The sequence below is a fragment of the Globicephala melas genome, chromosome 7, assembly GCF_963455315.2.
Source record: "Globicephala melas chromosome 7, mGloMel1.2, whole genome shotgun sequence".
Taxonomy (NCBI): Eukaryota; Metazoa; Chordata; class Mammalia; order Artiodactyla; family Delphinidae; genus Globicephala; species Globicephala melas.
The window spans coordinates 32638387-33213539 of record NC_083320.1 but is presented as its reverse complement, the minus strand read 5'-3'; the positions used below and the strand labels follow the sequence as shown (position 1 = coordinate 33213539).

At 37.7% G+C, this 575153-nt stretch overlaps 6 protein-coding genes across 22 annotated transcripts; 3 read left to right on the top strand and 3 right to left on the bottom strand.

The window, feature by feature from the left end:
* The first annotated feature begins 47548 nt into the window (after nucleotides 1–47548).
* Nucleotides 47549–248853, top strand: BMPR2 (bone morphogenetic protein receptor type 2). Of its 2 annotated transcripts, XM_030854423.2 has the most exons (13): nucleotides 47549–48885; nucleotides 145811–145981; nucleotides 147028–147198; nucleotides 203641–203751; nucleotides 204517–204608; nucleotides 207110–207340; nucleotides 208132–208246; nucleotides 213323–213483; nucleotides 214493–214640; nucleotides 219003–219139; nucleotides 235152–235324; nucleotides 238767–240046; nucleotides 241348–248853. In XM_030854423.2, exons 1-13 carry the CDS (start codon nucleotides 48810–48812, stop codon nucleotides 241596–241598), a joined length of 3117 nt encoding a protein of 1038 aa, XP_030710283.1. In that variant the 5' UTR covers nucleotides 47549–48809; the 3' UTR covers nucleotides 241599–248853. The 2 variants fall into 2 exon arrangements, with proteins under 2 accessions (XP_030710283.1, XP_060158024.1); XM_060302041.1 differs by lacking the exons at nucleotides 47549–48885; nucleotides 203641–203751; nucleotides 204517–204608 and having other exon boundaries at nucleotides 145847–145981.
* LOC132597625 (dipeptidase 2-like) lies at nucleotides 171966–183867 on the bottom strand. Its single transcript, XM_070046031.1, has 4 exons — nucleotides 183828–183867; nucleotides 172664–172805; nucleotides 172293–172362; nucleotides 171966–172172 (listed from the first exon to the last, which is right to left on the bottom strand). Exons 1-4 carry the CDS (start codon nucleotides 183865–183867, stop codon nucleotides 171966–171968), a joined length of 459 nt encoding a protein of 152 aa, XP_069902132.1.
* A 43461-nt stretch (nucleotides 248854–292314) lies between the features above and the next one.
* On the top strand, nucleotides 292315–382133 carry FAM117B (family with sequence similarity 117 member B). Its single transcript, XM_030854396.2, has 8 exons — nucleotides 292315–293104; nucleotides 342455–342606; nucleotides 351694–351786; nucleotides 352910–353023; nucleotides 367319–367462; nucleotides 369092–369317; nucleotides 371892–372012; nucleotides 378167–382133. Exons 1-8 carry the CDS (start codon nucleotides 292504–292506, stop codon nucleotides 378483–378485), a joined length of 1770 nt encoding a protein of 589 aa, XP_030710256.1. The 5' UTR covers nucleotides 292315–292503; the 3' UTR covers nucleotides 378486–382133.
* Nucleotides 382134–385823: 3690 nt separating this feature from the next.
* On the bottom strand, nucleotides 385824–455237 carry ICA1L (islet cell autoantigen 1 like). 2 transcript variants are annotated; one of them, XM_030854414.2, is made up of 13 exons: nucleotides 455100–455237; nucleotides 427689–427857; nucleotides 425238–425310; nucleotides 420588–420711; nucleotides 419227–419425; nucleotides 417339–417464; nucleotides 415763–415861; nucleotides 414416–414501; nucleotides 411723–411766; nucleotides 400137–400211; nucleotides 396968–397222; nucleotides 393706–393795; nucleotides 385824–389034 (listed from the first exon to the last, which is right to left on the bottom strand). In XM_030854414.2, the coding sequence occupies exons 2-13, from the start codon at nucleotides 427848–427850 to the stop codon at nucleotides 388919–388921; spliced, it is 1449 nt and encodes a 482-aa protein (XP_030710274.1). In that variant the 5' UTR covers nucleotides 427851–427857; nucleotides 455100–455237; the 3' UTR covers nucleotides 385824–388918. The 2 variants fall into 2 exon arrangements, with proteins under 2 accessions (XP_030710274.1, XP_060158023.1); XM_060302040.1 differs by lacking the exon at nucleotides 455100–455237 and adding an exon at nucleotides 434860–434910.
* An 8062-nt stretch (nucleotides 455238–463299) lies between these two features.
* On the bottom strand, nucleotides 463300–489742 carry WDR12 (WD repeat domain 12). 5 transcript variants are annotated; one of them, XM_060302037.2, is made up of 14 exons: nucleotides 489327–489742; nucleotides 488677–488773; nucleotides 485027–485121; nucleotides 481915–482009; nucleotides 480332–480438; nucleotides 479326–479441; nucleotides 478617–478771; nucleotides 477233–477278; nucleotides 475478–475563; nucleotides 465836–465976; nucleotides 465613–465718; nucleotides 465320–465452; nucleotides 464494–464566; nucleotides 463300–463636 (listed from the first exon to the last, which is right to left on the bottom strand). In XM_060302037.2, exons 2-14 carry the CDS (start codon nucleotides 488715–488717, stop codon nucleotides 463559–463561), a joined length of 1272 nt encoding a protein of 423 aa, XP_060158020.1. In that variant the 5' UTR covers nucleotides 488718–488773; nucleotides 489327–489742; the 3' UTR covers nucleotides 463300–463558. The 5 variants fall into 5 exon arrangements, with proteins under 5 accessions (XP_060158020.1, XP_030710224.1, XP_060158021.1 ...); XM_030854364.3 differs by having other exon boundaries at nucleotides 489364–489742; XM_060302038.1 differs by having other exon boundaries at nucleotides 489341–489359.
* CARF (calcium responsive transcription factor) lies at nucleotides 489511–572642 on the top strand. Of its 11 annotated transcripts, XM_060302033.2 has the most exons (20): nucleotides 491098–491129; nucleotides 491631–491689; nucleotides 493404–493569; nucleotides 505683–505794; nucleotides 506259–506483; nucleotides 512016–512136; nucleotides 513824–513953; nucleotides 514880–514964; nucleotides 517925–518114; nucleotides 522642–522762; nucleotides 525181–525324; nucleotides 526989–527222; nucleotides 528888–529050; nucleotides 530038–530101; nucleotides 535451–535581; nucleotides 535969–536338; nucleotides 541084–541112; nucleotides 556878–556983; nucleotides 558094–558233; nucleotides 568410–572642. In XM_060302033.2, exons 4-18 carry the CDS (start codon nucleotides 505726–505728, stop codon nucleotides 556893–556895), a joined length of 2094 nt encoding a protein of 697 aa, XP_060158016.1. In that variant the 5' UTR covers nucleotides 491098–491129; nucleotides 491631–491689; nucleotides 493404–493569; nucleotides 505683–505725; the 3' UTR covers nucleotides 556896–556983; nucleotides 558094–558233; nucleotides 568410–572642. The 11 variants fall into 11 exon arrangements, with proteins under 11 accessions (XP_060158011.1, XP_060158010.1, XP_060158008.1 ...); XM_060302031.2 differs by lacking the exons at nucleotides 556878–556983; nucleotides 558094–558233; nucleotides 568410–572642 and adding exons at nucleotides 538375–538552; nucleotides 542370–542458 and having other exon boundaries at nucleotides 491101–491129; XM_060302032.2 differs by lacking the exons at nucleotides 556878–556983; nucleotides 558094–558233; nucleotides 568410–572642 and adding an exon at nucleotides 542370–543560 and having other exon boundaries at nucleotides 491097–491129.
* Nucleotides 572643–575153: the final 2511 nt, after the last annotated feature.

The following is a 575153-nucleotide window of genomic DNA, read 5'->3' as shown; positions in this document are numbered from 1 at the left end:
AGCGGCTAGGCCCGTGAGCCAAGGCCGCTGAGCCTGCACGTCTGGAGCCTATGCTCCGCAATGGGAGAGGCCACAACAGTGAGGCCCGCGTACCGGAAAAAAAAAAAAAAAATACAAGATTATTTATAGTAAAGAATGGAGGGATTATAGAGGGAAAACAAGATGAGCAAAAATAAAATGTCAGTAGGAGTGAGGTGTAAACCAGGACATAGAACACTGAAGAGAAATCTTTGTTTCTAAAAGATGGTGTATAATAAATGAATGGCAGCCATATAGTCATGACAGCTACAAGTTTCATGGACTTTTATGTCTTGCATCTTTGGGTATGCCACAGGCATGGTGCGAAAAAACCCAATTTAATAAAAGCATTCAGCAGTGGAGGAGCTATAATGACTAAGCTTTTGAGTTCCACCTCTGCTTTTCGTGTAACCTTGGGCAAGTCAAGTCAACAGCTCGTGACATTAATCCCTCATTTGCAAATCAGAGACAATGGTCAACTTTCCTCCTAACAATCGTTTGTAGAAAATGAAATAGTACAAATTTTCAGAGATGGAAATACGTTTCTGATGTAGATGTTTTGATTGAAGTAAATGCTACATGAAGTACATGTAGCCATCTCTAGAAAATTTTATATAATAAAACTGGGTTTTTTGCCTCCAGGAGAATATTATCATTTTGGACCACCTACTCCAGACACATCCTTGATTTGGGACATAACAGACTTTTTTTTTTTTTTTTTTGGCCGTACGTGGGCCTCTCACTGCTGTGGCCTCTCCCGTTGCAGAGCACAGGCTCTGGACGCGCGGGCTCAGCGGCCATGGCTCACGGGCCTAGCCGCTCCGTGGCATGTGGGATCTTCCTGGACCAGGGCACGAACCCGTGTCCCCTGCATCGGCAGGAGGACTCTCAACCAATGCGCCACCAGGGAAGCCCCAGACTTATTTTTAACAAATTTTGATGAAAGGAGGCTGTTGATGTGTTAGGGGCTGTATAGTCCAGAAGCTTTATATCTGAAAAAAGATAGACCTTGAGAATACTAATTAACAAGCTTCTACTCGTTGAGTGGTCTCCTGTAGGCCTGGAGGAAACCTAGATGAATCACAGACCTATCCACTTTCTTAAGTGCTAAAGTCCTAACTATTTAAAACACTAACCAAGGGAATTCCCTGGCAGTCCAGTGGTTGGGACTCAGCGCTTTCACTGCCCAGGCTGCGTTCAGTCCCTGGTCGGGGAATGAAGATCCTGCAAGCCTCTCCGTGCGTCCAAAAGAAAAAGAAAAAAACACTAAGCGAAAGGTAGGTTGTGGTTCTTTGTGCTAAAACAAAACACTTGTCCTATTGAAAAGCCTTGGGAACTTAGGCTGAAATGGGAAGCTCAAGTGAATTGTATGTGGCTAATTTTGATTAGCAAATTTGAAGAATTTCTGTGACAAGGCCACATAAAATAATCCGTGCTTAAAAAGTTACTGATTGTCCTCCATCCCCTTCCCTTCAGAAATGCAAATTTATATTTTCTGGTTTAAACTACTGTATCTCTCCAGGGTCTGCTGGGTCCTCAGTATGCTTACTTATCAAGACCTTGGCTGAGCTCTGTCCTCTCTCCAGAACTCCAGCCTCAGAACACTTTCTCCAGTTCTCTGTCCTTGAATTCTCTTCAACCCATTTGTTGCCTTTCTAAGGCAACAAATTAAAACTTGGCTCTGGGGACTTCCCCGGTGGTCCAGTGGTTAAGAATCCACCTTCCAATGCTAGGGGACTTGGGTTCGATCCCTGGTTGGGTAACTAAGCTCCCACATGCCATGAGGCAACTAAGCCTGCATACCACAACTAGAGAGAAGCCCGTGCACTGCAACGAAGACCCAGTGCAGCCAAATGGCTGCATATTTCTCAGTCTTAGCTTTGGTTGACTATCAATTTAACATGCTAAATCAGTGTTCATACCAGCCTCACCATTTTTTCATATCAAAGTGTTTACTATTTAGTACTTTTCTTTCGAGTATTAGGAGTTTTTGTTTTTGCTGGTTTCTTTTGCTGTTTTGCTGCAAAGCTGCAGTGAATGTTTTTGTACATTTATCTTCATGTACTTGTGTTCCTGTAGGATAAATTTCTATATGTAAAATTTCTGCATCAAAGGGATCAAGTGTAAAATAGTGTCAGTTTGCCTCCAAAATATTGTAATTTATATGCCAACTAATAGTAGTAAGAGAAAGCTCCTGTTTCAGGAACTGTCATACTTGTCTTTTTATTAGCATCTACCCCAGCCTCTTACTTGTTAACACAGTTTTGCACATGGTAGTTAAGTTTTTTAAAATACTAACTTGAATTAATTGGTTTTAAATTCGATAATTTTCCCTTTCTATTTTTTAAAATTCTGTAGTCAAGATGTACAAGAGGATTCCAGTTTATCAGTACAGAACTGAATCATATTCAAGATTATACACTCCCACCCAACCCTGTGCTACTTCTCCAAAGAGGGAATTTGAGTAGAAAAAGATAACTTTTCTTCAACACACTATACCACTAGGTGCCGGAAAATACAGATCAATGACTCCTACCCCAGGTTTGTGCACAGAACAACTTGCACGGTTGTAAGCATGGTGCTGCACCTCTGTGTTTCTTAATTATGGTCTACTATCATTTATTGGAAAATATGAAGTAGTAAGCCTAAAATGATAATTAACATTTATTGAGCACTTATTATGTGTCAGGTGCTGTTAACTTTTAGTCAAACAGCCCTTTCTAACAAATACTATTATGCCCACTTTATATGTGAAATGCACGGAGAGGTTAAAGAACTTAGTGCCATTCCAATCATTAGGAATGCCTCTAATGCTAATGCTCTATGATTCTGAAAAGTGCAAGCTACTCTATGTTGAAACATTTTCTTAATAGCGAAACATTTTCTTAATAGCCTGAAGATAATTCAAATCTTATTGAAATATGTGGTGGTGGATATATGGATGTTCATTGTATTTTTTTCTGTATGCTTGAAAATAATCGTAATTAAAAGGTTTATTTTTTTTAAAGCAATAGCATGTATTTATTTTGCTTTAATTCTGTGTTCTTTATCTCTGAAAACTTCTAAGATCGTTACAACATTGTTGATCAACAAGTATTTGGGGAAACCCACTATGGGCACTTGTTAGATGACCAGGAGAACTCAAGGGAACAGAAGATTCAGCAGCAGCTGCCCTCAGAAAGGTTACAAAGTGAACTTCAAACCTCACACCCTCCTGGGATGAAGGTCTTTTTTAAATCTGTTTTGAGGAAGGGGAAATTCAGGGAAGCGCTAGTAGAGATCCAATAGAAGATGAGAATATGGAAATGATGAAGACAAAAGCTGCAAAGTGGAATTTGAATTATGGAAGAGAAATCATCCCCCTCCCTTCTTCTGAAGGAAGCAGAGAACAGCAGAAATAACAGCAGCAGAGACCTACCCTTGGCAGGTAATAGAGTTGTTAGTACATCTGCATCCCGTTGTACCCTGTATCCTCATCCTAAAACTGCTCTCCAACAGCTTTTGAAGCTTGGCAATTTTTTTTTCTTTTTAATAGCAGTTATTACCATCTGTTGATCACAGCAGCATTTAGATTTTTTGTTTGTTTTTGTTTTGGCTGCGTTAGGTCTTTGTTGCTGCGCATGGGCTTTCTCTAGTTGTGGCGATCGGGGGCTACTCTTCATTGCAGTTCGCGGGCTTCTCATTGCAGTGGCTTCTCTTGTTGCGGAGCACGGGCTCTAGGCGCACAGGCTTCAGTAGTTGTGGCTCACGGGCTCTAGAGCACAGGCTCAGTAGTTGTGGCACATGGGCTTAGTTGCTCCACAGCATGTGGGATCTTCCTGGACCAGGGATTGAACCCATGTCCCCTGCATTGGCAGCCGGATTCTCGGCCACTGGGGAAGCCCTGAGCCTTGGCAATTTGATACTCACTTGGAGCCATGCTGTGTCATAGAAGTGTGGGGAAGCCATCTTGTGAGTTCTTGGGGCCTCAAAACTCCTGCCTTCTTAACCTGAGCCGAGAAGCAGAGAAGGCCTTGGTTTCATAGCAAGAGTGAATGTTAAATGTGCCCGACTCCAGGGAAAAAAAAAATTGGTCAGACAACAAATGCATCTATTTATATCCTATAATCTGCTGGGCCAGCAACATGCTAATAACCAGCTGGGCATGACGGAGAGGCCACAAGCCGACTGTCAGAATGGGAAGATCCCTACACTAGTGGTCAATGAAAATAATCCACATGAAAGTGCTGCATAAGCCAAAACTGTATAAAGTATCCTTCCTGTTAGTATGAGCTGGTTTCACCACTTACTAGTTCATGTCCCTGGAGAAGTAAACCTGTGCCCTCTTAGAGCCTCAGTTTCTGCATCTATAAAATGGAAATAATAGTTCTCTGTTTATCTTAGGGCTCTTGGAAACTTAGGTGAGATCATTTATGCAAAAATTCCTTGTAAACTGGACAAATCTAAGGTATTATTACTCAAGATCTGTTCTAGTTAAAAACAGTAAGACTCGAGAATTATGTATGCCAGGGGAGAAGTCAGTGGGAGGGATTGGGGAACCTTGTGTGGCAGCCGCTAGCAAGCCATTTACCATCTATCCCTTTCTGGGCACACGGCTTGACCATATTCCTCAGCTTTGCTTGCAGTTAGATGTGACCATGTAACTGAGTTCTAGCCAATGGAATGGTAGTGATATACACCACTTGGAGGCCTGGTCCATAAAATCCCCCACTGCACTCCTCAGTGCCCCATCACCCTGCTGTTGGCTTGATGCAGACAAACACAGTAACCTTAGAAGCCAGTGTTAAGATAGAAAAGCTACAAGGTAAAAGACACCTGGGGCTCTGAATCACCACCAGTGGCTTGGAGAAGAGCTACCCACTGATCTAGAACTTCCATTTTGGATTTTATAGAGGAAGAAATAAACTTTTGCTACACTTGGGCCATTATATTAGCTTGAACCATATGAAACTGCCAATATTTGACTTTTCTACCTATATAAATGATCATTTCATATGATTCAACCTATTAGATATTCTTGTTTGTTTCAGCAACTAGTGCACCCTTAATAACACCATCTTAGATAAGGTCAGTCTTTTTATTTTATTTTAAGTAATTATTATTTTAAAAAATATTTATTTATTTGGCTGCACCAGGTCTTAGTTGCGGCATGCGGGATCTTTGTTGTGGAGTGTGGGATCTTCGTTGCAGCATTCGAACTCTTAGTTGTGGCACGTGGGATCTAGTTCCCTGACCAGGGATCGGACCTGGGCCCTCTGCATTGGGAGCACGGATTTTTAGCCACTGGACCACCAGAGAATCCTTTAACCTTTTTTAAAAATTGAACTATAGTCAATTACAATGTTGTGTTAGTTTCAGGTGTACAGTAAAGTGATACATTTATATATGTATTCTTTATGTTCTTTTTCAGGTTCTTTTCCTTTTTTTTTTTTTTTTTTTTTGCGGTACGCGGGCCTCTCACTGCTGTGGCCTCTCCCGTTGCGGAGCACAGGCTCAGCGGCCATGGCTCACGGCCCCAGCCGCTCCGCGGCACGTGGGATCTTCCCGGAACAGGGCACAAACCTGTGTCCCCTGCATCAGCAGGCGGACTCTCAACCACTGCGCCACCAGGGAAGCCCTCTTTTCCATTTTAAGTTATTACAAGAGACTGAATGTAGTTTCCTGTGCTCTAAAGTTGGTCCTTTTGTTTGAGGGTCTTTTAAAAACCATGTTCTCAGAGGTGGGACGGAAATTGGGATTGTTGAGCCCGTGGATAGTAAACTGCCTGCTTTTGGTTCAGATTCTGATGTAAAGATATTTGATTTGCTCCACAGAATGCTGGCCCACATAGTTTTAATTCACTGTCAAATCGAAAAAGTTGAATTCATTGCCGAATCAAAAATAACTGATTGTCATGCAGTCAAAATATTTTTTTTCATTTGTTTTTTTACCTTTTAAGAATCAACATAGCAAAGAAAAAACCCTAAAACCAAACTAAACAAGGCCAAAAGAACAGAACCTCTTTAATAGATAAATAATTAAGCTGTTTAGGTCTTAAAAGAGACAGAGAAATTTATAATTATGCAGGGAGGAGTTCTTTCTAAAATATAGGAAATTCAGAAAATGGGAAAAGGTTGATAAAATTGACCACATAAAAACTTGTATGGCAAAAATAGTGTAAAATAGTCAAAATATGACAAGGAAATGGTTTAATATGTAAAGAGGTTAAATTAATAATAAAAAGATAAATACAAATAACAGGTAATCCTAGAAAGAGTATACAAATGATCGATAAACGTAAAAGGAGTTATACCCTATCAAATTACCCTTATATAATAATAATACCCAGTGTTGACCAGATTGTCGGAAAACAGACATACATTATAGGTAAGAGTATAAACTGGTAGAAGCTTTTTGGAGGGCATTTGCTAACATCTATTAAAAGGGCTAATCAAGCAATGATATTGCTAGTTTAATGTACAAATATAGTCATAAACATCACTAAGATGTAGGTACTAGGATATATATTATAGCATTGTTCATATAGTAAAACAAACCAGAAACAACCCCAATAACCTATAAATAAGGGCCAGTAAATAATCATATGTCCAAAAACTGCAACCATTAAAATGCAGAAAAATCTCCAGGTACCTATTTAGTGGAAAAAGCAAAGTGCAGAACAGTGTGAAACCATTTGTGTAAAATCTTTGAAAGGATATATATGTAACTCTTTTCTTTTTTTCCACTGGACCCATCTACAAGAAAACTATTAACAGTTGCCACCTTTGGAGAGAGCAGTTGGAGATTTGGGGATCAGAGAATAGGGAGACAGATTTTTGCTTTCCATTCCTTTCTGTATCATTTCATTTTATGAAAACCATGTGCTTATGTTATTTTTCACATGTATTATTTTTATTTTTTTAATATAAAATAAACAAAGCCATAGTCCAAAGCTACCACAATGTACGTTTTATCTAAAGCTATGATACCGGCTATTTGTTTTGTTGTTTATTGGTTTAATTTTTTCCTGCAGAGGGCAGGAGGGCTATATATTTTCTGTTAGCTTTGTGATCTCACCAGTGTAATCACCAAGGCTTTGCAAATAAAGAACAAAGTGGGGAGTGTAAAGTAGGAATGAACAAATTATTTGAGATTCATCAGTTCTCCACATATTCCCTCCCTTAGTCCCCAGTTACTAGTCTTTATACTTTAGGCTGAGAAATCGCCCTATGGTTTTTAAGGTATTAAGGTCTCATCCCCATTTTATTATTGTTATTTTTTATTTACTTATATTTTGGCCACACTGTGGGGCACGCGAGGGATTGAACCCACACCCCCTGCAATGGAAGCAGAGCCTTCATCACTGGACTGCCAGGGAAGTCCCTCACCCCCATTTTATAGCAGAAGAACTAGAATCACAGAACAGAAGAGTTATGGTCACAGAATTATAACTCCAGCTTCCACCTGTTTAATATAATGGGAGAAACCTAATGTTTATGAAATGCTAGACTGGGGACCTAAGGGTTGTAGTTAAGTGTAAATTAAGGAAGATGATCTGATTTGATCTTAAATGATCTGTAATAATTTGAAAGAAAGCATAAATAGATATTAAGATTTTGTTATTCATTCTTGTTCTAGATGTGCTTTTCTTTCTCATGGTCTTACTTAGAGCTTTCCTCCATCTCTCGTCAATTCTTAGAATTGGGTTTTCGGGCTTCCCTGGTGGGGCAGTGGTTGAGAGTCCACCTGCCGATGCAGGGGACACGGGTTCGTGCCCCGGTCCGGGAAGATCCCACATGCCACGGAGTGGCTGGGCCCGTGAGCCATGGCCGCTGGAACCTGTGCTCCGCAACGGGAGAGGCCACAACAGTGAGAGCCCCGCGTACAGAACAAAAAAAAATAAAAAAAAAGAATTGGGTTTTCTTTCCTCTTCCCAAATCACAGATGTTTTCCCACCCTGTGAAATGTAGTGACTAGCTGGCCAGAGCTTACCATAATTGTGTTCTTCTGAAGGAAACCCTTTTTTTAACTGCCGGGAATTTCAGGCTCCAAACTGGGAGGTGAAAGGAGCATGCGGGGTCGGGGGGGGGGGGGGGGGGAGGGGGGAGGGGTGGATTTTTGGCATACTGCCAGGTAATTGCCTTCTTTTCCCTTCAGCCATCTGGAGGTGTCTGGCTGGAGGCCAAGGATAAAACCACAGCCTCCCAGGGCTGGAAGGGACAGACTCAGGAATCCTGGGAGGTTGAGACCAGTCATTTCCCTCCCTACAGACAGGACCTCTTTAAACCACAGCCTAGCCTAACTTTAATGCTTTCCAAAAGGAGAAATCATATAAACTCCATTGATCACATATCCCAGTGTTAAAAGCAGTATCATAAAACCTTTTCTTTCGTCTAAACCAGAGTTTGGCAAACTTTTTCTGCAAAGGATCAGTAAATATTTTAGGCTTCACAGACCATGTGATCTCTTGCAACCATTTAACTCTGCCCGTATTATGCAAAACCAGCTATAGATAATATCTAAACAAATGAGCTTGGCTGTGTTCTAATAAAACTTTATGGACATTGAAATTTGAATTTCATCTAATTTTACACGGCACATAAAATAATCCGTTTTTTCCCCAGCCATTTAAGACTGGAAAAACTATTCCTAGCTCATGGTCCATTCAAAAACAGGCAGCCGGGTAAAGTTTGTTGACTCCTGACCTAAACCACTGGTTTTCAGACTGCTTTGGCAAGTCCTCTGAGGGGTGAAAGAGCTGTTTGTACTAAGCTGTCCCCACTCAGGCTTCCATTATCCATTCCCCTTTTCTCTGTTTTATATATTGAACTCCCAGGTTCCGTTTTATTTAAAGAAGGTGTTCCATTGCCAAAAGTTTAAAAGTTACTGATCTAACCGGCATCTCCCTTTTGCAACTTAAGCATATTTTCTTTTGCTCTTCCTCAGTGGAGATGAATAGTTTGTTATGTAACTCATTTTAAGGGCCTCTCAAGAAATAATTAACCATTCAATCTTAAATAAGCCTTGTCTTTTCATCTACTTCATAGGTATGTCATATTTTGCCAATCCTTTATTTTGCATTTTTGATCTTTCTCCCCAAGTTCTCAAAGTCCTACAGAATTCTACAAAGTGAAATAATACTTCACAAGGAAGAGTACCTTGCTGCATATTCCAGCATCTTTTCTCTATTATTCAGGATGGCCAGCAGCACCATGGCCTGAGGGAGAGTCCAAATTGTGCTAGAAGAAAGAAACAAGTGGCAAGGCCAAGGAGACAGTGCTTGGAGTCCAGTCTGAGGACAGAGAGAGTCCCTACATGGGGAAAAAAGAAGTCCTGAAGGTCAGAATCTAGGAAAATCTTGAATGGACAAGAAACAAAGTGGTAAGTAGGTAGGAGAAAGCAATTCAGGATAGGTGCAACGGGGAACAAGGGATGCCTCAAGATCATCTCCTACGCCTCCCTGATACACAAATAATACATCATACATAATACATCATAGCATGTATATACTAAAAAGAATTAAAATCACCCATAATCCTACCACTCAGAAATAATAACTTAAAACTTTGGTGTGTGTCCTTCCAGAACTTTTTCTATGAACATGCATATGTATACATTTTATACATTCAGTACTGCTACTTAGATGTCTCATGGGCAACTCAGATTCACCATGTGCCAAAAAAAATTTCTTCATCTCCTCTAAACCTGCTTTACTCCTATCCACTGCCCATTTCAAAACCTAGGAAGGAGTTCCTGACCTTGCATCTCCCTCACCACCATACCATGTCTCACCAACTCTCCTTGTTAGCTTTTCTCTTCCAGAAGTCAGAATAGTCACACTCTGACCCATTCTTCCTAAAACCTACATCTGATTCTTAAGCAAATATAAAACACATTTATTTCAAAGAGAGTTATTTACATTTGAATAACTAAAAACCAGGCTTCCCAGTGTAGATTGGGCAGTGTCACTGCCAGGTAATATTCTGCTACCTGCTGGACATCTGAAAGTTGTCCTTATCAGGGAAACAGATAAAGGCTGGTGCAAAGCCTTTTTCGAACTAAGACCTCAAACAGACAGACATCCACAATAGAATGAGCCAGTCTGGGCTGTTAAAGAGACTCTGGGTGGGGAGTTAGCTGCCCTGGACGTTAAGGCCAGAAATCTGCCAGGTATCCAATTTCCTGTGTCCACTGCTGTGCAAATTCATCACGTGCTGCTCATCTCCTAATTTAACAACCCATATGCAGAGTTACCAGAAACCTTTGGGATTCCAAAAACACTGTCCTCCCATATAGCACTCACTTCAATAATACATAGCCCTTGCAAGCCACCAAAATGCCTGAAGATCAGTTACGCATTCATTCAGCAACTATGTACCGAGTACTGTGCTTCAGGCACTGTGTCAGATGCTGAGTACATAGTGAACAGGAAAACTAAAGTCTCTGTTTTCTTGGAGCATAGGAGAGAAAACAGTTGATAAGGGGTAAATTACAACAAGGTGTGAGGAATGATGTGATGGGAAAGTACACGACTCTAGGAAAACACAGAAAAGAGACTTTCCAACTTGGAGGTCAGTGGAAGTCTCCTTGAGGAAGTAACTTTTAAGTTGAGCTCTGAAGAAATAGACCTTAGCCACATGGAAGAGGAGGTAATAGGGGTCTTCCCTGGTGGTCCAGCGGTTAAGACTCCACGCTTCCAATGCAGGGGATGTGGGTTTGATCCCTGGTCAGGGAACTAAGATCCCACATGCCATACGGTGTGGCCAAATAATAATAATAAAGAAGAAAGAGGAGGTAATAGAAGGCGAGCGATCTAGGTGGAGGAAGGGTAGCCTGGTGGCAAGGATGTGGAGAAGTTGCCAGAGGAGAAAGAGAGTGAGGTCAGCAGTTGGAAGGGAAAGGGAGGTCCAGGGAAAGGTTTTTGTTTTTATTTTTAATTTTATTTATTTATTTTTTGGATGCATTACGTCTTTGTTGCTGTGCACGGGCTTTCTCTAGTTGCGGCGAGCAGGGGCTACTCTTCGTTGCGGTGCACAGGCTTCTCATTGCGGTGGCTTCTCGTTGCAGAGCACGGGCTCTAGGCGCGCGGGCTTCAGTAGTTGCAGTGTGCCGGCTCAGTAGTTGTGGCTCGCGGGCTCTAGAGCGCAGGCTCAGTAGTTGTGGTGCACAGGCTTAGTTGCTCCATGGCATGTGGGATCTTCCCAGACCAGGGCTCAAACACGTGTCCCCTGCCCTGGCAGGTGGATTCTTAACCACTGCGCCACCAGGGAAGCCCTGTAAGAATTTTTTAAATAAAAGTTTTAATTTGGGAATCATTTTAGATTTACAGAAAAGTTGCAACAATAATAACAGTGCCCATAGACCCCTTATCCAGTTTCTCCTGTTGTTAACATATGTTACTATAGGATGTTTGTCACAACTAAGGAACCAACGTTGGTCCACTACTATTAAGTAAACTCCACACTTTATTTAGATTTCACTGGTTTTTCCCTAATGTCCTTTTTCTATTCCAGATTTCATCCAGGGCACCACACTACATTTAATCATCTTGTCTCTTTAGGCTCCCCTGGGCTGTGACAGTTTCTCAGATATTCCTTGTTTTTTGATGACCTCGACAGTTTTGAGGAGTATATTTTGTAGAATGTCTCTCAAGGTAGGATTTTTTTTTTTAAATCACAAATATGGGAGTTATGGGTTTTTGAAAAAAACACCTCAGAGTTGAGGTGCCCTTCTTATTATCGGGGTAGATGACATTACATGACATCACTGGTGAAGTTAGCCTTCATCACTAGGTTAAGGCAGAATTTGCCAGGTTTCTCCATTATAAAGATATTTTGGGGAACTACCCTGAAGGTTCAGTGGTTAAGACTCCACGCTTCCACTGCAGAGGGCGTGCGTTCGGTCCCTGGTTAGGGAACTAAGATCCCCCATGCCACGCGGTGCAGCCAAAAAAAAAACAACAGTTACTTTTTTCTCCCTTTCTGTAATCTATTCTTTGGAAGCAAATCACTAAATCTAGCCTACTCTCATGAAGGTGGAAGCGGAATGGAATGGGGGAGGGTAGAGATTAAGTTAAGGGCCAATCTACATATATTAAATGGAATTCTGTCAGTAAGATTTGTTTCTTCTCCATTTATTTGTTTATTCATTAATTCATTCATATCTGTGTGGACTCATATATGCCAAATTTTACTCTGAGTTATAATCCAACACTATGTTATTAATTTTGTTACTAAAATTGTTCCAGCTTTGCCTATCTGGAGTTCTTTCAGTTGGTCCCTTGTGTCCCTTTGACATGCTCCATTTCTGGGTGTTGCAGAGCTGGTGCTGGCCCACTAGTGAGTGGGGCTAGATCCCGGGTCTCTGGCTGCAGGGCCCTGTGGGTCCTGGAGCTAGTGCTGGTGTACTGGTGTGGGGGGCAGGGTTCTAGGCCATCTGGTAGACAGGGTCGTGCCCCATGGTGGGGTGTGGGCCTAGAGGGACTTAAGGCCTACTGGTGGGTGGGGCTGTGTCTCCATCAGACTAGTAGCTTGGTCGAAGGTCCTGGTACAGGTGCAGCAAGGCTGGTGAGCAGGGCCAGGTCTTGGTGCTAATAAGCTAGAGGGAGGAGTCCAAAATGGAACTTGCCATCACCAGCTTCCACGTGGTAGAACGAGCTCCCAGAAATGACTGCCACCAGTGTCATGTCCCCAGGGTGAGCTCCAGTTGCCTCCCGCCTCTCCGAGAGGCTCTCCAAGATCAGCAGGTGGGTCTGATCCAGGCTTCTTTCAAATTACTGCTTCTGCCCTGGGCTCTGGAGCCTGTGAGATTTTGTGAGCTCCCTTTAAGAGTGGAGTCTCCATTTCCCACAGCCCTCTGGCTCTCCCGAAAGTAAGTCTTGCTGGCCTTCAAAGCCAAACATTCTGGGGGTTTATCTTCCTGGTGTGGAATCTTAAAAAAAACAGAACAAATGAACAAACATAACAAAACAGAAACAGAGTTATAGATACAGAGAACAAACAGGTGGTTGTCAGAGGGGGGAGGTTTGTGGGGAGGAAAGAAATAGGTGAGTGAGGGAGATGAAGAGGTACAAACTTCCAGTTGCAAAATAAATGAGTCACAGGTAAAAAATATACAGTGTAGGGAATATAGTCAATAACTATGTAATATCTTTACAAGGTGACATATCATAACTAAACTGATCATGGTGATCATTTTGAAATGTGCATAAACACCAAATGACTACGTTGTATAACAGGAACTAATATAGTGTTGTAAGTCAATTATACTTCAAAAAGAAACAAACTCATAGAAACAGAGATCAGATTTTTGGTTATCAGAGGTGGGGGAAAGGGGAGGGGGAATTGAATGAAGGCAGTCAAAAGGTACAAACTTCTAGTTATAAATAAGTACTAGGGATGTGATGTACAACATGATAAATATAATTAACACTGCTGTGTGTTATCTATGAAAGAGATGAAGAGATGTCGAGAGTAAATTCTGAGCTGTTGTCACATGAAAAAAATTTTCTCTATTTCTTTAATTTTGTATCTGTATGAGATGATGGGTGTTCACTAAATTTATTCTGATAATTGCATAATGTATGTAAGTCAAATCATTGTGCTGTACACCTTCAACTAATGTAGTGCTGTATCTCAATTTTTTTAAAAAATTTGTTTTTGGCTGCATTGGGTCTTTGTTGCTGTGCACGGGCTTTCTCTAGTTGCAGCGAGCAGGGGCTACTCTTCATTGCGGTGTGCAGGCTTCTTGTTGTGGTGGCTTCTATTGTTGCTGAGCATGGGCTCTAGGCACGTGGCTTCAGTAGTTGTGGCGTGCAGGCTCAGTAGTTGTGGCTCATGGGCTCTAGAGCACAGGCTCAGTAGTTGTAATGCATGGGTTTAGTTGCTCCGCGGTATATGGGATCTTCCCGGACCAGGGCTTGAACCCGTATCCCCTGTATGTTGATTATATCTCAATAAAACCGGAAGAAAAAATGTATATATTATATATAGTTTAATCATTAATTTGTACCGTAGCAACTAAACCAGTTATTTTTGATTTGCAAATTCTAGCTTCTTAGATCTTTACTGAAATCATTCAGCATGAGTTTTAAATTTATTTATGCTGTCTGTTGTATGGCTTGCAGTATAAATATCAAAGCGCTTGAAGCAGGACCCCTGCTTATGATATAAAAATGGAGGCAGGAGACATAAATCTAAGGAAATATATAATTAAATGTTACAACAAAACATGATATAGTGGATATATAAATGCTGAAGGAATTCCAAAGAAAGAAAAATAATTTCTGACTTAGCTAATGTTGGTGTCACATGGTTGCTTACATGTGGCAGAGGCTTGGTGCTCACCCATAATTGTGTTCTTTTCTTCCTGGCCCACAGCTAGAATCCATTCCGGCTTGCACTACACTTAGGTGTGGCCATGTGACTGTGTTCTGGCCAATGGAACGTGAGCAGACATGGCAGAAACCACTTCTGGGTCCATAAAAACCTCCCAAGCACAATCCTCACTCTTTCACCACCCATTCTCTTGCTGAATGGAGACGACTTTAAGGACAAAGAAATAGGTGGAGCCATAAGATGGAAAAAACCCTGTCCAAAATGTGGAAGTGCCAGAGATAACTCTGCTTTCCTCCAACAAGATCTGGCTTAAAGCTCAGAAAATGTCTGGTACTTGATCATGTACTTGGTACATGACAAGATGTTGATACTAATCTGAAGAGCAAATAAAGGGTGCTAAGTAATCAAGACTGGTTTAACAACCGTGATTTCAAATCAAAAGAATAACAATAGTATTTTACCTTTACAAGAGTATCTGAGAATGTTCAAAGCATCTGTGCGTCCATTAATTTATTCAAACCTGACTGAGGTAGTGAGGAATAAGGACACTGAGCTTCAGAAAGAGTGTTTCTGTCACTAGCTCAAGGACCACTCTCCTAACTGGCAGAGCTGGAGTAGACTCCAGGCATCTTTACTAGGGCTAGTGTTTTTTCATTTCACTTCTGGAACAAATCTGATCCTCAGAGTGACATGATGAGAGACTTTCAAAAGAATCCACAGGAAGAAAGTTATAACAGAATAACTGAAACAGAAAGTTCTGTTATTCCAATAACAGAAAGTTCAGAAAGTTCAAAACAGAAAGTTCAAAGCAAAGATTGTGAAAAATTATAGTGTTCTGAAAAACAGAGCCCCAAACCATGTAATGTTGGATGATTGTTTTTGAATTCCCTTGATTCCCCATCAAGTTAGGTCCTGCATAGACATTCAGGTTCACTCTTTGTTTATTACTTGGCTTGAGTCACTAAAGTCAGTTGATCACACAGTTACAGTGTGCAACCCAAACACATGAGGGCTGATTTCTTCCCTCCTCTAATTCGTGATGAAAATTTCTCAAGTGAGTAGGTGTTATTTGCCAAGAGGAAACTTCACTGAAAAATGCTTAACAGGGGCTTCCCTGGTGGCGCAGTGGTTGAGAGTCCGCCTGCCGATGCAGGGGACACGGGTTCGTGCCCCGGTCCGGGAAGATCCCACATGCCGCGGAGCGGCTAGGCCCGTGAGCCATGGCCGCTGAGCCTGCGCATCCGGAGCCTATGCTCCGCAACAGGAGAGGCCACAACAGTGAGGGGCCCGCGTACCGCAAAAAAAAAAAAAAAATGCTTAACAGAAGTGATGAGTCCTAGTTTCTTTTTCTCAGGAAACTTTTGAATAAATAAGTAGGGCAATTTAGTTGAGATTTTTAAAAATTACAACTCATGGGGGTTAAACTCTATTATTTGATAAGCTTACTTCCTTTTATAATGGCTTTTCTTATTCAGGAGAGTTCTTTAAGTTAAATCATTTGGAGGTCACTTAGAGTAGTACTTCTCTGAGTAATATCGTTCTACAAAATGTACATGGATGGTGTATTTTCTGGGTCCTTGAAAGAATGAAGAATGTGTGAGAATGCTTTCTGTTGTACAGCATATGAAGAACAACTTAGCTGGATATAGGAGTGTTGGATCACAATCATTTTCCCTCAGATTTTGTGGGTATTACTTCACTGTATTCTGCTACTTGGTGTTAAAGAGGAGGAACGTGATTATATTTGATTCATTTTCTTTGAGGTAGCTTTTTTTAATTAATTAATTTATTTTTGGCTGTGTTGGGTCTTCATTGCTGCACGTGGGCTTTCTCTAGTTGCGGCGAGTGGGGACTACTCTTCATTGTGGTGCGCGGGCTTCTCATTGCAGTGGCTTCTCTTCTTGTGGAGCACGGGTTCTAGGCGTGTGGGCTTCAGTAGTTGTGGCACGGGCTCAATAGTTATGGCTCGGGGGATCTAGAGCACAGGCTCAGTAGTTGCGGCGCATGGGCTTAGTTGCTCCCCGGCATGTGGGATCTTCCTGGACCAGGGCTCAAACCTGTGTCCCCTGCATTGGCAGGCGGATTCTTAACCACTGCGCCACCAGGGAAGTCCCGAGGTAGCTTTTTAAATAAAATATCTCAATATTTGTCAGATTTCTTTTTTCTATTCTTAAATTTAAAAAAAATTCTTATTATGAAAGTGACATTGGAGATTACAGAAAATTTGGAAAGTACAGAAAATTTAAAGAAGAAAATTAAAAATAACCAATGAACCTAGTACCTCAAGATAACTATTGTTAATATTTTTGTGTGTGTTCCCTTCTAGTCTTTATTTTTAGTGTATTTTTTGTCTTTTTTTTTTTTTTCGGTACGCGGGCCTCTCACTGTTGTGGCCTCTCCCATCGCAGAGCACAGGCTCCAGACGCGCAGGCTCAGCAGCCATGGCTCACGGGCCCAGCCGCTCTGCGGCATGTGGGATCTTCCCGGACTGGGGCACGAACCCATGTCCCCTGCATCGGCAGGCGGACTCTCAACCACTGCACCACCAGGGAAGCCCTAATATGGTTCCCGGACTCGGGCACGAACCCGTGTCGCCTGCATTGGCAGGCGGACTCTCAACTACTGCGCCACCAGGGAAGCCCTAATGTGGTTAACTCTTGAACACAGGTTTGAACTGATGGGTCCACTTATATGCAAATTTTTTTCAATAAATATATTGGAAAAATTTTTGGAGATTTGCGACAATTTGAAAAAACACAGAAAAACTGCACACTCCAGAAAAAATTAGAAAAAGTTAGCTAAGTCATGAATGCATAAAATATATGCAGATACTGGTATATCCTTACATATGCATAAGGTGAGAAACATTTAATATAAAATTAGTAATGTGTTAGCTTTCTTACTGTTTTATAATTTTGCTTTCCAAGAATTTCATTACCATACAGTATGCCTCTCTCTCTCTCTCTCTCTCTCTCTCTCTCTCTCTTTCTCTTTCTCTCCAGTAATTGGGGAACTGTGTATTGGCCTATCATCACAGGTAAGTGTTTTTTTAAAAAAGTAATAATGGGGCTTCCCTGGTGGCACAGTGGTTGAGAGTCCGCCTGCTGATGCAGGGGATACGGGTTTGTGCCCCGGTCTGGGAAGATCCCACATGCCGCGGAGTGGCTGAGCCCGTGAGCCATGGCCGCTGAGCCTGCGCGTCCAGAGCCTGTGCTCTGCAACGGGAGAGGCCACAACAGTGAGAGGCCCGCGTACGGCAAAAAAATAAAATAAAAAAGTAATGTTTACAGTACTGTATTATGAATATGACTGTAATACTGTATGCCATAAAAATTTTATAACAACTCATTCATTATTGTATAGGCTGGCTACCATGAAGCAATTGTATTGATTACACTAGGCTACCATAAAGCAATCATATTGCTACTTCTTCATTATCGATGTATGAATTGTTATACCTATATATAAATATGAATTTATTTTTCACATTATATTTTCATTTTTGATGCTTAGTGTTAGTAATTTGTATAACATCCACAATGTTTTGTATCATATAAGGCAATATTGATGTAGGTACTGACGATTCATCTTATAAATAGACAACATAAATTTACAGTACTGATAAACACAATACAGCACTGTAAGTGTATTTTCTCTTCCTTCTGATTTTCTTATTTGTTGTTGTTGTCAGCTTTTGTTTTTTTTTTTAATTTAACTTTTTTTGGCCACACCACACAGCATGTGGGATCTTAGTTGCCCAATCAGGGATGGAACCTGTGCTCCCTGCAGTGGAAGTGCAGAATCCTAACCACTGCACCACCAGGGAAATCCCTAGAGCCTACAGTCTTAATCTTTAATCTATGTTGCCTCAACTGAGTTTTTGTGAAGGTGCAGTTGAAACAACTTTTAACCTCAGTTGAGAAAGTTCCACATCATGTTGCTACATGTAGGCTGACCAAGAAACCAGCTATAATAGTGACCACCACAGTTCGGAGATCATTCTTCTGAACTGTACCATTAATAGAGGGGTAAAAAAAATAGCTTCAAGTCTGCTGGGTACATAGAGAAACCAAATGTTGGTGATTATAAAACAGCACCCAACTTTTTGGAAACTCCTCCCATTCATTGGTGAAGTCTGTGTCTTTCTCGCCTTGAAACTGGAGCAATGGACTTAAAGGACAGAACATGAGAATGGAAGGCAATTAACTTTAAGCACTGGATCATTGTACTGCTTGGTTGGTAAGTCTCTGTCTTATTCATTCACTCTCATTACAGCCTTATGCCCAATTCTGTCAAGTTACTGTTAGATCTATTTCTAAATTTGTTTGTTTTTTTTTTTTTTTTGCGGTATGCAGGCCTCTCACTGCTGTGGCCTCTCCCGCTGCGGAGCACAGGCTCTGGATGCGCAGGCTGAGTGGCCATGGCTCACGGGCCCAGCCGCTCTGCGGCATGTGAGATCTTCCCAGACCGGGGCATGAACCCGTGTCCCCTGCATCGGCAGGCAGACTCTCAACCACTGTGCCACCAGGGAAGCTCTGTTTCTAAAGTTTGGAAATGTTCATTCATGTTGATTTTCTGGCTGGTGAAAAGGTTTTTGACTTGGAAGACAAAGTCCAATGAAAAACTTTTTTTTTGTTTGTTTTGTTTTGTTTTGTTGTTTTGTGACGGTGTCACACAGCTTGTGGGATCCTAGTTCTCCGACCAGGGATTGAACCCAGGCCTTCGGCAGTGAAATCACTGGACCGTCAGGGAATTCCCGATTGACTTCTATTTTTAACTTACTGGTTAGAAAGATACATCACTAATGGTAACTGGGAAGACTTGTACTAATGAAGCCAATAAATATACACAGTAGAGCAGTTTGCAAAGAAAGAAAAATGCTTGCCACAAGAAGGTGCTGTCAGCTAACCCCATCAAAGGAGAATCCAAATGTTAATTTTGACTAGGACCCAAAGGTAATACTTATATAACATGTCACATGGTGTTTAACCCAAGTATCCTAAAATGAATGCTACATGCATGATCTGCATTTGGAATTAGATGATATAATAGGGAGTAACTCTCAGAATTAAAATTTTGGCCAGGGCAGTTAAAGTCAAATCAATCATAAATTCATTTTTATATTACATTAAGAACTGTTTTATAAAATAAGATATAGAATTTTCTTATTAACTAAAATGTCTTGCTTTGTGACTTTACCATACTACCAGGCATAAATGAGCAGGAATGAGCAGGGTACTGATAGACATGAATTAAGGTCTCAGTCATTTGGCACATGGACATAAAATGGGAGGAAACTTTTCAAGGTAGCAATAGAAAACCAAGTAGTGCAATATATGATTCATAATCTTGTTTCTGGATATGGACACAGCACTAAGATACATTTATATTTGAAATTAATGTTATTCTATAGATAGTAATCAAATATTATGGTGTTTGGGGTCTCTTATGCCTAATTGGACGGAGAAGGCAAGTATTCAGAGAGCCTGAAAATTCTGTATGTTTTCACAGCCTGCTTCTAGATTGCAAGACTGAAGTCAGTAAAGTGGATTTGAGAGGGATTTGTTGATAATATTGGCATAGAAAAAGTCCTAAAAGAAATCGTGAGTAAATATATTAATAAAATTTGAATGAGAGCAATTCAAGCTGCTTCGTTTATGCAGAAATTGACAAGCTGATTCTAAATTTCATATGGAAATGGAAGGGGCCCAGTAAAGCCAAAACAATCCTGAAGAAGAACAAAGTGGTAAGATTCACACTTCTTGATCTCAAAACTTACTACAAAGTGACAGTGAATCAAGACTGTGTGGTACTGACATAAGCAGAAACATTAACATTAATGGAATAAAATTGAGAATTCAGAAATAAACCCATACATGTAGGATCAATTAATTTTTTAAGAATTATTTATTTGGCTGCTCCGCTTGTGGGATCTCAGTTCCCCACCCAGGGATGAACCCGCATCCCCTACAGTGGAAGTGAGGAGTCTTTTGTTTTTGGAATTTTTCTTGCTTTTATTGGTTTTTTTAAATATCTTTATTGGAGTATAATTGCTTTACAATGTTGTGTTAGTTTCTGTTGTACAACAAAGTGAATCAGCTATATGTAAACATAGATCCCCATGTCCCCTCCCTCTTGAGCCTGCCTCCCACCCTCCCTATCCCACCCCTTTAGGTGGTCACAGAGCATCGAGCTGATCTCCCTGTGCTATGCGGCTGCTTCCCATGAGCTATCTGTTTTACATTTGGTAGTGTATATATGTCAATGCTACTCTCTCACTTCGTCCCAGCTTCCCCATCCCCCTCTCCGTGTCCTCAAGTCCGTTCTCTACATCTGCGTCTTTATTCCTGCCCTGCCGCTAGGTTCATCAGTACTGTTTTTTTACATTCCATATATGTGCATTAGCATACAGTATTTGCTTTACTCTTTCTGACTTACTTCACTGTGTATGACAGACTCTAGGTCCATCCACCTCATTAAAAATAACTCAACTGGGACTTCCCTGGTGGTGCAGTGGTTAAGAATCCACCTGCCAATGCAAGGGACACAGTTTCAAACCCTAGTCCGGGAAGATTCCCACATGCCACAGAGCAACTAAGCCTGTGTGCCACAGTTAGAGAGCCTGCACTCTAGAACCCACAAGCCACAACTACTGAGCCTGCATGCCACAGCTACTGAAGCCCACACACCTAGAGCCTGTGCTCCGCAACAAGAGAAGCCATGCAATGAGAAGCCCACACACCACAGCAAAGAGTAGCCCCCCACTCACTGCAAGTGGAGAAAGCATTGGTGTGGCAGCAAAGACCCAACACAGTCATAAATAAATAAATAAATAAATTTATAAAATAAAGAAAACTTAATTTTGTTCCTTTTTATGGCTGAGTAATATTCCATTGTATATATGTGCCACGTCTTCTTTATCCATTCATCTGTTGATGGACCTTTAAGTTGGGAAGTGAGGAGTCTTAACCACTGGACTGCCAGGGACTTTCTAGGATCAACTAATTTTTTTATAATGATGCCAAAACAGCTCAAAGGGAAAAGAATTGTCTTTTCTGGGGACTTCCCTGGCGGTCCAGTGGTTAAGACTCCGTACTTCCACTGCAGAGGGCATGGGTTCCATCCCCGGTCGGGGAACTAAGATCCTGCATGCTTCGTGGTCAAAAAATTTTAAAAAAGAATCATCTTTTCAACCAGTGGTGCTGGGACCAATGGGTACTCACATGCAAAAGAATGTGAAGTTGGACCTCTACCTCACACAATACACAAAAATTAACGCAAAACGGGCCAAAGACTTAAAACTAAGAGCTAAAACTGTACAACTCGTAGGAGAAAACATAGGAATAAATATTTATGATCTTGGATGAGATAATAGTTTCATAGATATGACACCAAAAGCACAAGCAAAAAAAAAACATAGATAAATTGGATTTTATCAAAATTCAAAAACATTATACTTCAAACAACACTACCAAGAAAGAGAAAGACAGCCCACATAATGGGAAAAAAAAACTTGCAAAATTATGTATCTAATTAGGCTCTGGTATCCAGGATATATAAAGAACGCAATCCAGCAACAACTCCAATTAACAAATGAACAAAGGATCTCACTAGACATTTCTCCAAAGAAACTAAACAAATGAGCACATGAAAAGATACTCAACATTATTATCCTTGCGGAAATGTAAATCATAACCATAATGAGAGACGACTTCACACCTACTAGAATGACTAAAATACAAATAGCAGATAATAACAAGTATTGACGGGAGTTCCCTGGCAGTCCAGTGGTTAGGACTCAGTGCTCTCACTGCTGTGGCCCAGGTTCACTCTCTGGTCGGGGAACTAAGATTCCCCAAGCCGCGCAACCAAAAAAGGAAAAAAAAAGTATTGACAAGAGTGTAGAGAAATTGGAAACATTACTGGTGGGATCGTTAAATGCTACAGTTGCTTAGGAAGACTGAAAGTTCCTCAAAACCTCAAACATAGAGTTACCAGATAACCCAGCAATTCTACTTCCAGGTATCTACTCAAAATCACTGAAAACAGGTGTTCAAACAAAAAATGTGTACACTAATGTTTGGGGGTTTTTTTGGCTGCTTTGGGTCTTCGTTGCTGCGCATGGGCTTTTTCTAGTTGCAGCGAGCTGGGGCTACTCTTTCTTGCAGTGCGTGGGCTTCTCACTGCGGTGGCTTCTCTTGTTGCGGAGCACGGGCTCTAGGCACGCAGACTTCAGTAGATGTGGCGCGCGGACTCAGTAGTTGTGGCTCTGGGGCTCTAGAGTGCAGGCTCAGTAGTTCTGGCCCATACGGGCTTAGGTGCTCCGTGGCATGTGGGATCTTCCCTGACCAGGGATTGAACCCGTGTCCCCTGCATTGGCAGGCAGATTCTTAACCACTGCACCACCAGGTAAGTCCCTACACTAATGTTTATAGCAGATTTTTGGTTTTAGCCATGGAGCTTATGGGATCTCAGTTCCCTGACCAGAGATCAAACCTGGGCCCTCCTTAGGGGACTTCACTGTTGATGCAGTGGTTAAGAATCAGCCTGCTAATGCAGGGAACATGGGTTCAAGCCCTGGTTTGGGAAGATCCTACATGCCACGGAACAACTAAGCCTGTGCACCACAACTACTGATCTGGAGTGCTGCAACTACTGAAGCTTGTGTGCCTAGAGCCTGTGCTCTGCAATAAGAGAAGCCACTGCAATAAGCCCAGCGCACCGCAATAGAGTAGCCCCCACTCACTGCAACTAGAGAAAGCCCTCGTAGAGCAACAAAGACCCAATGCAGCCAAAAATAAATAAAAAACCAAAACAAACCTGGGCCCTCCGCAGTGAGAGTGTGGAGTCCTAACCACTGGACTGCCAGGGAATTCTCACAGCATTATTCATAATAGCCAAAAAGTGGAAACAACTCAAATGTTCATCAATTGTATATCTGTAAACAATATTATTCAGCCACGTAAAGGAATTAAAAACAGATACATGCCACAATGTGAATGAAACTTGAAAACGTTATGCTAAGTGAAGTAAGCCAAGCACAGAAGGCCACATATTGTATGATTCCGTTTATTTGAAATGTCCAGAAAAGGGCAAACTATAGAAGCAGAACTAGGTTAGTCATTGTTAGAGAATGGAAGGAGTGGGCAATGGAGAGTGATTGCTAAGGGGTATGGGTTTCTTTTTGCAGTAATGAAATGTTCTAAATTAGATAGTGGGAATGGTTGCACAACTCAGGATTATACTAAAAACCACTGAACTGTGTACTTTAACAGCATGAATTTTATGGTATATGAATTATATCTCAAGCTGTTACAAAAATTGTTTTGAATGAGAAAGGGCTCTCTGAACATGTAATGCAACCCAGAAGCCATAAAAGAAAAGACTAATGTGTGGACTCCATAAAAATAATAGAACTCCAAAAAAATAAGACAAAACAAACCAAAACAAAAAATGAAATAAAAAAAATAAAGACAATGATTGAGGGCTTCCCTGGTGGCACAGTGGTTAAGAATCCACCTGCCAATGCAGGGGACATGTGTTCAAGCCCTGGTCCGGGAAGATCCCACGTGCCGCAGAGCAACTAAGCCTGTGCGCCACAACTACTGAAGCCTGCATGCCTAGAGGGTGCTCTGCGACAAGAGAAGCCACCGCAATGAGAAGCCCGCGCACCGCAACTAGAGAAAGCCTGCACTCAGCAACAAAGACCAAACACAGCCAAAAATAAATAAAATAAGAAAAAAATAAAAATAATGAACAACATCAAAAGACAAAAATGACACAAGACAATCTGTGGAAAAGTATTTTCAAAATATATTTAGAAAAAAGCCTAAGATCCCTAATATACAAAGATGTCATAAAATTTCGGGAAAAAACAATTTGGGAAAATGCCAAAGAGCAAGAAGAGGCAATTCTCCAAAGAAGTCATACAGAGGGGTGGGATAGGGAGGATGGGAGGGAGACGCAAGAGGGAGGAGATATGGGGATATATGTATATGTATAGCTGATTCACTTTGTTATAAGCAGAAACTAACACACCATTGTAACGCAATTATACTCCAATAAAGATATTAAATAATAATAATAATAAAATAAAATAAAACCAAAAAAAGAAGAAATCATACAAATGGTTAATAAAGAGGAAGAAATGCCCAACATCATTTAAAGAAATACAAGCTGAAATCAAAACAAAGTATTACTTTTATCTATCCAACAGCCAAAGCTTTAAAAAATTCATAGTGTCCAGTGTTAGTTAGGGAACAGGCATATTTGATAAGAGTGTAAATTAGAAACAAATGTCCTTCAAAATGTGATTGGATAAATGAGTTACAATCTATTTATAAACGTAAGATTATTCAACCACTGAAAGGACTTTTTTTTTTTAGTATTTATTTATTTGGTTGCACCAGGTCTTACTTGCAGCTCGCCAGCTCCTTAGTTGTGGCTCACCAGCTCCTTAGTTGTGGCATGAGAACTCTTAGTTGTGGCATGCAGGCTCTAGTTCCCTGACCGAGTCCCTGAAAGGAGTTCTAAGAAAGAAAGATATTCAAGATAACATAAGAAAGGAGTTCTACGAAAGAAAGATATTCAAGATACCATAAGCGTGAAAAATAAAAAGCAAGATGGAGGAGGGACTGCGACTAGTTGAGGCAAGACCTAGGCCTGGGCACAATACCTAAGGAGGCACTCACTGTTAGCACAACAGGAGTGCAGGGTTGGTCCCTGAGTCATGCCTCCTTGAATTCTACATTTAAGTCTCTCTCGCTTGCGCTCTCTCTCTCTCTCTCTCTCTCTCTCTCTCTCTCTCTCGCCTCATTTCAGCCTCAGCCCTGCAGTATAGTACACATAATATAATCCTGTATCGTTAAATAATAATGATATATACATATGTATATGTCTGTGTAAATTGGTACAAGCTTTTCCTAGGATATACATACACACACACACACACACACACACACACACGCACACAGTTGACTATCGAACAACTGGGAAGGGGTGGTTAGTGGCGCCAACTCCCTGTGCAGTTGAAAAATCCAAGTACTGTTATCTTGCCTCAAAAACAAAGGAATTGGTAAATGACTCACTCAAGGGCAGGAAGTTGAAACAGTTTGGATAGAATCAGGACTCAAACCCTAGTTGTTTTCATTCCACGTATTGTGATCTCTAATCAAACACAGACTTTTCCCCCACACTTAGTTAATTTAAAGATCTGTAAAACGAAAACACAGGTACCATATTTATTGAAAAAAAAATCCACATGTAAGTGGACTTGTGCAGTTCAAACCCGTGTTGTTCAAGGGTTAACTGTATATGCAATATATACACATATACCCATTAGTTATATAATGTATATTAGTTATTATGTTTGTGGTTTGTGTGTGTGTGTTAGTTAAAGGAAAAAAAAAAGGAGGAATATATACCAAACTACTAGCAGTGGTTTTCTGGGGCATGGGATTATGAGGGATTTTATCAGTCATATACTTCTTTTTTTTATTAATTTATTTATTTTATTGAAGTATAGTCGATTTACAAAGTTGTGTTAATTTCTACTGTACAGCAAAGTGATTCAGTTATACATATATATACATGTTCTTTTTTCATATTCTTTTCCACTGTGGTTTATCACAGGATATTGAATATAATTCCCTGTGCTATACAGTAGGACCTCTTGTTTATCCATTATATATACGTAATAGCTTGCATCTACCAATCCCAAACTCCCAATCCATCCCTCCCCTCCCCTCCCCTAGGCAACCACAAGTTTGTTCTCTCTCTCTCTCCTTTTTTTTTTGGACGTGCTGTGTGGCATGCAGGATCTTAGTTCCCAGACCAGGGATCGAACCCGTGTCCCCTGCAATGGAAGCGCAGTGTCTTAACCACTGGACTGCCAGGAAAGTCCCCAGAGGTCTGTTTCTGTGTCTGTCGGTCTGCTTCTTTTTTGTAGATAGGTTCATTTGTGGCATACTTTAGATTCCACATATAAGTGATATCATATGGTATTTGTCTTTCTCTTTCTGACTTACTTCACTTAGTATGATAATCTCTAGGTCCATCCATGTTGCTGCAAATGACATTATTTCATTCTTTTTATGGTTGAGTAGTATTCCATTGTGTATATGTACCACACCTTCTTTATCCATTCATCTGTCGATGGATATGTAGATTGTTTTCATGTCTTGGCTATTGTAAATAGTGCTGCAATGGACATTGGGGTGCATGTATCTTTTCAAATTATAGTTTTCTCTGGATATATGCCCAAGAGTGGGATTGCTGGATCACATGGCAACTCTATTTTTAGTTTTTTGAGGAACCTCCAAACTGTTTTCCATAGTGGCTGCACCAATTTTCATTCCCACCAACCGTGTAGGTGGGTTCCCTTTTCTCCACACCCTCTCCAGCATTTGTTGTTTGTAGAGTTTTTAATGATGGCCATTCTGACTAGTATGAGGTGATACCTTATTGTAGTTTTGATTTGCATTTCTCTAATAATTAGTGATGTTGAGCATCTTTTCATGTGCCTGTTGGCCATCTGCATGTCTTCTTTGGAGAAATGTCTGTTTAGTTCTTCTGCCCATTTTTTGATTGGGTTGTTTGTTTTTTAGATATTGAGTTGTATGAGCTATCTGTATTGAATATATTTTGGAAAGTAAGCCCTTGTCTCACTTGCTTAGTCATATGTTTCTGAAATCTGTGTTAGAAAACAACAGTTGCATATTTTTGGTTATAGAAAAGGCAAGAAAGATTTTTAAAAATAATAGTATAACCACACAAAAGAGTTCTATGTGCTATATATGTCTGAATTGTGAATTGAGCATTTTGTGTATCTGTGGTTGATTATCATATAGCTACTATGTGAATAATGAAAAAATGAATGAGTATTATATACTTTTGAGACAGGCATTAAAAAAGTTATATGACAGGGCTTCCCTGGTGTCGCAGTGGTTGAGAGTCCGCCTGCCGATGCAGGGGACACGGGTTCGTGCCCCGGTCCAGGAAGATCCCACATGCCGCGGAGCGGCTAGGCCCGTGAGCCATGGCCGCTGAGCCTGCGCGTCCGGAGTCTGTGCTCCGCAACGGGAGAGGCCACAACAGTGAGAGGCCCGCGTACCAGAGAAAAAAATATATATATATGACAGCATCCCTCTGCTAAACTACATTATTTTTTTTTAATTTATTAATTAATTTATTTATTTTTGGCTGCGTTGGATCTTCATTGCTGCGCGCGGGCTTTCTTTAATTGTGGTGAGTGGGGACTACTCTTTGTTGTGGTGCACAGGCTTCTCATTGTGGTGGCTTCTCTTGTTGCAGAGCATGGGCTCTAGGCGCACAGGCTTCAGTAATTGTGGCTCGTGGGCTCTAGAGTGCAGGCTCAGTAGTTGTGGCACACAGGCTTAGTCACTCCGTGGCATGTGGGATATTCCTGGACCAGGGCTTGAACCTGTGTCCCCTGCATTGGGATTCTTAACCACTGTGCCACCAGGGAAGCCCTAAATTACATTCTTGCCAAGTAGAAATTCAAGTTATACAAGTAAGAGCCAATTTTATCTTCTACATGAATAGTGTCTTCCCATATAGGTCTTTCACATCTCTCTTAGATAAAGATCAGATTAGATGTGTTTCATATGGAAATTTCAAAGCAGTTTAAAGACATTAATTAGTTCTCACGACAACTCTGAAGTGGGTGTATTTTATCCTGTCTATTTTCCATATGAGAAGACTGACAGGCTGAATGATTTCCTAGTATTCCATACCTCACTACTGTTAGTGAAAATAAGAATGCCATTACTTCATTGGCCAATTATTTTTTCTTGAAAAGAGACAAAGCAATTTGGGGTGGATAAGGCAAACTAAAATAAATATTTATGCATCATTTTTTAAAAAACACAGGTATTTTTATTATTTTGTACTTTCCTAACAATCTGGAGTGTTGGTGTAGTTTACTCTACACCCCAGTGGTTGGTTGGGAAAGTGTTTTCAAAATTAAAATTTCTGTTTTAAGATCTATATAGATAGATAGAGGTAAAGCTCTGTCGTAGCTTCATCAGAGATCTGCTTTGGGTATTTTGTCAAGTACAAGAAATGTACTTACAGATGAAGTAATGTAGTTTAGTAACAAGGAGTCCTATTTTTACAGATCCTGGCCTGGCACACTGAAAGGATACAATAAATTCTTAGAAAAGGCAGGGTTAAAATACCCTTTCTTGTGCCACTACTATACTAACCATTTTATATGCATTATTTCATTTAATCCATAACATGATGAGGTAGTTCCTATCATTGTGCTTCATATTTTACAGATAAAGCGATAGTGAGACTTATTTAACATTGCATAGTCATGTTACAGAAGGTAAGAAGGCAAGGCAGTGTTCTAAAAATCAAGCCAATAATGCCGAATTTGATCTTGCCACTTTCTCCTCCTTGTTTTTTTTATCCCTGCCACTTGAATCAGGTGCATGATTTTAATCCGCCATTTTGAACCCTGTTTTTAAGAATATATCCATTTAAACTATAATTATAACCAATTTAATTCTTGATCAGATTCCTGTGCAGTAACAGTGAAACTATTTCCAACTTCTTTCTATTCTCATTTTTATTATACCGAAATGATTATGCTCAGGATCAACTTCTTCCATGTATATTTTACAGTGAGATTTGTTTCCGTCATCTGGTTTTTATCCTTGTCAAACTCTGTTAATTTTAACTACTTCAATGGTAAACTTTCTTTTGTAGCTATTATTCTATTACTTCCTTGAAATTTTATTTTTCCCTATGACCCAGTCAAAACATTCATTGGGTTAACGTGGTGGGGTCAAAATATCCCATTTGCCCATGTTAGAAGAACTCAATATAGGTCATTTCTTACGCTAGTGGATGATGAGACAAGTAATACCTGCTCTAGCTACCTCTCCGGAGAGAGGCTCAAATGCAGAAATAGATGTGAAAGTGCTTTGTAATCTGTAAAAGTTAAGTAAATGTCACTTTACTAATCATTAAAACAAATCATATAAATCCATCCTCCTGGAACCATTCTAGAAGGCAAGCACCTTCCTCCTCCTGTTGTGATGTTATTTGCAAAAATGATTACAGACTTCATCTGATTCTAAGTATTTCTTAGAGAGCTAGTGACTTCACTCGCTGTTCTCTTGTCATTTGTTTTCCATTCTGACCTCACTAATTTTTTTTTCCTCTGGTGCTAGTAGTGAAATCCTCTGTGATGTAGGGACCAGCATTGGCACTATAATGGATTCATACTATTGGTTATCAGTTTCATCATCTTGGTTGCTGTAATTGTTGCATGGGATTGAATGAGAGTATTACTGGTTGGCTGTTCTTTGAGAAAACTTAAAACAAATCTCACCAAATAGATAATATCTCATCAGGGGTGCAGGTGCACTGTTATTATAAGAAATTCTCCTCTTATCACAGCTCTGTTTCTTAATATAACATTTACTTATATAAGAGTTTTGAAGGAAGTAGAAAGGCCACTAGTAACTTAAACAAAGCTTACAAATTCTGATGTTCACTCTAAGGACTAAAGTTTACAGGTTAAGGATTTCTCTCCCCTTTGTATATCCAAAAACAGCTTTAAGATTTCAGGTATTGTTTTCAACAAATCAAATTGTTTATAAATATGCTGATAATATCAGGTAAAGGCCCATGGGGAAGAAGTGATCCAATTTCGTCACCCTGATTTTATCCTGCTCCTAAGGTTTTTATAAAGAATAAGAGATTTTTCCTTTAAGAATCTGCTGCATTTCTCAAGTATCTTTGTGTTATTTAAAAATACCCTGCAAAAGAAATGAAAGTTTGAGGATTAGCAATGTAATTGTTACTGGCAAAATGCCTTTCAGTTCCCTTTTTCTTTTAAACAGCTTTATTGAGATACAATTCACATAGAATACAATCACCCATTTAAAGTGGACAATTCAATAGTTTTTATTGTATTCATAAAGCTGTGCAACCGTCACCGCAATCAATTTTAGAACATTTCATCATCCTAAAAAGAAACTCCTTACCCAGTACCAGTCACTCCCCATTTATTCCCAACTCCCCTCTCCTTCTAACCCTGGGCAAGCATTAATCTACTTTCTGTTTCTAGATTTGCCTATTCTGGACATTTCATATAATTGGAATCATATACTTTGTGGTCATTTGTGACTGGCTTCTTCAACATATTGTTGAAGAATGTATCTGTACTTCATTCCTTTTTATAGTTAAATAGCATTCCATTGAATGAATATAACACATGGACATTTGAGTTATTATATTTCTTCTTTATGGTTACTATGAATAGTGCTGCTATGAACATTTGTGTAGACATGTTCTCATTGAGTATATACCTAGGAATGAAATTGCTGTGTTATATGGTATCTCTGCTTAATTTTTGAAGAATTGTCAAACTGCTTTCCAAAGCAGCTATACCATTTTACATTCCCACCCATAATGTGTCAGGATACCATTTTCTCCACATCCTTGCTAACACTTTTATCTGTCTTTTTAATTTTAGCCACCTTAGTGAGTGTGAAGTGGTGTCTCTGGTGTTGATTTGCATTTCCCTAATGCTAATGATGTTGACATCTTTTCATGGTTTTTTTTTTTTTTTTTTTTTTTTGGCGTGGAATCTTAGTTCCTGGACCAGGGATCAAACCCAGGCCCCCAGCAGTGGGAGTGTGGAGTCCTAACCACTGGACTGCCAGGGAATTCCTGATCTTTTCATGTTTTTAATGGTCATTTGTATATCTTCTTTGGAGAAATGTCTATATAGATCCTTTGCCCATTTTAAAATTGGCTCACTTTTAGTTCAGGAAATTCATTTTATATCTTAAACTAATTTGAAAATTTCTCCTGATGCTTCTCTGCTTCTTAAAATGTATGCTTTATGTTTGTTCATTTATTTATTCAAAATAAGTGTTGCATTTTTGAGGACCTAATAGTGTCAGATTTATGCTAAATCCTGAGGCTAAAATCCCATTCCTTAAGGAATTCATAACTCCTGGCTTCCTAAGGAGATAATTTGCAATACAATACTGTAGATGCTATTGTGGACCTCACGGTGGGAAATTAAAATGGCTCTACAGTAAAATCCTTGCAGGGGTGTCGACATGGATGTTTGAAATAATGTTACAAAAAAATATAATGGAGCCAACATTTTTGCTCAAGGTGGAAAAAGTCAAAATATACAAATCATACCTCTCCTCAGTCAATACAGTTACAGAAAACACTGGTCACATCAAGCATGGAAACAGCTGAGTGAGACCCTGGCATAAAGCAGAGTTTTCTGGGCAGAGCACTGGCCTAGCCTCCTGGCCAATACAATTCATAGAGTCCCTATGGTCGGGGAACTAAGATCCTGCATGCCGCATAGCATGGCCAAAAAAAAGAGAGTCTGGAGAGAGTCTCTGAAGTGATCATTCAGCAATTACAGGTTAATTGCAAATAATAAAGTCATTATCTCAGAAGCCATCTTGCATCCCAGCCAGACCTGCATGGTGCAAAAACAGAACGCATAGAAGAAAATCAGCATTGGACTACACAAGAAAACAAATTCAAACAGAAAACACGACTCAGCCATTTACAATGAAGGGTTTTTACCGGTTCTATAATGAAGAGGAGATGGAAATAACCATCAGAATCATCTACATATCATTTATGGCTTGTTGCATATAGACATGCTTATGTTGACTGTGTACGGGAGCACTTTTTTTAAAAAATAAATTTATTTATTTTTATTTATTTATTTTTGGCTGTGTTGGGTCTTCGTTCCTGCGTGCGGGCTTTCTCTAGTTGTGGAGAGTGGAGGCTACTCTTCGCTGCGGTGTGCAGGCTTCTCATCGTGGTGGCTCCTCTTGTTGGGGAGCACGGGCTCTAGGCACTTGGGCTTCAGCAGTTGTGGCATTCGGGCTCCATATTTGTGGCTCGTGGGCTCTAGAGCTCAGCCTCTGTAGTTGTGGCGCTCAGGCTTAGTTGCTCCGTGGCATGTGGGATCTTCCCAGACCAGGGATTGAACCCATGTCCCCTGCTTTGGCAGGCAGATTCCCAACCACTGCACCACCAGGGAAGCCTGGGAGCCCTTTTAAACTATGGATTTTAGCCACGTGTTTAGCTGTTTTGCTGTCTTCATGATGCCTTGTTCTGCAGAAGCATTCCCATTCCACCTAAATATGTGGATCTGGTGGAACCTGCCAGCAACAGTTAAAATTCTAGGTCCCGAATGACTTATTCACCCTTTCTATTCCACCACGGACTTGAGGAATGACACAATATAATACATGAACGGTATAATACAATAAAATAGAAAAAATTTAAAAAGTCACACCTGTAACAGGTAATAAACCAGAGTACTAAACAGAATGTTAACATATCCAGAAGATTTAAATATATATTAGGACATGGTACCGAAGATAAAAGTGTCATCTGTGAGGTAATTTGTTTTTTGATAAAATGCAGAGAGTTTGCTTAACTTTTTTGCATTTCCTTACCTTGAGTATAATTTTTGTTCTGGATACCAAAAGTTACTTGCTTTTTATTTTCTTTGTCCTGAACTACTATTTTGAGATAATATTTATATTTTTCTAATTAAAAAATATAATATATTGTAGGAAGTCAAAAAAGTATAGAAAAGTATAAAGAAGAAAATAAAATTACCCATAGTCCCCTCCCTTCCCAAATCAAAATCAGGAGCAATAAAAATAGAATAGGAATGTTACACTGCTCCAGAGGGTGGACAAAGCTTTTTGGGAACACAGAAGACAAGGCAGGTAATGCTGACCTGGGAGGTAACAATTAGGGCTGGGTTTTAAAAGAGAATAGAAGATTGCCTGGAGAAGGGGCAGCAAACAGCTTTGCAGGTGAAAGAAATAATCTTTAGAAAATTATAGAACTCCCCCGGCCTTTTTAAATTAAAAAAAATTTTTTTGTAAGTTATAAAGAAAGTAAAATTTGGGAAAGGGCCTGGATTGTTTAGCAAACTGTAAGAGGTTCTATGTGTCTAGACTTCTGGACTCTAGGGGATAAAAAAGGGGGATAAAAGTGGAAATATTGTGAGGACCTTTGTTCATAAAGCTACAGAATTGTCCTTAGTTATACTGAGATAAGTGTGGTAATGGACACCCGGAAATGTGATGTTCATCATTAGTCTTTTAACTAGAAAATTGTTACTTAGCTTAATCACCCCATCAGATTTCCCCCTCCTTTCCCATTTTTCTATTACTGAAGCTTTGTGACCAAGAGAAAAAAAAGTCCTTATAGGGAGATGTAGGAAGGCAAGACAATGGCAAATAAGATTTCTTACAGATGTTCTACATAAAAACTTGGCAAACAGAATGCATATGAGTAATCCTTAGCTTTGAAACCATTCTAGTAATAGTTTGTGTTTAGTGAATTTTCCTAAAGTCGTTTATTTTTGGTATATGGGAAGACAATTCTGTAATATTTAGAAGAGAAAAATAATCCCCAAGTCTGGTGGTTCCATTTTTTAATTCTGTGCTTTAAGAAGAATAAACGTATAGAGCCCATTTCTGTATGGTAGCAGATATATTCTGAAAAAATTGATTAATTTGAGAACTATACATGGGCAAACAATCACCCCAAGAGCAGAGTTAGCCAGTAGAAGGCAATGATGGTTTTGAAGCAAAAGTATATTAAAGATGCCAGAGATACTGTAAGCCTCATGCTGAGTGAAATGGGGTTGTGCCTTGAGAGCAGCCCATGATCAGCCTGCTTTTAAATTGCTATTTTTATAACTGAAAATTGGATTTCTCTCCATAAAAAAGAGTAGGTAGTCACCTTGCTTTTTGAACATTTTTGAGACCAAATTTAAACAAAGATTTTATCCTAAATTTGTTGTAGGACTTGATTTCCTACTGCAAAGGAGGTTTTAAAAATGGTCTTTTACATATCTGTAACATATAATGTAGTACATCAGCTATACATTAATAAAATAATAAACTCCACTGAATTGTACAGTTAAAAAAAATAGTCTTTTAGTTGAAGGGAAAAGGAACACATTCAAGTGGAAGAGGTTCAAATTTTAAAGTGTGATTTGTTTTATGTTTGGAAAATAAAAACATCACATTTTAGCTCTAAATATCTAATCAATTTTAACTAGGGAAATTCAAGATTAAGAAAGGAAAAAGTAAGTTTTGATGTAGATATTTCTGTGTTTCTAAAAAGGATGAATATGTACTTGTTTGGCACAGGGTGAAGGTCGTGAAGATGAGTATTACAGTAGCTTCAGCTGCTCTTGAAATTATTTGCGTAATTTCTGCAAGCAGATAATCCAGTGCAGTTTTTTGGAGGTCATTATGAAAGGCCAGATAAATATTTATCAAAAGCCAGAAAAACTAGAGTGTAAGGCCATAAAACAGTCTTGTTTTCTAACTTCAGTGCATTTCAAAAGCTTATGCAACAGCCTCAGCATCTAAGTGAGAAACTGTTGACATGCTTACTAACTGGAAAAAGTATAGAAAAAGTATTAAACATTGGAAAATGTGCATTAAGAAATAAATGTTAATTATGATTTTTTTCTAATCCTCAAGATACAAATAAGCCTATTCAGGATCAAATATTTTTGCCTTGTTTTGTGTCCTCAATTGGCTTTTCACTTCAGTTACTATTTATTGAACATTTTCTGGGTATGTAGTGGCATATGATTTAGCCACTACTCTCCAATATTATGTCTTTCTGGGGAAATAAGATTTTCACACATCAAATAATTGTACATGAAATAATTAGAAATATGCTTTTAATGCTTCTTTGACAACATTAACTGTGTTATGCTCATCATACTGAAATAGAGAGCTTTTAAAATTTAGTTGTACTAAAAATAAATAAATAAATAAATAAAATAAAATAAAATTTAGTTATAGCATTTGTGTAAAGTTATACACCCAAAAGGGATTCAACAAATGCTTACTGATAAATTTATTTATTTATTTATTTTGGCCATGCCGTTTGCGGGGTCTTAGTTCCCCGACCAGGGATTGAACCTGTGCCCACTGCAATGGTAGTGCAGAGCCCTAACCATTGGACTGCCAGGGAATTCCCTAGTCATAGTATTTCTGAATAAGTTGTAAGGTATGATTCAGACCTTTCTGGGCATCATGAAGGGCAAATTATATACTCTGATCACATATTAGTATGTAAGTGGGCAAATCTCTTGCTTCTAAATTTTGGCTATGAACAGCAGGAATCACGATTTCTTAAGAAGAAAAATGTGAAAACAATGATTTCTTTTCTGTAAAATCATATAACTCAGGACTCAACATTATACAAATAGGTCTAACTAGTTCATGAAATAATTTTTAAAAAAGAATCACTACATTTTTCACTAATATAAAGTAATTACTGTAGAAAAGCTTTTGCTCAAATATTTCTGTTTTCAGCTTAGGGTAAAAATGTAACCTGTCATGTATAATTTTTTTAATATAGGAAAGTCAGTGATGTAAATAAATAATAAGTTTAAAGTTGAAGGGAAACAGGGATAGATACTCCAAACTTACTTTACAGCTGAGGAATTGAAGCCTAGAGAAGTGAAATGATTTGCTCAAGGTCACAGAATCAATAGAGCTGTTCCTAAAGCTTTGGTTTAATGTTTTTTCCCCACTACATCTAATTGTTTCCTTTAATTACAAATGGGAGAGATTTAGATAGTTTCCTGACGTAAGGAGGTACTCTATGGATGCTGAATTTTGCCATTCTGCTTGGTAAAAAAAAAAAAAAAAAAGGTACTGCTTGAATTGATCCAGTAACTTGATAACTTGATATGGTTCTTTTTTTTTTTTTTTTTTTTTTTTTGCGTTACGCGGGCCTCTCGCTGTTGTGTCCTCTCCCGTTGCGGAGCACAGGCCCCGGACGCGCAGGCTCAGCGGCCATGGCTCACGGGCCTAGCCGCTCCGCGGCATGTGGGATCTTCCCGGACCGGGGCACGAACCCGCATCCCCTGCATCGGCAGGCGGACTCTCAACCACTGCGCCACCAGGGAAGCCCTATTATTTTTTTTTTAATCTTTGTATTTTTTAATGAGATATCCAGTAGTTTGTTTCAGTAATTTTAAAAGATATTAGCTATTCTCCTTCATAATTCTCATTTGTGAATCACAGCCCAGTTTTGTAAAAATGTGCTGACTTAATAATAGTCTTACACTGATGTTACCTCTCATTTGGTTACTTTATCTGTCGAAGGTAACACATGTTATACTAGAATATGCTCAATAACTATTCTGTAATCTCTGTACCTTAATATAAAAGTATATTTTTCACTCAAGGTAAGTGTCCAGTGTAGGTTAATGTGGGGTTCCACTCAGTTATCAGGGACCCAAGCTAATGGAGTCTGCACCATCTTGTAGTTGTACTAGCTGGAGTACTTGGCCTTCTTGACTGTTGTGAGAAGGAAATAGCTGGAGTGTAACACCAGCTCTTCTGTGCTTTGGTCAGAAATGACACACATTACTTCTACTACAGCTTCATGAAGGAGCTGGAAAAATTTGGGAGCAGATGATATGTTTATGGAGCACCAGTGTCTCTGCCACTCATGCCAAAGTAGCCACACTTCCTGTAGGACAGCTGCCTGTTGCCCAGACTCTGCATCGTTCTCCCCACAGTTTACCTGAATTCCAGCTACAAGCCTCATCTCACTTTTTCCCGTGATCACAGACGGGAAGAGATACTGCAATGATAGTTCTGGGGCTTAGGATTTTAAACTTTGGGTTAAAACTCACCCCGGTTTTAAGTTTCTGTCTCTTTCTGAAAGTATAGCAGCCCACCTTGTGCCCTGTTTCATCCCTATTTTATTCCTTGTACCTGAGTTCCTATTTTTTTTTTAAAGGAAGTAATTTTTTTTAATTGAAGTATAGATGATTTACAATGTTGTGTTAGCTTCTGTTGTACAGCAAAGTGATTCAGTTATACATATATATATATTCCTGGGGCTTCCCTGGTGGCGCAGTGGTTGAGAGTCCGCCTGCCAATGCAGGGGATGCGGGTTCGTGCCCCGGTCTGGGAAGATCCCACATGCCGCGGAGCGGCTGGGCCCGTGAGCCATGGCCGCTGAGCCTGCGCGTCCAGAGCCTGTGCTCCGCAACAGGAGAGGCCACAACGGTGAGAGGCCCGCGTACTGCAAAAAAATTAAAAAAAAAACAAGAAAACACATATATATATTCCTTTTCATATTCTTTTTCATTATATGTTATTACAAGATATTGAATATAGTTCCCTGTGCTATACAGTAGTACTTTGTCATTTATTTATTTTATTTTATTATTTATTTATTTATTCAGTTATTTTGGCTGTGCCGGGTCTTAGTTGCGGCACATGGGATCTTTAGTTGCAGCATGCATGTGGGGTCTAGTTCCCTGACCAGGGATTGAACCTAGGTCCCCTGCATTGGGAGCGTGGAGTCTTACCCACTGGACCACCAGGGAATTCCCCTGAGTTCCTATTTTAACTGGTAATTTTGAGATTTGGTAACTTTGAGATTGAACTAGTCTAAAGTAGAGTTGAAGTATCTCTGAAAATGTGGCTGGTTTTTAATAATTAGCTACAACAATGAACTATTAGTTCTATTATTAACTTCGGGTTACATAGCCCTTTTGGTATAAAGGATTCTTAACATAAAGGTCTTCTCTCCTGCTGAGCTAGGTAGCCTTCTAAATGAACTCTTGATTCGCTCATTCTAAACCAGTCTCCATCTACCAGTCTGAATGATTTGTGCAAGATGCATATTTGATCATGCCACTCCTCTGTTTAACACTTCAATGGTTGCCCAGCACTGGTAGGATAAAGACCAAATGCTTAACACAGTCCATCACCTATCTCTTTTGCCAGTGTCCTCTAAGCTTTCAAGAACTGGTCACACAGGTTGTTTAGATCTTCCAAAAAAGCCAGTGTCTTCCCATCTTTGCTCAAATTTTACTTTCTCAACAAATCTTACCCTATCATATTTTATACTATTACCTGATTGACCTCCCTACTCCAAATTCAATCACTCTTAACTTGTCTTCATTTTCTTTTTCCACAGTACTTGGCACCTTCTACATACTAGATACTTTACTTATTTTTCATGTCTTTTATTTACTGCCTGCCTCCCTCTGCTAGAATGAAGTGTCAAGAAGACAGAGATCTTTGTGTTTTATTCACTGATGGGCACATAATAGGTGCTTAATACAGATTAGTTGAATGAATGAGTAGATAACACTTTTAGTACAGATTTGCAAGTAACAGACCTGTAATTTTGACAATCAGGAGTTGATTAATATGGGACTTCCCTGGTGGTCCAGTGGTTAAGACTCTGTGCTTCCAATGCAGGGGGCCTGGGTTAGATCCCTGGTCCGGGAACAAAGATCCCACATGCCTCGCACTGCAGCCAAAAAAAAAAAAAAAAAAGTTGATTAATAATAAAGTTGAGTAAAAGGAGATAACAAGATTGAGGGTATGGGGACTTCCATGGTGGTCCTGTGGTTGGGACTCCTCGCTCCCAAGGCAGGGCACCCGGGGTCCATCCCTGGTCAGGGAACTGGATCCTGCATGCCTGCTGCAACTAAAGATCCCTCATACCGCAACAAAGATCCCACGTGCCACCACTAAGACACAGCTCAGCCAAATAAATAAATAATTTTTTAAAACTAAAGAAAAAAAAACAAGATTAAGGGTATGAACCCTGGACTGAGTTGGGAGATATGAGTTCAGTGTTTGCTCCTCTTTTGTATATACATTTGAGTAATTGCTTTTTTGGAAGTGTGTGTGAAAATAAAATAAGGATCATGTATAATACCTTCCATAGACATGGCCAACCCAGACAAATTTACGTAGTAATCGTGTCTCTAAGCTTCCTTCCTCTTTCTTTTCAATATCTGGTTTCCTTTTGGACAACTCGCAAACCCAAACGATCAATATCCTCATATTCTTTTTCCTCCGAAAGATGTTTTCTAGATTAACTGTTAGAAGGAAATTGTTATCAACTAACTCATACCAAAGGTATACATGATTATGAGATTAATATGGGGTAGGTGGAGGTACCTAAAATTTAATAAAGGAAAATGCCTCTATTGAAAAAACAAAAATTTTGGAATTCAGGCACCGTATAGACATCGTTCATAACTGTATTTTTTAATTTTTATTTATTTATTTGGCTGCACCAGGTCTTAGTTTCTTAGTTTCTGCACGTGGGTCTTCATTGCAGAGTGCAGGATCTTCACTGTGGTATGTGGACTCTTAGTGCAGCATGCATGTGGAATCTAGTTCCCTGACCAGGGATTGAACTTGGGCCTGCTGCATTGGGAGCGTGGAGTCTTAACCACTGGACCACCAGCAAAGTCCCCAAAACAGTTGTTTTAAATATAGCAAACCATTTTTCTGATTTTAAAGGCCTTGCATGTTTATTATTTTTTAATATTTATTTTTATTTATTTATTTGGCTGTGCCCGGTCTTAGTTGCAGCACTCGGGATATTTGTTGTGGCATGCATGTGGGATCTAGTTCCCTGACCAGGGATCAAACCTGGGACCCCTGCATTGGGAGCGCAGAGTCTTAACCACTGGACCACAAGGGAAGTCCCTTGCATGTTTATTATTGAAAATATTTAAAGGTATAAAAAAGGAAAAAAATTATTCATACAGAGACAAAAATTTTGTTTTGATGTCTATTCTTCAATAGATAATATGTATTTTTTTAAATAGCTCTTCTGTGTGTGTGTATTATTTTTTAAATTAATTAAGTTTTGGCTGTGCTGGGTCTTCGTTGCTGCGCGCGGGGCTTTCTCTAGTTGCGGGGAACAGGGGCTACTCTTCCTTGCGGTGTGCGGGCTTCTCATTGCAGTGGCTTCTCTTACTGCGGAGCACGGGCTCTAGGAGCGCGGGCTTCAGTAGTTGTGGCACGCAGGCTCAGTAGTTGTGGCTCGTGGGCTTTAGAGCACAGGCTCAGTAGTTGTGGTACATGGGCTTAGTTGCTCTGTGGCATGTGGGATCTTCCCGGACCAGGGCTCGAACCCGTGTCCCCTGAATTGACAGGCAGATTCTTAACCACTGCGCCACCAGGGAAGTCCCAATAGTATGTATTTATACAGAGAATTATACAGAGAATCTTATATACATACAGTTGAGATAATATATTATTTACATTTAACATTCTGATTTCCCAATTTAACACTGTATCATGGTCATGTCCTCATGCCATTAATTATTTTTTGTAAGTACCATTTTAATAGCTCTATAGTATTCCATTCTTTTTATGTCATAATTTACCCAACTGTTCCTTTATTGTTGGATATTTGAATTATTTTCAACTTGTTACTACTATAAATAACATGACAGGGAGTTCCCTGGCCGTCCAGTGGTTAGGACTCCGTGCTCACACTGCCGAGGACCAGTGTTCCATCCCTGGTCAGGGAACTAAAATCCCACAAGCCATGCAGTATAGCCAAAAAAAAAAAAAAAAATGTGATAGATGTCTTTGTTTGCCTTTCTGACTATATCCTTAGGGAAGAGTCCTAGAATTTCATAGCTGTTCTTTTTTTTCCAACGATCTTCTTTTTTCTTTTTGTTTGTTTTTTTCAACAATCTTTATTGAGAACCTATTCTGTGCTAGTTACTGTACTTGTTGCTGGGGATAGAGTGATAAATAAGAGATCATCCCTCTTTTTATGCTGCTTACAATCTAGTAGGGGAGAAAATGAAAGCAAGTAATCAGAACGCAGCCTGACAAGTGCAACATTAGAAGCTTATAAAAGATATAGAGGTAACACAAAGAGGGAATAATTATTTCTGTTTGGGATTTGGGGTCAGGGGAATCCTCTTAGAGGTAGTACTGTCTGACCTGGATGTTGTATGGTGGGCAAAAATTAATTAGACAATCGGGGGGAAAGGGCATTCTTGGCAGATATAAGTTCAAGTGTAAAGGCATAAAGGTGTGTTTGAGGAACTGTAAATTCTTTGGTAGCATAGAGCTCCTGAGAGCAGAGGCTTTGACCGCTTTGCTTAATGTATCCAAAGTAGCACAGTACAGAGCCTGGAGCACAGTAGACAATAAATACTTGCTGAACAAAGGAATGAATGAGAGGAGCTTGGACTTAGTTTTGTACTTCCCATTGGCTGAACCTAACTGGAAGCCAGTAGGCAAGGGAGTCTTGGAAATTTCGTTTGTAGGAGTCAGTCTCTGAACAAAGAAGAGAAGGGAAGGGAGTGGAACTGAGAACAAATAGGCAAATTATCTACACCTTTACTATGGCCTATTAACCTTGTATGATGTGGGGCATGCCTACCTCTCTAACTATGTCTCCTATGCTCCAATAAACAGTCCCCCTTTTCATTCATCAGACATACCAAGATTGTCTTAACTAGTTCAGGGCTTTTGCTTGTTTCCTAAGCCAAAAAGGCTCTTCTACCAGATCTCTGCCTAGCAGAGATCATTCTGATAGAATCCTTTTCATCATTCAAATCCCAGGTCAAGTGATACTTCCTCAAACAAGCCTTCCCTGGTAAGTTCTTTTAAGGTAGAATAGCTCTCCCTCTCATATTGTCTCTCCTTGCTAAAAGGTAATGTGGTAAACGTAATCTAAGGTGACCCCCCAATCATTCACATCCTTGTAAAATCCCTTCCCTTGGAGAATGATGGAAACTATGACTTGCTTCTAATCAAGAGAATAAGGCAAAGGTGATGGGATGCCACCCCCCATGATTATGTTATGTTATATACAACTCAGTCTTAGCCGATTGGAGCAAGAAAGACTCTCCCTGTTGGCTCAAATGAATACGCCACTATGTTGTGAGAACAGTTATGGAGAAGGCCACATGGCGAGAAACTGTAGAGGCCTCTAGGAGCTGAGAGCAACCCTTGGCAGACAGTCAACATCTGAATGAGCCTAAAAGGAGATTCTTCCCCAGAGAAGCCTTTGGATGAGAACACAGCTTGGCTGACACCTTGATTGCAACCTCGAGAGATTCTGAGCAGAGGACCCAGCTAAGTCGTGCCTGGACTCTTGATCCATGGAAACTGTGAGATAACAAATATGTGTGATTTTGAATTGCTAGGTTTGTGTTAACTTTTTAAACAGCAATAGAAAACAAACACAGGTAAGTGCCATGAGAGCATGAGAGGAAGGAACTTGGCTCCCTTGTTCCTTTCTATATCATTATATCTAGACTAGTGAATGGCACATAGTTCAATAAACAATAAACATTTATTGATTATATAAATGAAAGAATGAAAGGATGGATGGGGGAATGAGTGGATGAACTTCAGCTGGATGCAGGGAGAGGACAGGACTGGATCCTAGAAACATGGCTAGTGGCTATAGGCTAAGGAATACTCCTTTCAAAGGGAGAAGTGAATCCACTGGGCAGGTATTGATGTGGTTCAAGGACTACAGGGAGCCAGGAGATCTGATATCCTGTTTTAAGATTTCTTTTATTATGTGAAACTTATTTTTTAAAGAAATTCTAAGCCTTAGCAAAAATTTTAACCATATTTTAGTGTAGCTTAGAGAATAAAGGAGGGGTCCTGTTGCTACTCTTTGGAGGAAAGCAGAGCTCAGCGTCTTGCATTTGCAAGGAAAAGCTCTTACAAGGTGTCAGTAGAGAAGTCCAGACCAAATCAGGTAAATCTGTGGAAAATGTAAGTCCTCCTCCTCTAGGATTGGGATCTTTCACATGCTTAGGGAAAGGCTGTGTTCTCCTGCTGTGAGTCATTCAAGATGGGAGGTTCAGATGATTCTATTTTGTTCTTAAAGGGAAGGGTTACCCCAGAAGCTAGGCTAACTAAAATTTCAAAAGTTATATAAAAAGAGAAGGAAGGAGATGGGACAAAGATCTAGGTTCCAAAAGCAAAGGTTTTTGTTTGTTTATTTTGTTTTGTTTTAGAAACTTTGCTTATTTCAGAAAGAGAGAGACTTAAGTTTGCTTTTAGGTCCAGAGGATGAGGGGGGTGGTGTCAGTCTCCAATTTAACTTTCCTTATACTTCACATCAGGGTTTTCCCCTCTCCCTACAACTACAACTTAATCTTACAAAAGGAGGTAATGCCATGTCCCATAACTCAGTTAAATCCTAAAGGTTAAATCCTAAAGTTTCTAAGCAGATTTTTTTTTTTTTTTTTTTTTTTGCGGTACGCGGGCCTCTCACTGTTGTGGCCTCTCCCGTTGCAGAGCACAGGCTCCAGACGCGCAGGCTCAGCGGCCATGGCTCACGGGCCCAGCCGCTCCGCGGCATGTGAGATCTTCCTGGACCGGGGCACGAACCTGTGTCCCCTGCATCGGCAGGCGGACTCTCAACCACGGTGCCACCAGGGAAGCCCCTAAGCAGCTTTAAGTTGCCTTCTGTTACTGGACCCTGAAGGGTGTTCCAGTGCTAACTTCTGGGCATCTGTATTGTTTTTATTCTAGAGTTAAGAATTTTTCTTCGACACCACCGCTTTATGATGATAGGCTTTGTTCTTAAATGTATTCATTATCTCTGAGCCCAGGCAACTCCTATTAGTCCTCAGAGGACATAATAGGGTTTTTGACTTGGTCCTTATTCCAATCCTCGTTCTAATAATCTACTGCCAGTTCCCTCCTAAAATCAGGGCCTTACTTTGCTTTTGCAAGTCTTCCACCTCAGAGGAAAGATATAATCCATGAGGAGCCATACCACCTAGTGAAGATCCATCAGTCTTCGAGATGCTCTTGGTCTGTTCACCTGGATTTCTGTGTTGCTCCCCCCATTTCCCAGTTTCTTACACCAAAGTTTTTCTCGTATGTTAGAAAACCCTCCTATACTACTTGTTGGGCTTTTGGTGATTAGAGTACTGGGGATTGACTTTCCTTTGGGCACCATGTAGTTATTAAAGTTGTTCACAAATTTTCAAGTCCTCCTACTTCTAGTCACGTGGGATAGAATTACATTTCCCTTTTCTCTTGAGGTCAGGTTTAGCCATGTCACTTCTTTGGCCAATAAAGTGTGGGTGGAAGCATTTTAATGGCTAGAGCAAGACACTGTAGACTAGCAATTAAAATTTATGATCCCTATTGTGGCAATCTTGAAAGCATGTATCTCAGTGAAGCCTCCAACAGTCTGGGGACTTCAGTGACTACAATGAGCAGAGTCCATGTAGTGGATGTTGTACTGAGTTCCAAGATCCACTCTTTAGGACTGAAACACCACGTCTCCCAACTGCTGGAAATATTGGTGGCTGACAGCTCTCAACTGGGTCCCTTTCTGGAGGGGTTGCTCTTGGCTAAAGAGAGCCCTCTCACCCAAGGAGCACCTCCCTTCCCTGGATGCAGCCCTCGTCCAATGATGGGTTGACGTAAGGGTATAAAGACCTAGCCCCTGACTCAATTTAAGACAATGTTGAATGGCCATCCTAATGCCAGAGCTCCCTGCAGAACTGGCTGAAGCCTCAATTTTGTAACTGTGCTGCAGTTCAACTTCTCCCTCTGCTCAATCTTGTGACCCACAGTCTCCAGAGATTGTTCTTGAGAACACTACCCCAAAACCTCCTAGATGCAAATCTGTTTCAGGGTCTGTTTTCCAGTGAACCCCATTTGTGATGGGCTCCCTAATGACTTGTATCAAACATACAACGTGAGAACTAAACCTTTGTTGCAATAAGCTGCTGAGAAGTTTGTTACAACCCAGTTTATCCTAACTAGTACAGATAACAAACTTGCCTGCCCTGCCAATCCTTTGTTCTCACCAGAGTTTGACTTTTATTGTCTGTCTTGTCTTATTGGACAGATTGATTGCCAAGTTCTAGTTTTTCTCTGATGTTCTTTCTCATAGTGAGTGAACAGCCATGTCCCAGATGAGCTATTACAAGTGTCAGCTACAAACTGGCACTCGCCATTGGCACTTGCCATCTACCGCTACAAGGATTAAATCAGGTGCTTCTGCAGCTGCTGATTTTCAACACCCCCTGAAAGGAGTTCAGGGTGGAGAGCAGAAATGAGGTTCTCTGTGCTCTGGGAAAAACTGGCAGAATGGGTCTTCAGATTGTTATTTTCAGGAGACGATTTTATGAGCCCAATTCTTATATCTAGTCATATCTAGAAAAACACTAAAATCCTTCATGGTGACGACTGCTCCTTGTGAATAGCAGAAACCTTCTGTAAAAAAAATATGGGCTTAAAAAAAAAAATTATGGGCTTGATTACATGTATGCCCCCTTCACCAAAATCACATATATACTGACCTTTCTCCCTGCCTCTTTGGGGCAGTTTCTCAGAGCTATCTGGGATGCTATCTCCCGGGCTGCAGTTCTCATTTTGCCCCAAATAAAACTTAACTGGCAACTCTCACGTTGTGCAATTTTTTAAGTTGACACGAGGAACAACAGAAGAGGGAAGAGGGTTGTATATCTAGTTGTCTACTAATTATTCATACTAAGTTGGTGGCATAATTTTTTTCATATGAATTTCCTAGGACCCTTTCTTCTTTTCTATATAACTTATACATTTATATGTATAAGGGTACTTCTTAGGAAAATTTTTATGCAAATAAAAAATGAGTAATCAAGTACTTAATCCCAATTTGAGAAAGAAAAACAGTATACTACCAATTAATAAACTTTCTACACCTCTAACATACTTAAATCCTATTGCTCTGAGTGCTAGCTCTTATTTCTTGAAAGTCAAATGGTAAAACAATACCAGTTCCTTATTTTGGGCCTTTTGGGCAAAAAAATAAAAATAAAATAAAATTTAAAAATATATATACATATAGTAATAAAGCTAGTGAATCAAAGTATATGCTTTTTTTTTTTTTCTTTTTAAGGGATTTTACTACAAAGAAAAACTTCTCTCTGCCTGAAGGGTAAACACTATAAAAATATTTCCACTAAAAAGAGTCTGAGAATTCTGAGCTGGTATTACCACAACCCCTATAAGATATTTAGTATGATAACAGCAACTAGTGTAAGGAATGTGAAGATTTATTTACATCAAGTTCAGATAAAGAGATAAAAGGGGACTTGAATAAGCAAGCAAAGAGTATGACTTCAGGACTGTATATTTGAAGGTATCTTTGAACTGCCCTTAGCCACAATGAAAGACCAGCGAAACCAGTCTTCAGAATAACCCTTCTGCTTAGAAGGAGAAGGGAAGGCTAGACTTCACCTCTAAGATCGCCCTCCCACGCAGATTTTCCACCTCGCAGCTAAGAATTAAACCCAGACTTCCGATGATCATGGCGCCAAGCACGTCACCTTCTCCCTCTTCCCCCAGCAAAATCCCACCCAAGTCGACCAGATCCCTCAGGAGTGTGTAAGAGCTTCAGGGCGGGGGTGGGGGAGGTGGGAAGGATTCCCTTCCCCAATCGTGGTTGCTTGGGGTTTTGCAATTCAGAAAAACCCCTACTAAACAGATCCTCTCCAGATTCAAAGGAAGCTTCTGTACCAGCAAGACCTGCTCTTTTCCTCGGATGCGTAGACCCAACCCCACTCTTTACCTTGACGCGGCGACTCCTCACCGCAAATTTCCTTTCAAATGCCCTAAAAAGCCCCTAAGGCCCCCAGCCTTTGTGAATAAAGGCCCACCCTCGAAGTGGAAACAGCGCTGCTTAGACAGATATGCACAGACAGCGGGACAGCGAATACAATTGTAAAAGAATGAGTTCTTTCTGGCTTTGCATCCTTTCAAATGTTCAGTACTCCTTTAGCTAAGGAGGGTTACGGTAATGGGTGCTTGAGGGAAGCAGGACACCGATTAGAGCAAAAATATCAATATAGGGGGGTGGTCTTTCCAAATTCCGGCTTTTGTTTGAGTCAGTGAGGGTAGCCCAAGGAGGCCAAGGTCTCCGGTTCTGCGAAAGGTGGGTCCTTCCCAATTCTTTGGGCTACGGACAGGCAGGCGCGGGCCCCAAGAAACAAAGGGGGTTGTTCTGTCCTTCGAGGCTTTACTCGAGTCCCAGAGGAGTCAGAGGCTAAATCACCGAGCTCGGAAGAGTTTGCCAAAGGCTGGACAATACATGCGGCCGCCCTCTCTCAAGCACGCAAATCCCAAGCGTGGACGTCTGGTAGGTGTGTGTGAGTGTGAAGAAGAAAGGCCAGTGCTGTCCATTGCGGGCTGCCGGCCCCGCCGTGCTCTGCCCTCAGCGGCTGCGCTAGGGCCGCGGAGTCCGCCTCAGTTAGCCCTGGAGTGAGGGGCGGGGCCGGGCGGGGCCGCGAGCGCGCAGGCGCAGTGCGGCTTCGTCGCGCCGCTGCAGCCCCCGCCGCCGCCGCCGCCGCCGCCGCCGCTGCGGCCGACGCCCGCGCTGCACCACGGGCCCGAGACAGACTGGGCCGGGAAGAGCCGGAGACTGAGGAGGAGGCGGGGGCGGCGGCGGAGGCGGGGCGACTCCGGTGACCGGGAGCGCCGCAGACTGGCAGCTGCGGCGACTCCCCCCTTTGTGTCTGGTCTGCCCGGAGCCGCTGGAAGTGCTTCCCGGAGGGGCGCGGGGTGTCTGCCGCCTTGCTGCCCACCCCCTCCCCAGCCACCTACATCCGCCCTCCCGCCGCCCCCCACCCTCGGCCCGCGACGTCCGAGCTCCGCCCGGAGCCTAGAGCTGCGGGAAAGCTAGGAGGCGGCGGCGGCGGCGGCGGCGGCTTCCTCGGGAGGGGGGGGTTGTGATTCGCTCAGAGGAGCCTTTGACGGGAGAAGACAAGGCTTTCACAGTGGAATTTACCTCAGGCAAGATGGAGCGGCAGCAATAAAAAAGAGAGAGAGGAGCGCACCCGGGAGGGCTAGAAAGGGCAGCCTCCCGGCACCTCCCCTCCGCCCGCTGTCTCGGGGAGCTCGGGGCCCAGCCTGAGGACCCCTCCCCTCCCCCGCTTCCCACCGCCCCTCAGCCCTCCCGCCGGGACCTGCCGGACCCTCGTAGGATTGTTCCGCGAAGGCGTGAAGGCCGTGGGTTTGTCCATGGAGGCCAGCACCTTTTTCGATCCAGTTGAGGAAGAGGATTTGCTTTGCTCGAAATCGGAGTAAGGGAAGCACCGAAGCGAAACTTAAAAGGAATCTTGCCCTGCCGGAGCACAGGCGATGCGCCTCGGGCCGCCGGGCGCCGCCGCCCCCCGCCCGGTTTCGCCCTTCCCGGCAGTCGGGAACTTGTGCTGATCCTCGGCGCCCCTCGAATCCCCGCTCCCCACCCCTCGGCACCCTGGATATGTTTTCTCCCAGACCTGGATATTTTTTTGATATCGTGAAACTACGAGGGAAATAACTGCGGGGCTTTCTTCTTGTCTCCCTGCTTCTCCCCACAGACATGCCTTCACTTTGGGGGGCCGAGGCACCCTGTCCTGGGCGAATGAACACCCGCAGCCGCAAGGGAGAGAAATGAAGGAAATTTCGGCAGCGGAATGAAAGCTCTGCAGCTCGGTCCTCTCATCTGCCATTTGTCCTTTCAAACTGCATTGTAATAGGGGCCGGATAAGACCGACGAGAGCGAGGACTAGCCTCCCGGCCGCGTTTCTCCGCCCTCGTTCACTTTCCGTATTTCTTTTCTCTGCTCTCCTGCTTCTTGGCTGGCCCAGGGATGACTTCGTCGCTGCGGCGGCCCCGGCGGGTGCCCTCGCTGCTGTGGACCGTCCTGCTGGTCAGCGCTGCGGCCGGTGAGTAGCCCCGGGTGGCGCGTCCGGGCCACTTCTCCTGTGGTTGGCGGGGGAGGGAGCCTGCAGAGGCCGAGGCCTGCGCTCGCCTGTCGCAACGCGGCCGCCGATCGCCCGGTACCTGCGCGCCTTTCCCAGTCCTTCCAGGGAACTAACCTTTCACGTTGACGTGTAGTTTCGAATCCCCGCACCTCGTATTCCCCACCACTTCATCCCACCGGCGCCGGGGGGGGGGGGAAGACACATTGGGTGTGGTATCTTAACATTTTTAGCTGTGAGGTAATGCAAGGATTAAAAATAACATTTTAATCACCAGTGAACACTGTCTATTATGAGATCTTTGGAAACAGACCTGTAGATTTTTTTTCTAATATAAAGAAGCGGATTTGGCTTACAGTAAAAAGAACATCAACTGTAGAACGTATACTTGAACCTTATTTTTAGATGTAGATCACTCTTTGAGAATCCATATTACTTTCATTATTCCAAAATGTTCCCGAATGAATTGAATAAATAAATGTTGAGGAAGGCAGAACTGTGAGATGCTTAGTATGCTGTACAATATTGTTAATTGTTATTATCGTTAGTATTATTTTGTTCCGAAGTATGTTAGTAATAATATTTTCATCTTTTCAATCTGGACAGTCGTATTTTATATGCTTTTGGAATTACTGCTGGGCTTAGAAGTATTTTTGGTAGCTTTTCACTTAGTCATCTGGCATCTATTGACTTTCCTGTCATTGAGACAACTTTGACCTCACATCAGACTTCTAGGAGATTTGAGTCCTGAAAGTTCTTTTGACATTTTACTGAAGCTTAAAGGGAAATGGTAGTCATCCTTTGCTTAGAATATTTTGATTTTAGTTCTCAGACACCTTAGGAAAAACCTCGTTTCATTTGCAGTTGCTTTTCAAGCAGTCTTTTGGTGATTTGCTTTTAGAAATTTTGGGGAGTGAATCATACATATAATTCTTAAATTTGGTTTAGGATGGCCAAATAGATTATACATCGAAAAATGAATAAAGGGCAACATAACACCTTTCCAGTTATTTTTTCTTCATAAGTGTAATATTCACTTTCAGTAAATTTTTCATTGCAATGTTAGACACGGACAGTGTTTATTTCCATTTAAAAAGTCTGCATTGGGAAGATACTGAAACAGTTTTTGAACTTTCTTTTGTGCTTTAGATATTGTTGATTAATGTCTATTATGTTTGTGATAGTTGTGTTAACATAATTTGAACTTCTGAATTGAATGTATTTTGACACTTATATTTTAATATTCTTAATCATCACAATTCATTTTGGGGTAAAAGTGAATGATTTTTCTCTGGAGTTCTTTATATTCTGTTAGCTATCTAAGTTCTCTAGTAGTAAGCCATGTGGTCCCTGTAAAATATGAAGAGAGTAAAAGGCGTTAAGTTCAAGCAGTCATTCTAAGAGGAGAAATCTCAGAGTTAGACTTGTTAGTGTTCTTTGTTATTCTTGACCTTTTTAGAACATAGATTCTCATTTATTGTTGACAGGCTTATCATTTTGTGATCAGAACTGATAAAATAAGAGAAAGAACAATTGACTTAAAAATAAACTTGATATCTATTTGGTAAATAAAATATTAGAATAATGGCCCTTAAAAGGGATGGATTAAAGTAATCACTGTTTAAAAGTGATTTTAGCCATCTTTTTCTTTACTGTTACATAGCACCAGATGCCAAAATTTGTGAAATTGGATTTCAGAGCTGTAACAATAATAATAATAGTATTTATTGAGTATTTGCTCTGCGCCAGCAACTGTCCTAATAGCTTTACATGTATTTTCTCATTTGATTCTCATGACAGTTCTTTACTCCAGGTTCAGTTATGCTCCTTTTATAGAGTGAGTGAAGTATAGAGAGTTTAGATAACTCACCACACAGTCAGTAAATTGTGGAGCTAGAATTACAGTCTGTTCCCTTACCTATCACATTAATGATGACAGCAACTTCTCACTCTAATTGGGAACATGAGAGAGTTAGTGTCTTCACCAGATTAGCCTTCGAAAAGAAACAAGGACCCTTGACAGGATCTTGGTACAGCACTGGTCGCGCAAATGTCATGGTTCTAAATGTGTAAGACTTTGCCTAATATTGGAGTGGCTAGAGCAGTTTCATTAAGTGCAAGGTGGCTAGAGAGGGCTTGTGTGAATTTGGGTTATATAGATGCAGTGATATAACTAGACATGTGCAAATGGTACAGCTGAACGGGAAAATAATACTGGAAGACTGATATCACATCTCTCTATGGGGTCGTGGATAATCCTCTATATCTTTTGAGTCCCTCTTTCCCACTTACTCTATTTAGTTCTTGGATTCCTTAATTCTAAGAACAGTTAGTATGCAAAAATTAGAATTTATAAAAATGTGCTTGTTTGGTTTATAAATGATTTCTTTTTTTTTTTTTTATGGTCTGGAACAGGGGCATGAAGCTGAACTTGTTCTTTTTTTTTTTTTAAATATTTATTTATTTATTTAGGCTGCGCTGGGTCTTAGTTGCAGCACGTGAGATCTTCATTGTGGCATGCGGGATCTAGTTCCCAGACCAGGCATCGAACCTGGGCCCCCTGCATTGGGAGCAGGGAGTCTTACCCACTGGACCACCAGGGAAGTCCTATGAATTCTTAATTTTAATAAAAGGATACAATATAATGTAATACTTAATTTAAAGGTCAGCTTCTGTTTAAAAAAATTTTTTTTTGAAAAAAAAAGGTTGCCAAGCTTTTTATTTAGGTTGTAGTGGTTACAGATAACATATCTAATCCTATATCCTGCCCCACCATGTGCTGCCCAATGAGCAGACTTAGCTACTCTTTTCCCTCCAGTCTTAGTTCTTGTGTTCATCCTTCTTGTCCTTCTTGGCATCCTTCTTGGCCTGGGAGGCCAGGGAGCCCATGGTATTTCGAATGGTCTCATTGGGATCCCTACCTGGAAGCTTCTCCAGGACACTGAAGGAATTCAGCGTCCTGCATCATGTCATAAACGTTTTTCTCCTTGGCTGGCTCACATGTGTCCATGGCTCAGTTGTCACCCATGTCAGCTGATTCTACCTAGTCAATGTCAGTTGATTCTTCCTGCATTTGAAATAATTCACTTGACTGGATTTCAGTTTTACATACATCTCTTCAGGAACACACACATTGTCTACAAAAGCTATCGTGACATGTGGGTTGCTGTAGTGGTGGTATTGGTATTAGTGTGTGTGTGAAATGTGGGGAGAGATGTTTATTCTAGCTTTCCTTCATTAAAGGCCAACTTTCTTTAACAGTGAAGGAGAAGAAGTTGAATATTGGTCTCTGGTGGGTAAATTCTAACTATGAAAGGTACAGAGTGAAGTCAGTATAAATCAGTTAATTTTATAACTGGCCATATCACTTTTTTTTTAACTGAAGTATAGTTAATTTACAATGTTGTGTTAGTTTTTGTTGTACAGCGAAGTGATTCAGTTATACATATATGCATTCTTTTTCATATTCTTTTCCATTATGGTTTATTACAGAATATTGAATATAGTTCCTGTGCTATACAGTAGGACCTTGTTGTTTATCTATTTTATATATAGTAATTTGTGTCTGCTAATCCCAAACTCCTAATTTATCCCTCCCCCACTGCCTTTCCTCTTGGTAACCATAAGTTTTCTATGAGTCTGTTTCTGTTTTGTAACAAAGTTCATTTGCATCCTATTTCATATTCCACGTGTAAGTGTTATCATATATTTGTCTTTCTCTTTCTGACTTACTTCAGTTAGTATGATAACCTCTAGGTCTATCCAAGTTGCTACAAGTGGTGTTATTTCATTCTTTTTTTAAAAAATAAATTTATTTATTTATTTTTGGCTGCGTTGGGTCTTTGTTGCTGCGTGTGGGTTTTCTCTCTAGCTGCGGCGAGCGGGGGGGGGGGCTACTCTTCGTTGCAGTGTGCGGGCTTCTCATTGCGGTGGCTTTTCTTTGTTGCGGAGCACAGGCTCTAGATGCATGGGCTTCAGTAGTTGTGGCACGTGGGCTCAGTAGTTGTGGCTCGCAGGTTCTAGAGCACAGGCTCAGTAGTTGTGGTGCACGGGCTTAGTTGCTCCACGGCATGTGGGATCTTCCTGGACCAGGGTTCAAACCCATGTCCTCTGCATTGGCAGGCGGATCTTAACCACTGCGCCACCAGGGAAGTCCCCTCAAATAGATTCTCTTTAAAGAAATTCTTTGTAAGGAACTGGTAGATGTAAGGTACAAGTTTTCTACTATGGCGTGCCTTTAAGAGTCTGTATGATATGTCAAGTTACATAGCAATAAGATGTTAGGGGAATTATTACCAGAAGAGCTAATATAAAAGTTTACATACATACCTAGAGTCCCAGTGTCCAACACTGTCCATCAACCTTGCCTTGAGCATATTAAGTAACACTTAAACTTCATTACACATATTATCAAGCTATAATACAAAATTTGTGTAATCATTCTCACCTTAAAAGTGTTGACTGTGAAAAAAAAAAGTGTTGACTGTGGACTTGATGGAAGAATTATGGAACATGATAAAGTATTGTGCCAGAGGTATTGGCCATAATAGTTTTAGATGGAGCTGGATGTTTGGGGGAATAGAAGGATCGTATGCACACATATCTCTTTCTGGCAATTCCTCATCTGTATCTGGAAGGCTAGATGCAGATGGCAATGAGAAATTTCAATTTGTTAACGCCAGAAGGTCTTCTCGTTTATCTTTCAAGACAGTTTTCCCTTTAAAATTTCAGTGTCAAAAATATACTTAATAATATACTTTCATTCTGTCCCAGCAATTTAAGTGCAAAATAGCGTGATTTAGAGCAAAACATGACTGAACAAAGGACACAGTGTGTCATTTGCATATATGTATATATGTGTATGTATCCAATAATCCAAACCCCTAGTTCTTTCATTTAAATGAGGAAATAGTTGACTTTTCCCAACATTATTGATCTTTCTTCAGTCTTTGCCTTTGTAGACAAGAACAGTCTATGAATCAAGCTATATAATTGTAATAGACACTCTAGGCCAACCTTTTAGGGAAAGCTTTGTTTTTGTATTTTTGTTTTTCTTTGAAAAGTAAAGAGAAAATACTGTTAATCCCATAACTCCAACACTGTATTTTATTTTGGTGTATTTACTTTTAACTTTTAAATAAAGTTGTGTATATTTTTGTGTTGGTGTGATTGTATAATTTATTAATTATATTTCAGACTGTTTTTTGGACCATGCCATGTGGCATGTGGGGTCTTAGTTCCCCAACCAGGGATCGAATCCGTGCCCCCTGCATTGGGAGTATGGAGTCTTAACCATTGGACCACCAGGGAAGTCTCTACATTTCAAACTTTTAAACATGGAATAATATGTCACAAACAGTAACTGTGTAATATTCCATTGAGTGTATTTGTTAGTATTTACTTGATTCCTGTTAGGAGATGTTTAGCTTGTCTTGGTTTTCTTCTCTTGATAAAGAGTACCATATTGAATATTTTGTGCATATGTCCTTCTTGTGTTTTGGTTTATTTCTGTATTCTCATCTTGATCTATCAGCAGCATGACTCAGTTTGATCATTTTTTTTTCCTCCTTGAAACACTTGCTTCATTTGTGTTCTAAGATACCACACTCTTGGTTTTCCTTCTGCCTCTCTATCTCCTTTGATAGTTCTTCCTTATGTCCCTCACCTCTAAATGGTTTGTTGTGCCAGGACTCAGTCCTTGGTCCTTTTCTCTGTCTACACTTACTCCTTTGGTGATCTCATCCAGTTTCATGGCTTTAAAAATAACATCTAGAGGCTGAAAAGTTTCAAATTTATTTCCATCCTAAACTTCTTTCCTTGAAATAAAGTTGCGTGTAGCCAGCTGAGTGAGTATTCTGCATCTCTACTTAGATGTCTGATAGTCATCTCAAACTTAGCGTATCCAAAACTGAACTCCTGAGCTTCTTCTGTAGGCCTGTTCCTCCTGTAGTCTTACCCAACTCAGCAAATGGCAGTTCTGTCATTCTAGTTGTTGAGGCCCAAAATTGAATATATCCTGTCTCTTCATTTTTTTTTTTACACACTCACATCCAGTCTGATAGAAAAAATTCTTGACTCTACCTTCAAAATATATCTAGTCTGACTACTTACCACCTCCACTGCTACCATGTTAATCTAAAAGCCATCTTCTCTCACTTGTAGCTTTTCAGTAACTTTTGTTTTCTCTAACACTTTTGCTTTATTACATTAACTTTTCAGTATAGTATCCTTAGTAACCCTTCTCAGACTTAAGTCAGATCATCACTTTTTTCTGTTTAAAACTCTCTGATGCCTCTCCATGTCACTCAGAATCACAATCAGAATCTCAGAAACTCACTCAGTCACAAATCATTTAAAATATCCTACACAATCTGGCCCCTACTACTTATGGCTGTATCTGCTGACCTCTGTCTTGTTCAACTTATATTTGCTTTTAACTTTACAAAGAAGTAAAAATTCAGAAAATCAAATATTTTAAAAGAGGTTAGATTTAAGATACTTTATATAATTTGATAGTGGCTACAGTTAGTGAGTAAATCTGTATTGGGGGAGTAAGGGAGGAGACATGAATATTTCTTAAGCCTTTACTATATCCACTAAATGCCTTACGTATTTACTGTGTTATCTCATTATCCTCTAAATAGACTGATCACTACTATTATTTTTTCCTTATTTTACAGATGAGTAAATGAAGTCTATTATACCTTCAAAGCAAAGCATTAATGTAATATATATAGTGTTAGCCTGCACGTATAAAATACTTGGAATACTTCAAGCATCTGAAAATCTGGCATTTTAATCATTCAGGAATAATTGCCTAGACTGAACTACTTCTTAGTTATGATTTCTTATTTTGCTATAAATGACAGCAGATTATTTTCAGTTTTGGTTTGGAGTATAGCATTCAAATGTTGGTGGATAGTAAAAATTTTCATAGAAGATTCAAAGCTTAAGTTTTGGAAAGGAACACCAGTTAGATCAGAAGAGAGATGATGACATACTTAGTGGAGGATAAATTTTGTGTTTCCATCTGTTGTTAGTGATTAGAACCCCTAGGGGCCAGTCTAGTGTGAAGAGTAACTTTTTATATTTAGTTACTACCCAAAGGGCCATATCATGGTGACAAGAAAGGCAAGATTAAGAACAGTCAAATAATGTCAGAAAATGAATTTATTCATGTTACTTATGGAAACAGAGTTTTTTTTGTGGGAGATAACTTTTCTGGGATATTTAATTATTTTTTCCTTTTGCTAAACCAGTGTGTTAGCTTGATGAAATGTTATCAAGAATGTTAAACTAAATTCACTTTAGCCTTTATCACCAACTTTTTCCATTTATCCAGCACTTCTCTAGGAATCATTATTTTGTCCATTTACTTAGGTTTATGAGAAATTGTTTTGTTTTGTTTTGTTTTGCTTTTGCGGTTCACAGGACTCTCACTGCTGTGTGTGGCCTCTCCCGTTGTGGAGCACAGGCTCCAGACCCGCAGGCTCAGCGGCCATGGCTCACGGGCCTAGCCGCTCCACGGCATGTGGGATCTTCCCGGACTGGGGCACGAACCCATGTCCCCTGCATCGGCAGGCAGACTCTCAACCACTGCGCCACCAGGGAAGCCCGAGAAATTCAGTTTTACTGATTCTTGCTAAGTCCTTTTAAGAGCAAGACAGTACTCTTGGATTTGTACTAAGTCAGATTTGTACACTAAGCGGCTAATAGGCTGCTTCTACTTCTACTTATACTACTAATAAGTAGTATAAGTAGAAGACTCACTATTTAGTCTCATGGTCTCTCCCAACCTCTAGGAAATGTGATCTTTCCAAGTATCTGCAAAAGGAATTTGGGAAACAGCACCAATAGTGACTGTAGGAAGTAGTAAGATAAACTTGTATTGACTTTGCTTTGTATTTTAAGACTTGTTTTTGCTTCTAGACTTTATTTCTTTACAAGAATCTTTGTTTTTTAGAATCCTAAAGTTGTAACACAGAATCATTAAAAAAAATTTTAGGTGATAATGAAGTATAGAAAATAAAAAGACCCATTCCCTCTTTACTTTTTCTATAATCCCATTCCCTAGATGTAACCATTGTTAGTAGTTTGGTGTTTAATCTTTCATACTTTCTTTTTGTATGTACGATAAATAAACATCTGGGTATAACTAGAGTTTGTTTTTTTAGACAAGGTAGAATCATTACGTACTATGTAATACACAGATTTTTGTGATTATTCATGCAGGATAGTTCTGGAAGTAAAATCATTTGTTGAAAGTTTGCACATTTTAAAATTTTGATATGAATTTTCAAATTTCCCCACAAAAGATGGTACTAGTTTTCATTTCCACCAGTAGTATATCAGAATTTCCATTTTCTTATACCTTTTCCAAATATTGTATAATATCAATGTTTTCAATTTTTGCCAAAGCAAAAGCATTGTATTTTGTTTCAGTTTGCAGTGCTTTAATTATTAGTGAAGCCAAGCTTCTTTTTGTATGCTTACTGGCCACTTGCATTTCTCTCAATTACCTGTTCAGGTATCAGATTAATTTTCCTAATGATTTGTTTCTTCTTTTTTTTTTTTTTTGCGGTACGCGGGCCTCTCACTGTTGTGGTCTCTCCCGTTGCGGAGCACAGGCTCCGGACGCGCAGGCTCAGTGGCCATGGCTCACGGGCCTAGCCGCTCCGCGGTATGTGGGATCTTCCCGGACCGGGGCACGAACCTGTGTCCCCTGCATCGGCACGCGGACTCTCAACCACTGAACCACCAGGGAAGCCCTGTGATTTGTTTCTTTTTCTTATTGGTTTGAAGGTGATATTAATATAAAAAAATGATTTTATGCAATTAGAATTGTTTATCTTTTCCTTTTTGACGTCTGGGTTTTGTGTTACCTTAGAAAAGCCTTTATTCTGTCTTACAGTAGATGAGTCTATAGGTTTTTTTTTTTTTAACGTATGGATAATTTAAACCACCTGGAACTATTCTTTGTGTTGTACATATATTAACTCAATAATAATAAGAAGGTAGATTCTCTTATGTATTATCCCCATTTACAGATGAGGAGTTTTAGGCACAGAAAAATTAAGAAACTTGCCCATGGCAACATAGCTAATAAGTGATAGAGGGGGAATATAGACACAGGCAGCTCATGCTCTAAACTGCTGCACTCTACTGCTTCTTATATAGGCAAATTGTCTTTTAATCACTAAATTCCAAGTAGAGAAAGTGTCCTGTTTGGGTAGTGAAAAGCATCATTTAGGGGCAGTTAATTTGGAATATATAAAATGTACTTCTGCTAACTTGTCATAATAGATTTTTTGCTTGTTATGGTAAACAGGTGACTAATATCAATTGCTTAAAATGCCTGAGCATTGGGACCCAGACATTTTAGCTCTCATTTAGAGTCTTACCTATTATTTTAATTTAAAAGTTTCTAAGAACCCTGGTTGTTTGGGTTTCTAACTTATAAAAGTTGAGGGAGCATCAAATAAGTAAATAATATGACTAATATCAATGGCTTAAAATGCCTGAGCATTTATATTCATTTAATGTATTCAGAACAAGTTTGAGTTAGAACCTGTTCTTTTCTTTGCAGCTGGTGTGTGGAAATACATAGCACTAAGTGAAATACTTTTGTCATCCTAGTTTTCCATTCTAGTGGTCATATTTCATAGGAGTAGTACAGATGTAGGAAAGAATAGTGGTAGCAAAAGGTAAAGGGACAGAGTTGGGGGTAGTCTGAGGGAGAAGGGAGAAAAAGTAATTTACTTAATTTCCTCTTTTATTGTCTGTGTTCTCCACCCAAACCGCTGCAGCTTGGTCTGGCCTTATTGCCCTTGCCTTTTATCTCTGTATTGGTGTATGCTAGAAAGCAGCATACTATTCTTTGTGTAAGCTCTTCTAGGTTTGTGAATTCAGACATTTTTAAACAGTAGCTTTGATACTGGAAAGTTTGGGAGCTATTACTTAAAGCAAAGAATTATATGTGAAAAGAAAACTCTGAACAATTAAATGACAATATCAGAAGGAAGTTAATACAGTCAGAAGTACTAAAATTACTGTGGGTTGCATTTATCATCCTGTCACTTAAGTGAACTGAGTCCTGAAATCTTTTCAGCCCATTTTACTTATTTAGGTCACTTATTATAGAATTTGTTGTTTAAAAGATAACATCTAGTTAAGGTGTTTGGAGAGAGATTCCTGTGAGATTCAACTGAGTCACGTCCTCAGTAATTATCTTGAGAATTGTGTTGGAGAAGAAGTGAACTTCTGTAGCTAATGAATATTTCATTATTGTTTAAAAGAACCTGTTGTATAAAAGATTTACCAAAAAAAATGTGACATTAATAAAGTAATACTTGGGACCTCCCTGGTGGTCCAGTGGTTGGGACTCTGTGCTCCCACTGCAGGGGGCGCTGGTTCAAACCCTGTTTGGGGAACTAACATGCCACGAGGCACGGCCAAAAAGGAAAAAAAAAGTAATACTTAGATACAAAGAATTATAGTAGATGCTACCGAGAGTAACAACGTAAAATAGCTATTGTTTAATAACCATATTGTCCCTCTTTATGAGTGCCAATTGTGTGTCAAGTACAATGCAGAGTGTTTTTAACATGTTTTTCTCTATCAAAATAGGTAGATATTTTTCCTACTTTAGGATTAAGGAAGCAGATAAACAGAGATTAAGTGCTTTGTTTGATGGTATATACTCCTAATAATAACTTATTACTTTTTTAAAAATAAATTTATTTATTTATTTATTTATGGCTGTGTTGGGTCTTTGTTGCTGTGTGCGGTCTTTCTCTAGTTGTGGCGAGCGGGGGCTACTCTTCATTGCGGTGCACGAGCTTCTCATTGCGGTGGCTTCTCCCGTTGCAGAGCACGGGCTCTAGGTGCGCAGGCTTCAGTAGTTGTGGCTCGCGGGGTCTAGAGCAAAGTCTCAGTAGTTGCTCCGCGGCATATGGGATCTTCCTGGACCAGAGCCCGAACCCGTGTCCCCTGCATTGGCAGGCGGATTCCCAACTGCTGCGCCACCAGGGAAGCCCACTTATTACTTATTGAGTTATTTACTGAATACCTCTATATGACAGGCATGCTAAGTTTTTAACTTTATTTCACAGAATCCTTATCCTTTATTTCATAGAATCCTTGTATCAGCTTTGCTGAAATAGATATTTTTTTCATAGATAAGGAAACAGTTGCACAGAGGTTAAATATATCACACAAAGCCTTCCACTTAGAAAATGGCAGAACTGGAATTCAAGCCAAGGTTTTCATGATTTCTGAAAGTCTCTGCTCTTAACCATATTTCCTCTCAAGACTTTTTCATTTTTAAGAGAGAATTGATCACACTGAGCTGCCTTTCAACTTTGAAATTCTGTGGATTGTTCTCCGTAAAATAATAAAATTAGGATAGATTATCTTCACACTAGTTGTGTAATAAAAGGTATTCATTGAATATGAATACGCCAACTGTGTTAGGGTATGGAAGAAGTATGGATCACTGTCCCAGTATTGACAGACTTACCCTATTATAGGAGAAGAGCATAAATACAATGGTGTATGCTCAACTACTGGCTGGGTTAAAAAAATCCATATTTGAAGTAAGGTATACAGAATGCATGTAGGCAGTAACAAGAAGGATAGTAATAATTTGGGCAGTGGATAAGTCATTGTGGCTGGAAAGGCATGGCATAGAGCTCACAGTTCCTTTGTGGTTGGGCTAAGGGAATTCGTCTTATAATGGTGGTACTCTTTAGAAGAGCAGCCAGGTGGCCAAGGCACAGTGACCAAATGTGTGGTAAACATAGGTGTGAGCCAACTGTAAGGAGCAGGGACAGAGGCTGAGAGGCCCAGTCAAGTGGGCTACACTGTACAAAAAAGAGGAGGGGAAGATTCAGCAGCCTGAGTAGTCCTCTCTCATTCCTGTGGCCACTGAATTTTATATTTGGTTGACGGTCATCCTACTGAGCCCATGGTGGTGGGGTGGAGATGAAGGCTGAGGTTATTTGGGGCATATATATTCTGTCTTATTTAAGATTGGCTTAAGTGCTGTACTGAGCTCTGAAGACTTGAGATCTGGCTAATAATGGTTTATAATCCTTTGTGGGGAAAGTGTTGTGAGGGGAGTATAGATGATTAAGGAGGTAGCGATCAAAGTAGCAATCCAGAAGAGAGAGACACATGTAAGAGCTCACTGATACTGTTTAGGGTTGCATTTCCCAGCCACATTACTCCTACTACTTTCATTCTTTTAAAAAATTAATTAATTAATTAATTTTTGGCTGTGTTGGGTCTTTGTTGCTGCATGCGGGCTTCCTCTAGTTGCGGCGAGTGGGGGCTACCCTTCATTGTGGTGCGTGGGCTTCTCATTGCAGTGGCTCCTCTTGTTGCGGAGCACAGGCTCTAGGTGTGCGGGCTTCAGTAGTTGCAGCGCACAGGCTTAGTTGCTCCGTGGCATGTGGGATCTTCCCGGGCCAGGGCTCGAACCCATGTCCCCTGCATTGGCAGGCAGATTCTTAACCGCTGTGTCACCAGGGAAGCCCTACTTTCATTCTTGACAGTTGGAGTTTTTGGGGTGTCTAGCTACGTTTGCTTTGTTTGACGACGAAATTTAAATCAGGTAAGAGGAAACATTTAAAATGAAAAGCAAGTAGTAAAAGAAAGCAGAGGCTGTCATAAAGAGATATAGGGGGCTTCCCTGGTGGCACAGTGCTTGAGGGTCCACCTCCCAGTGCAGGGGACACGGGTTTGAGCCCTGGTCTGGGAAGATCCCACATGCCACGGAGTAACTAAACTCGTGTGCCACAATTACTGAGCCTGCGCTCTAGAGCCCACGAGCCAGAACTACTGAAGCCCGTGCGCCTAGAGCCTGTGCTCCGCAACAAGAGAAGCCACCGCAATGAGAAGCCCGCGCACTGCAACGAAGAGTAGCCTACGCTCACTGCAACTAGAGAAAGCCCGTGCGCAGCAACTAAGACCCAGTGCAGCCAAAAATAAATAAAATAAATAAATTTATTAAAAAAAAAAGAGATATAGGAAAAGAAGCCCCATTTTAACCCTTAGGTAATGTATTATATGATATATATTCAATGATTCATCAGAGGTATTGTATGCTTGATTTTGTTTTGCTTTTTAATAGATTCAATATATTTCCTTGATAGGAGTGCCTTATAGTTTTCTTGAGCAAGAAAGTTTTATTGATACTTTAAATCTTTAGTATACTAAGGGTGGGAGTGTTAATGAGTAACATGTCCCCTAAAAAATACCATGTTTCACTAAACCTAAGAACATTTGATCTATAATTTTGTTTAAGCAGATTACAGTAGTAAAGAGAAAATGATTCTCTGGTTTTAATGTTTTATGATGACATTTCTAGAGAGAAAAGTATCGATAATTTAAATTCAAAATTCATATTGCATCTTTAGAGATTTTCTTTACATTGTTTTTGGGGAAATGATTCATTCAGCTCTTTTCTAATTACGTGTGAAAAAAACCTGGCTACTAAAATAAAAGGGCTATATGTGAAGCAAATTATATGCTGTAATGCCTCTTATGTTGCCAAGTACACTTAATGAATGAGGCAGGGAGGCCATTTAGCCATCCAGGGAGGCAACCCAGCCTAGTGCTTTTCTATAGGGCAACTGTTAAAATAAGTTTAAAGACATCATAAGTTTAAGGAGAAGGCACGTTTGTAACACTCCTGAAATGAGCCAAGATAAAATATTCACCTGCTGATTTTTGAATATTCTTATGGTTTTCTCATGTCTTCTGGCATTTGAACACTGTTTAGTAGTGTTGAAAGGAGATGTTGAGCAAAATATGCAGGAGACCTTGCATTCTGTAATCTAGCTTATACATGTTGTATTTATGAAGATTAGGTTAGGTTAAGAGAATATAGTATCTTGTAACCATGAACAAGGCATCTGGATTTCTGCCTCTAATGGCACTTACTTGTTGAGAAGACAGATCATAAATAAGAAGTAAATACATAAATGCACAAGATAGAGATTATGATAAATGTCACGGGGTTAAGGTGTTAGAGGGTTAAGGTGGTCAGTGGAGCCTTCCTTACAAGGTGACATCTGAAGAATTAAAATGAGGCAGATTTGTGAATAATTGCAGGAAGAGGAACAGAAAGCACAAAGGCTGGAAGGTGGGAAAGAGCTTGGTATTTTACAGGATCAAAAAGGAGACTGGTGTGGCCTATAGTAACTTAGGGAGAGACATGCATGACGGGGTTAGATAGGCAAGCAGGAGCCAAATCTTGTGGGGCCTTTTAGGCCATGGTAGAAAGATGAAGAGTTTAAATTTTAGTTTAGGAAAATGGGGAATGCTGTTGAAAGATTTTAAACAGAGTAAATTCATTATCTAATTTTCATTTTTCAGTGGTGACTTTGGCTTGTATGTGGAGAAGGATTAGAGAGGAGCCAAGGAGAAATAGGAAGCCTGGTTAGGCAGCTGTGGTAGTCAAGATGGACAAGGGAGGTGGCAGGTTGGATTTTTCTCCCTGGTAATGTCAAATAACATTTTGGTATCATTACACACCTCCTTCTGTGATATACTGTTTTTTAAATAGCAAGGACTATTTCTTGGGTTTAGAATGTACAGTTGAATTAGTTTTAAAAATCTGTTTCCTTCAAATGTTTATTTTAGAGATCTGTTACTTAATATTTTCAGTAAGCGCTACAAATATGTATTAGTATTATCTGTATTTTTCATTTATTGGAAAAAAATGTAAACATGGGTAGTATTTTGCCTCAAAATAATTCAAAGAATAGGGCTAGAGTCCATCTCCCTGGACTCCCTTCATGATGCAGAGAATACAGACTATAAGAATAATTCCTGGTCATACGGCCCTTGTAGATCAGGACTTTCCTGTTTGTCCTGTTCTTAAAAAGATTATTGCAATGTTTGAAGACTTGGGTCATATCTCATTTGTATTCTCATTTAAAGTACATGTAATCTTTCTTTTCCCACATAGGCACATATTCAGTATTTCACTTTGAGATTTTTGTTGTTTTTTGTTGATATTCTTCTTTCCCCCCCATTATCACAAGGAAGTGCTTATTCATATATCCCGAATAGTTTTTGGCCAGGGTAACTGTTTTTCATTCTTGGTTACTTTCAAATAATATTAGAGGCTGCTAGTTTTCATACTTGGACTCCAGAATAAAGTTGGCATGACTGCAGTCTCTAATGTCTCATCAGTTTTTTCCTAAACTGACCTTAAATTATGAGCAATAACAGAGTTTGACCAATGATTTTTTTTTTTTTTTGTAGTAGAGTGAAAACTCCATAAGGCAACATAATAATGGGGGGCAGAATTAGGGTAGAATTTAAATGGGGTAAAGATTTTACAGCTAACTGCCAGAAGACCTGATATAACTGGCAGAGTCTATTTTCCTAATCTGATACTTCAGCAGCAGAAGTTTTACAGTTAACTATTTTAATTTGTAGATATTAAAATACAATATCTGGGAAGTATTTCATTGTATATATGTACTATATCTTCTTTATCCATTTATCTGTTGATGGACACTTAGGTTGCTTCTGTGTCTTGGCAATTGTAAATAATGCTATGATATTGGGGTTCATGTGTCTTTTTGAATTAGTGTTTTTGTTTTTTTCAGATATATACTGAGGAATGGAATTGCTGGATCATGTGACAGTTCTATTTTTAGTGTTTTGAGAAACCTCCATACTGTTTTCCACAGCGGCTGTACCAATTTACATTCCCAACAGCAGTGTACGAGGGTTCCCTTTTCTCCACATCCTCCCTAACATTTGTTGTTTGTGTTCATTCTGACAGGTGTGAGGTGATACCTCATTGTAGTCTTGATTTGCATTTCCCCGATGATTAGCGATTTTGAGCATCTTTTCATGTACCTTTTGGCCATCTCTATTTCCTTCTGGGAAACATGTCTGTTCACATTTTCTGCCCTTTTTCTTTTTCTTTTTTGGCTGTGTTGGGTCTTTGTTGTTGTGCGTGGGCTTTCTCTAGTTGCGGCGAGCGGGGGCTACTCTTTGTTGCGGTGCGTGGGCTTTTCATTGTGGTGGCTTCTCTTGTTGTGGAGCACGGGCTCTAGGCATGCGGGCTTCAGTAGTTGTTGCTTGCGGTCTCTAGAGCACAAGCTCAGTAGTTGTGGCGCACGGGCTTAGTTGCTCCGCGGCATGTGGGATCTTCCTGGGCCAGGGCTCGAACCCGTGTCCCCTGCATTGGCAGGAGGATTCTCAACCACTGCACCACCAGGGAAGCCCTCTGCCCATTTTTTAATGACAGAGGGTCTTTTTTTTTTTTTGGTACTGAGTTGTATGAGCTGTTTATATATTTTGGATATTAACCTCATATTGGTCATATTATTTGCAAATATTTTCTCCCATTCAGTAGGTTCTTTTTGTTTTGTCAGTGGTTTCCTTTGCTGTGAAAAAGCTTTTAAGTTTAATTAGGTACGATTTGTTGAATTTTGCTTTTATTTTCTTTGCTTTAGGAGACAGATCTAAAACAGTATTGTTATGATTTACATCAAACAGTGTTTTGCCAATTTTTTTCCTCAGAGTTTTATGGTTTCCTGTCTTACATTTAGGTCTTTAATCCATTTTGAGTTTATTTTTGTAAATGGTGTTAAAGACTGTTCTAATTTCATTCTTTTACATGTAGATGTCCATTTTTCCCAGCACCATTTATTGAAGAGACTGTCTTTTTCCCATTGTGTATATATATATATATATATATATATTTTTTTTTTAGCGGTACACGGGCCTCTCACCGTTGTGGCCTCTCCCGTTGTGGAGCACATGCTCCGGACGTGCAGGCTTAGCGGCCATGGCTCACAGGCCCAGCTGCTTCGCGGCATGTGGGATCTTCCCGGACCGGGGCACGAACCTGTGTGCCCTGCATCGGCAGGCGGACTCTCAACCACTGCGCCACCAGGGAAGCCCCCCATTGTACATTTTTACCTCCTTTGTTGTAGATTAATTGGCCATAAGTGCATGGGTTTATTTCTGGACTCTCTATCCTGTTCCATTGATCTCTGTGTCTGTTTGTGTCAGTATCATACTGTTTTGATTATTGTAGCTTTGTAGTATAGTCTGAAATCAGGGATCATGATTCCCTCAGCTCTGTTCTTCTTTCTCAAGATTGTTTTGGCTTGTCCAGTCTCTATGAACTTTTCTCTTTTGAACCTATTTGTATTACAATAATAGTATTTATGTTAAAGATGGGATTTTTATTTTTTATTTATTTTTTTGGCTGTGTTGTGTCTTTGTTGCTGCATGTGGGCTTTCTCTAGTTGCGTTGAGTGGGGGCTACTCTTCGTTGCAGTGTGCGGGTTTCTCACTGTGGTGGCTTCTCTTGTTGAGGAACACAGGCTCTAGGCACGCAGGCTTCAGTAGTTGTGGCGTGCAGGCTCAGTACTTGTGGCTTGCTGGCTCTAGAGTGCAGGCTCAGTAGTTGTGGTGCGCAGGCTCAGTAGTTGTGATGCACAGGCTCAGTTGCTCCACGGCAGTTTTTTTTTTTTTGGCTGTGTTAGATCTTTATTGGTGTGTGCGGGATTTCTCTAGTTGTGATGAGTAGGGGCTACTCTTCGTTGTGATGTGCAGGCGTCTCATTGCGGTGGCTTCTCTTATTGTGGAGCAGAGGCTCTAGGCGCACAGGCTTCAGTAGTTGTGGCGTGCGGGCTCAGTAGTTGTGGCTCACGGGCTCTGGAGCGCAGGCTCAGTAGTTGTGGTGCACGGGCTTAGCTGCTCTGTGTCATGTGGGATTTTCCCAGACTGGGGATCGAACCCATGTCCCCTGCATTGGCAGGTGGATTCTTAACCACTGCGCCACTGGGGAAGCCCTGGGCAGGCAGATTCTTAACCATTGAGCCACCAGGGAAGTCCTAAAAGATAGGATTTAATTTCAGTTATCTGCAAAAGTATATTCTTATACATAACCTTAATATATAATATTTACAACTAAGATGGGGAAGACAGTTAAAGTGATATAAAGTTAATCTTTATCAGGGTTGATCTTGAATATTTAAAATTTATTTTCACCAGAGTAATATTAGAGGAAATAGCCATCACTTAAAACACTTAAAATTAAAAGAAGATTTTTGATGAGTAGTAGGTGTGTATCATTTAAAATAACACGAACCTACGTATTTTGGAATTTTTTTTTTTTTTTTTTGGCTCCACCATGCGGCATGTGGGATCTTAGTTCCCTGACCAGGGATCGAACCTGCACCCCCTGCTTTGGAAGCACGGAGTCTTAACCACTGGACCACTAGGGAAGTCCTATGTATCTTTGAATTTTAAGTTATTTATTTATTTATTTTTAACATCTTTATTGGGGTATAATTGCTTTACAATGGTATGTTAGTTTCTGCTTTATAACAAGTGAATCAGTTATACATATACATATGTTCCCATATCTCTTCCCTCTTGCGTCTCCCTCCCTCCCACCTTCCCTATCCCACCCCTCCAGGCAGTCACAAAGCACCGAGCTGATCTCCCTGTGCTATGCGGCTGCTTCTCACTAGCTATCTACCTTACGTTTGGTAGTGTATATATGTCCATGCCTCTCTCTCGTTTTGTCACAGCTCACCCTTCCCCCTCCCCATATCCGCAAGTCCGTTCTCTAGTAGGCCTGTGTCTTTATTCCTGTCTTACCCCTAGGTTCTTCATGACATTTTTTTTCCCTGAAATTCCATATATATGTGTTAGCATACGGTATTTGTCTTTCTCTTTCTGACTTACTTCACTCTGTATGACAGACTCTAGGTCTATCCATCTCATTACAAATAGCTCAATTTTGTTTCTTTTTATGGCTGAGTAATATTCCATTGTATATATGTGCCACATCTTCTTTATCCATTCATCCGATGATGGGCACTTAGGTTGTTTCCATCTCCAGGCTATTGTAAATAGAGCTGCAATGAACATTTTGGTACATGACTCTTTGAATTATGGTTTTCTCAGGGTATATGCCCAGTAGTGGGATTGCTGGGTCATATGGTAGTTCTATTAGTAGTTTTTTAAGGAACTTCCATACTGTTCTCCATAGTGGCTGTACCAGTTCACATTCCCACCAGCAGTGAAGTTATTTTTGTAATAGATGTGGATTTTAAATTCAGTAACCAACTGAATTTGATAAACCATCTTTGCCGGATTAGTGTAAGAAGTTTGCAGTATTGTGCCATGCCATCAGTTTTCACTTTCTCCTTTTCTTCTCTAGATTTTTCTACTCGCTTTAATTAAAATTAACCATCCAAAAGGGAAAAAGCTTTTTTCTGCTACATATGTTATAAATTAGAATTAAATATTAGATTCTAGAAAATAACATATTAGCTATCATTTTTTGAGTACTTAATGTGTGTGAGGCATTGTGCCAATTTTATGTTTTTAAATCTTTTCAACCCCTATGAAGTACAGAGTTTGTTGACCCTGTTTGTTTGTTTATTTATTTATACATACATACATACATACCACAGGCTTAGAAAAGTTAAGTAAATCTCCATGGTAATTTAGCTAGTGGTAGTACTGGGATTTGAATTCAGGTAGTCTGTAATTCCTGAGCTCATCCTGTCATTGACAGCATGTAACTCTTCTTGTTTCTTTGGTTGCTCTTATCAAAGGTCTAAGAATCTTAAGTTGAAGGAACCAGTACTTGGTTCTGATGGCTCAATAGTACTGTCTTATGCTCAAGACCTGGCAATAATAATTTTGCCTTTCTTGCAGGAAAATACCTGTCAAAGAAAGGAAATAAATGAATTGGGTCTGTTTTCTGGAGAATAGCAGGGTCACATACAGATTTTTTTAAAAATGCATTTATAATGCCCAGGATAATTTAAAAATGAAAAGTTGGTATCCAAACTGCCAAGAATTAATAAAGTATATGAAATAACTCAGAGAAACACATCCTTGCTTCTTTGAAAGGAAATGTAACTAATTTTTTTTTTTAATTTATTTTATTTTTGGCTGCATTGGGTCTTCATTGCTGCGGGCGGGCTTTCTCTAGTTGTTGCGGTGTGCAGGCTTCTCACTGTGATGGCTTCTCTTGTTGTGGAGCACAGGCTCTAGGTGTGTGGGCTGCAGTAGTTGTGGCTCGCAGGCTCTAGAGCACAGGCTCAGTAGTTGTGGCACACAGGCTTAGTTGCTCCGTGGCATGTGGGATCTTCCCGGACCAGGGTTCAAACCCTGGTCCGCTGCATTTGCAGGCGGATTCTTAACCACTGTGCCACCAGGGAAGCCTGTAACTAATTTTTTTACTGAAACATTCACTTCATAAATGAGACTCAGGCTTGGATTGTAGTGGTTTTAATTTTTAAAGTTTCTTTTTTGAAAAGGGTGTAAAGATTGTTTCATTTTCAGATATTAAAATTGCCTAAATATGGACTTATAAGAAATACTTCAAGGTGCTTTCTCTAAAGTGACTCTACTTCTGTATGTTTTCAAAATTATATAGTTAAAAATTTAGGGGGCTTCCCTGGTGGCGCAGTGGTTGAGAGTCCGCCTGCTGATGCAGGGGACACGGGTTCATGTCCCGGTCCGGGAATATCCCACATGCCGCGGAGCAGCTGGGCCCGTGAGCCATGGCCGCTGAGCCTGTGCGTCCGGAACCTGTGCTCTGCAGCGGGAGAGGCCACAACAGTGAGAGGCCCGTGTACTGCAAAAAAAAAAAAAAAAAAAATTCAGCAATTTAAAAATTACTGAGGATGATTTATGGGATATGCTTAATTTACATATTTTTTTCTCATAGTGTTTTTCTCTCTGTTGGTTGATTGTTCCAGTTCTTTGGTTAAAAAGGAAATAAGTGATTTAGAATGCCTAGGTTTTCCTACAATATCTTTGAAAGTCTATAATGATATTGCTTATCATAGAAAAAATGGAATAGTTGAGTAAAAAACATTTATCCCAGCTTGTAAAATTTTTAGATTTTCTAGGCCACAGGCCATATTTTTGTTAGTACACAATATTTTAGCTGCTGAATATGTAGTAAGACTCAGATTTGAGGAGTTTATCTTAATTATTGTCTTCTATAATAGCAAAAACTGAAAGTCATTACTAGATTTGATATACTCATTTTTAGGATTAGTTGATATTAATCATTGATATATTAAGAAAGATTGATATTTGAAGGAAAATTACACACACAATGATAATACAAAAGATGTGTTTCGCAGATTTCATGATTTTCTTTGGCATGTCAGATAAATTGGGTATCTAATTTGTTTGCTTCCGCAGTAGTGCATCTGAAACTTAAAAGATATTTTAGTTCAAGTATTATTTTATTTGTTTGATACAAAGTGAGTCTTATGTAAGAGTTAGTTAACTGTTTCAGAGATAATAAATAGAAAGAATGATTTGTTTATTCTCTTTAGTTTTTATGTTAATTTCCTACAAAATTAGTACTATGTCAGATCTTTTTCTTTTTAAAATTATTATTAATTTATTTATTTATGGCTGCATTGGTTCTTCGTTGCTGTGCGTGGGCTTTCTCTAGTTGCGGCGAGCGGGGGCTCCTCTTCCCTGCGGTGCGTGGGCTTCTCACTGCAATGGCTTCTCTTGTTGTGGAGCACGGGCTCTAGGCACGCAGGCTCAGTAGTTGTGGCTCACAGGCTCTAGAGCACAGGCTCAGTAGTTGTGGCGCATGGGCTTAGCTGCTCCGCGGCATGTGGGATCTTCCCAGACCAGGGCTCGAACCTGTGTCCCCTGCATTGGCAGGCGGATTCTTAACCAGTGCACCACCAGGGAAGTCCCTATGTCAGATCTTTAGTAAGCATTAACTTTCTTCTTTTCTTTTGATACTTTCTAAATGAAACAGTAATCTTTCCTGGAGTTAGGCTATTAGCATTACAGTATTTAAAAAGAAAATATTCAGAAAAAAGTACTTTGAAAAAGAAAAATCTCTTTCTTAGTTTATTTCTGACAGGTATGGATACCCGAATAGACAGCTTCTACAATTAACATGAGGTATTGTTAGGACAGTTTGATTAGACATAAGCTAATTGGTCTCTGAGATAATTTCTTTTTTTTAAATATTGTTTTGCATATTTAAAAAATATTTATTTATTTGGCTGTGTCGGGTCTTTGTTGCGGCATGTGGGCTTTTCGTTGTGGCACGCGGGCTTCTCTGTAGTTGTGGTGTGCCGGTTTTCTCTTCTGTAGTTGTGGCGCGGGTTCCAGAGCGCGTAGGCTCTGTAGTTTGCACGTGCAGGCTCTCTAGTTGAGGCGCCCGAGGTCAGTAGTTGGGGTGCGACGGCTTAGTTGCCCCACGACATGTGGGATCTTAGTTCCCCGACCAGGTATCAGACTCGCGTCTCCTGCATTGGAAGATGGATTCTTTATCGCTGGATCACCAGAGAAGTCCCTCTGAGATAATTTCTATCCTTTAGATTTGAAATGGTCTCTCAAAAAAAAAAAAAAAAAGCCACACAAACACACACATTTTATTATTATTATTTTAAACACACATTTTAAAGTCAAAATCAAATTTAAGGGGACCAAAATGAATTGTTTATTTATTTATATTTTTGGCCATGCTGCGCAGCTTGTGGGAATCCCAATTCCCCAATCAGGGATCGAACCCATGTTCCTTGCATTGGCAGGCGGATTCTTAACCACTGCATCACCAGGGAAGCCCACCAATTCTTTTTATTGTGGTAAAATACACATAACATAAAATTTACCATCTTAACCATTTTAAAGTGTACAGTTCAGGTGTATTAAATATATTCAGAATGTTGTGCAGCTATCACCACCATTCATCTCCATAACTCCTTTCATCCAGTAAAACTGAAACCAGCTGTACTCTATGCCCATTAAACAGTAACTCCCCTCTCCCTAGTCTCTGGCAACCACCATTTCACTCTCTCTCTATGATTTTGACTACTCTAAGTCCCGTATACAAGTGGAATCATACAGTATGTATCTTTTTGTGACTGGTTTATTTCATTTAGCCTAATATTCTCAAGGATCATCCATGTTGTAGCATATATTAGAATTTTATTCCTTTTTAAGGTGTTTAGTAATTTTTTTGATACTGAAAGTAATATATAAACCTCAGAATTCTTAGTCTTATTTGCCATCTGCCTTCCACATATTCCAGAAGAGTAGTAGATTATTTGTGTCTTCCTTCAGTGGGGCACAGACGCTCCATTTAGGGACTTGGCCTGATGCCTATTTGGTTCAGTAATTACTAGTGGTGAGATGTTCCCACGGTTTGATAAGTTTGACTTTTTTTTTTGTGGTACGCGGGCCTCTCACTGTTGTGGCCTCTCCCGTTAAGGAGCACAGGCTGCTGCACAGGCTCAGTGGCCATGGCTCACGGGCCCAGCCGCTCCGCGGCATGTGGGATCTTCCTGGAACGGGGCACGAACCCGTGTCCCCTGCATCGGCAGGCGGACTCTCAACCACTGCGCCGTCAGGGAAGCCTGATAAGTTTGACTTTTGACTTGACTTCAAGTTTGAAGACAATATCATACACCATGCTCACTGTATGCTCAGTACCTAGATGAAGAGAGCTGCAGAGTTCAATAGAAGATAGCAGACTCCTTCGAAGTTCTAAACAAAAAGGATTTCAGCTATAATCATTTGCCATATCATTGCTATTTTGAACTGTCTTTTGCAACTTGCTGTTTGTCCAGCTAAACTTCTGTGTTCAGTGAAAGCTATTGCATTTTCAGTTGCCATCAAGCCAGTCCTTTTTATTTTGCTCATAGTTCCCAGAATCAGTTAACTACTGCAGTTTGAAGTGTTGCTTGAAAGTATCCATAGGTATCCTGGTCTCGTAATAGTAATACTCTCTGATATGCATTTTTTCTTTACCCTACCGTGCACTGATTCCTTGGATATTCTGCTGACATGAAGCGTTTCGGGACTAATGAGCCTCACTGCACTAGTGGAGGGGACTGCTCTTTTAGGTCTAGCTATTAGTGACGTTGGCAATAACTTTTTTTTTTTTGCGGTACGCGAGCCTCTCACTGCTGTGGCCTCTCCCGCCGTGGAGCACAGGCTCCGGACGCACAGGCCCAGTGGCCACGGCTCATGGGCCCAGCCGCTCCGCGGCACGCGGGATCCTCCCAGACCGGGGTACGAACCCGTGCCCCCTGCATTGACAGGCGAACTCCCAACCACTGCGCCACCAGGGAAGCCCAATAACAATTTTTTTAAGCTTTTTATTTTGAAATTATTTAAGACTTATAAAAAGTTGTAGGAATGATACAAAGAATTCCTGTATGTATGGGGAAGAATTCCTAGCTTCCCCAAATGTTAATATTTTACTACATTTGCTTTATTGTTTTCTCTATATGTTCGTATTGTCTTGTTCTGAAACACTTGAGAGTAAATTGTAGACATGATGATCATTTACCCCAAAATATGTCAGTGTATTTCCTAAAAAATGAAGATATTTTCTTGTATAACCACAACACAGTTATCAAAATCCGGAAATTAACATTGGTACAATACCTCTTCCTAATCCAGAGGCCTTAAAATATCATTAATTGTTTTAATAATGTCCATTATTGCCAAAGAGAAAATTTTTCTGGTCCAGGAGACAAATCCAGGATCATGCATTACATTTAGTTGTTTTGTGTATTTTATACTCCTTTAATCTCTGACAGTTCCTCAGTCTTTGTCTTTTATGACCTTGAGATTTTTGAAGAGTACAGGTCAGTTATTTTGTAGAATATCCCTCATTTTGAATTTATCTGGTGTTTTCTTCATGACTAGAGTTGGGTAATCATTTTTTAGCAGAAATGCTACAGAAGTAATTTGGGTTGTGCTATCCTAGCCCATCCTATTGGGGACACATGATGTCAATTTGCCTCATTACTGTTTTTTTTCCTTTTTAAATAAATTTTATTTATTTATTTATTTATGGCTGCATTGGGTCTTAGTTGCTGGGCGCGGGCTTTCTCTAGTTGCAACGAGCGGGGGCTACTCTTTCTTGTGGTGCGTGGGCTTCTCATTGCAGTGGCTTCTTTTGTGGAGCACGGGCTCTAGGCGCACAGCTTAGTTGCTCTGCGGCATGTGGGATCTTCCCAGACCAGAGCTCGAACCCGTGTTCCCTGCATTGTCAGGCGAATTCTTAACCACTTCGCCACCAGGGAAGTCCCTGCCTCATTACTGTTATGTTAAATTTTATCACTTGGTTAAGGTGATATCTGCCAGAGAAAGTTACTATTTTCCCTTTCGTAATCCCCTTCGTAATTAAAAAGCAACTTGTGAAGAGACATTTGAGACTATGTGAATAGCCTTTTTCCTCAACAGACTAGTTTCAGCATTTATTGATGATTCTTGAGAAAGTGATTTTTTTCTAAACCTAGTATTTCTTCTACATTTATTGTCATTCTACCATAAGGAAGAACTTTCCTTTCTCCTTATTTATTTTATTCATTTGTTTATGTCAATGTGGACTGGTGGGTTTTCATTTTAGTCAGTGGATTTAGTTATGCATTTCTGGAGTGATGAAGGAGACCTGCTTTTTAGGTTCTTATTAAATGTGTGTGATGTTCTCTTAACTGTGTTAAGCCTCAGTTCCTAAGGTGTTATAATTTAATTCAGTTAAAGATGTGAAAATGCTAGTTGAATGTTAGTTATCATAGGTTTACAATCTTGTATGAAATTTTGAAAATAAAAACTGAGTATCAAAACTTTCGTTAGCTTGCAGCATACTCATTTGGTGGCAAAACAAATTTGACTAGCTATAAAAATATTTACAATTTTATCTAAGTGTAAATTTTCATACTTTTTGCTGAAGAAATACTGATAGATTTAATTACTGGGAGCTTCCACAGACTCTGCAGGGAATGTTGTGTAAAACATGGCATAGGGCTTCCCTGGTGGTGCAGTGGTTGAGAATCCGCCTGCCAGTGCAGGGGACATGGGTTCGAACCCTGGTCTGGGAAGAGCCCACATTCCGTGGAGCAACTAAGCCTGTGCGCCACAGCTACGCAGCCTGCACTCTAGAGCCTGCGAGTCACAACTACTGAGCCTGCACTCTAGAGCCCGCGAGCCACAACTACTGAAGCCCGCGCACCTAGAGCCCATGCTTAACAAGAAGAGAAGCCACCGCAATGAGAAGCCCGCACACCAAAACAAAGAGTAGCTCGCGCTCGCCGCAACTAGAGAGAGCCCAGGCGCAGCAACGAAGACCCAACGCAGGCAAAATTAAATAAACATATTTATTTAAAAAAACCCCAGGGCTTCCCTGGTGGCGCAGTGGTTGAGAGTCCGCCTGCTGATGCAGGGGACACGGGTTCGTGCCCCAGTCTGGGAAGATCCCACGTGCCGCGGAGCGGCTAGGCCTGTGAGCCATGGCCGTTGGACCTGCGCGTCCAGAGCCTGTGCTCCGCAATGGGAGAGGCTCCAACAGTGAGAGGCCCTCATACCGCAAAAAAACCCCCAACAACCCCCCCCCCCAAAAAACATGGCATATGCACATGGTACTTTGTAAAACCTGGAAAAATTCAGAATTTAAAGCACATTTGGCTTTAAATATTTCATACAAAGGCTTGAGGACCTATATATAATACTATAGAGGTTCTATTTATTTGTGAGTATACTTTGAAATTACCAACTAATTTAGTTGGAAAAATTGATGCTGATAGTTACAATAGTGTTTAGTAACCATGACTATCACACAGTTAGAATAGTCCTATCAGCATTTGCATAAAGAGCAAAGAATAAGGAGAAAACCCAGCACTTTCTTTGCTATCAGGTATTTTCTCGTGCTATTTTATATACAGTTAGGGAGATCAGATTCCCTTGTGAGTTTTTTTCATTCTTAACTGCTGAGCTGGCTGCTTTTCCTAAGGTATTCCTAATGTTCTTTCTACTCTCTCCCTACCTGGGCAGGTTGAAACGATACTTCATGCAGCTATAGAATATAGAATATCCTGCCATTCCTCAACTGCCCAGTGACTTTAGCTAATGTTTAATGTAGTGTTCTATGACTGCAGAATTAGATTCCTATTAAATGATATACTGTTCCTTGACTGAAAAGTGAGTTCTTTTTAGAGTACTAACAGGAAGTGGTCTTACATTTTAGTAGAATATAATAATAATAACATACTTTGCTGTCTTTCCATGGTTTATGAACATAATGGTTATACTGTATGTAACGAGAATTTTAAAGTTTGTTTTTATAACAAACGGTGCTTATGTTCAGGTCTCAAATTAGCTGAATAGTGCATAGTTTTAAAAGTCTTTAGCTTTATCACTAGAAATTCTCTTAATTATTAATTTAGCTACTATTCGTGAAACTTATTTTTGATTAGTTTTTTGTGTTCTATTATTCATGTAAATCAATTCAAACTTTTTAATTTAAATTAATTCGACTTCTATAATCTCTAATTCTAATACTGAATTTTCAACTCTCCTAAATTATGCTTGATTTAGATAAAATAGTTTTTTTTTTTTGATAAAATAGTTTTAAACTAGTAACTTAAAAAAGTAAAACTAGTTCAAAATAATACATGCCATAACCAAAAAATTGGAAGTTATATGAAAGGGCATACAATGAAATGAACATTTTATAACATTCTTATTATCTAAGCCAGGCAAAGGTTAGTAGCTTTCTTTCAGTTACATGTCACTCAGCCTGTCGAGTATGCAGATGTCTTTTGTTCGCTTGCCACCCACTCGAAGTAGTGAGTGAAGGGGAACTAGTGAAGACTGCCAACAGTACCTCACATCTCATCTCCCCCGTTAGGTAATCATAAAGTTGGATGGCATGTGGTGGCATTCAACTTTATGATTGGAACATGGTTCTAAAAGTCAATTAGAGAGTTTTGTTTTTATCAGTTGTAGATGTTTTTTTTTACTATAGTGGGTACAAATTTTCCTGGTAGCTGATTCAGTTACAGTGTACTAAGAATTTTGTAGAAGCATTTCAAGGGAAAGTTATTCTGAAATGAGAGTAGATAGAAGTGATTTTGTTTTGTTAATGAATTTTAGAGATATCTTTCAGTAAGACCACTTCAAGTTTTTACTTCAAGTGTTGCATGCCAGCGAAAATGGCTTCATTTTCTATATAGGTTGCTAATCCTTAAAATATATATGTATTTAGTCAGTGTTTTCATTGGTGTAAGTCAATAAGATGATAAATCTTCATTATGTAACATTTTAAGTTGATGAGCAGTATTTTAAGAGTTTTATTTTTAAAGCAAAAAGGTAAGCCAAATGTTAATCTTTAACACATATAGTGGTACAAAAATTTGTTGAAGTGCCAGATTAAGGAATCATGTAGCAGCAACCAGCGAGTCTCAACATATTAATTAACCCAGCTTCTTAACGAATAAATATAATTTAGTTTTTGTTGCTGAATAATTTCAAGAGTACATTTTTCTTTTAGGATTGTTAGTAATTACGATGCAGTAAAATGTTAGAAATTAGAGTGGTTGCTTAAAATGAACATACAGCAGAAAGGATTCAACAGTGCTTTTTTATAAAGAGCTCTGTTGTTAGCACAATTTTGCCTGTGGTTCCTCTCTTTTAGGGCAAGTCTGTAATGCCTAAAAGTTGCCAGGACTTCATTAAGCTAGTGTTGGATTACAGCCAGACATTTAGTTGGTTGAGACCCCAGCCTTCTCTGAGACTCAAGAGGAGCGAGTGGGAAAGGGAATGAGGTGGGAATGGGAGGTAGAAGAGACTTTTACACAGTAATTTATGTATTTATTGTGTCAGATGGGTTTAGCAGACTTTTAGAATTAATTTAAGTCTTTAAAACCTCAAATAAGGACCCCTGGAGAGTTCTTAAGACCCTTTCAGAGGATCTGCAAGGTCAAACATATTTTCTTCGTAATTCTAGGATGTTATTTGCTTTTTTCACTATGTTGATATTTGCACTGATTGTGTAAAAGCAATTCTGGGTAAAAGTGCTGGCTCCTTAGCACAACTCAAGGTGGTGGCACCAAACCGTACTAGTTATCATTGTAATCTTCACTGAGAACTTGCAGTTAAAAAATCCCAAAACAAACAAAAAAACCTACTCAGTTTCACGTAATATCTCTTAGTTGAAGCAATAAAAATTAATTTTATTAAATCTAGTCCTTTGAATAAAGGAATTTTAAATTGTTTTTCTAATTGTCTTTTTAATATTTTGTGTGGCAAAATGGGAAGCACAAGTATTTCTGCTGCTTACCAAAGTGTGATGATATGTACTTGGATCCAGTTCTTCTAAAAGGTAATGAATGCTCTTATCTCACCAGTTAAAGATGATGGGAGTCCTAGAACATTATAAACCCTCAATCCAATGATCTTTCGCTTAGGCCAATGATTCTTTCCTTTGCATTGAAAGTCATGTATTCCTGTAAGAATCTGATGAAATCTGTGTACTCTGTCTGAACACACCATGACCCACACATATGTACTCACACACTCACAGGGTCACATAAGCACACGCTCACTCAAAGTTGTAAACAATTTAAGAGTTCTTGATTGGTCTCCTGGAGCATATTCATGGATTTCTAGTTAAAACTCTGTTATGGGTTAAATTTTGTCCCACACAAATTTATACGTTGAAGTCCTAACCCCCTTTATCTAAGAATGTGACCTTTTTTGGAAATACGGTTAATGCAGGTGTAATTAGTTAAGATGAGGTCATATTAGGGTAAGGCCAAGCTGTAATCCGATATCACTACTGTCCTTATAAAAAGGGGAAATTTGGACACAGACATGCACATGGGGGAGCACCATGTGAAGATGAAGGTAGAGATCTGTAAGTCAAGGAATACTAAAGATTGCCAGGAAATTACCAGAAGCTAAGAGAGGTGTGGAGCAGATTTTCCCAAATAGTCCTCAGAAGGAACCAACTCTGCTGACATCTTGATTTCAGAATTCTAACTTCCAGAACTGAGAGATAATACATTTCTGTTGTTTAAGCCACCCAGTTTGTGGTACTTTTGTTTCAGTAGCCCTAGCAAATTAATACAGACTTCCTGGCCTGGGTTGTAGTTTCATAGCACCTTTTGAATACTGGCCAGAGTAGTTTCCATAGGGAACCATGCTCTAGCTTTAGGATATCTTATATTGTACTTTATCGATACATTTTCAATATCAGAAAATTTAAAACTTCTTTCTGCTTATGGAAAATTAAAGGTGGAATATAAAATAGTGATTCAGTTTAGTTTAGCAAACTGTTTTCAGTTAATTCACTATGGTGTATTGGGCAGAGAAGGACACTGGAGCCAAAAGGTCTAGATTTGAATTCTTACTATATGAACTTTGTAAGTCATTTAACTTTTCTAGACCTCAATTTTATTCTTTTAAAAAGAGAAGTTGAACTTGAACTTGAGCCCTTTCTAACTCTAAACGATACTGACTCCTATCTGACTTGATGAATTTGGATAGTATTTTTGTTTTTAATAAATTTATTATTATTTTTTTGGCTGCGTTGGGTCTTTGTTGCTGTGCGTAGGCTTTCTCTAGTTGCGGTGAGCGGCGGCTACTCTTCAGTGTGGTGCGTGGGCTTCTCATTGTGGTGGCTTCTTGTTTCAGAGCAAGGGCTCTAGGCGCATGGGCTTCAGTAGTTGTGGCACATGGGCTCAGTAGTTGTGGCTTGCGGGCTCTAGAGTGCAGGCTCAGTAGTTGTGGTGCACGGGCTTAGTTGCTCTGCAACATGTGGGATCTTCTCGGACAAGGCTTCAACCCATGTCCCCTGCGTTGGCAAGCGGATTCTTAACCACTGCGCCACCAGGGAAGTCCTGGATAGTATTTTAACTTTAAATTGACCTGATGTGTTTTAGTGTTTCTGTTATTGTATAGTTAGGCATATATTTCATAGAGTTGCTTGTAGGAATATATTTTGTAGAACTTGACTTCTGGTTAAAATTTTTACTTTAAATAGTACTAATAGAATAGAAGGAGACTATTATGATTCAAGGGCTGTTACCTGCCCTCCCTCTCTACCTTTTATCATGTCAGACTATATCTATCCATTTAGAGCATTGGTTCCCAGCTTTTTCTTGTTGTACCATAAATTGGACATTACTGAAGTCTTGTGTTCCTGAAGCCTGAAGAGAAAATCAGATAGAGTAGTTAGTACTGTTTAACTGTTCTGTCGTTTCCTCTGCTATCACGTTTTTATTCATTCATTAGAAGTCCAGACATGGAAAGGTTGAGTGTTTGCAGGGTACTACACAATTTGTGGGACCTAGGGCAAAATGAAAATGTGGACCCCTTTGTTCAAAAAGCATGAAAAGATAGTAAAATATATACCTTTTTCTTTTCTTCCATGTCTCACTGACTTACAGGGTTTTAAAATTTGTCATTTAATGTCATTTTAAGTAAATAAGAATTAAAAACTTAAATCATTATCATGTATTTTAGCATTCATTTTTATATTGTGATGCTCATTTAAAATGCAAATATAAGAATATTTAACTGATTTGTGGGATCACTGAAATTAAAGTTATATTTTATAACTTGTACTTGCGTGTGTAGTTTTTATCAGAACAGTAGAAACACTTACGAAACTAACTCAGCTGTTTTTATTTTACTTCTCAATACATGAGTATTCTACCAACATTGTACGTTTGGCTTACTGATGAATAAGGAAGGCCTGAGAAAAAAGGAATTATGGCTTGCCCTGTCTTTACCTTTCCTTCTATGTCATCATATGCTGCATAAGTGGTTGCCTAAAACTGGCAAGTAATAGGAGTAAGAAAGGATATGATAGGGTTCCTTGGTTGTTCATGTTTCATAGAACACCATTGCCTTTTGTGTTCTAAGCAAATTGTGGCCTCTCGGAGCTGTGAGCACTCTCTTCTCCAGATTAGAGTTGATATAATATTATTTGTACTCTGTGGCTGCGGAAGAAACTGTTATTTTTCTGAGGATCCTTGCTAGTCCTTTTGCAGATCATCGTCAGAAGGACCCTAGGATGTAACCAATGAGATAAGGAAATTGATATTAACCATTTGCATAGAATTAAATTGTTTAATAGGAATCCAAGAACCACAACAGGAGTCTTACTGTTCTGTTTTCTGGGACATGAACATAGTTTCATGAATGAGGAATATTTTTAGCAAATTAAAATTGCTCTCTAAGGTACAGTTAATTGCTCTCTAAGGTACATTATGGTTTGACCCCGGTTTTCGGTTTTTGGGGTTTTTTTTTAATGATTTTTTTAAAAAATAAATTCATTCATTTATTTATTTTTGGCTGTGTTGGGTCTTCGTTTCTGTGCAAGGGCTTTCTCTAGTTGTGGCAAGCGGGGGCCACTCTTCATCGCGGTGCGCGGGCCTCTCACTGTCACGGCCTCTCTTGCTGCGGAGCACAGGCTCCAGACGCACAGGCTCAGTAGTTGTGGCGCACGGGCCCAGTTGCTCCGCGGCATGTGGGATCTTCCCGGACCAGGGCTCGAACCAGTGTCCGCTGCATTGGCAGGCAGACTCTCAACTGCTGCGCCACCAGGGAAGCCCTGACCCCGGTTTTAAGGGAAACCATACGAAGTTGAGCATTAATGAGTAAATAAATCTCTGAGCCAGAGATTGGGAGACATTTTGGGTCATGGTGTCATATAAGCTTGGAGTTAGGCACATGTTAGAGGTTGTGACTTGGTAATTCAACTGTTTTACTTTATCACCAGTGTACCCTGACTGCTACGCAGGGACAGCAAGAATGTTCTAATAAACTTAAAGCTGTGGTGATGCTGTAACTGATATTAGTAGTGGCTTAGGTCTGGGGTAGTATAGCTGAGCAGTCCTGTTCAGGCATCATTCTCCATGCTTATATGTGTTCTGTCCATCTGTGGCACCTTGTTATTGTAAATATTGGTGTGATCCATCTAGTTCAGGTACTTCTTGATAATACTGTATTCACATTATATTCTGCATAAATATTATACCCGGGAGTTATACCACTAATGGTTTTTTTTTTTTGGAGAGTTTGTTTTTGTTTTTGTTTTTGGACACGCTGCACGGCGTGTGGGATCTTACCCTGGCCCCCTGCATTGGGAGCGTGGAGTCTTAACCACTGGACCACCAGGTAAATCCAAGAGTTATACATTATTTTTATAAAATAGATTTAGTTTTTCTCAGTGAATCCTCTGTTTTCTTTACGAAATACCATGTTTAAAAAATCTCTTCAAGGGAGTTCCCTGGTGGCCTACTGGTTAGGATTCAGGCTTTCACTGCCATGCCCCGGGTTCAGTCCCTGGTAAGGGAACTGAGATCCTGCAAGCTGTGCTGTGTGGCCAAAAAAAAAAAAGTGTTAACTCTTGACTATAATTTTCTGGAATGATGAGTAAAGTGCTAAAAGATGTAATGGCCAGGTCTTGGTATCCAAAAGTTTGTGTATTGTCTTATATAAAATACTTTCTATAAAGTGTTTTTGTTTTCGTTTTTGTTTTTTTGTGGTATGCGGTCCTCTCACTGTTGTGGCCTCTCCCATTGCGGAGCACAGGTTCTGGACGTGCAGGCTCAGCGGCCATGGCTCACGGGCCCAGCCACTCCGCGGCATGTGGGATCCTCCCAGACCGGGACACAAACCCGTGTCCCCTGCCTCGGCAGGCGGACTCTCAACCGCTGTGCCACCAGGGAAGCCCTATAAAGTGTTTTTTAAAAGCTTTGTAAAATTAGGTGGCAAAATAATTCCATATGTTCATTTTCTCATAGAAACCATATATATCTGTGGTTGCTTCTTAGGTCTAAATATCAATATCCACCCATCTGCACTGGTAGGTTAAATTGCTTCTCATAAAAGATTGGTCTTAACAAATTTTTGTTGTTAGCTATTTTTTTTTTTTTTTTAAGAAGATGTTGGGGGTAGGAGTTTATTAATTTATTTATTTTTGCTGTGTTGCATCTTCGTTTCTGTGCGAGGGCTTTCTCTAGTTGTGGCGAGCAGGGGCTACTCTTCATCACGGTGCGCGGGCCTCTCACTATCGCGGCCTCTCTTGTTGTGGAGCACAGGCTCCAGACACGCAGGCTCAGTAGTTGTGGCGCACGGGCTTAGTCGCTCCGCGACATGTGGGATTCTCCCAGACCAGGGCTCGAACCCGTGTCCCCTGCATTAGCAGGCAGATTCTCAACCACTGTGCCACCAGGGAAGCCTTGTTGTTAGCTTTTCATTAGCACTAGATGTTAATTGTACTGGCACAATAGTATATGAAATCTAGGGAAGAAACTAATCTGTGTGAATCATAGGAGAGTTAATGGGTCTTCCCCAGAGCTCTCATTTAGTTAGATAAATGTATGTAAAGCACTTAGCACTGTGCCTGGCACAGAGGATGTGAGCAACAAGTGTTTTTAAAATAAATAAAAATTTAGGTTCTTGTAAGCATTAGTGTTAATTATATTAGGAACTCTAATCAGTCTTCTATCTTTGAGATTTGAATGAAGCAGGAAATAGGGCGTAGGACCTACAAGGAAACAGGAAGTCTACCCATGTTTTTATTTCACATTCCACTTGAACTATCTTGGAAACACAGGGTAAAGCATCAAACAATGGTTATATATGGGTTTTTGTTTTTTCTTTTTAACTATCTCTTTATCTACTTTGTATTATATTTTTATTTTAGGATACTAGGGATGGAGTGTCCTGTGTCTGGACATGCCTGGAATGTCTTTAATTGATTCATTAATATCAGGAACATTGTGTTTCTTTGTCAAGGAGATAAGTTTTCTTTCATTTCCCATTAGTCAAAGAAACAAAGTATTCTTCTTATATGTTCATTAAAACTGGTATGTGACTCAAAAACCAAATTATTCAGATCAAACAGGATGTGGAAGGAACTCAAAAAGATATGTAAATAATAACCTAATTGTATTATAAATGAGTAATATATAATCACACTGAGGGAGGTGAAGAGGAAAAGAACTAGCCTAAGTTACTTTGAAAAATGATAAAGCTAAAGACAAAAAAAAATGTTATACCCAAATATTATACTCTAGATGTTTTTCTCATAGAGGTATGGATTAGCATTTCTAAATTGCTATTAGCAATTCTACTTTAAATGTATACTTGTATTGAACAAATAAGTAAAAATATTATGGATATTGAGAGTTAGGTTCTTAACTGTCTCCACTGAGAAGACCTAGAAGTTATGACACCACTGTAGCAGTGAAATACACTGCTGTCCAGATCTTGGTTTCTAAATAACATTCTCCAGTAAAAGGAACCCTGGAGAAAAATGATTGATTCCAGGGCTGGAACAGGGAAATCAAGATGAACTGGAACATTTAATGGTACCAGAAAGTAAGGAAATGCTCAAAAAATGATGAGGGTATGTTGGAAGGATACAGCTAGTTTGAAGGTACTTCCACTGGCCAAACCTGGGACGAAATAAGCAATGATAGTATTGGATCACAATCCCTAGAGTAAAATAAATATCTGTGAGTCTATACTAACATTAACAAAGGGGAAGGGACAGCTCTTTTTTATATTTTATTTTTTTAATTAATGAACTTTATATTTTAGAGAAGTTTTAGTTCACAGCAACATTGAGGGACAGCTCTTTTTTACAGAATTCCAGTTGATAAATGGAGAATGAACAATGGAAATAAAAAAATCATCATTAGGCAGATACTGCATAGGTTCTTGTTTCAGGCAAGAATCAGTCAGTGGATACTAACATTAATGAGTGAAAGCATAGTGAGAAACAGGATGTTTGTATAGTCTCAAAGTATCTTTCCAACAAGATATTTTTTAATTACAAAGGGAACCTTATTTACAGTGGAAGAATCCTGGAGACACCACCTAACCAAGTGACACATTAACATTTCAGGCTTCCTTGATAAGATGCACTGAGGACACAGCATCACCTCTGTGGTATTCTTGCCAGAGAAGCTTAATCTCAATGTAATCATGAGAAAACAACAAACCCAAATTGAGGAACATTCTATAAAATGACTTATCATTTCTTAAAAAAAGTCTCAGGGTCATGATAAACAAAAAACTGAGGAACTATCACATATTAGAGGAGACTAAGGAAACATGACAGTTTGTGGGATTCTGGATAAATCCTGGACCAGAAAAAGAATATTAGTGGGAAAATTGATGAAACCTGAAAAAGGTCAGTAGCTTAGTTAATTGTGTTTTATCAGTGTTAATATCCTGGTTTCCATAATTGTACTGTGGTTGTGTAAGATGGTAATATTAAGGAAAGCTAGGGTAAGGTTATATAAAGACTGTACTATTTTTTGCAGATTTTCTGTAAATTTAAAATATTTTCTAACTGTTGAAAAGGTAGGTGTGTGTCTTATAATTCTAAAAATATTTAAGGTGATAAAAGGAGTTCTTGAGGTAATAAAATGATGAAGTCACCAAAACTTGTGACTAAATTTCAGTTAATTCTTTAGGCAGATTCATTCATCCTTGACGATTTTTACTTTAAAATTATCATGAAGGACTTCCCTGGTGGTCCAGTGGCTAAGACTCTGCACTCCCAATGCAGGGGGCCCGGGTTCAATATCTGGTCAGGGAACTAGATCCCACATGCTGCAACTAAGAGTTCGCATGCTGCAGCTAAAGACCCCACATGCTGCAGCAAAGATCCTGTGTGCCAGAACTAAGACCCGACCCAGCCAAATAACTAACTAACTAACTAAATAAATAGTTTTAAAAAGTCACAAAAGGTGTCCTTTCCTCTGCCTAAGTATTTTGTTCATATAATCATGATCTTAAAAATGTCTGCCCCATAAGAATTAGGAAATAAAATCTTTGAATGTAAAACAAGAAACTCCCTGACCTGAGAAAAGTCTCAGACATAAGAAAACAAAGCTAAATCCAGCGTTAGATTGAGCACTTACACGAGTCAAAAACCAAAACCAAAGCCTCTGTCCAAAATCATTGAGGATGAGGGTATTTTCAAGTTGGAGAGGAGTGGTGCTGTATTTGAGTACAGATCACAAATGGTTGAGAAGAATGTCTGGATGTTTGAGCCCTGTAAGCGAAAGGGATGAGATTACTGAGCGGGCTCTATAGGTATTGGGTTGGCCAAAAAGTTTGTTCGGGTTTTCCGTAACATTGTGCAGAAAAACCCAAATGAACTTTTTGGCTAATCCTATAGAATGACTTTGTGGGGAAAAATTGGGAGTCTAACTTATTGGTGTAGATTGCAAGATGGTTAGACAGTCAGTTTAAGCTGTTAGGAAAGTTTTAAAATAAGAGAAAGAGGAGAGAGCAAGTTAGAGGGAACTTCTGGGGGATGTGTTGATCAAGATAGAAAGGTTCAGCTTAGAGAAGCTGAATATACATTTCTGTATTTTCTGAATATCACAGAGGTTAGTCAAGAAATTTCTAGGGGAATTGTTGGTGTCAGAGTTTTGAAATGGAAGTTTTGACTTTTAAGCTTGAATAGACTCTGTTCTAGTGAATCCTGAAATCCTTTTTCAGCCCTCAAGTTTAATCGGAAAACATAAAAAGAATTAAATCAGTAAATTAGACATAATAAAACTCTACCTGGGTGAACATGTCATACTTTATAGATGGCTTCTGTTGTATCTGTACTTGAAGACGATTATAGGTGTTTTTCTTTTTAAAATTTTATTTATTTATTTTTGGCTGCGTCGGGTCTTCGTGCAAGGGCTTTCTCTGCTTGTGGCGCGCGGGGGCTACTCTTCGTTGCAATGTGCAGGCTTCTCATTGTGGTGGCTTCTCTTGTTGTGGAGCACAGGTTCTAGGCATGCAGGCTTCAGCAGTTGTGGCACGTGAGCTCAGTTGTTGTGGCTCGCAAGCTCTAGAGCGCAGGCTCAGTAGTTGTGGCGCACAGGCTTAGTTGTTCCGTGGCATGTGGGATCATCCTGGATCAGGGCTCAAACCCTTGTCCCCTGCATTCGCAGGAGGATTCTTAACCACTGTACCACCAAGAAATCCTGATTATAGGTGGTTCTGTGCTACTTCTGTATCATTTTAGGATAGCTAAAATTAAAGCTTTAGAAAAACTTTGTGCTTTGGTATGGTATCTGCACAGCAGGAGAGTAATCTTCTCAATATAAAGTCAGAAAGAAAAAGACAAATACTGTATGCTAACACATATATATGGAATTTAAGAAAAAAGAAATGTCATGAAGAACCTAGGGGTAAGACAGGAATAAAGACACAGACCTACTGGAGAACGGACTTGAGGATATGGGAAGGGGGAAGGGTGAGCTGTGACAGGGCGAGAGAGAGTCATGGACATATACACACTAACAAACATAAGGTAGATAGCTAGTGAGAAGCAGCCGCATGGCACAGGGATATCGGCTTGGTGCTTTGTGACCACCTGGAGGGGTGGGATAGGGAGGGTGGGAGGGAGGGAGATGCAAGAGGGAAGAGATATGGGAACATATGTATATGTATAACTGATTCACTTTGTTATAAAGCAGAAACTAACACACCATTGTAAAGCAATTATACCCCAATAAAGATGTTAAAAAAAAAGATATTAAAAGATGCCTTTTGGTGCTGATTGTCATAAATCTTGGTGTCCCTCCAATATGTTATTGATTTAACAGTTTCTAACACTGTTTGGTGTAAGAATCGTTATAGATATTGAATTCTCAGTTTACTTCATTTTCCATTTTTATCCTTGTTTACATAGGCTTGTTTTCAGTTTGACTTGAAGTCTTAGATTGAGGCTCAGACTGTCACATGTTGCAAACAGAATAATATTGTAGGGAAGAAAAAGTCTTTTCCTCTACCCTTCTGTGTTCTCGACGGGCTCTGTAACAAAAAAACAGATTACAAACAAAAGCATACAAATTTATTTGATATAAGTTTTAAATGATATAGGAACCTTCATAAGGAAATGAAGACCCAAAGAAGCAGATAAGCCTGAACATTTTTATACTAGGTTTGATGAAGAGTGGAAAATTGTGAGAAAATGTGATAGAACAAAAGTATATGAGCTAAAGGTAGTAAACTGGGGGAAACATAGCAAGACCTGTTCCTTTGGATTCCTCTTGATGTCCCTCTGTCTTTGAAGATAAGGATGCTTTTTTTCTCCAGGTATAGGGATGGCATCTCTCACATAGAGGTTTTATGATCTGCTTCATGGGTGATGGAGGAGGTCAGAAAGTCCTTCCTGCACCTGCTGTGTCTCAGATTCCTTCAGCTTAATATAGTCAATATGCAAAGGTGCTATATTTTAGAATGGGGTTTTTTTTTGTAATTCTTTTTTTTAAGAGTGGTGTGTTTTGAACCCCACCAATATTACAAATACTATTTATGGTCAAGAACTTAGAACTCTACTCTTCACATTAGAGTACATGTCCAAAGATAGGTCATTAGAGTATAGCTATTATTCTGTAATTTATGTATTACTAATTTAATGTTATATGTACTGAAATTGTCCTATGTTGGTACCTTTCTGTCTAATATCTTTGGCTTCAGCTTTAAAGAGATGAATTTTGTTGGAGCCTGCCCAGATATACAAGTGATAGTTTTCTGAATATTCTCCATAGTGGGCCAACATATTTTACTTGCTAAAATGTTATTTAAGTGTCTGTGGAAATGAACTACAGCATACTTCAGGCTCACCTATTACTTACTAACCTCATTTTGAAATGGCTAATTTGTAACAGTGCTACTATCCTATTGGCTTTGTGACAGATGGAATGAGTTTTCTGCCCTTTAGCCTGGAAAGTATGTCTTGAGTTTTTACTATTTTATTTGAAGTCATATAAAGAAAATATCCACTACGTCCTGGGGAACTTTGCTAAGATCAAAGATTATCACTTTGAATTTTAGTAGTAGTTTATAGTATTCAAAGTGTTCTCATGTATATTTCCTCATTTGCTAGAGGTAATATCAGTACTTTTTCTATGGTGGGAATAGTAGTCCAATCTGTCATCACTTATTAAGGTATGTTTTGTCATAATTTTAAGATATAACTTATATTTGGCATCAATAATTCTCAATAAAAAATACAGGCAAGAAGTGTTAGTTTTGTAAATTTTATAATCAGGAGATAATAAATCTTGTAGGAAAACTAGAGTTTATATAATCACTAACCACACTATTTAAAAAAAAATTTTTTTCCTCAAACTTATTTTTCTATGTTTATACCTGTGCTGGGTCCAGTGTCTTCAGTAATTACTATTTCATTGGTGGTTCTAAGATTATGTAATTGAAGCAGGAAGAGGAAAACTATTTTTTTTTCAGTTTCATTTTATTATTTTTATTTTAAATTATTTATTTATTTTTGGCTGCGTTGGGTCTTTGTTGCTGTGTGTGGGCTTTCTCTAGTTGCTGTGAGCAGGGGCTACTCTTCGTTGCATGGGCTTCTCATTGCAGTGGCTTCTCTTGTTGCGGAATATGGGCTCTAGGCATGCGGGCTTTAGTAATTGTGGCTCGTGGGCTCAGTAGTTGTGGCACGTAGGCTGTAGAGTGCAGGCTCAGTAGTTGTGGCACATGGGTGTGGTTGCTCTGTGGCATGTGGGATCTTCCCAGACCAAGGCTTGAACCCATGTCCCCTGCATTGGCAGGTGGGTTCTTAACCACTGGGCCACCACAGAAGCTGGGAAAACTATTTTTTACATGTGTATTGTATACCATTTGCCTACACGTGTAAGTATACATACAGTTGATCCTCATTATTTGTAGATGCTTTATTTGCAAATTCACCTACTCACTAAAATTTGTAACCCCAAAATCAATACTTGTGGCACTTTTGTGATCACTTGTGGACATATGCAGAGCTGTGAAAAATTTGAGTCATCTGATATGAATGTTCCCAGTGAGGTCAAACAACGCAGTGCACTGCCTTCCTGTTTCAGTTCTTATACTATAAACAAGTGTCCTTTCCATGGTCTATTTAGTGCCGCATTTTCTCTTTTTTTTTTTTTTGCGGTACGTGGGCCTCTCACTGTTGTGGCCTCACCCATTGCAGAGCACAGGTTCTGGACACGCAGGCTCAGCGGCCATGGCTCACGGGCCCAGCCGCTCTGCAGCATGTGGGATCTTCCCGGACCAGGGCACGAACCCGTGTTCCCTGCATCAGCAGGCGAACTCCCAACCACTGTGCCACCAGAGAAACCCACATTTTTTATGCTTTTCTTGGTGATTTCACTGCTTAAAATAGCCCACAAATGTAGAACTGAGGTGTTGACTTGACTGGTGTTCCTGAATACAAGAAGGCTTTTGTGGAGAAAATACTTATATTAGATAAGCTTCATTCAGGCATCAGTTGTAGTGCTGTTGGCCATGAGTTCAGTGTTAACGTATCAACAATATATATTAAATTAGGTTTCTTTAAGCAGAGACACACACATAAAACAATGTTATATATTGTTTGGTTGATGAAAATGTTGTGACCAGAGGCTGTAGGAATCTAACCCTGTACTTCTCCTAGATGTTCATTATTTGTTAATTCAGTGTTTGCAGCAACTTTATAGAACATACAAGAATCAGCTGTGTGTGTATGTATGTATGTAAATATGTATATGATACCTATCTATGTTCCGTATTATATATTAAACATATTATTAATGATACTACATATATTGTATATTATTAATTATGTATGTGCTATATATATCCCATTCTCATCTAATCCTACAAAAGCATCCATACTCTTATGAATGACGAAAATAAGGTAGACACAATTAATATAGTAGCCAAAATTCATGGTCAGGCTCCAAAGTCTATTCTTTTTAGATTACACTATCTGCTTTGCCTAAGAAATATCATATAAAACATGTAAGTATATCTTGGCATTCAGTTAGATTGCAGGAATAGTAAGTTTTCCCCTCACATCCATCTTTCTATTTGAAAATTCAATTGCCTTGATTTTAGGGTAAAATTCGGCATCATGTACTTTTTTGCTTTAAAAATTTAAATACCTTTTTCTTCAGTGACTGGTTTATTTAAAATGACATGTGCTAAGTAGGATAACTTTTTCTAGTTAGTTTTTATTGATTTTTTTGTGTGTGTTTTATGTTTAAAGTACAGCCGTGACTGGGAAATGTGAAACTGCAGAGTTTCAGTTTCCCTAAGTAAGGTCTCATATGTTTAGTATATCTAATGTCTCCAGAAGAAGACAGTATCTTGTTGATTCTTAAGCTTTTCACTACTATTTGTCTTCCAAAAAGCACAGTGAGAAATTAGAAAAAAAATTTACTATATAAATAAAAGAAGGGAATGATGCACATTTCCTCCAAAAGGAATCAGAAGATTTCTATTAACAGTGCTTACTTATCCCTTCCGTTTTTCTCCTAGAGGTAGAATTGGTTAATTAATTGCCTACTGCTGCTTATTGCTTACCATAAACAGAGGAATTAGAATGTATGTAACAAAAAATAAAAATAAGACACTAAGAAAAAATAAAAGACTAACCCTTGACAATAATTGAAAGGTCTAACATCCATTTAAAATACACATATCCAGGGCTTCCCTGGTGGCGTGGTGGTTGAGAGTCCGCCTGCCGATGCAGGGGACACGGGTTTGTGACCTGGCCCGGGAAGATCCCACATGCTGCGGAGCTTCTGGGCCCGTGAGCCATGGCCGCTGAGCCTGCGCGTCCGGAGCCTATGCTCCACAACGGGAGAGGCCACAACAGTGAGAGGCCCGCGTACCGCAAAAAAAAAATAAAATAAAATAAAGTACACATATCCAAAGAAATATTGAGCAATTGCAAAATTAAGCTTACAGGGTTTGTTTTTACTAAATAGTATAGCACAATTAATGAAATTAATTTATACACAGAAACTTAGTGAATTTTATTGATTAGGCTTACATATCCAGGCTCCTTTCAAATACTGCTTCCAATTAAGTCTTCTGGGTTTAAGTTGGAGGATGGGGCCTGCTGGCATTACTGAATATGCATTTGTAACCGTACATCCTGCCTGGAATATGAAAACATTTGTAGAAGGGTGAAGAGTTTTAAAGGCAATGTTTAGCAATTGTCTTTTTGTATGTGAGATCCAGTTTAGAAGAAAAAAAATATTACCAAGTTTCATTTAAAAAAAAAAAAAAGAAAGAAAGAAAAGCTGTGTTTTTCTTTTAAAACCAGGCAGTGATATATTTGCAGGTGTAGTTACCTATCACTGAAGGATTTTTCTCCCAGAATCTTAAGTCTGTATAATTATTACTCTTAGCGCTTTCGATCGTATTTGGTAGTAAAGCTATCCCCTTTAAACAAGTTTTTAAATGTTTTTAATACTGAGAGTTGCTTAGAGGAGGGGAATTTTAGAAATTTAGAGGCAAGGAGGTGAGTAGTACTAGAGTTCAGCCACAGATAAGAAACTTCCCCTTTTTGCCACTCTCCCCAAGAAAAAAGACGATTCCACTAAGATTCATAGATGTTGGGAAAGCAGCAATGGGAGAAACTGTTGATTTTTTGCATGTGGAGTGGGATGAGGAAGGGAACTCAAGAATTGAAAAGTGAGTGTACAGTAAATAACATGTACTGTCATTTTAAAGTTCATTAAATGTTTCTTTTAAGCTCACTTAAAAAAGCAGAAAATGCTTTCAAAGAAACTTGTGAATGACAGCTGCTTTTTATCTTATCCTGTAGCTAATTTGAAGTATCCTATACAGAGTTCTTCAAGTTGCCATTTCTAGTATCTGATCATCAATGAAGTTTATATATTGTTATAAAGTAATAAATATAAGGAGCTAGATATTAGCAGGAAAGTAGCAACAAAGATATGAAGACCAGATGACGACTCAAGGACTTTTAGTGAAAATGTATCTAACTTCATGGTTTGACACGTGACTTCTATTCCAATAACAGCATTGAGAGGTATAATATTAAATAAGCTCAAAAACAATTTTAACATCTCCTTGGAGTAGAAGAGCAAAGTCTTGTGCCTAGCCAAGTTCTGGGACTGGAAGTTGGCAATGATGAGTACGATCTAGGTTCCTATAGGGTCCAAAAGTGACCATGTGACAAGATCGGAACCAGGCTTCCTGCCTTGAACCCAGGTGTTCTTTCTCCTTGAAACGAGGCCAAAAATCCCCCCAAAACACAACAACAACAGCTTCTTCCTTCTTGGTGGTAAAAAAATTAAAAAATTAAAAATTTGTTCATTAACTATGGACCTAATGAGTATGAGAATGAAGACGCTTACCCTTATGACCAGAACTTAGCCAAGGTCCCTCCGATCTGTGATGGCATCTGCAGCATCCCCAGTATCTTTGCAGGGTTGGAGTTTCAAGATGATATTATAGGAACCAAGTTTTGGACTACAAGCAGGAGAGATATCCGGGCAAAATACCTGAAAGTATCCTGGGGAGGAAATGGTGAGTGGGAGTTGGGAGAGAGAGAGAGACAGAGAACAAACAAAAAGTCTGAGACTGCAAACTCAAGTTTCAAAACATATGCAGAAAAAAATCTAATACTGAGGAAGGTCATTAGAAATGATCCAAAGGTGACACTTAATATGTGGGAAAAAAATCTATATGTGAAAAACTTGAAGAAAATATATATCTTTTTGACCTTGGTCTAGAAAAGGGTTTCTTTAAAAAGGTACAAAAAACAAGTAATAAAAGGAAATTAATAAATGTAATTACATTAAATTTAAAAATTCTGTACAACAGGAGATATCACAAAGTGAAAAAAGTAGCTCCAGGTTGAGAAAGATATTTGTAACATATGTAATCAAATAAGGATTATTATCTTAAATAGGAAAAACACCTTAAACAAACAATTCAAAGGGAAAATGAGAAAGGATTTGAATTCACAGAATAGGGAACCTGGATGGTTAATAAGCTTCTGAAAAGATGCATGATTAATCAAGGAAGTGCCAGAAAGAAGATAAAAAAAATTCTGGAGAGCCTGACATTAGCAATTCAGTGCTGTGGTTGGAAGTAATATATCACTTAGGCCCTGAGTTAGGACATGGAGCAAGACCAAGAAATGAACCTTTGTTGTTTAAGGCAACGGAGATTTTGGGATTATTACTGCACATAATCTAGTTTATTTTGACTGATAAAAGAGGAAGTAAATGGCTTCAGGACTAAGATAAAGGGGAGACTTTTAAGTATATGTCCTGGTATACCTTTAAATTACTATGTGCAGGTATTATATTAAAAAGTAAAATTACTTTGGTTACCACATAGAGACCAGATTATGAGAGGATGTGGAGGAACCAGTAAGGAGGCTATCAAAGTTGGTTAGGCAAGAGATGATGACAGTCAAAACTAGAATGGTGCATTGGATACAGATTAATACAGATAGAAGGAGTCTAGAGATATTTTGAGGTACAGTTCATTGCACTTTGTGATTAATTGGATGTTATATATTTCTGCAGTGGAAATTTTTATAGTGAGGATTAATACATTTGTGGGTCTAAAATAAAGTGATTAAATAAAAAATAAAGAAGTAGGCCTTTAACAAGGTTTCATTATCAAAATAAAGTTATGTTGACTGAAATAAAAACACACAACATGAGAGCTGAGAGTTTCAGTTTTATTTGGGGACTTACTGAGGGCTATAGCCTGGAAGACGGCCTCTCAGATAGCTCTGAGGGACTGTTCCAAAGAGGAAGGGGGGAGGTCAGCATATATGTGATTTTGGAGAAAAGGATACATGCAGTCAGGCATACATCTTGGTAGAAGGTTGCTACTAGTCACGAGGAACACATATCTCAGTTAATGATTTTAGTGCTTTTCTAAGTATGGGAAGATGCAACAACTGGGTTCATAAAATTTTCTCCTGAAAATAATCTGGAGGCCTGTTCTGCTAGTTTTCCCAGAGCACAGAGTGCCTCATTCCTGATCTCCTTCATAGCTCCTTTTAGGGTGTGTTCACTGAAGGTCAGTGACTGCAGTGGCTAGTGACTTAATTCCTGTAGAACCAGACGACAAGTGACATTCTTTAGTTGGCAGTTGTTATGTAAAAAAGAAGTAGGCCTATAAAAAGATTTCATTATCTTCTGAGCCTTAAAACTTTTTCATTTCTATATTATCATTTCTCTGAGGTAGTTTGATTTCTTCACTAACAGCCACCCACCTCCCTCCCTCTCCCTCTCTCTCCCCTTTCTCTTTCTTGCATACACTCACTCTCTGTAGTTCACAGTTCATCAGAACTTAACGATTTATAGTTCCTGTTTCTTTGGTTCTGTTCATATTGTTCTTTTATTTATTTATTTATGGTTGTGTTGGGTCTTCGTTGCTGTGCGTGGGCTTTTCTCTAGTTGTGGTGAGTGGGGGCTACTCTTCGTTGCAGTGCACGGGCTTCTCATTATGGTGGCTTCTCTTGTTGCAGAGCATGGGCTCTAGGCACACAGGCTCAGTAGTTGTGGCACGCAGGCTCAGTAGTTGCGGCTCATGGGCTCTAGAGTGCAGACTCAGTAGTTGTGGCTCACGGACGGTCTTAGTTGCTCTGTGGTATGTGGGATCTTCCCGGACCAGGGTTTGAACCTGTGTCTCCTGCATTGGCATGCAGATTCTTAACTACTGTGCCACCAGGGAAACCCCTCATATTGTTCTTGAATGTCATTGTACCTCTTGATATCTTACTTGACTTTTTTTGGGTCCATCAGGAATCCTTCATCTTTCCTCATGCCTCTAGCTAGAAGTTTTCACATGTGCCCATAGCTTTCTGTTTACTTCTGTCACAACATTTTTCCTTCCAAAACTGTTCTTCCTTTATTTCCTGGCTAAGTTATTGACACCACTATTTACCCTATTGCCTAGGCCACAAATACAGGTTTTATCTTTGGTTCTTGATTATTCTCTCAATTTCCATGCCTATTTCCACCAGAGCATCCTACTAGACACCAAAGTAATCCTGTCATTTCTAAGGAAATTAACTAAAATCATCTAGAAATGGCTATAGCATATACAGCATACAGAAATTATTTTCTTACCTCTTAATATAACCCTTGAGGGATTTTTTCTTATTTCCACTATACAGGTGAGAGAAGTAGGTTCAAAGAGGCTAGGATTAAATGTTAACATTTTTATGTGATTTCAAGGCCTATGCTAGGTTTGTTTGGTCCTACAAATATTTCTATAATCCATTCTCTTTATTTCTCTCAGTTCCTGCCTTTATCATGTTTCTCTCTGGATTATTGCAATAGCTTTTTTTTAATATTCTTTTCCATTATGGTTTATTATAGGATATTGAATATATGCAATAGCTTTCTAACTGGTACAATGCCTCTCTGCTCTCCCTCCCCCAATCTCTTTTTCATACTCTGCCAGAGTGCTTCTTTAAAATACAAATCTGTTCATTTTATTCCCCTGCTTAAAATTCTTCAGTTGTTCCCTGTGGCCCACAGAATGAAGTTCAAACTCCTTATCATGGCACATCCATCATCTGGTTCCTGCTTACATTTTCAGCATCATTTCCTACTACTCTCCCTTCCCCAGTCTGCATTCCAGCAACACTGAACTGTTTATGGTTACTGGAACTTAACATGTTCTCTTCAAGATTTTGCTTTTGGAATTTTCCCCTTGCATGGAATTTCCTTCTTTCCTGGTCTGCCTTGTGAATCCTTACTTTTCTATCACAGTTCAGTTCAAGCTATAGTTCTGTGATGTGGACATTTAAAAATATTCCTTGACTTTCCCCAGAGGGATGAGGCAGTGTTTGGATTGTCTGCATCCTCTTTTTTTGCTTCCAGTAGAGCATTTTACCTCATCGTACTCTGCTTCTCTCACCTATTAGACAGTGGCATCCTTGAGGATAGAATTGTTTTCTTGAATTTGAGATTATCTTTTTAACTCTAGTCCCTAGTATATATGAGTCTGGCACAGTAGATATTTGTATTAATCTGCTTGGGCTGCCATAACAAAATACCATAGACTGGGTGGCTTAAACAACAGAAATTTATTTCCTTGCAGTTATGGAGGATATAAGTCCAAGAGAGTGTGCTGGCATGGCTGGATTCTGGTGAGGGCTCTCTCTCTGACTTACAGACAGCCACCTTCTTGCTCTGTGCCCCCATGGCCTTTCCTTGTATGTGTATGTTGGGGGAGAGAGAGAAATCTCTTTTTCTTCCTCTTCTTATAAGGCCACCAAGGCTATTGGATTAGGACCCCACGCTTATGACCTGATTTAACATTTTTTTTTTGTGGCTGTGTTTGGTCTTTGTTGCTGTGTGGGCTTTCTCTAGTTGTGGCAAGCGGGAGCTATTCTCCGTTGCGGTGCGCGGGCTTCTCATTGTGATAGCTTCTCTTGTTGAGGAGCACGGGCTCTAGGCACATGGACTTCAGTAACTGTGGCACGTGGGCTCAGTAGCTGTGGCTTATGGGCTTAGTTGCTCCTCGGCATGTGGGATCTTCCTGGACCAGGGCTTGAACCTGTGTCCCCTGCATTGGCAGGTGGATTCTTAACCACGGCGCCACCAGGGAAGCCCAACCTCATTTAACATTAATTACCGCCTAAAAGCCCTATCTCCAAATATAGTCACATTGGGGGTTACACTGAATTTGGAGGATACAATGAATTTTGTGGGGGATACACTTAAGTCTATAGCAGGATTCAGTATTTGTTGAAAGAATTATTTTTATTTTATGATTCACTGTTTACATGATTGTCTTTGCTATTAGATTATACATTTCTTGAGACTTGGGGTGGTTTCCTATTTTTTGTATTTCTTGGACTGTGAATATATGGATTTTCAAGAGTTGTTGAATGAACTAATTTAATTGCATTATAGAATGAGATTGATGTGTTATTTAAGTCAGATAGATGCCTAAGTAGGGCTTCTGAACTACTAATTTTGACTTTCTTCTAGATCTCTTATTCTTTGTCATCATATTTCAAGGCAACCATTGTTACTAGTTTCAGAAGTATTTATATATAAGTATTATATATATTTATCACTGCAGGGTTTTTGTCATTAGAGATAATAAATTATATGAAATAACGAGTATGATGTAATAAATCTAGTAGATTTATTACTGCTCATGCAGTCAGAAAATTCCTTTAGGATTTGTTTTCATTTTATAGTTTAAAATACTCTTTGTTAATTATCAGATCACGAAGGTTCCCCATATTCATGTGTAAGTAGAAAGTAGAAAAGTGATATCTAATATCAGATAATGAATTATATCTTACCAGTTATTTGAGGTTATTCAATATCATGATGTTTCATTCCATTAGCACAGTGGTACTAAACCAGAGGTGATTTTGCATCTGGGATATTTGGCAATGTCTGGAGACATTTTGGGTTGTAAAAACTAGGGAATGCTACTAGCATTTACTAGATAGAAGCCAGGGATGCTGCCAAACAGTCTAAAGTGTAAAGGACATCCCACATAACAAAGAATCATCTGGCCCAAAATGCTAGTAGTTCTGAAATTTAAAAACCTTGTATTAGCATAAAACATAATGAATTGAGTATAAGCCATGGCCTCTCGTTCTTTCTATAATTATAGTCTATGTTGTCTCTTCATTTCATGGTTTTATAATTTTAAATCTAAAGCGATCCTAGATTAGGTGTTATCTGATCTGCAGCAGATGTGTACATCTGTCCTATTTCTCAGATTCTGATCTTAAAGTCATTTTATCATATGGTGTTGACATTTGTTTTTGAAAGTTTTCACCTTAATTAAAAACGTACCAAAGGCAGCAGAAGATACGTGTTTCTTAAACTAAAATGATAAAGTGATTCTTTTTTTTTTTTTAAGATAAAGTGATTCTTAACTGTTCAGTACTTTGCTGCTTTTGAGTTTGATCTGACCCTACTTCATAACCCACTGAGGCTAAAATTATATAGCCATCTGCCAGCTGGTAAAATAGTAGCAGTCTAGGATGTTCAAGAGTGTTGGTTTGCCTTATTGGAGGCAGGTAAGGCCTACATCTAAATTTTATCTTCATGGGACCTCCAAGGTATTTAGGGCTATTAATAATGTAATTTTTCTCTGGAATTTGGCAGTTAGATGGTGAAGGTGATTCCTGGTGGATGTGAAGTTATGAGAAGTAGGTAATGTGAACCGATGTAATAACTGGTGTCCTTTTAAGAAGAGGTGAAGGCAGAGGCACTCGGAGGAATGCAGTGTGATGATGGAGACAGTGATTAGAGTAATGCCATCTAAAAGCCAAGGAACACCCAAAGATTGCTGGTTAGAAGTTATAAGAGCCAAGGCAGGCTCCTCCCATACAGGTTTCAGAAGGAGCACAGTCCTGCTGACTTCTAGCCTCCAGAACTGTGAGACAATAAATATTTGTTGTTTTATGTCACTCAGTTTGTAGTACTTTGTTACACTAGCCCTAGAAAACTAATAAATAGAGTATCCACATTATTATCTTTAATGATGTTGAAGAAATTCAGTAGGATTGAAGGTAACTCTGAATTATTCAAATATTTAGTCTTTTAAATAGAGTTGCCTGAAGGTCTTGCTGAAATACAGTAGTGTCTCTTGGCTGTCCTGAATTCCCAACAAGGGAGAATCCGGTCTCTTCATAACTGTGGCATCATAAGTCACAAATTGACAAATTGCCTGTCAGCTGATATATCAAGTAGTGGTTTGGATCATAAACAATATTTTCATATTTAGATTAACTTTCTGTAGCCTGAATTGATGCTGTTTTCTTTGTTTCGTAGTGAATTTTGTTGGTATTATATGCGCTACCTAATAAATATTCTTTGGGGAAGTTGCAGTGGTTTTAACTGGATTAAAGCCCTAGTTCTTTTCCTTGAAGAAATGATGTAGTTGCTGGACAGTAGACAGCTCTGCTAGATGATCAAGAGATATTCAGGTTTCTTTGTTTATAGTGACTGCCATCCCTCCAGATTTTCTCCTTTAAGATGAAAGCTATGGGCATTTCCCATTAAAAACATGGGAAATTCTTTCACCTCTACAAAATTCCCAAGCCTTTAGATTTAGGACCCCTGGAACAGAGGTTGAGACTAAAGCTCAGTTCATAAGAGGCAGTGTCTAATTATAGTGGCTGTGGTAGAGCAGAGGATGGTAAGCAACTCCTGAAGGGAAGAACAGAGATGCTCTTTGTGATAACATTCTCCTGATTGGGACCATGGCTTAGGTCATAAGGTTTTCTATTCTAGGGCCCGGGCCTACCTTAAATTAATGTCTTGACATTTTCAGTTGTTGATGTTTAATTAATATATATATTTTTTCCTGTTAGAACTGCATATTGAATTTTTAACAAAGGCTGAAATTTGTTAGTTTCTGAGGAGGAGTAGCATGTTACTAGAGATAACATGTTACGAATAGAGAGAAAAAAATATAACTTAAGGGAAATTATTTACAAGTGAACTTATGTTTCCCAAATTGATAACTGGTTTCATTTTTCTCAGGAACATTTGTAAATGTGGTTACAGAGAGTTTATAACTATGATCATATACAGCAGATACATACAAATTAATTGAAAGAAGTATCAATTCTAGGAAAAATCCATTCATCTATCCTCTATGAATGGGCATATGTGTCATTATTGTATGTGTATAGGGAATGGAAGATCACTCACCACACCCTCACCTGCCCTACCAAGTTCTTTAATTTAAAAATGAGCATAGAGATGGAAGTCAACTTTAATTTGATAAAAAATAACAGCCACCTGGCAAAAGAGGATAAGTGCAAAATCAGTTGCACTTAACTCAGCCAGTGGGTTGGTAGCAATAAGAATCCATGTTTTATTAACATGTTTTCATTCAAAAGGATATAGTTTATTCTGAGCTGTACCTCTATTGTGGTTTGGAGAGTTTTGTCTTCTGAGCTTTTGAGTTGATCTGTGGGCTGTGACTAGCATTAAAAGATATTAATATATTGCCCATAGTAAGAAAAGTATTGTTTCATGAATTTTTTGTTTAACTTATATGTGTATGTATGTGTGTACTAGGTCATATGACTCAAAAAAAAACATTGCTTACACTTTTGTAAATTAACTATAAAATGGCACATCATTTTTAATAGTGTTAATAAATTGGCCATTTTCATGAAAACTTTATCTTGATATAGAAATTTCATTTGGTTCTTGGCTTTGTAATTTGCAACAGTGCATGGCCTATCTTTTGAATTAGCAAACTCTGAAAACATGCAAGTAGATCATCTATCAGAGATCTTACATATAGGATGAAATTCTGCCTTTTTATGGAAAATTTGACTTCTTTGATTCTTTCCAAGTAATGTTTTGTGATTCTAACTTATTTATGGTCCTACTCCTAGAAAATGATATATTCTTTTTGTGCAGTTTTTCCAGTTGTACTGAAAATAACCTCAGCCCAAATTGGTTTTGCCAAATTTGGCAGTTTTGCAAGAAACATGACTACACAGTTCTTTACTAAGTCTTTGCAAAATATTTTGTCGTGCTGTAGGAATTGTGCTTTACTCAGCTTGCTTTTTCTTATTTTCATGCCTTCCCATATTACCCAAATGGAAAATTATTCTTTTTAGTAAATTAACATCTCTCTGGGGGCTTCCCTCAAAATACTTAAATTTACCTCTCTCAGAAATTTCAACTGATTGTTTATATCTTTGCTTCTTCTGTTTTCAGTTGTTACAAATAAATTTTCACTTGTTGTATAATGTTTTACAGATGTGGTTTTTATTCACATGTAATATTTTCTATAACAGCTTTATGATAAGTAATTTACATATCTATAATTCACTCATTTAAAGGACAAAATTCAGTGATTTTTAGCATATTCACAGTTGTTCAACTGTCATCTTAATCAATTTTAGAGCATTTTTACCACCCCCCCCCAAAAAAAAGTCCTGTACCCGTTAACAGTAATTCTTCATTCACTCCTTCCCCCAGCCCTTGGCAACCTCTAATCTATTTTCTGTCTCTTAAGAATTTGCCTATTCTGGACATTTCATATAAATGGTATGATAAAATATGTGACCTTTTCTGTCTGGTTTCTTTCAGTTAGCATTCTGTTTGCAAGGTACATCCATGTTGTAGCATGTATTAGTAATTCATTTGTTTTTGTTGCCTAACATTCTATTATGGATATACCATATTTTGTTTATCCATTTATCAATTGACACTTAGGGTGTTTACATTTTTTGACTATTGTGAATAATGTGGTTATGAATATTTTTGTACAAGTCTGTGTGAACATGTTTTTATATCTTTTGGGTATATGGTTAGGAGTGGAATTGCTGGGTCATATTGGTTGAGTTGTAAGCATTTCTTTTATGTTCTGGATACCAGACTTTTATGAAATACATAATTTGCAATTTTTTTTCTCATTCTGTAATTGTTTTTCCACTTTCTGCATGATGTACTTTGAAGCATTAAGGGTTTAAATTTTGATGTTCAAATTACCTGTTTTTCCTTTTGCTAGTGTGCTTTTTTGGTGTCATAGCTAAGAAACTATTGCTTAATCCAAGGTCACAAAGAAATATGCTTATGTTTTCTTCCGAGAGTTTTATAGTTTCAGCTTTTACATTTGGAGTCCGTGGTTTGAGTTAATTTTTGTATATGGTGTGTGGGGGGATCCCACTTCATTGTTTTGAATGTAGATATGCAGTTGTGCATGGACATACGGTTCATTGTTGGAAAAGCTAACTTTACCCCCACTGAGTTGTCTTGGCACCCCTGTTAAAAATCAATTGACAATACACGTAAGGATTTATTTCTGAACTCTCAATTCTATTTCCTCGATATATATGTCTCTCTTTATGCCAGTAACACACTGTCTTGATTAATGTCACTTTGGTAGTGAGTTTTGAAACCAGGAAATGTGAGTCCTCCAACTTTGCTCTTTTTCAAGATTGTTTTTGCTATTCTGAGTCCTTTGCATTTCCGTATGAATTTTAGAAGCAGCTTGTCAATTCTGCAGAAAGGAAACTGTTATTTGATAGGGATTACATTGAATATGTAGATCAATTTGGGGAGTATTGACATTTTAACAGTATTAAGCCTTACAGTCCATGCGTGGGCTATCAGTGACTTTCGATGACTTTTTGTAATAGTTTTCAGTGTACAGATCATGTATTCTTTTGTTAAATTTATTCTTAATATTTTAATTGACTTTGATGCTATCATAAATGGAATCGTATTCTTAATTTCACTTTTGGATTGTTCACTGCTAGTATATAGAAATACAATTGCTTTTTGTATATTGGTCTTGTGTTCTGCAACCTTGCTGCACTTATTTATTAGTTCTAATAGTATTTTGTGATCACTTAGGATTTTCCATATATATGACTGTGGCATCTGCAAATAGAGATAGCTTTACTTTTTCCTTTCTAATCTGAATGCCTTTTATTATTTTTTTATTTGTCTTTTTTGCCTAGAATCTCCCGTACAGTGTTGAAGTTGGGGAGCCAACTTCTTTGTCTTATTCCTGATCTTAGAGGAAAACTTAATTTTCAGTTTTTCACCATGAAGTATGACATTAGCTGTGGGTTTTTCATAGATGCCCTTTATCAGGTTAAGAAAGTTCCCCTCTATTTCTGGTTTGTTGAGTGTTTTAATCATGAAAGGGTGTCGTATATTTCTTAGGATGCTAAATAAGCATTGGGTAATATTTATGTATTTTTCCACATGATAAAATAATCATAATACTAGTCTTTCAGAACTTTTCTCTCTTCATTTTTTCTGTTTTGTGTTGAAGGGAAAGCAGAGATGACAGCAGGAGAGTTATTTACAATAAGTATCTTTTTGAATTTAAAAACGCTATTTGATGATTATAGAATAGTCATTAATTTAGTTCATTTAAAAATAACAAAATATATTGAAAGTAGGATAATGGAAATGTTTTCTTGAGGAAGTCAAATAATTTATCTGGGTTAACTTCTCATAAATAAAGGGAATTACCCTAAGTGAACCTTAACATTATTATCCTCTTCAAATTTCAATGATTCTGGGACTTCCTTGGTGGCTCAGTGGTTAAGAATCCACCTGCCAATTCAGGGGACACGGGTTCGAGCCCTGGTCCGGGAAGATCCCACATGCTGTGGAGCAGCTAAGCACATGTGCCACAACTACAGAGCCTGCGCCATAAAGCCCGTGAGCCACAACTACTTAGCCTGCATGCCTAAAGCCCGTGCTCCGCAACAAGAGAAGCCACTGCAGTGAGAAGCCCGTGCACCACAACAAAGAGTAGCCCCTGCTCGCCGCAACTAGAGAAAGCCTGCGCTGGGCAACGAAGACCCAGTGCAGCCATAAATAAATAAAAATTTTTAAAAAATTCAACGATTCATGGTTTTACAGCTCAAATGTATTATAGGTTCCCCTCAACCTGAAACCCTGTACCTGTTAGCAGTTGAATCTCTTTTTACCTTCTACACACACCTCCCTATCCCAGCTGTAGGCAACTACCAATTTATTTTCTGTGTCTGTCTTCACCTGTTCTGGACATTTTATATAAATGGAACTATATAATTTGTGTTTTTTTGTGGCTGACCTCATGGTTCATTCATTTTATAGCATGTATCAATACTTCTTTCTTCCTTTCCTTTCCCTTTCTTTCTTCCTTTTCTTTCTCCCTCCCTCCTTCCTTTCCCCTCCTTCCTTCCTTTCCTTTTTATTGTGGCAAAAATCATAACATAAAAGTCACCCTCACACCAGTTTTGCAAGTGTGCAACCAAATGCACATTGTTTTGCAACAGGTCTCCAGAACCGCTCTATCCTGCATAACTGAAACTCTAAACCCACAGTACACCTCCCCTTCTCTCCTCCTAACCCCTGACAACCACTATTCTACTTTCCATTTCTGTGAGTTTGACTGCTTTAGATAACTCATTTGAGTGTAATTATACATTTGTCTTTTTGTGTCTGCTCTATTCCTCTTAGCATAATGTCCTCAAGGCTCATCCATGTGATAGTATATGACAGTATTTCCTTCTTTTTTTTAAGGATGAATAATATTCCATTGTATGTATATACCACATTTTCTTTATCCATTCATCTATCAATTAACATTTAGGTTGCTTCTACCTCTTGACAATTATGAATTAGGCTGTTATGAACATGCGTGGTATAGGCTGAATTGTCCGTCTCCCCCCTCCCCCCATTCATATGTTGAAGCCCTAACTCCCAGTATGACTGTATTTGGAGATAGGGCTGGTGAGGAGGTGATAAAAGTTAGGTCCTAATCTTATAGTCCAACAGGGTGGTGCCCTTATATGAAGAGGAGGAGACACCAGAGCTTGCCCTCCCTATCACTGCCCCCGCCCCCACTCCTCCTCCTTCTTATACCCACCCCACTCTCTCTGCCATGTGCAGACATAGTACTGAGAAGATTGCTGTCTCAAGCCAGGAAGAGACACTTCACTAGAGAACCAAATCACCTGGCACTTTCAGCTTGTACTTCCAGCCTTCAAAACTATGAGAAAGAGGTTTCTGTTGTTTAAGCTACCCAGTCTGTAATATTTTGTTACTGCAGCTGTAGCTGATTAATATAATTGGTGTGCAGCTATCTCTGAGATTCTGTTTTCAATTCTTTTGGATATATATCCAGATGTGGGGTTGGTGGATCATATGTGGTAGTTCTATTTTTAATTTGTTGAGGAATCTCCATACCGTTTTCCATAGTGGCTGCACCATTTTACATTACCATTAACCGTACCCAAGAGTTCCAATTTCTCCAAATACTTGGTAACACTTGTTATTTTCTTTGCTTTTAAAAAATATTTATTTATTTGGCTGTGCTGGGTCCTAGCTACGGCATGCGGGACCTTCATTGCCGGTGTGGGATCTTCGTTGCGGCATGTGGGACATTTGGTTGCAGCACTTGGGACCTTTAGTTGTGGCATGCAAACTCTTAGTTGAGGCCTGTGGGATCTAGTTCCCTGACCAGGGGTGGAACCTGGGCCCCCTGCATTGGGAGTGCAGAGTCTTAGCCTCTGGACCACCGGGGAAATACCAACACTTATTATTTTCTTTCTTTTTTCTTAAGTGGGCATTCTAATGGGTATGAGGTGATATCTTGTTGGTTTAATTTGCATTTCTCTGATGATTAGTGATGTTGAGCATCTTTTAAAGTTCTTCTTAGCCATTTATATATCTTCTTTGGAGAAATTTCTATTCAGATTTTTCCCATTTTTAAATTGGGTTATTTGACTTGTTATTGAGTTGTTGGAGTTCTTCACATATTCTGGATAATAATCCCTTATCAGATATATGATTTGCAAATATTTTCTCCCATTCCATAGGTTGCCTTTTCACTCTTCATGGTTTCCTTTACTGGGCAGAAGTTTTAAAGTTTGACAGAATCCCATTTGTCTATATTTGCTTTTGTTGCCTATTCTTTTTGTGTCATATCCATAAAATCACTGACAAATTAAATGTCATGGAGTTTTTCCTCCTATGTTTTCTTCTAGGACTTGGATAGTTTCAGGTTTTAGGATTAGGTCTTTAATCCATTTTGAGTTACTTTTTGTACGTGATGTAAGATAAGGAAGGGTCCAACTTCTTTCTTTTGCATTTGGCAATTCAGTTTTCCCAGCACCATTTGTTAAAGAGGCTGTTCTTCTCCCCTTTGTGTAGTCTTGGAAGGGTTTATTTCTGGGTGCCGTCTTCTGTACTATTGGTCTATATGTCTGTCTTTATGCCGGTATCCTACTGTTTTGATTACTGTAGCTTTGTAGTTTTTTGTAATCAGGAGGCATTAGGCTTCCAAGCGTTGTTTTTCTTTCTCAGGATTGTTTTGGGTATTCAGGATACTTTGAGATTGCATATGATTGCTTCATTTTTTAAAAAGTATCCAAAACTCCATTGTATGGCTATATCACATTTTATTTATCCATTCATCAATTGATAAAGATATGGGTTGTTTCCAAGTTTTCTTCCTATGGCTAATGCTGCTATGAATATTTGTGTACAAGTTTTTTTTTTTTTTGCGGTACACGGGCCTCTCACTGTTGTGGCCTCTCCCATTGCGGAGCACAGGCTCCGGACGCGCAGGCCCAGCGGCCATGGCTCACGGGCCCAGCCGCTCCACGGCATGTGGGATCCTCCCAGACCGGGGCACGAACCCGCGTCCCCAGCATCGGCAGGCGGACTCCCAACCACTGCGCCACCAGGGAAGCCCTGTGTACAAGTTTTTATGTGGATATATGTTTTCTTTTTAAAAATATCTTTTGAAAATTAATTTATTTTATGTTTTTTTTGGGGGGGCTGTGTTGGGTCTTCGTTGCTGCGCACAGGCTTTCTCTAGTTGAGGTGAGCGGGGGCTACTCTGCATTGCGGTGTGCGGGCTTCTCACTGCACTGGCTTCTCTTGTTGCAGAGCACAGGCTCTAGGCGCACGGACTTCAGTAGTTGTGGCATGCGGGCTCAGTAATTGTGGCTCGCAGGCTCAGTAGTTGTGGCACACGAGCTTAGTTGCTCCGCAGCATGTGCGATCTTCTTGGACCAGGGCTCGAACCTGTGTCCCCTGCATTGGCAGGTGGATTCTTAACTGCTGTGCCACCAGGGAAGCCCCTGGATATATATTTTCAGTTCTCTTGGGTACATATCTAGGAGAGTAATTCCTTGGTCATACGGCAACTCTATGATTAACCTTTTGAGGCTCTGCCAGATTGTTTCTCAAAGCAGCTGCAGCATTTTATAGTCCCATCAGCAATATATGAGGGTTCCAATTTATATGCATCCTTGCCAACACTTCTTATTGTTTGTTGTTTTCATTATAGCCATCCTAGTGGATGCTATTGTAATTCCCTGAATGTGTCACATAAAAAGATTTTTTAAGATTGGTGCAAGAAAGAATATGCCTTTGTGTTTACTTGTATTTCCAAATAGGGGATAATTCTATTACTGATATATCTCTGCCCACTATCTCAGAAGATATATTGCATTGTAATATCCTTAGAGCAGGGCTTTTCTGCCTTGGCACTATTGACATCTTGTGCTGGATGATTTCTTTTGCGTGGGGAAGTACATGTGCATTGTAAAATTTTTAGCAGGACCCCTGTCCTCTACTGCAGATGTCAGTGGCACCATCACCTGCAGTTGTGACAACTAAAATTGCCTCCCAACATTGCCAAAAGTCCCCTGGGGAGTAAAATTGCCCTTGATTGAGAACTGTACTGCCTTAAAAAAGAAATAAAATATTCTTCTTTGTTCATATCCTTTGTCAATCTAGATTTTGCTGTTTTTGTCATTCAGAATATTTAACTTTGCTCAGCAAAATTTTAATCTTTCAAATAAGAAAAATGGATTATTGCCTAAAATCTTGCTAATTAATTCTCAGGGGAGTTTTTCCTCAGTGAATTTGAATTTGAAGGATAGGGATAAAGTGTCGTCTTTTTTTTTTCTTAGAAAGTTTATTTATTTATTTATTTATTTATTTGCAGTATGTGGGCCTCTCACTGTTGTGGTCTCTTCCGTTGCGGAGCACAGGCTCTGGACACGCAGGCTCAGTGGCCATGGCTCACGGGCCCAGGCGCTCCGCGGCATGTGGGATCTTCCCGGACCGGGGCACGAACCTGTGTCCCCTGCATCGGCAGGTGGACTGCCAACCACTGCGTCACCAGGGAAGCCCGGAAAGTTTATTTTTGAAATAAAGATTTTAGGCACATAGGCTTGTGAAGAAATTTTTAGAATTATATAAGCCTAGATGTTGACTTAGATGGGACCTTAAGAAAGGCTTAATTTAACATATTTTTTGATTTTTAGAATGCAGCCTAGAGAAATTATGTAATTTGTTTCAAGTAACATTGTAACCTGACTGGTGACAGAAATAAGATAGAAAGACCTGCGATGTTGCTTTGGGGTTAGAGGGTGAAGGTTTGCCTGTTTGCGTTTTGTTTTGTTTTTTATTGGTGAAGATAAATGTATTTAATATATGGGGTTGGAAGGATTAGTTTGCCTTTGGGTAAAAGTTAATTCATAGTCTTACTTCATATCATACGTACAAATAAATGACAGATGGATTGTAGTGATAAACAGTACAAAAATAATTTTGTAAGAAAAGTGAGGCAATGAGAAAATAGAATAAAATAGAAGTCAACATTTTAGGGCAGTAGAAACACTCTATATGATACTATAATGATGGATTCATGTCATTATGCATCTGTCCAAACTCATAGAATATATAGCACCAAGAGTGAACCTTAAGGTAACGGGTGATTATGATGTGTCATTGTAGGTTCATCAGTTGTGACAAATGCACCAGTCTGCTTGAGGATGTTGATAATCGGGGGGCTATGCATGTGTGGGGGCAGAGGACATATGGGAAATCTCTATATCTTCCTCTCAAATTTGCTGTCAACCTCTAAAGCTGCCCTAAAAATAAAGTCTTTAAAAGAAAAAAAAAACGAACTTAAGCAAATTAAAAAAAAAAGAAGTTGAACACTTATCTCTGGAAGGAAAAGGCATTTTCTGTATTTAGTTGATGGAAAATTAAAGTGAAAAGAAAATCTTGATAGATTGACAATGTAAAAGTTGTGCCTCTTTGCCTTTTATTTATTTATTTTTTTTTGCGGTATGTGGGGCTCTCACTGCTGTGGCCTCTCCCGCTGCGGAGCACAGGCTCCGAATGTGCAGGCCCAGCAGCCATGGCTCAGGGGCCCAGCCGCTCCGCGGCATGTGGGATCCTCCCAGACCGGGGCACGAACCCGCGTCCCCTGCATCGACAGGCGGACTCTCAACCACCGTGCCACGAGGGAAGCCCTCTTTGCCTTTTTAAAAAAATATTTATTTATTTGTTTGTTTAGTTATTTATTTAGTTAGTTGTACCAGGTCTTAGTTGCAGCAGGTGGGCTCGTTAGTTGTGGCATGCATGTGGGATCTAGTTCCCTGATCAGGGATCGAACCCGTGCCCCCTGCATTGGGAGCGCAGAGTCTTGTCCACTGCGCCACCAGGGAAGTCCCTCTCTTTGCCTTTTTGACAAAATAAAACTTCTGTGTTCCATTATATCATTAGGAAAACCTGTTCTTTTGGTTCCCAGTTCAGTGCTTTCTTCATAACACCATGTTTTATAGAACTAATAAACTCTCTCTGCCCTATTTAGTTTGTTCTATTCTTTCTGGAATAGATCATATTATGAAAAATATATTGAATATATTTCATATTTATTGAATATATATGAACGAAGAGCTGGTTACAGTAAAAGCTTAGGGCTTGCTTTTAAGAATTTATATCCTTAGATACCTGGGAGCATGGATATACGTATACTTACATATCCATGTGGCTATTGTAGATATACTTATTATAATGACATTTGACCCCAGTAGCATGTATATTTTACTTAAGACTTTGGAGATGTTTTTAGTGGGGTTTGTTTTGGCAAGTAGTGGATAATAAGTTATGTCTGAGTTGTCAGTTTGTGTGTGTGTGTGTGTAGTATTGTTGAAGTTTAATTTACATAAAATAAAATTCCCTCTTTTAAGTACCCAGCTTGATAAGTTTTGGAAAGTGAATATGGTTGTGTGACCATCACCACAATCAGTAACATGTCAACATCCTCAAAATTTTCCCTCTTAACTGTTTACCATTGCTTCCTGCTCTCAGCTCTTGCTACAGGTTACTGTTGATGTGTTTTCTGTCTCTTTGATTTTATCTTTAGTATTTAATATATGTGAAATGAATTTATTAATTAGTGTACTAAATTAATGTAGAATTAACTGTTCATTTAGAAGTATGTCTTACGCTTTTTCATCTTTAAAAATGAATGACTTTAATAGTGATTAGACATTTTTGTATTTGTCTGTAGTATTTCATATATATATGTTTTTTATATTTACTGATGTTGTTACATGTGTATGTAGTTCATTCCTTTTTATTGTTGAGTAGTATTCTTTAAGCTGTTGTGAATAATGCTGATATGAATGAACATCTTGAATACTGGTACGTTTTCTTTTCATGGAGTACCTAGGAGGGAAATTGCTGTGTAGCACTGTAAACTGCTCAACTTTTCCAAAGTGGCTGTACTGTTTTGCATTTCACCAGTAATGTATTAGAGTTCCACTTGCTCTGCATTCTTTCCTATGTTATTTTTTTGTGTGTTTATGTTTATATATGTCATGATTTTGAAGACCTTGGTTTGTTCATATGTGAAACTCTTTTGCGTAGAAATGGTTTTATGGAGGTTGCCAGTGTTTTGTTTTGTGTGTGTGTGTGTGTGTGTGTGTGTGTGTGTTTTAAAGAGCAGTAGAAATTTGATCAATATAACTTTGGAACAAACAGTTCTCTTTTATTTACCCATATTTACCCCTATAATTAACTCTCCATTTAGAAGTATATCTTAGGCTTTTTAATTTTTAAAAACCAAAAATAAATAACGTTTTTAGTGAATTAGACATTTTTAAAAGAGTAGTAGATAAGTGATATCCTTGGTGCATTCCATCACCATATACTTTAAGGTACTATCTCTGTTTTTTTTTTTTCCTTTAATTTATTTTTTGACTGCATTGGGTCCTCTTTGCTGCGCAAGGTCTTTCTCTACTTGTGGCGAGTGGGGCTACTCTTCATTGCGGTGTGTGGGCTTCTCATTGCAGTGGCTTCTCTTGTTGCGGAGCACAGTTTCTAGGTGCGCGGGCTTCAGCAGTTATGGCATGTGGGCTCAGTAGTTGTGGCTCACGGGCTCTAAACTGCAGGCTCAGTAGTTGTGGCGCACAGGCTTAATTGCTCCATGGCATGTGGGATCTTCCCGGACCAGGGATGGAAACCATGTCCCCTGTGTTGGCAGGCAGATTCGTAACCACTGAGCCACCAGGGAAGCCCCTCTCTGTCCTTTTTTTATAGGTATTCTTTAAAATATACAAACATAATTTTTATAAAGAATTTTAAATTTGAAAATTAATATACTGGTGAGAAAATTCATAATTAAATATGCACAATAATTTTTACATTAAAATTTTTTTTAAACTTTTACATTTGTTTCTATTTTAGCTAATTGATAGTCTCCCTATAAACCGTAATAATGGGCCTTTTAGGTCTTCAGTTTTGATATCCTGTTAGTTTAATGTAATAAAGAGTATGTTACCAATACTAAGTCATAATCCCACCATATTTTGGAATATATCCTTCCAGAAGTTTTTTACATACATGCACACGTACACGTGCACGCACACACACACACACACACACACAGAGTCTCTCTCTCTTCCTCTCACACACACACAAATTTACAAAAATGGAATTATGTTTACTGTTTTTTTGTTTTTTTTGTTTTTTTTTGCGGTACGCGGGCCTCTCACTGTTGTGGCCTCTCCCGTTGCGGAGCACAGGCTCTGTAAGCGCAGGCTCAGCGGCCATGGTTCAGGGGCCCAGCTGCTCCGCGGCATGTGGGATCTTCCCGGGCCGGGGCACGAACCCGTGTCCCCTGCATCGCAAGACGGACTCTCAACCACTGCACCACCAGGGAAGCCCGCTGTTTTTTTTTAAAGGACACAGTTTATTGGTAAAATCATAATCCTTGTTTATTTATTTATTTATTTATTTATTTATTTATTTATTTATTTTTTGTGGTACGCGGGCCTCTCACTGTTGTGGCCTCTCCCATTGCGGAGCACAGGCTCCGGACGCGCAGGCTCGGCGGCCATGGCTCACGGGCTCAGCTGCTCCGCGGCATGTGGGATCCTCCCGGACCGGGGCACGAACCCGTGTCCCCTGCATCGGCAGGCGGACTCTCAACCACTGCGCCACCAGGGAAGCCCCCTTGTTTATTTATTTTGAATTTTTATTTTATTTTTTATAGTCACCATGTTTAATATAGTCTTTTCCATTAAAAAATATATTATCATCCCCCACCACGTAAGCAGATGAAGTCTAAACGATTTTTTATGGCTGCGTAGTATTTTATCATTTATTTATTTATTTTTTAATTTATTTTGTTATTTTTGTATATACTCTGATTTTGATAACCTAAATGTTTATCAGTAGAGAACTGATTGTTTCCAATTTTTACTATTATAAACAATGCTCCAGGAAGTTCACTTATACATATTTACATATTGGTTCTTTATTTCCTTAGCATAAAAATTGAAAGGGATTTTGGGGGCTTAAGAGCATCCACATTAAAAATATTTATGTAAAACATCAAGCTGCTCTTGTGGAAAGCTGTGGCAAAGTATGTAGTTGAAGAATATTTTTAGGATACTCTAAAATTTACTCTTAAAAGAGTAGCTACTGAGAATGACCACTATATGCACCATAGGAGGAAAAACTGAGTGATTCAAAGCCATCCTATAAAATTCTTATATATTTATTTGTTTTGCAGTTTTATGACTTTTATATTTCCATCAGTAGAATATACACACCTTGAGGGTAAAGTCACTGTCTATTCCTTTTGTAGTATACTGTATCTTATTCCTACCATATCTCCAGTGCCTGGCATATAACAGGTGGTTAATAAATATTTGACTGACTCTTTAATGACTGATTGCTAGTCAGTCAGTGGTTTACTGTTGCTGTGAATTCGGGGAGAACAATGTATCTCACTGCTGTTTGGGAGAACTTGGACTACCTGAGACATTTTGTTCAGCCCACAGTTGTTGTTGTTGAGTATGTGTGTATTTGTATGTGGTGGTTTTTGGGGTTTTTTTTCTTCCCCTCAGTCAATTGGACACCCTTTGTGGATGGAGAAACTTTACTTGGGTGTTTTTTTTTTTCCTTTGGCCACCACCACTGCTACAACATTGAAACATTAATAAATGATGCTAATTAAAGTGGTAATAATTGCAATAATGATAAAGCTATTATTTCTTGCATGTTTTTTGATTGGCAGAGAGAGAGAGAGAATCTGAGATAGTCTATGATTTACCTTTAAAGTTATATAATAGTTCACCTCAGCCATGTTTAAGCAAGACATCATTTGAGCTAGTGACCTGGCAACCCAGGCCCAAGTCCAGTCGGACAGCTGGTCGATCTGGCAACACGGTGTCCAAGGCCCTGGTCTGTTCAGACAGCTGGTCAGCCTTGCAACCCAGTGCTCAAAGTGTTTGTGTGTATTTTAATCAGCCTTTGGTTGTCATTCTCCTTTGGCATCTATGCAGAAAAGGAGTTAACAAAACAATGTTGCTATCCTTAGAAAAATCTGCTTATAAGATTGGCCTTTGGCTGGCATCTGAGAAAAATTGGATTCTGGGAGTGTTCCCACGATTTCATAACTGATAAGAGTGGTTTACTATGCTTAAACCATACAAACAATTTGGTTTATGTCGACCACCTCCTTTTCTTCTAGGAGTCTGGAATTTTTGTGTGTGCTAGAAAGAGGCTGCCTACGTGACCCCAACAAAAACTTTGGATACTGAATCTCTAACAAGCTTCCTTGGTTAGGCATTTCACACGTGTTCTCACAATTCAGTGCTGGAGGAATTAAGAGCATCCTCTGACATGGGGAGAAAACCCTTGGAAGCTTGTACCTGGTTTCCTCTGGACATCACCTCATATCGCTTTTCCCTTTGCTGATTTTGGTTCTGTACTATTTTGCTGTAGTAAATTATAGCCATGAGTACGATGATGTGCTGACTCCTGTGAGTCCTAGGGTATTTACAGGGACTCCCAACATAGCATCAAATTCAGGAACATCCTAAAGAGGCACTTTATGAAGACTGTAATCTTCTTCCCACTTTGCTCTCTCTTTGACATATGGGAATGCTCCCCAGAATGACAGTTTAATCTGTTGTAATCTGGATAAAGAAATATATAAATTAAGAGATAATTATTTAATTTTTGAAAGAATTGGAAAAATAAGAAACTTTCTTACTTGATTTTTTATAATTGAATTTAGAAATCTGAGTTTACACCAAATTTTTTAGGGACATTTCTGTTAGGTTAAGACATCCTCTCTTTGTAGCGATACTCTGAAATCCCAGTTATGTTTGTCCCGAGAAATTTGTGTTCTAAGAACAGGATACTGTTGTTGCAGTTATTCAGTTATTTGCCCCATTACTGCAAGGTTCCTGTGTTGTTTATTTTAGATAGTTCATTTTGACACTTAGATAAACAGAAGCCAAACACACAAGCATACCCAGAACTAGTCCCTGAACTTTGTTCCAGGGTAAAGATAAGGCATTTAGACTTTTCCAGTACAGATAAATATATTACAGCTACTGAAAAATGGATGTTATGTGACTCTTGGATTGTTTAGATATAGGCAGTGAAGGTCTTAAAAAAATTCTTGCCAACAAAACTAAGGGCAAATTTATATTCATTCATAGAACCAGCTTTTAAGAGCTTCTGTGGTGCAAGCTTTTTTTTTTTTTTTTTTTTTTTTGTGGTACGCGGGTCTCTCACTGTTGTGGCCTCTTCCATAGCGGCGCACAGGCTCCGGACGCGCAGGCTCAGCGGCCATGGCTCACGGGCCCAGCCGCTCCGCGGCATGTGGGATCCTCCCGGACCGGGGCACGAAGCCGTGTCCCCTGCATCGGCAGGCAGACTCTCAACCACTGCGCCACCAGGGAAGCTCGGTGCAAGCTTTTTTGTAGGGTCATATTTCTTCAGAGCCAAACCCTGGGATCCACGTGTTCCACTGGCGTTCTAGATGCAGCTGGACATCTTTCACCTCCACGGTGCTGGACTTGCGATGCCGAGATTAGGCATAAGATCCTGTGACTCAGGAAATCATTTGTATATACCATTTCACAACATGCATAAAAAATTGTTCTGAACTATGTTGTCCTGTTCCTGCTCAGTTTTATACTATGTACCTGTCTTTTTGAAAATGGACCTAGTTGAGGTATAAACTGTATGTGTTTAAACTGTATAATTTGATGAATTTTTATAATTGTATATATTTATGAAAGCCCTCCACCACAATCAGCAGCACACAGAACATTTTCATCTCCCAGAGATTCCTTGTTCTCTTTTGTAGTCTTTTTTTTTTCTTCTGCCCCTAGCACCAGGCAACCACTAATCTACTTTAGATTTCTTTTATTTTCTAGGATTTCATATAACTGGAATCATATGGTATGTTCTCATGTGTAGTGTCTATCACTCAACACAAGATATTGAGATTTATCCACATTATTGCATGTGTCAGTAGCTTATTCCTTTTACTGCTCATTAATATTTATGTGGACATACTACATTTTGTTGACCCATCCACCAATTTATGGACACTTGGATAGTTTCCATTTGGGGGCTATTATAAATAAAGCTGTTATTATACTTGCTTTTGCATGGACATAGGGTTTCATTTTGCTGGTGTGCCCTACTTTTATTCAGTTTTTTTTTTTTTTTGCGGTACGCGGGCCTCTCACCGCTGTGGCCTCTCCCGTCGCGGAGCACAGGCTCCGGACGCGCAGGCTCAGCGGCCATGGCTCACAGGCGCAGCCGCTCCGCGGCATGTGGGATCTTCCCGGACCAGGGCACGAACCCGCGTCCCCCGCACTGGCAGGCAGACTCTCAACCACTGCGCCACCAGGGAAGCCCCTTTTATTCAGTTTTTAAAAATTTGTTGTAGTAATACTTCTTGTCCTTGGCAAAAAATAGGGGAAGGAAACACATTAATCATTCACATATTCAATAAACATATATATCGAATGCTCGATATAATGCCATGTGCTGAAGACACAGTGGTGAACAAGAACTCAGCCCCTGCTCTTATTTAGAGCTTCTAATTTGATGAGTAAGTCGGGTACATACAAGTAATAGGAAGTTGTGGAGATTGTGTAAAGTATAGCATGCTGTGGAGCATATGATAGGAGTTCCCTGCCTTACCAGTCTGGGGTGAATAGGGAGAGATTCTTTGAAGAAGAAATGTTAAGATGAATAGAGGTTGAGTAAATGCGGGATTCTGTCTAGGTAAAGGGAATAGAATGCATGAATATTCTAAGGTGAGAAGGAGAATGGTACTCTATGGTTGCTGTCTGGATGAAGCTGGAAAGATTTGCAATTAGTAGATCATACGGGTCCTTATACATCATCTTAAGGATTTTGGAAATGAAAATCAAACAAGGAAGTGATAAGGTCAAATTTTGTGTATCAGCTCAGTATATACTATGGTCAAGTTTTTTGAGTTAAGTACTTTATGATCTCCTTATTTCCAGAAATTCTGCCTGCCATCTTTCATTCTGTTGATTCCTTTTTTTCTTATTTATTTATTTATTATTATTTTTTAAATTACTTTTTAAAAAAATTTATTTATTTTTGGCTGCAGTGGGTCTTCGTTGCTGCGCACAGGCTTTCTCTAGTTGCGGTCAGCGGGGGCTACTCTGTTGCGGTGCGCAGGCTTCTTATTGCAGTGGCTTCTCTTGTTGTGGAGCACGGGCTCTAGGTGCACGGGCTTCAGTAGTTGCAGCATGCAGGCTCATTAGTTGTGGCTCCCAGGCTCTAGAGCGCAGGCTCAGTAGTTGTGGCACACAGGCTTAGTTGCTCCAGCACATGTGGGATCTTCCTGGACCAGGGCTCAAACCCGTGTCCCCTGCATTGGCAGGCTGATTTTTAACCACTGCACCACCAGGGAATCCCTGTTGATTACTTTTTTTTTTTTTTTTTTTTTTGCGGTACGTGGGCCTCTCACTGTTGTGGCCTCTCCCATTGTGGAGCACAGGCTCCGGACGTGCAGGCTCAGCGACCGTGGCTCATGGACCTAGCTGCTCTGCGGCATGTGGGATCTTCCCGGACCGGGGCACAAACCCGTGTCCCCTGCATCAGCAGGTGGACTCTCAACCACTGGGCCCCCAGGGAAGCCCCTCTGTTGATTACTTTTAACCATAAGTTTTAGTAAGGAATAATGTTAATCAAATGTTTTGGTAAGGAATGCTATTAGGAAATTGTGCAGAATATTGGAGTAAGATTGAGACGACTACTCATTTAATTTTCTTATTTATTTCTGATTAAGTAGAATTTATCAAGAGATGACTGGAATACTAATGTTGAAAACTTTCATATATATATATAAGAAAAGTTTATTTGCAGGAAAACAGTTTGGCAAGAGTCCTGATATATAATGCTTGGCGACAGTCTGATGACCTTTTGTAACCTAGTACCTTGTTAAGATACTGAACACTCTTTTATAGTACTTGCTCTGAGGCTAGGAAGAGGAAGTCTTATTTTGGAGGAGCAGGGTTGTCATAACAGTTTACAATTGTGCTTTAAAGAATAAAAGCAAAAAGTGAGCATAATCTCAAACTAGTTTTGTTTATATCGTGCCTGGTATATTTATATAAACTACTAGAGCTGCACTATCTAATTATGTCACTATCCACATAGTTAGCTTTATTAGTCAACTCGAACTGCCATATAAAATACCATAGATTGAGTGACTTAAATCAAAAGAATTTATTTCTCAGAATTCTGGAGGCTAGGAAGTCCAAATTCAAGGTGCTGTTTGGTTTGCACACAGCCACCTTCCTCACATGGCAGGGGTGAGTGGCAGAGAGAGGAAGTAGGCTGTCTGGTTTCTCTTCTTAATAAAGGCACTAATCCCACCATGACGGTTCCTCCCTCATGACCTCAACCAAACCTAATTACTTCTCAAAGGCCCCCTCTCTAAATACAACTACTTTGGAGGTTAGGGCTTTAACATATGAATTTTGAGGGGACACAATTCAGTCCATAGCAGTGGCTATTTAAATTTACGTTTAATTAAAGTTAAAATAAAAATCAGTTCATTTTTTTGTCACATTAGCCATATTTCAGGTGCTTAATAGTGGCTACCGTATTGGACAGTATAGATTATAGAATATTTCCATCATTGCGGAAAATTATATTGGATAGTACAGATACAGGCAGCATTTGGAAGCCTTTCAATAGCCTATGTATCATATAAACGAGGTTAGTCCTATTTTGAGTAAGAGGCAAGGCTGTGATTGCTTCCAATTTGGTTTGCTTTCTTCAATAAATATCCATTATAATGAACCCTTTTAAAAAGTAGAGAGTTTTGTTTGGAAGCAATGGTTAGTTTCATTTTAAAGTTGATTTTTTTAAGCTGCTATTTGCTATATTATTATCATGGTGTGTTATTTTGTATAATTTTTACTTTAAAGTAGTATTGCTAATTACTTGTTTCAGATCTCATCAGAAAGGTCATTTCTATATGTATAATACTTTTCAAAGCCCTTTCATATATCTCTGCAAACCATGGTGAACCTCAGTTTGGAGATTGCATGAACTATACAATATACATAGTTTCACATGTGGGTATCTCTTAAAAGGCTCAGAGTAGTGTAAATGCTCCTTTCTAATAACAATAAATATATAAATTGACCTATATTCTTCTGTCCCTCCCTCACTTCCTTCCTTTTTTTAAAGTGTCAAATATCAATTTTAATTTTTAGAGGGAGAATATACCTTTCCAGTACACCGTACTGTGTGTCTGTACTGTAGTGTCTGCCAAATTGCTCCTATTATCAAAACAGATTTATCATCTGTCTATCTATCTATGGACACTAGTATTATTAGCATCTGATCCAAAATAATGAATGAGATTAAGCTTCATGTTGTGAGATTCTGAGCTAGAATAATAGCCTTAATACGTTTGGGTTTTGTATATCATGATGGGCACATCCTGTTTCAGTTATTTATTGCTTCAGATGATGGTTTTTTTTTTTCATTGTTTCATCCCCAGTATCTGACACAATTTTTGTTCACAATGAAGGTGCTCTATAATTATTTGTTGAACAAACTTTCAGACCATGACAATTGTCTTATAAATACTTTAAAATCTCATATGACATCTAGCCTACTGTGTATTAATACATATTGCCTCCAAATCAGTACTTGTTTATTAATGTGTATTCCCTATATGTACAATACTGAGACATGCACTTCAATATATATCATAAGTGGAGATCTGACTTTATAGTAACAGATAATATGTGAAAATTTTTAACCATTTCTTATATAAAACCATCAACATAATAAAATTTTATAATAAAGTCCCTCTTAATAGAACTTGATCTTAGCTCTATTATAGTGAATTTCTATTAGTATAACTCATTTACATGCCTATGAGATAACTGTTTCTCATGACAATCATGTTTTTGGTGATTTCTTCAGCAATGTATATCTTTTTTTTTTAACAGCAATGTATATCTTTAATAATTGTTTTAGAAGACAAGAAAATAATACAAATAAAAAGATACATCATTTTATTTTTAGCAAGCTTTGGTTTTATATATTTTTTAAGTTTAGGTAAGCCATTGAGGTATTTGGAAGCATATGCTCATTCTTCTTTGTCAAAGTTTCTTTTTTTATCTTTTTCTTTCTAGTGTCAAACAATAAAATGGGAACATTTCTACTCCAAGGACAAAACATAGGTTACAAAATTTCACTTTTTTAAAGTAAATAATTGGACACCTTCTACTTAAATGGTATGATAACACATGGCCAATTCTGTGTAATGATACTTTCTGCTGAAAGCGTTAATTTGCCACATCTATAAAATTGATTTTTAAAAAAATCTGAATGCTTAATACTCTTGTTTTCTGTCTTTGTTAATACCCTTTGTTAGAATTTGGCCTCTGCTCTGTTCTTTCAAACTCTTCTTTTTATTCTTTCTGTATCTCTGAGTTTAACAGATATTCAAAGTAGATGCCAACCAAATGGTAAAGATTTCTTTCATGTCACATTTTCCTTCATTTTATTTTTAAAAGTTGCCTTCCTTTTGATTTGAGATGTGAATTTTTTACATTCTTTAAACTAATTTTCTTATTTATTTTGTTCTCCAGTATATATCTACCTGTATGTAAGCTATTATAACTATTAATTTTCATGTCTGTCAAATCTCCTCAGGGTATAAATTGGTTATCAGTAGGTTCAAAAACGCTATTGTGGAGTTAATTTGAAAAAAACTGTTCTCTATATTGGTGTACAATTTCTAGAGTTTTACATTTATAGACCTAGCTTGCATGCTGTATCGTAAAGATAGAAAAAGTGTAGGCTGTTCTCAAAATGTTGGACTGAGAAAGTAAGATGTCCTGCTGCCAAATATACTGTTGTTTTCATGTCTCTGCTAGAATTCTTTTTTTCTTTAAGCCTTCCCCTTTAAGCGATCTCTTTTCCTTTGCTTTCCTAAAGGTCTGGTTTTTTTGATACTTGTTTATGAAACTTTTGTTGGCTACCACCTGGCTACTCACTTCAGAATCCTCATACTCCTTCTTTTACCCACTTTTAGTTATTTGGTAAACATGATTTATCAGTAGAGCTCTACTCAGTTTTGTTGAATAAAATGAAAAAAACTCGTACTATGAAAAATAGAAGATTATTTAGAATTCTTAGAGGTTGATTCTACTTCTGAAAATTAGATGGAATTAAAACCCCCAAATGTTTAAATTGTTTGGCATTTGGCATTAGAGTAACTGTTATTAAGAAAAAGAAAATCATAAGAATATTTGAAAGTAGGGAGGAAGAACATCCTTGTACTTATATTTTAAGGGATGTAACTAAAAATTCAGTAAATTTTGATGAATCTCAAAAGCATAATGTTTTAAATTAAAAAAAGCAAGTTTCATGATCCTAGGCACTACCTTTTATGCAAATTTATAAACACCCTCAAAGATTGCCAAACATTGTGGATCCGTTGTGGATCCATATATTCATATATATGTAGTAAAAATATAAAAAGATACATTTAAGGGTTAAACACAAATTTCATGAATGTTGTTACTCCTCAGGAACTAGGATCAGGGAAGAGTCAAATAAGTTTCCAAGAGTATATATATCATTTAAAATAGATCAAAGCTAATATGGGAAAGTATTAACATTTGTTAAATCTGGATGGTGAGTACTATGGTTTATGTTATACTTTTCTGTGATTTGAAATTTTTATAATAAAACAATTTAATAGGAAAAATTAAATCAGTATTAAAGGAAGTAAAGAATAGATGTGGTACCACAAAACTGAGTAAGAGGCCTGGAAGGATACCATGAGAAGCTCTCATAGAAGCAGAGCAAAAGATGGAAATGCTGAAATAGAATGTACTGATTTTGGACACCATGGATTCATAATATAGCTGTCATTTTCAAAACAAGGAAAAGAAATTAAAACAATTATCAAAACATAATTAGTATTATTTTTCTGACCTGAAAAAAGACAATTTTTTTTTTTTTTTTTTGTGGTACGCAGGCCTCTCACTGTTGTGGCCTCTCCCGTTGCGGAGCACAGGCTTCGGAAGTGCAGGCTCAGCGGCCATGGCTCACGGGCCCAGCCGCTTCGCGGCATGTGGGATTTTCCCGGACCGGGCCACGAAACCGTGTCCCCTGCATCGGCAGGCGAACCCCCAACCACTGCGCCACCAGGGAAGCCCCAAAAAGACAATTTTTTATATTGAAAGGCTTATCTGAGTATCAATAAATGTATAATTAAAAAGAGAACAATACTTTGAATTAAAAAGAAAGAAGAAGCATTTATAATTAGTCCACCAACTTCCTAGTGTGGTGAAAAGGAACTAAAATCAAGCTTCACCTCTGAAAATCTAATGTTCACTATGAGCTGTGTTACAGTTTTGACATAAAAATGATGATTCCAGGATTCAGGGGAAGCAAGAAAATATGAGAGTTTTAAATCAGAAGCAACCATTCATTTGACGGAGAATAAGAATTGACTGCAGTTGACTACTTAATGGTAAAGAAAAGAAGAAGTCAGATTCCTTTTACATACTCTCTGTTATTTGGCAAACATATTCACATAATTTGGATTAATTATGTGTATTATATTTTCTTATCTTCCTAAATGTCAGGAATCATACCATAAATTTCCTTTGAACCTCCCTATTATGACGGTGGGGTTGCATTTTGGAAGGGATGACTTTTTTACCTGCGGAGCTGCTTTGCATATTGCAGAATATTTAGTACCCCTGGCCACTGGCATTAAAGCCAGTGAAAACCCCTCAGCCATTTTGACACCCGAAACAAAACAAACAAAAAAATACCTCTTTCACACGTCTCCAAGTCACTACCCTCCCACCACAGGCCATCCTGCCCAATTTAGGAACTGCTGTTCATGTATTGATTTGTACTCGGAGTGTTAACCAACACCTACCAATCAAAATGCATTTAGTGGCTATCTAAATCTTTTAAAAAATGTAGCTATTACAGTAATTCTATCTTTTACCCAATTTTTCATCATGCCTCTCCATTCCCCCGTCCCATACTTTTTAAAAATTAATTAATTAATTAATATTTATTTATTTGGCTGCGTTGGGTCTTCGTTGCTGCACGCAGACTTACTCTAGTTTTGGTGAGTGGGGGCTACTCTTCGTTGCGGTGCACGGGCTTCTCATTGCGGTGGCTTCTCTTGTTGCTGCGCACAGGCTCTAGGCACGCAAGCTTCAGTAGTTGCAGCATGCGGGCTCAGTAGTTGCGTCACACAGGCTCTAGAGCGCAGGTTCAGTAGTTGTGGCGCACTGGCTTCGTTGCTCCACAGCATGTGGGATCTTCCCAGACCAGGGAAGAGACTTTCTTATTTTATTTTATTTATTTTTAACATCTTTATTGGAGTATAATTGCTTGACCATTTTCTGCTTTATAACAAAGTGAATCAGTTATACATATACATATGTTCCCCTATCTCTTCCCTCTTGCATCTCCCTCCCTCCCATCCTCCTTATCCCACCCCTCTAGGTGGTCACAAAGCACCGAGCTGATCTCCCTGTGCTATGAGGCTGCTTCTCACTAGCTATCTATTTTATGTTTGGTAGTGTATATATGTCCATGCCACTCTCTCACTTTGTCACAGCTTACCCTTCCCCTCCCCATATCCTCAAGTCCATTCTCTAGTAGGTCTGTGTCTTTATTCCCATCTTAACCCCTAGGTTCTTCATGACCTTTTTATTTTTTCTTTCCTTTTCTTAGATTCCATATATATGTGTTAGCATACGGTATTTGTTTTTCTCTTTCTGACTTACTTCACTCTGTATGACAGACTCTAGGTCCATCCACCTCACTACAAATAACTCAATTTCGTTTCTTTTTATGGCTGAGTAATATTCCATTGTATATATGTGCCACATCTTCTTTATCCATTTATCTGCTGAAGAACACTTAGGTTGCTTCCATGTTCTGGCTTATTGTAAATAGAGCTGCAATAAACATATTGGTACATGACTCTTTTTGAATTATGGTTTGCTCAGGGTATATGCCCAGTAGTGGAATTGCTGGGTGGTATGGTAGTTATATTTGTAGTTTTTTAAGGAACCTCCATACTGTTCTCCATAGTGGCCACATCAATTTACATTCACACCAACAGTGCAAGAGGGTTCCCTTTTCTCCACACCCTCTCCAGCATTTATTGTTTCTAGATTTTTTGATGATGGCCATTCTGACTGGTGTGAAATGATATCTCATTGTAGTTTTGATTTGCATTTCTCTAATGATTAATGATGTTGAGCATTCTTTCATGTGTTTCTTGGCAGTCTGTATATCTTCTTTGGAGAAGTGTCTATTTAGATCTTCTGCCCATTTTTGGATTGGGTTGTTTGTTTTTCTGTTATTGAGCTGAATGAGCTGCTTGTAAATTTTGGAGATTAATCCTTTGTCAGTTGCTTCATTTGCAAATATTTTTTCCCATTCTAAGGGTTGTCTTTTTGTCTTGTTTATGGTTTCCTTTGTTGTGCAAAAGCTTTGAAGTTTCATTAGGTCCCATTTGTTTATTTTTGATTTTATTTCCACTTCTCTAGGAGATGGGTCAAAAAGGATCTTGCTGTGATTTATGTCATAGAGTGTTCTGCCTATGTTTTCCTCTAAGAGTTTGATAGTTTCTGGGCTTACATTTAGGTCTTTAATCCAGTTTGGGCTTATTTTTGTGTATGGTGTTACGGAGTGATCTAATCTCATACTTTAACATGTACCTGTCCAGTTTTCCCAGCACCACTTATTGAAGAGGCTATCTTTTCTCCACTGTATATTCTTGCCTCCTTTATCAAAGATAAGGTGACCATATGTGCATGGGTTTATCTCTGGGCTTTCTATCCTGTTCCATTGATCTATCTTTCTGTTTTTGTGCCAGTACCATACTGTCTTGTCCTCCAGCTCCATTTTTCTTTCTCAAGATTGCTTTGGTTATTCGGGGTCTTTTGTGTTTCCATACAAATTGTGAAATTTTTTGTTCTAGTTCTGTGAAAAATGCCAGTGGTAGTTTGATAGGGATTGCATTGAATCTGTAGATTGCTTTGGGTAGTAGAGTCATTTTCACAATGTTGTTTCTTGCAATCCAAGAACATGGTATATCTCTCCATCTATTTGTATCATCTTTAATTTCTTTCATCAGTGTCTTATAATTTTCTGCATGCAGGTCTTTTGTCTCCTTAGGTAGGTTTATTCCTAGATATTGTATTCTTTTTGTTGCAGTGGTAAATGGGAGTGTTTTCTTGTTTTCACTTTCAGATTTTTCATCATTAGTATGTAGGAATGCCAGAGATTTCTATGCATTAATTTTGCATCCTGCTACTTTACCAAATTCATTGATTAGCTCTAGTAGTTTTCTGGTAGCATCTTTAGGATTCTCTATGTATAGTATCATGTCATCTGCAAACAGTGACAGCTTTACTTCTTCTTTTCCAATTTGGATTCCTTTTATTTCCTTTTCTTCTCTGATTACTGTGGCTAAAACTTCCAAAACTATGTTGAATAAGAGTGGTATGAGTGGGCAACCTTGTCTTCTTCCTGATCTTAGTGGGAATGTTTTCAGTTTTTCACCATTGAGGACGATGTTGGCTGTGGGTTTGTCATACATGGCCTTAATTATGTTGAGGAAAGTTCCCTGTATGCCTACTTTCTGCAGGGTTTTTATTATAAATGGGTGTTGAATTTTGTCGAAAGCTTTCTCTGCATCTATTGAGATGATCATATGGTTTTTCTCCTTCAGTTTGTTAATATGGTGTATCACGTTGATTGATTTGCATATATTGAAGCCTTGCATTCCTGGAATAAACCCCACTTGATCATGGTGTATGATCCTTTTAATGTGCTGTTGGATTCTGTTTGCTAGTATTTTGTTGAGGATTTTTGCATCTATGTTTACCAGTCGTATTGGCCTGTAGTTTTCTTTCTTTGTAACATCTTTGTCTGGTTTTGGTATCAGGGTGATGGTGGCTTCATCGAATGAGTTTGGGAGTGTTCCTCCCTCTGCTATATTTTGGAAGAGGTTGAGAAGGATAGGTGTTAGCTCTTCTCTAAATGTTTGATAGAATTCGCCTGTGAAGCCATCTGGTCCTGGGCTTTTGTTTGTTGGAAGATTTTTAATGACAGTTTCAATTTCAGTGCGTGTGATTGGTCTGGTCATATTTTTTTTCCTCCTGGTTCAGCTCGGCACATTGTGCGTTTCTAAGAATTTGTCCGTTTCTTCCAGGTTGTCCATTTTATTGGCATATAGTTGCTTGTAGTAATCTCTCATGATTCTTTGTATTTCTGCAGTGTCAGTTGTTACTTCTCCTTTTTCATTTCTAATTCTATCGATTTGAGTCTTCTCCCTTTTTTTCTTTATGAGTCTGGCTTATGGTTTATCAATTTTATTTGTCTTCTCAAAGAACCAGCTTTTAGTTTTATTGATCTTTGCTGTTGACTTAATGGATATTTATAGGACATTCCATCCAAAAACAACAGAATACACATTTTTCTCAAGTGCTTATGGAACATTCTCCAGGATAGATCATATTTTGGGTTACAAATGAAGCCTTGGTAAAATTGAAATCGTATCAAGTATCTTTTCCAGCCACAACGCTATGAGACTAGATATTAAGTACAGGAAAAGATCTGTAAAAAATACAAACACATGGAGGCTAAACAATACACTACTTAATAACGAAGTGATCACTGAAGAAATCAAAGAGGAAATCAAAAAATACCTAGAAACAAATGACAATGGAGACACGACGACCCAAAAGCTGTGGGATGCAGCAAAAGCAGTTCTAAGAGGGAAGTTTATAGCAATACAGTCTTACCTTAAGAAAAGGAAACGTCTCAAATAAACAACCTAATCTTGCACCTAAAGCAATTAGAGAAGGAAGAACAAAACAAATCCCAAGTTAGCAGAAGGAAAGAAATCATAAAGATCAGATCAGGAATAAATGAAAAAGAAATGAGACTAGTTTTTAGAGTGCTTTCAGGTTTGCAGCAAAATTGCCTGGTAAGTATAGAGTTCCCATATACCCACCTACTCAGACTCCTCCACTGTCAAAATCAAGATGAAGAAGTTCCCCTGTATTTTTATTATGAATGGGTGTTGATTTTTTTTTTAATTTATTTATTTTTGGCTGTGTTGGGTCTTCATTGCTGTGCACAGGCTTCGTTGTTGTGGTGCACAGGTTTAGTTGCTCTGCGGCATGTGGGATCTTCCCGGACCAGGGCTTAAACTCGTGTCCCCTGAATTAGTAGGTGGATCCTTAACCACTGTGCCACCAGGGAAGCCCCTGGGTGTTGATTTTGTTAAACACTTTTCCTTCATCTGTTGATATGGTCATGTGAGTTTTCGTCTTTCGTCTGTTGATGTGATAGAGTATACCAGTCAGTTTTTGAATTTTAAACCAGCCTTGCATACCTGGGATATATCCCCCCAATAAAAATTTTTTCCCCAGATGTTCAACTATAGATAGGCCTTGTGATTTTTTAGTCTTAGCCATTCTATGTTCAAAACTCTGTCAAGGTGTTCTATTTTTTTTTTTTTTTTTTTTTGCCGTACGCGGGCCTCTCACTGCTGTGGCCTCTCCCGTTGAGGAGCACAGGCTCCGGACGCGCAGGTTCAGCGGCCATGGCTCACGGGCCCATTCGCTCCGTGGCATGTGGGATCCTCCCAGACCAGGGCACGAACCCATGTCCCCTGCATTGGCAGGCGGACCCTCAACCACTGTGCCACGAGGGAAGCCCAGGGTATTCTATTTTTATGCATTGTTGTAGCTTACCACAGTTTCTTCATTTATAAAATGAAGAGATTGAACTATTAACAGTGAAGTTCTTCTTAGTGCTCTAGTTCTGTGAATCATGTCTAGAGTGTTTAAGCTGTCATTGCCCAAAAGCCCAGCATTTAAAATTAAAAACTAAATTTTGTTGTGAAATATTTCAAACACACTAACACTCAGAGACAAATACCAAAGACCAAGATTTAATAAGTGTTACATTTTGTCATTATTCCACTATATTTGTTTTAAAAATGTATGTGTGCATGGATCCGATTAGTTGAAACTCCACTCTCTAATTTCATTCCCTTTCCAACTTTCCAAAACTAATGCTTTCCTGGGTTGCAATGAATCCATGTACCTATAGTTTTTATACGTAATGTATGCATCCATAAACAACCAAGAGTATTACCTTCGGTTATTTAACGTTATATACAGGCGAACTTTGGAGACATTGTGAGTTTGGTTCTAGACCACCACAATAAAGCAAATACCACCAAAAAAGTGACTTATGTGAATTTTTTGGTTTCCCAGTGCATATAAAAGTTATGTCTAAAAAAACAATGTACATACCTTAATTTAAAAATACCTTATTGCACAAAATGGTACCCATCATCTGAGCTTCTAGCGAGTCAGTCTTTTTGCTGTTGTAGGGTCTTTCCTCCCTGTTGGTGACTGCTGACTGATCAGGGTAGTGATTACTGAAGTAGGTGGCTGGGGTAATTTTTAAAGAAAGACAGTAATGGGGATTTCCCTGGTGGCTCAGTGGTTAAGAATTCGCCTGCCAATGCAGGGGACAGGGTTTCGAGCCCTGGTCCGGGAAGATCCCACATGCCACGGAACAACTAAGCCCACGCGCCACAACTACTGAGCCTGTGCTCCAGAGCCTGTGAGCCACAACTACTGAAGCCCACGCGCCTAGAGCTCGTGCTCCGCAACAAGAGAAGCCACCACAACGAGAAGCCTGCGCACCATAATGAAGAATAGGCCCTGCTTGCCGCAACTAGAGAAAGCCCGCGCGCAGCAAAAAGGCCTGCCAGTGCAGCCAAAAATAAATTAAAAAAGAAAAAAATGCAGTAATGAAGTTTGCTGCATCAAGTGACTCTTCCTTTCATAAATAACTTCCCAGGTGCATGTTGTGCTCTTTGTTTTTTTGTGTTTTTTTTTTGCGGTACGTGGGCCTCTCACTGCGGCGGCTTCTCCTGCCGCGGAGCAGAGGCTCCGGACGCTTAGGCCCAGCGGCCATGCCTCACGGACCCAGCCGCTCCGCGGCACGCGGGATCCTCCCAGACCGGGGTACGAACCCGCGTCCCCTGCATCGGCAGGCGGACCCTCAACCACTGCGCCACCAGGGAAGCGTTTTACCCACAATAGAACTTCTTTCAAAAGTGGAGCCAATCCCTTGAAACCCTGCTGCTGGTTTATCCACTAAGTTTATGTAATATTCTGAACCCTTTTTTCCAAACTCCTGTTAAGGTTGACATTTTGACCTCTTTCCGTGAATCACAAATGTTCTTAATGGCATCCAGAATGGTTTCCAGAAGGTTTTCAACTGACTTTGCCCATATCCATCAGAGGAATCACTGTCTATGCCAGCTATAGCATTACAAACTGTATTTCTTAAATAAGACTTGAAAGTCGAAATGACGCTTTGATCTTTGGGCTGCAGAATGGCAGGCATGAAAACAGCATTAATCTTTTTGTACATCCCCATAAGAGCTCTTGGGTGACCAGGTGCACTGTCATTGAATAGTAATATTTTGAAAGGAATCTTTTTTCTGAGCAGTAGGTCCAAACAGTGGGCTTAAGATATTCAGTAAGCCATGCTGTAAACAGATGTACTGTCATTCAGGCTTTGTTGTTCCATTTATAGAGCACAGGCAGAGTAGATTTGGCATAATTCTTAAGAGCCCCAGGATTTTTGGAATGGTAAGTGAGCATCAGCCGCAAGTTCAAGTCACCAGCTGCATTAGCCCCTAACAAGAGAGTCAGCCTGTCCTTCGAAGCTTTGAAGCCAGGCATTGACTTCTCTCTAGCCCTGAAAGTTCTAGATGGCATCTTCCTTCAACAGAAGGCTGTTTCTTCTACACTGAAACTATCTGTTATTTAGTGTAGTCACCTTCGTCATTTATCTTAGCTAGATCTCCTGGATAACTTGCTGCAGCTCCTACATCAGTACTTGTGGCTTCACTTTGCACTTCTGTGTTATGACAATGGTTTCTTTCCTTAAATCTCAGTGAACCAACTTCTGCTCACTTCAGACTCTTCTTCTGCAGGTTCCTCACCTCTCTTGGCCTTCATAGAATTGAAAAGAGTTTGGGTTTAATTTACCTTTCTTTTTGTAGTTTCCTAAGGTGGTGATGTCCCTTTTTAAAATTCAAATACATATAGAGGGAATTGTTATACTAATCTACTAATACATATTCGAAAATTATCTCTACCAAATTATTTTTAAGGTTAGTTTTAAATTTACACAAGTGAAATTTTCTCTTTTTGGTATACAGTTCTTTGAGTTTTGAGAAATACATAGTCATGTAACTGCCATCCCAATTAAGGTACAGAACATTTCTACCCCTCAGAAATTCTCTTTTGGTACCACTTTATAATCAACTACTCCATCCTACCACACCCCCCGCCCCCACCCCCGCTGCCCCAAATCAGGTCTCTGGCAACCAGTGATCTATTCTCCATTCCTGTAGTTTTACCTTTTAGAATGTCATATAATGAATCATATAGTATATAGCTTTTTGAGTCTGGGTTCTTTCATTTGGCATAATATATTTGAAATTCATTCATGTTTCTTATGTCAATAGTCCTTTTCTTTTAAAAAAATTTATTTATTTATGGCTGCATTAGGTCTTCGTTGCTACACGTGGGTTTTCTCTTGGTGTGTCAAGCGGGGGCTACTCTTCGTTGCAGTGTGCAGGCTTCTCTTGTTGTGGAGCACTGGCTCTAGGCATGCGGGCTTCAGTAGTTGCAGCACATGGGCTCAGTTGTTGTGGCTCACGGGCTCTAGAGCACAGGCTCAGTGGTTGTGGCGCACAGGCTTAGTTGCTCCGCAGCATGTGGGATCTTCCCAGACCAGGGCTCGAACCCGTGTCCCCTGCATTGGCAGCACATTCTTACCCACTGTGCAGCCAGGGAAGTCCAGTCCATTCCTTTTTATTGCTGAGTAATACGTGTTTATCCATTGTTCAGTTGAGGGACATTTGGGTTATAAACAGTTTTGTGCGACTGTAAATAAAGCCACTATAAGCATATAGTGACTGTAAGGTTTTTTTGTGAACATAAATTTTCATTACATTTAGGTCAATACCCGTAAGTATTAGGGAATGGGATTACTAAGTTAAATGGTGTGTATATATTTAACTTATAAGAGACTACCAAACTATTTCTCACAGTAGTTGTACCAGTTTGCATTTTCATCAGCAGTTATATTCCCCTGTGTCAGCATCCTGATCAGTACTTGATGTTGTCAAGAATTTTTTGTTTTGTTTTTAAATTGTAATCATTCTAATAGGTGTGTAGTAATATCTCATTGTAGTTAAAAATTTTTTTCATTCATTTCATTTTTTAAAAAATATTGAATTATAATTGACATACAATATAATATTAGTTTCAGGTGTACAACATAGTGATTCAAGTATTTTTATACATTGTAAAATGATCACCATGATAAATCTAGTTACCATCTGTCACCATACAAAGTTATTACAATATTATTAGGTATAATCCCTATACTGTATGTTACAGCTCCATGACTTATTTATTTTAAAACTGGAAGTTTGCACCTCTTAATCTCCTTTACCTATTTTTCCCATCCCCTCACCCTCCTTCTTTCTGGAAACCACCAGTTTGTTCTCTTTATCCATGAGTCCGTTTCTGCTTTGTTCTGTTTGTTCATCTCTTTTGCTTTTTAGATTCCACATGTGAAAAGTGGAGTCACATGGTATTTGTCTTTCTCTGTCTGACTTACTCCACTTAGTGTGATACCCTCTAAATCCATGCATGTTATAGCAAATGGCAAAATTTCATTCTTTTTTATGTCTGAGTAATATTCCATTGTGTGTGTGTGCGTGTGTGTATGTACATACACACACACACACCACATCTTATTTATCCGTTCATCTAGTGATGGGTACTTAGATTGCTTCCATATATTAGCTATTGTAAATAATGCCACAATGAACATAAAGGTACATATATGTTTTCAAATTAGTGTTTTCATTTTCTTCAGGTAAATAGAAATGGAAATGGAATTGCTGGGTTGTATGGTAGTTCTGTTTTTAATTTTGAGAAACCTCCATACTGTTTTCTGTAATGGCTGCACGAATTTACATTCCCACCATCAGTATACAAGGGTTCCCTCCCTTTTCTCCACATCTTCGCCAACACTTGTTATTTGTTGCTTTTTTGAGGATAGCCATTCTGACAGGTATGAGGTGGTATCTCATTGTGGTTTTGATTTGCATTTTTCTGATGATTACTGATGTTGAGCATCTTTTCATGTGCCTGTTTGCCATCTGTATGTCTTTGAAAAAATATCTATTCAGGTCTAATGCCCATTTTTTATTTGGGTTGTTTGGGTTTATTTTTTGATATTGAGTTGTATGAGTTCATTATATATTTTGAACATCAACTCCTTATAGGGATTGCAAATATCTTGTCCCGTTAAGTAGGTTGACTTTTTATTTTGTTGATGGTTTCCTTCACTATGCAAAAACTTTTTAGTTTGATATCACCTCATTTGATTATTTCTGCTTTTGTTTCCCTTGCCTGCGGAGACATAGCCAAAAAATATTGTTAAGATTGATGTCAAAGAGGTTATTACCTACGATTTCTTCTGTAAGTTTTATAGTTTTAGTCTTATATTTAAGTCTATAATCCATTTTGAGTTTATTTTTGTATATGATGTAAGAAGGTGGTCCAGTTTCATTCTTTTGCATCTAATTGTCCAGTTTTCCCAGCACCATTTATTGAAGTGACTCTTTTCATCCATTGAATATTCTTGCCTCCTATGTTGTAGATTAATTGATCATATAAGCGTAGGTTTATTTCTGGGCTCACAGAATATTCTGTTCCATTGATCAGTGTGTCTGTTTTTGTGCCAGTATCATACTGTTTAGATTATTATAGCTTTGTAGTATCGTGTGAAATCAGGGCATGTGTCACCTCCAGCTTTGTTCTTTCTCAAGATTGCTTTGGCTATTGGGGCATTTTGTGTTTTTATAGAGATTTTAGAATTATTTGTTCTAGTTCTGTGAAAAATGCCATTGGTGTTTTGATAGGAATTGCATTGAATCTGTAGGTTGCTTGGTAGTACAGTCATTTTGATAATATTAATTCTTCTAATCCATGAGCACTGATAAATGGATATTTTTCCATTTATTTGCATCATCTTCAATTTCTTTCTTCAGTGTCCTACAGTTTTCTGAGTACAAGTCTTTCACTTCCTTGGTTAAATTTATTCCTAGGTATTTTATTCTTTTTGATGCAATTGTAAATGGGATTGTTTTCTTCATTTTTCTTTTTGATTGTTTGTTCTCAGTGTATAAAAGTGCTGCAGATGTCTACATATTAATTTCATATTCTGCAACTTTACTGAATTCATTTATTATAATAGTTTTTTTTGGAGGGGGTAGAATCTTTAGGGATTTCTATATATAATATGTCATCCTCAAATAGTGACAATTTTACTTCTTTCTTTACATTTTCGATACCTTCTATTTCATTTTCTTGCCTAATTGGTGTGATTAGGACTGTGAATACTGTGTTGAATAAAAGTGTCAAGTAGGCATCCTTGTCTTAGTTCCTGATCTTAGAGGAAAAGTTTTCAGCTTTTCACCAGTGAGTATGATGTTAGATGTGGTTTGTCATACATGGACTTTATTATGTTGAGGTATGTTCCCTCTATATCAACTTTGTTGAGAATTTGTATCATAAATGGATGTTGAATTTTGTCACATTCATTGTATTTTTAATTTGTATTTTCATGTGAAATTCACATTTTAAAAATTATTTATTTTTGTCTGTGTTGGGTCTTCGTTGCTGCACATGGGCCTTCTCTAGTTGTGGCTTGTGGGCTCTAGAGTGCAGGCTCAGCAGCTGTGGCACACGGGCCTACTTGCTCCGCGGCATGTGGGATCCTCCCAGACCATGGCTCGAACCCGTGTCCCCTGCATTGGCAGGCGGACTCCCAACCACTGCACCATCAGGGAAGTCCCTGAAATTCACATTTATAATGTGAAATTTTATTTGCCATGTGTCTATTTTCAATGTAGGGAAAAGAAAGATGGATGGATCAATCTTGTTCTTGTTATGCTTCTAGGAAAAGCCAGCCAGCAGAGGTTTCCACGGTAAAGTGCTCTGGGTATCCAGGCATCAGAAGGGAAAGAGTGCCGCTTTGCCTGTTGGACCTTGTTACAAAGGACTAGTCTTTGTTTAAACAACAGACATCCCCAAACTGGAATCTCTTATCTCAGATATTTAGTGCCATAATTAGCTTGTATTTTGTAACATTTTACTTTTTTTATATGTAAAGGATACTACATGAATGGTTCTTTAAACCATGATCCCATAGCACAATCCAGTTTCTCCCCATACTAGAACTACTTGGTTAGAGGAATTAAGAGAGTTCAAATACTTTTCAATAAACTTTTTTTTTTTTTTTTTTTTTTTTTGCGGTACGCGGGCCTCTCACCGTTGTGGCCTCTCCCGTTGCGGAGCACAGGCTCCGGACGCACAGGCTCAGCGGCCAAGGCTCACGTGCCCAGACGCTCCGCGGCATGTGGGATCTTCCCGGACCAGGGCACGAACCCGTGTCCCCTGCATTGGCAGGCGGACTCTCAACCACTGTGCCACCAGGGAAGCCCTCAATAAACTTTTAATGGACAGATGTATATGATGCGGCACAATGTATTTTGTTGGTAGAGCACATGGTCTTAGTGTCAGGTTTCTTTTTACTGACATCGTACTTTATTTTTCTAGGATATTATTCTTATTTTACTTTAAATAAATAAAATTCCTAATAAAATTGAACATATACACAAATGTTCATAGCAGTTTTATTTCTAACACCCAAAAACTGAAAACTACCCCAATGAGCTTCAAAAGGTGAAAAGTTAAACAGATTGTGTATTTCATCCATACCATGGAATACTACTCCATAAAAAGTAATGAACTGTTGATACATGCAACAAATTGGGTGAACCTCAAGGAATTTTTGCTAAGTGAAAAAAGTCAATCTCTAAAGGATATGTACTACATGATTCCATTTATATAGTAATTGTGAAATATAATCATTGAGTTGGAGAACAGATTACTGGTAGCTGTTGGTTAGGAATGGGGACAAAGGGATCGTAATTATAAAGGGTTAACATGAGGGTATCTTGTGATAGTACAGTTAAATATTTTGATTGTGATGGTATGTGACTGAATTGCATAAATTCGTACTCACACAGTTGAGTGCATGTATAACTGGTAATATCTGATTAAGCTCTATGGATTGTGCTAATGTAGATTTCTTGTCTTTGATACTGCACAGTGATTGTCTGGGATGTTTGCATTGGAGAGAGAGTTACTGCACTTGTCCCTATATCCCTTCCTTCCTTCCTCCCTCCCTCCCTCCCTCCCTCTTTGAGACTGGGACAGCACAAGCTTTATTCAGTGGCCAAAGAATGGAGAAGCAGGAACCTAGTTCACAAATCACCTTCTCCTTATATTTCTTTCCAGCTACCTGTGAATATATAATCATTACAAAATTAAAAAAAAAATGTAAAAATAATTCAAGTACAAAAACCTTTTATTTTTGAAATATGTAATACGTGAATATATTTTCATGAAAATTCAAATAGTATAAAAGTATTTGGTAAAAAAGGGAAAAGGGCAAATAGTTAATACTTTTAGTATAGCCATTTTTTCCTTTCTTTCCTCCCCCATAAAAACAAATAGATAGTATTTTTCAGTGTATGCATAATGATGCTGATTTATGTCTGTAATGACAGTTAACTGATGCAGACATGATAAAACTATGCCATACCTTTATACTCTACATTCTTGATAGTGTTATATTGCAGAGTCGGAAATGTAAGACAGCTGAGTATTCCAGACATGCCACATATGTTCCTGGGAATTAAATGCTGCACATGATTAGCAAATGCTGATCCAGAAAGCATATGTAAACAGAAAATGATTAGTTTATTCTCAGTAACTTGGAGATATGTATGTGTGTGTGTGTGTGTATATATATATATATGAAAATAATATAATATTGCATGTATACGGATACTATTTTCACAGCTTCGTGTATAGTAGAGTGGTCAAAGGACTAGATGATTATTGCCTAGATTTTATAACCTTTGAATGGGAATATGATATTGAGTACAATATATGTAGATATGAAAGCTGTCTGCCTGTAACACTGTTGGGTATTCGTGGTATACAAAATGAGTTATATACACCTAGTTTTCCTCTAGGAACAAGTGAAGTCAGCCTCCTACTTGGTGCCGGAGATATGCATGTAAACAGATAAAATATAACGCCATGCAATGCTAAAACAGAGTTAAGAGATTTGAGAGCGTAGAACATATCATTTAACTGCAGAGCAAACTGAAGAGCACGAAAAATGGCATTCTAGATACTGGGTACATTATGTATAAAGGTCAGGAAAGATCTTGGCATATTAGTGTGGTGGAAACTGAGGAATGGAGGAGTGGGGTGAATGGCAAGAGGTAACTTGAGTCCTGGGGCTGACTTACCCATTAGGTACAGGGCCCACAGTATTTCTGGAGGTCCAAGAAAATGTTTTAATTTGTTTTAAAAGCAGAAGGAAAAAAGGAACTTTTCATGTTGAAGAAAATGTTCTAATACCTAGGGTTAACATATTGTTTTTATCCCAATGCAATAGTAAAGTATAATTTTTTAAAAAAATAAATTTCTTTATTTATTTTATTTTTGGCCATGTTGGGTCTTTGTTGCTGCACCTGGGCTTTCTCTAGTTGTGGTGAGTGGGGACTACTCTTTGTTGCAGTGCATGGACTTCTCACTGCAGTGGCTTCTCTTGTTATGGAGCACGGGCTCTAGGCGCACGGGCTTCAGTAGTTGTGGCACGCAGGCTCTAGAGCGCAGGCTCAGTAGTTGTGGAACATGGGCTGAGTTGCTCCATGGCATGTGGGATCTTCCCGGACCAGGGCTGGAACCCATGTCCCCTGCATTGGTAGGTGGATTCTTAACCACTGCGCCACCAGGGAATTCCAAAGTATAATTTTTAATATTTTTTATTGGAGGAAAGGGCCCATGAAATCAAAAGTTCCTAGGGCCCACCAAAGTGATCATGGTTCTTTTGGGTCGGCTTATGAAGGACATTAAATGCCAACTGAAGAGCTTGAATTTAATTCTAGGAACTTCAGGGAGCTAACAGATTTTAAGCATGATCAACTCTTTTATGAAGGTACCTCTGTCAGCAGTTTGGATGAGACTATTTGCAGTTTAATGTAGTTATGTTAATCAAAATTGCTTTAGTGCTTATTACAACCAAATATCACCTGTTTAAAAAGAGGAGAGAGAGGACACACAGCAGAAGCAAGGAGAACTACAATCCTGCAGCCAGTGGAACAAAAACCACATTCACAGAAAGATAGACAAGATGAAAAGGCAGAGGGCTATGTACCACATGAAGGAACAAGATAAAACCCCAGAAAAACAACTAAATGAAGTGGAGATAGGCAACCTTCCAGAAAAAGAATTCAGAATAATAATAGTGAAGATGATCCAGGACCTCAGAAAAACAATGGAGGCAAAGATTGAGAAGATGCAAGAAATGTTTAACGAACACCTAGAAGAATTAAGAACAAACAGAGTTGAACAACACAATAACTGAAATGAAAACTACACTAGAAAGAATCAATAGCAGAATAATGGAGGCAGAAGAACGGATAAGTGACCTGGAAGACAGAATGGTGGAATTTATTGCTGCAGAAAAGGATAAAGAAAAAAGAATGAAAAGAAAGGAAGACAGCCTAAGAGACCTCTGGGACAACATTAACCGCAACAACATTCACATCATAGGGGCCCCAGAAGGAGAAGAGAGAGAGAAAGGACCCAAGAAAATATTTGAAGAGATTATAGTCAAAAACTTCCCTAACATGGGAGAGGAAATAGCCACCCAAGTCCAGGAAGCACAGCAAGTCCCATACAGGATAAACCCAAGGAGAAACATGCCAAGACACATAGTAATCAAATTGGCAAAAATTAAAGGCAAAGAAAAATTATTGAAAGCAGCAAGGGGAAAATGACAAATAACATACAAGGCAACTCCCATAAGGTTAGCAGCTGATTTCTCAGCAGAAACTCTACAGGCCAGAAGGGAGTGGCATGATATGCTTACAGTGTTGAAAGGGAAGAACCTACAACCAAGATTACTCTACACGGCAAGGATCTCATTCAGATTTGATGGAGAAATCAAAAGCTTTACAGACAAGCAAAAGCTAAGAGAATTCAGCACCACCAAAGCAGCTCTACAACAAATGCTAAAGGAACTTCTCTAAGTGGGAAACACAAGAGAAGAAAAGGACCTACATAAACAAACGCAAAGCAATTAAGAAAATGGTCATAGGAATGTACCTATGGATAATTGCCTTAAACATGAATGGATTAAATGCTCCAACCAAAAGACACAGGGTTGCTGAATGGATACAAAAACAAGACCCATACATATGCTGTCTCCAAGAGACCCACCTCAGACCTAGGGACATATTCAGACTGAAAGTGAGGGGATGAAAAAAGATATTCCGTGCAAATGGAAATCAAAAGAAAGCTGGAGTAGCAATACTCATATCAGATAAAATAGACTTTAAAGTAAAGAATGTTACAAGAGACAAGGAAGGACACTACATAATAATTAAGGGATTAATCCAAGAAGAAGATATAACGATTATAAATGTATATGCACCCAGCATAGGAGCACCTCAATGCATAAGGCAAATGCTAACAGCTATAAAAGAGGAAATCGACAGTAACACAATAATAGTGGGGGACTTTAACACCTCACTTACACCAATGGACAGATCATCTAAAATGAAAATAAATAAGGAAACAGAAGCTTTAAATAACACAAGAGACCAGATCGATTTAATTGATAATTATAGGACATTCCATCCAAAAACAGCAGATTACACTTTCTTCTCAAGTGCACACAGAACGTTCTCCAGGATAGATCACATCTTGGGTCACAAATCAAGCCTCAGTAAATTTAAGAAAACTGAAATCATATGAAGCATCTTTTCTGACCACAACGCTATGAGATCAAAACTGAATTACAGGGAAAAAAACATAAAAAACACAAACACATGGAGGCTAAACAATATGATACTAAATAACCAGGAGATCACTGAAGAAATCACAGAGGAAATCAAAAAATACCTAGAGACAAATGACAATGAAAACACGACCATCCAAAACCTATGGGATGCAGCGAAAGCAGTTCTAAGAGGGAAGGTTATAGCTATACAAGCCTACCTCAAGAAATAAGAAAAATCTCAAATAAACAATCTAACCTTACACCTAAAGGAACTAGAGAAAGAAGAACAACAAAACCCAAAGTTAGCAGAAGGAAAGAAATCATAAAGATCAGAGCAGAAATAAATGAAATAGAAACAAAGAAAACAGTAGCAAAGATCAATAAAACTAAAAGCTGGTTCTTTGAGAAGAAAAACAAAATTTGTATATAATTAGCCAGACTCATCAAGAAAAAGAGTTAGAGGACTCAAATCAATAAAATTAGAAATGAAAAAGGAGAAGTTACAACAGACACCGCAAAAATACAAAGCATCCTAAGAGACTACTACAAACAACTCTATGCCAATAAAATGGAAACCTGGAAGAAATGGACAAATTTTTAGAAAGGTATAACCTTCCAAGACTGAACCTGGAAGAAATAGAAAATATGAACAGACCAATCACAATCACTGAAATTGAAACTGTCATTAAAAATCTTCCAACAAACAAAGGTCCAGGACCAGATGGCTTCACAGGTGAATTCTATCAAACATTTAGAGAAGAGCTAACACCTGTGGTTCTCAAACTCTTCCAAAAAATTGCAGAGGAAAGAACACTCCCAAACTCATTCTATGAGGCCACCATCACCCTGATACCAAAACCAGACAAAGCTACTACAAAAAAAGAAAACTACAAACCAATATCACTGATGATATAGATGCAAAAGTCCTCAACAAAATACTAGCAAACAAAATCCAACAGCACATTAAAAGTATCATACACCATGATCAAGTGGGGTTTATTCCAGAAATGCAAGGATGCTTCAGTGTACCCAAATCAATCAATGTGACACACCATATTAACAAATAGAAGGAGAAAAACCATATGATCATCTCAACAGATGCAGAGAAAGCTTTCAACAAAATTCAACACCCATTTATGATAAAACCTCTCCAGAAAGTGGGCATAGAGTGAACCTACCTCAACATAATAAAGGCCATATAGGACAAACCCACAGCAAACATCATACTCAATGGTGAAAAACTGAAAGCATTTCCTCTAAGATCAGGAACAAGACAAGAATGTACACTCTCACTGCTATTATTCAACACAGTTTTGGAAATCCTAGCCACGGCAATCAGAGAAGAAAAAGAAATAAAAGGAATCCAAATTGGAAATGAAGAATTAAAACTCACTGTTTGCAGATGACATGATACTATACATAGAGAATCCTAAAGATGCCACCAGAAAACTACTAGAGCTAATCAATGAATTTGATAAAGTTGCAGGATACAAAATTAATGCACAGAAATCTCTTGCATTCCTATACACTAACGATGAAATATCTGAAAGAGAAATTAAGGCAGCACTCCCATTTACCATTGTAACAAAAGAATAAAATACCTAGAAATAAACCTACCTAAGGAGACAAAAGACCTATATGCAGAAAACTATAAGACACTGATGAAAGAAATTAAAGATGATATCAACAGATGGAGGGATATACCATGTTCTTGGATTGGAAGAATCAATATTGTGCAAATGACTACTACCCAAAGCAATCTACAGATTCAGTGCAATCCCCATCAAATTACCAATGGCATTTTTTACAGAACTAGAACAAAAAATCTTAAAATTTGTATGGAGACACAAAAGACCCTGAATAGCCAAAGCCGTCTTGAGGGAAAAAAATGGAGCTGGAGGAATCAGACTCCCTGACTTCAGACTATACTACAAAGCTACAGTAATCAAGACAATATGGTACTGGCACAAAAACAGAAACAGAGATCAGTGGAACAAGGTACAAAGCCCAGAGGTAAACCCACGCACCTATGGTCAACTAATCTATGACAAAGGAGACAAGGATATACAATGGAAAAAAGGCAGTCTCTTCAATAAGTGGTGCTGGGAAAACTGAACAGCTACATGTGAACGAATGAAATTAGAACACTCCCTAACACCATACCCAAAAACAAACTCAAAATGGATTGGAGACCTAAATGTAAGACTGAACAGTATAAAACTCTTAGAGGAAAACAAAGGAAGAACACTCTTTGACGTAAATCACAGCAAGATCTTTTTTGATCCACCTCCTAGAGTAATGGAAATAAAAACAAAGAGAAACAAATGGGACCTAATGAAACTTAAAAGCTTTTGCACAGCAAAGGAAACCATAAAGAAGACGAAAAGACAACTCCCAGAATGGGAGAAAATATTTGCAAATGAATCAGCGGACAAAGGATTAATCTCCAAAATATATAAACAGCTCATGCAGCTCGATATTAAAAAAACAAACAACCCAATCCAAACATGGGCAGAAGACCTAAATAGACATTTCTCTAACGAAGGCATACAGATGGCCATGAAGCACATGAAAAGCTGCTCAACAGCACTAATTATTAGAGAAATGCAAATCAAAAGTACAATGAGGTATCACCTTACACCAGTTAGAATGGGCTTCATCAGAAAATCTACAAACAACAAATGCTGGAGGGGGTGTGGAGTAAAGGGAACCCTCTTGCACTGTTTGTGGGAATGTAAACTGATACAGGCACTATGGGGAACAGTATGGAGGTTCCTTAAAAAACTAAAAATAGAATTACCATATGATCCAGCAATCCCACTACTGGGTGTATACCCAGAGAAAACCACAATTCAAAAAGACACATGCACCCCAATGTTCATTGCAGCGCTATTTACGATAGCCAGGTTGTGGAAGCAACCTAAATGCCCAACGACAGACGAATGGATAAAGAAGATGTGGTACATATATACAATGGAATGTTACTCTGCCATAAAATGGAACAGAATTGGGTCATTGGTAGAGACGTGGCTGGATCTAAAAACTGTGATACAGAGTGAAGTCAGAAAGAGAAAAACAAATATTTTATATTAACGCATATATGTCGAACCTAGAAAAATGGTACAGATGAACTGGTTTTCAGGGCAGAAATTGAGACAACAGATGTAGAGAACAAACGTATGGATACGAAGGGGGGAATCCGCGAGGGGTGGTGGTGGTGGTGTGATGAATTGGGAGATTGGGATTGACATGTGTACACTGATGTGTATAAAATTGATGACTAATAAGAACCTGCTGTATAAAAAAAATGTGGGGCTTCCCTGGTGGCGTAGTGGTTGAGAGTCAGCCTGCCGATGCAGGGGACACGGGTTCGTGCCCTGGTCTGGGAATATCCCACGTGCTGCAGAGTGGCTGGGCGCGTGAGCCATGGCCTGTGCGTGAGTCCAGAGCCTGTGCTCCGCAACGGGAGAGGCCACAACAGTGAGAGGCCCGCGTACCGCAAAAAAAATAAAAAATAAAAAAAATTGTGTTCTGTTAGAAAGAGGCAAGAAAAAACAAATACTGCATTATATGTTTGAAAGTCCCTAAGAGAATAGATTTAAATAGTTTCACCATACACATACATACACAAAATGGTAATTATGTGAGGTGCTGGAGCTGTTAACTAACCCTATTGTGGTAATCAGTTTGCAATATATATATATCAAATCATGTTGTACATCTTAAACTTACACAGTAATATATGCCAATTATATCCCAATAAATCTGGAAAAAAATTTTTTAAAAATAAATAAAATGAGGAGAGCAGTTTTTGAAAGACTCCTATCTAATCACTGTATTTGATTATGGATGTCCCTTGAAAGAACTAATTGACCATACTTGATTGATCAAGATTTGTTTATTAGCTGTTGACAAATTCAGAAAACCACATGTAAATGATCAGGTCTCTTTTTGTGAGAATATAATACTAGGCTATACTGTTTCTCATAGTAGTCTTTATTTCATGCCTACTTTTCCTGCATTATTTGTGAAGAATCCAAAACTTTATACAGAGATATTGCTGAGACATTATAACAAATAGCATTTAAAAACATGCAAGCACTGTTTTACGAAATGGAGTTTTTCTTTCTTTTGACCAAAGGACGGTTTAGTTAGAATTCTTGCTTAAACACCTTTATTTTATATAGAAATTTGCTGAATCATAATTTGAAAGAGTTACTCTCAAAATAGCCAAGTATAATTTTCCTATACTAATGACACTGTCATAAAATAATTCCTATGAAGTAGGCTGAAGTAATTTTAAGAAAAAGTTATTTAGTGAAAACTGAGGGATATTAAAGGTATGATTCAGTGTCCTACAGTTGTACCTTTATTGCCTTGATCTTGGGATGAAGCAACAGGGAGACATAGAGGAGATTGGATTTGTTTGTTTGTTGTCTTTTTATATAAGGAGAATTTTAGGTTTCAGTCAGCAAATTATTTAATAATGGAACTAAAAATTTTATGCATGTTCATTCCTTTAGCTACTTTTTTTTTTTTTTTTCCCGGTACGCGGTCCTCTGTTTGCGGCCTCTCCCGTTGCGGAGCATAGGCTTCGGACGCGCAGGCTTAGCAGCCATGGCTCACGGGCTCAGCTGCTCCGCGGCATGTGGGATCTTCCCAGACCGGGGCACGAACCCGTGTCCCCTGCATCAGCAGGCAGACTCTCAACCACTGCGCCACCAAGATAGCCCCCTTTAGCTACTTTTCAGTTGTAAAAGAAATCCAGGCAGAGGAAAAATTTTCACTTTGTATTTATTCTTTCACAAGGATATATTTTTATTTTTAAATTAAATGAGGCACTTATTTATTTATGATCCATCTACCTCCAGGTACGGTTAGATCCCTATTCATTAACTCAGTACGCAATACAAAATTCTAGTCAAAATGGATAACAACAGAAGAGGAGGGGAAAAAATAGAATATCTTGGTTGTGGAAAAGTAGAGATAATGAGTTCATAAATTCATTCTGATCTTTCTAACGATCAAAACAAAAAGGGAAACAGAGTGGGTTACATAATTTCAGCAAGTGGTAGTAGCACTTAACCTGAGTCAAGAAATGGGGATAAGGAATTATGTCTCATAAATAGGCATGCTTTTTTAGATCTACATTACAGAGTTTTGTTTTTAGTTTGAGTCTTTTAAGTATCAATCTTTGTGCTGTGTGTACTTTATATGTAGAGATATATTTGATTTTAATCTTTATAATAATTTTGTAAAGTTTGCAAATTAGGGTATATCTAAGGAAATACTGTTAAATGTGCAAGATAATATAAATATTTGTCATTAAAGGATTTTGAATATGTGACTACATGTGGTAAAAATGTGATATACTTATAATCTGGCTAATGCCCTGGAAGTAGTTTTTATAAAAAGCTAGGGACTTCCCTGGTGGTCCAGTGGTTAAGAATCTGCCTTTCAATGCAGAGGACTTGGGTTTGATCCCTGGTCAGGGAACTAAGATCCCACATGCTGGGGGGCTACTAAGCCTGCAGGCTGCAACTACGGAGCCTGTATGCTCTGGATCCCGTGCACTGCAACTAGAGAGAAGCCTGCACACCGCAATGAAAGATCTTGCGTGCCACAACTAAGACCTGACGCAGCCAAAATAAATAAGTAAATAAAAAATCTTTTTTTTAAAAAAGGCTATACTACATTTTCTGGCCATTTATATGATATTAGTAAATACCTTCTAGAAGACTGCCTGAAATTCTAAATTGTGGAAATGTGGAAGTCACGTTTATTTTTTTGAGTAATTACTGTCTCTCTCCAAGCAGACTATAAGATGCTTGACGGGTAGAACTCTATATTATCTGTTTGTGAATCCCCTATTTATTTAGCTCAGTACTTTGAAGGTGCTTTCTGTTGTAATAAATATGGCAGGTCTGTGTTTCTAAATAGACTTGGGCACGCAGTTGTTGGTGCTTTCATTTCTTCTCCAGGGTTTTGTCCTTAGTTTTGTAGTTTCAGAAACATTATTTTAATAAATCATTTCCAGTGCTAAGGTGCTAATGAATTAAGCCATACTAAATAAGATACACAGCAAAATCAAGAAATAAATCAGAAGCCCATGAGGAATATAGTGGCAAAGTGTGTTAGATTGTTATTCTGGCAAGTCAAACACAGTAGGAAAGTCTGCTTTAAGAAACCAAAGATCAGCTGTTGCTTTTGATAACCATTTACTTCTTTGGTATTCTCAGCAGTGTTGGTAAATGTTTGTTAGCTGATAAATTATGTGGCAAATGTTCTACTGAGATTAGTTAAATCAGATTATGTACATGGAGAAAGACTGACTGGCATTGAAAATACATTGGGTTGACCTTCGGTATGAGGGATTGTTGAGCATTTCTTCTATTATATTGATATTTTTAATGATGGAAAATCATTTTCTTTTTGAGCACTAATAGCCTTAATTTTTAAAAACAGGTTTATTAAGGTATAATTTACATAGCATGAAATTCACGCATTTTTAGTGAACAATTATTTTTTTGTACATTTACAAAGCTGTGCAAACATTGCCACAATCTAATTTTGGAACATTTCTATCTCGCCAGATAGAAACCATGTACTATCCACTTGTAGTCTCTCCTCATCCTTAGTTTAACATGCCTAATGTTATGTTTAACATTTTACAACTGAGTATAAAATATGGTAGAAGTGAGTACTGTAGAATTTCCAAAAATTATTCAGCCCTCTAGGTTTGTTAATTTGTTTTGAATTTTTAATAATTTAGAGCATGGACATTTTTGTGATGATATTTCTTTATTCAGACACCAATATTATTTAATAGGAGAAAGAGTGGTGAGAATAATTTATGTAAGAGGGTATTCCTTTTGGGAAATGAGTTTTTAAGTTTGCTTCTTGTTTGGAAGTTACAAATTAATTAATGAAAAGAAAGAAGTTATTGAATAAATACAAAATTGCACATTTATTCAAGCCTTGTTAGGGATTTAGTAGGGAAATTTACAGTGCCTTTCAAAAAGGCTCTAAGATTTTATATAATAATGTTTTGCAAAGATTATCATAAAGTGAATTTGTCTTTTTTTCCTTTATTTTAGCTTCTCAGAATCAAGAACGTCTTTGTGCATTTAAAGATCCATATCAACAAGACCTTGGGATAGGTGAGAGTCGAATCTCTCATGAAAACGGAACAATATTATGCTCAAAAGGTAGCACCTGCTACGGCCTTTGGGAGAAATCAAAAGGGGACATAAATCTGGTAAAACAAGGCAAGTAATACTTTTTTTACCTGAAATAACTCTTTCATACAATTGAAGTTTATCTAAGAAGGGCATGGAAGTAGATTGTAAAACCCTCTGCAGGAGAACAGTAAGTTTAAAAGTGTGTATTCATGTCTGTATTCACACACAAGCTCCACATTTGCAAAGGGTAATTGTTTTTAGCTTATTTTAATAATATCTTATTACAATTTTAATAATATAATGCCATTTTATGAAGTTTAGAAAATAAAGAAAACTATAAGAGAAACAAATGTCTACAATTCCATACTTTAAAAAGTTTTTTTTAAAAACTGTATTGGTTTATTCCCTTCAGGCGTGTTTTCTTTGTACTTCTATGTTTATATGTGTGTGTACTATTTTTTCAAAATTATGGTAATACTATATAAATAATTTCATATACAGTTTTTCCCATTTAAATTATATCATGAATATTTTCCTATGTCTTTAAATATACTTTGAAAACACTTTCAAAATCTATACAATTTTTCATTGTATACATGTATCTCAGTTTACTTACACATTACTCTGCTGTTGGACATTATATTGTTTTCTGGTTTTCATTGTAATACCTAATGCTTCAGTGAACATCTTTGAACATAATTCTTTGATTGTATCTCATAATTTTCCTGGAATAGACTTCTGGAAGTAAAATTTTTAGATTATAAAACATGAAAAGGCTCTTCATAAAAATTGCCATGTGACTTTCTAGAAATGTTATATACATTTACATTTCCTCCAGCACTGTGTGTTACTAAATCCTTGTTATTGTTATATATAATTATTTTAAAACCCAGAAGAATTCAATAGATATAGACAAAAATGTAATCTTATTGATGTTTTAATAATAATTCATAGATTAACTGTGAAGTCAAACATTTTATTAGTGGCTTTTTCCTTCTATGAAATGCTTGTTTATACTTTGCCATTATCTGTTATTAAAAAGATGTGGTTTCCTATTGGTTTGCAAGAGTTATAACTTATTTACATTATGACATATGTAAACCTAACTTGTTTACATTAACATCAATTTGTAGGATGTTGGTCTCACATTGGAGATCCCCAGGAGTGTCACTACGAAGAATGTGTAGTAACTACCACTCCACCCTCAATTCAGAATGGAACATACCGTTTCTGCTGTTGTAGCACAGACTTGTGTAATGTCAACTTTACTGAGAATTTTCCACTTCCAGACACAACACCACTCAGTAAGTAGTTAAAGTAACGTACGTTTCCTTGTAATTCCTTTCTCCAAAGATTTTCAGAATTTAAAAATATATGAAAATATTCAGGTTGGGCCAGAGTGAGAGGGAGAGTTCCAGCATCATGAGACTACATCTAGCTAACACCTAAAATCGAGAAGAAATACACCAGGATTTCCAAGGTATTGGTATATTATCAAATAAGTTTGAATCAAAATATAGTACTTTCCAACTCACATGAAGAGGAGTTTGGTAATATTAAGAACACAACATATGTCCTTACTCTTTCACCCAGCACTCCCATTTGTAGGAGTTTATCTTTGAAGACATACCTCCGAAAGTATGAAAATACATATGCATAAAGTTACCTATTGTAGTATTGTCTGTAACTGTATAGTATTGGAAACTACCTAAATGCCTAAGAATAGGAGATTGATTCAAATCCACTATGGTACATACATGTGTAATGGAGTACCAAATATACAGCTATAAGAAAAAAATGGGTTAGATCTCTGTGAACTGATATGGAGTGATTTCTAGAGGTAACATTAGGTGAATAAAAAGCTTATATAGTATGCTGTCTTTTGTGTAAAATAGAAAGCTTATCTTTACAAAAAGAAGCAAAGAAAGGATAAACCAGAAAATAATGAAGTTGGTTACTTACAAGGGTTGGAGGGAATGGAACAGAAAGGATACAAGAAGGAGGAAAAGTCCTCTGAATATAGCTTTATGCATGTAGTTTTGACTTTTGGAATTATGTTACTAATCTGTGTGTGCAAAAAGTATAATTAAATCATTAAGGACGGGAAGGGGGCAAAATCCCAAACTGAAAGCAAATGAGCCTAGTTGTATTTTACATAAACATCATAATCACACTTAAGGGAAAAAGAAAGAACTAATCTAAGCATTTTACAAAAACAGTATTTGACTGTATATACTCTTTTAGGCAATATATAAGAGATTGGGGGGAGAATTGCAAACAAATAACTGAACTCTTTTTAGAAGGTTTCATTTTTAGTAGTGTGTACAAAGCAATTCTGAAACAATTGTAGATATATTTGTATTATAGGATTAAGAAAATGAGTATTAGTGTTGATATTCTTGGGAACCAGTGTTCTCACTGAAGGAATAAGGAAACAGTTATAGATGGGGGAAGAAAAGAGAATCCTATGTGAATAGATTGTAGTTCAAGGTATTATTATGGACTTATGACTTAAAAAATATCCATATGTATGTGTTACATGCATGTATATGCAGCCATGTATATATGTATTTGTATGAGTATGTATTTATATGTGTGTGTGTATACATACATGCCTACATATATTTCTTATCTCTGTTGAAAAAAATAAGAAGCAAAAGCACCCCTATAGCTATGAGTGTACATAATGCCCAGGTTTAGTTTCTACTACGACTCCACAGTCAGTGGAACTTGGGGTCCTTGGAAAAATGACTTATTCTAGAACTGGAGCAGGATAGGTGCAAGATAAACGTGCAACATCTTATAACACTAGAAGATAAGGAAAGAAGTACCCCCCAAAAGGATGGAGACTTGTCACAGTAGCCAGTTTGAAGGAACCTCCCACGAGCTACATTTAAGATCATTTTAGTGATCTTAAGATCATTTAAGATCATTTAGTAATAAGTTATAAATCATTGGAGGGAAAATGAATTGAGTCTATGCTGATAGCAGAGAAGGGAGAAGAGAGGGCACTTGTGTATAGTAGAATGCCAAGTGCCAAGTTGTAACTGTAGGTGTTGGAAAATTATCATTATGCAGCCATCATGGCAAGGATTGGATCAGGCAAGAATCATCCTAAGATCCTAAATCTAGGGGGCAGGTTCAATAAGGACTGAGGATATTTGCATTCTTTTAGAGTTTGTCCAACATATTGCGAGGGAAAAATTAGTAATTATAAAGTGAGGAAATCAGACAATAGCTTAACCAGGTAATATCATTAATGAAGGGCAGATGGACGTCCGTGATACTCTGAGGACACAGTGTAACTAATTTAGTACTGTATTTCAATCAAGAATGAATCTAATCACAAAGGAACATCAGGCAAATCATAAATTAAGAATGTTCTGTTACAAAAAGGGAGTTTGTTTTCCTCAAAAATGTCAATATCATATAAGAAAAAGAGACTGTGAGAAAGATTCTATATTAAAGGAGGCTAAGAAAGTTGACAACTAAGCGATACCTAACTCTCCTATACTGGATGTGCAAAATGTGATAAAGGATGTTGTTAATCCAATTGACAAAATAGATAATTAAAGATTTTTTTCAATGTTAAATTTACTGAAGCTGATAAGAATGTGGTTATATAAGAGAATATCCATATTCTTAGGAAATACTGAGAAGTGTTTAGAAGTAAAGGGCCATGATGCGTGTATCTAACCTTCCTTGAATGATGAAGCAAATGGGGTATAATGGTAAGAAAAGTGAATTTGGATAAAGGCATATGGGTATTCTTTGTACTATTGTTATTCTTGCAACTGTTATAATTATTTCCAAATAAAAAGTTTTAATTTTTTTAAATAATTTTTAAAAATTGAAATGTAGCACTTTTCAAGAATTCTTTTCTCTGTCAAGAAATTTTATCAGCCCATACTCTAAGATCTTCAGTTTTGGATTATTTCCTTTGATTATTTATTTATTTATTTATTTATTTTATTTTTTAAAGTGTTTTTAAAATTTATTATTTTATTTTATTTTAATTAATTTATTTGCCTGTATCAGGTCTTAGTTGTGGCCCACGGAATCTTTGTTGCAGCATGTGGGATCTTTCGCTGTGGCGTGCAGGCTTCTCTAGTTGCAGCACGTGGGCTTCTCTCTAGTTGTGGTGCATAGGCTCCAGAGTATGCGGGCGCAGTAGTTGGGGTGTGCGGGCTTAGTTGTCCTGCGGCATGTGGGATCATAGTTCCCCAACCAGAGATGGAACCCACGTCCCCTGCATTGGAAGGTGGATTCTTAACCACTGAACCACAAGGGAGGTCCCTATTTCCTTTGATTTATTGATGAAACACTAAACTGAAAGCAATAAGGAGTTTTTTCATGTAGTTTCTATCTACTCAAGGCAATTAGCTTTTATTGTGAAATTATACTGAATTGGCTATATTTATTTTCCACAAAAAAACAAACAAAGCAAGGTCTCTAATTTTCACATCTAGCTAGATGAAAGAAAAGTGAATTTGTCCATAAATTCACCTCAAAGATCTTTACAACTACATTTCAGATTGTTACTTAGAACTTGGTCTACTGTAATCTCTTGAATCAAAAGCAGAGAATGATTGCCACTATAAATCAGTAATGTTATCCTGATAAAAAGGGAAAGTGTTTTAAGTGTTCTAATTTGAGAGTGTTAACCCAATTAATGTATTTTGTTCTTCAAACAAAACAATCAAGTAAATTCATTGTTAGTAAACAAAATGAATATTTACTTTTATATTAATTTCAAGAAAACTAGTGCTTCCCTGGTGGCGCAGTGGTAGAGAGTCCTACTGCCGATGCAGGGGACACGGGTTCGTGCCCCGGTCCGGGAAGATCCCACATGCCGCGGAGCGGCTGGGCCCGTGAGCCACGGCTGCTGAGCCTGCGTGTCCGGAGCCTGTGCTCCACAACGGGAGAGGCCACAGCAGTGAGAGGCCCGCGTACCAAAAAAAAAAAAAAAGAAAGAAAAATAACCACTACTATATAGAATGTCAGACATTTAGTCTGTAAATGCTTAGGTGCTTGACCAAAATAAAAATAGTTTTAAGTGTTGAAGTTTAAAGGAATTAATTAAAATATAAAATTAAGAAGCAGAACTTTTTGTTCCTTGACGTATATTGAATATTACATCAGTAGAAAGTTTGGTGGTAGTGATTTTTTTTCTGTAATTTTTCATTATAAAAATGCCATTTATTGACTATTTAACATAGACATTGGCCAAATAAAGACATGTATTTAAAAATTACTAGAAATATGGTGCAAACTCATCAAAGGTAGAGAAGGAGGGATAGTTCAGGGTGACTCTTTACGGGAGGTTGCCTATTATTATACTTATGTATTGTTTGAATCTTTAACATAAGAATATATTTGTATATTACTTATTTAAGGAAGTATTAAAGGAATACATGCCTATTTATTCAGAAAAATAGAAAAATGAGATAAATGGAGAGGAGAATAATAATCTTTAAAAATCCCTACACCTATATACAACCATTGTTAATATTTTGAATATTTCTTTCTAGTCTTTTCTCTTTAATTTTTGTATAGTTGTATTAGTGATATAAATTTTAGATCCTGCTTTTTAAACATAATATAATATTTTCCAGGTATTACATGTTTCATAATCATCAGTTTTAATGGTTGTATAATATTTTACCAACTAGATATTTTTCTTATCCATTCCTCTGGTTTTGGACATTTAGGCTGTTTCTAGTTTTTTGCTACAATGCACATGTTTGTATATATACCATTATATTAAATTATAATTCCCAGAATTGTAATTCCTGTATCCACTAGTAACAGTATTAAAGTTCCTCATACATTGTCAAATTGCTTTTCCAATGGTTGAAACAGTTCACATTCCCATCAGTGATATACTAAAGTGCATATCTCATCATATGTTAATGAGCACTAGTATTAAAATAAAACTTTAATGAGGTCATTTTGAAAATGGATTTACATTGTTTTTACTAATGAGGTTCACTTGTTTTTTGTTTTTTGAATATTTTTATATTCATTGTCCATTTTTAATATTATTTCTCAATAATGAAGCTGACTAGTTTTGAGAAAAATTATTGTTAAAAATCTTTGAACCTTGGCTCTTCCTAAGGAAATACCCTTAATATCTTTCAATAAAAGTTCAGTGCTCATTTTATAGTGTGTAAATTAGACCTTAATAAAGGTATTAAAATGCTTATTACTCATTCTTCTGAGAACAGTGTTCACAGAAACAGTATCTCCATCCCTCACATGATGTTTTCGTGATGGCATTAAAGCCTTCTATTTGCATAGTATTTTATACTTTCGAAGTGCTCTCACATCTATAAACTCCTTAAAGATGTCTCCTTAATGTGTAGGTAGTTCAGTCAAAAATAAACCCTGTATTTTAATGAGTAACCATGCTACTCAGGAGGAGTGGATTGAAGTGGTAGTCTTTCTCTAGCAGATTTGACTTATAGCTTATCTTCCTTTAACTTTTTGTCTATTGTATTGGTACACAATAAAAGTCAATGTTAATATTTTGGACCCCCAACCAAAAAAATTCTTTTCAACTTTTGAAATTATTTCAAACTTACAAGAACTGCCATGTACCCTTACTCAGATTCACTAATTGTCAACATTTTGCTGTATTTGCCTTATCATTCTCCCTCTCTCTATATATGTAGATCACTATTTTTTTTAACCTTTTGCAAATAAGTTGCAGGCATCATACCTAAATTTTTATGTATTTTGCAGTTGTCGCTCTGTCTCTTCTAGATTCTAAAGTCTTTGGTGATAGGGACTTTGTTTTAATGCCCCTTTGTCTCCACAGTGACTGGTGCAGTATCAGGTACATAGTGGGAGTACAGTAAATGTTTGTTGAATGAATAATTTAATAAACGAATATGTGCTAATGTGTAAATTTTGAAATATTGTTAAATCCTTGGAAGGAATAGGATTTGCCTTTTTTTAATCTGGCAAAAAAATGAATTTAATGGATTCACTAACTAATGGACAGGTGTTTATTTTTAAAATTTATTTTTAAATGTATTTATTTATGGCTGCATTAGGTCTTTGTTGCTGCGCGCGGGCCTTCTTTCTCTAGCTGCAGTGAGCAGGGGCTGCTCTTCGTTACAGTGAGTGGGCTTCTCATTGCAGTGGCTTCTCTTGTTGCCGGAGCATGGGCTCTAGGTGCACGCGGGCTTCAGTCATTGTGGCATGTGGGCTCAGTTGTTGTGGCTCACGGGCTCTAGAGCGCAGGCTTAGTAGATGTGGCACATGGGCTTAGTTGCTCTGCGGCATGTGGGATCTTTCTGGACCAGGACTCGAACCCATGTCCCCTGCATTGGCAGGCAGATTCTTAACCACTGCGCCACCAGGGAAGTCCCTGGACTGGTGTTTATTGAAAGCTGGTTGCTACTTTCAGTTAAAAGGACAAATGTAGTGAAATAGTTAAGTGGGATAGCAAACGCAGACAAAACAAATTAACTCTCCTGTTTGAGATTCACCATGGTATAAGTACAGAAAAGCCACGATCATTCCCCTCTCCTTTCCCTTTCCAAAAAGTGAAACATCAGCCTTTAATTTTTAAGGTAATAGAAGAATATAAAAAACTTTTCCTAAGATTCTGTTATACGATCTCATTTTCAGAGATTACTCTCAAAGTACAATTGTAGTGTATTTTAATACTGGGAAAGAAAACAATGCACAAGTATCAATAGATTATGGCTGTTTAAAAGACCACATGGTGAGGTTAAGCTCCAGGGAACAACAGAGGGTACTTAATGTTCTCTGAATCCTACTCATTTCTTTCTAGATTGTTTTCAACTGAACAGTTTGCTTCTTGACATCAAACCATTCATTGCTGTTACTGTAATTATATCTTTCTCATCAAGTATGCTTCTGTACAACATCCACAACCACATTTACTTGCCTTCTTACTTGCTATCCCTTGTACATTGAGTAGGGTTAGATCCAGCAGCAGTAAAGGAATGTACGGATGATTGAGAATAACAAGGTGTAGCTCTCTTTCAAAAGAAGCTTGGTTTTTTTCCCCAATCTTCGTTGAAGCTCAAGACAATCAGGTACTGAGTGATAGAAGCTAAAGCATATGATAGTAGTGGATCTTTAAGAATAATGTGGGGGGAGTTGTTAGGGGAAAAGGTGATGGACTAACCACAGGACCATAAGCAACTATCTGTAATTCTGCCGAGCCACAGAGTGTCACATTATAATAATTCAAGGATTACTTTGATAGTTATAGGATTGGAGGAAGGTATTCTACTTACCTGTAGTTCTTAAATTTGTTTTAATTACAGATTTTGTGTAGTCTTATAAAACTGCCCTACATAGTTTTTTAGAGGCAACAAGATAGGGCACAAATAAATGAAACCTCTGCAACCTGTTCACTCAGGTGAATCTGGGTAACATACATATGGGAGTTTTTATAAGTTTGAAATAATCTCAAATTTAAAAGTTAAAAAATTTTTTGTTGGGGGCCCAAAATATTAACATAAGGCATTTATTGTCTACCAGTATAATTATAGGCAAAAAGTTAAAGGAAGATAAGCTATAATTCAAGTGTGACTGGTTCCTGAAAATTGTAGCAGAATGGGAAGTCCACTGATGCTTTTATTGAGACATAAGTGAAATGTCTGCTTTAAAATAATTAAACACCAGCAGTTAATTATTAATGTTGGAAAAAGTTATGTGAACATTGTTATGTGCCATAAAAATTAGGTTCTATTTGGACTGTAGATCACCAATGATTTCTGGCTAGTTAGGACACTAACTCTCTGTTCTCAAAACCTTTTTCCTCCAGTCATAGCATCTGAAGTATAGTTTACATGTTGTGTTTCTCCATTAAGAAGAATTATTACCATTAAAAAAGAAAGAAAAAGAAAGGAAAAAGAGGTTCTGATATTTAGAAATGTGTGTCAATTATTTTGCTGTAATCCCTGATCTGAGGTTGCTGGCAACAGAGGCTTATAGCATGTGTTCAAACAGAAACACATTGTGAGATAATTCTCCAAAACAAAACTGGCTAGTGGTGAGGAGATTTATGGATTAATAACTCATATTCTAGGTCTTTGTACTACAATCATTACTTTTTCAAAGATTTTTCTGTTCTACTAGTGAGTCTGTTTCAGTTGTTTATCTCTTTTTAAGGGGATAGGTACCATATTTGACTGTTTGAACTTTAAAAATGAGAAAATATGAGAACCTTAATAACTACTAGCCAGTAGTTCTGTACCTGTTTAGTACTTAATTATACGTAGACCTGGCTCTAGGCACAGTTATGGAATTAAGGAAGATTAGATACTTTTCTTCCCTTGAGATCTTATTTTCTGAGGCCCTTTCCTTTCTGTTACGAAACCCTCCCTCTGTTGTGCTCAGTATGATATGTTAACATTTTTAGGCACTTTCCTTCCATCCCCCTTCAGCATATGCTGTTCTTAATCTTGTTTTCCTCTGGCCTTAAGACATTAGTGTTAGATATTTATTTAATGAGTGTTGCTTCTTAAAATACTTGGCAGTAAACTTAAGATTCTTAGAGAATGTTTTTCCAGATGGGATAAATCTTGTAGAGAAATTTCAATTCACTTTATCAGGATTATAGAGTTGTTAGAGAAGTCTCTTTTCAGTAAACATATAAAGGGCATTCAGGCATTTAGTATATAGAGAAATTGAAACTAGCTAAATAACATTTTTGAGTACTCACTAAGGCCTCTATACGCACTAAACCTTTACATTTAACCCTTACAGAAACATATGAAATGGTTACTGTTATATTCTTATTTTCCATGGAGAACACTGAGACACAGATATGCAGTGTACCAGGTCACACAACCAATGAATGGTAGAGCCACAATTCAAACCTAGGTGTTTTGGCTCCAGAGTATGTGTTACCAAACATTACTTTCTATTAGTTTTAACCGTTACTCTATATATTCAATTGTCATTAACCATTACTCTACACTCAAACAGGGGACCTGTTAATATTTGTTTGTTCATTCATTTGGGAGAGAGATTGAAAAGATTTTTTTGAAAATGTTTATCACATTTCCTAAAATTCAAGGACCACTTCTATTTTTCTTCATATAACCTCATTTAAAAAAAACACAACTTATATGTATTTTAAAGGGAAATTTCCCATCACTATTATAAATGGAAAGCCAGTATTGTAAGTAGAAGGTAACTTTAAAAATTATTTATTTAATTGTAAATAAGGTGAAAGTAAAATCATATTATTAATTAGCTAGATATTGTTGCTTATCAAATCGTCTGAAACTTGAAGCTTGCTTTCTCTGTGTTAAAAGAGGAGACTAGCAAATGTTTGTTAGGAAATAGAATTACATTGTCACCAAGTTGAGATTTTCTTCTTTAGTAATTAGACAAAAGAAAGAAAACTAACTTTCAGTAATAACATGTCAATGTACTCCTAAAACCAGAAGTCTGACACTTTAGGAAAGTGAACTATATTATTCTGAGTCTCTTCCAACCATGAGAGACTTTGTGGCACTTAATCTGTTTAAAAAGAAAGCCATTCTTGGGACTTCCCTGGGGGGTCCAGTGGTTAAGAATCCACCTTCCAATGCAGGGCATGCGGGTTTGATCCCTGGTCAGGGAACTAAGATCCCATGTGCTGCAGGGCAACTAAGCCTTCGCTCTCTGGAGCCTGTGCACCACAACTAGAGAGAAGCCCGCACACCGCAATTAGAGAAGCCCGCGCACCGCAACGAAGAGCCCGTGCACTGCAAGGAAAGATCCCACATGCCTCAATGAAGATCCCACATGCCACAACTAAGACTCAACGCAGCCAAATAATAAAAAAATTAAATTAAAAAAATAAAAGAAAGCCATTCTTTAAATAAGTGAATTTATACCTACAGTATATTCTTTTACTTTCTTATACCCTTAATTCATCCTTAATGTGCTTGTAAATTCCAAGAGTTTGAAAGAAGTATATAATTATTGCAAGGTTCACAGTTATTTTAGAAAATTTTCTTGATAAGACTTCTGGAATTGGTATAATTAACCTCCCTAACTATAAACAAGATAATCAAGTTGGTAGAAAAGCCAGCAAAAATTTGTCATTTAAAAAAAATTAAATAAACCTAACTCATTTAGTGGGAAGTTCTTAGATGAAAGTCAGTATAAAAATGTAGAATCCTTTTCTTTTCTTTTATGTACATTATTCATTAAGTTGATGGTTGGATCGAGTTGATGAGAAATAAAGATCAAACTGCATCTAAAGCTAGGTATAAGAAATTCTAATTTATGCTGTGCTGTTAAGATTAGAAATTCTAATTTCAGAGTCTGGCAGCAAATGTCTTTATCTCACACTAAGCTAGAAAAGAAAGCCTACATTCAGAGAAGCTGACATTGGCATAGGGCCACAGGTAGGTTTTTAGCTATTGTGAATTTATACTAATTTTTTTCAGTTTTTACTGCTTCTGTGACAGCATTAAAGTGATTGAGTAGACAGAAAATGGGAAATAAGAATGTTTTAAAAGTCTTTGCTTAATACTTCATGAAGCATTTTAGCAAGAAGCAAAACAAAATATGTCATTCCTTTTTATACTTATTAAAAATATTAGTGGAGAAAGAGTGGCACAAGAGAAATAGAGGAGTGTATCCTTTAGAAAATATTAATTCTTTAATGTGGTAGTAATAAGATTCTATTTACACATGTTATGTGTTGTTGATCAGACAGTTTTCATTCTGAAGTTTTGTTAGCTCTGTCCTATTGAAAGTCTATCCCATTCCATACCTACCTACTTTGCTCCTATTCTCTCAAAAAAAAATCACTCTTCCTTTTGGTGTTTTTAAACTTTGTATTACTTGATTGTCTTGAAGAACAAAGCAAAACCTGTTGGATAATCTGGCTTTACTGATAAACTCAGTGGAAGTTTTGGGTCTGTAAAATGCAAGTCCCAAGTGTATATGGTAGAATTGACTGGCATTTAAAAATAAATGTCTCCTGAGATACAAATGTGTATATTGATCAAGAAATAATTTCCATGTCTTTATTTCAGTATATATAATTTTTCTTGTCTTTTATGATTTCCGGTTCCATTTGTGTTCCTCTCTGTCTGTCTGCCTGCCTTAACTGTGCTTCATTTCCATGTAGTATCTCTCTGATTACTGAGAATTTTCTGCATCTTTTCATATGGAAAAACTGGTTATTCTTAAATCCATAAATATTTAGTGGTTTCAGATGCCAACATATGATAAGAAGTAAAGTCATAGATACATGAAAACACTTCAAATACATTCAAAACCAAGATGAAACTGTTACTAACCAGGGTTCTTGGACTCCTTAATCAATAGAAATTGATAAGAGACCAGGCAAGAAATTCAGGCAAGGCTTTGTTGGGACTCCTGCTGCAGCAGAAGGGAGTGAAAACAAGTAACAGATTCCCTTGCCTGCTCCCTGGGGTTGGGGGTGGTGAGAGCTGGTCCCTTATATGGGGTAGGGTAGGGGCCGGTCCTGGCTTTGAGCCAGAGGGGTGACTTGGGTGGTTTGCCCACCCCCTTGGTGGAGCTATGTGCAGGGGGCATGTGTAGTACCCTGCTTTCCCTCCTGACTCCTCGAGAAGTGGCAGTTGGGTTTTTGTCTTTTTGTGTCTTGTTCATAATTTGCCCCAACTGTGAATGCACGCAGTTATTTTTAGTCCCTTATCATTTCTTTGTATTTTGTTGCTCCAGGTCCAGGTGCAAGCATTGCAGTAAAAGGTCCCAGGTCCCAGGTTCTAGCCTGTCTCAAAACTAGCTGTGGTTTGAATAGCAGCTGTCTTTAAAATAATATGTTGGTTTTTTAAATTGAGGTGTAATTGACATATGAATATATTTAGTTTCAGATGTTCAACATAATCTGTATAATAATCTCCTCATACTCTGTATCTATAACCTAAGTTTTTTTTTTAATATTCCACATGAAAGTATTTGTATAAATATTCCACATATGGTATTTGTCTTTCTCTGTCTGATTTATTTTACTTAGCACAGTTCCTTCAGGGTTCATCCATGTTGTTGCAAATAGAAAGATTTCCTTCCTTTTATGGCTGAATGATATTCCATTGTGTGAATGCATGTGTATATGTATATATATGTACTTATATACATATACCATATTTTCTTTATCCATTCATTTATCAATAGACACTTAGGTTGTTTCCATATCATGGCTATTATAAATAATGCTGCAGTTAACATGGGGTGAATATACCTTTTTGAGTTGGTGTTTTCATTTTCTTCAGATAAGTACCCAGAAGTGGAATTGTTGTATCATATGTTAGTTCTATTTTAATTTTTTGAGGAAACTCCATACTGTTTTCCGCAGTGGCTGCACCAATTTTCATTCCCACAAACAGTGTGCAAGGGGTTTCTTTTCTCCACACTTCACCAGCACTTGTTATTTCTTGTCTTTTTGATAAATAATGTTTAATAGTAGGTGAACAGACACATCGTTGGCTGGGAATGCACTGATGGCTTCAAAACACTGTTTTAAGTACTTCTCAAAGTGTCTCTTTAAAAAAGTACATTTTATTCTAGCCAAATATGAAGTTAGCCTAATCATCTGCTAAAAAAATAAAAAGGATCATCTGAGGGAAGGAAAATACTAGATTTCCAAAATAATCACTTGATTCTTTGGGTGGTTGTATAGCATAATGATGAAGAGCATTGGCTCTCAATCTCAGTGCCTGGGTTAAACCTTGCTGTTTTACTTGCTAAACATAACCTTGAGCAGGTTACTTAGCCTCTCTATGTATCAGTTATCTCATATGCAAAATAATAGTATCTAATTTATATGGTTGTTGTATAGATTAAACAAGATAATGCATGTAAAGTGCCTAGCATGTAGTAAGCATTCAATAAATAATGGCTATGATTAGGAGGGAACTGTCTAAGCCACCTATTACAAACATCCTCCCTTATTTAATTCTTTCTTTTTTTTTTTTTTTACTATGAAGGATACTTTTCTGCTAGTTTTACTTTATTATATGAGGCCTATATTCTGTGATCTCTTTTAAAATTAATTTTTATTGGTGTATAGTTGGTTTTCTGTGATCTTTTTTTATTTGCAGGAAAGATTGTTACTGGGTTTCTCATTAAATGTATTCAGGTTCCTATGTCCTTCTAGGTGAGAAATAGAAGATAGTATTTCCTGCATCTTTCATCCCCCCACAACAAAAACTATAAGAAGTTATTCCTGTGCGAGTTTGGGATTAGCAGAGGCAAACTGTCATATACAGGATGGATAAACAACAGGGTCCTACTATATAGCATAGGGAACTATATTCAGTATTCTGTGACAAATCATAATGGAAAAGAATATGAAAAAGAATATATATATATAACTGAGTCACTTTACTGTACAGAAGACATTAACACAACATTGTAAATCAACTATACTTCAATAAAATTTAAAAAATTATTTTTGAAAAAATGGATATTCTGCTTAATTTTTCCCAAGTGTAAACTTCTCAAGGTTTTGAAAAATGAATAAAACACAGTTGATCTTCAAGATTCCATATTTGTGACTCCTTACTTGCTAAAATGTATTTTTAACCCCAGAATCAATACTCACAGTGCTTTCTCAGTCATTCACAGACATGAGCAGAATAATAAAAAATTTGAGTCATCTAATGTGCGTGTTAGCAGCTAAGGTCAATCAAGGCAATGCGCTGCCTTCTTCCTTGAGCTCTCATACTGTAAACAGGTGTCCTCTTCGTAGTCTATTTTGTGCCATGCGTTTTGCATTTTTGTTGGTGATTGTTTTGGTTTAAAATGACCCTCAGTTGTAGTGCTGAAGTGCTGTTTAGTGTTCCTAAGTGCAAGAAGTCTTGATGTGCCTTACAGAGAAAATACATGTGTTAGGTAAACTTCTTTCAGGCATGTTATAGTTCTGTTGGTCATGAGTTCAATTCTAATGACACAATAATATACAGTATATTAAATGACTTTTTTCTTTTTTAAAATTAATTTTTATTTGAGTATATTTTACAGTGTTGCATTAAAGTTTCTGCTGTACAGCAAAGCGAATCAGCTATGCATATACATATATCCCCTCTTTTTTGTATTTCCTTCCCATTTATTTAGGTCACCACAGAGCATTGAGTAGAGTTCCCTGTGCTATACAGTAAATGACTTTGAACAGAAACACATACAAAAGAAGGTTATATATTGGTGGATTGACAAAAATGTTTTGACTAGAGGCTCACCTGACCCTGTATTTCCCATAGGAACAATGATTCAGTATTTGCTAATAAAGTGTTTGCAATAATTTTATAGAACATGACTACCAGAGTTAACGAGAATCAAATGTACAGATGCTCCTCAACTTACGATGGGGTTACAGCCTGATAAATCCATCGTAATATTGTAAGCAGAAAATTCATTTAATACTCCCAATCTAACAAACATCATAATTTAGCCTAATCTACTTACACATTCTCAAAACACTTAGCCTATAGTTGGGCAGAATCATCTAACACAAAGCCTACTTTATAATAAAATGTTGACTAGCTCAGATAATCTGTCTAATACTGAAAGTTAAACACAACTGGTGTGGGTACAGAATGGTTATAAGTGTATTGGTTGTTTACTCTCGTTTTCTTGTGGCTTACTGGGAGCTGGAGCTCACTGCTGCTGCCCAGCATCACAAGAGAGTATGGTACCTCATGGCTAGCCCAGGAAAAGCTCAAAACTCAAAATTTGAAATACGGTTTCTACAGAACACATATCATTTTCATACTATCATAAATTTTAAAAATCCTAAATCAAATCATCATAAAGCGGGGGCCATCTGTATATATACTGTGGTAGGCAACCTCTGACATGGCTCTCAGTGATCCCTGTCTCCTGGTATTCTCACCTCTGGGTAATCCTGGCTCTCTGAATGTGGGTGGGACCTGGTGACTTGATTCTAACAAATAGAATATGGCAAAAGTGATAGGATATGACTTTTGTAGTTAGGTTTTGCAAAGACTGTGACTTCTGTCTTGCTGGTATACTCTCTCTGGCTCTTCTTCTGTGCCAGTTCTGATGAAGAGGGCTGCCTGGCAAAGAACTGAGGTTAGCCTCCTGCCAACAGCCAGCAAGGAACTGCCAACAGCCCATAAGGAACTGAATCCTACCAACAACCACTTAGTAAGTTCAGAAGCAGTTACTTCACCACTTAAACCTTGAGATAACTATGGCAGTGCCCTAAACCTTAATTGCAGCCTTGTGAAAGGTCCTGAAGCAGAGCACTCAGTTAAGCAGTACCTGGATTCTGACAAACAGAAAATGAAAAAATAAAGGTGTATTGTTTTAAGTCATTAAATTTTAGGGTAATTTGTTATGCAACAATAAGTAATCAATGTGTGTATAGTTAAATCCATATAGTTACATATTAAGACCTCTAAACACAATAGTTGAGATGGAGCAGGCAATAAAAAGCTGTGCTGTGTTTTGACTTTCGGTGGCTTTTATTCTTTCTACCCAATGTTCAATTATTATTTTCAGTTCTAATTTTTTGGTAATAGTGACCATGATTCCTTCTTTTTTATTCCTTTTTCATATGAAGATTGCTTTATATAGAGGAAAAAGTTTGAGTATTACAATTAATATCCTATATTTCTGTGTAGATTCAGTAATTATTAACATATTCAAAATTTGCTTTCTTGCCCACCTCCTTTCTTTATAGATGGATGGACAGATAGATACCTGTTTTCTTATTGTTGCTGTTGTTGAACTATTTGAAAGTAAGCTACAAATATCACATACATCTCTTAGAAATACAAGACATCATTCTCAAATCCAAGAAAATTAATAATAAATTCCATAATATCATGCAGTATCTTAGTCCAACCACAGACTTCCCCATAATGACTTTTATAACTTTTTCTCAAAACAGAATCCAGTTAAGGTTGATGATACATTGCATTTGATTGTTTTGTCTCTTTAGTTTCTGTTAATCTAATACAGTCTTCCCCTACCCCTATAGTTTTACTATACATGAAATAGACTTCTAGAGAGTTTAGGCTAGTTGTCCCTACATTCTGGGTTTGTTAAATTGTTATTGTATTTTTAATCCCTTGAAATTTCTAAATTGGAAGTTAAGTCTAGAAGGTTGATTTCATTGGAGTTAAACATTTTGGCAAGAATACTTCATGGGTGATATTGTATACTTCTTATTGTATCATATCAAGCACAGTATCATTTAAAATGATGACTCTCCATTGGAAACATACATTTTTTCCTTTGCAGTTAGTAAGTAATCTGCAGGTAGTTACTGTGGCACCGTGCAAACAATTTTGTTATTCAACAACCTTTTCACTTCATGCATTGGTAATCCTTTCCCAAACTTGTTATTATTTTAGGGTTATAAAATGGTGATTTTCTTATTATATTATTTATTCTATTAATAATAGCTGGCATTCTTGTGTTAAAAAAAGAAAAAAAAAGAAATGAACAAAAAGTTCGTTTTTGTTTTTGAGTATTACTATGAACTTGTGGGGTTTTTTTTTAATGCTAAAATAACCATGAATTTGGCTAGAAGAGTGCTTTTAAGCTGGTTCTCTGTCCTTTTTAAAAAAGTAACACCTTTATTGAGATACAGTTAACATCATAATATTCACCCCTTTTTTTTTTTGGCGGTACGCGGGCCTCTCACTGTTGTGGCTTCTCCCGTTGTGGAGCACAGGCTCCGGATGCGCAGGCTCAGCGGCCATGGCTCTCGGGCCGAGCCGCTCTGCGGCATGTGGGATCTTCCCGGACCAGGGCACGAACCTGTGTCCCCTGCATCGGCAGGCGCACTCTCAACCACTGCTGCCAGGGAAGCCCCACATTCATCCTTTTAATGTATATATTTAATGTGTAAAAGTTGGTGTTTTTTAGTATATTCACAGTACTGTACAACCCACCACTAATTGCAGATCATTTTCATTACCTCAACATAGAAACCCTAAACCCATTAGCAGTCACTCTCCATTACCCCTCTCCCTCCAGGTCTTGGCAACCCTAATCTACTTACTGTCTCAGTGGATTTGCCTATTTTGGACATTTCATATAAATGGAATCATAGAATATGTGGTCTTTTGTGTCTGACTTTTTTCACTTAGGATAATATTTTCAAGATTCATCCATGTTGTAGCATGTATCAGTAATTCATTCCTTTTTAGCAATAAATAACATAGTTGGTCCCCCATTCCATGGATATGGAGGGCCAACTGTACTCTGCCATTTTTATAATTGTCTTAAGCATCTGTGGACTTGGTTATCCATGGGGTTCCTGGAACCGATTCCCCTCAGATACCGAGGGACGACTATATTCCACTGTATGAATATATCGCATTTTGTTTATTCATTCATCAGTTGATGGACAGTTGGGTTGTTTCCAGTGTTGGCTATCAGTAATACTGCTATGAACATTAATGTACAAGTTTTTTTGTGGACGTATGTTTTCAGTTCTGTGTATACCTAAGAGTGGAATTATTGGGTTTTATCGGTAAATCTATATACTTAACTTTTGATGAACTGCCAAACTGTTCTCCAAAGTGGATGAACCATTTTACATCACCAACAACAATGTTGTCCATGTCTACAGAAAAAGGCAACAGGGATTTTGATAGGTACTGTATTGAATCTGTAGGTAAATTTGAGGAATATTACCATCTTAATAATATTAAGTTCTTTAACCCATAAGCATGAGATGTCTTTCCGTTCATGTAGGACTTTTTTGTTTTGGCCACACCACGTGGCTTGCAGGATCTCAGTTCCCCGACCAGGGATTGAACCCAGGCCATGGCAGTGAAAGCACTGAATCCTAACCACTAGACCACAAGGGAACTCCTCCCATTTAGGACTTCTTTAATTTCTTTCAACGATGTTTTGTAGTTTTAGTGTACAAGTCTTAACACTTCCTTTTGCTAAATTTGTTCCTAATTATTTTTGTCTTTACTGTAGCTTATTGTCTTTAACCAAGATAGCTACACATTGAGTATATACCATTTATAAGAAATACATTTTTAAAAATTTAGTTTTGGTAAAATACATATAACAGAATTTGCCATCTTAACTGTTTATAAGTGTACAGTTCAGTAGTGTTAAATGTTGGTGGAAGGAGAAAATCGGAGACTTTGGTGTTAATAGATGAATGTAGGAAGTGGGGGCAAAAGGGGGAGGAGAGAACTATTTTCCAGATATTCTTGTTAGCTTTACAGTTCTACTCCCAATTCATTTCCCTATCCTCAAGTCTACTATGGCATTTATTAAAGTAGCAGGGAGATGTAGCCACCCTAGTATGTCTGTCATTGGACCATTTTTTGGCTGTCGATTTCACTTTCCCTTTATTCCCGCAATCATTTACTAAGTACTATAATGTCTTAAGTACTTTTTTAAAACTAAAAATTTTTTTTCATAGTCTTGCCAGTTACTTTGATTACCTTTCAATCCTAGGATACATCCACAAGACCTCAGCCTATTCCATTACATATCCCTATATTTTCTACTCATTTCCTCTGCATTTCCAAGATGTTCAGTAATTTGTTAAATTAATTAAAGATTAATTGATAGAATGACTGACATAGCTTCGTGAAAATGGCTTACCCAACAAGATCTATTGGTTTAATGTTATGAGAAAGCAATGTTTGAAGGGTTATGTATTAAGAAGAGAAACTCCTATTGACTTCAATTCTGTTTTAAAATGAAAAAAAGAAATGGCATTCTTTTTTTTCTTTTAATTGAACTAGAGTTGATTTACAATTCTGTGTTAGTTTCAGGTGTATAGCCAAGTTATTCAATTATATATTTATATTCGGTCATATTTATATACTCTATCAGATTCTTTTCCATTATAGGTTATTACAAGATATTGAATATAGTTCCCTGTGCCGTACAGTAAATCCTTGTTGTTTATCTGTTTTATATATAGCAGTGTGTATCTGTTAATCACATACTCCTAATTTATTACCCCCCTTTCCCTTTGGTAACCATAAATTTGTTTTCTACGTCTGAGTCTGTTTCTGTTTTGTAAATAAGTTCATTTGTATTATTTTTTAGATTCCACATATAAGTGATATAATATTTGTCTTTGTGACTTAGTTCACTTAGTATGATCATCGCTAGCTCCTTCCATGTTGCTGCAAATGGCATTCTTTTTTTTTTTTTTTAGAAATGGCATTCTTTAATTTCAGTTTCTATTAATATTGGCACAGAGATTAAAAGCCTGATGTTTAATTCAGGCTTTCTATTTTAGAATTTATGGAGTATGTTTTTCTGCCTTTGTTTTTTTGTTATTGTTTTTTGGGGTTTTTTTGTTGTTGCCATGAAATAGAATTTTCCCTACTGATTTTTATATGCGATTTTATTTTTATATTTTATAAATTTTTTTATTTTACTTTTGGCTGCGTTGGGTCTTCATTGCTGCGCATGGGCTTTCTCTAGTGGCGGCAAGCGGGGGCTACTCTTCGTTGCGATACACGGGCTTCTCATTGCAGCGGCTTCTCTTGTTGCGGAGCACGGGCTCTAGTTGCATGGGCTTCCGTAGTTGTGGCCCGCGAGCTCAGTAGTTGTGACTCGCAGGCTCTAGAGCACAGGCTCAGTAGTTGTGGCGCACGGGCTTATTTGCTCCATGGCATGTGGGATCTTCCCGGACCAGGGCTCGAACCCATGTCCCCTGCATTGGCAGGCAGATTCTTAACTACTGTGCCACCAGGGAAGTCCCTTATATGCGATTTTAAAAGAGGTTTTTACAGAATTCTTTTCCCAATAGAAATTTATGCTTATATTTAAAACAGTAGTTTACAATTATTTCACTACAGAGACTGCTTTTTTTCTACCTGTCCTGAGTCTCTCCGTGCCATTTTGGGGATGATTTTGTCTACCACAGTGTATTTTATTTAGTAAAAGATCACTTCTTTTCCCTTTAAAAAATTCAGTCAGACACATCTCAGTGCCAAGCCACCTAGCAAGTCAACATGGTATTTCTAGTTGCCAAAGCTGCTGACCAGAGGTCGGTGTTTCGAAGTGAAGGAAAAGGTTATTTCCTTTATCAAAGACTAAAAATACACTGAAATAAGTGCTAATAGTATCTGTAAATCATTTTATAAATACTGGAAATTGTTACTGAGTTCTGGTCTTTATGTGTATGTATATATCCTTGATATCTTAAAAATAAAAAGTTATCTTTGAAAAAGGTGAGAACCATTCTTAGAGTTTTTTTAATTGTGGTAAAATACGCATAACATAAAATTTACCATCTTAACCATTTTTAAGTGTACAGTTCAGTAGTGTTAAGTACATTCACATTGTTATGCAACAAGTCTCTAGTCTCCAGTCTCATCTTGCAAATCTGAAGCTCACAAAAGTTAAATATAATGTTCATCTTTGGGGAGTATTACATTTCTTACCCCACAATACAACCAAAGCGCTTTGTTTTAAATAAACAAATATCATTTATTTTTCCAATGTTAAAAGTTCATTCTGTAGTTAGTAGCGGGGTTATAGGCATTTCTTATATAGACTTTTTTGTTTGGACGTTAATATGTCTATAATTGTGAGAAAAACATGGGTAAAACTAGAAAAAGTTTTTATTCTAAACTATTCCTAAATGTCTGATTTTTAGATAATTTGAAAGTTGTATATATTTGCACACATCTCTGTAAGATGTTACGTGAGCAGTAGGAGGTATACTCATTTATTTGTTACCTATTGCCAATAATACTCATCAGTAAGCCACCTCTAAGTTCAGTGGCTTTAACAACAACCATTTATTCTCATAATCAGTGGTCTTGCAGATCTGCTGGAGTTTTCCTGATACAGGCTGGACTGAGCTCCAGGCTGCAGGGTCATTTCAGGTCTTCTCTGGGGCTCAGGATAAAGGGGCAGCATTCTACTCAGAATAGTTCTTCTCATAGTGGATTAGTTGATCACAGAGAGTTCGAACAAAACCACCCAAGCATATTTTAGATCTCTGTTAGTTTTATATTTGCCAACTTCCTGTTGGCTGAGTAAGTCACATGGCTAAATTTATTGGCAAGGGGTGGGGAGCTACAGTCCATCTACCTCCATAGGAGGCCATAGCAAGAATGTGGATCTATTTCTGTTACAGAAAAGTGAGAATTTTAGGAAGTAAACAGAATTGATTTCTAAACTTAAAAGGCAGATTTCTTTTAGCACCTATATATTTAGTACCAACTCTTTTCTGTATGTTATAAATTCCTCACTCCGTTTAAAATAAAATTTGTTGTATATAAGATTGGACATCTAAAATGTACACACAAATGGTATAAATCAAAATTATTTTTACTCTGCTAGCTTTTAATACAGATGTTTTAGTTAGGTAATTTTCTCCGTTCTTTTAAATAGCCTGTCAGTTACTGTAAAGATCAATACTTTTTCTTTTTTATTAGGTTGGTATTTTTTTATATGGTAGATATTAATCCAGCTATATCAATAATCACTTTAAACATCGATGTCTTATTTTTAGTTTTATTTAATTTATTTATTTATTTATTTTTGTGATATGCGGGTCTCTCACTGCCGCGGCCTCCCCCGTTGCAGAGCACAGGCTCCGGATGTGCAGGCTCAGCGACCATGGGTCACGGGCCCAGCCCCTCCGCGGCATGTGGGATCCTCCCAGACCGGGGTACGAACCCGTGTCCCCTGCATCGGCAGGCGGACTCTCAGCCACTGCGCCACCAGGGAAGCCCTTAATTTTTAATTTTTAAAATAAATTTACTTATTTATTTTTGGCTGCATTGGGTCTTCATTGCTGCGCGTGGGCTTTCTCTAGTTGCGGCAAGTGGGGCCACTCTTCGTTATGGTGTGTGGGCTTCTCATTGCAGTGGCTTCTCATTGCAGAACACAGGCTCTAGACGTGCGGGCTTCAGTAGTTGTGGCACACAGGCTCAGTAGTTGTGGCTCGTGGGCTCTAGAGTGCAGGTTCAGTAGTTGTGGTACATGGGCTTAGTTGCTCTGCGGCATGTGGGATCTTTCCAGACCAGAGCTTGAACCTGTGTCCCTTGCATTGGCAGGCAGATTCTTAACGACTGTGCCACCAGGGAAGTCCAGTTGGTATTTTTAGTTGATGATTTTTGAAGTGTTGGATCCATCAAATCATTGGAGCTACTGAACAATCACTCAATTAGAAAGATTAATGTGTTTTGTTTTGCAATTTGATGTAATACTATGCTATTTTTTAAAAACATAAATTGCTTTTATCTCATAGATCATATGATAACTATTTGTTTGTTTGTTTGTTTTTGTTTGAAAACCAAGATGGAGTTGTACTAAAACTGTAACTTCTTACACTGCCTAGCATTTCACTAGTGCTTCTAAGCAGGACATGTAGGTGCCTCTAAGACAAGTTTGTAGACAAAAATATGTACAAGGAGGGGCTTCCCTGGTGCCGCAGTGGTTGAGAGTCCGCCTGCCGATGCAGGGGACGTGGGTTCGTGCCCCAGTCCAGGAAGATCCCACATGCCGTGGAGCGGCTGGGCCCGTGAGCCATGGCCACTGAGCCTGCGTGTCCGGAGCCCGTTCGCCGCAACGGGAGAGGCCACAACAGTGAGAGGCCCGCGTACCGCAAAAAAAAAAAAAAAATGTACAAGGAGAAAGAAAGGAACATAAAAGAGAAGGAAAGGTAAAAAGAAGAATTGGAAAAAAGAAGAGGTGAGGAGGTGAGAAAGAGAAGTGTCTGTGTTGGAGAATGATTCAGTAGCAGCAACAGTTATTCTAAACTCCCCTTGGCTTCATCAATGCCCTAGATATTGTGTCACTTTACCACCGTTCTCTCACTGTCTGAGGAGTGGGGTTTGTAGGAACTGAGGAAATATTTATGAACAGTTTTGAGTGAGAATAATCAATGATGGATGATCTGATGATCTTTTCATGGAAGACCAGATGTGCATGTTTGAAGGTCTGTTTTAAAGAATTGTCAAGGCAATTGGCAAACTGTGTGGAAGGAGTGGGATCTGTGGAGCTCAGCAGCGGCGAGGTACAAAACAAAGAACCGCTTTGCACAAAGCCAGAAGGGATACACTGAAAGAATGATCAGAAAAGAATAATACATAGGAAATGTTTGTGCTCGTGTGCAAGGAAACTTTGTGGGGTATCTGTGGCTGCCAAAGTGACATCTGGCAGGATTAACTGGATCACCAGACCCAACAATGAGGACTGGGAAGGCAGCAATAACTGTGAGGCCTGGGCCCATGTGGGGGCAAGATTTTGAGAATGAGCACTTAGGTGACAAAATGGGATTCCCATGAACCGCAGCTCTGGTTAGTTTCTGGTCTGGAGCCAGATCCTCTCTCTGATGCAGACGTGGGAGGACGGAGCGGCAAGAACTGCCCAGCTGCTCATCTGGGAACTCATCCTCCAAGGGACTTTGTCCCTCGTTCTCCTCCCGTACCTGGAGGCGGCAGTCAGCGGGCAGCACCTCTCACAGCACCCCTGCGTACACCTGCTCAGACCACCTGCTCAGAGCTACTTTTCTGCCCCGCCCAGCATACCTGTTCCACCTGTCTGAAGACCCGCCGCACGTTTCCTCAAAGCACACCCCAGTGCTCTTCCTCACTCCAGCCACGCCCCAGCAACTCCTCTGTCAGTACCAGGTGTATGGACACGTCCTCCAGCCCCTGTAGGAACCTGTGTGGCCACCAGCCAGCCAGCTATTGGGCCTCAGATCTGTTCCCTGGTCCTGAGTCAGAACCAAAGCCCTATGTATCCAGCGTCCACTGAACCGCAGCCCTGGTCAGATATGGAAAATGGAGATTTGGAGAGAGTGAATGATTCACTCCTGCTCTTCATCCTTCAGAGGAAGTCCCCAAAAGTGCCCCGACTATTCATCAAAAGTCATTGAATTCTATTGTTAAGATCTATGCCTTTCACTGAATGCAATTTTTGCCTGCATTTATAAAGAGAAGAAAAGCTTTTTAAGAACTGGGTTGACCCCCCTGCATGCACAGACCCAACTACAGGCAGAGAAGATGGTCAACCCAGCGCAGACCTTGCTAAGAGTCTGCTCAGAGGCCCTGGGTCTGCTGGCACTGGATGGGCACAGATGCTGGGCAGATGAGCTCTGTGTGGTGTTTTAGACAAATATGATGACCTAGAGTAGGGCCAAACAGACAGGAGACCCCAGGAAGCAGACCCTGGGAGAGGGGAGATACCATTTGGGCCAGCACACCTGAGGCTGTGGTCAAGGCCATGAGGACCACAGTGTGGTGGGCACGGTGGCTCTGAAAGCCCCACTGCTGCCCAGCCAGCCCGAGACAAGCCACGGGGAAGCACCCACGGGCCAGCCCCGTCATCATCTCTGCCAATCCCGATGAACTTGCATCCAATGACTGCCCTGATGTGGTCGAAGTGATCTGAAGGATGGAAAGTCAGCAGTGTGGGGCTTCCAGGGTAGGGGTGGGGGTGATGACTGGCCTCTGTTGATTCCCCTTTTTGCAACCTGTAGGCCAAACAGGCCAGTTCCTTCATGGCCTGGCACCGAGAGTACCAACTAGAGAGCCCTGAGGTTGATCTGAAGTGATCCCAGCTGGCTCTAGACTGGACTTCAGATTTGGAGTGGACCCCAGAGCACCCCGTTTGGGTCATTTCCCACCCAAGATTCACCCTGCCTCCCAGTCTCCTTGAGAACCTGTGGGGGCTCCTTTCCCCGGGTGTGGAGGATGAGAGAGGAACAAGAGTACAACTGATGAAGACCCCAGAGACCTAAGGAGCTGTCCATTCCCTTGGCCAGAGGGATGGACCGGTGGACAGTCAGCTTGGCCCCCAGCACAGCCACCTGCCTGTTCACTCTCTTGGCCCCTGTGAGGAAGGTGTTCAGCCCTGGCTTTGAGGTCAGAGTCGTCTCCTCTCTGGGTTTGTGTGAATGGAGGAGCCGCAGCCCTGATCTGGGTGGTGTTTTGGCCCTGGGTTTCCAGGTTTGGAGGAGTATCTTACCACCTAGACCCCCACCTAGGGCTCAAGAGTTCAGGGGCTGTGGACTGTGGGTTTTGGAGGCAGAAGATATTTAACCTGGGGTTTGAGGAAATTGAGGGAGAAGAGGCTCAGGTTCAAGGGTTCCTGGTTTTAACCTTTTGCTTTAGGTATGAGGGCCAGGGCAGTCTCTCACCAGAAGCTGCAGGATATCATCAGGAACATTTCGAGTGTTCTTGCACACCCCCCTGGCAGCTGAGTGGGAGAAGATGGCAGGTGCCTGTGACACTTCTAGGGCTCGCCGTGCCACAGCATCCGAGACATGGGACAAGTCCACCATCATGCCCAGGCAGTTCATTTCTGCCACCACCTTCTGCAGGGACAGGATGGGGAGAGGGCATCAGGGCTGCATTTATCTTGTGTGCATTTATCTGTAGGGAACAGGCGGGGCTGTACATTTATGTGGGGCAGGGTATGGAACCTGGGTGCTTACCTCGCCAAAGCCGGTCAGCCGACTGACATTGCTGTAGAATGGGTGGATACCCTTTGCTGAGCTCTGTGCCCTGCAGGATGGCCAGGAGGCAGTCTGACTGGTGGCCATGGCTTGGCTACAAGAGCCTAGAAAGAGGTTCTGTCGAACCGTCTACACCTGCAACTCCCCGGTGCAAGAGGAGGGACCCAAACTGGGCTGTGCCTGGCAGTAGAAGGGCCCTTCTGGGGATTCAGTCTTGTTCTGCAAACCTCCATTCCCCTCCCCACCCCAGGTTCAGGGTCGGATCACAGGGGTAAACTTGCTTTGGGCCCCAGCGTGATCTTGGGCAGATCCCTGCCTCACTGGGTCCTTACCATCTGCACTGTGCTAACCAGGGCGTGTTGCAGGTGTGGGTGAGTGTCACGTAGCGCACACCCAGCGCATAGAAGGTATGCAAGATGGAGAGGCTACTCTCCAGTGAGTGGCCGCCCTCCACACCAGTGAGGCTAGCCAACTTCCGGGTATTGTTGAGAGCTGGGGGCAGGTAGGTCAGATGATCATTTTCAGAGGCAGGGGTAGCTTACTGAAGTCCCTAACACCTACCAAAAAAAAAAAGAATTGTCAAGTACGATAAGGTAGGTGCTTTGAGGGTAGGGGATGAGGAAATAGTCTGAGAACTATGGAATAGGTAAGTTAAGGATTTCAATGGTTTATTAAGGATGGTTTTCTGAATGGTGCTAATTATATAAAGCCCTGTCCAGTAAGACATGTTTTCCTCTATCCTATCTCTTAATCTCCAAGCTTTTTTTTCTGCTCTGTTCTTCCCTAGTGTATCTTTTATTAATTCTGGCCTTTGTGGTTGCTACTACTGCCTCTGCTGCCAAAACATTAGAAACGGTGAGAGAATATGCAGCCCTTTCATTTGTCTGCTTTGTTTAATATTTTTCTCTTGCCAACAAAATTGGATACTTTAAAAGTACTAGGGCTTCCCTGGTGGCGCAGTGGTTGAGTCCACCTGCCAATGCAGGGGACATGGGTTCGAGCCCTGGCCCAGGAGGATCCCACATGCTGCGGAGCAACTAAGCCCGTGCACCACAACTACTGAACCCACGTGCCACAACTACTGAAGCCCACGTGCCTAGAGCCTGTGCTCTGCAACAAGAGAAGCCACCACAATGAGAAGCCTGCACACCTCAACAAAGAGTAGCCCCTGCTCGTTGCAACTAGAGAAAGCCTGCGCGCAGCAACGAAGACCCAACGCAGCCAAAAATAAGTAAATGAAATAAATAAATAAATGAAATTCCAAAAAACAGCCCAGCTCTTTAAAAAAAAAGTACTAAATAAAACTGGAAGACTAAATGTATATAGATGTGAAATGTTTCTTTTCTTTGTTTTTCTTCTTTGTTTTTTGGGCTGCATCGGATCTTCATTGCGGTGCATGGGCTCTGTAGTTGTGGCATGCGGGCTCCAGAGAGTGTGTGTGCTCAGTAGTTGTGGCACACAGCCTTAGTTTTCCCTCAGCATGTGAGATCTTAGTTCCCCAACAAGGGGTCGAACCCAGCCACCCTGCATTGGGAGGCAGATTCTTAACCGCTGGACCACCAGGGAAGTCCCAGGATGTGTAATGTTTCTATGATGCTTAATAGGGATTACCTACAGTGGTCTTTTAATTATTATTATAATAAGTTCCACACTCATTACAAAGAAAAATAACTTGTTATATAGAACAGCAGCCCTGAATGAATTTTATCTGCTCATAATGGCACGGTTAAATCTTGAAAACATTATTGAATAACAGATCCAAGGCACAAAAATTCTATTTATATAAAATTCAGAAATGGGCAAAACCAATCAGGTAGAGAATGTAATACTATTAAGAAAAACAAGGAAATGATTACCACAAAAGTTAGGATACTGTCTTTTTTTGATGAAAAGAAAGGCGGTTATTACCCAGAAGGAGCAGGTAGGGGTTTGGGGAACCTAGATGTTCTGTTTCTTGGCCTAGGTGGTAGCTACATGAGTGTTTACTTCATAATAATTTACGGAACACTGCATTTGTATTATAAACACTTTTGTGTATTGGGTTATGTTTTGTAAAAAAAAGTGGTTTAAAATAAGACAATTATGGGAAAAACTAGAAAACAGGCAAACAAATTTAATAGAAAAAAGATAATTTTTCTCTACCTGTTTATCTTGCTTTCCTAATTCGAGTGGGCACAAGTTACTATCATAATGAAGAGAACATCAGAGGGGGCGGGATTTATCCGTACAATGCAATTTATATTTTGCTGTCTAGTCGGCAAAGACTGGAAGATGTAACTTCCACTTTTATAGTTAAATTATTTCACGGTCATTTTCTGAGGGGTCTTTAGTATGAATTCTGGATTTAGAAGTATCATTTATATACCAGTTAGAAGAATTGACTAAGTATATTTTAGTCAATCTGACTCTTTTGTATGATTCTGTATTGTGAGAGTTTTAATTTGTTTTGTTTTACGTAATGAATATTGCAGTGATTAGATTTCTGTTTTCCTAATGTTAACTTAGGCTCAAATTGACTTTTCTTAGTTAGGTTATTGTTGATTTGTAAGGAGTATGAAATAATTATTTTCAAAAGCTGTTGCATGCAGTAACAACACTTTTGTTTTATCATATCTATATATAAAGGTAAAAAATAAAATCTCAGCAAAATAGCGACAATTAAGGCCTGGTAGAATTATACCAAAAATATTTTGAGAACATATCTAATGATGTTTTCTTTATACTTTTATGTTATTTTTTAAAGGTAGCATAGTCTGCAGATTAATCTTTATCTTGTATTTTTTTCTATTTACTAAAAATTCTTAACCTATTTACTTACATTCTATTTTTAAGCTTCTTATTTAATGACTTTATTCCAGTGAAATATAACTATTTTTAATTCATTCTTTGATAAGAGAAACAAAATGCTGAACTTCAGTCTTCTTAATCACAAAGCAGCTGTTTTAAAGACATTAAAATTTTAAATACATAGAAGTTAAGATTGATAGGCACTGATTATCTTTCCTGTGTTTTCTTCTCAAACTTATTTTGGGGAAGGGAGTTTAACGCAGTTTGTTTCTCTTTCTCTCTTTCTTTCCCTTTAGTTTTCTGCTATTCCTTTTATAATTCAGTCATAAAAGGGCTGGACTCAGCAGAATATGAAATATTTTTGTTTATTGTTGTTATTTGTTGTGTTTGTTTCTTACAGGCTAGGTCTGTTTACAGTGATTAACAAGGAAAGTTAAATTTAAAATAGTCTTAAATGTTCAGTATTAAATACCATCTTGGAGGAAAAAAAACAAACTGCCTCCTACTGCCTCCTCTCAATTTGTTTTTGGGACATTAAACATAAACATTAATCTGATTATGATTACTGTATAGTTACCATTCCAAACATAATAATTAAAATAAGTCAACATTGTTTACTCTTTGTAAAAATATTTGTTCAAAACACTATGCTGCATAATATATCATCATTACTGAAATCGTATTTAGCAATCTGAATTATTTTGCTATGGAATTCATTTAACTCCGACTACATTAATTGTTTGATTTAAGTGTTTTTCTCTGCTTTTATGAAAAGCAAACTCTTAAAAAATTTTTTTTAACTTAATCCCTAATTTGCCTTTTCACACAGAGTTTTAAAAGATTAAGGAGCCAATATAACCAGTGTGTGTTATGTTTAAGATTTCCTTTGTTGTTTGCAGCACATGCAACAATGTTGTTCTTTCTCTGACACAGACCCAGACAAAGGCCGAGTGTAGCAAGGAAGCAGACAGCTCGCCTCCAGTAGTGGCCCCTGCCTGGCTCCAGGATTTGTAAACAGAAACATCCCAGGCTCCAATGAGGCAGACAGCGCTTCCCTGTCAGTTCTGCATTCAGGAAGTGCTTGCTTGTACAAGCCCAGACATTGCACACAGGCATACATAGCAGTGTTTACATTTGGCTGAGTATTTAACTGAGAAAGCTGATAGGGAGGAAGAGGAGGGTTTATTAGAACTAGCAGAATACAACAATTTCAGGGATAGCCTATATATAGCATATATGTTTTTTAAAAAAAGATACAAAAAACAAAAGTTTGGAGTTTTTTGGTTAAAGGCCTCTTTTATTGCACACATATGTGAATATACATACTGAAATATTTTTCTTGGCAGTTTTTCAGAGATTTCATATTTTTAGACCATGTGACATATACTGAAAACTTTTTCACTTAAAATATTTAACCATTAGCATGATTTTTAATGATTAAAAATATTTTAACACTTTTTTTCTTCCCTATTATATGAATTAATAATTTCTATTTCAGATTTTGGGTTAATGTATACTTTTATGTAAACTTTATGTTGAATTTTCTTTTGTGAATTTGAGAATAAAAGTAAAGAGAATGCTGAGCCTTCAGGAAACACTAGAAGAGTTCAATAGAATTTTGGAATTAGAAGGACTTTAGAAGTTACCTAGTATAACCACTTTTTTTCTAATAGTTTAATTTTAATAGCAAACATATAGGAACAGCACAGCAGACAGACAACATTAAAAACATGTTACTGTATGTGTGACAACTCGGAAAAGTATAGTGAATGGGTGGAATCTACTGTATAATAAAAATGTTACAAACACCATTTAGTTGCTGTCAGTAAGAAATTTACTTGTTTTTGAAAAAGTCCAAATGCTGGCATTGTTCAGAAACATTTAACAGGTTTATTTATATTTGTTATGAAGTTGAACTGCTGAAACTTGTTCACTGAAACACTTAGACTTGCATTTATACTTTCTGTGTCCTTGTTTATATTAAAAATTGACATACAAATGAAAATAGAAAAATTGCCAATACCTAATTTCTGTCCCTATTTTTCCACTCCAAATCATACCTTTTGACCCCGTGGTGGGTTGGGGGGAGGAGGTCTAACATTCAGAACTATTAACAGGAAGGAAAGAAAAAAATTATTTTTTGAGAATGAAATGTTTCCTGTCATACTGGATTCTTAAGTACATTCTCCACACATGTAGCATGCTAGTTGACTGTCTCTTGGCATAACAGTTACACATTTGGCATGGATAGCACACAGGTTGCTGTCTTCAATAAAGGCCAACCAGGACTCCCCTGGTGGCACAGTGGTTAATAACCCACCAGTCATTACAGGGGACGCGGGTTCGATCCCGGGTCTGGGAAGAACCCATATGCCGTGGAGCAGCTAAGCCCGTGTGCCACAACTACTGAGCCTGCGCTCTAGAGCCCACGAGCCACAACCACTGAAGCCCGTGTGCCTAGAGTCCGTGCTCTGCAACAAGAGAAGCCACTGCAATGAGAAGCCTGTGCACCACAATGAAGAGAAGCCCCCGCTCACTGCAACTAGAGAAAGCCCGTGTGCAGAAACGAAGACGGAACTCAGCCAAAAATAAATAAACAAAAAATTAAAATTAAAAGAAAAAGGCCAGCCAGACAGGATTCATTCCCCTCCTGCACTATGGAAGTGCAGATTTGTTTTGACTTCCTGAGCAATTTCTCACACCAAATACTGACAGGGAAGTTTGGGAATTAGAATTTTAGTCAACTCGTAATAACGTCTAATTTTATGGACTGCTGCAGTACCGGCTCTGTAATGATGAAGTGTCTTCACTATAAGCAGCTGAGATAGATGCTACAAAATTTTCCTATTAAAATTTTTCTATTTTTATAGAAGTCCCTTAGTCTTCTTTTAAAAGTTTGTTTTCTTAAAATTTACATTGATTTATAACAAGTTAGGCTGTCTGTTTTTAAAACCCAAACTAGATTATAAAAACGTTAAGGCAAGCACATTGAAAACATAAAGAAGAGATTGCAAAGGATGAGATGGAAAGATTGGAAATCAGTTGCAATAATGTAGAAAAACTCAATGGTCTGAGAAACCTTAATAGCCCCGGAGAATATCACCATAGGCTAATTGATATCCAAAATTATGACCCCAGTCATGTAGATACTTGCTCCAGTATATTTAGGTTAAGAAGGCAGAAAAAATACACATTGTATAGCATTTTATATAAAATGCTTTAAGTTAAAAAAGTATTTAATTGTGATACTCATTAGCTTTTATCCAGCATCTTTTGCTCTTCTTTACTATCATTTCTCAGTTGCACTAATAGGCAAGGGAAATAGCCCCTTTTTTGCAATAGGTGGTAATAAGGAGCTTAGTTTTGAATATGTTGTTTAGATATCTCTAAAATATTCAATTAGGAATATAAAGTATATTTAAGAAACTATAGGTACATAAATGTTTTTGCAATGATATTTATTTTAAATACCTTTGTTGGACTATAATTGCTTTACAATGGTGTGTTAGTTTCTGCTGTATAACAAAGTGAATCAGCTATACATATACATGCATCCCCATATCTCCTCCCTCTTGTGTCTCCCTCCCACCCTCCCTATCCCACCCCTCTAGGTGGACACAAAGCACCAAGCTGATCTCCCTGTGCCATGCAGCTGCTTCCCACTAGCTATCTATTTTACATTTGGTAGTGTGTATATGTCCATGCCATTCTCTCACTTTGTCCCAGCTTACCCTTCCCCCTCCCCGTGTCCTCAAGTCCATTCTCTATGTGTACGTCTTTATTCCTGTCCTGCCCCTAGGTTCTTCAGAACCTTTTTTTTTCTTTTTCACATTCCATATATGTGTGTTAGCATACGGTATTGGTTTTTCTCTTTCTGACTTACTTCACTCGGTATGACAGACTCTAGGTCCATCCACCTCACTACAAATAACTGAATTTCGTTTCTTTTTATGGCTGAGTAATATTCCATTGTATATATGTGCCACATTTCTTTATCCATTCATCTGTCGATGGACACTTAGGTTGCCTCCATGTCCTGGCTATTGTAAATAGAGCTGCAGTGAACATATTGGTACATGACTCTTTTTGAATTCTGGTTTTCTCAGAGTATATGCCCAGTAGTGGAATTGCTGGGTCGTATGATAGTCATATTTTTAGTTTCTTGAGGAACCTCCATATTGTTCTCACCAACAGTGCAAGAGGGTTCCCTTCTCTTCACACCCTCTCCAACAGTTATTGTTTGTAGATTTTTTGATGTTGGCCATTATGACCAGTGTGAGGTGCTACCTTGTTGTAGTTTTGATTTGCATTTCTCTAATGATTACTGATGTTGAGCATCCTTTCATGTGTTTCTTGGCAGTCTGTATGTCTTCTTTGGAGAAATGTCTGTTTAGGTCTTCTGCCCATTTTTGGATTGGGTTGCTTGTTTTTCTGATATTGAGCTGCATGAGCTGCTTGTATATTTTGCAGATTAATCCTTTGTTAGTTGCTCCATTTGCAAATATTTTCTCCCCTTCTGAGGGTTGTCTTTTTTTTTTTGCGGTATACGGGCCTCTCACTGTTGTGGCCTCTCCCGTTACGGAGCACAGGCTCCAGACGCGCAGGCTCAGTGGCCATGGCTCACAGGCCCAGCCGCTCTGCGGCATGTGGGATCTTCCCGGACCGGGGCACGAACCCATGTCCCCTGCATCGGCAGGTGGACTCTCAACCACTGCGCCATCAGGGAAGCCCCTGAGGGTTATCTTTTCGTCTTGGTTTTATGTTTCCCTTTGCTGTGCAAAAGCTTTTAAGTTTCATTAGGTCCCATTTGTTTATTTTTGTTTTTATTTCCATTTCTCTAGGAGGTGGGTCAAAAAGGATCTTGCTGTGATTTATGTCATGGAGTGTTCTGCCTATGTTTTCCTCTAAGAGTTTTATAGTATCTCCCCTTACATTTAGGTCCTTAATCCATTTTGAGTTTATTTTTGTGTATGGTGTTAGGGATTGTTCTAATTTCATTCTTATACATGTAGCTGTCCAGTTTTCCCAGCACCACTTATTGAAGAGGCTGTCTTTTCTCCATTGTGTATTCTTGCCTGCTTATCAAACATAAGGTGACCATATGTGCATGGGTTTATCTCTGAGCTTTCTGTCCTGTTCCATTGATCTATATTTCTGTTTTTGTGCCAGTACCATGCTGTCTTGATTACTGTAGCTTTGTAATATAGTCTGAAGTCAGGAAGCCTGATTCCTTCAGCTCCATTTTTCTTTCTCAAGGTTGCTTTGGCTATTCACGGTCTTTTGTGCTTCCATACAAATTGTGAAATTTTTTGTTCTAGTTCTGTGAAAAATGCCAGTGGTAGTTTGATAGGGATTGCACTGAATTTGTAGATTGCTTTGGGTAGTATAGTCATTTTCACAATGTTGATTCTTCCAATCCAAGAACATGGTATATCTCTCCATCTGTTTGTATCATCTTTAAATTTCTCTCCTCAGTGTCTTATAGTTGTCTGCATACAGGTCTTTTGTCCCCTTAGGTTGGTTTATTCCTAGGTGTTTTTTTGTTGTTATTGCAGTGGTATATGGGAGTGTTTCCTTAATTTGTCTTTCAGATTTTTCAGCATTAGTGTATAGGAATGCAAGAGATTTCTTTGCATTAATTTTGTATCCTGCTACTCTATCAAATTCAGTGATTAGCTCTAGTAGTTTTCTGGTAGCATCTTTAGGATTCTCTATGTATAGTATCATGTCATCTGCAAACAGTGACAGTTTTACTTTTTCTTCTCTGTTTTGGATTCCTTTTATTTCTTTTTCCTCTCTGATTGCTGTGGCTGAAACTTCCAAAACTTTGTTGAATAATAGTAGTGAGAGTGGACAACCTTGTCTTGTTCCTGATCTTAGAGAAAATGGTCTCAGTTTTTCGCCATTGAGAGCGATATTGGCTGTGGGTTTGTCATATATGCCCTTTATTATGTTGAGGTAAGTTCCCCCTATGCCTACTTTCTGGAGGGTTTTTACCAAAAATGGTTGTTGAATTTTGTCGAAAGCTTTTTCTGCATCTATTGAAATGATCATATGGTTTTTCTCCTTCAATTTGTTAATATGGTTTATCACATTGATTGATTTGTGTGTCTTGAAGAATCCTTGCATTACTTGGATAAACCCAACTTTATCATGGGGTATGATCCTTTTAGTGTGCTTTTGGATTCTACTTGCTAGTATTTTGTTGAGGATTTTTGCATCTATGTTCATCAGTGATATTGGCCTGTAGTTTTCTTTTTTTGTGACATTTTTGTCTGGTTTTGGTGTCAGCATGATGGTGTACTCATAGAATGAGTTGGGGAGTATTCCTCCCTCTGCTATATTTTGGAAGAGTTTGAGAAGGATAGGTGTTAGCTCTTCTCTAAATGTTTGATAGAATTCGCCTATGAAGCTATCTGGTCCTGGGCTTTTGTTTGTTGTAAGATTTTTAATCACAGTCTCAATTTCAGTGCTTGTGCTTGGTCTGCTTATATTTTCTATTTCTTCCTGGTTCACTCTCAGAAGGTTGTGCTTTTCTAAGAGTTTGTCCATTTCTTCCAGGTTGTCCATTTTATTGGCATATAGTTGTTTGTAGTAATCTCTCATGATCCTTTGTATTTCTGCAGTGTCAGTTGTTACTTCTCCTTTTTCATTTCTAATTCTATTGATTTGAGTCTTTTCTTTTTTTTCTTGATGCGTCTGGCTAATGGTTTATCAGTTTTGTTTATCTTCTCAAAGATCCAGCTTTTAGTTTTATTTATTTTTGCTGTCATTTCCTTCATTTATTTTTCATTTATTTCTGATCTGGTCTTTATGATTTCTTTCCTTCTGCTTCCTTTGGGGGATTTTTTGTTCTTCTTTCTCTAATTGCTATAGGTGTGATGTTAGGTTCTTTATTTGAGATATTTCTTGTTTTTTGAGGTAGTGTTGTATTACTATAAACTTCCCTCTTAGAACTGCTTTTGCTGCATCCCATAGGTTTTGGGTCATCATGTTTCATTGTCATTTGTTTCTAGATATTTTTTGATTTCCTCTTTGATTTCTTCAGTGATCTCTTGGTTATTGAGTAGTGTATTGTTTAGCCTCCATGTGTTGTAGTTTTTACAGATATTTTCCCGTAATTGATATCTAGTAATAGCGTTGTGGTCGGAAAAGATACTTGATACGATCTCAATTTTCTTAAATTTACCAAGGCTTAATTTGTGACCCAAGATATGATCGATCCTGGAGAATGTTTCATGAGCACTTCAGAAGAAAGTGTAATCTGCTGTTCTTGTATGGAATGTCCTATAAAAATCAATTAAGTCCATGTTGTTCAATGCATCATTTACAGCTTCTGTTTCCTTATTTATTTTCCTTTTGGATGATCTGTCCATTGGTAAAAGTGAGGTGTTAAAGTCCCCTACTATGATTGTCAATTTCTCTTTTTATAGCTGTTAGCATTCACGTTATGTATTGAGCTGCTCCTGTGTTGTGTGCATAAATATTTTCAATTGTTATATCTTCTTCCTGGATTGATCCCTTGATCATTATGTAGTGTCCTTCTTTGTCTCTTGCAGTAGTCTTTATTTAACGTCTGTTTGTTTGATATGAGAATTGCTACTCCAGCTTTATTTTGATTTCCATTTGCATGGAATAACTTTTTCCATCCCCTCACTTTCAGTCTGTGTGTGTCCGTAGGTCTGAAGTTGGTCTCTTGTAGACAGCATATATATGGGTCTTGTTTTTGTGTCCATTCAGCCAGTCTGTGTCTTTTGTTTGGAGCATTTAATCCATTTACATTTAAGACAGTTATCGATATGTATGTTCCTATTACCATTTTCTTACTTGTTTTGGGTTTGTTACTGTAGGTCTTTTCCTTCTCCTGTGTTTTCTGCCTAGAAAAGTTCCTTTAGCATTTGTTGTAGAGGTGGATTGGTGGTGCTGAATTCTGTTAGGTTTTGCTTGTCTGTAAAGGTTTTAATTTCTCTGTCAAATTGGAATGAGATCCTTCCTGGTGTAGTAATCTTGGTTTTATGTTTTTCCCTTTCATCACTTTAAATATGTCCTGCCACTCCCTTTTGGCTTGCAGAGTTTCTGCTGAAACATCAGCTGTTAACCTTATGGGGATTCCCTTCTATGTTGTTTGTTGTTTTTCCCTTGCTGCTTTTGATATTTTTTCCTTGTATTTAATTTTTGACAGTTTGATTAATATGAGTCTTGGCTTGTTTCTCCTTAGGTTTATCCTACCTGGGACTTTGTGCTTCCTGGACTTGATTGACTATTTCTTTATACATATTAGGGAAGTTTTCAACTGTAATCTCGTCAAATATTTTCTCTCGCCGTTTCTTTTCCTCTTCTTCTTCTGGGACCCCTATAATTTGAATGTTGGTGTGTTTAATGTTGTCCCAGAAGTCTCTGAGATTGTACTCAATTCTTTTCATTCTTTTTTCTTTATTCTGCTCTGCGGTAGTTATTTCCACTATTCTATCTTCCAGGTCACTTATCCGTTCTTCTGCCTCAGTTATTCTGCTATTGATTCCTTCTAGAGAATTTTTAATTTCATTTATTGTGTTGTTCATCATTGTTTGTTTGCTCTTTAGTCTTCTGTGTCCTTGTTAAACATTTCTTGTATTTTGTCCATTTTAGTTCCAAGATTTTGGATCATCTTTACTATCATTACTCTGAATTCTCTTTCAGGTAGACTGCCTATTTCCTCTTCATTTGTTTGGTCTGGTGGGTTTTTACCTTCCTCCTTCATCTGCTGTGTATTTCTCTGTTTTCTCATTTTGCTTAAGTTACTGTGTTTCAGGTCTCCATTTCGCAGGCTGCACGTTCGTAGTTCCTGTTGCTTTTGGTGTCTGCTTCCAGTGGGTAAGGTTGTTTCAGTGGGTTGTGTTATGCTTCCTGGTAGAGAGGACTGGTGCCTGTGTTTTGGTGGATCAGGCTGGATCTTGTCTTTCTTGTGGGCAGGACCTCGTCCGTTGGTGTGTTTTGGGGTGTCTGTGGACTTATTATGATTTTAGGCAGCCTCTCTGCTAATGGTGGGGTTTCTGTTCCTGTCTTGTTAGTTGTTTGGCATAGGGTGTCCAGCACTGTAGCTTGCTGGTCGTTGAGTGGAGCTGGGTTTTAGTGTTGAGATGGAGATCTCTGGAAGAGGTTTTGCCATTTGATATAATGTGGGCCCGGGAGGTCTCTGGTGGACCAACGTCCTGAACTTGGCTCACCCACCTCAGAGGCTCAGGCCTGACACCCGGATAGAGCACCAAGACCCTGTCAGCCACACAGCTCAGAAGAAAAGGCAGAAAAAGGAGGAAGGAAAGAAAGAAAAATAAATAAATAAAATAAAGTTGTTGAAATAGAAAACAATTGTTAAGAATAAAAAATGTGGGCTTCCCTGGTGGCTCAGTGGTTGAGAGTCTGCCTGCCGATGCAGGGGACACGGGTTCGTGCCCCGGTCTGGGAAGAGCCCACATGCCACAGAGCGGCTGCTGGGCCCGTGAGCCATGGCCGCTGAGCCTGTGCTTCCGGAGCCTGTGCTCTGCAACGGGAGAGGCTGCAACAGTGAGAGGCCCATGTACCGCAAAAAAAAAAAAAAAAAAAAAAAGAATGAAAAACTTAAAAAGTATTAAGGGCTTCCCTGGTCGCACAGTGGTTGAGGGTTCCACCTGCCGATGCAGGGGACACGGGTTCGTACCCCTGTCTGGGAAGATCCCACGTGCCACAGAGCGGCTGGGCCTGTGAGCCATGGCCGCTGAGCCAGCACGTCCGGACCCTCTACTCTGCAGCGGGAGGGACCACAACAGTGAGAGGCCCGTGTACTGAAAAGAAAAAAAAAAAAGTAATAAAAAAAAATGAGAAAGAAAGAAGGGAGCAACCAAACCAAAAACTAAATCCACCAATGATAACAAGTGCTAAAAACTATACTAAAAAAAAAAAAGGACAGTCAGAACCCTAGGAGAAATGGCAAAAGCAAAGCTATACAGGCAAAATCACACAAAGCAGCATACACTTACACACTCACAAAATGAGAAAAAGGAAAATAATATATACAACTATAATTTAAAACAAAAGGAAGAGAGAAACCAAATCAATAAACAAATCTACCAATGATAATAATCTCTGAACACTAAACTAAGTTAAACATAAAACCAGAAACAAATTAGATGCAGAAAGCAAACCCCAAGTCTACAGTTGCTCCCAAAGTCCACCTCCTCAATTTTGGGATGATTCATTGTCTATTCAGGTATTCCGAAGATGCATTCTACATCAAGTTGATTGTTGAGATTTAATCCACTGCTCCTGAGGCTCTGGGAGAGATTTTCCTTTCTTTTCCTTGTTCACACAGCTCCTGGGTTTCAGCTTTGGGTTTGGCCTCGCCTCTGCGTGTAGGTTGCCTGTGGGCATCTCTTCTTCACTCAGACAAGACAGGCTTAAAGTAGCAGCTGATTAGGGGGCTCTGGCTCACTCAGGTCCAGGGTGGGGAGGGAGGGAGGGGTACGGAATGTGAGGCGAGCCTGCGGTGGCAGAGACCAACATGACATTGCAACAGCCTGAGGCGCGCCATGTGTTCTCCCAGGGGAGTTGTCCCTGGATCACGGCACTCTGGCAGTGGTTGGCTGCACAGACTCCCGGGAGGGGAGGTATGGATAGTGACCTGTGCTTGCATACAGGCTTCTTGGTGGCTGCAGTAGCAGCCTTAGCGTTTCATGCCCGTCTCTGGGGTCCGTGCTGATAGCCGTGCCTCATGCCCATCTCTGGAGTTCGTTTAGGCAGTGCTCTGAATCCCCTCTCCTCGCGCACCCGGAAACAATGGTCTCTTGCCTCTTAGGCAGTTCCAGAGTTTTTCCCAGACTCCCTCCCGGCTAGCTGTGCCGCACTAGCCCCCTTCAAGCAGTGTTCACGCGGCCAACCCCAGTCCTCTCCCTGGGATCCGACCTCCGAAGCCCAAGCCTCAGCTCCCAGCTCCCATCCGCCCCGGCAGGTGATTGGCAGCGTTTCTCTGTGCGGAAATCTCCCCGCTTTGCCCTCTGCACCCCTGTCGTTGGGCGCTCCTCTGTGGTCCTGAAGCTTCCCACCACCAACCCCCACACAGCCCCTGGCTCAACCAGTGAAGGAGCTTCCTAGTGTGTGGAAACCTTTCCTCCTTCACGCCTCCCTCCCGAGGTGGAGGTCCTCTCCCTATTCTTTTGTGTCTGTTTTTCGTTTTTTCTTTTGCCCTACCCAGGTACGTGGGGAGTTTCTTGCCTCTCAGGAAGTCTGAGATCTTCTGCCAGCATTTAGTAGGTGTTCTGTAGTTGTTGTTCCACATGTAGATATAGTTTTGATGTATTTGTTGGGAGGAAGGTGATCTCCACGTCTTACTCCTCTGCCATCTTGAAGGCCCCCCCACATTAGTTGATTGATGCAGTTATTCCACATATTCCAGAAACCAGCTGCTGTATTTCCTAATCAAGGAGATTTTCCTGGCACATACACATGATTATTCCTACACAGCTAAATAGTTGCGACAGGTCAAGGGCAGAGACCTCTTTCCTTATGTTACATCTTAAAGATTATTCAAAGCTTGTAAGTTCTAGCTCCTCAACATACGTTTAGAGAATCCAAATTTGACCCTGCCTGGCACGAGTTTCCTATTTAAGAATGTCTTCATTTAGGCCAAATATGAAATGTAGTACCTCATATTACTATCCTTGTAGTTTTTCTCATGGTATTTCTATGTCTGGCATGCACAGAAGATATCAGTTGCCCTTTATTACAGGTAAAACCAGCACTTATGTTCTTTTGAAGCATGTTTAAATTACACCCCCTACAACTTCTGTCAATGGCTCAACTACCTTTTTTTTGTTTTTTTTTTTTTAATTTATTTTTGGTTGTGTTGGGTCTTCATTGCTGCCTGCAGGCTTTCTCTAGTTGCGGGGAGCAGGGACTACTCTTCATTGCGGTACGTGGGCTTTTCATTGCAGTGGCTTCTCTTGTTGCAGAGCACAGTCTCTAGGTGCGCGGGATTCAGCAGTTGCGGCATGTAGGCTCAGTAGTTTTGGCCTATGGGCTGTAGAGCGTAGGCTCAGTAGTGTGGCACACGGGCTTAGTTGCTCCACGGCATGTGGGATCCTCCCAGTCCAGGGCTCGAACTTGTGTCCCCTGCATGGCAGGCAGATACTTAACTAGTGCGCTGCCAGGAAGCCCATCAACTACCATTTTTAAGACTGGGTATAGCTCTTCTCATCTTCTCAGCTATTTCAGGTTTTCTTTTGGTAGTAAAAGAACATATAATGACTACAAAATCTGTTGAATTCCACTGCAGAATAAGATGGCTTTTTATTTAGCTTGTTGGTTCCTCTGTTTTTATCAGTGCCATCCATAAAGCATTTGATTCCATTATTTATTATAAAGATACTGCCATGTTTATTAATTTTGCTAAATAAAATGTGGATCTTTTGCAGAAGAAAACCTACCTGATTGTATGTTTTTGATGCTAGCTATTGCTTTGTAATCTGGAAATGTCATTTACTTATAGATAATGCTGCACAGGGTGCTGTTTGAACAGACATACAGTTGTGAGGAACATTCTTTGATTTACAACTGCATTTATTCCTTATCGAATCTGTTTTTTGCAGTATTCTTGGCTTCATAATGAATGCCAAGCTTCTCCTCGTGAACATCATCCCAGAACTTTTGGTTTCATATCAGGCTGATCTGTCTGCCTCAATGATTCTTCAACACCTCACAGTTACGCAGAACAGTTTAACTGTACTTAAGAACATCTTTTAAATGGTTTTGTTCCCCTCCCTTTATTCTATAGTTCATTGTAAAGACATCCTTTGACTATCCTATGTTGATGATTCTTCTAAGATGTAGATAGCCCCGTGTACTTGATTTATTATGTGCCTATTTTATTAATCTTATCTTTTAATATTTGGGAATAAGGAGAGCAGAGGATAATAGCTGTTTTTGGTTTTTTTTTGGTAAACCTACTGGCCATTTCATATAAAGTAGGATTTAACGGTGACAGTGTGAAATTGGTAAGATGCCTGTGGTATGTTTATATTTTGTAGACAAAGGAAAATAAGTTGAAAACTATCATTTTATTATATAGTTTGGCACTATACAATCGTGGCAGTTAATAATGGTGGTTAATAGTAGGGGTTAAGGAGAATTTTTGTTTGTGCAGTAAATCTTAAGTATCAGATACTAGCATTTCTAAACTCAGACATTCAGAGAAACTGGGATACCAAAAGTCAGATGTTAGAGGATAATTCCTTATGATAGTAAAGCAGGAACATTTTGTACACAGCCAATAAATAGGGAAGCTCATACATGAAAACTGGTACTACATTGTGAACTCCTAGAGAACAAGCAGTGAGTTCTTTTAAAATGATGGTTGTTGGGTTTTCTGCTGCTTAAAATAGAAAATAATCCATATTTATTGTAGAATATTTAGAAAATACATATATAAAAATTGCTCAAAATTTTTGCTAACATTTCAGTGCATTTCCTTCTAGTCTTCTTTTCTGGGCTTAAGTATTTTATAGTAGAACATATGATATAAAATATATACAGTTCAACATAAAGCATCATCAAACCCAAATCCAGAAAAACATCCCAGATGACCCCTGTGTTTTGTCTCTTCCTAATCACAACTCATTTTTCCCCCTTTTCAGGATAGCTGTTATTATGACTCTTATGATAATCATTTCCTTGATTTCCATAATTTTTTCTGTAATCTTTCTTTAGTTTGTCTATCTTTTGATATATGCCCAAGAGTTTAATATAGTTAAATTTTTCCAGTTTTTAAACTTTATATTAATTAACTCAGAGCCTTTTCTTTTGTGTCTTGCTTCCTTCACCCAACAAGATGTTTTCAGATTTGTTTGTGTTACTGACAAAGCTGTAATTCTTCTGGCATATTTGTTCGTTTGTTTTTAATATAATGAATGCAAGTCATTTCCACACTGCTGCATAGTATTCCATTGTATAGATATACAACAATTACTTGTCCATTCTCTTGATGATAGACATTTGGGTTGTTTCTAATTTTTGTATATTGAGAATAATTCAACTGTGAACATTCATGAATGTATGTCCTGGTACACATGTGCATGTGTTTCTCCAAAGTCTATACCTAAGAGTAGAATTGCTTAATCATAGGAGATAGAGCTAAACTGTTGCCAAAGAAGTTGTACCAGAGGGCAGACAGCAAAAGCAAGAAGAACTACAATCCTGCACCCTGTGGGGGAAAAAAAAAATTCACAGAAAGATAGACAAGATGAAAAGGCAGAGGGCTATGTGCCAGATGAAGGAACAAGATAAAACCCCAGAAAAACAACTAAATGAAGTGGAGATAGGCAACCTTCCAGAAAAAGAATTCAGAATAATGACAGTGAAGATGATCCAGGACCTCGGAAAAAGAATGGAGGCAAAGAACGAAAAGATGCAAGAAATGTATAAAAAACACCTAGACGAATTAAAGAACAAACAAACAGAGATGAACAATACAATAACTGAAATGAAAACTACACTAGAAGGAATCAACAGCAGAAAAACTGAGGCAGAAGAACGGATAAGGGACCTGGAAGACAGAATGGTGGAATTCACTGCTGTGGAACAGAATGAAGAAAAAACAATGAAAAGAAATGAAGACAGCCTAAGAAACCTCTGGGACAACATTAAACACAGGAACATTTGCATTATAGGGGTGCCAGAAGGAGAAAAGAGAGAGAAAGGACCAGAGAAAATATCTGAAGAGATTATAGTCAAAAACTTCCCTAACATGGGAAAGGAAATAACCACCCAAGTCCAGGAAGTGCACAGAGTCCCATACAGGATAAACCCAAGGAGAAACACGCCAAGAAACATAGTAATCAAATTGGGAAAAATTAAAGACAAAGAAAAATCATTGAAAGCAGAAAGGGAAAAAGGACAAATAACATACAGGGGAACTCCCATAAGGTTAACAGCTGATTTCTCAGCAGAAACTCTACAAGCCAGAAGGGAGTGGCATGATATTCTTAAAGTGATGAAAGGGAAGACCCTACAACCAAGATTACTCTACACGGCAAGGATCTCATTCAGATTCGATGGAGAAATCAAAAGCATTACAGACAAGCAGAAGCTAAGAGAATTCAGCACCACCAAACCAGCTCTACAACAAATGCTAAAGGAATTTCTCTAAGTGGGAAACACAAGAGAAGAAAAGGACCTACTAAAACAAACCCAAAACAATCAAGAAAATGGTCATAGGAACATACATATCGATAATTACCTTAAACGTGAATGCATTAAATGCTCCATCCAAAAGACACAGCCTTGCTGAATGGATACAAAAACAAGACCCATCTATATATGCTGTCTCCAGGAGACCAACTTCAGACCTAGGGACGCATTCAGACTGAAAGTGAGGGGATCAAAAAAGATATTCCATGCAAATGGAAATCAAAAGAAAGCTGGAGTAGCAATACTCATATCAGATAAAATAGACGTTAAAGAACGTTACAAGAGACAAGGAAGGACACTATATAATGATCACGGGATCAATCCAAGAAGAAGATATAAAAATTATAAATATATATGCACCCAACATAGAGCACCTCAATACATAAGGGAACTGCTAACAGCTATAAAAGAGGAAAATGACAGTAACACAATAATAGTGGAGGACTTGAACACCTCACTTACACCAATGGACAGATCATCCAAAATGAAAATAAGTAAGGGAACAGAAGCTTTAAATGACACAATATACCAGATAGATTTATTGATGTTTATAGGACATCCATCCAAAAACAGCAGATTACACTTTCTTCTCAAGTGCGCTCGGAACATTCTCCTGGATAGATCACATCTTGGGTCACAAATCAAGCCTCAGTAAATTTAAGAAAATTGAAATCATATCAAGCATCTTCTGACCATAACGCTATGAGGTTAGAAATGAATTACAGGGGAAAAAACATAAAAAACACTAACACACGGAGGCTAAACAATACGTTACTAAATAACCACGAGATCACTGAAGAAATCAAAGAGGAAATCCAACAATACCTGGAGAGAAATGACAATGAAAACATGACGATCCAAAACCTATGGGATGCAGCAAAAGCACTTCTAAGAGGGAAGTTTATAGCTATACAAGCCTACCTCAAGAAACAAGAAAAATCTCAAATAAACAATGTAACGTTACACCTAAAGGAACTAGAGAAAGAAGAACAAACAAAACCCAAAGTTAGCAGAAGGAAAGAAATCATAAAAATCAGAGCAGAAATAAATGAAATAGAAATAAAGAAAACAACAGGAAAGATCAATAAAACTAAAAGCTGGTTCTTTGATAAGATAAACAAAATTGATAAGTCATTAGCCAGACTCCTCAAGAAAAAGAGGGAGAGGACTCAAATCAATAAAATTAGAAATGAAAACAGAGAAGTTACAACAGATACCGCAGAAATACAAAGCATCCCAAGAGACTACTACAAGCAACTCTATGCCAATAAAATGGACAACCTGGAAGAATTGGACAAATTCTTAGAAAGGTATAACCTTCCAAGACTGAACCTGGAAGAAATAGAAAATATGAACAGACCAGTCACAAGCACTGAAATTGAAACTGTCATTAAAAATCTTCCAAAAACAAAAGTCCAGGACCAGATGGCTTCACAGGTGAATTCTATCAAACATTTAGAGAAGAACTAACACCCATCCTTCTCAAACTCTTTCAAAAAATTACAAGGAAGGAACACTCCCATCTCATTCTATGAGGCCACCATCACCCCGATACCAAAACCAGACAAAGATACTACAGAAAAAGAAAATTACACACCAGTGTCATTGATTAATATAAATGCAGAAATCCTCAACAAAATACTAGCAAACAGAATCCAACAGTACATTAAAAGGATCATACACCATGATCAAGTGGGATTTATCCAAGGGATACAAGGATTCTTCAATATATGCAAGTCAGTCAATGTGATACACCATATTAACAAATTGAAGAATAAAAAGCATATGATCATCTCAATAGATGCAGAAAAAGCTTTTGACAAAATTCAACACCAATTTATGATAAAAACTCTCCAGAAAGTGGGCATAGAGGGAACCTACCTCAACATAATAAAGGCCATGTACGACAAACCCACAGCAAACATCATTCTCAATGGTGAAAAACTGAAAGCATTTCCTCTAAGATCAGGAAGAAGACAAGGATGTGCGCTCTCACCACTGTTATTCAACACAGTTTTGGAAGTCCTAGCCATGGCAATCAGAGAAGAAAAAGAAATAAAAGGAATCCAAATTGGAAAAGAAGAAGTAAAACTGTCACTGTTTGCAGATGACATGATACTATACATAGAGAATCCTAAGAATGCCACCAGAGAACTACTAGAGCTAATCAATGAATTTGGTAACATTCCAGGATACAAAATTAATGCACAGAAATCTCTTGCATTCCTATCCACTAATGATGAAAAATCTGAAAGAGAAATTAAGGAAATACTCCCATTTCAATTTTAACAAAAAGAATAAAATACCTAGGACTAAACTTACCTAGAGAGACAAAAGACCTGTATGCAGAAAAATACAAGACACTGATGAAAGAAATTAAAGATGATACCAATAGATGGAGAGATATACCATGTTCTTGGACTGGAAGAATCAATATTATGCAAATGACTATACTACCTAAAGCAATGTACAGATGCAATGTACTCCCTATCAAATTACCAATGGCATTTTTTACGGAACTAGAACAAAAAAATCTTAAAATTTGTATGGATACACAAAAGACCCCGAATAGCCAAAGGAGTCTTGAGGGAAAAAAACAGAGCTGGAGGAATCAGGCTCCCTGACTTCAGACTATAATAGAAAGCTACAGTAATCAAGACAATATGGTACTGGCACAAAAACAGAAACATAGACCATGGAACAAGATAGAAAGCCCAGAGAAAAACCCATGCACCTATGGCCAACTAATCTATGACAAAGGAGGTAAGGATATACAATGGAGAAAAGACAGTCTGTTCAATAAGTGGTGGTGGGTAAACTGTACAGCTACTTGTAAAAAGAATGAAATTAGAACACTCCCTAACACCATACACAAAAATAAACTCAAAACGGATTCAAGATCTAAATGTAAGACTGGACACTATAAAACTCTTAGAGGAAAACATAGGAAGAACACTCTTTGACATAAATCACAGCAAGATCTTTTTTGATCCACCTCCTAGAGTAATGGAAATAAAAACAAAAATAAACAAATGGGACCTAATGAAACTTAAAAGCTTTTTCACAGCAAAGGAAACCATAACCAAAACCAAAAGGCAACCCTCAGAAGGGGAGAAAATATTTGCAAACAAATCAGCGGACAAAGGATTAATCTCCAAAATATATAAATAGCTCATGCATCTCAATATTCAAAAAACCAACAACCAAATCCAAAAATGGGCAAAAGACCTAAATAGACATATCTCCAAAGAATACATACAGATGGCCAAGAAGCACATGAAAAGCTGCTCAACATCGCTAATTATTAGAGAAATGCAAATGGAAACTACGAGGTATCACCTCACACCGGTTAGAATGGGCATCATGAGAAAATCTACAAACAACAAATATCGGAGAGGGTGTGGAGAAAAGGGAACCCTCTTGCACTGTTGGTGGGATTGTAAACTGATACAGCCACTATGGAGAACAGTATGGAGGTTCCTTTAAAAATTAAAAATAGAATTACCATATGATCCAGCAATCCCACTACTGGGTATATACCCACAGAAAACCATAATTCAAAAAGACACATGCACCCCAATGTTCATTGCAGCACTATTTACAATAGCCACGTCATGGAAGCAACCTAAATGCCCATCGACAGGTGAATGGGTAAAGAAGATGTGGTACATATATAAAATGGAATATTACTCAGCCATAAAAATGAACTAAATTGAGTCATTTGTTGAGACGTGGCTGGATCTAGAGACTGTCATACAGAGTTAAGGAAGTCGGAAAGAGAAAAACAAATATCGTATATTAACACATGTAAGTGGAACCTAGAAAAATGGTACAGATGAACCGGTTTGCAGGGCAGAAACTGAGACACAGATGTAGAGAACAAAAGTATGGACACCAAGGGGGGAAAACCGTGGTGGGGTGGGGATGGTCGTGTGCTGAATTGGGTGAATGGGATTGACATGTATACACTGATATGTATAAAATTGATGACTAATAAGAACCTGCTGTATAAAAAAATAAATAAAACTCAAAAATTAAAAAAGCTGTACCTATTTGCACTACAAGCAAGAAGCATATGAAAGTTCTCATTGTAGCACTTTTGCTCATAATAATTGTTCATGGAGTTTTAAAAAAGGGACGAAAATATGACATCAGTAATTAATCATGGAGAGTGTAATAACTGTTACCATATTCTAAGGTCTTTCTACTGCCTGGAAAACTAGTTGGCATGGTCCAATAGTCTAAAATAAAATAGTAGATATAAACACAAATGTGTCACTAAGTATCTTAAATGTAAATAGATTAAATATTCCAGTTAAGAGACAAAGATTGTTTGGATTGAGTTAAAAACACTCTAGCATCCATATGCAAAAGAATGAAGTTGACCCCCTACTTCACACCATATACAAAAATTAACTCAAAATGGTTCAACAACCTCAATATAAAAGCTAAAACCATAGAACTTTTAGAGGAAAATATAGGAGTACATCTTCATGACCTAGGCTTTAGCAGTGAATTCTTACATATGACACCAAACCATAGGCAACAAAGGAAAAAGTAGATAAATTAGACTTCATCAAAATTTAAAATTTTTGTACTTCAGTGGACATATTAAGAAGGGGAAAAGATAACCTATCTACTGCAACATGGAGGAACCTTGAAAACATTATGCTAAGTGAAATAAGCCAGACAGAAAAGAGCAAATATTGTATGATTCCATTTACATGAAATATCAATCGTAGGCATATTCATAGAGAAAGAAAGTAGACTGGAGTTTACCAGATTGTTGGAGAAGGGGAGAATAAGGAGTTAATGGTTAATGGTTACAGAGTTTATCTTCGGGGTGATAAAGTTGCTTTTTTGTTTTTTGTTTAAATTGAAGTATAGTTGATTTACAGTGTTTTAGGTGTATAGCAAAATATATATGTATATGTGTGGGTGTGTGTGTGTATATATATTGTTTTTCAGATTCTTTTTCATTATAGGTCATTACAAGATATGGAATATAGTTACAGTGTCCTGTGCTATACAGTAGGTCCTTGTTGTTTATTTTTTTATGGTAGTTTGTACCTGTTAATCCCAAATTCCTAATTTATTTCTCCTGCTCCTCCTTTCCTCTTTGGTAACCGTAAGTTTGTTTTCTATGTTTGTGAGTCGGTTTCTCTTCGGTAAATAAGTTCATTTGTACCAATTTTTTCTTTAGATTCCACATATAAGTGATATATTTGTCTTTGTCTGTCTGACTTACTTTATTTAGTATGATAATCTCTAGGTCCATCCATGTTTCTTCAAATGACATTATTTCATTCTTTTTTTTTTATGGCTGAGTAATATCATATTTTATCTATATATCTATATCTGTATACCACATCTGCCTTATCCATTCATCTGTCACTGGGCATTTAGGTTTCTTCCATGTCTTGTTGTTTTAACATAGTGCTGCTATGAATATAGGGGAGCATGTATCTTTTTAAATTAGAGTTTTTGTTTTTTCCGTATATATGGCCTGGAATGGAATTGCTGGATCATATGGTAACTATATTTTGAAGTTTTTAAGGAATCTCCGTACTGTTTTCATAATGGCTGTACCAGTTTACTTTCCTACCAACAGTGTATGAGGGTTCCCTTTTCAAGATGATAGTGAATAGCACTCTTTTAAGAAATGCTATGTTACTTTCTCAATGATGATATAATGGCACATAGGAGAGAAATGTATGTTGAATCATTATGTTTTACACCTGAAAATAATATTGTTGTACATCAGTTATATCTAGATTTTTTTAAAAAGAGATGTATGAAAAAACAGAACATAGATGTCCAATTCAAAAAATAAAAATCTAGGTGACAAGTCATAGCTTGAGTTATGCTTTAAGCAGTGTAATTTTTATCTCATTTTTTCCTCTGAAATAAAAAAAAATGTAAGTACCATATAGTTGGCATTTGTAATGTTTTCAAGACATTACTTTATTAATTCATATGTGTTTGAATTACATAAGGAAATAAATATCCATTTAAATATTTAGCCTTTCTAATTTGGAAATAGCAAACCTTTGTTTCACACTAGATTTGTGAATTTGTATTAATGCAGTTAAAGAACAACTTCATTCTATGAAAAATAAATTTTGTCTGTCACATTTGATACTGAAAATCAGCCTCTGTACACCAGCCCCAGTTTGAATTTCAGAGAAAGAGTTTGGATGAAGTAGAAAAGAATAGCTTTATTGCTTTGCCAGGCAAAGGGGGCCAGAGCAGGCTAATGCCCTCAAAACTGTGTCCCAGGGACTTCCCTAGTGGCGCAGTGGTTAAGAATCTGCCTGCCAATGCAGGGGACAAGGGTTCAAACCCTGGTCCGGTAAGATCCCACATGCCATGGAGCAACTAAGCCCGTGCGCCACAACTACTGAGCCTGCGCTCTAGAGCCCACAAGCCACAACAACTGAGCCTGCGTGCTGCAGCTACTGAAGCCCGGGTGCCTGGATCCTGTGCTCTGCAACAAGAGAAGCCACCACAGCAAGAAGCCTGCACACCACAACGAAGAGTAGCCCCTGCTCGCCGCAACTAGAGAAAAGCCCGCACACAGCAACGAAGACCCAAAGCACCCATAAATAAATAAATAAATACATACATACATACAGACATACAGACACACAGACATACATACATACAGTAAACTATTAAAAAAAAAAAAAAAACTGTGTCTCAGTGTGGGGGGGGCGGTTTGTGAGGAGTCTTATACTCAAGGGGAGGGGTTGCTTATAAGGATCTGGGTGCCTGCAGGACCTGCATTCCTTCAGTCTAGAGATCATCTGGTGTCAGGTGGTCTCATGATAGGATTCTGTGGTTCTCGAGGTTATCGAACTGTGACCTCTCTGGAATGAAGAATGCTTCATCAAGCAGTTAACATCTTCCATTTGGTGGTGGTTTTCGTACTTCAGAGGAGCTCAAAAATACTGATATGTATATCCCTTGAGGAGGAACCAGTACCCTGCTCCAAAGCTGCACTGTTGTTTTTGTACTACTCCTCCCTGTCTCTGCATCCCCTCCCTTCCTCGATTAGGAACTGTTTGAACCTGCCCTTTGGAACTCAGGGAAGGTCATGGAGGCTGAATGAAGCTTATTTCCTACAAACAAGAAACGAGGGACACAGAAAGGGTTTTGTGCCCAGGAGTCCCACAGGGCCTGTTTGGTTTCACATGGGTGCTAAAATTGGGGCGGATATTTTATTTTAATGTTAACTAGATGAATTGGATTTAATTTTGTATGCCCTTTTTTTTTCCTTCAATAATAAATTCTAGTGATTTCCTAAGTTTTTACCTTAGGAAACTAGAAAAAGAGGAGCAAATTAAATCCAAAATAAGCAGAAAGAAAGAAGGAGTAAAAGTTAGATCAGAGATCAGTTGAATTGAAAACAGGAAATTAATAGAGAAAAGGCAACAAAACCAAAAGCTGGTTCTTTAAAAAGATCAATAAAATTGATACACCTCTAGCCAGGCTTCCAAGAACAAAATGAAAAAAGAAATAAATTTCTAATAATCATAAATGAAAGAAATGTCATGACTACAGATCCCATGGATAGTAAAGGAATATTATGAACAACTCTATGTTAACAGATTTGATAACTTAGATGTATTGGACCAATTCCTTGAAAGACACAATCTACCAAAACTCACACAGGGAGAAATATATAATCTGAACAGGTGTTTATCTATTAAAGAAATTGAATCAATAATTAATACTTTCTAATACCAAAAGCATCAAGCTGAGATGGTTTTATTGTTGAATTCTAGAGAACATTTAAAGAAGAAAGGATACAAGTTCTCTATAATTTCTTCCAGAAAATAGGAGCTTAGAGAACACTTCCTATTTCATTCTGTGAGGCCAGCATTACCGTGATACCTTGACAGTGAAAAGACAATCCACACTAAGATAAAATATTTGCAAAACACATATCTGATAGAGGATTTGTATCTGAAATATGCAAAGAACTGTTAAAACCTAACAATAAGAAAACAAACAGCCCAATTAAAAAGTAGAGAGAAGATCTAAATGGACAGCTCACCATAGAAGATAGACAGATGGCAAATAAGCATATGCTCAACATCCTATGTCATGAGGGAATTGCAAGTCAAGACAACAATGAGATACCAGTTTGAAAAAATCTATTAGAATGGCTAAAATCCAAAACACTGACTACACCTAATGCTGACAAGGATGTAGAACAACAGGAACTATTCATTGCTGGTAGGAATGCAAAAGAGGACAGCCACTTTGAAGAGAGTTTGACAGTTTTTTTACAAAGCTAAACAAAGGCTTACCATACCATGTAACAGTCATGCTACTCAATATCCAGGTGAGCTGAAAGCTTCTGTCCACACAGAAACCTGTACATAAATGTTTATAGCAACTTTATTCAAAGCTGTCAAAAACCAGAAGGATCCAAGATGTCTTTCAATAGGTGAATGGATAAACTGGGGTACCATGGAATATTATTCACTGTTAAAAATAAACTGTGTAGCCACAAAAAGACATGGAGGAATCTTGTATGCATATTGCTAAGTGAAAGAAGCCAGTCTGAAAAGGCTACATACTGTATTCCAACTATATGACATTATGGAAAAGGTAAAAATCAATGAGTGCCAGAGTGGGAGTTGGAGTGAAATATGAGTAGGTGGAGCACAGGGAACTTTTAGGATAGCAAAGCTATTCTGTATGATACTGTCATGATGGATACATGACATTATGTATCTGTTAAAACCTGTAGAACTATACAACACAAATCTTGAAACTTAATGAAACTATGGCCTTTAATAATAATGTATCAATATTGGTTCATAATTTGTAATAAATGTTTCCATACTGTCTTCGTCTGCTCCAGCAGCTGTAGGGGAGAAAAAATCATTTTCCCTCCACCCTTCTAGGTTCTTGGCTGAGACCAAGACAGAATGACAGGAGAAAAACAAACATGTATATACCTCCTACATACATGGGAGATACCCAGGAGAAAAATGAGTGACTCTCCAAAATTGCCCAAGCTATCATCTTTTATATGCCATCCCCAGCTAAAGAGCAAAGAAGATTGGGGTAGAGGTGAGATGGAGACCACTTATGGGAATTTACGAGGCAAAGCAAAATAAACAAGGGTATAGTTGTTATGCAGATTTAAGTATAAGCTTTCTATAGTAAGTTTTATTCTTCCTCTTCCTGGTACAGAGAGAGAGAGATACCTTTACAAATGGATATTTCCCTTAGAAATGTAAATATCCCTTATAAAAGGATAACTTCTATTAGGTTTTCAGAGCTTCTCCAGTGTCTGCTGTTTCTTAAAAATAACCAGCTCAAGAAAATCTTTATGCCAAAGGGGCATATTTTGGGGTGCCATATTCTGTTCCCCTTCCCAGCCATAATAAAATAACATAACAAGTGGCTTGAACAACACAAATTTATTTTCTTACCGTCCTGAAGGCTAGAAGTTGGAGATTAGGGTTCCAGCGTGATTGGGTTCTACTGAGGACTCTTCTGGGATTGCAGATGGCCTTCTTCTCACTGGTTCTTCACAGGGCAGAGAAAGAGAAAGCAAACACTCTCTTGTTTCTTCTTATAAGCACACTAATCCCACCCACTGTGAGCCCATTCTCATGGCCTCATCTAAACCTGTCTTCAAAAGAACCCATGTCCAAAAGTCATCACATTGGTAGTTAATGCTTCATCATATGACTTTTAAGGGAACACAGTTCAGTGCATAGCATACACTAATGGAAGCTATTAATAAGAGAAATCGTGTGTTGGGGGGTGGTATATGAGAAGTGTCAGAACTTTCTGCATAGTTTTTCTGTAAACCTAAACATCTCTAAATAATAAAGTCTATTAAAAATAATAACAAGGCTAAAGATTATGAATTTCAATTTCAGAGAGATTTAAAAATAGATGACATTTCCTTTGATATTCACTGCCCAATAGAATGCTAAATATGACAAGAACAAGCCATGTCAAGTCAGCATTCACCATGTTCCACCTTTTGGTCTTTCTTTTCCTTTTTCTGCCTTCCTTGAAACTCTCTACCTTACTTTAAATGTCACTATTTTCCACCATATCCTTGTTTCTTGTTTGGTCCTCCACTTTTCACCTCCTACCTTTTCTCTCTCTTTGACTTCAGTGGACCATAAAAATAAAATGTGAGCTTCCATAATAATGAATCTGTAATCTGATTGTCTTATACTATAATTTAAATCTTCAGTTACCTTAAAAAAATACAAAGTATCTGAAAGTCAGTAATGATCTGACAGTCAATAAAGGGAAGATCAATAAGCACATAAAATAATTTGTGTATATCTTATTGTAAAAAATCTATAGATTATTAGTTTGTGTGTGCCTGTATCTGTTTTTTGTGTGTTGAAAATAGTATTTCTTTTGGGTTGGGCATATTCTAAAGTCAGGTTTTTTTAAAAGGTAAAATTCATATAATGTAGAAATAACCATGTTAAAGTGTGCCATTTAGTGTATTTACAGTGTTGTGCAACCTCTATCTAGTTCCAAAACATTTTCATCAATCCAAAACGGAATTCTGTACCTGATGAGTCACTGCAGATTTCCCCCTCACCTGAGTCACTGGAAACTACTAATCTGCTTTCTGTTTCTGTGGATTTGTCTATTCTGGGTATTTCATTTAAATGGAATCTTAGGGCTTCCCTGGTGGCGCAGTGGTTGAGAGTCCGCCTGCCGATGCAGGGGATACGGGTTCGTGCCCCGGTCCGGGAAGATCCCACATACCGCGGAGCAGCTGGACCCGTGAGCCATGGCCGCTGAGCCTGCGCGTCCGGAGCCTGTGCTCCGCAACGGGAGAGGCGACAACAGTGAGAGGCCCGTGTACCGCAAAATAAATAAATAATAAATAAATGGAATCATAGAATATGTGACCTTTTGTATGTATCCATTATATGGATAGACCACATTTTGTTTATTCAATCATTAGTTTATGAACATTTGTGTTGTTTCTACTTTTGGCTATTGTGATTAGTGATGCCATGAACATTTCTGTAGAAGTTTTTGAACAGTTAATTTTTTTTTTTTTTTTTGCGGTACGCGGGCCTCTCACTGTTGTGGCCTCTCCCGCTGCGGAGCACAGGCTCCGGACGCGCAGGCTCAGCGGCCATGGCTCACGGGCCCAGCCGCTCCGCGGCACGTGGGATCCCCCCGGACCGGGGCACGAACCCGTGTCCCCTGAATCGGCAGGCAGACTCTCAACCACTGCGCCACCAGGGAAGCCCTGAACAGTTAATTTTAATTCTTTTTGGTATATGACTAGGAGTCGGATTGCTGGATTTTATGGTAATGCTAGGTTTAACTTTTTGAGGGACTTCCAAAATATTTTCTACTGTAGCTGCACCATTTACATTCCAACAATAATGTACAAGAGTTCTAATTTCTCTCCCCATTCTTGCCAACACTTTTGTCTTTTTTTAAATTATAGCCATCCTAGTGTATGTATGAAGTGATGTCTCACGGTAAAATGAGGTTTCCTCCTATAACTTACTCTATATGTTAAATTTATGTGCAATTATTAATATGTTAGTCTATTAAAATACAATAAATGTCCTGCAGATTAAGAGAGTACTATAGTGCTTCAACAGATCCTTCTATAGAAATATTGTTTTGACATTTTAATATTTAATTGTGCTTAATTTGAGACAGATACATTCATTTAGAACAGGAATGCCCATCAGAGGAACTCTTTGCCATGCTGGCTTTTGAGTTTGCCATAGAGCCTTCTAGTTTGATAGAATACATAATGTCCAAAGTGAAAAAGATTTAAAACACAATATGCTTGATTTTGACAGAGTGCAAAGAATGATTAAATAAAGATATTAGCAGTCGTTAAGCCGAGTATCTGGTCATTATTATCAAATACTGCGTGAATACCTCCAGTTAAATGAATATGAACAGCTATCTCATAAGATAATTCATTCCTTTCTTTTTGTTTTTTAATTTTATTTTTGGCTGCGTTGGGTCTTCGTTACTGCGCAGGCTTTCTTTGGTTGCGGATATGGGGGCTACTCTTTGTTTTGGTCCGCGGGCTTCTCGTGACAGTGGTTTCTGTTTGTTGTGGAGCACGGGCTGTAGGCGTGCCAGCTTCAGTAGTTGTGGTACGCGGGCTCAGTAGTTGTGGCTTGCGGGCTGTATAGCGCAGGCTCAGTAGTTGTGGCGCACGGGCTTAGTTGCTCCGTGGCATGTGGGATCTTCCTGGACCAGGGTTCGAACCTGTGTCCCCTGCATTGGCAGATGGATTCTTAACCACTGCGCCACCAGGGAAGTCCCATTCATTCCATTTTAGACAGCTCTGTTTATAAACTTAAGTTCTTCTGTATGCTAGGTTAATAACTGCTGTCCTTGAACAGATACTAATTGGATCTTGTTATTCTCTCTAGCTACAGGTCCATTTTTTCACATGAAGACAGCTACCATATCCCCTCAAGTTTTCTCCTTTTCTATATCTGACACTTCTAATTCTTTCTACCCATCACATTTCACAGTTCTTATACCTTCACTGTTCTACTTGCTCTCTTCTGGATGTGCTCTAGTTTGTAGTCATCCATTCTAAAGGGTATTTCTCTAGATATTATCTGATCCAAAGAATGGAACTAACACATAAGATGGTTTGCATGCTCATGATAGGCCTGTGATTTAGATATGTGTGTTCCCTTTCTGCAAGTGAATAAGCTTAGGCGCAGACAGGTAAAGATATATTCCCAAGGTCATAGAATATGTGGAAGAAGTCCAGTTCAGGTTTAACTGTCTGCAAAGCTATACTCTTTTCCTTAATAATCATAATACCAATATTGATAAACATAATAACATTTATTGCACAGGTAGAATATACTCAACACTGTACTAAGTACTTAGACTCCCACTTAAGCCTCACAGAAGACTTGTGAGGTAGAGATTACTATTTTTACAAATGAGAGAATTGAAGATCAGAAAATTCTAATAATTTTCTAAAGGCCACTGAGAGACTAGTGTAGTCAAGATTGAAAACCAAATGTGATTCCAAAGATTGTTCTTTTAAATATTATACTGTTCTGTCTATGCTGTTCCATGATATAGTTGATAATTCAGTAATTAAGAGCACAACTACCAGGTGTTTCAGTGTTCTAGGTCTATATAAAATAATACATATGATTAAAAATATACAATTTACAGTTATTACAAATTTATTATTAATTTTTCTTTCATTTCATTTGATGCAAAAACACTGCTGATTTGACTATATATTGATGTAGCCTTTCTGTCAGTATTTAGCAAAATACCAAAAAGAAAGGGTGACTATATTTAAAACTTTGTTTTCTTTTAGGTCCACCTCACTCATTTAACCGAGATGAGACAATAATCATTGCTTTGGCATCAGTCTCTGTATTAGCTGTTTTGATAGTTGCCTTATGCTTTGGATACAGGATGCTGACAGGTAAAAATATAATTTTTTGTTTTGTTATTTATTAAACATGTCATTTAATCAGAATTGATTTTATTTTATAAAAATTCATCATGGTAAAAAACATCTCTGTGCTGTGGTAACCCCAGAGTCATCCTTCTCTCTTAAACTTTTTGTCCTAGTTTTTATGAAAGGTTTCAAACATATACAAAATACCTATTACCCAGCTTCAATGAGTATCACATCTGTATATCATCTATAGCCCCACTCACCACATGCTTCCATTCCACTGGATTATTTTGAAATAAATTGAAGGTATAACTTATCTGTAAATATTTTAGTATTATCTCTGAAATATAAAGACTTAAAATATATATAACCACAATACCATTTTTATATCTAAAAATAACAGTAATTCCTAAATATCATCAACTGTCTAGTTGGTTCTCATAAACTTTAGATTTGACAAGCTTTTTAGGAAATCAGCACCCATTCATTCATTCAAATAACTTTAATAAAACCTTCTTTAATGTTTCTGCATATTTCTTAGGGTTTTATACTGGGTGTGTTACTAGAACAATCTCCCAGAATTCAGCTTTTGTGTTATTCATTTTTCATCTTCATTTATGGATGATTCCTAGTTTAGTAAATAGTTTTATTCCCATTGACGTTAGGCATAAGTCTTGCTGTCTGTCCTTCTGTAGGTCTTTTTTTAACTGTCATATATTAAAAAGTGTAATAAAGATTTTCTTTTTAAGAGAACCACACATTAGCAGGTTCTTTTTCCTATTCCTCTAGGAGACCGTAAACAAGGTCTTCACAGTATGAACATGATGGAGGCAGCAGCATCAGAGCCCTCTCTTGACCTAGATAATCTGAAACTGTTGGAGGTAAGATTGCTTTCAGATTACGGACTGTTTTTTCTGCTCTCATAGTATATCTGAGACGGGGCTTCCCTGGTGGCGCAGTGGTTGAGAGTCCACCTGCTGTTGCAGGGGACACAGGCTCGTGCCCCGGTCCGGGAAGATCCCACATGCCGCAGAGCGGCTGGGCCCGTGAGCCATGGCCGCTGAGCCTGTGCATCCAGAGCCTGTGCTCCACAACGGGAGAGGCCACAACAGTGAGAGGCCCGCATACTGCAAAAAAAATTAAAAATAAAAAATAATAGTATATCTGAGACAGTGATTTCATTAACTCATTCATTTATTCAACAAGCATTATCAATTTTGTGCCAAGGCCTTTTCTAGGCACTGAGAATGTTGGTGAACAATACAGATACATGAGGCTTATATTCTAGTGAGAGAGAGGCTACAAGAGGTTAAATAAATGAAAGTACAGTTGACCCTTGAACAACATGGTTTTGAACCGAATGGGTCCACTCATACACAGATTTTTTTCAATAGTAGATACTATAGTACTACACCATCCACAGTTGGTTGAATCTATGGATGTAGAACCATGGACACAGGAACCATGTATATATGAAGGGTCAACTATAAGCTATATGTGGATTTTGGACTATGTGGAGGGGTTGGTGTCCCTAACCCTCACATTGTTCAGAGGTCAACTGTATATTTCAAGTAGTAGTAAGTGTTATGGAGAAAAAAAAAGCAAATGAGATAAGAAAGTTATGGAAAAGGAATTATTAAAGAAAATATATTTAGAAAGGAGATGATCATTGAATACAGACTTGAACAAGAGTATGGGAATAAAGACATCAGATTCTGAGAAAAATGTGCTAGACAAGCAATTCACAGTAGATGATGAATAAATATTCCTTGTCTGTGTATATATTGTATATTGTATAGGTATATATGAATATTATGTTTTGTATAGAATTAAATTTTCATTTGGTAATATCTCAGAACCTGTGTTAAAAGTCTTACCATGATGAATGTTTTTATGATCTTTATTAGGATAAATTAACTAAACCAGAGACTGCTAAATAATAGATCTGATAGATTTGGTTATATAAAACATTTTAAGAACCTTCCATTTGGGAGAAAAATATAATAAAAGTTAAAAGCAAAATTTGAAAAAGGTATTTCAACACATAAACAATTGATAAAGAGATGGTAGAAATCAACATTAAATAAACAGTCCATCAAAAATAGACAAAAGAGATGAATTATCAATTCACAGGAGAAGTAAGTATGCCTAGTAAATGTATAATAAGATGTCCAATTTACTAAACTGGAAAAAATACTAATTAAAACCATTAGGATTTTATCCTGGACTGAGTAAAAGAAACACTCCCAAACATTGCTGATTTAACTTTATATTGATACAGCCTTTCTAAAGGGCAGTCTGTTTGTTAAAATTTTAAATTAGAAATAGTGAATGAAATATAACAAATATCCTTAAATGGTAAATCCCTAACCTTTTTTTCAGTAAAAAGTCAGAGAAATCCCAGAAGCCAAAAATGAGGAGAACAGTTGCATCTTGCTGGGGGGTTTTTGAGTTATTTTTTATTGTACTGTATTGTACTAGATATTGTGAATGTCATATTGTGGAGACCCTGTATTCTGTTAGGTTCTTCTAAAGTGTGTTCATTTCGTTGTTTATTTTAGTAGGTGATTAACTTGGTTGGACATATTGCAAACTCATCTCCTGAGCTGAAGTTTAGTTACTTTTTATCTTTAGCTGGAGTCTGTCCCATGCATTAATTGGGTTTCCAACTCTCTGACTCTCCTTTTTGGGATTCTCCCTTAATTTTCCATGCTGTGGTTGCCCCAAATTCTGTCCCCTGCTTCCTGAGGCCAGAAAGATTTTCTATCACAGTTTCTGCTCCACTATGCAGTGCAGATTTCAGCCTGCTCACAGGCTTAAAGCTATAAAAATAAGTAGCTCACCCTATGCCATTCCTTTCTTCCAAGTGTTGACTCCCCTCAGAACCTATCTACTTTTGTTCATTCTCCAGCATTTTTAGATTTCTTTTTAAAAATATTGTTCAGGGGCTTCCCTGGTGGCGCAGTGGTTGAGAGTCCGCCTGCCGATGCAGGGGACACGGGATCGTGCCCGGGTCTGGGAATATCCCACATGCCACGGAGCGGCTGGGCCCGTGAGCCATGGCCGCTGAGCCTGCGCGTCCGGAGCCTGTGCTCCGCAACGGGAGGGGCCACAGCAGTGAGAGGCCCGCGTACCGCAAAAAAAAAAAAAAAAAAAAATATTGTTCAGAGTTTATAGTTGTCATCTGAGGGAGGGCTGGGTCTGGTAGGAGTTTCTGAGCCATATAAGATGCCAAATTTATTATTTTCTTGACAATGGAGTTACTCAAACTAAGCAATAGAGATCTGGTTGCATAATATGGATTTATACTTTATTATTTAGTAAATTTGATTGTTAAGTTGTGATGAAATAATATCTTGCTTTCTTCAAAACAAATTTACAGCTGATTGGCCGGGGTCGATATGGAGCCGTATATAAAGGTTCCTTAGATGAACGTCCAGTTGCTGTAAAAGTGTTTTCCTTTGCAAACCGTCAGAATTTTATCAATGAGAAGAACATTTACAGAGTGCCTTTGATGGAACATGACAACATTGCTCGCTTTATAGTTGGAGATGAGAGAGTCACTGCAGATGGACGCATGGAGTATTTGCTTGTGATGGAGTATTATCCCAATGTAAGTTCTTCATAAAAAATATACTGACATTTATGTCAGTCAGATTTGTAGGAGGACCCCTGTTATGTAGAGTGTTGCTGGTTTGCCAACTGGTTATTAATGGTCTACAATGACATAACAATTTTACTCCAGAATGTGAATGAAACTGTTTAGTCCCTACGCACTTACATCACACTGTCTCTGTCTCTGTCTGTCTCTCTCTCTCTCAGCAAGACTTTCTTGATGAAGGAAGCAGTGAAAGAGTTGAAAATACTTTTTTTTCTGCCTTAAGTTGATAAATAAAAGATGCATTTGGGGCTTCCCTGATGGCGCAGTGGTTGAGAGTCCGCCTGCTGATGCAGGGGACATGGGTTCGTGCCCCGGTCCAGGAAGATCCCACATGCCGCGGAGCAGCTGGGCCCATAAGCCATGGCAGCTGGGCCCATAAGCCATGGCCGCTGAGCCTGTGCGTCCGGAGCCTGTGCTCTGCAACGGGAGAGGCCACAACAGTGAGAGGCCCACGTACCACAAAAAAAAAAAAAAAAAGCATTTAAAATGAAATAACCATTCATAATGTTTAATATTTGAGAAATAAAAATTGATAATGTCTAAATTCTCTTTTCCATCCTCTCCTCCTCTCTCTACCTATAGAAATGTCTTTTCTTACTTCGAGATTCTGAAGTGTTATAATTCATTAGATCTCCTTTGAATCCTAACATGCAAATCCTTTTTACAGCTGCTAACTTAACCTCCTCATGTTCAAGTAAAGTAATTCTACTTTTTTCCCCTTTTTACTTTTCCCCTCCATACAGGGATCTCTATGCAAGTATTTAAGTCTCCATACAAGTGACTGGGTAAGCTCTTGCCGTCTGGCTCATTCTGTGACTAGAGGACTGGCTTATCTTCATACAGAATTACCACGAGGAGGTAAGACAATGAATAGAAGATGCATCACAACCATGTGGGGCCAGAATTCACAAAGGGAAATTTTATTCATATCTTTAAAGTAAAAGTATATTTTATATTATAGCAGATGTATTATGAGCCAGCTGTTTACAAGATCTAACGTGAGGAAATATATTTGAAATTTAACAAGAAGAATAAGAAAAAGAATTTCAATTCTCTAGAGGGGTCATGGATTCCATTGCGATTTTGATTAAAGCTCTGAACACTCCCCCTGTAAGGATAGACGTATAGGCATACTTTAAAAAGTACTGTTTTGATTGTAGGGGTTCTCAGATCCTTTGAAGTTCATCTATGGACCTAGGTTAAGAACCTCTTAGCTAGACGGTGTTGTATTTTCCTTGTATTTATTTTGCTTATTTAAATGAACTACAAATGCGTTATCACTTCTTTACACATGAATTCCATAGGTTGGTTGGTCTTTAGTGTAAAACCCAAATGTATCTTTTGATAAATCAGTGCTTCTCTTAGCTAGAATTAGGCTTGTTCACATTTATCAGGGAGAAAAAAGTAACAGGTTTCAATGAAGATGACATTTTTTTTTCTTTCTCATGTAAGAATCTGAAGAGAGACAGTCTAAAGTTTTTTGGCAGCACCGTAATATTATCAGGGCCCCAGGCTCCTCTATTTCTTCTCCATTAGTCTTTATATGTGGCTTGTTTTCAAGGTCACCTCATTGTCCATCATGCTATATGCTAATCAGCAGAGAAAAGGAAAGTAGAAGGAATTGCCTCCTTTTGCCTCGAGAAGTCCCACTCTTGTGCTTATGTTTTGTTTCCCAGAACTTAGTCCATGCTTTCCTACCACACTTAGCTGCAAGGGATGCTTTTGAATATAGCTTGTTTTTGTTTTTGTTTAGCTGGGTGCATTGCTGCCTCAAATAACACTCGGTTCTGTTCCTAAATAGGAAGAGGAGAACTCATGGTGAGGAGTAAGGCTTCACCAGTGTGTCAGTACCGTGTGGTTATGTTCCTTGCCATAACTACAGTTTATATTCAGCCTTTATGTACATTTTTGCTAGTTTTTCAAAGCATCTTTTTAATATATTTGCTTCTTCACTTTGTTTCAATATACATCTCACATCACAGGCACCTCTAAATTAGCTTTGCTGTGAAAATCCGTCTTTGCATTTTCATTCTTTACAGCAATTTTCTTGTCATGCATTGTTTTTTCAGTTTCTCTGACTGCTATAATGAAGAGAATATTTAATGTAACAATTTCTTAGATCTTTGTTCCATTGTATGATAGCATGGATCATCTTTTCTATCTGCTGCTTCATATATAAATAATTTCTCCTGAATAATTTATCAGTTCATTTATCTTGACATCTTGCTTTTCCTGAATACAGAATTGACCAATGTTATTGCCTGTGTCAGCAACTTGATGCACTTACTTTAGTGCTTTAGCTCATTAACCATTTGTACTGTGTTTCCTTATTCTTAAATATCATAACTCCTTTAAAGAGCTGACTTAGCACAGAACTTAAAATACCATCCTAATCCCCATTTTCAAGGCTTGCATGATTCAATAAGGTTTCTCGTCAAACATTGGCTGAAAAGAGTGATTGCCATCAAATATGAGTTTTATTTAAACACAGATTTTATTCTAAAACATTACCTAATATTATCACTAAATAGTTACCATTTTTAAAAATGTGTATCTATTTGTGAAAAAACATAAGTATAATAGCTATTTGAATTTTTGGTTTTACCTAATTATTTAAAAAATATTCCATACCTCACAGCAGTCAGAATGGCCCTCATCAAAAAGTCTGCAAGTAATAAATGCTGGAGAGGGTGTGAAGAAAAAGGAACCCTCCTACACTCCTGGTAGGAATGTAAATTGGTATAGCCAGTATGGAGAACAGTATGTAGGTTCCTTAAAAGACTAAAAATAGAGGTACCATATGATCCAGCAATCTCACTCCTGGGCACATACCCGGAGAAAATATAATTTGAAAAGATACATGCATGCCAATGTTCATTGCAGCACTGTTTACAATAGCCAAGCAACATATGTCCATTGACAGATCAATGGATAAAGATGTGGTATATATATATATATATAAAGGGAATATTACTCAACCATAATATAATGCCATTTACAGCAACATGGATGGAGTTAGAGATTATCATACTAAGTGAAGTAAGCCAGAGAAAGACAAATATCATATATCACTTATATATAGAATTTGCAAAAAAAAAAAAAAGATACAAATGAACTTATTTACAAAACAGAAATAGACCCACAGACATAGAAAACAAACATATAGTTACCAAAGGGGAAGGGGGAGAGGGATAAATCTGGAGGATGGAATTAACATATACACACTACTATATGTAAAATAGATAACCAACAAGGACGTACTGTATAGCACAGGGAGCTATACTCAATATTTCATAATAACCTATAAGGGAAAATTATCTGAAAAAGAATATGTGTGTGTGTGTGTGTGTGTGTATGTATGTGTGTGTGTATGCATGTATATGTATAACTAAATCACTGCTGTACACGTGAAACTAACATGACATTGTAAATGACTATATTTCAATAATAAATAAATATTCCAACTATACTGTACTATTTCAAAACATTTAAAGTGACATTTCACTTTTTTTCAGAGAACTTTATTCTTCCCGGTATCTTCAGATATAACTTTGCTATTTGGCGTACAATTTTATAGTAAGGAATAATACTATTATTATTTATTCAGCTATTTTTTGCTTCAGGAGAAGTAGTAGTTGAACCTGTTTATTTGTAATTGGTTCTCCCTATGAATTTTTTTCCTAATGGTAATGTCAGTGTAACATTATCATGGAAAAAAGTCTAGCAAAGAAGGAACATATATAGATCACTTAAATCTATAACCAGAAAATTACCATTAACTAGTTTATGTACATCTTTCCAGATCCTTTGCTCTGTGTGTGTGTGTGTGTTTATGTTTATGTAAATATCCACAGAGAGACTATTTTGTGTTCAGGTTTTATTTTTTAACATAATTAAAATAATATTGTGTCCCACTTTGCTTTAAGAAATTTGCCAAGTGTGCTACTGCCCAGGGCAAAACCATTACATGCTCGGCTCCCCCTTTCTACAAACCACAGCCCCTTCCCCAATAAAAAAAGGTTAAAATGAATATTGAGGGGAACTTTAAGGGGAAAAGAAGTCTCAAAAAGGTGGTCTATAGTTCCACCCTCAGCATTGGTCATGAATCCTCTCTTGTTTCTTCCTTTTTCTTTTTTTCTTTTTCCTTATTTCCTCCCTCACTTCCTTCCTCCTTTGCTTCCTCCCTCTCCTCTTTTCTTTTCATTTCTTTTGTTTCCTTTTTTAATAGTAGCAGAAAGTATTACCTTGTTTTCCCCTCTGGCTGGCTGACTGACTGACTCATTGCACATTCACATTATTAACCTGGTTTCCCTTATGTGTGAGATATTTTAGTTTAAGTATTGCTTTGGTGTTAGTGTACAAACATTTTCCAGTGTCTCTATAAATTTTATTATATAAATATCAGCTCGAGATTATACCACATATACTTATGTTGTGGTTTTATCCAGAGTAAGAAATGTAGCTCTGTTAGGGGTTGAATGAGCCATGTTAGTACATACTTTGGAAGGCTGGACTGGGAAGAGGAGCAAATGAGAAAGAAGTCAATTTTTAGAATAAGAAACCTGGTAACTGCTATTTTTCTTCTAGTTGTGCTATTGCCTCCCCCCACCCCCTTCCCCCAATATCAAAGGAATCATTATCTTCTGTCTTTAGTTTCATTTTTGGTGAAATTGAAGTCTAATACATGTTAATGAGAGTAATAAATGTAAATACTGAGTCTTTTTGTGCCTAAATATAACACTGGTTGACTTTGTTCTGATTGCTGTATTTCTTTCTATACCTGAGGAGTTATTTTAAATTTTGGGAATGGTACTTTAGAATTTTTTTCTTTTCAAGAGCTACGGTTTTATTTCAATATAAGATTTGTATAAGGTTTTCTTTTTCAAAAATTTTATTGGAGTATAGTTGATTTACAATGTTGTGTTAACTTTTCCTGTACAACAAAGTGACTCAGCTATACATATATATATTCTTTTTCATATTCTTTTCCATTATGGTTTATCACAGATATTGAATATAGTTCCTTGTGCTGTACAGTAGGACTGTGTTGTTTTTCCATCCTATATATAATAGTTTACATCTGCTAATCCCAAACTCTCAATCCGTTCCTCCCCCTCCCCCCCTTCCCCCAAGGTTTTCTTATAAAGAGGAAAATAATTATGATTTTACTTAGGGACTTAGGTTGGATATATTCTTTCACTCAGCAAGCATTTACTATGTGCCATGCCTTTTGAATTCAGGCAAAACATGTTCTCTCTCTGCCTACATGGAATATATAGTCTTCTGATTAACAAGTAATAGAATGAGTATAATAGTGTTTTGTTTCTTTGTAAAATCAGAAAACAGCTACCAGTCCATTGCAAAACTGTTTCTAGTTTAATTTGAAGAACTGTGGTGGGCTTAGATACATGGCTAAGCCTCAGGACAAAACTGGAATTTTCTGTCATAGGTTTGATTTGTTAATCTGTAAGATAATACTATAAAATACACATACCAATTTTGGAGCCATGTCAGTTTTTCAGTGATAATTGTTTTAGATCAGTTGACTTTTTATCGTTTTTTATGCAAGATATTCCTTTCTCTTTTGCCTCCTTTTGCTACTCTAGAAATGAAAAGGAAAGAAAAAGGTACATGTTAAAATTAGAAGCAACAGCCTCTTGGCTATTAATTGCAGCTGAATGTTTATGCAGCTGAATGTTCAGAGATTAATTACTCATAGTTCCAACAGGAGTTATCTTGTGAAATATATCGAAAATGGTGGGAATTGTGAGTTGAAATTTTGATTTCTTATGTCCTTTTTTGCTATTGGAAAATTAATGGGCAGAAAAATAACACTATCTTCTATACTTATATAGCCCCTATTACCTTCATGCTCATTTCATGTCCAGTAGTGCTATTTAAGCATTAATAAATGTTTGAAAATTATTCAAACAGATCACTATAAACCTGCAATTTCCCATCGAGATTTAAATAGCAGAAATGTTCTGGTGAAAAATGATGGAACCTGTGTTATTAGTGACTTTGGGTTGTCCATGAAGCTGACTGGAAATAGACTGGTGCGCCCAGGGGAGGAAGATAATGCAGCCATAAGTGAGGTGAGTGTATACAAAAGGTATCACACTGACATATTTTCAAAACATAATAAATTGCATTTAAAAATCCACTAACTACTCAGGACAGTTATCCTTATCCAAGTGTAGCATATTAGGAATTACAAAATTAAGATATACAGAAGACATTGCATGAAGTTCATCAATTCATTGTGGAAATCACTGCCATTCCAACTCATTTTTGTCAATATTAGTAGGAATGCTATTGAATAGGATGAATATATCACAGTTTAATTATTTAAAAAGGTTATTTTTTTTTGAAAGAAAAAATTGCTAAGTTGAATTTTATTAAAATTAAAAACTTCTGCTCTGCAAAAGACAGTGTTAAGAGAATGAAAAAAACAAGCCATAGACTGGGAGAAAATATTTGAAAAACACATATCTGACAAAGGACTTGTATCCAGAATATGAAAGATCTCTTAAAACTTAACAGTAAAGAAGACAAACAAGCCAATTAAAAAATAGAAGATCTGAACAGACACCTTACTGGAGAAGATATACAGATGGCAAATAAGCATATAAAAGTTACTCAACATCATTCCTCATTAGAGAACTGCAAATCCAAACAAGATTCCATTACATTCAAATGGTTAAAAAAAAAACAAAACAATAATATCAAATGCTGGTGAAGATGTGGAGCAACAGCAACTCATTCATTGTTGGTGGGAATGCAAAAGGGTATAGCCACTTTGGAAGACATAGTCTTCCAGCAATTTACCCAATTGAGCTGACAACTTATAGTCACACAGAAACCTGTACGTAAACATTTTAGCAGCTTTATCCATAATAGCCAAAAACTGAGAGCAACCAAGATGTCCTAAAATGGGTATTTTATTTATTAAAAATTTGGTATAGAAAGGCTCAGTGACATGCTTAGGTTCAAATAACATTGACATATTATTGACCTGAAATTTATGTATTACTTCTGGTCTAATGTATGCCCTTCAGAATATGCTACATTCTTTTTCTGAAATACATCACTCTAATTTATCAGGTTGGCACAATCAGATATATGGCACCAGAAGTTCTAGAAGGAGCCGTGAACCTGAGGGACTGTGAATCAGCTTTGAAACAAGTAGATATGTATGCACTTGGACTAATTTATTGGGAGATATTTATGAGATGTACAGACCTCTTCCCAGGTAAGAGAAATGCTGTCAAAAATTGGTGTATGTTTTGAAGTGAAGCAGTTATATTTTTTTCTACCTATATTAAATAAGTCAACTTTGATGTGTTTGTACTTTCATTTAAACCTTTAGCTCATTGCCATCTAGTGTTCAGAAACATTACTAGCAGAAGGATGTGAATCAGGGAAAACTTTTTAGAAAGGACTCCAGGTTTGCATCTGAGTATAATTTAATTAATTGCTCATAATAGCTTATCTGTGTTCAGGTTGGTTTCTCATTACTTTAGCAGTCATTGTTTTCCTTACACAACCTCTGAGCATTTGAGAATCTGCACTTAACAATGTTTCCTGAATTGACCCAGTAAGGAATTAGAAGTAATGAATTATCCATTGGAACACTTTTTTCTTCCTGTCTTTTTTTCATTCTCCTTTTCTTTCTTTTCGTTTTTTTTTCTTTTTTTTTTTTTTTTTCAGTACATGGGCCTCTCACTGTTGTGGCCTCTCCCGATGTGGAGCGCAGGCTCAGCGGCCATGGCTCACAGGCCCAGCCGCTCCGTGGCACGTGGGATCTTCCCAGACAGGGGTACAAACCCCTGTCCCCTGCATCCGCAGGCGGACTCTCAACCACTGCGCCACCAGGGAAGCCCCTCCTTTTCTTCCTTTTTAAAAAACTTCTCCCTTGTCATCATTCCTTCCTGCCTACCTTCCTTCCTTTCATGAAAGAACACTCATTTAATGTGAATGCTTATTTGAGGCTTACTTGAAATAGCCAAATAATTGTATATTTTTTCTCCTTTTGTTAAGATTACATCACTGTCATTGTGATATAAAAATTTAAAGTAATTACCAATATGGGCACTGCAAAATCATTTGACATAAATGGTCTTTATCTTATAGGAATAACCACATTAAAAGCATAAGAAAAGGATATAAAGTCAGTTAAACCAGCATTGGACAAATTTATGAAATGGAACTATTTAATAAAAACAGATTAGTAGTGGGGTTGAATTTTTTTGCTTTAAAAACAGTAAGCATTTAAAAATAGTTTAATTTTAAAATATAATGAAATAAATTAATAATTATTTAGATTACCTACACATCAATTAGTTATTACTTAGAAGTATATTTTCCAGTTAATTGGAAGTACGGAGTACTCAAAGTGTTTTTCTGGAAATAGCAGTGATTGCAGTAGTATCACATATTATTGGAACCATGGAACTTTTAATTTCTATTATTGGAACTTTGGCCACATTTTAAAAAAATCCTAATCCAGAATTTCTGGGTTTTCGAAGCATGTCTGACTAAAATGATTTTTGTATCAGCTTTAGTTAGTACGTTGCTATCAGCAACATTTTTTGAACAGTTACTGATTCAAAGAATATCTGTTGCTTTTGGACTGATAAATAATAAAATGCAGTATCAGATGTTTGAAAAATAAGACAATTAAATCTTGTTTGAAGAATATTATTATAATAGAAATATAGGATGAATTGAAATAGTACTAGAAAGAATTTAAAAAGGAAAAAGAAATTGGGGGTTACTTTTAAATGTATACAGAATTTCAGTTTAGGAAGATGGAAAAAGTTCTGGAGATGGATGCACAACATTGTGAATGCACCTAGTGCCACAGAACTGTACACTCAGAAATGGTTAAAATGGTAAATTTTATGTTATGTACATTTAACCAAAATTTAAAATAAAAATAAAGGAAAAAGAAGAGAGTTGCAATAAGATACCCTGTAATCTTCGGTATGGAAATGGGGAGGAAGAGGCATGTGTGAGAGAAAATGTAGAAAAGGAAGCTGTGGTTCTGGTTAGCCATTGGAAGACAGTCTAGGGAGTTGAGAAATACTGAGAGGTCTGAGAAATAGGGTGGCAGCCAGGAGCTTAGGAAAGAGTACTGGTTTACATTGGAAAGATGAGTTAATTGTGGGGACTTTTGGTTGGGGTATTGATAGACAACTAAAAAAAATTTAATTGAAGAGCTTAAAAGAATGAAGAATTTAAGATTAAAATGATATTTGGGAATTAGCTACATAGAGATGGTAATTGAGAATTTATAAGTGGATGCAGTCCCCTAAAAGAATAAATGAAGAGAGAGAAACATTGGTGAGTAAATACTGAATATTAGGTGACCTCCCCCTCTCCCATCATAGGAAAACAAATGGACATAGAAGACAAATGGACAGAAAAATAGTGAGGAAACTGAGAAATCTTACTATCTTGGGAGTCAGTGTTAGAAAGTATTAAGAACCAATATTAGTAGAAACATGGAATTGAAAGGTCAAAAGGAAGTGGAACTGAGGAATGATCTTGGAATTTGAATAGGAGGAGGTCATTGGTATTCTTAGAGGAGTTTCTGTGGAATAGGGAAGACAGAAATATTACAGGGTGTAGGAGGAAAAGAGTGCTAAAAAAGCACAGGCAGAGGATACAGGGTACTTCTAAAATTTTTAACAGTGAAATGGGGTGTAAGTTGAAAAAAAGTTTTCCACAAACATAAGAATAAGCCTAAAGAATAGCATATATTAGTGGAAAAATTCTTATAAAATATTTTTTAAACTTCTATGATAGAACTCCAAATGCAAGACATGCTTTTATTATTATTACATTTTATTGAATGGAAGCAGTTTGTTATAAAGGCTGCCTCTCTCTGTAAAATATTAACAATATAAATGAATTAGGATCTATATTACAAAGGAAGAGCAGGAAAGAAGGAAGAAAAACAGAAGGCAAGAGAAAGAAAAAGGAGGAAGAGAACAAGCATAATTTAAGAAGGGGATTAAAATGTTCCTAACTGCTTAGAGACATAATTAACAAGAAACAGATGAGAACCATGAAGATTTAGTAGAAATTTATAATTCTTAATGTCATTCCATTTCCAAAACAAGATTGTGCATCAGTTTTATTTAGCAAGTTTTCTAATTATAATTTACACCCGATTAAAACAGATAAGTAAAATTGTATTAAATATTTATTTATTCTATTGAAGAGCATTTGAGGAAAAAATAACACTTGGAAGGTATGTATGTGTGTTGTGTATATGTCTCAGAAAGACAAAAGAGATATATTAGTAAGTATCTTACAGTTCACAGATGGTATGGGTTGAGGGTTTATCATATGAGATTTCATGAAAGAAAGTGATACACTAACTGGCAGGATGAAATACTTTAGTTTTGTCTTTCAAGTTCAGTGTTGATAGTTATTGATCAGAAATAAGTATCTGCTTAAATCTTTGTAGAATATGTGAAAATACCATTTGTATTTATAGATAGTTCAATATTCCAAAAACTTTGGGCTATGCTACATAAATTATAGAATTACTCTTTGTAAATCTTTTTTAATATTGGTGGAGGGCAAGTGTATAGATTTTTTTTTAAATATTCAAATTGAAGCATAAAACTTCAATTACATGCTTTGTAATGTACTTTCTATCTGGGTCGTTACAAATTTTGTATTGTCTCCACGTGAGTGAGATAAGGAAGGCAGACATTTCCATTTTGCTGACAGGAAAACTGAAACACAGAATAGATAAACGGCTTTTCCTAGGTAGAGATGAAGCCAAGATTAGAACCTAAATGCCTTACCTCCTTCCTGGTATTCTTTCTTCTAATTTATCTTGTCATTTTAATGGTATTGGGGGAGGGACAAGGAGACAGGAAGAGTCTATTTCTCTTGTGTTCTTTGCCAAGATTTTGACTAAACGATTGGTTTTCTAAATGTTGGTCCCAGAGGTCTTCTTTGTGGCTCAATATGTTAATTAAGTTTAATTTGACAACATTTTGTAAAAATCATGTCTTTTATCACAAGCTGCTGATTGTGCATATTGGTGATGAATAGGGTTATTAAACAGTGGTAGAATAGTTAATGATATTTTAAAATCCTTGATCTAGGTACTACTTATTAAGGGGAAAAATCAGTTTATTGACTTTTTGTCAAATGGTCATTATCATAAAAATTTTTTTGACATATGAAAAATCTGGCTAGACTATAATAGAGTCAATGATGTAATGAGACATGACTGTACCACCCACTCATTTATATTTAGTTCTGCAGACATGTTTGTTGTACTAGATCTTGGACTTTCTCCTCATATTCACCACCCTCAATCCCAGTATGGGATAAGAATTCAGTTTTAAGTGTTAAACCTCATGTATATAATAATGTCTACCCCCACCCCTAAATTCACTAATACTAGAAACCATTTAAAAATAGCTGCCCATTATTGTAACTACCATCTAATTTATAACAAACATTTAATTTATCAAACAAAGACTATTCTAAATAGAGCTTTTACTAATAGTGCATAAAACCCACAACAGGGTCTCTTTATAATTATAAATTTTACTCTTATCTTTTTTTTAAAAAAAATACACAGGTGAATCTGTACCAGAATACCAGATGGCTTTTCAGACAGAGGTTGGAAACCATCCCACTTTTGAAGATATGCAGGTTCTGGTGTCTAGGGAAAAACAGAGACCCAAGTTCCCAGAAGCTTGGAAAGAAAATAGCCTGGTAAGGAAAAACTAAATTATTGAAAAAGAGGACTTACGATGAAGATGTTCAAATGTTGCTTGAAGAAAAAATAGATTGCTAATAATGGTAATGGTTTTTAGAGTTGTCTACTGCCAGAAATACAACTTACTTGATTTGTATGCTATTATATATTTTCAAAGAGGCACTAACTGTTGTGTCTGAAGTTTGCTACATTGGGTAACAGCTAGAATAATTAACATGATAATATTTTAAATATTATTGAAATTCCATTCCATTTATCCTCTTGATAGTGGTACCAAAAATGTTAATTAGTGCAGACTTACATATTCAAGGACTAATAGAAATTTAAACTGCACCAAAAAGAAAGCAAGGTACCACATATAAATTCTGCTTATTAAAAATGCAGTTCACAACGCTGAAATATTTTCAGAGGCTCCTGCCATTTCAGTAAATTGTTGCTACAACACTAAAAACATCTTACAGACATTTGCATACAAGACATACATCCACACACTCTCACACTTTCTCATTTTTTTTAACATGAGTAGGATCATCCACTATCATTTCTGAAGCTTATTTTTTCACTTAGTTTTTCATGCCAGTACATATATAGATGTATCGCTTTCTGTCCATTTGATCAGCATTCCATTATATGTCATAATTATTGAATTGCCCTCTTATTAATGACAGTACCCTGTATTTCTTATTTTAAACAACTATTTTTTTAATTTAATTTTATTTATTTTTGTATACAACAGGTTCTTATTAGTTATCCATTTTATACATATTAGTGTATACATGTCAATCCCAATCTCCCAATTCATCACACCACCCCACTACCACCACCACCACCACTTTCCCCCCTTGATGTCCATACGTTTGTTCTCTACATCCGTCACTCAATTTCTGCCCTGCAAACCGGTTCATCCGTACCATTTTTCTAGTTTCCATATACATGCGTTAATATATGATATTTGTTTTTCTCTTTCTGACTTACTTCACTCTGTATGACAGTGTCTAGATCTATCCATGTCTCTACAAATGACCCAGTTGCGTTCCTATTTATGGCTAAGTAATATTTCATTGTATATATGTACCACATCTTCTTTATCCATTCATCTGTCAATGGGCATTTAGGTTGCTTCCACGACCTGGCTATTGTAAATAGTGCAGCAATAAACATTGGGGTGCATGCGTCTTTTTTAATTATGGTTTTCTCTAGGTATATGCCCAGTAGTGGGATTGCTGGGTCATTTGGTAATTCTATTTTTAGTTTTTTAAGGAACCTCCATACTGTTCTCCATATTGGCTGTTATCAATTTACATTCCCACCAACAGTGCAAGAGGGTTCCCTTTTCTCCACACCCTCTCCAACATTTGTTTGTAGATTTTCTGATGATGCCCATTCTAACTGGTATGAGGTGATACATCACTGTAGTTTTGATTTGCACTTCTCTAATAATTAGTGATGTTTAGCAGCTTTTCATGTGCTTCTTGGCCATCTGTATGTCTTCTTTGGAGAAATGTCTATATAGGTCTTCTGCCCATTTTTGGATTGGGTTGTTTGTTGTTTTAATATTGAGCTGCATGAGCTGTTTATATATTTGGGAGATTAATCCTTTGTTGATTCGTTTGCAAATATTTTCTCCCATTCTAAGGGTTGCCTTTTTGTCTTGTTTATGGTTTCCCTTGCTGTGCAAAAGCTTTTAAGTTTCATCAGGTCCCATTTGTTTAGTTTTGTTTTTATTTCCATTATTCTAGGAGGTGGATCAAAAAAGATCTTCCTGTGATTTATGTCAAAGAGTGTTCTTCCTATGTTTTCCTCTAAGAGTTTTATAGTGTCCAGTCTTACTTTTAGGTCTCTAATCCATTTTGAGGTTTTTTTTGTGTATGGTGTTAGGGAGTGTTCTAATTTCATTCTTTTACACGTGGCTGTCCAGTTTTTCCAGCACCACTTAATGAAGAGACTGTCCTTTCTCCATTGTATATCCTTGCCTCCTTTGTCATAGATTAATTGACCATAGGTGCGTGGGTTTATCTCTGGGCTTTCTATCCTGTTTCATTGCTCTGTATTTCTGTTTTTCTGCCAGTACCATATTGTCTTGATTACTGTAGCTTTGTAGTATATTCTGAAGTTAGGGAGTCTAATTCCTCCAGCTCCATTTTTTTCTCCTCAAGACTGTTTTGGCTGTTTGGGGTCTTTTGTGTCTCCATGCAAATTTTAAGATTTTTTGTTCTAGTTCTGTTAAAAATGCCATTGGTAATTTGATGGCTTTTTCATTGAATCTGTAGATTCCTTTGGGTAGTATAGTCATTTTCACAATAGAGATTCTTCCAATCCAAGAGGATGGTATATCTCGCCATTTGTTGTTATCATCTTTAATTTCTTTCAACAGTGTCTTTTTTTTTTTTTTTTTTTTTTTTTTTTTTGCTGTACGTGGGCCTCTCACTGTTGTGGCCTCTCCTGTTGTGGAGCACAGGCTCCGGACTCGCAGCCTCAGCGGCCATGGCTCACGGGCCCAGCCGCTCCGCAGCATGTGGGATCATCCCAGACCAGGGCACGAACCCGTGTCCCCTGCATCGGCAGGCAGACTCTCAACCACTGCGCCACCAGGGAAGCCCTCAACAATGTCTTATAGTTTTCTGCATACAGGTCTTTTGTCTCCCTGGGTAGGTTTTTTCCTAGGTATTTTATTCTTTTTGTTGCCGTGGTAAATGGGAGTGTTTCCTTAATTTCTCTTTCACATTTTTCATCATTAGTGTATAACAATGCAAGAGATTTCTGTTCATTAATTTTGTATCCTACAACTTTACCAAATTCATTGATTAGCTCTAGTAGTTTTCTGGTGGCATCTTTAGGATTCTCTATGTACAGTATCATGTCATCTGCAAACAGTGACAGTTTTACTTCTTCTTTTCCAATTTGTTTTCCTTTCATTTCTTTTTCTTCTCTGATTCCCGTGGCTAGGACTTCCATAACTATGTTGAATAATAGTGGTGAGAGGGGACATCCTTGTCTTCTTCCTGATGTCAGAGGAAATACTTTCAGTTTTTCACCATTGAGAATGATGTTTGCTGTGGGTTTGTCATATATGGCTTTTATTATGTTGAGGTAGGTTCCCTCTATGCCCACTTTCTGGAGAGTTTTTATCATAAATGATGTTGAATTTTGTCAAAAGATTTTTCTACATCTATTGAGATGATTATACGGTTTTTATTCTTCAATTTGTTAATATGGTGTATCACATCGACTGATGTATCAATTTGTTAATATGGTGTATCACAGTGTATCACATTGACTGATTTGCATATATTGAACAATCCTCGCATCCCTGGGATAAATCCCACTTGATCATGGTGTATGATCCTTTTAATGTGGTGTTGGATTCTGTTTGCTAGTATTTTGTTGAGGATTTTTGCATTTATATTCATCAGTGATATTGCTCTATAATTTTCTTTTTTGTAGTATTTTGTCTGGTTTTGGTATCAGGGTGATGGTGGCCTCATAGATTGAGTTTGGGAGTGTTCCTTCCTGTGCAGTTTTTTGGAAGAGTTTATGAAGGATGGGTGTTAGCTCGTCTCTAAATGTTTGATAGAATTCACCTGTGAAGCCATCTTGTCCTGGGCTTTTGTTTGTTGGAAGATTTTAAATCACAGTTTCAATTTCATTACTTGTGATTGGTCTGTTTATATTTTCTATTTCTTCCTCATCCAGTGTTGGAAGGTTATACCTTTCTAAGGATTTGTCCATTTCTTCCAGGTTGTCCATTTTATTGGCATAGAGTTGCTTATAGTAGTCTCCTCGGATGCTTTGTATTTCTGCGGTGTCTGTTGTAACTTTTCCTTTTTCATTTCTAGTTTTAAGTCCTCTCCCTCTTTTTCTTGCTGAGTCTGGCTAATGGTTTATCAATTTTGTTTATCTTCTCAAAGAACTAGCCTTTAGTTTTATTGATCTTTGCTATTGTTTTGTTTGTTTCTATTTCATTTATTTCTGCTCAGATCGTTATGATTTCTTTCCTTCTGCTAACTTTGGGTTTTGTTTGTTCTTTCTCTAGTTCCTTTAGATGTAAGGTTAGATTGTTTATTTGAGATTTTTCTTGTTTCTTGAGGTAGGCTTGTATAGCTATAAACTTCCCTCTTAGAAGTGCTTTTGCTGCATCCCATAGGTTTTGGATCATCATGTTTTCATTGTCATTTGTCCCCAGGTATTTTTTAATTCCTCTTTGATTTCTTCAGTGATCTCGTGGTTATTTAGTATCATATTGTTTAGCCTCCATGTGTTTGTGTTTTTACGTTTTTTTTTCAGTTGAATTCATTTCTAATCTCATAGCATTGTGGTCAGAAAAGATGCTTGATATGATTTCAATTTTCTTAAACTTACTGAGGCTTGATTTGTGACCCAAGATGTGATCTATCCTGGAGAATGTTCCATGCGCACTTGAGAAGAGAGTGTAATCTACTGTTTTTGGATGGAATGTCCTATAATTATCAATTAAATCGACCTGGTCTATTGTGTCATTTAAAGCTTCTGTTCCCTTATTTATTTTCGTTTTGGATGATCTGTCCATTGGTATAAGTGAGGTATTAAAGTCCCCCACTATTATTGTGTTACCGTCGATTTCCTCTTTTATAGCTGTTGACATTTGCCTTATGTGTTAAGGTGCTCATATGTTGGGTGCATATATATTTATATTTGTTATATCTTCTTCCTGGATTGATCCCTTGATCATTATGTAGTGTCTTTCCTTGTCTCTTGTAACATTCTTTATTCTAAAGTCTATTTTATCTGATATTAGTATTGCTACTCCAGCTTTCTTTTGATTTCCATTTGCATGGATTATCTTTTTTGATCCCCTCACTTTCAGTCTGAATGTGTCCCTAAGTGTGAAGTGGGTCTCTTGTAGACAGCATATATATGGGTCTTGTTTTTGTATCCATTCAGCAAGCCTGTGTCTTTTGGTTGGAGCATTTAATCCATTCACGTTTAAGGTAATTATCGATATGTATGTTCCTATTACCATTTTCTTAATTGTTTTGGGTTTGTTTTTGGAGGTCCTTTTCTTCTCTTGTGCGTCCCACTTAGAGAAGGTCTTTTAGCATTTGTTGTAGAGCTGGTTTGGTGGTGCTGCTTTCTCTTAGCTTTTGCTTGTGTGTAAAGCTTTTGATTTCTCCATCGTATCTGAATGAGATCCTTGCCGGGTAGAGTAATCTTGTTTGTAGGGTCTTCCCTTTCATCACTTTAAGTATATCATGCCACTCCTTTCTGGCTTGTAGAGTTTCTGCTGAGAAATTAGCTGTTAACCTTATGGGAGCTAGCTCCCTTGTATATTATTTGTCATTTTTCCCTTGCTGCTTTCAATAATTTTTCTTTGTATTTAATTTTTGCCAATTTTATTACTATGTGTCTCAGCATGTTTTTCCTTGGGTTTATCCTGTATGGCACTCTCCTGGACTTGGGTGGCTATTTCCTTTCCCATGTTGGGGAAGTTTTCAACTCTAATCTCTTCAGATACTCTCTCGGGTGCTTTCTCTCTCTCTTCTCCTTCTGGGACCCATATAATGCGAATGTTGGTGCATTTAATGTTGTCCCAGAGGTCTCTTAGGCTGTCTTCATTTCTTTTCATTCTTTTTCTTTATTCTGTTCCGCAGCAGTTTATTCCACCATTCTGTCTTTCAGGTCACTTATCCGTTCTTCTGCCTCAGTTATTCTGCTCTTGATTCCTTCTAGTGTATTTTTCATTTTAGTTATTGTATTGTTCATCTCTGTTTGTTTGTTCTTTAATTTTTCTATGGCTTTATTAAACCTTTCTTGCATCTTCTCTGTTTTTGCCTCCATTGTTTTTCCGAGGTCCTGGATCAACTTTACTATCATTATTCTGAATTCTTTTTCTGGAACGTTGCCTATCTGCACTTCATTTAGGTTTTTTTCTGGGGTTTTATGTTGTTCCTTCATCTGGTACATAGCCCTCTGCCTTTTCATCTTGTCTGTCTTTCTGTGAATGTGGTTTTTGTTCCACTGGCTGCAGGATTGTAGTTCTTCTGGCTTGTGCTGTCTGCCCTCTGGTGGATGAGGCTACTTAAGAGGCTTATGCAAGTTTCCTGATGGGAGGGACTGGTGGTGGGTAGAGATGGCTGTTGCTCTGGTGGGCAGAGCTCAGTATAACTTTAATCTGCTTGACTGCTGATGGGTGGGGCTGGGTTCCCTCTCTGTTGGTTGTTTGGCCTGAGGCAACGCAACACTGGAGCCTACCCGGGCTCTTTGGTGGGGCTAATGGCGGACTTGGGAGGGCTTACACCAAGCAGTACTTCACACAACTTCTGCTGCCAGTTTCCTTGTCTGCACAGTGAACCACAGCCACCCCCCACCTCTGCAGGAGACCCTCCAACACTAGCAGGTAGGTGTGGTTCAGTCTCCCCTGGGGTCACTGCTCCTTCCCCTGAGTCCCGATGCGCACACTACTTTGTGTGTGCCCTCCAAGAGTGGAGTCTCTGTTTCCTGCAGTTCTGTCGAAGTCCTGCAATCAAATCCCTGTAGCCTTCAAAGTCTGATTCTCTAGGAATTCCTCCTTCTGTTGCCGGAACCCCAGGTTGGAAAGCCTGACAGGGGGCTCAGGACTTTCACTCCAGTGGGTGGACTTCTGTGGTATAAGTGTTCTCCCGTCTGTGAGTCAGCCACCCATCAGCTATGGGATTTGATTTTACTGTGATTGCACCCCTCATACTGTCTCATTGTGGCTTCTCCTTTGTCTTTGGCTGTGGGGTATCTTTTGTGGTGAGTTCCAGTGTCTTCCTGTCAATGATTGTCCAGCAGCTAGTTGTGATTCTGGTGTTCTCGCAAGAGGGAGTGAGAGCACGTCCTTCTACTCCACCATCTTGGTTCCAATCTCTACAAGTAATTTCTTGATTATAGTTAAAGAACAAAAATGAGAAAGTTTTCATTAAGCAATATACATCATTTTACTACATATTTTCACATTTTAATTGTAGGTTGTCTTGATAGGATTAGTATATTTTCATTCTGGATCCAGGGGTCGTGGCATGTTGGACAAAAGCTAGAGAGATTTTATATGTTTCCAGGTAGATTTAGATTGAGTATTTTTTCCATTGGTCATCTTTGTTAGTAGATTACCTACAAGGTGGGCTTCTGCTTCAAATGAGATTGAAATCTTCAGGTATGAGACAGTTGAAGACCTATTCCCAAGCTCATATGCTCAAGATTGCCACCAATCTGTAGTCCCTGCTGTGGGAACTGGGACAGATTTTTAAGAGGTCCCTGACGTTAGGTGAGAGGCTGAATCCTTTATCAGGATTCATTAGATGTGCCAGCCTCATAGTACAGTACACTTCAAAGAAAAGTCTCATTGTGAAATTTTATCTAGTAAAATACAACTTCATCTGCCTTAAATTGTTTTATTTCATCAGTGAAATTGGACTCCTTTTTCTGAAGTATCTCTTAGCAATCCTACCGTTGCAGGATATGCATATTTTTCTGAAAACTTTTTACTTTCAATTTAGATGAGGTTGCTGAGTAAGAAATAAGTAGTATTTGGTTCACTTCCAATTAATCCATTTAAAATCTAATGTGCTACAGTCAATAGAACTGTTGCTTCTATGCAATGAGAATCCAGTACTAGAGTTAGATAGCAAATACATAGTTTTATAAAATGAGAAATACACCCCCCCCCTTTTTTTTTTTTTTTGCGGTACACGGGCCTCTCACTGTTGTGGCCTCTCCCGTTGCGGAGCACAGGCTCCGGTCGTGCAGGCTCAGCGGCCTTGGCTCACAGGCCTAGCCACTGTGCGGTATGTGGGATCTTCACAGGCCGGGGCACAAACCTGTGTCCCCTGCATCAGCAGGCAAACTCTCAACCACTGCGCCACCAGGGAAGCCCTGTAGTTACTTAAAAAAAATTTTTTTTTATTAATTGATTTGTTTTATTTATTTATTTATTTTGGCTGCGCTGCGTCTTCATTGCTGTGCATGGGCTTTTCTCTAGTTGCGGCGAGCAGGGGCTACTCTTCATTGTGGTGCTCGTGCTTCTCATTGTGGTGACTTCTCTTGTTGTTGAGTGTGGGCTCTAGATGCGTGGGCTTCAGTAGTTCTGGCACGTGGGCTTAAGTAGTTTTGGCTCATGGGCTCTAGAGCGCAGGCTCAGTAGTTGTGGTGCCTGGACTTCGTTGCTACATGGCATGTGGGATCTTCCCTGACCAGGGATTGAGCCCGTGTCCCCTCCATTGGCAGGTGGATTCTTAACCACTGCGCCACCAGGGAAGTCCCCTATATAGTTACTTTACCAGTGTTCTTTAGTTCTTTATATGGCTTCAAGTTATTGTCTAGTGTCCTTTCACTTGAGCCTGAATGACTCCCTTTAGCATTTCTTTCTTTCTTTTTTTAAAAATTTTTTTATTTTTGGCTGCATTGTGTGTTCATTGCTGTGTGCAGGCTTTCTCTAGTTTCAGCGAGCAGGGGCTACTCTTCCTTGCACAGGCTTCTCATCACAGTGGCTTCTCTTGTTGCGGAGCACAGGCTGTAGGTGAGTTGGCTTCAGTAGTTGTAGCATGCAGGCTCAGTAGTTGTGGCACCCGGGCTTAGTTGCTACATGGCATGTGGGATCTTCCCAGACCAGGGCTCAAACCCTTGTCCCCTGCATTGGCAGGCGGATTCTAATTTCTCTTTCACTATTGAAGGATAGTTTTCCCTGATATAGAATTCTTGGGAATTCTACAGAAAACACTTGTTTTCTTTCAGCACTTTAAACAATGTCATACCATTGCCTTCTGACTTCCATGGTTTCTAATGAGAGATTAACTGTTACCTTTTTTGAGGATCCCTTATACATTTCAAGTTGCTTCTCTTGCTGCTTCATGAGTCTCTCTTTATTTTTGGCTTTTTATAATTTGATTATAATGTGTCTCAGTATGGAACTCCGCTTTGAGTTCCTTGAGTTTCTTGGATGTGTAGACTCATTTCTTTTATTAAATTTGGGAAGTTATTGACGATTATTTCTTCAAATATTCTTTCTCCAATTTCTCTTCTTCTGGGGCTCTCATAATGTGTATTTTGGTGCGATTAACGGTGCCTCACAAGTTTTATAGGCTGTGTTCATTTTCTTCATTCTTTTTCTGTTTCTGCTTCTCAGATTGCATAATTTTTGTATCCTATCTTGAAGTTTAGTAATTCTTTTTTCTCTCTGCTCAGATCTGCTGTAAACCACTCTGGTGAATTTTGCATTTCCGTTTTTGTACTTTTGAGCTCACAAGTGTCTTTTTAATTCCTTTTTATAATTTCTATCTCTTTATTGCTCTTCTCCATTTGTTGAGACATTGTTTTCCTGGTTTCCTATAATTCTTTGTCCACGGTTTCCTTAGTTCTTTGAGCATATTTAAAGTCTTTGCTAGTAACTCCAATGTCTGTATTTCCTGAGGACAGTTTCTGTTCATTTCTTCTGTCCTGTGAATGGGGCATACTTTCTTGTTTCTTCCCATGCTTTGTAATTTTTTGTTTAAAATTGTATGTTTTGGATATCATTATGGTCAAAAAGGAAACAAAAGAAAAATATTCTCCAAGTCTTTGGAGATTAGCTTTGTGTTAGGGCCCTCTGTTAACACTTATCCAGGCCTTTTACAATTCTGCCTTAGCCTTCACTTCCTGCTAGTGCTGAGCTTAAATACTTCCTACTGGCTGAGCCAGCCAGTTATGAAACCTTATAGTCTTCTCTGAGCATGCATCCTGCCCTGGACCTGTGTGTGGTTTTCTAGATTCCCCAGTATATTTGGAAGCTTTTCAATGCCCTTATTCCCCAAAGTTTCTCCACCCAGCTTTTACTCCCTGACTTTCAGCATTTTTGTTGTGTGCCTCAACTATTATATTTTGCCCCAGGCTATAGTACTTGTTCATTTGGCTTTCAGTGTTTTCAGGGAATGTTCTCCACTTAGTCATAGCTACTTCCCTGTCCTGAGAGAATTCTGAGTTAGGCAGAACAAAGATAGACCTCTTGAATCAGTCCTTCAGGGAACTCATAGACATGTCAAAACAGCATAATTCCTTTGAAACAAGATCACTCTTCTCCCTCTGGGACCAGGTACCCACCTTGGGAACATGCACAGCCGTGTTCATATCTGCCAGCACTCCACGGCAGGGGAGAGTTCTCCTCACCACAGAGTTCTCCTACCGTTTCAGTGGCCTTTCTTTTTCCAGTTATATTTTTAGTTGGTTGCTGTAATATTTGACTAACTTCCAGAGTTTCAGTAAAGTTGAGTTTGATAATATTTGCCAAGTTATTGGTGCTTCTTGGGAGGAAAGCCCCCCAAAGTTCCTTCGTCTGCCATTTTGACTGAGGTCCTCATAGAATGAACTAGGTAATATCCTCCCCTATTTGATTTTCTGGAAGACTTGTGTAGACTTGGCATTAATTTTTTCTTACATGTTTAGTAGAATTCATTCAGAAAGCCATCCAGGCCTGGTGTTTCTTGGTAGGAAAGTTTTAAAATACAAATTTACCTTCCTTAATAGATATAGGAAATATTCAGGTAATCTATCCCTTCTTGAGTAAGCTTTGGCAGTCTTATTTTTTCTTCTTTTAATTTTTTATTGGAGTATAGTTGATGGCAGTTTGTGTCTTGGAAGGAATTTCTGTTTCATCTAAATTTCATCTAAATTGTCAAGTCTGTTCTCAGTATTTGTTTGAAGACCTAACTTCCCATTGGTGACTTAATACTGTTTATTTCATTAGTCTTCTCTCAATGACTTTTCCCCTTATTCTGGCATATTCAATATTGCTTTACTCTATTTCTGGAAGTTTTATCCAACCAAATTATTGTTTTTTAGACCCTCAAAGTCCTCCTTATAGTCACCCTCTTTGAATTCTCAGTTATTTTTCTAATTTTTCCTTTTCCCAATTTCTTATTAGTAACTTCTAAGTCTTTACTTGTGTTAATGACTTACCAACTATGATTTTAACGTTGTTTGGAACTTGTAATAGATTTTCTTCAAAAAAATCAACTTGCAAATTTTGTAGCCGAACCCATTTATCCACTGGGAACTTTCCTGTACCAGCATAGGTTAGAGTCAGTCAGCATAGGATAATGTATAAATTGTGGAGCTATGCTGCCTGGCCTTTGATCTTAACTTTGCCATGTGTCCTAATTTCTCCTCTGGGCCTCTTTTCTTGCACCTGAAAAATGGAGGTGATAATAGTATTTACTTCATATAAAAATTATATGAGTTAAAACAATCTAGTACAAAGTTAGAACTCATCAATTATTTACTACTATTATTTATCAACAATGACTCTGTGTTAAAAATGGAAACTTCTGGGCTTCCTGGTGGCGCAGTGGTTGAGAGTCCACCTGCTGATGCAGGGGACACGGGTTCGTGCCCCGGTCTGGGAGGATCCCACATGCCGCGGAGCGGCTGGGCCCGTGAGCCACGGCCACTGAGCCTGCGCGTCCGGAGCCTGTGCTCCGCAACAGGAGAGGCCACAACAGTGAGAGGCCCGCGTACCACAAAAAAAAAAGGAAACTTCTTAGAGGTAGGGAGCAGTGCTTCTGTTTACCTGATCTTATTCATCATCCAACACAATGCCTTGATGACTGTCCTTTTTTGGTCTCATTTTTTTAAAAAGAATTTTATCAAATTATTTCCCAACTGTATAATGAAAAATAACAAATTTTATCCATCTTCAATGTCTCTGTTTCCTCAAGGTATAGAAAACTCAGTGTATAATTTCTAACTACTTGGATATCGGTGTTTCTGAGCTTTTCTGGGCCAGCAAGCAGTTGGTGAATGGGGCTCTGTGAAATAGATAGTGCTTTATTTTTGAAAAGGAAAGGGTCACTTTTAGTTTTGTGTGTAAAGGTGTCCAGATCTTTGCTTTAGAAAGATTTCATTGTGTATGCTTCAGTGTTGCACTTTATGTTTAGTAATTAAGAACATGGATGAAGCTGTAAATTTGTATGTGTGGGTGTGTGGTGTATATGTGCTTGAAAAAAAACAAGAGTTTCTCTGGAAGAATACTCAAGAAATGGGTGATATTTGTTGCCTGTAAAGAGGGAAAATGTGTGGTTGGTGGATAGGGATGGGAGGGAGATTGTATTCCCTTTTTGACCTTTCGAATTTAGTGACATATTATCAATACATACATTACCCATTTAAAAAAAGTCATTTAGGGGCTTCCCTGGTGGCGCAGTGGTTGAGAGTCTGCCTTCCGATGCAGGGGACACGGGTTCGTGCCCCGGCCTGGGAAGATCCCACATGCCACGGAGCGGCTAGGCCCGTGAGCCATGACCACTGGGCCTGCACATCCGGAGGCTGTGCTCCGCAACAGGAGAGGCCACAACAGTGAGAGGCCCACGTAGGGACTTCCCTTGTGGCCTAGCAGTTAAGACTCCACGCTCCCAGTGCAGGGGGCCCAGGTTCAATCCCTGGTCAGGAAACTAGATCCCACATGCTGCAACTAAGAGCCCACATGCCAGAACTAAAGATGCCTCATGCCACAACTGAAAAAGATCCCACATGCTGCAACTAAAGATCCCGCATGCCACAACGAAGATCCCGAACGAGGCAACAAAGATGCCATCCCGTGTGCTGCAACTAAGACCAGCCACGGTCAAATAAATAAATATATATTTTTTAAAAAGTTATTTTTAGCAATACAAAAAATATGCAGTGAAAACTCTTACACTCACCTCAGACATCCAAAAACCCCTCCGGAGAAGCAACCACTGTTAAATTCCTTCTGTAGACTTCCAGAAATGTCTGTTTATTACAAGACTATATGTTTTTATATCCTTTTCTAACATACTAATGGGAATTACTATACCCACTTAACCTATTTTCCTTAGCAATTGGGAACATATACATCTTCCTAATTCTTTTAATGCTGCATAGTATCCATTATACCATAAATTTTTAGCAGATTGCTGTTAGAGGACATGTAGGTAGTTTCCAGCTTTTGCAGTTATAAATGACAACTGCAGTGAACATCTTATACATGGATTTTTCTGCAAATGTAAAAGTGTAGTTGAGGAATAAATTCCTGGAAGTAGTATTGCTGGATCAAAGGATAAATACATTTGAAGTTTGTTATTGCCAGATTACCCTCCAAACTGATGGCACTCCCAATAATAATATATATTGGGAGCCTGTTTTCCCATCACTAACACTTTGTGTTACAAAATTTTATTTATCGTTGTTAATGTGGTAGGTAAAAATGGATCTTGTTTTGATTTGTAACTAGTAAATAGTAGAGCCACAATTTGAAGCCAGCATCTTAATTGAGCTGGTACTGATACTACAAAGCTGGAACTAATATTCTTAACCACTACATTGTATGTACTACCTCAACGTGGTGAATAATTGAGCATGTTGAGCATTTTAGTATATATATATATATATATTTTTTTTTTTTTTTGAGGTACGTGGGCCTCTCACTGTTGTGGCCTCTCCTGTTGCGGAGCACAGGCTCCGGACGCGCAGGCTCAGCGGCCATGGCTCACGGGCCCAGCCGCTCCGTGACCTGTGGGATCTTCCCGGACCGGGGCGCGAACCCGTGTCCCCTGCATCGGCAGGCAGACTCTCAACCACTGCGCCACCAGGGAAGCCCTAGCGTATATATTTTTTTAATTAATTAATTAATTTTATTTTTGACCATGTTGGGTCTTCGCTGCTGCACGCGGGCCCCCTTTAGTTGCGGCGAGCGGGGGCCACTCTTCGTTGCGGTGTGCGGGCCCCCCACTGCGGCGGCCTCTCCCACCGTAGAGCACGGGCTCCAGGTACGAGGGCTTCAGGAGTTGTGGCTCCCGGGCTCCAGAGTGCAGGCCCAGTAGCTGCGGCGCACGGGCCCAGCTGCTCCGCGGCACGCAGGATCCTCTCGGACCAGGGCTCGAACCTGCGTCCCCTGCATTGGCAGGTGGACTCCCAACCACTGCACCACCAGGGAAGCCCTAGCATATTTTTAAGGTATTTGCACTTCTTGTTTATGTGCACTTTGTCTATATTCCTATTATGGATTTACTATCATTTTTTTAAGTGTCTTCTTACTGGCAAGCATCATAGAAATAATTGATTCAGCCAGGAAACATCAAAAGATGATAAAACTAGTGGGTGAAAAGTTTAATGCAGGGCAGGATATTTACAGGGCTTTGAGTACTTCCCCCCCAAACGGTGATTGATTATTAAAGGGAAAATGGAACTTTACAGTGAAGAAACCTGGCAGACACCAACTCAGTCATGTGATCAAGCTTAACTTCTCTAGTAATGGGACAAATCAAAAATGTGTACCACGTGATAGAATTCAATGAGAAGAACACAGCATCTCTTCTGTGATTTTCTGCCAAAGATGCAAACTTTGATCATGAGGAAACATCAGATAAGTTGAGGAACATTTTAAAAAGTAACTGGCCTATAATCTTCAAAAATGCCAAGATCATGAAGGACAAGAAAAGTAAGTTTGAAATTATTTCAAAATAAAAAGAAAAATTCCTCTTTTCATAACTTGGGACCAGTTCGTTTTTTCAAACCAATATTAAAATCCACTAAGGTAAATGTATAACTAGTTTTTAGAGGTATATTTGTCACAAAAAGTTAGTTATAATTGATTCTTGAGTTTCTTTTATTATCTTCAAATCCAAGTCCATTTTAAATCCATTATATACAGTCTTTCCTCATTATTCATGAATTTCATATTTGGAATTCAACTGCTTGCTAAAGTGTATTTGTAGTCCTGAAATCAATACTCAGAACACTGTCCCAGTCATTTGTAGATATGTGTAGAGCAGTGAAAAACTTGAGTTCAGATGTAATGTTCCCAGCTGAAGGTCTAACAAGGCCTTCTTGCTTCATCTCTTGTACTGTAAACATGTGTCCTTTTTGCTATGTATTTAGTGCCTTATTTTTCACATTTTTGTGCATTTTGTTGGTGATTTCACAGTTTAAAATGGCCCTTAAGTGTAATGCTGAACTACTGTCTAGTGTTCCTATGCACAAGAAGGCTGTGATATTCCTTATGAAGAAGGAAAAACATGTGGTAGATGAGCTTCATTAGGGCATGAGGTATAGTGCTGTTGACCATGAGTGCAATGTTAATAAAGTGATAATATATATTTTAAAAGGTATCTTTAAGTACATAAAATCTGGTTTTTTTGGCTGCGTCGGGTCTTAGTTGCAGTATACAGGGTCTTAGTTGTGGTGTGCAGGCTTCTCTCTAGTTGTGGCGTGTGGGTTTTTTCTCTCTAGTTGTGCCACACAGGCTCCACGCCACGTGGGTTCTGTAGTTTGTGGCACTTGGGCTTTCTCATTGAGGGGTGCGAGCTCAGTAGGTGTGGCAGGTGGGCTTAGTTGCCCCGCGCCATATGGGATCTTAGTTCCCTGACCAGGGATCGAACCCGAGTGCCCTGCATTGGAAGGTGGATTCTTTACCACTGGAGCACCAGGGAAGTCCCTAAAATCTGTTTTTTAAAAGGGAGTTTATACCAACTTTCCCCAAATGGGACACTATTGTTCATTGCTTATATATATGAATGCTACAGAATGGACTGCTTTTGATACTACTAATGAAACTAGTTTTTAAATACAAAGAAAATGCCAGGCCTTTAATATTTACAGTTTGAATGAAGCACGCTTACTAGGAGAAAAGGAGAAAAAGTTCACCTAGAGATTGAAGACAGACTAGTGCCAAAATTTCATAAAACTCAGAACTCATTTTTGAAGTGGAATTAGTGGCTATCAATTGAAATAACAGTGCTGTGGATCAACAATGACATAAATGTGTGGCCTTGAAGAAACATGTAACTTACTACAACTGCTTACTATTGTGGATAATTCTTCAATGAATCCAGTTAAAGTTTGCTTACATACTTGCTCCTCACCTTTTGAGAAATATGCCCCTTTACAAATCTCTGAAGTCTAAGATATTTTATTATAGTTATATAAAATATTGGTTAAATAAAACTGATTTCTTTCACTTCATGTCACTAAAAATCTCAGTATTTTTTGATAAGGTACACTGTTTGACCACGTACTTTATTACAGGCAGTGAGGTCACTCAAGGAGACAATCGAAGACTGTTGGGACCAGGATGCAGAGGCTCGGCTTACCGCACAGTGTGCTGAGGAGAGGATGGCTGAACTTATGATGATATGGGAAAGAAACAAATCTGTGAGCCCAACAGTCAATCCAATGTCTACTGCTATGCAGAATGAGCGGTAAGACCCTGAAGGTTTGGAATCCCTCTGTCAGTATTTAAAACTGATACCAAACAGAGAACAGGAAATAAATACTATTAAACCAGACTAAAAGTGCAGTGATTAACTTGTACAATCTAATGTCATAATTTTTCTTTCAGTATTCCTGTTCTTTTACTGAAGTTTTTGTTTGGTATAAGTGCAAGGTGAAATCTGTGTTTTTGTATATCTGACGATATAGTAAAAGATCAGTCTTTCTCTGTTAATGCTGCAAGTTCCCTACAGTAATGAAGGAAAAACATTTTCATAGTTCCAAAAGTTTATAAGCACTTCTGCATACTATATTGTCTTGATTATACTTTGTTGGTATTATTTCTCTTTCCCCTGCATTTTGTTTGTTTGTTTGTTTACCTCTATGAATTTGCCTATGTATCTAACCACTACTTCACTGGAAACTAAAGTTTCCAGCCTTCCTATCCAATGTTCTTTCTTTATAGAATGCTACTACATTTACAAGAAAGCAATTTGTAAGGTCTTTTCATCCCATTATGAGCATTATTTCATGAGATAGTTCTTAGAACTATTAGAACTGTGATTTTTGGTTCTAAATAAAAGGGCTTAAAAAAATTCCTAAAACTTGGAACTTTCAGACTGTGTAATCTGTGTTTCTTTGTTCCATGTTTAGGGGATAAAGTCTTCCCCAAAATTTGTCATTTTATCTAAAATGTTATGTTAAAAGTTTTCAGAAGGGCATCCAGGAAAGAGTAACCAGAGAAAATTGAGATAAAAACAACTCAATTCTTGAATCATTTTCTTTGCTATTTTCTGTTGTTCTAATTTCTGAGAACGGTTTGTGTTATGAATTATAGGCCCAAAATTGGGTTTACACTACTTACATTTAGACTGAATTACCTTCAGCATATAAACCTTTATTCCCATTATATCAGGAAGTCAAGGAAGGTAGAGACTAGCAATTCTAAATATAAATTTCCTCATTTTACACACACCTGAAGATAGTCTTACTCTTCCATCTCCCTTTATCTCTGTATTTTCTACGTGCTTTAGTATGCTATTTGCATCTCTCTTAAGAGTCAGCTAGTTTTACTTTAAGTGTTTCTGAACTTTTCTTGACTGGTAAGAAGAAACTTTGATGCTCCTCCTTTCTTTGGCTATTTTTGCCTCCTATGTTATTCAGCTCTACCCTTTACATGCTTCTTTTCATGTCTTCTAAATAGTTTCCTCCAAATCATGGTTCATCCCACACTCATTCCACTCTAGGTTTCATTGTATTGAATCTTACCCTACATCCCTCCGTAACTTCCTTGTCTTGTGCAGTACAAAAGCTTTTTTCTTCCTCCCCTTCCTGTCATTCCCCTCATAATAACTTCATCAGTCTTTCTTCATAGCACTTCTCCTTTAGTTGCTGCTTTTCTGCTATAACACTTGTATCTATTAATGTTCCCAATGTTTATACTTGATTGTTTTAGTTAAAACTCTCCCTCACTTTTATTTTATTTTATTTTATTTCATTTCATTTCGTTTCATTTCATTTTTCCTTCCAGTTTTATTGAGGTATAATTGATATGTAGCATCATATAAGTTTAACATAAATAGCGTAATGATTTGACTCACATACATCATTAAATGATTATCACAATAAATTTAGTGAATATTCATCATCTCATATAAATACAAAATTAAGGAAATAGGGAAAAAAACAATTTTTTCCCTTTGTGATGAGATCTCTTCGGATTTACTCTCTTAACAACTTTCATACATAACATACAGCAGTGCTAATTATATTTATCATGTACATTACATCCCTAGTACTTATTTATCTTATAACTGGAAGTTTGGACCTTTTGACTGCCTTCATCCAGTTCCGCCTACCCCCACCCTTTGCCTCTAGTAGCCACAAGTCTGATCTCTTTTTCTATGAGTTTGTTTTTGAAATATAATCAACCTACAACACTATGTTAGTTCCTGTTACACAACATAGTGATTTGGTATTTCTGTATATTTCAAAATGATCACCAAGATACGTCCAGTTACAGTATATCACCATACAAAGTTATTACATAGTTATTTACTATATTCCCCCACAGTGTGCATTTCATACCCATGACTCATTTATAATGCAACTAGAATTTTATACCTCTTCATCTCCCTCACCTATTTCTTTCCTCCCTCCAACCCCCTCTTCTCTGGCAACTACCTGTTTCTTCTCTGTATCGGTACCTCTGTTTCTGTTTAGTTTTGTTTGTTCATTTGTTTTGTTTTTTAGATTCAGTGTAAAAGTGAAATCATATAGTATATCTGTTCACCTATCAATAGGCACTTGGGTTGCTTCCATATCTTGGCCTGGCTTTTATTTTTAAAACATAAATATATTATAGTGTGATGCTCAAGAACCATCACTCCCAAGGTGTGATAGTGACAGTGAAAAACCCTTGGTAACTGGAGAGCAGTTCTGAATCTTTGATTATTTATTTATTTATATTTGGGTCTTCGTTGCTGCGTGCTGGCTTTCTCTAGTTGCGGCCCGCAGGGGCTACTCTTTGTGGTACATGGGCTTCTCATTGCAGTGGCTTCTCTTGTTGCGGAGCATGGGCTCTAGGTGCGCAGGCTTCAGTCGTTGTGGCATACGGGCTCAGTTGTGGCTCGTGGGCTCTAGAGCGCAGGCTCAGTAGTTGCGACGCGCGGGCTTAGTTGCTCCACGGCATGTGGGATCTTCCTGGACCAGGGCTCAAACCCGTGTCCCCTGCATTGGCAGGCAGATTCTTAACCACTGCGCCACCAGGGAAGTCCTGAATCTTTGATTTTTTTTTTTTTTTTTAATATGAGTGTCACATTCTGTCTTGTACTCTAGGCTCTAAGACCCATATCTAAGACCTTCATTGATATGGCTCAGTCTACCTAGGAAGATATGTTTCTTTGCTAGACTATGCCATTTAATGGAACACTTTGGAATAACCTAAAAGCTTGTGTTCTTTTTACTATTTGGAACTTATTTGGTAATATATTTGTTGAGTAGCCACTGTGTATCTAGAATGGTGGAAACGCAAAAGACACATGCCTTGGTTCCTCCTCTCACAGAACTTCATGTCTCGTGCAAATATACAATTTATAAAGATATATTTGCTAATATTACAAAACTATAGGGGAGATCTTTAAAAATAATAACTCTTATAAACCAAAATAATGAACATCTATAAAAATCATATCTAGATTGACATAGGTTTTTTGGTAGGGTTAAGTAGTATAAAACTAGCCTTTAGCAAGTTATTAGTTGATACTTGATTAATATTTGATTATAATTTTTTTTCTTAAATAATCTCTAGAATACTGTGGGTTAGAAATAAAATAAAAAGCAGTTCATACTTTAAAATCAGAGGTGTTAAACTTGGAGAGTCAGTTTGTCATAAATGTATTCTCAACATGGCACTTTTTTTCTTTCTTTAAGCAACCTGTCACACAATAGGCGTGTGCCAAAGATTGGCCCTTATCCAGATTATTCTTCTTCCTCATACATTGAAGACTCTATCCATCACACTGACAGCATTGTGAAGAATATTTCCTCTGAGCATTCGATGTCCAGCACTCCTTTGACTATAGGGGAAAAGAACCGAAACTCGATTAACTATGAACGGCAGCAAGCACAAGCTCGAATCCCCAGCCCTGAAACAAGCGTCACCAGCCTGTCTACCAACACTACAACCACAAACACCACTGGCCTCACTCCAAGCACCGGCATGACCACTATATCTGAGATGCCATACCCAGATGAAACAAATCTGCATGCTACAAATGTTTCACAGACAATCGGACCAACCCCTGTCTGCTTACAACTGACAGAAGAAGACTTGGAGACCAACAAGCTGGACCCAAAAGAAGTTGATAAAAACCTCAAGGAAAGTTCTGATGAGAATCTCATGGAGCATTCTCTTAAACAGTTCAGTGCGCCAGACCCCCTGAGCAGTACCAGTTCTAGCTTGCTTTACCCCCTCATAAAGCTTGCGGTGGAAGTGACTGGGCAGCAGGACTTCACACAGGCTGCAAATGGCCAAGCATGTTTAATTCCTGATGTCCCACCTGCTCAGATCTATCCTCTCCCCAAGCAACAGAACCTTCCTAAGAGACCTACTAGTTTGCCTTTAAACACCAAAAATTCAACAAAGGAGCCCCGGCTGAAATTTGGCAGCAAGCACAAATCAAACTTGAAACAAGTAGAAACTGGAGTTGCCAAGATGAATACAATCAATGCTGCAGAACCTCATGTGGTGACAGTCACCATGAATGGTGTGGCAGGTAGAAACCACAACGTTAACTCCCATGCTGCCACTACCCAGTATGCCAATGGGGTAGTACCATCTGGCCAGACAGCCAACACAGTGGCACATAGAGCCCAAGAAATGCTGCAGAATCAGTTCATTGGTGAGGACACCCGGCTGAATATTAATTCCAGTCCTGATGAGCATGAACCTTTACTGAGACGAGAGCAACAGGCTGGCCACGATGAAGGTGTTCTGGATCGTCTTGTGGACAGGAGGGAACGGCCACTGGAAGGCGGCCGAACTAATTCCAATAACAACAACAGCAATCCATGTTCAGAGCAAGATGTTCTTACACAGGGTGTTCCAAGCACAATAGCAGACCCTGGACCATCAAAGCCTAGAAGAGCACAGAGGCCTAATTCTCTGGATCTTTCAGCCACAAATGTCCTTGATGACAGCAGTTTGCAGTGTAAGTGGAGGGATTGTATAATCTCTCCTTGTCTTTTGGGACCATTTAAGTAACTACTTAGATAGAAACAGATTGTGTTTCAACAGCAGTATTTACTTTTCCGCATTTGATTGGACTTCAAAAGTAATTAGACTATTGTAAAGAAAAAAGTAATTTTTTGTTGATAATTAAAAAGTCAGTGTCACAATAATCAGAATAATTACCAATTTAGTATGTGCCTTATGTAGCTGCTGGTTTATAATGCAACTCACATACTTTCTGTGAATAGTTGAGATAAAGTATTCACCAGTTTAAAAGATCCAAGTAAAATGATACCAGTATAACTTTTGAAACAGTTTGTTGAGCATATTATACCTATTATATACACATTTAGATTTTATCTGACTAATCTTAATAAATCTTAAAAGTCCAGAGAAAATTCAGAAAAGTCACTATAAAGAAACTATAAAATTGTTCTTGGTTTTTAATGTCAGTTTTTTCAGGAGTTGTGTGTTGAGTCTCCCACATGCCTGTAGCATTGTACTATGGGACCTCTAGCAACTTAAACAAATAACTTGATACTTGGTTTATGGTCCTAGAGGGACTGTAACACAAGACAGGAGAGCTCACCAAAATCTTTAACAGTCATCATTGTACAAAATGATTTCTCTTTTAGACCGATAGCACTTATAAAAAAAAAACAACTAAGTCATGTTTTATGGTTGTTGTCAAGGACTAAGAAATGGGCTAAAGGGATTCAGCTGTCCAAAATCAGTAGAATCTAGCCCCTTGCTTGAGTGGCTTGTATTATAGAAAAGTTGACATACCTTATGGCAAGGTTCCATATCAGTAAAATGTCTTGTCAGGTTTGAGATGGGAAATTACTAGAAAATTTGTACTGTAGTGTTTATGTCACTCTTCTGAAAAGTATTATATTCCAGGTGCCTACTTTGATCATGAAGTAGAATGATTAAATGCATTTTGCCAAGTTAGGCTTGCTACCAATAACCAAAGGATTTGAGAATACAATTGAGAACTTGGAATTTTCTCCTGTTTTTGCTTTTTGTGGTTTTTCTATATTTTCTTCCTTGCCCTGTGGAATAATTCAACCAGTTATAAAAACGTTGGGCTTACAGAGTATCAAAAGTAAGTTGGTTAAGGTTTGCCTAGAAAAATATTGTTTAGCATCATAAATTTCAAGAAATGTCCATTAGCTCCTCCTGTAGACATTAGTTTGATCTCTTTTCCAGTTACAACCCTAACTTATTACTTTTTAATAGTTTCTTTATATATAGTTCATTTTTCTGCACTTTTATTTTCAGTAGGTGAGTCAACACAAGATGGCAAATCAGGATCTGGTGAAAAAATCAAGAAACGTGTGAAAACTCCCTATTCTCTTAAACGGTGGCGCCCATCCACCTGGGTCATCTCCACTGAACCACTGGACTGTGAGGTCAACAACAATGGCAAAGACAGGGCAGTTCATTCCAAATCCAGCACCGCTGTTTACCTTGCAGAAGGAGGCACTGCCACAACCATGGTGTCAAAAGATATAGGAATGAACTGTCTGTGAAATGTTTCCAAGCCTATGGAGTGAAATTATTTTTTGCATCATTTAAACATGCAGAAGACATTTAAAAAAAACTGCTTTATTCTCCTGTCAGTACCCCTCCCACCCCTGCAACAAGGACTTGCTTTAAATAGATTTCAGCTATGCAGAAAAATTTAGCTTATGCTTCCATATTTTTTAATTTTGTTTTTTTTAAGTTTTGCACTTTTGTTTAGTCTCGCTAAAGTTATATTTGTCTGTTATGACCACAGAATTATATGTGTGTGTATCAAAAGTGGTCTCAAAATATTTTTTTAAGAAAAAAAAGCAAAAACAATGTATTGCTGATAATCAGTTTGGACCAGTTTCTAAAGGTCATTAAATCAGAAACAAATTAATACAGGTTTGACTGCAGTGGTGTCTAGTATCCATGTTTTATTTCTGGGCACAAGCTAGTTTATATGTTGATATGTTCCTGAACACATTATCTGTTGGACTTTCTTTTCTCTTGTGTTTTGTTTGAATGTGCAATAGTCTATAGGCCACAAGTAGCTTTCTCATAAGTTCTCTTCCTAACAGAATACGCATTCTTCCAAGATATGAACATTTTCCTCCCCCATCCTCCATACTTTCAGCAGGTCAGTTCTTTGACAGTGAATTTTTGCACAAGAGAAAGCAGCTACCTGATTTCTTGCTTTCTCTCTCCTTATGGAGAATGCAAAAACATTGTCTCAAAGGGCTCTAAAGAAGGAACTACCAAAACCTAATTTGAAATGCCATTTCTTTTATCCTTCCAAATCCTAAACATTTCCTTCCAGGCATTTTAATAAACATATTTGGTTCTGGTTTTGGAAGTTCGTAAGAGCGTAGAACAATGAGCAAGTCAAATATTAGCTGTTTTCCATTTTATTTTATTTTTTATATGTATATTCATGTTCCATATTCATTTAAGTAGCACATTTTTATCAGAAAACTTATAGAGCTATACCTATATGGAATTTTTAAGTAGATAGATGGTTAACACAATATAGTATTATAGCCTTCATTCTCTGAATAGGCCATGTTTGACTCAAATAAAATTACATCCTGTTTAAAATAACTTCAAAAGTAATTCATAGTTTTGAACCTGTAGTATCTTTTTTTTTTCTTTTCCCAAGCAAAGCCTGGTAACTTTATCTGAAAATGATTCCTCTTCCCATGACCTAAAACACTGTGTGGAAAAATCATTCAACTGGCATGCCAAATCCCTGTGGAAGGAAGGATTGCTGCCAAACCTATCATTTTTGAGCAGCCTGAGACTTAACCTCTCTCTTTTCAAAACTGGTTCTTCACTAATCCTATTTTCATAATTTTTCCATTTGCCAGTTTTTCATATCATCTTTGATATGTGAGCATTTATTATTTACATTATATTAGAATGTACCTTTTAGTGATAACATTATGTATATTCAAATCATGTTTTTTTTTAAGCTTCCTTTGCTTCTTTCATTACTGATAATCATCTCTAAAACAATCTCTGCATGTTTTTTTAAATAAAGCACTTTATGTCAAATAAGGGACTTTTTTTATGAGCACAAATCGTTTTCTATCAATTTGCAAACAGTGAAGATCTCACTTTTTTTTTTCCCAGATTCTCAAGTACTTAATAGACATTAATTAAGTTCTAAGATTTCTCTGGGAGATAAAAAAGCTGAGAGGAAAACACAAATCCCAAATTCCTGATTGAGGTTTTTATCTCTTGAACAAAATTTTCTCACTCATATTCCTCTATCCACATCATTTAGCTAAAGACAGCCTAAATTTCCCAATTTGCTATCCAAAATATTTATGACTTGTGCATATAAGCCTTCTTTTGTTTGCCATCTACTGTGATCTTATGAAGTGAGATGTTTAGCTAGATTGCTGAATGTGGTTTTGAATTTAGAATTAACATTATTTTGCTAGTACCCAGGATTTCCACCCTTTGTATTTTATTGGCCTTTCTCTTGATTCAGATCCTTAACATATTTTTCAGTCATCTAGCATAAAAATTTTTCATTTTCTTATTTTTTTATCTATGTAATGAATTATTTATATTTTTTCCAATGAATTTTCACTTGGTTCTCTTGATTTTCAACGGCTTTCAACTGCATTCCAGGATATTACTTTTAAGTATTTCTAGAACATCTCTGAGTCCAAATAAATTATATTCCTTCTCCAATTGGAAGCATCGAAGGTAGATGACCATTTGAGGTCTAACTGATTTTTCCTGACAGAAGAGTTGTCTTACATTCTACTACACTGTGTTTTGGCCAGTTAATTGTAAGGTTTTCAGCATTTTTTGATGTTTAATAGTAAAATGCTTTCAAAAATTGGTATACCAAATTAAAGAACTCCTTATAGTTTCCCATTTTTATGCGAGCATGTTTAAAACAAATAATTTCCTTTCCCCATGTTTTTATTAGTAGGCTCTTGGAAAAGTAGGAGAAATAGTGTAGATCATTCTAATAAATTTTAAATTAAATTGTACATCAGACTCATTTTTTTTTAGAATCTGTTTGCTGTTACAAGCAAGCAAGATTATTTAAAATACTCATTTGCAACCTTTATTCATGTAATAATAATGTATATTAAATCTAATATTTAACTTCCATCACAGAATTTTGCATGTAGAAAAGCATTTGGGTCCCTTTGAATTAAAGGCTATTCATTTAATGAAAAAATACTAAAATTCAACCTTAAAAGTATTATAACCCTAAAAACATCATAATAGGTAATCAAAGTCTAATATTAATTCCCTTAACTATCCTAATTGTATACCAGAACTAAGTCATTGAAAGAACTTGATTTGAATTCAGTTTAGACAAAATGATTTAATTATAATTCCTAAAACGTTCCCTCTTTTTTTTTTTTTTTCCGTTCCCTCTTTTTAAATGCATAATTGGAAAAAAATATTGGTGTAAAAAGTTATTGGAAGGCAAAGGAGTAGATACTAATACTAATTGGCCATTTATTATATACTGAATGCTGGGAGATATATATATATATATATATATATATATACACATAATCTCTTTTACTCCTCATAGCAACCGTATGAGGATTATAGTTAATATTCCCATTTTACAGATGGGGAAACTGAAGCTAAGAGAAGCTAAGTAATTTGCCCGAGGTCCACATCTAGTATTTGACAAATCTGTGATTTTTAACCTAGGCTTGCTCTCTTCATATCTCTTTCATTGACACCACACTGCCTATACACTGTATGACAGTATGCATAATGGACTGACATTTTGTAAGAAATTTAGTCATTATACCCCAACACAATTGTGGCTTGTATATAAACCAAACCAGATACCTTAATGACTTTAGAAATTAGGCAAACAAAAGGAGATGTACAGATATGTCTGTAGTGATTGTTGCTTGAGAAAAAATTACTAATTCAAGGCAAAATTCAATCCCACATCTGCCATCATGAATCTTAAAATCATTTCATTTCTCTTCACTCCTGACATTCTTATATTGCAGAACTAAAGGTAAAGTAAATTTTAAGGGAAAAGCGAAGGCTTATGGGAACAAAGACCTTTTCCTAAATTGATTCCATATTTGATTTCACGGAATTAATTTAATGTTCACTTTGTCTCATCAATCCTTTCACTTCATTTTGAAAATTTCTGCTTTTAAAAGTGACTTTAGAAAATTTTACTAATCCAGAGAACTAATTGAAGAGGATGTAGGAAGGATAGAAGGATAATGTCCTTTTTATATAGCAACTTGTATAGCTTCCTTTCAGGTATCCACTTGTTCCGGAAAATGTGTGTTGGTTCTGAATGTGAAAATAATTAAAGAAAGGTAGGAACACTCAAGTAAGTATGTGTTTCAGTGGGAGTTATCGTAAAATTCGGCAAGTATTTTTATTTAAAATATTTTCTAATTTTGCTTCTAAAGCCAAATGAAACACCTGATAGGCTGCAGCTATTTACTGAATTTTTCATTCTATAAACCTCTCTCTTCAAAGTCATTTAAAATGGAAAAAACTTTCAACAAACTTTTTGGGTTTTTTTTTTCTTATAAAAATGAATATTTCATTGGAGGTAATTAGTTCCTAGAATGTGAGATTACATTCTATTTCTATACAACATTTTATATATTTATGTTAAACTTACTACCAGTTATATGCAGGTTATTACATAACTATTCACAGATTGCTTTATATATTACTCTATCTTCCAAGCTAACTTCTTAAACTTAAAATCTGGACACACATGTTAGTTGATTATCTAGACCAGTTATCCTAGAAATTGTATAACAGTTCCACAGACACCCCAGGAGTCTTTTTCAGACTAGGAAGTTTCTAAATATTCATACCTTTTACTGTCAGTTTGCTCTTCAGCAAATAAGAGTGCATTTTAACTTTTAGATTCTGAACTATGTAAACTTTAGCCAAAACTACCTTGAGTGATCCATTCCTAAATATAATCCTTGATTAAGTAAATCTGGCAAATCACTGTTTAAACTAGTTTACACAAATATTATCAAAAGAAGGATTTTCTACAGGTTCCCAGATTAAACTAACATACAAGAAAAGAAAAAATCCCAGGGCACTCTGATGCACCTCCCTGTTACTTTCCTTCATTCACCTCTTAGTTTCTGTCTTCACTTACTCTGTCCCTTGGTTATCTGACTTGCAATCTTCTGTGTCAGGAAAGTTTTCTTCATATCTATTCTGCTTCCCTCCTGATTCATTTTATATCCGTTACTCTTCAGTGTACTTCAGGCTTCTCAACACCTAAGTCTCAGTTCTTCAGACAGAATTGCTTTGGTTCCTTTAGTATTTTCTCCTCAGTTTTATTTTAATACCTACTTATATTTAAGAACACCTAAAATTATATTTTGTTATATTCAAATTCATTACTCCAGTTAAGTAATAGTTAAATAGGATAGAATTGAGAATTAAGATGTTACCATTTGACAGTGGATCCAACCATCAGATTGTCAGCAAATCAGCACTTAAGTTTATATTATCTAACATTTTCTATTGTGGAGTTTTATGATTTTATACTCTCATTAGTTTATAAGTAAAAAGCCGTGCATACAAAATTGTATATCATTTTGCTATTCTTTTTTAACCTTTATTGCAGCACGCTTAGCATTCATTATGATTGAGCCACAACATTGTACATATTTCTTTGTATCAAATATTAAACACAAAATACAATATTAACTTTCAAAAGCAAACCCTACAATAATCAGGTATTATCTACGAACATTTTTGCAGACCACTTTTGAAATACTCATCATAGTTTTGCAACATAGACTGGACTCTAACAAGTTTCATTTAACTTTTAAGTGGCTGGTTAAAATTGAGTATTTGTGCATATAAGGAAAAATTTAGGATTTTATCTCATGGCTGATAACATTTGAAAAGTAAATACTTCAGAAGAATTTATGCTGTTTACTAAAATCATGCCTAAAATAAATATTATATCTTGAAAATTCTAATTCCTTTATTACTGTGATATTCATAGTGTTACTATTAAATGTTGTAACATTCATTTTTTAAACTTGATTTGAGACCCAGATTTTAAAATCTGGGTAAGAGACAAGGAATCTTATCACATCATTAGGGCGTCCAGTTTATGATTGAACTTTTAAGCAAATTACTGTATTTTAAACTGCAACTTGTTTTTGTTTTTAATGTTTTAAAAGACAACATGTGGGTTTTTTACATTTTATTTGTACCTTTAGATTTCAGAACCATCTTCCTGTTTTAGACTCGCTCTATAGACATAATATTACTTAAAAACTCAGGGCCCTTTTCATCCCTTTGCACACTGAAAAACTTCAATTGATAGCAAACAAGCAGTTAGATACAGTTGAATTTGTTGCACACACAGTTCATTTAACGTTTCATCTTATGATTTGACTTCATTTACATAAATATAATATCAGCTTTCATTAATCATAAAAACTTGCCCAGTTTTATAATTACTGGATAGAGGGAAATGACTCAACTAACTGTCTAGATGTTGCAGCATATTTAGGCCTTAGAGTTGAAGCACAGTCTTCAAACGATTTCTGTTCTTTGGTTAAATGGTTATACATGATGGGACAAACTGTTTCATTTTGTTTTGTGTTGTTAATTGGAGAACTTGATAAAGTTCCTCTGAGATAAAATTTTTCAGAGGTAATTTAACATTATTAAACTGTCTTCTAAAAGTGAACTAGTGAGTTTATAGCTTTCGTAGTAGCTTGGATGGTTTCGAGAAGGTAATCTATGGTAACCTATTTATCACATTGTCAGATCCAAATAGAATGTTTCTTTCAGACAAGTTTAAGCTCCAAATTGGTAAGCTGTATATGTATACTTAAAATTCTTGCAGTGAAGTTATTTGTAACCGGTCTCTTGTCTCAGGCTCTCCACCTTATTACCAATCCTCTTAAGTGTGATAGGGAAAACATATTTTTAAAGAAACTTAACAGTAAGAACACTGAATTAATAAAAGATGAGCTTCAAAGATAGGTCCTGGTTTAATATTGAATTGCTTGGCTTCTGTGGCTTTTCTTTTTCTGGTCACATTTATTTATTTAAACAGTTTTTGTATGCCTTGTCATGTTTCCATGGAGATTATATTGTATAAGTGTTTGTATAAGCTGGAATCATCCTTAATTTTCTGTTGATAATTTTTCAAATGAAGATAAGTGGATAATTGTAAAATACACTAACTCTTAGGGTGTTGTAGTAGCTGAAATATGGAAATGTGTAGCTGCCATGCTTTTTCTGAATGGACAGGAGAAACATAAGCTACAGAGTATTCATTTCTGAGGATGCTTTTCTGATATAAGAAAGGCTGAAAAATATTGGCAATTCCTCAGAACCCTCTTTCTTGTTAACGGGTATCTTTTGTTGGTGTGTTTTGCTCTTACATTACCAATAGAATATCATATATGAATTTTATGAATAATTGCTTTCGGTTATTTTGCTTTTGTATAAGCCGTCTGAGACCTTGCTATGCTGTATAAGTTGTGTTTGATGGATCGGTGTGAGTATGAAATAAAGCAAATCACTTTTCTTTTGTATTATCTATTGATGCCACTATGAAAGCTGACATTAAGCCACTAAAGAGTTTTCTATGAATAACTGTAAGTAAATGCTTTGATATATATAAACCTAAATAAAAAGATTGTATTGATACAGAGACATTGGAGAAGAAGATTTTAAGAAAGTTCTTTAGGTTTAAAAATGGCTTGCTGTAAAATGGTGCATTATTCCATTTATTAAAGATCATATTAATGACAACAGTGATTGTATCTTTTGATTTTATGAGGTCATCAGAAATTGATTGTTAGTGTGTTATTTTAGGTATTTTGCACCAGAAGAGTAAATGTTCCATCTAATATGACTTTCATTACTCAGTATGATACATCAAAAAAAAAAAAATCAACTAACATTAGAATAATAGTTGCACACTCACTATATGCCAGGTATGGTGTTAGTTATTTTACATATGTTGATAATTCTGACAGCAGTTCTACAAAATGCATATTATTATTCCCATTTTATAAATTAAAAAACTGGGCTCAGAGAAGTCAGACACCTTGCCCAAAACCACAGAACTGGTAAAGATGAGATTCTAATGTATTTTCCATTTTGCTTTGAACTACAGTTTTCAGTTTCTAATTGTAGGAAGAGAAACTCAAAAATAAAAATGGAAATGACCCAGTGACTAAATAGAGTAGCCAGGAACATACATGAAACAATTTGAGATTACTGAAAAGTTACCAGGTACCAAAACAACTATCTCTGTTGGCCTGACACTGCATTTGTGCTTCACATCATCAAATAATCTTTTCAGTTAGACCTTTGTATTTTTTTTTAATTTTTGAATTTTATTTTATTTTTTTATACAGCAGGTTCTTATTAGTCATCAGTTTTGTACACATCAATGTATACATGTCAATCCCAATTGCCCAATTCATCAAGACTTTTGTATTTTTAGAAGGCCTTGTTAAAATGAAATACGAGCTTGTGAAGGCAACATATTGTTTTTGACTCTAGATTAATTCAGTGTATTAAGTGCCCTGGAGCAGGATCCACAGGACAACCATGTATGCCAAGGGAACTTTTGCTTGAGGAAAAGCATGGTCTACTCCCATAGGCTCTGTTGTCACCTTACATAATATTGTAGGGATAATAGGTTTGGATTACCTTTTTCCTTTTGACTCACATTCCCAACCTTACTATATGTATGATGTTACAGAGTAACATTGCAGTCCTCTACAGAACCCACTGTGTAATGTTCAAGATGATAACTAAATGTCCTCAGAGAAAATATGATGACCTGGAGGAAATGTATAGTAATGACCTGCTGAACCTTTTAATAATGACTTACCACAAGTAAAATTCTCATTTACACCTACACCTATGTGATCCGTCTTCCCAGTTTATATATCTCTCAGCAAAGGACAAACTTAGATAGTAACTAATCTACCTCTTTATTCTTGGTGTTTTTCAAATTAAAGTCCCAATTCCATATTTGGGCAGCTTTCATTTTATTGGTATAATGTGTTATTATTCACTTTCTTGAAATTGAATCATTACTGCTGTACTGATTATGATACGATTCCTGCCCCCCAGGAACTTCAGCCATCTTGTGGAGGAGAGAAGGCCCACCCAGGAAGAGGTTACATCCAATCAAGATGACGTGTAAGTGCCCAAATAAGTGGTAAACTATATGTTCAATATGTGTTTGAAGAGCCAGGGAAGACTTCAATGAGGAAATGATTATTGAGCTGGGTCTTGAAAGGACAGCTGGGATTTCAGTAGGAAAAGTGAAGGCAGAATATCTGAAGTGACCAGAAATAAAGGAGAATAGAGACTGGAAATAAAGCAGAACATGTAGAACCAAACAGACATTAAGACTTTTGAAAACCAGGTTTTGGACTTGCTGTCATAGACAATAGGGAGGCCAAAGTTTCTTAGGAAGGAAAGACCTTGATAGAAGTAATTTGAAGAAGTTTGGACTGACAGATGGGCAGGATAGATTAAAAAGGAAAGTGACTCTACTGGGGGCAGGAGAGGAACTGCAAACAAAATGCAATTTCAGTTGTGACCAGTAAGTTCCTTTTTTGAAGGAGCATCAAAAAACTTTTTTGAACACCTATTGTGTAGCAAGCACTGTAGTGGGAGATAAAAGACACAGCCCACCCTCAAGGTGCTCACAGTAGATTTGGAGAAAATTTTAATTGGAGAAAATTACAGTACAGATTATAAGTATTGTGATCGAGTGAAAACTAGGGGTATTATGGATGTACATGGCAAGGATACCTAATCCAGTCTTACTGAGTCAGAGGCAATTTCTCCTTTTGAGATAACTTTCCTGACTGTCTTAAAATATAAGTAAGAATTAGTTTAGAAATGAGCAATGGCCCTCTAAGCAGAAGCTGCAGCACCCACAAAGCCCTAGAGGCCGGAGAGGGTGGAGCTTTTACTGGGGGGTGGGAGGATGTTAGATGGGAGTAGAGTTTGGGGTTCTAAGTGATGGTATGGAGAAAGATGATCCAGAGGAACCCAGATGACACAGACAAGACTGTAACACAGAAGGGCTAGCATACTATGCTAGGAGTTTGGACCTGTCTGGAAGCCACTGGAAGAATTCAAGCAGGGAAGGTTCAAATTAGATAACTGTTTCGATAGGCTTTTAGTCTTCTTTTTTTTGTTGTTTTCTCCCTACTCCAGGCAATTTTATACTCTGCTGCCAATCATCTTGTCAATACCCTTATCAAGTTGCCAATGGTTCATGCTCCTCGACCTGAAATTCTAAGTTGTCTACCGTGCATCAGCCACTCCCTTTCTAGCATTACCTTCTGCCACTCGACTCTAGTTTACAGCTACTTGCTGTTTATCTCCTTACTGGATTGTCAGCTTTTTGCTTCAGGGAGGGAGTCTTATCAGTGTTTTCTGTCTCTGAAATACCAAACTTGATTGATATGCTGATACCAAAATAGTTTTTAAAATATTTTAGATTCTCACCTGACTTCTCTTAATCAGGCTTCTTAGTCCATCTGAGTTCTCTGGGTGCTTGAAAGTAATTTATCTTAAGGTCATTCAGTAAGTTATTTTGTGATATTCGTGGCACATCTTTAGGGTTAAAATTGACCAAAGTGATAAGCACTGAAGGAATGTGTGGGTGTGCTTTATATATATAAATGCAGAGAGCTTTAAATAAATGAATACCATTATTACCTATAAACTACATTCAGGAGGCATGGTTTTAGAAAAAGTGAGCTAGAGTAAGTGGGTTTGGGAAATAGGTCCTTCAGTTAAATGCTTTTATCTTTTTTGTTTTTTACTATAGTGTCTTTTTCTCTACTTTTTTGGTCATGTTAAAAAAAACAGTAAAATCACTGTTCCTCAGGTACCCAGCAGCAAGTCTGTGCACCACTTTGACCACCAGGAGGCTCTCTTATTTCATGTTCTAAGAACTGGAGGCCTCTCCATTCTTTTCAAAGACTAGATGTCTCAAATTTGGTTCATAATGTTTTCTTATTGATTATGAATAATAAGCAGGACAGGCTCTGTGAACACTATTTACATTAGAAGAGTCCAGTGCATTTCGTTGACTAAGAATGTTTGGGCTATTAGGCAGAAAGTCTACAGGTTCCCTTCTCTCCAGAAGAAACAAATACCAGAGCCAGGACTTGACAAACATGACCTTCTTATGACTTCACTGTAGTCCTGCAGTGAAACATAGTGTACAGTTCCTGAAACATTGGAAGAGGTGACTAATCCTTAGTTGTTCGAACGTTTTCATGGAACAATGGCATTTGCCAGAATTCGATCAAAGTTTAGCAGAGTTCTATAAAGGCATTTTATAAGCAAAGTTAGGTTTTAGTTTTTTTAAAACCATTTTTACTTTGGCTTTCTTGATATTTTTTTCAAGGACACAATTTCTGATTATTTTTCCTCCTTATATTTTCTCTTCTCTGATTATTATCTACCTTAAAATTTCAGTCATATCAATATTCAGAATTGTTGAGCAGCCTTCGGTATTACTCTGTATGGTATCATAAGAAGGGAAAACAGGTCCAGTTTTTTTTTTTTACTTAAGATGCCTTCAGATGTGTAAACTGACAGGAAGTTCCCCAATTATAAGAACTTATTTGGGGGCTTCCCTGGTGGTGCAGTGGTTAAGAATCCACCTGCCCATGCAGGGGACGCGGGTTTGAGCCCTGGTCTGAGAAGATCCCACATGCTGTGGAGCAACAAAGCCCATGCACCACAACTACTGAGCTTGCGCTCTAGAGTCCACGAACCACAACTACTGAAGCCCATGCACCTAGAACCCGTGCTCTGCACCGAGAGAAGCCACTGCAATGAGAAGCCTGTCTGCCGCAACGAAGAGTAGCCCCCACTCGCCGCAACTAGAGAAAGCCCGCGTGCAGCAACGAAGACCCAATGCAGCCAAAAATAAATATAAATAAAATAAACAAATTTTTTAAAAACTAACTTATTTCGAAATTTTAGGTGGTAAATGAAGCTACTGGTATCTCCTTTACTAAATGTGAAAATGAAATAGGGAAGAATGAGACATTACTACCTCTATCCTGATAAATGGAAATACCCCAAATGATCAGGGGGTGTTGAGCTAGAATAGATCATACCTGACTCAAATGTGAGTTCAGGTTACCTATTTCAGAAATGTTGGATAAATTTTAATATTATTTTGTCTTTTATCTAAATCTGAGGTACTATTTTCTCATGTTCTCAAAAGAGAAATTATTTTCCCAGTCTTCCAAATCTTTTTGGATTTGAGGGCTGTTTCTGTTGTGACACATTTCAATACTTCATGTGTTTTCAAACAAGACATCTTTCAACACGAACATTTTTAGCAACATCAAGACTGATAGATTCACAATGTAAGGTGGTGCAGCCACTATGGAAAACAGTATAGAGGTTCCTCAGAAAACTAAAAATAGCAATGCCAATCCTGAGCATATATCTGGATGAGACTATAATTCAAAAAGATACATGCAACCCTATGTTCCTAGCAGCACTATTCACAGTAGCCAAGACATGGAAACAACCTAAATGTCCATTGACAAATGAATAGACAAAGAAGATGTGGTATATATATACAATGCAGTACTACGCAGCAGTAAAAAAAGAATGAAATAATGCCATTTGCAGCAACATGGATGGACTTAGAGATTATCATACTAAGTGAAGTAAGTCAGAAATAGAAAGACAAATACCATATGATATCACTTATAGGTGGATTCTAAATTTGATACAAATGAGCCTATCTACAAAACAGAGACTCACAAACATAGAGAACAGACTTGTGGTTACCAAAGGAGAGAAGGGGTTGTGTAGGGATGGATTGGGAGTTCGGGGTTAGCAGATGCAAACTACTGTATATAGAATGGATAAACAACAAGGTCCAACTGTATAGCACAGGGAACTATGTTCCATATCCTGCAATAAACCATAATGGACAAGAATATAAAATAGGATGTATACATATGTATAACTGAATCACTTTGCTATACACCAGAAACTAACAACATTGTAAATCAACTATACTTCAATTAAAAAATAAATTTAAGGGCTTCCCTGGTGGCGCAGTGGTTGAGAGTCCACCTGCCGATGCAGGGGACACAGGTTCGTGCCCCAGTCCAGGAGGATCCCACATGCCGTGGAGCAGCTGGGCCCGTGAGCCATGGCCGCTGAGCCTGCGCGTCCGGAGCCTGTGCTCCACAACGGGAGAGGCCACAACAGTGAGAGGCCCGCGTACCGCAAAAAAATAATAATAAATAAATAAATTTTAAAAAGTAAAAGAATGATATCCTCACGTAGACTGTGTAGGCAAGAACCAAAAAGGGCAGTAATTGACTTTTGAGCAATTTGGGTAGAGGAGGGGAAGTTCCATCCTTTCAAAGAGATTTGAGGGCTGTTTCTGTTGTGACACAAAGAGATTTGCACAAAAATATTTTATATTGCCCAGCCCAAAGCTGATTTGAAGAATTAAAGTAAGAAACCAGAACTAGGATTGCTTTAAATTCAGTGTGACTAAAATTCTAGAAATAACCTCTCCTAGGGTATGCAGAAGTTCAATAAATTACACTCTATCTAGACCTTCCTCTTAATTAGTTTTGATTTTCTGTATCATTTCCATATCTGACATACAAGAGGAAATTACCTTAACCCTTATTCTCTAAGAAAGGAGTAAAAGCAGGATGAGTGAGGAGCTGAACTCAGCCAGCCAGCCAGCTCTGTTTCTTTGGCCTGCATAATATTCAAAATGTGTTTTCATTTAAATGCCTTTTAGGTGGGACCTGGACTCTTCCCCAAACCAGTAATTCCTAATTGTCTTCTACCTAATATTACCCATTTATGTCCCCTTCCTAATCTTTGTAACCTTGATTCCTGCTCCCTGTTCCAGGAATTTCCATCCCAGGCATAACATGGAAATAAGGACCTAGAGGAAATGCTTGGCATACTGGGATAAACTTGAGAGGAGAGGCAGCCCCAGCTAAAACTGTGAAGCAAGGCAGCTAGTGTGCTGTCTCCACTGGTGAGCACTCTTCTTCCATAGGAGGTCCACTGTTAATCTTATTTCTCCATTCTTCCTTCATCTCCCATTGAAACCTGAACAAGTGTCCAATCCTCACTCATGGCATAGAGGACTACTTTTAAAAAAATATTTTTTAAAGCTGTGTTATCCTAACCCAAACTCTCTTCCTTTAAATCCAAAACAAACATTCATCTCTGAGCAAAATGGGATAATCAGAAATCACTTGAACCCTGCTTGGTTGTTTTTATAATGGCTTCTCTTTCTTAATGCTTTTCTTTATTTTTTTGACTTGGTAGGAGAGATGGTCAGGAAAAGTAGACAAGAAATGCCACTCTTGAGAAAGAAAAGGTAAGACAAGTTTCACTTCATCCTTTTAGAATGAGAGGACCAGAGGGAAGCGGTGTTTAGAAATCATTTTCTCCAAGTCATCCCCTGCTTCACGGCAGACTGAACCAGAGAAGTACAGAGTGGTGTTACTGACCTCAGAAACTTGCCTCCGTATCCTTCACCTTCATAAGTCAAGACCTATTGGTACTGATTCTCACCTAAAGTTCTTCTGGTTTTAACTCTGGGATATTTATTCTTTCAGTTGCTCATGTCAAAGAAAACAATTGGTGATGTGCTTTTAAACAGATTTCAAAGTTAACATAAAATCTCCCCCATAGTTTTTTCTTCTAAAATCCCCTTCCACTTTCCTGTAAGTCTCTCTCTCATGTGTCTTATTTTGAAAGGCTCTCCTCATTTATTGATAACCTTTCTCTGATTTGTTTTCACCTAAATTGTGTGGCCCAAATCAGACCTTTAGTACCTTCAACTTTAACATTCAATGGATAACTTAAAATTTCATCTTGGGGAAGGTTATTGATGCTACTAATCCTGCTGAACTGGCTTTTCTAGACCAAAAGTTGAGTGAAGTTTAGGCTAGAATTCAAAAGGAGTATGTTTTATTATACAGCATACAGGTGTGCTTCTCTTTAAAAAGCAAATCTGCTACCTGAAAACCTGCCTTAGTAGAATAGAAAGTGATTCTTCAATTAAAAAGATTCAAGGATTCACCAATACATTTTTTTTTTTAATAGGCTCTCCTCTGGTACAAATAGTCTTTTCAGTAACACATTTATCGTGTGAATTAACATGCACTTGTATAATTTGAGAGGGTGAGAAGAAAACTATCTGCAAACTGAAGCAATATAAGAGCTGTTAATTTTATAGAAAGTAACAGTATGTCTTTGTGTCATGTTATTCTATGCTGCTCTTTCCTACATCTTTCTTAATAAGTCTCTACCCAAAGCAAAACTTTTTTTTTTTTAATATTTATTTAGGCTGTGCTGGGTCTTAGTTGCAGCACGTGGGATCTTGGTTGTCACACGCGGACTCTTAGTTGCAGAATGCATGATCTAGTTCCCCAATCAGCGATCAAATCTGGGCCTCCTGCATTGGGAGCACGGAGTCTTACCCACTGGACCATCAGGAAAGTCCCCCAAAAGCGAAATTTAAAGGGCTTCATTTCTGCTATCCTCTAGCCTAAGTAAATAAGCTCCTCCCCAAATAGTGGGCAAATAGAAAGGAAATTAATTCCTCAATTAAAAAACGGAAGAAGTAAATATACTTTTTAATCTCTCTACCTTTATAAGTTTCAAAATAATTAAATTGGTTTCAACTCTTACTCTTTATTTTTTTAAGATTATATTTTAACTAAAACAAAGCAAGAACTTCCCTTTAATTCAAACAGTTCCTTGAAGTTTTCAGATAAGCTCTACCCTTGGCAGCACTGACATCTCAAAGGTGAGAGCCAACACCCAAAGCTCCTTTGTAGCTGGGATTAGAGAACGTTATTTCCTAATAACACACACGCGTGTGTGTCTGTGTGTGTGTGTGTCTGTGTGTGTTTCAGAGACACAGAGAGACAGACAAATTAAAACTGAGAAAACAGGATCAGTGACTGGAATTCATGAAGCTCAAAGCCCAGAACCCCTTTGATCCCTAGAGCAATTGAAAATCCATTTCCCTTACGTTGTTACCCAGAAGTTAGAAGTGGCAAAACATAGGGAACTTACTGTCCTAGAAACACAGCAGGGTACAAAAGGTAAAGGAAGTGGTGGTTTGAGTAGGCTGCCAACTCTTTTCTCCTGGGGGAAGTGGAGGGGACCCTCTTCCCACCTTTTCCCAGGGAACTTAACTGCAGGAGATTCAGTGCTCCTCTCTATACTCACCAATTATACACCTTTGTCAGGTGAACTCAGGAGTCTGCATTTCCAAAATGGGTGTCTTACTTCACAGAATTTATGGGTCATTTAAAAATTGTTGCTTTGTGACTATGGTCTAGGTCAAACCTTGACTTCATTGTCATATCTGGGTAGGTATGTTTTGACTTGTCTGATCTTGTATCTTCTGTAAGTAAATAGTTTTACCAGGTGGAAATAAAATTGTCAGTGTCTTTAGTAAAGTTAGGCTGGTTATTTTGGAAAGAGATTAAATCTTTTTACATATTAGTGACTTTTCAAATTGACTAATTCACACATTCTACAAATATTTTTTGATACCTACCATCATCATATCCAATATATTTGAAATGTGGAGCAGATCATTTTTTAGCTCCCCTCCTCTATACAACTAATTTATTTTAAATAAGAATCATGAAATGAAATGAACAACAACAGTGGCCAGAAAAGAAATCTGAGGGCAAAAATTTTGTTTCATTGAACTTTCTATCTACCTATCTATCTATCTATACACTCATGACAGGAATAAATAAGTGATGAAATACAGTACAAAAAAGGAAAGACGTAATTGATACTTTTTATTTACATTAATGTGTTTGTTGAAAAGTTGAAAAAAGCTTATGCCTATATATTAGTCGATTGATGAATAATGATATTTTAGCTTATTAAATAACAAAAATAACAATTTTAAAGAATTTCAATTTCAAAGGTATTATTCAAATTCAGTAGGTTATTTCATGTATGAACTAAACTATGCAGTAACCAGATAAAAGTGTTACATCTCGCAGTGTGCACTCTGTTTCACCATTTTAAATTATAAACAGAAACAAAACTTTAAATGATCACATAGAGTGAGAGAATAGAAATCATTCTGTATCTTAACCTCTACAATCACGTGCTATCATTTATTTTGAATCTACTGTTTAAATTCAAGAATATGTAGTACTACAGGGGTCTGAGATATGAACTGCTCCCAAAATGAGTAGAATAATTCTAAACCATTGGAAACTTACTCTTGAAATTCCTGTGTGTAGCTGAGTCAGCATGTCTAACTGGGATTTCTTCAAATTAACTTTTTTTTTAATTTAATTTTATTTATTTTCTTATGCAGCAGGTTCTTATTAGTCATCAGTTTTATACACATCAGTGTATATATGTCAATCCCAATCTCCCAATACGTCCTACCACCACCCCCACCCGCCACTGCTTTCCCCGCTTGGGGTCCATACGTTTGTTCTCTACATCTGTGTCTCAATTTCTACCCTGCAAACCGGTTCATCTGTACCATTTTTCTAGGTTCCACATATATGCATTAATATATGATATTTGTTTTTCTGACTTACTTCACTCTGTATGACAGTCTCTAGATCCATCCACATCTCTACAAATGACACACTTTTGTTCCTTTTTATGGCTGAGTAATATTCCATTGTATATATGTACCACATCTTCTTTATTCATTCGTCTGTCGATGGGCATTTAGGTTGTTCCATGTCCTGACTATTGTAAATAGTGCTGCAATGAACATTGGGGTACATGTGTCTTTTTGAATTATGGTTTTCTCTGGGTATATGCCCAGGAGTGGGATTGCTGGGTCGTATGGTAGTTCTATCTTTAGTTTTTTAAGGAACCTACATACTGTTCTCCATAGTGACTATATCAATTTACTTTCCCACCAACAGTGCAAGAGGGTTCCCTTTTCGCCACGACCTCTCCAGCATTTGTTGTTTGTAGATTTTCTGATGATGCCCATTCTAACCAGTGTGAGGTGATACCTCGTAGTTTTGATTTGCACTTCTCTAATAATTAGTGATGTTGAGTAGCTTTTCATGTGCTTTTTGGCCATCTGTATGTCCTCTTTGGAGAAATGTCTACTTAGGTCTTCTGCTCATTTTTTGATTGGGTTGTTTGTTGTTTTAATATTGAGCTGCATGAGCTGTTTATATATTTGGGAGATTAATCCTTTCTCTGCTGATTCGTTTGCAAATATTTTCTCCCATTCTGAGGGTTGTCTTTTTGTCTTGTTTGTAGTTTCCTTTGCTTTCAAAAGCTTTTTTATTTATTTATTTATTTTTTATTTTTCATTTTTTTTTTTTTGTGGTACGCGGGCCTCTCACTGTTGCGGCCTCTCCCATTGCGGAGCACAGGCTCCAGACGCGCAAGCCCAGCAGCCATGGCTCACAGGCCAAGCCACTCCACGGCATGCGGGATCCTCCTGGACCAGGGCACGAACCTGTGTCCCCTGCATTGGCAGGCGGACTCACAACCATTGCGCCACCAGGGAAGCCCCTCAAAAGCTTTTAAGTTTCATTAGGTCCCATTTGTTTATTTTTGTTTTTATTTCCATTACTCTAAGAGGTGGATCAAAAAAGATCTTACTGTGGTTTATGTCAAAGAGTGTTCTTCCTATGTTTTCCTCTAAGAGTTTCATAGTTTCCAGTCTTAATTTAGGTCTCTAATCCATTTTGAGTTTATTTTTGTGTATGGTGTCAGGGAGTGTTCTAATTTCATTCCTTTACATGTAGCTGTCCAGTTTTCCCAGCACCACTTATTGAAGAGACTTTCTTTTCTCCTTTGTGTATCCTGGCCTCCTTTGTCATACATTAGTTGACCATAGGTGCATGGGTTTATCTCTGGGCTTTCTATCCTGTTTCATTGATCTATATTTCTGTTTTTGTGCCAGTACCATATTGTCTTGATTATTGTAGCTTCGTAGTGTAGTCTGAAGTTAGGGAGTCTGATTCCTCCAGCTCCGTTTTTTTCCCTCAAGACTGCTTTGGGTATTTGCGGTCTTTTGCGTCTCCATACAAATTTTAAGATTTTTTTTCTAGTTCCGTAAAAAATGCCATTGGTAATTTGATAGGGATTGCATTGAATCTGTAGATTGCTTTGTGTAGTAGAGTCATTTGCACAATATTGATTCTTCCAATCCAAGAACATGGTATATCTCTCCGTCTGTTGGTATCATCTTTAGTTTCTTTCAACAGTGTCTTACAGTTTTCTGCATACAGGTCTGTCTCCCTAGGTAGTTTTATTCCTAGGTATTTTATTCTTTTTGTTGCAATGGTAAATGGGAGTGCTTCCTTAATTTCTCTTTCAGATTTTTCATCATTAGTGTATAGGAATGCAAGAGACTTCTGTGCATTAATTTTGTATTCTGCAACTTTACCAAATTCATTGATTAGCTCTAGTAGTTTTCTAGTGGCATCTTAGGATTCTCTATGTATAGTATGTCATCTACAAACAGTGACAGTTTTATTTCTTCTTTTCCAGTTTGTATTCCTTTTATTTCTTTTTCTTCTCTAATTGCCATGGCTAGGACTTCCAAAAGTATGCTGAATAACAGTGGTGAGAGTGGACATCCTTGTTTTGTTCCTGATCTTAGAGGAAATGTTTTCAGTTTTTCATCATTGAGAATGATGTTTGCTGTGGATTTGTCGTAGATGGCCTTTATTATGTTGAGGTAGGTTCCCTCTATGCCTACTTTCTAGAGAGTTTTTTTCATAAACGGGTGTTGTATGTTGTCAGAAGCTTTTTCTGCATCTGTTGAGATGATCATATGGTTTTTACTCTTCAATTTGTTAATATGGTGTATCACATTGATTGATTTGCGTATATTGAAGAATCCTTGCATCCCTGGGATAAATCCCACTTGATCATGTTGTATGATCCTTTTAATGCGTTGTTGGTTTCTGTTTGCTAGTATTTTGTTGAGGATTTCTGCATCTATGTTCATCCGTGATATTGGTCTGTAATTTTCTTTTTTCTTGTAGTATCTTTGTCTGGTTTTGGTATCAGGGTGATAGTGGCCTCATAGAATGAGTTTGGGTGTGTTCCTTCCTCTGCAATTTTTTGGAAGAGTTTGAGAAGGATGGGTGTTAGCTCTTCTCTAAATGTTTGATAGAATTCACCTGTGAAGCCATCTGGTCCTGGACTTTTGTCTGTTGGAAGATTTTTAATGACAGTTTCAATTTCATTACTTGTGATTCGTCTGTTCATATTTTCTATTTCTTCCTGGTTCAGTCTTGGAAGGTTATACCTTTCTAAGAATTTGTCCAATTCTTCCAGGTTGTCCATTTTATTGGCATAGAGTTGCTTGTAGTAGTCTCTTAGGATGCTTTGTATTTCTGTGGTGTCTGTTGTAACTTCTTTTTCATTTCTAATTTTATTGATTTGAGTCCTCTCCCTCTTTTTCTTGATGAGGCTAATGATACATCAATTTTGTTTACCTTCTCAAAGAACTAGCTTTTAGATTTATTGATCTTTGCTATCGTTTTTCTTTGTTTCTGTATCATTTATTTCTGCTCTGATCTTTACGATTTCTTTCCTTCTGTTAATTTTGGGTTTTGTTTGTTCTTCTTCCTCTAGTTCCTTTACCTGTAATGTTAGATTGTTTATTTGTGATTTTTCTTGTTTCTTGAGGTAGGCTTGTATAGCTATAAACTTCCCTCTTTGAACTATTTTTGCTGCATCCCATAGGTTTTGGATGATCGTGTCTTCATTGTCATTTGTCTCTAGGTATTTTTTTATTTCTCCTTTGATTTCTTCAGTGATCTCTTGGTTATTTAGTAACGTATTGTTTAGCCTCCATGTGTTTGTGGTTTTTACGTTTTTTCCCCTGTAATTCATTTCTAATCTCATAGCGTTGTGGTCAGAAAAGATGCTTGATATGATTTCAATTTTATTAAGTTTACTGAGGCTTGATTTGTGACCCATGATGTGGTCTATCCTGGAGAATATTCTGTGCGCACTTGAGAAGAAAGTGTAATCTGCTGTTTTGGGATGGAATGTCCTATAAATATCAATTAAATCTATCTGGCCTATTGTGTCATTTAAAGCTTGTGTTTCCTCATTAATTTTCTGTCTGGATGATCTGTCCATTGGTTTAAGTGAGGTGTTAAAGTCCCCCACTATTATTGTGTTACTGTCAATTTCCTCTCTTATAACTGGTAGCAGTTGCCTTATGTATTGAGGTGCTCCTATGTTGGGTGCATATATATTTATATTTGTTATATCTTTTTCTTGGATTAATCCCTTGATCATTATGTAGTGTCCTTCCTTGTTTCTTGTTACATTCTTTCTTTTACAGTCTACTTTATCTGATGTGAGAATTGCTACTCCAGCTTTCTTTTGATTTCCATTTGAATGGAATATCTTTTTCCATCCCCTTGCTTTCAGTCTGTATGTGTCCCTAGGTCTGAAGTGGGTCTCTTGTAGACAGCATATATATGGGTCTTGTTTTTGTATCCATTCAGCAAGCCTGTGTCTTTTGGTTGGAACATTTAATCCATTCACGTTTAAGGTAATTATCAATATATTTGTTCCTGTGACCACTTTCTTAATTGTTTTGGGTTTGTTTTTGTAGGTCCTTTTCTCCTCTTGTGTTCCCCACTTAGAGAAGTTCCTTTAGCACTTGTCATAGAGCTGGTGTGGTGGTGCTGAATTCTCTTAGCTTTTGCTTGTCCGTAAAGCTTTTGATTTCTACATCGAATCTGAGTGAGATCCTTGCGGGTAGAGTAACCTTGGTTGTAGGGTCTTCCCTTTCATCACTTTAAGTATATCATGCCACTCCCTTCTGGCTTGTAGAGTTTCTGCTGAGAAATCAGCTGTTAACCTTATGGGAGCTCCCTTGTATACTATTTGTCATTTTTCCATTGCTGCTTTCAATAATTTGTCTTTAATTTTTGCCAATTTGATTACTATGTGTCTCAGCATGTTTCTCCTTGGGTTTATCCTGTATGGGACTCTCTGCACTTCCTGGACTTGGGTGACTATTTCCTTTCCCATGTTAGGGAAGTTTTTGACTATAATCTCTTCAGATACTTTCTTGGGTGATTTCTCTCTCTCTTCTCCTTCTGGGACCCCTGTAATGCGACTGTTTTTGTGTTTAATGTTATCCCAGAGGTCTCTTAGGTTGTCTTCATTTCTTTTCATTCTTTTTCTTTATTCTGTTCCTCAGCAGTTTATTCCACCATTCTGTCTTTCAGGTCACTTATCCATTCTTCTGCCTCAGTTATTCTTCTCTTGATTCCTTCTACTGTATTTTTTTTTTTTTTTTTTTTTGCGGTATGTGGTCATCTCACTGTTGTGGCCTCTCCCACTGTGGAGCACAGGCTCTGGACGCACAGGCTTAGCGGCCATGGCTCACGGGCCCAGCTGCTCCACGACATGTGGGATCTTCCCGGACCGGGACATGAACCCGTGTCCCCTGCATCGGCAGGCAGACTCCCAACCACTGTGCCACCAGGGCAGCCTTCTACTGTATTTTTTATTTCAGTTATTATATTGTTCATCTGTGTTTGTTTGTTCTTTAATTCTTCTAGATCTTTGTTAAACATTTCTTGCATCTTCTTGATCTTTGCCTCCATTCTTTTTCCAAGGTCCTGGATCATCTTCACTATCATTATTCTGAATTCTTTTTCTGGAAGATTGCCTATCTCTACTTCAATTTGTTGTTTTTCTGAGGTTTTATCTTGCTCCTTCATCTGGTACATAGCCCTCTGCGTTTTCATCTTTCTGTGAATGTGGTTTTTGTTCCACAGGCTGCAGGATTGTAGTTCTTCTTGCTTCTGCTGTCTCATCTCTGGTGGATGAGGCTATCTAAGAGGCTTGTGCAAGTTTCATGATGGGAGGGACTGGTGGTGGGTAGAGCTGGCTGTTTCTTTGGTGGGCAGAGCTCAGTATAACTTTAATCTGCTTGTCTGCTGATGGGTGGGGCTGGGTTCCTTCCCTGTTGGTTGTTTGGCCTGAGGCAACCCAACACTGGAGCCTACCCGGGCTCCTTGGTGGGGCTAATGGCAGACTCTGGGAGGGCTCATGCCAAGGAGTACTTCCCAGAACTTCTGCTGCCAGTGTCCTTGTCCTCAGGGTGAGACACAGCCACACCCTGCCTCTGCAGGAGACCCTCCCAAACTAGCAGGTAGGTCTGGTTCAGTCTCCTATGTGGTCACTGTTGCTTCCCCTGGGTCCTGATGTGCACACCAGTTTGTGTGTGCCCTCCAGAAGTGGAGTCTCTGTTTCCCCCAGTCTTGTCAAAGTCCTGCCATCAAATCCCGTTAACCTTCAAAGTCTGATTCTCTAGGAATTCCTCCTCCTGTTGCTGGACCCCCAGATTGGGAAGCCTGACGTGGGGCTCAGAACCTTCAGTCCAGTGGGTGGACTTCTGTGGTATAAGTGTTCTCCAGTTTGTGAGTCATCCACCCAGCAGTTATGGGATTTGATTTTATTGTGATTGCACCCCTCCTACCATCTCACTGTGGCTTCTCCTTTGTCTTTGGATGTGGGGTATCTTTTTTGTGAGTTCCAGTGTCTTCCTGTCGATGATTGTTCAGCAGTTAGTTGTGATTCTGGTGTTCTCGCAAGAGACAGTGAGAGTATGTCCTTCTGCTCCACCATCTTGAACCAATCACCTCTCAAAAGCATCTTTTTTTGAGCAAATATTTGGTGGATTCCCACATGTGTACTGTCATGAATTCCCTTGGAGTGCCCATTTTCAAACCCTCTTGATGTGTCTCTCTGAAAATGCAGTTCCTTTAGTGCCCAAATTAACTTTTATGTAAAATAAAATGTTTATTGAAGCATAAGTGATACAAATATGCTAATTTGAAGCTTTCATTAGTGAAACTCAACAATAGCAACAATTGTTACAGAATTTATATCAACAGAAGAATTTGGGGGGTGTAAATCAACTCTACACCAATAAAAATTAATTAAAAAATGAATTTGAGTGGGGGAGTAGTCTATCACTGACATTGTTTAGAATTAAAGACGTTTAGAATTAAAGACTCATGTTGATAATAAAAAGCAAAGCAAGTCCTAGTTGGTTTCTGTTATTGTTTTTAAACTCATCCCCATATTGTTTGAACCAGGGGGGTACTATTCCCCCTACCCATCCCTGGTACACAGCTGCCTACTAGGCTTAAGGCATGGTGTCAGGCATGCCACATTAGGCAGAACCAATGAACTCTGGTTCTCATGGAACTTCCAGGTTAGTGAGGGAGGTCAAGAGAGAATAAGTAAATAAGCAAGAATTTACAGAATTCCTAGAGCTGTGAAGGAAATAAACCATATCCAGAGACAGAGAGTAACAAGAAGTCTGTTAGGTAACATGGTAAAAGAAGTCTTATGTTCTTGGTGCTTGATGATCAAGAGCAGGAGGGAGGTGACTTGAGGTTGGAAGATAAGCAGACACCTGACCAGCTTTGAAGAGCATGGCTTTTATTCAGAGTGCAGAAAAGAAATCCATTCAAACATTAAACAGTGAAATGACATAAGTTTATTTTTCCAAATGATTACTCTGGCTGCGGTATAGAAGCTAGAGGAACAGTTAAAGTATCTCTAGTCTGGAAAAAGATAATGGTGGCTTGGCCTGGAAAGGTGGCAACAGTGTTGGGAAGAATATTAAGGTATGTTTTCAGCAGGAGGGAATGAAAGTGGAGAGTGAGACAAGGGAAGCCGTCAAGAATGACGCCCAGGTTTCTGGTTTGTGTAACTAGGAGAACGGTGGTGACTTTTACTTAAATGGGAAGTTTGGTGGCGAACAGGTTTCCTAATAATGGCGTAACACAGCATGCATCTCTCAATGAGCTTTTAGTTATTTGTTTTTTTAATAGACTTTATTTTTTATAACAGTTTTAGGTTCTCAGCAAAATTGAGTGGAAAATACAGAGAATTCTCCTTGCTGCCACACACAGCCTCTCCCACTATCAACATCCTGCACCAGAGTGGTACATTTGTTAAAATCAATGAATGTACATTCACACATGATCATCTCAAATCCATAGTTTACATTAGGGTTCACTCTTTTTTTTAAATTGAAGTATAGATAATTTACAATGTTGTGTTAGTTTCAGGTGAATCAGCAAAGCAATTCAGTAATACATATACATATTCTTTTTCAGATTCTTTTCCATTATAGTTTATTACAAGATATTGAATATAGTTCCATGTGCTATATACAGGGACCTGTGCTAGGTCCTTTTTGGTTTTCTGTTTTATATATATATATTAGTGTATATCTGTTAATCCCAAACTCCTAATTTATCCCTCCCCTACCTCTCCTCTTTGGTAACCATAAGTTTGTTTTCTATGTCTGTGAGTCTGTTTCTGTTTTGTAAATAAGTTCATTTGTATCATTTTTTCAGATTCCACATATAAGTGATATCATATGATATTTGTCTTTGTCTGGCATACTTTACTTAGTATGATAATCTCTAGGTCCATCCATGTTGCTGCAAATGGCAATATTTATTCTTTTTATGGCTGAGTAATATTCCATTGTACATATATACTACATATCTTCTTTATCCATTCATCTGTTGATGGACACTTATGTTGCTTCCATGTCTTGGCTATTGGGGTTCATGTATCTTCTTTTTTTTGTGTGTGTATCTTTTTGAATTAGAGTTTTCATCTTTTCTGGGTATATGCCCAGTAGTGGGATTGCTGGATCATATGGTGACTCTATTTTTAGTTTTTTAAGGAACCTCCATACTGTTCTCCATAGTGGCTGCATCAGTTTACATTCCCACCAACATAAGGTTCACTCTTCTTGTACATCCCTTGTTTTTTGTGTTTTTTTTTTTAATTTTTAAAAAATTTTCTTTATTTTTTTGGCTGCATCGGGTCTTAGTTGCAGCACGCAGGATCTTTCATTGCCGTGCACGGGCTTCTCTCTTGTTGTGCCATGTGGGTTTTCTCTCTGTAGCTGTGGCATGTGGGCTCCAGAGCCCACAGGCTCTGTAGTTTGCAGCACGCCAGCTCTCTCGTTGAGGCGTGCGAGCTCAGTAGTTTTGGCCAGCAGGCTTATTTGCCCCCTGGCATGTGGGACCTTAGTTCCCCGACCAGGGATGGAACCCGCGTCCCTTGCATTGGAAGGTGGATTCTTTACCACTGTACCACCAGGGAAGTCCCCGTTCCTTGGGTTTTGACTAATATATAGTGACATGTATCCAGCATTATAGTATTAAACAGAAGAGTTTCACTGTCCTAAAAATCCTCTGGGCTCTGCTTAGTCATCTCTCCCTTTTCCTTCTCCTTGGTAATCACCTTTTTTTTTTTTTTTTTTTTTTTTTACTGTCTCCCATGGTTTTGCTTTTTCTAGAATGTCTTATAGATAGAACTATATAGTATATAGCCTTTTCAGATTGGCTTCATTTACTTAGTAATATGCATTTAAGCTTCCTCTATGTCTTTTCATGACTTTAAAGCTCATTTCTTTTTAACACTGAATAATATTCCATTGTATGAATGTATCACAGTTTATTTATCCTCAGTTGACTTCTTGGTTGCTTCCAAGCCTTGTCAATTATGAACAAAGCTGCTATAAACATCCAAATGCTGGTTTTTAGGTAGACGTAAGTTTCCAATTCCTTTGGGTAAATACAAAGGAGCACAGTCTCTGGGTCGTATTCTAAGAGTATGTTTAGTTTTGTAAGAACTGACAAATTGTCTTCCAAAATGGCCACACCATTTTGCATTCCCATCCTTGTCAGCATTTGGTGTTGTCAGTGTTTTGGATTTTCACCATTCTAATAGGTGTCATGTGGTATGTCATTGCCGTTTTAATTTGCAATTCCCTAATGACATATGATGTTGAGTATCATTCATATGCTTATTTATCATCTGTATATCTTCTCTAGTGATGTGTCTGTTCAGGTCTTTTGCTCATTTTTTAATCAGGTTGTTCATTTTCTATTGTTGAGTTTTATGAGTTCTTTGTATATGTTTTTTAAATCAATTTATTTATTTATTTTTGGCTGCGTTGGGTCTTAGTTGCTGCACGTGGGCTTTCTCTAGTTGCAGTGAGTGGGGGCTACTCTTCGTTGCGGTTCGTGGGCTTCTCATTGCGGTGGCTTCTCTTGTTGCGGAGCACAGGCTCTAGGTGCATGGGCTTCAGTAGTTGTGGTGCATGGGCTTAGTTGCTCTGCGGCATGTGGGATCTTTCCAGGGGCCAGGGGTCGAACCCGTGTCCCCTGCATTGGCAGGCAGATTCTTAACTCCTGCGCTGCCATGGAAGTCCCTCTTTGTATATTTTTGATAATGGTTATCTGATATGTGTTTTGCAAATATTTCTTCCCAGTCTGTGGTTTATCTTCTCATTATCTTGGCTAGCTTTCAGTTTTGTCTGTTCAAACCACATTTTCATTGTTTTATTTTAATTCAGTCAAATGTTGAAATCTTTTATACTGTGTAAGGCTCTCTTTTCTCTTTTTCAAAACAAATGTATTTTATTATTACAAAAGCAATATGTATTCCTAATGGAAAATTTGAAAAACACATAATTAGAAAAAAGAGGGAAACCTATGAAAAACACTGGTACCTTGACTAATGTCCTTAGCAGTACCTGGAAGCTCTGCCCTTGGCCTGGGCAATTTGACAATCCATGTCAGAAGCCTAAAAATGCTACTCGCACTTTGACCCAGCAATTCTTGTTTAGAAATATATTCCAAGAAAATAATTGGACATGTGCCCAGAGAGTAAAATACAAGGATGTTCCTAGTTGGAAAAAAAATAGAAACAACCTATATTAGTTTGCTAGGGTTGCCATAACAAAGCACCACAGACTGGGTGACTTAACAGAAATTTTTTTCTCACAACTTTGGAGGCTAGAAATCCAAGATCAAGGCACCAGCAGGATTGATTTCTTCAGCAGTTTCTCTACTTAGCTTGTAGATGGCCATCCTCTCCCTGTATCTTCATACAGTCTTCCCTCTGCATATGTCTGTGTCCAAATTTCCTCCTCTTATAAGACACCAGTCATAGTGGATTAAGGCCCGTGCTAAAATCTTCATTTTAACTTAATTACCTCTTTAAAATCCAAACTCTAAGTACATTCACATTCTGAGATACTAGGTTAGGACTTCAACATATAAATTTTAGGGGGACATGATTCAGCCCATAACACAACCTAATCCAAGAATTGGGAGTTAGTTAAATAAATTATGACTCATTCACCCAATGGTATATACATTCTAGTTCATGTACAAATTTTTAATGCTGCCATTAAAAATAGCCCTAGAAATATATATGACATGGAAAGAATTTCATGATATATGTTGCTCAGTGAAAAGAATAGGCTACAAAATGATATGTATAGTATGATTCTTGTTCTATGTGTGAAATACATACACAAGTGCACAGACAAATGGCTAGAAATTATATTGGGGGGATGATATGGGTGATTTTCCTTTGTTTTATTTCTGTTTACTTATTTATTTCTTAACTGCACATTTAAAGTTTTTCCACAATAAATTTTTGCAATTTTAAAAGAACTCCCCTCCTGCCATCCTGCCATCCCCCCACACGTCATAACACAAACACTCCAAAAAAAAAAAAAAAAAAGAAAGAAAGAACAGGAGGAAATCTACCATGTATATAAAGCAGGTTTCAGAGAACAGTTCTCTACTTAGGTAGTTTTCCTTTAGCCATTTCTTCTCTCCTTCTGCTAAGGTGAGTTTCAGTGAGTTATGAAAGCTTACTCTGTGCTCTTGACTGGTTCTCTTCGCCTCTATAGTGTAATGGCCTACTCATTTAAAGTGCAATGAAGTTCTCAGTGTGTTCTTATTCTTTTTTGGAGGCTGTTTGGAAAGGTTTTTGTTTAATCATAAGACATTGCTGAGGCCAGTGACATTATGACTGAATGATTCATCTTGGCTTAGGGCCTACGATCAGAGAGGCTCTGAAATCTATTTTCAAACTTGTAGAGAAAAAAAATTTTAATGGGGTGGGTTCCCAAGAAGAGAGCAGGGTGGATATGTTCAGAGTCCTGATCGTATGATTTCTAGCTTAGAAAGCAGTAGGTGCCTATTCATATCTCATTTATGGGAGAATTGACTACAGGCATTTTTCTTCTAAAGTCTGTTATTTCTTAGAGGCTGGGCCTACCACTCTAATCATTTTCTTCTAGGCCTGTCTCTCTTCCCCTTTCCCCCACTTCTGTAGCTTGGATAATTTATGCACAAAATAGATATTATTTGAATAAAAGGACAACACCTAAGTTAAGACATCATAGAGTGATTCAAGGTTACTGGTGCACACAACCCACCATGTTAAGCTTTCACTTTGTATAATATACCTCCATGGCCATTGAAATGCAGCTACTCCCCTGGTTGTTACATGGAGTAGTGACGGATTTAGCATCACTATACCTGTATAAGTAGGCCATGTACGACAATGGCAGAACTTAAAAATTTAGTCTTGCAATAAAGAGGGCATCTTGTACTAAGCACCTTGCTTACACTTCTGACAAATCTTGAGAATACCTCTAGAATTAAGAATCCTCTGCAGAGGCACATATTTCATAGACCCTTTCTTGACCTCGATTTCTCAAACAGAGATGCTTATACCAATTTGTTCATTTTCAGAGCAAAGTAATGGGCATGCCCTCCAGGTTCCTAGCATTTTTCTTTGACCCATGGTAAAATTTGAGTTAATGGCTATTTACATCTATTATGTACAGTACTCTCAGTGAACAGCTTTGATATTATAGCGTCTGACCTACCATGCTCCTGGCCAGTAAGTGTGAGTTAGGAATGCTCATCAGGTGTGTTCTTGCAATGATCAGGCAGCCCCTTCTGCTTGCAGTACTTGGAAATCAGTGGAGACGTAAGGAGAGAAAAGAAACCTGAAAAGCTACCAAGGTGGCTCTGGAAAAACCTTCCTGAACAGACTGGGTCTTGTTTGATCTTTCGTCAGACCTAGCTAGTATTTAGACAAAAGATTATCTGTGAATACAGAGTCTTATAGGTATTTCCTCTAGGCTGACAACTCCTCAAGAGCGTAGGCCACATCTTCTTTGTCCTGAGAGTGCAGGCCTGGCACAGAGCAAGGAGATAAGAGATTAAAGGGATAATAATTATCTCATTGGTTGAAGTCACAATCAACTACCACCTTCATTACATATATATTTTTCTGTTACTAATCTGGGATATGATAAAATTCTGTTAGTGTCATGAGGCTTGAATACTGTCCTAATATTATTTTAAAGTATTAGAGATGAAATAGACCTTAGAAATAATTTACTGTAGAGTACCTTCATTTTGCAGATGGGAAACTGACACCCAGAGAAGTTAAATGACTTTTCAAAGCTACTTAGTGACAGACATAGAAGCAGGAGAATCCAGGTCCTCCTGGCTTCCAGTTTGCTACTAAACACCCCAAAGTGACTAAGAAGACTGCTTCCACTTTAGGTTATATTTTGTTTTGGTTTTTTTCTTTTTCTTCTTTCTCTCTCTCTTCACATGCTTTTATCTCCCTACTTGGACATGAGATCAACAAGCAAATCAGAGAACTTAGAACTTTTTAGAAAAGCCAGGGCTGTTGTGTTGTGACCCAGTATGGTGGGGGTGGAACTTTATCTTTCTGGAAAGGTTTTACGTTTACTCATGTTCTCTGGGCCATAGTTGAATGTGAGAGCCTTGCCCAGGTGTAGGCATCTTTACTGCTGATTGGATGTGCCTTGCTCTGGAATGTCAGGAGACCTGAGCTCTCATCTTGGCTCTGTCACACTCCTGTGACCTTGGGAAAGTTAATTTTCCTCTCTAGGCCTCAGTTCCTCCTTTATAAAACATGAAACTTGGACTACATAAGCTCGAAAATCCTATGAGTCTACCTGTTTCCACTTCTGAATTATGAGGAATTAAAACTTTTTTCTATCTTTAAAGTAAAAACCGCACCTAATCCCCATGCAATTTGATCACCCTTACATTTTTGTGTGAGTGTTGACAGGCCTTCTCTGCTCTACTTGGTAATAACTGGAATGATTTAGTTTTCATTTCAATGGTTTCAACTATTAGCTTCCATTTGTCATTCTACCAAAGAAGCAATTGGCACAATGTTTAAAGGTGATATATGACTCAGTTCTTTTGGGTCCTGTTTCAAGTGTTACTTTGAAAGTCTCTAGACTTCCTCCTCTATCTGTCACTCATCCGGAGTTGGATGGTATCCATGGATCCTATCTTTTTTTGCCTCTTGTGGAATTGGTAGAGAGGGCATAGGGTCTCCTCAAGATCAGGGACCCAGGGAGGTGCCTGGAAGGGGGAACATTTTCTCTAAGTAGAGGGAGGGAACGCTGCCAGGTTGCTGACTCTTGCTGTAGCAGGTGATAAGGAGTTAGTTGCAACCTGACTCCTCTCCCCACTGTGGGGTTACTGGCTTTGTGTTGCCTCAGCAAAGTCCCCTAGACATGTCATGGCAGCCTATCCCTTGCCTTCCTCTGCTTACATGCCTACACGCCCAGGAATGGAGAATCAAGAGATCAGCTTTCTGGCTGCTCTTGAAAGGATGCCCTGTTTGTTAGAGGCAAGTGGCCCGCCTTACACTGAAAATCGCCCTGATGTGCAGAGCTGCAGAATGCATAGTTATGTTACCTGCACTTAAAGGAACATAAGACCCAGTGTCGCATTACTTTGTTTGCCTCTAACAGACCCTTCTCTTTTGCATCGACTGTTTCACACCATTAATCACTCAACAGCATTTATGAAACACTTGCCTTAAGCCTGAAGGAAAGGTTGAAAAGGAAGAAAAACCATGATCTCTGGCCTTGAGGGCTAAAAAGTTGCTGAGAGGAGACTTGAGAATGCATAAAAACACAAAGTACTACACAAACAAGTCCAAATTAACATAATGCAGAGTATTTCCAGACATGTTTAGGAGTTAATTGGCAAGATCAAGCTTGGGTGGAGTTAATCAGAGAAGGCTTCTTAGAAGAATTGTCACTGCTAAATTTGACTATATTAACATTCTTACCTAGAGAACCCAGGGACAAGTATACAAAAGGTTTAAATGATTAAAGAAAGCGCCACTGAGTCATATTCCAGAAAACACAAAAGATGCAAACTAAAAAATGACATGGCAAGCTGAGTGAAAAAGCTTGAGTAGAGAGAGAATGAGGAAACTAAGCAGGGAATTTGTAGAAATTTGCGTGAAGGCTCAGTTGAAGAATTTGGATCTGATAAAATTTGTGATAGGGAGCCTCTGGAGATGCTTGAGCATGGGAATGGTATGTGAAATTGTCTGAGAAAGATTACTCTTCCTGCTATGTATAAACTAATATGGAAAAGTTAGTGGCGGGGCTCAGGTTAGAGCTGCAGCTGTGGAAATGAAGTGGAGGTACACTGGAGGGATAAGATGGAACCAGTGAGCAGAGCTTGACCAATGCTTAGACAATCATCATGACCACCCTTCACTGAGTGCTTTCTATGTGTCAGTCACAGAGCTAAGAGCTTGTCACATGAATTAATGCATTCAAACCTCAACAGAACTGTATGAGAGGAAATTAAATAACTTGCTCCAGATCATGCAACTCTAAGTGAGGAATTAGAATTTGTACCCAGGCACTCTGGCTTTGAAGCCACTTAACTACTACTATCCTAGACTGCATCTCTGAAGTCAAAAAGTAAGGAAGAAAATTACCCTACTGCTGTGGTTGAGAGTATGACCTCTAGATTCAGACTCTCTGGGATATCTGCCTATGGCATTGACTAACTATACACTCCTAAACAAACCACTTAAAACTCTACCCCTCCTTTTCCTTATCCATAAAAATAGGGATAACTGTACCTGTGTATAGGGTTGCTATAAAGTATAAATGTGTTATAGTGTGTACTGTACTCAGCCCAGCACCTGACACACAGTAACTGTTCAATAAATGTTAACTATCAATGAAATTGTTATTATCATCCTATGTTTTAGAACCTGGCAGGATAGCACTGTAATTGCCAGAATAAGAAAAGGGGGACATTTGGTTTAAGGTTATTTACCACTCACAAGTCCTTTGCTCTTGAGTTACAGAATATTTAGGGATCAGTAGAAATCATACTGAGGGAAGTGAAGAGAAATTGAGGGATGTTCCAAAGAGAAGAGTTAACTGAAAATGCCAGTTATTCAGAGCACTGGAGAAAAATCATGTTAGAAGTGGAGGAAAGGGAGGGAGGCTAAGAATTTGGTTAGTGTTGGACCTGCTTTGTGGGTAGGGAGGACTGGGATTGCCACTTTATTAACTTATATATTGAGCATGAATTTAACTTCCCTTTTGGTTTCTGCTTTTTCATCCTCACTATTAATAGACTATGCACATATTAAGAAGTAATCTATGCTGCAACTTTTCCTCAGAACTGTTGTCTACTTAAAGAGGAGTTAGGAGAGAGTTTTAAAGGACATTGTTTAAAAAAATGTATGCAAAAACAACGAGGAGAACATGATAGGTGATTGTCATTGTTCATAGGTCAGAGCGGCTGGTTCTCTGAAGTCCTTTTCTCCCTAGAGAGATCTCCAAGGAGAGATCTTTGTGCCCCATGGAATGACTACTTAGGAGCTGAGTCAAACAAGCAGTCTTATTTTAGTTTTCTAAAGACCAAGTCTGGGCAGGCCTATGCTTTCACTACATGGGAGGGGTAAGTGGTTAAGTTTATTCACATGTGAACTGCCTAAGTCATCTCACAGGCTACCATGGCTCAGTTAGCTCTCCCAACTGACAGAAGACACATACATGGGGGAATAAGCTACTCCCCACTGAATGTAACAGGAAGCAGTGATTTGGCACTCTGCCATTTGAATTCACTCTGTATTCTGGCATGGCTAAATGACACTGAGAAAAGATAGCAGTAATCATTGGTGAAATTATTAGTGCCCTTAAAATTACTCATCCACAAGTATTTATTGACAATGGTGAATATCTGTATAGAACACAGTACTGGTACCTAGTAAAAGCTCACATTTTGTTGATTCTGGCTTGGACTGTACATTTGCCAATATACAGCATTCAACTGCATTTCTTTCAGGAAAATTCAACTATATCTATAGAGTAAAAGAATAAGTAAGAATTGCCAGAGTCCCGTGATCCAGGAACAACTTCCCTGGGAGAACACACGGCGCTCCTCAGGCTGTTGCAGCATCATGCCGGCCTCTGCCGCTGCAGGCTTGCCCCGCATTCCATACCCCTCCCTCTCTCCCCCCGACCTGAGTGAGCCAGAGCCCCTAATCAACTGCTACATTAACCCCGTACTGTCTGAGTGAAGAACAGACACCCTCAGGCGACCTACACACAGAGGTGGTGCCAAATCCAAAGCTGAACCCTGGGAGCTGTGCAAACAAAGAAGAGAAAGGCTCCCAGCAGCCTCAGGAGCAGGGGATTAAATCTCCACAATCACCTTGATGTACCGTGCATCTCTGGAATACCTGAATAGACAACGAATCATCCCAAATTGAGGCGGTGCACTTTGGGAGCAACTGAAGACTTGGAGTTTGCTGTCTGCATCTAATTTGTTTCTGGTTTTATGTTTATCTTAGTTTAGTATTTAGAATTTATTATCATTGGTCGATTTGTTTATTGATTTGGTTGCTCTCTTCCTTTTTTTTTAAATATAGTTTTTTTTTCCTTTTCTCTTTTTGTGAGTGTGTATGTGTATGCTTCTTTGTGTGATTTTGTCTGTATAGCTTTGCTTTTACCATTTGTCCTAGGGTTCTGTCTGGTTTTGGTTTTTTTTTTTTTTCGGATAGTTTTTAGCGCTTGCTATCATTGGTGGTTTGGTTGCTCTCTTCTTTCTTTCTTACTTTTTTTAGGACTTTTAAATTTTTTTATTTTTAATAATTTTTTAAATTTTAATAACTATATTTTATTTTATTTTATTTATTTCTTTTTTTTCTCCCTTTTCTTCTGAGCCAAGTGGCTGACAGGGTCTTGGTGCTCTGGCCGGGTGTCAGGCCTGTGCCTCTGAGGTGGGAGAGCTGAGTTCAGGACATTGGTCCACCAGAGACCTGGCTCCACATAATATCAAATGGTGAAACCTCTCCCAGAGGTCTCCATCTCAACACTAAGACCCAGCTCGACTCAATGACCAGAAAGATACAGTGCTGGACACTCTATGCCAAACAACTAGCAAGACAGGAACACAACGCTACCCAGTAGCAGAGAGGCTGCCTAAAATAATAATAAGGTCACAGACACCCCAAAACACACCACCAGACACGGTCCTGCCCATCAGAAAGACAATTCCAGCCTCATCCACCAGAACACAGGCACCAGTCCCCTCCACCAGGAAGCCTACACAACCCACTGAGCCTTATCCACTGAAGGCAGACACCAAAAACAAACGGAACTATGAACCTGCAGCCTGAGAAAAGGAGACCCCAAACACAGTAAGTTAAGCAAAATGAGAAGATGGAGAAATACACAGCAGATGAAGGAGCAAGGTAAAAACCCACCAGACCAAACAAATGAAGAGGAAATAGGCAATCTACCTGAAAAAGTATTCAGAGTAATGATAGTAAAGATGATCCAAAATCTTGGAAAAAGAATGGAGAAAATACAAGAAACGTTTAACAAGGACCTAGAAGTACTAAAGAGCAAACAAACCGTGATGAGCAACAAAATAAACGAAATCAAAAATTCTCTAGAAGGAATCAATAGCAGAATAACTGAGGCAGAAGAAAGGATAAGTGACTTGAAAGATAAAGTAGTGGAAATAACTACCAGAGAGCAGAATAAAGAAAAAAAAAATGAAAAGAATTGAGGACAATCTCAGAGACCTCTGGGACAACATTAAACTCATCAACATCCAAATTATAGGGTTCCCAGAAGAAGAAGAGAAAAAGAAAAGGACTGAGAAAATATTTGAAGAGATTATAGTTGAAAATTTCCCCAATACGGGAAAGAAAATAGTCAGTCAAGTCCAGGAAACACAGAGGGTCCTATACAGGATAAATCCAAGGAGAAATACACCAAGACACATAATAAACTAACAAAAATGAAATACAGGGGCTTCCCTGGTGGCGCAGTGATTGAGAGTCCGCCTGCTGATGCAGGGGACACGGGTTCGTGCCCCGGTCTGGGAAGATCCCACATGCCATGCGCGGAGAGGCTGGGCCCGTGAGCCATGGCCACTGAGCCTGCGCATCCTGAGCCTGTGCTCCGCAATGGGAGAGGCCACAACAGTTAGAGGCCCGCGTACCGCAAAAAAAAAAAAAAAATGAAATACAAAGAAAAATTATTAAAAGCACAAAGGGAAAAACAAATAACATAGAACGGAATCCCCATAAGGTTAACAACTGATCTTTCAGCAGAAACTCTGCAAGCCAGAAGGGAGTGGCAGGACATATTTAAAGTGATGAAGGAGAAGAACCTACAACCAAGATTACTCTACCAGGAAGGATCTCATTCAGATTCGACAGAGAAATTAAAACCTTTACAGACAAGCAAAAGCTAAGAGAATTCAGCACCACCAAACCAGCTTTACAACAAATGCTAAAGGAACTTCTCTATCAGGACTCACAAGAGAAGGAAAAGACCTACATAACAAACCCAAAACAATTAAGAAAATGGTAATAGGAACATACATATCAATAACTACCTTAAATATAAATGGATTAACGCTCCAACCAAAAGACATAGACTGGCTGAATGGATACAAAATCAAGACCCATATATGTGCTGTCTACAAGAGACCCACTTCAGACCTAGGGACACATACAGACTGAAAGTGAGGGGATGGAAAAAGATATTCCATGCAAATGGAAACCAAAAGAAAGCTGGAATAGCAATTCTCATATCAGAAAAAATAGACTTTAAAATAAAGACTACTACAAGAGATAAAGAAGGACACTACATAACGATCAATCCAAGAAGAAGATACAACAATTGTAAATATTTATGCACCCAAATACATAAGGAGCACCTCAATACATAAGGCAAATGCTAACAGCCATAAAAGGGGAAATCAACAGTCGCACAAACATAGTAGGGGACTTTAACACCCCACTTTCACCAATGGACACATCATCCAAAACGAAAATAAATAAGAAAACACAAGCTTTAAATGATACATTAAATAAGATGGACTTAATTGATATTTAGAGGACATTCCATCCAAAAACAACAGAATACACTTTCTTCTCAAGTGCTCTTGGAACATTCTCCAGGATCAAGCATATCTTGGGTCACAAATCAAGCCTTGGTAAATTTAAGAAAACTGAAATCTTATCAAGTACCTTTTCCAACCACAACGCTATGAGACTAGAAAGCAATTACAGGAAAAAAATCGGTAAAAATTACAAACACATGGAGGTTAAACAATACACTACTAAATAGCCAAGAGATCACTGAAGAAATCAAAGAGGAGATCAAAAAATGACTAGAAACAAATTGCAATGAAAACATGACAACCCAAAACCTGTGGGATGTAGCTAAAGCAGTTCTAAGTGGGAAATTCATAGCAATACAATCCTACCTTAAGAAACAAGAAACATCTCAAATAAACAACCTAACCTTACACCTAAAGCAATTAGAGAAAGAAGAACAAAAAACCCCAAAGTTAGCGGAAGGAAAGAAATCATAAAGATCAGATCAGAAATAAATGAAAAAGAAATGAAAGAAACGATAGCAAAGACCAATAAAACTAAAAGCTGGTTCTTGAGAAGACAAATAAAATTGATAAAACATAAGCCAGACTAATCAAGAAAAAAAGGGAGAAGACTCAAGCCAATAGAATTAGAAATGAAAAAGGAGAAGTAACAACTGACACTGCCGAAATACAAAGGATCATGAAAGATTACTACAAGCAACTGTATGCCAATAAAATGGATAACCTGGAAGAAATGGACACATTCTTAGAAAAGCACAACCTTCCGAGACTGAATCAGGAAGATATAGAAAATGTAAACAGACCAATCTCAACCACTGAAATTGAGACTGTGATTAAAAATCTTCCAACAAACAAAAGCCCAGGACCAGATGACTTCACAGGCAAATTCTATGAAACATTTAGAGAAGAGCTAACACCTACGCTTCTCAAACTCTTCTAAAATATAGCAGAGGGAGGAACTCTACCAAACTAATTCTACAAGGCCACCATCACCCTGATACCAAAATCAGACAAACATGACACAAAGAAAAAAAACTACAGGTCAATATCACTGATGAACATAGATGCAAAACTCCTCAACAAAATACTAGCAAATAGAATCCAACAGCACGTTAAAAGGATCATATATCATGATCAAGTGTGGTTTATCCCAAGAATGCAAGGATTCTTCAATATACGCAAATCAATCAATGTGATAAACCATATTAACAAATTGATGGAGAAAAACCATATGATCATCTCAATAGATGCAGAAAAAGCTTTTGACCAAATTTAACACCATTTATGATAAAAAACCCTGCAGAAAGTAGGCATAGAGGGAACTTTCCTCAACATAATAAAGGCCATATACAACAAACCCACAGCCAACATTGTTCTCAATTGTGAAAAACTGAAACCATTTCCTCTAAGATCAGGAACAAGACAGGGTTGTCCACTCTCACCACTATTATTCAAGATAGTTTTGGAAGTTTTAGCCACAGCAATCAAAGAAGAAAAAGAAATAAAAGGAATCCAAATTGGAAAACAAGAAGTAAAGCTGAAAAAAAAAAAAAAAAAAGAAGTAAAGCTGTCACTGTTTGCAGATGAAATAGTACTATACACAGAGAATCCTAAATATGCTACCAGAAAACTACTAGAGCTAATCAATGAATTTGGTAAAGTAGCAGGATACAAAATTAATGCACAGAAATCTCTGGCATTCCTATACACTAATGATGAAAAATCTGAAAGAGAAATTAAGGAAACACTCCCAGTTACCATTGCAACAAAAAGAATAAAATACCTAGGGATAAACCCACCTAAATAGATAAAAGACCTGTATGCAGAAAACTATAAGACACTGATGAAAGAAATTAAAGATGATACAAACAGATGGAGAGATATACCGTGTTCTTGGATTGGAAGAATTAACATTGTGAAGATGACTATACTACCCAAAACAATCTACAGATTGAATGCAATCCCTATCAAACTACCAATGGCATTTTTCACAGAACTAGAGCAAAAAATTCCACAATTTGTATGGAAACACAAAAGACCCCGAATAGCCAAAGCAATCTTGAGAAAGAAAAATGGAGCTGGAGGAATCAGACTCCCTCCCTTCAGACTATACTACAAAGCTACAGTAATCAAGGTAGTATGGTACTGGCACAAAAACAGAAATAGAGATCAATGGAACAGGATAGAAAGCCCAGAGATAAACCCACACACTTATGGTCACCGTATTTTTGATAAAGGAGGCAAGGATACACAATGGAGAAAAGACAGCCTCTTCAATAAGTGGTTCTGGGAAAACTGGACACCTAGATGTAAAAGAATGAAATTAGAACACTCCCTAACACCATACACAAAATAAACTGAAAATGGATTAAAGTCCTAAATGTAAGGGCAGACACTTTAAAACTCTTAGTGGAAAACATAGGCAGAACACTTTATGACATAAATCACAGCAAGATCCTTTTTGACCCACCTCCTAGAGAAGTGGAAATAAAATCAAAAATAAACAAATGGGACCTAATGAAACTGAAAAGCTTTTGCACAGCAAAGGAAACCATAAACAATACCAAAAGACAACCCTCAGAGTGGGAGAAAATATTTGCAAATGAAGCAACTGACAAAAGATCAATCTCCAAAATTTACAAGCAGCTCATGCAGCTCAATAACAAAAATCAAACAACCCAATCCAAAAAAGGGCAGAAGACCTAAATAGACATTTCTCCAAAGAAGATATACAGATTACCAAGAAACACATTAAAGGATGCTCAACATCACTAATCATTAGAGAAATGCAAATCAGTACTACAGTGAGGTATCACCTCACACCAGTCAGAATGGCCGTCATCAAAAATATGCAAAAAATAAATGCTGGAGAGGGTGTGGAGAAAAGGGAACCCTCTTGCACTGTTGGTGGGAATGTAAATCGATACAGCCACTATGGAGAACAGTATGGAGGTTCCTTAAAAATCTAAAGATAGGACTACCATACGACCCAGCAATCCCACTACTGGGCATATACCCTGAGAAAACCATAATTCAAAAAGAGTTATGTACCACAATGTTCATTGAAGCTCTATTTACAATAGCCAGGACATGGAAGCAACCTAATTGTCGACAGATGAACGGATAAAGAAGAGGTGGCACATATATACAATGGAATATTACTCAGCCATATAAAGAAACAAAATTGAATTATTTGTAGTGAGGTGGATGGACATAGATTCTGTCATACAGAGTGAAGTAAGTCAGAAAGAGAAAAACAAATACTGTATGCTAACACATATATGTGTAATCTAAAAAAAAAAAAAAAGGTTGTGAAGAACCTAGGGGCAGGACAGAAATAAAGACGCAGATGTAGAGAATGGACTTGAGGACACAGGGAGTGGGAAGGGGAAGCTGGGATGAAGTGAGGGAGTGACATGGACATATATACACTATCAAATGTAAAATAGATAGCTACTGGGAAGCAGCTGCATGGCATCGGGAGATCAGCTCGGTGCTTTGTGACCACCTATACGGGTGGGATAGGGAGGGTGGGAGGAGATGCAAGAGGCAGGAGATATGGGGATACATGTATAGCTGATTCACTTTGTTATACAGCAGAAACTAACACACCATTGTAAAACAATTATACTCAAATAAAGATGTTAAAAAGATAGTAATAATAAGTAAGAAGAATTGATCAGGTACAATGTAGATTGAGTGTATTTTTTCTCTTCTGTTTCCCTCTGTTAAGAAATCCAGTTCATCAATGGTACAGTGACTGCTATTACACAGCAATAATTGGTGTCTGTGAGCTCATGTTGAGTGCTTGTTACAGAATTTGAAAGGGCAAGGCATATTTCGTGTACCAGTCCTCAACTATCTCCATCAATCTGTCACCATAGAGACAGAAATCTTAAGACTTCCTACAATCATTTGAGAAGAGAAATGTCTATTTCTGGCTGAGACTTGGCCTCTCCGGCGTAGAGTTTACGAGGAATTTCTTACTACTTACTATGTAGTGTGGAATTTAGGACAAAATATGGAGCAACGTTATGGGGTAAGAGGATCAGCAATATTAAAAAAGGAAAAACCTACTTTGATTATCATAGAGCTAGATCCTACAAATCAGTTATGACCTGGATATAATTTAGCTACTTTAGAAGTAACTTATCTTCATGTTCTGTGGCCTGACTCTCTCTGGAGTGTGGTTGAATAGTTTCTTGCCATAATTATTCCCATAACTTACAGAGCAATCACCACCCTGAGATCAGGTCTCCCACAAACAATTAAGTCATAAACTCAAATATCAGTTACCAAAGATCATCTGGCTTAAAGAATTTTCTTAGCTGCTACTTCCTTAGGTCTTTATAGATAAATAAGACCAAGTACCTCTTTGTAAGTTTCCGTTTTGCCTCTACTGCAATACCAATCAAATGGCCTTTTTGGAGAATGTAATTTTGTTTTCTAGAAAGATGAGAAATTCTGATCTTTCAAATAGCCTGTGTTAGCACTAATTCTGAAGCCAAGTAGGACCCATGGAAAAGAAGAATTTATTTCAGTCTATTTTACCTCTTGGAATATTAATTCCATGAGAAAACACTTTATTAAATTCTGCTGACATTTAAAGCTTATAAAATACATTTGCCTGATTCTTTTAAACCACATTAAACTTTTTTATTTGGATACTTCCAAAATTGCATTGGAATCTATCAAATTTTAAAACAGTTACCCTTGGATACCCCAATTTCACCTCAAGGAATTTCTTCCAGAAAAATATTGCCATTAAATGAAAGTCTATTCTGAACTTGAAGCTATTCAGCCTAATTCCTGCACTTGGCCCCGGGAATGCCAGAAAAGAGATTGGTGGATTCTCTTTTGAAAAAAAATGTAACATCTCAAGAGAAATTGTATTTGGGGGCCCTACAGTGAAGCAGATGGATTCCTGCTTGATGACCCCAAAGTAAATCCCACCAACAGACAAGCCCCATTTGAGTACTCAGAACTAACAATCAGCTATTATGTGAAAGCCACTTGACGTTTGAGGAATGTCTCCATCATGAAAGGCAGATGCCAAAACAAAGGGATTTGGGGAAAAAAAGAGACAATGCAGGAAGATAAATTATATCCATGAAACATGAATAAACAACAATGGCATGCTATAAAAAAAGGGAATGATCAGAAAATAAAGGGAGCTTTTGGAAATGAAAAATATGGTTTCCTATGAAATAGGAAATTTGTAGAGGTGTTGGGAGATGAAGACAAGGAAATTTCCCAGGAGGTAGATCCAAGAGATGATACAGAAAGAGAAAACTGAGGACAATGTTAGAGGGTTAGTCCAGGAAGTTCAATATTTCTTGGAAAATGGAGAGGGAGAGAGAGAGATTGAGAGCAGACTATATCAGTCAGAGTCCTAACAGCAAACCCGATTCACCCTACATGGTTCTGATAAAGTGATTTTTACGAAGGGACTCGTTATGGAAGTGTGAGCAGTAAGGATTAAGGGAACAAACAAGGGTGGTATAGTATCCAGAGACTAGCAACAATGAGAAGCTGTTACACTCCCAGGACTGAAGGGGCAACGTTGGAGGAGGTGGTATAAATGGAGCCCAGCGAGAACTGCAGCCAAGGAGGTAGAGACTCCCAGCAGGAGACATAGCTACTGCCCAAGAGATGTGGCTTTACATCAGGAATACAGCAGGGAAGAAACACTCTGACTTCTCTCTCTTCTTGTGATCTGATCTCACATTGGCCAAACCTAACCAGAAACCAGCTGATACACTCTACTGGGGTCATTCTCTCAGAGCAGGTCAGGACTAGTATGTGAAGGGAAATAAATTATTGTAGAATAATACAATAGCATTTTCCCATCTGAAAACCATCTATGACCATCCCAGAGAATTAAAAAAAAAAAAAAAAGCCCTACATAAGCACAATATAATGAAATTTCACAACACTATTAACAAAGAGAAGATCTTAAAAGCTTCCAGAGAGGAAAAAACATCATATATAAAGGATCAGAAATCACAAAGGCATTGGCTTGATCAACAACACTGAATGCTATATGACAGTGGAGCAATGTTTTCAAATTTCTGAGGAAACATTCTTTCCAAGCCAAATCACTAGTTAATTGTAAGGATGGAATAAAGACATTTGCAAACATGCAATGTCGCAAAAAATTTACCCTCTAGACACCCTTTCTTAGGAAGCTATTACAAAACAAAGGAGTAAACAAGCAAACAAAAACAGAAGCCCCTGGGTTGCGAGAACATGATATATGCATAGCCAAGAAGTGAAGAGAAACCCCTGGCTGACAGCTATGCAGAAGACGTAGAATATTTCTAGTTTAAACAGAGCAGGAGAGAAGAAGTCTCCGTTAAGACGTCTTTAAGGAAAAAGACAAACCACTAATCATTTTCAGAGAGATTTAACAACTCTTTGGAGGGTTTGAGACAGGCAATGAAAGCAAATGATTATTTAAGAAAATCAGCCTTCTAAAGCTATTTGATTTCTTAATTTGTGTATACATATTGCTTTTATACATTGAATTTAAAATACTCTTACAAGAATGCAAAGTATAAGTGCAAAGATATCATTACAACATTGTGTGTTATATCAGAAAGTTGAAAATAACCTAAATGTCCATTAGTGAAAGATTGGTTAAATTATGGTGCTGCCCAGTGATAGAATACTATGTATCCTTGAAAAGGAATGAAAGAGAGTCTAGATGTATACTGAGTGAAAAGATGTCCTAGATATATGTTTAAGGGAAAAAAAAATAGGTTTCAAAACTTGTATCCATTATGTGACCGTTTTTAAAAGTAAAAAAAAAATCTTCTAAATATGTATTACTTTATACATAGGAAAAACAAAAGCTTGGAGAACCGTGGATTTTTATTTTCTAATTAAACTTTTCGGTATTGAGTTGTTGTTTATAATGAGGATGGACTTCATGTACTCAGAAAAATCAACACAGATTAATTTTTAATTTAATTAATTTATTTTTATTGAAGTATAGCTGATTTACAATGTGCCAATCTCTGCTGTACAGCAAAGTGACTCAGTTATACACATATAGACATTCTTTTTTTTTGTATTCTTTTCCATTATGGTTTATCAAAGGATACTGAATATAGTTCCCTGTGCTATACAATAGGACCTTGTTGTTTATTCATCCTATATATAATAGTTTCAGATGAATTTTTAATAAGATTACTTTGGGGCTTAGAAATCAATTTTTCCATACCTTCAGTTAACAATATTCATTCATCAAACTATTGTGTTTGGTACTGGAGACACAGAGATGAATAAAATATATTTCCTGCCTTCAATTTTTTGTTTTTTGGATTAAGCTATGGTTTTTATTTTATTTTATTTTATTTAACATCTTTATTGGGGTATAATTGCTTTACAATGTTGTGTTAGTTTCTGCTATATAACAAAGTGAATCAGCTATACGTATACATATATCCCCATATCCCTCCATATCCCACCCCTCTAGGTGGTCACGAAGCACAGAGCTGATCTCCCTGTGCTATGCTCCTGCCTTCAATTTTATGACAGTCTAATGGAATGTTTTTTAAACTGCCTGGTGCTTCAGGGGTGGAATAAATGTTTGATCTGAATTTTGTTTCAAAATATATTTAAAATATTAAAACACCTGTAATAAAATTAATTTAATATAATAACTTTTAGTATATTGGGACCACCACTGGTTAATTTCTACTGTCAGGTAAACTAGTATTTTGTGTGTGTAGCTATCAGCATTAAATTTTTCCTGTTATTTCTGAGCATATATTTGAATTTATTGTAAACATGTCATTACTTAGAAAGTTGTAGCTTTATATTGGTCTTTAAAAAATCTAATCTGTGTAAGGTTTTTATAGAATAATGTGCATGTGACTATGCAACCACTGCATATATGTGCTAAACATGATTAAATACACAACAAAGCTCAAGTTCATCTGCTTGATGTACATTTTATGTGCAATAACAGATAAATGTATAACAGGTAGAGAGGATTTTGCAGATCCTTAAATTTAAAGCTTTATAAGATTTCATTGTTTGTCTGACTTTTATAATAAAGCGTGTGAGCAGTTTTTGGCTATTTTTGTGAACCAGTTTTTAAAACATTTTATTATTAACACTTTGAAACAGATACAAAGTAAACAATAGAATAATGAACAACTCTATACTTATCACCCAGCTTCAACAGTTGTCAATATTCTGCCATTCTTGTGTCATCCAAGACTGACACAAGGGATCTTGATTCCCTACTTGATTATTATTTTTTCCAATAAACGTTTTCCATTACTTTTGTTTCAAGTTTCTGAATCTGTCCAGTTGAAGAGCAATCAAAAAAACGTCGTTACCATTTGTAATTACTTATCTTTGTTGATCAGGATTTCCTCAGTGTTACTCAATCTAAACAAACTACAGAAATATTTTGGATACGGAAGCTTATATAAGACTGCAATTATCATTTATAAATCCTAATTTCAAACTTTAGTCCTCACCAAGATAATCTGGTTTCTGATATTTTTTATATTAAAAATTTTTTGCTAAAACTATTACATAAACATGCTTTAAAAACTTCAAAAATAGTACAAAGAGTATGCATAAAAAAGAACATCTTCTTCCTACCCCTACCCCTCCCAGTTCCTCTTTTCAGAGGCCAGTTTCTTTGGGAGAATTTCCAGAAATACTCTATGCATGCACATACAAGCATGTGCATAACTATAACCCTTAAAGAGAAAAGAAAAGAAAAGCCTTATTGGCAGCGCACACTGTTCTATACCATGCCTTTGTTCATTAATGTTTCTTTTAATACACAGATCAAAGAGTTTCTGAAAAGATACAAAACTGCTGGTATAGTGGGAATCACATCTCTGACAGCACAACATCAGTGAACAAAGAGAGGAGGGAGCGAATACCTTGCTTTTGGGAAATGGAAAAGGCCATATGAAGTTTCAGCTGAGTCTTGATGGAAAAGCTCGCATGGCAGAAAAGTATTACACTAGAAGATTGTTTTAAGTGGTAATACACACCAATCCCAAACCTAATTTCTTGGTTTTTCTTTTTTCTTTCTTCACAGCATATGTTAATTGGTGGGTACAATATATCCAGAGCAGCTGCTAGTCTGTTGAAAGTCATCCCTGCTATGTTGAAAGCATGCTGGAATTTGAGTCAAAAGACCTGGGTTCTAGTTTTAGGCAAGCCATATAACCGCTTTAGTTTCCTTATTTCTATAATGGGGATACCACGTACTTGTCTTTCTTACCAGGTTTTGAGACCATATACTGAACTAGAGTACCATCCTAATGTGAAAGCAAATTGTCTTTGGAGTCTAAGAAACATAGGTCTGAAATTACTGTTTTGAAGCTATGAATGGTATAGTTGCTAAGTACCTGCTGTTTGCCAGACACTATCCTAAGTGAGAGGATATAAGGGTGAACAAGACAGACAGGCACTTAAATTGTTTTTGAGCATTTATTGTGTGCCAGGCTCTGTGCTAAGGCTGAGAAGTAGTGGTTAGTCCTTTGGTGGTCTTATTTGCTCACATAGCTACAAATAACAACTGTATGTGAAAACTCTCAAATTTATACTCCTGGACTGACGTTTCTGAACTTGACTCTTAAATATACAATACCTGGGTTTCCCTGGTGGCGCAGTGGTTGAGAGTCCGCCTGCCGATGGAGGGGACGCATGTTCGTGCCCCGGTCCGGGAAGATCCCACATGCCGCGGAGCGGCTGGGCCCGTGAGCCATGGCCGCTGAGCCTGTGCGTCCGGAGCCTGTGCTCCACAACGGGAGAGGCCACAGCAGTGAGGGGCCCACGTACCGCAAAAAAAAAAAAAAAAGAAAAGAAAAGAAGAGTGACCAAGGAGTAGTCAGAGGGGTAAAAGTAACACTGGAATGTGTGGTGCTATGGAAGGCCTTTAGGAAATGGTCTAAGACAAATGTCTCAGTGAATTAGCAGTCAGATTTTAAGCAGAGAATATCACTCAGCAATTTAAGTTCTGATCATCCTCCCCCTTTATTAGGAAATTGTATATCAACATATCTTAGGGAAAAAACACCTCCCCAACTCGCACCTTAAAATTACTATTTTATTTTCGTATCAGTATTTTATCTTCCAGTATGTATTTATAATGCATAAACATTTTTGCATTGTTGTAGCTACAATGGATGCATAATTTTTATTTTTCCATTTTAAAGTGAAAGGAACTTAATGACTTCATAATTATCATTTTAGTGGCTGTTTAATATTCCATTCAATGACATTTTAGAGATCTGTAAAAAGATATGGCTGGTTCTACTAAAACTATAGGAAGAAGAAAAAAAACTACAGGAAGATAAACTTTTTCTCACAACCCATCCTCCTTTACCATTAACAAGATCATTTAAAATAGTTAAAGAAGCACAGAAGCAAATGAGCCTATCAATCAATAATTTTGTCTTCTGGAGTTTAAATACATATAAACCAATGCCAATATGTTGCTTCTTCAACTTCATACGGTCACATTTCAACTCTGGAGAGATAACGGAAAATTTGATTATATCCTAAGAAGAACAGGGTTAAACCACAGAGAGACATATTTATTTCGTTGATCCTTGAAATACATGGACTTTCTTCTTTCTTTTTTTTAATAGTGTTTATTTATTTTTACCTGTTGACAGTTTGCTTTATTTATTTATTTATGGCTGTGTTGGGTCTTCGTTTCTGTGCGAGGGCTTTCTCTAGTTGTGGCAAGCGGGGGCCACTCTTCATCGCGGTGTGCGGGCCTCTCACTATCATGGCCTCTCTTGTGGCGCACAGTCTCCAGACGCGCAGGCTCAGTAATTGTGGCTCACGGGCCCAGTCGCTCCGCGGCATGTGGGATCTTCCCAGACCAGGGCTCGAACACGTGTCCCCTGCATTGGCAGGCAGACTCTCAACCACTGCGCCACCAGGGAAGCCTGGACTTTCTTCTTAAACTAGCAAACTGAAGATCAATATATCACCTTGACGCACATTGTTCTGAATCTTCACCAACAGATAATGAAATCAAGGGCAAGAATAAATGATGCTTTTATGTATTGCCATTAAGACTTAAAAATGGACTGAAGAGTTCTAAGGTATCCAAGTGAGTTTTTTTTTTTTTTTAAGTATTCTTTGATGACTTCATACCTTCAGAGTTTCATTTATGTCATCATAAAAATCCTATAGTACAAAGGGGGCAGAAATGGTTAAGACCTGATTTAGTTGAAGTGGTCTCATTTGTTTGTTTAAAGATTAGCCCTAAATTAATGATTAAGCTATCAAACAAGACGAAAAAGAGGGATTTTCTGGAGCTGCAGTGTTTGAGTTTCTGTAGGAAATATAACAGAAGCAAAACGTGAACTTGTGATTGAGCCAAGGACATTTTATTTCTTTGATCTAATGAACTTCTGTGCTGAAATCAGTACTTTAGCTCAGAAAAGCTAAACGTCTTTTGTCACCAACAAACAGGTCTCTAGTTTGGTGACATCAAAAGTAATTGATCAGCAGCACTATTTACAATAACCAAGACATGGAAACAACTTAAATGTCCATTGACAGATGAATGGATAAAGAAGATGTAGTATATAGATATAGATATAGATACACACACACACACACACACACACACACACACACACACACACAATGGAATATTACTCAGCCATTAAAAAGAATGAAATAATGCCATTTGCAGCAACATGTATGGATCTAGAGATTATCATACTAAGTGAAGTAAGTCAGAAAGAGAAAGACAAATACCATGATATCACGTGTATGTGGAATCTAAAATACAACACAAATCAACATATCTACGAAACAGAAACAGAGTCACACACATAGAGAACAGACTTGTGGTTGCCAAGGGGCCATGGGTGGGAAGTGTTGGGAGTTTGGGATTAGCAGATGCAAACTATTATATGTAGTATGAATAAACAACAAGGTCCTACTCTATAGCACAGGGAACTATATTCAATATCCTGTGATAGGGCTTCCTTGGTGGCGCAGTGGTTGAGAGTCTGCCTGCCGATGCAGGGACACGGGTTCGTGCCCCGGTCTGGGAAGATCCCACATGCCGTGGAGCGGCTGGGCCTGTGAGCCATGGCCGCTGAGCCTGCACGTCCAGAGCCTGTGCTCCGCAATGGGAGAGGCCACAACAGTGAGAGGCCCGCGTACCGCAAAAAAAAAAATCCTGTGATAAACCATAATGGAAGTGAATATGAACAAGAATATATATATATATTATACATATATAGATATATAAAACTGAGTCACTTTGCTGTACAGCAGAAATTAACACAACATTGCAAATCAACTATACTTCAACAAAATTTTTTTGAAAAAGTAATTGATCTGGAAGCCTCAGACTCTAGGGCTGCTGAACTCCCTCAGTTTAACTCAATAAATCTGTGTTGAGTTCCTACTTTTGTGCAGGACAAAGCGTTAGACACAGCTTCTAGGACATCCTTATTTAAAGGCTTATCTTCTCTCTTACCCCTTTGTTTAAGACTAGCTTTAGCTCTCTGCACAGATCTTGTTGGCAGTTTCCTTCTTCCTGTCTAGGGAGAAGCTGCTTTTGTCTTCATTCCAGGTTGTGTGGATGGGTAGTGATGTCAGGTCTATCTAGAGCACCAGCCAGCTTAAGGAAGGTCCTGGGATAAGGGCTTGCGGACTCTTTTTGTGGTAGAGGAGAGAGGAGGAATTCGTGATAAGCAGAGATGCGGGCCTCTGAATCACATGGAGACTCAAAGTATTGAGTACTTTCTACGCACCACATTCTCATTTAACCCTTGGTTGATAAACGGTTGTATGAAGGAGATGGTATTGTTTAACTGCATTTTACAGATAAGGAAACTGCCTAGTGACTTATCCAAGGCCACAGAGTATGTGGTGGATCTGAGATATGAATCTGTTTTCTACGTCCTCAAAGGCTCTCCACCACAGTGCATGGGGCCCACTAGAATTTCAGGTCCAGAGCAAATTATACTGGGCCCGCCACTCCCATGTTTTTACAAGACAAAATCTGTCTAGAATGTATATCTAATAAAGTAGTAAAGGGAAAACAGGTCATGGACAGGCAGTTTATAGCCTGAGAAGTGAGTATGTGGGCTACGGGTCCACCTTAAAAAATTTTTTTTGTCTTGATAAGAAGTCTCTAAGGTTATTTTAGAACTAGTGTTACTGAGTTCTTGCCCATAGTACAAGGACCTGTTTTCTCCACTAGACAAAAATACGAATGGCTGGTCCAGTTTTGTCTCAAATAATGATCGTGAGGATAAAATAAGGCCCTTTGAAAACTATGGCACTTAAAACTTTTAGGCAGCAGCATCTTTCCAAGGTATCAGGGAACTGTGAAGTAGCTGATTAAAATAAATTCTTGATTACTTGAGATACAGGAGATATAGCAGTAGCATTTGGTAACTGGACTTCATAGATATGATCTAAAACCGCATTCAAACCAGCAATTTTAATCTTTCTGAGATTTGGCTCTTTGTAGAGCTTAAAAAAAAAAAAAAAAAGACGAGGCGTAAAATGCCAGTAAGATTAATTAAATTTCTTTTCCTTTGAGCCCTGTCCAAACGTTCACGGAATTAGGACAGAACACAAAGATTAAGAAAAAAAAGCCAGAAAGAGACGCACGTACACGGACTGTGCCAGTCAATATTGAGGTAAGGAAGTGAGTTTTGGGGGAAAGACCTCAGACTTCCCTGGGGACCGCTTTGCTTCGGGACAATTCCCTTTGGCGATATTCCAGAATCTGAGTCCCCAGGGCTCCCCCCAGTGGGAAGGGGAAGATGCGCGTGGCCAGGCGCGCGCGTACGCGTGTACACTCACGTGTACACTCACACACGCGCGCGCGCACCCTACACATACACTCAGCCTGTTTCCTCCGCGCCTCCTCCCCCCGGGGGGCGGGTCTCTTTCTCTTTAAAGAGCAGAAGGTCTCCTCGCAAACCCAGGCTCTCTAAGGCCCCGGGGGCCCGGGGCCCGAGCTGCTTGCAGCCAATGGGCGCGGTGGAGCGGCTCGAGCGCGGCTGACGCTGCACCAATGGGCGCTCGCGGGGGGCGGGGGCAGTGGAGGAGACACTATTGTTGATGAGGAGGAGCGGCAGCGGCGGCGGCGGCTGCACCATCTCGTTGCTGCCGGTCGCGGCCCGGGCGCCCCCCGCACCCCGAACTCCGGCTTCGTCACCCGGTCGCGGGGGCCTTCCATCCGGTCTCGAGAATCCTCCCCTTGCAACCCAACAACAACAAAACCCCACGTCTCGCCCAGTCACCGGGGAGGGGGGGAACCATGTCCCAGCGGGTGAGGCGCAATGGGTCCCCCACGCCGGCCGGCTCCCTCGGGGGCGGTGCGGTCGCCACGGCCGGGGGATCCGGGAGCCGCCTGCAGCCCATGAGGGCGACGGTTCCGTTCCAGCTGAAGCAGCAGCAGCAGCAACATGGCAGCCCCACGCGGAGCAACGGCGGCGGCGGCGGCAACAACGGCGGCTGCTGTGGTGGCGCCTCAGGCCCCTCGGGCGGCGGCGGCGGCAGCAGCGGGGCCCCGCGCACTGCCTCGCGCAGCACAAGCCCCACTCGGGGCGGCGGGAGTGCGGCCGCGCGCACCAGCCCCACGGTGGCCACGCAGACGAGCACGTCCTCGACGTCCACGCGAGGCACCAGCCCCACGCGCGGCGCCGCGCCCGGGGCCCGCGGGAGCCCCCCACGGCCGCAGCCCCCGCCGGCGCTGCTGGGCACCGTGTCGTCGCCTTCCTCGTCGCCCACCCACCTGTGGACAGGCGAGGTGAGCGCGGCCCCACCCGCAGCCCGCGTCCGGCACCGGAGGAGGTCCCCGGAGCAGAGCCGAAGCTCCCCGGAGAGGAGGAGCCCGAGCGCCCCTCTTTGCAAAGCAGGTACGTGCTGGGGGCCGCGCGAAGAGGGGAAGGCGACGGCGGGAAGGGGTCCCGGGCGCGCGCCGCTACCGCGCAGGGACTGCGGCGCTGCCGCGGAGCCGGGGTGGCCGGGGGGCGGGGCCGGGGCGGGGCCCGGGAGGTGCGGCCCAGCCTTGTCCGGGCCATCCCCGCGCCTCCTGCGCCGCTCCCTCCCCGGCCGTCTCATTCATGCCTCAGTCGGCCCTACGTTGGTGCCCGTCCCTGGAGGTGCAGCCGCTAACCTTGTGCTTGGCCTGATGTGTTAATGATAAACCTGGGTTTCTGGCCGCCCGCTGGTTACTGCTTACCCTCCCTTGGGGGTGAGGCTGAGTGGTTTGTCACTTCAGTGACATGGTTAATGTTAGTATGGCACATATCTGCTGCTAAGTATTTGTCTTTCACAGAACAGTTTCAGATTTGGGGGATTTGAGTGCACTAGCATAGCAGGTTTGGTTGGGGGTCCCTGAACAGACATGAGGCTCGGAGCATGTTAGCATTTACTAAGATTTGCTAAGTGGGTAGCAAGAAGTGAGAAGTAAGTTAAGCAAGATTCCTTTGGGGGGTTTATGGGCTTTGTATGAGGCTCTGGTGTATGTCTGTTACACTGATTTTGTGTTTAGGATGAAAACCATTTTTTTTTTTAAAACAAGATCCAAGATTTGTCTCCCTGTTATTACTTTAGGGACCTAAAAATCGTTTTTCTCTAGACTTGGGAGCTTTTTTGGGGGAAGTCCTGAATGGAGCTCTTGGGTTCCTTGGGAGTCATTCATAAAGAGGAACTCAAAAGAGGACTTCATATTGTGGAAATGGAAAGAGAAAAAATTTATCATCTGATTGCCTTCGTGTTAGAATCCACTGAAAAGAGAAATGGGTGGTTTTTAGCTTACGTATTAATACTGCCAGCGTATACCTTTGTCTTTCACTGTCTCGGGAATTTCTGTTAGAATCTTTAGGCAGAATGGCTGGATATTTCAGGAAACTTAGTACAGTACTTCCTAACGAAATAGAACAGATGAAGTGGTTTCAAGGGTTCATTCAAAAAATGCAGGGAGTGGGATGAGTCTTTTCTACTGTTTATTTTATCAAAGATTTTAGACAATGGATATTTTCTGGGAAGAGAATTGCCCTGAAGAATGATCAATAGTGTTTTCTGACTAGAAAAAGAATGCTGTTTTAAACCTTCTGAAAATGCAAAATGCTTTTTTTAAACTTTGTTAAAAGAACCCCCTCTTCCTCCAATAATAGCTATTGCTTACTGAGCTCCTCCTTATGGTGGATGATTTACCTACAGGATCTCATTTTAACTCTCACAGGAGGTTTTGAGAGGTGAAGTAACTAGTGGTGGAGTGGATATTAGGTACTCCAAAACCATGTCTTTTACATTATATCAAGGAGGTAGTAGCTTGATGTGTAAGATAGAACCTGGGAAATACATAACATACCAAAGTGACATATGTGTTTAGGTTTTGAAGCAACTCTTAGAGGTATCTGGTGGACATAATTGCTTCAGTTTGCATTCAACCTTCTGGAGCTGACATTGTGTGGCAGGTGGAAGGGAAGGAGAGCTACTTAAGTGGTCAGTTAAGATGGAGGAAGGAAGTGGTGACCCCAGTCTGATAACAGAATCTGGCTACCCTCTCAACTATTTGACCTTTAAAGAAGCAGCAACCTGATGAAACCTGGGTTAAGTATTAGCAGTGTGTGGAGGAAGGTGCTCTTTTCTTCTCAACGCTAGAAGGGCTTTATTTGCTGGGATCTCGGACTCCTCCTGTGCCCACTCCTCATGTTTTCCAAAGCTTCTTTCCCTCAGATCTGTCATTCTATAGAGTATTCATGCTGTAAAATTGATTTTCTCATTAGCCCTCTCACTCCCCCCACCAAAAAAACCCCAGAAAAATAAAACCTCTTTTTTCTCCAGTGCAGCACTCTCACCTAGGTGTGAAAAGGGATACTGCCTGTTACTAAGTTATACTGAAGTGAATGTCTGATCGCTTCCTTCCCAGGAATGTGTTTTTGTTTCACTCTAGTGAACTTCCATGCAGAGTGGGACAAATGTTTTCTGATTTTGTCTTCATAGCACAAACTAGACCATTTGCTGTTTTTCTCAGACTCAATCTGGAAGAAAAGGAGAATCTTTTTAATTATGAGACTCCCTTTTAAACATTAAAAAACATTTTTTTCTTATTTTTTAATTGAAGTACAGTTGATTTACAAAGTTTCAGGTGTACAGCAGAGACTCCCTTTTTAAAATTTAAAACATTATTTTTTAAAATATTTATATTAAGTATTTATTTTTGGCTGCGTTGGGTCTTCATTGCTGCACTCGGGCTTTCTCTAGTTGCAGAGAGCGGGGGCTACTCTTTGTTGCCGTGCGCGGGCTTCTCATTGTGGTGGATTCTCTTGTTGCGGAGCATGGGCTCTAGGCATGCAGGCTTCTGTAGTTGTGGCTCGCGGGCTCAGTAGTTGTGGCTCGCAGGCTCTAGAGCGCAGGCTCAGTAGTTGTGGTGCATGGGCTGAGTTGCTCCGTGGCATGTGGGATCTTCCTGGACCAGGGCTCGAACCTGTGTCCCCTGTATTGGCAGGAGGATTCTTAATCACTGCGCCACCAGGGAAGCTCTGAGACTCCCTTTTTGATTGAAGGAGATTACTGCCAGTTTGCAGCCTCAATGAAATGTAGACATGCTTATTGGTAGAGAGCAAGGGCCTACCTTATGAAGTAAACCTCATGTAACTCAGATTCCAGGGTCCATCTGGATCAGGTTGTCAGCTTCTAGGTGTCTATAGGATGAATTGGATGCCCTAATCTTTGTTAGGAATCCAGTCTGAAAGTCCCCTATTTGAAGATCTCAGGATCTTTGAGGGGGTGTCCCTATTCAGTCAGCTCCCTACCCAGTTGCTTTATTTACCCAGGGTTACAGCTAATCATTAGCTAATAGAGAACTTCCTTCACTTGATTTATTACTTTTTGGAAGTAGTTTCAAGCCCAGTGAAAATAAGTGGCGTTTAGAAATGTTAGTAAATAGAATAAAAGGTGGAGGAGGGCAATACATTTTATCTTCTATGTGCTGGGTGCTTTACGTATGTTATATATTAAAATAGGATTATCATCCCATTTTGTAAAAGAGCACAGGGAGCCTGCCTAATATTACATAGGTGGTAAACGGCAGAGGGAGGGAGACGCAAGAGGGAAGAGATATGGGAACATATGTATATGTATAACTGATTCACTTTGTTATAAAGCAGAAACTAACACACCATTGTAAAGCAATTATACTCCAATAAAGATGTTAAAAAAAAAAAACAGAAAACCCCCAGAGTATTCAATATAAGTTAATCCAAGCACCCATTCCTGACATGTATCTTAAAATTCCCACCTTCAGTGCCTGCCATCTCCACGGGAAGTGGTTTGTCGTTAGGAACTGAGATATGCTTAGAAAAGGTAACTAGGCAACGGTGTTAACTGTAGATAAAATGGTGAAGAAGACAAAGTTTTTATGCCTTCCCTCCTTTTACCTGACTTTGTCTTACTCTATACAGTGTCAAATAGATATATTACAAATAGGTGGCATAAAGAGGATAGGAGTATAGGCTTTGGGTAGACATTCTGGGTTTTAATACTGTGTTCCACCACTTAGAAGCCATGTCATGTGGGGAAGCGATTAACTTTCTAACCCTTAACTTTCTCATTTGTAAGGTGATAATGATATTTACTTCATATGGTGCTAAGGATTAAATGAAAGAAAATTGAGAAATACTCAGCACAGTACCTCAGTATAAAAGTTAGCTATTGTGTATCATACTAGTTTTGCTTCTAGTTTTAGTGGATGTAACATAAATTGCCAGTGTAGGCTTAGTTTTCATGGTCATATGAAATTTCAAGTTGCAAAGAACATCCAGAACTGTTTCTCAGCGTGTGGTCTGTGCCTTATCTGTACCAGATTCACTCAGGGTCTTTGTTAAAAATGCAAGTTCCCAGACCCTACTCCAGACCTTGAAAGTACCCCCCACACACACCCCGTTGATTTTGCTGAACTCTAAATTTGAAAAACAGTCACTAGAAGCACTGAAGGGAAATAGTTTGAAAACTCCTCATTAGAGAAAAGGGCATTAGTACAGTGTGTATAAAAGTTATTTTTGCAGTGTGGCTGGCTGATAGGTAATTTTGCTAATTTTCCCCTTACTTTGATGTATTATGTTGCTAATTTTCCCCTTACTTTGATGTATTATGTTGTGTATGTGTTTTTGCTAATTTTCCCCTTACTTTGATGTATTATGTTGTGTATGAATTTGGTTGTTTATTGAGGTGGGGGTGTGGCAAGAGCAGCAACAAGAGATGGATTTCTCTGGACTAATAATCAGGAAGTAGTATAACAGACCTTCAAATTTGCAGCATCTTAGACTTCTGCTTTCTAGTACTTTGTGAAGTACATAACTTTAAGAATTAGGTGTTTCTCTAACATTTGAAGGATTGCTGGTAACTTCACACAGTCAGGGGAATCCTTTTGGTTTATAGTATTTGTATTTTACAAACACTGAAGTTGAGGCAAGTAGAAACTTACTATTAATTCAGCATCTTGGCTAGTAGAGTTTGTATTGAATTAAGTTCAATTCTGTAAGCTTTGATTGAAGAATGTAAAAGAGAGAACTCCAGAGACTCACAAACCAGCCATGTAAGATAGGTTCATAAGTATATAATATGAGTACTTTGGGCTCATAGAGAAGTGAGTAATTCTGTGGGGAGTGGGTATAGAAGTTCTGTCAGAGGAGATGCCTTTTGCTTTGGGTTGGAAAGAGAGAAACAGAACTTTACAGCTGGATCATAGAAGTGTGAAAATATACATATCATATTCAGTCCTGTGTCTTAAAACGTAGAGTATAGGATGTTGGGGAGAAAAGAGAGCAAGCAGTCAAGAAAGAGAGTAGAAAGGTAAGTTTTCAGAATGGCCTTGAATAGAATATATGAATGTATCCCATGGATAATACCTCTGGAGCCAGATTGTCGGAGTTCAAATCTTGGCATTACTGCTTACTTAGTAGTAGCTATTTAACTTTAGGCAAATTCACTTCACCTGTAAAATGGGAATGCTGACTAATAGTACAGCTGACCCTTGAACAAAGCAGGTTTGAATTGCCCTGGTCCACTTATATGTGGATTTTTAAAAAATAAATAGTACAACAATATATATGATCCAAAGTTGGTTGAATCTGCACATGCGGAACTGTGGGACCAGATGGCTGAATCTAAAGTTATATGCGGATTTTCTACTATGCAGAGAGTCGGTGGCCTTAAACCCTCGTTGTTCAAGGGTCAACTATTAATATTTTACAATAGAGGATTGTTAGAAAGATAAAATCTTTGTAATCTCTTTGTGGGTGTAGGAAGGAATCTCTTGATATTAGCTATTTTCACATCATTTTTTTTTTTTTTTTTTTTGCGGTACGCGGGCCTCTCACTGTTGTGGCCTCTCCCATTGTGGAGCACAGGCTCCGGACACGCAGGCTCAGCGGCCATGGCTCACGGGCCCAGCCGCTCCGCGGCACGTGGGATCTTCCCGGACCGGGGCACGAACCCGTGTCCCCTGCATCGGCAGGCGGACTCTCAACCACTGCACCACCAGGGAAGGCCTCACATCATTTTTATCATCCTCATCATGCAAGAGTTGAGATATTAAAAGTTAATTTGTTATATTAGTGGTATTTATATTCTTGGAATGCATAGTGTTGATAAATATTTAGAATGAATAGGCTATGAATTTGACATGGAGAAGACTGTAGGATAGTAACTCACAACAGCATCGAGCACATGAATTTAAGTGCTATGGCAGTGGGAATGGCAAGGATAAAAGAGATTGAGGAGACCTGGATTCAGTACAGTAACCTGTTGGATGTAGGGACTGAGAAAGGAGGAGTTGAGGATAATAGTTGCTTATCTTAATTGAGATAAGCGACACAGTGAGGAATGCTGGTTTGGGAAGAGAACAGTGAGTCCAGTTCTGGACATACTTAGTTTGTGCTCTCAGGACATCCAGATAATTTTCTAAATTGTGGCAAGTATAGTTTTAGAACTTGGGGATACAGATGGAGGCAGAAAATTGGCACTCATTTATTTCAGCTCAGTAAACATTCGTTTAACCCATACTTTATGCTAAGCATTTGCACGTGGGCGATACTTGAAATGACTAATCACTAGGATGGATAAGATGATAGGAGAATGCTGAGGATACAACTCTGGGAGAAAACAAGCATTTTAAGGGTAGAAAGAAAAGTCAATGAATAAGCCTGAGAATGTGGTGGTAGAATAGTGTTGAGAAAGCCAAAAGAAAGATTTGGATTTCAAGGAGGAGATGATAAAGATTTTCAGATTCTCTGAAGATAACAAGTATGCTGAGCCTGGAGAATAGACTTTGGAATTTGACATTTCGGTCCATTGCTGACCTTTGAGTAGCATGTTGGATGCACAAATCAGATTAAAGTGGTGGGTGAGGAAGTAGAGGTAATGATTATAAATTACTTTTTTGTTTTTAAGATTTTTTTTTGATGTGGATCATTTTTAAAGTCTTTATTGAATTTGTTACAATACTGCTTCTGTTTTATGTTTTGGTTTTTTGGCACGAGGCATGTGGGATCTTAGCTCCCCGACCAGGGATTGAACCCACACCCCCTGCACTGGAAGGTGAAGTCTTAACCACTGGACCGCCAGGGAGGTCCCTAAATTACTCTTATGGAGTATAAATTACCCATATGTCACTGTAAGGAAGGAATGTGACAAAACAGGATGAAGAATTGAGCTAAGTTCATTTGTTTATAGGATGGGGAGAACTTCAGCATGTTTTATAGGTTTGGGGAAAGGATTCACAGGAGAATGAACGATTGCAGATTCAAGAGAAGGAAATAATAGATGGAGCAAGGTCATGGAAAATGTGAGAGGCAGTGGAATCCAGCACATGGTGTAGTCAGGAAGTCTCAGAAACGACTAAGGTCACTTCTTTCTCTGAGGATGGAGAGGAGGTAAGGGTGGGTTAAGATAACTCAGCAATAGATAAGAGGGGAATTGAGAAAGTAAGCTACTTCCATCTCCAAACTACTTAAAGAAATAGCGTGTTTGTCAAATACTGTACTTTAAAATTTAAATTCTATTTTTATCAAAGTACATGTATGTAATTTAAAATGTCATATGGCACTAAACTTATAATCAAATAAAGTGTTTCCCTGCCACATCTCTCTCCACTCCCACTTTTTGCCTCCTAGAGACAGCCACTTTCACGTCTTAGTGGTTTCCTCTGGTGTTTACCTACATATTTCTAAATAACATACTGATATGATTCAGGATTTCCTTTTTTAAAATTAATTAATTAATTAATTTTTGGCTGCGTTGAGTCTTCATTGCTGTGCGTGGGCTTTCTCTAGTTGCAGTGAGCGGGGGCTACTCTTTGTTGTGGTGCACGGGTATAAATACCCTCAAAGTTTTCTCTTGCTTTCTGCATTGTCCTCAGAGCCCTTTTTGTCTTGAACTTTGTCTTTCATGTTAGAACCTTCCCTTAGTTTTCTGTTAATATTTAAATAAGACACAAAATTGCTCATTAGGTTTTCAGTCTGTCTGGGTCAGGCTGGTAGACTGGAATATCTTAAAGTAGAACAAGGATGCTGGGTCTCTCAAATGTATTTTTTTTTCCCTTCTCTTGGGCCAGTTTCCCCTGGGTAGAGTCCTACAATATCAGGCCTGAGGATATGTCTTGTGCCCTTAAATACAGAGCCTGTCTAGTTAATCTCTCTCACGCAGTTTCTCCCAATCTTTTTGCTCTGGAGAAACCCTTGGAATAATTTCCGTTTCTCAGGGAACCTCTGCATTAGTGATCAGTAAGTTGAGATATAATCAAGTAATAGTGCTGTTCTGAGTACAGACTGATTTCTCTGTGGATCTTTTTATTTGGCCAATTTATACGCTTATTCATTTTGTATAGTTTTCACCTCTACCCTTCTTGGACAAAAACATAGTTAAGCTTAGCTTACCTTTCTTGAAATTAATTCCTTTTTGTAGATTTTCTTTTATAACTCATAAGGCAACCACAGTATGTTGTGATTAAATAATTGGCTTAAGCCAAATGGGATTTAAGTTTTCTAAAGGTAGGCTCAGTAGATTTAATTTAAATAAAGTTAGTAAAGTTATTTTTTTACAGTGTGAAAATTTATTGGCAAGGTTGTACAGTCAAGCTACTAAAGCCATAAGCCATTGTTTAAGAGTTTGAAAAATTTCCTTGAGTAAATTGCCATGTCTCAAATATAGGTTTAGCAGAATTATTGTGCACATATGTTGATTTCTTGACCTCATTTGTACTCTGTACATAAAAATTGATATTTAAGAAATTTATCTCTTTAAGGTAAAACGTGTTCTTGGGTTGTGTGTGTGTGTTTTCTGTACATATAGTCAGTTCTGAGTTGAACTTGAAATAAGCACACCCACATTTCGTTTTCAAATGAAATGAAACCTTTCTTTCCTAGCTCTTGATGTTTGTTAAACAAAAAGTTTGTTTATTCATATAAGAAGTTGAAAATGTAGTAAGTTATTCATTGCTTTCCTGTGAATGACAGGATACTTTTCTTTCCACAGAAGTCTGGGACTTGTATCAGGGCAGATCAGGAAATCTTAATTTGAGTTTATAATCGGACTGCATTTAGACTGGTACCGCTTAGACATCTGCTTTCAAAACTTCGTTGAAACCTCTTTTCTGCTGTTGCCTCCTTTCCTGTCTGTTGTCCTTGTGAGTTACACGTTTTTATTCCTTCAGTATTATTTTAAATTTATTTATTTTATTTATTTTTGGCTGTGTTGGGTCTTCGTTCCTGTGGGCGGGCTTTGTCTAGTAGTGGTGAGTGAGGGCTACTCTTCATTGTGGTACACAGGCTTCTCATCGCGGTGGCTTCTCTTGTTGCGGAGCACGGGCTCTAGGCGCGTGGGCTTCAGTAAATGTGGCATGCGGGCTCAGTAGCTGTGGCTCGCGGGCTCTAGAGCACAGGCTCAGAGCTGTGGCGCACGGGCTTAGTTGCTCCACAGCATGTGGGATCTTCCCGGACCAGGGCTCGAACCCGTGTCCCCTGCATTGGCAGGCGGATTCTTAACCACTGTGCCACCAGGGAAGCCCCAGTATTATTTTAATGGGAAGTCTTTGCTACTGTTTCTTATAAAGCTAGCATGCAGTCAAGGTGAAATTATCTATAGTTTATTCCAAAATAAAAATCTATATAGCATTTTTAACTGACCTATGCTTCTTTATGAGCTAGTGTAAAGTTCTTTCGGAAGTAAATTTAAATTTTGAGGGGAGTTCTTGCCCCCAAGGAGCTGATTCTGGAATTGTATGCTTTACAGTTTTCCTACCAGCATGTATTCCTCTTTCCTTCCTTCCCCTCTTTTCCTCCCCTTCCCCTGCCTCCCTTTCTTCCTGCCCTCCCTCCCTCTCTCCCTCTTCCTTCCTTCCTTCCTTCCTTCCTTTTTTTCTTTCTTCCCTTCCTCCCTTCCTCCTTTCTTTCTTTCTTTTTTTCTTTCCTTCTTTCTTTCTTTCTATGCAGGTAATATATGCACATGATAAAAATTATAAGTGGTAAAAGAAAATACAATATGCACTCTCCCCCTACTTGCCTTAAATTCGTTCTTCTCAGAGAAATCCAGTTAGCTGTTTCTTTTGCATTATTCCACATTTATTCTCTGTGCATACAAATGTATGCACATGTGACTTTACATATAGGTATATTATGGACCATATGTTATTTCTTCAGGCTTCTGTTTTGTTATTTAGATCATTTCCAGTCTTTTGCTGTTAAATAGTCCTGTGTTGAACATTCTTATTTATACTTCTTTGTGCATTTATAAATAAGCTTATCTGTAGGATCAATTCTTAGAAATGAATTTCTTGGTCAAAGATGTACATTTTTCTTTCTATTGTAAAATATATTTCAGGAGTTGATATCAGTTCAGACTTTAATTCCAAGATCCTGTTTCTTTTTCCCTGTCTTCTTTTGGATTATTTTTTATATTTCATTTTATCTCTACTATTAGTTGTCAGTTACACCTTTTTTCATTATACTCTTGGTGTTTGTGCTACAGCAGCGCTTTCCAAAAGAACTTCCTGCAGTGATGGAAATGTTCTGTATCTGTGTTATCTAATAGTTCATGTTAGAACCTTATATTAATATACTTCCATTTCCCACCTCCCATCTTTTGTGCTGTTGTCCACTATTTTGCTTTTCTGTTATAAATTCCACAGTGCATTGTTATTCTTTTTACTTTAGATGGTTAATTATGTTTTAAAGCAATTAAGAATAAGAAAAGCATCTTTTATCTTTATTCTCATTTTCACCACACTTAATTTCTTTGTATGAAATAGGGTGGTTGTAGTGTGAATGAAGAAAGGATTATTTGAGAAGCAAAGAATTAATAGGACTTGTTAACTGATTAGATTTGAGGGGTGAGGAAGATGAGAGAGCATAATTATGGCTGAGATTTTTTTGTGTGTGTGTGGTACGCGGGCCTCTCACTGCTGTGGCCCCTCCTGCCGCGGAGCACAGGCTCCAGACGTGCAGGCCCAGCGGCCATGGCTCACTGGGCCCAGCCGCTCCGCGGCATGTGGGATCTTCCTGGACCAGGGCACGAACCCGTGTCCCCTGCATCGGCAGGCGGACTCTCAACCACTGCACCACCAGGGAAGTCCATGGCTGAGATTTTGAACCTACCTGGGTGGTTGAGTTAATAATGTTGTTGTTATTACCTGGTTTCATAAATGCTGTTATATTCCATATGCATACATAGTAGGCCATGGACTCAGGGCATAATGCACTAAAATTTTTAACATTTCAGAAGTAACAAATAATAATAATATGGAAAACTTGGAAGATTAAAAAAAAGTCTTTTTTTTTCCTCCCTGTATATACCCTTCCAATTTACTATACTTAAAATTTTGTGATTGCTGGGGACTTCCCTGGCAGTCCAGTGGTTAAGACTTAGCCTTCCAACGCAGGGGGTGCGGGTTGGATCCCTGGTCAGGGAGCTAAGATCCCACATACCTTGAGGCCAGAAAACCAAAACAAAACAGAAGCAATATTGTAACAAATTCAATAAAAACTTTAAAAATGGTCCACATCAAAAAAATCTTTTAAAAAATCTTAAAAAAAAATTTTTATAATTGTTATTTTACTTGCTGTTCTACTGGGATTTACTGAGATCTATCTGGTATTTTCTGGAAAACCATTTCGCATTAATTATGTTTTTCCATTGTGCATGTATACTGATATTTTTTAAAGGTAAGGACAAGTGATGTCTGTTTACATTATTTTAGAACCCATGCTCACTCTGTGCAGAGCAACTCAAAAGGCATTGAGAAGGCGTCCTGACCTTATGGACTTCAGAATTAGAGAGACAATATGGATTTTTGTAATATTCAAGGGTTAATAATAAAAATAAGAAAATATATAGTATTACTAAGAAGAGTAGTACTTAAGTGCAAAAGCCTGATATGGCCCTGTGGGACTCTGTCGAGATTCTGAGTGCTTTGTGTGCAGTCAGGAATTGCTAGGTGACTTGCAGGATAGACATTCTTCACTTCTCTAGAAAGCAGTTGCCATTAATGCTATCCCTAGGAATTCCTGGAAAGTCTACTGGAAATAGATTTAGTGTCACAGGAATGCTTTTATCCGACTTCAGAGATGTCTCCATTGTATAAGGAAGAATTAGGACCCACACCTTTGGACAACCTCCCTACCAATTAAACTCCCCCCCCCATATGTATTGCCTACCCAGTACCTCCCTTGTAATTAAATCTGTCACTGTCTCCCCTCAGTTGGGGTAAAATGCAAGATTTAAATGAGACCCAATAAAAACATTGTTCAGATGAATGAATGGATGGCTGTGAAGCCTTGTCACAGTTAGACTTCATACCTTTTCTTTAGTTTTATCAATTCAGTGTGTATGACAGAGTACATCATTGTTTTCATTTGTATTTCCTTACATATTTCCTGGGGTCATAGAGAGTATTTAAGATAATATATTTAATTACCTCATATAGTAGCCATGTAATACAATTTAATAAGAAATAATAGCTCTTATTAATAACAGGGTTGAATATTCTTTTTATTTATTTATTTATTTATTTATTTTTGGCCACGCTGTGTGGCTTGTGGGATCTTAGTTCCCTGACCAGGGTTGAACCTGGGCCACGGCAGTGAAAACACCTAGTCTTAACCACTGGACTGCCAGGTTATTCCTGAATATTCTTTTTAAATGCTTGTTCACTCTTTATGTGACGTATGTTAATTCTGTTTGTATCTGTTGACTCACCATTTTACTCACTGAGGATGTAATTAACTTTTTTAGCTCTTACTGTTTTTAAAAGGTTTGCCTTATTTGGGCAGGTGTGTGGGGTGTCAGGTTTATTGAGGTATAATTTACATACACTAAAATTTATCCTTTTCAATATACTGTTTTTTTTTAAATTTTTATTTTATTTTTAATTGAAGTATAGTTGATTTACACTGCTGTGCCAATCTCTGCTGTACAGCAAAGTGACTCAGTTATACATATATAGACATTCTTACGATATACTGTTGTATGAATTTTGACAAAGAGCACAAAGAGCACAGTTGTATAATCACAACCACCATCAAGGTATAGAACATTTCTATCACCCATAAAGTTTTCTCATGCTTTTTTTTTTTTTTTTTTGTGGTACGCGGGCCTCTCACTGTTGTGGCCTCTCCCGTTGCGGAGCACAGGCTCCGGACGCGCAGGCTCAGCGGCCATGGCTCACGGGCCCAGCCGCTCCGCGGCATGTGGGATCTTCCTGGACCGGGGCACGAACCTGTGTCCCCTGCATCCGCAGGCGGACTCTCAACCACTGCGTCACCACGGAGGCCCCTCATGCTTTTTAAAGTCATTCCCCTCAGGGGTTGCTAGGCCATAGCCACCACTGATTTGTTTATGGTTCCTTTAAGTTTTACTTTTTTCAGAATATCATGTAAGTGAGATGTATAGGACTTAGCCTCTTTAGTCTGGCTCCAGTTGCTTAGCATAATGCATTTGAGATTCATTCATGTTGTTGAATGTATCAGTAGTTCACTACTTTTATTTCTGAGTAGTATTCCATAATATAGCGGTACCCCAGTTTGTTTATTCATTCACCAGTTGAAGAATATTTGGGGATTTGCATTCCTGATATTGGAAATCTGTATCTTCACTATTTTCCTTAGACAGTCTGACTAGAGGTGTATGATTTTTATACATCTTATCCCAGAATCAGCTTTTGGTTTAATTTACATTGTTGTATTTCTGTTTCATTGATTGCTGTTCCTGTCTTTATTATTTTCTTTGTTCCACTTGCTTTGAGTTTAGTTTGCTCTTTTTCTGGTTTCTCGGACAGAAGTTTAAATTATTGATTTGACCTTTTCTAATAGAAGCATTTAATGCTGTATATCTTTCTCTAAGCAGTTGTTTAGCTTCATCCCACAAAATTTAATGTGTTTTATTTTCATTTTAATTCATTCAAGATATTTTCTAGTTTCCCAGAGACTTCTTCTTTGACTTGTGGGTTATTTAGAAGGATTTTGTTCAATTTCTAAGTATTTGAGTGTTTCCAGATAGCTTTCTTTTATTGATTTTTAGTTTGATTCCACGTCAGAGAACATACTTTCTGTGAGTTCATTTCTTTTAAATTTGTTAAGGTTAATCCCTGGATATGGTCTACCCTGACAAATGGTTCATGTGCCGGGTGGAGAGTTCCATAAATGTCAGTTAGATAAATTTGATTGATAGTGGTTTTTAGGTCTTCTATATTCTTGCTAATTCTCTATTTGTTTTATCAATTACTGAAGGAGGAGTGCTGCATTCTCCAAATATCAGAGTGGGTTTTTCTTTCATTCCTGTTAGCTTTTGCTTTGTGTATTTTGAAGTTTTTGTTTGTTTTTTATAAATTTATTTATTTATTTATCTTTTTTTGGCTGCTTTGGGTCTTCGTTGCTGCGCATGGGCTTTCTCTAGTTGCTGTGAGCAGGGGGCTGCTTTTCATTGCAGTGCCTTCTCTTGTTGAGGAGCACAGGCTCTAGGCACGTGGGCTTCAGTAGTCGTGGCTTGCAGGCTCTAGAACTCAGGCTCAGTAGTTGTGGCGCATGGGCTTATTTGCTCTGTGGCATGTGGGATCTTCCCGGACCAGGGCTCGAACCTGTGTCCCCTGCATTGGCAGGCAGATTCTTAACCACTGCACTACCAGGGAAGTCCCTGTTTTTGTTTTTAATGTGCAGGACCATTTAAGAATTATGTCTTTTGGAATTGACCCTTTCATCATTATGCATTTTCTTTTGGCTTAGGTAATTTTCTTTGTTCTGAAGTCCACTTTGGTTAGTGTTTGGAATAGTGGCTGGTGAGGAGATAACGGATATGTAGTGAAGTGGACATCTGGCATGGCTCAGCCACAGGATAGTGGATAAGGTTATAGAATAATAGTAAGGAAGATAGTAGTAATGTTAGAAGTAAAACCACTTTCAAAGCAGCATACATATGCCTGGTCAAAACAACTAGGTTCTAAAACTTTTCTTGAGAAGCACCTGTCACATCAGTGGGCAGAACTACCCTACACGCATAAACTTTGGTTTATCTAGAATGTAAACATTTAGGAAGCACAATTTAAAAAACAAATCTGTTTTATCTTTCTAAAGAGAGATGAGTAATAGTAATTCTCTTCTGACATAAGGATTTATTTAAAAGAATGTTATAATGTGTAGTATAGAGCAGTGAATTTTGGATCTGATTTTCATTATTTTTATGTATCAGCAAAGAGAAAGGAAAGGAAGTAATACTTGAATTCATGCACCATGCATTGGATGCATGCCTCAAAATTAGGCTGTATTTGTTCCCATTTCATAAATGAGGATACTCAGGCCCAGGAAGTTAAGTAATGTAGTGTTTTAAAGAGTTACTAAGTGTGGGATTTCGACTAATGGATATTTAGTTTTGAGGCCTCTGTTTTATAAATCTTGTCACAGTATTACGTAATATTACTTACATATTTGGCCAACACTGAGTACCTATTATGAATAGGTATCATACAAACCTGGATGGTTTGAAAGAACACAAAAATAAAGCACAATATATACTAGATGTTCCTCCCTTCTTGCTTCTAGTTGGAGGAGTATCAAGTAGAGCCTTTAAGACTGCCTAGTATAGGATTGCCTTTAGTCTTAAGGGAAGGATAGAGAATAAATGCACTGATAAATCAGTGGATGGAGTGATCTGGGAAAATTGGTTAGAACAGGTTGGAAAAAAGGGCATTTTAAGTAGAAATATTTTTCAGCCTTTTAAACTCACATCTTGATTTGGTAAACACAAATATTATGCTGTGATGTTGTTAGAAATTTCAAAGCAAACATAGTTTAAAAAATAGAGCAGTGGTGATTCTAGGAGAAAAAATTGTAATTCCTAAAAAACGCATACTTTTCTATATCAATCATGTAATATCAGTGTACATGGGTCTGCTTACTTGCCAGTAGGCTTGCCAATCCCACATAGTGTGGAATCTGAGTTTTTTTTATTTATGGAAACCTGATTTTATTGCCAGAAGTACAATAAAAAATATGAGCTTTGTAAAATAACTTATCAAGAGAGGATAAAGTTTGCTTTTTTTTTTTTTTTGTGGTACACGGGCCTCTCAGTGTCGTGGTCTCTCCCATTGCGGAGCACAGGCCCCGGATAAGCAGGCTCAGCGGCCATGGCTCACGGGCCCAGCCACTCCACGGCATGTGGGATATTCCTGGACCGGGACCTGGACCCTGCATCGGCAGGCGGACTCCCAACCACTGCGCCACCAGGGAAGCCCTGGCAGGAGGATTCTTAACCACTGGGCCACCAGGGAAGCCCAAAGTTTGCTTATTTTTTGGGCAGCAAACTAGAAGACATTTCCCCCTGAAATTCTCCAGATTGTTTTTTTTTTTTATAGCATATGCAAAGTTATGCAGCCATAACCATTATATAATTGCAGGACATTTTCATCACCCCAAGAGGAACATCTTTTTTTTTTTTAATTTAATTTTGGCTGCGTTGGGTCTTCATTGCTGCACACGGACTTTCTCTAGTTGTGGTGAGCAGGGGCTACTCTTTGATGAAGTGCCTTCTCTTGTTGCTACTCTTTGTTGCTGAGTGTGGGCTTCTCATTGCAGTGGCTTCTCTTGTTGCAGAGCACAGGCTCCAGGCGTGCAGGCTTCAGTACTTGTGGCGTGTGGGCTCAGTAGTTGCGGCGCACGAGCTTTAGGACACGTGGGCTTGATAGTTGTGGCTCGCGGGCTCTAGAGCTCAGGCTCAGTAGTTGTGGCGCATAGGCTTAGTTGCTCCACAGCATGTGGGATCTTCCTGTACCAGGGCTCAAACCCTTGTCCCCTGCATTGGCAGGTGGATTCGTAACCACTGCGCCACCAGGGAAGTCCCCTCCAGATTGTTTTTTCAAAATTACTTTGTTAACTGAGTCAAGCTTAAATTATAAAAACTATCCTCGGAGATATTTTGGCCAAGAGGGAACGTAACTAAAGAAATGTTCCTCACATTGTTTCAAATGGAATTTTCAGACATGTCATTGTAAAAGTATTTCCTTAAATCATCCTTCAGAAAAAATACCAGGTGAGTATTGCTTTTTTTCTTTGAAATCCTTATTTTTGAGTGTTTTATTGGGTCAAAAATGAAGAAATATTAAAGCACCAATTTGATTTATCCAGTTTTTGGATTTTTCCTTTGTTTGCTTGAGGTAGGGTTTTTCTAGACTCTTGGGTTGTAAATGACAACCCAGCTTAAACTAAGTAGAATGACATTTGAATTGGTGAAATTCTGAATAACCAAGAGCTTGGATAGGTCTGTCCAAGGATGAAATGCTTTCAGGATAGATTCTCAAAATCCTTTAATTTTTCATTTGTGTCTATCTGTTAGTTTCATTCTGTCCTTCTGTCTCAAATCAGTAGGCCTTTGTTGAATACCTATTATGTGCTAGACGTGATTTTAGTTGCTGGAGAAACAGGTGATGAAATAAGACAAACTTAAGTCTGTGTCCTCAAGGAGCATTCTTTCTAGTCAGGGACTTGTTCTACATAGCAGGGAACAAGGCTGGAGACCATTACAGACTTTATTTTCATCTGCAAGATCCATGAGGCAAGAGGGCTTTTTCCTCCACCAACTCCAGCTAGAAAAATTCCAGGGAAGGACTGTGTTAGGTTGTGTGCCCATTCTAGAATCAGTTACTGCACCCAGAAGGATGAGATATTGTTATTAACTAAGCCTGGGTCATTTACACACAGTATTCAGGAACCAGTCTGTTACCGAAAGAAGGGAAGGGATGTGTAAAGACAGGCAAAGATAGTAGCTCTTCCTTGGTGTTTGTATTTTGAAGTTTGATTTCTTGTATTCAATGCTTCAAGTAAACTTAGCACATATGCCAATGCTTTACTAATTTTGAAAACTTAAAAATGTTGGTCTTTCTCCTCATTTCTAAATCTAAGGTAATTGTGATCTTCAGTTTGATATGTGAAGAGCCAGACAAATAATTTAATGTATTGCTTCCCACATAATTTACCATATTGTTAGGAAAGTTGTAGTCTTCTAGATTATAAAGACATAGTTTTGAAAGTTAATGTTGCATGGTGTTTTAGTTTGGGTTTCTCCATAAGAAGATCCAGCAACAAGGATTTGTTTGTTTGAATCTAGGAAGGGGTGTTGAGGAAGTAGTGAAGAGACAGGGAAGGGACAAGAGCCAATAAGAATGCATTAATAAGGAGAATACCACAGTGGGCAACTGGAACTCAATCCTGCTAAGCACTTCTGATAGATCATGTAGAACATACCTCAGGATTGTCTCATTGAGGGGATAAGGAAGCTGGGGTATTTATCCACCACCTCTTGTCCCTCAGTGGTTGAAGGTTTTAGGGATGTTAACTTCTAGCCACTTCTGCTTGGCCTGCTGCCTAGTTGAGTGTGCTCCTTCAGTTAGAGAAAGCTCTTAGGCAGAGAGGGACAGATACTTGAGAACTGTCCAGAGAGCTGTCCATAGAAACTGCAAGTGCTCTCCATAGTGGCTGTGAATGGATATAGGTAGTGCATTGATAGATTCAGGTATAAATGGTGAGAGATATTGTATATCTTTAAAATAGGTGAGTTTTTCCTTTGATTTTTCACCAAAATTCCCATGTAGTGCTAGAACAACATACGTACCTACACTTACCTCCCACCCCAGTTCAGTTCATTTGCTCTACATTATGATAGTTAACAGTGTCTGCTGAAATACAGCCCAGAAATTTTAGTGACGTAACAAAGGTTTATCATGGCCAGTGTAGCTTTGGTGGCTTTCCGGCAGAGCTTTCCTCCAATGACTCAGAGACCCAAGCTGAAATTCCACTGTCTCAGAGTACTTTCCACTATGTGGATAGGAGAAAGCTTCTTACTGTCAGCTTTGAACATGTCACTTCAATCATAGCGCATGGCCAGAACCAGTTACCTGGCTGCAGCTTAACTAGAAGGAAGGCACTGTCTCTGACTCATCTGGCAATGAAGAATTTTCACTCAGCTGTCAAGGTTTCATTTATTTTAATGGTGGTCTCTGAGACCCATAAATCACATTTCTTCTTCCTTAATTGTATATTGAGCATATGCAGTTAACTGCTGTTTCCTTTATTGATGGATATATCACAAACAGTAAAAATAAAGAGCAGTTATTTAGTTATTCACAAAATTGAAGATTGTTACCTTAACATTAATTTGGTATCCAGCAAAGAAATGCAGCAGAATTTCTTAATTTCCTGTTTAACTAAAGTTTTGGCACCACTTGGTATATGTTTTCAAAAGGGTTGTTCCAGTGGGTAATTTACTCTATATGAACAAATGGTAGCAGAGTGTAGGATGGGATGGTGGGAGGGAGAAGCTGAAGGCAGACTAGATTGATGCAGTTGTCAAAGCAAGAAGTGATGAAACCTGAAATTAGGATGGTAGTAATGGGTATGGAAAGGAAGGAGTGATGAGAAAGGTATTGTCCTGGTGAATCTTACAGTTTTTGTTTGAGAGGGTTTACAGGAGAGGAAAAGGTTAAGTGATTTTGGGAAGCCAATAGGGCTTCTACCTCAGGGCTTTTTCAGAAGTTGCTCTTTTCTCCAGCTGGGTCACTCCTCAGATACTCTTTCCTGTCTCCTGTTGTCTGTTCAAGGTCCAAAGTCAAATGTCACCCGGCCAGAAAGGCCTTCCCTAACTTCTGTATAAAGTGGCAACCTCATACAGCTCACTCCCCAGGTCCTTTGCCCTACTTTTCCCCTATTATTAGCACCTAACATATGTTGGTTTTATGGTCTCACTTCCCCTATTAGAATATAAATTTTCCAGTAGCAGGGACCTTTCTCTGTAATAGATATTCAATAAATGTTTATTTACTTCTTTTTTTACATCTTTATTGGAGTATAATTGCCTTACAATGGTGTGTTAGTTTCTGCTTTATAACAAAGTGAATCAGTTATGCAGATACATATGTTCCCATATCTCTTCCCTCTTGCGTCTCACTCCCTCCCACCGTCCCTATCCCACCCCTCCAGGCGGTCACGAAGCACCGAGCTGATCTCCCTGTGCTATGCGGCTGCTTCCCACTAGCTATCTACCTTACGTTTGGTAGTGTATATATATGTCCATGCCTTTCTCTCGCTTTGTCACAGCTTACCCTTCCCCCTCTCCATATCCTCAAGTCCATTCTCTAGTAGGTGTGTGTCTTTATTCCTGTCTTACCCCTAGGTTCTTCATGACATTTTTTTTCTTAAATTCCATATATATGTGTTAGCATATGGTATTTGTCTTTCTCTTTCTGACTTACTTCACTCTGTATGACAGACTCTAGGTCTATCCACCTCATTGCAAATAGCTCAATTTCCTTTCTTTTTATGGCTGAGTAATATTCCATTGTATATATGTGCCACATCTTCTTTATCCATTCATCCGATGATTGACACTTAGGTTGTTTCCATCTCCGGGCTATTGTAAATAGAGCTGTAATGAACATTTTGGTACATGACCCTTTTTCCATTATGGTTTTCTCAGGGTATATGCCCAGTAGTGGGATTGCTGGGTCATATGGTAGTTCTATCTGTAATTTTTTAAGGAACTTCCATACTGTTCTCCATAGTGGCTGTATCAATTTACATTCCCACCAACAGTGCAAGAGGATTCCCTTTTCTCCACACCCCCTCCAGCATTTATTGTTTCTAGATTTTTTGATGATGGCCATTCTGACTGGTGTGAGATGATATCCCATTGTACTTTTGATTTGCATTTCTCTAATGATTAATGATGTTGAGCATTCTTTCATGTGTTTGTTGGCAGTCTGTATAACTTCTTTGGAGAAATGTCTATTTAGATCTTCTGCCCATTTTTGGATTGGGCTGTTTGTTTTTTTGTTATTGAGCTGCATGAGCTGCTTATAAATTTTGGAGATTAATCCTTTGTCAGTTGCTTCATTTGCAGATATTTTCTCCCATTCTGAGGGTTGTCTTTTGGTCTTGTTTATGGTTTCCTTTGCTGTGCAAAAGCTTTTAAGTTTCATTAGGTCCCATTTGTTTATTTTTGTTTTTATTTCCATTTCTCTAGGAGGTGGGTCAATAAGGATCTTGCTGTGATTTATGTCATAGAGTGTTCTGCCTATGTTTTCCACTAAGAGTTTGATAGTTTCTGGCCTTACATTTAGGTCTTCAATCCATTTTGAGCTTATTTTTGTGTATGGTGTTAGGAAGTGATCTAATCTCATACTTTTACATGTACCTGTCCAGTTTTCCCAGCACCACTTATTGAAAAGGCTGTCCTTTCTCCACTGTACATTCCTGCCTCCTTTATCAAAGATAAGGTGACCATATGTGCGTGGGTTTATCTCTGGGCTTTCTATCCTGTTCCATTGATCTATCTTTCTGCTTTTGTGCCAGTACCATACTGTCTTGATTACTGTAGCTTTGTAGTATAGTCTGAAGTCAGGGAGCCTGATTCCTCCAGCTCCGTTTTTCGTTCTCAAGATTGCTTTGGCTATTCGGGGTCTTTTGTGTTTCCATACAAATTGTGAAATTTTTTGTTCTAGTTCTGTGAAAAATGCCAGTGGTAGTTTGATAGGGATTGCATTGAATCTGTAGATTGCTTTGGGTAGTAGAGTCATTTTCACAATGTTGATTCTTCCAGTCCAAGAACATGGTATATCTCTCCATCTATTTGTATCATCTTTAATTTCTTTCATCAGTGTCTTATAATTTTCTGCATACAGGTCTTTTATCTATTTAGGTAGGTTTATTCCTAGATATTTTTTTCTTTTTGTTGCAGTGGTAAATGGGAGTGTTTTCTTGATTTCCCTATCAGATTTTTCATCATTAGTGTATAGAAATGCCAGAGATTTCTGTGCATTAATTTTGTATCCTGCTACTTTACCAAATTCATTGATTAGCTCTAGTAGTTTTCTGGTAGCATCTTTAGGATTCTCTATGTATAATATCATGTCATCTGCAAACAGTGACAGCTTTACTTCTTCTTTTCCTATTTGGATTCCTTTTATTTCCTTTTCTTCTCTGATTGCTGTGGCTAAAACTTCCAAAACTATGTTGAATAAGAGTGGTGAGAGTGGGCAACCTTGTCTTGTTCCTGATCTTAGTGGAAATGCTTTCAGTTTTTCACCATTGAGGACGATGTTGGCTGTGGCTTTGTCATATACGGCCTTTATTATGTTGAGGAAAGTTCCCTCTATGCCTACTTTCTGCAGGGTTTTTATCATAAATGGGTGTTGAATTTTGTTGAAAGCTTTCCCTGCATCTGTTGAGATGATCATATGGTTTTTCGCCTTCTATTTGTTAATATGGTGTGTCACGTTGATTGATTTTTGTATATTGAAGAATCCTTGCATTCCTGGAATAAACCCCACTTGATCATGGTGTATGATGCTTTTAATGTGCTGTTGGATTCTATTTGCTAGTATTTTGTTGAGGATTTTTGCATCTATGTTCATCAGTGATATTGGCCTGTAGTTTTCTTTCTTTGTGACGTCCTTGTCTGGTTTTGGTATCAAGGTGATGGTGGCCTCTTAGAATGAGTTTGGGAGTGTTCCTCCCTCTGCTATATTTTGGAAGATTTTGAGAAGGATAGATGTTAGCTCTTCTCTAAATGTTTGATAGAATTCGCCTGTGAAGCCATCTGGTCCTGGGCTTTTGTTTGTTGGAAGATTTTTAATCACAGTTTCAATTTCAGTGCTTGTGATTGGTCTGTTCCTATTTTCTATTTCTTCCTGATTCAGTCTTGGCAGGTTGTGCATTTCTAAGAATTTGTCCATTTCTTCCAGATTGTCCATTTTATTGGCATAGAGTTGCTTGTAGTAATCTCTCATGATCTTTTGTATTTCTGCAGTGTCAGTTGTTACTTCTTCTTTTTCATTTCTAATTCTATTGATTTGAGTCTTCTCCCTTCTTTTCTTGATGAGTCTGGCTAATGGTTTATCAATTTTGTTTATCTTCTCAAAGAACCAGCTTTTAGTTTTATTGATCTTTGCTATTGTTTCCTTCATTTCTTTTTCACTTACTTCTGATCTGATCTTTATGATTTCTTTCATTCTGCTTACTTTGGGGTTTTTTTGTCCTTCTTTCTCTAATTGCTTTAGGTGCAAGGTTAGGTTGTTTATTCGAGATGTTTCCTGTTTCTTAAGGTAGGATTGTATTGCTATAAACTTCCCTCTTTGAACTGCTTTTGCTGCATACCATAGGTTTTGGGTCGTCATGTCTCCATTGTCATTTGTTTTTTAGGTATTTTTTGATTTCCTCTTTGATTTCTTCAGTGATCACTTCATTATTAAGTAGGGTATTGTTTAGCCTCCATGTGTTTGTATTTTTTATAGATCTTTACCTGTAATTGAAATCTAGTCTTACAGTGTTGTGGTCGGAAAAGATACTTGACACAATTTCAGTTTTCTTAAATTTACCAAGGCTTGATTTGTGACCCAAGATATGATCTATCCTGGAGAATGTTCCATGAGCACTTGACAAAAATGTGTATTCTGTTGTTTTTGGATGGAATGTCCTATAAATATCAATTAAGTCCGTCTTGTTTAATGTATCATTTAAGGCTTGTGTTTCCTTATTTATTTTCATTTTGGATGATCTGTCCATTGGTGAAAGTGGGGTGTTAAAGTCCCCTACTATGTTTGTGCGACTGTCGATTTCCCCTCTTATGGCTGTTAGTATTTGCCTTATGTATTGAGGTGCTCCTGTGTTGGGTGCGTAAATATTTACAATTGTTATATCTTCATCTTGGATTGATCCCTTGATCATTATGTAGTGTCCTTCTTTGTCTCTTCTAATTGTCTTTATTTTAAAGTCTATTTTGTCTGATATGAGAATTGCTACTCCAGCTTTCTTTTGATTTCCATTTGCATGGAATATCTTTTTCCATCCCCTCACTTTCAGTCTGTATGTGTCCCTAGGTCTGAAGTGGGTCTCTTGTGGACAGCATATATACGGGTCTTGATTTTGTATCCATTCAGCCAGTCTATGTCTTTTGGTTGGAGCATTTAATCCATTTACATTTAAGGTAATTATTAATATGTATGTTCCTATTACCATTTTCTTAATTGTTTTGGGTTCCTTATTGTAGGTCTTTTCCTTCTCTTGTGTTTCTTGCCTAGAGAAGTTCCTTTAGTATTTGTTGTAAAGCTGGTTTAGTGGTGCTGAACTCTCTCAGCTTTTGCTTGTCTGTAAAGTTTTAATTTCTCCATCAAATCTGAATGAGATCCTTGCTGGGTAGAGCAATCTTGGTTGTAGGTTTTGCTCCTTCATCACTTTAAATATGTCCTGCCAGTCCCTTCTGGCTTGAAGAGTTTCTGCTGAAAGAAAGATGAGCTGTTAACATTATGGGGATTCCCTTGTGTGTTATTTGTTGTTTTTCCCTTGCTGCTTTTTTTTTTTTTTTCCGGTACGCGGGCTTCTCACTGTTGTGTCCTCTCCTGTTGCGGAGCAAAGGCTCCGGACGCGCAGGCCCAGCGGCCATGGCTCACGGGCTTAATCGCTCCACCGCATGTGGGATCTTCCCAGACCGGGGCACGAACCCGTGTCCCCTGCATCGGCAGGCGGACTCTCAACCACTGCGCCACGTGGGAAGCCCTCCCTTGCTGCTTTTAATATGTTTTCTTTGTATTTAATTTTTGACAGTTTGATTAATATGTGTCTTGGCATGTTTCTCCTTGGATTTACCCTGTATGGGACTCTCTGTGCTTCCCGGACTTGATTAACTATTTCCTTTCCCATATTAGGGAAGTTTTCAACTATAATCTGTTCAAATATTTTCTCAGTCCTTTTCTTTTTCTCTTCTTCTTCTGGAACCCCTATAATTTGAATGTTGGTGCGTTTAATGTTGTCCCAGACGTCTCTGAGACTGTCCTCAGTTCTTTTCATTCTTTTTTCTTTATTCTGGTCTGCAGTAGCTATTTCCACTATTTTATCTTCCAGGTCACTTATCTGTTCTTCTGCCAATAACAGTTATTCTGTTATTGATCCCTTCTAGAGTATTTTTAATTTCATTTATTGTGTTGTTCTTTGTTGCTTGTTTCATCTTTAGTTCTTCTAGGTCCTTGTTAAATGTTTCTTGCATTTTCTCTATTCTGTTTCCAAGATATTGGATCATCTTTACTATCATTATTCTGAATTCTTTTTCAGGTAGACTGCCTATTTCCTCTTCATTTGTTAGGTCTGGTGGGTTTTTATCTTGCTCCTTTATCTGCTGTGTGTTTTTCTGTCTTCTCATTTTGCTTATCTTACTGTGTTTGGGGTCTCCTTTTTGTAGGCTGCAGGTTCGTAGTTCCCGTTGTTTTTGGTGTCTGTCCCCAGTGGCTAAAGCTGGTTCAGTGGGTTGTGTAGACTTCCTGGTGGAGGGGACTAGTGCCTGTGTTGTGGTGGATGAGGCTGGATCTTGTCTTTCTGATGGGCAGGTCCACGTCTGGTGGTGTGTTTCGGGTTGTCTGTGGACTTCTTATGATTTTAGGCAGCCTCTCTGCTAATGGGTGGGGTTGTGTTCCTGTCTTGCTAGTTGTTTGGCATAGGGTGTCCAGCACTGTGAAGCTGGGTGCTGGTGTTGAGATGGAGATATCTGGGAGATTTTCGCTGTTTGATATTATGTGGAGCTGGGAGGTCTCTTGTGGACCAGTGTCGTGAAGTTGGCTCTCCCACCTCAGAGGCACAGCACTGACTCCTGGCTGCAGCACCAAGAGCCTTTCATCCACACGGCTCAGAATAAAAGGGAGAAAAAGTAGAAAGAAAGAGAGAAAGAGAGAAAGAGAGAGAGAGAGAGGGAGAGAGAGAGGGAGGGAGAGAGAGAGGGAGGGAGGGAGGGAGGGAGAGAGAGAGGGAGAGAGAGAGGAAGGAAGAAAGAAAAGAAATAAATAAAATAAAATAAAGTAAGATAAAATAAAGTTTTTAAAATAAAAAATAATTAAGAAGAAAAATTTTTTAAGTTAAAAAAAAATAAACAGACGGATAGAACCCTAGGACAAATGGTGAAAGCAAAGCTATATAGACAAAATCTCACACAGAAGAATACACATACACACTCACAAAAAGAGGAAAAGGGGAAAAAATAATAAATCTTGCTCTCAAAGTCCACCTCGTCAATTTGGGATGATTCATTGTCTATTCAGGTATTCCACAGATGCAAGGTACATCAGGTTGATTGTGGAGCTTTAATCCGCTGCTCCTGAGGCTGCTGGGAGAGATTTCCCTTTCTCTTCTTTATTCTCACAGCTCCCGGGGCTCAGCTTTGGATTTGGCCCCGCCTCTGCGTGTAGGTCACCGGAGCGCGTCTGTTCTTCGCTCAGACAGGACGGGGTTAAAGGAGCAGCTGACTTGGGGGCTCTGCCTCACTCAGGCCGCGGGGAGGGAGGGGTGCAGATGCGGGGCGAGCCTGCGGCGGCAGAGGCTGGTGGGACATTGCACCAGCCTGAGGTGTGCCGTGCATTCTCTCGGGGAAGTTGTCCCTGGATCACGGGACACTAGCAGTGGCGGGTGCACAGGCTCCCGGGAGGGGAGGTGTGGATAGTGACCTGTGCTCGCATACAGGCTTCTTGGTGGCGGCGTCTCTGGGGTCCGCGCTGTTAGCCGCGGCTCGTGCCCGTCTCTGGAGCTCCTTTAAGCAGCACTCTTAATCCCCTCTCCTTGCACACCAGGAAACAAAGAGGGAAGAAAAAGTCTCTTGCCTCTTCGGCAGGTCCAGACTTTTCCCCGGACTCCCTCCCAGCTAGCCGTGGTGCACTAACCTCCTGCAGGCTGTGTTCACACCGCCAACCCCAGTCCTCTCCCTGCGCTCTGACCGAAGCCTGAGCCTCAGCTCCCAGCCCCAGCCGCCCCGGCGGGTGAGCAGACAAGCCTCTCGCACTGGTGAGTGCCGGTCGGCCCTGATCCTCTGTGTGGGAATCTCTCCGCTTTGTTCGCCACACCCCTGTGGCTGTCCTCTCCTCTGCGGTTCCGAAGCTTCCCGCCTCCGCCACCCGCAGTCTCCACCCGCGAAGGGACTTACTAGTCTGTGGAAACCTTTCCTCCTTCACAGCTCCTTCCCGCTGGTGCAGGTCCCGTCCCTATTCTTTTGTCTCTGTTTATTCTTTTTTCTTTTGCCCTACCCAGGTACGTGGGGAGTTTCTTGCCTTTTGGGAGGTCTGAGGTCTTCTGCCAGCGTTCAGTGGGTGTTCTATAGGAGAAGTTCCACGTGTAGATGTGTTTCTGGTGTACCTGTGGGGAGGAAGGTGATCTCCGCGTCTTACTCTTCCGCCATCTTCCCCTTCTCTCCAATAAATGTTTATTGAGTGAATGCCATAGAAGGTAGGAAAAACACAAGAGGATGAATAGAGAAGGTAATAGAAATGATAGGTTTAGAATTGCTTTGTAACTCACCTCTTTAGACATATGGCAGGCACTTCTAAAGTTATGTCTTAAGCAAGGGATAGAGAATTGAAGCTAATGGTGTGGATGTTAAATAAAACGTGATGTATATAGTGACTGGTATTAAAATTCCAAGTACCTTTTGAAATATGAAACTTAAATTAAGTTCTTTTTAAATAAATTTTTTATTGGAGTACCGTTGATTTACAGTGTTGTGTTAGTTTCAGGTCAGGTGTACAGCAAAGTGAGTCAGTTATACACATACATATATGCACTTTTTTTTTTTTTTTGGATTCTGTTCCCATATAGGCCATCACAGAGTATTGAGTAGAGTTTCCTGTGCTATACAGCAAGTTCTCATTAGGTATCTATTTTATATATAGTAGTGTGTATATGTCAATCCCAATCTCCCAGTTAATCCCTACCCCCTGCCCTTATCCCCTGGTAACCATAAGTTTATTTCCTACATCTGTGACTCTACTTCTGTTTTGTAAATAAGTTCATTTGTACCCTTTTTTTTAGATTCCACATATAAATGATATCATATGATATTTGTCTTCCTGTGTCTGACTTACTTCATTCAGTATGACAGTTTCTAGGTCCATCCATGTTGCTGCAAATGGCATTATTTTGTTCTTTTTTATGGCTGAGTAAAACTTAAGTTCTGTTTGCTTTTTGTGTTTTAGTCCTTTATTGTCGCTCTTTGAAGACTAATATTGACATGTGTTTATTGGTTACAAAAGGATCTGTTTATTTTAGTTTTTTATAAAAATTGTTTGCAAGAAAAGTATAAGACTGCAGTGGAATCCCAGAAAGGAGCCTTGGCATGCTTCTGAACTAAGGTAGCATAAACTTTGGTAACAGCTGGCTGATGTCGTGAATGCTAGAGGGCTAAGTCCTTGCTTCATTATAAAGCATTTCCTCTTACTGTTTATTTTGGACTTGACTTTAGTGTAAAAAAGTTGCTAGTACCTGCTTTAGGGTGATGAATTAAAGGCCAATTATACCTTCTACTCCATTTCTTAAAGCTTTTACTTTCTATTCCTTCACGAGGAACCTTCTTTAAAGAGTCATGTCTAACTTCTCACTTCCTGTTCATGTTTCAGACTATATGGTGTGACTTCTGCCTGTTGACTTTACTGACATGGCTCTTGAAAGGGAGTACAGTGTCCTCTACATGCTAGGTGTTTTATGTATTTTTTTTTTCTATTTGATCCTCATAGCAATCCAGAGGCAGCCTTTTCCCCAAATTTCTCTTTGCAAGACCCTGAAATGTTCTTGTTTCCTAAGATTCCATTCAGTACCCACTTCTCTTAGGCTTCATCAGTTGTTTATGCATCAATGGCTTTAACCTGTTTATACACAGATCACTTCTAAATTTCTGCTTCTGGAACAGAACTCTAGATACATTCTTATGCACACACTAGAGTGTAAAACTGTCTCTTAAGTCTCAATTTAATATCCTACAGCTGTATCAAACTCCGTGAGTTCAAAACTGAATTATATCCTGGTTGCCTAAGCCGGAAACTTGGGGAAGTCATCATAATGCTAGATGACATTTACTATGTCTGGGCTGTGTACATAAACATTCTCACTTAGTCCTCACAACAAACCTATTTATTTTACAGGTGCACTAAGAGAGGTTTAGAACAGTTAAGGAACTTAACCAGTTGGCAGTACAACGGATGGAGTTGGATTTGAACAGAGTATGTATAGTTGCAAACTCTGAACTCTATCCATTCTGCTGCACTTTTGGTCCCCTTCCCTTCAACATGAACACAACACACACAGACACCCTGAAGAGGACCCAGTACTGCTGACCTCTTGAGTAGCTCTGAAATATTTCATGTTCGTTGATTCTGGTTGCCTTGCTTACTTAGATTATTGCAATAGTCACTTGATAGGTCTTCTTTTACATCCATACTGCTGTCAAAAAATTTCTTCTAAAATGCAAATCCGATTATGTCATTTCCCTTATTGCCTTCAGGATAAAATACTTGGCAGAGCGTTCAAGACCTTCTCTGGTCAATTCATGGTCATGTTACATGGTCCTTTTGTTTCAGCCATTATAATGTGCATTTAGGTCCTTGAGCTGTATTTCACCAGTCTTTTTTGTTCTTTTGGCATGTCCTTTCCTTGTTCCATCACTATCAAATTCCCATTTTTAAGAGTTGGATCAAATGCCACCTTTTTCACAAAACCTCTGATCTTCTAGATATTTCCTCTCCCCTTGGGTATCCTAATTTGTGATCACTAGTACCATGGTCAGATCTCTTATAGGTAAGACCTCTTGTAGGTAGGCAGCCTCTGAGATGGCTCCCAGTTGGTCCCACTTCTTGGTTTTCCTGCCCTTGTATAATATCCTCACCTTGAGTGTGAGCTGGACCTGGTAACTCAATTCTAACAAAAGAATACGGCAAAAGTGATGGGATGTCACTTCTGAGATTAGGTTAACAATAGATTTTCATTTGCACCTTGCTCTTCCTCACTCACGTGCTCTGTTTGTTGGGGTAGCAACTTGCTATATTTTAGTAGTCCTATAGGGAGGCTCAAGTGGCAAGAAACTTGATGTCTCTTGCTAACAGTATCCAGCAAGGACCTGAGGTCTGCTCTTAGCTGTATGAATGAGCTTGGAAGCACATCCTCCTCTACTTGAGCCTTGGTAACTGCAGCCCCAGCTGATGCCTTGATTGCATCCTTGTGAGAGACCCTGAGTCAGAGACACCCAGTTAAATCACAGCTGGATTTCTGACCCACAGAACCTGTGAGATGTTTGTTGTGTTAAGGCATTAAGTTTTAAAGTAATTTGTTATGTAGCAGATCTTGGTACCTCCAAGTGGGTGCTGCCATAACAAATATGTAAAAATGTGGGAACCAGGCAGTGGGTGGAGGTTGGAAAATTCTGTGAATGATGGAGAAATTGCCTTGAACAGACTATAAATTCGGACTTGGAGGAAGCTGTAGGTGAGGGCTCAAAAGGAAATGAGAAAGGTATTGTTGAAACTGGAGGAAGGGGGGGATCCTTGTTATGTTGAGACAGAAATTTAGCAACACTCTTGACATTAGTAGTGTGGAAAGTAGGAACTGCCTAATGAACTGGGTGATCTAGCTAAGGAGATTTCTAAGCAAAGAGTTGAAGGTGCCAACAGGTTTCTTTTTGCTGCTTACAGCAAAATGTGTGAGGTGCCCTGTGACCTCTTAACACTGTGGACCTACCACTCTTCTCGTATTTTTTTTTTTAATTGAAGTAATAGTTGATTTACAATGTTGTGTTAGTTTCTGGTGTACAGCAAATTGATTCAGTTACACGTATATCTATATATATGTGTATATATATTCTTTTCATATTCTTTTCCATTATGGTTTATTACAGGATACTGAATATAGTTTCCTGTGCTATACAGTAGGACTTTGTTGCTTATCTATTTTATATATAGTAGTTTGTATCTACTAATTCCAAACTCCTAATTTATCCCTCCCCCACCTCCTCTCCCCTTTGGTAAGTTTGTTTTCTGTGTCTGTGGGTCTGTTTCTGTTTTGTGAATAAGTTCATTTGTGTGATATTTTAGATTTCACATATAAGTGATACCATATGGTATTTGTCTCTCTCTTTCTGACTTCAGTTAGTATGATAATCTCTAGGTCCATCCATGTTGCTGCAAATGACATTTATTTCCTGGCTGAGTAGTAGTAGTATTATGTATATATACCACATCTTCTTTACCCATTCATCTGTCAATGGACATTTAGGTTGCTTCCATGTCTTGGCTATTGTAAGTAGTGCTGCTATGAACATTGGGGTGCATGTATCTTTCAAATCATAGTTTTCTCTGGATATGTGCCCGGGAGTGGGATTGCTGGATCATACAGTAACTCTATTTTAGTTTTTTAATGAATCTCCATACTGTTTTCCATAGTGACTGCACCAATTTTCATTCTCACCAACAGTGTAGGAGGGTTCCCTTTTCTCCACACCCTCTCCAGTGTTTGTTATTTGTAGACTTTTTACTGATGGTCATTCTGACCGGTGTGAGGTGATACCTCATTGTACTTTGATTTGCATTTCTCTAATAATTAGCATTGTTGAGCATCTTTTCATGTACCTTTTGGTCATCTGTATGTCTTCTTTGAAGAAATATCTATTTAGGTCTTCTGCCCATTTTTTGATTAAGGTTTTTTTTTTTTTTGGTGATTGAGTTTATATGAGCTGTTTGTATATTTTGGAAATTAATCCCTTGTCAGTCACATTGTTTGCAAATATTTTCTCCCAGTCCATAGGTTATCTTTTTGTCTTGCTTATGGTTTCCTCTGCTGTGCAAATGCTTATAAGTTTGATTAGGTCCTATCTTCTAGTATTTATCTACTATGTTGTATGTACTTAATTATCTTTATTTCTCACTAGGCTGTGAGTTCTGTGAGATGCCTTTCAGTGTGAGAGTTTAGATCTTGCTCACAGTCTAGTTTTTTTGTTTTTTTTTTTGTATATGGCCTTTATTCTGTTGAGGTAGGTTCCCTCTATGCCCACTTTCTGGAGAGTTTTTATCATAAATGGGTGTTGAATTTTGTCAAAAGCTTTTTCTACATCTATTGAGATGATCATATGGTTTTTATTCTTCAATTTATTAATATGGTTTATTACATTGATTGGTTTACATATATTGAGGAATCCTTGCATCCCTGGGATAAATCCCACTTGATCATGCTATATGGTCCTTTTAATGTGTTGTTGGATTCTGTTTGCTAGTATTTTGCTGAGGATTTTTGCATCTATATTCCTCAGTGATATTGGTCTGTAATTTTCTTTTTTTGTAGTATCTTTGTCTGGTTTTGGTATCAGGGTGATGGTGGCCTCACAGAATGAGTTTGGGAGTGTTCCTTCCTCTGCAGTTTCTTGGAAGAGTTTGAGAAGGATGGGTATTAGCTCTTCTTTAAATGTTTGATAGAATTCACCTGTGAAGCCATCTGCTCCTGGACTTTTGTTTGTTGGAAGATTTTAAGTCACAGTTTCAATTTCATTACTTGTGATTGGTCTGTTCCTATTTTCTATTTCTTCCTGGTTCAGTGTTGGAAGGTTATGCCTTTCTAAGAATTCGTCCACTTCTTCCAGGTTGTCCATTTTATTGGCATAGAGTTGCTTGTAGTAGTCTCTTAGGATGCTTTGTATTTCTGTGGTGTCTGTTGTAACTTCTCCTTTTTCATTTACAATTTTATTGATTTGAGTCCTCTCCCTCTTTTTCTTGATGAGTCTGGCTAATTATATATCAATTTTGTTTTTCTTCTCAAAGAACCAGCTTTTAGTTTTATTGATCTTTGCTATTGTTTTGTTTGTTTCTATTTCATTTATTTCTGCTCTGATCTTTATGATTTCTTTCCTTCTGCTAACTTTGAGTTTTGTTTGTTCTTCTTTCTCTAGTTCCTTTAGGTGTAAGGTTAGATTGTTTATTTGAGATTTTTCCTGTTTCTTGAGGTAGGCTTGTATAGCTATAAACTTTCCTCTTAGAAGTGCTTTTGCTGCATCCCATAGGCTTTGGATCATCATGTTTTCGTTGTCATTTGTCTCTAGGTTTTTTTTTATTTCCTCTTTGATTTTTTCTCTCTTAGTTATTTAGTAACGTATTGTTTAGCCTCCATGTGTTTGTGTTTTTTACATTTTTTCCCCTGTAATTCATTTCTAATCTCATAGCGTTGTGGTCAGAAAAGATGCTTGATATGATTTCAATTTTCTTAAATTTACTGAGGCTTGATTTGTGACCCAAGATGTGATCTATCCAGGAGAATGTTCCGAGCGCACTTGAGAAGAAAGTGTAATCTGCTGTTTTTGGATGGAATGTCCTATAAATATCAATTAAATCTATCTGGTCTGTTGTGTCATTTAAAGCTACTGTTTCCTTATTTATTTTCATTTTGGATGATCTGTCCAATGGTGTAAGTGAGGTGTTAAAATGCCCCACTATTATTGTGTTACTGTCGATTTCCTCTTTTATAGTTGTTAGCAGTTGCTTTATGTATTAGGTGCTCCTATGTTGGGTGCATATATATTTGTTATATCTTCTCCTTGGGTTGATCCCTTGATCATTATTTAGTGTCCTTCTTTGTCTCTTCTAATTGTCTTTATTTTAAAGTCTGTTTTATCTGATATGAGTATTGCTATTCCAGCTTTCTTTTGATTTCCATTTGCATGGAATATCTTTTGCCATCCCCTCACTTTCAGTCTGAATGTGTCCCTAGGTGTGAAGTGGGTCTCTTGTAGACAGCATATATATGGGTCTTGTTTTTGTATCCATTCAGCAAGCCTGTGTCTTTTGGTTGGAGCATTTAATCCATTCACGTTTAAGGTAACTATCGATATGTATGTTCCTATTACCATTTTCTTAATTGGTTTGGGTTTGTTTTTGTAGGTCCTTTTCTTCTCTTGTGTTTCCCACTTAGAGAAGTTCCTTTAGCATTTGTTGTAGAGCTGGTTTGGTGGTGCTGATTTCTCTTAGCTTTTGCTTGTCTGTAAAGCTTTTGATTTCTCCATCAAATCTGAATGAGATCCTTGCTGGGTAGAGTAATCTTGGTTGTAGTTTCTTCCCTTTCATCACTTTAAGTATATCATGCCACTCCCTTCTGGCTTGTAGAGTTTCTGCTGAGAAATCAGCTGTTAACCTTATGGGAGTTCCCTTGTATGTTATTTGTTGTTTTTCCCTTGCTGCTTTCAATAATTTTTCTTTGTCTCTAATTTTTGCCAGTTTGATTACTGCGTGTCTCGGCATGTTTCTCTTTGGGTTTATCCTGTATGGGACTCTCTGCACTTCCTGGACTTGGGTGCTATTTCCTTTCCCATGTTAGGGAAGTGTTTTTTTTTCTTTTCTTTTTTTTTTTTTAAGGAAGTTTTTGACTATAATCTCTTCAAACATTTTCTCTGGTCCTTTCTCTCTCTCTTCTCCTTCTGGGACCCCTAAAATGCGACTGTTGTTGCCTTTAATGTTGTCCCAGAGGTCTCTTAGGCTGTCTTCATTTCTTTTCATTCTTTTTTCTTTATTTCTGTTCCGCAGCAGTGAATTCCACCATTCTGTCTTCCAGGTCACTTATCCTTTCTTCTGCCTCAGTTATTCTGCTATTGATTCCTTGGAGTGTAGTTTTCATTTCAGTTATTGTATTGTTCATCTCTGTTTGTTTGTTCTTTAATTCTTCTAGGTCTTTGTTAAACATTTCTTTCATTTTCTTGACTTTTCCTCCATTCTTTTTCCGAGGTCCTGGATCATCTTCACTGTCATTATTCTGAATTGTTTTTCTGGAAGGTTGCCTATCTCCACTTTATGTAGTTGTTTATCTGGGGTTTTATCTTGTTCCTTCATCTGGTACATAGTGCTCTGCCATTTCATCTTGTCTATCTTTCTGTGAATGTGGTTTTTGTTCCACAGGCTGTAGGATTGTAGTTCTTCTTGCTTCTGCTGTCTGCTCTCTGTGGATGAAGCTATCTAAGAGGCTTGTGCAAGTTTCCTGATTGGAGAGACTGCCAGTCTAGTTTTAAAGAGATCTACACTCAGGTCTTGGCTCTGGTTCTTATTGTGTAATGGTAGTAAGTTACTTAACTTTTCTAAACCTCAGTTTCCTCATCTAGAGGGTGGGATTAGTAATAAACTCCTAAAGATTGTGCATTTTGACTTTTGTGTTCACTACTATATCACCAGTACCTAGAAGAGTCTGGGCTCATAATAGATGCTTAATAAAGATTTATTGAATCTATGAATTGAGTATCTCTATCTCAGAGCGTTATTGTATAGTTTAAATGAGGTAATACATGGTAGCAATTAGCACAGTGCCTGATGTATATTAATTGCTCAACAAATGCTTATTTTATTTAGGTTTTTCATTTTTTCTTTATTATTTTTCATTTTCATTTTTTCCTCATTATGTAATTCTATATGCATTAAAAGCTGTTCCATGCATAAGGCAACTTGCTAAGCAAAAGATTTGTTTAGGGGTTTCCCTGGTGGCGCAGTGGTTCAGAATCTGCCTGCCAATACAGGGGACACGGGTTCGAGCCCTGGTCTGGGAAGATCCCACATCCGCGGAGCAACTAGCCCCGTGAGCCACAATTACTGAGCCTGCGCGTCTGGAGTCTGTGCTCCGCAACAAGAGAGGCCGTGATAGTGAGAGGCCCGCGCACCGCGATGAGGAGTGGCCTCCGCTTGCCGCAACTTGAGAAAGCCCTCGCACAGAAACAAAGACCCAACACAGCCACAAATAAATAAATGAATGAATGAATGAATGAATGAATGAATGAATGATTTGTTTATAGTCCTGGATGATACATCACGAATCACTTGAGTTTAAAGTATGATTACTTGGACATGAAATGACTTCTACTTCTTGCCATGAGGAGAAACAGTTTCTGAACTTAACCTCTTATGGTAAACAATTAGAAAATTGGACACAGGATATCAAATACCTATTTTTAGATATTGGACAACAGGCAGTGTGGGAATGTGATTCCTAAGAAAAAGGAAACAGGTAAGGTGAGTGCTATAATTGCCCTGGATTTCTGCTAAAAGACACATTTCAGATCATGGTGCAGGCAGTGGGTATCTCAGGGCATGGTGTCTTGTTTAATTGGAGAGATAGAGACTGTAGTTCAGAGAGGTTGAAGTGGCTGAAAATTGCTGCACAGAGTTGCAGAGGAGAGGAAGCTCAGTAGAAAAAAGTTCTAGAAATCTGCATAGGGATTTCCTTTAGCCTTTGCTAAACAAGTGTGTAGAGTGTGTGTATATAGAATGGAACTCTCTGAAGCTGGGCAGGGATTGCCTGAGGAGCCACAAGTTGAGTAATTTCTAGAGCTGGGGAGTTGCTCAAGCACTGACCAGAGTGGTGAGACCTTTTTTGACCATCCAGTATGTTCAGTAGAGAACCCCAAATGTCCATGCCTTAGTAGTAGGAGTAAACTAGCCTGAAGTAATGTCTACCCCCAATCTTTCCTAAAACTTATAGCAGACTTCAAAGATCAAGCTGATCCACAAATTACTTAAGTGACTTTTAAAACAAAGCTCAACAATCTTTAAAAGAAAATAACAGGGGCTTCCCTGGTGGCACAGTGGTTGGGGGTCCGTCTGCTGATGCAGGGGACGCAGGTTCGTGCCCCGGTCCGGGAGGATCCCACATGCTGCGGAGCGGCTGGGCCCGTGGGCCATGGCTGCTGAGCCTGCGTGTCCAGAACCTGTGCTCCGCAGCCGGAGAGGCCACAGCAGTGAGAAGCCCGCGTAACACACACACACACAAAAAAGAAAGAAAATAACAAAATCCAGACACTTAAATGTATAACACTGTGTACAGCTTGCAATAAAAAATTACTAGAATCAGGAAAATGTGAACACCAGGAGAACTTAAGGCAGCGAAAACAGGCTAAGAATAACAAAGATGATAGACTTAGCAGACAAAAACTTTTAAATGGGCATTATAAATATGATCAGAATGCTCAGAGATTTAAAAGAAAATATGAATGTAATGAGAAGAAAATGAAAATATTAAAAACAATGTAATTTGCAGAGATGAGAAACACAATAAATGAAAAATTCACTGATTGTGATTAACAGGAGATAACAGCGGTTTCTTATCTGATGAGGAAAAGATCAATGAACTTGAAGATATAGCAAGAAACTACCCAAAAATTAAACACAGAGAAAAGAACAACTAAAAAAAAAAACTGTACAGAACTTTTGTGATCTAGGAGACAGTGTGGGTCTAATTCTACTCCCAGAAGAAGGGGGAGGGCAAAAAAAAAAAGTTTAAAGTGATAGTGACTGAAAAATTTCCTAACTTTAGAAATACTGTAAACCTACCAATCCAAGAGGTTCAATAATTTCAAGCAGAATAAACACAAAGATGACCATACTAAGGCACATCATAGTTAAATGGCTGAAAACCAGTGTTAGAGAAAAAAAAATTTTAAAGCAGCTAGGAAAAACTATTTTAGTACAGAGGAACAAAAAATGATAGGGCTTCCCTGGTGGCATAGTGGTTGAGAGTCCGCCTGCTGATGTAGGGGACACGGGTTCGTGCCCCGGTCCGGGAAGATCCCACGTGCCACGGAGCGGCTGAGCCTGTGAGCCATAGCCACTGAGCCTGCACGTCTGGAGCCTGTGCTCTGCAACGGGAGAGGCCACAGCAGTGAGAGGCCCGCGTACCGCAAAAAAAAAAAAGAGATAGCAAATTTCTTGCTTGAAATATCAATAATATATTACAGAACATAATGGAATGATATCGTTAAAGTACTAAAAGATAAAACTGTAAACCCAGATAGAATTTTATACCCAGCAAAAATATCCCTCAAAATGAAGGCCAAATACTTTTTCACACATCAAAATCTGAGAGAATTCTTTGCCAGCAAATTTGAACTACAAGAAATATTGAAGGCAGTTCTTCATGTAGAAAGAAGATGATAACAGATCAAAACTTGGATTTACACAAGGGAATAAAGAACACCAGAAATAGTAAATGAGTAAATAAAAGACTTTTTTGTCATCATTTATTTAGAAGATAATTGGTTAAAGCTAAATAGTAACAACATATATTAATATTAAATGTATACATAAAATATACGACAGCAGAAGCTCAAAGGACAGGAGGCAGCAATGAAAGCATCGCCTTCCTAAGAGTCTTATGTTATATGTAAAGTGATGTAATTTTATTTGAAGGTAGACTGTGATAAGATGCACTTTGTGAAACCCTAGAGCAACCAAGCAAAAAGTAAAAGAAGTATAGCTAATGTATCAATAGAGTATATGAGTCACTAAAAATACTCAAGCCAAAATTACTTAGGAAAAGAGGGAAAAAGAAAATAAAACAGGTGGGACAAATAGAAAATAGCAGGATGGTAGATTGCTATGACTATATCAATATTAAGTGGTCTAAGCACTAATTAAAATGCAGATTGTCAGACTGGATTTAGGAAAGAGCAAGATCCGGATATGTGGGCTAAAGACTTTATAAAGAAACAGGTAGGTTAAAAGTAAAATGATGGAAAAACATGTACTGTACAAAACTGAACATAAGAAAGCTGGAGTACTGATTACTATTTAAAGTAGACATAAAAATAAGGGAAAAAGGGACATTTCATAATGGCAAGGGGGTCAGTTCATCAAGAAGGTATATTCTAAGCGTATGCTTTCATTAGTAAGCTTCAAAATTCATGAAATGGAGGTCAACATTCCTTTCCCAGAACTAATAGTACAGGTAGACAGAAAATTAGTAAGCGGTTAGAAGACTTAAGCAACATTATCAACAAATATAACCTAATTTGCATTTTTAGAGCACTCAGCAACAGCATAGTACACATTCTTTTCCACTGCACATGGAACATTCACTAAGATAAACCATATGCTGAGACATAAAATAAGTCTTATTAACTTTAATAGGAATGAAATTATATAGAATATGTTCTCTTATCAAAAGAGAGTGAAATTAGAAATCAGTAACAGAAAGATATATGGAAACTCTCCAAAACATTTGGAAATTAAAAAACATTTCTAAATAATCCAAGGGGCAAAGAATCACAAGAGAAATTAAAAAATATTTTGAACTGAGTGGTAATGAAAACATACCATAAATTTTGGGGGATATAGCTAAGGGAAATGTATAGCTTTGAAAGATGCTTTATATTAGAAAGGAAGAAAAGTCTAAAGTCAATAATTTTCTAAGCTTCTACCTTAAAAAGATAGAATAAGATGAGCAAATTAAACCCAAGGTAAGTAGAAGGAAGGAAATAAAGATAAGAGCAGAAATCAGTGAATTTAGAAAACTGCTAAATAGAGAAAATCAGTGAAATCAAAATCTGGTTCTTTGAAAAGATAAATAAAAATGATAAGCCTTTAGTTTGATTGATTAAGGGAAAAAAAGATACAAATTACCAATGCCAGGAATGAAAGAGGGGATATTACTACAGATACTACATAAATTAAAAGCATAGTAAAGGATCATTGTGGACTTTATGCCAGTAAATTCAACAACTTAGAGGAAGTAGACAAATTCCTTAAAAGAGACCACCAAAGCTGACACAAGATAAAATTGAAAATCTGAATGTCCCTTTATCCCTATATTTACTAAAGAAATTGAATTCATAATTTAAAACCTTCTCATAAAGAAAATTCTAGGCCAGGTGGCTTCAATGGTGAATTCCATCAAACTTTTAAGAAATAAATAATACTAACTGCCCTTAAACATTTCCAGAAAATAGAAGATAACATTTCCCAACTCATTTCATGAGGTATTATTACCCCAATATCAAAGCCATACAAATACATTGTAAGAAAAGTACATGACAATATCCTTCATGAATACAAATACAAAACTCTTTAACAAAATACAGCAAGTTGATCCAGCAATATAAATGTAAATATGACGATGATAGATCATGACTAAGTGGAATTTCTGCCAAATGTACAAGTTTGTTTTAGCAGTAAAAAAAAAAAACCCCAAACCTAGCTATATACGGTCAATCCTTATTATTTGCAAATCCATATTTGAAAATGTTCCCACTAGTGAAAATTTATTTGTAATTCCAAAATCAAAACTCACGATATTTGTGCAATCACTCACAGACATTCATGAGAAGTTTGAGTGGCCCAACGTGTACATTCTCAAGTGGGGTCGAACAAAGCACTCTGCTTTCTTTCAGCTCTCATACTGTAAACAAGTACCCTTTTCACAGTCTATTTAGTGCCATATTTTTCTCATTTTTTCCTTTTGTTGATTTTTTTCTTTAAAATGGCTTTCAACTGTAGTGCTGAAGTGCTGTCTATTGTTCCTAAACACAAGAAGATGATTATGTGTCTTACGGAGAAAATATACATTAGATAAATTTTGTTCAGGCCTGAATTATAGTGCTGTTGGCCATGATTTCAATGTTAATGAATCAGTCATATATATTAAATAAGGCGTCTTTAAACAGAACACACATAAAACAAGTTTATGTATTGATTGGTTGATGAAAACGTGATCAGAAGCTTTCAGGGGTCTAACCCTGTATTTCTCCCAGGAGCAGTTGTTTCAGAGTTCTCGACAACTTTATAGAACATAACTACCATGAGTAATGAGAATCAACTGTATTTCAGCCTGTTATCTAAGAGCAAAGAAGGAAAACCGTGATTATCTCAGTTTATGCAGAACATGTATTTGACAAAATTCATCATCTTTTCCTGTTAAAAACTCTCAGGAAACTAGGACTAGAAGAGAACTTTGGAACAAAAGACAGCTTTATTATATTATATATAAATGTATAATGTAAGCCTACAGCTAATATCTTACACTCATAAGATCAGAGCAAACCAAGGATTCAGCTCTCATAACTGCCATTCTGGTCCTAAAATTTATACGAAAAAATATGTATACATATATTTTTTATTATTAAACCTAAAATTTACATGAAAATGCAAAGACCTAAAATTTATGTTGAAACGCAAATAGTCAAAACAATAGTGAAAAATAATAATTACAGTTGACAAGCTTATACTCTACTGCCTGTGAACAGAGAGATCAGTAGAACAGAACATCTAGAAATAGCCCACACATTTCAGTAAAGTTTCAACAGATGGTTCTGAAACAGATGGTAGAGGGGGTAATCTTTGGCCCTTTCCTCAAACTATACACAAAAATGAAATCTAAATGGATCAAAGATCTAAATTTGAAAGCTAAAATTGGTAAATGTCTGGAAGAAAACATAGGAGCAAATCTTCTTGATCTTGGGGTAGGCAAAGATTTCTTAAGACACAAAGAACTATTAACACACAAACTACTAATAGAAGTAGTTGATAAATTGTATAATATTGAAATTAAAAATTGCTTTTCAGAAAACATTATTAAAATTAAAACACACCTCAGACTAGGCACAAATGCTCACATACATATATTTGACAAAGGACTTGCATCCAGAATACATGAGTCCAGTTTGAGACAAATCACCAAATTAAAAAAGGGACAATGGATTTGATCAGACACCTCACCAAAGAAGACATATGAACGGCCAAAAAGCACTTAAAAGTGCTCAATCTCATTAGTCATTGGGGAAATGTAATTTAAAGCCACAGTGAGATACCTTTACACATTTACTAGAATAACTAAAATGGAAAAAAACCTCACAATACTAAATGTTGATGTGAGTAACTGCAACTCTTATGTGCTCTTGGTTGGAATGTAAAATGGTACAACCAGTTTGGAAAACATTTTGGCAGTGAAATAAAAAGTGAGACCCTGCTATCCTTTGACCCAGCATTTCCACTATTTCTCCAAGAGAAGTGGAAACATATATCAACAAAAAGACTTGTCCAGGAATGCTTTATTTTTAATAGTGAAACACAGGAAGCAACCCAAATGTCCATCAACAGGCAATTGGATAACCAAATTGTAGTATACTGCATTTGTCTGGGTTCTCCAGAGAAACATAACTGATAGGATATACAGTGTATATTGTATGTATCATATATATATATCAATATATATTTACATCCTATTGACACATTAGATAGAGAGATAGGTAGGTAGATAGATAGTTAGGGATTTATTATAAGGAATTGGCTCACGTGGTTATGGAGGTTGAGAAGTGCCACCATCCACAGTCTGCAAGCTGGAAACCCAGAAGTGTCAGTGATATAGTTCCAGTCTGAGTCCAAAGGCCTGAGAACCAGGAGAACTGGTGCTGAGTCTGAGTCTGAGTCTGAGTCTGAAGGCAGAAGACCAGTGTCCTGGCTTGAAGGCAGTCATGCAGGGAGAGAGCAGATTTTCCCTTACCCAACCTTTTTCTATTCAGGTCTCCTGTGAATTGGATGAGGCTTATACATGTTGGGGAGGGCAGTCTGCTTTACTTAGTCCAGCAATTCAAATATTAGTCTCATCCAGAAACACCCTCCCAGACACACCCAGAATAATGTTTAACCACCTATCTGGGCACCCCATGGCCCAGTCAAGTTGACATAAAAGTAACCATCATGGGGCTTCCCTGGTGACACAGTGGTTGAGAGTCCGCCTGCCGATGCAGGGGACACGGGTTTGTGCCCCGGTCCGGGAAGATCCCACATGTTGCAGAGCGGCTGGGCCCGTGGGCCATGGCCACTGAGCCTGCGCGTCCGGAGCCTGTGCTCTGCAACGGGAGAGGCCACAACAGTGAGAGGCCCGTGTACCACAAAAAAAAAAAAAAAAAGTAACCATCATGTATTTCCATTCAATGAAGTACTCTTCAGCAATAGTAGAAAGGAATGAACTGCTAATACACAAAAGGATGAATCTCACAGGCATTGTACTGAGTGAAAGAAGTCAGACACAAAAGAGTATATACTATATGATTACATTTATATGACATTTTAAAAAAGGCAAAACTTATCTCTGACAAGAGAGCAGGTCAGAGTTTACCTTGGCCCAAGGGTGGAGAGGTTGACATCAAAGGAGCATGAGGAATCATTTTAGGGTAATGGCAATATTCTAGATCTTGACTGTAATGGTGATTAAATGGGTATATTTATTTTTCAAAACTCTTCAAAATTGTACACTAAAAAAGGGTTAATTTTACGTAAATTAAACCTCATGTTTAACAAAAGAATAATTACTAAATAGATTTTTTAAAAAAATTTTGTTGGCATGTAGTTGATTTTTAATGTTGTGTTAGTTTCTGCTGTACAGCAAAGTGACTCAGTTATACATATACATATATCCACTCTTTTAGATTCTTTTTCCCATATAGGCCATTACAGAGTATTGAGTAGAGTTCCCTGTGTTATACAGTAGGTCCTTATTAGTTATCTATTTTATATATAGTAATGTGTATATGTCAATCCCAATCTTCCAATTTATCCCTCTCCCCCACTTACTCCCAGTAACCATAAGTTTGTTTCCTACATCTGTAACTCTATTTCTGTTTTGTAGATAAGTTCATTTGTACCCTTTTTTAAGATTCCACATACAAGCAATATCATATGGTATTTGTCTTTTCTGTGTCTGCCTTACTTCACTCAGTATGACAATCTCTAGGTCCATCCATGTTGCTAAAAATGGCATTATTTCATTCTTTTTTATGGCTGAGTAATATTCCATTGTATATATGTGCCACATCTTCTTTATCTATTCCTCCGTCGATGAACATGTAGGTTGCTTCCATGTCCTGGCTATTGTAAATTAGATTTTTAAATTTAATTAGATTTTTAAATGCCTAGACCTTTTTTGATACCATGTCTATAGGAAATAAGTTTGATTAAATTAATCATTTAGTTCTTATTAGGGTTAATTTATTAATTTGGTACTGTTATGCCTGCAACAGTTATTCATTATGCTATCTGTTAATGTTTCATTGAAAACTTAATTGAAAAGTTAACTGAAGAAGAAACATGGAAATAACCGAAGAAGATACGAAGTTAGAAATAAATTATGGAAACACATACTTTTTTCCTATATTTCTCTTAATAGATTATAAATAAGTTGTCATGTAAGTTTATCATTTCAAAGCATAGTTTTTAATATCTTTAATATTCCATTATATATTTTCCATCCATTTCCTTAACCTCCAATTTTGGACATATTATTTATGGTATTTACTATTGCAAATGTTATGAATGTCTTTGAATTTAAAGCCCTTTTCCACATTTAATTATTCTGTTTACATGCCTAGATAGAGAGTTGTTGAATCAAAGAATATGAGTTTTTAAAATATAGGTAATAAGTTCACATGTAAAATTTAAAAGGTATAATTAGAAAGACAGTGAAATATCTCCCTTGTACCTCTGTCTGCCAGCCATCCAGTTCCCCTTTCTGGAAGTAGCCGTTGTCATTGGTTTTTTATATTTCTTTCCAGAGACATTTTAAGTGTGTGTGTAGGAGGAGGAAGTTTAGACAGTGGATGAATAGGCATATACTTTTATAAGAATTTAATCATACTGTTTGTGCTAATTAAGATAAAAATCAGCTACATTGAATTTTACTAGAATTTAATAAAAGAAAAGGAAGATAAAATGAAATCAAAGGAATCTCCCACAATTTAAATGATCCTTGGGAATTTCCTGGTGGTCCAGTGGTTGGGACTCTGTGCTTTCACTGCTGCTTTCACTGTGGAGGACCTGAGTTCAATCCCTGGTCGGGGAACTAAGATCCCTCCTACAAGTCACACAGCACAGCCAAAAAAATTTTCTTCATCAGAAGGAAAGATCTCTTTAAGATTAAGAAAAGAGATTATGATTAATATTTTAAAAATACTAGTAATATAAAAAAGAAATATAAATTGCCAGTAAAATTAATATTATAGAAGTCAATAATTGAAATGCAAATAAAATGATATTTTTAATCTTTGGGAAGATTGGAAAAAATTGACAAAATATACTTCAGAGGGGGCTTCCCTGGTGGCGCAGTGGTTACAAATCTGCCTGCCAATGCAGGGGACATGGACCAGGGAAGCCCTTGGCTCTTCTTTTTACCCACTTATTTTATTCCTGAAATGTTTTTGCCAGAATGTGAATAAACTACATCCTTTTGGGGAAAAAAAAATTGAGATAATTAAGTAAACATAAAAGGATATATATCTGCCATTGAAAATGTCCATCAATATGAGATTAAGTTATGATGTATCCATTCAATAGGATACTATTCAGCTATTAAAAATGGTGATGTGGGGACTTACCTGGTGGCGCAGTGGTTGGGAATCCGCCTGCCAATGCAGGGGACACGGGTTCGAGCCCTGGTACGGGAAGATCCCACATGCCGCGGAGCAACTAAGCCCATGCGCCACAGGTACTGAGCCTGCGCTCTAGAGCCCGTGAGCTACAACTACTGAGCCTACGTGCCGCAGCTACTGATGCCTGTGCGCCTAGAGCCTGTGCTCCACAACAAGAGAAGCACCGCCAATGAAAAGCCCACGCAACGCAACAAAGAGTAGATCCCACTTGCCGCAACTAGAGAAAGCCGGTGCGCAGCAACGAAGACCCAACACAGCCAAAATAAATAAATTAATTAATTAATTTTTAAAAATGGTGATGTATTGTAGATTCATGTTTATTACAGTGGCAATAGGTCCTCGACATGCCCTTTTTCTTTCTGAACAATAAGTAATAGCATGCCTAATGGGACCTCATTTATATAAAATTGTACGTCTGTGTAAGTGTAGACAGATTTCTGGAAAATAAATACTCATTAAAACGGTTATCTCTTGAGTGGTGGCCTATTGGGATTTTTTTTGTGTTTTTTTTTAAATACTGTTAGTTTTCTTTATACTAAGTATTTATCATTTTTATACATGAAGAAGGAAAGATTTTTTTCCCCTTTCCGAACAAATGCATATGTCTAGTTTATCCCTTCTGCTTGTTAAATGACTTTGTGGATAGCAAGAAATATAGCTTTTAAGCCAGTACCTGATCAATTTCTGCAAATACCTAAATCTAACAAGGTCTGTAGAACCTTTGTAATGTAATACCTAAGGGCCATGGTTTGGGATGCTCTACTACTGCCATTGAAGTTACCCAGGAACTAGCTGAACTGGTGCAGATGGTTGGGGAGTTCTGAACTCCAGAGCCCAGGGCATTGACTGAAATTTTTAATGCCACACCCAGCTGTAGCTAACTTCTTTTAAGACTTGATTTTTAAAGAACAAAGTCAAGTTTAAACTTCTGCTTTTTTGTTTGTTTGTTTGTTTTTGCGGTACGCGGGCCTCTCACTGTTGTGGCCTCTCCCGTTGCGGAGCACAGGCTCCGGACGCGCAGGCTCAGCGGCCATGGCTCACGGGCCCAGCTGCTCCGCAGCATGTGGGATCTTCCCGGACCGGGGCACAAACCCGCGTCCCCTGCATCGGCAGGTGGACTCTCAACCACTGCTCCACCAGGGAAGCCCAACTTCTGTTGTTTTGATTTACTTTTTCTCAGCTTTGTTTAGGTATAATTGATAAATAAAATTGTAAGATATATAAAGCATACCTCATAAGGATTTAATATATGTAAGCACTGTGAAAAGATTTCTCCCATCTAGTTCATTAACACATCCATCACCGCACATATCTATCTTTTTTTGTTTGTGTGAGAGAACATTTAAGTTCTGCTCTCTTAGCAGATTTCCCTTACACAATATAGTGTTATCAACTGTAGTCACCATGTTATACATTTACACCTCAGACCTTATTTATTCATCTTATAGCTGAAACTTTATACCCTTTCATCAGCCTTTCCCTGTTTTTCCCATACCCCTGGCAATCACTTTTCCTACTCTCTGTTTCTATGAGTTTGATTTTTGAAAAAAGATTCTACATATAAGTGATACCGTGCAGTATTAGTTTTTGTTGATTTACTTTGGGTTAACAAAAGAGTATCTGAATTTATTGCATGCACCTGCCCTTGCTGATAGAAACATTAGAAGTCATTCTCTTCATATATGTCAGGTATTATTTTAATCATTCAATTGGGGGTGGAAGTAAAATTCCTGCCCTTCAAAATCTCACTGTCTCCTAGAGCACTGGGACAGTCAAGAGACCATTTCAGTGAACCGTGCTATGGCAGCACACAGGAGGGCTTTTGACCCAGGTGTTGATGTGTTTCTTGGGGGTTTGAGTGGCTGTTCAAGTAAGATTTTCCAGAGGAAACATTTGTACTGAATTTTCAATTTCAGTTCAGACATCCAGACTGCAGTTTGAAAGATTAAACACGAATTAGCCAAACCCAGGAAGGGGATATGAGGATTATGTAGGCAGAGGCAAAAGCCTGTAGGCATGCAGGGTCTGGTACATGTTGGGAACTGCAAGTCGTTCAGCGTGATCGGGATTTGAGGCAGTGTAGGCAAGAAAGGAAGCCTGGAGAAGTCAGATCATGAAGGATCTTGTTAGCTGTCAAAGAGTTTCTTCCTCTGGACTTCCTTGTAAATACAGCCTTTGTTCATGTAGGTTGGGATTCTTTGAGTCATCTTTGACTCTTTGAGGCTCCCTCCCTTCCCTTAAACTCCCTCATAATTAGGCACCAAATCTTGTCAATTTTGGGAACTTGGATTGAAGTGGAATGATGACAAGCTAGATGTACACTCTGTGTTCTTTATGGCAGGCTGTAACTTAGTGTTTTTAATTTCTAGGGCTTAGTGCTGGCTCACAGACCCTTAAAAATGTCTAAATGAAGGGAGTTCAAAAGAGAAAATGTTTAGTATTTTTACATGTGACCATGTATAACTTTTCTGTTCTCCATTTTGTTAAAGAAAATCTAATGGTCTTAGGAGGCCTGGTTGAAAAGTCGGCACTTGGATAATTTAAAATCTTGAAAATGAAATCAGACCTGTTAGTAAGATCTATCTTATCAGTGCACTGGTGGGTGGCTGAAGCAATGTTATAGTCAGGGAAGAAAAGTGTCAGACAGCTTTTAACAATTTGATTTTAATGAATGTACACCAGTTTACATAGTGTGTGTGGCTTTTTTTTGTGTGTGCCCAAGAACAATCTTCTTGTGACTGTCCCAGTAGAGATTAATTTTTTAGTTAGAGGAAAAATAGTGAACATGTATATTTATTGCTTTTCACTTGTCACAGTTAATAATGTGGGTACATGCTTCCTTGAACTTATGGGTATGTACTGTAATTATTTTGTGTTTAACTATAAGAGGAAGACTGTATGCAGAGATGGTTAACATTTGAAACAATTAGGCGTTGTTGTAGTGAAATAGTTGTGCCATTTTGAAAGCAAATTATGTATCTGAGGAACATCTTGTGAAACAACTTTTATGATTATCAGCGACACAGCTGCTAAAAGTATTATCGTGGTGGAATTGAATCTTTTGTTATTTGGGTCACATAACCAGCAACTGAACTTTTATACTTGTAACTATATAAGACCCTTATTAAGAAATAAGTAGAAGAGAGGTGTCATAAAGTGTTTTCATATATGGCCTTAAGAAGAACAAGGTATTTGTTACCATATAAAGCTAGAGTGATAGTATTATAATATAATCCTACTCATGCATATATTTGATATTTTTAAACCCCTTAATTTTTTATTTTAATTTATTATTATTATTTTGGCTGTGCCGCACGGCATGTGGGATCTTAGTTCCCCAACCAGGGATTGAACCCATGCCCCCTGCAGTGGAAGCATGGAGTCTTAACCACTGGACCACCAGGGAAGTCCCTTAATTTTTTAATTTTTAAAGCATAAATTACCTAAGCCTATTGCCTTCTCCCTTCCAAAAAAAAAAAAAATGGAGATATGAGACTCTTTTTTATACATCACCTCTAACTTCCCATTACCTCTAGTTCTTTTTTGTTTGTTTTGTTTTTAGTTTTTATTTTTGGCTTATATCTAAATACATATCCTGTAGCTTGAAATGGAAAATATATTTGCATATGTGGCTTTAAGTATAGCTCCTATAGGCTGGTTAGTATGGTTTCTTACAGTCTATTTATTATAACAAAAATTAAGATATGTGCCTTACAGAGCTAATTAAAATGGAATTTCACCTGTAACTTTATCTTAGCTGCCTTATATCCTTTTGAGTATAGGTGGTATAATGATAAATGAGTATTTTACATATTATACCTACTTAATCTTAAAACCAAGATGAACATTTTTTAAATGGATAGATACACATTTGTATTATTTTCTTTTTTTTTTTTGTAGAGATGATTGTAGTTGTAAGAAATAATGTGGAGATCTTTTGTACACTTCGCCCTTTTTTCTCCACTGATAACATTTTGTAGAACTCTATAGTATTTTGACATTGTACAATCCACGGCTCTTATTCAGATTTCTTCAGTTGTACTTATTTCTGTGTGTGTGTGTTGAATTCTATACTGCTTAATCTCCTTTGTATGTTTGTATATTCACCACCACAGTCAAGATATTGAATAGTTCCCTATCACCAGGGCCCTGCATGTTGCCCTTTTATAACACCTACTTCTCTCCTGCCACTTCACCTTCCCTCCCCTATCTATTAGTGGACCCCTGGCAACCACTGATCTTTCTTCCATTTCTAAAAGTTCCTCATTTCAAAAATGTTGTACAAATGAAGTCATACAGCAGGAAACCATTTGAGATTGACTATTTTTACTCAGTATAATTCTCTGGAGATTCATCAAAGTTTGTGTGAATCAAGAGCTTATTCTTTTTATTACTCATTTTTTGTATTTAAGTTAGAGAACCTCTACTTAGTTTCTACTTTGTTTCCTTCCTAATCTATTTTTATCTCTCTCTCTTTTTTTTTTTTTTTTTTGTGTACACGGGCCTCTCACTGTTGTGGCCTCTCCTGTTGCGGAGCACAGTCTCCAGACGCGCAGGCTCAGCGGCCATGGCTCACGGGCCCAGCCGCTCCGCGGCATGTGAGATCTTCCCGGACCGGGGCACGAACCCGTGTCCCCTGCATTGGCAGGCGGACTCTCAACCACTGCAACACCAGGGAAGCCCCTAATCTATTTTTAAAATAAATGTATTTGTCTTAATTCTAGGTGACAAAGCAAGACCGCCTTCCTCCAGCCCCTCTAGCATCATCCGCCGTACCTCTTCCCTGGATACACTTGCTGCGCCGTACCTTGCAGGGCACTGGCCTCGTGATGGTCATGGGCAAGCTGCTCCCTGCATGCGGGACAAGGCCACACAGGTAGGGTTATTACAGTTCTTATCTTGAAGTGTTTCACTCTGAAACCATTTTCATAATATTATTTGTTCTACTCTGTGCTCAAATTTGTCAAATATTAGTGTGTGTTAGCATTATCTGGGAAGCTTATCAAGAGTCCAGATCCCCAGGCTTGACCTTCACATATTCTCTAGTAGGTTTTGGTTGAGGCTTGGGAATGTGCATTTTAAACAGTACCCAAAGTAATTCCGATACATACAGATAATATATGCACATACTTTTCTCCCACTTACTTTTTTTTTTTTGCCTGTGGCTTAGTTCCCCAGCTGGGGATCAAACCTGGGCCCCGAGAGTGAAAGTGCAGAGTCCTAACCACTGGACTGGCAGGGAATTCCCCTCCCACTTACTCTTCATAGTCAGTTCAGAACATCACAAGATATTTAATATACGGAATTTGGACTTAAAAATCTGTTACAGTAAAGATTACTTTAGTTTCCATCCAACCTTATATTTTTGTGCTCAAAAATCTTCGTGTGTTGCAAGATGGGGATTATATGCTATTGCTGGTAGAGTCTGTAAATGTAAATATCCGACAAAGGGACTCTGGAAGCAAAGTTTTGTACTTTTAAATTTATAAAAAGTTTTAATTAAAAAAGTCTTAAGAGATCATTTGATGTACCTCCTAGTCTTACAGATGAGGAAACTGAAGTCCAAAATCATAGAGCCAGTTGATGATGCGTCTCAGTTAAATATTAAATATTTGTCTAGTCATTTATTCAATGTTTCTCATATTCATTAGATGGTGCTCCCATGAAGGCAGAAACTGTGTCTGGCTTGTTCATTTCTGTATTTTCATCCTCAGGACTTAGTACTGTACCTGATGGAATAAGCACTCAAGGAATATTTGCAAAGGACTGAATGAGCAGAACAGTTAAAGTTTTATGGCTAGTGAAGAAAGAAAATCATTTAAAGAGTTAAAAGACTCTTTATACTGATTGTTGAAAATCAGCTAAGGTACATGTTGATTTAGCCTTCAAATTTACATCACTGATGGTTGCTTGATCTCAGCACTTTGTGAGAGAATATCCTTTTACAAGACCAAGTAAATACACTTTGCAGTGTTTTTTGGATTTACATACTGGTTTCTAGAATTCCAGATGTTCCTGGTGGACTTAGTTTGTTTTCTGTTCTGATACTCTTGAAACTGAGCCCCATTGTTAGGGTAGATGCTTGGGATTCGAAATTACCTTGAGGGTTATACTCCAGTTGCAACTACGGAAATGAAAATGCAGAGTCCATACTCATTAAAAGTAATGAATCTTTTCTGAAATTGTGACTTTTTAAACCGAAGAGTTCTGTAGAACTCTGCATTTATTCAAAATCTGTAACTTTGCTGAGATTAGGACACGTTGTATAGAAAATGAATACAAATTCTTTTCCCACTTTGGTTATTACAGAATATTGAGCAGCATTCCCTGTGCTATACAGTAGAATTTGAAAAAGACTAGATACATGTATATGTATAACTGAATCACTTTGCTGTACACAATATTGTTAATCAGCTACGCTCCAATATAAAATTAAAAACTAACACAACATTGTTAATTAGCTATGCTCCAATATAAAATTTTTTTAAAAAAGGAAATGAATACAGTCTCTACTTGCTTTCTGCTTAATCCACAGGTCGTGTTTAAATTAGTATGGGTGCATTTCCTTGAACATTTCTGCAACCCTCTTTCTTTGCTCTGTAGTTTCAGGTTCAGTGTGTTGAGATATTTTGTCTTACCGGTAAGAATATACATTCTTATAAGCCGTTGGGAGCCCCTTGATCTGTAGAAGCAGTTCAGTAAGTCTTTCGAGTTACTGTGACCCAGCTGTGGCTGTGACCACAGCTGTGGACAAGTTGCTGTGACCTAGCGCTGGCTACCACTTGACTGGTGTTCCTGTTTTTTTCTTTTGTTTGGAATGCTTTCCCACCATTTGCCTGGACAGCTTACACTCTGATGCTTATAGCAGCCTCCCCCGATCCTATAGAACCTTGCCTACCTACTTTCCCTGTCCTTCCAGGTCTGGATTAGGTGCCTTTCTTAGGGAACCTCAGTCATCACATATTATAATTGGCTATTTATTCCTTCTGTCCTAGAAAAAACTCTTTCAGAATAAAAACTCTCTAACTTCAGTACCTAGTCTAGTGCCTGATACATTAGAAGATGCATAATAGCTTTCCAGTATACAATGTAAAATTGAACAAAATTGAAACATGCTTAATTAAAACTCAATTTTACTTTTTATTAATACCTGAGTGTCTTATAGTAAAGGCACAGCTTCTTAGTTGAACAAAGAAAGCAATTATCTTTTGAAGTAGCAGTTTAAGTAAAATTAATGATTTTGCCGAGTATTTTTTCCTGCCTGAACATCTTATCACTGAAATTAACAAAGCTGTCTTTTGCTCTTTATGCTTATTTTTACCTTACCAACTAATATTCTTGTCCTCATCTTTAATTTGTTCTTAAATCTATAGGAGACTTTTATATTCCTTTGCTTTTCCTTGAATTTTTATACTTAAAATTAATATCTTTAGTAATTTCTCTAATTTTTTAAAATTTTTATTTGGGGAAAAAGTCCCAAGTTTATAGAAGAGTCCCAAGAGTAGTAGATTGAACACCCTATACTCCTCACCTATGTTTACCAATAAACATTTTTGCATATTTTGTTTTCTTTGTGTATATATAATTGTTATTATTACTGTTGTTATTATTTGCTAATTGTTAATAATTTACAGAAATTCTGACTCTTCTCAAATACTTCAGGATGTATATAAACAAAGACTTAAAAACTATTACCAAAGTAATTATCAAATTCAGGAGATTTAACATTGATACAATGCTACTATTTAATATGTGATACATAGACACATTTTTTTTCAGTTTCCCCAATGATGTTATCTGTAGCAGTTTCTCCCGTAAGCTAGGACCCAGTGAAGGAGCACAGGTGGCATTTAGATATCATGTTTCTTTAGAATCCTTTAATCTGGAACAGTTTCTCAGCTTTTCTTTGTCTTTCATGACATTGATATTTTTAAGAATGCAAGCTAGTATTTTTGTTGAATCTTCTTAGCCTGTGTTTATCTGTTTTTTAAACTGTTAGATTCAGTAATAACATTTTTGGCAGGAGTACTATATGTGTTGTGTGTTCCTCTCTGTGCATGTGCATCAAGAGGTGCCCGATGTCAGTAATGTTAAGTCTGACCCACCAGATTATCTTTGTAACTGTATGTACATAGTCTGTGGGGAAATATTTGAGACTGTAAATATCCTGTTCCCCAACAAGCTTTCATGCATTGGTTTTGGCATTCGTTGATGATTCTTGCTTGAATCAACAATTACTGTAGTAGTTCCAAATGATGATTTTCTAACTCTATTGTCATACTTCCTGCATTTATTTTTTGGTCTAATACTTTTTTCTTTAACCATTTTTATTTTTTTTAATTAATTTTTATTGGAGTAGAGTTGATTTTTAATGTTGTGTTTCTGCTGTACAGCAATGTGACTCAGTTATACATATACATATATCCACTCTTTTTTAGATTCTCTTCCCATATAGGTCATTACAGAGTAGTGAGTAGAGTTCCCTGTGCTATATAGTAGGTTCTTATTAGTTATGTTTTGTATATAGTAGTGTGCATATGTCAATCCCAATCTCCCAATTTTTCCCTCCCCCCCATGCCCCTTGGTAACCATAAGTTTGTTTTCTATATCGGTGACTCTGTTTTGTAAGTAGGTTCGTTTGCACCATTTTTTTAGATTCCACACATAAGCGATATCATATGATATTTGTCTTTCTCTGTCTGACTTACTTTGCTCAGTATGACAATCTCTAGGTCCATCTGTGTCAGTGCACATGGCATTATTTCATTCTTTTTTTATGGCTGAGTAATATTCCATTGCATATATGTATCACGTCTTCTTTGTCCATTCCTCCATTGATGGACATTTAGGTTGCTTCCATATCCTGGCTATTGTAAATAGTGCTTGTATGCTGCAATGAACACTGGGGTACATGTATCTTTTTGAATTATGGTTTTCTCCAGATATATGCCCAGGATTGGTTTTGCTGGATCATATGGTAGCTCTATTTTTAGTTTTTTAAGGAACCTCCATTATGTTCTCCATAGTGGCTGTACCAATTTACATTCCCACCAACAATGTAGGAGGGTTCCCTTTTCTCCACACCCTCTCCAGCATTTACTGTTTGGAGATTTCTTGATGATGGCCATTCTGACTGGTGTGAAGTGATACCTTATTATAGTTTTGGTTTGCATTTCTCTGACAATTAGTGACATTGAGCATCTTTTCATGTGCCTCTTGGCCATCTGTATATCTTCTTTGGAGAAATGTCTATTTAGGTCTTCTGCCCATTTTTAGATGGGGTTTCCTTTTTTTTTTTCGGATATTGAGCTGCTGTTTGTATGTTTTGGAGATTAATCCCTTGTCAGTCACTTCATTTGCAAATATTTTCTCCCATTCTGTGCGTTGTCTTTTTGTTTTGTTTATGGTTTCCTTTGCTGTGCAAAAGCTTTGAAGTTTCATTAGGTCCCGTTTTTGTTTTTATTTTCACATTAGGAGGTGGATCAAAAAAGATCTTGCTGCAATTTATGTCAGAGAGTGTTCTGCCTTTGTTTTCCTCTAAGAGTTTTATAGTATCTGGTCTTACATCTATGAATTTGATAAAGTTGCAGGATACAAAATTAATACACAGAAATCTCTTGCATTCCTATATACTAACAATGAAAGATCAGAAAGAGAAATTAAGGAAACAATCCCACTTACCATCACATCAAAAAGAATAAAATACCTAGGAATAAACCTACCTAAGGAGGCAAAAGACCTGTACTCAGAAAACTATAAGATACTGATGAAAGAAATCAAAGATGACACAAGCAGGTTGAGAGACGTACCATGTTCTTGGATTGGAAGAATCAATATTGTCAAAATGACTGTACTACCCAAAGTAATCTACAGATTTAATGCATTCCGTATCAAATTACCAATAGCATTTTTTTCACAGAATTAGAACAAAAAATTTTGCAATTTGTATAGAAGCACAAAAGATGCCAAATAGCCAAAGCAATATTGAGAAAGAAAAATGGAGCTGGAAGAATCAGGCTCCCTGACTGCAGACTATATTACAAAGCTACAGTCATCAAGACAGTATGATACTGGCACAAAAACAGAAAGATAGATCAATGGAACAGGATAGAAAGTCCAGAGATAAACCCACGCAGCTATGGTCAACTAATCTATGACAAAGGAGGCAAGAATATACAATGGAGGGAAGACAGTCTCTTCAATAAGTGGTGCTGGGAAAACTGGACAGCTACATGTAAAATAATGGAATTGTAATGTTCTCTAACTCCATACACAAAAATAAACTCAAAATGGATTAAAGGTCTAATACTTTTTGATAGAATTATTTCTGTATGGAATTGTCCTAAGTGGATTTTATAAAACGTCAGTTGATATGACTTAAGATTCTGGGGTTTTTCCCCCGTTTTAACTTTTTACTAATTAAATGTTCAACATACCAAAAAATTGGAAGGGTATGACAGCTGTCATTAGATTCAACAGTTTTAAACATAGCCATATTTGATTTACCAATCTTTGTATTTTTATGTGTGTGTTTCTCTGCTTTCTGAAAGTGTGTTGCAGATGTCATGACACTTTATCCCTAAATCTTTCAGCATATATCTTCTAAGAATAAGGGTATTTCCTATATAATCACAGTAGCATTAGCTTACCTAGGAAAATTAATAATTACATAATATCATGTAACACCCAAATCCAGTTCATGTTAAAGTTTACCCAAGATCCCTTCCTTCCTTCCTTCCTTTCACCAGGATCCAATCTGAGATTCATGCATTGTACTTGCTTTCTCTTAGTTCCTTTTAATTAATTAATTAATTAATTATATTTATTTTTAGCTGCATTGGGTCTTCATTGCTGTGCACGGGCTTTCTCTAGTTGCAGTGAGTGGGGCTACTCTTTGTTGTGGTGAGCGGGCTTCTCATTGTGGTGGCTTCTCTTGTTGCGGAGCACGGGCTCTAGGCATGTGGGCTTCAGTAGTTTTGGCACGCGGGCTCAGTAGTTGTGGCTCACAGGCTCTAGAGTGCAGGCTCAGTAGTGTGGAGCACAGGCTTAGTTGCTCCGCAGCATGAGGGATCTTCCCAGACCAGGGCTGGAACCCATGTCCCCTGCATTGGCAGGCAGATTCTTAACCACCGTGCAACCAGGAAGCCCACTTCCTTTTAATTTAGCACAGTTCATCTCATACTTTCTTTTGGTCTTAAAAACATTGTTATTTTATGTTATTTTATGAATTATACTACATATTTGTAAAGGAGATACTTTATTCTTTTTGAATTAGCAAGTAACTGTAGAATACTTTTTTGCATTACGTGAATATCCTGTTCCCTAGTACCTTTCACTTAATGGTTTTAGTGTCCATTGATGATCCTTGCCTAAATCACTTATTTCCCTGGAGGTTGCCCCCCAGAAAGGTGATTTGTTTTTTCCTTAAACACAAGATAGCATATTGTATACATTCTTCTGCAACTTCGTTTTCACTTAAGGACACCATTCTATCCATATAGAAAAATTTCCCCTTAAAAGTTTTTTTCCATCTTATATATAAAGAGGTATTATTTTGAATAGGCTTTACATTCATTCATAAAAGTACAAAATTTGAGAGGTATCTTCTTCCCATGAGGCAGCCACTGATAACAGATTCTTTTGTTACCATGTGTATTCTTCCAGATGTACTTTACACGTGTGTATATTCTTTCTAGCACTCCTATATATAAAGGTAGTTGCTATACATACTGTACCGAGCCTTGAGTTTTTCTTTCTTTTTTTTTAATAGTATTTAAAAATTTTATTTATTTACATTTACACGTATTTTTGGCTGTGTTGGGTCTTCGTTGCTGTGCGCAGGCGTTCTCTAGTTGCGGCTAGCAGGGGCTACTCTTGGTTGGGGTGCACAGGCTTCTCATTGCGGTGGCGTCTCCTGTTGCAGAGCACGGGCTCTAGGTGTGTGGGCTTCAGTAGTTGTGGCACGCGGACTCAGTAGTTGTGGCTCGTGGTCTCTAGAGCACAGGCTCAGTAGTTGTGGCACACGGGCTTAGTTGCTCCGCAGCATGTGGGATCTTTCCAGACCAGGGCTCAAACCTGTGTCCCCTGCATTGGCAGGCGGATTCTTAACCACTGTGCCCCCAGGGAAGTCCGAGCCTTTAGTTTTTCATTTAACAGTATCTCATGGAGATTATTTTGTATTAGTACAGTGTAGATTTCCTTATCCATTTTTATAGCTGTGTATTATTCTGTTGTAAAGATAAGCCATAATTTATTTGGCCAATCCTCTATTTACATTTTTCTAATCTTGTATAAAAACAGTGCTATAGGGAATAATATGTGTCATTTTGTACATAAAGGTGTAAATTTGTACATCTGCAGTATAAATTACCAAAATATGGGTGGTTGTGTCAAACAGTATGTGCATTTGTAACTTTGACAGCAGTTACGAAATCACCTTCCATAAAGGCTGTACTAATTTTACATTCCACCAACAATGGAGGAGGGTGTATGTGATCAAATTGCCCAGTCTCAGTGAAGTTTTAACTTGCATTTCTCTTATTATGGGGTGAGGTTGAGCATATTTTCATATGCCAAGAATAATATTTTTTTTTCTGATACAGTGTTTTTAAGTGCTGGATTTTGTGTAACCACTAAGAATTTAACATTTTTGAGGCTGTACTCTGCAGATATTTAAAGCAAGAAAAGACGAAATTTAGAGGTTAAGATTAGAAACTCTGGAGTCTTAGGTTTATATCTTTGGCTTTGCCACTTCCCAGCTGTGAGACCTTAGGCAACTTATCTAACCTCTCATTGTCACAACTTCCTTATCTGCAGAACTTGTAGAACTTTTTGTATGTGTTAAATCAGATAATACAGTGAAGACCTTTCACTGTACTTTCATAAAGCACAGTGCCTAGCACATAGTAAGATCACAGGAATGTTAGCTCTTATTAGTATGCATTTGTTCAAAAAATGCTATGCTTATAATTATATAATAATAACTAATTTTTTGGGCTTCCCTGGTGGCGCAGTGGTTGAGAGTCTGCCTGCCGATGCAGGGGACACGGGTTTGTGCCCCGGTCCGGGAAGATTCCACATGCCGCGGAGCGGCTGGGCCCGTGAGCCATGGCCGCTGAGCCTGCGCGTCCGGAGCCTGTGCGCCACAACGGGAGAGGCCACAGCAGTGAGAGGCCTGCGTACAGCAAAAAAAAAAAAAAAAAAAAAAAAAAAACATAAAAAAAAATAATAATAATTTTTATTAGAGAATTGAAAGAAATAGGCTAAAATATTGCAATTAAGTAACTGATACTAAAAATTATGGGTAATTTGTGTTATTTAAAATATTTTCTAATACCTAATTTTTCTGTAATAGGAATGTATTTTGTAATAGAAAAATATGGTATACCTTTTTTTTTAGAAAGGGAAAATGTTCTCAGGTTTATTGAGATATAACTGATATATAGCACTATATAAGTTTAAGATATGCAGCATAATGACTTGACATACATATATTGCAAAATGATCACCACAATAAGCTTAGTTAACATCCATCACCTCATAGAGTTACCAAAAATCTTTTTTTTTTCTTGTGATGAGAACTTTTAGGATCTACTCTCTTAGCTACTTTCAGATGTACGATACAGCAAGTGTTAACTATAGCCATTGGGTTGTACATTACATCCCCAGTACTTATTTATCTTTCAGTGGAAGTTTGTACCTTTTGACCACCTTCATCCTATTCCCCCTCTGCTGACCCCCAGCTCTGGTAACCACAAATCTGATTTCTTTTTCTATGAGTTTGTTTGTTTGTTTGTTTTTTTAGATTCCACATGTGAGATCATATGGTATTTGTCTTTCTCTGTCTGACTTCATTTAGCACAATACCCTCAAGGTCCGTCTGTGTTGTTGCAAATGTGGCATTCATTATTGTTAAATGATTAATTATTTTATTAAAACCTCTTCCTTCTTTTTCCCATTATAGACAGAGAGTGCATGGGCTGAAGAGTACTCTGAAAAGAAGAAAGGGTCCCACAAGCGTTCAGCGTCGTGGGGCAGCACAGATCAACTTAAGGAGGTCAGAGAAATGGTTCCAAGGAAGTGGGTGTGGAAATTTGATCCCTTCGTTGACTAGTTCCTTGAAGTTGTGAGCAGCAAAGATTTGTCAGTTTCCATTGTTTTTTAATTTTTTTTTTTGGTTTTTTGTTGGTGGTTTTGTTTACTTGAGAAATAACAGAAAAACAGTTATTATGTTGAATAAAGATTTGAATGGGGAAATGTATGCATAAGTTGCTTGATTATATGTTTTTCTTTATTTTTAATGAGAGTCCATAGCTGTTAATATAAATGTCAAATGTATAAGATTGCAGTGATACAACAAATTCACACTTACTATTTCTATATACAGTGGTAGTATTTCTGAATTTCAGTAACCCAGTATAACCAAGTTGATTATGGCCCTGTGCTATGATTAACATTTTTTGTGCCTATAATTAGAACATTTGCATTTTATACATAATGTAGCAATAAAACAGAAAAATTCAGTCAAAGAATAATATAGGATATTGATAGAAATTGTATTTGTTATTTACAGATTGTATCTGAATGCATTTCATGGCTTGAGTTGATTTTTTTTAACAGAGCTGATGTTTATTATGTTTATTCATAATTTGATTATGCTCAGTGGACAGCACATCTCCAGGAACCTCCCAGAGCCTGGGGAGCTTGAGTTGGTTTTTAAATAATACTGTTTACTTTTTGGAGCTGTTGAAGGTTAGGTGTTTGTTAAAGAAATCTAATTATAAATAAAATGTGACTCGTAAGTAAAATGAGAGAATACTTATCCTTATTTTTGAATTCTTTGTGAAAGCTATAATGTATAATATAATTTATTCTAAATGCTAAAAATTTCATTTGTTTAGTACTTGGGAAGCTTAAAGGCTCAGAATAGTGTTGGAACATAATTTTTTCTTTGAAAGAAAGATATACATTTATGCATATACAGATGTGTGTGTGTATATCTATATGTGTATATAGATATATATATATAAATTTTTTACAATAAATCAGATTTTTGTGGGATGGTTTAAAAACTCAAGAGATTTATTAAGGCTGAATTTTACTGGTTCTTATTAAGCATGGGTATGTTTTATGTAATGTGGAAAACACTCTGACATACTTGTTATTTTTCCCTTTTTCAGATTGCAAAATTACGCCAGCAGTTGCAGAGAAGTAAACACAGCAGTCGGCATCATCGAGATAAAGAAAGACAGTCTCCATTCCATGGCAACCATGCAGCTATTAACCAGTGTCAGGTAGGAGCACAGATACCATAAAATCCAGACAAGGGATTTGTTGTTTTCCTGGTGATATGTTATTTCATAGGTAACTGTTCAGGATAAAAATGTCTAAAACTATATTTGAAACAGTGATTAAATACTGAATCACAGCCTTCATTTAAAAAAAAACCAGAATATTAAGTTGACAAAATGATATTTTCCTTTAGTGATCTGTGATATGACTTCTAATAATTATAGCTAGTTACGTATTTTAGTTTACTATATTTTCGTCTTTATCAGTTTAGTATATTGGAGGCAGAATAATAGACATAATCATTGGCTGTGGAACCAGACCCTGGATAAGTAACCTGTTCTAAGTCTCAGTTTCCTCATGTGAAGAGAGAGGATAATAGTGATACCTGGAGCATAAAGTCTTTTAGTAGGGAAAATCTTTAACTGCTTTGATTCTTTAATTGAACTCTATGAACTGCTCCTGATGGCTCACTCACAGAGCATTTCTCTTAAACTGAATTGAAATTAGATGAGGTCCCTTAGCAAGGAGAGAGCAAGAAATAGTTTGCCAGCTCCACTTACAGGTTGATAGCTTCTGATGATTGTCAAGTGTATGTGGATTGTTTTCAAGAGAAGGTATGGGTAGAGGTACATATTTTTTTCAAATTAATTGTGTCTTAAAATACTGATGCATGGGTCAATTTTTTTTTTTTTTTTTCGGTACACAGGCCTCTCACTGTTGTGGCCTCTCCCGTTGCGGAGCACAGGCTCCGGACGCACAGGCTCAGCGGCCATGGCTCACGGGCCCAGCCGCTCCGCGGCACGTGGGATCTTCCCAGACTGGGGCACGAACCTGTGTCCCCTGCATCGGCAGGCGGACTGTCAACCACTGTGCCACCAGGGAAGCCCCATGGGTCAAATTTGATTCCACAAATTTATAGTTTGATTGTAGTTTCCAATAGCTTTTTTCCATATATAAGGCATTTTTAGTTATAACATACGAATATACATTAATGCATTTAAAAACCTAAACAAACTGCATTTATATTTGGAGAAATAGAAAATGCAAAATTGACAAAACAAGAAATGAAAAGTTTGAATAGATTAATAATTGTCAAAATTGGAATACTAATTATTCCGCTCACTCTCAAAGGCTACAGACCCACATGGTTTTACAGGTGAATTTGCCAACCTTCCACTTTCTCTTTAATTCATCCATAAATAATTTAGATGTGTTTCTAAGAGATAAGTCCAATTCTTATTTCCAATCCATATTTTTACTCCAAGTAGAATAGAGGTTAAGATTGAGTTTTATTGAATTAAGTGATGGGTTTTAGCAGTGTATAACTTTCTGAAGTGATTTTTTTAAAGTTGCATTAAAATTAGCAATTAAAGCAATAAAATTATCCAAAATTTTCTTCATTTTTTCCCTTGCAAGTTGAATTTGCTTCATAAAGATTATTGAAGTTTGCATGAACTTCATTTTTGTCTAATTCTAAAATGTCTCTGTGGAGAAGGTGAGGACTAGAAAATATAGTAACTTGAAAAATAAATTCATGTAGCTTGACTTTTGTACACTTGACACAACAAACATTTTGACTACTTGACTTGCTTTAGTGTTAATAGCCAATCAGAGATCAGGCACGTGTGCATCATGATAGCTATGGTAGTAGTATTCATATTTAATTGAAACTTTGAGACTGTGAACATGAAAATATCATTCAGTAAGTCATGGGTGTGGCTTTGTTTAGTGGGTTCTGTCTCTCGTGGAGAAAGTACCAATTTGAGATACGTATGCTTTGAGGCTATTCCTCCATCCACGTAACATTTATTAAATGTTGCCATATAACTTGTACTGTAGTACTCATAAGGGGATGCAGTGATAAATGAAATATTGGGGCTTTCTCCCCACCAAATCTCAAATAGATGTAAGTAAACAGTTAATTTTTACACAGTGTATTGAGTGTGTTGATCAGGGAGTGTTCAGAGTGCTATAGAAGGGATATATCCTTGGACTGGCCATGAGCCATCTAGAAAGACTTCTAGAGAAAATGGTGTCTAAGTGGTCCCTGAAGGATAAGTAGAATTTAGCCAATTTTCTGGACGTATAAGAAATCATGGCTTCAGGTAGGGGTGGTAGTAAGAGATTAGGCTAGAGAGGTAAATAGTAGCCAGATCTGAAAGTCTTCATGTCTCAGTTGTTAAGAAATTTGGACTTTGTCCTTGAGGCACCAGAGAACTATTTTCTACAATTCAGGGGGTTGATAGGTGATCAGATACACATTTTATCATGATCATTATGGGTTCAGAGTAGAGAATGAATTTGCAAGAGGACAAGATTAGAGGCAGGAGACCATTTGAGAATAGATTTATAATCCACGTAAGAAATGATGGTGAACTAAAGTAAGGGAGAAATTGTGGAGCTGGAGAGAGTGGACAAACCTGAGTGATATTTAGAAACTAATAATTAATAATTGAAGTCTATTAAGTGCTTACAATATGGGAAGCAGTCTACTCTACTTTTGTGTATATTATTAGCATTTAATCCTCATCTTTGAGGTGGAGATTGTTATTATCCCCAATTTACAGGCAAGGAATTAAGCCCCAGAGAGATCAAGTATCTTGTTCAAGGTCATATGAGACAGAACTGGGATTCTAATCTAGGCATTTTGACTTCAGAGTCTGAGTTTTTAAACTTTGTTAGCTGATGGTTGATGAGATGGGAATGATGGAGACATAGGAGTAAAAGATAAGGCCAATTCTAGCCTTTAAAACGTGATTTAAAAAATATATCTACCTTCCTCACATCATGTACAAAAGTAACTCAAAATGGTCAAAGGCCTAAATATAAGAGCTAAAACTAAAAGCTCTTAGATGAAAACATAGGCATAAATGTGACATAGGATTAGGCAATGGTTTGTTAGATATGACACCAAAAGCACAAGCAATAATAGAAAAAGTACATAAATTGCACTTTATCAAAATTGAAAACTTTTGTGTTTCAAAGGACACCATCAAAAAAGTGAAAAGACATTCCACAAAATAGGCAAAAATATATATAAATCATATATCTGATAAAGCACTTGTATCTAAAATATATAAAGAACTCTTGCAACTCAATAATGAAAAGACAAACAACCCAATTTGAAAATGGGCAAAGGATCTAAACAGAGAGTTCTCCAAGGAAGATATACAGATAGCCAGTAAGTATGTGAAAAAGATACTTAGCATTATTTGTCAATAAGGAAATGCATACACATTCCAGTGAGATACTATTTCATACCCACTAGGATAGCTAAAACTAAAAAGACAGATAACAAGTGTTAGTAAGGATTTGGAGAAATTGGAACCCTTATTGCTGATAGGAATGTAAAACGGTGCAGCCATTTTGGAAAACATCCTGGCAGTTCCTCAAAAGGCTAAATAAACATAGAGTTCCTTTATAGCCCAGCACTTGCTCTCCAAGGTATGTACCCAAGAGAATTGAAAACATACGTTTACATAAAAACTTGGACACAAATGTTCATAGCAGTGTGGCTCACAGTAGCCAAAATTTGGAAACAACCCAAATGTCCATCAACCAATGAATGGATAAATAAAATGCAGTAGGGCTTCCCTGGTGGCGCGGTGGTTGAGAGTCCGCCTGCCGTTGCAGGGGACACGGGTTCGTGCCCCAGTCCGGGAAGATCCCACATGCGGCGGAGCGGCTGGGCCCGTAAGCCATGGCCGCTGAGCCTGCGCGTCTGGAGCCTGTGCTCCGCAACGGGAGAGGCCACAACAGTGAGAGGCCCGCGTGCCGCAAAAAAAAAAAAAAAAAAAATGCAGTATATCCATACAATGGAATATTATTCAGTCATAAAAAGAAATGGAGTACTGGTACATGCTACCATATGGGTGAACTTTGAAAGCATTATGCTAAGTGAAAGAAGCCAGGCACAAAAGAACACATATTATATGATTTCACTTACATGAAATGTCCAGAATAAGCAAACCCATAGAGACAGGTTGTAGTTTGGTGGTTGCCTAGAGCTGGGAAAGTTGGGGGGAAATAGAGAGTGACTGGTAATGGGTGAGGGACTTATTTTTGGTGTGATTCTAAGATCAATTGTGGTAATGGTTGTACAACTCTGTTCAATAACCATTCAGAAGCAAAAGTTGTACACTTTAAACGAGTAAGTTGTATGGTATTGTGAATTATTTTTCAATAAGCTGCTGCAAAAAAAATCTACCAACCAACATAAAAAATAAGTAGATAAAGTACAAATATAATTGTCTGGAAATAATAGATTAGATGCTAACACAGAACCCAAAAGTAACCTGGGAGATCATGTAGCTAGAGGATGAGCACAGGTGCCCTGAGATCAGACTGTTTAGTTTAAATCTGGGTCCTGCTTCTTGTTGGCTGTATGAAGTTCCTCGGGTTCTCTCTGCGTTATAGTATTACTTGTTATTGTGTTATACTGAGGTTTAAATGCGATAGAATGTTATAAAACAGTTAATGCAATTCTTGACCCATAATAACTGCTCAGTAGATCTTAGGTCGCTTCCAGTTGGATTTTTCACTAGGCTTCTCTGCCAATTTCATATTGGAAGTTATTTTCTAAAGCTTTTATTATCATAAAAATATTTACATGCTTATTACAAAAATTTTAGAAACTAAAAAAGTCAAATAAAAAGATTGTCTCAATCAAGGTGTTATTTTTTTTAAATCAAATAGGAAAAATATCATCCAGAGTCTCACTCTTTAAAGACAGCTATTCCTTACATTTTTTCTTCTTTTTCCTTTCTCATTCCTTGTTGAGATCCTACCATATGTTAGACTTTATATATTTAAAAAATTTTACTTAATGTGGAAAAATGTTTGTTATTACAGATGCTTCAGGAACATTTTTAATGTTTCAGATTCTGTAGAGCATTTCCCTAATTTTGGCTATTTAGTTGGGTCCAGTTCCTGTGTGCTTAAAACTTTTTATATATTTATACTTTCCTAGGGGTACATTTTCCATTATTTGGTTAAGAAGTTTGAATATTTGGGGGGGCTCTTTAACTTTTCTCTTCAGAGCCTTTCCAAGTTATTACAGATTTTTGGTTTGGAGGGGTTTTTTTGTTTGGAGAAGATTATTGGGAAATTCCTTTAGTATCCCTTAATGATCAAGGACAGTATTGCTCTGCTGATAGCTCATAGTCTATAACCACTGGTTAACAAAAGATCTTTTTCTTGGGCTTAAAATGGATTTTTGCAGTTAGAAAAGAATTCTCACATACCTTTTTGAGTGGTTCTTTCCCTGGAAATTTGGGGGGTGGGGAACTATTTGTTATGAAGAATAAATGCTGCCAAGTTTTTTAGGAGAGAGAATCTTTTCACATGTCAGTGGTTTCCAGAATTGACAGAGCCCTCGGATACTTACGGTATCATATTTTTAAGGAGTATTTCAAGAAATATTCTCATTAGAAGATGTAACTAATACATTTCAGGATTGTTTGATTGATGATTAGAGTCAGATATTAGTAACAGAGGAGTGGGAGATGCAGCATCTTCACAGTTGCTTAAACTAATTTAAGAGTGAGAATTTAAAAATCATGCAGGTGTTTCTGGTTGTTATAGCCTCAAGCAAGAAAGCCCTCCCATAGGATTTTTTTATTTCTTTATCTGGGCTGGGACGCTGTAGTTTTGTAGTAGCTTAGGAGGGTTTGAGAGCAAAGGGATAGTGAGGTAGAAAGGGATAAAAACCTATTTTCATCTGAGAAGTGAGAGGGGCGTTGCACTTTCAAGAGAAAATTGCTGCTCTGCAGTATAATCTTTGTATGCCAGTCCAGGACATGATTGCTGTTCTTGAAAGTTTTAAGATTTTGCTACTTAGTAATCAGGAGTAGGTGCTTCAGCTGTGACCTTTATTATAGCGTATAGTTTGTAGCTTAGAAGAGCTAAGAGGGGGATATCAGATGAAAGGACAGTGATTGCTGGAGGACAGAAATAAAGTAATGCTGACAGGACAGGAGGAATCAAGGCCACATGGAGGCCCTCTACAAAAGCCCTTAAGATTGGAAAGCTTTTTTTCCAGTGCTTTCTAATTTTTTTAAAACCATTCTAAACATCAGTTTTGACCTCCCTGTTGTTATATTAGGGTTTCTGGCTCATGTTTCTCTCATAGATCTCTGTTGAATTGCTGAACAGACCTTTTTCCATCCTACTTGCCTATCAAGGCACATTTTTCTTCCTTTGAAAATTTAACTGTATATTTCTTTTTCCTGCTCAGCTACTGCTTCAGTAGGTGTTCTTCCCATCTTTCCTGACTCTCTGTGTCATACCACAGTCTTATCCCCACACTTTGAAACAGAAACTTAAGTTATAATGTAGATTGACCTTGAATGAAGATTCAGGATTAGCCAACCCTTCTCTTGGGGTTCTTTCTTTGTTGGTTACTTCTCAGCTTTGATGCAGAATTTGATCTTTAAGCTGTAATGTATATAGATATATGGAGAATGTAAATAGAAAAAAAACATTAAAACAGTGATTCACCTAATTGAAATCTTAATTGAATGGAAAACATTCTGATTTGAGGAGAAAGAATCAAAAATTGAGAAAATAGGAGATCCTTGTTGTTTCCAAAGGATAGATCTTAGGAGAGGTAGATTTTGCTTTAGTACATTGAAAGATTTTTAACCTTTCAGAGCTACCTAAGGATGACCTCTCAGTTAATATGATAGCCCATTTATATTTGCATACACTGATTTATATTTAGAAATGTAGATTTTATTACAGAAAGCTGTGTGGATATGGGAAAAATAAATTATATACACACACATAAAATTCCTTAAGAGCCCTTGAAATGAAGCATAAAAGTTAAAGTATAGTCATTTTTGTTATTTTTAGATATTTTAGAATATAGTTTATGTAAGGAGTAAAATCAAAGGCCTATTATTATCTTTTATTTCTGGAACAATAACAGTATGCTTAATGAAGAAAATCTTTCCCTGGCAGCTTGGGTAGATTTTTTTTCTTCTAATCATATAGCTATTTGCTAGTTAAATGAATTACAGTTGAACCTTTGCCTCATTTATCTAAAATGGTGTGTTGACCTTAGGGAAGTGGCCATTTTCTTTCTTTCTTTCTTTTCCTTCCTTCCTTTCTCTTGCCTTAAATAGATTAAACTGTTGATAAATACTTGCTGCTATTTAGATTACATTTGAGAAAAACTTCTTACCAATTGAGTAGGTTATGACTTCTGTAGCTGCCTGGAAAGGCAGTAACAAGATGTACAGTTAGTTACTATACTGGTGGGTTCCTCTTATGTGCATTTCTCAACATGACACCCAGGAAACTTAAGCTTTCTGTTCTCAGCAAGCTTACTAACAGATCTTTATGATTCTAAAATCCAGGATGGTCAACATTTTGCGGAAACCTTGACAGGTCCTCTTCCCCTTCTAGTCTTCTCCTTCCTCATTTCTATAACTTTAACAGTTGTAAACCAAGTGCAGCCTGAAAATGGCATTCAGAGCAAGCCATTATTTATGTTGTTTTGTGACATTTAGGAGAGGAAATTAAGTTTAGAATTTAGTACCTTTCGCTCAGTATAAAAAATAAAGTAAAAGTTCTATTTCTAGTATATATACTAATAACTCCTGAGATCTTTCTTAGTCTGTACCAGTTCCCTGTCTCCTCATTGTTTCCTGACACAGGAAGAGTCCAGGCACAGGAAGGATGACTGCCTGACAGAAATGTTCTAATGTGCCCTCCACTGCAGATTAGTGAGCTGTGGGTTTCTTTTAACCCCTAGGTGCTTTAGTCCAAATCAGTTTCCTGTCACCTCACTATTTTCTATTGCCACTACCTTAAGAAAGGTTTCTTTCCTTCCTTGACCCATCATGAACCAAAACATATTCTTAGCTTTACTCTCCCACTCTTATCCCTGCAGAAAGTACATAGCTAATTGGAGAGGGTTTTTTTTTTTTTAAGCCTTTTGTTAGATTATACTTTGGGATTTTACTTTTGTTGCTAAGGAAACGAGGGTGAGAATAGGTTTTTAAAAGTTTTTTTTTTTCCTTCAAGGTGTTAGTGATAGGTCTTAGTGATATAAAAGACCGATGAGAAATAACCAGTTTCAGTGACTCTCTTAGGCATTATTTCACTGAAGTTAAAAGTAGGAAAGTGAAGACCTTGGAATGAGAGTAAGGCAGAGGGTGGAGAATACAAGTTATTACAAGAATGGAACGGAGTAGTGGCCTTTGCTGTTTGCCTTCCTCTTCCTGTCCTGTCCTTATCACAGTTCTGTCACAGGGTGAACCAGTGCTGGATTGCTGATGAGGCTTTCGGGAAGCAAGGGAAGTTACTGGCTTTGTAGCACTAAGATGGAAGGATTGAAGAATAGGGTGTGTGAAAGGCAGCTGACAGGGCTGGTCAATACTCAGTTGACCTCACCTAAAAGGGACATACCTAACTTTTGAGGGGTCCCTAAGTCATTTGTGGACTGCTTTTTAAAAGATATTCTTCCCACCTTTCATCCATTTCAGCATATAGCTCTCTCTAGGCAAAGACCTAAGGAGACAATATTAGACAGAAAGAACATGATTCAGAATGATTCTGTTAGCTAGTAACTTTTCTTTTTGTTTGTCAATTATCATATAGTAAAATTGACTTTTTTGGGGGGGTTGTCATACAGCTACATGAATTTTAATACATGTATAGATTCATGTAACCATCCACCACAGTCAGGATACTGTGACACAGGATATTGTGTGAGAATAATTCCATCACCACCACTCACCCCAAATTTCCTCATGCTATCCCTTTATACACACACACCCCTCCTTAACCTTTGTAATCACTGATTTGTTCTCCATCACTCTAGTGTTAAATCTTTTTGAGAATGTCCTGTGAATGGACTCGTACAGTATGTAATCTTTTGAGACTGTTTTCTTTTTTTTTTTTTTTCGGTACGCGGGCCTCTCACTGCTGTGGCCTCTCCCGTTGCGGAGCACAGGCTCCGGACACGCAGGCTCAGCGGCCACGGTTCACGGGCCCAGCCGCTCCGCGGCATGTGGGATCTTCCCAGACCGGGGCACGAACCCGCGTCCCCTGCATCGGCAGGCGGACTCCCAACCACTGTGCCACCAGGGAAGCCCGAGACTGTCTTCTTTGACTCAGCAGTAGTGCCTTTGTGATTTATCCAAGTTGTATATATCAATAGTTTATTCTCTTTTATTGCTGAGGAGTTTTTGGAGATTATGAAGAAAATTGCTATAATCGTTTCCTTGCAGAATTTTGCATAAACATTAATTTTCATTTTTCTAGGGAAAATGCTCAGGAATGGGATTGCTTGTTCATATAGTAATTGTATCTTGAACTTAATAGAAACTGTAAAACTTTTCCAGAATGATTGTACCATTGTGCATTCCCAACAGCAGTGTTTGAGTATCTCCTTTGCTCTGCTTTCTCATCAGCACTTGGTATTGTCAGTATTTTTTATTTTAGCTATTCAAATAGGTGTGTAGTGACATTACATCTTGATATTAATTTGCATTACCCTAGTGAACATCTTTTCATATGGTTATTTGCCATCTGTATATCATGTTTGGTAAAGTGTACGTTCAAATATTTTGCCCATTTTTAAATCAGGCTGTTTGTTTTCTTATTACTGAGTTTTGAGATATCTTTATATATTCTGAATACAAGTCCTTTGTTGACTATGTGAGTTACAAATATTTTTTCCCAGTCTGAATTAGTATTTCATTCTTTTGACAGTGTTGTTCATAGGGCAAAAGTTTTTTTAAAAAGCAATTTTGAAGAAATTGTGTATCATTCTTTTCCTTTTTCCCCAGCTTTATAGAAATATAATTGACACAATAACATTGTGTATTTAAGATATACAGTGTGATGACTTGGTATATGTATATATTGTGAAATTATTACCACAGTAAGATTAGTTAAGACACCCATCACCTCATGTAGTTACCTGTTTTTTCTTTTCTGGTGAAAACTTTTAAGATCTACTCTCTTAGCAACTTCCAAGTATATAATACTGTGTTGTTAACTATAGTTACCATGCTGTACCTTAGATCCCCAGAACATATTCATCTTGTAATTGGAAGTTTGTATTCTTAACTGTCTTTACCCATTTCCTCCACCCATCTGCCCCTGGCAACCACCAATCTACTTCGGTTTCTATGAGTTTGGTTTACTTTTATTTTTATTTACAAATTTTTTTAATTTATTTTTTGAGTTTGTGGTTTTTTTTAGATTCCTCATATAAGTGAGAACATACAGTATACAGTATTTGTCTGTCTGACTTATTTCACTTAGCATAATGCTCTCAAGGTCCATCCATGTTGTCGCAAATGGCAGGATTTCTTTCATGGCTGAATAATATTTCATCGTTTATGTGTGTTCCACATTTTCTTTATCCATTCATTCATCAACAGACACATAGGTTGTTTCCATGTCATAGTTATTGTAAATATTATAAATGCGGTAATGAACATGGAGGTGCAGATATTGTAAGGAGTAAAAATGTTTTGCTGTTCAGTTTGGCAATATGAATCAAAATCCTGAAAATCTTTCTTGCATTTTGAGCCATTAGTCCTTCCAGGATTGTATCCTAAGGAAGTATTTACATATGTGTGCAAATACTCACCTAAGAGGATGTTTATGGCAGCATTTTTTTGTTTGTTTCCTTTTTTTATTTTTGGCTGGGCCGCGTGGCTTGCGAAATCTTAATTCCCTGACCAGGGATTGAACCCAAGCCGTCGGCAGTGAAAGTGCAGGGTCCTAACCACTGGACCACCAGGGAATTGCCAGTATTTTTTTTGAATAGTGAAAAATTGGAAACTATTTGGCCAATAACAGGACACTGACTTCTTCATACACTTATACAATGAAATACTATGCAGCTATAAAAATGATTTGGTAAATAAGAGTTTTAAAGCATAGAAAGAAATAGGAATTAGGGAATTGGGAAGTAAAATTAGGGAAATAGGAAGTAAAAAAATAAGTTACAAAGCACAAGTTACAATCTATTTCTGGTTAAAAGTGTCTATGCACAGAAGAAAAGGGCTAGATAGAAGGATATTTATCAAATTAGTAACAATCCCATTTATTTTTCTTCAGTGAATATTTATTACTTTTGCAATAAAGAAAACAATGCCATTTAAAAATAGTGTTTCAGAGTAAAGTTTTTATGGCCATATTCAAGTTCTCTCAAACTACTGTATCTCAGGATTATGTTTAAGTAGTCTCTTTAGAGTGTTGAAAACTGAAAATGAAGAATAAAACTAAGGGTGAGTGTATCAGTCAGCATGGGCTACCATAGTGAAATACCATAAGCTCGAGTGGCTTAAACAACAGAAATTAACTTACTCATGGCTCTGGAGACTGGAAGTCCAAGATCAAGGTGCCAGCAGGGTTAGTGTCTGGTGTGAGATGTCCCCTTGGGCTGCAGATGGCTGCCCTCTCATGTGCTCAGATGGCCTTTCTTTGGTGCGTGTGTGTGGAGGGGGAGAGGAAGAAGAGCACAAGTGAGTGAGCTCTCCCGTGTCTTTTCTTACAAGGACACCAATTCTGCTGGATCAGGGCACCATTCTTATGACCTCATTTAACCTTAATTACTTCCTTACAGCCCCCATCTCCAAATATAGCCACATTGGGGGTTAGGGCTTCAATATATGAATTTTAGGGGGATACAGATATTCAATTCGTAACACCAGCCTTGTCGAATAAGCATCACGTCTGTTCTAGATTCTGTTAGGCAGTGGCAATAAGGAGATGAGTAAGACATAGTTTCTCCTCTCAGGTTGGTTGTAGAAAAATAATCTAAAAGAAAAATATATCACCTGAGATTCCTCTACCCAAGTATAGCTTTTTACTCTAGACATTTTGGAAGAATTGTCTTTTTGTGTGTGTGAAATATAAATGTGTGTGTGTTGCATTTGTATATATTGGCTTTTGGTCAGATAAACTTTCAGAGATAAAGGAAGAGTGTTCTTTAACTCCACTTTTGTGAAATATTTGGGATAGATGAGACTTTGTTCCAATAGGTAGAACAGAAAATGCTGAGAAATTAGTTGCTTTTTTTCCCCTGAACATAGTATTTGTGTTTTGGGTTTTTTTTATTTTTATTGGAGTATAGTTGATTTATACTATTGTGTTAGTTTCAGGTGTACAGCAAGTGAATCAGTTATACGTATACATGTATCCACTCTTTTTTTTCAGATTCTTTTCCCATATAGGCAGTATTTATGTTTTTATTTGAAGAAAGAGGGAATCAAAAGAAATATGAGAGCTAAACCTTTGAAGACCTATATGAATAGTTTTAATCAAGTTTTACTCCCATGATTTTCTGTTTGTAAATTTGCAAAATAATTCTCTCATTCACCTTTTAAAAATCTCATTGTTCTTATAGGCCACTCTTTGTTACTTGGAATTTATAGTTTAGCTGACGCGAGCTGATGTGAAATTTAAATTTTGTTAAGTATAGAGTGTCATTGAGTTCAGGTTTTATTTTCCAACCAGTACTTGATCTGTGATGCTGTTGTGCTTTAGCCACCTGCTAAGTTGGGTGGAGAGTTGTTACCACTCATGGAATCTGAAGGCATCTAACCAGGACGAGTTTTCAGAGAAAAGGAAGTAGACCAAGAGAATAGACATATGGCCTTGATTTCATGGCAAAGACATGGCAAAGATTTCCTCAACAAACAATTTTGGAAATGGTATATCAGTGCCCCAAAGATCTACCATGTAGAGAATGACTCAAAGATGTGGACTTGAAAAAAATTTAATTATATAAATTTTCTCTATAAAACACTATAGAATATCTAAACTTAAGATTTGTCATATTCCTTCCTTTGATAGTGGATATTGAGACTAGAAGATGGGACAGAAAGAAGAGAGATGGAAGTGAAAAGGAAATACGTAATATGAGAAGCTTGAGGGTATGGGGAGAAGACTGGGGAACAGAAGGATTGAAAAGCGGGAAAGTTAGAAGATTCCATATGTAGAAGAAAATAAATGGTACTTGAAAAAATTTATGGAAAGAGAAGAATAAAATAGGGAAAACACAAATACATCATAGCGAAAACACAAAATAAAAATTGTAGCTGTTGTTCACTGAGGATCCATCCGTCTGGGCCAGGCACTGCACCCCTGTCCTCTCGTTTCATTCTCAGAATCACTCTCTGAGGTGGAGTCCCGTGTTCTCATATTACACGTGAGGAAGGTGAGACTCAGGGGCCCAACATAACTAAGCAATGAAGAAGTGCTGCCTCAGCACTCCAGATTGAAGCTTTCCCTTTGATTTCCCTTTGACTTTTTTTCTAACAAATGTCTTGCTTTGGTTTCCCAGGATTTTTGTGTTGTGCTTTTTTCTCTCTCTCTCTCTTTTTTTTAATTACAAAGGTGTGCAGGAATAAAAAGGGAGAAATACAGGTTTAACATTAAGTTCTGTGTCAGACAACAAGGTTATCAAATGAAACTAGTGGTAACTGATTAGAGGCCCTGTTACTACCTTTGTTTCCTTGCTTCCACTTTTCTCTGAGAGGGAGGTTTTCCAAAGAAACCTCCCTAAATGAAGGGTGGATTAATCACATTTCTTTACCAGACAGCAGGACAATACAAGATGATCTTCTGGCACACTGTTGCTGTGAACTTTGGCAGATACCTCGCAATTCTTGTTTCATATTTTATTTTGAGTATTTGTCAGGAAACCAAGTGACATCCTGTAATATAATCAGATATTTCTTTTCAAAAGTAATACTGTGCCAGTGGGAAATTAAAAAAAAAAAATTAGATAGGCTTTGGAGCAAAACATATTAATATCATTACAATGACAGTACAAATAAATTTCACAGGGAAGTTATTCTGTAATCTTGCTACTGTGTATGGACTTTGGAAGTGATTTTATTTTTCCACCAAAATATTTTTTCTTTTTTTTTGATAAATTACTGTTTGTTGTTTATTTCCTGGAATATATATAATTATGGCACTAGAGGACTTTAAAGTTATGTTCTGAAACCTGAACTCTGTTATAAAGGAATATCTGAGGTTAACATTCTTTTAGTATTTTCCTTTATCTCTGTACCCTTTATAGTCCCTCATAGATGTGAATAAACTTCTGAAATTCTCCCTTGATTGTCTGGGGTTTTGGCTTTAAATTATATTTCATGTATACCAAGGAGCAGGTTTGGTTTTTCACAGTTTTTGTGAGGCCTATACATTTTATTTTGATTTATTTTAGAGTTAACCATGTCAAATGGAAGTATGCTTCCATCTAGAGAACTTAAAGGTAGTATTAAGTGTATCTTCTCCCGCCTCCACCACTTTTTCTTAAGGCTCCTGTTCCAAAGAGTGCACTTATTCCAGTAATTCCCATCACCAAATCAACAGGCTCCCGGTTCCGGAATAGTGTGGAAGGATTGAATCAGGAGATTGAAATAATAATTAAAGAGACTGGGGAAAAGGAAGAACAACTTATAGTAAGTACTCTTGTATCTTAAAATCATTCATACATTAACTTTTCTAATTATTAAGAAAATTCACAGTTTTGGTTTCTGTATTTACATGGGTTTCTTCCTTGTTGAGAATGAAAATTTTCTCTTTTGAAAAACTTTGACCTTTGCAAGTGAATGAAAAGTTCTCATTTCTTTGCCTCTCATAGAAGCAACTGATGTGACTTAAATTTGGATCCTTGAACAGAAACTTTTTTTTTTTTTTTCAGAAACTATTTTTTGTTTTTCTGTATTTAAAAACCCCTAGACAGGTGATATGCTTCTTATTGGCTATAACTCTATTTAACAGAAGTTTACCTTATGAGTTTGTTGGGGAGGGAGGGATATGACATGGAATACTTTCTAAAGTATGAATCTACCTCTTGCTTATGTTAGTTACTGTTTGGTTGACTGTATCATCGAAGCACAGTTCTGCTTACCTATAATACACATAAGGATGTGTATTCTATTAACTATGACACACATAAGAGTGGTTCATATATAAGACAGTGATAAAATTTCCTGTTTATATTTAAAACCATGTCACAGTATATTTAAGCTTTCATTCTTCAGTGAAAGAGAAATTGGGGAGTTTAAAGTAGTGTTTTATTGACGCCTAAGATTCTCTTCCTTAAGATTACAGGTTGGTTTAGCTTAGAGAAAACGCAACTGCCCACACCCTCTCCTCCTTCCCTCCTCCACTGAATGACGGGGAAACTTTCTTTGATGTAATAAAGGTAAATGTACCAAAGGTATACAGGGAGCTGGTTTCCCTGCTGAGTGAGTCACACAAGCTTCCCTCTGAGTGTTCTCCTTGATTTCCCTGTATAATTAGCACTGCTGTGATTAAGCTTTCTCTCACTTAGGAAGGTTTCTTTGAAAACCCTGTTCTTGGAGGAAGTGGGCAGGGGTAGAAAGTAGCAGGGCCTGTCATCAACTGTGACTAGTTCACACAATGGATAACCTTTTCTTCTAACGTGGAACCTAGAGTTACACCTAGATTTCTCCTCTTTTATAATGGCCTGTTTTTTTATAATTTTAAAAAGAATAGCACATGATAAGTAATTCAGTGCAGTTCCTTCTTCAGCAAGCACTGACCACTCATGTGCCAGACCCTGAGAATACAGAGGCTCTGTCTGCTGCTCAGTGTCCAGCGGGGGACAGATGAGACAGGGGTGTCCCCACAGAGCAACACAGAGGCTTCTTTCTCGCGAGGCCTGATGAGAGGGTTTCTGACTTTTGAGTCTTCTGGAACAACAGGGGAAGGGTGACGTTAGGTGCATTTCAAAATCAATGACAGGGACTTCCCTGGCGGTCTAGTGGTTAAGACTTCGTGCTTCCACTGCAGGGGGCGCAGGTTCAATCCCTGGTTGGGGAAGTAAGATCCCACGGGCCATGCGGCATGGTCAAAAAATTAAAAAAAAAAAAAAAAAATCCAAAAAGTTCCAAAATCCAAAACTTGAATTTGCCACACACCAGCAACTATTTACATAGCATTTGCATTGTATTAGGGTATATAAGAAACCTAGAGATGATTTAAAGTATACAGGAGGATGTGCATAGGTTATATGCAAAATCAATGACAAAAATACTTACGTTTTTAAAATTTCATAACAGCCACAAGATATTCCAGACGGCCATCGTGCACCTCCGCCCCTTGTGCAGAGAAGCAGCAGCACGCGCAGCATCGACACGCAGACCCCCGGCGGGGCAGAGCGGGGGAGCAACAGCAGCAGCCGCTCCCAGTCTGTGTCCCCCACGTCCTTCCTCACTATCTCCAACGAGGGGAGCGAGGAGAGCCCTTGTTCGGCTGATGACCTGCTTGTTGATCCCAGGGATAAAGGTACAGTGCAGGAGGAGTTTGAATACCACCTGTTGTATTCTGTTCATTTTCTAGCAGAGCACACACACTTAGGGCTACTAAGATAATTACTTTGAGATGTGTTCAAAACATAGATTTAAAAAAATTAGAGTACAAAACAGTAGGTTTTACTGTGGTGCTCAGGTGATGGTCTAGTTGGGTAGGTTTATGGGCTTTTGTTTGTACCTTTTTTTTTCCTTTTTTGCACTTACTAATACAAGTTCCTTATTAGTGAGAGACATTCTTTTTGGTATAAATGAGATAAACATTTGTCCTGATAAGCATTTGTTCTCTATCACCTTAGTTGTCATGTTTTTACAATCTTACTACTTTTTAATTGAATGTGAAACCTTCACGTTACAGTAGTGTGTTTTAGGATCTGTATTTGTGATATTTCTTTTTTTTTTTTTTTTTTTTTTCTGCGGTACGCGGGCCTCTCACTGTTGTGGCCTCTCCCATTGCAGAGCACAGGCTCGGACGCGCAGGCTCAGTGGCCATGGCTCACGGGCCTAGCCACTCCGCGGCATGTAGGATCTTCCCGGACCGGGGCATGAACCCGTGTCCCCTGCATCGGCAGGTGGACTCTCAACCAGTGCGCCACCAGGGAAGCCCTGTGATATTTCTAACAAGAATTAAGCTGACTTATATCAATGCAAGATGAGTATTCCAGGCAAGCCTGGAGTAAAAGGTGGTGGTGGTGGGCTACTTACAGTATTAAACCACTTGCCCGACTCAGAAAGTAATTGGAGACATAGCACTTTGCATATTAGTTACTAATAATATTCTTACCTTTTAAAACAAATAGGGTCTTTCATCTCTCTGTATCAGGGCAGTGTTTTTTTAGCCTAATCATAGTTATTATTACATGAACTTGAGAGCAATAATAAGATATTTATTATTAAATACATTCTACAGCTTAGTTTAGTAGTCATTCATTTAGAACTTTCTACTTGCAATGTGTTGAATGTCCTGAAATGTTCTATGTCCAATGACAACTGTTCATTACTGCCAGTCATCTAAAGTACTTAGACTGTAGCAAGTACAGAGGACATAAGATTTTCTGAAGAAGTCACTTCAGACAGTGGGCACTTGTAAAATTTTATTATTTGGACCCTTTTTTGTCATCTTCTAGGTTAAATAAAACATGGCTATTCCAGACCAACACCCCAGACCAATTAAATCACAACCCCTGGGGACAGGACACAGGCACTAGGCGTTTTTGGTGCCCCCAGGTGATTCACCTGCACAGAAGTTTGACACCCACTGAACTAAATCCTTTGATTGGGCCATGTGTTTCTTGTCAGGAGTCGCCATAATTACTTCTGATACTTATTGTGAAGATTAAAAGGGATAGTGAGGGCTCCCCTGGTGGCGCAGTGGTTGAGAGTCCACCTGCCGATGCAGGGGACACGGGTTCGTGTCCCGGTCCGGGAAGGTCCCACATGCCGCGGAGCCTGTGCGTCTGGAGCCTGTGCTCCGCAACGGGAGAGGCCACAACAGTGAGAGACCCGCGTACCGCAAAAAAAAAAAACAAAAACAAAACAAAAAAAAAACGGGGATAGTGAATGCAGCCCCTGGTACTTAGCGCTCAATCAGATGTACCCCTCTCCTCACAAACTAAACCATGGCTATTGTAATCTGTCCCTTGATTTCCCATACTTTCTACTTTTACTTCAATAACATATAGGAACTCCATAAGTTTTATGTCCTGCTGTATTTGACTTTAGGAGACTAGTGACTGGTTAGCTCCTCTGATTTCTTTTATGAGAAAGGGCTACAGTGCTATATTGCCAGCAAGGAATTGTAGTTTAGTTGGCACAGTCAGACTCTACATTTAGGACACTTAGGGAACATGTCTAGAATTTCAAGTTAATATAATAGGAACTGAGGACATCAGCACTGGACGGGAATACCAGAGTCAAGAAGTGTTCCCTTTGGTAGGGTTAATTTAGAAAGATTTCAAAAACTTTGAGCCAGACTTTGAAGGAGGTTTGGGAAAATGTATGGAGAAGGACCTCTTAGGTATAGAGAAGTTTGTAGGCAAAAGAAAGTCTTCGGCATATAGCGTGCATATGGATCTGACCACCTGTAGCAGAGACTGTGGCCAGAGGCACAGAGAAATCAAATAGAGCGATTCTGAGGGGCAGACCAAGAGTGAATGATACACAACCAGTGAAGAACCATTTCAATTACTTGTCCTGGGAAGAATGGAAGTGGCATTTGAGCCCAATATGCTGTGTACAGAATAGAAATATGGCAGTGTTCAGTGCTGAGGAGTAAGTGATGGTAGGTTAAATAATAACCTACCTAGGCTGTGGTGATGGTAAGTAGAAGAAAAATAAAAATCTCTTACTTGTTTATACATTTATTTAACAAACATTATCTCCTCTTTACCAGGAATTGTGTTAGGTAGTGGGGTGATGTGGATGAATGCAGCACTATTCCTTACCCTCAGTTGTTCATGGTGTAGGGGGAGGCCAAGAACAATCCAATACAGTATGACTCCGCACGTATGTGCTAGTGTTTCTCAGTAATCCAGCATGTCGTTTCTTGCAGATAATGGGAACAACTCTCCTTTGCCCAAATATGCAACCTCACCAAAACCTAACAACAGTTACATGTTCAAAAGGGAACCTCCTGAGGGCTGTGAGAGGGTCAAAGTCTTTGAGGAATGCTCGTAAGTATCCCCCATCATCCCTCCCCCCAAAAAACTTTTATTATGAGAATTTTCAAATAGGCTGAAGAACAGTACAGTGACCACCCATAGATCCACCGCTAGATCCTATAGTTAACATTTTGCTTAGTTTTTGCTGAACTGTTTGAAAGTAAGTTGCAGACATGACATTTAACCTCAAATGCAGTTTAATATTCATTTCCTAAAAGTAACCACGGTAAAAGTAACCACTCCTACATAACCACAATACCATTGTCATACCAAAGAAAATTACAGTTATGCTTAATATGAACTAATATCCGGTTGTTATTCACGTTTCCTCAGTTGTCCCCAACGTATCACTCGTGGTTAGTTTTGAACCTGTAAACAGTCAGCTCCACACATTGAATTTAGCATTGTATTTATTCAAGGTAAACCACGGATCTCAACGCAGGGTGGGTTTCCTTCTTTCAAGGATCAAATTCCCTCCAGTTTTTAACTACTTATAGTCTCTAGTTCTCTAAACAATTAAAAAAAATATTTTCCTGCCAACGTGGGGAAGAGAATCCTATTACTTTGCAGAAACATGTTCCTGTGATGAAGATCACGGAAGAAGCAGAATTTTAAACCGTGTCTGGTACCCTTGGTATGCGATCTTCTGTGCTCATATATTTCTGTTGGCTAGTACTCTAGTCAGGTACTCATAGTTGTAGACTCAGAGTCTGCTCAGCAAGTATTGCAGCTTTGTGTTTTCAGTAGCTATGCCCCCTTGCTTTGGAAGTGGTGGCTACAGGGTTGCAGGTATGTATGAAACTGAGCAAATTAGCTGATGAACATTATTTGAGGAGAGGATGATGGTACTTATATAAACCTCACCTTCCAATCTCACTATCGCTGCAAGTCTAAAAGCCATCCTCTGGCTTTTTCTCACTATGAAACCAAACCTACAATGTGGAGATTGTCCAGCCTTGTCTGAATCACATAATGTATCTTTTTCTTCCATCATGAACATCCTAGAATCATTTTGAAATATGGCATCCTTTTGTTCCTCTCTGTTCCCCCTCCGTCAGTGCTTCCTTTAATCTAAATTCTGAGTAATTTTGCCACACAAAGAGCATTGTTTTTTAATCCCTTCACCTTCTCTACTAGGAGATCCCAGCTGTCAGTCTCCTATCTGCTTTTGTGACAGTAATTGAAAACTCCATTTTAGCAACTGCTTATTTTTTTCACCATGTAAGTCTAAAAACTTGACTGGTGCCAGAGAGTTTAAGCAGTATTTCTCCACGTGCATAGAATCCCTGCATCATAATCATCTGGGTTATTAGTTAAAACTGCAGGTTCCCAGGTCCCATCCCAGGCCTAATGAGTAAAAATATGGACGTAGGTAGGACCTAGATTATACACCTTTAACAAACCTCATAGGATTTTTATGCTTGACTTGAAAATGCTGGCTTAGACCTTTTCATGAGAGTTCTTAAGAAATGGAGTCATTCTTTTAAGTAAAAATCAAATGGTCCACATGGAACCTTATGGAGTTGAAATCTTTGATTGACGTATGGGTTATTCAGATGTGCCTAAGTGCAGAGAAATGGCTGATGGACTTAAAAAGCAGTTTGAATTTCTGTGTAAATGACTTTGAGTGAATATTGGTTGTGTGGGTTGGTGTCCTGTAGTATCTGCCTTAGACTGTTACATTTGGAAAATTTCTCAATAACTGAACTATATTCATACAACAAACAAATGTTATTTGTTTCTAAAGGGAAGGAAGAAAGGATGGGGTGTGTGTGTGGATGGATAGATAGATCAAAGAAACATAAGGTAAACCCTGACATATAAAATGTTTTATGGTACATCCATCTGTTATTAGAAGGTAAACCTAGTCTTTTTTAAATGCACATAGTTTATTATAAATTTTACTGATATAAAGGATGTATAGCACATGGAAATCTATTCATTTTTAAATATCTTAATTATATTCCAAAAAGAAATTAACAGCAGTAACCCAATAGTGGATTTCTTAGAGGTAATTTTAACCTATCAATAAAACAAGTTACTCAAAGTCTAAAAAATTGGTTTCTTTTGCCCCAGTTATGTCATAATTAGAGCAAAGCTGGATGCACTAGCATTAAAGCAAGGGTAGATTATTGGTCCTAATTTTTTTTTTTTTTTTTTTTTTGGCTGTACGCGGGCCTCTCACTGTTGTGGCCTCTCCCGTTGCAGAGCGCAGGCCCAGCGGCCATGGCTCACGGGCCCAGCCGCTCCGCGGCATGTGGGATCTTCCCGGACCGGGGCACGAACCCGTGTCCCCTGCATCGGCAGGCGGATTCTCAACCACTGCGCCACCAGGGAAGCCCCTGGTCCTAATTTTTAAATTTTGTCTTAATCATTCTTTAAAGTATACTTTTCTCTCCAAGTCTTAATTTTGGTTTAAAGATAATAACTCTGACCTGAACCAGGGGTTGGAGTCAGTGAGAGGTTGATCTCTGGTTTTTAGAAATGTATGTTTATTTACCTGAAAGAAAACAGGTAGTTGGATTTGGGCCCAGAAAGGGCAAGACCAGATTTTGCATTTCTTTTTTTTTTTTTTGGATACAGCACAGGCCATAGCCATGCCAGTTGCACTTAGCAAGTCCTTTTTTTTTTTTTATAGCTAATATGGCACTAGAGGCATAGTCTTTTATTTATTTTATTTTATTTATTTTTGGCTGCGTCGGATCTTAGTTGTGGCATGCAGGATCTTCATTGTGGCATGTGGGATCTTTCATTGTGGCACAAGGGCTTGTTTCTAGTTGTGGAGTGGGGGCTCCAGAGCACGCAGGCTCAGTAGTTTGAGGCACATGGGCTTAATTGCCCCACGGCACGTGGAATCTTAGTTCCCCGATCAGGGATTGAACCCGCGTCCCCTGCATTGGAAGGCGGATTCTTTACCACTGGACCACCAGGGAAGTCCCAGCAAGTCCTTTTTAATGAAGTCACATATGCTGTTTCCTGATCCCAATTAATGAACTCCTTGACCTTAGTTACCTTAGATTCCTAGATATTTTGGCTCCTTTTCAGTATAGAGATTTTTTAAAAAATATGACATAACCCCTTCTTTTCTTCCTTTCTTTCCATCCCTCCCATTATAAGTAATTTGGAATCACCATTTCTTAGCTACTAATTTATTCCTGAATTTAAAAAGAAAATACATAAGCCTTTAAAAAAATACCAAAGAATTCCTCACATCAGTATGAAAATACCTATAATAATTATCCATCCTGACCATCTGTTTCTCAGAAAGTCAGCTAGCAAGCCGTTATGTTTATTTTGAGATACAATCCTTTCGGAATAACTTCTTAAGGAAAAAGTAAAATATTTAAACTAGTTCTGAGGGTTTCTGTGTACACGTGTGTGTATTGGTTTTTTGATATGTATGGTTCTTAAATTGAAAACTTTGAAGTAGTATTAGTACCTGCAGTTTCTAGTAGCATAAGTATAATACTGGTCACACACCCCAGGGGTGGGTAACGAGTTTCTTGGGGAATCTGCTCCTCGAAGTTAAATGGAGTGAAAAATGATTCCTTTTGGTGGGTTGGGGTCATGACTGAAGGAGAGGTGGTGATGCTTTTTTTTTTTTTACTGTTAGTGTTCTGTTTCTTGATCTGGGTGCCAGTTAGACAAGTTGTTATTGTTTACGTTATTTTGTGTGAGATCTGTCATAAGTCTGTTTTCGTAAAAGCAGAAAGGAAGTTAAACTGATTTTAGATTCTGTCATTAAAAAATGTCCAAGTCAGAAGTTTGTATCTCAGAAATGTGTGGTTTCATCTTCAAGATCCATTAGCAGCCATGTGTCTTAAGTGATTTTTAAGACAATTTTATCTTTTTAATAAGATAACCTCAAACAATAAATAAACTAATTAAAAATCTAGGCCTCATTTGGAGGAGGGTATAAAATGATTAGCCCTTTTTTTCCTAATATAAGAATGAAAGCTATCTTTAATAATTCTTCAAAAGAAAATACAAGCATTATTTAATTATAGAAACATAATCTCGGACTTCCCTGGTGGCGCAGTGGTTAAGAATCCCCCTGCCAGTGCAGGGGACATGGGTTCAAGCCCTGGTCCAGGAAGATCCCATGTGCCGCGGAGCTAAGCCTGTGCACCACAACTACTGAGCCGGCGCTCTAGAGCCCACGAGCCACAACTACTGAGCCCATGTACCACAACTACTGAAGCCCGCGCACCTAGAGCCTGTGCTCTGCAACAGAAGCCACCGCAGTGAGAAGCCCGTGCTCAGCAACAGACCCAACACAGCCAAAAATAAATAAATGAATAAATAAATTTATTTAAAAGAAAAAGAAACATGGGGCTTCCCTGGTGGCGCAGTGGTTGGGAGTCCGCCTGCTGATTCAGGGGACATGGGTTCGTGCCCTGGTTCGGGAAGATCCCACATGCCGTGGAGCGGCTGGGCCTGTGAGCCATGGCCGCTGAGCCTGCGCGTCCGGAGCCTGTGCTCCGCAACGGGAGAGGCCACAACAGTGAGAGGACTGCGTACCACAAAAAAATAAAAAATAAAAAAAAATAAGAAACATAATCTCAACTTCCTATCTTCTTTAAGGAATTGAAATCCATGCTGTCAGTAAAAACAGGGGTGTGTGTGCTCTTCTTATCATAATATATCCAAATACACATGTGGCCCTAGATGTACTCAAGTATTAAGTTTCCATTGTATCCAAGAAAGAACAATACACAAGAAAAACAAATTTAAACAATGTAATTTTTTTCTTCTTAAATTATTATACTTGCCAAAGCTATCCATGGGTAGTATTCACTATTAATAAAATATACCCACCCAAACCAAAATATGCCCACCCAAAAATGTTGTACTTGGAACTTTTTTTTTTTTGCACCTACTCCCCAGGTCTGTTGTTTATTCATTCTTTCAAACCCAGTTCAGATGTTACTTCCTCTAGAAGCTACCTTCCTACCAAACTCCCCCTCTTTCTCTGTGCCACAGGTTATCCACTCCCTTGTTCTACCCCTAAACCTTTTACAAACCATTTTTATCACATCTGTCAGTCCCGCTAGCGGGAGTTCTCAAGCTGTTTTGTGCTATGGACACCTCTGGCAGTCCAGTAAAGCTTATGGATCCTTTGAAGTAATTCGTAGCTTCTCTGAATAATGTTTTAAAAACAAATTAAAGATTAGAAAGGAGACTAATGATATTGAAATACAGTCTGTCTCCAGTACCTCCCTCTTCCCAAGAACTACATGTTTATCTCCTTGTAGTTCATTTCGTCTTTGGGTCTCCAGAATCTAGTGCAGACTTGGCACATTTGGATTTTTTTTTTTTTTCATTTCATTAGGAGAGATGAGAACCATACTTTGTCATATCGTATTACCTTTTCCCACCTGAATCTTGATTTATTTAGGTTCTTCCACTTGAATTTCTTTTTAATTTTGTGTCACTTCCATGTTACGTTAACAGTTTAATTTTTTATATTTTCAGGGAATACCATTAACACTCGTATCCTTTTGCAACTCTTTGGGTTAATTTGCAGGAGCAACTAGGGACAGGGAAGGATTTGGCTTCAATAAAAACTTTCAGAACAGAGGACTGTCATTAGTTTTATTTTGATTTTACATTTATGTTACGTTATTCAGAAAACCATCATGGCTATTAACTTAGAGAATTGTTTCAAAGAGATTTTTAAGCGCACTTGGAGAACTCATGCCCACCGAAGTTTAGTCACGCAGTGGTGGAACTCAGTAAAAGATAGACAATATATGTCATTAATTTCCTTGCCTTTTCCCTTCAAAATAGTGCAGACTTTGGAAAAATCATAGTGGAACATATTTTTGTCTTTAAACAGCTAGAATATCTTTTGCTTTAGGAAATTCTTTATTCAAATTGGCTATCTTAGATCTTCACTTAGATGTCTGAGCATCATCCTATGTGCTGCCCGGGGCTCGCCAGGGAACTGAAAGCGCAACAAAATCTGGTGTCCTTCCAGCATTCTGAGATAAATAATTTGAATCATGTGTCCTTGGTCAATAGCATTTGAAGCTTTGGACATAGCTTGAGTTTTGTTTTCCTTTTTTGTGTCTGTAAGTTATTACTTTTTAAAAAAAGAAAAAAAAGAAAAGAACTTCTGATGTTCTGTGACTTAAAAGTATTGGGTTGTTTATTCTATGTCTAGGCCAAAACAACTTCACGAAATTCCGGCCTTTTACTGCCCTGACAAAAACAAGGTGAATTTCATTCCTAAAAGCGGCTCTGCTTTCTGCCTCGTCAGCATCCTTAAACCACTCCTCCCCACACCAGATCTTACCCTCAAGGGCTCTGGCCACAGTCTGACAGTCACCACTGGCATGACAACCACTCTTCTGCAGCCTATTGCTGTGGCCTCCCTGTCTACAAACACAGAGCAAGAGCGAGTCTCTCGAGGAACGAGTACAGTCCCGCCACCAGCCTCTCTCCTCCCACCACCAGAACCCATTGAGGAAGCTGAAGGATAGGCCCCAGTGCTGTGAGGCCACTGTTCTGGTCAACTGAGAATCTCCTCGATCCCTTGGCAGCGATGGCATCGTGCGCTCCCAGTTGGCTGTGTCGTGCTCCAGCATTTCCACGCTGACGTGTCACAGTGCGGCTTCTGGAAGAAAGCAGCCCCTCTGATGGCTCTGCTCACTCCTGAAGGCCAGCCCTCAGTGCTTAGCCTGCTTTTTCTTAAAGCACCGGTTGAAAGAAGAAAAAGGTTTCATTCTTTCCTTTTGGAGGGCTGATATCACATTGTTTTTTGCTTTCAAATTAGACTTCTTTGGAAAAAACAGATAAAAAACTGATCCCTGCAAACATGATTCTTGAAGGGAGACGTGAATGATGCTGCAAGAACCATCTTTTATATGAAAATGACTATTTTATAATACCAATGTTACGTTTTCTGAAAACATAGCAAACAGGATGTTCAGACGATTCTTTGGCCTCTGTTTCTTGTTTCCCTTTCTAGGTGTGTGCTTTTCTCAGCTGTTTTCAGCTTTGGGACCAAAGGGATTGTTGACATTTTCCTAGCAATCTTAATCTCATGACTGTGTTCTTCTCCCAAACAAGAATTGATAGGTAAATGCATTGAACAAGTATATATAAAAGAGATAAAAAAGCAATATTAGTACATTATGTGATTTATGTTTTTTGATGTCAGATGTTTGTGCTTTGGGTGAAATACTTGTAAAACTGCTCTTTTCCTCACTACTCCTGTACACATTTCACCATGTGGTCAGAAAAATTATAATCTGGAGACAAGTGCTTTAGTATGTTCTCACCCATCATTGGAACTTGGTTTAAAAGTCAGTGAGCCAAAAGGAAACTAACTACCCAGTGTCGACTGCTAGCTAGGAGTAAGGAGCCCCTTGGGTTTTCTGCTCAATATTTATCACATGATCTCCTTTCTTTCCCACAGGTGTCGTTCTACCTTTAACCGTCACTGTATCATAGCCCCACGAGATCCTAAAATGGCTGTGCATGGATTTCCTCCTTTGCTTTTGTGATGTTGTTGTCTTGTGGATTTGGTCAGGGTTAGTAGTTTGCCAGGAGTGTAATCCGTTGAATAGCAATCCTTAGTCACAATCTTGCGACTGACGTTTCCTTTATGGTGGTTGGCACTGAGATATGTTGCCTATAGGTTTTGCTAGTTTTCCCTCCAGCATTCCACACGGTGGGGAAAACAGGCAAGGAGAGCTTTGGAGCATAAAGAACAGGAACCTTTGAAGAATCCACATGGTTTTGGATTTAGGCTCATCCTAATACAGTCACTGCCAGTATCACATGACAGCAGTATTTCATGTCTGGGTATGTGGTAGTGAAATTGAGGAGCAGCTCTTTTTGAAAAGTTATAGCAAACTGTTGATAGAAAGCATCCTTCTAAGATCTTCACAAACTACCTTATGATGCAATAATTTAATGTTCCTATACATATTATAGGGAGAAAACAAATACTTGTAAAAGGGATATAGTTTAGAAGGTTAATATGTCAGTATGTCCAGATATATCCCATCAAAGAAAAGCTAGTGGTAGCAATAAATCTTCTGAAAGGACTTCTTATACTCATGTACCTTTAAAACATCGAAGTAATTAAAAATTTTGCCCTGTTAAGTTGAAAACAGAGATGTAGTTAGGCAAATTAGATAAACTCAAACGTTTGAATAAGTCTGTCAGGTTTCAGTTGGTGGCATTGATGAATTTTGGTACCCTTTCTGTCCAAAACTAATTTTCCTGAAATTAGTACATTGTGGCTTCTAAATCAGGAAAAGCTAAGTTATTCAAAGTCTAAATGTTCTGGTCAGTAGGTCCTTTGAGAACCTTGATTCTTTGCCTCTATGTACCATTTCACCACTGAGAACTGCTCTGTCAGAAGTACAAAACAAAGGTAAAGCTGAAATCGGGTGAGTTGGTATCGATGGTAGGAAGTTAAAAAATAAGGTTTCAGAAAAATCCAAAATCAGTTTTTGGATTACCTGAATTCTGTTAATTCTGTGTTCTTTTCCTTGCCTTACACTTACTTCCCTCTCCATCTGTACATGTCACAAGGGTGTTTCACAACTAGAATGCCACTTTGTAAACAGTTTTCCTTCTTACTCTGTTGTGCATGTTTATCTAACTCACATCGTTCTGTAGAGTTTCATATATCCTTAAACTAAAGTAATTTACAATCAGAATGGGAGAACAAGTTTAAGATAGTATTATTTACGGTCTTAGAGGTGGAACTTTTAATGTCTGGTTGTAAGGAGAATGTGAATTTGCAGGTAAATGAATTATATGGCAACTAAACATAGTCCTCATGTTTGGGAGAAATAGAGCCTGAGATTTGAGGAGGGGGGGAAGGTACAAGGTATAAAAAACTCTTAACTGCCAGTGCCAAAGGGCTAATTTTTAAGTATCTGAGCTTTATGCAGTCTTGCAAAAATATTGGTCATAGTCTACTTGGCTTTTATGTAACCTTGGTTCACAGGTGGTTGACTTTTTTTAAAAAATGGGTCTACTCTCAATAGAATGCATAACATTGTTTTCTAAAATTACATTCCATAACTATCTTGTTATTCTGTAGAAAACTGTACAGAAGGTAAATAAATTAGAATAGCTTCAATGGGAATATAATTTAAATTTTTAAAAACTTTAAACAAATTTACTTCCATTGTGGTAAAAGAAAGAAATAGGTGGCTTGTATATTTCAGCAAAAGAAAGCTATTCTCTGGTTATAAACTTTGTCAGTGTTAAGTTATTTTTACTCTTAAACGGTTTTTTCCTTGCGGTGATAACATGAATTTACGGTTTCTGATCATTACTAAGTCTATATGACTTGTCATGGCTTTTGTGAGCAGTTATGTTTTAAAAATACCTGTTTTGCTTCTTTGATTAATATGGTGAGCATGGATGCCAAAATTATTTTTTAACTAGAGTCTTCATTTTGTTTTAAATATTTCTTATATTTGTGACAAGCCAAATCAGAGTTTTAGAAGGTGCTATTGTTAACTGTGGAATAACTGGCAACAAGGAAGCCTTTTTCTTTCTTTCTTTCTTTCTTTTTAATGGTTGGCTTTTACTGGAAGAAGGTATTTAAAAAATAGCAGAATTTATAGCTTTCTGTATGTCCAAGATTAAGAGTGGGTTGTCAGAGTTTTCTTTTGTTAAAGGAAATAAAAGAAAAATTGCCACTACTGAATTTACTATTCTAAAGATTCATTCCTTAATGCTTAGAATTTCAGTGTCTCAAGACCAGACCAGTGGACGTGCTGAATTTGCATTAAGAAAGCTAAAACACTTAACTTCGCACTTTAAGGTTTATGTTTTACTCTGCCTAAATTAATGATAAGCAGAGCAGCCCTGAACAATATTTTGTCTATACAATCCTGTTGAAGAATATAATTTATGTTTTTTAAAAGTCTTTATTTTTCATCTCTGTTGAAGCTGTGTAAATCTTTTTAAAATGCAATTTTTAAAGTTTCGTTTTTCTAACAAAATTCTCCCAAAAAACAGCATTTCCAATGGTGATAAATATTGTTACTGTGTACTTATGTATTCCCTATACCTGAACACTTGTTGCTGCCTCACAAGAAAATAGAAGTTTTATGTTAAAAATAAAGTCTGTTCTTCTTGAATCTTTTTCTGTGTACTTTTATGAATGTTGCCTCAAATTCAAATTTCTTTCTTTTCAGACATTTCTAGCTTGAAATAACTTTAGTATGTTCTTTTTCACAGATAGAAAAATGAATTTGTGTTTGTGTTAGGTAGCAGGATATAAAATATTGTCAGTTGTTACTTCCTTGCTACCTCCTTAACTTGCTCTTGAACTGAAAGCACCTGATCTTTGTGTTAAGTGCTAAGCAAATGTTAAAATATAAGCAAGCATGCTGAAAGACGTACCTGTTTATAGATAATTCAGCACTTTACAGGTTGTTAGAGAGTTAGCTGGGGGCAGTCACTTAATTTCATTCTAAAGTACAGATAGAGGAGTTTTTTCCCCCGTTTGTTTTGGTAATTCATTCTTTCTGCTTCCTTTGTGTCGGTGGTTTATAAATGCAAGACAGTTGTTTAGGCTGAAGGGTTTAATCTGTATGAAGCCTGCATGCAGTATAATCATTTAGAAAGCAGGGTCATCTTTTAAGTGAAATAAAAGTGTCACCATAGCTGCCTGTCATAAAAAGTGGTCACCAAATTACTTTGCAAGAAATTCTAAAATTATTTCTGGGGGTAAATGTTAACCAGAATTTGGAGATTATATCTATAACATTATAATTAAACACAGCAGCAAACGTGAAGAGAATCTCTCAAATTGGCGTAACATTTTCTCCCATTCTTTTTACTCTCAGTCTTTTCCTTCCACCTTTAAAGAGGTTGAGAGGAGCAAAGTTAGATCTCAAGTTGGGTGTTCCCATCTTCCCCCATTTATTTGATTTTTTTTTTTTTTTGCTTTGGTTCATTAGTATTAAATATACGCCCTCCCCCCCAAAAGTTTTTAGGTCTATAATGATCCTTTCCTTAAAAGATCATTATAGACCTTTCAGTTGCTTTCCTTAAAAGCAACTGAAAGTTGCTTTTCAGTGGTTGGATGTGAAATAGTATCCTCTTCCTAGGAGTTCCCTGCCAATGTATATCAATATCATTTTTTTCCCTTGCTAAGATTATGTTTGCTTTTTAAATATTTTAAACCTCTATTAGAACATGGTATGATAATACAGATAGCCTTTGTGTCTCTTCGGTTCAGTGTTTCTCAAACTGTTTGGGTCTTGAAATGAATTAAGTGGGTCCAGCCAACATTTTTTTTTTAATGAAGCAGAACAGGAAACAAAAGTATATTGAAGACATCAGGGAAATAGTATTTGTATGTAAAGCTTTTGCTAGCCATAGGGATATATTTGTACTAGGTTGTGAAGTAAAATATATTTCTTACTGTGAGTTGTAATCAAAATGATTTGAAAAATACTGTTGTAGATACAACTTCTGTATATGTGTTTTGGAGTTGGTCTGGTATCTTAACACAGATACTGGACTCTTTAAATACATTGTTTCTACTTCTCTTTACTAAGCATCTCCAAATTGCTGGGCTTATTTTTAAAAATTCTTGTCTTTTCAGCAGTTTGCATCTTCCTCAAACTGAGAATTTATTGCCATATACTCTTTGATTTTATACAGTAGCATGGATGAGTCATGCTTAATCATTGTGTTTTAGAGAAGACTGTCATGGAGCTCTGATGGCCAGAAACCCAGTAGTATGACCATTCATCTCAGTACCATGCCTTAAGCAGTTAGTTTTTGAGATCACTGGGATGATTCAGAGGAGGTGCAGGTAAAGCCACAATGTGGGTACTACTTCTGGCTCTGCCGCTTAATAGTCATGGGATCTTAGGCAAAGAAATCACCTCTCTGAACTTTAGTTTTCTTATGTGATTTTAGGAAATGCTGATGCCAGTGCTGTCAGTTAAATGGCTAGTGAGTGTGAAAATAACTTAAAAATCTGGAAGCAGACACATGTGATCATCTCCTTTCTATTTTGTTAGGTAAGTTTATTCATCCCTTAGGAAAGCCACAAGTTGCTGGTCACGGAAAATGATCCCATAAAATTCATTTTACCTTGTAAAGTATAATATAGTCAAGGATGTTAGGCTGAATCATAATAAAAATAGGTAACACTGACTGATGGCTTTCCAAGTGCCAGGCTTGGTGCTTACATTAACCCTGTGAAGCCAGGTACTGCTAGTTACTGTCTTATACATTGCAAAATTGGAATTAGATTAATTTATCCATGGTCATACATCTGGGAAATGTCAAAATCTGGCTTTGAACCAATTCTGATTCTAGAACTCAGACTTACTGCTACTTCTCCTATGACAGTGACATTAATAAAGTATAGGTGTTTGGTATCATCGCAGATTCTGTGCCCTTGGGTCATAGCCTTGTTTGTTCTTTGTGGTCTTCTTCATTGCTTCAACTGCTGGCATCTTGGTTCAGAGGGCGAAAACAAAGTAACCTGGTTAGACACCACTTCCTGACCAAGATATGTAGTGACACAAATCCTCAAGCTCTGGGTTTTAACGTTGCTATAGCTGCAGAAATTCAAAAGAAATATTTTCTTTAATTTGGGGAGCACGTCTGTTAGAGAGGCAGAAAGTAGCAACTTCACATTTTTGGTGGATTTTTTTTTTTTTTAACTGACTTTTTGAGGTAAAGACTTAATGAAAGTAATTTTTTAACCTCAGTTACTTGGTATGCCCATTTCAGACAGACTATAAAATGAAATCACCTAGACCAGGGCTCCCCAACCTTTCTGGCACCAGGGACCGGTTTCGTGGCAGTTTTTCCATGGACCGAAGCGGGTAGGGGGTTCAGGCGGTAGGTAATTCAAGCGAAGGGTAGCAGCACATGAAGCTTCGCTAGCTCGCTGGCTCGCCGCTCACTTCCTGCTGTGTGGCCCGGTTCCTAACAGCAGGGGGTTGGGAACCCCTGACCTAGGATCACAATTTAGTTCATATATAATATTAACAGTAGTTATTCCTGTTTGGTAGGTTGGTGGATCATTTCTTTGTCGTCTACTTTTACAGACTTTTAAATGAGCGTATTACTTTGAATTGGGATAAAGAAAACAACTCTTTTTTCTTTAATGTAAAAACATGCCCTTCAAAATCTTACCTGATGACACCACTCAGACCTTTATCTCCAGGTTGTACTTATTTTTGGACATTGGTTTATTTACACCACTGACTAGAGAACCATGTCTTGACTTTAGATGCCAAGGACAGTTCTTGCTGAACTCTTTAGTCTTCTTTTAAATGGCACATAAAACATGGAAGAAATTTTATGTTGGGCTTATGGATGTGACCCATCCTAACGAACAAACGTTTTTCTTCCTATCCTGTTCTATAGGTTTTCTTTGCTATATTTAAATACCTTACTGTTGTGTTTTAAATGCATTACTTTCAATACTGCTGAATTAGTTAATATTTTAAAGTTTGTGTTTCCTTCCTAGTTTAATGTCTATATGCCAAGATTCTGGGTCTGCTTCATTGCTCAAGGTAAGGAAATGCAGGGCTCTGCCCGTGCTATGGACGGTAGAAATAACTGGATCGATCAATCCTGCCTTGCTTTTTATTCCTCCCTTCAACAAATCAGGTTAAATGTTATGGCTTATATTTCACTGGTTATTGCTTCTAGGCTCAAAATTCTGCTATTTGTTTGTATTTTGTTACTGAGAGTATTTACACAAAGAACACTCATCCTGTTATTTCCCATATCTTACGCCACGAAGTCCCTCCTGCATGAAGTAAATTAGAAAGAATCAGTCTCACAAAGATATTAATTGCCCTGGTTTTATTTTCATTCTGTGGTATCTGTATCATTCAAACTACTTTCTTATTACTATGGTCCTGAGGTAAAACCCAAGTTTTTGAATAGAGAAACAATAACTGGATTTGTATTGTATTGAACACTTGAGCAAATAAACTTTGCTTTATGCCATCTTGTAATCTTTATTAAAAGAGGCTCAGAAAAATAGCACATTCAAACTTCCTTTGTTCATATGCTGTAAGACCTCTACACTTCCAGATGGTCTATAAAGATAGTTATGTGAAATATCCATAGTTGAAATACAAACACTTTTTCATTGTGCAAATACTGAAACCTGTTTCGTTAAAATACAGTTTGTTTCTAATCACATCAGTTATGTTTTACAATTAATGAAAGATTTCAAAAAATACAAAGTTATACCAATTTGATCTTAATCTGCCCTGGTATTCCTGCCTCTCTTATAAAGTGGCTGAAGCAAGATTAGGCAAATTTTTAGTTCTTCTGGGGCTCTTCTAAGTTTAAATGCATTCTTATTTGGTATTAAAAAGTATAACATAGCTATTTCCCCCCATTTAATATAAAAAGCATCCATCTATTTGAAAGAGTTGTTCTCAGCCCACCCTTGGTTAAGGTTAATTAATATACTTCTTATTGAATGGTTATTCTAGATTTAACCAGGAAGCAACTGATCACTTTTCTGTTCTGTGTTTATCCTGTCCTTCCTGTCACTCCCTACTGAATATGTGCTTGGTTTCTTATTTTAGTTTGTCTTTTATTTTAGCTTTCCTATTATACCTATTTTAGGTGTAATATAGCCAAATTTCTGTTTCTGGACCTTAAATTAAAGACTGAGCTTCAAATAATCTTGAGAAAATGTGAATAGTTACCTTCATTTTAATAGCAAAGTTTTAAATGTGCACTTCAAAAATGCAGTCAGACTTGCTGAAATTATAACTAGACTTGCTAAGGCAGTTAATGTTGCTCTGAGGCTAAACAAGCAACTACATACTCTGTTGAAAGCGAAAATGTTAGAGAAATTAAGAACTGAAGAATAAAAATCCTTGTATGTTTCTATTTTTTGATAACCTTTGCTCTTGGAAAATTGGGGTTAGTATCCCCTTCACATTCATGGTCTGGGATTTGGGCCTGGAGAGACTAGTGATTTTCCTCTGCGTTGAGTGTCTTTGTTTACATGAAATAACAAGGACTGCTCTGCATGCATGTGAGGAAGCGATACAAATATTTTTGAACTAATGCATTAGTGAAAATGAAAGAAAAATGGCAAAAACGCAAGACATAAAATTAACATTTTCTGAGATACTTCAAAGTTGAAAGCACAGAGCAACCATGGGTATAGAATTTAGATAGTGATTCATAATTATAACCCCTGGTGATTGAATTTTGGTGGAACAAAGACAGTATTGCATTCTGGGGCATTAAACTGAATAAAAAGGGAGAGTTACAAAATCCTTCTTAATGGTTAACCAAGTAAAGAAATAGGAATAAGCGTGTGAAAATATTTTAAGGAAGGATTTACATAACCTTAAGTCCATGTTTCTGACCCTCAGATACGGTCTTTCCAGCCTACACACTACTTGACCACAGTTGTGGTTTTCTAAATAGCTTGTGGGCAGTTCAGACTGTAGTTAGGCCAGACTGTTGTGGATGGGAAGTGGACTGCATTTTATCTGCCCTAGTCCATTCCTAAAAAATGTTTTTCTGTATACAGAGACTCAGAGATTACAAGCAGTTCTCTTGTAAATAATAATTAAGCCTGTTTAGAACTAGGAGTACAATGAAAACTACTGTGAACGTCTTAGTTAAAATGTTTTCTTATGCAGATGCAATGGACTGGATGACGAAACAAGACACCTGGTGAACTGCCTCAGAACTAAAGGGTGGATGGGAAAAAAGAATAGGAAACTGAGTGACTGTGTGTATACAGTGGCTATGTTTTCATTAGCTTATGCTAACTTCATTAAATAGCCTTCCTTCCAATACTTAGACTCTAAACCTTTTAAGGGTAAGTTTGTCCTTAGTAATCAAATAGAGCCTCAGATGATGTCACCCACAGAAAAGTGGAAAAACACTCCCTTACTGATGGTATAGAGCTTTCTGTAACTTTGCCAGAAAGCATTCTGGGTTAAATCATGTCAAGAAATGTGGGGTAGTAAGTATTGCAAATCTGTACGAGGGTAAGTTAATTAGAATTCTTTTTCCTCATTCAGATAGAAGTTTCTGGGTCATTTCAGGAACACTACTGCCAGTTGCTCAGGGAGTATCCTCCCCTCATTTTCTTTCAGGAAGCATATGAATACAGTACATTGTAGTAGCAATGTGTGAAGAATCAAGCCTGAAGACACTTGGACAATGTCTGAAGTACCACCATAGGATGGACATTCTTGTGGTTTATAAAATGGGAAGAGAGGTTTTTCTGTTTATGCAAAGGATGGACTTCTTAGCAAATAAATCATCCTGCTACTTCCCCAAGAAAATTCAATAATGAAATCGGGGGGTGTCCATGATTTTGTATGAAGGAAAAAAACTAAGGAATATTACATTTTAGCCTCCAAGTGGAGAAAACAAGCACCAAGTTTCTCTGTGATTTCACTGAAGCAAATTGAGTTCTCAAATCTTATTCTACCTTTCTAACTAAAGAAAAAACTGGTCTGGTTCTAGTGCTATTTTCCACAACAGAGAATTCCCCCTGCCACCATTTTATTTAAAAACCAACCCCCAATCACAACCCAGTTTACATGCTGTCCTTTCTCTAGATACAGAATTCTCACAGCCAGCAAGGCAACTTATACATAAAAGGCTTTCCAAACAGATAAACACAACTCCTACTGATAATTATTCCTAGCTGTTATTTTTGAACTAACTTTTGGTATGTATTTCAGACTCAATAGTTTCTAATATTTTCCATATATTATCAACAGCTGCAAATCCAAGATATTAAAGAGATACTTAATGTATTAAAACGTGGTCCTTTCCATCTGTCTAACCTTGCAAACACAAGGTTTTCGTATATGGGTGACAACATAAACTCCTTTCCACAAAGGCAGTTAAGTTGCAAAATTGGTGTCTCAAGGCCATCGAAGTGGCATCATAACTTCAGTCAAGCATTAAGAAGTTCATCATCTGAGTGTCCAATAGCATCTGGGTTTGAAAGCGGATCCAGGTCTGCAAATAGATTGAACCAGGCTGACATGTCTTGGTTACCACTGTTGGGAGCTATTAAAAAAGAAAAAAACACATTAGAGTCTCAGATTTTAAAAATCACATTATTGTACCACTTTTATGATTTTAAAGTAGATGCTTCTTTTGAATCAAATTTAAGAAGTTGACAAGTATAAACATCAATTACGTCTCCTTGAGGATAATTTTGAAACGCTAATGCAAATAACCTCATGCTTTGCTGAGGCTATTTAAGTAATTGCATGTTGCTCTGAGAAAGGACTTGATTAAAAGTGAAAAGGCAGGAAGTAGAAGGCTCTCAGGTAAGTTCAGAATTTAACCTTTGTTCCTACAAAGTAGGAACATTACACTTGTAAACTTAGTATTTAAAATCTATATTTATTATAAAAGTAATATTAAAATACTAGACATAGGGGGGAAAATCCCCTAATCCTATCACATTTCCATGTGTACTTTAAAATTTTTGATAAATATATTATGGAAAAATACATATATATATATATATTATGGAGCGGGTTATGTCTCGGATATGACTTCCTGTTTGTTACCTGGCTGGAAAATTGCATATATCGATAGTGTACAAGTTGTGTGGCAGATAGTCAAGGATACACATCTATACTGAAGGCTGGGACTAGTAAAAAACTGTCCAGGGCGCAGACAGTGGGTCATCTCAGAAAGCTAGGCTCTTGAAGGCCAGGGCGTCCAGAAAGCAGGGCTGAGAGCCAGGGGACAATCTAAAGACCTAAGACCAGGGACGCAGTGGGCAAAGGATGGAAGGCAGTCCTGCTCAGAAGAGTCTAAGGCAACCCTCTCTTATAATCACTCATGGTTACCAATTTCCACGGATCAGAGGGCTGGAGTTTGGGCTGTGGGGATCCCAAGCCTCAGGGATCAGGACAGAGTGAAAGGCTGCATTGTGTGTCCAGTTCTGCTTCTGGGAACCCCAAGGTAGTGTCAGTGATACCCACACAAATTCTGGCTTTGAGTCCTGGGTATACTACCTACTAATAAGTAATAATGGGCAAGTCATTTAACTTCAGGGGCCCTTGCTTCCTCATCTGTAAAGTAATGGTCATATAATTTATTATTTTTTAAATTTTTATTGGAGTATAATTGCTTTACAATGTTGTGTTAGTTTCTACTGTACAGCAAAGGATTATAGGCAAATAGCAGCTTTCCCAATACCTCAGCCTTTTTGTGTTCAATTCTGAAATTTACTCACTTTTATAGTCTCTATTTTTAATAATTTAGCACAATTCAGTTTACTGAGTTTAAGAAGAGAAAACTATAATTATGAATAGTCTGAATCCCTAAGGGATGGCTGTATTCAGAAGTGGCTGCTGTGAATCTGTGATTTGCTTGGAATTGATGGATTCCCCAATCGATTTATCCCAAAGCATTAGGAAGAATTAAAATAGGGTTCCAGGAGTCCACAATGATACATACCAACAAATAAGTAAAAAATGAGGGACAAGACAAAGCTTTTCCATATAGTAGAACGTAACTAATAAAGGCGGAGGGGAGAGGAGATGGAAGACCGCCATTTGGCAACAGCCACCGCAGGAATTATCAACGAATGCTAAATTAGCGGGTGCAACTTTGATACTCAGAAATAAGCCATTCACACAGTTACAAAATATTTTTCCACATGATAATTATTAATTACAAAGGGAAAAATATAATAGTAATTTGACAGTGAACAAACCTGGCCGGCACCACCTTAACCAAGTGATCAGAGTTAACGTTATAAGCAATAGGACAAAATAGACATCATGTGCCTCCTGATACAGTTTATTAAGAACACACAACATCGTTCCTGTGCTGCTAGTCTTGCCAAAATGCATAACACGAGTCTAATTATGAGACAACATCAGATAAACCCAACTCAAGGAATATTCTACAAAACAAATGGCCTGTACACCACAAAAAAAGCCAAAACGATGAAAGACAAAGATTGAGGAACTTTTCCAGATTAAGAAACTAAAGAGACTTGACAACTAAATACAATGTGTGATCCTGGTTTGGATCCTGGACTAGGAAAAAAATCTTCTTTGTTACAAAATACATTAGTGGGACAATTGACAAAATATGAATAAGGTCTATAGATTAGATAATAGCAGTGTGGCAATGTTAATTTCTGATTTTGATCACTGAATTGTGATTTTGTGAAAGAATGTCCTTGTTTTTAGGAAACAGATGCTTAAGTATTTAGGGGTGAAGGGGCATTATGCCTGCTACTTAGTCTCAGAATAATTTCAGTTCAGAAGAAATTACATACATATTACAGAGAGAGAGACTAAGGTGAACATGGTGAAATCTAGGTGAAAACATATAGAAATATTTTGTATTTTTGCAAGCCTTTCTGTAGGACTAAAATTATTTGAAAAATTTAAAATATTGATACCACAAGGATTCAGAAGTCAGCCTGAAAGGGCTCCCACTGGTCAACACAGGGGCAATTTGAGCACCAAAATGATTAAGTACAGTAGTGATTATAAACCATCAAAAAAATACGAATCTATTCTGACAATAAATACATTCGTAAATGGGGAAGAACGTATTTTTTTGTTTACAGCAGGGTATTGATGGATGGTGGAAGGAGCCAATTGTATAGCATGTGAATTATATGTCAATAAGGATGTTTTAAAAATGTGATTAATGGATGAATGGATAAACAAAATGTGGTATATCCATACAATGAAATATTATTCAACTTTAAAAAGAAAGGAAATCCTGTCACATGCTACAACCTGGATGAACTTTGAGGACATTATGCTAAGTGTAATAAGTCAGTTACAAAAAGACAAATACATTCCACTTATATGAGGTATCTAAAGTAGTCAAATTCATAGAAACAGAAAGTAAAACGGTGGTTACCAGGGCTGGGGAGAGAGAATGGGGAGTTAGTGTTTAATGGGTGGAGTTTCAGATTTGCAAGATGAAAAGTTCTGGAGATCCGTTTCACAGCAATGTGCATATACTTAACATTACTGAGCTGTACACTTAAAAATGGTTAAGATGCCAATAAAGATGTTAAAAAAAATGGTTAAGATGGTAAATTTTGTTATGTGTTTTTACAATAAACAAAAGTGGAGGGAGTGCTAGGGTTGGAAAAATCACTTTTCATCCATCACAATAAAGACTGAATGAGGCAAAAAGCAACAATGGATGCTAAATCTATGTGGAAATTCTGACAAAGAGCAGGATGTGTACAAGGTCGCAAAGTGTCTCCCCACAGACTGCTTAGTAATTGCAAGGGAAGATCAAATAAAACAAAATAGTAATTGTATAGGAGAAAAACTGGACAACACCTTGATAGAGTGGTCAACATTAACAACACCCATGAGGGAGAGAGGAATAACGTTGAGATGTGAAACCCTGAGAAAGGAGCATCACCTATGTGTATTCTAGTCAGGATAACCTGACTAGATATATTCAGGATAACGAATAACCTAAATTTAATTATAAGGAGACCTCAAATAAAACTGAAATAAGGAGCAGTCTATTAAAAACAAAAAACAGTGGACCAGAGGGGCTATATTCTTTTAAAATGCCCATGTCCAGAAATCAAAGAGAAGTTGTGAAAATGTTTCAGATTAAAAGAGACTAAAGGGACATGGCAACTGAATACAATACATGACCCTAGACTCTCTGTCCCAGAGGGGGACAGTGCCATAAAGGACATTATGGAGTCAACTCACAAAAATGGAATACACATACATGGTGGATCATAGAAAAGGATTACGTTAATATTAACAGCCATACTATGGTTGTGCAAGAGAATATACCTATTCTTAGGAAACACAAACTGCAGCATTAAGGGGTAAAGGGTCATGGTGTATGTAACTTACCCTCAAGTGGTTCAGATAAAATAACACACGCATTACACACACACACACAAGCCTGCATAAAGCAAACGGGGTAAAATACAACAGGTGAATCTGAGTAAAGGATATACATGTGTTCTTTGTGCCATTTTCATTTATGAAATATTTCTGTACATCTGAAATTATGTCCAATTAAAAAGGTAAATCAGCATCAGTGACTAAGATTAATATGTATCTAAGATCCTGCAAGACAGAGAATGTGTCAATTTTCTATGTATATCCTACATGGTAATTACAACATGGACCAGCTCTGCAGACAAAATATAGTAAGTACGCCTAGAGCCCGTGCTCCGCAACAAAAGAAGCCACTGCATTGAGAAGCCCACGCACCACAATGAAGAGTAGCCCCCACTCACTGCAACTAGAGAAAACCCGGGCACAGCAACAAAGACCCAACACAGTCAAAAATAAATAAATTTAAAAAATATATATAGTAAGTACTCAATATATATTAGCAATTACTACGTACCAGGCCTTATGCTAAGACCCTGGGCGCGTTCTTTGTCAATAGGCATTCTGTAAACAAAGGGCATCTTCTATCCCTAATGGTATTATCCATTATCAACAAACCTTAACACAAAATATAAAAGATTAAGGTACAGAATTTAGTTTACTATGGCAGCTCACAATTTCTGTTCCATTCTTTCCACAGTGAGGGATAGCTAGATACAGCTTTCATTTTAATTCATTATTAACAAAGTACTTTTCTGGACAATATGAGGTGAAGACTGTAACATGGTCCTTTTCTAAATTTACCTGAATTTGACTGATTGTTAATATGATGGCATATTACTTGTGATAATATAAGTAAATAACTTACATTTTGTTAATTTCTTTGGACTCTGTGAAGGCACTGACTGGTTATCAATGTGTGAAAGAGGAAGTTCTAATCCCCCTTGGGAGGCCCAGCCTGGGGAAAGAGAAATAATGAATTATCCATTATTAATCAAGTAGAAAGTAGCATCAGCAAAACAGGAAAAGGGGAAAATATCTAATAAAAGTCCTCCAATCTTTGTACCAGGGCAATATTCCACAGAATAAGACATATATCTGCTATTATGAATTTTATTCAAATCATCTAAGTTTAGTCCCAGCTAGAGTTAGACTTTCTTACATTTTGCAAAGTGGTTCTGAAATAAATATATAAGCCTTTTTTCTTTAAAACAATGGCAAATGGATAAGGTGTAGAAAGAGAAGCTGTAAGGAGTCAGGAAGAGAGGAAATAAACATGACAATTAGAATCCTGAAACCTATGAATAATAGGTTTATACCCTTTGACTTGGTAATCCCATTCCTAGAAATTTATCTTAAGGAAATAATTTAACTGAAGGAAAAAGTACATGCATGATTTTGTTTATTGCAGCATTATCTATAACGTGAAAAAGTAGAAACAATAAGGAAGGAATTAAGTGTATTATGGTGGACAAATGTGATGAAATATGATATACTCCTTAAAAAGTATCATTATGAATACTAGTAACACAGGGCAATGTCTACTGTAACATGAAAACGTATTTATACTATAATTAAAACACAGCACTAGAAAGGAACTTAGATTATCTGGCCTACTACCTTCCTTGTACAGTAGAGATCATCTGAGGCCCAAGTTCCTACTTGGGGCTCCTAGAACATAGATCTTTAAACCCTCAGGGCAGCTCATCTTCCTGGTCTACATCACAGGAGAAAAAGAGGTAGACATAAAGGAGAGACTAATGAAGTAGGAAGAGTCCTGTGCTGGGAGAAGTTTAACAGTTTAAACTGCCTGATGACTCAGCAAGACACTCAAACACAATTGCCTTGGCTATTACGTGGGAATATCCCGTCAGCCTGCAGGCAGGAACCAAGACAGACGTTCTGACTAGTGCAGAAATCCTGTTGATATTGTACGGCCAGAAAATAAGAGAAGAGTCCAGAGCTGCTGGTGATGTGGCAAGTGAAGGAGAAAGAGCGGGAGTTCATAGCAGACAGTGAATCAGTTTGTAAATCTTTATAACTATTGGGCCATCAATATGCCACACGAGAATAACTGCTGTCTAAAATTTTACCACAAGCAAAACATCTGAATTATCCTAGACGGGGACTCGTTATCAAATCGTACGGTCCATTCTTACTTTTAGGTTATTTAACCAATTCTTACTGAGTCATTATTTAACTGATATTTATTTTATTTATTGAGCTAACTTTTATGCTGCTGTCATAGAAAGCACCAAGATAAATCACCCCACAGATCATGCCCTTGAGGTGCTTGAAGACTGGATAAAGCATGATGGTCTTGCAGATAAAGTATGAACATAATTATTTTAATACAAAGTACAATGCATTAAGACACCGTGAGGTGCCGTGAGGCTGAAAGACAGGCATATAAGGCAGGATAAACTATGATTGCAGGGCTTCCCTGGTGGTGCAGTGGTTAAGAATCTGCCTGCCAACACAGGGGACACCAGTTCGAGCCCTGGTCCGGGAAGATCCCACATGCCACGGAGCAACTAAGCCCATGCGCTACAACTACTGAGCCTGCACTCTAGAGCCTGTGAGCCACAACTACTGAGCCCACGAGCCACAATTACTGAAGCACACCTACAGCCCATGCTCCGCAACAAGAGAAGTCTCCGCAATGAGAAAGAAGCCCGCGCACCGCAACAAAGAGTAGCCCCTGCTTGACGCAACTAGCGCAGCAACGAAGACCCAATGCAGCCAAAAATAAATAAACAAAAATAAAATCTATATTAAAAAAAAGAACTATGATCACAGCCATGAAAACCAGTAAAGCACTGCAGGAGGCCAGAAGAGGGAGAAAGCATTTCTACTTGGCAGTACTGAGGGAGTCCTCAAGGTTGGTGTGGTGGAGGAAACACTGGATGGGAACCTAATATTTGGGCCCAAGTCCACACTCTATTAGAGAACATTACAGCCAAAGAGGGGCATGAGCAAAGATGCCTCAGAAGGGTCTGGAAACAGTACGGTTACCGAAAATGGCAGGTATTTTGAAATAAGGTAGGAGATAAGGGTGGAAATGCAGGCACAGGCAGGTTTGACCCTGGAGTCAATGGTGCTTTATTTTTGAAAAATGTAAGCAGGGTGCTGACATCTGAATCTGCTTCATAGAGAGAGAATTTTGGAGGAAACATGGAAGACGAATTGGGGTTTGGGAGACCTGTTAGGAGGAGTCACAGTAACCCAGGAAACCAAATGAGGTTCTAAAGGGCAGAGGAGGAGGAGTGGGAAATTTGAGACACGTTTTAGAAACAGAATTGACAGGACTTCGGAACCAATATGGAAGTGGGGAGCAAAATGATTCCCAAAGTGTTGGGTTGGACACAGGATGGTGGAATAGCAGGTGAGTGGAGAGAGTCCTTGACATATAAGTAAAGCAGGTGACCCTTTCCTGCTCCCAGCTTTCCACCACAGTCCTCCATCCCCGCTGCCTTGCCCTGAAGGCTGCTGTGGAACCAGCTCCAGACCTATTCCTTTTGCTCTTGTTAACTCTGAGCCCATAGGAAGAGAACACATCGAGTTTTGCTAGGTGGAACAAACAGTATCACTTGCCCTAGGCAGGGTAACTTAGCAGGTCAAGAGTTTTAAACAAGACACTGATTTTCTATGTAGAGAAGACACCTGGGAAAGTCAATGAAAAAATGTGGGGTTTAGTGGAGGTGGCAGGAAAGCAGCCCTTATTTCACTCTCGTTGACAGACTCCAATGATATTTGTTATTTTTCCCGTTGACTGGTGTGACTGCAGATTTTATCCAGTAGTACAGAAGCTAACTCAATCTCCTTGTTGATTTCAGCATCCACAGGCACATATTTTTGCTTCACAAAGATACAACAATTCGGGCTTCCCTGGTGGCGCAGTGATTGAGAGTCCGCCTGCCGATGCAGGGGGCGCGGGTTTGTGCCCCGGTCCGGGAAGATCCCACGTGCCGCGGAGCGGCTGGGCCTGTGAGCCATGGCCGCTGAGCCTGCGCGTCCGGAGCCTGTGCTCCGCAACGGGAGAGGCCACAACAGTGAGAGGCCCGCGTACCGCAAAAAAAAAAAAAAGATACAACAATTCAAGGGTATCCAAAGGTTGCATAGACACTTACTGTTGAAAGCTCCAGCAGCATGAAGGCCAAGGTCGAAGAGTTGTGAAGGAAGGAATCCTGAGGAGTGAGCAAGAGGCTCAGACCCCCCAGAAGGCTCCTGGGATGTAAGACTGGCCTTGGGGCTCCCAAAGACAGCCTGGCATTCCTGGGAAAATTCACTAGCACTCCAACAACCAGGACTTAGGAGGCTGTTCAGAAATGAGAATTCCTTCTCAAAATCATCTTCCAATGAATCTACTGGTACATCTTTTGCAACTGTTGAGTGAATATAAAAACAGAATGGTTTTTTTCTTTTTGAGGAAATGAGAGTAGGATATAGGGCAAATCAAGTTTGTTTCATTGTTCTCATACTTTATTAACATAATTTTTAATGAACAATTAAACTGATTAGGAGTTTATGTGAAAATAATTTCTAATTAGATAGGCTACATATCAAAATGACATTTCACAATGAAAATATTAATAGTTATGAGTATTTATGTATAAAATAATTAAGCAACCATCTATGTAAGACAGAAACAGGAAATGCAAGGAGAAACTGAAACAAATTAAAAATAGGAGACTTTAATATACTACTCTCAGTAAAAAAACAGGCCAAGAGGACAAAAGTAAAGATATAAAAGATCTAAACAGCATAAAAAAACATGGTAGTTACTTTTGAATATAAGCAAACCCTAACAGAAAATGTACCTTTTTCTCAGGCACACACTGAAAATTCATAGAAATCAATTACAACTAAGGCACACACACAAATCAGTTTCTTAAAATAGAAATATTACGAACAACATACTCTGATTATAATGCAATAAAATGAGACAACTTTTTTAATGAAACCAGAAAGATAAAAATCTCTTCCACTTGCACATTTTTATACCTTCTATTAAACAATTCTTGGTTGGAAGGGTAATGGAATTTCAGAAAAATGATAAAGAAGACATTTCATATCATAATCCATGGGATATTTAAATAACAACTAAGATGAAAAATCATGACCCTAAATATCAATAAAATATCATTAATAAATATTTATTTATCATTATCAATAAAAATGAAAGATAGGGGCTTCCAGCATGATAGAATGATGAGGTCTAGGGACCCGCACGTCAGTTTTAAGTAACTGGTGAAAATGATTTTAAAAACAACCATTTAAAGTCTCTGGAAGTTGTTCCAAGGACACACACCAAGTGTTTCTACCAAGTGTAGAAACATTTACTCAAGAAAATCTATTAAAATTTAGAAAGAATGAAGACTTGAACTAAGAACCACTCTCTTCCACCCACTTCTCAATTCAGCCAGATGAAAATTCGCTCTAGCCTGGCGGGAGTGGGGGAGTAGGAGAAGGATTAATTGCAAACAAGCATGAGAGAATTTGGGGGTAATGGGAATAGTCTAATAGTCAATTGTGATGGTTGCACAACTCTATAAATTTACTAAAAGTCATTGAATTTTATACTTACAATGGGTGAATTTTATGGTACTTAAATTATACCTTGATAAAGCTGTTAAAAAATCAAGAGATTTTGTACAACTCTGTGTAAATAAATTAGAAAACCTAGACAAAATGAATAATTTCTGAGAAAAATATAATTTACTAAAATTGGTCCCAGTACAGATAGAAAGCTTAAACAGATCAATTTCCATAGAGAAGAAAACACAAAAAATCACGGGCCTAGATGTTTTCACAGGGCATAGATGCTGAAAAACCTGTTGGCAAAATTCAACAATCATTCCTAATAAAAACTCTTGAGAAAACAGGAATGTATGGATACTTAACACTGTCAAATATATACCTCAGTCCAAAAGCTAGCATCTTAATTAATTCAGAAACAGTACAGGCATTGACACTAAGATCAGGAACAATACTATTTCACATTGTTCTGGTGGTAGTAACCAATGCAATTAAACAAAAGAAATTAATTACAGTCACAAGAATTGATAAAGAAAAAACAGGACTATCTCTATTTGCAGAAGACATGATGGTATACCTGGAATGTTCCAGAAAATCAATGATAAAACTAACTCAAACTATAATCAAGTTCAGCAAGGTAGCAGGATATATGGTTAACATGCAAAAATTGTATCAATACAAAAAATAATAAACAGTTAAAAGATAAAATGGAAAGAAAATGTCATTTATAATGGCAATAAAAGAAATAAAATATTCAGAAATAAACTTAACAAGAAATGTTCAAAACCTCTAAGAAAAAACTATATCTGAAAGATAGACAAGTAAACTTTAATAGAAAGATGCCCTTTGTTTCTGCTTAGGATGTCTTGACATCAGCAAGCTGTCAGTTTTCATATTTAATGTGATCACAATAAAAGTATCAGTGAGTTTTTTTATGGAGCTAGACAGTTTGATATAAAACTCATATTGAAAAATAAACATGCAAGAATAGTTAAGAAAATAATGAAACGAAGAGGAAGATACTAGTCCCACCAGATACAAAAACACACAAAAAAGTTTCTATGAAAGTCCAGAAATAGACTCAAATACATATAGAAATCTAGCATATGACTGGAAGTTATCTCAAATTACTGGGGCAAACATGGCATTTAAAAAAATAATATAAAGGATAGCCATTTGCAAAAAGATAACATTTAATCCACTGTTAACGCCATATTGCATGAATAAACTCCAAATGAACTGGAGATCTAAATATAAAAAATAAAACTATACAAATATTAGAAGAAAACATAAACGAACTCCTCTAACCTGGGTTTTGCATATGACAAAAACCAGATCCAATAAAATAAAAGATTAATAAATTTGACTACATAAAATGTTTAAAACTTTTTCATGGCAAGAAGCAACTATAGGAAAACTCGAAAGACAAACTAGGAGAAAATGTTTGCAATGCTTGGCAGAGACATTCAAGGTAGTATTTACCGAGTACCTACATTGCTGGTTGGTAGAGACACATGAGACAGTAAGATAAACACAGTGCCACATGTCCTCACAGTTACAGAGATACATTCCACAGGGCCGAAACATACAGAATAAGCAATTATTTAATTTCCATTGGCATGTGCTACAAAGTAAAGTATAGGATTGCATTCCTGTGTAGAGACCTATACAGATTTTCATGTTATGGAAATAAATATTAAATAAAAACTAAAGAATTTTAAATAATAAATTATCCATATATATAGTGAAATTATAATTTACCATTTTCAGAGTTAGAAAACTGAGGTGCTCCAAATTCTCTTATTCCAGAATGTTTTTCCTTGTGATCTTCAGTTGCTGAAACAAAAGCACATAAAAGATAGCTGAACAAGAAGAAATTTAGCATGCTTATTTACTATAGTTTTTTTTTTGTTTTTTTTTTTGCGGTACGCGGGCCTCTCAGTGTTGTGGCCTCTCCCGTTGCGGCGCACAGGCTCCGAATGCGCAGGCTCAGCGGCCATGGCTCACAGGCCCAGCCGCTCCGCAGCATGTGGGATCCTCCCGGACCAGGGCACGAACCCCATGTCCTCTGAATCAGTAGGTGGACTCTCAACCACTGCACCACCAGGGAAGCCCCCCTACTATAGTATTTTATGATGTGACCAAACTGTTCAATTGACCACATCAGATTATAATACATATATCTAAAAATTTAAAGAACCATATATAAAAACCACATATGTATATATATAACACTATATATATATATATATATATACAAATAAATTTGTAATACCCACAGGTATTCAGGTCCTCTGTTATATCTATGCCCTCTTGAAAGTTAAAAATTTTCATATCCCATGTAAATTGGTGCAGTGACTATGGAAAACAATATGGAGGTTCCTCAAAAAATTTAAAAATAGAACTACCATATAATCCAACAATGCCACTTCTGGGTATTTATCCAAAAAAATGAAAACACTATTTCAAAAAGTTAAATGCACCCCCATGTTCATTGCAGCATTATTTACAATAGTCAAGATATGGAAACAACCTAAGTGTCCATCGATGGGTGAATGGATAAAGAAAATGTGGTTCATATATACAATAGAACATTATTCAGCCATAAAAAAATGAATGATATCTTACCATCTGCAATGACATGGATGGACTTTGAGGGCATTATGCTAAGTGAAATAAGTCAGAGAAGGACGAATACTGTACCATCTCACTTATATGTGGTATCTAAAGAACAAACAAAACCCGAGCTCACAGATGTAGAGAACAGTGCTGGAGGCTAGAGGCAGAGGCAGGGGTGGAGGCAAAATGAGCGGAGGGAGTCAAAAGGCACAAAACTTCCAAATAAATAAGTCATAACGATGTAATGTACAGCATGTCGACTATAGTTAATACTGTAGTGCATATGTGAAAGTTGCTAAGACAGTAAATCTTAAAAGTTTTCATCACAAGAAAAAATTTGTAACTGTGTATGAGGATGGATGTTAACTAGACTTACTGTGGTGATCATTTTGCAGTGTATACATATAGCCAAACATCATGTTGTACACCTGAAACTAACACAATGTTATATGTCAATTATACCTCAATTAAATAAAGTTTTTCACATTCCAAAGCCTATTCCTTCCCTGGTGGATTTGTTCTCATTCTATAGTCTCCGAAAGGCCATTTTATACAGCTGACCCTAACAATAAGGGTTTGAATTACACAGGTCCACTTATATGTGGATTTTTTCAATAAATACACTGGCAAAATTTTGGAGATTTGTGACAATTTGAAAAAACTCACAGAAGAACCTCACAGTCAAGAAATATCAAAATCATTAAGAAAAAGTTAGGTATGTCATGAATGCATAAAATATATGTACATACTAGTCTATTTTTATCATTTACTACCATAAAATACACACAAATCTATTATAAAAAGTTAAAATTTATCAAAACTTATGCACACAAACATTGATATGGCACAATTTGCAGCTGAGAGAAATGTAAACAAACGTAAAGATGCAGTAATTAAATCATAACTGCATAAAATTAACTGTAGTAATTTCATAGCCACCTCCGGTTGCTACTGCAGTGAGTTCAAGTGTTGGGAGTATCAGCTTAAAATGCCGTGTGACACTAATCATCGCCACACGACCATTTCCTTTCTCCAATAAATTGTGTATCACAGTAAAAACTGATCTCTCAAGTCTTGCGTATTTTTCATGTTTACGGTAATACTGTAAACTCTGAATAACACCACGGGACCCATAGGAAGTGCCACTAGTGATGCTGGAAGTGTTTCCAAGAAGCACAGAAAATTACAAGAAAATGTTGAAATGCTTGGTATGTATCATAGATTGAGGTATGCAGCTGCAGTTGCCCATTTCAAGATAAATGAATCCAGGGTAAGGACCATTGTAAAAAAAAAACAAAAGGAAATTCATGAAGCCATCACTGCAGCTGTGCCAGCAGGTGCAAAAACCTCGCACATTTGGTAAAGTACCTTTTTATCTCGTATTAAAAATGCAGTTTTGGGCTTCCCTGGTGGCGCAGTGGTTGAGAGTCCGCCTGCCGATGCAGGGGACACAGGTTCGTGCCCCAGTCCGGGAAGATCCCACATGCCACGGAGCGGCTGGGCCCGTGAGCCATGGCCGCTGAGCCCGCGTCCGGAGCCTGTGCTCCGCAACGGGAGAGACCACAATAGTGAGAGGCCCGCGTACCGCAAAAAAAAAAAAAAAAAAAAAAAAAAAAATGCAGCTTTTATGTGGGTGCAGGATTGCTATAAGAAAGGTGTACCTATAGACTAATATGATTTGAGAAAAAGCAAAGTCATTATATGACAATATAAAGCAAAAGGAAGGTGATGGATCTAATGCTGGAGAATTCAATGACAGTAAAGGATGGTTTGATAATTTTAAAAAGGGGTTTGGCTTAAAAAAGGTCAAGATAACAGGAGAAACTGTGTTGAAAAAGATACAGCAGACGAGTTCCCAGATGACATTAAGAAAATCATTGATATGAAAGGATATCTGCCTGAACAGGTTTTTAATACAGACAAAACTGTCCTATTCTGGTAAAAAAATGCCACTAGGGACACTTATTAGTAAGGAAGAGGAGTGAGCACCAGGATTTAAGGCAGGAACGGATAGGCTAACTCTTCTGTTTTGTGCAAATGCAGTCAGATGCATGATCAGGACTGCCCTCATCTATAAAGCTGCCAACCCCCAAGCCTTGAAGGGAAAAGGTAAACACCAGCTGCCAGTCTTCTGGCTGTACAACAAGAAGGACTGGACCATGAAAACCCTTTTTCTGAATCGGTTTCACTGATGCTTTGTCCCTGAAGTCAGGAAGTTCCTTGCCAGGAAGGGACTGACTTCTAAAGTTCTTTTGAAATTGGACAATGCCCCTGGCCATCCAGAGCCCCAGAGTTAACACCGAAGGCATCCAAACAGTCTAGCAGTTACACTAGGCTACAATAATGCAATCATATTGCTGCTTCTTTGTTAGAGACACATGAATCGTTACACCTGTAAATAAATATGAATCTTTTTCACATTATCTTTTTATTTTTGATGTCTAGTGTTAGTAATACATATAATATCTACAGTGTTTTCTATTATGTAAGACAATATTGATGTAGGTACTAATAGATGACCCATCTTGTAAACAATGTAAATGTACTGTATTCATAAATACAGCGCAGTACTGTAAAGGTATTTTATCTTCCTTATAATTTTTTTTTTAATTTTAATTTATTTTTGGCTACATTGGGTCTTCATTGCTGCTTGCGGGCTTTCTCTAGTGGCAGCGAGCGGGGGCTACTCTTTGTTGCGGTGTACGGGCTTCTCATTGCAGTGGCTTCTCTTGTTGTGGAGCATGGGCTCTAGGTGCGCAGGCTTCAGCAGTTGCAGCATGAGGGCTCAGTAGTTGTGGTACATGGGCTTAGTTGCTCCGTGGCATGTGGGATCTTCCTGGACCAGGGCTTGAACCCGTGTCCCCTGCATTGGCAGGCAGATTCTTAACCACTGCTCCACCAGGGAAGTCTCTTCCTTATAATTTTCTTAATAACTTTCTCTTTTCTCTAGCTTTATTGTAAGAATACAGTATACAATACATATAGCATACAAAATTTGTGTTAATTGATTGTTATCAGTGAGGCTTCCATTCAACAGTAGGCTATTAGTAGCTAAATTTTGGCAGTCAAAAGTTACATGTGGGTTTTCGACTGCATGGGGGCCAGAGGGTAGGGGTGGGGAGGCGGTTGGTGTCCCTAACCCCTACGTTGTTCAAGGGTCAACTATATTTTGTTCTGCCTGCTCTCCACGTCTCTGACACAACAGATATTCTTATTTATTTATTTATTTATGGCTGTGTTGGGTCTTCGTTGCTGCGCGCGGCGAGCGGGGTCTACTCTTTGTTGCAGTGCGCAGGCTTCTCATTGCAGTGGCTTCTCTTGTTGTGGAGCTCGGGCTCTAGGCGCGTGGGCTTTAGTTGCGGCACGCAGGCACAGTAGTTGTGGCTAACGGGCTCTAGAGCACAGGCTCAGTAGTTGTGGCACACGAGCTTAGTTGCTCCGTGGCATGTGGGATCTTCCTGGACCAGGGAACGAACCCATATCCCCTGCACTGGCAGGCGGATTCTCAACCACTGCGCCACTGGGGAAGCCCCAGGTATTCATTTTATGTTGAATGAATGAATAAATGATTGGATATGTTGTGCTTTTTTTTCAAATCCGTGATAATTCATTACATAGCAATAGAAAACAAATACACTTAACAATACATTATTACTTGAGGTTATTCCTTGAGGATTATAATTTTTCAAGTTAATAACACATGGGTAATATTCCCCATGCTGCCTTCTACTGGTTTATTTGCTCATGTCTGTATCAGACTCAGGATTTCCTGGTGGAGGAGTGGAGCTGGTCATCTCTGTGTTCCCTGGGCCTAGCACAGGCCTTGGACAGATGCTCTAAGACGAGCTGACACTTGGCAAAACTGTGAAGTTGATGCAATTTTTGTGCCAAACTTCCATATCCTATACTGCATGGTTTGGGGACCTGGAAACTAGTAACAGCTAATGTGGCTACAGAGCTTACTGAGTGCCTGGCACTTTTCTCAGGGCTTGGTGCACGTTAACCTTGGTGATCCTCATAAAAACCCTACCGGATGCCACCATAACCATGGCATCCCCACCTTGCAGATGAGGCACTAGTAAGGCAAGAAGTCGAGTAACTTGCTCAAGGTCACACAATTAATTAACAGTGGAGCTCAGGTTCAAACCAGACAGCCTGGCTCAAATCTGTGTTCCTAACGGGGTATGTTGTACTTTTAATTCAAAGGCTGCTTTATTCTTCTAAGAGCTGTGCATAGCTGTGAGCAGCATCTCCACATTTCTCATTTAGAGTAGTGATTTCATATGAAGGGAAAGATCAAACGTACGTACTTAAAAGATAGCATATTTTTTTAATGTTTAACATTAAAAAATCAAACATACAAACAAAAGACCCATAGGCAAACATTTTTTTAAAAAATTATCTCTAAGTTTTGGGCCTATATTGGGATAAATTATGCCCTATTACTACACTAGGAGCCAGTTTCTTAGAGTCTGTTTCCCACATCTCTACCTAATTTGCAACCCAGTATAGACAGAGACCAAAAAAAAAAAAAAACCCTCAAAGGTAGGGAATTCCCTGGTGGACCAGGAGTTAGGACTTGGCATTTTCACTGCTGGGGCCAGGGTTTGATCCCTGGTTGGGGAACTAAGATTCCTCATGCTATGCAGTGTGGCAAAAAAAAAAGAATGACAAGAAAAAAAAATCCAAGATTTTTACATCTTCAACTATTATTAGGACCATTTTTTTTTTTTTGCGGTACACAGGCCTCTCACTGTTGTGGCCTCTCCCGTTGCAGCGCACAGGCTCTGGACCCACAGGCTCAGCGGCCACGGCTCACGGGCCGAGCCGCTCCGTGGCATGTGAGATCTTCCCAGACCCGGGCATGAACCCGTGTCCCCTGCATCGGCAGGCGGACTCTCAACCACTGTGCCACCAGGGAAGCCCCAGGACCATTTTTAATTTAAAAAAATTTTTATTGCAATATAGTTGATGTACAATATTATATGTTACAAGTGTACAACATAGTGGTTCATAATTTTTAAAGGTTATGCTCCATTTATAATTATTATAAAATGTTGACTATATTCCCTGTGTTGTACAATGTATACTTGTAGCTTATTTATTTTATACACAGTAGTTTGTACCTCTTAATCCCTTAGCCCTATTTTTCCCCTCCCCTCCTCCTTCTCCCCACTGGTAACTACTAGTTGGTTCTCTATATCTGTGTGCCTGGGGTTTTTTTGTTATGTTCACTAGTGTGTTGTATTTTTTAGATTCCACATATAAGTGACATCATACAGTATTTGTCTTTCTCTGACTTATTTCACGTAGCAGAATACCCTCTAAGTCCATCCATGTTGTTGCAAATGGCAAAATTTCATTCTTTTTTATGACTGGGTACATATACATTACATCTTCTTTATCCTTTCATCTATTGATGGACATTTAGGTTGCTTCCACATCTTGGCAATTGTAAGTAATGCTGCTATGAACATTGAAATGCATGTATCTTTTTGAATAACTGTTTTGGGTTTATTTTTGCATATATACCCAGGAGTGGAATTGCTGGGTCATATGGCAGCCTTATTTTTAGTTTTTGGAGAAACCTCTATACGTTTTTCCACAGTGGCTGCACCAATTTACATTCCCACCAGCAGTGTACGAGGATTCCCTTTTCTCCATATTCTCACCAACATTTGTTATTTGTGGTCTTTTTGATGATAGCCATTCTGACAGGTGTGAGGTGATATCTCATTATAGTTTTAATTTGCATTTTTCTGATGATCAACAATGCTGAGCATATTTTCGTGTTCCTGTTGGCCAACTGTATGTCTTCTTCGGAAAGATGTCTATTCAGGTCTTCTGCCCATTTTTAAATTAGGTTGTTTTTTTGATGTTGAGTTGTATGAGCTGTTTATGTATTTTGGATAACAACCCCTTATCGGTCATATCATTTGCAAATTTTTTCTCCTATTGCATAAGTTGCCTTTTCATTTTGTTGATGGTTTCCTTTGCTGTGCAAAAGTTTTTAAGTTTGATTAGGTCCCACGCGTTTATTTTTGCTTTTATTTCCCTTGCTTTAGGAGATGAATCCAAAAAAATATTGCTATGATTTATGTCAAAGAGTGTTCTGCATATGTCTTCCTCTAGGACTTCTATGGTTTCCACCCTTACATTTAGGTCTTCAATCCATTTTGAGTTTATTTTTGCCATTGGCAGCAATGTGGATGGACTTGGAGGGTATTATGCTAAGTGAAATAAGTCAGACAGAGAAAGACAAATACTATGATGTCACTTATATGTGGAATCTAAAAAATACAACAAACTAGTGAACATAACAAAAAAACCCAGGCACACAGATATAGAGAACCAACTAGTAGTTACCAGTAGGGAGAGGGAAGAGGGAAGTGCAAGTTTGGGGTATGACGTTAAAAGGTACAAACTATTACATGTAAAATAGCTATAAAGATATATTGTAAAAAAGCTATATAGCTTTGTAAAAAAGCTATAAGGATATATTGTATAACACAGAGAATATAGCCTATATATATATATATTTTTTTTTGCCAATATTTTACAATAACTGGTGGGTTGGCCAAAAAGTTCGTTTGGGTTTTTCCATAAGATGTTATGGAAAAACCCGAAATAACTTTTTGGCCAATCCAATATAAATGGAGCATAACCTTTAAAAATTGTGAATCACTACGTTGTACACTGTAACATATAATATTGTACATAAACTATACTTCAATAAAAGAAGGGATATAACTGCTGATACAGCAGGCTTTAAAAGACAAAATAATACTATAGATGGATGGTGAAACTACAACAATGTCCATTATATTTCACTTATGACTGTTAAAAAAAAATGTTCTCTACTTAGGTACAGGATTATGCATGCAAAATTAGCTAACCTTGGAATTAGCTAACATAATTCTGAAGGTATGTTAGATATATGAGCTCATGATTATTACAGCTTCTTAGTTGCTTTTATCAATATGGTCTGTATTTATGTGTATACTTAAAAATACCTATCACATTTATTGGATGCCTACTGTGTGCTATATAGTTGATAAATATATCTAGCCCTAATGTCCTGCAAGGCAGGACTGTATGACTCATTTTTCAGATAAGAAAAATGAGAGGCATAAATGACTTGTTTTAAAAAAAAGCCAGCATTCAAACCCAGATTTTTCTGGCTCCAAAGCTAGAGTAATTCATATATATGTTGACTGTACATATAATATATATTTATTAAAAAATAAGAACACGAAAAAAAAATAAGAACACAAATTTAAATATGAGGATAATTTTGAAACAATCATACAACCCTGTGAAATGAATAGCTACACTAAAACACCTATCTTAGAGAAGACCAGAATTCCCTAAAGAAGATAACTGGACCCTCTAATTAGGTACTGCTTGAAAGCTAACTCATTGCTGAGCATAGCCTCCAGTTCTGCCTGACCAGGAAGCCTGGACTGAGACCTGGGGCAGCTGCAGAGCATATCCTATTGCCTGCCCAGGCAGGGAAGCAAGTCAGCAGCCCCATCCAACAGGGGCGCATGGCCCCAGCCCACCTGACCAGGATGCCCTAAAAGGGACCCTGGGGAGCCTCCCAGCCTAGCTCACAGCACTGCCCAGCAGCACACCCCAGTCTATAGCCCTGCCTGGCAGCAGAGCCCAGCCTACGTCCATGCCCAGTTGCTGGGCACGTCCTGCAGTCTCACTTAGGCAGGGAGCCCAGTCAATGACACCCCCCAACTGTGGGGTACAGTATGAGGCCCCACCCTACCAGGAGGTCTGGCCAGCGACCTTGCCCAAAAGCCGAGCACAGCCATAGTCCTGCCCAATTATGAAACTCAGCCTGTGGCTCTGCCTGATCACAAAGTACAGGCTGAGGCTGCATCAGATTGTGAAGCCCTGCTGCAGCCCCACCTGCATGCAGAGGCCAGGCAGCAGCAGCATCTGGTGAGGGAGCACAGCCAGTGACCCTGCCTGACTGGAGGTGATTGTAGAGCCCAGCTAGTAACACTGTCTGACCCTAGAGCACAGCACCACCTTACCACAGAGCCCAGCCAGCAGAACTGCTTGAACACAGAGCCCAGCAAGCAGCCTGCCCACCTCCGCCACCTGAGAGCAGGGGCAGCAACTTCACCCAACCAGAGACTGTGACCCATTATAGTTAAACTGTCTAAAGTCAATGACAGAATTTTGAAAGCAGCAAGAGAAAAGTGACTTGTCACATTCAAGGGAAACCCTATAAAACCATAAGCAGATTTCTCTGGAGAAACTTTGCAGGCCAGGAGAGAGTGGGACGATATATCCAAAATATTGAAAAAAAAAAACTGTCAATGAAGAATACTGTATCAGCAGAGCTGTCCTTCAGAAATGAAGACCTGATAAAGACTTTCTCAAACAACCAAAAGTTGAGAAAGTTCATTACCACTAGACCTGCCTTACAAGAAATGCTAAAGGGCACTTTACAAGCTGAAATAAAAGGATGCAAATTAACCTTGTAAAAATGCATGAAATGTGTACAACTCATCAGTAAAGGTAAATATATAGTCATAGTCAGATTCTGTAATATTGTAACATTGGTGCATAAATCACTTTCAATTCCAGTTTAAAAGTTAAAAAAAACCATATTAAAAATAACTATAGTGGGCTTCCCTGGTGGCGCAGTGGTTGAGGGTCCTCCTGCCGATGCAGGGGACACGGGTTCGTGCCCCGGTCCGGGAAGATCCCACATGCCGCAGAGTGGCTGGGCCCGTGAGCCATGGCCGCTGAGCCTGTGTGTCCGGAGCCTGTGCTCCGCAGCGGGAGAGGCCACAACAGTGAGAGGCCCGCGTACCGCAAAAAAAAAAAAAAAAAAAAAAAAAACGATAGTAATTTGTTATTGGACACACAATGTAAAAAACATGTAAACTGTAACATCAATAACCTAAAATGTGAGGGAAGGAGAAGTAGAAGTATAGAGTTTCTGTATGCTATCAAATTAAATTGTTATCAGCCTAAAATAATGTTATAAATATAAGACATTTTATTGTAAGCCTCATGGTAATCACCAAAAAAATACTGTAATAGGTACATAAAAAGTTAAGATAGAAGAATCAAAGCATACCACCACAAAAAGTCATCAAGTCACAAAGGAAGATACAAGAAAGGAATAAGGGAACAAAGGAACTACAAAACAGTCAGAAAACAATGAACAAAATGGCATTAGTAAATCCTTACCTATCAATAATTAAATGTAAATGGATTAAATTCTCCAATCAAAAGACATTTTAGGGCTTCCCTGGTGGCGCAGTGGTTGAGAGTCCACCTGCCGATGCAGGGGACACAGGTTCGTGCCCCGGTCCGGGAAGATCCCATATGCCGCGGAGCGGCTAGGCCCGTGAGCCATGGTCGCTGAGCCTGCGCGTCTGGAGCCTGTGCTCCGCAACGGGAGAGGCCACAACAGTGAGAGGCCCGCGTACCACAAAAACAAACAAACAAACAAAAAAGAAAACTCCTTGACACTGGTCTTGGCAATGATTTTTGGTATATGACACAAAAAGCTCAAGACACAAAAGGAAAAATAAAAAAGTGGGACTACATCCAACTAAAAATCTCTGGGAAAAAAAAGAAGATCAAGAAAATGAAGAGCCAATCTACAGAATAGGTAAAATATCTGCACACCACAGATGTGATAAGGGGTTCATATCTAAAATATATAATGCACTCATATAACTCAATATTAAAAAAACCAACAACAGTAATCTGATTTTCAAAATAGGCAAAGTAGACATTTTTCCAACCAAAGACATATAAATGGCCAATAGGGACATGAAATGGTGTTCAACAGTACTAATGAAATCAAATACAAATCAAAACCACAATGAAATATCACCTCACGCCTGTTAGAATGGCTGTATAAAAAAGACAGGAGATAAATGCTGGTGGCGATGTGGAAAAAAAGGAAGCCTTGTGTACTGTTGGTGGGAATGTCTAAATTGGTATAGCCATTATGAAAAACAGTATGGAGGTTCCTCAAAAAATTAAAAATAGAACTACTATATGATCCAGCAATTCCACTTCAGGGTTTATATACAAAGGAAATGAAATCACTATCTCGAAGTGGCATCTGCACCCTCACGTTCATTGCTGCACTGGCTCACTACTGTTCAAGAGGGCATTATGTTAAGTGAAATAAGTCAGACAGAGGAAGACACTATGATCTCACTTAAATGTGAGATCTAAAAAAGCCGAACTCCTAGAGACAGAGAGTAGACTGGTGGTTGCTAGGGCCTGGGGGATGGGGGAAATGGGGAGATTGGCCAAAGGGTACAACCTTCCAGTTATAAGAAGAGTAAGTTCTGGGGATCTAACATATAGCATGGTAACTATAGTTAAAAACAATTGCTAAGAGAGTAGATCTTAAATGTTCTTATGCCCAAAATAAATATGGTAACTATGTGAGATGATAGATGTGTTAACTAATCTTATGGCGAAAATCATTTTGCAATACTAAAATATACCAAATCATCACACTGTGCACCTTAAACTTACAGTGTTACATGTCAATTACAGCTCCTCAATAAAGCTGGGAAAAAAAGGCGAACTCAAGTTTGTACAGAAGAGACTTACAAAGGGACTTAACATTTTTTAATTGAATGGATATTAACACAATCCCCAAAGGCTGTAACAAACTGTTTTGACATTTAAATGTGATCATTTCACATTTTAATGAATTTACCATCTTACCTGGTTCACTTCCCAAGCTCACTTCCTCATCTGAGAAAACTAACCTAAAGTAAAGACAAAAAAATCCAAAGGTTTTGGTTAAAATACATTTGGGATTCATACTCTACAAACAGTTTTATGTGGCTTAAAAAAATTTTTTTTTAAACTGTGGAGACATATAAAATAGTTGTCCGGTAGATCTCCTAAAATCTGTCTGAGACAAATCTTCTTCTCTAGAGCTACACAGACTGTAAAAATAATCCTTCACCTCTTATTCTTTCAATGTATATTTACTGAGTATTGATCAAGCACCAAGCACCGCGTTCAGCATGGTAAACGCTGTGCTAAATACTATACCACAGAGAACATCTGTCACCAACGCCATCAAGTATGAAGTTTAGTTTTCAAGCATTAAGAGGTTTTTTGCTCATCCCACTACTGGGCATATAACCTGAGAAAATCATAATTCAAAAAGAGACATGTACCACAATGTTCACTGCAGCACTATTTACAATAGCCAGGACATGGAAGCAGCCTAAGTGTCCATCGACAGACAAATGGATAAAGAAGATGTGGTACATACATACAATGGAATATTACTCAGCCATAAAAAGAAACGAAATTGAGTTATTTGTAGTGAGGTGGATGGACCTAGAGTGTGTCATACAGAGTGAAGTAAGTCAGAAAGAGAAAAACGCATACCATATGCTAATGCATATGTATGGAATCTAAAAAAAATGGTACTGATGAACCTAGTGGCAGGGCAGGAATAAAGATGCAGACATAGAGAATGGACTTGAGGACACGGGGGTGGGGAGGGAAGCTGGGGAAAAGTGAGAATAGCATTGACATATATACCCTACCGAATGTAAAATAGATAGCTAGTGGCAAGCAGCTGCATAGCACAGGGAGATCAGCTCCGTGCTTTGCAAAGACCTAGAGGGGTGGGATAGGGAGGGTGGGAGGGAGGCTCAAGAGGGAGGGGATATGGGCATATATGTATGCATATGGTTGATTTACTTTGTTGTACAACAGAAACTAACACAGCATTGTGAAGCAATTATACTCCAATAAAGATGTATAAAAAAAAGGTTTTGCTCAAGAATACTTGGGAACTAGAGGGAATGAAGAACTGCAGAATAAATGGAGTACTCTATTTTGAACAACAAAGTGATGTTTACAAAAGAAGGCACATTTGCCTAAAACATTCCAAACCAATACTAATTTTGGAAATTTATATCATCCATCTGGTGTAATAATAAAAAAATGAGATAAAGAAATTGAACCAGATTTAGTTATTATTCCAGGGGTATAACCTCACAACTCTAGTATTGGAGGGTTTTTAAAAATAAGTCTTTAAAGACACTTAAAAAGCAATATAGTATTTATTTGCAAATACTACAAAATAAGCCTACAGAGGAAACAGATACTTTGATTTGGGATGAAGTTTCCAACGACAGAATACATAGATGGTGTTTTAAACACTTTGAATGGAAGAGAAGGTGAAGTGCTTTGGAATCTGTTAGTTAACTCAAAAGGTAGCTTTCGGACTTCCCTGGTGGCGCAGTGGTTAAGAATCTGACTGCCAATGCAGGAGACATGGGTTTGATCCCTGGCCTAGGAAGATCCCACATGTCGAGGAGCAACTAAGTCCGTGCACCACAACTACCGAGCCTGTGCTCTAGAGCCTCCGAGCCACAACTACTGAAGCCCGCGTGCCCAAAGCCCGTGCTCCACAACAAGAGAAGCCACCGCAATGAGAAGCTTGCACACCGCAACAAAGAGTAGCCCCCGCTTGACGCAGCTAGAGAAAGCCTGCGTGCAGCAACGAAGACCCAATGCAGCCAAAAATAAAATAAATAAATAAAAAATTTTTTAAAAGGTAGCTTTCATAATGCTGAAGATGTATGAGAAGATTCTGAATAAAACTTTCATAAAATGTGATAACGGAAATATTTACCAATTTAATATGCTTAATGTACAGTTTTAAATGTCAATGTATAACTAAGTTAATACATTTAATTCATATCTATACATTTGATTGTGTAATCTATATACTAAAACATTTATATATCCAAGTTAGTAAAATAATTTGTATTTCCCCCTAGAGAAAAGGGTGAAATACTTATATTTCAGATCACCTTCCACTCAACAATATATGGTTGTCATTGTTTGGGCCTATTTCTGGGTTCGCTACTATACTCAGTGCAGTCTGGTTAAAATGACAAGTGGCAGTTCTGAAAGGAAAACAAAGGTAAGATGTAATTAAAGGGAAGGAAAGAGGCGACATGAAAGATGTGCACAGCAAGAGCCTCCATTTTCAGGTAACCAATCCCAGTCCCATCTGTGTTGTTCTGGAGACAGATTTTCAGTAGCTTCTGTCTCATAGCTGCTGACACCTGTCCCTTTCTTTTTCAAGCTGCCCCTTCTGGGATTCACTAGGTAAAGGCTCTTAATACAAGGCTCAGTCTCCCACACTATAGAATTTGGGTTTATCACCCAAACTGTTCTGTATTCCTATCATCAACTTTGCCTACCATGTTAAAAATGGGGGAGGGGGGTGGTAGGTTTCAAAACAAATGTTTAACGTTAATTGGAAAATTGACAGAGAAATAAGTATTCGGTAAACCAAAGAAGCAGCAACTCTTTCCAAATATATGGTACAATGGTATCCAGGACTTCCATAACATGATCTATAACTTTTGTCTGCTTACTTATTGAGGTTTTCCGGGAGAGAACTGTCTTCTATTCGTTCTTCCTTGTGGTCTTCAGTAAGCTTGACTGGAGTGCCTTGTAGTTGCTAAGGGTAAGAAATTCAATGTTAAGTAGATGCAAAGAATCTTGTTTCTCTCTTTGTGCAAACGAAAATGAGAACAAAAATTCTAGAGAACAATATAAAACAGGAAGAGTTTTAAAGTAGAGAGCGTGAGATATGGGAGATGTATGCTGATGTAATTTGACCCGAGCCCTGTGTCCTTTGTATCCTGGCAGCCTGTAGCCACTATGCACACCATGGGCCAGCCACAGGGTTCACCGCTCTGTGATATGCCAAAGAAAAAGAAGACTTACACTGTGTCGCCAGCCGGTACTGCAACGTTTTAAATACAACTAAAGATTTTCAACTTCAAGTCTAGTCTGAGCAGAAATTGGATGTTAAATTTCCCTAAATAGACAGTATGCTATACAGTAAAGCATTAACATAGAAAAAGTAAAAAACAAAACACATACACAACAACAAAAAACAAATTCAAGGGTATCTACCAAAAACAGAAGATGCTATGTCAGAACCTGACTTAAAAATCCATACTAAGCCCCTGTAATATACAGTTGCAGGATATGAACCCATCACAGATATCACATCCAACTTAGGCACACTCAACATTTTCAAGCTCTACTGAAAATAAAGCAGAATGATAAGTTCAAAGGTACTGAAACCTAGCTTACCAGAACTGAAGAAATGATTAACACAGTGCATCTCTGCTGGATAAGGCATATGCACAGAAGGTTGACAGGAAGGGTACATTTTCACGTAGGTGTTACAGAAAGAGCTGACCTAATACAGTAGTCTCTTCAGAGGCAACCACACATACATAATGACCAAAACTGGCATAATTTTTGTATCATGAATCACATCTATGACATGAGTGTAAAAGTAAAGCAAGGAGATTCTTCTTTAACTCCTAAAATTGTCAGGTGGGTGATGTGGTCATTTTTGAAAACACATTACCACTTCCCATCACTTGTTCCTCTTAAGTTTTTCCTTTCCATAACCTTTTCTCTCTTTTGTATTTTAATTTTCTTTTCACTTTCTCTTTCTTTTATTCCCCCTTCCCCCCACCCTACAAATATCTTGAGCCCACCAGCAGTATTTCCATGTATTTGTTTAGTGCTGCTGGTAGAATCTGGAATCAGGGAACTTCAGAAAAATGGCTGAAAGAGTGTAGAAAAATGTTTCCCAGTGTTTTGTAAAGTTGAAATTAGGCTTAGCAAAAAGTAGTTTCAAAGTTATTATCCAAATGAAGTGTGATAAATCTAAGAAAAGACCATTGAAAGAAATGTACCTTGAGAGCTACAAAATCACACGGATGAAAGCCAGTACAGGTCCCATGGATTTGGGACATCATTCGAGCTGTTTTCTCCCAGAATCCAAGCAGTGTCCTCTGCAGAAAAAGAAAAGGTGACACTACAGTTCTCCCTCCTCTCCTCTTTTTTCAGTGCTATTTTTCCTCACTATCGTAGATGAATAGTTGTCAAATAATAAGAAGTAGGAACTAAAATCAATTCCCAAGTTTGGTGAACCAGCAAGCACTGTAAACAGTAATTCTCCATAAGAATTGGCGTTGTATCTGCATGTATGTGTGCCTATCTGTATACAGCACTGAAATGTACACTGGAGCCAGCTAGAGTGTAATTGCAGCCAAGAGAATGCAACTGGCAGATTAGAACACCTTCTGAGGAATCCAAAAGAAAAATGGTAAAAGCACCAAAATATCATATTTGCATTAGAAGTATATGTGTAAATCTTTATGTTGGTAAGCATATAATACAAACCTTTATTAACTGGAGGAAAATAACTTGTACCCCTAAATTTGGACTTTCATTTAGAGTTCAAGAAAGACTTGTCAAAAAAATGTGCTATGAAGCTAACTCAAGTAATTCTCCCTGCAGTGGAAGCACAGAGTCTTAACCACTGGGCCACCAGGGAAGTCCTGTCACATACTTTTATTTTCAAGTGCATCCTCTCTTGATTTCTGCATTCCACAGTACTGAACTGAATTAAGTAGATTCCCTAAAAGCAGCAGTGAATACCCATTTCCTTTAGTTTGTATTGTTTTCTCATGTAAAAAAATGTATTCTCCTATTTTGCCATTTACAAATACCTGATAAAATCAGTTAACTGCTACCTGTTAATATCTAACTTACTCATTGTATGCTATTTATGTATGATTTGGAATAAAGTAAGCACAAATGAGACTTCTGAGATTAAAGTGGTGTGGAACGGCAATTTGGCAGAATGAAAAGAACACAAGACCTAGAATTAGAAAACTTAAGTTTTTAAGCCCAACATTGCCATTTAATTCTCATTTAATTCTCACTTTCCTCATCCGTAAAATGATAGAAAAGTGTTGCAGAGCATGGGCTCTAGGCATGTAGGCTTCAGTAGCTCTGGCATTTGGGCTCAGTAGTTGTGGCTCACAGGCTCCAGAGAGCAGGCTCCACAGCTCGGGGCCACAGCATATTTTTTCAAATGAAACTGTATGTAGAACTAGTTTAAAATGGAGTAACTCTGAATGAACCAAGGCTAATAGGCCTTGAATCCTGCCTCCTCTCCACATTCCCCTCCTCAACCCTAGACAGTCTGTAAGTGTCTGTCTGTCTCTCCTAGGATACCAAGGGGAATAATGTGAAGCGATGGGAGTAGGCAAAGAAAGACCCTAAGGTCTTTTCCAGTCTGAAAAGACTGGAAAAGTCTTTTCCATTCATGATTCTGAATGTCATAACTCAATAAGCAATTTCAGCAAAGTCAAAGGAATCTGATCAATTATACAGTTTTTTTGCACTCTTTAGACAACTTTTAAAAAGGAATCTCACCACTCATCTTTACTGCAAGGACATGCTGACCATGGAGGTGGGTACCTGGTAGGTAGCGAGTGAATGAGACAACATATTGCAGCGACTAGCTCCAAGTAAATCCACTTTCTGACAAACATCCATCTTTAACTTGTCAAAAGAAGCTTTGCTATTTCTCACTTGGATCTGTACCTGCAACCACAAAAATGTTAGTTATTATTGCTTATAATACAGAAATAAATATACCACACAGGTTTATGATACATGTTTTCAGACACATGAAATTGTAATAAAGAAGACTAATTCCCTTTCCCTGTATTATTTCAAAATTAATGGAAAAGATTTTGGCTATTTTTAGAAACTGTAGGAGATTCTTTCCAGCAGATATCTTTATGCTGAGAAACTATGTGATGAAAGAGAGAAGGTACATAGTTAAGAAAAAAAAAAACAGATTCCAAATAAAAACAAACATCCAAAACTACTGATGGATAATATTTACCTAAGAAAGAGTAGAAGAATAAATGGAAAGAGGACATAGTAAAAGTGTTGAGAAGCATTAATAATAGTTCTGAACCATATAGATATATTTATAAACTTAAATACAGGCTTATTATATTTCTTACAAATGAATCATTTATCACCAAATAGTGTGAATACTCAACTTTAAATATACTTATTCATTCATTCAACAAATACTTATGAGGTATCTATTATGTGCCAGGCACTGGTCCAGGCACTGGGATGCTGTGGTGAACAATGTTCTTCCTCACCATCCCTGAGTGAGGAGGCCCAGGAAAAAAAGAAAAAATATATATAACATAATCTCAAGTCACAAAGATAACATATAAATGCAACAGAAATGGGTGACAACATTTGATTAGATGGTCAGGGAAGCCCTTGGTGAGTTCATGCATGATGTGTGAACTGGGATAGGAAGATGATGAGCAGGCCCTGCTAAGACCCTGAGGAGAGCCTTCTAGACCCAGGGAAAAGGAAGGACAAAAGTCCTGGGTGTGGGAAGTGTTTCCAGAGCAGGAAGGAATAGGGTAGAGCCGATTCCTTCCTCAAGCATAGAAAGGGCTGGAGCACAGAAAGTAAGTACTGTACAAGATGTGGCAGCAGAGGAACCAGAGATCAGACTGTGCAGGGCTATTTGGGTCTAGATGAGAGGTGTGGATTATATTCTTTTTTTTTAAATTGAGGTGAAATTCACATAACATATACTTAACCGTTTTAAAACTGTACAATTCAGTGACACTAGTGCATTGACAATGTTGTGTAACCACTCCCTTGGATTGTATTCTAATTGTCAAGGATTATAAAGGGGACAGAATAACAGGTTGCCTGAGGCCATGTGTCCAGCTACTACTGCCCAGGTCTGTTGGAGTAATCATTGAGGCAAAGAACTTGTAACGGCTAGTAAAAAGACTCCATCAATACTAAATATAAATATGGATTTTTATTATAGGCACTTTATGAAGGAGTGAGTGAATTTTACTATTTATGTATGGTAAATTCAGGGAATACAATTTATAATAAGGAGTTTACTTAGCAAAATATATGTTCACACATATAGTTGCTTTAACAGTTTGTGGTCAAACTATGTATTGTGGCAGAATGAAAAATCTGATAACCTTCACTTATAATTAATAATCATTTTACATGAGTTTTTACTTAAGTTTTTTTTCCTGACTAATGAACTGTTTTCCTCCTGCAAACAACTCCTAAAAGTCCAGGTAGGCAACATTTAAAAGGTAGATCTATTATGCCACTCAAAGAGTAAAAAAAAAAAAAAAAAAGTGTGACAACCTTTTGTACGTTAACTGAAGATTTCCAAGCAACCAAGAATTTATAATATAACACATTTTCCAAAAATAGTCTGACGTTTTATACTCTTGATTAAATTATTCTGTAGAGCTTCAAGAAAACATAAAAAAGGGATGTATTTTCATACTTTTCGGAACTTTTCCATTTGTTTTAAGGTGTCTGGGTCCAGTTCTTGGGACACGTCTTTCATCCACAGCAGAGCTCCTCTATATTCTGTGCGCGCCTGCTCCATCCGATTGACAGTCATCAAGGTATCAGATACTGCCCTTTGACTGAATGTTGCTACTTCTTGCTTAAGACGAGACAGGGGAGTATACAGAGCCAATCTAATGGCAGAGAGGTAAAAATAAGAGGCATGTACGTTCCATAAGCAAAATGAAACAAAAACAACCATAAAGCATAACTTGCTATCAAGATGAGTCTTTAAACAGGAAATTATTAAGATGCCTACGAAAATCGGAAAGCAAATAAGGATCATACAGTCAACTTTGAACTGTTAATAAAGATGTGTTTCTATCTCTCCCTTTCTTGTTTCAGGAAATATCAATATATCATTTTTGCAACATTTTAGATGTTTATCCATGTATAGATAATCTGCCAAGTAAATCTGCCATTTAGAAAAGAATTCCTTGAGTAAAGCGATCCTATATTTATAAAGCATAATCCTATAAGCAGAAAGCCTTTCTTTTGACAAATTTAGGGAAAACCTGGGTATAGAAAAGCAGATAAAATGCTAGATGAAGGAATGAGGATAAAATTCTTAGCAGCTGAGGATGAGAACAAGAGAAAAAAGGATTTAAGAAACACAAGTCAAACCCAGCTCCTCTGGTCTGCTTTTGACTTAGTGGCAATAGAGGGGCTTTTATTGGCTGTCTCTTTGTCACCTCCTTAAAGGTGGACTTTTGCACTAATATGGTGTTTCAGAATAAAGCCACTTAAGTTATACATTGTCATTACAGGTCCGATAAAGTCTATTTTTATTTTTCTCTAGAAAATGCAAAGATTTTGGCTTTATTTAGTAATTGTAGGAGATTCTTTGCAGCAGGTATCTTTATGTTAAAAAGTTGTAAAATAATGAATGCAAAGTATATAATTAAGAAGACAAAATTTCCTCTGCCTAAAAAGAGGAAAAGTTCCAATGTACTCATAGATAGTATAATATCCAAAAAGTGAAAAAAATATATATACATGTTTAAATTTTAGCCATTCTGTGCCTCTGTTACATTAAACCACTTAAGAAATTTAAGTACAGGCCTAAAGTCTATCTCTAGGAATTAAGCAACCTGTGAATGTCAATTTTTAAATAATTATTTTAAATTCAAAATAAATAAGACTTAGGCATCAAAACAACTATATACTGCAATATACTTCTCTTTTAATCCTCTAATGGAATGAAGAGAAACCTTTACAAATATGCAAATTTAACTACACACATCAAAACTGTCATACTGACTACAAATTTAAGGATGATGCAAAACCATGATAAACCTTTGCTTGGCTGAAGAACAGAGTGCCTTGCCAGTGGCATCCATCATTTTGCCAGCCTGAGTTGTATCCCGTTCTGCTTGGAACTTTAAAAAGAGCCCTAGTTCGTTTTCTTCCTCCGATATAACTAGGGAAAAAATGACAGTATAGTTCATTGTTTCATTTCATCATTGGTTTAAAACACACACACACACACACACACACACACACGAATAAAATTCTCACAGCAATAACTCTCTATACATAAGAATTACTTGGGGGTGGAAGGAGAGACACTTATTTTTAAAATGCAAATTCCTGGGCTTCATCTCCAGAGATTCTGATTTTACAGGTCTGAGGATCTGTTTTTTTTTTTTTTAAACAAGCACTCCAGATGATTTTGATGCACTGACTCCATGGACCTCACTTCGGGAAAGACTGATCTTTAGTGAAAAAAAAAATTCCAAAATAATAAAACAAAGCCACAGATGACGCATTTTCAAACGTGCACTTTAGGATCATTGCCTCTTACAAAGTATTTGGGGGTTTCTATTTATTTTTTTATTTTATTTATTTTTGGCTGCACTGGGTCTTCGTCGCTGTGCGTAGGCTTTCTCTAGTTGCGTCAAGCAGGGGCTACTCTTCATTGCAGTGCGCGTGCTTCTCATTGCAGTGGCTTCTCTTGTTGCGGAGCACAGGCTCTAGGCACACGGGCTTCAGTAGTTGTGGCTTGCGGGCTCTAGAGCGCAGGCTCAGTAGTTGTGGTGCACAGGCTTAGCTGCTCCGCGGCATGTGGGATCTTCCTGGACCAGGGCTCAAACCCGTGTCCTCTGCATTGGCAGTCAGATTCTTAACCACTGCGCCACCAGGGAAGCCCCTGGCTTTCTATTTAAACTTAACTTATTCTTGTCTCCCATCCTGGCTTCATTTTCCTATGCTCAGTATCTCAGACCCACAACTGTCCACGATTTGGTTCCTAAAACCCTTAAAGTTGTCATGCAGTACAATACTACTCAAAGTGTGGTCCGTAGACCAATGTCGGTCCAGAACCATTTGCTACCAGCTTGTGACAGATATCAAAACTAAGAAACTATTTAGAAACTTTTACCAATTTGACTGTTTTATATCTGAGTCTAATAATAAAAAAGTGTGCCTATATTTTGCATGTCTTCTTTAATTCCATTTTTCTGAAAATTCATTTTTATTGTATTTTCAAAAGTGTCAGTTTACAACAGATTGAAAATAAAACACAAGACAGAAAATGGCCCTTCACCACAGTTTTAGAAGCGCTGATCTAGTGGAAGATGGCCCTTTAATCACAATAAGACAAACAGGTGAGGAAGCCCATAAAGTGTTCAAATTGTGAGCTTAAAGTGAAAAACAAGGACTTCTCTGGTGGCACAGTGGTTAAGAATCCACCTGCCAATGCAGGGGACATGGGTTCGAGCCCTGGTCCAGGAAGATCCCACATGCCGCAGAGCAACTAAGCCCGTGCGCCACAACTACTGAGCCTGCATTCTAGAGCCTGCGAGCCACAACTACTGAGCCTGTGTGCCACAACTACTGAAGCCTGCATGCCACAACTACTGAAGTCTGCGTTCCTAGAGCCCGTGCTCCACAACAAGAGAAGCCACTGCAATGAGAAGTCCGTGCACTGCCAACGAAGAGTAGCTCCCACTTGCCGCAACTAGAGAAAGCCCGTGTGCAGCAACAAACACCCAATGCAGCCAAAAATCAATTAATTAATAAATTAATTTCAAAAAGAATTCTATAAAAAAAAGTGAAAAACAGGACAAATGTCATGCTTAATTTCACCCTAGTTTACTGATGGAAAAACTGAAGTTAAAAACTGAAAGGGAAGTCCCTTTTAATACCTCTGAGGCAGCAGGGGAACTCAGGCCTTCTCACTTGCTAGCTGCTCCCCCCCTGCCTGGTCCTCCCTGTAGTACCTACAAGGGAGGCCCTAGGAGAGCACGATGGTGTTTGGGAGAGGGTGTCTACACATTCTGTAGTATCATCTTTAATAAAACCAAGTGCTGTTTTATGAACAATTAACCTGATTAAGAGTGGATTGGATTTGAGGAATCTGCTTAATTTAATATTCTCATTACTTCAAAGATGTACAGATTACATATTTCCTTTGAATCAGAACTTCATAAAATATACCTCAATGAAAACTACTAGAAAAAAAATATTAACTTGTAGATGATCCAGAAAGCTCTCTGAGAACTTGGACTATCTCATTAACAAATATCAATTGAACAAGAACCATCATTGAGCCTCATCCTTATCAATGCAGAAAGGGGAGGAGATGAAGCTGAATCTGTGCTAATTCTGTGTTGGGACCTGCTGCCAAAAACTACAGAGACCCTACTCCTATGTGTTCTTCCCCAGCCAAGTTATTCTCATAAAGCTTTATAGTGATGGAGGAATCTACTGCAATTGTCCAATGTTAGTCTCAACAGAAGATCTATTAATAAAACAGTCTTCAAGAAATCACACAGTCAAACACAACCTTGAAGAGAAAGTACATGATGAAATATATATATGTATATCCCTTCCTTACCCTGAAATGCTCCACCAGCATGCTAAAAGATCTGGTGATCCCAGGACAAAATGCAGTATGCACAAACTTGCAAATGTTTCTTTACATTTCTGTCACATTTCTGGACTCCCTTGCTCCAATGATTGCAATGGCTTTTTACTGCTTGGTAAAATATTTAAGGTCCTTAGCAATCTGACTCGAATCTTCCTTTGCTCTTGTATCACCCTACTAGTCCCAATTACAAACTCTTCCATCATGCAGACTGTTCTCATTCTTTAACCTTATTCCTTGACTCCAATTCCCTTTCTTCCCACATATTCAACATCTATAAACCTTTTACATTTTACCTCAATTCCCATCTATGGAGTTGCCTTTACCAATCACTCTAATACACAGTTATTTTTCACTCCAAGAGAATTCAGAGGTATGTCTGTATCACTATCCTGAATTCAATTACACACTATTCTTGTCTCTTATTTTGTTACAAAAAGTTGTTTCTCAAACTACTGCCTTGGGAAAAGGACATAGTTTTACACATGGCAGGCACTCAAAAAATTACCATGCTATAATGGATTTCTTGCTTTAACGGGACAACACATGAACTTTGATTGTAAAATTTTGAGACCAATTTACACAGCTCCACAAGAAAACCATTCATTGAGCAAATATATATTAAGTATGCACTGTATGCTAGACATTGTTTCTAGGTTAGGAGACCAGAAATAAACAGACAAATTCCTGTCCTTAAGGAGGGCATATTCTAGTGGTGGTAAGAAAAACAACAGATAAAATATACAGAATGTTGAATACTGTTAAGTTCTATTGTTAAGTAGACAGACTTATGAGAAAGAGGGGTATTTCATTTTAGATATGGGGGTCAGGGAAGGACTCACTAAAAAGATGACACTTGACCACATACCTAAAGAAGATCAGGAGCTGACTATGCAGATATGCCTACTGTGAAGGAGATTAACATGGCTCAAGAGGAGATGAGATTAGAGAAGTAACAGAATCAGAGAGGTGGCCATGTCCAGTAGGGAACTGTAATTAAGGCAGGAGAAGAGATCCAAAGATTGAGTTCCAATCAGAAGAGGTCAAGAGAGGAGAGGGCTTCCCTGGTGGTGCAGTGGTTAAGAATCCACCTGCCAAGGCAGGGGACACGGGTTTGAGCCCTGGTCTGGGAAGATCCCACATGCCGCGGAGCAACTAAGCCCGTGCACCACAACTACTGAGCCCGTGTGCCACAACTACTGAAGCCCACGCACCTAGAGCCTGTGCTCCGCAACAAGAGAAGCCACCGCAATGAGAAGTCTGCGCACCGCAATGAAGAGTAGACCCCGCTTGCTGCAACTAGAGAAAGCCCGGGCACAGCAACGAAGACCCAACACAGCAATAAATAAAATAAAATAATTTATTTAAAAAAAAATAGAAGAGAGGAGATTCCAGCAGTGGCACGATACTGAGAAGGAATGACCATTAAAAAGAAATCCAGGGACATGTGGTAACTGGAAGCCAAGCACAGAGAGTGTCTCAAGGAGGGGGCGGATAATCAACTGTGTTAAATAATGTGACACGGACCGAGAATTGGTCCCTGGATTTATTGCTTCATGACTATGACAAGAGCAATCTGGTGCAGTGGTGGGAGTGAAAACCTGACTGGTGGGAGTGAAAACCTAAAAGGTTTATAGATGTTGAATATGTGGGAAGAAAGGGAATTGGAGTCAAGGAATAAGGTTAAAGAATGAGAAGTGGAAGGAAAGGAATGGATTCTGTGCCTACAGATAATTATGTCGAAATTCCCTGTGAAAGGAGCAGAGGAATGGGATGGCAACTGCTAGAGCAAGTAGGGGTTGAGAAAGAGAGCTTTTAAATGATGGAAGCAAATCCACTTAAGACTCTGGGAAGGAAAACTAAACTCAGCAAAATGAGTCTGTCAGAGGATCTGATGAACTGAGGACACTGGGGGATTTGAGAACAGGTCACTGTAAATACTCATTTTTGTCATTAGAAACTGTCCACAAAATAATTTAATAAACTACTATTTTTACATTAAACCTTTCATTTAAAAAAATGCAAATGAATATTTATTTTAAATGGGAATTGTCAGATAGATATCTATGATTTCATACCATTGAGTTTTAGCTGATATTTCTCAACTATCTTCAGAAGTTCAGTGCATGTCTCTTGAATGGAGTGAAAAACCTTTGAAATATAAATTTTATTAGGACAATGTAAAGAACCATAAACAAATATAAAATATTTAAAAAGCACTTCAAAAGCAAAACATTTTCTTATAAGTATTATGTCTATTTTCCTTGACTGTGATATACTTCAGTTTTGATTTTATTTCAGGTGTAGAAAAAGCACATTTAGATTTCCCCCATGAGGGTTGGAAGAAATGGTGATAAATACATGGGAACTAATAAAAATTTATAACTGTGGAATTTGTCCTCCCCTCAGCTCCAAACTGTCTAAATAGCAAAAATGTAAATCTAATATAAACTACATCAAACATTGCTTACCACTGATGAAAAGAGTATAGATAGCCTTAGAAAACACTAACTAACTCGGAGTCTGACTTTTCTCCAATACTGGTCTAAGCAAAACAGGTCAGTGAGTTTACCATAAAAATTAAATAATGTGTTACAACATCAAAAATAAATTACTTTTGGATTATTTTTGTTTAGAATTTTCCATGAATATTAATCCCTTCATTATCACTGCTGCTAATAGCTAACAAAAAAATAAAATATCCAGTAGGCTCCCATTTCAAAGCAAGTGAAAATTTGAGATCAGGACACATACACGTGAGGTAACTCTTCACACATATCTATACATTTAGGTTTTCCCAGAGAAACAAGCCAGCATGGGTTTTAGGGTGCAGCCTAAAGAAAACTCACAAAGTCCTTCGCTGAAGAGTTGCTATGAGACTTTAGTTCAAAAAGACCTTGGCACTGTGGTACAATATTAGGCCCTAATCCTTTGAGATTATCAAATGAACTTCCAATATCACCATTAAGCCTGAATGATCTATCTCTGATGTAGTTTTGTTGTTATTTTGATGTTTGATCAGATCGAAGGAAGACTGATAACAGACACTAAAATCTAAGTGGAGGAGCAACCATCAATTTTCCACGTAAGTTTAAGTATGTTTGAATTACACTTGGTATATGGATTTGGCAATCTAAAAAGCCATTTTAAATCCATATGGAAGGGGATTAGAAAAGAATACAAAAATGATAGTTCTGTTATGATGAAGTGATTATGATTTTTTTTCCCATGGGTCCTTGGAAGATTTACATACTATTGCTTTTCACTGTTATAATAAAAATATCTTTTTCAGTTTTAGTGAGATATAATTTGACAAACAAAACTGTAATATATTTAAAGTGTACAACATGATAATTTAAGTATGCATACTTGTAGGTATACTTAAAATGAAACTATTTCTCATTCTTAAAAAAATTAGTACAATTGTGGGAGAAAGTTCTTGATTGATTCCAAATATTTGTCTAATGGACAAGAATTACACTGAATATAAAATGTCACCCACACATTACCTAATGATGTGAAACAATACAAAAAAATATACATCTGTGGGAATATATGTAGCAACAGTGAAGAGTTCCCCTGGTGCTAAAACATATTACTTAAAGTCCCTTCATTTTTTTTCCATATTTGTCACTGAATCCTAAGAAGAATACTTTTCAACACAAATTGTACTTTTCAACACAAAAAGTTTGTTAAATAGAAGTAATTTCTATTTCCATATTTGTTAGGGCAATTACGAAAGTTTATTTTCTGCAGAATAAAATTACTTAGTAGATTAAGACCTATTTAATTAGACCTCTATTTAAAAATATTTAAGAATATTTAAGAATCCCAACAGATAACTACATTCCAAGCGTAACAGAACTCCTGCCTGGAAATGTTTGTAAAAGTTACATTAGTATATGTACATGGAATTAGCAAATCTGCATTTAAAAATCTAGATTTTTTTCATTAACGTACATGAGAACTTCCTTCTAATTAGCTTAATTACTTAAAAGCATTTAAAGTTTAAAGTTGTTTCCTGGTAATTAGTCCTTTTATTTAAAATGAAAAACAGAACCAAAAATGCATATGACATACTTCAATTAACTCCACCCCTTAATAATAGAAACAAAAACTCCAACTTGTAAAATCCTCACTCACTATTTGATTTCAGTTAATGTATTGCAGTGAGTTATAGACTTCAGATAAAATAGTACAAAATATTATGACATGATACATAATGAGTATATGGTCCCAATTAGAAATATAATTAATTCATTAACATGGCATAAAAATTACAATACTTGTGCCAGAGAAATTACTTAGTTCATGATTTATCTAATTTATGAACACCAGTTCTGCCAATCCTCAATCTGTGAGAATTATGATCTATCCAGAAGATCTGATTGATAAATGGATACAATTATTCTATTATCAAGTTTTGCATTTATCCCGATAAGTTCTTCAGTATGAAAGCTTGTCATAGTCCTCTTAGTCATCCTAGATAATAACAAGTTATATGCAGTACACAGAATCCTAAAATTTACCTCAAGTTTAGCATCCAGTTCAGCATCAGATGCCACTACGTGCTCATCCTCCTTTTTCCCGGTTGCTTTGATGAAGACCTGTTTGGTTTTCCAGTATTTCTTTTGCATTCTGCTGACTACTGACTGGTTATCTTCTGGTCTGGGTTGCCCAAAAAAATCCATGGAGTGACTACAAGAAATAACTAAAATTAAATTTCTTAAAAAATATTTTCAATAATAAATATCTATTTAGCCAATATTCAATCTAACTGAAAAACTGAAAAAGATACTAAATTGAATATTAATGTTGACAGCTAAACATGCTAATGTTTACTTTGTATGGTCTAAATTTATGTTTTAATTATAACTTGCACAAGTAACAGGCAAAAAGATTAATGATACATTAATTAGGTGACAAAGTGATAAAACTGTTATGATTTTGCAGTAATGGCTGGAAATAATTTTATTTTGTTCGACCAATCTCTATTTGTAGACACTTATTAGTTTCTGATTTTTGCTTTTGTAATAATACTGAAAAATGAACCTGTACACACATCTTTGCATCCTGCTATCATTTCCTTAGGAAAACTTCCTACGGATTAACTGCTATGTCAGAAGAATACACATTTAATATATACCCTCAGATATGCAAAGATTCAGATATATACTCTTCTTTAAAAATCACTTAAAGAAATACTTTAGTATCCAATAAATTAACAAAAATAAAGATCTTAAGTATAAGGGAGATATGTTATAAAAGAAATAGAGATGAAAATTGTAACCTTTTGTAAACTTAGAAATTAATGTCTAAGTAATTGTTCTTAACATGGTTAACATGGCTACATTAAGGAAATGCAAATGTGAAAAGTGTTCATTAATGAAATGTAAAAAAAAGAAATAATAATAATAGTTTTAAAAGCCCAGACTATTCCAATAAATGGTGGGAGGTAGGAACAAAGGGAGGTACTAAAATATGTGACTCATTTCCAGGGGAATCAATAGATAACTAATGTATTCTTAATGTTGGTAAAGAAATAGAAGTTCACTTTCTTTTTAGTTTGAAATTACTAATCAAATAAAAATAGGATGTCTAATTTCTAAGTTATTAGGAGCAAAACAAAAGAACGAGAAAAACCAGCAAAAGCAAAAGAAGACTGGAAAAACAGGAGTAAGGCAACATAACAAATTGTGTAAACTAAGATGACAGAATAAGAACAATTATATTATTTACTATAATAAATGAAAACTTCCTCTTAAATACAAAGAATCTCAAATCATAAAAAATAAAACAGTATATACAATTATATGCTATTTGGGATCCGCTTAAAACAAAACGATAAAGAATTATGGGTTAAGATATGCCAGGTAGGGACTTCCCTGGTGGCTCAGTGATTAAGAATACGCTGGTCAAAAAGAAAAAAAAAAAGAATACGCCTGTCAATGCAGGGGACACGGGTTCGATCCCTGGTCCAGGAAGATACCACATGCCATGGAGCAACTAAGCCCGTGCGCCACAACTACTGAGCCTGTGCTCTAGAACCCACAAGCCACAACTACTGAAGCCCGTGCACCTAGAACCCATGCTCTGCAACAGGAGAAGCCACCGCAATAAGAAGTCTGCGCACTGCAATGAAGAGTAGCCCCAGCTCGCTGCAACTAGAGAAAGCCCACATGCAGCAACAAAGACCCAGTGCAGCCAAAAATAGATAAATACAATAAATTTATATAAAAGAAGATATACCAGGTAAATATAGTAGAAACAAAATGAAAGCAGGGGTAGCCACATTAATATCAGACAAAGTAGGTTTAAATAAAAAGCATTATAGGGCTTCCCTGGTGGCGCAGTGGTTGAGAGTCCGCCTGCTGATGCAGGGGACACGGGTTCGTGCCCCGGTCCGGGAAGATCCCACATGCCGTGGAGCGGCTGGGCCCGTGGGCCATGGCCGCTGAGCCTGCGTGTCCAGAGCCTGTGCTCCGCAACGGGAGAGGCCACAACAGTGAGAGGCCTGCATACCGCAAAAAAAAAAAAAAAAAAAAGCATTATATAGAACAAAGACAAAATGTAAAGTCCACAGGTGGCCACTCTTCCAGATATTTGCTGGATATTCTCCTTTGGATATCCTCCTGGATTCCTGGACAGTATAGATTAATTATCATTTAACTGTAGCACCTCTCATGTGCTATGCTGGTAACTGGGTTGGACATAATTTGGCATAGAAAATAGTACAGGGGGGTAATGGATTTGATGTAAGCATTATACCGTCTGACAGAAAGTCTTGCGGGAAAACTTGCAGTTTATCTTTCCCCTCCAATTTCTGTCTGCTTTTGCTTGCTTTTGATGGTTTTCAATTAGTTTTCCCCTCCAGATTGTTATCAGCATGAGGGTCAGTCCAACTGTATGACAAACTGCTGATCTCTTCTACTAAGCTGACGTAGGCTTAGGCCCAATCAGTTAAGAGAACAAACTTCTTAGGAGTATCAGAAGAGAACATCTCTTCCCCACCTCAACTCACTTGCTGATGTAGCTTGAACAGTATACTCCTGGCCTCTCTCCACTCCCTCACTAGCTCCTTCATACACAAGGAAGAGTAATTTATCTGATTGGATTTGAGAGCAATAAACTTAGTCCTCCCCTGCCTCTCTGAAATCTATCCTGCCTGCAGAGAGCACACATTCCCTGGCAAGGGGAGGACAGTGACTGGGTGGGTAAAACTGCAAAAGGTGAGATTTGTACATTTGCAATTTTTGGCGGAGGGCACTGCTAAATCTGCTTGCCACTGGGGGTAGGTTGAGTAGAAAGCCAAGTCTTACTGGCTTGACATCATCAGATGACAGAGCTCAAGGCTGGAGAACTACCAGAAATTTAGGAAGAATATCATGGAAGGGAGGGAGCCAAAGAGGAGACGATCTCTGTACACAAAGAGCTCCCAAGACCTGTGCTGTTCACTAAACTAATCATGAAGTGAAGGAGGGGACCCTAGGGGTCCTCGCAGAAAATCAGCAGGTAGAAACTGAAGTAAAGGTTTCAACTGCTACCACTACAGTGGAGACAAGAGTCTGGAATTTGAATTCAGTCAAGTTAACTGCCTTCTAGAATAAAAATTATTTTTCAGAGAAGCAAAACAGAATTCAGAGTCTCTAAAATCCATCATTTAAAAAGGCAAGTATCGGGCTTCCCTGGTGGCGCAGTGGTTGAAAGTCAGCCTGCCGACGCAGGGGACATGGGTTCGTGCCCCGGTCCGGGAAAATCCCACATGCCGCGGAGCGGCTGGGCCCGTGAGCCATGGCCGCTGAGCCCGCGCGTCCGGATCCTGCGCGTCCGGAGCCTGTGCTCCACAACGGGAGAGGCCACAAGAGTGAGAGGCCCGCGTACCGCAAAAAAAAAAAACCCACAAAAACAAAAACAAAAGTCAAGTATCCAACTAAAAAACACTAGACATGCAAAGAAATAGGAAAATGTGACCCATACTCCATGAAAAAAAGTCAGTAAAATAGATTCCAAAGATTTCTCAGATATTACAATTATCAGACAAGCACTTTAGACCAGCTATTATAAACATGTAAAAGACTTAAAGTAGGATATGTGCACAATAAATGAATAGACAGAAAATATCAAAAGAAAACAAGTGAAAATTTCAAGTTGCAAAGTTCAATAAATGCAATTAAAAACTGACTGGATACTCTTAAGAATAAACAGAAGATGGGAGATATAAGAAGTGAAGCTGAAGATGAATCAATAAAAATTACCTAATCTGAAGAACAGAGAAGAAAAATAAAAAGACCCTGAAGGAGAGGAGGAATAGAAGGGGAATGAAAAATATCTGAATAAAACAACCTAGGGCTTCCCTGGTGGCGCAGTGGTTGAGAGTCCGCCTGCCGATGCAGGGGACACGGGTTCGTGCCCCGGTCCAGGAGGATCCCACATGTGGAGCAGCTGGGCTGCTGAGCCTGCACGTCCAGAGCCTGCGCGTCCGGAGCCTGTGCTCCGCAATGGGAGAGGCCACAACAGTGAGAGGCCCGCATAACGCAAAAACAAAACAACAACAACAACAACAAAAAAAAAAATCCTAAATTTTGTAAATGACATTAACTTATAGACTGATAAACACAAGGAAAATCACAAATAGGCACATCATAGACCAACTGCTTCAATTCAAAGACAAAGAGAAAATCTATCTTGAAAGCAGAGAAAAATGGTATATTACACAAACGGGAACAAAAATATAAATAAGATGGAAGCTCTCAACAAAAACAACAAAAGCTGGATTACAATGGAAGGACATATTTAAGGTGTTGAATGAAAGAAAGAAAAACTATCAACTCATAATTCTCTACTGAAACTGTCCTTTAAAACTGAAATCAAAATAAAGCCATTTTCAGATAAAGAACTGAGAAAATTCATGGCCAGGGGACTATTAGAAATGCTAACAAACTCTACAGGCTGAAGGGAAATTACAACAGTAATTTATCTATAGGAAAGAATGAAGATGACTGGAACTGGTAAATGTCTGGGTAAACATAGGACATTTTTCTTTCTTAATTTCTTCAAAAGTTATATATAGTTTAACATAGGCAGACAACAATAAAATGATAGCTCAATCATCCCAATATTCTGTCATTTCTGTGTCATTTATACCTTCACCTATTCCCTACCACCTTACTCCATAATCATTATCATCATCAACATTTTATATGGTTATTTTTGATAATATTTACATACAATGAAATGTACAATTTTTAGCTGTATACTTTTGACAAATAGGTATTATGGTATAGAACATTTCCAACTCCCCAGAAAGTTCTCTTGTATCCCTTTCCAGCCAATGCCTAGCCTACCATAAATAATAAATGTTTTGATTTTTTTTCACCTTAGTTTTTCCTTTCCTAGTTTGTTCTTTTTTATCGCTGAACAGTAGTCCATTGTATGAGTGTTAGCAGTATGCTTTAATTTTTCACTACTGTAAATAAATCTGCTATGAATATGCCTATACAAGTCTTTTGTGGACAAATGTCTTCACTTCTCTTCAATAAAACCTAGAAATGGATTTTTCTCTATCAAAGGATTGGTGTACACTTTATAAAAAATTGCTGTTTTACATTCCCATTAGCAATGTATGGGAGTTATAATTGTTCCACAACCTCAATAACACTTAAGGTTGGCAGACTTTTTTAGTTTTATCCATTCTAGTTGTGTAGTGGTATTTCCTTACAGCTTTAATGTGTATTTTCCTGACAACTGATAATGAACACTTTTTCATGTGCCAACTGGCCTTTTGTATATCCTCCATTGTTGTGTTTGTAAGTCTTTTGCTCACATTTAAATTGGTTTGTTTGTCTTTTTTTTTTAGTATTGAGCTGTAGAGTTCTGGAATTTAGATTGGGATGGCACTGAAGCTGCAGATCAATCTGTGAAGGACCGGCATCTTAATAATATTGAGTCTTCCACTTCATGAACATAGCATGTATCTCCATTTATTTAGGTCTTATCCTAAATAAATCCTGTCAATCCTAAATAATCCGGTGGATAGAAATACTCTCAGTTTTGGTATCTATGACACTCTATTTTGCCTTCATTCATAAATGATAGTTTAATTGTATATAAAAGTATAGACTGGCAACAGTTCTCCTCTTTTTAAAGCTATCATTATTGGTCCATGCAAGACTCATTCTTTTGTTTGTTCATTTATTTGTATATTCATTCCTTTTTAACCCCTTCCTCATATCCATCTCTCATCACAATCATTCAATGTGTTTGATGTGTACCTTTTTATTTGAATGTGTTCTTGTAAAATGTGTTATGTACATATGCTAATCTACACAAATAACACTGTGCTGTAGATTCCATTTCTGATTTTTTGTTGTTTTTCTTTCACTCAGTATTTATTTATTTACTTATTTATTTACCTGGCTGTGCCGGGTCTTAGTTGCAGCACGCAGGATCTTCGTTGGAGCATGTGGGATCTAGTTCCTGACCAGGGATCGAACCCTGGCCCCCTGCATTGGCAGCTCAGAGTCTTAACCACTGGGCCACCAGGGAAGTCCCCAGTCCTCTGTTTTTAAGTTCTATGTATGTTGCTATGTATGTGTCTGTTTTGTTGTTTCCATTATATAACATTCCTTAGTGTTCCTTAACTGAGGATAGAAGCCCTGATACCTTAGGTCGTCTATTGCAGTCAACGAGAAGTCTGGGCTCCTACTGTCCCTCCTTTTTCTATTTGAATCTTTTAGAAAAGAGTTTTTATCTGTGATGTCCTGAGATTCTCTAAGATGTATTTAAGTAGAGTGTATTTTCCTTATGGAGGTTCATGTCTTCCTTCAGTTCTAGAAAATTCTAAGCTGTAATCCCTTCAAATATTCCTTTTCAGCCATAATTTCTTCTTTTTATCTGAATCTTCTATTGGGTGTTATTCTTTGTATGTCTTAATGGCTCATTTTTTTATCTGTTTGTCTGTCCTATATTTTGGATAAGTTCTTCAGTACAATCTTCCAGTTTATGAATTCTCTTTTCAACTCTGTTCAGTCTAGAGTTCATCATACCTATTGAGTTTTTTTTTTTTTAATCCAGTGCCTGTTTCTTTCTTTCTTAATTTCCAAGTTTACCAATTGGTTCTTCTTAATATTCTCCTAATTTTTTATCCTTTTTAATGACATCATTCCATAATTTTTCTCTTTGGCACCCTAAATATATAGAATTCTTAGACTTTTTATCTGGAGTAAATTCATTTTCCAAATATTGATTTTGTTGGTTGAATTCTGTAAGCTTATTTTGAGTATAAAATCTTTACTTTTCCTTTTTCCTCTCTTTGGTTATTCCTCCTTATCTAGTGATTATAGATCACTAGATCTATAATCTAGTTGCCTCCACTTCACCTTCAGGGTTGCTACTTTCACAGTGTCATATACTGATATTTTAGGGACCCTGATATAGTGGTATCTGAAATACTACCGATCTATTCAGGGTGTTGAAGGAGCATTGCATGTGAAACACTTTTAATTTCTACCAACCTGCAGAACCTGAACTCCCAGAAGCTAGGACCTACTTCTATACTGAGAGCTCAAGACGTCTGTTTCAGTCCACTCACCTCTCTTGTCTATTTTGTTTCTAGTCCATGTTTATCTTATTATCTAGCCAAGATAAACTTTCTGGGTTTTTTTTTTTTTTTGATTACTATGAATTTGGAGCAGAACTTACCATGCCATCTTAACTAGAAATCTCCTTTCTTTCTTTCTTTTTTTTGGCCGTGTTGCACGGCATGTGGGATCTTAGTTCCCCAACCAGGGATCGAAACTGCCCCCTGTAGTGGGAGCACAGAGTCTTAATCACTGGACCGCCAGGGAAGTCCATAATCTCCTTTATTTCTAGAAAGAGTACAATATTTTTTTTACTTGAACACAGTCATCACATGGAACACTTTACTCATTTTTGCATTATATAATATTTAAATTTGTATTTGTAGCTATCTCTTGGATATGGAATACAAATATTAAAACAAATCAATATTCTCTTTAGAGGTAGTTCTATACTCACTTTACTTATAACATCTCGTTACTATGACATCACAGAGAAACAAGCAAAACAAACTGATGGTAATGTGCAAACTGAAGCACTGAAATCCCCTTGAGAAAAATAATCTGTGAAGACTTTTGACTAAATACAACATCACCATTTGATGTAATTAAGAAAATACATTAGACAAGGTTGCTGTTTAATATTAATGTAGTATTCCTGATTACTCTAGCTCCCAAGCCATGAATTTTCTCTTTTTTCTTTTTTTAAAGGAACATTTATTTATTTATTTATTGGCTGCTTTGGGTTTTCATTGCTGCGCGTGGGCTTTCTCTAGTTGCAGCGAGCAGGGCTACTCTTTGTTGTGGTGCATGGGCTTCTCATTGTGGTGGCTTCTCTTGTTGCGGATCACGGGCTCTAGGCGTGCGGGCTTCAGTAGTTGTGGCACGTGGGCTCAGTAGTTGTGGCTTGCGGGCTCTAGATCGCAGGCTCAGTAGCTGTGGTGCACGGGCTTAGTTGTTCCGCAGCATGTGGGATCTTCCTGGACCAGGGATCGAACCCATGTCCTCTGTGTTGGCAGGTGGATTCTTATCTGTACAGCCTAATAGGTAACGTGGAGCCAATGAAGGTTTTGGAGCAGCAGAAAGACTAAACAGAGAGTTTAGAAAATCTTTCCATATTCCAGATATAATCTAATAGGAGTCTAGACCAAGGACATTAGCATAAGAATATATCTGAAGGAAGAATCTATAGAACTTGTTAATAATGATTCAAGTTTTGCCCCTGAAAAATAAGGGCAATTAGGAGAAGCTATCTAAGTGGGAACACTATGCATTTGATGTGTGAAATTTTGAATTTGAAATGATAAGGGACATCTGAGTTTACAGAAATATCTAACAACCAATTAAAACCGTAGTAGCAAAGGTTGTTTCAAGCTTGGATCTCCAGTCATACTGCCTAGGTTTGAGGCCAACAACTCCACTATTTACTAGCCGTGGGATATTGTGCAAGTTACATTAATCTTTCTGACCCTTAGTTTTCTCATCGGTAAAATAGGAATAATGAAGTAAATAGATTGCTATAAGAATCAAAAGAGAAAATACATGTAGAGCACTTAGAACAAAAATTGTTGGCAGTTAAGAAGCATATTATTTTATGCTTTTTCATTTTAATTTTTAGATTGGAAATGGTGATTTGGGAGCTAACTATATGAAGATAGTTAAGCAGTGAGAACACAGGAGAACTTCAAGAAAGAAAGCAGAAAGGTGGTAAAATTTGAAGGTTTGAAGAAGGTGAATCAAATTTGTACTAGGTTCTTAGTATTGTGCTATGGATTAACCATAATAAGAATAATAGTTTAATGAGAAATATGTTCTATATATAATAGACACTTAAATCCCATAGTTGAAAGAAATTGAAAAGAACCTTAGAGGTTACCTAGTTCAACTTTCTATTTCTGTTATCTAGTTCAAAAGGGATGGAGACTTCCATACAATGGAGACCAATAAAAGAAATTTAAAAATCTTAATCATAACTGAGAGAATATAAAACAATTACACAGAGAAAATTTATTCGATATAGAGTTAGAGTGAAAAGCTTATACGAACTCCATCACCCAACAAGACTGCTATAAAGAGATTAAAGTGTCATTTATCCTCATTTGCCATAAAATCATTCACCAGAGCAATAGCAATACAGACTATGTGTGCTGATTAAACAGTTTTTATAAGTAAAATAGCTTTTTGTCTTTGATTGACCAATATGAAACTGCCAACAATAGATCATTTCTGACCTACAAAATCAGCAATTTCATATGGTTCAACCTAAAAAAAGGAACTCAAACAACTCACCTCAGAAGAAAGTGTTTTGTGGGTAAATGATGTGCCTAACCAAGATCACATCTCCACTGCATTTCAGGGATCTAGGCTGATGGGCGAACACTATGGTCCTCTGGCAAAGTAGTCCTTAGCTGCCTTCCTGCTACAGCAGCGGAATTAAGTAGATCCAGCAGACTGCATGGTTTACACAGCCAAAATTACTATCATGGTCTTTTACAGAAAAAGTTTACAGAACTCTGATCTAGATCATGGTTCTCAAAGCATAGTCTGAAGGGTCATAAGTCTCTTTAAGCTAATGTTTACTCTTTGTTCATATGTATGTATACATACATACGTATGTACACACACACATATATATATGTAATTTTTAAAAATAAATTTATTTTATTTATTTATTTTTGGCTGTGTTGGGTCTTTGTTGCTGCACGCGGGCTTTCTCTAGTTGCAGCGAGTGGAGGCTACTCTGCTGTGGTGTGTGGGCTTCTCATTGCGGTGGCTTCTCTTGCTGCGGAGCGCAGGCTCTAGGCGCACGGGCTTCATTAGTTGTGGCACACAGGCTCAGTAGTTGCAGCATGCAGGCTCTAGAGCACAGGCTCAGTAGTTGTGGCGCACAGGCCTAGTTGTTCCACAGCATGTGGGATCTTCCCCGAACAGGGCTCGTGAACCCGTGTCCCCTGAATTGGCAGGCGGATTCTTAACCACTGCGCCACCAGGGAAGCCCCATATATGTAATTTTTAAAGGTACTGCCTGACTAATCTTTCATCAATTGTCCATTAATTCAGGAATAGCTTTTGGCTCTGGCAAATCAATGAGTAGATTATGTTGCAGGGTGATTTGTATGTCCCCTTGCACAGATGGAGACAAACTGAAGCCTACTGGAATCATTAGGGGTTACTGATATGAAAGACAAACTTTTAAGTCACAGATTGAGAATCGCCCCTCGAACTTTCCTAAAGGATATATTTATAAAGTACCAGCTTTAATATTAGACTAGAATTGCATCAGGTTATAAATACCAATCCTTTCAGATAGGTGAGCTTAACTGTTGTTTAGCCAAATGTGGGTTTGGTTACTGAGAGATGAAAACCGGACTAGGGCAGTTGAAATTTACAAATACTCTGAGACAATAGAAGTAGGCAGAATTATAATTAGCTGAAATTTCCAAAGAGTCCCAATAAGGAAGTCAGTTTCATACACATATTAAATGCCAGCTTTGTTCTGGGTGCTACACTTGACACTGCAATCATAACACCAATAAGACACTGAATGAGAAAATTAGATGCAGACCTGTCTTTATCTAAAACAGAAAGAATATGGTAATTACTTTCAGCCATTCAATCATACACCCCAAAATCCCATACTAAGAAAGTAAGTTGCCCACAGAGAGGATACAATGTCCACCTAATATTCTTATAACATGACTAGAGCTTAATTGTTTTTCAAAAATAATTCAAAATTATGTAAAAGGTAAAGTCTTAGAGGGGGCTTAAGATATTTAAAAGTTCCTGATAATCTTGGTATTACTACTGACTAAAATAGTAATCATTATACTTGTAGAACTCTTTTGACAATTTTTAAAACATTTTCATACATTTTATCTCCTTCAATCTTCATGACAACCCTGACAACTAGAAATGGCAGATTTTATTATTCCGGTTTTTTAAGGAGATCACCGAGGCATTGTGAAATTAAGGGAACTTTCTCAAGGATACACATACATTAAGAACATATTGATACTTAGCACACATCCAAGACTTTGACTCCAGAAGCAGTGTTCTTTTGCATTTTGAAGGTGAGGAAAGTATGATTAAAGTTATCTTCTGTCTTATAGTGAGTTAACTGAAACATACAATATTAGTTTCCTAATTTTCAGGTAACCTGCTTCCAAAAACCTATAGGTTTCCAAGAACTAGTTAGGTACATAAGAAAGAATGTTGCTTATAAGAATGAAAACAGAAAAAGTTCATTAACAAAACAGAAAGTCATTTCTGCAAACTGTATTTGAATTTCTAGTCACAATAAAATTTATTTTTTATAAGTAGTCTATACTTTTATTAATCAGCATAATTTTAGTCTATAGAGAAGAGGTTACATAAAAAAACAAATTAGATGTTATTTTTTTCAAAAAATGATATGCTTCAGGATTGTTATTTACTTTTTAGACTGACATATTATGAATTTACTATAGAGATATAATTAATTTACTTATGCCACTTTAGTCATATCATTTCATAAAGAAGATATGAGTAACATTTAAAATAGATTATTAAATTGAGTTATTTGTAGTGAAGTGGATGGACCTAGAGTCTGTCATACAGAGTGAAGTAAGTCAGAAAGAGAAAAACAAATACTGTATGCTAACACATATATGTGTAATCTAAAAAAAAAAAAAAAAGGTTCTGAAGAAACTCGGGGCAGGACAGGATAAAGATGCAGACGTAGAGAATGGACTTGAGGACACGCAGAGGGGGAAGGGTAAGCTGGGATGAAGTGGGAGAGTGGGATGGCCATATATACACTACCAAATGTAAAATTGATAGCTAATGGGAAGCAGCCACATAGCACAGGGAGATCAGCTCTGTGTGTTGTGTCCACCTAGAGGGGTGGGATAGGGAGGGTGGGAGGGAGACGCAAGAGGGAGGAGAAATGGGGATATATGTATGCGTATAGCTGATTCACTTTGTTATAAAGCAGCAACTAACACACGATTGTAAAGCACTTATACTCCAACAGAGATGTTAAAAAAATTTTTTTAATTAAAAAAATAGATTATTAGATAATTAAAAGTTTTTCCACAGCAAAGGAAACCATCAACAAAACAAAAACACAACCTGTGGAATGAGAGAAAATATTTGCAAATGATGCGACCAACAAGGGGTTAACATCCAAAATATACAAATGGCTCATACAACTCAATATCAAAAAAACCAAACAATCCAATCAAAAAATGGCAGAATACCTGAACAGACATTTTTCCAAAGAAGACATACAGATGGGTAACAGGCACATGAAAAGATGCTCAACATTGCTAATTATTATAGAAATGTAAATCAAAACCACAATGAGGTGTCACCGCACACCAGTCAGAATGGTTACCATCAAAAAACTACAAGTAAATTTTGGAGAGGATGTGGAGAAAAGGGAACCCTCGTACACTTTCGGTGGGAACGCAAATCAGTGCAGTCATTATAGAAAACAGTATGGAGGTTCCTTAGAAAGTTAAAAACTGAACTACCATATGATCCAGCAATTCCACTCTTGGGTATATAACGGGAAAAAACAAAAACACTAATTCAAAAAGCTACATGCACCCCAATGTTCACAGCAGCACTATTTACAATAGCCAAGACATGGATGCAACCCAAGTGCTCATCAAAAGATGACTGACTTAAGAAGATGTGATACACACACACACACACACACACATATATAAACAATGGAATATTACTCAGCCATAAAGAAAAATGAAATACTGCCATTTGCAACAACGTGGATAGACCTAGAGAATATTATGCTTAATGAAATAAGTCAGACAAAGATAAATACTATACAATATCATTCATATGTGGAATCTAAAAAAAATACAAATGATAGTATATACAAAACAGAAATAGACTTACAAACATAGAAAACAAACTTCTGGTTACCAAAGGGGAGAGGGAAGGGGAAGAGGGACAAATTAGGGGTATGGGATTCATGGATACAAACTACTATATAGAAAATAGATAAGCAACAAGGATTTACTGTATAGCACAAGGAATTAAACCTATTATCTTGTAATAACCTATAATGGAATATAAGCTACAAAAATACTGAATCACTATGCTGAAACTAACCTGAAGTTAACACAATATTGTAAACCAACTATACTTAAATAAATAAATCAAGCAGAAACTAACACACCATTGTAAAGCAATTATACTCCAATAAAGATGTTTTTAAAAAAAAGAAAATAAGACTTGAAAAATGTTGATGAAAATCAATAAGACCATTCAAAATATAAACAATATATTAGAGAAGAGGAAGTGAACTAGAGAAGAAAATATTTTATCTTTTTGAAAGAATGGCTGAAAAACTATATTTCAAAAGTTTTTGATAGTTTAAAGTATCACACTAAGTTCTTCTGTTAAAACGATATTAGGACTTCCCTGGTGGCACAGTGGTTAAGAATCCGCCTGCCAATGCAAGGGACATGGGTTCGAGCCCTGGTCCAGGAAGATCCCATGTGCCTCGGTGCAACTAAGCCCGTGTGCCACAACTACTGAGTCCGCGTACTGCAACTACTGAAGCCCGTGCGCCTAGAGCCCGTGCTCCACAAGAGAAGCCACCGCAATGAGAGCCCTCACACCTCAACGAAGAGTAGCCCCCACTCGCTGCAACTAGAGAAAGCCCGCACAGCAACAAAGACCCAACGCAGCCAAAAATAAATTTAAAAAAATTTTTTTAATGATATTAAAGCTAACTGCTTATAAAACTTGAGTATTATATTCCCAACTTTATTGCAAATTTCAGGCCAACACCTCTCCCAATCCTCTGCTATGCTCAATGTTCCCAACTGCAGAACCTCTCATAAAATGAAGCTCAAATGGGATAACACATACAAAATTGCTTTTACCAGTGATTTTTTTTTTCTTTGCGGTTCGCGGGCCTCTCACTGTTGTGGCCTCTCCCGTTGCGGAGCACAGGCTCCGGACGCGCAGGCTCAGCGGCCATGGCTCACGGGACCAGCCGCTCTGCGGCATGTGGGATCTTCCCGAACCGGGCACGAAGCCGTGTCCCCTGAATCAGTAGGTGGACTCTCAACCACTGCGCCACCAGGGAAGCCCCAAAATTGCTTTTAAAAATATAAAGTTGTATATAACACATTATTACATACAGCCTCTCAATAAACAAGAATGCATAGGATGTAAAACTTTAAAACCCTAAACTTTTTTTATTTGACTGACATAATTTTAAAACTCAACACTGAGAAAAACTTGAAAGAACTTGCCCTTTCAGGTATTAAAATATATTACAATATATTGTAATATATATATATAAAACACAAAATATATTACATATATTTATATATATATACATATATACATATATATATATAATACAAAATATATTACAAGGGTGCCCTTGACTACATGCACTTATCTGTGTTCCCTTCCCAAACCCACCGAAATAACAGTAAAGGTACAAAACAAAAAAGTTATCTATTAACTGATAAGCATAGAGAAAATAACCATAGTGACTAGAGCATATGAGAGATTTCAATAAATTTTTAGAAGGCAGAGAAAGTAGTATCCTAAGCAACTAACAGAGGAATGCTAATGAGGAATGAGTCAATTACCCTGCAGATTATCTGAAAGACTCACCATTTAGAAGTGGAAGGAGGATTCTTTGAAGCCTGTATACAGCAGGCTGGACCCTGAGGCACCTCCCCGCCCCCTTAATCTATGTCATTAAATGGAAGCTGAAGAAATTAAACATGGAAAGCTCTGGTCTTTGGCAAGCTAACACAGCAGAGGGCTTGGCCTGAAAACAAAATGATTAAGTGGAAGTTTACATGCCAAATCACTGAATTTCAAGCTCTCTTCCCCTTCCTTGCTCACCAGTAGCAAAACACTACACGCACACCTCTCCACTCCTCAGAGAAGACTGGAACATTCTTTTCTCTGAAAAAAATTAAAAGCTCAAGAGAAAAGGAGTACTTAATTTGGACATTCTAAAAGGACAGATCTTTGCCTTTTCACCCTAGGGCGAAACTCACCAGCTGATAAGCTCACTCCCACATACTAAGCTTCCAATTAGCTTTGTTATAATCTTAAATATAGAGAGCCAAAGGTAGCCAGATATCTGAGGAAACTCTCCATCAAGAAAGACCTCTGACCTAAACCAACAACAACAAAAAAGAAAATATATGAAAAGAAACAAAGACAATATGGGGCTTGCGGGGGGGGGGGGGGCGGGGGGGGGGACAAAACAAAAAATAACTCTCTAACTAATATCCCTCAAATATTGTCTTATAAAATATTATCTTATCAGAGAGATAAGTAAAGCTACTGCTTCCATGAACAGACTATCACTTAGAAAGGAATAAAAAAGAATCATTGGGAAAAAAATAGAATAGTTGAAAATTTTAAAACATTAATAAAAGGGTTGAAAAATATAAGAAATATCTCAGAAAGCAAAACCATAAAAAAGTTTAAAAAATTAGGGACTTCCCTGCTGGGGCAGTGGTTAAGAATCCTCCTGCCAACGCAGGGGACACGGGTTTCATCCCTGGTCGGGGAAGATCCCACATGCTGCGGAGCAACTAATCCTGTGCGCCACAACTACTGAGCCTGCGTTCTAAAGCCCGCGAGCCACAACCACTGAAGCCCACGCACCACAACTACTGAAGCCCGCGCGCCTAGAGCCTGTGCTCCGCAACAACAGAAGCCACCGAAATGAGAAGCCTGCTCACCACAACGAAGAGTAGCCCCTGCTCGCTACAACTAGAGAAAGCCCCTGCGCAGCAACGAAGACCCAATGCAGCCAAAAATAAATAAATACATTAAAAAAAAAAGTTAAGGAAATTAAAGACAGTCCTGGAAGTCTAATATTTGTCTAAAGAGTATTGTAAAGATTGACTAAGGGAAGAAATAATTGAAGAAAATTTCCTGTAACTGAAGGACACAAATCTCCATACAAAAAGAGATTTGCTCCCAAATGCATCACTGTAAACTTTCAGAAAAGCAGGGATAAAAAGATCCTGAAAGTTCTAAGAGATAAAAATTAGATCACATACAAAGCATTGGGAGTCAGAATAAGAGCAGATTTCTCAAAAGCAGCAATGCATGATGAGAAGAACTAAATCAAATCTGGAAAAGCAATGAAGGGAAGGCCTAAGATGACAGCTACACAGAACAAGCAGCTCAAATTCAAGCAGGAAGATTAAGTGACTCTAGAAAGCAGATCACTAGGAAACATAACTGATATGTTTGAGCATATTACTCATAGCCATATAGCAGAAATGTTAGAGCAATTGGGAAAAAAAAATCAATGGTTATTCAGAAAATTAGGTTAAAAAAAAAGCCAGTATTAATTCCAATAAAAATGAAGGGACATGATATTCAAAAAAGGAGGAATGGTTATAGGGCACTAAACCAACTAAGTTGGTTTTTTTTCTTCCAGTTTTATATATATATAAATATATATGTGACACACAGCACTGAATAAGTTTAAGGTGTACAGCATGATTTTACTTACATATATCGTGAAATAACTACCACAAGTTTAGCGATCATCCATCATCTCATATAGAGACAAATTAAAGAAACAGAAAAAGACTTTTTTCCTGGTGATGAGAACTCTTTAGGGTTTACTCTTTAACAACTTTCAGACAGCATACAGCAGTGTTCATTTTATTTATCATGTTGTACACTACATTACTAGTACTTTTAATCTTATAACTGGAAGTTTGTACCTTTTGACTGCCTTCATCCATCTTCTCTCTCCCCACCCTCCACCTCTGGTAACCACAAACCTGATCTCTTTTTCTATGAGTTTGTTTCCTTTTGAAGTATAATTGACCTACAACACTATGTTACACACATTGTGATTTGCTATTTCTATACATTTCAAAATGATTACCATGATAAATCTAGTTATCATCTGTCACCATACAAAGACATTACATAATTATTGACTATATTCCCCACACTGTACATTTCATACCTGTGACATTTATTTTGCAACTGGAAATTTGTACCTCTTAATCTCCCTCACCTCCTTCATCTCTCCTCCACCCAAACCCCTCCCCTCTTGCAATCACCTACTTCTCTGTATCTATGACTCTATTTCTGTTTTGTTATGTTTGCAAATGGCAAGATTTCATTCTTTTTTATGGCTGAGTAATATTCCAGTGTGTGTGTGTGTGTGTGTATACCATCTTGTTTATCCATTCATCTATTGAAGGGCACTAAGGCTGCTTCCTGATCATGGCTATTGTAAATGATGCTGCAATGAACATAGGGGTCCATGTATCTTTTTGAATTAGTGTTTTCATTTTCTTCAGATAAATACCCAGGAGTGGAACTGCTAGATCATATGGTAATTCTATTTTTAATTTTTTGAGGAATTACCTAAGTCCCTAATACTGTTTTCCATAGTGGCTGTACCAATTTACATTCCCACCAACAGTGTACAAGGGTTCCCTTTTATCCACATCCTCACCAACACTTGTTATTTAGAGGTGATATCTCATTGTGGCTTTGATTTGCATTTCCCCTATAATTAGTGATGTTGAACATCTTTTCATGTGCCTATAAAGCTGAAAGCATTTTCTCTAAGATCAGGAACAAGACAAGGATGCCCACTCTTGTCACTTTTATCCAACATAGTATTGGAAGTCCTGGCCACAGTAATCAGAGAAGAAAGATAAATAAAAGGAATCCAAATCATTCCTGGGAAGGAAGAAGAAAAACTGTCACTGTTTACAGGTAAGATGATACGATATATAGAAAATCCTAAATATACCATGACAAAACTATTAGAACTCATTAATGAATTTGGTAAAGTTGCAGGATACAAAATTAATATGCAGAAATCTGTTGCATTTCTATACACTAACGAAGAACTATCTGAAAGAGAAATTAAGAAAATGATCCCATTTAGGGACTTCCCTGGTGGTCCAGTGGTAAAGAATCCACCTTCCAATGCAGGGGACATGGGTTCGATTCCTGGTCAGGGAACTAAGATCCCACATGCCGTGGGGCAACTAAGCCCACGCACCAAAAGTACTGAACTAGCATGCCTCAGTGTGCCACAAACTACAGAGCCCATGTGCTCTGGAGCCCATGCGCCACAACTACAGATCCCGTGCGCCCTGGAGCCCATGTACCACAATTAGTGAGAGAAAAAAACCCGCATGCCACAACTAGAGAGAAGCCTGCGCACTGCAATGGAAGATCCCGCACACCTCAGTGAAGATCCTGTCTGCCGCAACTAAGACCCGATGCAGCCAAAAAAAAAGAAAGAAAATGATCCCATTTACAATCACATCAAAAAGAATAAAATACATAGAAATGAATCTGATTAAGGAGGTAAAAATCTGGTACTCAGAAAACTGTAAGATGCTGATGAAAGTAACCAAAGACTTCCCAAACAGATGGAAAGATAAACTGTGCTCATGGATTAGAAGAATTAATATTATTAAAAAGACCATACTACTCAAGGAAATCTACAGATTCAATGCAATCTTAACAAAATACCAATGGTATTTTTCACAGAACTAGAATAATTCTAAAATTTGTATGTAAACGCAGAAGACCCTGAATAGCCAAAACAATCTTGAGAAAAAAGAACAAAGTTGGAGGTATCATGCACCTTAATTTCAAACTATACTACAAAGCTACAGTCATCAAAGCAGTATGGTATTGGCACTAAAACAGACACATAGATCAACGGAACAGAACACAGAGCCCAGAAATGAACCCACACTTACATGGGCAATTAATCTGACAAAGGAGGCAGAATATAGATTGGGGAAAAGACAGCCTCATTAATAAATAGTGCTAGGAAAACTGGACAGTTATGTGCAAAAGAATCAAACTGGACTACTTTCTCAATGATACACAAAAATAAATTTAAAGAGTTAAATATAAGACCTGAAACCATAAAACTTCAGAAGAAAATATAGGCAGTATGCTCTTTGACATCAGTCTCAGTAATATTTTTTTGACTAAGTTTTAAAAATACTTGTTAGTTCACAGTAACATAAACACTTATTTGATTTAATAAAAATTGTAATATGGGGTTAGATTGTGATGGTGAAGGAGAGCTAAGTCCTAGTAGATAATGCTTTAAATTAATAAATCAAAATGTAGCATATAAACATGTGATTTAGAAAATACAAGAGAAAGCAAAAGGGTTGAAGGTACACGACACTGGAGATTGGAACTGGAGCAGGATTGGAAGAACTGCTTTTAAACATTATAATCCTTTAATATTTGACTTTTAAAAGTAATGGGCATGTACTTTAACAAAATGACAATTATCTTGAAAAAATAAGCCTGAATGTGAACCTTACTAATTAAAACAGAATGGTACTGGCACCAGAACCATAGAGCAGTGGAACAAATGAAAAGAAATCCACAAAGAGATAAGAAAATATAAAAGAATGTAGTGGTATGATCAATATACTAATTTCCTATGGCTGCTGTAACAAATTACCACAAACTTGGTGGCTTAAAAGGATAGAAATTTATTATCTCACAGTTCTTGAGGCCAGAAGTCTTAAATCAAGGTATTAGCAGGGCTGTACTTTCTGGGAGACTCTAGAGAAGAATACTTTCTTCCCTCTTCTACCTTCTAATGGCTGCTGGCAGTCCTTGGCTAATAACAACATAACTCCAATCTCTGTCTTCACATCACCTTCTCCTCTGTGTATGTGTCTAATCTCCCTCTGTCTCTCTCCCTCTGTTTTATGAAACAGTATGGACGTTTCTTAAAAAACTAAAAATAGAACTACCATATGACCCAACAATTTCACTCCTGGGTATATATCAGAAAAAAAGAAAAACACTATCTGAAAAGAGACATGTACTCTCCAACATTCATAGCATCATTGCTTACAATTGCCAAGATATGGAAGCAACCTAAGTGTCTATCAACAGATAAATGGATAAAGAAAATGTGGTGTACATAAATACAATACTACTCAGCCACAAAAAAGAATGAAATTTGTCATTTGCGACAACATGGATGGACTTGGAGGTTATTATGCTAAGTGAAATAAGTCAGACAGAGAAAGACAAATACTGTATGATATCACTTATAAGTAGAATCTAAAATAAAAGAAACTAGTGAATATAACAAAAAGGAAACAGACTCAGATACAGAAAACAAACTAGTGGTTACCAGTAGAGAGAGGGAAGGGGAAAGGGGAAAAATAAGGGTAGGAGATTAAGAGGTATTTATTTCTAAAATAAAATAATATTTATTTATAAAATAATAAGCTAGAAGGATATATTGTATAACACAGGAAATACAGCCAATGTTTTATAATAACTATAAGTGGAGTATAACCTTTAAAAATTGTTGTAACTTATATAATATTCTATATCATATAGAATACTTATATAATACACCTGTAACTTATATAATATTCTATATCAACTATATCTCAATAATAAATAAATAAATAAATAAATAAAACCTTCTATTCATTAAATCAGGTCCCCCATGGGGAAAAAATTGCCACATCTCATAGCACTGATGCCAATGAGTAAATGTCAGATACAATGAAGTTTGCATCAGATTCAAAGAGGATGACCATGCATCTCATCTAGACTGAAGCAGATTTGGTTTTGGCAAATAGATTAGGTCCTGAAGAGCAATTCCAATAATTAATTAACTTGAAAACATGAATTCTTAAAGGCATAGCAGCCAGATTTAAGGAAGAGGTAGGCAGTTTACTTGGTGCCTATATTATCACAGGCTAGCAAAGAAGACTACTGAAGAAGAGATCATTATGTTTAAGGCGGGGAATGCTTCGTTTTAAGCTCTTCCGGTTTCTGTGAGGAGAAATTTTCTATAAATATTCCCAGCCTCTTGCCCTTTCTCCCCTACAGCGAGAAGCCTGACGGGTGAATTAACCATTGGTCCACATTTCTTGACTGGGTAGAGCTAATGTATCAAGTCATAAAATTAGTGAATTTAGTCCTTTTTTAACCTTTTACTCATCACTTGTGACCTAATCAGTGTGAGGCAAAAGTCTTAGGTAAGTGTGTCTAGTATGAAGACCCAAACTTTCCCTTGAGTGGACTCTTCCAGGTCTGGACTAGGGGACAGAAATATTAAAAGACCATTGACATGATACACACCCTCTAACAGTTCTCTCAATAATAAAGCTGATATTTTATTTCCATCTGCCTAGGTCTTTGACTACATCTGAATTGGTTTCAATCTCAAGAGGGAACAAAAAGGTGAGAGGTATTATGTATTGGGCTCCCTAAAACCTAGAATGGCCAGGATAGTTTTAATTTTCCCTGCCAAGGGGCAAGGCATGGCTGTAGGGAAACAGAAACAACAAGCTGGTAGTCAACCTTCTATAGTAGACAAAAGTACCCTAGAAAAATCAGAGCTATATCAGCATTGACCTGCCTCTGGAACCAGTGATTAACATATGCTGTGGGAAACTGCTACAAGAGAGCATATGAAAACTGTCACCAAGGGCTTCCCTGGTGGCGCAGTGGTTGAGAGTCCACCTGCCGATGCAGGGGACACGGGTTTGTGCCCCGGTCCGGGAAGATCCCACATGCCGCGGAGCGGCTAGGCCCGTGAACCATGGCCGCTGGGCCTGCGCGTCCGGAGCCTGTGCTCCACAACGGAAGAGGCCACAACAGTGAGAGGCCCGCGTACCGCAAAAAAAAAACCCAAAAACTGTCACCAAGAAGCCAGTTAAAGAAGAGATCAAGATAATGTACCCAGTCACCTACCTATTCAGCCTCTAAGGCAGTTATTCCAAGGGCTAGTTATTCCATGGTACAGGGTTATATAAAACTACTTATACTACTCTTGGGCAAAAAGTAGGGCAAAATAGAACTACTCCTTTCAACAATAAATAACATGAAAAATAAATAACATGAAAAAGTAGCACTATAAGAAAAGGAGGGACCGTAACGTGAGAAAGAGAAAATTATATATAAATTTGAAAAATTGCTTCATAAAACAGGTTTAAAGAAAAACTGCTCTGCCTGTAGATAAATGGAATAATATTCCATAAAAGAGATTTTTAAAAAAGAGCTGAAGGAAGCAAAAGATATAAAGAAAAAGAAGAGGAAAAAAATACCACAGAACTTGAAACTGCATTAGAAACAATTCCAAGTAGAATAGATACTTCAGAAAACTAAGTGAATAACACGGATGACGAGCCTGGGAAAATCATTCAGAATGAAGATTACAAGATAAAGGTGGTTAGATTCAAACAAAGTGGTTGGACGGAACAATATGATGTATAGATTTGGAAGATAAACAATTGAGATCTAACGTAAGAAATATTCTTAGAGAGGGACAGACATATGGAACAGCCAAAATATTCAAGAATATAAAGCTGAAAATTGAAAAAAAACAAAACAAAAAAAAAGCTGAAAATTGAAAGGGTTCACCGTGTTCCAAGAAAAATTAATAGAGAATGATCAAGAATAAGACATGCTGTGGGGGGCTTCCCTGGTGGCACAGTGGTTGGGGGTCCGCCTGCCGAGGCAGGGGACACGGGTTCGTGCCCCGGTCCGGGAGGATCCCACAGGCGGCAGAGCGGCTGGGCCCGTGGGCCATGGCCGTTGAGCCTGCGTGTCCGGAGCCTGTGTTCCGCAGCAGGAGAGGCCACAACAGTGAGAGGCCCACATACCGCAAAAAAAAAAAAAAAAAAAAAAAAGACATGCTGTGGAATGTTGCTGAATTTTAAGGGTAAAGAAAGAATGCTACTAGCATCTAGACAGAAAAAAAGAGGGCCACCTACAAATTAAATAGTTTATCCTGGCCTCAGGCATCTCTTCAGCCACATTAGAGAATGGATAAAAGTGAGACTGTACAGTACTAAAGGAAAAAGAATATAACATGGAATTTTCTACGTAGCTGAAATACAATTTTAATGGATATATAACATTCCATGTGTATGGATGTACAATAATCTACTTGACTGGTCTATTATTGATGGATATTTAGATTGCTTCCAGAATTTTATTATTTCAAACCATGCTAAAATTAGTAAAAAAAAAAAATATATATATATATTTAAATACATGCAAGTACACCTATAAAATAAATTCCTGGAAGCATAAGGGCTGAATCAAAGCGTTTATGCATTTTAAATTGTTCTCATTTTGCTAAATTGTCCTCCATAGAGATTATACCAATTTTTATGCCCAGTACCAGTAATGTAGGAAAGTGCTTGTTCACTACAACTCACCAATTTTCAAAAATCTGGAAAATAAGAGTAATAAAGGGATTTTTAAGTAATATTAATTAAATCAGTATTGTACTGGTATTCCACTTCTACTTCAGAAAGTTAAGAGAACTCCCATCCTAACAATGAGAATAAACTATTGATAGATAACCTACAAAATTATGTGTTTTCTTAAAGCCAATCAGAGAGCTGAGGATGCCAAAAAAAAAAGCTAATGAACTTAAATCCAGAAAGTGAATAGTCCTGCCTAGGACTCATGACTCCTTTCATCTTTGGCAGAACAGTAGGAAGAGAAGGAAACTGCTTGACCAAAAAAAAAAAAAAAGAGGACAAAAGACAAGTGAACTACATCTTTAAGTCCTGAAAAAAGCTGGCCAAGAATTCTATACCCAATAAAAATATCCTTCAAAAATGAAAGGAAAATAAAATTTCAGACAGATAAAAACTGAAAGACTTTGTCCCACACAGACCTACAGTACTAAAAATCCTAAATATTCTTTAGGGTGAAGGAAAATGATAATATATAGAAACTCAGTTCTATAGGAAGCAAGAGAGAAATCAAAAAGGGTAAATATATACTGATAAACACAAAGCAAGTTTCAAAAATATACATGTGCATCTTTAAATTTCACTAAAAGAGTATTGATTCTTTAAAAATATAAAGCATATGTAGAAGTAAAATGTATAACAGAAGAAAAGATAAAAAGATGATAAATGGAAGTCTAAGTTGTAATACTCTTACATTGTTCATGAAGTACTAGAATATATTTGAAAATAGGCTTTATAAATTCAAGATGCATATTGTGATCTCTAGCACAATCAATAAAAAAAAATAACACAAAGAGGTAAAACTAAAAAGTCAAGAGAGGAGAAAAAGTAGAATATATTAAAAAAAAACTCAATTTACTAGAAAGAAGGCAGGAAAGAGGACCAAAGAGTAAGTAGGAAAACAGAAAAAGAACACCAATATTTTGTGCTTAATCCAAACACAGAAAACAATTACAAAAACATAAGTGGATGATATAAATACTGTTAAAAGGCAGACTGTAAGACTAGATAACAAGTAGTACAACCCAACTATATGTAGTTTATAAGAAACACACATTAAACATAAATACAGATGAGTTAAAAGGAAAAGGATAAAAAAGATATGAGACAAACATTAAGCTTATATTAATGTCAGACAAAACAGGCTTCCAGGTGAAAAGTATTTTCAGAGGTAAGATGACCATTTCGTAATAATAAAAGGGTCAATTTATCAAAAAGACATAGCAATCTTAAATATGTATGTAATTAATAACAGAGCCACGAAATATGAGAAAAAAAATTGACAGATCTAAAGGGAGAAAAAGACAAATCTACAATCATAATTAGAGACTTAACACTCCCCCCAGAGTAACTGACTGAATAAGGAGACATAAAACATGTGGAGATTTAAAAGATCTGAACAACACTTTCAACCAACTTGACTTAACTGACACTTATATAAACCACTCCACCACCACCACCAGCCGAATACAAATTTTTTCCCCAAGGGTAACTGGAACATTCACCAAGACAAACCTTAGGATAGGCAGAAAACAAACAAACAAAAAATCTCAATAAATTTAAAGGTTTTGAAATAGTGCAGAGTACGTCCTCTGACACCAACAATGCTAATTTAGAAATCAATAGCAGTGATCTATTTAAAAAAAAAATTCCCAGATATTTGGAAGTAAAGTAACACATCTAAATAAATAACAGGTGACAGAGAAATTTTAAAATATTTTAAGCTAAATGATAATGAAAACACCCAAATTTGTGGGATGCAGCTAAAGCATGCTTAGAAGAAAACTTATAGCTTTAAATACCTATCAATATATGAAAGTAAAAAAGGTACAAAATCAATTATTTATACTTCCACTTTAAGAAGTTAGAAAAAGAAGAGCACAGTAAACCCAAAGTAGAAGAAACAAAATAATAAAAATAAGAGTAGAAACCAGTGAAATAGAAAACAAGCAAATAGAGAAAATCAGTTGGTTCATTTGAAAAAATTACTAAAATTTACATGCTTCTAGCAAGATTAAGAAAAAAAGAATAATATAAATGAGCAATATATAGTGGGCAGGAAGAGAATGGGTATGATACAAAAACAACTTTAGCTTTATTGGAAATGTTTTATTTCTTTATTTAAAAAATATTTGAAAGAAATATGACACAATGTGAACAGTTGTTAATGTTGGCTGTTGTAACTATTTATCGTGGTAATTCAGTTTTGGGGCTTTGGTTTTTTTTTTTAATCTAAACTAAATCCACACAAAAAAATTCTTTTAAAACCTAAAGTGTTATCTGCAAATGAGTCTACAATAGGAAAATAATAATAATTACATAGAAGGTGAATATTGGATGCAAGAAGTTTGAAAAGTCTGACTTCAGAAAAAAGGAAGAAACCTAACAGATGAATGAAAAACAAACAAGGGAAAAGGGGAATAAGGATGTTATTAAATAACAAAAGCCAGTTCACATGAGGAAATCTTTCCAGTCACAGACATACTGAAAAGTCCTTCACACACCTCACCTGTTGTTGTTAAATAATAAAAATTTAAACGAGGCACAGTGAGTACTGAGAAAGGTAAACTATAAAGGAAAGGGGAAAAATTTTAATATAGTATGTACCACACAATGAAATAAAGTTTGACAGCACAGTAGAACAAAACAATACTGTTTAATATCTGATATTTAATATTTTGATATTTTGTCCTAGTTCAGTCATTGGTATAAATTTTATTTTTATAATAAATATTTCTAATAAAAATATGGCTTCCTAGTTTTTCCACCAGTCTTAATGTTTGTAGTTTTTGCACTTTGGACTGGCTGATCTCTGAGCAACCACCTAACTCTAATGTTAATTACTGGTAATTAGAACAATGTCTTGCACATAACTGTTTTAATGTCAAGATGTACAATCATTTTGCACTATTAAATAAACACAGAAATTTCAAAGAATACTGAGTACATTAGGCATACACAACGAATATAAAACGACTAAAAAGCCTGGTCATATAAAAATATATACATACTATTGGATGTTTATTTGGCCAATAAATGTATAATTAACTCCTACTAAAGGATGGGCACCTGTGGTTACTCCATAAATATTGATGTGAAGATGATTAAAGTAATATCACCTTACAGTACGTTGCCTGAGTCGTGACCAAATAAATCAATACATAAATACTTAGAAAAAACCCCAAACGATGGATAAACGTTATCTTCCCAATAAGCTATTTCACAGTGACCCAGAGTTTATGATTGCTTTCATGCTCTGTGCATCAAAATCATCTATTACATGAAAAATAATCCCACACCCTCTACTGGCAAATCCACAGCATCGCGGGTTAGTTGCCAGGATGGATTTTTTTTCCACTCTCCATCTTTCTCAGAGCATCAGGTATCTGACAGCTGACATCATCTGGGCATCTGACCAGATGATCCAGTTTCCATGAGCCGGACCGGTGCGTGGCGCTGGGATAAAGGCCTCAGGCAGAGAGATTTGTGCGCGGAACCCCTCGGGAGCTCGCGCCTTCTGCACTTTGTCTTAAACCGCACATTTACTTGTGTTTTGTTTTTACCCATTGCTAGCCATTTAGTTTGTAAGGAAGACATTCCCACTACAAAATAATAACATGAAAATAAGCACAACATAAAAAGGAGGTCAGCAGGAAAGCACCTAAAGGCCGTGAGCATCTGCTTCTAATGGAAGCGATCCGCACCTTCGAGAGAAATCACCCAAACAAGCCTCAGGCCCCTGCGCTCGTTCGCTCGCTACCCGGGGCGAGCGTGGGTGGAAGCTCCCTTCGGCCCGAGGGGACGCTGCCACGCCTAAAACTACTCTTGGTCCGATCTGCCCAGGGTAAGCCCGGAGGAGCTCGGACAGGACCTCGTCCGGGAGCGGAGGCCGCAGGGGCCGGGGTCCCCAAGGGAACCGTGAAGGCCGACGAGAAGCCCCGAGAGACCGCGTGCGCGCGTGGCGGTCCCTTCCCGCCGCCCCTCGACCTTGGGGCGTCGCCATGGGAACCAAGGGTTTGGCCTCCCAGCCTCCGCCGGGGAGGGCGCGGCCGTTCCTCCGCCCGGAGAGAGGGGGCCAGAGGAGGCCGCAGACACTCACCTCGACGCCGGAGCCGCGACGCGCCGGTCCTCCGCCCCCTCGGGTCGCGTTCGGCAGCTCGGAGGTCGGTCCCGGCGCCCGTTACCGCTGCCGCCGCTCGCGAGCCCTGCGCCGCTGCCGAGCCGCACCCGCAGCCGGTGCCCCTCCGCACCAGAGCGTGGAGGTGTCGGGCTCCGGCTGCGGAAGGCGGGAGATTTAAACCCCGCGGCTTGGCGAGCGCGAAAGCCGCGCTGCCCTCGGCGCCTCTGCCCCGGCGTCCGCGTTCACTCCGTTCAGGCTCTCGCGTAACCCCGCGGGAGCCACGGCTCTCGGCCGGTTCTTGAAGAAACTGCGGGACCCTCTCTGTTCCTCCTTTCCCGAATTCCTCTTCATTTAATGACAAACACCAAACCGGTCAGAACATCGGTATAAGGTACTGAGTGGGAGACCTCCGAGGCGTGGGGAAGTGGGGGGAATTCTCGGCTCCTCTTCTGAGTCCCGAGCCCGGAGCCCGGGTCCCCCGCCTCCTCCCAGCCCCACCGCACCTGCCGGGCCCTGGGCTGCCACCCCTCGGAGGACGGAAGCTTCTGAGCCTCGGTCATTCCTGAACTCTCAGGCGCTTCCCAGCACCAGTGGCCGCACGCGGTAAACGTTCACGTGCTGTATGTAACTTATTTCAAAGGTTTAAAGAGGATTAAGTTAATAACTGTTAATAACTGACCTCAAGTGTACATTTACATAAGCATAATTTGTCATAAATGAATCTTCGAGTCAAAAGTAAAATTTGCACCTAAAAACCTCGGAAAAAAATTGGAAATAAGGCAAAAGTAAAATTATGTTATTGGTGGAAGATAATTTAAACCCAAAGTGCTTTCTTTTTTAAAAATTTATTTATTTAGGCTGTGACGCGGTCTTAGTTGTGGCACTGGGGATCTTTGTTGCGGCATGTTTAGTTGCCGCATATTTAGTTGCGGCATGTAGGATCTTTAGTTGCGGCATGTGGACTTATTAGTTGCAGCATGCGAACTCCTAGTTGCGTCACGCATATGGGATCTAGTTCCCTGACCAGGGATTGAACCCTGGCCCCCTGCACTGGGAGCACGGGGTCTTACCACTGGACCACCAGGGAAGTCCCCAAAGTGCTTTCTTTTTAAAGGTGACACAAAAATTATCAACTAAAATTTTACAAAATACGAATTAATCACAACTATGACATGGGCTAGCAAAGAAAAACGCTTCGACGCTTGAGGTGGTAACTAAAGTCTATAACATGAAAGACATAAAGATGTGGTGAGATTCTAGAATGTTATTACAAAGTATTTAACTTAAAGATCTGAAAAAAGCAGGTTTAGAATAGGGAAACAGGTAGGCTATTTATGCTACAGAGTTAATTTGGACTGAAAATATTAAGTCTGTAGACCAGGAATGCTTACCCTGAGATATATGGGGTGTCAAGGTGAATACATGAAATAATATGCAAAATTTTGGCTTTTTTTTTTTTTTTTAGAGGAAAGAATCTAAGCTTTCCTCGGAGTCTCAAAGTCCAGATCCTTAAAAGGGTAAGAATTAATATTTGGCAAATATGACGATTGCTGTACTTCCTCGGATCTTTCCTGACTCACTCATGCCAAGCTTGGTGTCCCTCTATTCTCAAATTCAACAACTGTACTGTATTGTAAGTACTTACCTGCCTGTCTCCCCCATTAGATGCTTCCTCGTATGCATTTCCATAGCCTTATCTCTTGGCACAGTGCCTAATACTCGGTTCTGAATGAATGTTTATTTAATCAATAAATGAACAGAAAAAAGATAGCTAATTGACAACTGAAGTATACAGTATTAATTACCTAAAACAAATTATTCTAATATGGTAAGCAAGATAACTTCCCAGTTGTTACTATGCACGATAGTAAGTTTCTTGGGATATTTTAGGAAGTGCTTTTTCCAACAGGATGAAGTTTAACTCAATCTGAAGCAGAGAAAGGGCCTCCAAGGAACACAGCAGGAAGTCAGGGTAATGATTCTGGGGCTAGACCTGTTGGTTTTGTTCACTTAACTGGGGAAAATTAACAGAGATATACAATGTCTCTGAGCCACATAATGTAGCATTTACACATAATCACTTTCCTTCATAGGTCACTAAGAAAAGTGTGCAGGTAGGGGCACAGTATAGGAAAGGAGTCAGCAAACAAGGTAGAGCTACTGACACTTCCTGGGCAAGAATCAGGTCTTCTCACTCACGGTGTTGGATGGGTAGGAACTATTTAAATAGCATTGTACGAGTCCCTTAACAAATGAGGCAACTGCAGTAGTTAAAATTTAGTTTTTCTTAAAAAAACTTTTTTAGAAAATGAAAGGATTTAACACCATGAAAACACTTTATATGGGAGGGTTTAATTTCATTAAGAAGTACAAACATTTAGTGAACTGCTGTTTAATATCCTATCAACATATTATCAGATTTATCCTAGTATAAACAGTGTTTTCCTCCATTGTAGGCTTCCACAAGCTAACTAGAAAAGACCATTAGGTGGCTTGGAATGTGGAGATCCGCAAATCTGGTATCCCAACCTGGAGTCCTGATTTCCTTAGAGCAATGATCTTTACTTTTATTTCTGCACCATCAATCAAACCTCTGGTTAATATCCTAAATAAAACCTCAACTTATATTAGAAAGCATATTAATAATTCTACCCTTTTGTACTGTTTTACTCTTAAGGATTAGGGATCTGTTGAACCTGATGTCATGGAGCCTGCTGTCATGGAAATAGCTCCATTTCTTCAAGGTGTTCCACTTACTTTGTAATCTGATTTTTTTTTAATTTTTAAATTTTATTTATTTTTTTATACAGCAGGTTCTTATTAGTTATCCATTTTATACATATTAGTGTATACATGTCAATCCCAGTTTCCCAATTCATCAGCCTCCGCCACCCCCCGTAATCTGATTTTTTCAAGCAAGTGGCAGTCAGAGTAGGGAGACGCTATCTTCCCAGGTGCTCGTACTAGTAATTACTTAAACGTGACAAGGTAAGCGTGCTGGCTCTCCCATACTGCAGTTTTGTTTATTCAAGTAAGGCTAGAATTAGACAGTATTATTGAAGTGATTATTTTTTAATGTGAAATGTTACAGACATATAAAAAGTATTTCCTCCCCCTGAAACCACCACTGAACTTTATTTGGTATTAATAAGTCCAGGCATATGACTGTACATAGAATTGTTTGACATGTTTCTAAACTTTCGATCAAATTGTACCTAACCAAGATCATTTCTCTGTAGTCTTTTATTACCCAGAAGCATGTCTCCTATCTCTATCACTAATGGACTGTATACCTTCACATCAGGTATTTAACTTGTTTGGGTTGTGATTTCCTTTAATATGAATAACATGATAATTAAAATGATATGAATAACAGGATAATTTCTAAAGTTCCTTTCTGCTTATATACGATTCCTATATGAAAATACAGAAATGGATCTTTAAAGTACATATTTACATATTATTATGCTAATACATTTAGTGGTATACTAAAATTGAAATTAATTTTTAAGGCAAAAACGTGCAAAGTTGAACATAACATGGTAGTTTGGTACCAATAACTGCCATTTAAATTTATACATAAACTTTCTTTCATGTAGGTGAAGACATTTTCTCATTTATTCTTTGCATGTATAAAATCATTGTTCTCATGCATGACTGAAGAATAGGCAGAATATGTATGGTTAAGAGCTTGAGCTCTAGACTCAGATAAATCCAAAGTCAGATTGTTACTCTGCCATTTTACTGGTTGCATGAAATCTGGTCAAATAATTTGACCTAACGTATATATTCTTCTCCTTTAAAATAAAGATCTTTTATGGGAGTTCCCTGGTGGTCCAGTGGTTAGGACTGGGTGCTTTCACTGCCGTGGCTGGGGTTCAGTCCCTGGTGGGGGAACTAAGATCTTGCAAGCCACACAGCACGGCCAAATAAAATAAAATAAAATGTCAGATGATTGTTATGGTGGGATAATTTTTTGCTGTTTTTATAGACACTGCCATTAGACAATATACTTCCTCAAACCTGCGAACCAGTGGAACTAATAGCCAACGATAGCCAATCTAATTCTATTAACCAAAAAACTCCTTTTCTACTAAGTTATATTAAAGATATATTTGGCTTATATAACAAAATAATTAACATTATTAATATGGTTACTACTAGAAGTCTATGATAGTCAAAAAATGTCAGTATTAAAGTGACTTAAAAATTCCTGCTATTTTTATACCTGGCAGTTTCTGATTAGCAAAGTTTGGATATTACTTGTCTAATGAAACCTGATTCCAACTAGTGGCTTTTTAAATAAAAAGATATTAATTGAATACCCATGCACATGCATAGTGTTAAAGTGTCATTTTTTCCCCTTTAAGAATAGGAGGTATGGTAGTACATCACAAAGATTAATATTTCTCCTTATAAGCAACTGATTTTTCAAAAATATATCAAAAGAATTTTTATAAACAGATTTCAATGTTCTTATCAGAAATTCCCAGATAGTATGTTTCATTTTGCAGGGTTGTTTGTTCAATTATGTGTATTTTATGTCAATTAAAACTTTCATTTGTTCTTTCCCCCGATAATGCTAGGAAGCATTCCAATATATTATTATGCATTGTTGACAACAGTTCCAAAATGGTCATTCTAAATTCAAAGGAGAATATGAAAAAAAAACCAAACATTGGGCAGCTACTGACAGTTAAGCTATTATAACATTTTATGTAGAATAAAAATCTTTTTTTAAAAATTTTTGGCTGCATTGGGTCTTTGTTGCTGTGCATGGGCTTTTCTCTAGTTGCGGCGAGTGGGGGCTACTTTTTATTGCTTTGCGCAGGCTTCTCCTTTTAGTGGCTTCTTTTGCTGTGGAGCACGGGCTCTAGGCGCGCGGGCTTCAGTAGTCGTGGCACGTGGGCTTAGTAGTTGTAGTTGTGGCTCACGGGCTCTAGAGCGCAGGCTCAGAAGCTGTGGCTCACGGGCTTAGTTGCTCCGCGGCATGTGGAATCTTTCGGGACCTGGGCTCGAACCCGTGTCCTCTGCATTGGCTGGTGCATTCTTAACCACTGCGCCACCGGTGAACTCCTAAAAATCTTAAGTAACTCAGATTTCTACCCTAATAATCTCTAGGTAATCGTAACAGCCAGGTTTGTTTGGTTTTTTTCCCAATATAAGATCTCATGTCTTAGATAAGACCTGGAAGGCCACTTTATTTAAGAGGAAAACAAAATTAAACTTAGCATATGAAGAAATATTATGCTTTCTTCCTCACAGTATTTCTGAGCTATCATTTCTAATGCTTCTGTGCTGCTTCCCCTGCCACAAATAACCTGCATCTTCACTTTCCCAACCAATTTTCTATCCAAATCTGGCTCAAATGTCGCTCTTCTACATGCCTTTCTTGACAGCCAACTCGCTCCCCACAAAGCTAATTGCTCCTTTCTACCTTAGATTTACATCTTTCTTTGCACTTAGGATACTGTTGTAACCAATTTTTAATTGAATGTCTCCCATGTGAGAATGTGACCTTTTTGAAGGTAGTCTCCATGTCTTACACATTTGGGGGTTTTTTTTCCCTTTCCTCCACCCCAGCAGAGACCCTGTACATGGTGGAAAGTCAGCCTTATTCTTTTAAATGCCTTTTTCAGCAATTAGGGTACATTTTGGGCCTAATTTTAAAATTAGGAAGTTTGTTGTTAAACTGTAAGAAAAGGAATTTGAACAAATATCAACAGGTTTATTAACTGCATTACTATGGCAAGACAGCATAAATAACCCTGTACTGGTCTGCAGGTCCTGAACTCTGCACTGTCTGGTTCCAAACTTCTCCCAGCACGAGAAAAGCAGCTCCACTCATTTCCTGAAGCAAATCTTAGGAGCAAATAAGTCCATGTAAGGCCCCTGTCTCTGGTGTGACTAAAATGGAGGAAAATGGACTATTGAAAGGGAGACTCCTACTTTTGAAGAAAAGATGGAGGATGGGAGGTAGGAGAGCACTGTTTTAAAAGGACTTAAGTCTTCTAGGCTTCTGTTGGCCTCCCATGTTCTTCCTGTTTGGGGAATAAGATCTAATCACTTGTGTTACACAAAAAGAGAAGTTTGGTAGAGATCAATCAGACAATCCTCTAACAGACTTAGACACTAATGTTACATCCATCTCAAAGGAGAATACCTGAACCATGAATGTATCCTGCCTTGGAACCAGAGTTAAGAATAGGCTAAGGACCAGGACTTGATGCCACTTCCTTCTTAGTCTTTCATCTAATAAATAGGACCCTTTACTTTAACCACCTAGTGTATGCATACTACCTGTGAGCAGTCCAGGTTGGGTGCATTAAGAAAGTTATTTTAAATAACTCTGCCCTTAAGATTCATTCAGGGACCATCCAGAACAGGAATATAAATTCATCTTTGTCCTTTGAAAGTTATATTTCCAGAGACTGCAAATATGATGAAATCTACACCATTCTGCACAAAATGGGAAAAACAGACTTTGTGTGTGAATTTTACAACTACCTTTATTCACTTCTTGGGCATTAAAATATTACTGTCTTTTAAGAAATGATGTACCTGGAGCTCTAGCTCTTGTGAGCTATGATGACCGTATCATAGGGGCAGAGGGAGCCCAGGTCCCTAAGGAGTATGGAACAAAAACCACTATACCAGCACTGGACTGCCTCTGGACCTCTACATACAAGAGAACTAATCTTCCACCTGGTTTAATCCACTGTTAATCTGGCTCTCAATTGCAGCGAAGTTATGGCGGTTGTTTCCTAGACCTCTGTGATAGGAACCTCACGTGAGATATATGGCATTAGAGTCTAATGATGAGACCAAACTGATTTTCCCATACATTACTTAGAGGCTGAGGTGCTCTGCTTGAGAAATACTAATCCATTAAAGTCACATTTTAAGACATTTACTTTAAATATTTTGTATATATGAATTTAGATAAATGCTAATGATAAAAAAATTTTAGAATATTTTTTATTTATTTATTTTTTTCGGTACGCGGGCCTCTCACTGTTGTGGCCTCTCCCGTTGCGGAGCACAGGCTCCGGACGGGCAGGCTCAGCGGCCACGGCTCACGGGCCCAGCCGCTCCGCGGCACATGGGATCTTCCCGGAACGGGGCACAAACCCGCGTCCCCTTCATCAGCAGGTGGACTCTCAACAACTGTGCCACCAGGGAAGCCCAGAATATTTTTATCTAATACTGACTGAAAGGTTTTGTCTGAAGAATCTAATTTTTATCTATATACAAGGATAAGTGTGGGAGAGAGATTCCTGGTTACCATGAAATCTATATGCTATTTTTAAAGGAGTCTGACTTCCCTTTATTTAAAAAAAAAATTTTGTTTTTGGCTGTACCACGCAGCTTGCCAGATCGTTAGTTCTCAGACTAGGGATTGAACCCAGGCCCCCAGCACTGGAGGTGCAGAGTCCTAACCACTGGACCTCCAGGGAATTCCCTGACTTATCTTTTAAAAAAAATATTTTATTTATTTATTTATTTTTGGCTGCATCCGGTCTTAGTTGCAGCATGCGGGATCTTTAGTTGTGGCATGCGGGCTCCTCTCTAGTTGTGGTGCGTGGGTTTTCTCTCTCTAGTTGTGGCACACAGGCTCCAGGGCACGTGGGCTCTGTAGTTGTGGTGTGTGGGTTCCAGAGCGCGTGGGCTCTGTAGTTTGTGGCATGCAGGCTCTCTAGTTGTGGCGCACAAGCTCAGTAGTTGTGCACAGGCTTAGCTCCCTTGTGGCATGTGGGATCTTAGTTTCCCAACCAGGGATCGAACCCACGTCCCCTGCATTGGAAGGCAGATTCTTTATCACTGGACCACCAAGGAAGTCCCCTCCCTGACTTATCTTTAATACAAAGTACTTCACTTAAAACATTTCAACAAATTCTTAATTAACTGGCAATATCTACATGTTTTAATGTCCTGAATACCTACAAAGAACATTACTATAGTTAGACATAACTTATTTTACCAAACACAGATTATATTTCTAATTTTTTCTCTATTAAAATTTATTAGTTTTTTTAGATGCTTTTTTTTAAACAGCTAACTTTTTAAAAAGTGAAGTTTCTCCCTTAGAGATAAAAATCTGAACAATTACTGAATTTTTAATAATGCTTTTATAGCATTTCAAAAGCAATTCTTAATTCAAACCAATACCTTTAAAAGATAAATTAAAAACTCAGTTTAATTTCAAGGGTTTTCATAAGGTAGAGAATGCAGGCCATGTTTTACATTTAATAAACATAACTGTTATATAATAAATACAAAATAAAGAAAAAGACAGTGATAACTATCATCAAGGGTGAAACAGTATATAAATTTTAATCTACAAGGCTGCTTCCTGCATCTGCATCGATGTAATCTGAGAATTCTCTATCAATTTCAGTTACAGAAGGAATCTCTGTAGCCAAATTTATCATTCACTTTCATGCACCCACGTGCGAAGTCGTAGGTGAATATCTATAGGAATACAATTTATTGTCTGCTCCTCCACTCAGAAGTAACTGCGTAAAGGGAGAGGAAAAAAACATAAACACAGAAGTAAATACAATTATTTCATATGACTGCTGAACCTAATTAAATACTGATGATTCTGATTACAGAAGGAATTATGGATGAGCAATTAACTTGCGTTGAGAGTTAATACTAAAACGGGCCAATTGCATCAAATTTCACTACTATATTACAAATATACTATATATATATACACTATATTAAAACTTTAAAAGTGGTGATTTTAATTTGGTTGAGGCATAATATGCTACTGTACTTTCTATGAAGCATTTGCTAAGAAATGTAATAAAATTTAAAAGTTTGAAGGGTAATATAGTTTTACCTGCTTAAGAAAATTACGTTTTTAAAAGATGGCACATTGTTTGTAGGTAAATGGATACTACAGATTTTTCAGATAGCCCTCAAACCTGCATTTGGAAAGCGTTCTTAGGCAATAAGAGCTTTTACGTGTGTGTGTGTGTGTGTGTGTGTGTGTATAATTAAATTGTAATTCTTTAAGAACATTTTATAATACAGCCATATTATCTAAGATTTTTCTAAGTAGCAAATACTTTGATCCAATTAGTCTGAAGTAGCAAGTTTAGGGACTTAAAACATTTCAATAAAATACTCATGAGAAAAAAAGTGCTTCAAAATATTCAAATTTTACTACTCCTAATATTAAAGGACAATGTTTTTCTTCTTTAAATGAGATATGAGATTTTATGAATATTAATGGAACTTAGAATACAGAATTATAAATATCAGATATATTGAAACTAGTAACTCTGTAAACACAAATACCAGATTTATTCTAAAAACATAATGTAGTTTCTTCCTCTCTACCAAATAACTAATAAATTCTTACCCCTGTGACTGTCCAGTCTACACTCAGAACTTTGTCTTCATGAGCAGCCAGATCATAGAGAGGAGCCTTACAACTAAAAGATGAAAATATTAACATGTTATATGCATTTCATAGTATTAAACAAACATATATGACTAGTCACTTACACTTTTCTGAAAATTTTAGTTTACCATCCTTGCCCCAATAATCACTTAATCTTAAAATTCTGAGCATTTACTGGACTACTTCTGTTTTTCCTGTATCATTAGCAGACTGTGGTTTTGGTTACTGCCTCTCCATTCTACTTGTAGAAATATGTAAATAAATTGTATATGCATTCTCTTGGGGGCCCTCTGCATATATTAGTATCGCAACACTAACTGATGAATAAGAAAGGAACCTTTAAATTTTATCTTTAAAATTCTGTATTTTTACTTAATTGCCTATTAACATATAATTTACAATTTGACCACAGTTCCATTCATTCAGGCCACTCCCCTTCGAATTCTATAATTATCATATTTATATTAAGGTTTGGGTTTTTTTTCCTATTTTATATAACAAGGTCAGAAAGATGGATTTCATAAATTGTGTTTTTGGCAAAAGATAAACTATCACAATTAAATTCATTCAGAATGCAAAAAACCCCAACATATTAACATTAAGAAAATTCCTTTGATCCTGGCCTTCCTTTTTGATATCAATATGTATCATTTCAGGATATATGACCCAGACCTTTCTTTTAACCCTTTTGCTTTTGGATAGTCATTTCAGTGTTCATTTCATTTTCTCTGTATACAATGGGGCAATTGATAGATTTCCTTTGTAAGTCATCAACAGGAGTTACCTTCTCGTATCCCACAGCTTAACCATGTTATCTAAAGAGCCTGAAATGAGCTGCTGCTCATGGGCAGGAGACCACTTGACTGATGTGACCCAGCCTGTATGGGAGGTTAGGGACAGCGACACCAAAGAACCATCTGAACAAAACAGACAACCATTATTAAATTTTAGAAAACAGAAGTAGGCAGAACCCCCCCCAAAATTTCTAGAAAAGTATCTTTTTATACACATCTCTAGTGAGAAGAGAAACTGATGTTACTCACTCATATTTTTCCTTCAGAGGTTTACACAACTCACCTTTAGTTCGGGGATCCCACAGTCTGATATGCCTATCTGTACTTCCAGATGCTAAACGTTTACAAAGTGGAGAATAGGAGATACAATTAAACACTTTATTTCCTGTCTGAAAAAAAAAGAGGAAAGAACATGTAACCAGGGTGGGCGAAAAGTAACCATCTCCTAGAAGTTTACCGGGCTTAAAAGCTCAAACTTAATCAGAGAAACACTGAATTTGTCTTACCAAAGTTGACTTAAGACTGCCGGACTCAGCATCCCACACTCTAATTGTGTGGTCCCAAGATGCACTGCAGATTTCTTCAGCATCTGACCACAGAACCGAGGAAATTGCTTCCTTGTGGCCAGAGAGGGTCACTATGGGAGTCTAGAAATGAAGGACACCCAAAAGGGAAAGCATTTTTGGTTTAGAGTGATTGAAACAATAATAATAGTTATTACTTTTAAAGCTGATTTGCCAAATATTTTGTCAGGTGCTTTAGCTTTCATATCCTACCTTATTTCTTCTTTACAGCAATCCTCCAAGACATATTTCTGTTTTTATTTTATAGATGAAAACACTGAAGTTGAGAAAGATAACTTGCCCAAGGTCATACTGTTTATAAATGGCAGATCTGAGATTGAACCCAAATATTACTCCAAAATTTGTAGTCTTTCCACAGTATTCTGTTGCTTCCCCTTCTGCTCTACTTTTCATTTTGAGGAATATTAACACTAATTAAATTCTCCCAGTTGACAAAGATGTTATATGTAGAAGCTAGAAGAAAAAGCTCTGGGGTCAGAAAGACCTAGGTTTTGAGGTAAGGTGCTGCTATTTTCTACATAACTCTTCCAGGTTAATTAATTGCAGTAGGTTATTCTCACCACCTCATTTCTTCAGCATCCAATCTTTAAATAATGCCCATGGCTCATTTATTAGAATTCCAAAATCTCTAATGTCCCTCTCAAATTAAAATCATCAAACTAGGTATACTGTCTGTCTTAAATACAAAGAACATGTAAAAGAAGGAAGGAAAACTCTTGAAATGGGGGACAGTTGACCTACTTGTGTAACTCTGTTACATTTAACCTTCTTAAATGTTAAGGGGGTTGTACTAGATTAGAGATCAGCAAAGTTTTTTGATAAAGATCCAGAAAGTAAAAATTTTAGCCTTTCCAGGCCACATACAGTCTCTGTTCCGTGTTCTTTGTTTTTAAAGCCCCTTAAAAATGGAAAAATCATTCTTAGCACTCTGTAGTACAAAATCAGGCCACAGCCAAATCACCTGTGGGGCTGTTATTTGCCAACTGCTGGACCAAATGATCCCTAAGGTCTCTCTTCCAGCCCTAAAATTTTCCTGGAAGTAGTAAAGGAACGTGATAGAGGAGTGAGGAACAGAACAACCTCTATTGTGATCCAAAACAAAAAGTAAGGTAACAATCAATCAGAGGCTCCAGGATAGGAAATGGCATGTAAAATGATGGGTAAATGTATATGAATAAGCAATCCCATTCCTAGGTATTTACCTAAGAAAAATGAAAACTTAGGTTCACATAAAAAACTGTCCACAAATGTTTATAGCAGTTTTATTTATAACTGTCAAACTAGAAACAACCCAAATATCCTTCAACTGGTGAATGATTAAACCAACTGTTGTATATCCATACAATAGACTACTAGTCAGCATTTAAAAGGAATAAACCATGATGCCCAATAATCTGGATGAATCTTTCTTTGTTTCCCTCCTCAAATACATTACGATATGTGAAAAAAAAGCTTGATGCAAAAGGCTACATACTGTGTGATTCCACTTATATGATTTTCTAGAAAAAGAAAAATTACAGGAACAGAGATCTGATGGTAGTTGTCAGGTGATAGAAATAGAGAGGAAAGGCTGACTACAAATGGGCAACATGAGTTTCAGGGGATGGCAAACTCTCCCGTATCTTGAATACGTAGTAGTTACATATTCTATGTATTTATCAAAACTCAAAAGCTATACACCAAAAAGAGTGAATTTTCCTACATGTACATTTTTTTTTTTTTTTAAGATAGAAAAGTCAACTTTGGCATTGTTACTGCAAACAAACTTCAGCAGAATAGTACTGGAGGGGACTTCTTTGGTGGTCCAGTGGTTAAGAATCCACCTTCCAATGCAGGGGATGCAGGTTCGATTCCTGGTCGGGAGATTAAGATCCCACATGCCGTGGGGCAAGCAACAGAGGAGCCCGCGCTCTGGAGGCTGCACACAACTAGAGAGAAGCCCTCATGCCGCAATGAAGATCCTGCGTGCTGCAACTAAGACCTGAGGCAGCCAAATGAATGAATGAATGAATTTTTAAAAAAGAACAAATGCTCAAAAAAAGAATAGTACTGCAGGAAAAACAGCAATTTTGAGAGAAAATGTGGAAAAAACCTTATTCTATGTTAATATATGAAACAAATGACCAGTAAATGAACTGATTGAGAGCATTACTCATATTAATACAAGCCAGGTACTAGAAAGAAATCCAGAGAGAAAATAACTTTTTGATATTTGTCTTATTTTGGTCTTAATAACCCAACTTTTCCTATTATTTCTAATTTCAACTTCAAATAGCACTTCAAGGGTTTCTAGCATAACTTCAATTAATAATTTATGAATGCACAGATTTAAAGCTTATAAAAACCTAAATGAAAAAAATGAATATATTGTGATTTCTCTCAAATAAAATGAACAGTGGAAGCAAGCTTATGAACGTGCACACCTAAAAATAAAAGTTATCAGCAAGGCACTGAGTGGGAGAAAATACTTATAATACCTATATCCAGCAAAGACCTTGAATACAAAATACAAAAAGAAAGCTAGTCGTTAAAACAGTATGGTACTGGCACAAAAATGGAAATATAGATCAATGGAACAGGGTAGAAATTGCCCCATAGGGTAGAAAGCCCAGAAATAAATGCATGCACCTATGGTTAATTAATCTAAGACAAAGGAGGCAAGATTATATATAATGGAGAAAAGACAGTCTCTTCAGTAAATGGTGCTGGGAAAACTGGACAGCTACAAGTAAAAAAATGAAATTAGAACATCCTTTTACACCATACACAAAAATAAACTCAAAATGGACTAAAGACCGAATTGTAAGACTGGATACTATAAAACTCTTAAAGGAAAACATAAGCAGAACACTCTGACATAAACCATAGCAATATCTTTTTCGATCCATCTCTAGAGTAATGGCAATAAAAACAAAAATAAACAAATGGGACCTAATGAAACTCAAAAGCTTTTGCATAGCAAAGGAAACCATAAATAAAATGAAAAGACAACCCACAGAATGGGAGAAAATATTTGCAAGCAATGTGACTGACAAAGGATTAATTTCCAAAATTTCCCAACAGCTCATGCAGCTCAATATCAAAAAAACAACCCAGTCAAAAAATGGGCAGAAGACCTAAATACACATTTCCCCAAAGAAGACACACAGATGGCCAAGAGGCACATGAAAAGATGCTCAACATCGCTAATTATTAGAGAAATGCAAATCAAAACTACAATGAAATATCACCTCATACCAGTCAGAATGGCCATCATCAAGAAATCTACAAATGCATGCTGGAGAGGGTGTGGAGAAAAGGGAACCCTCCTACATTGGTGGGAATGTAAGTTGGTACAGCCACTATGGAGAACAGTATGGAGGTTCCTTAAGAAACTAAAAATAGAGCTACCATATGATCCAGCAATCTCACTCCTGGGCATATATCTGGAGAAAAACTAGCTTTGAAAGGACATATGCACCCCAATGTTCACTGCAGCACTGTTTATAAGAGCCAAGACATGGAAGCAACCTAAATGTCCATTGACAGATGAATGGATAAAGAAGATGTGGTACATATATACAATGGAATATTACTCAGCCATTAAAAATAAAGAAATAATGACATTTGCAGCAACATGGATGGACATGGAGATTATCATACTAAGTGAAGTAAGTCAGACAGAGAAAGACAGATATCAGATGATATTGCTTATATGCAGAACTAAAAAAAAAAGATACAAATGAACTTATTTACAAAACAGAAACAGACTCACAGAGAATGAACTTATGGTTCTGGGGGGTGGGGAAGAGAAGGGGGAGGGATAGATTGGGAGTTTGGGATTGACATGTACACACTGCTATATTTAAAATAGATAACCAACAAGGACCTACTGTATAGCACAGGGAACTCTGCTCAATACTCTGTAATAACCTAAATGGGAAAGGAATTTGAAGTAGAATAGATACATATATATGTATAACTGAATCACTTTGCTGTACACTTGAAACTAACACAACATTGTTAATCAACTATACTCCAATATAAAATAAAATAAAAAATAAAAACAAAATATAAAAAGATCTCTTACAAATCAATAAGAAAAAGATAAGCAACACACTTAAAAAAAAATGCAGTGGTTAAGAATCTGAGCTTCCACTGCAGGGGGCACGGGTCTGATCCCTGGTCAGGGAACTAAGATCCCGCATGCCGTGTGGTGCAGCAAAAAAAAAAAGTGCTAAAAACATGAACAGGCACTTCAAAATTAGCTATCAAAGGGCTGGGACTTAAAATACACTACACACCACCAGAAATCACAAAATAAGACACCTTTTAACAGTAAGTAAATGTAAACATGTTATGTGATAAAATAAAATCAGTTATGGTACTAAAAAATTGACCATATCAAGTGGTGATATGGATGTGGAGTAACTTTGACTCTCATACTGTCAGTGGGAGTATAAACTGATATAACCACCTTGGAAAATGTTTTGGCAGTATTAAACATTCATAAAACTGAACATGTGCGTACCCTGTCACTCAGCAATTCTACTCCTGCAATTCTACATATGCAGAAATGACGACATATGTGCACCAAAAAACAAGTACAGCAACTTTATTTATGGTGGCTAAAACTAGAAACAATCTAAATGTCCATCAAAACAAGAGCAAATAAATTCTGGTATATTCATGTAATGGCATGCTATCTATTACTGAAAAGAACTATTACATGCAGTAGATGAATGAAATCTCACAGATATTACAGGCATACCTCAGAGATACTGAGGGTTTGGGTCCAGACAACCACAAAAAAGCAAACACTGTAATAAAGTGAGTCACAAGAATTTTTTGGTTTCCCAGTGCATATAAAAGTTATTGTTTAGGGCTTCCCTGGTGGTGCAGTGGTTGAGTCAGCCTGCCGATGCAGGGGACATGGGTTCGTGCCCCGGTCTGGGAAGATCCCACATGCCGCAGAGCGGCTGGGCCCATGAGCCATGGCTGCTGAGCCTGCGTGTCCGGAGCCTGTGCTCCGCAACAGGAGAGGCCACAGCAGTGAGAGGCCCACGTACCAAAAAAAAAAAAAAAAAGTTATGTTTATGCTATACTGTAGTATATTAAATATGCAATAGCGTTATGTATTAAAAACGTACATACCTTAATTAAAAATTACTGCTAAAAATAGTAACCATCATCTGAGTCTTCAGCAACTCATAATCTTTTTGCCTTTGGAGGGTCTTGCCTCAATGTTGATGGCTACTGACTGATCGGGTGGTGGTTGGTGAAGGCCAGGGTTGCTGTGGTAATTTCTTAAAATGAGACGACAATGACGTTTGCCACATCGATTGACCTTTCATGAACAACTTCTCTGTAGTATTCAATGCTGTTTGATAGCATTCTACCCATAGTGGAACTTCTTTCAAAATTGGAGTCAAATCTTTCAAACCCTGCTGCTGCTTCTTCAACTAAGTTTATGTAATATTCTAAATCATTTGTTATCATTTCAATAATCTTTATAGCATCTTCACCAAGAGTAGATTCCATCTCAAGAAACCACTTTCTTTGCACAACCATAAAAAGCACCTCCTCATCCATTAAAGTCTTACAATGAGATTGCAGCAATTCAGTCACATCTTCAGGCTCTACTTCTAGTACTAGTTTTTTAAATTATTTCTACCACATTTGCAGTTACTTCCTCCACTGAAGTCTTGAACCCCTCAAAGTCATCCATGAGGGTTGCAATCAACTTCTTCCAAACTCCTGTTAATGTTGATATTTTGACCTCGATAAATCATGAATGTTCTTCATGGCATCTAGAAATGATGAATTCTTTCCAAAGGTTTTTTTTTTCTTAAAGCTTTTTTAAAAATTTATTTTTTAATTCTTTTTAAGTTTTGGCTGCATCGGGTCTTAGTTGCGGGATCTTCGTTGCGGCACGCGGGGTCTTTTGTTGCAGCACGCGGGCTTCTTTCTAGTTATGGTGCGCAGGCTCCAGAGCACGTGGGCTCAGTAGTCGTGGGGTGCGGGCTTAGTTGCCCCGCAGCATGTGGGATCTCAGTTCTCCAACCAGGTATCGAACCCGCGTCCCCTGCATTAGAAGGTGAATTCTTAACCACTGGACCACCAGGGAAGTCCCTCCAAAGGTTTTCAGATGACTGCCCAGATCCATCAGAGGAATCACTAAGTATGGCAGTTATTGTCTTATGAAATATATTTCTTAAATAATAAGGCTTAAAAGTTGAAATTACTCCTTGACCCATGGGCTGCAGAATGGATGCTGTGTTAGCAGGCATGAAAATAACATTAATCTTCTTGAACATCTCCATCAGAACTCTTGGATGACCAGGTGCACTGTCAATGAGCAGTAATGTTTTTAAAAAGGAATCTTTTTTCTGAGCAGTAGGTCTCAACAGTGGGCTTAAAATACTTAGTAAACCATGCCGTAAACAGATGTACTGTCATCCAGGCTTTGTTGTTCTATTCACAGAGCACAGACGGAGTAGATTTAACATAATTCTTAAGGTCCCTAGGATTTTCAGAATGGTAAATGAGCACTGGCCTCAACTTCAAGTCACCAGCTGCATTAGCCCCTAACAAGAGAGTCAGCCTGTCCTTTGAAGCTTTGAAGCCAGGCATTGACTTGTCCTCTCTCATAAAAGTCTTAGATGGCATCTTCTTTTAAAAGAAGGATGTTTTATCCGCTTTGAAAATCTGTTAGTGTAGTCACCTTCGTTTAATTTCTTAGCTAGATCTTCTGGATAACTTGCTGCAGCTTCTACATCAGCACTTGCTACACTTTGAACTTGTATGTTATAAAGACTGCTTTCCTTAAATCTCTTGAAGCAACTTCTGCTCGCTTCAAACTTTTCTTCTACAGCTTCCTCACCACTCTCGGCCTTCAAAGGATTGAAGAGAGTTAGGGCCTTCCTCTGGATTAGGCTTTGGTTTAAGGGAATGTTGTGGCTGGTCTGATCTTTTACGCAGACCACTCAAACTTTCTTCATATCAGCAACAAGGCTGTTTCACTTTATCATTCATGTGCCCACTGGAGTAGCACTTTTCCTTCAAAAACTTTTCCTTTGCATTCACAACTTGGCTAACTGGCATAAGAGGCCTATCTTTTTGACCTCTCTCAGCTTTTGACATGCCTTCCTCACTAAGCTTAATCATTTCTAGCTTTCGATTTAAAGTGAAAGACATGAGACTTCCTTTCACTTCAACACTTAAGACTCCACTGTAGGGTTTTTAATTGGCCTAATTTCAATATTGTTGAATCTCAGGGAGTAGGCAGGCCTGAGAGGAGCAAGAGAGATGGGGGAACGGCTGGTCGGTGGAGCAGTCAGAACATACACATTTACTGATTAAGTTCACTGTCTTATATGGGCGTGGTTCATGGCACCCCAAAGCAATTACAATGGTAACATCAAAGATCACTGATCACCGATCACCATAACAAATATAATAATAATTTAAAAGTCTGAGATATTTTGAGACTTATCAAAGTGTGACACAGAGACACGAAGTGAATAAAGGCTGCTGGAAAAATGGAACCAGCAGGCTTGACACACAGTTGCCACAAACCTTCAATTTGTAAAAAAATGCATTATCTGCAAAGTGCAATAAAATGAGGTATGCCTGTATATGAAGCTTAAAACTAGGTGAAACTAATCTAGGATAAGTCAGAACAGTGATCACTTTTAGGAGGCTACTGATTTCAAGGGAGCCTAGAGGGCATCTTCTAGGGTGTCGGTAATCCTTGATGTTTTGATTTAGATAGTGATTACTTGGGTATACACAACTGCAAAAATGCATTGAGCTGTATACTTAATTATACGTATGCCAAACTTCAACTAACATAAAGGTTAAAAAAAAAAAGCTACCTTGTAAGTAAAGTATTTTGATAATTCAAGAAGTCTTTTTCTACTCAGATATATTCTTTACAGGTTGATCAGGGATATGCATCAATAAATTACCACTGGCACATTATCCAATTGGTAAGGCATTTCCAGCTTTAATGTGTCTTATGAGACAAGTGATAAGGAAGCTGAATTGCCGCCAGATCATTCAACTTGCAATTAAGCAGTCTGTTTAAATGTATAAATTATAAACCACTACTTTCAGTTGGAAACAGTAAGTGCTATTGTTTACTGCAGTTTACGTGAGTTTGAGGAATCACTTATTCTTCATTTTCAACAGTTTTTATAAGATATCTATCTTGTTATTGGTGACTATAAGAAATAATGTGCAAATGTGTGCCTGATTTAATGCACATCCATTACAGCTGTTAGAAAATGAATGAAACATACGATTTCCTAAATCTGACTCAGTATTGTTCTTCTCATTAAATATATTAATACAGGTCAGATCATATTATGATAAATATCCTTCTAATGGAACAGAGCAAATAAGAATCTGGATTAACTTTCTGAGTTTGATTTAATTGGATCTATAGCAAAATGATAGACTCAAAACCTCAATTAAACTCTTGGTTTCTACTGATTTAGGAGATGTACTAGAATTACATCCTCAGTGTATGAAACATTATTACTATTACTATTTTTTAAACTGAAGTATAGTTGACTTACAATGTTGTGTTAGTTTCTGGTATACAGCAAAGTGATTCAGTTATCTATTCTTTTTCAGATTCTTTTCCATTATGGTTTATTACAAGATATTGAATATAGTTCCCTGTGCTCTACAGCAGGACCTGTTGTTTACTTATTTTATACATAGTAGTCTGTGTCTGCTAATCCCAAACTCCTAATTTGCTCCCCCCCAACCCCTTCTCTCCTTTGGTCACCATAAGGTTGTTTTCTATGTCTGTGAGTCTGCAACATTATCATTAAACAGTCAGGTAATGAGATATTTCACTAAACTTAGTGCAAGCTTCAACAATTAAAAGATCCTACTTTAAAATTCACCATGAGCAACTCCAACAAAGATGTTAAAAAAAAAAAATTCACCATGAGGCCAAATATAATAGCTAAATAATCAACCTATCAAGCTGTAAACCTAGCTTAATGCAACTACATTCAATAACTCAAATAAATGCAGCAGAGTATTTATAATAAAAATTTACAAATCTACTGAAAGAAAGCCTTATGGTTGAAGCAGCAAGACAAGACAAAAGGAAACTAAGTATGAACAATTATATTAAATTAACATATATCTGTCAATAAAGACCTAAGCCGGGACTTCCCTGGTGGTGCAGTGGTTAAGAATCCGCCTGCCAACGCAGGGGACACGGGTTCAAGCTCTGGTCCGGGAAGATCCCACATGCCGCGGAGCAACTAAGCCCGTGTGCCACAACTACTGAGCCTCCGTTCTAGAGCCCACAAGCCACAACTACTGAGGCTGCATGACAAAACTACTGAAGCCTGTGTGCCTAGAGCCCGTGCTCCACAACAAGAGAAGCCACCACAATGAGAAGACCGCGCACGGCAACAAAGAGTAGCCCCTGCTCACAGCAACTAGAGAGAGCCAGAGTACAGCAACAAAGACCCATTGCAGCAATCAATCAATCAATCAATCAATTTATCAAAAAAAAAAACCCTAAGCCCAATACTGTCAGTTCTCACAAATACTTACTCTTGTTAGTCCCAATTGCTCTGTTTTCTGTTTCTTTCTTGGTCGATTTGTGGATTCTTCCATTTCATCTTCTTCATCTGTAGGGACTATATCACAGAGAATTAGATTTGGTAGAGTTAAAATTTAAGGTAAATATTAATTACAAACAGTCTCAAATAATTCTTATATTTCTAGGTATATACTTTCTCTGTTATCTCAACTGGTTAGGGAGTTAACGTTTCTCCTCATTTTGGTTAATGGAAATTCTATCTAAAAACAATACCTGGCTTACCAATCTTCGAAAAGGAGAAAGCAAAAAATAAAGTGTTATACATTAAAATCCTAAAACCTACCCAGTTTGGTATCTTATTAAGATTATCATTATGGCTATTCATCAGTTTACCATATCTATGAAAAGTTGCTTACTATTATAGTTGTAGGAGAGTTCTGACCAGATTGCATTTATATTATGAAGAAGGGAATGACATGGTAAGTAAACACATGTTAAAAGGACATACATTCCAGCCATGTTTATTCTTCTTGACTATTTCACTTTTCTAACAATAAATTAAAAGTGTTTCATAGATAGTTTTTTTTTTCTTTTGTGGTACGCGGGCCTCTCACTGCTGTGGCCTCTCCTGTTGCGGAGCACAGGCTCCGGACGTGCAGGCCCAGCGGCCATGGCTCATGGGCCCAGCCGCTCCACGGCACATGGGATCCTCCCGGTCCGGGGCACGAACCCGCGTCCCCTGCAACGGCAGGCGGACTCTCAACCACTGCGCCACCAGGGAAGCCCGATAGTTATTTTTTGATTAAAATCTTCGTTATCCACCATTTGACTAGGTAGCAAACCCAGATTAAAAAAACCATAGATTTTAATGTTTTGTAACTATTTTATAAATGTCATGTGCTTTTCCCAAACTAGACTATAAGCACCTTAAGGGTAACAACTAATCATAGATAATATCTCATCTACCCAGCACTATCAAAAAGTATTTCACAAAAGGAAAAATTCCTACACAAACAACTTTCTGCCTCAAAACTGTTTGCTTTAACTAAAATGGATTTATATTTCCTGCCATTTTACACATATTTATTTAAAACTGTTTAAGCTGGGCTTAACTGTATTTAGGGTGTTGTACAGTAATATAGCAATTTCCTCAGAAGCAACAGAGGTATTTTGATCTGCTTACCCATGCAATAAATAGTTCTGTACTACTACTTTTTAAAATATATGTGGGTTTTCCCCCTTCTTTTCTTCTAGCAGTGTCTTCTTACTATTATCAAGGTACTTTCCTCTAAGAGTCCCCTTGTCTCCTCTAATTGTTCTTTCTAATCTACGTTTTCAAAGTGAGAAAATTAAGTTTGGTAAAATTGTATTAAAAAAAATTTTTTTAAAGTAAACCAGCTAAACTAAGAAATGTCTCTAATAGTAAAGTATATCAAAATGACTCAGAAGGTAATTTGTTTATTTCCACGTTCCTGAATAAGGGAACTCTGAGAACTAAGGTAGTTATGTCACACTGCACCAGATGTGTTATTGGTACTTGCAGGGATTCAGTGACATCATCCAATAAATAAGGGGGTGGTAGAGCAGAAAAACATTTTGAAACACAAAGAAATATGCTAATTTTTCTCTATACTATAGTACTTTATTTGTGACCTAAAAAGCTCTGGTCCATTTTTTATAGAAAAATATGGGCTAAAAAGTCTTTTTTTCACTGAAATTCTTGAAATATCATTAATAAGTCAACGTAGAAGAAACATTTCATTTACCTGTAGACCAAATCTTTAGCATCTTATCCCAGGAGCCACTGCAAAACTAAAAAAAAAATATATGAAGCGAAAGAGTATGCAATATAATCCATCATATTGTTTGCCTGGTTTTCTTCTGCTATTTAACTTGAAATCTTTACTTTGCCCTGAAATCCTTACTACTATGGCATCACCTATCTGCCTGTCTTCCTAGTCTCTGGGAAGTTGTACCCTCAATCTCATGGCAACTGAAAGAGCTGCCATTCTTATAGGGCCCGTACCCTGGCCATGGTTGCTTAGATCAGGGTGGGCAACTGACCTACACTGTGGCAGTAGGTCTCTTCCTCCTTCAGAGGAAAGAGAAAACTTGTGTTTTTTTTGAAAAAAACTGTGTTTTTTTTTTTGAAAACTTGTGTTTTAGAGAGCTGAAGTTAATCTTTTTCCAGGGACAGACAGTATAGGATGTAAAACCTGGGAATACTGAAGGCCAGGTTTTATTGCCATGTGGAGAAAGCCAGACTGAGGTAAGAGAATGAAGTCAATTTGGGGAGACGAGAGGGAGGAGGTGTGCTAGCCACATGCAAGCCTCTACTCCATTGGTTCCTGACATCCAAATGCATCATCACCCTGCTCATGATGTGGTGCATCACTCCCTCCTTGGGTCTTTTAAGCTAAAAAATGTTCAGGATGAGTTTCTATCTCTTATAGCCAAAGGACAGGGTACAGTTAGTTCACTTAAGTTTGGACTCAACAACATGTAAACCTTCTTTATGCCTCAATATGAATACTCATAAATTTTTAACTTTGAATGCAGAAACGTCCTCTGTTACACTAACTGGCAAAGAAATGCTGAAGAAACACTCTTAAATCTAGAATACTTCATGTGGTTTGGAGAATTTTCAAATGGTGAGGGAGTTTGTAACCCCTCTTAAGTAAATACTGCGTTGCCCTCATAGCTTGACTAACTTTTACCATTTTGTTGTGATACAGAGTAGATCAGCAGTAATAGTAAAACAACCTCGATTAATGCTAACTTTAGTGCATGCTAAGTTTTAGGGGATCAGCTAGACATTTTCAATTAATGACAGCACTATGAGTAGCTGAAGGACTGAAAATGTCAATCACTATGATTTGAGGAGGTTACATAAAGAAATTACTTTTTTACCTGAGTTCTTAAAATTTTTGCTATTTATATAAAATTCTAAACCAGAGATACCCAGAGTCAGGGAGTGACTCTTCATATCTCTCATTATGAGTATTTACTTTTGGTTTGAAATCATATTCTTAAGTCACCAATTGTTATGGAAGTAGGACGATCACAGTAACTTTATGTAGAAAAGACATTTTTGCACAAGAAGCTCAAATTCTAATTGAACACAGTACTAATAACACAATAGCTACTTACTTTGGTTCCTGTGCTATCAACAGCTATAGATTCCACACTGCCAGCATGACCCCTGCAGCAGTGCAGGGCTTTCACTTTGTTTCTCTCTACATTCCACTCCCATAGGAGAATAGTCTGATCCATAGAGGCACTCAGTAGTATGCAAGACAGATTGTCTGAAGAAAGGAGAACACAAGGATAAGAAACAAATTAGTACAAAAATTTTAAATAGTGTTCCAAAACTAAAGAACAAAATTTTTTGTAGTTGTTGATAAAGATGTTAAAAAGGTAAAAGACCTCATATAGCCACCTTTGAAAAAAGAAGCTAACTTATGGTATAAAAGGGAAGATTCTTCAAAAATAGTACAGGGACTTCCCTGGAGGTCCAGTGGTTAAGACTCCGTGCTTATACTGCAGGAGTGGGTTTGATCCCTAGTTGGGGAACTAAGATCCCGCATGCCACAGGGCACAGCCAAAAAACAAAACAAAACTATAAAAGACATGCATTTAACACACTCAATATTAACTTGAAAATGTATATTATGTGATATAATTTTAGGATTCACTTCTACTGATTTACGGATTTTTTAATGTGTATATTTTTGAAAGACCCTTTAAAAACTGAGGCATGAGACATTTCTTATCCTGTCCCCATTCTGCCCCAGCATCGAAAATGGCTTATTTCCAATTCCCTATCCAGGATTCCTCTCCATTTAGGCAGAGTCCTAACCTTTTTTGACCCAGGCCACATCTTTTACAACGTCTGTATGTCCCACAACTGTCATTATTGACTTTCCTTCCAAGGACCAGATCCGAGAAGTCTTATCATAAGAACCAGTCAAGATCCTGTGAGGAGAAAAAAATCCTATGAAACACAAAAAACAGCTTTTCTCAAATCTTGAAATCAATTATATTTCTAAAGCACTGATAAAGTAAACCTTGAGGATTATATTTTTAAACTCTTCTTTAATATAAAGATTAAGATTTCAAAACACACTAGAATAAATCAGAAGATGTTACATTTGGCTTTTCCTGACCTCCTAAAATAAAAATGTAACTGACAAACCCTAGATTTCATTTTTATGATTGTTGTAAAATAATACCACTCCCAGGGAAGCTAAATGAATTGTTTGAAAAGCCTAATAGTCCTTTGTATTTAACCAGTGAAAACCATTAAATAAAAAACCAGTAGAACCATTTAAAGTAAAAGTAAAACCAGTAAAAACATAACTATGTAATAACTCCAGGGAGACATTCTTTGAAAGTAAGCTCCTACTGAGATCCATTCTTGAGGTGTTTTTCTACAATAAGGCCAGAGGGGGTCTGCTCTGAACGATTCATACCTTCTTGATTCCAGTCTGCCCTTTTCAGCCCTAAAAATAGCATGATCTGCATCTTCAGGGTAGTAGGCTGGGAGATCTGTGGCTAGAAAAGGTTTTTTTCCCTCTATGAAACAAATTATATTCTTGGTCTTAAAAGCAACATAATCAAATAAATGCCCTAAGACACACGACCTATTCAGAAGACAAATGTCACTACAACATCTTTAGACAGAAAAGAAAACCTATTAATAGATACGTTTCTTCTTGACTACACTAATTTAAAGGTCTTTGGCATGGTCACTATATATATATATATATACATCACAAAATTACTTTCACAAAGAACAAGTAATCAGAGAAAAATATTCATATAGTACACTTAAAATGGATACAAAAACATTCATCTGGCAATACCATTCCTCTGCCCCGTCGATCGCACTGATCCAGTCATCATGGAACATGCATTGTTCTGGCTGAGGTGCAGTATACTTTTCCACGTACTCTAGTTCCACAACCTCTTCCTAGTCACAGAGAGAAACCAGAAATCAATCAAGAGAGGGCTTCCCCAGAGGCACAGTGGTTGAGAGTCTGCCTGCTGATGCAGGGGACACGGGTTCGTGCCCCGGTCTGGGAGGATCCCGCGTGCCGTGGAGCGGCTGGGCCCATGAGTCATGGCCGCTGAGCCTGTGTGTCCGGAGCCTGTGCTTCGCAACGGGAGAGGCCACAACGGTGAGAGGCCCGCGTATCGCCAAAAAAAAAAAAAAAAATCAATCAGGTGGTGCAGTTTTTAAATGGTACGTTATGAAAATAAAGGACCCCCGGTGTAATTTATCTCCTTCATGTAATAATTCCCCTTCAGAATCCAGAAAATTTGGAGCCATATAAAAAGTGAAAAACTTTATTTGACCTAACCATATGCTAAGAGTAATATCAAGAAACATTAATGACCTTGGAAAACTTATGCTAAAAGTAGAAAATATAAGAAACTTTATAAAATCATAAAAGCATGCTGTTTAATGGATACAGAGCTTCTGTTTAGGATGATGAAAAAATTCTAGAAATGGACAGTGGTGATGGTTGCATAATATTGTGAATGTACTTAATGCCACTTAATTGTACACTTAAAAATGGTTAAGGGCTGGGGCTTCCCTGGTGGCGCAGTGGTTGAGAGTCCGCCTGCCGATGCAGGGGACGTGGGTTCGTGCCCCGGTCCAGGAGGATCCCACATGCCACGGAGCGGCTGGGCCCGTGAGCCATGGCCACTGAGCCTGCGCGTCCGGAGCCTGTGCTCCGCAGCAGGAGAGGCCACAGCAGTGAGAGGCCCGTGTACCGCAAAAAAAAAAAAAAAAAAAAAAAAATGGTTAAGGGCTTCCCTGGTGGCGCAGTGGTTGAGAGTCCGCCTGCCGATGCAGGGGACGCGGGTTCGTGCCCCAGTCCGGGAAGATCCCACATGCCGCGGAGCAGCTGGGCCCGTAAGCCATGGCCGCTGAGCCTGTGCGTCTGGAGCCTGTGCTCCGCAAGGGGAGAGGCCACAGTATATTTCACCACAGTTCCAAAAATTGCCCCCCTAATCATAAAAGCAATTATAAATATTTTAAATTATAAAAGTAATAATAAGGAAAGTTTGAAAATTAGAGGAAGGGGCAATCACTATAAATCACAATAACCTAACCCATAAGTTTATATATGTACACAATCATTTTATATACCTTTATTAGTAGTAAACATATATTTGCTATTCCCTTTCTTGACAACTGTTCCACAAATATGAAGTTATCTTTCCTTGTTCATTCATCTGCATTTCTTGAATAATACTCTTAGAAAAAAAGAGGGAATTTAAACATTGAAGATATAGAAACCGAGGTTCAGTTTCTAGGAAAAAACAGTAATCAAAAGGTTCTTGGTTCCTGTAGATTCAGGTTGATTCTAAATGAAGTTTTCCTACATTATCTGGTAATACCTTAAGTAAAATAGAGCAGGTAAGCATTTGAACTTACTGATGAGATGTTTTCCAGTTCCATGTGTTTGAACAAGGGCATTCGCAGAAACTGGCCCTTGATAAGGAAATCAAACTCCACATGTTTGTGGAACTCTAAAGAAAATACATAATAAAATTATCATTGTTAGGACCTGAAGTGGTATTGGCAGAGGTAAATGAGAGACCCCCCCAAAACGAACAGGTACCTATTATCCTAGTGTGGCCTCCAAGTTACTCCAGAATTTCTCCATGGCACAATCAGACCATGTATTCCAGTATATTATGTGATTTTTAAGAAGAGAAATACTTTGTTCTGTTGGTATAGTATTTTTATTGTTGATGGTGTAATCATGTTGATTAAGGAAACCTTTGTATTCTAAGAAGAATCCCAAATATATACAAAAGTAGGAATAACATAATGAATCCTCATTCCCAGCTTTTACCAACTCATGGACAATCATCTATACTCCTCCCTCCACTCTCCTGCTGGTTTTTTTTAAAGCAAAACTCAGAAATGATATAATTTCATCTGTAAATGCTTTAGTGTGTAATCTCTAAAATATAAAGACTAAAAAAGTCACAATGTTAAAAATTTAACATTACTTACTCCTTTTAATAGCATAAAGCCAGTCAGTGTTCATATTTCCTTGTTTCATAAATGTCTTTTAACAGTGAGCTTTCTAGAATCAGCATCCGAAGTCCTCACATTATATTTGATTAATATCTTTAACAGTTCTCTGTCCTTTTTTTCCATTGCCTTTTATTTGCTGAAGAAACTGGGTCTTCTTGTAATACTTCTTACATTCTGGCTTTGGTTGATTATATCTCCAAGGTATCCTTTAACATGTTCCTCTACCACCTACATACAACCTGTACATTAGGCAGACCCAAATGCCTGATTAGACTTTGGGTCTGTCTGTTTCTGGCAAGATATTTACACACCATATTGTATTTCCTATTGTATCACATTAGAAAGCACACTATCTCACTGTGTCTCCTTTTATGATATTAAGATCTACCTCTGAGTTCAGATGATGTCAGTCTGATCCCATCCACCATAACGTTCTTTGTTAGCCTTTTACCTAATAAATGGCTTTAGTAGCTATAGATATTCACTTCTTAAATCCATTATTTCATTTGGAGTTACAAAATGCTAAAAATTCTTCATTCTTTCTGATTTATTAGCTATAATAAAATCCTTCTTAAAGAAAAATTCCCTCATTGACTCTTTGGCTTGTTACTTTTTTAAAAACCTGAACCTGGGCTTCCCTGGTGGCGCAGTGGTTAAGAATCTGCCTGCCGATGCAGGGTACATGGGTTTGAGCCCTGGTCTGGGAAGATCTGACATGATGCGGAGCAACAAAGCCCGTGAGCCAAAACTACTGAAGCCCGTGTGCCTAGAGCCCATGCTCTGCAACAAGAGAAGCCACCGCAGTGAGAAGCCTGCGCACCGAAATCAAGAGCAGCCCCTGCTCACCGCAACTAGAGAAAAGCCCGCGTGCAGCAATGAAGACCCAACGCAACCAAAGATAAATAAATAAAATAAAATAAAAATCTGAATCATTTTGCATCTTCAACTCAAGAGCAGTGACTCAGTTAATCGATTTACACAAAAAGACAAATCAATGTTCATCTACAAGTTTAGAAAAATATGCAAATATTTGGGTAACAACAACCAACCATATACTGATATTGCAAAGTGTCTTGCAAGAAAATAATTCTTATGCTAGTTCAGAGTTTTTCAACAAGTAGAATATATGACATCTTTGGAGTTTAGAAAACTAACTATGCATCAGAATCGCTACACTATTGTACATCCATGATGAAAGATAAGAACCGATAGGAAATGCTATGTGAATATCTCTGTATCAAGAACTATATCTTGCTAACAATGAAAAGACCTTGTCCCCCTGCAAAAAAGTTGTTCAAAAACATCTTAAGCTTAACAAAATTTTTAAGATTTTTGGAAGAGGAAGTGTAAAATATAGTTTACAATTCTCACCTCCCCATTCCTCCAACTAGGGTAGAATCAAAAGAGCTAGGGCTTCCCTGGTGGCGCAGTGGTTGAGAGTCCGCCTGCCCATGCAGGAGACACGGGTTCGTGCCCCGGTCCAGGAAGATCCCAAATGCCGCGGAGCCACTGGGCCCATTAGCCGTGGCCGCTGAGCCTGCGCGTCAGGAGCCTGTGCTCCGCAATGGGAGAGGCCACAACAGTGAGAGGCCCGCATACCGCAAAAAAAAAAAAAAAAAAAAAAGCTTGCCTCTAAATGATGGCTCCATTGACAAATTTTGTTTTTAAAGATTATGCTTTATGTTATTTTCCATTTTTCATGTTTAAATCTTCTACTATATATATGGTTTCATTACTTTTTAAAGAAACATTTTATTATAGAAAATTCCAAACATATACAAAAGTGGAGAATAATAAACCTTCCTATACCTATCACCCAACTTCAACCATTATCAACTTATGACCAATCTTGTTTGATCAATATTTTTGCATACATTGTTCATATTAATTTTACAATGTTCAAATCATTTTAATTTTATATTAAATTTACATATAAATTTATAGCCCATAATTTTTTTTACATACGTTTAATTTATTTTAATTTATATCTTTATAAATGTTTTACTTGATACTGTAGCATATTTATGTTTGTTTTATCCATTATTTTAAAATGAATTTTAAATACTTAAATAAAATACTAGTATTAATACTGGCATTTGTTATTATACAAAACAAATGCTCAAATTCAGATATTGTAATTTTGCTTTGTAGAAGCACCAAGATGCTTGTTCTATACCTACCCAATCTAGCCCTCACGTCTTCATTATCTCTACATCACAACTTTTACACTAAAATCTTTACTCCTAAATCTCAACCACCTTCTCTCCATATTGCCTTAAAAGCAGATTAAACTGAATTTCTTTTTTCCTGAAAACTTATTTCAAAGCATTTTTCAAACTATCATACAGTAGGGAAATCCATGTTATAAATTTTACCATGATAAAATCCATGCAATATTATAAAATAATGCCCCCAAAGGGCTATAAATAACATGTCATGTATTTCAGTCTAGTTAGTGTCACTGTGCTTTCTCCTAACTTTTCAGAGTATATATACCCACCGTTTTTGGCCTCAAGCAATTTATTAATGATGTTACTAAGGTCAGCAATTTCAGAGGCTGCAGGTATCGAGAAAGGAACATCATCTACCGCATATCTACAAAAAGGAAACAATAAATCAAGTCTATAGATGTTTTAACAAATGTGCATTTATTCATTCAACAAACATTTATTGGGTATCTAATACATGCCAGACATTTTGCTACATGCGGTTAACAAAAAATGAATTAACCTGTGGTCTCTGTTCTTGGAAAGGGTTAAAGTCTGGTAATCAAATACGAGGGAAGTATGTAAGAACAGTGTCATAAGTAATACATAAAATGGGAGAACAAGGAAGTGGTAGGTCATTTCAACCAGAGAAAAGGGGGCTGGGAGAACAGAGTCTGAAAGGATGCATAAAAAACATCACTCTTACACTACATCTAGAAAAGTGAGTTTCTGCCAGGTGAAGTGTGGCGAGGCAGAAAGAAGGGGTGCAGGAAAGCAGGGAGAGCAGCAAAAAAAATAGCTAAGAGTTATTAAAGAGCTGCCCACCCAGCTTATTCCAGAAAGTGTTACTTTACTCTAGACAGTGACCAAAGATAAGGCTAAAGAGATGTGCATGGAGTAGTTTAGATGCTCTGTGAAGTACTTTTTACTTCTTTCCCTAGGCAATGGAGGAACCACTGTCCAAGTCAAATAACATCATCAGAATTTTGTTTAGTTAGATCTTTCTTGGCAGCACTGCAGAGACTGGATTACAGGTACACACAGCAGGAGGCAGATTAAGAAACTCTTGTGAGAGAGAATGGGAGAAAATTCTTGCAAATCACATATCTGACAAGGAACATGTATCTAGAATATATAGAGAACATTTATAACTCAGTAATAAAGACAACCCTATTTTAAAAAGGGGCCAAGGATCGAAATAGACATTTCTCCAGAGAAGGTATACAAATGATCAACAGGCACATGAAAAGATGCTGAGCACTGTTAGTCATAAAGGAAGTGCAAGTCAAACCACAATGAGATATCACTTCATACCCACTAGGATGGCTACAATAAGAAAGACAGATATTAAGTGTTGGTGAGTATGTGGAGACATTAAACCCTTATCATTGCTGGTAGAAAGGTAAAATGGTATGATTGCTTTGGAAAAATCTGGCAGTTCCTCAAAAAGTTAAACACAGCATTACCACTTGACCCAGCAACTCCATTCGTAAGTATATACCCAAGAGAAATGAACATATATGTTTACACAAAAACTTGTGCACAAATGTTCACACCACCACTATTCCTAATAGCTAAAAGGTGAAAACAACCCAAATGTCCATCAACTGAACAATGGAAACACAACTTGGTATATCCATACAACGGAATATTATTGAGCAGTAAAAAGGAATGAAGTACTGATATATATATATATATATATATATATATATATATAAAAGCCTTCCCCCCACCCCCGCTCCCATTGTGGCAAAAAGAGATTTATTACAACATGTCTTGATGAGCCCTGTTTTTTATATATAGGTATATATATATATGTATATATATATATAAAACAACATGGATGAACCTTGAAAAACATCATACTAAGTGAAAGAAGCCAGTCACAAAAGACCATGTACTGTATAATCCTATTTATATGAAATGTCCATAACAGACAAATCTATAGAGACAGAAAGTAAATTAGTGATTGCCCTGGGCTGGGGGGATTTGGAAGTATTTGGGTGTGGGGGGAGGGGGTAACAGCTAAAGGATGATGAAAAATGTTCTAAAATTTACTGTGGTGATGGTTGCATAATTCTGCAAATACACTCAAAACTAGTGAATTGGACACTTAAATGTGTGAATTCTATTGCACATGAATTACATCTCAATAAAGTTGTTACAAAAAACAAAACCAAAAAAGTCTTCATAAGGTCTGAATTTAGGCTATATTTGTGGGGAATGTAAAAGTTTCAAAAGATGTTAAGGTAGAACTTCCAGGGCTCACAAAGACATGCTATGATAAGTCTCTTTTTGTCACAATGGGAGAGGGGGATGGAGGTTTCAGATCTTGCTAAAATGTAGATTCTAAATCAGCAAGTCTGAGGTACAGTCTGAGATTCTGCTTTTTGTAACCAGCTCCCAAGTGATGCCAATGCTGCTGGTCTGCAAACTACACTTTGAGTAGTAAGGCTATAGTTATATATTTATCATGCTGAAAAAAGTAAAAAGTTATTTAGGTTCTCCAAAAGATAACAAAGCCTAGAAATTTAAAGTTTTGGTTTACTATGATATTTTGGCCAGTAAGATGAGTAGGGAAAAGTAGCATAATTACATACTCATATAGGAAGATACATGCATATGTAAATTATACACATATACATGAATAAATCTACTTTCCCCTCTCATTTTACTGATGAGAACGTATTGCGTGAAAGGAAGAAGCGAGAAGTTTAATTTCTAGGTTTTGTTACCTTTTTGGAAAACCTAAATATATAAACACAAACACACATACACACATATGATGTTTATCCATTTATCACAGGAGTTAAAATACAGTGCTCTAATATTTCTTAAAACTTCATGTGAATCAACAATAATCTCCATAAAACTTTTAATTAGAAAAAATACAGTGATCATGCTATTCCATCACCATATTCCTTTAGAAGCATTTCGACTAAGTATATATACTCATCTGTATTGATAATACAATTTAAATGTACAGTAAGCAACAATACAAGAGGAGTGAATATGATGTACCAGGTCAACACATAAAGCTACAAACACAGAATCAAAAATATAATCTTAATTGAGGTGGGAGATTTTTAGTTTATAGCTGACATTAGCTTGTTAATACAACAAATATTTATTATTTATCATCAGTTCCAGAAGAACTTGACAAACATTTGTTGACTCAGTCAATCCAAGAAGCATAAGATAGTCTCTACAATCAAGAGGCTTACAATATAGTTGAAGGGACCAGGCGAAACAAAAAAAAGTTAATTAATAGTGTAATATACGCCACAAAGCAGAATATAATTAGGTTTCAAATGATTGCTACATACCTGGGGACCATTTGTAAAATGTTTACATACATATAGGTATACACATACAGGTATATATATATACACACGTATACGTGTAGATTTATGTATATAAATACACAAATCTGTAACTGAATTGACTTCATACTCATCAAAAACCAGTTCTACCAACTCCCTATTGAGAGCTCCACCTTCTAGCCTGGTTTAGAAAAGTATCGTCCATCACCCACGTAGGAAAATGAAGTTGTGTTTTCAGACACCGTGAAATACCACTAAGCAGACAGCCTATAACGACTTGGTCCGTTGTTCACTGTTCAATTACATAATGCACTTCATTCAGGAAGCAAACCTGAAGCCCTTCAGGTCCCTCTACACTCACAATTCAAATTATATACAGCCTGAGTCTAGGCAAGAAGGCTCGGTGATCCTTGAGAAATCCTCGCAAGGTACCGCTTCCATTTGAACGAAAACTCGCTCAAGCGAGGAATCCAGCCAAAAAAAGGGAAAAAGTGAATTGATGGCAAAGATAACCAGGGATGCACAAGGTCATACCGGAGTGGAAAGGATCCCGGGACTGGGGGGCGGGAGGCGGGAGGGGGGAGGAGAGAAGGGGAGAGAAAGGGAGTACGCTTACTTACTTCTTGTTGTCAGTGAAGAAGCGTGTCTGCAGCTGAGCCATGGCTTGCCTACGAAAACGTATGGGTAACAGACAACCGGCGCTTTGGCCTCTCAGGACTGCAAAAAGAGGCAGCTCAAAGTTAGACCGCACGTGTCAGAGAAAAGCAGCAGTCGAACACTGGGCTTCCGCTTTCTTTCCTCGGGCCTCCTCAGCCAGGAGGCACCACGAGGCTTCTCTTCCACAAGGCCCAGCCCACAAACATCAACTACCTATTCCTAGATTTAGGCGTCATCGATTAGTAAAGCATAGTCTTAAAGGCGGTGCGTCCCTTTAATCTGTCTGTATTTTTAAAAAATATATTTAAGCTTACAATCGATTGTGAAGATACAGAGAGGCCCGATTCAAATAGGCTTCTCCTCTCTCTCTCTCTCTCTTTTTTAATTTTAACAGGTTATCCTCAGTCCCGATAATTCAAACACAGCTCCTAGATACTACAACCCCCAGAAAGCAGCGCTTCTCACACACTGTAACCACTGGGTATTGTAGTCTTTTTTCCCACGCTGCCCTTAGGCTATCTTATTTGCATTAAACCTTCCCGACTCCAGCCAAATTATCTATTATATTTCCTCTGCCTTCAGCTCTAATTCACTAAAGCCTTTCCAGGTTTACTTTTTCAAGCATACTCCCAATCAGACTCTCAGGCTACCGAGATTTTTCTAGGGTTCTCGACACTAGCTTCAGGCTTTAGATCCAGGTGAGAGGCGGGGATACGAAAAAAAGAACGAATCAGAAGGGAAACTAGCGACGGTGGCTGATAGTGGTCTTATCTCAAGCGACTGCGCTGCGCGCTCCGGGAGGGGCGCGCGTGCGCACTGTGCTGGTCTCCATGGCGGGGCCTCGGAGCCAAGACGAGGTTGAGTAGACTCGTTTTGAATTTTCTCCCCTCTGCTCCAGCACTTTGTGGACTTCCCTTCTCGCCCTGTAGGGTGCTCGGCGGCGGCGGGACTGGGGGAGTCGGAGGTTTGGCAGAGCTGTCCGCGCCGACGGACGGGATGCTGCTTCCCAATCCCCCTTTCTTCCTGCTGCCTCCTCCTCCCGTCACCTCCTGACCCGCCCGGTCCCTGAGCAACCGCCGGCCCCCGCCCCTTGCCGCTGACGGGCTTTGGTGGCGCCTTTCGCGCCCCGCCTCGGGCTGTATTCGGGGCCCCTCCTGACGAGGCCTACCGTCCCCCGCCCGGACGGGGTCCGTGGGCCCCGAGCCGGCAGGCTGGAGAAAGTGGAGGTTAGGTGTCTTAAGGAGGGCTGCTGAGCACAAGGGCGCACCACCACGGAGGAGGACTCGGACCCCCTGGCCGGGAGCGCCCGCTGTGTGGTCCTATGTGCCGCCCCGCATTTTAGGGTTCCTTTTTTCTCTTTATGAGCCCCTTTATACCTTCCTTTTAGAAGGGGAAAGGCGTCCTCCCACACCTTCTCCCAACGCTTTTTGACTTTTTTTTTTTTCGTCTTGAAGTTACCCAAAGGCCTATGTCTTATTCTCAAAAGGTCCCGAGAATAATTCTAATGGAATTTAGTTGTTTTTCTGAGGGAGGTTGGTTGGAGAGATACTACTCAGCTCTCCTAGTCGCTTTTTAAGGCGTTCGCCAGAAATCTTTCAAGAGGGGGACTTCTTAAAGAGACGGCAGTTTAGAGTAAGGCAGAACTGGATTGCAGAATTTGGGGCAAAGCGGTCTGTGTGCAGGTGAAGATAGCTAAAGCTTTCCTTTGTTACGTTGCTTCAAGATATACAACAGTTAAGTAGACATATGATATTTAAGTCAACCATAGATTATGAGAAGGGATTTAAACAATTGTAAACGTAAAATAATCTGTTAATAGTGCGCAGTGACAATGAACCTAAGACTATTTTCAGTTTATTCACCTTCTTAGAATGCAGGCCGTGGAACCCGAATGCCTGGGTTCGAATCCTGCCTCAGCTGCTTATTTATTAGCCTCTCTGTGCCACACCTTGGTCAACTGTGAGATTAAGTGCCACATAGTAGATGTTAACTGTTTTTACCATCGTTATCCTTTAGATGTCAGTTTAAATGGGAGCTATGGCAACATGAACAAGTAAGAAAGACTAGCTTAATGGTTAGAGGAGTAAAAAGAGAAAACGTCTGTGCTGAGGGCCTAGGAAAGGATTGGGCTTGCAAATAGAAGCCATGGTTATTTAACCATGTGATTCATTGTAATTGTGAGAATTGTATGCATAAGTTAGACCACCTGAAGTTTGAAACACTTTTTTTTTTCTCTTTCTTAATTGAAGTCTTGTTATTTAATCCATATATTTTGAATCTGGTAGAAGTAAAAAGAAATTTGACAGTTTCAAACATCCTTTGCTTTTAATCATAAGTAATTTTTGAGTTACAGCAGTAAAATTGTCTGAATTAAAATTCATAGAACCTGAAATAAAACTTCTAATAGGTTCTTCAGGTAATTTTTAATTGTTAATATATCATTGGTTAAAATATATTTTTAAATGTGTAATCAGTAGATTAATTCATTTTTAACTATCATTAATTTGAAATTTATCAAAATAAGAAAATACTGTACCTGATATTCAATACAGGTTGATCCTAATTCGAATGGAAAAATTTTCTATGATCAGTAAGATACAGAACTTAAATATGTGCTTAATAAGATAAAACTTCAATTTACAAAGCAGAAATGTTGAATTCACTAAAATACTCTTCATTTGACTGAGACCTTTAGTTAAGGGAAAATTAGTTAACAAGCATTCCAAGATACCTGAACACCTAGTATGATGGCTTTGGTGTTTTTTCAACAGTGGCTTATGTGTTGTATTTCGTGTTCCCTCTATGTAATACCTAAGAGTAATTAGTATTTTTACTCTGAGTGTTTTTCTTAACTTTGCTTAGAATATTAACTTCAAGCTTTTGGTTCTAATGATTTCCTACATGATTCATTTACTAGGTTTCTTACGAAGACGCATTATCTGGAGAACTACAGCTTGGAAAATGTTTCTCTTTATTGTAGGTTTTTTTTTTCTGTATGTAATGGCATGATGTAGTATGATATAAAGACAGTGTGTGGGCTTTGGAGTCCTAATTGGTTTTGGTGATTTTTTCCTACTTAGTTTTGAATCTGAGCTCTAATGTTCTGTGATCTTAACCAAGTTACTAGACAGCTTTGGTTTTCTTATCTATAAATAGATAATAAGCTCTACCTTAGAGTCATTGTGAGGATTAAATGAAATAATTTGTAAATCCCTCAAAGAGCAAAGAGGTAAAAAGAGGTATGTATGTACAGGGTAAGAAATGGGTAGAAACCAAGATTACAGGGAAGTTTATAGAGAGGGCAAACCTTAGATAAAGGAAAAGAGACATTGTGAACACTAGCTTAAAATTTTTTTCACTGAAAAATGAAAAGTTGAAATAGATTGTTTATATATATTTGCATACATTTAACATTTTGATGTTGATTTAACTAACACAATACAACTTGCAAAACCCATCTTTTGAGAAATAAATTACTCTATAAAATATTTGTGAATTAGGAGTCTTCATTTAATTTTTGACACCACTGATTCATAGCAATTTTGTATACATCATAGAAGGAACATTGTGTTGTTCACCTACCCTAAAAGATGAGGGAAATTTTATTTTCTAAAGTACTTTTGAGCAGTATTTTTTAATGTAGTTAATAAGGTCAGACACTGATTTTAAATATAAGATTTCAATATCCTTTAAATCTTGAGACATTAACCAAAGTGCCTAGAATTAAGAGAAACTCTAAACTTCAAGTGGCTTCATCCTTCAGTTAGCCTGTTTGGGGATTTACTCTTAGATTATTGATTTTAACAGATAAATTTTACCACACAAAAGTCTATCGGGAAAACTAAAAAAAGAAAAAATCAAATATTAAGACAGTTTTTAAGAAATTACAGCTGAGAATTACCTTTAATGTTTTGAACAAATAGATTTGCTGTTTAACAAAATCAAAAAACAGCAGTAGCCCCAACTTGGTCTACAGAGATTTGAGTAACTACAGCCTGACTAGTGTGTTCCCCTCTGCCATGTATTCAATATGTATAAACAATAAAAGCCCTTTTTTGCTATAAATTAAAACATTGAACTTCTAATTCTTCCTAATCTTTGCTTTAGGTATAAGGTAAAATTCACTTTTTAAAATGTGATGTGAAACATTCTAGAAAGCAGTTTGCCAGCAAAATTTAATGGCCTTAGTATGTTTTCTGAACTCCAATTATTACTAACCCTCTAGGTTATATATTTAATGCTTTCTCTTTTCTTTATCCAATCCCAATACTACTTAAATAAGCTTATCAATTTAATTCTAGGATTTTATAGGGGATGGGATATGAGGAGGGAAGCCCTTATTTTCAAGCTTCTGTGGCTCCAAAATATGTTCAGTTAGTAAATATTTTCATTGTGGAGAAAAATGCAATTTACTGTGGACGTTTTTGTTTCTGTAGTAGTTACAGAATGTGAGAGTTGAAACAAGGCCTTAGTCCAAATCCCCAACACCGGTTAAGTCACCAACCCCTGGACACATGCAGTCTTCCATAAAGACAGTTCTAGTCTTTACTTCACTTTAACCGAGTCAATTGCTGGGTAAACTATACCAGGCTGGTAATGGCTATTTTATAGTAAAACCTGCAGAACAAAATCTAGTAGCTTGCTTTATGTGTTGGAAAATAAATATACATTGAATACCTTCTCATTACAGAAAAAATGCTGCTGTGAAGACATAGTTATAGCTTTCACATAACTGAAGCCCCAACCATCATGATTTAGTGCCCCCCAAAGGAAGAACTTCAGTGGAAAAGAGAGGGCATTTCTGGGGATAGTAGAATGCTTGAGACCTGAATTTAAACTCAAGCTCCTTCATGAAGGTAATAATTTTATTTTTAACTGATAGAAAGTAACGGCTCTATAAAAGTTAACTATTGTCTATTACATATTAATGAAAAAGTCAAGTTACACTTTATATATAGGTACTTTGTTCCGTTTATGGTTACCAGTTGGAAAAGAACATTTTATACCTAGTTATTTAATCTTAATATCTACATTCTTTGGAACTTTACTTTGACATAGTTAATTGAAAGTTAGGGATAATAATTTATAGCATGCGCTGACATTGAGGTTAGGTGGGAAAACTGGGTATTTTAAGTCACCCTACAGTTGTCAGGATTGAGGAGTGTAATGCAAATTGATGGAAGACTTAGGGGAGGAAGGAGTAATACTTTTCACTTCATTCAAATTATTTTTTGAAAAGGATGTCTGTAACTTAAAAATGTACTTTTAATCTCCAGTTCAACAATGAGTTAGGTCAACAGATATTGAAACCCACCTTTCCATATAATAAACACTAAAACCTTGTTTAACACATAGTATAGAGGTACTGCATACTGAAAGGAAAATTTTGAGTTTTGAATTTCCAGAAGATAGTAGGAAAGAAGTTCTCTTTCTTCCATTTGCAGATTCCCAGTCTGGGCAAAGTTCTGAAGTAAGTGGTTTATATTTGGCAAGCTTCCTGTGTTATCCCACCCCTTCACTAGTGAACTTCCCCAGGGCATTCATCCTGCCTTCCCTGTTCACTGCAGCATCTACCTCAGGTCTGCAGAATCCCTTTTAGGTGCTCTGAGCCTCAAATGCACCTATTAGAATGGATAGAGGTTGCATTCTAAGTTAAACTTTTCGGGGTAACTGTTTTTAACTCATCTTAAAGGAAGAAAGCTATATTTATATAAATTTACACAAATTTGATAATGACTGATAATCTCTCCAGAATTTTTTCTTTTTAAGAAAAAATGCTTGATAACTCCAATGAAAATTTCACTGATGAAATTTCAGATAGGGTAAGAGAAAGTAAATAAAACGAAAAAAAATTTAGATCAGTAGGGATAATTTGTAATGGAATCAGGGCACCTACCAGGAAACTGAGAGTAAGTTTTTAGAATTTTTTTCCCCTAAGCCATTTTCACTTTTTACCTTTCTGTCCCGAGATCCATTTTTGGATCTGTTTACAGAATATTTTCTCAGGGGCTGTAATTCCTGCATAGTTAGAATGCTAGTTTTTTCGGGAGGTCAGAGATCTTTAGATTGCTTGCAGGAGGGCTTTTGTGTGTTAGGTACTGCCTATAATTAAATTTCAACCAGGAAAAGTTGAGAACAAAAATGAACAAAGAATTTCTTTTAGCATCTTTAATTTGTTAACCTACCAAAAAAAATATATTAAAGCCATGACTAATGAAGGAGGGAGGTTTGTCTGGTACCTTGAAAGAGTTCCCATTGTAATGATAAAGAGTGGGCTTTGGGATCAATGCATGTAGGTTTGAGTTCTTGCTCAGCCACCTAGTATATCTGTAATCTTTGGCTTTACTTAACTGCTTAAATCTTATTTCCTTATGTGTAAATTGGAGCAAGTAACTGAATCACAGGGTTGTTGAAAGGATTAACTAAAATGATATGTATAAAACACTGAGCCTAGTGCTTTACTATGGTAAGTGCTCAATAAATGAAAACCTTATAACCTTTACTGGTGAGCCTCAGTTTCCTTTTCTGTAAAATGTTGTTAATGGGTCCTATATCACAGAATAGCAGAGTGATTGTTAATAATTCTGGCTAATAATTATTAAGTATAATAAGCGTTCCATAAACATTAGATTATTTTGTAGCTATGATAATTAAATTCATAGTCATGTATTCTATCATAATAGTGCTTATATTTAAAAATCAAAATAAAGTCTCAAAAATATTTCTAATCTTAATGTGATCATGTTTAGACAGTGAATATTTCAGTGTATTTAATACACTTTAAAAAATTAAGTTGCATTCTTTTTTTTTTTAATTTTATTTATTCATTTTTGGCTGTGTTGGGTCTTCATTGCTACACAAGGGCTTTTCTCTAGTTGCGGCGAGCGGGGACTACTCCTCGTTGCAGTGCGTGGGCTTCTTATTGCGGTGGCTTCTCTTGTTGCAGAGCACAGGCTCTAGGCACATGGGCTTCAGTAGTTGCGGCACACGGGCTCAGTAGTTGTGGCTCACGGGCTCTAGAGCACAGGCTCAGTAGGTGTGGCACACGGGCTTAGTTGCTCCGTGGCATGTGGGATCTTCCCTGACCAGGGCTCGAACCCATATCCCCTGCATTGGCAGGCAGATTCTTAACCACTGTGCCACCAGGGAAGCCCTAAGTTGCATTCTTGACAGCAATTATTTCAGTTTTAATAAGTCTCTCAGTAGGACTTTATTTTCAATTGGATCTAACTCTGTAAAAGTTTTCTTCTTGAATAGAGTTCTTTTATTTTTATACTCAGTGTACATTAGAGGTCAGTCAATAAATGATAGTTAAATGAATTTTAAAAGTCATCAAGATAATCAGCTATTAGAAACATAAAATCTAAGAACTGAATGGGATCTTTAAAAAACTAGGAATTGAAGTTCAGGGAAGTTAACATTGTTTTTTTTCATCAAATCTAGACTGACCCTGTGTTCTTTTTCTACTACATTCATCAGATGTGTGAATTTTTAAACGAAACAGTAATATTGAAATAGAACTTGTTAGTCATCTGAAAGTAAAATTTTTTGCAATTTTTCAAAGACAGTATAGAAAAGTATATTTAGGAGCTTTATACTAAGCCCAGGTAAGTTTTTATTACATCAATGAGATGACTGATATTTAACAGATTTTTGTCCTTAGGAACCAAGTAATTTATTTATAGATAGGTGAATTTTTTATCTTAGTTTGCATAATTATAAGTAGCAGAAATAATTTATTGAGTATTGACCCTGTACTAGGAACTGCACCAAGCTCTTTGCACACATTATTTTGTTTAATATAACGACCCTCTGAGGGAGATGCAGTATAATTGCCAATTTGCACATGAGAAAAACTAAAGCTCAGAGTAGTTAACTAATTTGACAAGTAAGTATGAAGCTGAAATTCAAACCCAGAGCATATGACTACAGAACACTGTCTTCAGCTATTTTATACATTTTTACTGACAAAACCCTCTCAGTTTTTGTTTTAAAAGTTGATGAAAAAATAATATATTTCTTGTCCACCCTAACTCCAACATTGTTCAGAGTATGGTAACTTAACCTAAAATTTCAAGATAATTTTGGAGTTTATATACTATGATTTGTTACTGGCTTCAGTTTACAGACACTCTGTTTGCTCCTTTTTTTTTTTTTTAACAGTCTATCTTTTTCTGAAAGTTTTAGATTTGTAGAAAAATTGAGCAGGTAATATAAAGATTTCTTCCTTCCTTTCTTCCATATTCCTTCCCCTACCTTCTCTCCCCTCCATCCTAGCATGCAGTTTTCTCTACTATTAACATTTTGTATTAGTGTGGTCCATTTTCTAAAAGTTAATGAACCAATACTGATACATTATTATGAACAGAAGTCCATAGTTTACACTAAGATTCACTCCTTGTGTTGTACAGGTTTATGGATTAATGTCATGTATTCATCATAACAGTATCATAAAGTATTATCTCATCACCATAAAAATCTCTTGCGCTTTACCTATATGAATTCCCACATCCCCAACCTCTGGCAACTACTGATCTTGATATTTTGTCTATAGTTTTGCCTTTCCAAGAATGTCATATATTTGGAATCATATAGTATGTAGCTTCTTTCACTTATCAGTATGCATTTAAGGTTTCTTCTTGTCTTTTTGTGCCTTCATAGCCTGTTTCTTTTTGTTTTTGGCTGCCCCTCACGGCTTGTGGGATCTTAGCCCCCTGACCAGGGTTCAAACCCAGGCCCACAGCAGTGTAAGCACTGAGTCCTAACCACTGGACCACCAGGGAATTCCCAAGCCTGTTTCTTTTTAATCACTGAATAATAATTCATTGTATGGATATACCACAGTTGTTTTACCCATTCACTCATTGAAGGACATCTTGGTTGCTTTCAAGTTTTGGCAATCGTGAATAAAGCTGCTATAACTATCCATGCACGTTTTTGTGGAACATAAATTTGCAACTCATTTGGGTAAATACGTAGTAGTACAATTGCTGGATTGTATGGTATGCCTATGGTTAACTTTGTAAGAGACTGTCAAACTGTCTTCCAGAGTGGCTGTATGTACGGTTTTGTATCCCAAGCATCAATCAATGAGAGTTCCTGTTGTTCCACATATTTGGCAACATCTAATAGAGGGTTTTTTAAAAATATTATCCATTCTAATAGGTGTGTTATGATATCTCAGTGATGATTTAATTTGCAGTTTCCTTATGACATACAATGTTGAGCATCTTTTCATATGTGTAATTGCCATCTGTATATCTTCTTTGCTGCAGTGTATCTTCAGGTCTTTTGACCACTTTTTTTTTGTTTTTGTTTTTGCTGTACGTGGACCTCTCACTGTTGTGGGCTCTCCCGTTGCAGAGCACAGGCTCGGACGCGCAGGCTCAGTGGCCATGGCTCACGGGCCTAGCCACTCCGCGGCATATAGGATCTTCCTGGACCGGGGCACGAACCCATGTCCCCTGCATCGGCAGGCGGACTCTCAACCATGGCGCCACCAGGGAAGCCCTGACCACTTTTTAAATTAGGTTTTTTTCTTATTGTTGAGTTTTATGAGTTCTTTGCATATTTTGGATACAAATCCTTCATCAGATACATGTTTTGCAAATATTTTCTCCGAGTTTGTGGCTTTTCTTCCCATACTTTTGATACTGTCTTTTGCAGAGCAGAAGTTTTTAATTTTAATGAAGTCTTGCTTATTAATAATCTCTTTCATGGATCATGCCTTTTGTATATTATACTTAAAACATCATTACTATACTCATGGTCCTCTAGGTTTTCTCCTATGTTGTCTTCTAGGAGTTTTATAGTTTTGCATCTTACATTTATGTCTATGATGCATTTTGAGTTAATTATTTTGAAGAACATAAGGTCTGTATCTAGGTTCACTTTTTTTTGGGGGGTGGGCATGTGGATGGCCCTTTATTCAGCACCATTTGTTAAAAAGACTATCCTCTAGTGAGGTGGATGGACCTAGAGTCTGTCATACAGAGTGAAGTAAGTCAGAAAGAGAAAAACAAATACCATATGCTAACACATATATATGGAATCAAAAAAAAAAAAAAGGTTCTGCTGAACCTAGTGGCAGGACAGGAATAAAGATGCAGGCGTAGAGAATGGACTTGAGGACACAGAGGGGGAAGGGTAAACTGACACGAAGTGAGAGAGTGGCATTGACATATATACACTACCAAATGTAAAATAGATGGCTAGTGGGAAGCAGCCGCATAGCACAGGGAGATCAGCTCATGCTTTGTGACCACCTAGAGGGGTGGGATAAGGAGGGTGGGAGGGAGATGCAAGAGGGAAGGGATATGGGGATATATGTATATGTATAGCTGATTCACTTTGTTATACAGAAGCAACTAACACAACAATGTAAAGCAATTATACTCCAATAAAGATGTTAAAAAAAAGAAGACTATCCTCTATGGGATATATGGGCACATATGCTTTATTTATTTATTTTTAAATAGGATTTTTAAAATATTTATTTATTTTTGGCTGCATTGGGTCTTCATTGCTGCGCGTGGGCTTTTCTCTAGTTGCGTCGAGTGGGGGCTACTCTTCATTGCGGTGTGCGGGCTTCTCATTTTGGTGGCTTCTCTTGTTGTGGAGCACAGGCTCTAGGTGCGCGGGCTTTGGTAGTTGTGGCTCGCAGGCTCTAGAGTGCAGGCTCAGTAGTTGTGGCGCACGGGCTTAGTTGCTCTGCAGCATGTCGAATCTTCCTGGACCACGGCTCGAACCCGTGTCCCCTGCGTTGGCAGGCGGATTCTTAACCACTGTGCCACCAGGGAAGTCCGGCACATATGCTTTAATTTCTCTTGTGTAAATACATAAATTGGAATGGCTGGATCATAATTAGGTTCACGTTTAACTTTTTAGAAAACTGCCAAAGTGATTCTCAAAAGAGAATATACTGTTTACATTACCACCAGGAATACATGAGAGTTCCAGTTGCTCCATATCTTCATAAACATTTGATATAATCAATCTTCTAAATTGTAAATATTCTAATAGGTATATAGATGTATATAATTGTGGTTTTAATTTTCATTTCCCTAATGGCTAATGCTGTTTAGCATATTTTCATTGTTTATTTGCTAGCTGCATATCTTTTTTTCTTTCTTTTTTTGGCTGTGCTATGTGGCTTGCAAAATCTTAATTCCCCTATCAAGTTCCAAAAAATGTTTATCACCCCAAAATAAAACCTTGTACCCAGTTGGCAGTAGCTCCCTCTTCTCCCCTCCCCCAAGCCTTGGCATCCACCAGTCTACTTTCTGTCTGTATTTTACCCATTTTGGATATGTTTTATAAATGGAACCATACAATATGTGACCATTTGTGTCCAGCTTCTATCACTTAGCATAACTTTTTTGAGGTATATATCAGTACTTCAGTCCTTTTTATGGTGAAATACTATTCCATTTTATGGATATACCACATTTTATTTATCTATTCATCAGCTGATGAACATGATGAACATTATGGTTGTTCCAGTTTTGGCTATTATGAGTAGTGTTTCTATGAACATTTGTATACAAGTTTATGTTTGAACACCTGTTTTCAGGTGTTTTTATCTGTTTTTTTAAACTTTATTTTTGTAAATTAATTTTTATTGGAGTATAGTTGCTTTACAATGTTGTGTTAGTTTCCACTGTACAGCAAAATGAATCAGCCATACATATATGTATATCCCCTCCCTTTTGGACTTCGTTCCCACTCAGGTCACCACAGTGCATTAAGTAGAGTTCCCTGTGTTATACAGGATGTTCTCATTAGTTACTATTTTATATTTAGTATCAATTGTGTATATGTGTCAATCTCAATCTTCCAGTTCCTTCCACCACCACCCCTTCCCCCTTGGTATCCATACATTTGTTCTCTACATCTCAATTCTTCTGAGTATATACCTACAGTGGAATTGTTTTCATTTGGTAATTCTATGTTTAAATTCTTAAGGAACTGCCAAATTGTTCACAGCACCTGCACCATTTTACTTACCCATCAGCAATGCACAAGGATTCCAGTTTCCCCACATTCTCACCAACCTTTATTTTCTCTTTATTTTGTAAAGAAAATCCTTTACAGTGGATATGAACTAGTATCTCATTGTTGGTTTGATTTGCATTTTCCTAATGACTAATGAACTTGAGCATCTTTAATATGATTGTTGACTATTTGTGTGTTTTCTTTGGAGAAATGTCTATTCAACCCCTTTGCCCATTTTTTAGTAGGTGTGTTTGGGTTATCTTTAATTTAATTTAATTTAATTTATTTTTTGGCTGCGTTGGGTCTTCGTTGCTGTGCATGGGCTTTCTCTAGTTGCGGCGTGTATGGTCTTCTCATTGTAGTGATTTTTGAAATCTTCTCATTGCGGTGGCCTCTTCTTGAGGAACACAGGCTCTAGGCGCGTGGGCTTCAGTAGTTGTGCCATGCAGGCTTAGTAGTTATGGCTTGCGGGCTCTAGAGCGCAGCCTCAGTAGTTGTGGTGCACAGGCTTAGTTGCTCTGTGGCATGTGGGATATTCCCGGACCAGGGATCAAACCCCTGTCCCCTGTGTTGGCAGGCGGATTCTTAACCACTGTGCCACCAAGGAAGTCCCTGGGGTTGTCTTTTTTCTGTTGGGTCGTAAGAGACGTTTGTATATTCTAGACCCTTATCAGATATTTGATTTGCAAATATTTTCTCCCATCTGTGGCTTGTCTTTTTACTCATGTCATGGTATCCTTTGTGCAAAAAGCTTTTATCTTGCTAATGTCCAATTTATCTATTTTTTTCTTTTGACATTTATCCTTCTGGTGTCATATCTAAATCCAAGGTCATTAAGCTTTTATTCTTTTGTTTTCCTCTAAAAATTATATGGTTTTAGCTCTTATTAGGTCTCTGATCCCTTTTTGTTCATTTTTGGTATACAGTTGACCCTTAAACAACATGGATTTGAACTGTGTGGGTCCGTTTATACTTGGACTTTTTTCAGTAAATACATAGTATAGTACTGTACAATCCACAATTGGTTAAATTCACAGATGCAGAACTGCAGATATGGAGGGCCAACTGTAAAGTTGTACATGAATTTTCCACTGTGCAGAGAGTTGGTGCCATTAACTCCTGTGTTGTTCAAGGGTCAACCATATATTATGAGGTAGGGGTGCATTTTAATTGTGTTGTATGCGGCTATTCAATTGTCCCTGCACCATTTGTTGAAGAGACTTCATTCCCCATTGAATGCTTTTGGAACCCTTGTTGAAAATAATTTGGTCAGAGATGTATGAGTTTATTTCTGGACTCTCAATTCTATTTTGTTGATCTACATGTCTATCCTTATGTCAGTACCACATTCTTTCGTAAACCTTAGCTTTGTAGTGATTTTTGAAATTGTGAAGAACGAGCTGCTTTCCCTGCATCCTATAAGGTTTTTTTTTTTTTTTTTTTTTTTTTTTTGCGGTACACGGGCCTCTCTCTGTTGTGACCTCTCCCGTTGTGGAGCACAGGCTCCGGAAGCCCAGGCTCAGCGGCCATGGCTCACGGGCCCAACCGCTCCGTGGCATGTGGGATCTTCGCGGAACGGGGCACGAACCCCTGTCCCCTGCATCGGCAGGCGGACTCTCAACCACTGTGCCACCAGGGAAGCCCCATCTTATAAGTTTTGATGTATTGTGTTTATCTGTCATCACCCCCTTGAGTTAATTATTTTATTTAGTTCTCCAGTATTTTATTTCTATCATTAAAACACAGATACACAAAATTGTAATAGTATTATTTATACAGACAGTGTTTATTTAGGTTTTTCTTAGAGTTATTAATTTATTTGCTTACCATTTTTCTAGCATTTCAGGACTTCCTTCTGGTATCATTTTTATTTTCTACTTCTTTAGGAATTGCTTTTGTGTAAGATCTGTTCATTATAAACTCAGTTTTTTAATCTTAAAAATGTCTTTCACCCTCTTGTGAAAAAGTAGCTTTGAGCATATACAATTATATACTGAAAGTTAGTTTTTTATTATTCTTGTGACTTCTATGGCCATTGTTGCTATTGAATAGTCTGATGTATATCTAATGTTAATACTCTGTAGGTGATCGTATCTCTCTGGCTGCATTTTAGATTTTTTCTGTTTTTCTTTAGAATTTTGTACTTTGCTACATTTGGTATGGATTTCTTTTGATTTATCTTGGTACATTTTGTGCTTCCTTTATCTGTAGATTCATGTCTTCAGTTTTGAAAAATGGTCAGCCATTATCTCGTCACATATTGTCTCTCGTCCATTTTTTCTTTTTATTCTTCTGAGACTCCAATTATAGGTATGCTATACTTTCTTCTTCTATTTTCCTAGTTTGAAGTGTGTTCTTTGTATTTTTTAATATTCTGTTTTACTTATGATGCATTCTGGGTAATTTTTATTTATTTATTTATTTATTTTGCGGTACGCGGCCCTCTCACTGTTGTGACCTCTCCCATTGCGGAGCACAGGCTCCGGACCCGCGGGCTCAGCGGCCATGGCTTATGGGCCTAGCTGCTCTGCGGCATATGGGATCTTCCCGGATGGGGGCACAAACCCGTGTCCCCTGCATCGGCAGGTGGACTCTCAACCAATGCGCCACCAGGGAAGCCCTGGGTAACTTTTAAAGCCTGTCTTCTAATTTAGTAATTCTTTCTTCTGCCTCTAACTTTCTACTTAATTTATCCATTGACTTTTTAATTTCAGTAATTACATTTTTCATTGCTGAAAGTTCTGTTTGGTTCTCTTTCAAATGAAACTTTTGATAGTCTCTTGTTGCTTCCTTATTCCTATGACTCATTCTTTTATTTCTTTGAATATTAAATAATTGTTTTATATTCAGTATTACATGGTTCCAATATTTGAAGTTTTTAGGGGGATCTAAATCTGCTGACTCCTTCTTATGATGGCTTATTTCTTTGTGTTTTTGGCACTCTTTGATTGTAAGCTTATATTTGATTGATCTTAATGTGAAAGGAAACTAAAGTCTTAACTGTGTTTGTGTTCCTCCAAATAATAACTGCATTTGTTCTCACCAGAAGCCAGGGTACATTATTGGCTTACCGGGATCTTTCAGGTTCTTAGTCTTACCTTGGGAGTTTTAAGTTCTCCTCCCCTACCAGCTGTTTATCCAAGCCCATTTCCCAGGCACAGTGTTTATTAGCAGCACTGCCCTTGAAATTTTCCTCCTTGCTTGTGCTCATCACTTAGGTTTTAGATCACAGCTTTTGCTTTTATTTTGGGGAGTGGGCGGGTGGGCAGAGTGGGAGAGGGCAGGGAGTGGCCTCTCATTTTTGTTACTTCCTATAGTAGCTCCCAGCCACGAAATGTTTTGTTTTACATCAACTTTCTATTTTTTGTTTTCTAGCAAGAGAGCTTTCTACAGTGTCTAATCTGCTGTATTGGCATTAGTGAAACTTCCTTTCTATTTTTTAAACCCCTTCTATAAAATATTAATCTTAAGTAATACACGTATAGTATAAAAAATTCAAAACAGAACAGAAAGTTATAAACTAAAATTGCTCTTACTTTTATAGCCCTAGAGGTAACTACAGGTTTTTGGAATTTTTGTAATACATTAAATTAGAATACAAGTGATAATTTAAAATCTTTAAGGAGAAGCAATTTTAAGATATTTTATAGTTATATATTAAAAATAAGACTGATTTTATAGCATTTTACAATTTATATTTGAGTAGAATTATTTATAATATCTTAAAGATATGAAATAGCAAACCTTGCAGATTTTCTGAAATGGTTAATTTTACAAATATATGTTTGGATGCTATCACAGAAAAATAAGTTTTCATTGTATCCAAGTACATATACTAAATAAGTCTTAAATACAGGTATAAATGTAAATTAGGGTTTAGAGTGATGGAATTATCGTGTATCCCGATTGTGATGACGGTTATCTGTGTTAAAATTCATAGAGCTATACATCAAAAAAAGAGTTCAATTAATGCATGTAAATTTAAAAATAAAATTTTAAAGATTTTTAAAAAATAATTTATGCTGTCTTTCGAAAAATAAAATTATAGGGTTGGGTTCTTAAAAAAGATTTTATGAAGTTTATTTTATATTATAAATTTTTCAGTGGTGTTCTTCAGCAGTTTCATTTTGACTTTACTCCAATTTTGAGTCATAAAACATCATTCTTTTTAGATCATACAGAATCCATTAGTCACTATACTATACTAGGCCAGGGTTTCTGAACCTCAGCACCATTGACATCTTTATGTGGAGGCTGTCCTGTACGTTGCAAGGTGTTTAGCAGTTCCCCTAACTTCTGCTCATTAGATACCAGTAGCACCCCCTCCAGTTGTGACAACCAAAAAAGTTTCTAGACATTGCCCAGTATCCCCAGGCGACTAGGGGGTGTTGGGGGTATGTGTGGGGGCAAAATCACCACCAGTGGAAAACGACTGTACTAGACCTAAGTGGCTCAACCTTTTTAGAATACATATTTCTTCATTTTCAAAGCTTGTCATGCTAATATTAAGTGGTATAATTGTATGTTATGGTAAGAGTTGTATGTATATAATCTCCTCCTGTACCAAGAGATCTCTTTTAAAATTATCTAATGCTATGATAGGGCACACCTCATAAAATTAAAAGCTTTTATTTAGATTACATCTTTGTAAAATGAGAATTTTAGAAGAATTTGAAAGGGTGTAACAACAGTACCTGTCACATAGCAGCAACCTTAATAAACCAGTACATGAGTGCAATTAAGGATAGGGTGAGGAAACTACATAACACTAATTTTTTGCTCTGTCTTGAATTTATTCTGGTGCCTTTGCAAATTATTTAACAAGAATGTTCGTTTTATTGATCTTATAGGGTGTAAATGATTTAACCTAAATTGTATAGGGTAACACAGTAGGGGAGATGAGAAATTTATTTAAGACAAACATTCTATTAAAATGTTAAGTGCTTTAGTTGATCAGATATTTAAAATCTTTCAGGTATTAAATAATAGAAGAAAATGGAATTGAATATGATACCAGCATGGAACAGTCTGTTGATTCATTAAGAGTCAACCATAATGATTCCGAAGAGTCAAAAACCGATTCTCAGGTATTTGAAGTAGGGATTCAACTGGGAACTTTTTTCCGTTTAAAGGGAAAGCGGCATGCAATTGGATTTTTTATGTTTAAGGAATAGTGTTATATTTAATGTATTCAAGAATTTTAACATTTAATTTTTAATAATTCTATCATTTAATTTTATAATATAGAGCTTTAATGTATTTGTGAAAGTTTATATGTAAAGAAAAATCTGCATATTGAATTATAAATATTTCATCATTTCACATTGTATTCCTTTGGACTATTTGAAATAAAATATAATAAAAATCAACAGTTTCACTTACGAACTTCTGTCTATATCAGTCTGTGAATTGATAACCCTTGCAAAAAGTAAAGTGAATAATTAACTGAAAAATGAATGTGTCTCCATCTTTTATTAAAAACATTCTATTTTTTAAAAATTGTAACTTATTTTACAAACACTCAAGTGATTTTTTTTTTTCTTTGCAAAAGCATCTAAGCTGTATGGACTCCAGTGAGCCTTCTTTTGGACAAGATGGTTCCCCTAGAGTTTTACCCATTACTACTGCAGTGGATAATTCACTCACATCACAGAATATACCAGGGCCCCTGACTCAGACGCAGACTCTTTCTGCAGAGCAATTCCACCTAGTGGACCAAAATGGGCAACCTATTCAATATGAGCTGCAGTCATTGGGGGATTCTAATGAGCAAATGGTGAGTACGTTTTTAAAATAACCAGTTTTCTGCTATTTGGCAAAATGTATTAGTTTTACTAGATGACCTTAATTTCTTCACACTATTGCTTTACATTGCTTTGAAAATACTGTTTCCATGACACTCATTTTTAAGTTATATAAGGATTTTAAAAGATTTCCTTTCAGGACTACAGAGTACTTCAAACCAGTAGGTCCCAGCTACTATGTCTAGGCAAACTGGTACTTTGAGATCAGTTGGAAATGTAATATAATCTGTCACCAGTGCTAAAGTCCCAGAGCTTACATATAACTTACATTTATTTTTTGTATATACATTTGACTGAACTCAGTGTTGTTTGCTCTATCAACATCTCAGTTACTGATTTGTGTGCCACATGCTGGTATGCTCTCTTGAAGAAAAAGAAAGCAATGGAAGTACCAGTGGAATAATGGAATTTAGACATACCCTTACTGATCTTTGTAAGTAGATATGTAGGTGTCATGTGAATAACAATGCATAAAGTTGACAGTGCTGCTTTAAACTGTTAGCCAAAAATATGTACGACCAAGTTCACAGTTGAATAGATGTGGTGATAGACGGTTTTGATTCAAATAAAATTAATGAGAAAAAGTTCTAAATTGCTCTCTGACTAATAATATATTTATATCAGTAATAATATGAAGAATAATGTATCTCTTTGTTTGCCTGTATTTTCCAAATTTTCTACAACAAATTTTAATTCAATAATAAAAATTATTTTTAAAATCATAACTTCAATTATAAATTATACTTAAGTAGGCAAGCATATAACCCAAAATTCTTATTTTTGTTTCTAGTCTAGAGCATTCTAGAGTTAAATCTATGTCCTTTTGCTCCCTTATAATTCAGCTAAATTTGGGCATTGAGAGTAATTGGTTGAGAGGTGGCTGACTGTAGACAACTTTTTTGTGTGTATGTTCAGGCTCAACATATTTCTGGGCTTACTTCAGGACTGAAATGCAAAGTTAGGGTAAGCTTCTGTAATCATACTGCATCACCAGCAGAGGTTAATATGCAACAAATAATCTAGATGTGAACCAATACATTTTAATATTTCATGTTGAAAATGAAATACTTCTGTAATTTCCCCTCTTATTTGACATTTATTCTAGTTTCTATCAGAACATTTAGAAAGTCTGTGTGTTCTAATGGAAGGATAAAAGAGTCTAAATGTTTGAAGGGTTATCATTTTACACATGGTACCTTTCCTAAAAAGCATGTTAAAGTTGCTTATTTGTCTGGGTCTGAAAAAAGTTCGAGTTCCCATTCTCTTTGTAATTGTATTAAACGTTCTATCTGAAGTGATTATAAAGGTGATTTTACATTGTTTGCGGTAGGAGATGATACAGAGGGTTGCTTGAAGTTGTGAAATAGGAAACATGTGGCATGAGCATGAAAATAAATGTAAGGAACATGGAGTGTTAGAAGCTATCTTCTCCAAAGAACCAAAGATCAGAAGGTGGTGATATTCCGGGAAACTTAGTGGAGATTTTTTGTTTTTATTGTTTATTTTAATAGACTTTAATTTTAAGAGCAGTTTTAGGTTCACAGCAAAATGAGAAGAAAATACAGAGAGTTCCCATATACCCCCAGCCTCCATATATGCATAGTCTTCCCATTATCAAAGTCTCCACCAAGTGGAGCTTTTTGTTAAAAATGACTTTTTTGTTTGTTTGTTTTGAAGTATGATTTTTTTCACATAGAAGCTTTCACGGAACTAGTAAAGATTCTGTAGTGGGTAAATCTGCAGTGGATGAGAGGAGGTTTTGGAGTGAAGCAGGGATGATATTTTTCATTTACTAGAAATATTGTACACAAAGAGCACAGTAAATATAAAACTACTCATTAGCCAAGATTTTCTGGTGATTTTCATGGTCGGCCTCAAAGAAAATGTATTGCAGCAGATGACTCTTCAAAACTATGTTTATTTTCATAGCAAAGATTAAAGATAATTACTTTTTTTGGTAATAGAAAAAGTAGTATTATCATCACCATTGTCAAATTATATGAATTAAAAATAGGTTTTTAGGTAACAGGTGGAATAAGCTAAGGAAACAGAAAATGGAGGAGATGCTTTTCCACTGTGCTTGGGAAACAGTTTCAAAATTAAGGGGATATTCCACAGATCAGTCTTAATTATGAAATTTTCATATGATTGAATAAATTATAACTTTATTATATGTGTTTTATTTGGATTTAAAAATAACCACAGCACTCTTATTTTCTAAGAATGAATGAAAAATTTTCACACATATTTAATCTCATTTACAGGGAGTAAAGAATTAACAACAGTATTATTACTATTGCCTTTTGAAGTCCAGTAGGGTTTTCGTATTGTTTTATTTTTGTCTTTTTTTAGGTTAAGTAACATCATCAGATATTGGGAGACAGTACAAAGTAGTGGTTAAAAGGAGTCAGACTGCTTGGGTTTGAATTTCAGCTCAGGACTATATAGCTCTGAGTTACCTTGAATGAGTTTTGTAAATACTGTGTTGCAATTTCCGCATGTATAAAATGTATATAGTTTATATACATGTGATGAAGATTAAATAACGTAATATTGGGTTGGCCAAAAAGTGCCTTTGGTTTTTAAGTAAAAATAAAAGACACATTTTTCGTTTTCACCAAGAACTTTATTGAACAATGTATTCACCCTTTTGTTCCACTACTTTCTGCCATTTTTCAGGCAACTTCATAATTCCATCTTCCCAAAACTTTTTATCTTTTTGAGCAAAGAACTCTTGCAGGTGCCTTTTACAGTCTTCCAGGGGATTGAAATTTTTTCCATTAAGAGAATTTTGTAAAGATCTAAATAAATGGAAATCCGAAGGTGCAATGTCTGGTGAATATGGTGGATGAATCAGCACTTCCCAGCCGAGCTGTAACAGTTTTTGCCTGGTCATCAAAGAAACATGCGGCCTTGCGTTATCCTGATGGAAGATTATGCATTTTCTGTTGACTAATTCCGGATGCTTTTCGTCGGGTGCTGCTTTCAGTTGGTCTAATTGGGAGCAGTACTTGTTGGAATTAATCATTTGGTTTTCCAGAAGGAGCTCATAATAGAGGACTCCCTTCCAATCCCACCATATACACAACCTCACCTTCTTTGGATGAAGACCGGCCTTTGGTGTAGGTTCATTTCGCTTGCCCCACAATCTCTTCTGTTCCACATTATTGTACAGTATCCACTTTTCATTGCCGGTCACAATTTGTTTTAAAAATGGAACGTTTTCATTACGTTTAAGTAGAGAATCGCATGCGGGAATACGGTCAAGAAGGGTTTTTTTGCTTAATTTATGTGGAACCCAAACATCAAAGCGATTCACATAACCAAGCTGGCGCAAATGATTTTCAGCGCTTGATTTGGATATTATGAGTATGTCGGCTATCTCCTGTGTGGTATAACGTTGATTATTCTCAATGTCTCGATTTGATCGCTATCAACTTCAACTGGTCTACCTGATCGTGGAGCATCATCCAGCGAGAAATCTCCAGCATGAAACTTCGCAATCCACTTTTTTTTTTTTTTTTTTTTTTTTGCGGTGCACGGGCCTCTCACTATTGGGGCCTCTCCCGTCGCGGAGCACAGGCTCCGGCTCATGGGCCCAGCTGCTCCGCGGCACGTGGGATCTTCCCAGACCGGGGCACAAACCCGTGTCCCCTGCATCGGCAGGCGGACTCTCAACCACTGCGCCACCAGGGAAGCCCGCAAACCACTTTTGACACATTCAGTCAGACACAGCGCCTTCTCCATGCCACTGCACAAATCTTTTTTTGCGTTTCAGTTGCATTTTTACCTTTCTTGAAATAATAAAGTGCATAATATGCCAAAAATGTTGGGTTTTTTTCCTTCCATCTTCAGTATTAAAATGGCTACACAAAAATTCACCAATTTTGGGACTTCCCTGGCAGCACAGCGGTTAAGACTCCGAGATCCCATTGCAGGGGGCCCAGGTTCCATCCCTGGTCAGGGAACTAGATCCTACATGCACGAAGCAACTAAGAGTTCACATTCTGCAACTAAGGAGCCCACTGGCCGCAATTGAGGAGCCCACGTGCTGCAACTAAGGAGCCCACCGGCAGCAACTAGAACCTGGCGCAACCAAAAAAAAAAAAAAAATTATGATGCCAATAAACATTTATAAAAAAATTCACCAATTTTGGTCAGTCGTTTTTTAAATGCACACTGATATGACAGCTGTCACATAAAATCTAACAAAATTGTTTTGAATGAAGTTAAAGTCAACTAAGTGCTACTAGAGCCATCGTACAGAAAAAACCAAACGAACCGTTTGGCCAACCCGATCCATGTAAAGTCCTGCTGCTTAGTATGAACTCCACAAATGAAAAGGAATTATCATCCTCAGAGTTTACAGTTGATTTTCATGCTGAAGTAATAAGAGGTATAAGAGATACGGCAAGATTTTTTTATCTCAAGAAACTTGACAAACACTGAGGGAAGGAAAAAATTTCTACTCTTAATTTCTGGGAAATGTTTATGATTATAGTGAAAGCTTTCTGTTTTGTTGAGGTTTAAGGGTGGTTTTTTTTTTTCCCAAATTTAAAGTTTTTCAAATGACCCTCTCTAAAAGTGATGCCGTCTCTATCAGGCCATCAGCAAAGTTTTCATGTTTTACATAGCAAAAGGGAAGTTTGAGAAAGTGGGTTGGAATGATTAAGGACAGTTATTTGCCCTAGGGAAAACTGAGGACAGGGGATTTCAGGTAAAACAGTAAAACTGTTAGTAGAAGAGTAGTTTTTAGGTAATAAAGTTTATAAGGTATCCAGAAAGTCTGGAAATATAGGATAAACTTAATTTTAAATAATATATTAGTTATATTTTTAAATGACAGGCTCAAAATGTTTTTCTTCAACTTTAGACGCTTTCTTAGTTGACATTCCTCTAAATTTGAGGCAAGGAGTTCATTTGTTAAACTGAAAAAAGCAAACAAAAACACCAAAGGAAATAATAAATATACAATTCCCCTATGTTTTCAGACTTTTGGGTCACTCTGTAGTATTCCTTATAGACCAAGACAGGATATATAAAAATGCAGAGATATAAAAATAAATCCTGTTTAATTAGACATCTAAGTTACTGTTTTTAAATGAAAATGACTTAAAATATGAGACCAGTGATTATCACACAAATAGGTCAAACGTGTGGATAATACAGTAAGTAGAAAAAAGTAAATATATTTAGTGTAGTCAGAGACTTACGTGTTCAGGTTACTAAGTAATTAGACCTCACGTCCATGTAATGATTAAGATCATAGGTGGTTAAGATCATAGGACATAGGATCAAACTGCCAGTTTTGAATCCTGGCTTTACCACTTATCAATTGTGAGACTTTGGGAAAAAATTTTTAGGTACCTCAGTGTTTTCATCTATAAAACGAAGAAAATGATAGTATCTGCTGTAGAGGTAGGCATGTCTACTAATTTTTTAAGTAATGATTCTTTTGAATCATTGTAGACTTATGCATTTGATTTTTTTAAAATGCCTCCAAGATGATTGTTGCCAGCCCATCAGAAAATGGACAGGTGCTGCGTGTAATTCCATCTACCCAGACAGGAACGACACAAGTGATTGTACCTCAGGGGCAGCTTGTGGATGTGAATAGTCCTCAGGGTGAGTAATCATGGGATATAGGGGATTTAAGAACGTTTTAAAGAACAAACGTATATTCAGAAAATCACCTCATGAAAGTCAGTGCTAAAATTGATCTCTTTGGGTAAGATTGTGAACTGAATGATTAGAAAAAGTTTCTTAGCCCAAATAAATTTCAAGTTCATTTTTCAACTCCTGTCTAGGTTAGCTGTCTATTTCATTTTGGAATTCTGTGAAGCTGGTTGACTCTTGCTTCCTCCCAAATGACCAGTGAGCATAAAATAAATTCTTCTTAATTTTAATAACAGTAATAATGACAGCAACAATAACAAGAACATGGTGCTAATAACTACTGGAGAAATTTTTATTTTATATTTTTATCAATGTTGTTAGACATGTGACACTTTTTTTTTTTAACTATTCTTCTCATCCTCTTTGCTTTTTTCCTCTTTGTTCCTTCAGATTCAGAAAGAATCATACTCCCCATTTTTTTAAATAAATTTATTTATTTTAATTAATTAATTTTTTGGCTGCATTGGGTCTTCGTTGCTGTGCATGGGCTTTCTCTAGTTGTGGCGAGCGGGGGCTGCTCTTCGTTGTGGTGTGCGGGCTTCTCATTGCAGTGGCTTCTCTTGTTGTGGAACATGGGCTCTAGGCTTGTGGGCTCAGTAGTTGTGGCTCATGGGCTCTAGAGCACAGGCTTAGTTGCTCTGCGGCATGTGGGATCTTCCCGGACCAGGGTTCGAACCCATGTCCCCTGCATTGGCAGGCGGATTCTTAACCTCTGCACCACCAGGGAAGTCCGTATTTATTTATTTTTTATTTTTGTACGTGTTGGGTCTTTGTTGCTGCATGTGGGCTTTCTCTAATTGCAGCGAGCAGGGGCTACTCTTTGTTGTGGTGTGCGGGCTTCTCATTGCGGTGGCTTCTTTTGTTGCAGAGCGTGGGCTCTAGGCGTGCGGGCTTCAGTAGCTGTGGCATGTGGGCTCAGTACTTGTGGCTCATGGGCTCTAGAGTGCAGGCTCAGTAGTTGTGGCACATGGGCTTAGTTGTTCCGTGGCATGTGGGATCTTCCTGGACCAGGGCTCGTACTCGTGCCCCCTGCATTGGCAGGCAGATTCTTAACCACTGCACCACCAGGGAAGTCCCCCTATTTCTTTTTATTTTATTCTTTTTCTACCTATTTGATATTATCCCTATTCGTTCTTTTCCTTTTTCTTCCCTTCCTTTTCCATCTATTTGAATCTCTTTTCTAACATCATAGCTACACTGTTGTCATGTTTTCATAGATAATGGTTTAGGGCAAATAATTCTTACCTTAGTGTTATGATTCTTTGTCTTTGATAACAGTTGTTACAACTTAAGGAAAAGAAAACATAGTTTGCAGAAAACATTACAAACATGGTATAAAAACTAAAAGAATTAGTCTTACATTTTCCTATTATATTGTGATACTATTAATATAACAATTACTTCTACCACTTTTATATCCTAGCTGTTCAATATAAGTTCCAAAACTTTAGTAGTCAGTATTGCAGTTTAAAAGTAAACAAGTTTATCAGAGAAATTCTCAATAAAGTGTAAGTTTTATTATCTTTAGCTTCAGAGTATATCTTTCCTATTTCAAATGTATTAGTTCCAGTTCATTACATTCTCATGGTCTTATTCAAGATATTGATGTTGCTTTGTTCTTGTTCTTATTGTTAAGATGTCTCTGAAGAGAAACCCAGTGACGGAAACTTACCAACTGTAAGAGTGGATTCTCTAGCAGACAATAACAGTAGTTACATTCTTCATCCACATGCATCCCTCACATTGCCCAAAAAGACAGTGACCAGGTGAGTCAATGAGAAAGAGGAGCTCATCTTTGAACATCACCATGGAAATCTCTTTTTACATTATCACATTTAAAGCTGGCTGACTATAGAAAAGATCAGAAATTCAGAAAATAAAATAAACCATCATCAAATACATCCTTAATCATTTTAATAACATCTTGGCAATAAGGGAGCTACTTTAGAATCTATAAAAGGCCAACGTGCTACTTTTCCTCAGTGACATTTGCCTGTTATCTTTTGAAGCAATCTGTAAACATCTGGCACTAATACAGTTTTTTAAAAAAAGAAATATCCATTCTAGGTCCTATAATTTTTAATGGTTCATCACATTTTTATGCATTTAATTCCTCTGTGGTAAAGTGTTTAAAATGTTTTTTGTTAATGTCTATTTCAGCTTTTACTTTTGCCTAAAAATAACACTGTTTATAATAATTTAGGGAAATATAGACATGGGTTTTGTATTATATTTTAATTGTTCTATGAAAATATTTTAAAGGTAACATAATATTTGTGACATTTAACTTTAGAACTTGACGTAATATCTTGTTACTGTTAATAAGTCACCTGAAGATGGTTTATTGACTCATTTTTTGTTAAATGAAAAATAATTATGTGAGAATACAAAATAAGCTCTGAGAAAGATATATAAAACACTTGAATTTGTTGAAACTACAGGTATTTGGAAGAACAAAGTTAGACTTTTGCTTTAGCAATTGATGAAATAGTAATGATTAAAAAAAGCATAATTACATCCATCAGACCGATCTGCCATTATTATTACAATTTCTAATTGATGACCTCAGTATTGTCTTTGACTGGCTAAGAGGATAAAGCAACTGAATGCTGTGTGTGTGTATGTGTGTGTGTGTGTGTGTGTGTGTGTGTGTAACTTGTAATATATATTTATATATGCCCCCCCATCCCAGAATACTTGAAGAACCCTTTTTGGCTCCACTCCAGCCACTTTCTTCTAACACACCTATATGGGCCTGTCGTCTTAGGAGCTGTGAGGTGAGTTAAAAAATAATCCTTATGTAGATTCACTTAGTTGATTATAACTACAATTCATCCCAAAATGTCCACTTTTGAGTACAACTAATAGAAGCTGTATCTGTAATATTTTGTTCATGTTTGTGCTAACTCTTTTATTCCTTAGAGCTTGTAAGCTCTGTTAAAGCAGAGATCTTATAAATCCCTTCACACTTCACTGTCATTTCATTTCTTCTCTTACAACTCTTTTCCCTTGTCTTCCATAAAACTTCACTATCATGTTTCTCTACTTTTTATCCTTTAATCATTCCTTCTGTTTCTTTGCTTGGCATTTATTTCTTTTCATATTCTCAGCAGAAATTCTTCAAGAGTCACCATTTGACCTTGTCTTATTTCTCTACATTTTATCCCTTGTAGAGCTTAACAGCTTTGTTGACTTTCAATTCTCAGTTTTATAAAAATGATTCCCAAATCTCTATCACCAGTTCTTTAATTCTGCCCTTGCTTTTGTCCCAGATCTCTAGCTACTTACTTGAAGCTTTACTTAGATTTCACCTCAAATTCACCGTATCTAAAGAGAAATTATCTGCCATACCACAACTAGCTCTACTTCCTAAATTCCTTGTCTGTGTAATAACAAATACCATCTCCTTAGATACAAAGTTTTAGACTAATTTCTTCCTTTCCCATATTCAGATAGTCACCTGATTCTTTTAGTTTTTTTCTTTAAAGTGGTTTAAAGGGAGCTTTTCCCACAGACCTTTGTTATCTTGAACTCAATTATGGTAACAGCCTTCCCATTAATCTCTTTGACTTTTCCATTTCTAGTCCTTACTGTGTAGTTTTCTAAAACTACTTATCTTTAAATATTACTTTCATTGTCTTTTCTCACTGCCCAATAAGCTCAGTGTTATTTTTCCACATCATTTAGCCACTTGTTACTAGCTTTCAAGGTCTTCTATAATCAGGTATCACCTTATCTTATCCTTTTTTATTTCCTGCTTTTCTCCAATTCATCTTTCATTCATGTTAGCCAAGTATTCCTACTTGGAACACACTTCAGAATCTTCCTTTATCTCCTCCTTCACTTGTGTTTATTTCCATTTCCTAATATGTTATTTTTTCTTCTACTAACCTTTCTAACTACTATTCTTCAAATCCCAATGCAAGTCCTATATGTCTTTTCTGTAATAGTCTAATGATTACTTTATCTTTTACCTATTTATCTCTTAAAATTTTATTTATGTATTTATTTGGTTGTGCCGGCTCTTAGTTGCGGCAGGCAGGCTCCTTAGTTGCAGCTCACGGGCTCCTTAGTTGTGACATGCAAACTCTTAGTTGTAGCATGCATGTGGGATCTAGTTCCCTAACCAGGGATCAAACCTGGGGCCCCCTGCATTGGGAGCGCGGAGTCTTATCCACTGCGCCACTGGGGAAGTCCTTATTTATCTCTTAAAATTCTTTGATAATTATTACCATTACCATTCTTAATTATTTGCTAGCTTGGGTTGTTCACTATTATATACCTTTTAGACTATACACTTTTTGTGGAAAAGGACCATGCACTTCTACATATAAACCATATATGGTAATGAGTATTTAATTATTAAAATGCTTCATTGTTTTAAACAAATCTTAAAATATGGCAAGGAAAAACATTACTTGAGTTTTAATGTTTTGAGAAAATTTCTAATCATGAAGTCTAATGATGTATTACATTTGTTAGGACATCATCACTGTTGTTGCTTTTCTAAGTGTTACGTACGTATGTATGTATAGACAGTAAGATTTTTTTTCCCTTCACACTTTTTGTTAGTCATAGTTTTTCACTGGTTTCCTAAAGGTACTATTCTTGTCGTTTGATGAGGGTTTTTAACATCATTATTATAAACTTTATGAAATGCTATGGACATTAAAGCATTAGCAATTATGTGGCCAAATTACTTCATTTTACACCATGGTACATTGTGTAGCTAATCTAACATCATATATCTTGTAAGAAATTAGTTAAAACTGTCCAGCAGCCTGAATTATCTCAAAGATTGAAGGATTCTTTTTCTCCAAGCTATATCAATAGTGAAAAACATTTTTGGTTAATGGCTGAAGAAATATTTTCTGCATTTTGCTTAAAAATATTGCTTAGTAGTCCTTTTTACTTTTTGAATTTCCATTTAAAGGTGTTTTTCTTATAGGCATTTTTTAGATTTGACCAAAATCTGTTAGTTGGACAAATTTCAATACTGCATTAAACTTTTATCTCCTGATATGGGTCTGACTGCATTGTACTAATTCTGAATTTTTCCTTTCATTAACAACATTATATGCTGTATTCATTTTATTTGTAAAAACATGCTATAGCTAGAGTTAATGTTCCTACTTTTATTTGTAGGGATATTTTGATGAGGAGATATCTAGGCTAGAAGAAAATTCATAAGCATAGGCATTTTCGTTATTTTTAGGGGAAATTGTAGATAATGTATTGTTTGGAATCAGAATATCTCTTTTTATTATGGCTCAAAGTATACCTACAACAGTATGTTGATACCTTCCTTTTGTTAAATGTATTCTTGCCAGGTGAAATGTTTAGTCTAATTAGGAGGAAAAAGATCTCTATTCCACATCTCTGCTCTTATTCCCTATAAGGGAGAAACATACCTGGAATCAATTCTAGGTCTAAATGCATTTCAGTTTAAGAGATCACAGTTAAAAAATTTCTCTGGGTATAGAAAAAGCTTTTCTTCTAGTTGAGGGATACTCACAAGGTTGTGGATAGATAATATCAATTTATTTACATGATTTGTTTATACCTTGCCTTATTTCAGGAAGAATTTAAGACAGCTTACAAAAATACTTAAAAATATATTAGCAAGGTGGAAGTTAAAAGTGGGAGCTAAAGAATAAAGAACAAGAATGGAACCATAAAATGGAAGTAAGAAATGTATATCTGAATAAGTGATATGTGTGTGAATTTCTACATGCAGAAAATTGGAGATTCATACCGTGGCTACTGTGTAAGTGAGACTGAATTAGAAAGTGTCCTAACATTTCACAAGCAGCAAACACAGAGTGTTTGGGGGACCCGCCAATCTCCAAGCCCAGCCAAGCCAGCTACACGCTTGATGTGGAAATCCCAGTATGTCCCATATGATGGAATCCCATTTGTCAATGCAGGTACTTTTTTAAAGATTTATTTTAAAAAGTTCAGCAGCAGCCATGATCTGTTGTGAAAATGTGGTTTTCCTAAGGTGATAACATTTTCATTTTGGTAGATGACAACTGACTGTTAATTGGTGAAAATGCATATTAAACTAAAAAGAAAACTTACAGTAAATATAACCAATTATTTTATGTTGTAAAATTGTATTTTAGTATATTAGGGTAAATAAATAATACTTCATACTGAAAAATAGAAAGTAAAAAATATTTAAATTCCGGGTAGACCTATTTAATAAAAATCAAACCATAAAGCAGTTTTATTATTTTAAATATGTATAGCTGGTTGTTTTTTTTTTTTTTCCCATCCAATCCTGATAGTCTCTCCTTCTCTCTTGATTTGTCTTTTGGGAAAAAAATCGGTGTCCATTTTATATAGTGTATAACTCAGGAGTTACTGTATAGAACTGGTATACAATCTGGAGTTATTATATAGAATTCTAATATTAGGGTTCTCAAGTATCAGGTATGTTACATACAGCATTCTCAAACACTGGGCTAGTGTTTACTAAAGCAGTAGAGTTTCAGACGATTTCCAGAGAGTCACCCTAGGACTAGTCAGACCCCAAAGAACCTAAGAATAAGTGATTTATTTGAGAAATATGGGGGCATTGATTTAACTAGAAGAGTTGCAGCCTCATCCTGGACCTCTGAGGGTAAAGAGAACTACTTAGAGGAAGCTGAGATAAATGTAACCCCTTCTGCCCAGATTTTATTCTCCTCCCCAGTTTAAAATCCCTTCTTAACTCCCCTCAGGCAGCTACTACATGAATTTGGTGTGTATTTTTATACTTTATCACACATGTTTGTATTTATAATAATATATTTTATTGTTTTGAACATTTTAAAGTATGTGTAAGTAATAAACTATAGATTTTCTTAGGTAAACTTTTCACTCATTCTTATTTTTGAAATCTATCCATATTGATAACTATAAATTCTAGTTAACCCAATTTAATTATTATATAATTTAACATTATATAATAATCTATTACTTAAATTTGGTCATTCCAGCGTATGACCAAACTGCAGTTATTTTTCTACTAATGATCATTTAGGTTGTTTCCAATTTTTCAATATTACAAAGAATTCTATGGTCTAACCTCCATGATACATGTTTTCTGTTGGAAAGTTGTAAGTAGTTTACTAGAGTGTGTGCATTAAAGTGGAATTACTTTACAAGATTATCTCAAGTTGCTCTCTAAGGTGGTGTTCAGGTCCAAAATCTCTAAACTTTTTTTTCCCAAATGTATTTCAGAATTCTGTATTTTTGGACTATAATATGGTAATATTACAGAATACTCCTAGCAAGTATTCCATAGACAATATCACATAATCAAACACAGTAATTCATTATGCATAGCCACACTAAAAGGAATAAAGACTATAAATAGCCTCATAAAGTTCAGGTCAGGTTTTGCAGCCAAATGTATTCCAAAAATTTTTGTTTTCCATGCTTTTTAAATATGAGAATCATACGTGAGGAATTGACAACCTGTATCAATTTTTAGTCCTTTGAGCAATGTATGAAAGTTTCCCTTTCCCACATTCATTCTATGATTTGACATTGTCAGATTTTTAAAAATCTTTATGCTATGGGAATTTTCATATGCATGTCAAAGTAGAGGTAATAATGTATGAAATCTCATAACTCCGTGTATGCATCATCCAGCTTCAACAAGTATCAGCATGTGGTCAATCTTGTGTCATTTATACCCCTACCCACTTCTTCAGGAAATTCCAGATATCATTTCATCTATAGTTACTAAAGATGATTTTACAGGAAATTCCAGATATCGTTTCATCAATAATTACTAAAAGTATATAAGGTATTTAAGGTATTAAAGTATATATCTGAAATATAAGGATATCCCATTATCCCACTTTAAAAAATTAACAGTAATTTCTTTTTTTTTTTTAATGTTGTAATTTTTAATTTTTTGGCCATGCTGCATGGCATGTGGAATCTTAGTTCCCCAACGCCCCCTGCAGTGGAAGCGTGGAGTCTTAACCACTGGACCACCAAAGGAGTCCGAACAGTAGTTTCCTAATATCATAAGTTGTCCATTGTTCACATTTCTCCACTTACCATAATTCTTTTTGCAGAGGTTTGTATAAATTCACATGCAAACCAAGTTTATGGATCAAATTTGGTTAAGTTTCTTCTCATCTAAAAACTTCTCTCCTGTTTTCCCCCAGGTAGTTTGTCCTGTACACTTTGCCATATTCAGGATTTTGCTGATTCTATCTCTGGTGTTTTTTAACATGTTCTTTTATCTCCTGTATTTCCTGTAGTCTGTTAGATGTATGAGTTTGATTAAATGAAGATTTAATCTTGATTAAAGTATTTTGCGAGAATACTTCATAGGTGTGCTGTGTACTTCTTATCACTACCTATGTAGCATTTTTAACTGTAAGATTGATCAGTGGATTCAGTTGTTTTAGAGTATTGTCAAATTTTTTATGTTTACCAATTTGAAGAGTGTGAGAGAGTATCTTACTATTGTTTTATTTTTTTAAATTAATTAATTTTTGGCTGTGTTGAGTCTTTGTTGCTGCACATGGGCTTTCTGTAGTTGCGGCGAGTGGGGGCTACTCTTCATTGCAGTGTGTGGGCTTTTCATTGTGGTGGCTTCTCTTGTTGCGGAGCACGGGCTCTAGGCGTGTGGGCTTCAGTAGTTGTGGCAACGCGGGCTCAGTAGTTATGGCTCGCGGGCTCTAGAACGCAGGCTCAGTAGTTGTGGCGCACGGGCTTAGTTGCTCCGTGGCATGTGGGATCTTCCCGGACCAGGACTTGAACCCATGTCTCCTGCATTGGCAGGTGGACTCTTAACCAGTGTGCAACCAGCGAAGTCCTTAGTATTGTTTCAATTTGCATTTCCCTGTTTACTAGTGAAGTTGAGCGTCTTTTTGTTTATTTAATATCCTTTTGTTTCCTTTCTGAATTGCCTATTCATAGTCTTTGCCCATTTTTCTGTTTGGTAGTTAGTTTTTATTTTTAAATTATTTATGGTTCTTTATATTCTGCATATTCTTTGTTTTATGTATTATAAAATATTGTTTCTCAAACTGTGATTTTCCTTTTACCATCATTTAGAAGAAGTTAGTTATCAGCCTTATCAACACTTTTATTCATGGTTGGTGTTTTTCAGGGTTTTTAAAAATATATATTTATTTATTTATTTGGCTGCATTGGGTCTTAGTTGTGGCACGCGGGATCTTGCGGCACGCGGGCTCTTCGTTGTGGCACGTGGGCTTCTCTCTAGTTTGCTGTGCAGGCTCTAGAGCATGTAGGCTCAGTGGTTGCGGCTTGTGGGCACTCTGGTTGTGACGTGTGGGCTCTAGAGCACGTGGGCTCTGTCGTTGCTTGCCCTGCGACAGGTGGGATCTTAATTCCCCGACCAGTGATCGAACCTGTGTCCTCTGCATTGGAAGGTGGATTCTATCACTGGGCCATCAGGGAAGTCCCTGGGGTTTTGGGTTTTATATTTGAAAAGTTTGCTGTACCCTACATAGATTAGGATATCCAACTTAAAATCCTAGATTGTATAGTTTTCACTTCTGCTTATTTGTGTTATCTATGGTACTGTAACAAATTACCCCAAATGTGGTGGTTGAAAACAACAAACATTTATTGTCTCACAGTTTCTATGGGTCAGGAATCCAAGAGCAGCTTAACAGGGTGGTTCTGCCCCAGGTTCTCTCACAAGACTGCAATTAAGATGTTGGCTGGATCTGCCGTCGTCTCAGGACTTGACTGGGGGAGGATCTGCTTCCACGCTCACTCATGTGGCTGTTGGCAGGCCTATTCCTTGCCAGGTGGGCCTCTTCACAGAGCTGTCTCACCACATGATATCTGATTTCACCAGGAGAGAGCAATCCAAGCAAGAGCAAGAAAGTACCCAAGATGGAAGTCACAGTCTTTTTATAACCTAATATCAAAAATAACATCCTGTCACTTCTGCCATGTTCAGTAGAAGTAAGTTAGTAAGTCTAGCTCATGCTCAAGGGGAGGGGATTACCAAGGACATGAGTACTAAGAGGCAGAGATCATTGGGAGCCATCTTAGAGGCTGGTCATCACATTATTCTAACAGCTCAAAAAGAAATAAGGAATTATAAAAGGAAATAAAATTTTAAATGATACTAATATTTACTAACAAATGTAGCATTTGCTAATTTCTACTTATAAAGTAGTAAATTTTATTATTAAAAACCATACATATGTAAATACCAGTTGACAGTCAGTAAATGTGGTATTTGCTAATTTCCTTACCATAATGCGGTACATTTGGTAACTATTACAATAAACTTTTAAATTTATGTGTTTGTACATCTTAGTAAGTCTTACTGATGTTTTCTTTCCTTAAGGTTGTATAATTGGAAGTATAGATTTTGTCATTGCCACCACCAAGTTATTTTTAATCTAGTGTCCAGAACAGATGGATACTTGAATTAAATATCAATAGTTGGTTTTGGCCCACAGGGAGTAGAGCTGTGGTAATGGAGTGTCAGTATGGGCCAAGAAGAAAAGGTTTCCAGTTAAAAAAAATCAGTGAGCAGGAAAGCAGGTCTTGTCAGCTCTACAAAGCTACTTGTCCAGCCCGGTAAGCTTTATTTTCTTTTATTTCTTTTTTATTAAGTACTTATTTTTGAATAGCTAATATGCACATTTTTATTAAGTTTAAGCAGTGCCAAAAGCATACAGTGAAATCTGTTTCCTCTTACCCCTGCTTCCTGTGTCCCACTTTAAGGCAACAACTCTTACCAATTTCTTGAGTAACCTTGCAAAGATATTCTGTGTATATGCATATAGGTATATACTCTACTGTCATAAATGTTGAAGATCTCAGTAAAGATTACTAATATTTTCTTTCCTTAAATTTGGGTAGTAGCATACCTTCTTTCCGGCTATGAATTCACATTGATACATTTCCATTCTGAATGCCTATTGTAGTTATTTGCTGCACAGCTATTATGCTTCATACTAGTGTGAATGTAGAGATATATATTCCTCTACATTTAAAAAAATTTTTTATTGAAGTATAGTTGATTTACAATGTTGTGTTAATTTCTGCTGTACAGCAAAGTGATTCAGTTATACGTATAAATATTCTTCTTCATATTCTTTTCCATTATGGTTTATCACAGGATATTGATATAGTTCCCTGTGCTATACAGTAGGACCTTGTTTTACTCTATTTTTTTCATTCTCAGTATATCTCAAAGTTGGCTCCATGTCTATATTTAAATGAACCGATTACTTCTTTTTATTGATTGATCAACTGATTTTAAAAAGTGAGATAAAATTGACATACAAATTATGTTATTTTCATGGTTCCTTCTTTTTAATAGCTATATAATATTTCATTTATAGATGAATTATCATTTACTTAATTAGTCCTCCAACAATGGACATGTAGGCTCTGGAAAATATTCTTTATTATTATATACAAAGCTTCAGCTAATAACATTGTACCTATTTGTACACTTGTGTAAGTATATTGATGGAATAAATTCCTTGAAATGAAATTGCTAGGGCAAGTGTTGTATTCTTTTTAAATGTTGACAGGTGTTGCAGAGTTGCTTTGTAGAGTGATTTTACCAATTATATTCATACCAGCAATGTAGAAGACCAGCAGAGTAAGTTTTAGGTAGAATAGGACTACTGAGTAGTCATTGCTGTGGCTGAGAATGAATAATGTGCACCAATTAAAGATTTTTGTAATGTTCTTTACTAATATTCTTTTTTCACACATTGAAAGTGTTTTAAATCATAAGATAAAATTTTTAAATAACATGTAAATGTTGGATTTAGTTGAGCTTTGAAACATTTTATTTTAGCATTACATCTCATATCACAAACCCCAGCATTCTCAAGAAGTTTTTAAAGCCAGTTAAGAAGACTTTTCATGTTTAATCTGATAATGATAACTTTAGACAATATTTAAACCTGACCATTAAACAAAACTTTGCTTTTAAATATAAGCAGTGTAGATCATTAAACAAAACATTGCTTTTAAATATGAGCAATGTAGAACTTTAGATATAACTTGGGAGAAAATCTATACGTGAAGAGATAATTTTATTCTCTATCATTCTATAAGTACTTTTTGAGTATCTGCTCTGTGCCCAGCAACAACATTGGGTGCCATGGGAAGGAGGGGAGACTAAAAGAGGTATATGATTTTACTTAATCATGGGAAACTTAAAATATTGTTGGGGTAGATCAGGAAGCAACAAACTATAAGAGAACATAATAGTATTGTATATAATGTTAAATATGTGGATTAGCTAACTGTCTTCAGAGAAGGAATATATCCTAGCAAACTCATTAACAGGAAAGAAAATGGAACTTAACCTGGATACTGAAGTTTAGATTGAATTTGGTAGATAGAGAATTAGAAGGAAGATATGGTAGGGTAGGAGAATGACATAAAGAAAGATATAGCATGATTGTGTATTTGGTATCAGAGGAGGAAGGAACATTGAGATGATAAACTTAACAGGAAAAGCAATTTTATATTTGAAGTGATGAAAAGATGGGTAAATAAATTAGAATTATATAGAATGCCTTGAATGCTAAGAAATTTGTGCTTGATTAAAGAACAGATGGATTCTTCAACAGAGAAGTACAAATGCAAAGAATTATTGTGGCATTGATATATCTAGTGGATTTAAGAAATAGAAGACTGGAGGCCTAGAGGCTCCAGAAGGCAGGTAGTAAAGTAATCCAGGTGTGAGGTGTTTACAGCTTCAGGGAGAATGGAGAAGAGACAGATCCAGAAAAAAAAAGTTAATATTCATAATATTTAGACATTTTTACTAAAGTAATGATTATTAACTTGCTGAGTATTATACACGGAAAATATGGCATATCTTTCACATAATTATCTGAATGCTTTCTAGATTAATCGAATTTTCTCTAAACTCTGCTAAACTAATGCTAAAGTAAACTTGTGGTTGATAAGTTAGTCTTGAGGTTATAGTATAATGAAAACAATTCTTCTTTTTCTTATAAAAAGGATTTACATTAAAAAGGTACAGAAATTTCCTGAATATAGAGTTCCTACAGACCCCAAAATTGACAGGAAAATAATCCGAATGGAGCAGGAAAAAGCCTTTAACATGCTAAAGAAGAACTTGGTAGATGCTGGTGGTGTTCTTAGGTATGACATTTATATTGTTCTTTTATTTTACAAATTACTTCGCTCCATTTGGAAGAATTCTGTAATAAGAGAAATTATTATGTTTTCCAATTATTTCATTAAGAAATGGTTTTTATAAGGTAGATAGATGTCTTATTAGTTGCTCCCTAGGTATTAAAATGATTTACCACTGTATAAGCCATTGAGTTTATCGTCCAAATGTGGATAATTTTAACCAAAGAATTCTTTATACAGTGTGGAAGTTTTTTCCCCAAATGATAAATACATATTTAGCAACACATTTTATTATATATTTAGTACGTTTTTTCAGATACTTATTAGGAACTGAACTTGCAGTCACCTACATATATTTTTAAAACCCATCTTTGATTACTTATGGCAGCCAGATATGAATTCTAAGCCCTATATAAAATTCCATTTTATATCTTTCATGCTTCAGGTTTTAAATAAGAAATATTAGCTTTCTTTCTTACTTTCATTTATGTGCTGAAGAATGGTGAAGAATTTATAAGGGGGTTAAGTGTATGGAATACAGTTTTTATGTGATCTTTAGAAAAAGTTTCAGATATATGAAAAATAAATACAATCAATAATTAGACTCTTCAGTTTGGAGAACATTTTGTATAATTTTTAAGTAGGCTCCGTTTCATGCAATATCAGACAGTGCAAGCATTTTGTATAAAGATATTTATTAAAACTGTATCCTATCAGATAAGTTCATTTTCCTAGAATCTGTTTTACTGCATGGCTGTAAGACATCTGTGTTCACCTTTTAGTTGAATTTCTTGCTCATTGGGGCAAAAGGAGCTGGAGTGCTATGGGGGCAGTATGTTGAGTTCCTGTCTGAGAACATTCCCTCACATAGCTCGATCTTTGTAGGCACTAAATTTTATCCACTCTTTGGTTAGGAGGATTATACGTACAACACAGAAGTTGTAATTTGGGAACAAAATGGTAGAAGAATGGGAAAATACACAATTCAAAAGATGATTTTAAAATCTCATTATTTTGAGGTAAAGTTTACTTAATATGAAATTTTAAATACCATTTTCATGTATACCTAAATCTTGCACTCTCCTTAACTTTAAGGACATAGTAAAAGTCTATAAAGGTTTATAAAGATTTTTATTTAATTGGGTATAAAGCCAATCTTAGAAGAGTTAAGACAGAACATTTTAACTTTTATTTATATTTATTTTATTTTTATTTAATTTACGTAAAAATTTTAAATTTACATTTATTTAATATCATATAATCATATAATTTTTCTTAAACGATGATTCCTTCTCCTGATGAGTATTAACATAAGTAACTATGATTGTTGCTTTTTTTTTTTAATTTATTGATTTTTGGCTGCGTTGGGTCTTTGTTTCTGTGCGAGGGCTTTCTCTAGTTGTGGCAAGCGGGGGCCACTCTTCATCGCGGTGCGTGGGCCTCTCACTGTCGCGACCTCTCTTGTTGCGGAGCACAGGCTCCAGATGCGCAGGCTGAGTAGTTGTGGCTCACGGGCCTAGTTGCTCCGTGGCATGTGGGATCTTCCCAGACCAGGGCTCGAACCCGTGTCCCCTGCATTGGCAGGCAGATTCTCAACCACTACACCACCAGGGAAGCCCTGATTCTTGCCTTTGTCTAGTAATATAATTTTAAATATTTTTTCTTGTCAGGTGGTATGTACAGTTACCTACTCAGCAAGCTCATCAGTATCACGAATTAGAGACTCCCTGCCTCCCTTTATCACCTTCCCCTTTTCCTATGTCTTCTCTTGAAGAAGAGGAAGCTGCAGTTAGAGATGAGAACTGTACATTACCCTCACGTCTACATCCTCAAGTAGCACATAAAATTCAAGAACTAGTATCACAGGGAATACAACAAGTGTATGCAGTAAGGAAACAGCTAAGGTACAGTAGAAACAAATTGTTCTTTTTCATTTCTGTTTGTTGGTTTAAATAATACACTTAATATTATAGACATTTTCCAGGATATAGGCTATCAGAGTAGATAAGGAATATAGTTTATTAATTTATTAAAATAATCTTATTTATGAACTGATCATTTTTCTGCAGATGCTTGGCAAGCCATAAGTAATGATTCGAATTACTCATTTGAGATATTCCATATTCAGATTTGGCAAATTGGACTATTTCTAAATGATATATACATTGAATTATGTACTAAATACCTTTACAGAAAAAAAATTTGTAGAAAAGATTTTAAAACGTGGGCCAAGATACTTGTTTTAACCTGTTTGAAATGCAATTAAATTTTATTACAACAAAAGAATGTGGATAGTTTTTTTGTTTAATGAAATTTTATAGATAGTACTCTGGTCTAATTTTATTGATACTCAGGATATAATAATAATTATTAGGTGGCACTTAGTATGTATGTGCCAGCTATTGTGCTAAGCACTTATAGGTATGATCTCATTTATTCTTATGACTCATGAAGTTTGTGTATTTATCCTCATTCTGCAGATGAGGAAATGGAGACTCAGGGTGGTTAAAGATATACAGGCAGAACTGAAATCTAGGTCTGACTACAGCCTGTGCTCTCCAGCATGATTTCTGCTACTTAACTGACCTTATTCCTTCTGGTTATTGTGTAGTCTGATCTGAACAACACAATGAGTATTTCCCAGGATTATTTCTTAATTAATACATGACTTTTCTATTTAGCAGCTTTCTTAGACATTTTATGTTTATTTCCATTGGGGCATTCTTAGAACAGAGCCAAAGTTTGGTAAGCCATCCACTATTTTACTAAACCTATATTGTAGAAACAGAGGTATAATACAGCTCTTCAATGTGGTCTACTGAATGTAATGCACAAAGAATATATATATTGAATTTTATCATTTCTTTTACATCTTTATTTTTTATAATCATCGTATGGCAATGCTGCCTTTTATTTCTATCTTCTCATTTGTCTACTTGTAAAATTTGAGCAGACGTATTTCATATATTAATTGATGACTTTTGAAAGCAATGAAACATGATGTTTATATGTATAACTTTGGTATAGGCCCAGTCTCTCTTACTTACTAGCTAGGTGTATAACTTTGGGGAAATGATTGGGTTGGCCAAAAAGTTCATTCGGATTTGTCCCTAACAGCTTACGAAAACCCGAACGAACTTTTTGGCCAAAGCAATACTTAACTTCTGTAGCCCTCTGTTCTCTCATCTGTAAAGTAGGAATGATAATTATACCTACCTCACAGGATTATAGTGTGGGTTAAAGGAGATACTAGATGTGAAGTGTTCAGTGCAGTGCCTGGCATTCAAAAACATATTATATTTAAATTGAAAATAGTGATTTCGTTAAATTCATAAAAATATCAAAGCTCATTCTAAGATATATAGGTGTTTAACCAATGAAAATATTACATTTCTTTAATCTGCATGAATTCCATGACTTAATGTATGGGAAAAAAGTGGAAAAATATAAATTACTTATAAAGCTGTAAACCATACTTAGAAGTTTATACTAAAAGAGAACTCTGTCATTTGAGCTGAATTAGATTGCTAGATTGTTTATGTTTTTATTCTATTTTATATTCTCCATAGAAAATTTGTGGAAAGGGAACTGTTCAAACCTGATGAGATACCTGAAAGACATAATTTATCCTTTTTTCCAACTGTAAATGATATAAAAAATCACATCCATGAGGTACAGAAATCCTTGAGAAATGGAGATAATGTATATAACTCAGAGATTATTCCAGCAACGGTATGATTACAACTGTAATTCCTTGTTTTATTACAACAATCCTTCTCAGCTGATGCATGATTGCTATTAGGCCATATAACTTATAACTTATTTCCTTATAACTGTGATATAAGGAAAAATGGTAGTATCTTTTTCTCAAAATGTGAACACTATGAACTCTCAGATAATGATTTGACTAAAATATTTTTTATTACTCTCACAAGAAGAAATATCAGCGAATTTCCAACCCTGACTATAATAACAATAGTAATCTTCACTTAAAAATCAACACATATTATCTCTGTAAAAAGTATATCTTATTCATTTAACAGATATTTATTGAGTACATACTGTGTATATCTCCACCTCTTTTTAAAATTTCAATAGAAGCAAGTTTAAATAGAATAGTTCAGAGTTGAATACACAAAGTGATGATGTTGGTTCTATATGCTGTCTATGGATATAAAGTTTACCTCACATTGTGATACTGTAGCTTTCTCCAGAAAGGTGGCCATTTCTATGAAAATTTTGCCTAATCTGAAGAGATTAATGTAGTTACCCAGGAACTGCTAATTGTAATACAAGCAGTGATTTTGGCATTAAAATCTCAAGTAGCAATATTCTTTTCTCTATACATTTTTACTCTCTAAATTCAGTAACTGAATAGATTGAGACTTTTGTAAGCTAGAGCTACTATTCTTTTCTGTCCAAAACTCTTAGTTATTCACTATCCAAAATTCAGGAACTAAAACAGATTTAGTTAGCAGTAGTCTTTGCCATCTACACTTGCTATCCAAATTCTTGCTATCTGACCTTAGGAAGCTAATTTATTTGCATAGTTAAATATACTTAATACTTTGAGAATGTGAACAAATAAAGAGAGTAATTACAGAATAAAGCACATTTATACTATGACTGAATAAGATATGACAGTTGCATTGCTGTTTTAAAATAGTTTTCAGAATAAATGCTTTGTTCTTTTTACTGAAGTAAATGTTCCCATTTCAGCTTCAATGGACTACAGGTAGTGGGAATATTCTCAGAGAGACTGTGACAGTTACACTTGCAGAAGGTAGGTTATCTTGAATACTTTTAAGATATAAAATCAAACAGTGTTAAAATTGGAAGACATTTAAGATGTTATCTAATTTATCTCATCTAATTTATGGATAAGGAAACCATGTCCCAAAGAGGCAAGAGCAACTATGTTAGGATTTATGAAAATACTTCCAGCTATTTAAATTTCCTCCTATATAATCAGCTTTCCTTTTTTTTTGGTATGGTTTTTTTTGTATGGTTTGTTTTTTCTCATATGTTCTTACTCCTTTGCTCTCTCAATATTCCAAGCTTATTTCAACCTTTTTGTTCTCTCTTCTAGAAATGTCTTTGTCTAGAAATGTCTCTTCTAGAAATGTCTTTTCTCCTCTTCTGTATGGTGAACTCCTCTCATTACTCACATAGCAATCTCTTTGGCTTTAAATGCTCTCTTAACTTCACCCCCTATGTACAGATGGATATTCACTCTTTTGTATTTATCTCTGCATTTAACATGGTATCCTTGGTTTATGCATATGTATCTTTCATTATGATTTGAGAATCATATTTTATTCAAATTAATATACCTAGTTCTTAGCATAATGGCTTCTAAAAAGTTAACACCTAAATAGATGCTTTAGGATAAATTAATAATTATATACAGTACAATTTTTTTTTATTCTTTGGCTTATTAACCTTTAAGAGTCTCTTTGCCTATAAAATAACTCACAAATGCAGATGACATGATACTATACATAGAGAATCCTAAAGATGCTACCAGAAAACTACTAGAGCTAATCAATGAATTTGGTAAAGTAGCAGGATACAAAGCTAATGCACAGATATCTCTGGCATTCCTATACACTAATGATGAAAATCTGAAAGTGAAATTAAGAAAACACTCCCATTTACCATTGCAACAAAAAGAATAAAATATCTAGGAATAAACCTACCTAAGGAGACAAAAGACCTGTATGCAGAAAATTATGAGACACTGATAAAAGAAATTAAAGATGATACAAATAGATGGAGAGATATACCATGTTCTTGGATTGGAAGAATCAACATTGTGAAAATGACTCTACTACCCAAAGCAATCTACAGATTCAATGCAATCCCTATCAAACAACCACTGGCATTTTTCACAGAAATAGAACAAAAAATTTCACAATTTGTATGGAAACACAAAAGACCCCAAATATTCAAAGCAACAATGAGAATGAAAAACGGAGCTGGAGGAATCAGGCTCCCTGACTTTAGACTATACTACAAAGCTACAGTAATCAAGACAGTATGGTACTGGCACAAAAACAGAAATATAGATCAGTGGAACAGGATAGAAAGCCCAGAGATGAATCCACACACATATGGTCACCTTATCTTTGATAAAGGAGGCAGGAATGTACAGTGGAGAAGGGGCAGGCTCTTCAGTAAGTGGTGCTGGGAAAACTGGACAGGTATATGTAAAAGTATGAGATTAGAACACTCCCTAACACCATACACAAAAATAAACTCAAAATGGATTAAAGACCTAAATGTAAGGCCAGAAACTATCAAACTCTTAGAGGAAAACATAGGAAGAACACTCTATGACATAAATCACAGCAAGATCCTTTTTGACCCACCTCCTACAGAAATGGAAATAAAAACAAAAATAAACAATAGGGACCTAATGAAACTTAAAAGCTTTTGCACAGCAAAGGAAACCATAAACAAGACCAAAAGACTACCCTCAGAATGGGAGAAAATATTTGCAAATGAAGCAACTGACAAAGGATTCATCTCCAAAATATACAAGCAGCTCATGCAGCTCAATAACCAAAGAACAAACAACCCAATCTAAAAATGGACAGAAGACCTAAATAGACATTTCTCCAAAGAAGATATACAGATTGCCAACAAACACATGAAAGAATGCTCAACATCATTAATCATTAGAGAAATGCAAATCAAAAGTACAATGAGATATCATCTCACACCGATCAGAATGGCCATCATCAAAAAATCTAGAAACAATAAATGCTGGAGAGGGTGTGGAGAGAAGGGAACACTCTTGCACTGCTGGTGGGAATGTGAATTGGTACAGCCACTATGGAGAACAGTATGGAGGTTCCTTAAAAAACTACAAATAGAACTACCATAGGACCCAGCAATCCCACTACTGGGCATATACCCTGAGAAAACCATAATTCAAAAAGAGTCATGTACCAAAATGTTCATTGCAGCTCTATTTACAATAGCCAGGAGATGGAAGCAACCTAAGTGTCCATCATCGCATGAATGGATAAAGAAGATGTGGCACATGTATACAATGGAATACTACTCAGCCGTAAAAAGAAATGAAATTGAGTTATTTGTAGTGAGGTGGATGGACCTAGAGTCTGTCATACAGAGTGAAGTAAGTCAGAAAGAGAAAAACAAATACCATATGCTAACACATATATATGGAATCTAAGGGAAAAAAAAAAGTCATGAAGAACCTAGGGGTAAGATGGGAATAAAGACACAGACCTACTAGAGAACGGACTTGAGGATATGGGAAGGGGGAAGGGTAAGCTGTGACAAAGTGAGAGAGTGACATGGACATATATACACTACTAAATGTAAAGTAGCTAGCTAGTGGGAAGCAGCCGCATAGCACAGGGAGATCAGCTCGGTGCTTTGTGACCACCTAGAGGGGTGGGATAGGGAGAGTGGGAGGGAGGGAGACGCAAGAGGGAAGAGATATGGGAACAGATGTATAGGTATAACTGATTCACTTTGTTATAAAGCAGAAACTAACACCATTGTAAAGCAATTATACTCCAATAAAGATGTTAAAAAAAAAAAAATAGAATTTTTGGTAACTGACCTTTTATTATAAATAAGGAATTCCCTCCTCAGTTCCATTTTTTTAACATTTAATATGTAATTAATTAAAATCATAGTACCTTCACTGTAACATAAAAAAAAATTCACAAAGTCTTTAGAATTATTCATTTGTTCTGTGTATATTAACTCAGTGTGATAAATGCTGAGCCTAAAAAAAAAGTAAGTTTCTTGCTTCATTGAATTTAAAGTTTAGCAAGAGAAAAAGGCACTACAGTATATTCTAATGAATTACCTTTATGAATTGTGCCATGAGAGAATTGTGCCAAATTGTATGGGAATGGTGATAGAGACATGCAACTTAGTTTAAAAGTTACTTTCTCAAGTGTCCCTTCCCTATTCTCTAGACTGAGAACTGAAGAATGAATAGGAATTTGCCAATCAAAGGAATAGCATGTTTGAAGGCTGAGCAAGAAAGTGCTTGCTGTGTCCAAGGAACTTAAGAAAGCTAGTGTAAAGTATAGACAATGCTTAGAGATAAAACTGATTCAACAAAACAGTTTTAGGAGGCCCTTTCAGCAGTCCAAGTGAAAGGTGATAGTGGTATAGATTACGGTTGGTGACATTTATACTAGAATTAGGCAGATTTAAGAGTTATTTAAAAAATTGAATTCGAGGGCCTTGGTTATTGATTGAACAGGTGTAGGAGGTAAAAGAGTGGGAATGATCTGGGATGACTCCTGAGTTTCTTCCATGAGCAACTGACTGACAGTGGCATTTACTGAGCTCAGCAATCCTGGCATAAGAGTTGGGTATTGGTAGCAGGGGAGAGAAAAAGATCCTGTGATCAAGTTTGGAAAAGTGTGAGTACCAATCATTTCAATGAGGTGGATTGGAAGGAACCCATATTGGCGTGGCTGAAGAGTGAATGGGAGATGAATAAAGAAGCAGAGACAGTGTGGACCACTTCAAAAAGTTTGCTATGAAGTGGGTATGGGGTTGAGGGAAGGTATGTTAGGAAAGGAGAGACCTGAAGAGATAGATGAAGATGAAGGTACTTGATAGGTTTGGTGATGGGAAGTTGAGTACATTTCTATCTGATAGCTTCTCTTTTCTCTTTAAGTAAGTGTTAAGAATGAGAAAAGATCACAGGAAGGGTGACCAAGATTTGAGGAAAATGGAGATTTAATATCATCCCTGATATAGAGTGAGAGAAACATTGTAAGATTGTCATATACATGAAGGTCCTATTGAGGCTGATGATCATGAATTGGTATTAGTAGTGACAGCGAATTTCTTCTTCAGTGACATTCAGCTTTACATGTATAGGCCCTGGAAGCCATTTTCATCCAGAATTAGGATTTTACCAGGGCGTTATGACCCAAGGACAGAGAGGAAAGGGAGTTTAAGGTATTTGCAAGAGAGTGACTAAAATTATAAGCCCAGGACTCTAAGCTGGATGGGGAGAGAATTTTATTAAGGAAGACAGTGATGGATCTGAAGAAAACTGAGGAATTAGTTAACTGGAGGTTCACGTGAAGTTGAAGCAGAATTGTAGTAGAGTACCTGAGCAAAATCCCTGGAAGAATAGAGGTTGTGATCAGAGAATGGGATGTTTGAATTAGAGATTTTACATGTGGAATAATAGTCCCAGGTATAATCATAGTAGCAGGTAACTGCAGCATAGTGAGGTGGGACAGTTAGAAATGAAGCAGCCAAGAAAAGAGTACTGTTAATCCTTTGAGGAAAATTCTCTTATTATCCTGATTTTACACATGAGGAAACTGAAGTTTAGAAACTGAGTTAAATAGAATGTTGAAGGCTACAGAGAAAAGCCAGCACTTAAATCCATCGTTGTCTGACACCAGGACCATTTTTTAAAATTACTCGGTTACACGGATGCGATATGCAGTATGGGAGCAATAAATAGTTGTTGATGATTGGTTTTAATTGGTTTTTGATTACCTCAAAGAGATGAATATATTTGGGTTAACATATAAGAATTACATGAGAAGGACTCAAATTCCCAAAGGGCAATTACTTTAAAATTGAGATATTTAGAAAAGAAAAATTTTTGCTCTTCTTCATTTATTCAAAAATGAGTTATTGAAAGAAATTTAGTACTATTATTATTGAAGACCTGCTTTATGCCAGGCATTGTCCTAGGCACTAGGGTTATCAAAGATGAGTTAAGTTTGGTCTTTGTAACTGAGATATTCAATAGGTGTTCCACATCTGGAGAAGCTTAGGTCCAGCATTATAGCATGAAAAAAATGGACTAGATTAGAACTACAGGTATAGAATCTTTTAAGGAAAAAAATAGCTTCTTACATCCCTTCCTAGATATACTGAATTAAAATTACTGGAGGTTGAATCTAGGAACTTATTTTTTAAAGTTTAGTGATTCTGATGATCTACCAGGTTCTGGAAATAGTAGACTAGATAACTTCTTAAAGTCCGTTTCAAACCTTTGACCTTATTTCCTATTCCATTTCTGATAGTAAGGATTGTAATAAAGTATATCCTAGAAGCCATAAAAATTACTTTGTTTTAATAGTTTATTTTTTATATAATTTAGGAAATTCACAAGGAGAAGCAATTTCCAGTAAAGTGGAAACAAATCAGACAAGGGGTTCTTTGTCTCCAGAGCCAGCGCACTTGCTCTCCTCACTTTCTTCATTTCAGCCAAAAATATTCACACAACTACAGGTAAGTATCCAGTGTAATAGCCAAATTTGGGGCCCTTATCGTTCTTCCTCAATCTTCCCTCTTTTCTTAGGGATTTAACAGAATTGTTATAGAATTATAAAGATGATCAAAGATGTTTTCATCATTAATTTTCTGACTTTTTTGTTTCTTGATTTAAGATGATAATTCAAACAATATGTTTTGGAAAAGTTTGAATTGACTATGCATGCGATAAAATTAGTTGTACTAATTTTCCTTTGGTTCTTGTTTCTGTCCTCACTTAATATTTGTTATTAGCTATACTCTTAGCTTTTATTCCAATTTTGTGTCAAAAGAGTAATATATTTGATAAGAAAAACATACATAGTAAATTCAAACATTTTGATGTAACTCTTTTCGGTTCAAAAGGGTTTGCAGTTGCAACCAAGATTCACATCTTCTGATGGATCACCAGCTCTGATATCAGTAAATAATCACCCCTCCTCCAGTCCTTCAAGACTTCTGGATTCAGTAGGAAGTGCTGTAATGAATAATAATTCTCTGCTGCTTGGCCAAACTCATTGCCTTCAAACAGATACATGCCTAACCCAAAACAATAGTATTTCCTCTACCATGGGTAACCTTCCAGGACCCGATCAAAATCTGGTTGCAGTGGATCAGCTGGTGGAAGTTGGAGATGTTGAGGATACAGAGAATCTGGAAGGAAATGTTCATCGGATTCTGCTGGGAAATGTTCAGACCATTCCAATACAGATTATAGACAGCCACCCAGCTCTTAGTAAGTTAAAATCATATGATTTTATTTTTTTTAACCTTTATGGACTATCATTACTATTACACTAGAGAAAAAAAACTGTCATTTCTACTCAATGGGTTTATAATATATTAATAAATCAAGTAAAACCAGGAGAAAAAGGGAAGAAATTTGGTGACCATGAATTTAATAACTTTTAAACATTTTAGTGTTTTTCTTTATCAAAATTATTCATTCCCTAATTACCTAGTTTTACATGGAAAATCTGTGGTGAGGTGAAATCAGGAAGGTCATTTTTTTTTTTTTTTAGGAAGGTCATTTTTGAATGCATGAAAAAAATATTAGAGAAACTCTAAAAGGAAAACTATTTAGTGTAAAGGTTATTATGGAAAAATTGATACACACACACAAAGAAAAATGGGATGAAGTTGGCAGATGTAAAGGTTAAAAGGAGGATTTTGAGTTATAGACTTAAATGTTGAGTTCTATAGAAATTGAAAGAGAACTAGTAAGACTTGGGGACTTGGTTTTAATCCAAGACTTTGTTGCCTTCACTTTAGAATGAACCCAGTCAACATAGTAATAAATTCTGTTAACTGCTACTTGACCTATGCCATTTCTTTTCACACAAATTGTTCTGGATTGGGCGTTTTTGTGGGAAAAGATCTGCAGTTTGCTTTGAAGAACAAAAGTCTTCATAGAAATTATCCTTAGAACATATATTTTTCCCTCCATGTGTGAGATAGTGCCTTCCAGAAAAAAATCATTGGCTTTTAAATTTATAGGAAGCATACTTTTAAGAAAATTTCTCCAGAGGGCTGTGGCAGTTGTCTTTAGGAACTTTAGAAGAAGAGAGAGAAAAGGAATATACATGAACTAATCCTCACAACTACCCCATGAAATAGCTAGTATTGTCCCCATTCTACAGATGAGGAGACCAAGGCTCTGGGAGGTTAAGTAATTGCCTAAAAAATCACATCTAGTAAGTGACAGAGAGGGCATTTAAACCCGGATCTGTCTGCCTCCAAAACTTCTTCCAGTTCTAAGATCTCTCGTCCCTCCATTGTGCCAAGGATTTCTGGGAGCTGTAATTCAGATTGCCTTAAAGGAGACCCTCTTTGGATCTGAACTTGCGTGATCTATCAAGTTAGATCATGATTTTAGGGACTAGTTCACCTAAATATGAATTCTCAGGATCACTCAAATCCATCCTCTACTGGTTTTCTCGATATGGTGTAGGCTAAACTCTAACACACCTGTATGTGACAAGCATTAGGTGTGTTCAACACACTTTTCTGAGCAAGTATAGTCCCCTTGACCTTGGTTCCCCATAGCAACTGAAAAACTGATATTCCTGAGAAAGAGAAAGATTTTATCTTAGGTATCCCACCTGCCAGATCACAGTAGTGTTGCTGGTTTGCTACATTTACATTAATTTGGTCATAAGTACTTTGAAATTAGAATGGTAGTACATTCTGAAATGTTTCACATAAGCAAACACATAGCTCGTGCAGCTAAGTCAGAGCTATCATTTAAGATGTTGCATATTTTTTCTGAAGTATTTAAGTAGTGTGGTTTCTTTAGGGAGACAACATTGAGTGAGTATGGAGACCATATGAGAATGGTAACACATCAGTGGATTTGTAGTATATGTTTGCTGTTTGTAAAAAAAAAAATCATTTTCAAATAATGAGAGGCTTCCTGACTTTTAGTCACACATATTTTTAAAGACAGTTGAGTTTAAATATGAGATATTCCTCATAATTTTATCAAATTATGGACTGATTTTTGGTCAAAGAATCTTTTGAAGAGTGTAACTTTGCAGTTTTCTTGGTCTCTTTTTTTTCCGTACTGAAGGAATTTAATATGAATGACCGTTAAGATGTCAGAAGCATTGAGTTCTCAAATACACCAACTGATTTTCTAAATTACTTGATTCTTTTTCCAAACTACTGTTGTTTTTTTTTTGCCTTGCTTCTAAATTCATATAATTCTAAAGATTCCAGTATTATAAATTATATTAACCCTTAGGATTTTTTCTTTTATGTTCGGTTTTAAAGTTGAAGAAAGTCCAGAAGGTACCATTTCTGTGAACCAAGTTAAGCAAGAACCCAAAGAACCAGCATTATCTATGGAAGCAAAAAAAAAATTGGACTGTAAGAAATTGTCTGCTACATAAATTATTGAAGCTTTTCAGAATTTACAACTCTGGTGACTTATGATGTCATAAAAAAGAAGGTGAATATTATCAAAGCGCAGCATTGTGATAAGTGGACTGAAGACTGGTTTAATGAGCAGCTTTAATTTAAAACTGACATATTTGTTGCTAACTCCCTATTTTTACCTTAAGAGATATTTTATTCCTCTTATTTTGTATAATTCTTATGGTTTTTGATTATCTGATAAGGCCAGTATTTCAAAAGGTCATCTGAACGTATCCACATATCTAATTCATCCTCTGGAAATTAGATATTAATTTTGGTTCTTAAAAAAGAACAACAAAAAAAGTATGTGAGTTTGTGTGTGTGTGTGTGGTGAATTTTTTTGAGTTCTGAAAGAGTTATTCCCTCTTTAAAGTTGTGAAGAAAATTTTTAAATTGGCAGACGAGAGAATATCTGAGGTCTGTCTCATTTGGAAAGAAAAACAACAGATTTTACATCATAACATGAAGCCCAACATTCACATCTGTGAAAACTATGTGGTTGCATTTTAGCTTCTTCCATTCTAATTTTTATACTTAAAACTACAAACCAGTAGTATACCAATGGTCATCTAGTAGAAATTTACAGTGTCTTGGTAAGTACTGAGAGTTTTAACTTGAATCAGATAAGCAAGAGAAATAAATGTTTTTTGCATGGATTTATACAGTATTGTAGTTAAAATACTACTTATGGGTTGAAAAATGTAGAAATTGAGAGAATTCAGAAAGAATAATAGAATTCCCTGGTGTTAACAGATAATTAGGGGAACTTTTTGATATCAGCAGAAGATTTTTCTCTTTTTTTTTCCCCCTATTTTGTATTGAAGATTCAGCTCTGGTTAGAAAAGAATTTGAGTTGTATTTATTTTTCTGTGCCAGAGTTCTTAATGAATTGATGGTATTAAAATTTATAGTATTTAAAGGTAAAGATTTGTAGTTGAAACTTTAGTTCATATTTAAAACTTTAAAACAACTGGTGTGTTATATTTGCTTGTTAAATAAGCATATTTACTTCAAATACTGAACAAGTACTAATCAGTATATTCATTATAAGCTTCTCTTTTCCAGAAGGTTGGTAACCTAGAAATGTCAATTATAACTGTCAAGAAATCACCTAAAGGCTTTTTTTCCCTGTAGAGACCATGTGTGGGTTTATTTAAATTTTTATTTAAAAATAAGAATTTCAAATGGATTTTAATGTTTAATATTCAAAGCATACAGAATATAATATGAAATTCAGCCTTAATACTTTACATGAATATGAGTCTTTTTGTAAGTATATTTACTTCAAATACTGAATAAGTACTAATCAGTATATTCATTATAAGCTACTTGTTTCTATAAGGCTGGCGAACTGGAAATGTCAATTATAGCTGTCAAGAAATCAACCTAAAGCCTTTTTTTCCCCCAGAGATCATTTGTGGGTATATTTAAATTTTTATTTAAAAGTAATAAGCATTTCCAATGGATATTAATGTTTAATATTCAAAGCATGCAGAATATGAAATTTAACCTTAATACTTCATATAAATATGAGTCTTTTTGGCTTTTCTAAGTTCAATCTCCCATTCTTAATTCACTTTAATTGTTTCAGGTACACAACATGTATCTAAGTATAAAGCACTGTTATGTTAGAAGCAGATGGAATTATAAAATTCCTTGCTCTTTATATTTATACCCTATTTAACATAAAAGTTATTTATACCTATATTTAATGCAAAGTTAATATTCAGTTACATATATAATTTTTTAATAAGAATTGCTTTTATTTTTCCTAAGAATTGAAAATACTTGATGTCAGCATTTATAGAGGCAGGCTGCCAAATCTATGTTATGCTAAGTTAAACACAACTTTTGGGCTTCCCTGGTGGCGCAGTGGTTAAGAGTCCACCTGCCGATGCAGGGGACACGGGTTCGTGCCCTGGTCCGGGAAGATCCCACATGCCGCGGGGGCGGCTGGGCCCGTGAGCCATGGCCGCTGAGCCTGCGTGTCTGGAGCCTGTGCTCCGCAACGGGAGAGGCCACAACAGTGAGAGAGGCCCGCGTACAGCAAAAAAAACCCCACAACTCTTACTTACCTCAAGCCCAGTTTTCTCTTAGTCTGTGTGTACTTAAAGGGTATAAGTCCCAATTAATTTATAGTTTAGTGTTGCATTGTGGGTAATATTCATTTCATTTGTTATTTCTAGTTTTTATGGAAACATTTTTCAAGATTTTAAATAATAGATCTTTACCTTTCATTAATGACGATAGTTTATTATAGTTTATTGAACTATATTCCTTTGGAGACATTCCTTTTTGATGTTGCTAAGGAGAAATGCTTGTTAAGATACAAACTCTAGTCAGTTACCTAGGAGGATGAGAGCTGTCAGAGGATCCAGACTTTAGCACTTGGTCAAGAACAAAACATAGTTTAAAAACATTTCTCACTTAATTCTATGTGAATGCCTCTTCTGATACTTTTTTTACGAGGACAGAAAGTTGCAGTGAATCTTCCCCACAAACAAAAAGAAAAAAAAAAGAGCGTGAAGGTTTAAATCCCTAATTGTATACTCTTTTGGTTTTTAGGTAGGAACTGGAACTATCAATATTTTCATGTAAGTATTTTAATGAGTAGCTCTTTAAAAATGGTTTCTAAATTAATTTTTAAAAATTAATTTGTCTTCCAAATGCATGTTCAGTCACAGTATATTGGTATTGTATTTTAAAGGTGCTTAGCGTTGCTTTTTTAAAAGTATGTTTACGTTTTTTAAATATTCAGTTAATTTTAAAATGCACAGGGTATTAAATACAGCGCCTAAAGTTTTCAGTATCTGTATTTGGCATTCTCCTAACAGCTCTGCAGCAAAGTTTGACATATGGTCTTTTGTGTCATGTATTACAAGGTGTAATATCTGTAGTAGAAAGTTGGATGTTCAGAACAAGCAGTTAGAATTCATAATTACAGCTGAGCTTGTTTCTTTATTGTAGTTATCATTATAACTAAGCCTCCAAGTGAACATTATATATACTACAGTGAATTATAGATAAACACAGGCATGGTGGGTCCTTCCCTCAATATTGATTTTCTGTGTAAGCAGTTAACATACTTAAAAGAAAAAGCCTTTATGTCTTATACAAGGTAAATGTTTTCTAAAAGTCACAAAACTGATAGAAAATAGTCTTGGTGATATGGTCCTGCATTAGAGTTTCTAATCTTGAGGCCTACCAGCTTGTGTTTCATCTTTATATCCTGTCAAAATACATACTTAATCATGTGAATATGAGAAAGATGCAGTTTAATTTTGTACCAGGTTTTTTAAAAAATTAAAAAATGTGTGTATATGTGTGTGTGTGTATATATATATATATAGTAACTTAATGTTTACTGTCCTTGTTATAATGTAATTTTTTTCATTAAAAAATACTGTTACTTTTTTCTTAAGCTTGTTAGTTTCCTTTTTATACTTTTCCTGAGCATAGTGGTAATTTTGTTCATCTTGAAGATGCTGAATAAACACATTAGTACCTGAGAATTTTGGCTAGAGATTTATGTTCAATTTGGAACCTGAATGTTTTTAAGCATAACTACCAGTAACTCCTGTTATCATTATGTTTGGGGATATATATGCATTCAGTGCTCTCAACTCAGCCAACTATCAACATTTTAAAACAATGTGTTTAATAGGGTGTAAGTAATTCTTTTTCCCCCCCATATTTTGGCATTATAACATCTTCAAGTACAGTTTTATATTTTTGGAGTAGTGACAGGAGTATGTGATTTAAAAAGTCACATACTTTTGAAAGTCACAAAATCGTTAATTTTTTCCCTCTTTGCTTTTTTTTCCCTTTATTCCACTCTACCTATTTTTCAGGACCATAGAATATCTTACTCTCTCTCCAGAGGGGGACTGCATCGTCTCTTCCCCATCAACTGATTAGGCTTTAGACATCTTAAATAGTGTATTATTTTTATCTAAATATCTGTAATTCTACTCATTTAACATAATGGTAATGGCAAAGCCTAGTATACTTTTGCCACATACATGTTAGCTATGAATTCTGTTGCTGAATAATATAACATCCATTGCCGACTGAATTCTAAAAACTTAAGGAATTAACTCAGAATTTTTAAAAAATCACATTTGTTAATGAACCCTAAATTGATTCATGAGAAAAATAAACTGTATGATTAATATGGAAAACCTTTGAGAATGTGATATGGGTGTAAGAGTGCAGGGGAGATGTTGCTTAATGGTACAAACCTGCAACTAGTAGATACATAATTCCTGGAGATCTGATGTACTGCATGGTGATTATAGTCAACAATACTGTATTATAAACATCAAAGTTGCTCAGAGACTAGATCTTAATTGTTCTCACTACAAAAAAGAAATAATAATTATGTGACATGATAGAGGTGTTAGCTAAAGCTACAGTGGTAATCATATCGCAATATATAAATTATCGAGTTAACACATTGTACACCTTAAATGTTATATGTCAATTATATCTCAATTATCAAAAGAATTCTAAAACCAGAGGAGAGAATGGGAGTTAGATACCAGCAGAGTTTTAATTTTTAAATATCTCTATTTAAGTATATAATTGACATAAAATAAACTGCACATATTTATAGTATACAATTTGGTAAGTTTTGATGTATGTATATGTCTATGGAACCATCACCACAGTCAAATAAGGAACATATCTATCACCCCCAGAAGATTCCTGGTGCCCCTTTGTAATCCATTCCCACTTCTTCCTGCCTCCACCCTTACCCCACCATCCCTAAACAACTACTGAATTGCTTTCTGTCACTAGAGGTCAATTTATTATGTCTACAATTTTATAAAAATGAAATTGTATAGTATGAGCCTTTTTAAAATCTGACTTCTGTCACTCAGCATAGTTATTCTGAGATTCATCTATGTCACAAGATGTATGAATAGTTCATTCCTTTTTACTGTTGAGTAGTATTCCATTGTATGAATATACCATAATTTGTTTATCCATTCAGCTGTTGATGGGCATTGGGTTGTTTACGTTTCTTGGCTATTACAAATAAAGCTGCTATGAACATTTGTGTAAATCTTTGTATGGACATATGCTTTCATTTCCCTTGGGTAAATATAGGAGTAGAATGGTTGGGTCATATGGTAGGTATAAATTTAACTTTTTAAGAAACTCTGAAATGATTTTCCAAAGTGATTGTACCATTTTACATTCCAATCAGCAGTATATGAGAGTTCCAGGTGCTCTATATTAATAGGCAACACTTGGTATGGACAGACTTTTATTTTTTTATTTTTATTTTTTTATTTTTTGCGGTACGCAGGCCTCTCACTGTTGTGGCCTCTCCCGTTGCGGAGCACAGACTCCGGATGCGCAGGCCCATCGGCCATGGCTCACGGGCCTAGCCGCTCCGTGGCATGTGGGATCTTCCTGGACCGGGGCACGAACCTGTGTTCTCTGCATTGGCAGGCGGACTCTCAACCACTGCGCCACCAGGGAAGCCCTGGACAGGCTTTTAAATTTTAGGTATTATAATAGGTGTGTAGTAGTAGCTCATTGTGGTTTCAATTTCCATTTCTCTAATAACCAGTATTGTTGAGCATCTTTTCATGTTTCATTTGCCATCTGTATTTCTTCTTTAAGTGTTTGAATCTTTCACCTATTTTTAAATTTGTTGTTTTCTCATTATAGAGGTTTTAAAAGTATATTCTAGGTACAAGTCCAGTATTAGAAATGTGATTTACAAATATTTTCACCTGATCTGTAGCTTATCTTTTCACTCTCATAACAGAATCTTTCAAAGGACAGAAGTTCTTAATTTTGATAACATCTAATTTATCTTTTTTTCTTTAAGGATGATATTTTCATGTTGTATCAAAGAGATCTTTGCCTAGCCCAAGGTTTTCTTGTTTTCTTCTGCAAGTTTTATAACTTTAGGTTTACATTTAGATCCATGATCCATTTTGAATTAATTTTTGAATACGTAGGGCAAGGCATAGATTGACTGTTTTTGGCATATGAATATCTGTTTGTTCCAGCATCATTTTTTGAAAGAATTTATACTTTCTCCATTGAATTGAATTTATACCATTGATGAAAAATCCATTCATCACATATGTGTGGGTCAGTTTCTGGATTCTGTTCTCGTCCATTGATCTGTCGTCTATCTCAGTGGTCTCAACTGGGGCAATTTTGCCTCCAGGGTACATTTGGCAAAGTTTAGAGACAATTTTAGTTGTCGGAACAGGGGAGATACCACTGGTTTCTGGTAGATAGAAGCCAGAAATGCTGCTCAGCATCGTAGAGTACATAGGACAGCTCCCACAATGAAAAATTATCTGGCCTAAAATGTGAGTAGTACTGGGATTGAACAACTCTGTTCTATCTTGATACTGAATATCACACTGTCTTGGTTACTGTAGCTTTATACACTGTCTTGGTTACTGTAGCTTTTTAATAAGTCTTGAAGTCAGGTAGTGTAAGTCCTTGAATCTTATTCTTCTTTTTCAACTTTGTTTTGGCTATTCTAAAGTCCTTTGTTTTTCATGTGAATTTTAGAATCACCTTGTCAATTTCTTAAAAAACAAAAAATCTGATGGAATTATGTAGAATATATAGGTCAATTTGGGGGTAATCGAAATTTTAATATTGACTCTAATTTTTCTCTGCAATGTATTAGAGTTTTCAGTGTAGAAGTCTCATGTCTTTTGTCAGATTTATCACTAAGATGTTATAAATAGTATTATTTTTAATTTCAACATCTGATTTTTGCATTAGTATATAGAAATACAGTCGATTTTTTATATGGACCTTATATGTTGCAACCTTACTAAACTCATATATTAGTTCTAATAGCTCTTTGGTAGATTCTATCAGATTTTCTACATAGACAGTCATGCTGTTTTATATCTTCCTTTCCAAGCTGGATGCCTTTTATTTCTTTTTCTTAACTATTACACTGGCTAGAACCTAAAGTACAATTTTAATTGGAAGTGACTAGAGTGGACATCCTTGCTTTGTTTCTGATCTTTCACCTTTAAGTGTGATGTTAACCATAATTTTTGCATAAGTCCTTTATCAAATTGAGTGAAATTCCTTATGTTCTTAGCTTGCTGAGAGTTTTTATTAAGAACGGATTTTGATTTTATCGAGTGCTTTTTCTGGATATATTGAGATGGTTATTTGGTTTTCCTTTTTTAGGTTTCTCAATATGGTGAGAGACTTTGAATTTCAAAGGGCAAAACAGCCTTGCATCCTTGCATTCCCGGAATAGATTGTACTCATTCATCAGGATGCCTTATCCTGTTCTATATATTGTTGGGTTTCAGTTACATTTAATGTTGTTATTGATATGGTTGGGTTTAAGTCTTCCATCTTGCTATTTGTTTTCTATTTGTCCCATCTATACTTTGTTCCTTTTTTCTTTTTTTTATGCCTTCTTTTTGTGCAATTGAACTTTTTATGATTCAGTTTTACCTCTTTTATTGACTTATTAGCAGTAACTCTCATTATTTGAATGATTGCTTTAGTGCTTATACTGTACATCTTAAACTATCACCGTGTAACTTCAAGTACTATTCCACCATTTCACATAAGTGTAAGACTCTTAAAATAGTATACTTCCATTTTTTCCCTTCTCACCTTTGTGCTATTGTTGTCATACATTTATTTCCATATACCTTATCAACCCCACAGTATACTGTTATCATTTACACCTTAAATAATCAGTTATCTTATAAAGAGATTTAAATAATTAAAAATCTTTATATTACCCACATAATTATTATTTTCATTGTTTTTCATTCCCTTGTGTAGATCCATGTTTCCATCTGGAGTCATTTTTCCTTTTACTTCCTTTAACATTCCTTTAAATGGAACTTCCTTTAACATTTTTTTCTGGTAGATCTGTTGCTTATGAATTTTTCAGACTTATCAGTCTGAAAAAGTCTTTATTTTGCCTTCATTTTTGAATGATATTTTCCCTGGATAAAGAATTCCAAGTTAATAGTTTTTCCCTTTATTTTACAATTGCTGCTCCACTGTGTTTCCAATGAGAAATCTGCTATCATTTTAATCTTTGTTCTTTAATATATGTCTTTCTTTTCTTTGGCTGATTTTAATATTTTCTTTTTATCACTGTTTTTCAGCAACTTCATTCTGATATTCCTTGATGTAGTTTCCTTTACATTTCTTTTTTTTTTTTAAGATGTTGGGGGTAGAAGTTTATTAATTTATTTATTTTTGCTGTGTTGGGTCTTTGTTTCTGTGCAAGGGCTTTCTCTAGTTGTGGCAAGTGGGGGCCACTCTTCATCGTGGTGCGTGGGCCTCTCACTATCGCGGCCTCTCTTGTTGCGGAGCACAGGCTCCAGACGCGCAGGCTCAGTAGTTGTGGCTCACGGGCCTAGTTGCTCTGTGGCATGTGGGAATCCTCCCAGACCGGGGCTCGAACCCGTGTCCCCTGCATTAGCAAGCAGATTCTCAACCACTGCGTCACCAGGAAAGCCCCTACATTTCTTGTATTTAGGTTTCTTGATCTTCTTGGATCTATAGTTTTAATCAAATTGGAAAATTATTCAACCATTTTTTTCCTTAAAAAACTTTGTCTTCCTTCATTATACTCTATCAGGGATTCCAAATATATATATATTGGATTCCAAAAATATGTATATTCCAAATATATATATATACATATATATATGTCTGCTTGATGTTATCCCATATCTCATTTTAATTTTTTTCATTCTTTTTTTCTGTGTTCATGTTGTATATTTCATTTTGCTCTGTCTTCAAATTCACTGATCTTCTGAAATGTCTAATCTGTTTAATGCCAAATTATTAATTGAGTTATTGGCTGATTTTTAGTAAAACTTGGTAATTAATGACCCAGTGTATTTCTCAACAAAGACATTGTAGTTTGCTTTTTTTAAAATTTTTATTTTATATTAGAGTATGATTGATTTACAATGTTGTATTAGTTTCAGGTGTATAGCAAAGTGATTTAGTTATACATATATCTGTTCTTTCAAAGATTCTGTTTCCTATATAGGTTGTTACAGAGTATTGAGTGCTAATTGAGTGCTATACAATAGGTTCTTGTTGATTATTTTATATATTGTAGTGTGTATATGTTAATCTCAACTTCCTAATTTATCCCCCCCCCCCACCTTTCCCCTTTGGTAACCATAAGTTTGTTTTCTAAGTCTGTGAGTTTGTTTCTGTTTTGTAAATAAGTTCATTTCTATCATTTTTTTAGATTCAATTTAAATTCATTTTTTAGATTCTCTGTGTGACTTACTTCACTTAGTATGATAATCTCTAGATCCATCCATGTTGCTGCAAATGACATTATTTCATTCTTTTTTTATGGCTGAGTAATGTTCCATTGTATATATATACCACATCTTCTTTATCCATTTATCTGTAGATGGACATTTAGGTTACATTCATGCCTTAGCTATTGTAAATAGTGCTGCAAAGAACATTGGGGTGCGTGTATCTTTTTGAATTATGGTTTTCTCCAGATATATGCCCAGGAGTGGGATTGCTGGATCATATGGTAGCTCTATTTTTAGTTTCTTAAGGAACCTCCATACTGTTCTCCATAGTGTCTGTACTGATTTACATTCCCACCAACAGTGTAGGAGGGTTCCTTTTTCTCCACACCCTCTCCAGCATTTTTTGTTTATAGACTTTTTGATGATGGCCATTCTGACTGGTGTGAGGATGTACTCACACCTCTCCTTGTAGTTTTGATTTGCATTTTTCTAATAATTAGTGATGTTGAGCATCTTTTCATGTGCCTCTTGGCCATCTGTATGTCTTTTATGGAGAAATGTCTATTTAGACCTTCTGCCCTTTTTTTTTTTTTTTTGTGGTATGCGGGCCTCTCACTGTTGTGGCCTCTCCCGTTGCAGAGCACAGGCTCCAGATGCGCATGCTCAGCGGCCATGGCTCATGGGCCCAGCCGCTCCGCAGCATGTGGGATCTTCCCGGGCCGGGGCACGAACCCGTGTCCCCTGCATCGGCAGGCGGACTCTCAACCACTGTGCCACCAGGGAAGCCCCCTTATGCCAATTTTTTGATTGGGTTGTTATGTTTTTTTGGTATTGAGCTGCATGAGCTGTTTGTATATTTTGGAGATTAATCCCTTGTCAGTTGCATTGTTTGCAACTATTTTCTCCCATTCTTTTTGTTGTCTTTTTGTTTTGTTTATGATTTCCTTTGTTGTGCAAAAGCTTTTAAGTTTAACTAGGTGACATTTATTAGTTTCTGTTTTATTTTCATTACTCTAGGAGATGAGTCCAAAAAGATATTGCTGCAATTTATGTCAAAGGATGTTCTGCCAGTGTTTTCCTCTAAGAGTTTTATAGTATCCAGTCTTACATTTACATCTTTAGTCCATTTTGAATTGATTTTATGGTGTTAGAGAATGTTCTAATTTCATTCTTTTACATGTAGCTGTCCAGTTTTCTCAGCATCAATTATTGAAGAGACTGTCTTTTCTCTATTGTATATTCTTGCCTCCTTTGTTGTAGATTAATTGACCATATGTGCGTAGGTTTATTTCTGGGCTTTCTATCCTGTTCCATTGATCTCTAAGTCTGTTTTTGTGCCAGTACCATACTGTTTTGATTACTGTAGATTTATAGTATAGTCTGAAGTCAGGGAACCTGATTCCTCTAGCTCTGTTTTTCTTTCTCAAGATTGCTTTGGCTGTTTGGGGTCTTTTGTGTTTCCATACAAATTTTAAGACATTCATTCTCTGCAAAAAATGCCTTTGGTAGTTTGATAAAAATTGCATTGAATCTGTATATTACTTTGTGTAGTATAGTCATTTTAACAATACTGATTCTTTTAAGCCAAGAACATGCTATATCTTTCCATCTGTTTGTGTCATCTTCAATTTCTTTCATCAGCGTCTCATAGTTTTTGGAGTACAGGTCTTTTGCCTCCTTAGGTAGGTTCATCCCTAGGTATTTTATTCTTTTTGATGTGATGGAAATGGGATTGCTTCCTTAATTTCTCTTTCTGATCTTTCATTGTTAGTGTATAGAAATGCAAGAGATTTCTGTGTATTTATTTTGTATCCTGCAACTCTACCGAATTCATCGATGAGCTCTACTAGTTTTCTGGTGGCATCCTTAGGATTTTCTATGTATAGTATCATGTCACCTGCAACCGTGACAGTTTTACTTCTTCTTTTCCAATTTGGATTCCTTTTTATTTCTTTGTCTTCTCTGATTGCCATGGCTAGGACTTCCAAAACTATGTTGAATAAAAGTGGCGAGAGTGGATATCCTTGTCTTATTCCTGATCTTGGAGGAAACGCTTTCAGCTTTTCACCATTGAGCCACCAGGGAAGCCCCTATACTCTGGTCTTTATGATTTCTTTCCTTTTGATAACTTTGGGTTTTGTTTGTTCTTCTTTCTCTAATTGTTTGAGGTGTAAGGTTAGGTTGTTTATTTGGGATTTTTCTTATTTCCTGAGGTAAGATTGTATTGCCAGAAATTTTCTCTCTTAGAAATGCTTTTGCTGCATCCCATAAGTTTTAGAACATCATGTTTTCACCTTCATTTGTCTCTAGGTATTTTTTGATTTCCTCTTTGATTTCTTCAGTATCTTTTGGTTGTTTAATAGCATACTGTGTTTGTGGTTTTTTACATTTCTTTTCTTATAGTTGATGTCTAATGTCATAGTATTGTAGTGGAAAAGATGCTTGATATGATTTTAATTTCCTTAAATTTATTGAGGCTTGCTTTATGGCCCAGCCTGTGAACTATCCTGTAGAATGTTCCATATGCACTTGAAAAGAATGTGTATTTTGCTGCTTTCAGATGGAATGCTCTATATATATCAATTAAGTCCATCAGATCTAATGTGTTATTTATGACCTGTGTTTCCTTGTTGATTTTCAGTCTGGATGATCTGTCCATTGATGTTAAGTGGGGTTTTTAAGTCCCTCACTATTATTATGTTACTGTTGATATCTCCTTTTCAGGATGTTAGCATTGCCTTATATATTGAGGTGCTCCTATGTTGGGAGCATATATATTTACAATTGTTACATCTTTTTCTTGGATTGATCTCTTGATCATTATGTAGTGTCCTTCTTTGTCTCTTGTAACAGTCTTTATTTTAAAGTCTATTTTGTCTGATATGAGTATTGCTACTTCAGCTTTCTTTTGATTTCCATTTGCGTGGAATACATTTTTCCGTCCCCTCATTTTCAGTCTGTATGTGTCTTTAGATCTGAAGTGTGTCTCTTGTAGACAGCGTATATATGGGTTTTGTTTTTGTAGCCATTCATCCAGTGTGTGTCTTTTGATTAGAGCACCGAATCCATTTACATTTAAGGTAATTACCAATATATATGTTCTTGTTGCCATTTTGTTAATTGCTTAGGATTTGTTTTTGTAGGTCTTTTTCTTCCTTTCCTCTTTTATTCTCTTCTGTTGTGATTTGATGACTATATTTAGTGTTGTGTTTGTATATCTCTTCTTTTTCGTGTGTATATCCATTGTAGATTTTTGGTTTGCAGTTACCATGAGGTTTTGATATAGCAAATCAATATGTAACATATATATACACACACACACACACACACACACACACACACACAAGATTGTTTTAAGTTGCTGGTCTCTTAATTTCAAATGCATTTCCAATATCCTGCATTTGTACTCCCCTGTTTTCACGATTGCTTGTTTTGATATCATATTTGTGTGTGGATGATCTCCTACCTTTACTGTATGTTTGCCTTTACTGGTGAGCTTTCCCATTCATAATTTTTTTGTTTCTAGTTGTGGCCTTTTCCACCCAGAGAAGTTCCGTTAGCATTTGTTATAAAGCTGGTTTGGTGGTGCTGAATTCTCTTAGCTTTTGCTTGTTTGTAAAGGGTTTGATTTCTCCATCAAATCTGAATGAGAGCCTTGCTGGCAAGAGTATTCTTGGTTGTAGGTTTCTCCGTTTCAGCACTTTAATATTGTGCCACTCCCCTCTGGGCTGCAAAGTTTCTGCTGAAAAATCAGCTAATAACCTTATGGGGATTCCCTGGTATTTGTTGCTTTTCCCTGTTGCTTTTAGTATTTTCTCTTTGCCTTTAATTTTTGTCAATTTGGTTACTGTGTGTCTTGGTGTGTTCCTCCTTGGTTGTATCCTATATGGGACTCTCTGTGCTTCCTGGACTTGGGTGACTATTCCTTTCCCATGTTAGGGTAGTTTTCAGCTATTATCTCCTCAAATATTTTCTCAGGCTCATTCTTTCTCTCTCATCGTTCTGGGACCCCTATAATGGGAATGTAGGTTTGCTTAGCATTGTCCCAGAGGTCTCTTAAACTGTCCTCATTTCTTTTTATTCTTTTTTCTTTATTCTGTTCTGTGGCAGTGAATTCCACCATTCTGTCTTCCAGCTCACTTATCCATTTTTCTGCCTCATTTATTCTGCTGTTGAGTCCTTCTAGTGTATTTTTCATTTCAGTTATTTTATTTGTTCAACTTTGTTCTTTAAATCTTTTAGCTCTTTGTTAAACATTTCTTGTATCCTCTTGGTCTGTGCCTCTGTTCTTTTTCCGAGATCTTGGATCATCTTTATTATCATTACTCTGAATTCTTTTTCAGGTAGATGGCCTATTTTTACTTAGTTACTCTTCTGGGGTTTTATTTTGTTCCTTCATCTGAAACATCCTCCTGTGCTCTCATTTTGTCTAATTTTCTGTGTTTGCATTCCCACAGGCTGCAGGATTGTAGTTCCTCTTGCTTCTGGTATCTGCCCCTTGGTGGGTGAGGCTGGTCCAAGAGGCTTGTGCAGGCTTCTTGGTGGGAGGTACTGGTGCCTGCCCACTGGTGGGTGGAGCTGAGTCTTGTCCCTCTAGTGGGCAGGGCTGTGTCAAGGGGTGTGTTTAGAGGCAGCTATGGACTCAGGAAGACTTTAAGTAGCCTGTCTGCTAATGGGTGGGGCTGTGTCCCACCCTCTTGGTTGTTTGGCCTGAGGTGTCCCAGCACTAGAGCCTAAGGAAGTCTTATTGTGGCTTCTTCTTTGTCTTTGGAAGTAGAAGGGTTTTTTGGTAGGTTCCAGTCCTTTTTTGTTAATGGTTCTTCAGCAGTTAGTTGTGATTTTGGTGTTTTCGTGAGAGGGGGTGAGCTCAGGTCCTTCTACTCCACCATCTTGTCCAGAGATCTCTCTATTTTTCATATTTAAAAATTTAACATGGGAATTTTTTGTATCTTCCATGTCTCTATTTGATATTTTGCATCTTTCCTCTAGGTTAATATATGGAATGAAGCTACAGAACTATTTTAATATCTTTGTAAACTAATTCTTTTTTTTTTTTTTGAAGCAGTTTCAATTGACTGATTTTTCTTCTCATTATTTTTATATATTTTCCTGCTTCTTTGCATTCCTGGTAACTTTTTTTTTTTTTGCGGTACGCGGGCCTCTCACTGTTGTGGCCTCTCCTGTTGCGGAGCACAGGCTCCGGACACGCAGGCTCAGCGGCCATGGCTCACGGGCCCAGTCGCTCCATGGCATGTGGGATCCTCCCAGACTGGGGCACGAACCCTTGTGCCCTGCATCGGCAGGTGGACTCTGAACCACTGCGCCACCAGGGAAGCCCTATCTCTGGGCTTTCTATCCAGTTCCATTGATCTATATTTCTGTTTTTGTGCCAGTACCATACTGTCTTGATTGCTGTAACTTTGTAGTATAGTCTGAAGTCAGGGAATCTGATTCCTCTAGCTTAGTTTTTCTTTCTCATGATTGCTTTGGCTATTCAGGGTCTTTTGTGTTTCCATACAAACATGAAATTTTTTGTTCTAGTTCTGTGAAAAATGCCATTGGTAGTTTGATAGGGATTGTATTGAATTTGTAGATTGCTTTGGGTAGTATAGTCATTTTCACAAATCTGTGTAGCTCTCTCTTCTCCAGTACTTGATCCTACAAACTCTGGCTGCTTTGGTCTTCCTTAATATCAGATTCCATCTCCTCTACCCAGAGAGGCTCGGCCTACGTTACATTTCCAGGTGCTGCAGCCTGAAAACTCTCTTCAGGTGGTAATCTGGGGTAACATAAGCTTCAACTCATTTGTTTTCCATCTCTCAGGGATCTCTGTCCTCTGTTGCACGATGTCCAATGTTTTGAGAATCATTGTTTCATATATTTTATCCAGTTTTATTTTTAATTAATATATTTATTTATTTTTAATTTTTGCTGTTTTGGGTCTTTGTTGCACGGAGGATTTCTCTAGTTGTGGTGAGTGGGGGCTACTCCTGTTGTGGTGCGGGGGCTTCTCATTGTGGTTGCTTCTCTTGTTGCGGAGCATGGGCTGTAGGCGTGCAGGCTTCAGTAGTTGTGGCATGCAGGCTCAGTAGATGTGGCTCGCGGGCTCTAGAGTGTAGGCTCAGTAGTTGTGTGGCACACGGGCTTAGTTGTGTCGCAGCATGTGGGATATTCCTGGACCAGGGCTCGAACCCGTGTCCCCTGCATTGGCAGGCGGATTCCTAACCACTGCACCACCAGGGAAGTTACCCAGTTTTGTAGTTGTTTCAAGCAGGAGGGTAAATCTGGTTACTTTTTTTCCATTTTGAGTAGATGTGGAAGTTCTCTAGGCAGTTCCAACATAATGTCACATTTGGGTTTCTGCAGGAGCAGTAAAGTTGGAAGATGAAGTAGGAGAATGTAAGAGAAGTGCAAGGATAGGTTATGAGACAGAAAAGGGTATCACAAATTGGGTGAGACAAACATGTATGTTATTGTGGGACTTAGGGTATATTATTGGTCTAAAGTAATTCCCAAGAACAGCCTGTTTGTGTAGCAACACCTTTGATGGTATAGTTTCCAGTCCCCACTGTCATGGCTCCTCCAGTCATAATGACTCTCAACCTTGTGTGTACCATCACTGACAGAGTTAGGTGCCATCTAGGATACCAAAATGAATGACTTAAAAGTTTGCCTCAAAGGAACTAAATGTCTATTACATGAGATATTTAACTTTATACAATATAGAAAATGGTAAAATTGATAATAGGAATATAGATAAAATTATATAAGAATTCTGAGGAAGAAGACATTACTTACAAGGAACAGAACTGACATTTTAATGAGCACTGGACATTGGACTTAGTGCTTTATATTTTTTGGTTAAAGCACTTGGCATTTTGCCTGGCATAAAGTAAGTGGTTTTTTTTTTATTATAGCTTGGACTTGTGGTTAGGAGCATACACTAGGATTTGAATCCTACTTCCTCTTTATTAGCTGGACAGATTACTAGACTTTCAGTTTTTCTTTTTTTTTTTTTCGGTACATGGGTCTCTCAATGTTGTGGCCTCTCCCATTGAGGAGCACAATCTCCGGACGCGCAGGCTCAGCAGCCATGGCTCACGGGCCTAGCCGCTCCACGGCGTGTGGGATCTTCCCGGACCAGGGCACGAACCCGCGCCCCCTGCATCGGCAGGCGGACTCTCAACCACTGTGCCACCAGGGAAGCCCAGTTTTTCATTTTTTTAATCTGAGGGTATAGTAGTAGTAGCTACCTAACTGAATTGTTATGAGGATTTAGTGAGTTAACCCATGTTAAGATCTTAAAGACAATCTGATACGTGCTTCTGAATATATGTTAATTTTTATAATTAATTTTATTAATAATGAGCTTTAAAATCCTGAAACATAAGCATTATCCTTAACTTTCAAGATGGTGTATCTGTTAGGGAGCATCTTTTTTGTTTGTTTAATTAATGAATTTTTGGCTATGTTGGGTCTTCATTGCTGCGTGTGGGCTTTCTCTGGTTCCAGTGAGCGGGGGCTACTCTTCGTTGCAATGCGTGGGCTTCTCATTGCAGTGGCTTCTCTTGTTGTGGAGCATGGGCTCTAGATGCGTGGGCTTCAGTAGTTGCGGCACGCGGGCTCAGTAGTTGTGGCTCGTGGGCTGTAGAGTGCAGGCTTAGTAGTTGTGGTGCACGGGCTTAGTTGCTCCGCGGCATGTGGGATCTCCCTGGACCAGGGATCGAATCCGTGTCCCTTGCACTGGCAGGCAGATTCTTAACCACTGCACCACCAGGGAAGTCCTGTTAGGGAGCACCTTTGACTGGTCACAATAGAGACATGATTATGTTGGCTTAACCAAATAAAGAGTTTTTCTTTTTTTCTGTGAAACTAAGTCCAAAGGCAGTCTTCCAGACTGGCCAGAGGTGGTTGCTCCACCTCCAGCATTGATCAGAGACCAGGCAGGAAGAATAGAATAGGCAAAAGGTCTGAGCTAGATGAGTAAGCCAAAGGTCTTTCTCAGAAGATCCAACAGTAACTTCTACTTTTAACTTACTGTTTAGAAGTGTTGTATAATCACCCTAGTTACAAGGATGCTAGGAAATGTATCTCTTTTTATTTTTTATTTTATTTTTCTTTTACTGCAGCTCTTTTTAAAGGGTACATTACCACCCCAAGAAAGATTGTGTTTTTTTTGTTTTTTTTGTTTTTTTTGTGGTACGCGGGCCTCTCAGTGTTGTGGCCTCTCCCGTTGCGGAGCACAGGCTCCGGACGTGCAGCCTCAGCGGCCGTGGCTCACAGGCCCAGCCGCTCTGCGGCATGTGGGATCTTCCCGGACCGGGGCACGAACCCGTGTCCCCTGCATCGGCAGGCGGACTCTCAACCACTGCGCCACCAGGGAAGCCCCAAGATTGTGTTTTAATAAGAGAGAAAGAATTCATTGAATATCATTTAGGCCACTAATGGTGTCTCCCACAAATGCGAGAGCTGAAATTCAGAAATTCTGTAACTTGCCTGAGGTTGTTACATAAACTATTAAGTGATAAAGCTCATATTATTAACAAAGTCTGACCAATACTACTCCACGTTACTTTTGCTACACAGTCCAGAAAAGCAAGTGATCTTTTCATGGTAGGATCTTTAGGTTGAATCTTTCATGACAGGATATGGACATGAGATTAAACTGCAGATATATAAAATTCAAGGAGCAAGTATGCACATTTGGGGGTGCTAGTAAGTTCATTTTGGTGAGAACTTTAGGATCCAGGGAAGGAAAGAAGCTGGGAAAAGATTAAAAAGATAAGACAGGTTAAATGGTAATAATTCTACAGGGCCAGGCTGAGAATTTTACATTTTGCTTAGCGTGTGTTTAAAAGTCTTATTTAAATGATATATTAAAGTAGCCTGTTGAATCAAAAAGCTTTCCTAAAATCTGGATGAAAAAAATTAAGCTTCACAGATTTCTGAAAATATATATGGTGATCAAATGCAGGTGGTAAGATAATTTACTGGTTACCATAGTAAAATTGTATAACAATTTTCTGGCTGTGACTATTGCATTTGTAATTGCTTTTAGAAACTCTTGTGTTTTTTACATTTCTGTTCTGTAAGAACCCTCTAAAATCTTAAAGATGGACGTTCAGCAAAACACGTTTCCTGCCTTTTGGAGCTTACTTTCCAGTAGGGGGCGATAGACAATAACTAATAAACATAATAAGTAAGTATATATAAACATATTAAGTATATTGTATGTACTTATATGTATTATTATATGTGTATGAAGTACTTATATGTTAGGTTGATAAATAATACGGAACGAAAATGGAACAGAGAAAGGGAAATATAGGATTCAGTGTGGAGAGAATTTCCGTTTTAAATAGGGCAATCTGAGTGGCCTCATTAAGAAGGTATATGTAAGCAAATTAGAGAGTAGGAGAGTTAGTCATGCAGATACATGAAGAGTAGTGCAGTAAGAGAGAACTGCAAGAATGGGGCGTGCTTGCTCTGCCTGAAGAAGCATGGGTACCTCTTACATGGATGGATGGCAAGACAGACTACAATGGTAAAGATGCTAGTAGGTGGGTACAAGTGAGAATCTGGAAATTATCTTCTGATTAATTCAGTTTTCTCAGTGAAAAAAGAAGCAAGGGCCTTAGGGGAGTGTGGAGATTGGTGTGGGGGGGAAGTGTGTTAGGGAGTTGAGAAAAGCTAGTAGGAGAGTAATTAGACTAGGCAAGAATATTATTAATAGCCCTACTTGATTAAGGATTCATCTGAGGTTATGTTCATAATAACCTCAGCATGTTTGTGTGTTTTTCTCCACTCCTGGGCAACAGTGACTGAGTATTTATTGAGAACCAGACACTGTGTTACCTGCTGGCTGTAAGAAAGATTAACAAAACCTAATCTTAGTCCTACAGGGACTCACAGTGTAGTGGCAGACAGTTAATGCAATCAATGAATTGTAAAGTGGTGTGATAAGTATTGATACTATCAATTGTAAAAAAAAGAAAAACCATTTTAAATCAAAGAATTTCCAGGTGGGTGAACAATTCAGGTTGTGTAGGGACTAGCAGATTAGTCTAGAAAGGCAGAAGACTGTGAAATACTTCTAAACTCTCACCTCCCTTTGTCCAATAAAAAATACTATGTAAAACCTTTGTCTAATCCCGCTCAGATCCTCTGCTTTGAAATGCATCTTAAACCAGATCCGCAAAACTCATAAATATTGTACCTCTGACTTCCCTGTGAGACACTGCTAAGTCTATCAAGACAGTATTCTCCCTTACTGCAGTAAGCAAAAAACTCAGTTTTGCTTTATCAACAGGTTATTTTGGAGGTATTTTAAAGGAGCCAATATTTGACTGTCTTGGAGGTCTCATCAAAATCTGGTCAACTTGGAAACAGCGTGTTTTACTGAGGCCCTTTAAGCCTCCTGCACAGGGTCTGTCCAATGACGACGGTGAGGTAAGTTCATATTGGGTTTGAGTTCTGATTTCTTATTTTTTTTTAATCAGACACTCCAAATGCAAATGCTAAGTTTAGTTTGTTTAGTTTGAGAGTAATATCTAGGAATTAGAAACTCTTTTAAAAAATCCATTGATTGATCAGTTTGAAAAACTCTTATTTTGGGTAGAAATCTGCATTATTACTAACAATACTACTGTTTGTCCTCGTCGTTTCTTCATTGTGCGTCTATAAGAGGAAGTTCATAGGGATGAAGATGGGAGTAAGTTTTGTATGTTCAGAAGGTTTCTCTTCAGACTGGCATCCTTTGGAAAAACTGTCTCAAGGTCATTTATTTAAATCTTATCAGAACTTTACTTACTCTTGTTTTATTTTGTCCATTGGAAGTCTAGTTCTCTTTGTAGGGGAGGGTCCCCAAGATACAAGGTGCACAAGATTTGACTTACTGTTGCTAGACTCATAGGTTTATCTTTAGTTCTGTACCCACTCTGGGCTGAACTCCTGCCTCTTGTCTGTATTTACACTAGGATCAGAATGTGTCATCTTAACTTTCTAATGATATTTGGAATTACAGTGGTTACTTTGGGGAACTTTTGTTATGAACAAAATTGTTCCTTTTGGGAGGCACTTTGAACCAAAAAAAGAAGAAATATCCCAAACATACAACTGTCTACATTTTAAGGCAAGGGGAAACTTCCAAAATATATTCAAGGGATTATGAAATTGCCTCCTTAAAAGATTCCTTGGCAAAGACAAGGAGAAAATGTGAAAAAATTAAAACCATCTTTTCCAGATCCCTTCAAATCACAATTTGAATGTAATGTCCTTTATTCTACTTTCCTCATCCTGTGTTCCTCCATTTCCTTCTCTTCTGTCTCACCTTCGACTTTTTCTTCTTCCCTTCAGAACAGCTCAGGAGGAGATGGTCTTCTTTATTGAAAAGAGAAAGATTACTTTGTTTAATATGAGAACTCCCCTCCCTCTCATTTCTATACTTTAAGTATCAATAACTACTGGCTTTTTAATCATACAAATCAGATTGTCAAGGGATCTGAATTAATGTTTAAATCAATTATAATGACCCTTTCCCTCTCTTTTCTCTTTCTCTCCTCTCTCTCCCTCTCTCTCTTTCTCTTGCTCCCTCTCTCTCTCCTTCTCTCCCTCCCTCCCTCCCTCTCCCCATGCACATATTCAAAATAATTTTCCTGAATTGGTTTTCCCTTCTCCTTAATTAAAGAAAGATAATTAGTCTTTTACAATAATAATTTTGTATTTGACTAAAGCTGGCTCCCTCTCATTTTTTGTCTGTTCCTCTTTTCCTTTTCCCTCCGTAGGGAAACATTAAAGATTAGTTGATGAAAACAATTATTCTGTCATTATGTGCTCACTCTAGGAATGTCTAATGAAGAATTTATAAAATGGAAAGAAAAATAATGAAACTTTTTGTTTCTTTTCTTTAAAATTGCTTTTAAGAGATATTTCTGGTTAAAACTATAAGGAAAGAAAAAAGAGGTCTTGGTTCCAAGATGAAGGGCTTTGAAACACGATTTAAAGATTTTTTGTAATTTTATTTATGAATATGAAGTTTATATATTATATAGAAAATTTTAATAGAATATTCCTGATAAATAGTTGAATCATTGGACAAATTAGAGTGAATTAATTGTACTGATTTGAAGGACTGAAAAACATTTATCTATTTCCTGACTTTAATATGTGAAATTACTGCCAACACAGTATTCTAGGTTATACAAGAAGATTGAACATCTCATAATTTAAACTTTCTGTATTTTTGCATTGGTTTGATGGGACAGATGAGGTAGCATTATAGTTAATATTTCTTTTATTTATTTATTTATTTATTTATTATTTTGTTTTGGCTGCGCTGGGTCTTCGTTGCTGCCCATGGGCTTTCTCTAGTTGCAGTGAGTGGGGACTACTCCTCATTGCGGTGCACGGCCTTCTCATTGCAGTGGCTTCTGTTGTGACAGAGCATGGGCTCTAGGTGCGTTGGCTTCAGTAGTTGTGGCACATAGGCTCAGTAGTTGTGGCTTGCAGGCTCTAGAGCACAGGCTCAGTAGTTGTGGCGCACGGGCTTAGTTGCTCTGTGGCATGTGAGATCTTCTGGGCCAGGGCTCAAACCCATGTCCCCTGCATTGGCAGGTGGATTCTTAACCACTGTGCCACCAGGGAAGCCCATAGTTATTATTTCTACAAATTGTTTAACATTACAAAAATTAGAATCATGATTAACTAGGTAAACTTATAATGATGGGTATCTTAAAAAGATTTATTATCTTATGATATTTCTATAATATCAAAATTCTTAAGAACTTTATATTTAACTAAAATTGTAATATCTAGATCCTTAGGTAACTTAAATAGGTTAGACAAATATTAAACTGAGTTAATTGATACATAATCTTTGAATAATTAGACAAAATCTAAAGAAAAAAATGAGAGACAAAACACTGGTCACTAAATAGTTTTATCTAACTGTTGTTACTGTACATTTAAAAATAGATATAGATTTGAAGGATGTGAAAATGACTTTGAATTTTGTTATATACATAGCCTCCTTAAAATGTATAAAGATAAAATGGCAGGCATGCCCATTAGAAAAATAGCTAAACAGTTCCTGCTTTTCTGTCTTCTAGTTTTGTCTGGGGGAAAACAAATTTGGTCACCTAGGTTAATGCAGCAATTAGGACTGTATTTAGTATAATTTCAAAGAGGTATGAATATGTATGCAAAGTAATTTATATGGTTTGTTTCTTGAAGAAATTGCTGTATGTAAGATGGTGAGTTCATAGAATGCTGAAATGGGCTTCTAAAAGCAGAACTACAGCATTAACTCAGAGGCAACGTTCTGAAAGTTTGAGTGCCATCCTTGGTGCATTAAATCAGAGACTTCTTTATGGTGCTGTGTTCCCAACAGGAAGAATACATGGGACATTAATTAATAACCAAGGGGCAGAAGCAGGACTGGCTCCATTTACCATCATTCCCAATGACACACTGGGAGGTTTTGTGCTTCCCACCCCTTTAATTCTGAGCCCTGCAGGGTTGGAGGTCCTGGTCCCCAAAGGGAGCATACTCTTGCCAGGAGGAACACAGTTTTTATTGAACTATAAGGTATGCTGATGGCAGTACATTTTGGAGTCCTTGTATCCAGGCCCCAGCAAGTAAGAAGAGGCATCAGCGTTCTGGCAGAGGTGATGGACCCTGATCAGTTGGAGGAGGTAGGGCAGGGGGACTACACGTGGAACCCAGATGATCCATTTGGGCACCTTTTGGTACTCCTGTGTCCCACTGTAACAGTGAATAGACTCATGCAGCAATGTCAGCATGAGAACAATATGATTGCTAAGACCTTTCAGGAGTTAAGATTTGAGTCACACCACCTGTAAGCCACCAAGACCTGATGAGGTGATAGATGATGGTGACGGAGAGCATGTGTACCACTTATGACCCCAGAGATCAACAGCAGTGTCAGAGGTCCCATCTGAGTTTCCCCTCAGGAGGACAGGCCCACAAGAACCACAGAAGACCTGTACCCTGAAGCTGTGGGTAGAGATGTCTGTTCAGCACAAGAGGTGAGCCTTGACAGCTATGAAAATGACCCACTCAGAGCTTTTGCTTCAAGTGGAGTAATCGACCAGTGGCCCCAGCTGCTATGCTCTGGATCTACCATGGTGCTTGTTCAGAGGCTATGCTTCTCACAGGCTGCTCCCAGCCAGTGGCTGAGTATGGCAAAGGTACTAAAGCAGGCCCATTTCTGTGAGAAGGACTCTTTGATCGGTAACTTTGGCTTGGGGTTTCCGTGTCAGCCCTGCAGACTTTACCCAATACCTGTCAAATCCTTGCATTGAAAAACTCAACTTAAACTAGACCCCCCAAAACTCACAAACATCTCTCCTTTGTTCTTCCCCCTCAGAGACACTGTTAAGATCGTCAAGGTAGTATTTTTCCTTACTACAGTAAGCAGGAAATTTAGTTTTACTTTATCGACAGGTTATTTGGCGGTATTTTCAGGGAGATAGCATTCAACAGATGAAAAGAAGCCAAAATTCAAAAGCAGGGGGAAGACCTTCACAGGTAAAAGCAACAGTAAATGCAAAGGCCTTGAGGTAAAAAAAACCAAAAATGTGTTAAAGGGCTGAAAAAAGTCAGTGTGACATAAGCTTAGAGAGCAATAGGAAAAATGGTATGAGATGAGGTCAGTCATGTACAGAAGGCCTTGAAGTCCATGGTAATCATAGGGTCAATTTCATTCTGAGTACAGCAAAAACCCATTAGAAATTTTTTTTTTTTTTTTTTTGCGGTACGCGGGCCTCTCACTGTCGTGGCCTCTCCTGCTGTGGAGCACAGGCTCCGGACGCGCAGGCTCAGCGGCCATGGCTCACGGGCCCAGCCGCTTCGCAGCACGTGGGATCCTTCCAGACCGGGGCACGACCCGTGTCCCCTGCATCGGCAGGCAGACTCTCAACCACTGCGCCACCAGGGAAGCCCTAGAAAATTTTAGTGGAGAAGTGATAAACCTTGCCTTATATGTTGTAGGAGAATATATTATAGAAGGACATGAATGGACATGGGGAGAGCAATTAGGAAGTTATTGCAATTGCACAACTGAGAGCTTAGGTGACTTGGAACTAGAATTATAGCGATACAGCAAGCAAAGAGAAATGGACGGATTCACGATGTATTTTAGAGAGAGAATCAAGACTTGCTGATTGAGGGGCTGTTGGGGAGGGGGTGTGGGGATGGTGAGTGGAAGAAGGGGAAGAGCGAAGAATGTCTCCAGGGTTTTAGCCTTGAGCAACTGTATGGATGATAGTGAATTTTACTGAGTTGAGGAAGACGGGTTGAATAGAGTCAGAAGAGAAAAGCAGGAGCTGTGTTTGGACTGGTTAGTTTGAGTGGAAGTGTTTAGTAGGCACTTAGAAATACAAATCTAGATAAACATTTTTGTGATTTATCAACATATGGATGGTATTTAAAAACAGAAAACAGAGAAGAAATGTAGATAAAGAACAGAGTGACCAGGATCTAGCCCTGGTGCCTCCAATACTTAGGTTTGGTAGAGCAGCAAAAATGGCTAAGAAATTAAAAGGAACACCAACAATGCTTCACAGTGGTCAATTGAGTCCACTTTGGAACCTGTGAAGGAACATAGGGGTAGGAAATACCTCAGATTAGTTGCTAATTGAAGCAATCTCTTCAGTCCCTTAGTCAACAAATACATATTCAGTGTATAATAAACAAGGGTCTCCAAGAGACACTGCAATATAAGGTAACTACAGCCTAAATGCCCTTTAATATACCATATTCACATGTAACACTCCCCCACATGAGGAGATTCAGAATTTCTAGGCTTGATTATAAAAATATTTCAGAAAAGTCTTTTTCTAGTCTTCTGCTTTCTATTCTTTTTTTTTTGGAACTAACTACCTTAAACTATCAACTTTTTGTTATCTTTTTATACTTTATTCAGTTTTATATTTAATACATTATTAAACTTTTTTGCTTATTTTGCTTTCACCTAAAATATGGTTAAGTGACAGTACACATTCTGGCTTTAAGAAGGTGATTAGAATTATGTAAATATATTAACTGTCTTAAGACGATCTTTCCTCTTTTGTCAGGTTCGATTAACATTTGAAAATACATTGAAATGTTTTGATATCAGAATTATATTAATACAAAATATGGGTGTATTTAGACCTTCAAGAAGAATTTAACCAAAGGATATAGGCAAGAATAAAAGAAAACAAAAACATGTAGCTTGTAGTAGCTAAGAAACAATGTGTGACTTTCAGAGTAACAGACTTCTATATCAGTTGTGTAATAGTAATTTTTTATTCATCAGATCTTTTTATTTCCATGGAAACACTGAAGTCATTTTAATTTTTAATTACACTAGAGTTTACAGTTCCATTGATTTTAACTCTGTAGTAGTAAGCACAGGAGCTAGAGCTTTACCCATTTCTACTTTAAGAATATAAAGGAGGAAAAGATGGTTTAAAATGGTCATGAATTTCATTTAGTTACAACCTGTAGCTGTATATTGATTATTTCTAATTTCACCTAAACCTGCCCTGCAATTTTATAGCCAATTAATTCTTCTATTTTTGTCTATACCCTTTGGCTAAAAGTATTTTCACAGGAAGTAAACTACAGTAGAAAACTCAGCAATGGATGCTGGTAGAATAAGTAGTTTGGGTGATATGTGAAATAATAGGAGCAGAGAACTAGTTCTGATCCTTACTTAATTGAGTAATCTTGGGTGAATCAATTTACTTCTTCATCTGCAACCTGGGAGAGTGAGAATGAGGGCTAGAATTCAGTGGTTCTCTGAAATATCTTGGCTCTATGGAGCCCATGGCTTATGGAAGCTATACACATAGGCCCCAGAGTTGATGATATTTCTCATGACATGGGTATGAATATGGGTATCAAAAGGGACTGGATGGGGCTTCCCTGGTGGCGCAGTGGTTGAGAGTCCGCCTGCCGATGCAGGGGACGCGGGTTCGTGCCCCGGTCCGGGAGGATCCCCACATGCCGTGGAGCGGCTGGGCCCGTGAGCCATGGCCGTTGAGCCTGCGTGTCCGGAGCCTGTGCTCCACGGCGGGAGAGGCCACAGCAGTGAGAGGCCCGTGTACCGGGGGAAAAAAAAAAAAAAAAAAAAGGGACTGGATGCAGACCAGTAATAAAAAGCTATTAAATGGAACAATTTGTTCATTAAATGGGTATGATGCAGATTTCATAGCTAGGCAGTATTTTATTTCTTTTCTCTTTCTGTATCATTAAATTTCCTGACATATAACTTTTACAGGTTCTGGTCCTATTTGATCATGATAATTTTCAGAATGCAAAGGGCAAGGGGAAAGGAACTGACATTGAATAGCTATTATATGCTATGCATTGTGTTTTTACATAATTATCTGTCTTTATATCAGTCCTGTTGGCAACAGTGAATGTTCACACTTTATAAACGAGAAATTGAGACTCAAAAGAGGGTAATTCTGTCAAGTATCAGTAAACATTTGAAGATACAATTTAAAATATCACTTTGGGGCTTCCCTGGTGGCGCGGTGGTTGAGAGTCCGCCTGCCGATGCAGGGGACACGGGTTCGTGAGACCCGTGAGAGACCTTCATACCGCATAAAAACAAAACAAAACAAAAACAACAACAAAAAAACAAACAAAAAAATAAATAAAATATCACTTTGAATTTTACTGTGAACTGAGATTTAGCTTCTTTCCTATTTATATTTGCTAGTTGTCTTTATCAGTAGTTCCCTTCCTATTGGCTGAAACCCCTGAGGTGTTGTAGATTAATTGCTGAGGTATCTGAGAATCTAACATTGTCACTAAACAAATGAATAATGTGATTCGAGTGTATATATGACTATTTGTTCAACCGCATTAATAAAAAATGTGTTAATTTTTAAATATTACTAATTCTTGGCATTTGCTGTATTTTATTCAAAGAGTGTCTAAATGGGAAACCATTGATCTTAATAATTAGCTCTGGGAGATTTTTACTTTCGGTGCTTGGTTTTCAGTTTTTCTATTTTATTATCATGGGTTAGTCAGCTGCCATCCCTGGTCTCAGTTTGTATGATTGTACGATAGCAGATGGTTAATAAAGTTCATTCTAACCCTAAAATCCTAATCCAGCCCTCCTCAAATTTATTAATCTTCCTGAACAAATCTATCACATTTGAATAAGTCATCAAACTAGAGTACAAAAAAGAGATTTATACTTTATCAGTGGTATCAATAAATAATAGTGGATCATAATATTTTTAGACCTAGAGAAGACCCTGAAAGTCTGACCTAGTCTTTTTTTTTCCTTTAAACAGATGAGTGAATTTGGCTCAGAAGGAATAAATAATTTTCCCAGAATCATACAGTTAGTGTCAGCTTTAGAGCTTTAACCCCAGGTGTACTTTAAAGGTTCAGTGCTTTATCAAGTAAATTAAAATATTTTTATTGTGTTGAGTAAGTGTTCTATCAGGAAACCAAAGATTAAATGGACAACCAGTTGTCTGAAACATTGCCTTAAAATGTTACTGAGTAAATATAATTTTAAAACAATAAAAAATATTAAAATAGCTTTCATTGAGGAACCTTGAAAAAGAAAAAATAATTATTTTTAAAATTGAGGAATGTATCTTCTTTAAACATAATTTAGATCATAAGCAGTTATAAATACTGCTTTATTAAAACTGAACACTACATTGTATTTTTTTATTGCCTAAAGGTTCTTCAAAATTGTCATTTTAATGGATGCATAATATTGCATAATATAGGTTTTTCATATCTATATATTTAATTCCTCACATTTTTTGGACATTTAGATATTTCCAGTATTTTTAATGCCAAATATTTTTTGTATAAAAATCATTTTTGTATCTGACTACTATGTTTTCTATATAAAAATCATTTTTTGTATCTCTGACTACTATGTTTTCTGGTTTAGTTTCCTAGATTTGGAAATATTATTTAAAGAACATAAGCATTTTCACACTAGTGATAAGATTATCAAGTTTCTTCCTGTACATTTTATGTTGTTTTACGCTGTTTCAAAGTAATTTTTGATGGTACATCTGATAATGTCTTCATGAGAATTAAATATGATAATTTAAGGCTTTTCTAATTTGAAATGATATTTCACTTTTGTTAAGATTAACATTTTTTATTAGTGACGTGTTTTTCAAATATTTCTTTTTCTTGTGTGAAATATCAATTTTTTTCACTAGACCATTTTTATATTGCAGTCTACTTTTTTTTTAAACATCTTTATTGGAGTATAATTGCTTTAAAATGGTGTGTTAGTTTCTGCTTTATAACAAAGTGAATCAGTTACACATATACATATGTTCCCATACCTCTTCCCTCTTGCGTCTCCCTCCCTCCCACCCTCCCTATCCCACCCGTCTAGGTGGTCACAAAGCACCGAGCTGATCTCCCTGTGCCATGCAGCTGCTTCCCACTAGCTATCTGTTTTACATTTGGTAATGTATATATGTCTATGCCACTCTCTCACTTTGTCACAGCTTACCCTTCCCCCTCCCCATATCCTCAAGTCCATGCTCTAGTAGGTCTGTGTCTTTATTCCCATCTTACCCCTAGGTTCTTCATGACCTTTTTTTTTTTTTCCCTTAGATTCCATATATATGTGTTAGCATATGGTATTTGTTTTTCTCTTTCTGACTTACTTTACTCTGTATGACAGACTCTAGGTCCATCCACCTCACTACAAATAACTCAATTTCATTTCTTTTTATGGCTGAGTAATATTCCATTGTATATATGTGCCACATCTTCTTTATCCATTCATCCGATGATGGACACTTAGGTTGCTTCCATGTCCTGGCTATTGTAAATAGAGCTGCAATGAATGTTTTGGTACATGACTCTTTTTGAATTATGGTTTTCTCAGGGTATATGCCCGGTAGTGGGATTGCTGGGTTGTATGGTAGTTCTATTTGTAGTTTTTTAAGGAACCTCCATACTGTTCTCCATAGTGGCTGTATCAATTTACATTCCCACCAGCAGTGCAAGAGTGTTCCCTTTTCTCCACACCCTCTCCAGCATTTATTGTTTCTAGATTTTTTGATGATGGCCATTCTGACCAGTGTGAGATGATATCTCATTTTAGTTTTGATTTGCATTTCTCTAATGATTAATGATGTTGAGCATTCTTTCATGTGTTTGTTGGCAATCTGTATATCTTCTTTGGAGAAATGTCTATTTAGGTCTTCTGCCCATTTTTGGTTTGGGTTGTTTGTTCTTTGGTTATTGAGCTGCATGAGCTGCTTGTATATTTTGGAGATGAATCCTTTGTCAGTTGCTTCATTTGCAATTATTTTCTCCCATTCTGAGGGTTGTCTTTTGGTCTTGTTTATGGTTTCCTTTGCTGTGCAAAAGTTTTGAAGTTTCATTAGGTCTCATTTGTTTATTTTTGTTTTTATTTCCATTTCTGTAGGAGGTGGGTCAAAAAGGATCTTGCTGTGATTTATGTCATAGAGTGTTCTGCCTATGTTTTCCTCTAAGAGTTTGACAGTTTCTGGCCTTACATTTAGATCTTTAATCCATTTTGAGCTTATTTTTGTGTATGGTGTTAGGGAGTGTTCTAATCTCATACTTTTACATGTACCTGTCCAGTTTTCCCAGCACCACTTATTGAAGAGGCTGTCTTTTCTCTACTGTATTTAATGCTCCCACCAAAAGAGACAGACTGGCTGAATGGATACAAAAACAAGACCCATATATATGCTGTCTACAAGAAACCCACTTCAGACCTAGGAACACATACAGAATGAAAGTGAGGGGATGGAAAAAGATATTCCATGCAAATGGAAATCAAAAGAAAGCTGGAGTAGCAATTCTCATATCAGACAAAATAGACTTTAAAATAAAGACTATTACAAGAGACAAAGAAGGACACTACATAATGAACAAGGGATTGATCCAAGAAGAAGATATAACAATTGTAAATATTTATGCACCCAACATAGGAGCACCTCAATACATAAGGCAAATACTAACAGCCATAAAAGGGGAAATCGACAGTAACACATTCATGGTAGGGGACTTTAACACCCCACTTTCACCAATGGACAGATCATCCAAAATGAAAATAAATAAGGAAACACAAGCTTTGAATGATACATTAAACAAGATGGACTTAATTGATATTTATAGGACATTCCATCCAAAAAAAACAGAATACACATTTTTCTCAAGTGCTCATGGAACATTCTCCAGGATAGATCATATCTTGGGTCACAAATCAAGCCTTCGTAAATTTAAGAAAATTGAAATCGTATTAAGTATCTTTTCCGACCACAACGCTATGAGACTAGATACCAATTACAGGAAAAGATCTGTAAAAAATACAACATGGAGGCTAAGGAATACACTACTTAATAACGAAGTGATCACTGAAGAAATCAAAGAGGAAATCAAAAAAATACCTAGAAACAAATGACAATGGAGACACGACGACCCAAAACCTATGGGATGCAGCAAAAGGAGTTCTAAGAGGGAAGTTTATAGCAATACAATCCTACCTTAAGAAACAGGAAACACCTCGAATAAACAACCTAACCTTGCACCTAAAGCAATTAGAGAAAGAAGAACAAAAAAACCCCAAAGTTAGCAGAAGGAAACAAATCATAAAGATCAGATCAGAAATAAAAAGAAATGAAGGAAATGATAGCAAAGATCAATAAAACTAAAAGCTGATTCTTTGAGAAGATAAACAAAATTGATAAACCATTAGCCAGACTCATCAAGAAAAAAAGGGAGAAGACTCAAATCAAGAGAATTACAAATGAAAAAGGAGTAACAACTGACAGTGCAGAAATACAAAAGATCATGAGAGATTACTACAAGCAACTCTATGCCAATAAAATGGACAACCTGGAAGAAATGGACAAATTCTTAGAAATGCAATCTACTTTTTTAAAAAAATCAATTTTTGTTGGCCTTTTTAAAAACATTTTTGTGGAATTGTTTTGTCTTTTTTTTTTTACTGGTTGAGTAACATAAATATTCTAGTTGTAAAAGATTCAAACAATATAGAAATATGCATAGCAAATGACTCCCTCCTGACACCTTTCCTTATAGATAACCACTGTCAACAGCATTTTATAGTACATTATTCCTATTCTCATTCTATTAATATGTACATATCTCCATATTCTTTAAATATACATAATATACATGGATATATATATATATACATATATAAGTATAAATGGATCTTATAATACCTACTGTTCAGCATCTTAGTTTCTTCACCTAATAGTATGTCTTCCAGAGCTTACTTTTCCCCTCACAGCATAAAAAGCTCCTCCCCATTATATATATAACATATAATCATTATAAAAAATTTGATTAAGACATGAAAGATGTTTTAAAACAATAAAAATCACCTGGAATTAGTTTGGAGATAAATACCTTTAATAATTCGATAACCATTCTTTCATGCATCTCTTAATACATTTTACATTACTGGTGTTTATTCTGACAACAGCTGGTATACTAAAATTCACATCCAGAGTTAGCACAGACCACACAAATTAAAGGGCATGGTCCCCAACAAGACACCAGTCAAAAGTGGGATCCTTAGGTCACCTGCACTTCCAGCTGCCTACAAATCTGGGATGATCCCATGACCCCTTTAGGTTTGATAATTTCCTAGAATGACTCAGAACTCAAGAAAGCACTGTGCTTACAATTCGTTTTATCAGAAAGGATACAAATCAGGAATAGCCAAATAAAAGACATATAAGGTAAGATTTGGGAGGGTCTTGAATACAGAAGTTCCATGCCTTCTCCCCACGGAATCAGGGCACTTCACCCTCCCATCACATCAATGTATTCAACCAAGAAGCGCCACTGAGCTTTGTGTCCAGAGCATTTATTGGGGTTTCATTACATAGAAGCGATTGATTACATCATTGGCCTGTGATTGAAGTCATTCTCCAGCCCTCCTCTCTTTCCCAGAGGTCAGGAGGTTGGCCTGTATCAGGTGGCTCAAAGCCCTTAACCACTGCACCACCAGGGAAGCCCTGGCCTGGGTATTACTATCCCAATTTTATGGAAGAGAAATAAACTCAGAGAGATTAACTACCTTACAACGAAGAAGCCAAGAACGGAAGCTCTAAACCTAAGATTGTTTTACTCCAGTATGTGTTATAGCCAGATTTAACCCCAAATTAAACAATTCATGAACTATCAAAATTCACCATAAGAAAGAGTAAGCTTCCTGCCAATCTAGAGAATTACTGTATATAAATTACCATATATAAATTAAATGGTGATCCTTCAGATAAGGGACTGCAGGATATGCATTAATATATTAATGTGGGGACTAATTTTTTTCCAGGGTAGTATTAACATTTTAATTTTATTTTCAACCCACCTTGATCTTTGAAATCCCTGGCAACAAAATTTTTCATTAAAAAGATGTTATAGGGACTCCCCTGCTGGTTCAGTGGTTAAGACTCCATGCTCCCAATGCAGGGGGCCTGGGTTCTACCCCTGGTCAGGGACTAGATCCCACATGCATGCTGCAACGATATTTGGCGCAGCCAAATAAATATATTTTTTTAAAAAAAAGATGTTATAAAGATGTAGTAAATAGAAGGACAGTCTTTAAGGAACCTTGTCCCTGAAGTATTATCTTAGACTTTTATATACCAAATAGTTTAGAGGATATTTAATTGGAAAGGAAAATTACATTCTGTAGTTCATACACATTTGGAGCTCTTTAGATTTCAGATCTTCTCTAGTATGCCAAGAGTTTACATTATGAATGGATGTTGAATTTTGTCACATATTGCATATACTGAGATGATTATATGATTTTTCTCCTTTAGTTTGTAAATTGGTGAAATACATAAATTCGTATTCAAATGGTACAGGTCGTACATACCTTCTGGTACACGTGCACAGTTTCTCAAGCCTATATACAAAGTAGCTGTTGGGTCATTGAATATTCATATTTTTATTTTTACCAGATAGTGCCAAACTCATTTCCAAACTGATTGTACCAAAGTATACTCTCACTAGGAGTGTGTGATAATACCAGTTGTTTCATATCTTCAACAGTACTTTTGATAGTTAGACTTTATTATTTTTGTGAAGTGATAAGTATATGGTTTTTTTAAAATTGTGGATTTAATTTGCATTTCGTTAATTGCAAATGGGTTTGAGTATCTTTTCAATATTTGTCAGCCATTTGTATTTCCCTTCCTGTGAATGACCAATTCAAATATTTTGCCCATTTAAAAAGTTTTAGGCCAGTGGCTGACAGCCGCCAGAGCTGCGAGCTTCTTCTCTCCCCAGAGGCAGGGACTCCTGAATATATTTCAAAACTGAACAGTTTCAGCCAAGCCGAAGCATTCTCTCTTCCCAGGGACACAAATCCAACTTACCTGAGCCAAAGCAGATGACACATTTTTGGATGATTTTCCTGGATTTTCCAGATAGAAAATCATACCTGGGACTTCCCTGGTGGTGCAGTGGTTAAGAATCTGCCTGAGGCTTCCCTGGTGGCGCAGTGGTTGAGAGTCCGCCTGCCGATGCAGGGGACATGGGTTTGTGCCCCGGTCCGGGAGGATCCCGCGTGTCGTGGAGCGGCTGGGGCCGTGGGCCATGGCCGCTGGGCCTGCGCGTCCGGAGAGCCTGTGCTCCGCAACGGGAGGGGCCACAGCGGTGAGAGGCCCGCGTACCGCAAAAACAAAAAGAATCTGCCTGCCAGTGCAGGGGACACGGGTTCGAGCCCTGGTCCAGGAAGCTCCCACATGCTGCGGAGCAACTAAGCCCATGCGCCACAACTACTGAGCCTGCGCTCTAGAACCTGCAAGCTACAACTACTGAAGCCCGTGTGCCGCAGGTACTGAAGCCCATGCACCTAGAGCCCATGCTCCGCAGCAACAGAAGCCACCGCAATGAGAAGCCTGCGCACCGCAATGAAGAACAGCCCCTGCTCGCCGCAACTAGAGAAAGCCCGCACACAGCAATGAAGACCCAGTGCAGCCAAAAATAAAAGACATAAATTTAATAAAAAAGAAAATCATACCTGGCTAGAACCTCCATAACAGTCTAAAGTAGCAGCAGTTGCTTGCATTCTTTTTTTTTTCCATTTATTTATTTATTCATTTTTGGCTGTGCTGGGTCTTCATTTCTGTGCGAGGGCCTTCTCCAGTTGCGGTGAGTGGGGGCCAGTCCTCATCACGGCGCGCGGGCCTCTCACTGTCGCGGCCTCTCTTGTTGCGGAGCACAGGCTCTAGACACACAGGCTCCAGACGCACAGGCTCCAGACGCACCGGCTCCAGACGCACCGGCTCCAGACGCGCAGGCTCAGCAGTTGTGGCTCACGGGCACAGTTGCTCCGCGGCATGTGGGATCCTCCCAGACCAGGGCTCGAACCCGTGTGCCCTGCATTGGCAGGCAGACTGTTAACCACTGCGCCACCAGGGAAGCCCCATTTGCTTGCATTCTTGTCTTCTTCATTATATTAACGAGAATGCCTTTCCTCTTTCAGTGAAGGTAGGCTGTGTTTTTGTGATAGCTGTTCTTTATGATGGAAAGGGATTACTTTCTAGTTCTATGGAAATTTTTTCGACAGCTTAACCTTAAAAAATCAGGAATGCATGTATATTTTAATTGAAAACTTTTCAACATCAGAGAATCTTTGTGTTTTTTTCTCCTTAACCTACTAATAGATTAATTGATTTTGTGATTTTAAGCCATTCTTGTATTCCTAAATAATCCTTATTGGTCACAGTGTATTCTTCTTTTACTAAACTATCAAAAAAATAATTTAAAAAAATAAAAAGTTTTAGATAGTTTGTATTATTTATTTGTTAGGACTCTTTATCTATTCTGAATAATGTGATGTATATTCCAAATAAAATATGTATTGCAAATACATTTTCCCATTCCACAGCATCTTTTCACTCTCTATGGTGCTTTTGAGGAACAAGCTTTCTTAATCTTAATGTAGTTAAAGTTATCATATTTTTCCCTCATGGCTAGTGCTTTTTGTTTCTTCTTTAAGAAATCACCATGAGGAAGCCTAAATGAACCTACGCGGTTTGACTGTGTGGTGTTATGTTTTGGCTGGTGTTACTTTGACAGTCCACTGAAGTCCCAAACAACAGTCAGCATCAACCACCAGACATATAAATGAAGATGTCTCTAGATTATTTCAGCCTTCAGCCATTAAGTCACTCCTAGCCTCTGAGTTTTCCAGCTGGGACCCCAGACACTGTGGAGCAGAGACAAGCCATCCCTTCTTTCCTCTGCCCAAATTCCTGGTCCGTAGAATCTGTGAGTTCAATAAAATGGTTGTTTTATATCACTTTTTTTAAAATTAATTAATTTATTTATTTTTGGCTGCGTTGGGTCTTCATTGCTGTACGTGGGTTTTCCCTAGTTGTGGAGAGTGGGGGCTACTCTTCATTGTGGTGCACGGGTTTCTCCTGGTGGTGGCTTCTCTTGTGAAGCACAGGCTTTAGGCGCAGAGGCTTCAGTAGTTGTGGCTCGTGGGCTCTAGAGCACAGGCTCAGTAGTTGTGGCACATGGGCTTAGTTGCTCTGCGTCATGTGGGATCTTCCCCGACCAGGGCTCGAACCTGTGTCCCCTGCATTGGCAGGCGGATTCTCAACCACTGTACCACCAGGGAAGCCCCCAGGAGTCAAGCCTTTACCTAAGACATTCTTTTTTCAGAATTCTCCTCCTCTTCTTTCTGGACACCCAAATTCTAACATTCCTTCATGGCCTTGCTCAGGTACCACTCTCTACTAGAAGCCTGCTTTAATCGTAGTAATTATTTGGCAGTATCTCCCTGCAACTCTCCCCATTAAATGTACCTTTACCTCAGTAAGAATTCCCCTTATTATTTTCTTTCCCCCTTTCTTTATCTTATGCTTCAGATCTGCAGTCCCGAGTACCAAAAGGTTGTTAGAGAGATGGGTATCCAAGTAGAAAGTACATGGGTGTTAAAATCAGATATTGCTAATTGGTATGAATTTTGCCTCTCCTTTTTGCTAGATACCTGTGTGACCTTGTGCCAGTTCCTTAAACTTTCTGAACCACAGTTATCTAATCTGTAAAATGAGGAGAATTCTATTTGCCTTGCAATGTTAGTTTGAGAATTAGAGATAAAAGATGTAAAGCACATAGTACTGTGTGCATAATAGGTGCTCAACAAACAATTATTATGCGTTCCTTGATTTTTGGTCTTAATTCTGGTGATAGCCACCAATAGGCAGCCCTGTCTTGAGTTAATTTACAGTTTTTTTTGTTTGTTTTGTTTTTTGGGGTTTTTTTTGGCCGTGCCACACAGCTTGTGGTATCTTAGTTCCCTGACCAGGGATTGAACCCAGGCCC

Coding starts and splice junctions, on each gene's coding strand:
- BMPR2 (XM_030854423.2), top strand. CDS start 48,810: ATGACTTCGTCGCTGCGGCGGCCCCGGCGGGTGCCCTCGCTGCTGTGG. Junction 147,199..203,640: donor TCCAGACACAACACCACTCA/GTAAGTAGTTAA, acceptor GTTTTCTTTTAG/GTCCACCTCACTCATTTAAC. Junction 213,484..214,492: donor ATAATGCAGCCATAAGTGAG/GTGAGTGTATAC, acceptor CTAATTTATCAG/GTTGGCACAATCAGATATAT.
- LOC132597625 (XM_070046031.1), bottom strand. CDS start 183,867: ATGAGAAAACAGAGAAATACACAGCAGATGAAGGAGGAAG. Junction 172,806..183,827: donor ACAGCAGATGAAGGAGGAAG/GTAAAAACCCAC, acceptor ACCTGCCCCCAG/CTCTCAACAATACCCGGAAG. Junction 172,173..172,292: donor GGCTGACCGGCTTTGGCGAG/GTAAGCACCCAG, acceptor CTGTCCCTGCAG/AAGGTGGTGGCAGAAATGAA.
- FAM117B (XM_030854396.2), top strand. CDS start 292,504: ATGTCCCAGCGGGTGAGGCGCAATGGGTCCCCCACGCCGGCCGGCTCC. Junction 293,105..342,454: donor CGCCCCTCTTTGCAAAGCAG/GTACGTGCTGGG, acceptor TCTTAATTCTAG/GTGACAAAGCAAGACCGCCT. Junction 353,024..367,318: donor CAGCTATTAACCAGTGTCAG/GTAGGAGCACAG, acceptor CTTTTTCTTAAG/GCTCCTGTTCCAAAGAGTGC.
- ICA1L (XM_060302040.1), bottom strand. Junction 420,712..425,237: donor ATATCAGCTAAAACTCAATG/GTATGAAATCAT, acceptor TTTTTTCCCTAG/TTATATCGGAGGAAGAAAAC. Junction 417,465..419,226: donor AAATGGAAAAGTTCCGAAAA/GTATGAAAATAC, acceptor TTGTGGTTGCAG/GTACAGATCCAAGTGAGAAA.
- WDR12 (XM_060302037.2), bottom strand. CDS start 488,717: ATGGCTCAGCTGCAGACACGCTTCTTCACTGACAACAAGAA. Junction 485,122..488,676: donor TTCTTCACTGACAACAAGAA/GTAAGTAAGCGT, acceptor TCCTTTTTGTAG/ATATGCGGTAGATGATGTTC. Junction 480,439..481,914: donor AACTGGAAAACATCTCATCA/GTAAGTTCAAAT, acceptor CTCTGTGACTAG/GAAGAGGTTGTGGAACTAGA.
- CARF (XM_060302028.1), top strand. CDS start 505,726: ATGGAACAGTCTGTTGATTCATTAAGAGTCAACCATAATGATTCCGAA. Junction 513,954..514,879: donor CCCAAAAAGACAGTGACCAG/GTGAGTCAATGA, acceptor CCCCCATCCCAG/AATACTTGAAGAACCCTTTT. Junction 518,115..522,641: donor AATCCCATTTGTCAATGCAG/GTACTTTTTTAA, acceptor TTTGGCCCACAG/GGAGTAGAGCTGTGGTAATG.